This window comes from Hemicordylus capensis, chromosome 3 (assembly GCF_027244095.1).
Source record: "Hemicordylus capensis ecotype Gifberg chromosome 3, rHemCap1.1.pri, whole genome shotgun sequence".
Classification (NCBI taxonomy): Eukaryota; Metazoa; Chordata; class Lepidosauria; order Squamata; family Cordylidae; genus Hemicordylus; species Hemicordylus capensis.
The window spans coordinates 252,176,889-252,753,604 of NC_069659.1; the positions used below are offsets into that span (position 1 = coordinate 252,176,889).

General features: G+C 43.3%; 3 protein-coding genes and 2 long non-coding RNA genes across 30 annotated transcripts; 3 read left to right on the forward strand and 2 right to left on the reverse strand.

Annotated features, from left to right (window-relative positions):
• Positions 1-8,806: 8,806 nt before the first annotated feature.
• On the reverse strand, positions 8,807-256,896 carry JAKMIP3 (Janus kinase and microtubule interacting protein 3). Of its 24 annotated transcripts, XM_053310606.1 has the most exons (26): positions 256,725-256,896; positions 255,749-255,839; positions 206,826-207,019; positions 151,842-152,080; positions 135,717-136,214; positions 107,906-108,121; positions 106,264-106,383; positions 102,112-102,258; positions 99,328-99,459; positions 97,773-97,808; positions 96,337-96,396; positions 93,536-93,664; positions 88,377-88,505; positions 77,818-77,901; positions 76,108-76,170; positions 75,054-75,152; positions 71,522-71,620; positions 71,358-71,417; positions 64,280-64,345; positions 62,907-62,975; positions 62,739-62,816; positions 58,877-59,080; positions 56,968-57,033; positions 53,662-53,703; positions 51,347-52,598; positions 8,807-9,230 (listed from the first exon to the last, which is right to left on the reverse strand). In XM_053310606.1, exons 4-25 carry the CDS (start codon positions 151,980-151,982, stop codon positions 52,350-52,352), a joined length of 2,787 nt encoding a protein of 928 aa, XP_053166581.1. In that variant the 5' UTR covers positions 151,983-152,080; positions 206,826-207,019; positions 255,749-255,839; positions 256,725-256,896; the 3' UTR covers positions 8,807-9,230; positions 51,347-52,349. The 24 variants fall into 24 exon arrangements, with proteins under 24 accessions (XP_053166581.1, XP_053166587.1, XP_053166585.1 ...); XM_053310612.1 differs by lacking the exons at positions 206,826-207,019; positions 255,749-255,839; positions 256,725-256,896 and adding exons at positions 245,579-245,748; positions 245,973-246,369 and having other exon boundaries at positions 71,364-71,417; positions 93,536-93,661; XM_053310610.1 differs by lacking the exons at positions 206,826-207,019; positions 255,749-255,839; positions 256,725-256,896 and adding exons at positions 245,579-245,748; positions 245,973-246,369 and having other exon boundaries at positions 93,536-93,661.
• Positions 146,460-151,238, forward strand: LOC128351244 (uncharacterized). The gene is made up of 3 exons (XR_008319661.1): positions 146,460-146,666; positions 147,808-147,850; positions 151,003-151,238. It is a non-coding gene; the product is annotated as an uncharacterized LOC128351244 (long non-coding RNA).
• Positions 256,897-280,961: 24,065 nt separating the features above from the next.
• BNIP3 (BCL2 interacting protein 3) lies at positions 280,962-299,744 on the forward strand. Of its 2 annotated transcripts, XM_053308656.1 has the most exons (7): positions 280,962-281,067; positions 281,168-281,518; positions 286,410-286,587; positions 292,260-292,344; positions 293,887-293,993; positions 294,341-294,490; positions 296,384-299,744. In XM_053308656.1, exons 2-7 carry the CDS (start codon positions 281,473-281,475, stop codon positions 296,433-296,435), a joined length of 618 nt encoding a protein of 205 aa, XP_053164631.1. In that variant the 5' UTR covers positions 280,962-281,067; positions 281,168-281,472; the 3' UTR covers positions 296,436-299,744. The 2 variants fall into 2 exon arrangements, with proteins under 2 accessions (XP_053164631.1, XP_053164630.1); XM_053308655.1 differs by having other exon boundaries at positions 280,981-281,518.
• A 1,709-nt stretch (positions 299,745-301,453) lies between these two features.
• On the forward strand, positions 301,454-315,578 carry LOC128350024 (uncharacterized). Its single transcript, XR_008319127.1, has 2 exons — positions 301,454-305,458; positions 307,299-315,578. It is a non-coding gene; the product is annotated as an uncharacterized LOC128350024 (long non-coding RNA).
• PPP2R2D (protein phosphatase 2 regulatory subunit Bdelta) lies at positions 309,293-354,737 on the reverse strand. Of its 2 annotated transcripts, none has more exons than XM_053307535.1 (10): positions 354,311-354,737; positions 353,928-354,014; positions 330,196-330,293; positions 326,598-326,763; positions 320,652-320,764; positions 317,700-317,877; positions 315,972-316,136; positions 312,570-312,739; positions 312,395-312,486; positions 309,293-311,439 (listed from the first exon to the last, which is right to left on the reverse strand). In XM_053307535.1, the coding sequence occupies exons 1-10, from the start codon at positions 354,315-354,317 to the stop codon at positions 311,160-311,162; spliced, it is 1,356 nt and encodes a 451-aa protein (XP_053163510.1). In that variant the 5' UTR covers positions 354,318-354,737; the 3' UTR covers positions 309,293-311,159. The 2 variants fall into 2 exon arrangements, with proteins under 2 accessions (XP_053163510.1, XP_053163509.1); XM_053307534.1 differs by having other exon boundaries at positions 353,928-354,017.
• Between the last annotated feature and the right edge of the window lie 221,979 nt (positions 354,738-576,716).

Genomic DNA, 576,716 nt, shown 5'->3' on the forward strand with positions numbered 1-576,716 from the left:
GATTGGAGACTGTTGCTCTTCAAAATCTGAGCTTAAGTATGGTTTCTCTCAGTGCTCTCAAAGTATGGTTTCTGTACTTTCTCCAATGCTTTTTAACATCTACATGAAACCGCTGGGAGAGATCATCAGGGGATTTGGAGCGAGGTGTTATCAGTATGATGATGACACCCAGATCTACTTCTCCATGTCAACTTCTTCAGGAGCTGGCATATCCTCCCTAAATGCCTGCCTGGAAGCAGTAATGGGCTGGATGAGGGAGAATAAACGGAGACTGAATCCAGGTAAGACAGAGGTACTTATTGTGTAGGGTCAGAACTCCAGAGACAGTTTTGTTCTCCATGTTCTGGATGGGGTCACACTTGCCCGAAAGGAACAGGTTCACAGTCTGGGAGTACTTCTGGATCCACACCTCTCCCTGGTATCTCAGGTTGAGGCAGTGGCCAGAGGGGCTTTCTATCAGCTTCGGCTGATATGCCAGCTGCGCCCGTTTCTTGAGATGAACGACCTCAGAACAGTGGTACATATGTTGGTAACCTCCAGACTTGCCTTCTGCAATGTGCTCTATGTGGGGCTGCCTTTGTACGTAGTCTGGAAGCTTCAGTTGGTACAGAATGCGGTGGCCAGATTGGTCTCTGGGTCATCTCGGAGAGACTACATCACTCCTTTGTTGATAGAGTTACACTGTCTGCCAGTAGGTTTCCGGGCAAAATACAAAGTGCTGGTTATAACTTATAAAGCCCTAAATAGCTTAGGCCCTGGGTATCTAAGAGAACGTCTTTTTCATTATAAGCTCCACCGCCCATTGAGGTCATCCAGAGAGATCCATCTCCAGTTGCCACTGGCTCGCCTGGTGGCCGGGCTTTCTCGGTTGCTGTCCCGAGACTGTGGAACACGCTCCCTACTGAGATACGATCCTCCCCATCTCTGACCATTTTTAAAAAGCATTTGAAAACCCACCTCTTCACCCAAGGTTTTTCAGTTCTTTAAAAATGTCAAGGTTTTTAGGTGATTTTTAAATTGTTAAATTGTTTTAAGTTTTTGTTTATATTTTAACTTGTTTTAAGCTTTTGTTAACCACCCAGAGACGAAGGTTTGGGGCGGTGCAGAAATTTGATTAATAAATAATAAATAATAACCTATCTCCTTTATTTCAATGGTGCTTAGTCATGATTAACTTAGTCTGTATGCCGTCCAAATATTGTTGGACATACCATAATAGCATGGCCTCAAAATCATTTACTTCTATACTGCAAGAGGAAAAAAACACTCACCTTTCACAGGTTTAAAGGACTTTTTTAATTAAAAGTTTACAATAATTTATGTATTTTACAAATGAATAGAAAGTCTCTGATATATAGCATATGAATCACAATACAAAAATATGTGTAAAATTTTGTACATGTAAGCCTATTTTAGGCCCATCAATTATCTCTTTAGCACAGAACCAAATATTACATATTTAGGATATGATTATTATGAGATTACATTAAAGAACATAAATAGAACATGACATATTTACTATGGAAGAAAACAACTATATAGGCTTTTAATTTTTTACAGACATTTACAGCAGATGTTCAAATAAATTGTACAATAAATACATGAAGGTACTATATATATTCACCATTTGATTTCCTGAGTCTAAACTAAATCCATTTCTGTTCACAAACACGCTCCCCCTGTAACTGTTTAATGGTGTCATTACAGGTGCACAGTATAATTTGGCACCCATCCACCACAAATGACTTTCAGGTGCATTGTGTTTCTTCATAACAGGTATTTATGCTAACAAGCTGTGTAAGGCACTCAAGGATATACTGAAGGTTACATATATTAAATGAGCTGAAAACTGTTAAGGAACAGCCACATTCCTTCAGTAGCTTGAACTACAGGCATGAGCCTTAAATACACAACACACAGTCTTGACAAATTAAGCAGCAGTTCAAATGGATTTTAGTTTAGACACGATGTTAAAAAGTGACCCAAGGTATACATGACAAATGTAAGCCATTTTCCAGATAGGTGCAAATATGTCTGATACTGTATTGTTAAGACTTTCCTGAAACTCTGATGTTACAGTTTAATACAGTTTACATTTACTTTCTGTAACTTACTTTCATTGTTCTATATAGGCTATTGTCCTATATTAGCAATTAAACCACTGTCATTGTGAGCTGGTTCATAAATGGGCCCAGCTTATAGGATACATATGCAATGGGATCTGAGCATGTGCCTCAGGCTTGTGTGTTCTCCATCACCCGGGGTAGAAACTTAAATATGAATCAGGATGTTACTCCAGCATGACAGGTAAGTACTAGCTCCATTGTTCAGAACTGGGTTCTGTTTAAATTGCCTCCATCTAGAATCTGTTCTAGGAGTTCTGATATGCACCTGTAGCTCCTCCAAAGCGATAGATTCCCATTTATTTCAAAGGAGTAAGTTCCCTCTTATCTTCCACATGGAAATCATCTGCCTTCCAGGCAGTCATAGCAGTGACACTTTAAAATGCTACCTTTTAAATCTAAAATCAACTCACAATACCCCAGGTAAATAAACATCACAACATTGCATCCTTTCCACAGTGTATTTCTTTAGAAATGATCATTTCCCCCACAATAACGTGCCAAGGAAAGGCTGCAACATCATGATTCTGCTTCCTTATCCAGTGCACTGTAGAACAATTCTACAGAAAAAAAGGTGGCATTTTAAAATGTACTATGGGTGCCTAGAAGGTAGTTGGTTTCCATGCTGGTTTCAGATAAGGCCTCCTGCACTGATACAGTTGACATCATACAATATGATACTGTACTGTATAAAACTGTATCTTTTTATCTGAGAAAATTTTCATCAGATTGTATCCAGAAAAAAATTATCTGATAAAACTTGTATTGCATCAGTTCTGATTATTGACTGATGTGATGCACAGCCCTAAATAACGTGTTTGCAACCTAATGTCATATTATTAATTATAACCAATTCTAAGCACTTTCCTGTTGATACAGTATACCTTAGAAATGAGCAGTTACCCTGATCAGATGTGTGTTTTCCTGGGTACATTGCATAGGGCTACTATGTAAATGGGATGGCAAGTAATTGTGCCTGATCTAGTTTTCCATGCTAAGGAGGTTCAACTTTAGTATGTGGTACAATGCAGATAATGGCATTCTACAGAATTTCAGGTATCACCATCAACAGCCACGTGAGCAAAATGCTATTCATCATGAAGCCAGAAGAACCAACATTGCAGTTTTCATTTTTAGTCAGTGAATTAAAACTTATTCTTTTTATGGGTATGTTTGTGTATCTGTCTAAACAAAATCTCAAACTCATTCACAGAGCCATTCTTCTATGTACAAAACACCTGTTTACATATAAACAATGGCATCTTTATATACATCATTCCTTATTTACATGCTTCTCTGCCCTGTATATGTTTTTTAAGGTAATTAATAGAACAATGAAATGGATACAGAGACATATATACAACATGCAAAAACATGGCTGGAAAAGAAACATAGTCAAGCCAGTTTTCAAATATACTAGTCTTTACATTCTCAAATCCTGTCCAGTGCTTATCCAGACCATCTAGTACCATCTATTAGCATGCATATCCAGGCCAATAGCAGCAACTGAATCCCTAAGTGCACCTGTATGGTCAGGCATTTAATTTAAGGCATTAATGAAGATGCCTGCATAGTACATTCTGTCAAACTTTAATGTTTCCTCCAGAGCCTACTTTTGTCTCAGATAGTGTTAATAATGTTGCCATTGTTCCAGGCAAAGAAGATTCATGCTGAGCTCCTGTATAAGGAGGCTTTCCCCACTCATTAAATGTCAGGGAGACTCATGCAAGGTTGCACATGTGCAGTTCCCCTGCCTTTGAAGTGAATGAAAAAGCCCTTGTGAACAGAAAGCCCAGTGTGTGCAGTGGTGACCTCCTCCATGTGGAAGTAGCAGCTGGATCAGTTGGTGATGATCTATAAATACTGCATGCACAGAAGAATCAATGCACATGTACTTGATTATAAGTTTAAAAAGTTTATGATTTGGGTCCTGCTACCAAAAAAAACTGCAAGAAAAAAGTTCATCTTTAGGAGAGAATGTTTAAGAATGTTTAAGATACAGGGACCACAACAAGTATATAAATTATCACTAACTATGGTCACAACCCAGACAGTTCCACTGAATTTAGTGGGAGGTTAAGGTATGTTCTTAAACCTCTCTCATGGAAAATAATGGTTCTTAAGATCACAATTCTAAGCATTATTTTTTGGGAGTAAGTCTTAATAAACTGACAGTGACTTTCTTCTGAATAAACATTAGAATCATGCTGAAGTGCAGAACGTTGGCTAGATCTTGGTTTTTTTAGGAGCAACAGTACTAAGAGTTATGAAAAACACTGATTTCCTCTATATACATTTCCATTAAGGAGATTCTTCTTATCGAAATAGGTAAGTCAATTTTTCTCTATTTGGTCATCACTGGTACATTGACAGCCACAGTTGCAGATTTAGAATGTCTTGTAATGCTCAGATAGTGCCAAAATGTCATTTGGTCTACATATTCCATCTCCCCGCCTCCCCCTATCTATATAACTTTATTGTGTAAGGTTCCAAATGAATAGAAAACATGTAGTGCTCTTTCACTAGCAGAAAACTATTCAGGGAAAAGTGGTTTCTGACCTAGCACAAGAGAACAGTGAGAAGAGATCCAAAGAAGTTCTTCTGTTTTAGTAAACTCTTGCACAAGCCTTTGCATCAGCTCTCATTCAAGACCTTTTTGGTCCCGTAGATCTATATCTTTCTTATGCCCTATATTTCTTATATTGTAATGCTACCCTTGATAGATTATGGTGCTGCCTTGTGAGAAGTCTTACGCAAGCACTTGCACAAGAGTTCACCAAACTGATACATTTTCTTCTTCCACTCATAATTTTTTGGATCCAAGTAAAAATAAAAAACCGCCAATGTTGGGAGTAGTTTTTAGAATCAAAATATGATGCTTAATTCTTGCTGAGGAGCAAACTGGTTTCCATGAAGGCTGTTCCATTATGGATCCTGACTTAGTATTACAACATCTAGTAAAAAAAATATACCTCCAAACCCAATTCTGCCTTATATGCAGCCTTTGTTGATTTATTGGAGCTCCAAAGAGAAACTTTGGTGCAAGTTACTGATGTCAACAGTTGACAGTCATTTACTTCTTTTGATGTTTAAACTGCATGAAAACTCTTGCTTAAGGGTATGCTGTAGTGCACAGGGACATCTCACCAATGAAATACCAAAATTCAAGGGAGTCAGGCAGGGCTGTATCCTGGCTCCGTTGCTTAATTTTTACATAGAGAAGTTAGAGATTTTAACTTCTCTAATTCTCTTATTTCCCATTTAGACAACTCATCCACCAAAATTAGCTAATAGACATCTTGCCATACTTCTCTATGATGATAACACTGTCATTCTCTTGCAAATGCTGATTGGGTTAAGAAGAGCTTTATGCTCTTGATGAGCAATCTTTAGAAATAAATCATACTAAAACCATGACATTGGTGTTTGCAAAGAGACCAAATATCCAGGATTGGTCACTAAATGGGCATAATTTAGCACAAGTCAAGTATTTTAAGGAGTACCTTGGTGCGAGTTTTCAGGCCTCAGGTAGAAGGTGCGCGCACAGAGAATATGTAACACAAAATACACATAAGACTGTGCTAGCAATTCCATCTATCCACCACTGTGGAGGTGCACAATTTGTCCCTTCTGCAATAAAACCTTTTTCTGCCAAAGTTCAAGCATAGCTCCTATATGGAGCTCAACTTAGCACATATTTAACTTCTCGAAGATATAATCTATGCAGTCTAAGTTTTTGAAGAATATTTTCCAAGTACCCTGGTGTGTGTCTAATGCTGGCCTTCGTCTGGAAGCAGGATTGCTTAAATTGGAGGCCAGAGTATGGATTAGCACGCACCCTTGAATTCTGGCTAAAGCTGGTTTTCCATCCTGTAGGTTTAGCTCCATTTGTGCTATTAGACACCTATCTCTTGGGATGGAAAAGAGAGTTAGAGGAGAGGCTGCACTACGATGGTTTTTCTCCTCCTGTACTGATATCTATGGGGTATGAAAATGCCAAGGTAAACCTTAGACAATAAATATATGATATGGTCTAGAGTGACAAATTGATCAGGCTTCCATTCCTTCTGGTGTCTATTTGAGTAGCCAAGGTTTGAGTTTTAATCCTGCTAGATATCTTAACTCAATTACAGTGCCAAAATATCACAAAACTTTGACGCTGGCACATTGCAATGCCTTACAAACAGCAGTTTTGGAAGGGAGATATCAAAAAATTCCCTATAAAGAATGTTTTTGCCACTGTAATTCAGGATATATCAAACTATGGTGCATGTGCTCATTTATTGTAAATTTTATCTACAGCACAAATATATAACTCCTTTTATAAGCTGTCATCCAGATCGTACAGACTCTTTATATCTTGATTATCTTCTAGCTGGCCAGAATGATCTAATATCTTATAATGTGGCTAAGGTTTGTTTGATAGCCAGCAAAACTTTAGCTCATTATGAATTCAATTTAGCTGTTCTGTTTTGAGCTTTAACTAGGGATGTGCGAACCGGTTCGAATTCAAACCAGTTCAAATTTGAACCAGGGTGGTTCGGAGGTTCGAATTTGAACCGAACCAGCCATCAGGTTTGAGCTGCAGGTTCGAATTCGAACCGAACCAGGGGTTGGTTCGATTCTAACTGGTTTGAACCGGTTCAAACCGGTTTGGACACCCAAAAATTGGTAGGATGGTAGCTGGCACCTAGGGGTACCTGTCACCCACACCCCAAAGCAATCGGACACTCTTACGATTTTTTATGAATTTTTGAAAATTATTATTTTTTTCTCATAGGGTATAATGGGACTCGAACCACGCCATTATACCTTATTGTGGAGCACCCATGGGTGCCAACAACCACCCAAACCCTGAAGCAATAGGACAGTCCTACGATATTTAATGAATATTTGAAATATTTTTAATTATTTTTCTCATAGAGTATAATGGGACACGAACCAGCCCATATCCCCTATTGTGGAGCACCTAGGGGCACAAAAGCAGGGTGGGTGGTAGACAGACAGGGGTGCCTACCACCCACAAAGCCCCAAGGCAATTGGACACTCCTCTGATTATTGGTGAATTGTTAAAGTATTTTTGAATTCCTCATAGAGAATAATTAGGATTGCTGCAAATGTATAGCTTCACGTCGGGGGGAAAGGGGTGTCGTAGAGTGGAGTGTGGTGGGTGGTAGTTCCTAGGGTGGGCAAGGAAGCTATCAGAATTATTTGAAAGGAATTGGGCAAAGGGATGATTTTTAGGTGATTTTTGAAGTTTACGTGTCTTTAAGGTTTTTCTCCATAAAGAAGCATGGAGGTGTCAGCAGCCCCATAAGTGCACTTGGGGGTGCTGGGGTGGCCCAGAGCGAGTGGTGGTGTAGTGCACATAGGGTGCCAACCACCCCTATGGGTTTCTAACCCATGGGGTACAGGGTTCTGTTGTTTCTGAGGTATTCTGAGTGTGGATTCTATGATAGCAAATTAGATTGGATTCATGGTGTCTCATTGAAAATCTCATTTGCTATCATAGAATCCACACTCAGAATACCTCTGAAACAAGAGAACCCTGTACTCCATGGGTTAGAAACCCATGGGGGTGGTTCGTACCCTATGTGCACTACACCACCACTCGCTCTGGGCCACCCCAGCACCCCCCAAGTGCACTTATGGGGCTGCTCCATTATACCTTATGAGGAAAAACCTTAAAGACATGTAAACTTCAACAATTCACCAAAAATCAGCCCTCTGCCCAAATCCTTTGAAAAAATTCAGGTAGCTTCCTTACCCCTACCTGGCACTACCACCAACCCCACACTGATCTAGGCCACCCCTTTCCCCCTGACGTGAAGCGATACACCCTCCATTATACCTAATGGGGGAAAACCTTAAAGATGCGTAAACTTCAACAATTCACCAAAAATCAGCCCTCTGCCCAAATCCTTTGAAAAAATTCAGGTAGCTTCCTTGCCCCTACCTGGCACTACCACCAACCCCACACTGCTCTAGGCCACCCCTTTGCCCCCGATGTGAAGCTATACATTTGCTGACACCTCCATGCCTCTTTATGGAGAAAAACCTTAAAGACGCGTAAACTTCAAAAATCACTTAAAAACCATCCCTTTGCCCAATTCCTTTCAAATAATTCTGATAGCTTCCTTGCCCACCCTAGGAACTACAACCCACCACACTCCACTCTATTACACCCCTTTCCCCCCGACGTGAAGCTATACATTTGCAGCAATCCTAATTATTCTCTATGAGGAATTCAAAAATACTTTAACAATTCACCAATAATCAGAGGAGTGTCCAATTGCCTTGGGGCTTTGTGGGTGGTAGGCACCCCTGTCTGTCTACCACCCACCCTGCTTTTGTGCCCCTAGGTGCTCCACAATAGGGGATATGGGCTGGTTCATGTCCCATTATATTCTATGAGAAAAATAATTAAAAATATTTCAAATATTCATTAAAAATCGTAGGACTGTCCTATTGCTTCAGGGTTTGGCTGGTTGTTGGCACCCATGGGTGCTCCACAATAAGGTATAATGGCGTGGTTCGAGTCCCATTATATCCTATGAGAAAAAAATAAAAATAATTTTCAAAAATTCATAAAAAATCGTAAGAGTGTCCGATTGCTTTGGGGTGTGCGTGACAGGTACCCCTGGGTGCCAGCTACCATCCTACCAATTTTTGGGTGTCCTAACCGGTTCAAACCAGTTCGAATTCGAACCGAACCAGGGGTTGGTTCGAACAAACCAAAACCGAACCACCCCCTCCTGGTTTGAACCCAGTTCGAATTCAAACCAAACCGGGTGAACTGGTTTTGTGCACATACCTAGCTTTAATGTAATGCTATATTACAATTTCTATGGTTTACTCTGTTGGGCTTCTGTGTGTATGTATTACTGGTCTGTGACAGAAATAAAGAATTTGATTTTGTGCTCAATTCATCCATAAGAACATAAGAACAGCCCTGCTGGATCAGGCCCAAGGCCCATCTAGTCCACAAGTTATGGAACTACTTAAATAGTGAGTTTATGGCCACAATTAACTAGAAAACAGGTGTTGGATGGATCTCTCAGGACTATATTTAGTTAGAACGTGCGGTATCCACTTCTTGATTTGAATCTGGAAAAAAGGGACAAAGGTGGACAGTAAGTTTAATGTTTTCATGGCTAAATACAGGCCTCCACAACTTGTGATTCGCCACGTGAAATACAGCCTATATAGGGAGGCCCAGTATCTATATATGGAGGCCCAGTAAGAAATTGACATCTGCTTTGTAATGGCTACCTGGGTACAATGTGTGGCCACAGGGAACATTGGTCTTGGTGAGACACAAATTGTGCAGGCCTGCTATAAAGTACAGTTATATACAGAATAAGCAGATCACTCTGTAATAAATAGAAACAGTTCCTAGATCTTCAGGTATGAAATTAAATTAAAAAAAACTGAAGAAATGAATAAATGCAATAGTGACTAACAACTCAAATCTTGCAACACCATAAGTTCTTATTTTGGGAACCTACCACTCACAGAGCCCTTTCTCACATGCAGTGAGGAAGAGCTACCCATTTTGCGGATAGAAAGCCTGAAAGCCCTTACCTCTCCGAACACAAGCAGTCATCCTTCCTTGGGCGGGCACTCAGCCCAAATAAGCACCGGCTCCTGCCAGTAGCTCCAAGGGTCGGGGTGCTGGGACATGCCACCCCAAATCAACCCATCTCCAGAGCTCCAATAATGCACTGCGTGAGTGTGTGGTACATTATGGAGATCTCCCTCCCCCCCTGAGTCTGCCAGCTGCAGCTGCAAGCAGCTGTGGCTGACACACAATCAAAGAAACGAGGTTAGGAGAGTGCTCGATCTCCTAACCCCATTTAGAAGGGAGGCTCCGTAGGTGGGTTTGCACCATGGTGCTGCTGGAATCAGGCCTGATCCCGGTGGTTCACACATGCGTGCAAAACCAAGCTAGGCTCCCTTAGCCCAGTTTTGCACATGCGTGTGAATAGCCTCACTGCATTACTATAATGGGAGAGACTATGATTGCTGAATTGATTAAAAAAATGCATGTCACATTGTAAGTGAGTTTGTAGATAAGGGGAATGCATGGAATAATGTAGTTTAACATCAACAAGGCTTCTGGTACACTTGAATAGCCATTATTAATCTACTTTGTTTCTAATGTGCTGAAGAATAGGAAGAATAAGGTTTAATGTTCTGTTGTATTATAAAACAAGAGGAAATGTCCCTACCAACATCCCACAGACCCAGAGCTTACTATAGGTGTGGGAAATGATCCACCTAAGTGGCTGCTTATGCAAATATAAGACACTTCCATTTGCACAAGGGGGCACACCAAATTTTGGTAGAATTCCCCCTCCAGCTGCCCTGCACCATAGATCACATCATTTTTGAGGTCGCCTAACCCTTAGGAACAGTTTTTGGCAGACGAAGGAGACTGTCCCATATTGCAAGCAGAAATCTACATGTGATTCTTAGGATCCAACCCATTGTTCCTCAAAAACATATAAATCATAGAACATTTGAGTAAAGTCTAACAAAGAAGTCAACAGAAAAAGCCCAGTGAATTCCTCACATCTAACCATGCAGTTGAGATCATTTTGCACAAATCTCTCTCAGATACAAAGAGTGTAACTACACTCTGGGCTTCAACTGGATTAACAAGCATCCTCCACCCCTTGGGAACGATTGTTCTGTGAGGGTTTAGGGATTTTGAATAGAGGATTCTCCACCATCTACACAAGCACAATTTTTACGGGAAAGCCAGAACAGTTATACTGGTATAAAACCAATAAACCGGTAGTACCCTAACATGTCTCCCATTCTTGCCTTACACCATGGAAAGGGGAATTAATGAACCCTTTGCAGCTGGTCCAGTGACTCTCCAATGCATGCAACTACAGATATTCCTCTTTCTCTCCAGAGAAGAATGAACCAACTGCCTCCTTCCATGCTGTCCTTTTGAAGGAAACAGCCCATGGAAACACAGAGCCCATGGAAATGTGTACGGCAAAGGAAACAACATCCGCATGTTATACAGAATTCAGAGAGATAAAGGCAGAATGAAATAATGTCCTCATCTTAAACATCATACTCCAAGGCACAGCACTCTCACCCTGCAAATTATATAATGTGGATTGATGATGATGTACATCAAAGCTGTTGAAAGTGACATCCAGCCCAGCTGTTAAGGACTGCACAAACAGCAAACATTTGATTATACTAAGGCATGATTATTGAGGACTACACTGAAGTCACATTTCAGGCTTGAGCTCTCTGGCTTCTTCCCCTCAGATGCTCCCAGGCTCTGATGTAAACCTGGGGGCTCCAAGGAATGTATGAAAGTGCTACTATAATCTTACCCATTCATTTCAGAGTAAGGGGACAGCTTCCTGCATTAATCTCCACTTTGCTCCCAAAACTGTCCCTGTCACTGGAAAATGATTAGGGAAATACAAACTTCCATGCAAAATATAACTAATGCTTTCAAAGACCCTGTTATTATCAATATACAAATGAATATTGTAAAGATCAGTCCCAAAATCACCAAACTAGTCAGATAGATAGAGAATCAAATAGATAGAAGGATTTAATGGCAATTTGTTGGAACTCATTATCCTGATCTGAAAATCACATTTTCATGATCTTGGCTTTAGTGGGAGGGTATGAGGATAATGGTGAATGGCTGAAAGTATTCCTATTCGACAATCGGCAGATGGTCCATCTGTCCTTGCAGTCAATTCTCAACTGGGCATTAGACATATAAGCCACCATATGGCTAAGAAAAAACAGACACTGTGAGCATCAGAAGTGGGTTACTTTTATAAATCTATTTTGGAATGGAGAGATGAATAGGATAACACACTAGGTCTATTGTACAATGATGCACAATGATTGTTCCAAGAAGCAGACTTCACAACCTATTTTCAGTCTATTATTCAGTTTCTTAAAATAAAAGCAAACATCATTCACAGGAAGAAATCCATCACCATATTATTTGTGATGGAATGGTCTCTAAACTTTGAAAACAAGTCATGGTAACTCCTGAAAATCCACCCCCCCCCCACGGGGATTACTACATCCCTGTAATCAGAGATGTAGACATTGTGACATAGACAATGACAAAAAATGATACAGGCACTGAACAACACCCAGACTAATTTAGTCATGACTAAGCCCAGTTGAAATCAATATGATTTAAGTTAGTCATGACTCATTTATTTCAGTGGTGCTTGGTAATGTCTAACTAGCCTGGATGTTGCTCATTTGAAGTGATTGTTAAAGTAACAATGGGGGGGGGGAAGGTTCCTCTGAATCTGAATGAGAAGTACAAAGCAGATGTAAGAGACAGCACTGCATTTCCCATGAGAGAAACAATATTGAAGGAAATCAAGCTGAGGGTAGAATAAATAATTAAAACATCCCCCACCACCAAAACGACATTGGGAATAAGGCTACGTATGTGCGGCCAAAAGTACGTATTCAGTGGATCTGTTCTTGCTTTAAGAGTGTGAACCTGTATGTAGGGGTGTGTATGACTTTAGCTGGTCTCCCCTTCCTCAGAAGTGCAATGTGCACTGCACAAATATGTTCCTGAGGGTCGTAAAGCCCTCAGGGACATATTTACACATTACACAGAGCACTTCCAAGGGAAGGGGAGATCAACAAAAATTACCCTCCATGCATGTGCACCCATGCTGCTGAAGCAGGAATGAATCTACTACATGTATGGTGTGTACAGCATTAGTCAGGATGTCAGTCAAAATAATCAGATCATAGGAATAGTTTTTATGTGTCAAATGGATTATCACTGGAATTGGGCCCCAGAGACCTGAATACATATCCCAGCTCTGGAAGCAACTTACTATCACAGTACACTTAGCAGCAGTAGTGGGATACCACTGGTGGAATACTGTTTAGTCAAACATAATATAAAGAATGGTTAATTTTCTTTCTTGCACAGGCGAAGAGTAGTTCAGTTATTATTTAATAGTGTTGGATGATGAACTTCATTTATTCAAGGGGTTTGCAGAACCGGTTTGATTTGATCCAGGTTCAACTCAAACTGACTCCTATGGTGGCTGAGGTGATGGTAGTAGGGGGAAGGCCAGTAAGGGAAGAAGGACTTCTGCCACTGGCAGAGGAAGAGATGGTGGCTGCTAGCCCAGCCAGATCCCTCCTCCTGCCCACTGATCCCCCCCCCTCATTGTGACCCCCCACCCAGTCCAAGACTGAGGAGGATCTGAAGCAGGAGGATGTTATTCCTGCTGCTCCAGGACCTTCACAGCCATGTACAAGAGAGGGAGGTGGGGATGCTCGTGGTGGCCAACCAGCAAGCCCAGTAGTGCTGCCAGCACCTAAGGAGACCAAGACCACTTGCAGCATTGTGTGGGGCCACTTGTGAGTGCTGCCAACATGAGCCTACACGTGCTTTCTGTGTCCACAGCAGGGCACAGGTCAGCAGGGGAAAGGATGCCAAGCATCTGAGGACATCAGCAATGTAGAGACACATCAAACGGCATCGTCCTCACTCCTATGCTATGCCAGCAGCTGTGCCCTCAACCAGAAGTGGCAAGGAATGTGCTCCTGCTCTCAAGTAGGGCACGTTTCCCATCACACAGTGGGTGCATCCGGTGGGCAAGTGGTATGGTCACCCAGAGGCATGTCTCATTATCTGGACCATTGGAGAGATTATGGTTCTGGACGACCAGCTATTTCAGATGGAGGAGAATGTCGACTTTGGCTGGCTGCTCCAACCGCTTGCCCCCAAGCATCGAATCCCCTCACGTACCACCTTCAGTAGGAGGCTGGTGCTGTCCGTGTACCGGGCATACAGGGAGGTTGTGTCAGGGCTGCTGGACTCTGCAGGACCTGACACCAGTTTGCACTTCACTACAGATGTGTGTACTAGCTGTAGTGCAGTGCAGGCTGCTTTTCTGTCCCTCACTGCACACTGGTGGGGGCAGGAGAGAGAGGGGATGACAGCTGCTGCTGTTGGCAGCGTGGCCAGTATATCCTCCCAGGCACCAAAGCCCAGGTGGGCTCTGCTGCATGTGGAGCTGTTTGACACAGACCACACAGCAGATGAACTGATGGTGGTATTGGCCACCAGGTGGAGGAATGGCTCCACCAGGTGGAAGAAGTTGCCTGGAGAAGCAGCCACACAGGTAAGGACCTGCTTGCTTACTTTTAAAGGCACCTCTCACTGCTGCCCTTGAACCACCACATTTGTTTGTGGTCGGGCCAAACTGGTTCAGACCGGTTTGCAGAACCACGGACTGGTTCAAACCAGTTTGCAGAACCATGAACCGGTCTGCATTCAGACCAGTTCATGAACTTGGTATGTGCACATGCCTAATCAGAATATCAAGACTGTCCCACAGGCCTTCTTAGGAAATAGCTAGCTCCCTTTCCCTAGAAACAAGGCCTAGAATGAGCAAATGTCACATTTAAGTTTCAACCTATCCTAATTAATCCCCAGTAGGTGGAAGTACTGCACATATCCTCAACGGATGCGTGGAACTGCCTCAGTGTGGTGGCCCTGTACACTTTGCTGAACTGTGTAATGGGCACAGCCTTTCTGGAGCTCAGGGCTATGTATATCAGTACCCTTTCCCAGATATCAGGGCACATTATTGGGATGCCAGTAATATTCTTGTGGTGCCAAGAGCTGGGAGGGACAATAAGCTAACCACCCTCACTTCAAGCACCTTGGGACCTTTCCTGACTTTCTGCCATTTATGATAAGAGTGTTTTGAATGGTTTGCCTGTTGGGGAAAAGATATCTTGAATTTGCCTGGTTCATTTAGGCTATAGGAAGGTTTATTGCTAACATTATTTTGGTGTCTCTGCCTGGCCAGTTCTTAGGTAGCCCCTGCCTCCCCACTGTAGAGGTGAGGCAGTCAGAGACTGCACAGCTTCTGGGCTGGGCATGAACCTCAGAATGGAATTTCCCTTGCAGAAAAATGAAACAAGGACAGTTCTTCCTTCACTGGGATTTTCAGGAAAGAACAGCTGATAAAGATATTTGGCTTCTGGATGGCAGGTGCCTAGACCATTGTTTAATATACAAAAACTGATCCTCATGTCTCTTCCCAGCCACTGGAAGGGAAAGTATCTAAACATATAACTGGCCTTCTACCAGAGGTAAGCTTCAGGAACGGATCCTGTTCTTTCAAAGCCACTGAACACCAGGAGTTGTCCCATTAAAGTGCTGCATAAAAGGTGGGGCAAAGTTGAAGAAGAGTATAAGACCACCCACAGTCAATGTATCCTGAGAAGTGGGGTGCTGGACAGAAAAGTGTAGTAAGAAGAGAGGGAGGTAGAATTTTTTTTAGAGAGCTGAACAGAAGAGGGAAATTACTGCCCTACTATAGTGAGATGGGATGTTGTTTTAGCTCACAGTTATAAAGTCCCTACTCATGGCTTGGGAGTTTTTTGTGTGTACTAGGAACATCTGGACATAGATAAAATTTTGAAAAGGATGAGACATTGGAAGCAACTGAAGTGCTGTGAAAAGGAAAATTATGAAATAAGGGGTTTTCACTATATTTTATGAGGCATTTATTTATTTATTTATTTATTTATTTACATTTTCTATCCCGCTCCTCCTCCAAGGAGCTCAGAGCAGTGTACTGCATACTTAGGTTTCTCCTCACAACAACCCTGTGAAGTAGGTTAGGCTGAGAGAGAAGTGACTGGCCCAGAGCCACCCAGCAAGTGTCATAGCTGAATGGGGATTTGAACTCGGGTCTCCCCGGTCCTAGTCCAGGACTCTAACCACTACACCACACTGGCTCTAAAATACAATGTTCTAAAATAATGTAGTAACTTAAAACAAATGCTATTTAGCAATCCGAGATGTCATAGAAATCATATTGAAGCAGGTGGGAGTACTTGAAAACTAGTTTGATGTAAGTAGGGTTGTGGATCACAGCTTCCAATAAGCAGTACAGTATTATCAAGAGACCACTCTGTACCTGCTCTTATGTCATTATTGCGCTCTTAAAAATATTATTACTGAGTGACAAAGTGGGTGATGTCATTTTTGGCTCTTCCTGTCATCTTTATAGCTGCATAGGAAATGAAGCCATGGAGAGTTTAAGGTAATTTGCTGCAAATCCTAAATGAACAGAACACTAGTAAAGTGCAGAAGTAAAAAAGACACAAGAGCTTGCATGACCAGTAGGTCTTGAGAAAACCATATATGGACAAACTATAAATGTGTGATTGATAACAGAAGGCATAATGTTTGGTCACTATCCAGATATAGTAGATAGGGCTGCTTGTTCAACCAGCAAATCAGTGAAGCTCATCCCAGTCTGGCAATCCTAAGGGTGAAAGGATATCTTGACCCCAGTGTGAAATGGAACCATGAGCTTCCTGGCAGACAAATTCTATTAGTGAGCCTGAATTGCATATCTGATTTCTGTTGCATCTCTATTCCTAAACTGATGTCTCAGAGTCAAATGTTGAAATATTACATATCACATTGTAACACAATGCTTTTATTGAAATAGTTCTACTTAGGACAGCAGGGCTTGTCAAAAGGACTATCCAGAACTGCAAATAGTATGTGAGTGTAGTTTGTGCATGTAGCATGCATGACTACAACACACACTTGCATATTTTCCTTGTCTGTGCATACATACTTTGCTGCTTAGAGTCACATTCCATGACATTTAAAAGCCTACATACAGTGGGAGAAAATCCTCAGAAACGGGAATTTGACAGCACTGTTGCAAAAGAGTGTTAGACATTGGTGAAGATTCTGTGGGGAGCAGCTGTGGAGTCTACAGGAAGTGACTTTGGCAGGGGGAGGAGAAATGGATACCCTTGATCAAATATGGGTTCTAGAAGGCTTGGACAACTTACTTTACTTTTCTCATTATCCATCATCTTTTAAATAATCTAACATAATATGACGTTTGCATATGCTCAATTTTTGAACTGCACAAATGTGATTTTAGAACTGCACTTTTTTTTGGAATTGCATGTTTTGCATCTGGCTGCACATATACAGAATGGAAACATGCTTCTTACTTGAACATGTAGAGTCAAAGAAACCAAATAAACAAAAATGAATTTCAGACACAATTTACTATTGTGCGTATTCTTAGCAATTTGTATTTTGGAAGTCAAAATAACAAATATTATGTTATGAAATTTAGGTGAAGGAACTGAACCAATGCTAATGAGCCATTTTGGAAGGGCAGTATAAAAAAATCAAATCAAATCAAATCAATCAATAATGGTTTGCTTGAGGAGAACATCACAATATTTAGAAGGGAATGCAGAATGTCACTACAGTGTTTATTTTTCATGGAAGGAACACAGTATTGTATATTATTATTTCTTGTTTACATATTCAGACAGGTGTTATTGACTGGTTTGTTTTATCCAGACATCGAGTCCTTCCCAAGGACCTGGGATGCCAGAATTGTTTTTTATCAATATCATTATTATTATAGATATTGTCACAAAATATAGGCTGTTCCCAGTAAAGCTGTTTTTTTGTAGTTGGCTGATAGTGATTTCTGTGGCCCCTATGGTGTTGAGGTGCTCTTCAAGTTGTTTTGGAATTGGACTTAGGGTGCCAATTACTACTGAGATTATTTTGGTCTTCTTCTGCCACAGCCTTTCAATTTCAATTTGTAGATCTTTGTATTTTGTTATTTTTTCTATTTCTTTTTCTTCTGTTCTGCTATCAGTTGGTATTCCTATGTCGATTATTTTGACTTGTTTTTCTTTCTTCTAAACTATAGTTATATCTGGTGTATTGTGTGGCAGATGTCTGTCTGTTTGTAGTTGAAAGTCCCATAATATTTTTGCATCTTCATTTTCTACAACTTTTTCAATTTTGTGGTCCCACCAATTTTTGGCTACAGGTAGCTTGTATTTTTTGCAGATGTTCCAGTGTATCATTGCTGCTACCTTGTCATGCCTTTGTTTGTAGTCAGTGGGTATTTATTAGTATTATTGTTATTGTTATTATTATTATTTACATGAAAAAGTTTTAAATGTCTGCCTTTTATGATAATGATAATTGTGCTTCTGGGTCCCTTAAAAGTCTTTGTTCAGCTCAACCTCTTTTTTTTATGGGAGTACCCATTTTTAATGGTGTGCAATATGTGAAGAGAGAGATGATTTAAAGCAACATGTGATTTTGCCAGTGTTGAAACAAACTGAAGTGTTTATACTACAAATATTGCCTTCAGAGAAAATAACTTCAGTGACTGTTCAGAGATTTCTAGCCTATATCAATGATTAGATATAGGCTAGAAATCTTTGAAGTGATTTTTGGCCAGAGACCAAAAGACTCTACAGAGCAAATGAATATGCTTCATATACATTTTAGTTAGCTTCGTATGACAGCCACATTGGTTATGCATTTTATGGAGTGGAAACTAAATGTTTAGAGCAGAAGTAGTGGAATTACCTGTCTTAAGGAGCAACATGCAATAGCTGGGGATGTGTTTATATCTGCTGCTTGTGGGTGATGATTATAACTGAAATCATTAAAACAGACATTTAAAAGAATATGAAAACCATGACAACAGAATCATGATTCAAGCCTTTAACTGGCGCTCTCTCTCTCTCTCTCTCTCTCTCTGTGTATTTATTGGTCACTACTGAAGAAAAAGTTCTGAAAAATTTAGAAGGGCAGACAGTTAAAATTGTATATCAGGAAGGTTAAGAATTTGACTTAAGGCTATTCAAGCCATAAAATTCAAAGTTATAGCAGGAAATTCAAGTTGACAAACACCCTTCCCATAATTCACACTTTGTAATGGGGGAAATACCCCAATGGCATGAGTTAAGGGCAAGATGTCAGCCCAGATTTTCTACTTTAGTACAGATTTTTTCCCTTCCTCTTGGTTCAATAAATATGTTTAATGTTACTGAAATCATGTTCTCTTTGCAAGTTGCCCTTTGATGGCAGCTTCTAATTCAAAAATGTTTAGTTTTTAACACTCCTCATTTTATGGATTGAAAAAGTAGATCTAGAAGTTTAGATCACAGGTCATAGCTAAAGTTGTATAGTACTAAATTACTCATTTTTAGAGCATTAACCCACATCAGAGGGCTAACTTTAGATTGATTCTCAGAGCAGTTCAACCCATGTTAAAATATTTAGGCTTATAGTGGCTGAATGGAATCATAGGTTGACATCCTGACTAATGAAGTGTGCGTGTAAGGAAGGATAGTGGGGACATTCCAGGAGTCATCACAGTACCCCCCCCACCCGCGCCAGCTTCCCTGTATGTGTGCAGTTGTGCAAGAACCATTGGAGTTAATAGCACTTTCCATGCTCCAGAAGCACTCTGTAAGATTGGGAACACATCACTGAAAATCAGCAGTGCATTTTCACCCAGTATTTAATGGGTGAAATCAGATTGAATATTGATTCTATCTTCTAGGATGTTACAGCATCCCCTCCAACTTCACAGGCATCCCCCTTATCTCTCCCCCAAGTCATTTATATACATGTCTGTAGGTTCCAGATCCGGCCCCCACTCAGGTACTCATTTTTTAAAAAATCAAATATTTGCAACCTAATCAAAATGCCTTTATAATGCTCCATATATGAGTTGTCCATCACCATTCCCCCTCTGGTATCCTGCCCCTGGAAGTTTTTCATGCCCGGATTTTTGCATGCATCTCCTCTGGAATGGAGGTGTGCATTCACATATCGGCCAAATTTACCCCTGCGAGCTCTCAGGGGGCACTTCACACACGATTTGGAGTTTTCATCACACATTCAAGTATAACCTGATTTATATCTGTAGTAAACGTCTAATGATTCCACTATAAAGGCAACAAGCATCAAGCCTACTAAGCCTACTAAGGAGTTGTTTGCAGATGAGAGATCTAAGTTAAAACAGGCTGTGCCTAAGTTTTTTTTATCCCCCTGTGTCTGATAACTTGTTTAAATGTACTTTACAACCAAATTGCATTTTCTTGACTATTTCTCATCTTCCTGAAAATTGGCACAGGTGGTCTAACAAGGTGGCCATTATTGCCTCCTTGAATTCCTTACTTTGTTGCTCTGTTCAGAGGCGAGACCTTGTTAGATTTGAATTTCTACCTGCTGTTAATTATACTCAGCGCCTTAAATTCACCTTTCAGAACGGCAGAATTCCTAATTTGCTTCTGCGCTCTAGGGCAGTGTTATCCACGTATGGTATAAGTTTACAGCAATGTTTTATCAATTCCTTGATTACTCCTCTGGTCTTTAGAGCAGTTAAGCCGCAGTTTTTGGCTCCACCCTCTTGCTCTGAAAATTCTACTGAGTCTTTCAAGAAACAGTTTATTTTACATAATTCCCACGATCAAAGGTTGAATGCTTCTACAGAGGCTGCTTTAAAATGTAAATTGGCTAGTGACTTAGCTTTTTTGCAACCTGCTCTAGTTCTTAATTCTAACTCCCCTGAGCCTAAGCTTTCTCCTGATCCTATTGAAATGTTTTCAAAGTCTATTGAGGAGCTGCATTCTACTTCGGTTTTCCATGTGGATACTGCAAACGATCTTGTTGACCTGAGTGTGGACAAAGCCTCTGGACAACCATCTGTGTGTCTTCTGAATTCTTCCTTTTTGCTTCAGGATATAACTCCAGTTTTTACATCTAACCTGAGCTCGAAATTACAACCTTGTGAGAGGCTTGGCATTAGCAGTGAAGTGGTGGAGTTGTGTAAGATAGCATTGCAGGACAGTGGTCAAATTTTGGAGGTCAAGGGGGCTGGACTATCTAGTGACTTTCATCCTGAAGTTGTCCATGCCCACTGCCATTCTTCTGCGTCTAGACCATCTTCTCCTGCTGGATTAAATTGACTGATGCAGTCATCATTTTCCCTCTCTTTATTAGTCTGGAATGTTGGGACACTTAATCCCAAACTCCGAGATCCAGACTTTTTAGCCTTTATCTCGGGTTTTGATTTGTTGGCTTTCCAGGAGACTCGAATGAAGGGTGATATCTACTTACCTGGTTACTCTTCCTTTATTTTGAATGCTACTCTTGGGCCAGGGGGTGTTAGATTAGTTGGGGGTATTGCAGTTTTGGTGTCCTCTACGCTCTGTTATAAAGCTAACATAATTGAATCTCTAGAATCAGAGGCCTTGGCTGTGTTTTTTAATGTGGGCAATTTTAAATTTATTTTGATAAATGTTTATGTTCCTCCAGCTAGCTCTCATTCTTATAAGGAGAACTCATGGACCAAGTTGGAGAAATTTATTGCAAATATTCAAACCACTTTTAGAGATATTCATCTGATTTTGGTGGGGGATTTTAATGCGCGAGTGGGTCCAGATGACACCACTATTTTGGGGAAATATCATCATTTTCCACTTCTTCCCCCAACTCCTCTTTCGCTTTTGGTTAGACAATCAAAAGACACTAGGTGTGATTTTCGGGGATTCAATCTCTTGCTACTGGCCATGAAGGAGGATTTATGGTTGCTTAATGGCTCAGTTCCTTCAGATTTTCCGGTGGAATATACACATTGGGTGGGGGCCAAACCATCTTTAATTGATTATGTTGCCGTTTCGTCCAGTATGTTGTCCAGGGTTTTGAATTTCCAGATTATCCCCAGACTTGAAAGCGATCATCACCCAATGCTTTTGAAGTTTTGGTTGGGTGTTGGCTCAAGAGGTGCAGCTGGACCGGTGGTAGGAGATTTTAGGAACATTAGTTACCGAAGATTGAGGTGGTCTGAGGAACTTGCCACACGAGTTGCTAATGTGCTTGGGTCAGAAGAGGCGTGTAGTTTACAGGAAGGAATTATAACAGGATCTATTGGCTCCCAGAGGTGTTCAATGTTAGATCATTTTTCTTCAGTCTTTAGCACTGTTGTGCCCAGTTTTTGTCACCTCAGTATATCCAAGCAAAAATTCAAATCATGCCAAGTCCTTTTCTCGTTCCTGGTTTGATCAGGATTGTTGCATTGCCAAAAATAACACACTTAAGGCTTTCTTAACTTATAGAACAGCACCCTCTTTGGAAAATAGGCAAAGGGCGCTCTCGATGAAATCAGCCTATAAGAGGTTGCTTAGAGAGAAGAAGGCACAAGCCGTTAACAAAAACCAGCTTAATTTAATTGAGGCTGCTAAGTCTAACAATCAGTCTAAGTTCTGGAGGCTTGTTTCACCTGCTCTGTCGAAAACACCTACACTTCCAGCTTCTGTGATTCCAGCTCAGGTTTGGGAACAACATTTCCTACAGCTTTATAGTAAGGCTGATAATATGGATTATAATGCTGAACAACTAAATGGAGATACTCTTAGGTGGAACCCAGTCTCCTGTTCAGAGATTAAAAAACTTATTCAGAAATTTAGTAATGGTAAAGCCCCTGGTAGTGATAACATTTCTATTGAGGCTATCAGAGCGAATCTTGATTGGTGGGTCCCCGTTTTAGCCTCGCTATTTACTTATATAGATACAACTGCTAACATACCCAGTGATTGGGGCCTTGCTATAATAATTCCTCTTTATAAAAAAGGTAGGCGTGAGGACCCAGCCAACTATCGTCCCATTAGCTTACTTCATGTTATTAGTAAAATTTACGCGAGGCATCTTTTGATAAAACTTCTAGACTGGATTGAGGCAAATAACATTTTAGCTATCGAGCAGGCAGGCTTTCGGGAGGGTCGTTCCACCACGGAACATGCTTTTATCCTTCAATTTCTGGCAGAGAAGTATTCTGGGTTCCCAGGTTCAGCACTTTATGTAGCATTCATTGATCTTAAAGCTGCATTTGAGTCAGTTTCTAGAGAGAGACTGTGGTCTAAACTGGAAGCCCTTGGAATAGATAAAAGATTACTCAAACTTATTGTTAGTCTGCATAAGCATACTTGTTTGAAAGTTCGTTATGGCCCAACTGGACAGTTAACATCGGAAATTCCAACTTTTAGAGGAGTACGTCAGGGCTGTATACTTGCTCCTATTCTGTTCAACATCTATGTTAATTCTGTAGTTTCTTGTTTGTCCACCCTCTCTATTCATCCACCAAAGTTAGCTGATAGGCACGTCTCCATTTTATTATATGCGGATGACATGGCTATTATGTCGCAGACACCTGTAGGCCTTAAGCGTGCCCTAAGACTCTTCTCATCATTTTGTAACCAAGAGTCTATTGAAATAAATTATAGTAAGACTAAAGTCTTAGTGTTCACCAAGCGAGCTAGGCGTTATAATTGGTCCATACAAGGAAACAAGATTGAGCAGGTTAATTCCTTTAAATATCTAGGAATTACGTTTCACTCTGTCGCCTCTAGAAATGCCCATTTTAACTCCATCAGACAATCTGCTCAAATGGTTGTAAATAAGATCAAATCTTATCATTTTACACATGGTGCTGCTTTTATACCTGCGACAGTGAGACTTTATACAGCCAAAGTACTGCCTTTGCTCTTATATGGAGCCCAACTGGGACCTGCAAGTAATTTTGCCTTACTGGAGGCTATCCAGACTAAGTTTATTAGATCCATTTTGCAGGTTCCATGTTGTGCTCCGAATGCTGTCATCAGAAGAGAAGTTGGTCTTATTAGGGTGGAATCCTTATACTGGTGCTGTATTTTTCGATTTTGGTTAAAATTGAGTTTTGGACAGGCGGGTTTAGCCTCTTTGGCTATGAATGATGATTTTAATTCGAGCTGGAAACGAGCTGTGTTGAGCAAATTTTCCTCTTTTGGCCTCTCCATAGAGGATTTGCATACTGTAGGAATTGAGCAAGCCAGGAAGTTAGTTAAGCAACGTGTCCTGGATATAGAAGTTCAACAAGAAGGTGCATGGCTCAAGCAGAGTTTATACTTAGGGAGTCAAGCTATTAATCTTAAACCAGCTAAATATTTTGATGTGGTGCTGTCCCTAAATTTAGACGAGCCCTCACTTTAGCACGTTTAAATGTTCTTCCTACAGCAGTATTGGATGGCAGGTTCAAGGGAGTTCTGCTATTTTTACGTCTTTGCCCATGTGGCAAAGGGGTTATAGAATCTACCTCGCATGTTATTCTTTATTGTGATTTTTATAGGGAAACCCGTTTAAGACTTTTATCTCCTATGTTAGACAATTTGCCTGGCCGGTCTGATGAATTTTATTTAAATTATCTTTTAATTAATGAGGACACTGATATTATTTCTGTTATGGCTAAGTTTTGTTATATTATTTGTAAAATACGTACTGGTTTATTGTAAATGTTTGCTGGTCAATGACCGAATAAACTTATAACTAAAAATCTGTAGTAAAAAAAATCCACTTTTTGCGTTGGTTTTTTGGGGGCAACTTCAAACTCGCAGTAAAGCCTCGCGGAAAACCCACAGTCAAGTCTCCTGTCTGGGAAAGCTCCTGGAGATGGTTTCCATTACTAACACATTCTCCTTTGATAGTTTAATGTCCTGGATTGACACATGTTACTATTTTGATACTACAAATATTGTGATGTCAAATACTTATTTAACAGTGCAGTGGCTCATATTTATTTAGTTTTCTTTCCTGCACAATCCCCTGCTGTTTGACATTATATTCAAGACCCAGCTTGTAAGGCTGTATTGATTTTACTTGACTCAAAACACCACAATACATGCCAAAAATGATTGCAGTGTAATGAAGCTATTATTACATTGACCAATGTTTCTTTCCTGTCTTATGCCAACACAGTTGCAATATATTTTACTTGCAAAAACCCTGTGATGCAGGATTTATGAACACTGAGTCCCCAGTTGTTGTCGGTCATTGTGGCTGGGTATGATGGGTGATTGTAACAACAGTTGGAGAGTCAAGGTTTGGAAGGCTTGCCTTGAGCTATCTTAGAGCTCAGCTGCAAAACATAGAATTGCCCAATGCTCTTGTGATGAACCTGGCTTATATTGGCTCTGATTCCTAAGGTTTGGCCACCTTGACATTGGGTCCTAATTCTATTTTAAACTTATTTTTATGGCATCTGTTTTAAAAGGGCATTTGGGGAGAAAACCTAGTTTCTGTTACTGTTCGCTGTCACCAGACAACAAAACCTAGCTCTCTTCTTCTTTTCATTCTGCTTTATGAACACCTTATGTCTTAAGTACCCATACATATCTGGAGGGAACTGCTCAGACTAACTCAGGAAGCTGTACATTAGAAACTGTCCATCCTAGACTACTGAATAGCACAATACTTAGTGCACTTAATTCACAGTTAAACATGGAGGCTGTTCTCTCACACACCCCTAACCCAGGCTAGGGAAGCCCAGTCTGCGTTAGGCTGTGTGAGAGAACTGCCAGGATCAGGCCCGATCCCTGTGGGGAAGCACCACCTAGCCCAGCTTTTCAACCCAGCTCTTAGCCAGGGTTAAAGGCTTGAGTGAGCCCTAACCCAGGTTCGTTCCCAGTGTTCGCTGGCCCAGTGTTCGTAACCCAGTGTTCGCTGGATGCATTCAGCCCCAGCAGACCTAGAGATGAATGCAGCACCCATTTTCTTGGGGAATCTCCCAATGCACTGTGCATGTCATGCAGTGCATTGTGGGATATCCGGAGGCCAGGATGTGTCATTCCAGCCTCCAGAGCTCTGTACTGCACCATGAAACACAGATCACCTGGGAGTGTGGTTCACACGCCCAGCATCATTCGAGCGCCCATCTGAGGGGAGGTTGAACCAGCCTTCCCCCCACCCATCTGTCCTCCCACCTAGTCATGTGAATGGGCTCCTAATTTTGGAATAAACTTGCCTATAGCTAGCTTTTCAAAAGATTGTACGTCTTGGCTTTTTCCCTATTAGAGGGTAGGGCTGAGGTTAACTGAGAGATTGTTTTGGACCTGCTTTGGGGGGTTCTTTTGCTATGGGGTAAATTATTATTTATTTGCATTTTTAAAAAATCTCTGATAAGGTGAGGACAATTGCATCAGCCTCCCAACAATTAGACAGAGAGACAGAGCTTTGAAAATCAGACATGCCATCAACTCCAAGCATGTTTACTGAGAGGAAAGTTACACTCTTGCAATGTGACAAACAACCAGAAACATGTCATAGGAATACAGTCTTTGATTCTGATAATGTGTATCTAAAGCAGTTGTGGACTTGTCCACAAAGGGTAACACATTTCCTTAGGAATATCTTTAAAAAAAACAAAAACATTTTTTACATTTTGAATTCCCAGAAATCTGATTTCTTAAGAATATATTTTTAAATCTATTACACTAATTTACTTCTGAATTCAAATAATCTGTGCCTATATACATGTGAAAACTCTCTGTTATGTTAGAAAATGAGACAATGGTTTGCTGAGAGACACTGAAACAGTGCCAAATGCTTTGAGGGCTAAATGGAGAGCATTAAAGCCAACCTGGAGCCATAGCAAGTGATCCTAACATTTTCCTGAAATTTAATTGCATCCAAAGGCGCTCTTACCCCTGGACTTCAGGGCTGAAGTCCATGGTCTCTACCCCAATCCTTTTTAGTTCATCCCAGGTGGTGTGGTTAAAAATGTGCTAAAAATACTGTGTGGGTAGGTGGGTGGGGCCTCCAAAAGCCTTTAGGTCCAGGCTCCAAAATTACCTAGGTGCACCTCTGATTGTTTTGTATCCCCTGAACCCGGGTCTGCCATACTCAAATCAAGCACTACATTGCATACCTGTGATTCATAGAAATAGTATTATTACAATAAATGGGGTTGTTTAAAGGGGTGTTTAAATGGGTGGGTGACTAATGAAGTGAATTTAGTGCTGGGCCATGTATTGTAATCCAAACCAAGCATATACAAAACTATACTCAATTTTTATTTATTTATTTAACATATTTGTATACTGCCCCAAACTCACATCTCTGGGCAGTTTACAATAAACATTTAACAAAGCATTCAAACACTATTGCACTTCTGTGCTAAATGTTATGCACTCATTCCTGTAATGTGGAAATTAAAAATCAAAGCATTCAAATAAAGAGGGATTGGCCCCAGGAAACAGATGGTTATGGAAGGACCAAACCCTAACCTCACTAAATGTGGGTATCATTTTCACCACTTATTCTCCTTGGTTTGTGGCTAAGTAATTGGATTAGATCATTATAATCTGGATTTGAATGCACAGGCAGTACAAGCATGATTTAGACAATTATCACTTAACACAGCCTGACAAGAAACTCCAACGGGCTCCTCATCAAATAAGGCTATTGTTTGAATTTTATCTAGGACAATGTACGCATTTCATGATATGCATTATTTATAATCCCCATCTCTCAAAAGTTTATCAGATGAAAGAAATATTTTTATTCTAATTTCTGGTTATTAGATCACAGAGGTTTCTTCATGCCAGAATTAAAAAATCTTGCATCCAATAACAAATAGATAAATGTTTTCAACAGATGGGACCTTTGGAAATTCAGTCTCTCTCTGGGTGTGTTTTAAACTTCATTATGCACACATTAAATATTCATTAATAATAAATAGAATTAAAGCTAGCTAGCTCTCTAATGGAGAGCAAAAAAATGAGACTGAACTGATTGGATTTTAAATGGATTTCCACATTTCTTCATCTTTGACCCTTAACGTAAATCAACAGCTTGACTAATTCATTCATTTTATTTTCATATGGACTTAATAACTAAATGTAAATAATTATTTTGTATATAAAATGTTTGTTGATCACAATTAATCTTTTTAAAAAATTTCTGGTGAAATATGGAACCATTATGTCAACAAAAAATGGCACATAATATAGTAGAGCAATTAAAACTATTTGTGGACTTTAGTAGTTCAGTGTCTGTTCATGAGTAAACACATGAAGGATGGATAGGTTTTGGACTACACTAAGACTTTTCCAGCTGTGGCAGAAATGGCACAAATGAAAAAGAGATGTAAGATGAATGAACTGTTTTTTTAAAAGTTAGACATTTGGACTTTATTCCATGAACATTCTTCATTTAGCCATATTTTATAACAGTGATGCTAATCCAGAGTATAAACATAGCCCAAACTCTGCTCTAAGCCACCTTATGCTCCTGATCTAACTAAACTTACACTCCAATTCAATATGTAAGTCCCTCCAACTAAAATTCTGTGGCTGACAACCTGACTAACAAAGTGCTCATGTTAGTATCTGCAGTTGGAGTCTTTGCACAGCTCCTCTAGTCTTCTTGTACTCACACTGTTACACAAGAGCACAAATATTTCTGAGTGCTGCCTTCACTCCAAAAGCAGTCTGTAAAGCAGAAACACACTGCTGAGGGTTAGCAATATTGTTTTATAGCTGCTTCCCTCATAGACAAATCTTAGGTAGATTTAAGGTAAGGTAAAGTGCACTGTCAAGTCGATTTTGACTCCTGGCGCCCACAGAGCCCTGAGGTTTTCTTTGGTAGAATACAAGAGGGGTTTACCATTGCCTCCTCCTGTGCAGTATGAGATGATGCCTTTCAGCATCTATCTAGATCAGTGCTGCCTGATATAGTACCAGAGGGGATTTGAACCGGCAACCTTCTGCTTGTTAGTCAAGCATTTCCCTGCTGTGCCACTTAATATGTAGATTTAACTAAAGGTTTATTCAGAAACAACTCAGTTTTCTCCTCCTCCTTCCCCTTTTTCCTTTTTGACTCTACCCCCCCCTCCAATAACACACACTCTACAGGATCCACGCTGGGACAAAAATTTCTCAACAACACAACACAAAAGATTACTAGATAGAAATCAACAAACATGTTTCCACTCCTACAGAGTACTTCTGGAGTGCAAGGAGTGCTCAGAAATATTAGCCCTCTTGCACAACCACAAGGGGGCTCGGGGTTCAAGGCACATGTTCCTGGTGTAGACCCTCCTAACATGACCACTTCATAAGTTGGAATGTCATCCACTGTGTTACTGGACCTTACTCCTAGATAAGTATGTATAGGATTGCATCGCACTTGACCTACTGAACAAAATATGTGACCAACATAAAGCCGACTGACTATAATGGAACATCAACTTCAATTCCTGCTAACTGGGCAAAGAGACATCTTTTAAAGTGGTGGTTCTCTTATATTTAGTAGAGAGTGAGAAACTATTCCTATTCAGCCAGCACAATGTCTCTCTAGTGGCTGTTACTGGTGTCTCCTTTGTGAAGATGCTGACGATGGAAGTAATCAGGCCCTCCAAGAGCTCCTGGGCCTCTCCTGTAGTACTAGTTCCTAAGCCTGTGGGGGCGGAGGGGCAGGATGTAATCAGGTTTTGCATGGACTACAGAGAGCTGAACAAAAAGATAACACCAGACAGGTCTCCCATGCCTTGCACTGATGACCTATTGGAGCAGCAAGGGAGTGCCAAGTACATTAGACTTGACCAAAGGATACTGGCAGGTGTTCGTGGCACAACAGGACAAAGAAAAGACAGTTTTCATTACCAATCATGGCCTGTATGACTTTAATGTGTTGCCCTTTGTGCTCCACAATGCACCCCCCCCCACCTTCCAGAGGTTGGCAATTGACTACTCAGGGGTTTGAGTAAGTTTGCTAACACCTACCTGGATGATGTGGCAGTCTATTCTTCTACCAGGGAGCAGCACTTGGAACATCTAGGGGTGATAGTCCAACGTATCCAGGAGGCTGGACTCATGATTAAGGCCAAAAAGTGTCAAATTGGCCTGCGCTGGGTAACCTATTTGGGGAATAAGGTGGGCCAAGGTACTATCTCGTCCCTGGATGCCAAGGTGCAGGCTATCCAGGAGTTTCCAGTTCCCAAAGAAAAGGGCAGGTGCAATCTTTCCTGGGTTTGGCAGGTTATTATCAAAAGTTTGTACCAAACTACAGGAAAATTGCTGCACCACTTTCTGATCTGACAAAGAAAAATAAGTCCAATGTGGTGGTGTGGTTTAGGGAGTGTCAAACTGCTTTTGGGGAGCTAAAAGTAGCCCTCAGTCGGGGACCCATCCTGCAAGCCCCGGACTATATGAGAAACCATCACTCTGACCACTGATGTTTCTGAGAGGGGCAATGGGGAAATGTTAACTCAAATGGGCTCAGACCAGGTCCCACATCTGGTGGTGTTCATTAGCAAGAAGCTATCGGAGCATGAATCCCAGTGGTCTGTATCAGAAAAAGAGTGTTATGCTATTGTCTACATCCTGGAAAAGCTATATCACTATCTGTGGGGGCATAGATCTGTACTCAGAACCGACCATGCTGCTCACAACAACAACAACAACAACAACAAATATTTATATACTGCCTTTCAGCAAAAGTTTCTGAAGTGGTTTACATAGAGAAATAATAAATAAATTGGACGGCTCCCTGTCCCCAAAGGGCTCACAATCTAAAAAGAAACATAAGACAGACACCAGCAACAGTCACTGGAGGTACTGTGCTGGGGGTGGATAGCGCCAGTTATTCTCCCTCTGCTAAATAAAGAGAAACACCACGTTAAAAAGGTGCCTTCTTGCCCAGTGAGCATGGGAAGTGGCTGCTCTTAAGTGGCTGCAGGAGGCTCAGAACAGGAATGTTCACTGGAATCTTGCCCTCCTAACATGGAGCATATACAAGGGATGACCAACATCGTGGCAGATGCCTTGTCAAGGGGACACTTTGAGGACCCCACTGGAACTTAAGGAATCTCTGGGAGGGTGGATGCAACAGAGGACGAGAGTTTCCAAGTGTTATTAGAAATGTTAAATTGTTTACAGCTGATATATGTACATAGCTGAGTTTAAATGTTATGGTTTGGGTTCCCATCCCTTTGAGACAGGAGGTCTTGCCCTGTTTCTACCTCCTAGTCTCATTTTAAAGAGGGGGGTGTAGTGGGGAGCCAGCCAGCAATTATAGGGTTAACTGCATCAAGTGGTTCCTTGACAGACAGACTGTAGACCCTGGGTCATGACCCACTCAGTTAACAAAATGGGCGGGACTAAAGGGTTCCTGACGGTCTCCTGGGGAGAAGAAGGTGTGCCCAGGTGAGAGGAGAGCAACAGAGCAGGCATCTCCAAACTGCGGCCCTCCAGATGTTGCTGAACTACAACTCCCAGCATCCCTAGACACAATTTTTTGTGGCTAGGTATGCTGCAAGTTGTAGTTCAGCAACATCTGGAGGGCCGCAGTTTGGGGATGCCTGCAATAGAGTCTTGCCAAGTTATATCAGGGTGAGTTTTGCAAGTCCCTGGGGGTTACAGATTACAGGGTTCGTCCCACCTAGATTTTGGTGAGATCTAAGGGAAGGAAGCTAGGGCTTATGGCTTCAGAAGGTTAGACTTAGGGGAAAGTGTCTTAGTAAGACTTGTGTTAGAAGTTATTTTCTTTGGGGTATGTTTCTTTGCAATTCCCATCTATCTACTTTATAATTATCTCAATGCAACAACAGCCTAGTAATGATTAAGTCAAGTACTGCCTATAAACATCTGGGCGACAGGAAAAACTCTTGTAACCACTAAGAAGCTAATCTTATTTGCAACAGCTACACTTGTAATTTTGAATCTGCTTATTTTTGTAGTAAATCAATAAATTGTTTTCTTTGTTTACAAGCTCCCTCAGAGTGTTTGACTGACTCTGGGAGAAGGAGGAAGCCTCTAGTTTACATGGTCCCAAAAAAGGACCAGAAAGCCTGCTATTTCCCCACTCAAACATATATAAGTGGAACCATGTTTTTATATTTGTTTGCTAGCAATATAAAGAGGGCACTGAAGAGTTATCTCTCCCTTTCAGTCAGAGAAACCCTGCTAACTACAGAGTGGTTGGTGGCAGCGATACAATCTACTGGAGATCCTTCTAGTTAATTTTGAACCCAGTCAGCCCATGAGGCTCAGGGAGGGATGATCCAGCAGCAGTCTTCTCCCAGGTGGGCTGGTGTGGTTCTTTACCATTTATTTTTTAGATTATGAGCCCTTTGAGGACAAAGAACCATTTCCTCACATGTTTGTTCTGTAAACCACATGAGAACCTTTGTAGGCATGTGCATGAACCGAGGTTTGTGCACTGGTTCAGATGCGTTCTGGTTTGTGGTTCTGCAAAGCAGTTTGTAATGGTTCAGCCACCTTCCAGAAGTTGGCCAATGACTACTCAGGGGTTTGAGTAAGTTTGCTACCACTTACCTGGATGAAGTGGCAGTCTACTCTTCTACCAGGGAGCAGCGCCTGGCAGTTCAAGGGTAGTGCCGGGGGGGAGGGCAGCAGTGAGCAGGTTCTTACCTGGGTGACTGCCTCTCCAGGCAGCTTCCTGCTGCCATGGTGCTCCTCCCACAGCAGCCCATGCATAGTGGCAGCACAGCACCAGCATGCACCTGGCCTCAGCGCATGCATGCTGCCGCCATGCGCAGGCTGCTGGAGGGAATGCTGCTGCAGCAGGAAGTTGCCTTGAGTGGTGGTCAAACCAGTTTGTGGTTGGGCAGACCCAGGACAAACTGGTTTGCAGAACCACAAACTGGTCTGCATTCAATATATTAAACATATATAAGGGGAACCTCGGTTAGTTCACATGCCTAAACCTTTGTTAAAAAGCAGTTGATAAATACTATTAACAACAACAATTAACTTTAATTTTTTCAGGTCTTCTCTATCTATGATGATATCTAGTTTACAAAACTCTCATTAACAGCAAACTTCTAAGGTGCTACATATGCCACATAACTTTAGTGCTTTGCTAGCTCCCTTATCCTCATTCTACATTTGCTGGTGGTTCCCTTATATGACCTCATTTCCCTTCCTAATGCAATCAGTACTGGTTCCATAAGAATGATTGGTCTAGGCTGCAGAACTCATTGGTTCTACGGAACCTGCTGACATCTTGTTTGTGAGGGCTGCAGGGATGAGGCCAAGAAAACCAGCAAAAGTGAAATGCTCTCTAAACAGGTCTCCTGAATAATATACCAATGTTTATTAAGGTTTACTAGTTACAACTTGGAAAATGTTACTAAAACAATATTTGCTGAAAGCATTGTAAAGACACTTTATTTCCAGCATGGATGAATATAAATTTGGAATTAAAAAGCAATAGCAAGTAACAGATCACAAATGAATCACCAATTTACTGCTTTAAAACCCAAATGTGAAGGGATACTGTTGAATTCAACAGTTTTATCAGCTAATTAAATCTTTACTTCAGGCTAATCTGTAGCTTTCTTTGTTCTATGCATATTTATAATTTGAACAATGATAGCAGTTAAAACAATAAAATATGCTCTCTCTTTTTTTAAAAAAAGATACCCTATCATCAAAAATGCCTTAAAATAAAATAGAGACATTTTAAAGTGAAAGATTTTGAAAGGAATGTTTTAGTAAATAAAGCTTTTTGAGAAGAAAACTGTCCTATAAGACCCAAATCTTCAGCACACTGACATGCTTTCGAGTCAATTGCTCTTACATTTATGCAAGTATAATTGACAGCATTGTGAACATGAGCTGGGAAAGTCCTTGGCTTAACTTTAACCTCAACCATGAACTCTTGAGGTAGCTTTAGGCAAGCCACTCTCTTGTGGCTTCAGCCTCTCCCCCTGCCTGTCCCGTTCTGCAGTATGGGGATAATAATATTGGCCTTCCTGAGCAGTGTTCCCTCTAACAGGAATTCCCAAGTGTTGTTGACTACAACTCCCGTAATCCGAAACCAAAGTCATTACAACTGGGGATTCTGGGAGTTGTAGTCAACAACATCTGGGAATCCCTGTTAAGAGGGAACACTGCTCCCGAGGCCTTGTGCTGCTGGGAGGGTGATTTCATTGATTGATTGATTGATTGATTTCTATACCGCCCCTCCAAAAATGGCTCTTACACAGAAATAATAATTTGGGGACAGGTTCCCCAAAGGGCTCACAATCTAAATAAAGATTTGTTCTAACCCCCTCACCATGCAGCCCCGAGACGCTACTAGGTGATTGGGCAAGGGCTGTAGGGGGTGAGGTTAGGACAGCCTTTGAAGGCAGCTCCCCACCCCAAACTTCAGTCTGGCATTTTCAGGTTTCCCTCCCTCCCTTCTCTAGGGGCAGAATGGGTTTCGGCTGGCCATCCTTTTGGGGGTCAAGTAGGATTTTTTGGCTCCCAATGTATTGGCCTTGTTGGGAGTTTTTTTGTCTACTCTGTTCTGCTTTTCCTAGTTGTTAGTTAGTTAGTTAGGTCACAACTTGGCAGGGACAGTGTGGGCTGGGTGAGAAGTAAGTAGTGAGGTAACATTGGTGAGCACCCTTGGAGAGTTAAAAGGGGTAGATTGGTCAATTGGTCCTGTGTGGTTTTTGCAGCCCAGGGATGCTGATTTGCCATGAAACCTGCTTCAGGGCTTCACAAAACTGAGGGCTGGGCGGCTCGGATGTGTGCGCGAAGACCTAGAAGTTGTACAGGCCCCGTTTGGAGTTATTATTATTTATTATTATTTATTCAATTTCTATACTGCCCTTCCAAAAATGGCTGAGGGCGGTTTACACAGAGAAATAATACATAAATAAGATGGATCCCTGTCCCCAAAGGGCTCACAATCTAACGATCAACCCCCAAAGGGTTGACTATGAAGGGAATGAAGCAGGCTTTACCTGCTTCTTTTCTGAGTCGGAGTATGTCACCCATCCAAGGCAAAGGGGAAGACTGTGAAGTCTGAACCCGGTCTTTGTTAGGCCCACTGTCTCTGTTAGGCACACTTTCGGGGTGTGTGTGTGTGTGTGTGTGTGTGTGTGTGTGTGTGTGTAGTGCTTACAGTCCGCTAATTGGAGTTAATTTGAGTTAATCTGATAAAGTTGTGGCCCTTATACCCATAATAATGTTGCCTGTGTCTTCTTGGGGCTGGGGTGTGGGGACAAAAGCCTCTCTTAAAGTAAAGTTGTCCTGTCAAGTTGGTGTTGACTCCTGGTGACCACAGAGCCCTGTGGTTGTCTTTGGTAGAATACGGGGTGGGGGGTTACCATTGCCATCTCCCACGCAGTATGAGATGATGCCTTTCAGCATCTTCCTTTATTGCTGCTGTATGATATAGGTGTTTCCCATAGTCTGGGAAACATACCAGCGAGGCTTTGAACCAGCAACCTCTTGCTCCCTAGGCAAGTTATTTCCCCACTATGCCATTATATTATCTACCTTATTACCTTACAGGTAATATTACTGAGATAATATATGTGAAGTGTTTTCTATATAAATGCTAAGTTAGAAGTAAGAAATGAGAGCACCATCCCCTGGGGACTTCTAGTCTTTAAATTGTATACTTACACAAGAGCTCTAATATGATCCAATTCAGAGTCTATTTATTTCAGAGTGGTATACATAGGAAATATTCCTGGTGGATTGTTCCCCTAGTTCAATAAGGCAATCATGTGCTCCTAGTTCAATAGAACTATTTTATTTTAGCTATGTTTGAATTTTTATACTGCTTTCCATCCAGAGATTACAAAGCAGTGATAGGTTGTAATTCTAATTCGCCCCTGTCATCTTTAAGTATCAATATACCTCTTCTTGCTGTTGCTCCCCTGCAACTGGTATTTAGAGGCATCTTGCCTCTGAGGCTGGAGGTAGCCTATAGCCACCAGACTAGTAGCCATTAATAGACCCGTACTTTATGAATTTGACCAATACCCTTTTAATTTAACTAACTAACTATCTAATTAATTACATTATACATTTTTTTACATTTCTTTTAAAGCCATCCAAGCTAGTGGCCATCACCACATTCTGTGGCAGAGAATTCCATAAGTTAATTATGCACTGATTTAAGAAGTACTTCCTTTTGTCGGTCCTAAATTTCCCGACCTTCAGTCTAATGGGATGACCCCTGGTTCTAGTGCTGTGAAAGAAGGAGAAAATCTTTTCTCTGTCCACCCTCTCTGCTCTATGCATAATTAAAAAGAAAAATCTACCATGCCTCCCCATAGTCACCTCTTTTCCAAACTAAAAAGCCCCAGATGCTGGAGCCTTGCCTCATAAGGAAGGTGCTCCAGGCTCCTGATCATCTTGGTTGCCCTCTTCTGAACTTTTTAAAGTTCTACAATATCCTTCTAAGATACAGTGACCAGAATTGAACACAGTACTCCAAATGTGACCTTTGGGGACAGATTTCTACCAGTTACAGGGCAATCTGTGAGGAAGGTAGGGACCCTGAATTCAGCCTCCTCACTGTGTACTGGTCAATGTAACCAGTTCTGGTCCTTCAAAGCAGTGTGCAGCTCACATTATGCACCAGCTTCAGTAGTCCGGATCTGAGAAACAATTATTAATTCATTTGTCTTGTATTTACTTCCAAAGATAAAACTGAGGTGGGGGTGACATTTGAACCTCTTCATCTGACAAACTGTAGTTCCTGGTAGTGATATACCAAGAGTAATTATCACAGCACTGGCTGTGGACATTCTCCTGCATCGAATGTCAGAAGCTGCATAGCAACAGCAACAACTGGTTGTATAGATATGGTGCTGTTCCTTTATACTGTTAGTGACAATGAGAATCATTCCACACATCAGTGCTGGCCTATTGCTATGGAATTAGGTTCCTGATAAATGAAATATGAATTTCAAAGCACTTTGTTTACTTAGAAGTGCCACATACAACAAATAACGGTAACTAGTTGGCCCGGGCACAGAGCATCTGTGCCCCTAGTTTGGCCCAGCTGCCTGTCAGCCACCATCAGGCCTCCTCTTCCTGCCGGTTCAGCTCTGCCGGCTGGCTGCCTCCTCCCGCCAGCCCATTTTCGCCCGCTCGCCCGCCTCCTCCTTCAGTCAGCCGGCACAGCTCCGCCTGCCAGCTGCCTCCTCCCGCCGGCTCTGCTCTGCTGGCCAGCCACCTCCTCCCGCCGGCACAGCTCTGCCACCAGCCTCCTCCTCCCACCAGTCGCCTCTGCTGGCCACCTCTGCCCGCCAGCTTGGCTCCGCCCACCACCTCCGCCCTGCCAACTGCCGGGCGTGTGACTCCACCACCTGCCAATCCCATGTGCGAGAGCTATGTCTGGAACTCTTGCAAGATTTCCGCCATGCATTTTTTCTGGCACATCTTGGAGAATTAAATATACAGATACTGCTCATATAAATTTTCCAGAGGGAGTAAAATACAATACAACTGATGCCAGGGGTCTATGCAGGATCTAAATTTAAACGAATGAATGCCACATGCTCCTAGATCAAAATGACTCTGCCTGAGACACAACTATCGATCCTATTTACACATCATCCATTAAAAAACATGACTCATTAAGAAGTCTGAATCACCACAATGCTGATCAACACAATGTCTTTTTTTATTGTTCCCAGAAGCAACCGTTCATTCATTCACTTGACACCACTATGTGCTTCTGTTTGGAAACTAACCTCCATCACAGCAGGGTTTGTCTAATCAATGAACCATGCCAAGAGTCAGGCAGGTTTATGTAGCCATTTCAGACTAGTCTTTTGGTGTATTGCAAAGCCTTCTTCAGTAGGGTTGCTTCTCCAAGTGGCAGGCTCTTGCCCGAAGACATTTTCCAAAGCTTTCCTAGCCTACCAACACAAATGTGACTAAGAGGGTAAAACAATAGGCTTTTGTCTGCCTGCCCCCATAGGCAAGGTTGTCCCAGCAAATTGCTGGCAGATGGGAGCAATCAATTCTTTACCAATAAACGCTATCACTGCCTCAAATGCAACAGCTGTGAAGAAGCTTAACAGATGTAAGTGCCTTTTAAAATGGTAATGAAGGTGGTTAACCCTTAGTCTATGCACGCACACACACACCAGACTAGAAGCTGCATGTGTTCAGCAAAAGGATATTGGATGAACTTCATTGTAATTAAAAGTCTCCTAGGCTCTACTCCTCTGCTACATATGCAAAAATATTAGGAGACTCTTGTCATATTATGTGGTTTTTAAAATTTATAAATGCAGCATGTCTCTGTGTGTTTGTGTGTGTGTTTTCCTGCTCTGCATATGTTATAGTGAATTTCAAAAGTCATATTGAGTGACAACCTCTAGGAAACTTTGTAAGTGTCTCGAGCCATGCACCACTGAATGTGGACATCCTTCACTACAACTACAACAAATATTTATATCCCACATTTAAACATGTTGGCCACATACATTCTTCCTACTTTGGAGTATACACCAGTGAGTGCTAACAAGCATGTTTAAGTGACCATTGACATTTACTAGCATACCCTTGAATTTTAAAACATTGAGTTGTATCCTCCTAAGCTACACAAGTGCAACAGTGCTCCCCTATAGGAGCTCCATTCCCAGAAAGTGCCTGTGCCCATTTCTTCCTCCCTGCCACTACCAAGGGTGGCTTTTCTCAGGAGTGGCTTTTCAGAGTGGAAGCAGCAGAAAAGAGGAAGGGGTGGGGAAATCACTCTTGTGAGCACTAACATTACTTAGAATAATGTAATCAATTGTCTCAATTCCTAGGATTTATCATATTTTAGATATTCATCAACCCTACTCAGGTTATGTTGAACAGATATAGCAGTGCACTTCGTATCTGTATCCTGTCTTATGAAGGACCTCGTCACCTTTAAAATGAACACAGGTACAGTCATTCATAAGAACAGCCTTGCTGGATCAGGCTGAAGGCCTATCTAGTCCAGCATCCTGTTTCACACAGAGGCCCTTCAGATGCCTCTGGGGAGCCCAAAGGCAAGAAGAGAGGAAGTGGGTGGAAAATCACTTGAGTGAGCACTAACATTACTTAGAATAATATAATACATTGTCTCAATTCTCAGCATTTACCATATTTTAGATATTCATCAGCCCTTTCCACATGTTAATAAGAGAGGAGGGCATGTCCTCTCCTGCTGGTGCTCCTCTGCAACTGGTATTGAGAGGCAACATGCCTCTGAGGCTGGAGGTGGCCCACAGCCACCAGACTAATAGCCATTGATAGACCTGTCCTCCATGAATTTGTCTAAGCCCCTTTTAAAGCCATCCAAGCTGGTGGCCATCACCACATCCCATGGCAAAGAATTACATAGATTAATTATGCAGTGTGAAAAAGTATTTCCTCTTGTCAATCTTAAATTTCCCGAACTTCAGTTTCATGGGGTAAGCCCTGGTTCTAGTGTTGTGTCTGAGAGAAATTTATCTCTGTCCACTCTCTCCACACCATGCATAATTTTATACACCTCTATCATGTCTTCCCTTATTCACCTCTTTTCCAAGGTAAAGACCCCCAGATGCTGTAGCCTAACCTTATAAGGAAGCTCTTCTGGGCCCCTGATCATCTTGGTTGCACTCTTCTGCATCTTTTCCAGTTCTACAATATTGTTCTTGAGATACAGTGACCAAAACTGTACGTACGCAGTATTCCAGTTGTGGTCGCACCACAGATTTGTATAAGGGCATTATAATATTAGCATTTTTATTTTCAATCCCCTTCCTAATGATCCCTAGCATGGAATTGGCCCTTTTCACAGCTGCCACACACTGAATTGACAGTTTCAATAAGCTGTCTACCACAACCCTAAGATTTCTCTCCTGATCAGTCACCAACAGCTCAGATCCCATATCTGTATATGTGAAGCTGGGTTTTTTTGTCCCAATATGCATCACTTTACACTTGCTTGCATTGAACTACATTTGCCATTTTGTCACCACTCCCCCAGTTTGGAGAGATCTTTTTGGAGCTCCTCACAATCTGTTGTGGATTTTATTACCCTAAATAGTTTAGAGTCATTGGCAATTTAGCCACTTCACTGGTTATCCCAACTTCTAGATCATTTATGAACAAGTTAAAGAACACTGGTTCCAGCAGATCCCTGAGGGACCCCACTTCCTACTTCCCTCCACTGGGAAAACTGCCCATTTATTCCTGCTCTCTGTTTCCTGTCCTTCAACAAGTTACTGATCCACACATGAACCTGTCCCCTTATCCCATGACTGCTAAATGTATTCAAAAGCCTTTGGTTGGGAACTTTGTCAAAAGCATTTTGGAAGTCCAAGTATACTATGTCAACCGGATCACTTTTATCCACATGCCTGCTGACACTCTCAAAGAACTCCAAAAGTTTAGTGAGGCAAGACTTGCCCTTGCAGAAGCCATGCTCCTTCATCAAGGCCTTTTCTTTTATATAAAGAAGAAAATTCTATATTCTTCTATATACTATATACAGAAAGGCCTTTTCTTCTACATACAAAAACATGTATGAGTATATAGACATCTGAACACAGGTACCACATAAAGTCTGAATTGTAAAACACGTATGGATCAGACTTTTCCTGGACATATAATCCATATACACCTTGTGAACAAAACCACTTGGGCTACCTTCATAATGCATAATACACACCCGCATTTAATTCTTATAGAACTTAACACTAACAAACTATGCAGTGACTCTCAAATAAAGCATGATATAGTTTAATAACTAAATATATGCATCACAACTAGTGAAATGTATCAACATTCAATGTATACAGTTTGATATTGCAATTTTCTTTAACTATGGCTATTTCCCTCCCATTTGACACAAATTATGTTCAGTTGAATGAACTGATCAAGGTCTGTTTGCCATTGACATCTTAACTGACCACTTTAATAAGGCAGAATTTTAAATTACTTGGTAAAGCCCAGCAGGGACATTTTTCAAATTGTTTGCCAGTGGGAATCACGGAAACAGTAATGAGAAACCTCTTTCTTTATGAACTGAAGCGCCACTATAACCAACCAACTTCCCAGCTGTGCTGCAAAAGCTACATTGGGTTTAAGCTCCAACCATGATGTCATTATTCCTGCCTCAGGAACTTCATCTAATCTCATCACAGGAGGTTGTAAATTCAGACTGGCATTGTCAAGTCAAAGCAATTCAGATTTTATGAAACAGCTGAAACATTGAAGCAGAAGTACCAGATACCCCCCACGTTTAAATATCCAGGCAATTATTTGTCCAGGATAAATCTCCACTTCCATATTAATTTTTGCCTAGAATGTCAACACTTCTTTTAAAAAGAAAGAAAGTAATTTGGGTTAAAAGGTAGTTATTTTGCATTTCTCAATTAAATATCTATCTATCTATCTATCTATCTATCTATCTATCTATCTATCTATCTCAATAAGCACTACAGGCAATGGCAGCTTGCTGTATTTAATTGAAAGCAATGCTAACACATCTTTTAAATCTGAGTGTACTGCACCAGGATTGGAATCTGACAAGATTTTGGTTCTGGTGTCCTAATACAACAGAAATATTCTATATTCCAGTTATAAGATATCGATAGTAAGACCATAAGATGAAGATTGATAATTTCCTTCCTCTGCAGATTCGTTTAGCTCCTTCTTTGTTGATTTTTAAGTCTCTATTGAAGACTTTTCTCTTTCGCCAGGCTTTTACCTTGTAGTTTACCTAATTCCCTCCCCCGCCTTAGTTACTTTAGTAGTTACTTTAGTTTTATTTAGAATGTAATTTTAATGCTGTTTTGTTTTGCATGTTTTTGTACACCGCCCAGAGTCTTTGGAGTGGGCGGTATATCAAGAGTTTCAAATAAATAAATAAATAAATAAATAAATAAATAAATAAATAAATAAATAAATAAATGCTAATAAGAAGAAAGCAAAAATGGCATATACTTCCAACTGTAACAGCATCTGTTAAATTGTGAGTTATATTACGATAAGTGATATATAAATATATCAGTTTTTATACAAAAACCTACCTGTAACTTTGGTTCTTCTAGCAGTCTTCTGTCCTTTTACACCAATGGGCCATGTGCCTGCGCTGAGACCTCATCGGAACCTAACAAGCTCAATTCTCCTGTTTTAGGCGAGAACCCTGCCCCCAGCCGCTATATGCAGCTGCGCCACTCCACATCCCCTCAGTCACGGAGTCCACCTTCAGTGAACCTTCAGGATGGGAAAGCGTGTAAAAGGACAGATGATCACTAGAACCAAAGTTACAGGTAAGTAACCTGCAGTTCTTCGACGTGGTCTCTGTCTTTTACACCAAGGGGCGCATAACAAGCTAGCACCAAAGGAGGAGGGAACAAATGGAAACAAGGATGCACTCTGCAAAAATAGAATAGAATAGAATAGAATAGAATAGAATAATCTTTATTACGATCATAGATCAGATTGGACAATAGTCAGTACAGCAAAAACATTACATAGGACTCAAATGTGTAAAACAAACAATGTAGCAAAACCTAGCCACATTGAAGGTAATCTCTTTGGAAAAGTTAGATAACAAAAACTCTAAATAAAATTCATCAAAGTGACCCGGAAACTTCCTCAAAAGAGGGGAAATTAGTTTTGAACGAGCATCACTATAAGATTACAATATAAAATGACATGAGGGGTATTTTCTACGACGCCCATTCCATAAGGGCAAAATCTTAAATTAAATGGAATCCCTTTATATCTACCTTCCCTAACTGCCGTCAGAAAGGTGTTTAGGTGAGTAAGAGTAAATGGACACCTGTCGTAAATCTGTTGGCTTGGCTGATCCGACAGGATTTACAATCCCTTCAGCTCTACTTCTGTGAGTCAAACAGAAAGTCTAGAGATAAGAATAGCAGCTTAGCTGCATGAACGAAAGCGAAAAATGACTCACAAAGAAAAGTAGCATAAACAAAATAAAGCCCCTTGAACTAAACTAGGTACCCCGCTCTATGATAACTGAATAATAACTGAAAATAACGGAACAAGGAATGAAAAGAACAAGAACAGGCTGAAACATGAAAGGTTGACCAATTCTTAAGTACAGACACTGTTTGCGATAGGCAACGTTGCTGACAGTGTTGACTTAGAAACCACGTCGGCTTGATATAGGGCTCGAGTTAACCAGCAGCCAATCAGGCTTTCCTGACTCAGCATTTCTATTGCCTCTCCTGATCTTGCCTCTCTTGATCTTGCACTCTCTTGATCTCTATTGCCTCTTTTGATCTTGCACCTGCGTGTCTCCCATTGAGCCTTTCTCTTGAGACGTCTTCTTAAAACAGGTGAAATTCCAACTTCCTCCTGATCAGTCTCCTCAGCCCTCATCTCTGCTAGCTGTTCAGATTCCTCTGTCTGCTGCCGTTCCATCTGCTGCCATTCCAGCTCAGCTCCAGAGTCTGTTCTTACAGCCAAATCCTGCTGCTGTGCCTCTGAGCCTGTACTCCCACCCAAGTCCTCCCGCTCCTCCTCTGACTCTTCTGACTCAGAGGTTTGGGCCATGACAACACCTAATTTTAGGGCATCATTCCTTGCTCTGGCATCATTTTAGGGCATCATTCCTTGCTCTGGCATCATTTTAGGGCATCTTTCCTTGCTCTGGCATCAATGGCATAATGATGAAACTGTTTTTAGTCTGCTCAGCGTGTCCGCCTGGACATTCAGGTTGCCCTGAATGTAGCCCACATGAGGTGTCACCACATGCACTACACACCAATGACACAGGTCAATCAAAAGAAAAAGGAGGCTCCGTGAAGTTGTGTCTCCCTGTCGATTTATGTAGGCTTTCGCCATCATATTATCGGTTTGAATGGCTAAGGAACAACCCGCAATTATGGGCAAGAAGCCCTTCAGGGCATAGAATATGGCCAACAGCTCCAAATAGCTCCAAATAGTTGAAGTGCCAACCTCTCACTGTTGACATCCAGTTGCCGCTCAAATGATAATCACCCAGATGAGCACCCCAGCCTAGCTCTGATGCATCAGCTGTAATCACCCAGCATGGTGGAGACACCTAGAAAGAAGAACCAAGGTCCAAATGACGAGGCTTGACCCACCAAGCCGCCGCTTAGCACTTAGCAATAGCAATAGCACTTACATTTATATACCGCTTTATAGCCGGAGCTCTCTAAGCGGTTTACAATGATTTAGCATATTGCCCCCAACATTCTGGGTACTCATTTTACCGACCTCGGAAGGATGGAAGGCTGAGTCAACCTTGAGCCCCTGGTCAGGATCGAACTTGTAACCTTCTGGTTACAGGGCGGCAGTTTTACCACTGCGCCACCAGGGGCTCTGCTTTGTGCACCAATCGGGGAGTCATGCACTCCAACTGAGCGGGGTCCCAAAGGGGGTTCAACACATCCATGAACCACCTCTGAATGACGCACATCTGAAGGAGCGCATGCAGAAGCACATAGGTGGTGGCAGCCATATGGCCCAACAGGCGCTGCACCAAATGCATTGTTTGCAGCCCTCCGGCCAGGAAAGTGGAGGCCAGCCATATAAGTGTCTCTATGAGCACCTCTGGGAGGAAGACTTTTTCCACACTGGTGTCGAAGATCAGCCCTATAAATTGTATCCTGTGGGCAAGCTTCAGCTGGGACTTCTTGAAGTTGATCTGGAAGCCCAGGTTCTGCAAAGTATCTATGACTGCACTGAGAGAGCTCAAAGCAGCCTGCTTCGAACCCACCAGGATGAGCCAATCGTCCAGTTATGGCAGAATTTGTATCCCTTGTTCTTGTAGAAACACCACCACAGGGGCCAGACATTTTGTAAAGACCCTCGGGGCTGTCGTCAGACCAAACAGCAAGGCCTTAAACTGATAGGTGATGCCCCCTATCTGGAAACGCAGGAAACAGTGATGTTGAGGGCGTATTGAGATATGGTAGTACACGTCTCTCAAGTACAAGGAGACCATCCACATGTCCTTTTCCAACAGGGCCAAAATAGTCGATACCAATAACATCTGGAAACGCTTGTAAACAAGGTGTTTGTTTAGGCCCCTGAGCTCCAATATAGGGTGCTGACCGCCGTCCGGTTTTGGAATAAAAAAATAATGGGAATAAAAACCAGGATTTGTCACATTGCTGACCCTCTCAATCACATCTTTCAAGAGGATATCAAAGACCTCCTGATCCAAAGCTGAGGTCGACGGAGTAGTCATGACCCCGGTCAACGGTGGTGTCTGGTGAAACCTGAGGGCATAACACATGCATATGACTGTGAGGACCCACTGATCCACAGTCACCTTGTCCCAATTCGCCGCAAAGGGAGCCAGGCGGGTCCAAAATGTCCAATAAGAACATAAGAACAGCCCTGCTGGATCAGGACCAAGGCCCATCTAGTCCAGCATCCTGTTTCGCACAGTGGCCCACCAGATGTCACTGGAAGCCACAGGCAGGAGTTTAGGGCGTACCCTCTCTCCTGATGTTACTTCCCTGCAACTGGTACTCAGAGGCATTGCTTTTTAAAAAAAGGTATTCGGATGCTGTTTCTGAAAGGCAGGCTTAGTGAGCTGGAACCTGGACTTGTATTGGGGTTGGAACTTGTTAATCCGAAAGAAACGCTCCGAAGAGGAGTGTTGCTGTGAAGGGGCTTTACGCTGTTGATAGGAGAACCACCTGCATTGCCTCTGCGGCTTAGGAGCAGAGGAAGAGCAGGACATAGATTTCGCCATACTCCTCAATTTTTGCACCTTCTGTAAGGTGTCATCAGTCTGTTCAGTGAAGAGGCTAGAATCTTCAAAGGGGAGATCCTCAGTCCTAGCATGGGCCTCATAGGTCAGCCTGGAGGAACGCAGCCAGGCATGCCGCTTGAGAGCCATGGGCATGGCCATCATCTTTGCTGCGGACTCCACAGAGTGTCTGGCTGAGTAAAGCTCCTGCTTTGCTACCTGTACAGCCTTGCGCAGGAAGGCCTTCACCGGATCACACTTATCCTGGGGCAAGAGGTCCAAAAAGGGGGCCACCTTTTCCCACAAAAAATGGTTTTACCTGGTGATATGGGCCTGGTAGTTTGCAACCCGCAAATGCAAAGCAGATACCGAGCAGAGTCTCCTTCCAAAGGAGTCCAGTTTCCTGCCCTCTTTATCACCTGGTGCAGAGTGACTGCGACCCTTATACTTCTGCAGGGATGCCTCCACGACAATAGAATTAGGGGTAGGGTTATTCTTCAAGAAGGCTGTATCCTCCTGCATCTGCACTCTATAGAAGTTCTCCAAACACCTGTTGGGTTGCAAAAGAGTTGCCGGTTTTATCCAATGCCCACGCATGACTCCCAATAGGGCAGTGTTAAGTGGCAGAGACGCTGGTACCTTAGCCTTCACATCAATGAGGCCGAACAAAAGGTCCAATTCCCCTTTCTGTTGCATATCAAGGCTCACACCAAGGACTGAGGCCATGTGGGCCACATAGGTCGAGTATTGCTTGAGATCCACCAATGGAGACATGGGCTTAGGGACTGATTGATTGTCCAAAGGGGACAACCCCAGGGAGACTATGTCTGAGTCTGGAGAGCCAGGTTCACTTTTACTATCCATCTCAGGAGGTGCCACGAAGTCCTGAAGCAAGGTCAGAGGGACAGCTGGGGCTCCATCTGGCTTTCCAATGGTTCCGGTACCAACCCATCTGCCACCGGAGAAGGTACTGAGGTAGGTTTTGGTACTGAAGAATGAACTGGGATTTCCGAAGGTGATCTGCATCCCTTAGTGCAGTTCCAAAGGTCTCTTTGAGGAGAGTTAGAGTGAGGCCTCCCTTCCAAATGCGAATGGGCCTTATGTCAATCATGAATAGTCCCGGCTTCTCCATAAGCAGAGTCCTCTCTGAGATCCATACCGGGGCTTCCCATAGTCCAAACGATAATCAGAGGGATACTGTCTATAAACGATGGTGTCCTGGCACCAATCTATGTAGGGGGAGGGTTCGCCCTCTTCATCAGCAGAACCTCATGCAGAGACACTGCATCAATCAGTGTACAAAGGCCCACGTCGATCCCAGTCTTTTCCATATCTGAATTTGGAGAAGCACTCCTCCGAGTCCCAATGTGCAATCTGATCCCCAAGGAGAGGCTGCTCCACATGGCGCATGGGAGATGAATGACGTTGAGGCAGCCACGATTCGCAGTGGGCTTGTCCAGTGAATAGAGTTTTGTAGTCCCGTTTGTCGGCCACTACCGATAGTTCCTGCCCCGCGAAGGTACGGTCAGGCGTCTGACTAGGATACATCGAGGCAACCGGAGAACTAGGAGGAAGGCGAGGGTCAGCAGAGCTCGGTATCAGAGGAGCTTGTACCATGGCTGGACGGCCTTCTGACACTTGGTCCACGATTGTCGCACCATGCCCTAAAGACGCCAATTTTGGCTTCTTAACTAGAGGGGCCTCCGAAGAAGAAATTGGTGGGGGCTTCTTCTTCTTCTTGGGGATAGGCAGAAGGTGTTGCCCTGCTGGCAGATGTGGAACCAGCTTCAGCTTCTTCTTTTTCTTCGGTAGTGGTACCTAAGGGAGCGAGGGGAGGTCTGGTACCATAGGTACAGTTCGCTTAGGCAAGTCCTCCAGCAGCATCGAAAGGGCCAAAACCACTGATAAGTCAGAAACAGGCGTTGACAACACCGGTACAGAGGCTGGGAGTTCTGGCACCAGAGGAGTGGAGTCCGAGCACTCTGATTGCATCGAAGAAGCCATTTTAAAAGATTGCTTCAACAACAAGGCCTCAGAAGAATGGAGGGCCAAGTCCCACAGGGCAGCCCGCAAACGAAAAGGCTCTTTCGAGCCTGCTTCATAAACCTCTGGCAATGAATACAAGTCTCAACAGTGTGGGATTCCCCCAGGCAGAGAAGATACTCAATAGGAGTATCGGGGGAAGGGATCTCAGATCCACAGCGAACACATTTCTTAAAGTTTTATTTATTGTTACATTTATATATACAGCCTTTCATTAAAAACAATCCCAAGTTCTTCGTGCCCGGCACAGAAATCTTTTGACCAGTTGGCCACAAAGCCCCGTCCTGGCCAGGATCGGAGCCACGGAGATGGGGGGTGGACCGTAAAAATAAAAATGCCTAGAAAAAAAATGCTACTGTGAGAAACAAATAAACCAATAATAGGTGTGAAACAGGGAAACAGGAGAAAAAACAAGAGGATTCAAGAATTAGTCCTACTCGTTGCCGAGTTGAAGATTCCATGATGTCTACTGAAGCACGGATGACGAAGACTGAGGGAATGTGGAGTGGCACAGTCACATATAGTGGCTGGGAGAGAGGTTCCCACCGAAATCAGAAAAATTCCACTTGTTAGGTTCTGACGAGGATTCTGCGCAGGTGCATAGCCCATTGGTGTAAAAGACAGAGACTACGTCAAAGAACTAAATATTTCCTTAAAATCTTGGAAAATATTCAGGACTTTAATTTAAACAGAGACTCTGTTTTATTTAAACAGAGACATGATTGTTGTGAAGCGCCTCAGTGTGGTCTGTGGGGAGAGCAGGCTTAGCCCGCTCTCCCCGCAGATGAGCAGCCACTTGTAGCTGGGTGGCCAGATTGGCCGCCCACACGGCTGCTGGCTCCATCACAGAGCCGGCGGGGGCTGTGGGGATCAGGGGCTGCACAGCCCCTGGAAGTTCCAGGATGCCCCATGCGAGTGTGCGGGGCATCCTGGAGAGACCCCCAAGCCCAGGAGGCTGGTTTCAGCCTTCTGGTCGGGGGTCTACTCATGTGTCACCGTGTGCTGCGGCAACACACGAGCAACCAAATGAGGTTAACGGAGTGCTCACTCCGTTAACCTCACTTAAGGGGAGGGAGAATTAGGCGGGCTAGCCGCCTTGGGAGCACTGGGCTCACCTGTGAGCCAGGTGGTTCTCATGATCCCTGGAAAGTGGGCTAAGCTCCTTTAGTCTGCTTTCCAGTGATCGTGGGAATAGCCTCCTTGTATTGATTACTTGATCTGAAGCCCAATGATTCATGAAAAGGCACCTTTGAAAGTGGTGTCTCTATTACATTTATCAGGGAGAGAGCAACTGTCCCTATTCAACCTCAGCACAGCATCCGTACAGCGGTTTTTTTGGGTGTCTACCTTGTGTTTCATTTCAGACTGGAAGCACTTTTGGGATGGGAACCATCATATTTTTCCCCCAAGAAACTGCTTTGAGATTTGTTGTTATTGAAAACTGATCTATAGATGATGATGATGATCAACTAAAGGATCTCTGATCAGTGGCTTGTAATATGAATCGAGTTACATTCTCCAAAGCACTACAAATGCTCCTCACTCCATTTATAGGGTAACAAAGAAAACTAGGGAATCTGTGTGATGAGCTACTATGCACTTCTAGTTTGGTATGTAACAGAAATCACAATGTGGAATGATTCAGAGCAACTCCTATTTAGTGGCCATAATTTGTGCTTATGCTCAAAACAGATATTCCTTTAATCATGCCAGTGCTGCTGGGCCCAAGACAGTGCAGTGTTGTTGAGAAGAGTATTTCCTAAACACAGGGTGATAGACCCATGTGGGAAGAACACGTATAAGCTCTTGAGAATCTATGGAGCCCAGAACACATGTGGTGATTTTTGGTGGCCATCACATTGCCAAAAAAATTTTTTGAAGTTGATCTCAGACTATGGTGGCTAACAATATTAACTGACATGCAGATTAACATAGCACTGGTCCTTCAATGCTGCACTACTGCTACAGAGAAAGGGTGATTTTTACCAATCTCCCCTTCCCTCTGAAGCCCACAGTATGTCTTGAAAATGTATCCCTATATGGCCCTCAAGGATTTATTTTCCATAGAGTGTGCACTTCAGCAAGAAGGGGAGATTGGCAAAAATCACTACTTCTCTGTACCACCAGGACTCTATTATAGGGATGTGCAAATTGATTTGAATTCGAATAGATTCGACTCAAATCTGGATGATTCAAGTGATTTGTATTCAAATCAAATTACCCCTTAAAAGCGCAATTAGATTTGAATTTGAAATGTGTTTTCAAAATTCAATTTGAATTTGATTTGAAGGCCATTTGGCACCTTTTTTAAACCATTCAGGCTCCCTGCTTGGTTAAAAAAGGTACCAAAAGAGGCTCAAACTGATTCAAATTCAAAATGAATTTTCAAAATTCAATTTGAATTTGAATCAAATTGAAAAGCTCTATTCATGCACATCTCTACTCTATTAGTCTAGATGTCAGCCATTATCTGTAAGTTCTTTATGAAGGATGAATATTGCTCGCTATTTTAAAAAGCCATTTTAGCTTTAAATAGCCATTAATGAAACATAGATAATTTTAGCCCATGTATAAGATCACACAACTCAAGTCTGTATGGAACTTTTGAAGGTTTATATCACGAGTATACAGTGGTCCCTCGACTTACGTAAATAATCCATTCCGAACGCACGTTCGGAGGTCGAAATTTTCGTAAGTCGAGGAGCGCACCACGGAAGTCTCAAAACACTCGTAATTCGAGGAAGCCGCATCTAAACGTTCGTAGGTCGAGTAAGCTGATTCTAAACCGGCAACTACTTCCGGTCTTTTTTGTCGCTCGTAACTCGAAAAAAACGTAAGTTGAGTAGTTCGTAGGTCGAGGGATTACTGTATAATACTTAGTAATCATTATGGTCCATATTCAATCATATTCTGAAAAGTTTCTTCCTCTCCCTCTCCCTCTCCCTCTCTCTCTCTCTCACTCTCTCTCTCTCTCCATTAAAATCCTGACAATTATATAGGAGTCTCAAACCCCATAACAAGAGGAGGTGAATGCTGAAATTCATATTAAGCTACACTTAATTTATATTTTGGTTGGAGCTCCCTCATGTGGAGGATCTTGCTGTGGGAAAATAAAATTGTGAAATAAAGTTCCATCACATCCAACACACATTCGCTTGAAGTGAGTCTATTGCTTTCAATGAAATTTTCTTCCAAGTAAATATGCTTAGGATCATAGTCTATGTGAAGAAACAGATATGAGCAATTACACTGTATTATTAAGTTTTGATGGAGAATGCAAACAAGAAGCTTCAATTGATGTATTTGTCTATAACCCTCAAGTTTAGCTGAACAGACAGACATCTAGTGGGATTTGTCATGCAAACCATATTATGTACGGATGCAGTCCTAACCATAGATACTTGAAAGCAAGCCCCATTGAAATAAGTGAGATCTTCCTGGGGTGGGGGGAATCATTAGTACAGAGCAGTACAATGAAAAGCTTGGTTTTAATCTTATTGGCTGACATCCAGATTAATTTATTGAGCAGTACTACTCAAGGGGTAGTCTAAGGACCATAGGTTCAAAAGGACTACTCAGGAGTAATTTAGTCTGGATGTCAGCCACTGACTTCTTACACCTGTTTAATGGGATTTGAGGTTAGGCTGTACATTGGTTTAAGCACATCTACACCAATGTAAACAGCTCTTGGATTTCAGTCTAATATTTTTATCTCCAAATCAGTAGGATTCAGTTATAAAGTTATGACTGGGTTTTGTTGTTCTTTTTTTTTTTTTTACAGAAATTCACTAAAATGAAGAGAATATACTAAATTAACAATAGCCTTCATGATTTACCTGGAAGACAGTCAACACATAAATAACCTAAGCACAAACATTAAATCATGTTTATGTTAAGCATTCAGGTCAAAATTGTGTATTTTATCAACATTCTATATAAAACAATATTTATTCACACAGAGAATATGGCACAGGAATGGTTGTTAATAAGCAGGTGGATATATGAAAAACCAGCTTCTCACCTTCGGGTAATTCCTTGAGCTTCAAAGATGTGCTTAACTTTGAGACGAGCTAGGGTGCTATCCTTGCTTTTCTTTTTAAAGACAGCAGCTAGGGAATACTGATGGGCCTTTTGTATAGCCATTTGTAAATCCATATTACTTGGTTGCCTTTTCTCTTGACAAATTTAAGTGGTTTGTTTCTTTTGTATTATTTCACTTTCTTTGCTTCTTAATTTACTTTAAACAAAATTCAGTCCATGAGATCCATTTCCACTTACTGCTTGTGCTTTCTTGTCTTGCAGATTTTCCATTCTCAACCATATGGATCAGAATAACTTTAACTTCCATTTTCTTTTAGCTTCAGTTTCTTTGAAGGCTGAAGATTTCACTAATTTCTCCTGATCCCAGAATTCAAGTGCATTTGATCTTAGTACTGTGGTGTTTTTCTGCTACTGTCATAGACAAGCTTCATGGCATTTTCTGAGCACAATGAAACTTGGAATCTCTGCAAGGTTCCAGTTTTATTGCCACACTTGCCCAAAATTAATGCTAGGAATAGTCAGCAAACCACCCTACATTTCCTGTGTTGTAGAAAAGAAATATGCATTTCATAAGTGATTACCACTAATCTAATTGCATCAACTGCCCCATTTATGATGACTGAAAAAACACTTTGGAACACAATCTTGGTTTCCATTCAACCACCCACTCATTAATATTTTCACCACTGACTATTCTGGAACTCTTTAAAATCTTTCTTCAAGATGTGTATTTAAGCAACTATGAATAAAGAGTACAAAGGTTGAAGTACAAAACAGGACATGTTCACTTCTTTACAGAAGCAGCTTGCTGCCTGCTTAGCAGGGAACCAAAATATATTCACTTCATCTGAATGAGTTTACTGCTTTTTACATAAAGCTGAAGTTGTCTTGAGCAGCAAAGAGGAGGCTTCCTTCACTGAAGCCAGTAATGGTTATTATTATTATTATTATTATTTTGGCTTTCTTCTTTGACAGTTCTAATACTAGTTTGTAAAAAGCAACACGGTTACACTTGTCAGAAGATCAAACTTCACTTCAAAATAAAATTCACGCAAGCTCTTATTTTTCTTCTTTATAAAAATGGTCAAAAAGATTAGATCTCCAGTATTTAATGTCAAAATACAGTATGTAGTCTGGCATCTTGAAATGGCCATGTCTTTCCCCCCGCCCCCACCTTGGCAACCATTGTTATGTTGTTCCATAAGAGAAAGATTTCTAGCTTCCTCTGTGGGCTGAAAAAAGTAAACAAACACAATAAGCTTAAGTTACTACAAAGAGGATCTGAAACAACTTAATCTATAAATATAGTATATAGAAGAAACCACTGTGGTGACTGGAAAGAGAATGTGATGTTTCCCATCATTTGCTCTGCAAGATAGCTGCTTCATAGCTGTCAAAGACCCCAGAGGAAGATATGCAGCCATGGCCTGGTGGGAGGCAAGCTGAAAAGTGTTGGCTATCACATGTCCTGATGATTTGATTTCACTAAGTATGAACACTGGTTGTGGTTAAATATTATGGAAGACAGTGGCCCACTTGCTATGCAGCACTAGGTATGTGGAAGATGAGCTGTATGTTTCCAGGGAGCTTTTAGCATATCTGTGCATGAGGGCTTCTCCTGCAACCATGTGTGGAGGGGGAGGGGAAATGATTTGTGCTTATTTTCCCTTGCTACAAAAGATCTTTCCACTTTCAGGAACATGTCCCTGAGGGCTGTGCGACCCTCAGGGATATATCCCTGCAAGTAGAAAGGTCTTCTGCAGCAAGGGAAAATAAGCACAAATCGTTTCCTCTCCCCCTCCACATGCTTGACTGTGGGAGAAGCCCTTACTGCAGATATGCTGAAGGCTTCCTGCAAGCACGCAGCCCTTCTTCTACCCACCCAGTGCTAAGTAGCATGCGGGCCATTAACAGTACAGTCCTGTGCATAGAAGTAAATCCCACTGTGTTCAATGAGACTTACTTCCAGGTAACTATGCATAGCACTGCAAAATTATTACAAGTGTAGACAAATTACCTGAACAGCAAGTATATTTTCTTTAAACCTTCCCCTTTTTAGAGGGAAATCTTGATTTAGTCTTTAATTAGAGTTACTGGAATTTTCAGTCAGAGGTACCACCTTGCTTTCTGGCTTTTAAGATATTTTGGTGACTCCATTACCAAATGAGTCCTTGCTGTACAAAATTGCATGCAATGTTATGCAGCCTGCATAATGATGGGATAACATCAGAGCCTAACATCAGAGCCAGACAGGAAGTGGGACAGAAACAGATAACAAGTTGACAGGCAACTTACCCCTTGCAGGTGGATGCATGTACTATGACCAAAGAATGAAAGCTAAAGAGAAAAACAAAAACAAAAATAAAAACTAAAAAAGAGAAAACAGGGGAAAGGAAAATGGAAGGAGAGATAAAGAAAAAGATTTTTATAGTATGCCTAGTAAGACAAGAGAAAAGCACAGCAATCTGTCAAAGAGGCATCAAATATGATGCAATGCACATTGATTTGCATTTCATAAGAGCTCATCCCTATCACCAGGAAATAGAGTTGCAACAGAAACCTGGGGGGGGGGGTAACAAAATGATGGGGAAACAGTTTTATTAATGTTTAGAGCCCTGTCAAATTTATTCTAAATTCATGTGAATGGTAAAGATTATTCAGTGCATCTCACCATTTTACACACATATACAAATCATCTGGTGTGGTCCCACACAGACTTCAAAGCCTATGTTGACTAGGATAACTGTCCCCCCATAATGTAAATCTACTTTTTTTGAGTACCCTGTTTACCATTTCTTACAATTCTCAAATAAAATTTGAACTAGAGATAGGTTTTGCATCTTAATCAGGCAAAAGAGCCAAAAGTTAAGACCAAAACGATTATTATAATGAAGAACATTACACTCCTTTACCTTATAAGAAAAAATTAACTTTTCCATATTATGCACCAGCAGCTAAAATGGATGAGATGAAATTTTCAGTTGTGCACCACTTTTAGGGGCTACATTGGGCCCATTTGGACCATGTGGAAAACATGGTTAAAGCCTCATGTCTGTGCAACACCCCTGATTATTCATCCCCCCCACTTTCCATGCAAGTCTCCTAGGAATATTACTTCTGATTTAGGTTAGAAACAAACTGAGATTGATTGTGATGTCTGAACTAACCAATCATGGCTTAGTATAATGATCTTTCTTAAATCTGCTTCAAACCTTGGGTTCATGTCCAGGTGTATTTCAAGCAAGTTGGTTAGAATAAACGAAGACTGGTCCTCTTGACTGTCAGGACTAATCTTGGTTTGCTTCTAATGAAATTTGAAGCCGAATTCTTGGGAGGCTTGCATGTGCAGGGTAGGAGGGAATATGTACTCCCATGGCTCAGGAATATTGTATGGAATCATATTTAAACTGTGGTTCCATGTGACAACTGAACTGGCCCATAGCCATGCCAAAGCAGAAAGCTGCTTTCAGTTCTGTTCTGAGTTAAAAAGCAAGTTGTGTTTAGAGGAACAAGGAAGCTGCCTTCTACCAAGTCAGATCATTGGTCCATCTAGCTCAGTATTGTCTACACAGACTGGCAGCAGCTTCTTCAAGGCTGCAGGCAGGAATCTCTCTCAGCCCTATCTTGGAGAAGCCAGACACGGAACTTGAAACCTTCTGCATGCAAGCATGCAGAAGAGTGGCTCCATCCCCTGCGGGGAATATCTTACAGTGCTCACACATGTAGTCTCCAATTCAAAGACAAACCAGGGCAGAACCTGCTTAGCAAATAAGATAATTCATGCTTGCTACCACAGGACCAGATCTCCTCCAAAGTTCCCCACAGGAAGGGGGTTCTTTTGAATCATGGAGGCTGTTCTCACAATCAGCCTAACCCAGCCAGGGGCAGCCCAGCCTGGGTTAGGCTGGCCGTGAGAAGTGGCGGGATCCTCATGGATTCCTCCACTCCCCACTTAAGCCTCTAAGCCAACCTGACTGTTAGCCAATGTTAAGGGTGCACTCACACCCTTAACCTGACTGCAGGGCATTGTGTGTCTTCTTGTGCTGGGTTCAGCCCAAGGAGACTCAGAGATGGGTGCACAGAGCACCTGTCTGACAGGGGAATCGCCCAATGCAACACCTGTGCCTCTCATTGCATTGTGGGATGCCCGGAAGCCGGAACAAGAAGTCCCAGCCCCAGATCCCTCTGCCCTGCTTCATGCTTCACAGAGCTTAATGGAGCAGGGCTGCATGTGGGAGTGCTCCCACCACCTCCTTCTTGATTGTCTGTGTGGAAGGTAAGGTTTACCCTGCTTTCCCCACCCCTGCCCGCCTGCACACCCTGGCAATCATGAGAATTGCCTCACGGTCTTTGTATTATTATGCAGAGATCAGGAATGGCCTATTGGTGCACAGAATTTGACTCAGTCCCCAAAGCAATTTCATCTGCCCCCAGAAGCCCCACACAAACATTTTCAAGTTGTATAAATGGAGATTTCACTTTAACATAACATCTCCCTTTGGGATTTTGTACGCGTTTTTGTGCATTTGTGAAAGTGGTGCATTTTTACATTGAACATATATGCTCTATAACTAAGAAACCCTTGCTCTCTGTAGGTACCAACTTTATTATGGAGCCTGATCACTTCTGGCTCTCAGAGCACTGTCTGAAGTATAGACTTGGCCATCCCTAGGCTAGGTTACTTAGAAGAAGAAAAGTTGTTGTTGTTTTTAAGCCATAAGTCTAATGGGGATTGCAAGGCATTAAAAAGGCCTTGGTAGTTGCTAGGGTAGATGTGGTCCTCTCCAAGACTAATATGCATTGGGTGGTTGATGAGACAAGGGGGTGAGGTACTGCCTGCCTCTTTCCCAAGAACATATTAACCAATTTAGTGAAGAAAAGCACTGAATCAGTATAATATGTAAAACACTATAGGTACTTTTCACTGTGGGTCAAAACGCTGCCTGCATTCTGTGCCAAAATGCCAAGCTAGGCTACATAGGCTAAGCGACTAAAAATACAATCCTACCATTGGTTCAAAGTTGCTGACTTGCTTCATGCTTTCTCCTCGGAGAGCTTAAAGCCAACTCCTTGTAAACTTGAGCCTGATCTTTCCTTTTTCTTTTGATATGCCTGTTCCTGGAATAGTAGTGAATATGAATGCTGGGAACTGGGCCACCTGTCTTTGTTTTGTTGCACAGCAGTGGCAAATTCTGCACACATTCAGGCCAACATTCAAAATTTCAAACTGCAAAATAGCTGTATTTAGGAAAGTACTGATTTTGAGGATTTTATCTCTTTATGTTTTCTATTCATGAATGTACATAAACAAGAATGAAATAAATTACAAGGGAAAATATTTATCAAAGTGCACTCATTATTTGACCTCAGAGAGCCAATATACCATTAGCTTAAGTAACCTTCACTTTCCCACTATCTCACATAACTGTATTGAAGAGCACCTTTATATTTCTGACTAAGTAATTTTCATATGTGGTAGGTAAAGACCCAATAAATGAGACTGTTCCACATCCACAATATCTTTCTAAATCCTACTGCTATATACACAAAGCTTCCTTCCACATTCAAGTTGTATCCTTTCCCCCCAATGCGATACCATACCTTTTCTTCTAATTCCTTTATTTGTCTTTTTTGACCTTCAATTCTTTCTTCTAGCTCCTTAATTCGCTGTAAAAATAAAATTGTGTGTGAATTATACTAAATTTTTGTGGAAGATTTTATCTGACAGACATTTGAAATTTCAGGAAAGGGATTACTTTTGGCTGTGATACAAATCAATCTTACATTTCCGATTTCTCTGCTTTGTACAAAACCCTGCTGATGCTCTCAAGAGTACCTTAGAACCTCAGTTTAGAGCCACATATTCACTGAGCCCATTCTCACTATCAGTGAGAAGGGCTTGAGGATTTGCAGGGAGGAAGGCTGCTGAAGCTTAACTCCCCCGCAGACGTGGTCCATGCTGGGCACACAGATCACTCGCCCAGATGGACATGGGCTGCCCCTTGCAGCACAGAGGGTCAGTGGCCTGGACGTATTGTCCTGGTCCCTGGAACTCCCATAATCCACCATGCAAGTGCACAGTGCATTGTGAGGATCCCCACAGTGATGGATGGGTGCCCGTCGTCACTGCTGCAGCACTGGCTAAAAGCAGCCAGTGCTGCACACTATTTTAAAAATGGTGCTAAGGGAGCACTTGCTCCCTTAACCTTGTTTAAGAGGCTGGCTCCACAGGCAGGTTTGCTGCCAAAGTGCTGCTGGTGGGGTCATGCGAGATCCTGGCAGTTCTCACGTGCAGCCAAACCCAGGCTTGGCTGGTTTAGCCCGGTCTTGGCTGCATGTGAGGACAGCCTCACTGAGGCTATTCTCACAATGAGGCGAAATCGGGCTAGGGGAGCCTAGCCCGATTTCACCTAACTGTGAGAACCATCAGGCTTGCAGGTGAGCCTGGTGGCCTCCAAGCAGTTAACCCGCTTAAATAGCCCTCCCCTAAGCCCAAGTTAGCGGAGCAACTGCTCCGCTAACCTGGGATCTAGGATTGTGAGTTGCTGCACCATGGCAACTCACGAGTAGACCCCAGACCAGGAGGCTTAAAAGCAACCTCCTGGCTCGGGGATCTCTCCAGCATGCCCTGCACACTTTGTGCAGGGCATGCTGGAACTTCCGGGGGCCGCGCGGCCCCCAACCCCCGCTGGCTCCGTAACGGAGCCAGCAGTCATGTGGGTGGCCGGTTCAGCTGCCTGGAGCAGACTGCTTGGTCGTCTGTGGGGAGAGCAGGATAAGCCCGCTCTCTCCGCTAACCCTCTCCAGATGGCTCCCACTGATCGTGGGAACTGCCTCCTTGTCTGTTACTGTGAGGGGTTTGCAACAAAACTACTGTGAGGACTACATGAAACTCCTGGGCCAGTGGCACTGACAAAGGCATATACTGTAGAACTCTGCCAGCCCATATGGAATGCCAGTTCAAACATTCTTGCAAAGTTGAGTAGAGCCTTAACCACACAGAAACCATTTTTGGCAATAACACAACATATGAGAACGAGCTGATCCGCTCCCTATGGTGGAATGGCATTATCCATCCCTTTGCCTCAGGATTATGTACCCTCTTTCCCTTTATGCGTGAGGGTCAGAAGACTACTGCCAGATCTGGCTTAGGACAAGTCAGGTTGCTCATTATGTTTGAACAGAGTGATCCTAGCTTATTCCAGTAAGTGTTTCAAAATAAACCAGGATCTGAAGGTGGGATTGTATCCATGACTATTTCAGGAATCCATACAGGCTGTCAGAATTGATCAGTTCCCCCTGGTCAAAGGACACAGAGTTCTCCTTTGAACTGCTTGTCTTATAGCTCCTGCCACAGCCCTTTCCTTAACAAGCTAAGCCTCGTCACAACCTACTTTAAAAAGACAAGATAGAAGAAAGTTGGGCAAAATGAAAAGCCATTTCTTGTATTCCACATTTTAATCTGAATGACAGAGCTTTCTCAGTGGCCTGTATTCACATCCCGCCATACCTGTTGGGCATGTTGAATGAGCTCCATTCTTTCCCGGAGAATTTGGGCATCCCTTTCCCGGAGTTCACTCATAACCTGACGCTTCCACTGTTCCACAGCATTCTTCAACTTCTCTCTCTCCTCTTCTGAGAGCATCTCTGACATTTTAGCTCCTGCTTCCTGCTGTAGGGCATCATACAGCATGGCTTCTAATTCCAGAATGTGCTAAATAAAAGACAAATAAAATCATTGGTCAAACTCAAACTCTCTTTTTGCATCCCTTCTGGTCTCCATGCATTTCTTTTGCTAGCGTTTATGTTCCTTTCTGCCCTCTTCAGGTGGGCAGGACTTCCATTTTCTGAAGGAAGTCTTCTTCTCCTTTATAGTTCCCCTGACTCTACTTGTTAGCTACTCTGGCACCCTCCTGAACTTGGTGGTACCTTTCCTTCTTGTTATACATTTCAACTGAGTTTCTATTATTGTTGTTTTGAATGAGTTCCATGCCTCCTGGAGTGATTTGACCCTCCTGACTTTCCTTTTCAGCTTCCTTTTTTAACCAATCCCCTCATTTTTGAGAAGTTTCCTCTTCTGAACTCCAGCACCTGTGTTGGACTTCCTTGACAATTCTCCATTAGCATATAAGCTGAATTGGATCACACTATGGTCACTGTTCCCCAATGGTTCTACAACTCAGACATCTTGCACCAGGTCCTGGGCACCATTCAGGATTAAGTCCACGGTCACCTTCTCTCTGGTTGGTTTCAGGACCAACTGTTCTAAGGCGCAGTTATTTAGAATGTCTAGAAACTTGGCCTCTCTGTCAATAACTGCATGTGAATTTGCCCAGTCTGTATGAGGGTAATTGAAGTTACCCATTATTACAGCTCTGTCTCTCTTTGATGCCATTCTGATTTGCATCTCCAGCTTCATGTCACTCTCAGCATTTTGATCCAGAGGGTGATAACACTTCCCTAGTAACACATTAGCCACCTAATGGTGCAGCAGGGAAATGACTTGATTAGCAAGCCAGAGGTTGCTGGTTTGAATCCCCGCTGGTATGTTTCCCAGAATATGGGAAATGACTTCACAAGAAAGCTGTAATTTGTTTGTAATTGCAAAGTTTGTTAGCTTGATTTTATGCAGAGGTTTTAACTCCTCAGAGTCACAATTTGTAGCCTAAAAGGGAAAATGTGAGCAGAAGCATTGGTAAACAGGGAAACACCTGTATTGGGCAGCAGCGATATAGGAAGATGCTGAAAGGCATCATCTCATACTGTGCGGGAGGAGGCAATGGTAAGCCGTTCCTGTATTCTACCAAAGACAACCACAGGGCTCTGTGGTCGCCAGGAGTCGACATCAACTTGATGGCACACTTTACTTTACTTTAGTAACACATTTCCTTTCATTCCTCGTATTGTCACCCATAATCTTTCTGTGGAGGGCTCTGGTCCTCCTAGGTTTTCTAGCTTGTTGGATATTTATTTATTTATTTAATGTATTTATATACTGCCCCAAACCAAGGTCTCAGGGCAGTTCACAACAAAGCAATAAACAAACATTAAAATCAATTAAAGTTCTAAAAACAATTTAAAACAAATCAATAAACAGTCTAAAATTATTTAGATTAGAATCCAACAAGCTAGAAAACCTAGGAAGACCAGAGTCCTCCACAGAAACATTATGGCTGACATAAGGAAGGAAACATTATGAGTGAATAAAGAAGGAAAAGAATTCCCTTCTTTAACATACAGTGCTACTCTACCCCCAATCCACATATTCAATATGTAATATTGAATATTTATTTATATTTATTATAAATAAATAAATATTAAATGTATTAAATTTAATGTTTATTAAAATAAATATTTATTAAACATAAATTTGTATTATTTATATATTACACTCAAAGTAATTTGGTTGCTTTTTAAATGGATAATATACCATGGAACTAGCAGCATTAGGCACTGGAAACTAGCAGCATTAGGCACTCCTTAATTGCTTATATCAACCCTATGGGACTACACATAAACAGCAGGATGGAATAAAAGCCTTCTCAACTCCTGGATGAGCTTTTTTTCTCTATCACATTCAGAACTTTCAGGGATATGAACTGCTTGATATGGAAAGATTTCCAGATTTTTGCCAGTTTCTAAAAATGTTAAGCAACATTGCTCTGTTGGCATTAACGCTGCAATCTAACCTAGGTGCATTAGGCAAAGACTGCAGGAACTTTCATTTCATGCACCATTTTATAATCCCTAATATATTATTATATGTGGAACAGAGCTTAGTAGTGAACTGGGATCCAATGTTAAGTGCTGAGTGCTAGCAAGGGAGTGCACACAGGTTGATCCACTTAATCCAGATAAGTCAGTACAGTGTAACTTCGCAGGTTTACAATACAAAAGCTACAGTTGCCAACTTCCTTACTGATCCTGTTCCTGTGCTCTTAACAGCAGCATGAGATGCAGAGATTGAGCAAATGAAGCTTTATCTCCATGCTAGCCAGGAGCATTGCTAGGAAAAGCTCCATTAATTCACTTCTGCATGTCAGGTTGCTGTTAGGGACGTGCACGGAACCACGGAGGCGCGGTCCGGCACTGGGGGGAGTATGTCTTTAAGGGCGGGGAGGTAGTACTCACCCCCCCCCGCCACTCTTCCCCCTCCGGCGCTGGACTTTTCTAAAATGTTCTTGGGGCGCCAGAGTTCCTCCCTGCCACCCATGCCCCCATCATTGTCTTCCAAGTTAACAAGCAGAAAAAGCTGGTGCCACGCATGCGCCTGTCGCATGCGCCTGCCTGGGGTGGCAGGGAGGAACTCTGGTGCCCCAAGAACATTGTAGAAAAGTCCAGCGCCAGAGGGGGAAGAGCGGTGTGAGGGGGGAGTACTACCCCCCTGCCCTTAAAGACACACTCCCCCCCCCGCCGAACTGGCCGGATTCCGGACCGGTCCGTGCACACCCCTAGTTGCTGTTAAGCACATAGGGACAGGATTCGTTTTTTTAAAAAAGCTGGCTACCCAAACTAAACTGCTTTCTATGAGCTCTTCAACTGTCTCACCAGAAACACTTTCTTTCTCTTTAACATGAAAGAGCACTATCTTCGGTCACTTCCAGGCATCCCTCCTATAAGCGAAGGCAGCAGAAAGACAATCCTAAAACTACTACAACAAACATTTATATACCACTCTTCAACCAAGGTTCACAAAGCAGTTTACATAGAAAAATAAATACATAAATAAGATGGTCCTCTGTCCCCAAAGGGCTCACAGTCTAAAAAGAAACATAAGGCAGATACCAACAACAGCCACTGGAGGGATGCTGTGCTGGGGCTGGATAGGGCCAGATTAAAAACAAAACAAAAGGGAGCTAATTAAAGAGGTACTTCTTGAGGTAAGGGCTTTCATCTCCAGTGCAGTTCCTGCCCATGCATGTGGACTAGGGCTGACCAGAACAGGCTCATCTCCCTTTCTATTCCTGAGCATGTGATCTGTGGGTGATGAGTACTCTGATTTTGAGTGCTTATCACTAGCAAATTGTGAAGCGGGAAGTAGACTGAAATACTAATTGTGAGGCGGGAAGTACACTGAGGCGGGAAGTACACTTCAGTACACTGAATTGTTTCTAGGCATGTTCTTAGAATTACGGGGTCTTATTCTGGATAAAGCATTCCAACAGGAACAACACACTTCAGATTAGTTGCCTTCTTACAAACACGGATGTGGATGAGGATATATAGTCAAGAAATTGAACTGTAGTTCACATCTTTGTAGCCTTTATTCCTTCAATTCAAAACCACATTGATAATAAACAGACTTTTATGAGCAGATGATGGCATACAAGAGGGCGCCTCTGTGGTCTTGTCCTTCCATGAAATCATCTTACCTTGTGTGCTTGATCTAAGGACTGTTTCCTGTAATCAAGTTCATCATCCAAGTATCCTTTTTGCTTACTAAATAGTTCCTGAAGAAAGAAAGAGTCTTAAGTTATATCTGTTGCCTCATCAAGTGATTTGTAAGACTGCTGTTTTTGCTATATGAATTCTTACATTACCTTTTCATTCTCCAAGTCTATCATTTTTTGCTGTAGGGCTGATTCTGTCACTTCTATCTGCTGTAGCCACTGCACAAAGATGACAGTGAAAGATCAAGTTCTAAATTAAATCAGCAGATTTGACAAAAGAACAGCCTCCCCCCGTTGCCTTTTAATATTGATCTCACACAGCAGATCTGCCCAGTTCAATGACAAACAAAACATGCCAGCTTAAAAGCAGTTTCTTAAGGCTGGCAATTTGTCTCCTACCCTCCAAGTTATAGGATGGGTTTGATCCAAAGCGAGTGCTGTTCTTGCCAAATCCACATGGTGCAGGCAGGTCCACAGGTCATATCAATTTAAATAGCCACATACATTTCTAAGGAATATCAAAAGCCAATGGAAATGGCTTTTATGACATTACATATTGTATTAATCACATTCACAATGTATTACTTGAAGCATGTTGGACTACTCTATATGTTCTCTTTATGTGGATGCCACTTGAAATGGTCTCCCTGGCTGTCATAATGCCACCATCATCAGGAAATGGCCTCCTGCAGTTATTGTCATAATGCCACCCCATCACCATCATTCCCACTCTTGTGTTGTTGCACATTCTAGTGGTCGCATTGGAATGCTCCATGATGCAAGAATGATGAACCACTCCACATGTTAGGGGTGCTGCAGAGAAGACTATTGTCTGGGATTTACCTCCGCTGGAGCTAATTACAGAGGCTCCAGAAGCTGCAGTGGCAGAGCCAGTGTCAACACATCCAACCTCCATGGTGACTGGTGGGGCTGGACTTGGCCCCTCACACTGCCAAAGGGGTGGTGAATGGTGGGAGGGGGAGTGGCTGGATTCCCACATAGCCCAGAGTCAGGTGAGCATACAAGGGGTAGGCAACCCCGGAACAGGGAGGTGGGAGGGCAGAGTGCTCAAAAAGGCAGCAGCCACTGATTACCAGTGAGAGAAAAGTATCAGAATGGAAGAGCTCACCAGAGGTGGAGTCCTCCCAAGAAGGGGGATGGAGGCCAAGAGACTGTGAGAGCTGCTCAGGGCCATTTAGGGAGCAATGCACCAATGATGAGGAAGGCTGGAGAAGCACATTCAGGGCTGCCTTGGACTCCCAGTGAGGAGTAGTGCTGTGGAGCTTCTAGTCAGTGGAGAAGGAAAAGGGTGCCTTAAACTTTCCCCCACAAATATGGAAAACTTCAAGCAGCTTCCATTTGAGTAAAATCATGTGTAGGCCAGTTCTCAGAGTCATTTTGGAATGTGAGGCTGCATCAAGAGGTAACGATTCAGGTACCATTTACACTGCTTATTCTTACTGAAGATTATGGACTATCCCACTGAGTCAGCCTCAGAAAAAGCAAAAACCCCATGTCATTACCTTTTCTGCCAACGTCAGAACTGTCCTTGCCTGTATGACAATTACTTGCTCTTCATTTGTCAAGTTCTGCAGCAAAAGCAAAATAAGAAATTTTATCAGACCATGTCTTTTCATCTTCTGACTATTTGAGGCTGCTTCTGCATTAAGTATGTAAGAAATTAAATAGCTCTAAAAGTATCAGGCAGAAATAGATATATATTTAAAATGGCACAAGTTATAATTTAAAAGTAATAATTGTTGCAGTTTTATAAGGGGTTTTCATGTGTGGGATAGCCACATCCAAAGCAGAGTAAAGCGCACTTAAGTCCATTGATTTCAGTAGGACCAAGCATGCGTAAACTTGGCTACTGGCTGCTATAACCACAGGGGTCCTAATGGATGTGGATTCTTTGAGAAATATTTACAAATGGTGAACTTCTCAACACTAAACTGCCAAGAGTTACAGTTTTTTTCAATAAACATATATGCAGACATGGAGGCAGAAGGTTTCATGATGCTAATGTTCAGCAATGCAGAAAAGAAAACGTGAAGGTATAAAAAATGGAGACTGGTAATATTAAACAAAGATTTAGGGTAACGATTAAAGATAAGCAATCAGATATTATGTACATGTGTATTAGAGATTCTAAATTATTGATGCACTAGTAATGAATTGTCAGCAAAAAGTCATAATAAATATTCATATCTGATATTACTCAACTCCTTCCCTAAGCCATTATTCATTATGCCTTCCCCACTACCCTTAAACCATGAGTTCTGTCACTGATTAATCATGCATCCCTAGAAAACTGGTAAGGCAAGGGATATCGTAGGCACATCTCTGGCTTGATGAACTGGGATTTCTCACTTCTTTCTGAGAGGTGGAATAGATCTACAATGTCTTGGGCAACTATTTGCTGGCATTTATGGAAACAGGACGGTCACAACATCATGGCAGGTCCCTTCTGCTTCTACTGCCCCTGCCCCCTCAAAAATAATTGGAGTCATCCATTTCCTTTCTTGACAGATAATTGCTCATAATTTGCATTCATTTTCTTCAGTGCTGTCAGCTTTCTTTGTTTTGCATTTATAGGCTTTGAGCTCAATACAACCAAAGTCACAGCTTAGTCCCATTCATTGCCTTCTATGAACTTAGTCATGACTAACTTTTGCTAGAGTGTGCCCATTATAACAAAACCCTTGGCTGGTTCTCATACTCTCCTTAGCTATGTTTTGGTGAGCTGATCAGGAAAGGAAACATGTCTAGCATAGTGGTTTATAAATATTTGTAGTAGTGGTGGTGGTGGTGGTGTACTGCACAAATGTCTGTGACTCCTACTTCTCCACAGTCTGGAGATTTTCTCAAATTCTTTATTCTCTAGTGCAATCCATCAATCCATGCACTGTGCTAGGTTCCTAGCATACTATTTTTTAAATGTTGTGCATAAATAAATATTAGAATTGTGTGTATTCATTTTGTAATCAATGAAAAAATAAAAACTAATAGGACCCATCTGTTCCATTTATTACTAGTGATGGAACTAATACCAGAGCTGAAACAATGGAATATCATTCATTCATTTCCCTTTTGCATTTGTTTTTCCCTACAAGTCAAAATAAATCAGATGAAGATGACAGGAAGAGAGTGCAGTCTTTGACTCAAATGAAACTCCCTTCCCCACACACTTGAAATTTTTAAGTTTTAAACTTAACATTTTTTAATCTAACTCTTAAGCACTGCTTGCCAGGCAGACAAAAAACAAACCAACCCACATGGATTGTTAAGGCTTTAGAATCTGGTGGGCAACCCCGGTGATACTCCTGAACCTTTGTAGGAAAAAGTAGTGTAGTCCCTTTGAGTCCCTCCTTCCCTTCACTCTGTGCTAGTTGCACTGATATCCATACTTTGGATTAAAACAGATATTTTATATATGGCAGCTTTGCATGACCCCTGAGAAATCTCCTGCTAACTGAGCAAAGAGACGCCTTTTAAAGTGGTGATTCTCTTATATTTAGTAGGAGGAGAGCAACAGCACAGCATCCCCCCAGTGGTGGTTGCTGGTGTCTACCTTATGTTTCTGTTTAGCCTATGAGCCCTTTGGGGACAGGGAATCACCTTATTTAATTACTTTATTTATTAGGGGTGTGCATGGAACCATCTGGTTCAGTTCGAGGACGGACGGAACCGGGCCAGTTTGGTCCGACCCCCCATCGAACCCCTCCCGGTCCGGTCCCAGACCGGTCTGCGAATTTTTTGGTTTAAAAAAAAAAAATTAAAGTAGATGATAAGTACCTTTAGCCCCTTTGAGGGGCTTGCTGAAGCCGCAGGGGTGTGTGTCCACACGGGTTCCCTCTCCCTCCGCCAGCCTTCCTCATCACCGCTGCGGCTCACTGTGGCCGGGTAACTGGAGCATTTTTGGCCCTTTCGGGCCTCCGTAAGAGCGCATGGCCGCCATTTTGGCAGCCACCGCGCATGCACCAATGCCCTCTGCGAGGCCACAGCCTCACAGAGGGCATTTGCGCATGTGTGGTGGCCGCCAAAATGGCAGCCGCGTGCTCTTACGGAGGCCCGAAAGGGCCGAAAATGCTCCAGTTACCCGGCTGTGGCGGTGATGAGGAAGGCCGGCGGGGGGGGGGAGAAGGAACCTGCATGGACACCCCGCCCCCCGCGGTTTCAGCAAGCCCCTCGAAGGGGCTAAAGGTACTTATCATCTACTTAAATTTTTTTTAAAAATATCATGGACTGGCCAGACTGGACCCAGCGGTCTGGTTCCGGTCCGTCGGAACTGGGGGTGGTGGTTTGGTTTGACCCCAAACCCCCAAACCGGACCACTGGACTGGTCTGCACATCCCTAGTAGCAGTAGCAGTAGCAGCAGCAGCAACAGCAGTAGCAGTAAGTAGGAGGGAACTGCCAGTTCCTGGGGAGTGTGTCCTACTAGCATGAGCAGCTCCTTCCACCCATCTCCTTGTCATCCAAATCCACCAATGTCAGGTTCTCACCAACACCCAACTTCAAATGTGGGTTGCAAATGTTGGGTGATGCAGAGAAGTGCGGCTCATCAACCGGACATTGGCGAGAAATGGGTGGAAGCAGCTGCTCCAGCCAGGAGTGCACACTCACTGGGAACCAGTGGTTCCCTCCTACTTACTTCCTGGCTCTCACGCAAAGCCACCCATAGTATCTATGATGTGTGCCTGAATGCCTGTTTAACTTGCTCATAAAATGGGGGCCTTTCCCCTATCTGCTGGTCTCACCCATTGGAGAGGTAATAGAGTGCCTGAAAATTTAATGTCAAGTGGACAGAAAACACAGAGGCAGCATAATTGCAGCTGGGTCTCCCATTGAAATTAATGGGAAATTAAAATGAAAAGATAAATGGAAATGGATGAAATCGGTATTGAAATAAATGTGATTTTAATGAATAATGATAAAACGGGGTTTATAACAGAAATGGAGAAATAACAAAATGGGGGGAGAAATCCTTGCAAAACCATAAAATGCATTTTCTTTCATAGGCAAAGAATTCACTGAGACATTACACGAGGAGCAGAGCTGCTGCTCTGGGTCTCTTTGCCCACTCTTCCTTGACACATCTAGGTAAAGTTAATGCCAATAGCCATCTAGCAAAATGATGTCAGGAGAAGGCAGGACAATACACAGCATGATGTTGCCATGTCGCTTGTTATGTTCACCTAAATATTATGAGAAAAAGTGCAAAGGTTGGCAGCTCCATGTCTCTTGTAACCTGGTTCTGCCCTTCAAATAGTAAGTGCATGCATGCATGGGTTTTGGATTGTGTCCTATAGCTTCAGTCTTCACAACCTCCTCTAGGGAAGTAAGGAGCTCTCTCTCTCTCTCTGAGAATTGCAATCAAGTATTCCAAGCATGGTATATATAACACCATATAATGGCACAATCCAATCAAATTTCAGCACTTTTAAATCCCACTGATTTCAGTAGGAGAGATGTAAGCTCATGTATGACTCAGCCTTTAAATCTTTGGGTTGTATCCAAGCAATGTCAGTCATGACTCAGCCCAATTGAAATTGATGGCACTGACTTGTCTCATTTATTTCAGTGGTGCTTATTTATGACAGTAACGCTATGGCTGACATCCTGATTTACAAAGAGCGTGTGGAAGAACATTGCATTACTAGCACATAACTGTTGCGCTAGCTACTTGCACAGAGTCTGGAAGTTGCATTCCAGACTAGTGTTGTGCTACAGCATGCATGCATGCACAACAGTTGCACAACCTACAGCATGTCTCATTTGTTTTAAAGGGAACTTTGCACAAGGGCACTATTGCACGATAGTGCAAATCCCTGGGGGGGGGGTTTAGTACAGCAATGTGATTTTGTGCTAGCACAATTGCTTGTTATGCAAGTGCTTTATTTGTTAGTCTGTCTGGACCATGCTCAAATAAACCAACAAGTCATTCAACAGGATTCACCTGTAATTTAAGTAAAATTCAACCTACAAAATAGGCTATATGTAATGTAATTAATAGGAACATAGAAAGCTGCCATATACTGAGTCAGACCATAGGTCCATCTAGCTCAGTATTGTCTACACAGACTGGCAGCGGCTGCTCCAAGGTTGCAGGCAGGAATCTCTCTCAGCCCTATCCTGGAAATGCCAGGGAAGGAACTTAGAACCTAGATGCTCTTCCCAGAATGGCTCTATCCCCTAAGGAGAATATCTTACAGTGCTCACACTTTTAGTCTCTCTTTCCTATGCAACCAGGGCAGATCCTGATTAGCATAGGCGTAACTATGGGGGGGCAGGGGGGGCACGTGCCCCGGACGCCACTTGGCAGGGGGCGCCAAAAATTGCCCCCACTGATTTGCCGGGAAAATTTTTTTTTTGATCTTTTTTAAATTTTTTAATTTTTTTGCAGAACCGTCCCCCTCCCCCGGTCCCGGCGGGGCCCCCCCCCCATTGGCATTGCTCACCCAGCACTGGGCGCCGCGGCAGCGTCGTAGTCCAAGTCTCTGACTCTCACTCCCCGGCGCGCCCCGGCGCCCTGCCACCAGTCGCGCATGCGTCGAGAGGAGGACACGCACCAGAGCAAACTTCCTGAACAACTCCCTCTTCTGAACAACTTCCTGAACGCCAGAACCAGTTCCCCTTTTTGCTCATTCAAGTCCTTCCTCCCCTATAATCTAACCACATTTTAACTGAAAAGGTTCAGGGAAGGGGAGATGGGGGGATGTGGAACCTTGGGTTCCACATCCCCCCATCTCTCCCTTCCTGGACTTTTTCACTATGTAATGCAAGCTAATTTAATGATATGTCAACATCAAAATGGATTAGCTGTTTCAGCCCATCGGGAAAGTCTAAACCTCCACCGATTTAATTAACCAGACTGAAAATCAGATGAACAGAGAATGTTTTAATGAAAGGTGGTATATAAATTTAACAATAAGTAAAAATATCATTAGGAGCAATTAGCGATTACTTAAACATTGGTGCTGCCAAGCAATTTGTAAATAAAACTAGAAGCCCTTTGAAAATAAGGAATTAATTGGAATTAATTGTAGGTTGGGCAGGGGGTGAAAGTATATACTTCTAAACATTTATTGTTAAATTTATATACCACCTTTCATTAAAAACAACCCCAAAGTGGTTTGGTTTTAGTCATGGATTTTAATTTTAATTGCTCTTTTTGTCAATGTGATGAAGATTAGTTAAATCTGAGTGGTCTTAGGCAACCAATGTTGCATCTGAAATGCCATTTCATTTTTTATTGTCATAAATACTCTCCAACCAATTTAAATTGCAAAGGTGTATATTATCGCTTTATTCAATTGCAGGGAATCTCAAAAAAGCAGGATTTGCAACTAAGGCAGTGCATATCTTCTCTAAAATGGCCCTTTTATAGTTTTTCTAACTTTGAAATCGTAACATAAAACAAAGCATAAATGCATAAATGCTTCCCCCTCCATTTGAAACCTTTTCTGGTGTAAATAGTGCGTGGTTTTGGAAAAGGGGAGTCTTTCTTTAACAGCGGGAGAATAAGGAGTCTTTAGCACTATCACCCTAGTCCCTCGAATTACTTTGGAGTCCTTGGTTTTCGTTTTGTTAAAATACAGTCACTCACAAGGGAAAGTCAGGAACAGAACCAGGGCGTGAGGGAGGGACATCATAATCATAATAATCATCATTGCATCATAATTCTGATGTTTGAGATACAAGCCAACTTCACAGGGTTGTTGTGAGGAAAAACCTAAGTATAATGTAGTATGTATCATCATTGCATCATAATTCTGATGTTTGAGATACAAGCCAACTTCACAGGGTTGTTATGAGGAAAAACCTAATTATGTAGTGCATTTTGAAATTTTTGGTAATTTTGGTAATTTTTTAAATTTTTAAAATAAAAGTTTTCTGAAACATGTGTGTCAGTCAGATTATGTGGGGGGGGGGCGATGGGGGGGGACGCGGCGGGGGCCCCCGCAATTTCAGTGCTTGCCCCGGGCGCTGTTTTCCCTAGTTACGCCTCTGCTGATTAGCTAAGGGGACAAGTCGTGCTTGCTATCACAAAACCAGATCTCTCCCAGTGCCTTAAAAAAAAAAACACCTTTTAATATAGGCTTTTAATATTAAGGTTTAACTCTTTAATATTTTCATTTAAAAACTTAAATTTTTACTATATTTCAGTTTAGACTTATTTCTGTCTAAAACCTACTATATTTTACAAGACTTGAGTTCTTGGAATTATTGTAATTTTTTTTAATATTGTGAACCATCCAGGGACTCTTTTGTATGGGGTGATATATACATGGAAAGGCATTAGAAAGAAAATATGAATGTCTGTGTATGATCAAAGAGAGAAGACATGTACAATTAAATAGCCACATGGCAATACAAAGAGAGCTTGTGACATATCTTGCAGGATTTTTTTCTTTTCTTTTGGCATATATGTTAGGAGCATGGAAGTACTGGCTTGTAGCCAATACTTGCCCAGGTCATAATTCAAGCAGAGTGTAAAAAGTAGCAGCAAATTATAGCACGCTTGGAGTTATTTAATGCCAACTTGACAAAAAGACAAAACGTATTAACAGAAACATGCACAATTTATTAAAGGAACATACACTTACGGCGTTATCGCCTAAAATGTCCAATTTTTTCATCAACTCTGCTACTAGTATATCCTAACAAGAGAGAGAGAGGCATACAGGGAATAGAATGTCAGAATAAGGCATGACTTGGTGTTCAGAGGAAGCAGTCACTGAAAACAAAAAATGGAGTTACTTACTGTTACGCCTTCTGCCTCACAGTAGACTTGGAGAGGACTTTTCCCCTCAGTAAAAGGAATGTGATGAAAATTGATAGCTGGCGATCTTCTCTCTCTCTCCTACAATCAAACCAATTATGCTTAAAGGGTATTGCTAAAACATCAGCTTACTTAAGAAACGGATTCCATGAATACACAGCTCAACTATAGATTGTAAGTTAGTCAAATATGCAAGACAGCAACGTAGATCATTTATTATCTTAAATAATGAGTAGCACTGGCTCCTTCATGGGATGGTCAAGGGTGTGCTAAGACACAAGTATACAAATCTCGGAAATATAAATCTGTGGCACAAGTGTACAAATCTTGGAAAAAGAGTTTGCTTCATCTTGTTCTACTATTTGTAGGGCATTTGATCTAAGAACTATTTTTTATCAACTTCAAAGTTGGACAGTAATTTCATGTCAAAGAACAGCACTGCTTAGAAAATGTAAGATTTCAGTGGGCTATGGAATTACAGAATGGGTGACTGAGTTGGGAGAAAGGATATCAATCCCATGGGGATCTGACTGGCATGGTGAACAAACAGTATGATGCCATTGCAGCACCGTGTGTCACGGCTACTACAGCAGGAATGTCAGCAACTGCAGTAAACCTTCAGCAAGAACTGCAGCAAACCTCCTACCAAAAAGGAGGAAATGAACTATCAAGTCCGGGAAGATGCCAGCATGGCTAACAAGTAAAGTCATGGAAGCTATAATGGGGAAGAAGGTTTCCTTCAGAAATAGGGAGGCCTGCCCAAATGAAGGGAACAGAAAGGTACACACACCCCGGCAAAAAAAAAAAAAAAGACAAAAAGACAAAAAGGGGGGCAAAAAGAGAGTCTGAGTAACATTTAGCTAAAAGCATTAAGAGGAATAACAAAAAATTATTTAAGTACATCAGAAGCAAGAACTCTGCCAGGGAGGCAGTTCATCCTTTAGATGATGAGGCAGTGAAAGGGATTATTAAGGAGAATATGGAGATTGCAGAGAAGCTAAATGAGTTCTTTGCATCTGTCTTCATGGCAGAGGATACTGAGCATATACCTGTGCCCAAACCAGGTTTCTCAGGGACAGAGGCTAAAGAACTGAGTCACATGTGATGAGGGATGACGTTCTAAACTGTCTGGAAAAATCCACCCAAGAGTACTTAAAGACCTCAAAGGTGAAATTACCGGACTCCTTGCAAAAATATATAACTTATCTCTTCAGTCAGGCTCTATACTGGAGGACTGGAAAGGAGCCTATGTAACACCAATTTTCAAAAAGAGATCCAGGGGAGACCCAATTCTTAAGAATAAAAATGTTAAGCATTTAGAAGAACAGGCCCTGCTGAGGGAGAACCAGCATGGCTTCTTCAAAGGTAAATCTTGCCTCTCCAATCTTTTGGAGTTCTTTGAGAGTGTCAACAGGTGTGTGGATAAAGGTGATCCAGCTGACATAGTATACCTGGACTTTCAAAAAGCTTTTGACAAAGTTCCTCATCAAAGACTCTTGAGAAAACTTATAAGTCATGGGATAAGGGGACAGGTACATGTGTGGATTGGTAACTTGTTGAAGGACAGGAAACAGAGCTGGCTATAAATGGACAGTTCTCTAAATGGAGAGAAGTAATAAGTGCCTCCCTGCAGGAATCTGTACTGGGACTGGTGCTTTTTAATTTATTCATAAATGATCTAGAAGTCAGGGTAAGCAGAGAGGAGGCCAAATTTTCAGATGACACCAAACTGTTTATGGTAGTGAGATCCAAAATATATTGCAAGGAGCTCCAAAAGGATCTCTCCAAACTGGGGGAGTGGGTAACAAGGTGGCAAATGCGGTTCAGTGTTACCAAGTGATGTATATTGGGGCAAAAAATCCCAATTTCATATATATGCTGATGGGATCTGAGCTGTCAGGGACTGACCAGGAGAGGGATCTTGAGGTCATGGTAGACAGCTCGTTGAAAGTATTTACTGAATGTGTGGTAGCTGTGAAAAACGCCAATTTCATGCTTGGAATCATTAGGAAGGGGGTTTAAAATAAACTGCTACTATTATAATGCCCTTTTACAAAACTATGTTGCAGCCACATTTGGAGTACTGTGTACAGTTCTGATCACCATATCTTAAGAAGTACAATGTAGAACTGGAAAAGGTGCAGAAAAGTGCAACCAAAATGATCAGGGGCCTGGAACACCTTCCTTATGAGGCAAGGCAACACCTGGGGCTTTTTACTGTAGGAAAAAGAGGACTCAGGGGAAACAGGACAGAGGTCTACCAAACCATGCATGGTGTGGAGAAAGCTGACAGAGAGAAAATTTTCTACTTCTTGCATAACACTGGAATCAGGGGTCATCCCATGAAACTGATTGCCAAAAATTTAGGTCCAACAAAAGGAAGAACCTTTTCACACAAAACATAATTAATCTATGGAATTCTCTGCCACCAGATGTGGTGAAAACAAACAGCCTGGATGGCTTTAATAGGGATGTTGATAACTTCATGCAGGACAGATCTATCAATGACAACTAGTCTGAGGGATACAGGCCACCTCCAGCCTCAGAGGTAAGATGCCCCTAAATACCAATTGTAGGGAAGTAACATCAGGTGAGAGGGCATGCCCTCAGCTCTTGCCTGTGGGCTTCCCAAAGGCATCTGGATGGCCACAGTGTGAACAGGATGATGGACTAGATGGGCCTTGGGCCTGATCCAGCAGGGCTGTTCTTATATAAATGCAATAAAAGTTGTAGAAATGGCCAGATACTGTATGTGTCATAATGGAGATAATGCTTAATCATTATCTTCAAAGCGTTTCAAAACTGTGATTCTACCTGAGTTGGTATAAAACTGCACATCTAATATCTGATGGTGATTTTTTAAAAGTGTCATTGCAACCAATATGCAGCACAGATGCAGCACAGATACAGGAGAACCCCATTATTTGTGGGAGTTCTGTTCCACGGGGGGGCAGAATAACAGGGCATTAGGGCTATGGGAATTGGGGGGTTAGGCTCCAGTACTATAAATAATCACCCCAAATTGCCCCCAAACCAGTAAATGGGGCAAATAAAGTTACCAACTGTGCTCCACTGTCCTTTAGGAGTCCAAGGATGCCCCCTAAGAGTAAAAAAATCACAGAAAATCAGCTGGAAATAATGGGTTTTTTGACCAAAAAAAGAGAGAGCCTAAAATGGCTCTGAAACACAAAATGGCAACTGGGAATGACCTCTGAGATCATTTCTGGCCACCCTTGATCCGTGGACATGCGACTTTAACCTTCTTTTTTGCTGTTATTTTGCATATACCGAGGTTAAGTGTCCATTACCCAACGATGGATACGCAAAACCGTGGATGGTGAGTCTGTGATTAACGAGATTCTCCTGTATACTATTCTTGACTCACAAAGGAGACCATTGTAGCTTCATTGACATATAACACTGTGTGCCATTCAAAGCTATGTATATCCTTGTCAGAAGAACCTGGTAATAAAGGAACTAATTATTTTGAAACTTCCAGTCCACACATACTTACTTCGAGTTCTAAAATTCTAAATTCCAACAGTTCATTTTGATCTTTAGCATCCTGAACATCATGCTTTAACCGAGCTTCTTCTGCCTCCATTTGTTTTATCTAGAAAAGCAAAGTGATTACTCTGTTATCTTGTACAACTTTCAAAAACATTTCTCTTTGACTGAGCAATGGTTGTTCAAGTAGCATTATGCATATCTGTGAGCTGAGAAACGTCAAAGTCAAATCTTGCCTTAAACATTAATTCATCAGGGGGCTTCAGGTAGCCATTGTCTTCCAATATGAAGATAATGATAGCAACTCACCTTATAGGGTACTTGAAGGATTAGTGAGATAATGTAAGCAAAGTGGTCTGAACATAATAAAGGCTAACTATTATATTCTTATTATAGGTTAAAATCACCCTCAGTTAGCATTTTGATGCCCTCCTTGTTTTAGTCTTCAGGACTGAAATGATACAGATTATGAAATTGTCTAATACAGGAATGGGCAGACTTTAGGCTTCTGGAAGTCTTTTTGTTGAGGAGGGGAGGAGGGGAAGTTGCTTTGTGGGAGAAGAAACTGGAGAAAAATGAATGGAAGAGAAAGTAAAAGCAACCCTGAGAACCTGAAGGAAGAAAGATTACAAATGGCACAACCATGCTCCCACTCAGCCAGCCAATCAGATTCAAAGGATTGACTGGAAGAGCAAGGCAGGAGAAACAGGCCCAAACATCTGGAGAACTATTTTAAGTCCAGGAGCTATTAGTAGCTTCTGAGCTATCTAATGCCCACCCCTAGGTTAATACATTAATTGCCTTGGGTTTTTATAATAATGGAAAGGGGATATAAATTCAGTAGTTAAATATATTTGGACTCGGACAAAAACTGAAAAAACGTCTTCTGGTGGCAGAGAGCTTTGCTTGATGTAAACTTAATGCATATGTAAACTTAATGTAATTAAAACCTATTTTAGCTCAAGTGTAGTGTGGAAAGGTTTATTATCTTATTAACTGATGACATTCTTAACCAGTTCTGCAATTTTTATGCTTAGTATATCAGTGTTAAAAATGTATACCTTTTCTACAAGCTCTTGGTTTCTTCTGTATAGTGCTTGCTTTTCTTCAATCCACTTCATGTCCTTGAAAAACAAAATGTTGGTATTATAGAAAAAGCTGGAAAGAGTATCTATATTTTTCTAATATGATTGGGTTCCAAAGGAGAACTGTAGGTTCAGCTCGACCTGCTTCTTGATTTTGCTGCAGCAGTTTCAATGCCAAAAAGCCAATGTGCTTTTAAAAACTGCACAGAACTAGTGTCTTCAGCAGTGGACACTGCTACAGTTTAAGGTGCCATTTCCGAATGGAGCGCTCTCTCTCTCTTTCTCCCTCTCTCTTGTTTACACGCCCCCCCAAAAGCAAACATCTCTAAAGTCAGAGGTAAACACCAAAAGCCAATGACACAATGAAGCAGGGAAGGCCCTCAAAATAAGTAATAAATCTGCCAAACTCAAAAGAATTGTGGATAATTTGGCAGATTGGAACCTCAACCCTAGATGAAAGAGATTAAATATTGAGCTGCACTCTCAATATATGACCCAAGCAAAGTCAGACATGGAGAAGTAAATCAGGAGAGAAAGCTTGTTGAAGCAGAATTTGGCATATCAAATCAAGAAAGTGTGTGTGTGTGTGTGTGTGTGTGTGTGTGTGTGTGTGTGTGTGTGTGAATATTTCAAGTTTGGACAGTATTTGAAAGGCAAGGCAGAAACTTGTCTGTGTTCAGTGTCAAGACTGCTCTCAACAACAATTTGTTCAAACTTGAAAAGGGAGCAATCCACCTAGTGTAGGAGGCTACAGATAGTTCCAGTGTTGCTGGTTTTCCAGTGTTTACTTAGGTGGGGTGAAACACTGGACTAAAGACAATATGGATCTTTTGGGCCTGAATATGTTTTGCTTATTCTGAAAGATCTGCATTGGCTGTCTGTTTCCAGGTGCAAGTTGACTTAAAGCATTCTAAATGGCCTGGGACCAGAATAGTTGAAGGATTGAAATCTCATATATGAAACAGCCTGTTCACTCAGAACATCATCTGCTATTCTTCTTCAGAGCTTAGGTGGACTGGTGATGACCAGGGATAGGACCTTAATGTGGTAGTACACATCTCAAGAACATCCTTCTCAGAGATGTCTGTGTGGTACCTATGCATATTTTAGGTACCAGGTAAATGCTGTTTCATTTTCTCACGCCTTTGTCTGAATCATATTATGACATTCTGCCCCAATGTCACTGTTGCTATTCTTTTAATGCTGCTTCTTGATGGTGATTGTTTATTGTTTTCAACTCCCTCTGTCATAAGCTACCTTAAGCACACAAGATACAAAGGCAGAATTAAAATATTGGCTGACATCCAAAGTTACTCATTAGTGGTTCCAATAAAATTAATGGAACAAGCTAGTTATGCCTATTTCGTATTAATTTCATTGGGACTACTCATGAGAAACTGAATATAGGTGTCAGTAACTGTGTTTTGTCTGCTCAGTACCTTTCCTGTTAGAAGGCTCTTTATTAAATTATTACGTTTGTAAACCGCCCCAAACATCCATCTCTGGGTGGTTTACAGCGATCTCAGTGCCAGTTAACATTCATACTTCAGGCCACATCTGCAGTACAAATTTACTCCCTGGATTTACTGGCATTTACTAATCCCATTATGTTACAGCGGTGTAGCAGTCTTCATGGCTAAATGTTTTGTAGTTGATACATGATATCTTTGTGTCAGAGTGCATTACCTGTCCTTGCTCAGCGAGTGCCTTTTCTAGGTCCTCTATCTGACCTTGGGATCTATCAATTTCTGCTTGAAGCTGCTCACGAGTCTGTAGGATGGGATTGAAGAAACATCAAACTTTCTCTGATAGTTATCATGCTAAAATACAGTGCAGTCTTCCTTATCTGAATGTCCTGAAAGCACTTTGTTACCAGACCGTGTAACAACACTGAATTCAGGAATGGACATTTGGATGTTCACAGATCAACTGAATTGCTATTCATTTGTGGATGGTTTGCATATAACAAACTGGTTCCCTGTCCCAAAAGGAATCACAATCTAAAACAAGGACACCAGCAACAGTCATTGCAGAGACACTTTGTTTAAGTGGACTAGGAACAGTACCACCATTGAAAGGTACCTCTTGCCTATTTAAAATATGACAACTAGAAAGTTAGGCATGCTTGCTTACCCATGTTATGAAGTTCTTACATTATATAGCCACCAGTCAAAACTGGCACTTACAGATCAGGTCACATTTCTCCAATCTTATAATGCTTATACTGGATTGCCAATTTGTTACTGGGAGGCGAGATGCTAAGCTGGAAATAATTAGGGATAGTTGCTCTCCACCCCGCTAAATAAAAGAGAGCCACCACTTTAAATTATGCCTCTTGCAAGATTAGCAGGTAGCATTCTTATTGAATTACTGTTTGATTTATGTATTTTAATTTTAGATCACTGTTAGCCACCATGGAGTATCAAATGGTAGAAGGACAGAACACAAATATTATAAACATTTCTCCATCTCTTCCAAGGGCAGGTTATGAGGTAAAGTAGTACTGAGGAAATGGACAATGTGATGGTATCACAGCCAGTGTTCTCTGTAACAGGGATTCCCAGATATTGTTTACTACAACTTCCAGTATCCCCAACTGCAACTTTGGCTGTGAATTCTGGGAGTTGTTGTCAGCAACATCTGGGAATCCCTGTTACAAGGAACACTGATCACAGCACAGGTTGCCTAAATGTCAATGGAGGAGAAGGGAAGAATTTGAGATGGGGATGCTGTTTTTGGTTACAGCTCCAAGCTGAATGTAGGTGAAGTACTGGATAAAAACAGGTTGCTCACCTGTAACTTTTGATCTTTTGGTGGTCTGGTCTCATTCACAAAATGGGCTCTGCACTCTGCACTCCTTAAAGCACTCTGTCTTGTCATGCCCTTCACACACAGAATATGCTCAGTATTCTTGGCACCAGAGTGTGAGCTCTCTCTCTCTCAGTTCCTGGATGGCCACTGTGAAATTGAAGCTTAAGATGCAGGAGACAGGTAAGGACAGGTGAGAGCATCTGATAAGCGGGGAGACTGAGTGGGAGTTGTGTAGGGATGTGCAAAATGATTTGGGTACAAAATGATTTGTACCCAAATCTGGCCAATTCGGGTGAAAACAAATCACCCCTGTCCTCAATCGCCCAGATTCAGGTACAAAACAGATCACCCTAGATTCAGACCTGAAAAATTCAGAGATTTGAACCTCCATTTTGTGGCCAAAGTGGGTTGGGTGGTAGTGCCCAATGGGTAGAAGCTACTACCCAAATTTCAAAGACATTTGGGCAAAGGGGTGATATTTAAAGAATTTTTGAAATTGGTGCATCTTTAAGCTTTCCCCCATAGGGAATAATGGGGATTTCAGCAGCCTTATAGCTCCATGTGGGGGGCACCAAGTGGCCCAGAGTGGGTTGTGGTGGGTGGTAGTGCCCAATGGGTGCAAGGAAACTGCCACCCAGATTTCAAAGAAATTGGACAAAGGGTTGAATTTTAAAGTATTTTTGAAGTTGGGCACTACTACCCACCACAACCCACTCTGGGCCACCCTGGTGCCCCCCCACATGGAGCTATAAGGCTGCTAAAATCCCCATTATTCCCTTTGGGAAAAAGCTTAAAGACGCACCAACTTCAAAATTCTTTAAATATCACCCAGCCCAACACAACCCACCCCACTCTTCCCCCCCACCCAGGACCCACCCCTTTTTTGCCCCGAATTGATTCGGATTCAAATTTGGAAAATCCAGGTACAAATAGAATCTGTGACAATTGCGGGGGGCACATTCAGACCCAAAACACATCGGGGGTGATTAGGGTACAAATCAAATTGAAAAAAATTGATTTGTGCACATCCCTAGTGTTGTGAATGATACCAGACCACCAAGAGATTACAGGCGAGCAACCTGTTTATCTTTGTGGCATCCTTTGTGGTATCCAGTATCCTTCACAGCGTGGGTGATTAGCGAGCTCCCAAAAGAAAGGAGGTGGGTCCAGGATGGAGTTAAAGAATCTTCTTAAGAACTACACACCTAAAATCAGCCTCAGTTGCAGAGTGGATGTCCAGGGTGTAATGCTTGACAAAGGGTAGGTCAGTAGACCAAATGGTGGCTTTACAGATTACAGAGAAGCTAACTACAGAAGGTGAGTAATCAAAGTGGCCATCGTCCTGGTGGAATTTGACAGCAGAAGGGACCATCTCCTGATGCTTTGACAATAGAAGTAACTAGCAGTAAGAAGAAGTTAACAATAGAAGTTACTTGTAGCTGTAATAGAAACTGGGGAAAGGTTTAGGAAAAAGGTAGGCAAGATGATGTATTGATTGATGTGAATGTCTGACACTGTCTTGGGTAAGAAAATGGGGTCAGTGCGCATCACTAACTTATTTGGATAAAAGGCAGTAAAAGGGATGTTGACCCTCAAAGCAGTGAGCTCACGAACCCTCCTTGAGGTAGTGAAAGCAAACAGGAAGGCCGTTTTAAGGATGAGTCATTTGAGAGGTACCAAGGATAAAGGGGGCATTCATGAGAGATGAGAGAGGACTAAAGAAAGACTCCAGGGTTCAATCGGTTGTCTAACTGGAGGAAAAAGGTTATTCAGGCCTTTCAGAAACCTCTTACAGTCAGGATGGGAGAAAAGAGATTTAGAACCCCAACCGGGATGCATAGCAGAGAGGGCTGACTTATGTACTTTGATGGAGAAATTGGACATTCCTTTTTGTTTGATAGAAGTAAGGTAGAGAAGGACTTGGCACACAGATGCTGTGAATGGGTCAAAGCATTTGTATTGTGCATAAATTAAAAATATTTCCCATCTGTAGCTGTAATTGGAGGCATTTCTTTCATGAAGGAGGATATTTAGAAGTTCAGCCTCCATGTAGTCATATTCAGGGTCCTCAGGCTTTGATGAAGAACTTTCCCATCATTCTGACGGAGGAGGTCTGGACCATGTCGGAAATGATGGTGGAACCCTTGACAGGTGGAAGAGGAGAGGAAATCAGAGATGTCTCAGCCACCACGGGGTAAGTAGAATGAACTTTGTCTTGTGGAGCAGGATATTGCTTAAGACCTTGGAGAGGAGCAGGAAGGGTGGGAAGGGGTAGAACAGATTTTCTGCCCATGGAATCTGAAACATGTCTCCCAGGGACCCTGTTCCCACAGACACTCTGGGGCAGAAAAGTGGACATTTTTTGTTCTGTTGAGTAGCAAACAGTTCCACTTGGGGAGCTGCCCGTTGTTGGAAGAGAACAGTGAGGACATCTTCATACAGTTCCCATTCTGCTGAGACTGTCTGCCAAGATGTTGTTGGCACTCTTTATGTGGAAAGCTTTGAGAGCTTTGGCAGTTTTGGTGGTGAATGCACCAATCCCAGAGATGAATGGTGAGACTTCAGAGGAACTTTGCGTCTGTGCCCCCCAGATGACTTATGCATGTGATAGCTATGGTGTTGTCTAGCAGCACTTGAACTGTTTTGTTCGATAAGAGGGGAAGAAATTACTTTAGAACTAGCAGGACTGACAGAAGCTCCAGGAAATTGATATGTAGAGATGCCTGCTGACTGTTCCAAAGGCCCTGTGCATGAAGGCCTGCACAGTGAGCAGCCCAGCCTTTCAGAGATGCATCTGTATTGACAGATATCCTAGGTGTGGTAGGTGAAACAGTAGACCCATACTGAGGTTTTCTAGCAGGGTCTACCAGAGGAGAGAGTCGAACACAGGTCGTGGTAACCAGTGTTCCCTCTAACAGAGATTCCCAGATGTTGTTGACTACAACTCCCATAATCCCCAAGCACAAGTCATTGCAGCTGGGGATTCTGGGAGTTGCAGTCAACAACATCTGATAATCCTTGTTAGAGGGAACACTGGTGGTAAGACAAGTTGCAGGCATTGGTCCAGTTTGAATATGAACAGGAGCCATAATTGAAGGTGCCACATGTGCAGCCTGACATAGTTCACTTTTGACATGTAGGAAACCATCAAGCCCAAAAGGCACTGTATGGTCTGCACGTTCTTGGTTGGGTTGGAGAGAAAGGAGTGAACAAGGTTTCGTAATGCTACGCGACATTTTTCTGGGATGAAAAGCACGTTTGAGTTTCGCATTGAGTATGGCTCCTATGCTAGGAAAGGACCGTTGTGGGGAAAAGTTGGATTTCTTCCAAATGACCTGGATGCCTAGGTTGTTCAATAGAGAGAGGACCTAGCTGATATGATCAACCACCAGGTCTCTGTTGTACGAAGTGTTCGACCAGTCATCCAAAAAAAAGGAAGCTGGATATTCCTCAAGTTCGCAGATGGGCAATAATTGCACTCACAGATTTTGTGAATATGCAAGGAGCCATGGAAAGGCCAAAGAGAAGGACAGAATATAGAAAAATCTGGTTCCCCACAGTAAATCATAGTTATTTTCTGTGTTGGGGATGGATGGCTACATGAAAATAGATGTCCTTGAGATCTAGAGTGGTGGGCCACTTCTCCTCGGACAGCTGGGGAAGAAGCTGTTGCAGAATTACCATTCAAAATTTCCTGGTGTGTATGAATTCATTCAGAGAACTTAAGTCCAGGATTGGATGGAGGCCTCTATCCCTTTTTGGGACTTGAAAGTATCGGGAGTAGAATCATGCCCATTGAGTTTCCAGCAAAACTGGTTCTATCACTCCTTTGGATTAAAGCTCCTGCACTTCTTTTAAAAGAGTAGGAGTTGCAGGTGTATGTTTTATCCCAAAGACCAGAGGTGGGGTGAGGAACTCTATGGTGTAGCCGGAGGAGATGACACTTAGAACCCAGGCATCAGATGTGATAAGGCGTCAGGGTGCTATGTAGGGGGCGAGCCGGATAGAGGAAGGAGAGGTTCCAATGGGCAAGGCAATGGAGGAGTCAAAGGTACTGCTTTGAGACATCAGAGCCTCTTGGCTTTGGGTTTTGTTTTTTGGCATTGTAGAAACAAGCACCTTTGAAACTGTTGAAAAGGCTGGCAGTCCAATCTGTTTAAAACAGACCTAGGCCTGTCAGGTCTGCAACAGCACTGAGAATAGGTATGGGGCATCAAAGCAGAAGTAAATATCCTGGATGTGAACCTGGACTTTTTTCTTTGCTCCATGACGTCATCAGTTTCAGCACTGAAATGGCCCTCATCATCAAATGGCAAGTCCGCTATTTTATCCTGCATGTCTTGTTGGAGGGATGAAGAATGAAGCCAGGCATGTCTACGAAGGGAGACAGCACTGGCTAGTGTGTGGGATTCAGGCCTGGTAAGATGTTTAGCTGTACTGAGGGACTGACAGGTTATGTTGGCAGACTTAGAGAGAAAGTCTTTGAATCAAGATTTAGAGGTGCGGGAGCATTCTGCATATCAGACTTGAAGCTTTCCCATATAGAATAATGGAACTTGGCCATACAGGCCATGTAGTACACAATTTTCATGCAAAGGGAGGAAGAGGAATAGATTTTGCATACAACAGAATTCAACCCTGCCTCTTTATCAATTTTAAAGTGTTTTTATTTACTGAGATTTTCTGTTTTATGAATTTTAACTGTTTTATACTGTTTTATGTTTTAATTTGTACACCACCTGGAGAGTTCTATATTGGGCAGTATAGAAATACAATCAAGCAATCAAGCAATCAACTGGGGCCAAATGTTTACGGACAGATTTACTGGACAATGCACAATCCACCACCAATGAGTTAGGCAGGCGATGTTTGACTAAGAACTTACAATCCTCTTCTTGCACCCTATCAAAAATTTCCAGGCATTTTAAAGAACAGCCAGGAAGGAGCCACCCAAGCTGACTTAGCTGAATTAATCAGGACCAGGAGCATAGGTAAGGCCACAGGATGTAATGCGGAGGTAGATTTCATAAAATCATAAACAGGATTGCTGTTTGAGCAGGCAATCTGAGTTCTAGGCCTTAAGCCATTTCTGAGACCTGGATCCAATAGGATTTAGTCTCTTCAGTAGGAAAGTAAGAAGGTTGTTGGGCACCTTGTCACTGGGTGAAGTGCCTGGCGGTGTGTCAGTAATGGTGGAGTCATCATCCGACTCAGAAGTGGAAGCATAATCCTTGTCCGAGTGATATTTATCAGGGACAGAGAAAGCATGTTGAGGAGTTGAAGGAACAATAGGTTGTTCAGGTGGAAGAGGAGTTGGGGTCAGAGAAGTGGGAAGTGGCAGAACAGTAGGTTGTGTTGGTGGAGGATGGGGAACAAGAGGAGGATCCAAAGGGTGCTTGAAGAGTGAACAGTTGGTAGGGATCTGACCCTAAGAAGAAGAGGTAGATCTCAACTTCTTTAATTTCCAAAGTCTAAACTCCTCATAATTGTTGGAAAGAGAAAGTGGAGGTGCATTCATTGGATCCCTAAACCTTTACATCCTCCTAATATAACCAGGGTCAAGGGCTCCAGATGAGCTCCAATAGTCTGCCCTTCTGCGATAAGGAGAGTAAGCTGGTAACAAGAAGCTGTGTCGCTCCTTCCAAGGTTGAGATGGCAGATGGGAAGGAGAACAAGCAGATGTTGTCTTTGCAGGAGATGCTGTTGGGTGTCTTAGGTCTCTTTGGTATACCGGCATTGGACTCATCCTTGATATCGAGGCCATGAAGGGAAAAGCCTTTGAACACAGAGCCAGAAGGAGTAATTAATGGAGAGTTGAGGACGGAATCAAAGTCATTGGTGGAAAATCGTTCAAAATCATTGGCATTGAGAAGAAGTTGTTACCGAAGGCTGGCAGTGTCAGGGCTGAAGAGGAAGTCCATGGTACTTTGAGTATGTCAAGGACAGTGGAGGCCAACACTGGAGTTGGACGTGGAAAAGATGAACCTCCAAAACAAAGGTCGATGCTGGGGCAACGGATGACATTGGTATCGAAGCAGGAGTAGGCAAGAGGTTCAACATCGATGGAGCAGCGGATGAAGCTCTCTCAATGATTTCTGGAGAAGATGAAGACAAATGGGAACGTACCATCTGGACAGCATTGGCGGTGACAGTACTGATGATGGTTGCAGACACGGCTACTTAAAAGATGTTGGTGAATAAGGTCTGATAGCTGTTGGGGTCGAAGTTGAGGTTAAAAATGGGGCAGTAGCAAAATGCGTGAGACCCAAAGAAGAAGAGGCTGGCTTGGTAGACATCGCTGACGTTGAGGGCAGTGTTGACAACTAGGGATGTGCACGAACCTGTCCGCAGGCCATGTTGTGTCTCACTTTAAGGGCGGGGGTTGTACTTACCCCTCCCGCTGCTTTCCCCCCTCTGGCGCTCCATTTTTCAGTAAAATTTTCAGGGCGGCAGCATTCCTCCCTGCCGCCCCTACCCCCCTGTTAACCAGTAAAAGTGGAAGTAACTTCCGTGCATGTGCCCGCTGCTGATGTGCGTGTGCCGCACAGTCATACGTTGCGTGCGCATGCTGCGTGGCAGGAGCATGTGCAGAAGTTACTTCTACTTTTACCGGTCAACAAGGGGGCAGGGGCGGCAGAGAGGAACACTGCCGCCCCGAAAATTTCACTGAAAAATGGAGCGCCAGAGGGGGGAAAGCGGTGGGAGGGGTAAGTACAACCCCCCTGCCCTTAAAGCAAGACACCTCCACCCCCAGTGTCGGACCATGCCTCCGCGGTCCATGCACATCCCTATTGACAACATCGATGTCAAGACATCGAGGATTATTTCTGCAGCTTAGGTAGCAGTGAAGAATCACCCTCCTTTTGCTTTCGTTTCTTGTGGTGCTTGTGATGAGATTCTTTGGGGAGATCCTGTGGCTTCTTAAAAGGCTTTTAAAGGACTTAAAAGGCTCGTGCTGAAAGCTTGAAAGTAAAACATAGTTTCAACAACATCGATGCTGACGATGGCAATGGCATCAGGGTCAGCGGGTGCAGGGCGGTTTTGTATAAGGCGGCCATCAAGCACAATTCCCAATTCCTTCTCAACTGTTCCAAGAAGGAAAAATAAATTTTACAGGACCAAACGATGTGGTCCTCTCTGAGGCAGAGGAGACAAAGGTCGTGCCTATCAGAAGAAGGTAAGGTCCCATGGCAGGAGGAACACCTTTTAAAGATTTTTTTTTTAGTCCATTAGACCAAAGGGCAGACAAAATCCAAGATGAGAAGCAAAGTGAAGTCTAAAAACAATCCACAAGTTCAAAGGCAAATAATCAACTGGATATATCTCTTGTTATCCAGGATCTGGGGATGACACAGGAGCGAATACCTGAGGAAGCACACACAATGGCAGACAGAAAGGAACCGAGGTAGAGAGCGCTCTGGCACCAAGGATATTGAGCATACTCGACGCATGAATGATGTGGCTTCAGAGTGCTTTAAGGAGCTAGTGAATCCTTCTGCAGGAGCAACTGTGCAGGCACAGAGCCCACGTTGCGAGGGGAACTGGACCACCACAAATATCTATTGCTACTTGTTTCTGAACAAAGGCTGAAATTCTAAATACACTGCTAGGAAGTAAGACCCACTAGACTCAATGGGACTTACTTCTCAGTAGACATGCACAAGACTGCACTATAAATAATTTGTCATTCAATATTTTAAGTCATACATTTTAATTACCTCTGTATATTATGGAGAACAGATAATGCTCTCTCCTATGTCTCTGAGCATGCAATTGATCCTCAACAGGAAGGTGTCTAGACTAGGTTAGGTGGGCGGGGGGGGGGTGATTCTGTGCATTTTATGACAATAAGTTAGAATGTATGCTGCAGAGAACTGTATAAAGACAAGATTTCTTGTCTTTATAAGGTAACCCCAGGAAGCTTAACAGGCAAAATATTCAAATTATTCTGTTTGGATATCCATCTCTTTTTAAAATAAAAATGTAAACCTTTAAAATATCATGTTGTTCATGGACATTCTATATTGCTAAAAAGATATTGCTAAAATATTTTTATCATAAGGGCATTGAATATTCTGGATTTTCCATATATCATTTTCAAACTGATGAGGAGAATGAAAATAAAAATGCACTAGATGTGGTTTCTTCAGTAGTCTACTTCAGAACAGGAATAAAAAATTTGAATGCTTGGAGAGTCTTAGCTGCACTATTGAGATTACTCTGTGGGTGCATTATGGATGCATAGCAGACATTATGGAAAGCATATGGAGCACACTAACAATTCTCCCCCTTAAAAATATATGTCATGCACAAGTGAAAGAAGGGTGTGACATAGGAGGTCACACATAAACTCATTTAATGCTTTCTGAGCTGCAGCTTTCTGTACCAATCACTGCTACCTAAGCATCATTCCAACTTCTCAGTTTAAGAATTGCATCTGGTTTCTTTTGGGAAACATCTTACGGGTTGCCAGCTTCAAGATGTGTATTATCTCCCTTATGGCTCTGCACATCCCTGCCAAGGTCATCAAGACTGGGATTTATCTGCAGTTTTAAAAAAAATCTTTGTATAACATCTGGGGCCCCAATCCAGTCATAACCAATTTCCTTCACTGGTTTCTTGAGACTTTGTCACAGCTCACTAGTTGGACTATAGCCCAAGGGAGCCAGCGTGGTGTAGTGATTAGAGTGCTGGACTAGGACCGGGGAGACCTGAGTTCAAATCCCCATTCAGCCACGATACTTGCTGAGTGACTCTGGGCCAGTCACTTCTCTCTCAGCCTAACGTACTTCACAGGGTTGTTGTGAGCAGTAACTTAAGTATATAGTACACTGCTCTGGGCTCCTTGGAGGAAAAGTGGGATATAAAATGTAAAAAATAAAATAAAAATAAAAATGTATAGATACTTAATAGTAAACTACAACTAATGATGTATTAGTTCTACAAGCCTAAGGGCTCTTTCTGATGTTACTTTAGTGGCAAGAGAGCTGTTGCAAGAGGTCTCCTTCCTGAGCTGCTCCAGTCATTTCAAAAATCTAACATTACACAGAAGGAAGCAGCAGCTGGTTTCCTTCCCACACCACCATAGCCCTTTCCAGGAGCTGATGCAAAGCTGGCATATGGGACCTCAGACCTGTGACATTATCATGAATGGTACTGGAATGAGACAGTCTGAAGTGGCTCCTAACCTAACATCAGAAGGGGCCCCATAATGATGTAGTACATACATTATGTATGTATGTATATAGTGTATGTATGTATGTGTTTACTATTTCCTTTGCTGGGGTAAAGAACCATAAGCTCTATTAAGCTCAAGAATGTGTCCTTATTTCTTACTCACAAAGGATCTGATCTCACGGTTATAAGGGGGAAACTTGGAGGAAATAACATACAGTCATAAGCCTTAGTTTTCATGTAATATAAGCCATTTAGACCTTAACTTCTCGTTCTGCATCCAACGTTCCTCCAACCTGCTCCTGCAACAGAGCATATGCCCTCTGTAAAGCCTGATATTCCATGGTAAACTGTCGGAATCTCAGTTCTGTTTCTTCTTTTGCCATGCCCTAAAGTGTGACAATACACAAGCAAAATGTTCTCCATGCCTTCATAAATTCATAAATGGTCATTAACAAAAAATCTCTTCAATGAAGAAATGCTTAGATTTACACAAAACCACTATTCATTGTCTGGGGCTTAATTATACAGTTTTCTCAAGTACCTAGTATAGTATCCAATGCAAGCATCCAAACTAAAGAAACTTAATGCAATGCAACTTAATCGCTTTGCAGAAGTGCATGATAAAAACACATTGAATTCATGACTTAAAAAGTTAGACTATCACTCATTATGAAATTAGCTTCAGGATAGACCAGGATGGGCACCATTGATAGGAATCTTCCCTGAGTTTCTTGTAAATAGTTGAACTAAAATTCTGATTTTAATAATATTAATAGAGAAAACAGGCAGGAGACACTAAATAGAAAAACAACAAATGAGAGATGATGCCTCAAAGTGCTTCAAAGAAACTTTTATGAGCCCAATGGGTTTAGGTAGGATTGCGCCTTTTTCAAGGGCTCTTATTGATCCTTGAAATAAGTCAGTCTTGATAGCAAGATGGCGTCGGAACGAAAATTACTGACTAAACCACCTGTGAGGATTTTCATCAATCATTTGTTTTTATCACCTTCCATCGGTCAGATGGAGGTCAGTATATGTGCGGGGCTCCATCCTCCTCCTCGAGGTGTTAGTCTAGGGGGTCTTCAGACCCTGAAAAGTCTGGAAAACCCTGGATGAACATCTGGAGAGACCTTCCTGCAATCATCAGACCGAATGAAGAGAGGCTTCCACCGCCTAATTACTGACGACCTGCTCCTTTCTTCTTATCTTTACTAATAAATCTCTGAGATGTCCACAGCCGTGAATTTGGCAGATTTGTGATGTTGCTGGGTTTTTTAAAAAATCTCTCTTTACTGAAAGCTTTTGCTTACTTTGCACTATTTTTACTTTGCTAGAGATCTCAGTATTCCAATGCTAACAGCTTTCACAGTTTTTGTCTTGAAGAATTTTTTGAAATATCTGATATCCCAGCAATTACTTTTATTCTTGAACTTTAAATTACTCACAGCATTCGTTGGAGTCTATTAAGGGGTTTTTCTTCTTCTCCCTATCTCTTCGTGAACCTCACCCACTTCGAACTTTCTGGCAGATAAGTATTTGCAATGGAGAAGAGGAATGAAGACGACAACAGGCTTGGATAGAAGAGTGGCTTGTTTTTTCTCTTTTGATTTGGATTTTTTTTATCTTACCGTTTTTGCAGAGCCACATATCTAACCAGTTCATGTCTGTCTTACAAAGCCCTACTTGGACAAACTCTGTTTACCTGCTTTCTGGGAGGATTTGTCTTTGACTGCTCTGAAAAGTTCCATTTACAGTTCCTTCTGTTTGCACGGCTGACAAAGTGTTTTATGGCTGAATAATCACCCTTTCGTCATTAACTATCTACCCAAGCTCTGACTAGAGAAACGAAAGTCTTGGGACAGAGTTAGCTGAGACTGTGACTTTACTTTGAAGAATTCCATACCTCCTACTTGGCTGAGCTGGAGTGATGAAGATTTATAATAGAACAAACCTGAAAGTTTTAATTTTATTTGAAAGTTTATTTGCTTCAGCTGTTTACTTGTGTGTGTGTATTAACAGTACTATTTGGCTTTTAGCTGCAGTGAGGTCTATGCGGAAGGATTTCAATTGGAGAGATTTCTTTGCGCAGAAGCTTTTTCTTAGGTATTTCAAGGTTACAGTCCTGGCACTATTTGGTCTCTCCTGTATGAGAAAATGTCTCTGGACACAGTTTCTAAGATTTCACGTTAACCCTTTGCTGGGTGAGCGGGTAGATTCTCAAAGCCCCAAAGATTTTAAATGTTGACTCCCACTTTTTTCTTTGATGCATTTCTCTTTCTCTTTGACTTTTCAAGATATGTGATTAACTCAAGGTTTATTTTATCTAAAGGTTTTAACTTTGAGTATAAGCATATATTGTACCTCGTTAATTGGCTTGCCAATGTATTCCCTGTGTTCAATGCACTTTCTTCAATGTATTTCTGTATTGCTTTTCCTCTCCCCCCCACCTTTCCTTTTCCTACCAAACAATATTTAGGGAATTCCATACAGGGTCTAATACTGAAATAACCTCAGCACTTAAAGTCTTAACCTAAGGAGTTAACATGTATCAGCATGATTGAAACTGAATTATATGTGATTATTTTGGGTTACATTTGTAGCTGTAACCCGGAAAATACCAAGCCTTAACACTTGGCCCCTCAAGGCATTCCCTGTGTTAACTGTCCTTTATATTTTAAACAATAATTTAGGGAGTTCTAAATTAGGTCCAATATGGGTAACAAGCTAATCAGGAATTAAGTTGCATTGTGGGAACCCGATGGTCTAATAGACCTAAGGAATTGTCACATATATCTTCCCGTTTTTTCTTTTTTAGGGACATAATGAGAATGTATTAAGAAAGGGGGATTTATGGATAAATTGAGAATATCCTTGCAAACTTAATTTTTAGAAACAAAGTGTCACAACAATGCAAACATATCCAAATATATGGAACAGGATTATTGGTTTTTCCTTACCACAGGACATTATAGTTTTAAAGGGATAAGAATGACAAGCAGCTGAAGGGTACTTCTATTTCTTCTTCTATTAGTTTCAGTTTACTATTCCCTCCTCTCTTTCCACGGGTTTTTATTACTTGTTATGAATATCTGAATAATAATTATTATACTTAATAATAACACTTTGAGAAGTTTAGCTGAAAGCAAACAATTGGAAGCAAATTGTGAAGGATCAGATACATGTATACAGGGGATAATGTATTGCCATTTTTTTGCTCCCAGTTGTAGGTTACAAAGATCAGTCAAGGCTGAATTTTGTCCCCTCCATTTATCTCTCCGGTATGTTTATTTGGTTTTCATTACAGAGGAGTGGGACTACTAAAGGTTTAGCTGATCTTTGTTCATTATTTTACTATGGTTATTGTATTCCAGTTTGCGATTGAATTTCATGGGCTGGTGGATATGTGGCTTTGTATTTATAACACACATATTACTTCTGGTATCCCAGAATTAGTGTTTTTTAACTCCTATTTTCCTCTCCATTGGATAATCTTGGTTGAAACCATTTTGCATATATAGTTGCCCAATAATAACTGAATTTAGGGGGAATGTTCTGTGAGAGTTCTAAACAGTACTCCTTCTGATGATTAGGTTTTTAGTCAAGCCTACAGACATTAACAAGCCTTCTCTGTGTAGCTGTTTGAATCTCCCATGGATTTTTTAGGAGGTAGCCAAATGATTTTTGGAGGAGAGAGCTAGTATGAAGGGATTGAAGCAGCTTAGGGTGTGATTTGAACACAGCGACATATAGAACTAACATATGTCTTGCCTGAGAGATCTTTCCCCTTTATTGTATGGATATTACAATATTATAAATGGTACTGAAGTGAACTTAATAATGTATATTAGGATATATTTGAGACATATTTGAAGTACACCTAAAATTACACATTTCTTTTTGAGCTCATGTAGGATTAATCTTTATTTAGATTCCTGTATTTGTTATCCATAACACTGAAATTCATTTGGAAGAGAACTGTTCAGCACTTTGCTGGTGAAGTCTGCTGCTGTGGTTCCTATTGTAAACTGTTTATTCGGTTGGATAGAACAAGGCATTTAAAATTCTTTGAATTCATTTTCAGTTTGGCCAGAATCATGGATGACCTGTGATCATTCTAGATTGTCTCAGCCCACCAGCTTAACATATAAGTTAATATATTATATCTCTCATTTAATGTTGATGGGATGGAAAAGGCTAGAAGATCCATGATTTGTTTAGGAAACTTCCTTGGTTGAGTATTGGAGAATAACATACTACAAAACATACTTTATTAAATATATACATTACAAGACATAGTTATCCCACTTACTGAAAGTTTTAATAATTTTTGTTTCTTATGATTACTTATACAGGTCTTAATTCAGAAGTAGGACAAAATTAGAGCAAGGGGACTTATATTCCTCTCCCTATAGAATACAGAATCTTATCAATAATACCCAATATCATTTTTTGTGTCTGTGATGTTCAAACCACAGAATACTGGAGATGCTTTGCCCTGAGTTCGAAATAATTGTATCATATCTAATTTATATATCATAGTTGGGTTGGCTGTCTCCTTCTCAAACCGTTTGTTAGTGGGATGATCAACCACGTTGGGTCAGACTTTTTCTTTTCTAATTTCCCGTAGTGGAGTTCAAGATTCTTTACTGATTGCTATTGATGTCTGATGCCTAGTTTAGGACCCTTTAGATTCAACTAACACTACTGCATTTTTGTTTGTTTTGGTTTCGAAGGATAGACTTTGTATGTAAACTTGTTTGGTCTTGTTGGAGTCTCAGAGATGTAACCTTTCTGTTTCTACTTGTAATACTAATAAAAGCAATTTTAAAAAGAAAAGAAAAAAAGAAATGTCAGTCTTATTTAGATATATCGACCTGGTTTGTTTGTTTAGCATATTTTTATACCGCCCCAAACTTACATTAAGCCTAAATTGGATGAATGCCATTTGTTTGAAGGACCATAATAGCCCTTGAAAAGGAGCAATCCAAAACACAGTGAGTATATACTATATATATGTTTTTTGAGGCACTTTGAGGCCTCATTTCTCATTTGTATTTGTAATAACATTGGCCATCATGATGAGCAGCTTCTCATCAATAATGTGAATCATGTCAAGGCTGCTGTGGACACATAAGGAATAACTGACACTTGAAGATGAGTGGTTGAGCAAACAGTACTGCAACAGTTATTCCCATTGCTGCAAATGGGAGTAACTGCAGCAGCACTGCTTGAACAGCATCAGGGCTGCCTCACATGTTTGTAGCAGTTCTGATGTAGACAATGAAACACTGTGCATCATGTCAGCCATTAATAACCAGTTGCATGACAAGTAATGAATTATAAATTAAGGCACCCATCTCCTATTTATTTATCACCTGTTCCCGTGTTTCAAACATCGTAACGTCATGAAAATTACCTCTTCCAAATCATCATCAGGTGTGCAGGGGGTCTGATCTGTTCGGTCAGTTTGATATGAGATAGAAGAGCCATCAGATTCAAGAGAAGCTTCTTCATCATACCCAAAAAATGTCTCCACTACTGGCTTCTGACCAAAAGACAAGGTGTAAGTGCAATGCAAATATGCTCTTTAGACAAGCAGATCTTACAATACAGGATAAGCAATGCAGGATTATGGGAAGCAGAGTTGGCAGGAGGGTGAAGAAAGGCTTGAGGAAAGAAAACGGGGTGGACAGAAGGCAGTGAAATGAAAATTGATCAAGTAGATGGTGGGTATAATTGATATGATATGATATGATATGATATGATATGACGAATATTTATATACCGCTCTTCAACAAAAAGTTCCCAAAGCGATTTACATAGATATAAATAAATTTTAAAAATGGCTCTCTGTCCCCAAAGGGCTTGCAATCATTTGGCATATGGTGGCCAGCGTGGTGTAGTGGTTAGAGTGCTGGACTAGGACCAGGTAGACCCGAGTTCAAATCCCCATTCAGCCATGATTCTTGCTGGGTGACTCTGGACCAGTCACTTCTCTCTCAGCCTAACCTACTTCACAGGGTTGTTGTGAGGAGAAACTTAAGTATGTAGCTCTGAGCTCCTTGGAGGAAGAGCGGGATATAAAATGTAAAAAAAACCCAACAACAAACAAACAAAATCTTCTGTCGTTATATAGGGCAGAGAATAGTAGGAAATAGGGGTTGTGGAGAGAAGTGTCCAGGGATACAACTTAAACAGGGCCAAATGGTAATGTGCTGTTGGATGGAAGGGATCATAGAGACCAGGGAGATAGTTAATTTTTGTTCTTAAATTGTAAATTGTATTTAATAATGGAAATTTTAAAAATAAAGTTATAAAAAGGTATCTGCGATTGTCCTTTAACAGGACGTAAATATTTCAGGACAATAATCTAGTGCATGCTAAAATCCCATTGAAAGAATTGGTTCTGGCAATGGTTTTAGGAATAATTTCTAAGCATTTGTGCATTTTTCTGCAGTTATATGTTCTTTAACAATAATATAGAGTTATGGTTCTCTCTTTGGTTCTCAAGTGCTGGAATTACCCAATCATATAACGACAGAAGATTTTGTTTGTTTGTCTGTTTGTTGTTGGGTTTTTTTACATTTTATATCCCGTTCTTCCTCCAAGGAGCTCAGAGCTACATAATTAAGTTTCTCCTCACAACAACCCTGTGGAGTAAATTAGGCTGAGAGAGAAGTGACTGGCCCAGAGTCACCCAGCAATTATCATGGCTGAATGGGGATTTGAACTCGGGTCTTCCTGGTCCTAGTCCAGCACTCTAACCACTACACCACGCTGGCCACCATATGCCAAATGATTGTGAGGCCTTTGGGGACAGGGGGCCATTTTTAAAATTTATTTATATCTATGTAAACCGCTTTGGGAACTTTTTGTTGAAGAGCGGTATATAAATATTCATCATATCATATCATATCATATCATATCATACATCAAAATAAAAGTATGGAGAACAGTTCTCTAAATAGCTATTTGAGTGCAGTCCTAAGCTTGCTTCCCCAGAAGTAAGTTCCACTGAGTTCAGTGGGGCAAACTTGCTGGTAAGTGTGTTTAAAACTTAAGGGAGAGGAGAGCTGGTCTTGTGGTAGCAAGCATGACTTGTCTCCTTAGCTAAGTAGGGTCTGCCCTGGTTGCATATGAATGGGAGACTTGATGTGCGAGCACTGTAAGATATTCCCCTTAGGGGATGGAGCCGCTCTGGGAAGAGCATCTAGTTCCAAGACCAAGTTCCCTCCCTGGCTTCTCCAAGATAGGGCTGAGAGAGACTCCTGCCTGCAACCTTGGAGAAGCTGCTGCCAGTCTGTGGAGAAGATACTGAGCTAGATAGACCAACGGTCTGACTCAGTATATGGCAGCTTCCTATGTTCCAAGGTTCATTTGCTAAATGAAACCTCCAGGTGCTGAATTCCAGACTACTGCTGTACTGTTGAATGAGTGGGGGAAAGAGCAATTTTTGCTGATCTCCCCTTCCCTCTAAAGCCCATGGTGCATCACAAATATATGTTCCTGGGGTCGCCCCCTATAATGTCAGAAGCTGGTGATCAAATGACAGAGGAGGTCTGTTGCCTTCTCACTGTGCTTGTGGTCTTCTTGGAGGCATCTAACCAGCCAGTGCTGGAAAGATGGACTACATTTACCCTTGATCTGATTCTGAAGGGCTTTTTATGTTCCTATGTATGTATGTATTAATATATATATATATTTATTAATTTAAATTATATACATTAAAATTCAGGAGAACTTCGTTATCCATGGATTCATCATTTGTGGATTTGCATATCCACGGTCAGGTAAAAGACACCTGACCTTGGCATACGCAGGGGTGGGGGGAAGGGAAATAAACACATAGGCCTCCTGTATCTATGGGTCGAGGATGGCCAGAAATGACCATGGAGGCCATTTCCAGCCTCCATTTTGTTTCTCGGAGCCACAAAATGGTTCAATTCAAGAAAAACTCCCAGAAAAAACAGCAATTTTTGGCCAATTTGGGGGCATTCTGGAGAACAGTGCAACTTGGATGGAGCAGCAAAGCATGGTAAGGAGTTCTCCCCCTGCATTTCCCCCCAAATTTTTCAGCCATTTTTAGCCTGACCCCCGCGATGCCATTACCCTAATGCCTCGATATTCGCAATTTCAGTATCTGCGGCTACAGCCGGGAACAGAACCTCTGCGAATATCAAGGTCATCATGTCCACCGTTTTCAATTTATTCTCTTACCTTGGGAAATTTTGCAAATTTCTTCCTTTGCTTCCTGTACCTTAAAAGCTTATCACGTTCCTGTAAATATACATGAAACAAACTTGTTTGTGATTTACAAACTGGGTTTGAATTCTATTCATATAAGTAATAATCAACTATAGTTAAAACATTACTTCGCTTAGAGAGTAATGTGGTTGGCTCTCAACCTCCTGCATGGCTGCAGGTGTCTAAAACAAGGCTCACAGTGTTGCACAAGAGCGCTCCTGCGCTAATGCATAAAATTGTGCAATGCCACTTCCACAACACTATGGCCATTATTTCAAATGGCCACAGCAAAACTGAAGTACAACAGAGCAATTTTACATGTTTGCACAATCATCGCACAATCATTTGCAATCATCATTTTAGATGCACACATGGGTGGCTGAGAACACTCCCACTACTCTGCATGGAAAGTCAGCCAATGATTGTTAAAAGGTGACTTTCACACTTTAAAAGTGTTGGTTTTACTTCCAAGCTTCCACTTTGGAGGATAATTCCATTGCTGGTCTCTATGAATAAATTGTGCTAAGATTGGTCCTTGAATATTTAAAAAATATAAAAGCTCTGCTCATAACAGACACTAACAGTAGGGGTGTGCATGGAACCGCGGAGCTGCAGTCCGGCACTGGAGTGGGGGGTCCCCTTAAGGGCGGGGAGGATTTACTTACCCCTCCCGCTGCTTTCCCCCCTCCAGCGCCCGTATTTCTTTGAGTAATTGGGGCGGCAGGATACTTCCCTGCCACCCCTTCTCCAGCGCTTTGGAAATTCTTGTAGTAATGGGGCGGCAGGATACCTTCCTGACGCCCCTTCCCCCGCTTGGCGTGCAGTACTGTGCAAAAGGCTTTAAGAAGCCTTTTGTGTGTGCGCGCGCACATATTTCCTTGAGTAGCAACAAAGCGGGAGAAGGGGCGGCAGGGAGATATCCGACCGCTCCGTTTACTCAAGGAAATACATGCGCGTGCACGCACGCACAAAAGGCTTCTTAAAGACTTTTGCACAGTACTGCACGCCAAGCGGGGAAAGGGGCGGCAGGGAGGTATCCTGCCGCCCCATTACTAATAGAATTTCCAACGCACCAGAGAAGGGGCGGTAGGGAGGTATCCTGCCGCTCCAATTACTCAAAGAAATACAGGCGCTGGAGGGGGGGAAAGCGGCGGGAGGGGTAAGTAAACCCTCCCTGCCCTTAAGGGGACCTCCCACCCTGAACCACCCGAATCCGAACCGCCCATGTCCGGACTGGTCCAGAGGCCTATAGAATGGCTTCTGGACCAGTCTGGGCACATCACTAACTAACAGCAATCAATTTGTTCTTAATATGTGAAATCATTAAACATCACAACTGTGCTGTATGGTCCTAGGGAGATGCAAATAAGCCCAGATGAAAAGCAAAACCAGATGCATATGCTACTTACTATTACACTCTTCACATAGCCAGCAGTTTCTAGGGTCTATTTAAAAAGAACAAGAAGAAGCATGTTATAGTACTTATATGCAAGTGTGCTTATCTTGCTTTCCTTTAACAGACCTTTGCAGAACATTTTTCTTATGCATTCTACTCTAGATATTACAACTTTTAATGTTTTTTTGGTTCTATCATTTAAGCACAATGAATTGTTTATTTAGCCCCAAAGCTGAAATCTAGACTAGCACTGAGCTGGTGCAGCAATGCACGACAGTCAGATTAGGGATGTGCACGGAGCATTTGGGTGCCTCTATATTGAAATGCTTCGGGCTGCCCCTGCTGAATCATTTCAGCGGGGGCAAGTGGGCACTTTAAAAGGAGGAAGGCAGGTCTTACCTGCCCCTCCATTGCCTCTCCATCGCCCCAGCATGGCGCTGTCGGAATTAAACATCACAAGTGCGGCTGCAGAGATCCTCCCAGCAGCCCATGGGTGGCGTCGACTAGGAAAGGGCATATGCGTGGACAGCATCTTGAATGGCTAGCGACACCATGCTGACCACTCAAGATGGTATCCGTGGATGCACAGATGCCATTTCCATGCCACCGCCACCCTCAGGCTGCTGGGAGCAGCCCTGCAGCTGCGTGTGCAGTATTTAATCCCGACAGTGCTGTGCTGGGGCGACAGAGGGGCCATGGAGCACTCACTCCTTTTAAAGTACTCACTCTCCATCCCTAAGCCAGACCGATGCTGCACCATCATGTGCAAATGTGTAGGAGCTGGATACGCATATAAACTGAGGTTTCCAGGTTATGGATGAAGATGGGCAGCCCAATCTTATGTATGTTAAGTAATTTCCACTATGCTGAATGGGATGTACTCCCATATAAGTGTCAATGAGATTGTGGCAATGTTCCCTCCCTGGCATCTCCAGATGGGGCTGAGAGAGACTGCAGGCTTGGAGAAGCCGCTGACAGTCTGTGTAGATAATGCTGAGCTAGATGGACCAATAGTCTGATTCGGTAGAAGGCAGCTTCCTATGTCCCTATGTCATCTTTTTCTTTTCGAAAAAGCTGCCACAGCCTATCTGGAGATGCCAGGGAGGGAATTTGGAACCTTCTGCATGCAAGCATACAGATGCTTTTCCCAGAGCAGCCCCATCCCCTAAGGGGAATACCTTACAGTGCTCACACATGTAGCCTCCCATTCAAATGCAACCAGGGCAGACCTGCTTAGAAAATGGGAGAATTCATGCTTGCTATCACAAAACCAGCTCCAGAGATCAAGTTAATGAATTCTCACATCATTGCCACAATCTTAATAATAGTAATAAACTTACTATTCACTCGCCCACCTGCTGATATCAATGAGTTCTACCCTTCCCCCTGCATTCTTAGTACATCCATCATAATACATTCTTACACATCTCACTCAGGCCTGCTTGCCTCCCCACTCTAGTCCACTTCTAGTCATTAAACTCACAGAATGAAGACAGGCTCAGTTAGCACCAAGCACCAAGTAAGGATTGCTTTACTGATTGATGGTGAATGGTGGAGATGTCTATTACCTTTGAAAGTTCATCTATGATGTTTTGCTGTTCCATAATTTGTAATCTCAGATATTGAACTTCTCTTTCATCTTGACTCTGATCAAGGTCATTTAAAGAGCTTGGTCTCCGTATTGTCCTCACCCTTTGTCTCTAAGTAAAACAACAGAACAGACATTGAGAGATTGATTGCACGGTTTTCCATACAATCCTGCCCTATAAGATTACAGCTGATAATACATATGTGTGTGTGTGTCATCCACAATGTTTTTCTCAGAAAAATATGCAGTGTTCCCCCCACCCCGAAGTGTGACTGTTTCAAATTAAATTGTGATTGTGACTTGCAGTGCAGAAAAACAAAAGGCACTGCATGAAAAGGACTATACACTTTGCCCTGATTCAGATAATAGCTGTGGAAAACATTGTGTGTGGAGCCCATCCATTGTGGTTAAGCCACAATGGATGGTTCCCAGGCCATACCATGTAATGTAAATATGGATGTGACCAAATCGCGATTCAACACACAAATTCGGAGCATGTCCCCAGCCCCTTTAAAATGGAGGAAAGCAGGTGCATACCTGCTCCTCTGCTGCTCTCCATCACTTCCTGAATTGGTTGCACTCCTCCCAGCTATTTTCCCATGCCAGCAACACTCTCCCCAGGTGTGCTCATGTGATGCCAACATGCACGTGGCCACTGTGCATGTGCAGAGGCCATGTGCATGCCGGGGTCACATGAGAACAGCTGGGGAGAGCGCCCCAGCATGAAAAAATAGGTGGGAGGAGCGCTGTTGATTCAGGAAGTGGTGGCAATTAGCAGAAGAGCAGGTAAGCACCTGCTCTCCTCCATTTTAAAGGGGCCAGGGAAGTGTTCCAAATTGCGTGTCAAATCATGATTCATGCACATCCCTAAATGTGAATGGATGCCTGCATCATTAAACAAGAGGCCTGTCTCTTTAACCAGCCACAAATCACTAGGGTGGGAAGCCACATATATTGTTTATTGGGACAATTATGTACTCTGTGCATAGACCTGGCTCTGTTCCTCAGGGGCAGAATCTATAAAACAATATTAAATCTATAAACCATTATCACAAAGTTGCTGACACACCATACACAGCTGACACACCATGCACGGGTATGTCAGACCAGTAATGCTACATTAATGCAAGGGCAAAAGATGTTACACAGGGGTAAGCCAATTGGAAATAATTGACTTACTTTTGTGTAACATTTTTGCACAATTGTTGCACTTGTGCAGTTTGTAGAACATGTGAGCAAACAACATTACTAGGCCCTTGCATGGTATGCCAGCCAATGAGTCTAAAACTGAATAATGTAATTTTACTGTGATGAGTCCAGATATCTAGAATCCATAGCTGGTAAGAGACCAAAGTGTGAAAGAGCTGCACAGTTGTTACACCTAAAGACAGAGATTAACATCCCTACTGGAAAGGATTGTCTGTTCTGCTCTCCCAGAACTGGAGGGGAGCCTCTTCCATTACATTCCAGCTGCTGCAGAACTAGCATGTGGAAGCAAAAGTATTTTATATTACTATTATGACTATTACTATGAAAAAATATTTTCAGTGAAGGTAAGGGAATACAAACATCACAATTCATTTGAAAGAGCCTGACTTCATACTTGTTTTCTTTAACGTGAAACAATAGTGATTCAGCAAAATGTATCGGAAATGGATTGACAGTCCATGGTGGTGTTTACTATACCTCAATATTCAAATATCAAAATTCAGTTTAAAGTGAGAGTTAAGGTGCTCACAATTTTCATCCATACTCCAAACACTGCAAACCGATGCTCCTCACTTTTTGGGGTAATTTTAAAATTGATATATCTTGATCATTTCTCAGTAGAACTGAACCCATTTGGAGAGCTGTGACATCTGTTACCTTGTTTCTTAGCGCCAAATGTCAGACTGACTGGCCAAAGAGTTTGGGTTTTCTGACCAACAGAAGCCCATCATGTTATTCAGGACTTTACAGGATGGAACCTCTTCTCAGTTATATTGGTACTCCTGAGCTTCTATGATGAGCACTAATACAATATATAGAATGGATAATAAAAACTGAATAAAAACATACATTTTTCCCAAGCTTCTTTAGGGCAATTACAAACTTCTGTATCTTGGTAATTTCTCAGTGAATATATTCTCAGTGGACAGGTAGACAATGGAGGCATTTGTCACCTAGCTACTCATGGGAAATATTAGGCAAATGGGCCAAATGTTTGGATTGTATGGCCAACAGAATATTCTGGGCAGGCAGCTGCCATTCTTTTTGTGGGTAAGCATTTCATCATAGAATAAATTGTCCCACTTCTGCTCTGTATTTTCATAACTGCTAACTGAACAAAAAAGGCACCTTTTTAAAGTGGTGGTTCTCTTTATTTAGCAGGGGGAGCGCAAAACTCCCTATCCAACCCCAGCACAACATCCCTCCAGTGGCTGTTGCTGGTGTCTACCTTTTATGTTTATCATATGTTTCTTTTTTTGATTGTGAGCCCTTTGGGGACAGGAAGCCATCTTATTTATATATTTATATCTATGTAAACTGCTTTGGGAACTTTTGTTGAAAAGCGGTATATAAATATTTGTTGTATTCGTATTCATGTGCCCTTAGTCAATTAGCCTGTGATAACAGGAATTTCAAAAGCTAATAATTCCAAAATATTGAATGGATTTTCTTCAAAGAAGAATAATACACACTAGTTTTTGAACACTTTTGTGAACATTTAAAGGGTCAAAGAAAAGTGGCATCCTGTTCTTACATAATTTGTATGAAAACTTACCATTTCTAAATTTTCCTGTGTTACAAACTTTAATTTATTTTCCATACGCCGCAAAGCATGGGACAAATCTTCATTCTTCCTACTCAAGCGCTTATTTTTGTCTAGCAGTGGCTTATATTGGCTCTCTGCTTCTCTTAGGCGTTTTAACTGAAAAACAAAAAGGGAAAAAAATATGCTCACACAGAAATAACAATTCATGCTGCTATCCCAAGTACCAAGTTTATGGGGCTTCAGTTGCTGATTATGGCAGATTGGTGCTCAATGTGTACACATGGTGCGGTTGTCACTGATGAACAGATGACAGCACTGTCCCATCATTGTGGGAGGAGTTGGTTGGGGGTGATTTGGGGCAGAAAAATTGCAGGAGGTGAAACAGTGCTCCCCAATGAAAAAGTGACTTTACTGCATTTAAAGGGTGTTTTTTTGATACTACCGTATTACATTCATTTGTATGTAACATATACTATTACATGTGTTTGCATATAACATTCCACTTTAACTCTGGGATAATATTAAGGAAATAAGAAGGATGCCAAGTGTCCATGCTTCCAGGGCTAGCAATTGCCTCATCTCATATTCAAACCCCATATGCAACACCAGATTATACTGCAGCACTGCTGCTCTAATGTCCTCTATAAATCCAGTCTATATGGATTTTTCCAACATGCCATCATGCTTTATTGCACTAGCTCTGTGAAATATATGCTTTGCCATAGTAAATGCCATTAACTCGCCTTTAAATAGGATTTTATATGCCTGTGGTAGAACTTTGCACTTTGAAAAACTAAAGCAGGGGGGAGTTCATAAAGTCACTCTATAGTGTAACTTTATGAACTTGAATAGATTTGTATCAGGAAGCCTGCACCTACAGCAATTTCACTGGGCACCATCCAGTCAAAGTTAAGTACTTTTTGTCTCCACTGGGCGACATCCTGACTAATGATGTGTTGCTCAACATGGTTGTGAAGCTGTGAGAAGTTATGATGCTTTGCAATGTTGCACAAGCATGATTGGAAACCTTCTCCAGGACACATACAAGGTTGCACCACAAGGCTGTGCAATAGCCGTTGTGCAAGGATGCTGCACTATGATGTTGTGCAACATGATGCAGAAAAGTCTTGAGCAACAATGTTGTGCAAATTTTGCATAACTTGTCAATATCTTCTGCAACTGCAAGAACTAGCCTCAAACATAAGTTCCTTGCTTTGCATGACATTCTTAAAAAGCACAACAGACAACCCTCATCTAGAACACAAGCTCCCAATCTAGTGAAAGTCACTTGCAAAACATCCTTGCACAAGCACAGTGTCCTTCTGCAAGGACACAATTTCATCAGAAAGTCAGCCACATTTTAAATGGGAGAGTGGAGCTTAACAATTACAGTGAAATCAATGGCATGTAAAAACTCTTAACTCCGGCTGGAAACAAAGTATGACCTGAAACTATGGTCTTGAGTCAAGCAGCAGACACGGAGATGAAATCCCACAAAACAATTGCATGGCCAATTCGAGAACTCCTTTCTTTCCCCAGAGAAGTTACTTGTGAGCTCTCAGTGATTTTGAAACTTTAGAAAAGCCTAAACAATTAGGTGGATAGGTGGGTGTCTCCCCATCGTCAGTTAAAAGTATTCCGTGTCTTCTCTGGCTTCTTCTCACTGTTTAATGAGTTTATCATTAATTCAAATTTCAGTGGTTATAAAGACAGATCCATAATCTCACATGTGATCATGATGTCTTATGACAGTAACAAATTGCTTTCTTTGAAACAAGATAAAATTTTCTGATGGGGTTTATGTGTGAGTGTATATGTGTGTGAAAGCTAAATCCTTTATATTTTTGTGTTGAACTGGACAACTTAACAAATTATGTAATGTACCACCACAAAAGCAGACCATATTTCTACAGAACCAGAAAGCTGAAAGATAATGAACAATGCTGCTTTCTAAAATGGTTCAGGTCATTCTGTAGACTCTTGATAGCTCTAAGGATTTATCACCAAAACTATATTATTCTTGATATATTGCCAAGAAGAGTTAAATGCTATGTTGGTAAATCTCTTGAGTTGAATAAGAACCACTCAGGTATAAAGGAAGGGGTTGGATGGTGGCAGCTAAATTAAGCCCAGCCAAAGGTGACCCTTTCAAGAGGCCAAATGCAGTCATCTCAGGCGGCAGATTACTGAGGTGCCAACAGAGTGGCAAGATGCCCCCTGCTAATGCCATTGGAGCAGCTTTCTGGGACCACTCGGATCCTTCCAAGCTTTGCAAGGAGCATCTCTCCTCACACTCCTTGCAATCCTTCTAGGAAGAACAAAGGAGAAGAGGTGGCTGTTAGCAACCTTCCTTCCTCCCTGCACCACATGACACTTTCAAAGCTTGCAAGGGTCACTTTTGAAAGGGGCTCAGCCTCCACTGTGGACATGGGGCAAGGCAGCATTTGGCACCATATCTCAAGTGCCACAATACCTTGGGTCATCTCTGAGCTTGTGAGAAACAAGAGGTAGTATTCAGAGAGCATCCATAGGTCTATGGATGAAGGGCATATGCTGTTACATAGGAACACAGGAAGCTGCCTTATACCAAGTCAGACAGGCGCGTAACAATGATAGGGCAAGGGGAGACAGTTGTCTGGGGGCCCCACTGCCTGGAGGGGCACCCCAGAGGCACCTCATGTGACTCCCCATTGCCCCCTGCCCAGCCCCATAGCCTCTCAGCCACTTGCCCTCTTCGCCGTCTCTCCGGCTTGTTCTGCTGGCCCGCAATCGAAGCAGCAGGCAAGCTGCAAAGAGCTCCTTTTCTCCCGCCTCTCAGCTGATCGGCGGGTGGGCGGGGCTTCCACGGAGGCCTCCGTGTAGGCCGCAGTGAAGCCTGAACTCGAGTAGGGCCCAAGCAAGCCAGGAAGGAGGAGGCAGCCAGAGTGTTCTCTGCAGCAGAAGACCCCTTGCTGCCCTGCTTAACCCAGACCAGCATTTGCCAGGTAGAGTGTGAACTCCTTTTTGTGGTTACCTTTCCCGCCCCCCCCATATATAGGGATCTGCTTGCCATAGGGCTTGGATATGGGGGGGGGAGGGACCGAGAAGTCTCTGAATATTTATTTTGAAACAGCTTGGAAAATTTGCTGACTTAAAAAAACTATCTAAAAAGTCCTATAAGTGGCTTGTTTCATGGCAGAAAATTGCAAAAACTTCTGGAACAGTATTTTATTAATTTTATTTATTCATTCATTCATTTATAAATGCACTTATGTTCAAGTTGTTTTGCAACCCAGAAGGTCTGAGTGAGAACTGTGAAGCATGTGTGGTGCTTTTATTTTATTTTTCTTGTGTGTGAACTGCTCCCCAATAACTTGCACGGACTTCAGGGTAAATCTGGCCAACATGTGAATGCAGCACCTCCATTCCAGAGGAGATGTGTCTTAAGGGGCTTTAAAAGCCTCCTGTGAAAAACCTCCTGCAATCAAACTTGACTGAATTTGTTCAGAATTCTGAGAAAACAAACATAGGTTCACCCTGCATGGTTGAAAATCTCCTTTGCTAATCTGCAGCGAGGGGCCCATTTTAATAATTCATCTTTCTAGTGTGTTCTAGGCATTAAAAGTAATACAAATGTATAGTACTCAATGTATATCACTATATATTGTGATGTGTGTGTGTGTATTCAGTGAAATGTATTTGCAGGCAGCATACTTATTTTGGAATATCAGACTTAAATCCTTGGGGGCCTGGGGTGTGCGGAGGCCCTGGACTTTGGGGGGGGGGCATTTTAAAATCTTGTCTCTGGGCCCACTCCAACCTTGCTACGCCCTTGAAGTCAGACCATTGGTCCATCTAGTATTGTCTACACTGACTGGCCGTGGCTTTCTAAGGTTTCAGGTAGGAGTCTTACCCAGCCCTACCTGGAGATGCCAGGGAGTGAACTTGGGACCTTATGCATGCATGAAAGCATGTAGATGCTCTTCCATTGAGTGATGGCTCCATCCTCTAAGGGGGAAGATCTTACAGTGCTCATATACAGTAACCCAAGCAAATACTAATCAAGGCAGACCCTACTTAGCAAAGGGGACAATTCATGCTCACTACCAGAAGACCAGCTCTCCTCCCCATACTTTGGTCCAAAATTACTTTGTGAAAAAAGAAAAGCACATGGTTTCTTACAAGCTCATTGCGTTCCTCTGACAGTAAGGCATTCCGGTCTTCCAGTTTCCTGATGATTGCACTTAATTCCGCTATTTTAAGTTGGAAACGCCGGGCATCCCTTTCGTCTAACTGCTGTTCCTACAACAAAAAACAACTGCAAATAACTGTTCATATAGAAAACATATTTTAGAGCCCTTTACAGACACCAACTTCTTCCTTTTCTGAATCCATCCATTTCTAGTTATAAAAATAACACAATCTATGCCTTAATATTGAAAGATGAAACCAACAGAAATTTAAGAAAGGAGATATGTAAGAGAGTAGGCAAATGTTAAAATAAAAAGTATGCATATGTAAATTCAGAGTCACAAATGTTATATTTGGAAATATGGAAGAAAACATTGAAAATTACTGCAATGTTTCCTATATATGCCACTGTTGAACTGAGTGCTTTAAACTGGTAAGCTGCCTATAATTTCCTTGTGGAAATGTGGTATTATAAATACTGAAATATAAAATGTAAAAAGCATGTGCAATTCTACCATTGCATATGTTGGAGCTGTGATTCTAACTGAGCATCTGAATGGGTCACTTTAAAATTGCTGGATTGTGTTTTAACCAATCCACAAGTGGAAATGTTTAACTCAAATTGAAAATGAATATAGATATAAAAAATGCACTCTCATTTTCTGAGTGAAAGAACAATTCCATTATATTAACATATCCTTTACTCCCGCCCCGCCCCCGTTTAACTGTTTATTTAATATCTTTGAAACCATTTAGGTATAGCCCTTTAATTCAAGCCAACAAATAAATATTTTTGCCCTAAGGAAATTCAACAGTGCTAGGATTCTTCATTCAACAGGTGCAGGAGAGGCTTGGAACAAAAGGATAGACAAGATTTTGTGTTTTATGTTTTTGAAAGTCTACATTTTAAATTAAGCAGAACTAAAAAAGAAATCTTGATGAGGATCAAGAATGAAAGGAAGTTTAATAAATGTTACAGTAGCAGAAAATCTCTATTATTAGCAAATTAATACAGAAGCTGGAAGAGTGAAATAGTTACATAGAAGGCTAGTATAAAAGGTGGGTTCAGATTGAATGGCATAAGAGACTGCATAGCATGAGAGAAACAGCAAATAGCATGTCAGTTGGTATCTCATTCACTTTCTAGAGCATTGGCTAAAAGCAAAAGCATTGATTAGCACTCCATTGGCATTCACAATTATGCCTAAGAATGGACTATATTATCCTGGAAATGGGCATGTTATGCCTTTCCTCCCCCCACCTCTTTTTTTTAATTTTAGTATTATTACATTCTATTTTACATTTGCTTGCAACACATACTGGCAAGTAGCCTGGATGATTAGCATACACTCATTAATCAGTCAGGCATGCATTTGCATGGTAAGTCTGCAAAGAGAGCATTTCAGGCTAAGGCAAGGGTTTGAGCTAAGTGCAGGGGGGGGCTTTAAAAAAAGCTGAGTTAGCAAAACAAAACAAAACAAAACGCCGAAGCTTTCATGTGACCCAGTTAGATCTTACATCCAACTGGTTCCCCCTGAACTGCTGAAGTCAAATCTCTTACTGAATGTGCACTCACTCGTCAAGATTTTGGCATATTTGTTTGTTTTAGGCAAAACCACTAGAAAGTGCTTACAGGGCTTCCTGAATGATCTGAAGTGTCTCCTGCACCACTTGCATGAGGAAGTTCCCGCTTGGGACTGCTCAGATGCCGGTCAGCCTCTCTGAGCTGGGAAAGTTGTTCATCTAAAGCCTCCTTTTGGAGCTGAAGTCTCTGAGCATGCCCGGCTTGAACCCCTAACTCTCTTTCCAGAATGTAGACTGCTCTGTCTTTAAATTTGATCTCCTCCATCTACAAGGAGAACAAAATACAATCACACACAAGCATGCATGGTACAGTTCTAGTGTTGCTGTAGAAACCGGTAGCATCTCTACTAGCTGAGCATCTTAGAGTACACTATACCCAAAGGTAAAATGCGTCATATTCAATTTCACACTCTTTAGCACTGAAAAGCAGAAGCAGCTTAAGAAATAAAACCAACTCAAAAATAGTATTTTGACAGCTATCAGTTGCATAGCTCACTCTCACTTATTATTCCTTACATTAAAACCACTTTTGGACTCTTATAGCAAAGAAAAGAAGCTATTTTTCCCCCCATTAAGGTCCTGCTTTGACCATCTTTGTATCTACCATTCAAATGAAAATCTCCACACTTAGTTCTCTACAGACAGTGGGAGACTTTTATATGAGTTTCATTGGCCTTTGAATGCCAAATATTCCGAATTCTGAATGTTCAAAAATGTTATAAATCAGGCATAGCATCAAAAGAGTAACTAGTGCATATATTAAGCCTGAAGAATCTGGTTTTTTGTAGTAATAAATTCAAAGTAATAAATTTATTTACTTAATTATATTTATACATTGCCTCAAACTTCCATCTCTGGGTGATATACAGCAATATAGAATAAATTAAAACAGATATTAAAACCTTAAAAATAGATTAAATCAATAAATTCTTTTCATTTGCTTGGTGGAAAAGTGAGTTCAGTTGCCGACCCACATGGTTGCACCTAAAATTTAATCATGGCAAAAATAAACTATGTTATATCCTAAATAAAACACAAAATAATTCTATGATCTCAAATCAGGAACAGCTAGTTTAGCTCCACAGAATCATTACTTCCGGTTTATGCCAACATGTAAATGATAATCGCAGCCAAGCCTGTGCATATTTATGAAGAAGGAAGGTGCCACAGACCTTTTAAACTTTGTTCTTTAGTGCCACTGGAACCTTCTGAGGTGCGTGAATTAAAGGTGGTACCTGTGGATTTATTTTTATGAAGTAATGTTCTGTTAAACAATATTGATAATTAAAAATATCTTCACAACATCCCACTGATCTTCTGGGTTCAAAGAAATGTATTTATCAGCTGAATTTTCTGTCTCTGTCTTGTAATGGAGCGGAGAAATTATTAAATACCTCTCTTGCTTTTTCATTAGCTGCAAGAAGAAACAGTGCTGCCTCAGGGACAGAGCTATGATTGGGCAGACGGGTTCAAGGAATCTGAGCCTCCCAGCTCCTGAGCGCCACTTCCCTCTGCCCCCACTGGCCTCCAGTCTGGCTTGATTTCCAGCCAGCTTCATTGTAGGCTGGGCATTTTTTGGCTGGCTGATGTGCTCTGGAGGGCCACACTGGCCCCTCTCTGGATGCTGGACATGCCCCCTGTGTGTGACATCACATGCAGCGGGCGTGGCTGGCATGTGAGGGGCTGCCAGGGAAGGGGTGAACTCTCCCCTAGATATATTTTATTTATTTGTTCCATTTCTGTACCACCCTTCCAAAAACGGCTCAGGGTGGTTTACACAGAGAAACAACAAATAAGATGGATCCCTGTCCCCAAAGGGCTCACAGTCTAAAAAGAAACAGGATAGACACCAGCATCAGACACTGGAGGTACTGTGCTGGGGGTGGATAGGGCCAGTTACTCTCCCCCTGCTAAATAAAGAGAATCACCAAGTTAAAAGGTGCCTGCCTCTTTGCCAAGTTAGCAGGGGTTCCAGTTAAATATATGCCTGTGCTGACTAAAGTCTTACATATATTTCTTATCTGCTAAACTTACAACACAAATCCTTCTTTCCACTGGCTGACATCCGGACTAGATACCTGTGGAAGGACGCTGCACTGGTTACTTACGCTCATTCTGGAGCGTGTGTTGCAGTCTAGTGTTGTGCTACTGCAAGCATGCATGCACTTGCACAACAGCCACACAACCTGTGGGCCACCTCCTTTGTTTTAACAGGAACTTTGGTGCAAGAGCACTATCGCACTATAGTGCAATTCCACAAATCCTATTTTTTTAGCACAATGATGTGATCTTCTTGCACTAGTGCAAGTTTGTTCATTACGTAAACACTGCCTCAGTCTGAATGCCAGTCACTATTTCTGGTGGTTTGCAGCATTTCCTTCGACTATCAAAATGTACCTCAGTATCCTCTCTTGTTTTAAGATATATTAACAAAGCATTGTGTATGTTGTCAGCAGTCCAAAATAGACCTCAGCAGTTACATGATGTGAAATGGCAGGCTATACACTCTGTAGTATCTTAGTGTTCATGCACTTTCATTTCCCTATGTCTGCACTAGATGCAAGGTACATCCAGCCCCTTTTGAAGACTTAACCTCTAGAGCAGGGATTCTTAACATGGGGTCCACTAGATGCTGCTGAACTACAACTCCCAGCATCCCCAGCCACATTTGTAGTTTAGTAACATCGGGTGGACCCCACATTAAAAACCACACTGAATGACAACTTTGGGAATTCACAGTAACAAGGTTTTTAAAAGGTATCTACAAAAGGCAAAAATCTTCCCTAAATGCCTGCCTGGAGGAAGTAATGGGCTGGATGAGGGATAACAAACTGAAGTTGAATCCAAATAAGACGGAGGTACTGACTGTGGGGGGCCAGGACTTGAGAGATGGTTTAGAGATGCCTGTTCTGGATGGGGTTACACAACCCCTGAAAGATCAGGTACATTGCTAGGGAGTGCTCCTGGACCCAAAGCTCTCCCTGGTTTCTCAGGTTGAGGCGGTGGCCAGGAGCACTTTTTATCAGCTGCGGCTGATACGTCAGCTACGTCCATTTCTAGAGGTGAATGACCTCTGATACGTAGCTGATACGTCAGCTACACCCATTTCTAGAGGTGAATGACCTCTAGAAGTGAATGACCACATGACACTAATTTTGAAAGAAGTGCACTGAGTGCCAATAAGTTTCTGGGTGAAATACAAAGTCCTGGTTCTTACCTATAAAGCCCTTAACAGTTCAGGTCCAGGGTACTTAAAAGAGCACCTCCTTTGTCATAAACCCTGCCACCTGTTATGATCTTCTGGAGAGGTCCGGTTACAGATGCCACCGGCTCATTTGGTGGTGACCCATGACCGGGCTTTCTCTCTGGCTGCCCCAGGGCTTTGGAATATGCACTCTACTGAAATAAGAACATCTCCTACTCTGTTTGTTTTCAGGAAGAACCTATAAACTCTCCTGTTTTCACAGGCTTTTAATTATAATTAATTTTTAATGATTTTAAAAACTTGTTTTAATAACTATTTTAGTCTATTGTTTTTATTGTCATGTATTTTAATCTGTGACTTTAAAATATTTTAAATTTTGTACACAGCCTACAGATGTCTATATCAGGCGGTATAGAAATATGATAATTAAAATAATAAAAAATGAACGAATAAATAAATAAATAAATAAATTTGAAAAATGGAAACAGTGCTTTTCCAGGTTCCAGAAAATCATGCCCCTGGTAAATATAGATTGGTAAATGCAATATGCATGTGGATGACAGTTTGTGGCTTCAGCCTCCTTCCTGGAGTGTTAACTTTTCACTAGGGATGTGCGAACAGGTCTGGTGGTTCGAAGGTCTGGAGGTTTGGGATCGAACCGAACACCCACCCCACACACACACACCGGTTCCATCCGGACCGGAACCGAACCTACATGTTCACAGATTTTAATTTTTTTTTAAAAATCAATTTAAAGTAGCTTTAGCCCCTTTGGGGGGCTTCTTGTATGCTGTGGAGGGTGGGGTGGGGTTTCCCACAAAGGTTTCCCCTCCCCCCACCAGCCTATGAAGTCACCGCCGCAGCCCGGGAAATTGATCATTTTCGGCCTGTTTGGGCCTCTGTAGTGTGCAGCAGCGGCCATTTTGCCCCCTGCAATGCATGTGCAAATGACCCCTGTGAGCCCTGGCATAACCCTTGGCCTCGCAGAGATCATTTGTGCATGTGCGGCAGCCATTTTGTTTTTTACAAAATGGCCACTGCGCATGTGCAAATGACCTCTGCGAGGCCCTGGGTCATGCCAGGGCTCACAGGGGTCATTTACGCATGCATTGCAGGGGCCAAAATGGCTGCTGCTGCACACTACAGAGGCCCGAATCGGCTGAAAATGATCAATTTCCCAGGCTGCAATGGTGACTTCAGAGCCTGACGGGGGAGGGGAACCTTCGTGGACCCCCCCCCCGGCAGCATACAGGAAGCCCCCCGAAGAGGCTAAAGTTACTTAAAATTCATTCATTTATTTATTTTTAAAATTGCGAACGTGTCTGGACTGGACCGGTGTTTGTGTGTGTCGGGGGGGGGGGGTGTCGATGGAGGCTGGACCGGACTTGGCTGGTCAGGTCCAAGTCCGGTCTGGACTCAAACCGAACCGGTCAGCCAGTTCCGTGCACATCTCTACTTTTCACAGATAGGGAAACTGTAACATGGAAGGCCATTCAAACAAGTTGTCTCACATTTGCATTTTGATATGGTAAACCACATCAGAATCCGTGGTCAACATCAGGACTAGCATTGCACTAGCATAATGCTGTTATACTTACTTACTTCTTTATTTAACATATTTGTATAATGCCCAAAACTTACATTCCTGTGCTTAAGGATGCAATGTAAGGATGACACACAAAGAAAAGGACATTTCTTCCACTAGTTTTTCATTAGCAGAAGATATTGACAAGTTGCACAAGAGATTACACATGTTGCATAATGCATTGTGCAGCCAGTTGCACAACAGGTTGCATAACCTTGCATACATGCCAGAGAAGCTGTCTTACTTGTGGTTGTGGAGTGCAACTTTGTGCAGCTCTGCAAAAATCTTAAGTGCACTCAACTTCTCTGGTTGTGCTAGTGCAACATAGTCTGGATGTCAGCCAATATATTTTTAGGGAGTGCTCAGTGAGAGGCAGAATGTCATCCCACTTCTTTGCAGGCACACCTAAAACCATCTCACTTATTTTCAATGGACATAATTAAGTCTGGCATAAACAGATATAAATCAAATAAATAAATTTGATTTACATAAATATGAATTTTATATAAATCAAATAAATAAATAGAATAAATAAATAAACAGAAACAAAACCATCCTTTTTTCTCACATCTTGAGCATGGTTTTCAGGCTAACAAATGTCTGAGCAATTAAGATGATGAAATATTTGCTTAGAAAAAAAAATGGAAGAGTCTCTTTATATAGAATACTCCACGAGCATTCATCTAATCTAATCTAATCTAATCTAATCAGGTAAATTTATTTTATTTTAGTGAATCCTGCAGATTTCAGAGGATCTTAAATCTCATAAACTTCTGAGGATCTTTCTGTTCCTGCCTGTCTATGATACATTCCATAAAATGCCTGTCTATGATGAATTCCTTTTCCATTTTGCAGAGGTAGGTTAACAATTCCTCATGCCCTGGCCTAAAGGACCCTGGAGGAGGCCACATACACATGTTCATAATTGGAAATTGCTGGCATGACTTCTTCTAACATAGTAAAAAAGATCTGTTACCGTTAATAAAATAAATCATAAAATAGAGTAGAGACCCTTCAACCAGCATTATATTTTTGCCATTTCAATCACCATGGTTTCTGGAATCTTCCTTCCTTCCTTCCTTCCTTCCTTTCCCAGCTATTCTAGTAACATCTCATTTCACTGAGTATGAATGATAATTGTTTCCTAGAATGTCCATAAAATACTTTACCTCTTCTGCCACTGCCATAATATCTTAGTCTAATACAACTAGGGATATTCATGGAACCGGTTCAGAGGACCTTTATGGGCCTCCGAACCGGTTCAAAAGGCGGCTGGTTCTGCCAGTTCGATGGCACCGGGGGTGCTGCTTGAAGAGTGGAGGAGGGAGCCTTTACCCCTCCCTCCGCTCCTCCACCACCGGTACTCCTTTATTCTGAAGTTGATTGGGGCCTCCCTCAATTAGGGCAGCAGAGTATCTCCCTGCTGCCCCATTGCCCCTGTTGTCCGGATACAATTGGAAGTATCCGCTGTGCCTCTGCGCGTACGTCAGATGCGCACATCAGGCACAGGCACACAACGGCATGGCATGCATGTGCCTGTCCTGGCGTGCACAGGCACAGTGGATACTTTCGGTTGTATCCTGACAACAGGGGCAATGGGGCAGCAGGGAGGTACTCTGCCGCCCTGATTAACTTCAGAATAAAGTAGTGCTGGTGGGGGAAGAGCGGAGGGAGGGGTAAATGCACCCTCCCCCGCTCTTAGAACAGCACCCCCGGCACCATCGAATTGCCCCCGCCTGGTTCCATGCACATCCCTAAATACAACCCCCCAACATATATCTGTGAGGTGGATACCTGCTTGGGAGCAGCTGGCTAGTGGATGATTAAGCAAAAAGAACAAAACATTGGTCTTACCGTGAAGGGTTCTTTTTCCCAGTGTACAGAGGTCATCCTGAAGAATGGGTTGTGGACTGAGCATGCTCCTTGCAGACAGGACTAGGACCAAAAGTGAAACTAGGCTAGCTTCCTGTGTCCATGAGGCACCAAATCCCAGTTCCGGGACTGTTGCGTAGAGTAGCTCAGAGGAAAAAAGAGAGAAGGCTTATTTGGAGACAAACAGAGCAAAAAAATAACGAGCAAGAACAAAGAAGAGGATACATATGCCTAATAACTGTACACCCTGGGAGTTGTCACTACCCAAACACTGAGTCCCAGCACCCAGACAGAGAAGATACATCCATGGGTGGGACAGATGACCTCTGTACACTGTGAAAAAGAACCCTTCACAGTAAGATCAATGTTTCTTTTTCCATAATGTAGGAGGTCATCCTGCAGAATCTTGGGATGTGCCCAAGCAGTGAGTAGTAAGAGTTGGAGAGGATGTATCTAGGACCATACAACCAAGGACCGCCTGTATGGAGTGGAGTGAAGTGATTTCATAACATTTCATGAAAGGAGTGATGTATGAAAAGGTCACCACTTTACAGATTTCCAGAAGCTGTGTGTGAGCTGAGAAAACTGCTGATATTTGAAGCACTGAGAGTAGAAAGAGCCATGAAGCCCTGCAGCACTGGTAGCTCGAGGGACTCTTAGGCAAAAATGATGCTGCCTCAAATCCACCTGGACAGAGTAGACTTTGAAATCTTGGTACCCAATAAGAATGAAAGGAAACAAAAAGCAAGGCAGAACGATGACCGGGTGGTGAAGAGAGGCCGAAGGATAGGGCCCTGTACCCAAAGTGTTGGCAGTCATTACTGGATCTAAGAAACTTCCGATGAACCAGGTGACATGAAGATATACCTCTGAAGATCTATGGAGGCTAAAAAGTCATAGGGTCTGACCATCTTTGATGGTTTGGAGAAATTCCATGCAAAATTTTCCTTGGCTATGTAGTGGTTCAGATGCTTGAAATCCAGGACTGCCCTCCAAGAACGTCTCTATAGCACAAATCTGGGACAGGTGAAGAATGGCCTGACTCATCGGAAGATGTTTTTCCAGATTCCTGGTTTTGAGAGAGATGATGAAGAGATGGAGGTGGGGGATCGAGAGAGTATCCCTTGGAAATGGTGGGAAGAACCCAGCAGTTGAATGTGGTGGAGCACCCCTCCGTGTCAAAGAGAAGTCTGGCCCCGACTGGGGCTGAGTAATTGTTTCTGGATAGGTAGAGGGCAAGGGAAAGTGAAGGCATGTGAGGTCTGGGGCCTGTCAAGTCCTCTGGTCCACTGATGCAACTGGTTACTTTTGGGTCTGCAGTTGGGTGCCTGGTTGTCTCTGTATTGGTTTCCAACTGTACCTATGAATGTTCTAAATGGAGGGAGGATTATTTCAAAAAGTTTATGAAGATTTTTGCATCCAGAAGGCATGGCCTTCTTCTTATCCACGGCTGCAACTAGTATAGGCTCCAGAGAATCCTCGAAAAACTTCATCCCTGTGAAAGGGCCCGAGGCGAGATTCAATTTGGAGTGTGAATACATATTCTGGTGTTTCAGCCAGGGGCATCTGAGAATGGCCATGCTTAGATCCAGAGCTCTGGGAGCATGCTAAATGCAATCCAGAATGGAAACCTGCCATAAGGGCTGTGGCTTTGGCCAATTGATTGATGCCTTGGCACAGCTTAGCATTCTCTGGATGAATGAGTTGGAGTAATTCTTTTGCCCAGAGGACAGAGGCCCTGGTGAATTTGTGGTCACCGCTCTTATTGCTGTGGCCAAAGCATCATGAGCCTTTGGAAGGAGGAACCACATTTTTTGTCCTCTTGAATTTTTACGTAGTCTTGCCCATCCTTATTCAGGACTGCACCCAAAACCAGCTAGGCCCCCTGGGTGTGCAGCAGGGGGACAGCTAAGGTATGAGAGACATAACATCCTGTGGAATAGAGTACAACTTCTGTTGACACCCACCCACTGGCTTAGTGAAAATCAGGTGTAGATATCAGACTTCCCTATCCCCCTAAAGAGTTAACCAGAAGTGACTTCAGGGTTCAGCCAATCAGTACACCAGGTGGGTGGGACCTAGATAATTGTTGCGAGGAAGAATGAAGTTTCTTTGTTAGAGAAGGACAGATGGCCATGGCGGCTGGCTGCAGGAGAATGATTCTGCAGATCCTTGAAAGATAGGAGGGCAGGAGGCTTGATTTCTCATCTGGAGTTTGGTGAGTTCAAGGAAAAGGAAGCCTGGGCTTTGGGAAGATTTATTCAGGGGAAAGTTCATTTAGTCAGACTTTGCATCAGGAAAGTTATATTTCTTTGGTGTGTGTGTTTTGCATATTCCTGATACTGTTATATTATTGTTTACCTGTAACATAATTAAAATAAGAAACACTAGCCTACATCCATCCTACCTAGGGTGTTGCAAAAGACTCTATAAACATTTAAGCATGCATAAAGACAACCAATTTTTGCAACCTATTAAGTATCTTAGTTGTATTTAGAGCTGAGAAAGCCTCAGACGGCAGCAGGCTACAGTAACTGAATAAAACTGTTTTTTAAAGTCTTTTCTTTTTACAAGCCTCTCCGAGTTGGTTTTTAACTCAGGAAAGGAGGAGGGTCAAAGGTGAGAGTTCTCTGGTGCAAACACGTCCTCAGATGTTCAGCAGCTATCCGTTTTCCCATAATGTGCAGGCTTGCACGTGGAAGATTTTTGTACTTGCCCAAGAGCAAAATAAAGAGTTTGCCCTGGGATTCCACCCCAAGATCTAGGGAGGTTCAAGCTCTGTCGATAAGAGGAGTGGTAGTGTCAGCCTTTTAAACCTACCAGGAATATAGAATAGTTTTAGAAAAAGCCTAGCCAGGCAGCTCAAGCAGGGATGATTCAGCATTTCTTTCCCTCATGTGGGCTTGCTCTGAGACAAAGGCTTTAATCCACTACACTGGGGCATTCCATTCAATGACCATTACATTATAGAAAAGCAGACGAAGAGGCACCATAGCTGAGGGAACTGACAAAGAGGGAAACACACTCTGACCCAAGGCAGAGCTGGTGTGTGAGTTGTCTGCAGGAGATTCAACATTACTAGCCTGCATAGTTTTAGTGCGGGGAGCCTTGAAATCCAAGAACATGAAAAGGCAAGAAGAAATGGGGGCTTGAGCACCATTGCCTCATCAGACAACTCTCCCTCCTCTTTGTATGAATCCTGAATGTGAAACATAGGAAGCTGCCTTATACTGAGTCAAATCCTGGGGTCATCTTGCGCAGTCTTGTCTGCAATTTAAATTGTTAAATTGTTTTAAGTTTTTGTATATATTTTAACTTGTTTTATGCTATTGTTAACTACCCAGAGATGAAAGTTTGGGGCAGTGTACAAGATAGATAGATAGATAGATAGATAGATAGATAGATAGATAGATAGATAGATAAAAAAGAGACTCAGACAACTCAGACTCAGACAAATAAATGACTGGCAGCAGCTCTTCGAGGTTTCAGCCCTACCTGAAGATGGGAGAGACTAAACCTGGGACCTTCTGCAAGCAAGGCAGATACTCCATCACTGAGCTATGGCCCTGTCCTTACCTAGGGCTAAAGAGCCTGAATAAGTGGAGTCTGAGCCAGCAAGAGGGATTGCTGGATTGGTAGTAAGGGTGGCAGCACAGGTAAGAAGGCGGTGCTAGCAGCACTGGGGAAGTAGGAGCTGGCACAGGTGAAGGTGGTCTGTCTAGATGATGAGGCAGCCGTGGATGTGGCACTGGTCTGTTGAGAGTAGGTGGTGTATCTTCCAAGGAAGAAGAACGAGAAGCCCGCCTTTGTGCTTGGACCCGCCAGTCTGGGTACGAAGCGCCCCCTCCCCCTGAGGAATAGCCTCTCAATGATGGATGGGATGGGCCCCGAGGGTGCCTAGGCTGAGGCTGTAGGACTGAATGGGACAGACAGTGGCAGCGGAGGGGTGCAAGGAGAAAGGCACTCCTTGGTGATACAGTCTACCAGCCATTTCGTGTCTTTAGGTAAGTGGTCCTCTGGTGGCCTTGGAGGGAGCAGAGTTGCAGTACTCACAGTATCTATAGGAATGGCTGCCATAATGGCCAGTGGTGCAGGCTGCTGCAGTTGTGGGTCCTCCAGGGAGTCAGGCACTAGGGCCTGATCCAGGGATCTGCTTGCTGGAGGCCCCGTCAGAGCACTGGCTGGGCTTCAGGGGAAAGCACAGCAATGCCAGTTCCCCCTTCCCCAGAGTAGATTGAGGTGGTGGTGTGAAAGCTGCAACAATAGTTCTGTGAGGAATGAGTGGCTGGGCTTTGGAGGGAAAGAGTGGCAATGCCGGTTCCCTCTGCCCCAGATTAGAACAAGGCGATGGTGTGAAAGCCACAGCAATGGCACCGGGAGGAGTGAGATGCTGGGCTTTGGGGAGAAAGCATGGCAATCCTGATTTCCTCTCCCCCAGAGTAGACTGGGGCAGAGGTGCGAGACCAGCAATGAGAAGCGGCATCCCTGTGTTCTTCAACAGCTGGAGGAAAGTGGTAGGGCAGGTGCTGAGCATAGACAGCCTGAGTGTGAAGCTGCCTGCAGAGCCGCACTGCAGAAAGCTCCGTATGTTCTCCTTTCTTCGCTTCGGTGGTCGGTCAGAGCAATGCTTGGCCTTTTGGGAGGCCTTTCTGTCAATGGTGCCCGGCTGTTCTTCAATACTAGAAGACACGGGCCCACCATAAGGGAGAGGCAGAACGGGGCCGCTTGGGCCTGGAAGGTGGCTCCATAAGCACTGCCCTGCCTCTCCCTACTGCCTGGGCTCCTTGGAGGGGAAGTAACAGAGCATATCTCCAGTATGGGACAGCTCCACCCAGAGATAGTAACAAAGGAGAAGCGGGGGGGGGGGTGGACTTAAGAAGTAAAGCTAGCCTGAAAAAAGCAAAGATCTACAGAGCTCTTTCGCAATCCTGCAGCTCGGAGCAAGACAGGACTGGAACTGGGATTTGGTGCCTCATGGACACAGGAAGCTCGCCTAGTTTCACTTGTGGTTCTAGTCCTGTTCGCTCAGTCCACAACCCATTCTGCAGGATGACCTACCACACCTTGGAAAACGAACAGTCCCCCCACCCGCCTGGCCCATCAAGCACACCTAGCCAAGCTGGGGAAAGCAGCCTGCTTACCGATTTTGTATGGGCAGGGCAGTAAAGAGGAAGATAAAAAGGAGCCTCAAGAGCAGAAGAGGGTCAGCTCTCTAGAGCAGTGTTTCTCAACCACCGGTCCCTGGACCGCTGCCGGTCCCCGAAGGCTTGAGTGCCGGTCCCTGACTGGGGGTCAAACCCCACCCCCCAACTGAAATCAAGGCACTCACTTCCTCAATTTTGCACATGGCACGGAAGAGGAAGAGTATCATGGAGGCATGGAACCCTTCTTGTGCCTTGTCTCCATGTGCTGCTGAGATCTTCCTACAGCTATCTTATTCCCTATCTTTACAGCTTCAAACTGTATGCGGTGCGGGGGCATGGAGGAAAAAGTATGGCAGTGGGCGCCACTTGAAGGGCTGCTGGTTCTTGCATGCTCATTATTTGCAGCCAAAGGTTGGTTGATTGAAACCCAGCTGCCTGTTGTGGTCGAGGCGCCTTGAGAGGGAACGCTGTTTCCCTTTTGCATCAGTGGGGCTTGCTTGTATGTTGTTTTCATTGGCCCCATGTAGCTTTTGAATTTTTCTAATGGCCCAACATACCCTCTCCACTGAGTAATCAGAAGCACCTCCACCCCCACCCCACACATACTGAAGACATACTGGAGACAAATTTGTTCACCCAGGCTTTTAGATTCAGGGGTTCTCAACCTTGGGTACCCAGACGTTGGTGGACTTCTACTCCCATAATCCCCAGCCATAATGGCCAAATGCCATTGTTGTTGGGGGTTATGGGAGTTTAACTGAGGGACCCAAGGTTAAGAACCCCTAATATTCCATGTTTGCAAAAGATTCCAAATTTAATTATTTTAATGCTTATATTATTTTCATTCTAAACTGCCCAGAGATGCATGTTTGGGGCAGTATAGAAGTCTGATAGATAGATAGATAGACAGACTTGAAACCAACCCCTTTACTAACTGCTGGTCCGGGAAACTGCGCATGAAGAATGTAACGGTCCTTGAAACTCTGCACGAAGAATTTAGCGGTCCTTGACTCCAAAAAGTTTGAGAAACACTGCTCTAGAGCACGAGAGGCAAGCTGCTGGCTGGTGCACAAGGAAGCCTAAAGCAGAGGAGGCAGCTAGAAGAGCACAGGCTGAGAAATTACCAGGAGGCAGAGGAGTCTTCCTAAGAGGAGCGGAAGCCCTGAGAGGAAGACTTCCTGGGGGAAACAGATGGTGTTCACTGTGATGTAACAGGGACCCTGCAAGATGCCTGATCCAAGAAGAAGGGGATAAGCACTGCACTCCTGGGTGAAGAAAACACAGATTGTAGAACCTCTCCAAAGGACTGCACCAGAAAAGGGGCGAGGATAGAGGGAAGAACTAGTTGTTCCTCAATAAACTAGTCATTGTAGGTGAAACACTACTGTTGTTGTCTGAGTCTCTTTTGCTGGGGAGGGCACGGGGGGGGGGGGGAAGGCTGCTTTCAATTTAACTACCCCCCAGATGACCAAGTGGACCATCTTCAGTGTGCCTCCTGTGTGCGCACACATTTCACGCTCCATGAAGGAGTGTGGAGGGATCTCCAGCCGGAACTCATTGTTCCTGCTGCCCATATCCCACAACGCACTGTGCCATGTGCATGGTTCCATTGGGGGATTCCCTGTGTCTCCTAAGGCTGAACTCAGCCTGACGAGATGCACAATACCCAGCAGATGGGTTAAGGGTGCACTTGCACCCTTAACCTCAGCTAACATCCAGGTTGGTTGGGAGGGTAAGCCAGGTGAGAAGTGGAGGGATCCGCAGGGATCCCACCACTTCTCACCATCAGCCTAACCCAGGCTGGGCTGCCCTAGCCTGGTTTAGGCTGGTCATGAGAACAGCCTCATAATGTTTAATTACATTTATTACACACAAGCAATGCATTTCTATTCACAAATGTAGGATGTTCACTGAAAATAAGCAATAAATATGTATACACTTTCCCAAATGATTTCTCAATGATAGTCTTTAAAAAATAAGTTACGTTATCCAGAATATGGATGAAGGGGTAGTGTATGTGCTGGGAGATTCTTACTCACACAGTATAAATATACTGGAATGGGATGGATGAAAGAGACCAGGGAGAAGAGAAAAGCAAGAGACATAGGGCAGCATCCTGACTGTGTGGGTGAAACACTCTCACTCATGCATTCATTCATTTCATTCATTCATTCATTCAATTTCTATACCACCCTTCCAAAAATGGCTCAGGGCAGTATACACAGAGAAATAACAAATAAATAAGATGGATCCCTGACCCCAAAGGGCTCACATTCTAAAAGAAACATAAGATAGACACCACAGCAACAGTCAATGGAGGTACTGTGCTGGGGGTGGAGAGGACCATGCATGGTAGGGAGCAGTGGTTCCTCTAATTTTTTTCATCTCTGTGCGGAATGAGTTTTGTTCTGGGTGGCAGTATCAAGGCAATGTATATGGACCTGCATTCAGAATGGGGCCTTCCTGATTCATTCTGAGTGGGATCTAAATTGAACTGAGCAGACATCCAAAAACTTGTGAGTGTGCACATGTGTGCATACCTTAGAGGGAACAGTGGTAGGAAGGAATGATTTTAATCCCCCTTTCCTCTATAGCAGGGATTCTCAGTGTTGGGTCCCCAGATGTTATTGGACTTCAACACCCATAATTCCCAGCCCCAGTGGCCTTTGGTTAGGGATTATGGGAGTTGAAGTCCAATAACATCTGGGGACCCAACGTTGAGAATCCCTGCTCTATAGTCCATTGTATCCACCAAACATATGTCCCTAAGGATTAGAAGACCCTCAAGAACATATGTTTGGCAAGCCTAGGGGATAGCAAATGGAAGAGGAGGTCAACCAAAATTGCCTCTTCTCTTCTCTCCTTCTTTACCATGCATGTGTTTGCAGAAATCCTAGCCTGGATGCTGCACACTGAAACTAGGACATCAAAGACAGCAGAGGTGCAAGACGGAATCAAACAAGCAACAATGACATGAAATAGGCTGTGGGGAAAGAAAGGAGTTGAGTAATTCTCAACATAATCGTAATAATGAGTAGCAATATAGTTTGCTGTGGGAACTGCAGAGGATTCTGCATGTGCTCTAGAGTGTACCCTCAGTTCACAGGGAACATTGGTTTGTTGGGCCTTTGCTCTGAGCGAACTAAAAGTGTATCCTAAAACACAACCAAAACAAAGGGAAAGATCAGGCAAGCTGTCTTTCAGAAAGTCCATCACCACTTGTTACACTCTAGACTTGTAGGCCCAGTTCAAGCAATCCACGTAAGCATGATGAGAGGAGTGCCAGCTGTGTGTTCCCTCCCCTCTCCCCTTTTCTCATTATCTCAGGTAAAGAGCTGTGATGGAGGAATTCTGTGGTGTGTTAAACTACAGCTTTGCATGTTGTCTGCTGTGATTTAACAGTGCCTTTAATATAATTAAAGTGCCCGCAATATAAAACCCGGATTTGATTCTGCCATATTCTCGTTTGTAAAGCATAGCTCCTAAGTTTGGTCAACATACAGAGTTAGGGTTTAACAAGCCAGGACTCCTCCATGTGTGAGGTGAAGAGAAAAGTGGAGAAGGAGCTCACAGGCACCTTTGCATCTTCAACCATAGTTTGTTGAATTGTCTGAACCAGGCTGCAGTGTTGTGTTTCATACAGAGAGAGAGAGAGAGAGAGAGAGAGAGAGAGAGAGAGAGAGAGAGAGAGAGAGAGAGAGGAGAGAAGCCACAAACTGAGGAAACTCTCTAAAACTTTTACTTAAAACAAATGTTAATGTTGGTTTGAAAAGCACAGAAGCTGCTCGGTACTGTAAGGGCACTTCCAGGTGAGATGTTTAGTCTTTGCTTTGCTTTGTTCGCTGACTCTGTATGGGGGCTTCACATGATATTGTCATCCAGTCATCGTCAGTCTGCACTATCCTCATGCTTACATTGTTGCACTGAGGTGCTCTGACTTGTTAAAAACCAACAGCAGAGCAGCACAATGTGGTCTGTTTTTAGTGCTACCTTTCCCTCTTTTTACATGGGCTATGATGTTTTGTATGGAGTAGTAATGCCATTTCATCTGCAACTCAAAGGCTACAAAGGGTACACCTTGAAGTGCCCTAAGTGAAGCTTCCTAATCAATCCAGTCATCTTAAAACACTGAAGTTCTTGTCAGTGAAGAACCTCTGATAACCCTGCAAAGAACTCTGTTTCCCAGAAGACATTTTAAAAACCACTGTATTAAATTATTGTGTTGGAAAAGTAAAACACATTAATGCGATGTCACATTTTAGGCAATATCCCTTGTCACAATTAGTCACAGCTTTCCTATCTCTGTCTCCTTCCCTGATTCATGATATACTTTATGGATGACCTTTGGACAAGATATTTCTGGAAAATTATCTTTCCCCTACCAGTGCCTTTTCACTGTCTGCATATCTCATGGAAAACCCCAAAGATAAGTGGCCTTTTTCAGAGGAGCAGCAGGTTTGTGTGAACATGCCCAGGATAAAACATCAGACACAAGAACATCTTCCAACCCATAAATTCCACCCAAAGAAGAAAGTGCAAGAAAACCCATTTTCATACACGCACTATATATATATTCACACACACACACACTCTCTCTCTCTCTCTCTCTCTCTCTCTCTCTATATATATATATATATTCACATACACATATATATGCATACAAATAAATTAATACACACACACCATTACTTACACTGGGAGACAACTTACAGTACATAAAATTATTAGATCACTGTTAAAATGTGGGGGGAAAGGTCTGATCAATTTTTTGAATGCAATGTTAAAAATGTCTGGATCAGGACACTACAAAGAACTGCCTGGTAAGCACTCCCCATGAACCGTATAATGAAGCTGTAACACAAAGATACTAATTAAGGGGAAAGAACCTTTTAAAAAATCTGTATAGCTAAAATTTCATCAATCTGAGCACAAAGAAGTTCTGTCAATAGGCAACATTTTAATTTGGGTGGCAAAAAAACAAAACACAAAAAAAGGAAAGCTAACTCAATAAAGCTTCAGTAAATAGCATTGTCTCTTGCTACAATTTTCATTTCTGCAAAGAGAAATGGCTGTGAGTATTTTGTACCATTTAAAAAAAACAAACCCAAAGGCACATTTTCATCATATAATCAAGCTACTGAAGTAGGACGATAATGTGATTTTAACAGAATTAAACATTAAGCTATGTCTAAAACAGCAGCAAAATGACTATAAAGATGACAGGCAAACAGTCACAGACACACTTTTACAGCCTTTTTTGTTCTATACCATGAATACAAAGGAGAGTTGAGTACAGAAAAGGAATTAACTCACTGAGAGCGGTGCGTCAGTATCCAGGTATATATCCCAAAAAAACTCCCTCACACATTTGTTTCATTACTGTATGAAACAATGCTCAGAACGTCTCACATTTGCGTGAGTGCCTTCTTTATAATTTTACCCCAGTACTTTTGCTAACAGAAGGCCTACTTGTGAAACACAGTCTATGAATATACATGAGACTGCGAACCAATCGTCTTTAAGAAAATGGCTTGCTTAACAGCATGGATATTTCCACTTTATATTTAGCAGGTTATCTCCACCAAGAATGCATTTTAATTAATAAACAGCTTGTGTGCATCGCTGCTGCCAATTATGCAAGCATCATGTCATAAAATACAGGAATATCTTTCTCTCTGCCCCTCCCCCACTAGTCTGCTATAAAAATGCAATTTCTAATATCGTTTTTCCCAGACTGTATTAAAACCAATATGTAAAGTGTAATGCAGCGTAAGCTGAAGCTTATAGCTTTGGTAGACTTCATAAGCATTGCTAATATAATACTACAGCAGAAGGTGAGAAAATGGAGAAAAAAACACAACACATTACATTTCAAACTTGCAGCATCTGAGTCCAAAAACAAAGAAAAAGCATATGGTTCTCAGACAGAGGTTTTAATTGAAATGAGAAAATCCATGCCAGTCATTGGTTGATTCATGACCGGCAAAATTCCCTGCAGGCAGGCTGTCAAGGAAAGCAATTAGAAAGCAATGTACACTAGAAGTCTACCTCTTGCAGGACCAGCAGTACAGGTAAATGAGATGCCAGTCATGAGATGCCAGTAACTAAAGATCCTGTGATCAAAGGAATCAAGACATCTTCTCCAGTCAATATGCCATTAAGGCAAATCATGTGTGCTCAAGAAGTGACCCAAGGAGAGACCTTTGAACACATGAAGCTATCTTATACTGAGCTGGGTCATTCCACTTAGCCCAGTGCTGCCTACCCCTAACCGGAAGCAGCTCTCAAGGGTCTCAGGAGGAGAGCTTTCCCAGCACTTACTTCCTGAGATCCTTTTTAATTGGATAGATCAAGGATTGAATCTGGGACCTTTGGCATGTAAAGCATGTGGAATGCCACTGATCTTGGGCTCCTTCCTTTTCTATGCACCCACATGGACAGCCACATGAAATACTGCATGCATCTATTCCAGGCGCTCTCTCTCTCTCTCTCTCTCTCTCTCTCTCTCTCTGTGTGTGTGTGTGTGTGACCTTGGATTAAAATATTCTACATAAATCTAGTGTGTTACAGCCTTGCATGTGGTCCATGCCTTCCAAAAATATGTCTCTGAAGGTGAGGGACTTTCAGGGACATTTTTTTTGAAAGTATGGTGGAATCCAGGGGAAGGGATTCCCATGCTGGGAGTGAGCCAGCTGAGAGCCAGCTCAACTCCCAGATTCTCATGCTGGGAGTGAGCCACTCCCATGCTGGGAGTGAGCCAGCATGGCTTCTACAAAGGTAAATCTTCCCTCACCAACCTTTTGGAGTTCTTTGAGAGTGTCAATAAGTGTGTAGATCAAGGTGATCCAGTTGACATAGTATTCCTGGACTTCCAAAAAGCTTTTGACAAAGTTCCTCATCAAAGACTCCCGAGGAAACCTAGCAGTCATGAGATAAGGGGCCAAGTACATGTGTGGATTGCTAACTGGTTGAAAGACAGGAAACAGAGGGTAGGGATAAATGGAGAGTTTTCACAATGGAAGTAAGTAAGAAGTGGGGTCCCCCAGGGATCTCTACTGGGACAGGTGCTTTTTAATTTATTCATAAATGATCTAGAAGCAGGGGTAAGCAGCCAGGTGGCCAAATCTGCAGATGATACCAAACTCTTTTGGGTACTGAAATCCACAACGGATTGTGTGGAGCTCCAAAAGGATCTCTCCAGACTGGGGGAGTGGGCGACAAAGTGGCAAATGCAGTTCAGTGTTAGCAAGTGTAAGGTGATGCACATTGGGACTAAAAACCCCAACTTCAAGTATATGCTGATGGGATCTGAGCTGTTGGTGACTGACCAGGAGAGGGATCTTGGGGTCGTGGTGGACAGCTCGTTGAAAGTGTCAACTCAATGTGCGGCAGCTGTAAAAGAGGCCAATTCCATGCTAGGGATCATTAGGAAGGGGATTGAAAATAAAACTAATATTATAATGCCCTTATACAAAACTATGGTGCGACCACACTTGGAGTACTGCGTACAATTCTGGTCACCACATCTTAAAAAGGACATTGTAGAACTGGAAAAGGTAAAGAAGTGGGCAACCAAGATGATCAGGGGCCTAGAGCACCTTTCTTATGAGGCAAGACTACAACTCCTGGGGCTTTTTAGTTCAAAAGAAAGACGACTGCGGGGAGACATGACAGAGGTCTATACAATCATGCATGGTGTGGAGAAAGTGGAGAGAGAGAAATTCTTTACCCTCTCACACAACACTAGAACCAGGGGTCATCCCATGAAATTGATTGCCAGGAAATCTAGGACCAGCAAATGGAAGTAATTTTTCACACAACGCATGATCCACTTGTGGAACTCTCTGCCACAGGATGTGGTGACAGCCAACAGCCTGGATGGCTTTAAGAGGGGTTTGGACGAATTCATGGAGGAGAGCTCTATCAATGGCTACTAGTCGGAGAGCTGTGGGCCACCTCCAGCCTCAAAGGCAGGATGCCTCTGAGTACCAGTTGCAGGGGAATAATGGCAGGAGAGAGGGCACGCCCTCAACTCCTGCCTGTGGCTTCCAGCGGCATCTGGTGGGCCACTGTGAGAAATAGGATGCTGGACTAGATGGGCCTTGGGCCTGATCCAGCAGGACTATTCTTATGTTCTTAAGGGGAGATTGGCAAAAATTACTCCTCTCCCATTGTACACTTTTTGTTCGTACATTAGATGTTATTTTTTATTTAGTTTACAAATCAGTAGATCGCCCCGAATTTCTGCCTCTGAATGGTTTGCAACAACATAAAACAGATTAAAAATGAAAATCTTGAAACAATTTTAAACCACAGTCCAGTTAAAAGCTTGGGTGAAACTTTTTAAAAGTCTTTAGAGACTTTTAAAAAGTTGTCAGAGATGGGGAGATGTCATCAGAGATGTCAGCCCAAACACCAATTGCGATCTTGTTGAAGAACCAATGAAGTGAATCTGACTGCAGCCAAAACATTGCATTTGACATGATACAAAGATTCTATAAAGGCTATTTGATACATGCAGTAATCATTTGAGGATGCAGCAATCAAATGATGAACATGCATATATGAATAAGCTAGAAAAACCATTGATATCTTAGCACAGAGACACACCAACTGCTGTGTAACATTCCCCACAGTCAAATTCTAGGCATGTAGCAGTGAGATGGTTGTGGGTCAAGATAAAGTTATTAAGTAGTGAATGAGCGGTATTCTGCAAAGTTCAGAAATACTAGATTTGTGTAGACTTAACCTGTATTTCAGTTAATGTGAGGGAAAGTTGTCTGAAGAAAAATCAGAGCTCTTTAAAAGGTACAGAAGGGTTTTTTCTTTCTATGCTCCAACAATGTGTATGAGTGTGTGCATACACACACAGGGTGTGCTTATTAAGTGGAGATGAAAAGTCTTTATCAAAGACATACATTCTTTTGTTTTTTTCAAATGTGGTATTCACATTTTCAAGATTTCTCCAAAGGATAGATACTAGCAGGAGCCGAAGATCCTTGATGAATGCATTAGCACAGATTTGACAACTGCAAAACCGTACGTCTGATCAAAGATTACATATTAATGCAAAATAGGGGTTTTCAAAGCAGCTTTTTTATATTCTGCTGCATCCAGTAGAAAGAGAACGGCTGCCAATGATTTTTTAAAATATAAGATGAAAGGCTATTCCCCCGTCACACACCACAAGCGACTGCAAGGAGGCCCGATTGTTCCCAGGACCCAGGAGGAAAAGACCAGGTCCAGGCCATCCATTTAGCCACGTGTGTGGTATGGCCAATGAGGAGCAGGGGAGCCTGCCTTTTGCAGCTCCAGTCTGTTTTCCCTCGGAGCTGCAGATCTTTTCTAATGCTTTGGTGCCCTTGGGTTCAGCCTGTTCTTTCAAGGCCAGTGGACTGGGTCATGCAGGGTCTGTGCCACGATTTAACATTCCTGGAATTTATTCCAATAGTGGTTGTGGTCCACATTTGGGTGGCTGAGTTTGGGAACAGGGTTCTCCATTTCTGATGTGATAATTTGGCAATGGTTCCGGCAGTTAACTCAAGGACTTCTAGGAGTCCTCAGGTGATGACCTTGGTCTGTTGATTTACCCTACATTGCTTGAGGAATAACATTTTATTTTTGGCCCGGCATGCCCAGGGTTTGGACAATGGTATAGCAGATGCCGTGTCCCAAATGCAAGTGGAAAGATTTTGGGTGTTGGCTCCAGAGGCGAGATTGTAGGCAGAGCCCTTGCCGTCCGACCTTTGGAAGCTTGGAGGATTGAAGTAGATCAGTCAATTCAGCTAACTTTAGCTCCCAGCACTCTGTGTAATTTCAGTGTTTTTTGATCATCCTCTTTGTTGCATGACTGGCCTGTTCCTGTTGATCATATTTTGCAGTTTTGTGTTCGATTGCATCTTGACGTCTTAGCTGACTGTTCCATTAGGTTGCATCTCGCAGCTTTGTCTTTCTATGCTAAAGCTTGAGGTTTGGCAGAAAACACCTCAGACTTCAGGATCCAGAGGATGCTGGAAGGTTGGGCACACACCCAACCTAGACTGCCGGATTCACACCGGCCTATCTCCTCTGATTTACTAATTGTTCTATCTCACAACACTTTTTTATGTATCTGTCCTTTTGAAATTAAGTTATTCAGAGCAGTCTCACTGACCACCTTCTTTGGGGCCCTGTGGGTGAGTGAGCTGCTTGTGGCATCCAAACAAGAAGCCTCTGGTTGGGCTTTGGAGATGTACGGTATTCTTCTGTACAAGGGGGTTTTGACATTAATAATTTGCAAGTTTAAGATGGACCAGAGTGGCAGAGGGACATTGGTCTGGTTGGCTAGTAGTTCCTTGGCCATCATCTGCCCAGTCCATGCTTTAGCTGACTTTCTTGGTGTGTGTGGCCATGGGGAGGATCCAACATAGAAGATGGATCTTCCCTGACAAAATACCAATTTTGGGTCGTGATCAAGGCAGTATTGGGTAGGGAGGGTCTTAGGTCAGGTGATTTTGGTACTCATTCCTTCAGGATTGGGGTGGCCTCTATAGTAGTGGCTGCAAGGTTTTCAGAGGATCAAGTGCATCATATTGGCAGGTGGCGTTCTTCTACCTTCTGGAGCTATGTCTGTGCTTTATTTCCCAATTGTTAGTTTATCATGTTACAGCTGTTTGGACTGATACTTATTCTCTTTTTCGGATGCACCAGCCTTTGAGGGTCTGACGCAGATTCTTGGCTGCAGCCATGGCTTTGTGCTTTGGACCTCCCGAGGAGCCAATCATAGCAGCTTTAGCATGCAGTTGGGATTCAGTGAGGTCACATGCATTGAATAGTTTTGTTGGCGTGGTATGCTGTGGCACTGACTCCTACCACTGTAGGCTGATTACGCTGGGGGCCAGTGTCCACCCCATGTGTTGACACTGCACTTGGGTGGCAATGATTTGGGCCTCTTGAAGGGCAAGGCACTGATATTACAGGCATTACCCCTGCTAACTTGGCAAAGAGGTACCTTTTAATGTGGTGATTCTCTTTATTTAGCAAGGAGAGAGTAACTGGTCCTATCCACCCCCAGCACAGTACCTCCAGTGACTGTTGCTGGTGTGTATCTTGTGTTTCTTTTTAGATTGTGAGCCCTTTGGGGACAGGGATCCATCTTATCTATATATTATTTCTTGGTGTAAACCACCCTGAGCCATTTTTGGAAGGGCGGTATAGAAATTGAATAAATAAATAAATAGCTGATATGGAAGTTTTGTGGGCTCGTTAGCCTAATGTTATTTATTTATTATTTATTTAAAACATTTATACCCTGCCCCTCCAGTACACTCCTGCTCAGGGTGGCTCACAACAATAAAATAGATACAATATACAATAAAAATAATAAAATTAACCAAATTGAGTAAACAATTTAAAAGTCAGGTTAAAAACCATAATCAGTTTTAAGCTCAAATTAAAAGTTGCTAAAAACGGAAAATTATAAATCATGACGTGCACACTCAGCACACACTTTTGGCCACTTCAGGTCCGCGGCGTACTGATGTGGCAAGGAGGTATGCTGCTGCCCTGCAAGACCATTTTGATGGATTGTGCCAGCAGGGAAAATGGAGCAGGGCGGGAGGAGAGCACCCTCCCCGGTTCTTAAAGGTATCCTCCCACCTTTGAACCGGTGAACCAGTTCAGAGGTCCATGAAAAGGCCTGTGAACCGGTTCCATGCACATCCCTAGAAGTTGTAGCCAGTTTGGGGAAAGGGAGCTAAACAGAGGTTTGCCCCCTTTGGTGGCAGGTGAGTGCAGGCTGTGGTAGGTAGTGATCTTTACATTGGTGTACAGTTGGAGGCACCTTGTGGTGAAGGGGGGACTCTATGGAACAGCCCCTCAGGGTTATGTGGCTCAGAGGGCTGGGAATGGATTCCCTTTCAGGATTTGCTCTCCTCACCCACTCAGAGCTTTGAGGCTCATGGGGTGGGGATTCGGGCAATCCTCCCTCAACACAGCAATTGTGTGGTAAGGAGCAAGCTGGAAGGCAGCTGGCAACCACCGAGTCTGGCTGCTTCGCCCTTTGATGGGATTATAGTTGTCGAGGAAGTTTGATCTCACAGGAGGAGTTGCCCACACTCAATTCAGGGTTAACTGGTTTTTTCCTTGCTGCAGTTAATATATGTTTAATAAAGTGGCCATAGTTTAAATCATGTCTTTTACCTTGGGTACCTGGGAACAAATGTTTTGATATACAAAACTCAAATATCTTGCTGAATCATATTTCATACCATAACAAATGAGTAACAAATGTCATTAATAGGAGGCTGGTAATATACAAAATTGTTGTCTCATTTACATAGGTCATTCCACACATTTTTAAAATCCTTTGTTAAAAGCTCAGTGAAAAGATGAAGTACATAATTTTGCTCCTAATTGTCACTGAAAGGCATTTTCCAAAGCCTTTCAATGCAGTATCCAATTAAAGCTTTCCATACTTCCTGTGGCATGAATTTTTATTTATTTACAAATATTGGTCCATGGTAATCAGGTGCCTAATTTCAAAGAATTTTCTTGTCTATGTAAAGGCATTCCATAATAAATTGGTTAGACTTTCAAGTGCCATAGGTCTCTTTGTTATTTGTTATAGTATTTGGCATCAGTACTAATGGTTTGTGGTAACTTTGTTCTCTCTAGTTTGAATATCTAATTTCAGGGCTGCACAACTTCGGCTCTGCAGCTGTTTTTGGTCCAACTTCTATAATCCCCAGCCACAGTGACCAATAGTCAAGGATTATGGAAGATAATCCAACATCTGCAGGAGGGCTGAAGTTGTGCAGCCCTGATCTAGTTCCTACGTCATCACATGTGGAAAATGAAAATTTTGCTCTATTAAATATAATAGATCCTTGATTCTTGTTGTATGCTTCTGTCTACAACATGACATGCTAACTTGGCAAAGAGGCACCTCTTAACCTGGTGATTCCCTTTATTTAGCAGGAAGAGAGTAACTGGCCCTCTCCACCCCCAGCACAGTACCTCCAGTGCAGGGGCGTAACTACTATTAGGCAAGGGGAGGCGGCTGCTTGGGGGCCCCCACACCTCGAGGGCCCCCCTAGAGGCAAGTCACATGACTATGTATTGTGAAGTGTGTGTGTGTGTGTGTGTGTGTATCAGCGAGGGGCCCATTTTAAAATTTTGTCTCTGGGCCCACTCTAGCTTTCTTACACCCCTGCTCCAGTGACTGTTGCTGGTGTCTATCTCATGTTTCTTTTTAGATTGTGAGTCCTTTGGGGACAGGGATCCATCTCATTTGTTTGTTATTTCTCTGTGTAAACTTCCCTGAGCCATTTTTGGAAGGGCGGTATAGAAATTGAATAAATAAATAAATAATAATAATAATAATAATGATAATGATGATGATGATGATGCTATATCAGGATACAGGCTTCAGGGTCATGAAATATGCTCAGTGTATAGTTTGGCATTAATGTATTTGCTGTGTATTAATTAATTAATTCAGAACTGCCTGAGCCACTGTGTGAGTCTAAAACATCAGCCACATTGTTCCAGAACAGTCTTGTTCTGCTACTACATAAAATTGTACAACCCCAGTTCTACAATGTTAAATGTGTTTTAGACACATGCAGGAGTGCAGGTGGTTCTGATCTACCCATGTAACACTTTCCCAACATGTCAGCCACTGGTTTCTTGCATTTTATAGTGACACCATAACCTATTTTTAAGATTATGTCTAGACATTGGCAATGTAGATTACTTCACTGCAGCCTGAAGAGTACAGGTGCAGTTTTAATTTACTCTCACTCTGCATGATGTCTCCAGTGCAGAAATGGAAAATTAACTATGTTTCATATTAGTTTTGTTGTAACCTGCTCTGAGACCTTTGGGTATAGGGCAGGCTAGAAATGTAAAAAATGAATAGATAGATAGATAGACAGATTTGAATCTTTGGGGCTCTGAAAAACAGAGGTGGTGCTAGTCACATTTCTTTCTTTTGAGAGTCAAAGAACCTGATGTTCCTGAACTACACAAGTTGATATTTTTTCGATTAGGAACAAAGCTTTTATCTTTTACTTTGGAAAATGCAGTGAATCTCCAACATCCATTCTGGATATTGCATACATCTGAACAGACCTTATCACAATGAAGAACTGGATCATTTAATATGAAACTGAAGATGCATTTGTCATTGTCATTCTTGTCAAAGAAAACAACAAGCAGCTCAATACATAATAAATTAGCTTAAGTTATACATCAAGAATTGATCCACCATGAATAATTAACTGCAGAAAGGATTCCTTGCTACGAACATCCAAAAATAGTTCTAGAAACTTTAAGTGTAGACTTCAGTGTGATTATAGGATTGTTAAAGATAAATTCACACAGAATAATGTCCAGATGCTGAGCTGATCAATATGGAGCAGGAAAATTGATTATTCAAAATTTTTGCTATCACAATTGCTGGTAATATCCTAGAATTTGAAAAGTAACCCATTGTAAATGATACATTTTTTAAAAAAAATACATACAAATTATTGAGAAGCAAAGCCACAGTTCTAAGACCTTTTAAGATCTTAAAATATGGTCGTGTTCTCACGGTGAGAAGGATAGTGGTTAAACTGTAAACTGCAATTGGTGAACCCTGAACACTCCCATGGAGTGTGAAGTAAGAAATTGGAAGTGAGAACTCGGAAGTGAAGTAAGAATGTGCAATCCCAATTAAATAGTTGAGGTTAATAGCTGAGTATTTAATCCAGATAAACAGCCAGGATCCAACCTTGGTTAAATGATGGTTAACCTCAGTGATTTAACCAGGATAACCAAGAAATTCCCAGTTATCATGTCATGCTCCACAGGAGAGCATGGGCCTCACCAATCTCTTTAACTGTGATCTTTCTCACCATGAGAATGCAGGCTATATAACTTGTGCACATTTATATGAAGAATAGAGCAGTTTCTATAATACAGGTAATTATTATATGAATTGCATTTTACTTCTTACATAGAATTGCTTTATGTGTTAAGAAAATCATAACCTGTATTGAGTGGGTGACATCCAGAGTAAGTTACTCAACAGTTCTAAGCAAGTATTACTCTAAAGCAGGCTTCCCCAATCTGCAGCCCTCCAGATGTTGCCAAACTACAATTCCCATCACCCTCAGCTACAACTTATTGTGGCTGGGATGATGGACATTGTAGTTCAGCAACATCTGGAGGGCTGCAGGTTGGGGAAGCCTGCTATAAAGGAGTAGTTTGGTCAGGATGTCAGTCGGTAGGCATACCGGCCACAATCCAATGAAGAGTTAAGCAATGCTTAAGCCTCTTGAAATCAATGTGCTTAAATAATTTTAATTCTGCATTGGACTGTGGCCAGTATGTCTATCTGCAGTTTTTTCTATTAGCTCATCAAGAAACAGAAAAAGTAGACAATTATAGTTATGAGGACAGTAAATATAATGCTGCAGCCTTTTTACAATGATCAGAAGTCTGCTACATATCAATAACAATACAATTTTGAAAGATGAAAAGGTAAGGGCACAAAAAATAACATTTTGCTAGCAATGGACTATGTAGTCCATGCCATAACTATCAAAAAGTTATGGAAAAGAAATGTCATCCCCTTTCTCCTAATCTACCCTTCATCATTTCTGAAATCAAGACAAACACTAGAAAGACAAGCAGTCTTTGTATATTAGTACATACCTATTTTAAAGCTTTGTAAAACTGAAACTGGGGGAAAAAATTGTACTGCATACTAACCAGAAATGATACGATGCTCATTCCTCGTGGAACTGAAATGATCATTTAAACATTATATGACCACAGAACAAGAGATAACCTGGATCGAAAATCTTGCAGCCTCTTACAGCAGAGCATATGTTTCGGAGACAACCTCATCACAGACATTTTCATTAGTGCTGGATGAACCTCAGCAGGATCAGAGCATCTGTCCAGATTAGGAGCCCAAGGCAGCATGCTTAGTCATGTGTATTTAAATTATTTTTGTATACACATCAGAATAACATTTCCCTCCCACCCTGTTACAACTATCAGTACTATTGACATCCACACATACCAGTCTGCGAATTTCCCGCTCACACTCTCTCTTTATCCTGGTGATTTCTTCTTGGTGTAGGTGATATACACTCCGTATCTCGGCTGCTTTAATTTTGTCAGCTTGAATGACCACAGATAAAGCTTCTTCTACTTGTTTTTTAGCGCCCTTAAGCTCTGAAATTTCCTGTTGCATTTTTATTTTCTCAACTTCAAATCCTTTCTTGGCCTCCTCCTTTGCTTCAGAGAACAGCACTGTCTTAACCTTATCAGGCGTCCCATCCCGTACAGCATTAAGTAAGGCCTGTAGCCTTTGAATTTCATTATCTTTAATTTTTATTACTCTAAGAAGCTCAAGTTCGTGCTGTCTTAAAAGTCCTTCTCTAACAGCCTGGAGCTCCTTCATTTTCTCTTCATGAAGTTTCGCCTTGAGTTCCGTTACAATCACTATGTTTTTGTGCTGTTCGTGTTCTTTGATCTGCTTAACTTCCTGATTTTTCTCCCTCTCCAATTTGCCGACCTTAAAGAAGAAGAAGAAGAAGAAGAAGAAATCACACAGTACATTTTAGAGATAAGTCACCACTGGCAATGTATTTAACAGTGCTCTTATCATGAAATCGGCATATGTTATTCATCACTGCCCACTGCTTCAAACAAGCTTTGCTACACTCATGTATGATACGAAAGTACAAAAAGCATGTGCTTTACTTTATAGTTGAACTTATATATTTGTATACAACAAAGCTATCGACACAAGCAACCTAAGCCAGGCTGGGCTGCCCCAGCTGAGGTTAGGCTGCTCGTGTGCAGCACTGGGATCTGTGCGGATCCTGGCGCTGCCTGTACGCCTAACCCTACTTTCTAGTTGGCAAGAAATCTAAATCAATGCAATTGGCAGATGTGATTTAAGATCTGCTGCTGCAGCTGAATATGTTTTATGATGCAGTAATTCTTCAAACTTGACATATGTTAGCACACAGTTTATTCCAACTAGGTGTAACTGAGAAATTGGCTGACATAATGAAGTACTTCAGATAAGCAGCATGCAATTAATGAATACAAAAATAAAATAGATGATTAGAAAGACAGATCTAGTACCAAGATTGTCTGTGATATATACAAAACTGTTCTGTTCATTTATTCATTATAAACAATACAGTTTCACTTGTCCTGGTTTTTATTTAACCCTGTTTTCAAAACCACAAAGGAGCCTTGTCATTGGGCTTGTTCAGACAATACACCGATTGGCCCATTTAAATACATACAGTGGAATGAATCCAAAGAAAAGGAAAAGAAAGGTTGTGCTGTCGAGTTGGTGTCGACTCCTAGCGACCACAGAGCCATGTCTTTTTCTTGGTAGCGTACAGGAGTGTAGGGATGTGCACGGAACTGGCTGGCCCGGTTCAGTTGGAGTCCAGATCGGACTTGAACCTAACCTGACCAGTTTGGTCTGGCACCTGCTCGACCCCCGGCCCTTGCAGGGTTTGGTTCGGGTCGGGGGGGGTTCACAAACTTAAAAAAAAAAACATTAATTTTTTAACCTTCTCCTCTTCAGGGAAGGTCCTCGAGACAGCAGGTGGGGGGGGGGGGTCCATGGAGGTTCTCCCTCTCCACACCGGCCTCCACTGTCACCCCCTCTGGCCTGCTCTTTGGCCTGTTCGGGCCTCCGTAGTTCGGCGCAGCGACCATTTTGGACCCCTCTGCGCATGCGCAAATGGCCTCTGTGAGGCCTGGCATGACCCAAACTATGGAGGCCCGAAACAACCAGAGAACTGGCCGGAAGGGGTGACAACGGAGGCTGGCAGGGGGAGGGGAACCTCCATGGACCCCCCCCCACCTCGAGGACCTTTTAAAAAAAAAGTTCATGACACACACACACACCCCCGAACAGTCAGGTGGGTTTGGTCCGGGGCTGGACTGAACAGGGGGTGGTTCGGACTGACCTCGAGCCGTCACACCTGTTCAACATCGAGCCACTTTGCACATCCTTACAGGAGTGGTTTAGCATTGCCAGTATGAGATGATGCCTTTCATCACCTTCCTATATCACTGCTGCCCGATACAGGAGTTTCCCATATTCTGGGAAACACACCAGTGGGGATTCGAACCAACAGCCTCCTGCTCTTTAAGCAGGTTGCTTCCCTGCTGTGCCACTGGGTGTGCATATCTCCCTCCATCCACTGCACCAGCATCTAATCACATGGTGATTCTCTGAACCACTCCAAATATGTACTTTTAATGTTATTACAGCCATGTTTTGAGAGGCAATTCAGATGAACTGCTGCCTTGTGCAACTAGACATCGGCATGCTGGTGCATCGGGTAAGGGGAGAAATTTGAACACTCATGCACCTGATCCCCATGTTTGAATTGGTTCAAATTGGTTCCTTTAAAACCTAGATTGCTAATTTGTTACAGCCTGCACATCAGTGCAAATCATTAGGAGATCCTCTAATGCAGCCATTTATCAGCTGTGAATTCCAGCAGAGGAACCCACTCAAGGGAAAAAATGCCCATAGCAGATGGCACTATATGTTGTGGGCACACATGGAACTAGCAACTCTGCATTTGCTTGTTAACACTAGTACTAGCGTAGCAGGGAAATCATTTGCAGGAGAGAATTCATGAGCAGGAAGGGGGTGGTACGCATTTCCCTGCCTGCCAATGCTCCCTCAAATATCTCCCCCAGCCATTTTTTCCCCAGCCAGTTCTGCGACAGGCAATAAGCCCAGCTGGAGGAAAAATGCCTGGGGTGACAGGTCAGAGGGCAAAGTGATGGGCAGAGGAAGAATTAAGCACTCATCACTTGCCAATTCTCCCCTGCAAACTTCCCTTTGGGGAAAACCAGGAAACACATTTGCCAGCATAATACATACTATCATCATAATGTATGGTGGGTGATACCATTGCAATTTTTACTCAAGCAACCTACTTGAAACTAAAGGCAAATCAATATGGCAGCTTTCATGTGTTTTCACTTTGCTATTGTCAAGGTTTAACATAGTCACTTTGATCAGACAACCTCAGGGATTTGAGAACCAGATGCTTCCAAGGCTCAGGAGTGCCCAAGCTGCACCTTGTGGGCTAGCTAAGAGACTGCATACTTCCCATGAGGCTTGAAAATCAGTCTTTCTGGCTTTTACACACAGGATTTGGACCTAGAGAAACACTCTTGATTTCCGCATGATTTGCTTAGCTATTTGACAAATGGTTCTCCTAATTTTGATATAAAATCAAATATAAATGCATGAAAATTGATCTAATAAAAACAGGCAAGCTGGTATTGTGAGCAGTGGATTTCCCAACTGTCAGTCAGTCAGTCAGTCAGTCAGTTTTGTTTCAAAAGTACAGTTTCCAAAAGGCAATCCATATTTGATGTTTTAGATAACAAGGTAGTCCATACATTGGTGCATCAGATCTGACAATAATTAAAACCAGTTACTATCACCAGTGGCAAGCCACCTAATGGCACAGTGGTGAAATGACTTGACTAGCAAGCCAGAGGTTGCCAGTTCGAATCCCCACTGGTATATTTCCAGACTATGGGAAACACTCATATTGGGCAGCAGTGATAAAGAAAGATGCTAAAAGTCATCATCTCATACTGTGCGAGAGATGGCAATGGTAACCCCCCCACCCCGTATTTTACCAAAGACAACCACAGGGTTCTGTGATCGCCAGGAGTCGACCCCGACTCGACGGCACACTTTACTAACAACAGCAATGCTGCCTGCTGCCACATATGGCAGAAAGACAACCTGAAATATAACAAAGGGAGGCTATTCACACAAGCATTCAAAACCGGGCTAAGGGAGCCCTCCCAGCCCACTTTTGCATGCTCATGTGAACTGCTGGGATCGCGCCCAATCCCGGCAGCTACACTGTGGCAAACCCTTCAAAGTAGCCTCCCTTTAAAATGAGGTTAAGGGAGTGAGTGCTCCCTTAACCTCATTTTCTCAATCGTGTGACAACCGTGGCTGTTTGCAGCCACGGCTGACACACTTGGGGGCGGGATCCCAATAATGCACTGTGCACTCACGTGGTGCATTATTGGAGCTCTGGGGGCTAGGGCGAAGCGCGACAGCACGCCCTGGCACCCCGACCCCTGGAGCCGGTTGTCTGGGTGGGCGATCCGCCTGTCCAGGGAAAGACCAAAAATCGTCTGTGGGGAAGGTAAGTTAAACCCACCTTCCCTGCAGACCGCCCCGGAGCTCTTCTCACTGATCGTGAGAAGAGCTCCAGTCACAAAAGCAGTTGTTGATATGGCAAAAATAAAGAGAGAGAGTGGGGCGGGGGAGCTCAAGCTCCTTGTGTGCCTAAGTGACATTTTTGGATTGCACTCCAAATAAAACATGTAAGCATCGGTGATGTGAACTCTCGCCAATTTTAAAAACAGAAACTCAGTTCATTTTCGGTTCCGAACCCTGCAACCTTTTAAACGGATCAACAACTTTTCCAAGGAGTTAGGCTGCTTATGTACAGTGCCAGGACCTGCATGGATCCTGGCGCAGCCTGCCCATCTGCCCTGCTTTTTACCCTTGCCTTTTATCAAGGTGAAGGTTGTAAGTACACTTTTAACCCTGGAGCCCGGGTTGTGTGGATGCTTGGGCTGCTTGCAGCCCAAGCACGTACAGAGACGAGCACCTAAAGCGCCCCTCATGGGGGCATCTCCCAACGCACTGTGCTTGGTGTGTGATGCATTGTGGGAGCACTGTCCACTCTCCCAGCAGTTCCATGCGGATCATCTGCGGGGAAGGTTAGTTATGTGTAGCATTTTCCCCACCCACCCACACTCCCCACCTCCCTGTCGTGTGAGCCTTAAAGGCTGACATCCAGACTTGCATGCACTGAAAAATGCTGCAAGTGTGCAGTGGGGGAGGAGCAATTTTTGTTTATTTCCTCTTCCCTCTGCAGCCCACTGTGCCTCCTGAAAATGTATCCTGGAGGGTTCAGCAACTCTCAGGGACATATTTTCAGGAGTTACAGCGGGCTGCAGAGGGAAGGGGAGATAATGAAAATTGCTCCTCACCCATTGTGTCTGTGTGCTGCATTTTACAATGTACACAACACTGGCTCGATGTCTGCCAACAACTTTAGCAATAGCAATAGCAATAGCACTTACATTTATATACCGCTCTATAGCCGGAGCTCTCTAAGCGGTTTACAATGATTTAGCATATTGCCCCCAACATTCTGGGTGCTCATTTTACCGACCTCGGAAGGATGGAAGGCTGAGTCAACCTAGGTTAAACAATGCTTATTAATAAAGATAATAAGCTTGTGAGTTTAACAGGGCTCTTTTAAGTACGCAGTAAATGTCAGTAAAGTCCCCCCCTTCCACAAAAACCTCATGTTACTTGGCTCTTAGGGTCAAACTACAAGTTTTGTTAACTTTGTCATTGGCCATGAGAGTCTGAATTTTCTAAACACAATGGGTTTAGAGATGCTTTACCCTTGGAAGCTCTATTAATGGAAGGATAGTTCTGCTCATGCAAGGATTCCTTCCACTCATAGACTTTTTGCATGAGCACAACTCTCCTTTTGTTTACAGAAGTAGCTTCTGCCAACAAAGCACTGCTCCATTAAAGGTCTTGATGCCACCCAGTACAATTATAATCCAAATGATCAGACGGAAACAGCCCCAGTCACATCTCTACCAAATTGATACTAAGAATACACATTGTCTTAGCAAGGCAAACAATGCAAACACAATTTCACCTTTCCCATCCAATTGATAAAATAGGGAATAGCACACAAAATTAGTACAGCTGACACCCCTGTTTTTGTCCAGTAGCTTATTATGAATTAAGAAATATTAGAAAACAAATCTAACTTGCTACTAGGAACACACACACACACACACACACTCTTACTTTAACAGCAAATAGCATAATGTCCTCTAGGAATGCAGATGCTGACCAGCAACTCAATACTGAAGTACTGCTGAACCAGTATTTTTCAATGTGTAATTTACACAGGAATTTTAGAGTAGCACTAAATCTCTAATTAGGAATGAATTACAAAGAGATGCATTCCATTCAGAACTCTTGGCTATAATTGCTTGTCTACAGTGATATTAACAAGATGCTAGGTGTGTCTAATCTTGATACATTGCTCATTTCTCATTAGTGACTGCTGGATTTGCAGAGCAAGCTACTTACATTGCTGGGGATGGCAACAACCAATATTACAATGTGGGGAGTGGGGGGAGGATCAATACTGAAGTCTGGAGTGGCTTGCATTTATAGGGTATTACTAAACCTGAAAGAATGAAACTTAAGATTAAGGGACAGATATACATATAAGGCAGTAGGTCAATGTGTATGAAACTGCAAAAATTTTAAACGCTAATGATACAAGCATCAACACCAGCATATACCGATGCATAATATTGGATCAGTTTAAGTTAGCAAAGGCAGTGGTGTCTAATCACTATTTTAGGCTTGCCAAGAGGTTGGACGTCTACTATAACACTACTGACTTTTTTAAAAACAGAAAACCGCCACATTAGTACATAAGAAACTGCTTTTGATTGCATCTTAAGATTAAAAAGTGAGTTGCCAAATGGTATGAGTGAGGCACTACTGATCAAGAAACACAAGCCTCAAACCTCTGGGTGTTGACAGAAGTCTAGTTTCTTAGATCCCAGCCACTACTATCAAACAAAAATGGCCAATCTCTGTGGCTGATCTAAGTCTGAACTTTGATTTCTTCTGCATTCTTTCATAACCTTAAAGGTACATACATTACAGTGATTAACAGCATGCCAAACTAGGCATTACACACCAAATACACATGATAGGCTCCTGATATGTATTTTTAAAATATTTAGAAACTGATGTGGGAATCTTCAGATTTGATTAGATGCCCAATTTCTGACTTAAGATCACCTTTCAGCAGCATATCGATAGGTATATATTTCTTTCCCTCACAAGTAGAAAATCAGTGTGGGGGCGCAGTTTTGATCAGAAAAATGGCCACAGGAAAAGAGTTAAACCTTTACCACATTTGCTACAAATTTGCTGTGATTCTCTTATAACTAATGAGGCTGAAAACTCTAATATCCTGTATTTCCTCATTCCTACATTTTCCTCATAACATACCTCTGGCTAGATTACCCAGCTTTAAATTATACAATGAGTCTGAGGCAATCAAACTGTCGTAGCTCTGGCCACATCATTCTAGGGCTTCTAGATGCCAGCTCTTGCTCCTGACAGCATCATGAATATCCCTTTATTTTACAACATAGCCATAAAACTATACAACATATACCATGGCTCAATATACTTTCTAATGTAGGTTTGATACAATCAACCAGGGATGTGCACAGGCAGCTTGTGCATGGTGGTCGTGTGTGCTGATGCCGTGCACGTAAGCTGCAAGGAACAGCATTGCAGCAGCCACGGCCTTTGCTAGTGCGGACCTGCCTACCTGCTTCTTAAGGAAGTCGCTCCTCACTGTGCTGAACCAGTTCGGCTGCCTGAGTCGGTTCGGGGCTTCTCAAAGGAGGCGCCGAATCAGCTTGTGCACTTCCCTACAATTAACAGCCCTGATCACACGATAGGGCTTGTCCGCTGTACATAGGGGTTCGTAGAAATTTTCAAGAATAATTTAGGCCTGCTCTTTCAGCTTTTTTAAAAAAGGAAGTCTCTTAGGCCTTTACTTGTGGAGATATAAGGAAAAGCACACAGGCAGTAATCTACCCAATTGATCATCTATATCTATATCTGTATCTATCCCAGAAAAGGTTTTCCACTAGCGGAGCACTCTGCAACACTGCAGAGTAGCCCAAACCATTTAGAGGCATGTATTTTATTTATTCATTCATTCATTTGATTTCTATACCACCCTTCCAAAAGTGCCTCAGGGCACTTTACACAGAGAAATACAAATACATAAGATGGCTCCCTGTTTCCAAAGGGCTCGCAATCTAAAAAGAAACACAAGATAGACACCAGCAACAGTCACTGGAGGTACTGTGTTGGGGGTGAATAGGGCCAATTACTCCCCCCCCCCCCCGGCTAGAATCACCATGTTAAAAGGTGCATCTTTGCCAAGTTAGCAGGGGTTATTTTATTGCACTGTGCAAGCATAATTCTAGTCTGGATGCTGCCCATTATTTAAAATATACCAGCAGAGCTCGTTATCCATGGAAGTTCCATTCTTGGCCGGAACTGTGAATAACGAGACATTGAGTGAATGGGAATTGGGGCATTAGGTTCCTGGAGAGCAAAAAATGGGGTTAAAAGGCTAGAAAAGGCATAAATAATAGAAATAAAGTGTTGTGCTATGCAGTTTTCCAACAATGCCCCCCTCCATTTCAGCTATTTACTACAAAGAATTGCAGGGGGATTTTTACCTTGGAGGTCATTTCCGGCCACCTAGGAACCACAGATATGCGGATTTTACCCCTTTGGGTGCACATGGCCCAACTGCAGGTACATGAAACCGTGGCTGCCGGGGCCACAGATGGCAAGTTCCACCTGTATGAACTGAAGACTAGAAGTACACTTTGAGCAAATATTCAGCTTTTGTAAATTATCTCTCTTGCACATGCTTGTTTGTTTCAGAAGCTTGTTCTTAAAAATGGAATTAGAAGAGACATCTTTAATGCTTTTAAGAAGCAAAATTCATTAGTATTCAAGAAGAATGAGACATTATCTGAGGGACAAGGACTAAATGTCTTCTCAAGCTCTTTTTAATAAATAATTGTGAACAACCATTTCTTTGTTGTTCAATGCAGAAGATGTGTTGATGCTGCAGTTACACAATTTCCAGAGATTTCTATACAGAGAGAAGCCACTAGCACCTCTTATGTTCTATGCAGACATAATGGAAAACCACACTTCTTTTAAAAAAAAAATGTTTGGTATTACTTCTGAATGCCTCAGCATGGTTAATGATTGACCATAAAGCAGGATGTGAACATGTGAAACCATGGCTTAAACTAGATTGATCCTTCAGATTCATTTCGATTGCAGGCTGCAAGGCATAAACATTACCTGCTTGTCCTACTTACTAACAGGAAAGCAGTTCATAAATTTTAGCCTATGTTGGCCATCCATATAATTAGAATAGAAGCTGTCCCTTAAAAAGATATCTACTTGTGCATAGTCTCACATAATGAGAACAGGAGGTCATCCAAAGAGTTTTTGGGGGATCAAAGCAACACTGCCGGAGTCATTTTGAAAACCACCTTAACAGCAAGCTTATTGCAATCAGTGGCTGACATCCTAACAAAGCAGGTGTGGCAGCAGGACTGCCTCCCCCATCTGCCTTGCTTACATGCACACTGTTCTACAACAGAGCCACTCTTTTGCTCCCAAGGGTCTCTTTCTCAGTGGAAACATGTTGCTGAGGGCAGAAACATGTTTCTGCTGTGACAGAGGACTTGGGGAGCACAGGAGAGTGCTCCACAAGAACTACCTGCTTGCTCTGTTGTGGAATAACTCACGCATAATGGAGGCAAATGGGGCAGGAGGGGCAGGGGTGTAACTATAATCGGGAAAGGGGAGAGAGATGTCTGGGGGCCCTCTGCCTTGGGGGCCCCCAGAGGCAAGTCACATGACTGACTCCCCCAGCCACGCACCCGCCCGGGCTTCCTTCAGTTGTATTCATCCTCCAAAATTGATGTGAGTGTTAAGACCTGGAGCTACCAGCACAGCATGTCTTTCACTAGTACCATTAAATGACTTGCATCATCCACAATTTAAAAACCTTAAAAAAAAAAAAATTAGGATGATGTTCTATTGTGGCACTCACTGGGGGCCCATTTTAAAATCTTGTCTCTGGGCCCACTCCAACCTTGCTACGCCCCTGAGGAGGGGTGGTCCCACTGCATCTCCCTAGCTGCAACTTACACACCCACCATTAGTCAGGATGGCAGCCTCTTGTTGCTTTGGTCAAAAGTATACTAAGCTCCTTTCCCCCTTCCTAGGAGGGCTGGCTGAGGTCAGAATACACAGTTTAAAACAAAACACATTTGTATTTGAATTCATTTGTCTCCTTTCCTGTTTTTTCCTTCTGTATAGAAACACTCAGTCAAAGAATTTCCGGGGGAAATAGTCTCATCAATTATCCTAGAAGTGCTTGTGAAGCTCCAGAGAAATTACCAGTAGTGCTTGGATACACACTCCTGGATGTGAGGGCGATCTGGTTGCGACATCTGTCACCCCATTGATCGCCAGGGTTGATTCGGATACACACTCCTGGTGATTCATTAAATGAATAAAGAGACCTTGTCTGACATTTATGGGCTATTTTAAAACTATATTGGGTTGAATATATGTTTTGGAATGTTAGTTAATAAATAATGCCTTGAATCACACACTCATGCAGCGATGAAAATGGTCTCATGCAGCCACAGATTTCCTAGGTGTATAAAACATATAAATACTCTGGTCAGTGGCACAACAAGCCCTGAAGGGCCTGTGTGCAAGAACTGAACATGGGCCCCATCAGATAATTACCCCATAAGGATGAATGGGAAACTCAAAAAGATTAATACTGAGAATTTCCTGCACTCCCTCCAAGTTAGAACTCTCTGTTTAGGACTGGTAAAAAAAAAAAACTTTTATAAGTTTATAATGCAGATTGGTGCACACCAACTGCATCTCTCCCCAGTGCTGAGAGATGACCCTTTACCCCCACCTCTGCAGGTGGCAATTATGACATCACCTGTAGTGTCTCTATTATGATGTGCTCATTGTCTCCCAGGTAATGGCTAAAGCTCCATCACCAAGCTTTAGTCAGCAAGGTGTGGAGGATTCAGGAGAAGAAGCAGCATCTCACAGGGGCAGCTTGGTTTCCCTCCTCCTGTCCCAAGAATAGATAGGATAATCATGGCAAACCAGTTGCGCCCCTTTTAAATATACAAATGAGTGGTAAGGCTGCTAGGAAAGGTCCTATTCTAGAACAGGAATTTGTACTGGATGGAGGCAGATGGAAACAAAGTGATCCAGCAGATTAGGCAAGTATTTCAGAAATGCCAAATTGTTTCACTTCCTTTCTTTGTTTGGCTCTGTAAATAACCTTTGTCAAGGCTTAATTCTGGAGACAGTAGGGTAAAAGATACTACATTGCCTGGAGAGGAATCTTCACCATGGAAAGAGATCAACTTGAACAGGAAACTACAGACAAATGAACAATAAGACAACATTGCTTTGGGGAATCATATGGAAAAGTGAAAAATAGATTCCATCAAGTTTAAGCAAATAAATTTATAACAATAATTGTGACAAAATATTAAGGAATGATGCAAGGTAAGGAACATAATTTGTTGCACTGTTTCAGCAAAAAGGGAAGCAAAAATCTTCAGATATTAACATCACTAATAATGTTAATAATAGCATCACTATTAGCATCACTAATAGCAGCACCCCACCACCCCCACTGGACTTCCCCAGAGTAGGCAAGGATGCAGGTGGTCTGTTTCAGGCCTTCTTTGGCCCGGTTTGGGCCTCTGCCCATGCATGGGGGCCATTTTAGTGACCTCCACGCATGCGTGTGATCATGCAAATACCGTGGTCATGCAAATGGCCTCTGTGCATGTGCAAGGGTCACTAAGATGGCCTCCACATATGCACAGAGGCCCGAACTGGGCCAAAGAAGGAACTTGGCCACCGGCGGCCCTGCCTGCTCTGTAGGAGGCTAATGGAGGTAGGGTGAAAGCCACCAATGCTATCCCGCAGCCACTGCCACAGATGCCACCACTTGTAAGTAGTTATTTACTCCCCTCCCATCTGCTCTACCCTTAGGCAAGCCCCCCTGCCCCTTTACTGGTAAAAGGGAATCATCACCGGATTTCCCTTTACCAGTTGAGCTCCGAGCTGACTCGGTTTGAACCGGGCCCAGTTCAACCCCAAACCTGTCAAGCTGAGTTGACTCAACATCGAGTCCAGCTCAAACTGAGCCGGCTGGCACATCCCTCCTTTATTGCTAAAGAAAGCAGCCATTTGGTTTCTTTCCTAGAAAATAAGAGGCAACACCATCAGAAAGTGCTTTATTAGTAGGGAATGCCTTGGCTTGAAATGTATGGTTTTCAATCAGTTTTAGAAACTAACAAACTCGTTACAAAAATTATGATTATACACATTGTTGCACTGTTTCAGGAAGGAGGAAGTATAAAAGATCACAGGCGGTCACTACCAACATGGAGGTAAGTCCTTAAGAGGTATGTCCTTTCTTGCCAAAGTAAATGGCTACTTGATTTCTTTGCTGGCCCACTGGCCTTTTTCAGATCAACCATTGAATAGAAGGTGTGCAGACTTTCAAGGATATTGGTTGCTTTTTAATGATTTTTTAAAGCTTCTAAAGATGTTCAAAAGTATCATAACTGCTTTGTTTTGCAGTAGAAAGCTATCAAAAGCTGTGGAACTGAATCCCCCACTCTGTCCATCATTCAAGCCTCATTTTCAGGAAGCTGCTCCTCGGATTCTTATAAAAGGAGTACTATCCCCATTTTAGACCACTTTAAGTGGCGCAGTGGGGAAATGCTTAACTAACAAGCAGAAGGTTGCTGGGAGGAGGCAATGGTAAACCTCTCCAAAAGAAAACCACAGGGCTCTGGGGGTGCCAGGAGCTGAAATCGACTTGATAGCACACTTTACTTTGCACCCCATATTGTAACTCCAGAATCGATGGGCAGAAAGTTTTCAGAATTCATATGTGAGTAACACATGATGGTAGCATTAAATGTGCTGGTATTCAAGGAGATCAGTCTGCCTGTTGATTTTTAATGACTTTTAACATATATCTATATATTTTAAACAAATTCATTAAAAATCAACAGGGAGACTGATCTCCTTGAACATCAACACATCTAATACTACAATGCAGAAACAATTTCAGAGCTTTATGCCAAGCCATTTGCGAGTTATTAATATTTTTGTGTTTCCCATTTATTCTTATTGGGAAATTATAATTTAAGAGGGAAAGTCAGGTGCAGCTCCCCCTAGTGGCAGCCTGTGTTCACTGCACACATTTGCTCAACAGTAGATACACCCAGGACTTTGGTAATCTCTCTCTGTGACATATTTCTATCCTACATTTTAATTTGAAGATTGCTAAGGCACAGCAACATCACATTAAAAACAATAATGAAATAATTGAAAGCACAACAGAATAAGATAAGAAAGGTCACAGCAAAAATGCAGACTAATTTAATATTAAAACTAGTAGAGCAACAATACAAATCAGTTGTCCCCCCAGCCCAAACTAGGGGTGTGCACAAAACCAATTGGCCTAGTTTGGTTTTTCACCCCCTCAAAACTCCCCAGTTTGGTTCAGTTTGGGCGGGTTCAAAGTTTTTCATATAGATAGATAGATAGATAGACACACACACACACACACACACTTACCCCCGCCGGGGGTGGTGGTATTGCTGTGGCTGTTCTGTGCCTGCCCTCCACTGAGGCTGCCATTTTAAAGGCAGGCACGGAATGGGCCAAAGACCACCTGAACTGGGTGATTTCTGGTAATAATGGAGGCCGGTGAGGGAGGGGAACCTCCGGACACCCGCCACGGCTGCGCCTCCTAGAGGGGGTAAATTGATTTATCTATCTATCTATCTATCTAAAACTTTGAACCCCCTCAAATAGGTCAGGGGGTTTGGCTTGAGGCTGAACCAAACTGGGGGTGGGGGTGGGGTTCAGCTCGACATCGAGCTATCAAACCGAACTGGTTTCCACATCCCTAGCCCAAACACGTGCTAAAAGAGCGAGGACTTTGCTGCTCACTTAAAAGCTGAAATGACCAGCGGGTTTGACACAGCCTGACTAAATTTATTCAAGGAAGTCTCATAGAAATTAAAAGGTCAAGTTAGGCAGGCCTTAACTTTAAATTCAAGGGTATTTTCTTGAGTAAATTTAGCCAAGTTGTCAATCACTGACTGCAGCAATGGCTGCTCAGACCGCTGTAGGAAGGGTTTTTCACAATCTCAGTGCCACAGCTGTGAAGATTCCAGCCCTATTCAGTTATTCAGGAAGTGGGTCCAGAAGTCCCATCTCAGCCTATCATTCATTTCCCCTGCCACACTGCTTGCTCACTGTTACTGTGGCATTTGTCTGAAGATGTGAACTCCTTACCTATGATGTGGGCATTCCTGTAATCTGGAAGCTAAGGCACCCAGTCACAGAAATGCCCACTATTCACAGGTATTTAATGAGTGTTGCCACTGGTTCACTTCCTTCTCTTGTACCTTAAGATACTGTTCTCCCCCCCCCCCCACCACCACCACCACCACTCCCCTTATATATTCTTCCTCTTGGTTCTCTTGTTCTTCATTTGGTTTACAGTATTATTTTTATGCAAATAATATTCAGTTGTATCTTTCTGTTCTGTTCTACAAAATGTGCAACCGCCTGATGTGTTTTTCTAGTGTGTTTATCTAATCATATTATTCACTATTCAGAAAATTGATCAATTGTTTTTCTAAGAGGTCTTCTTCAATTTCATGATACCTGGGTGATCCGATAAATTGTTCTGCATTTTTGTAGCTATGTTTGACAAATCTTTCTTTTCTCTCACAGGAGTCCCCTTTTGTTAAAACTTGTCAATTTATCCTTCACAATATTTATTTATATTCCAGCCTGTGTTTCAGTCTGTTTTAAAATTTCACCTCTCACTAGTCTGTGCATTCTCAACTGTCTTATCTGTCCATATTTTCTGTGAGCTCCTGGTACCTGGCATTCCCATCTTCACTTTCACCTTCTCCTTGCTATCAGACTTAACTTATGGATAATAAAGTACTTTAAAGCTAAAACTCAGTAAGTCCAAACATCCTGACAACTAAATTCCAAGTTCTACACATGCACACCCCTCATGATCTGCAGTTAGCCAATAAGGCTGGCTCACATCTCAATTTTGGCTCACAAGAGGAAAAGAGCATTATGATTTGAAGTGAAAAATAATTCATGGAAAGAAAAGGGGAGAATTTTAACACTTGTCAAACATGCATGTAATATTATTTCACCAAGAAAAATATTTATTATGGGTATTATCACACTGTAAAGTAACTGAAAGGCAATGCTATTATTTTGGCTTTCATTTTTCTAGAAAAGAAAAAGCATAACTTGCCTGGGGAAATTCATGAATTTTCAAAGTGATTTGCAGGTATTTGTGACATTGCTAGTCTTATCTAAACACATTTGGCCTCTGTCAAAATAATGGAGAAGTCTCATCCAAGAAAGAACTTCCAAATTGTCTTCTAATTCCATATACGGTGTAATTTCAGTAGTGGATGGACCATAGCTTGGTGACAGAGCACTTTATATAACCTGATGTGATTTAATTATTATTATTATTATCCAGGTTAAATCCAGGAATCTGCAGTTAAAGGATCTCTGAGAGCTCCTGCTGTAGATCAACCATACAACGAACAACCGTACAATTCATTTCAGGCAGGAAATCCAGCGGGAGCACAATTTTCTAGCCACCATTTCCATATCTCATTAAAAATCAGAGTTTCCATGCAAAGCAAAGCTTTGACAAAATATAATTTGTCTTCAGATTTGTGAGATTATTTTAAAGCAAATACAAGCTCGAGGCTGTCACCCACACAGTAACTGTGGATAATTTAATTTTAGAATTAAAAGTTAAATTGTTCTCAATATAAATTGCCACGTCAGCCTGTTTAATGTGTATTGTATATAGATTTATGCCATCCCCCCCCCCCCCGCCATCTTGGCAGCTTCACTTCTTGGTGTACAGTACATGCTGACAATACAGCTGCTTTTGCCTCCATAGGGGACCAATTAGAGAAGTCATTAAATAATTCATCAAAATGTGCATTCATATAAAGAATGGATCTAAATAACCTTCAGGTTTCATTCCACAAGAGTAATATTAAGAGGAGGATCCTTGTTTAATGTTTACTCCAACATTTTATGATCAATTTGATTGTACAGATCTAGGGCTATGATGTATTACAAAGAATAATCAAATACATTGACACACATGCTCTCTTTAACAAGGGCTAAAGTGTCATATGACCCCACAGCAATGAAATATACTGAATGGCATGGTGGTTTCTGCATTGGAAGAGGGCTATGGAATGGCTCTCAAGTGCATTCTGGCTCACCCCACCATGTCGTAGTCTATGTAAGAAGATAACTTTTATTTGGATTAATGGGGAACAAAAAGATGCACACCTTACTCTTTTCTTGCTGAAGCTCTATTTGAATGTCTGTGAGTTTTGCCCTGAGCTCTTCATTGGCAGCTTGCAATGAAGCTAAGGCATCAGGTCTTTCTCCTTTAGCTCGAAAGTTGGCAGTGGCACCCTTCTTTGACATCGTGAGAAAGAGTGACAAGAGGGGTAAAATCCCAAGCAGAGAGAACCTGCCGTTCTCGTCTATCCCTTGGTTCTGTTCCACTCCATTTTTTCATTCACCTGTAAAAAGGGAAACAACCATTGTTGTGAGTACTGGAGGGTCCACCATTAGCATACCAGAATACAGCAAGTTTAATGGAAGAGAATGGAAAAGAAGCCCTCTTGATGAATCATGCAAATTTTGCCCACTCGTTTACCAGTAGGATTTTGAAATGTCAGGTCTTCCCTAAGTGATTTTGTCAATTCTAAAGGGACATGATAAAGTGGAGGCAATATATTTGAAACAATTTTCTTGGAATGAAAGCTTTTGAAGGGATTTATGCAGGCTAGATTATGATGTGCTGAGGCCCTAAGCCATGTCAGGCTTAAAAGGCGCCATATCGTTACAAAATATTTTATTATTCTAATAAAAGGACAATGAAAATAGAAATAAACTTTTATTTTCACTAGGCAAAAATGCAGCGAAAAACCAATAATCTAACAGAACCGCTTATCTTGCAATAAGCCTACTTGTCTTAGAACTCATCTTTAAATGAAAATATGCTATGTATTTTTATCATTTTTTAAATTCAGAGGCCTCTCATAATATGAGGCCCTAAGCTGTAGCTTACTTAGCTAGCTTGTCTAAATCTGCACTGGATTTAGGACTGGATTTAGGACTGGACTGGCACAGTTCCACCCCCCTACCCACTCTATTGCAGGTTGATGTTTGTAATCTCTGCACAGTATGATTCAAAAGTAACTAGGTTGTCTGTATATACCATGTGCATAGTGGGCTCTGTACAGATTATCAACAACGCTATGGTTTGACACAAGTATTTTTTCCTATAGGTTTTATCACTGTTGGCGTGGTGGATGCAATAGAATTCTAACAACATACTCAACATCCTATTCTAGAGTACTAATACAATACTTTCATTTTGAGCAAAGCAATAGCAAAGGGTATCAGGCCACAGTAGTGCTCTTGCACAGCTTCTGTTCATTCCAGTTGTAGGCTTATTAAGGGCAACGTCCCGGTGGATTGTGCTCTGTATGATTGTGTGCTTAATTACACAAAGAGGCTATTCTCATGATGGGAGAAAACTAGGCTAAAAGAGCCCAGCCTGGTTTTCCACCATCGTGAGAACCACTGGGCTCAAGGGCAAGCCAGGTGGTTCTCTGGTGGCTAGCCCACCAAAGAAGCCTTCTCCTTAAATGGGGTTAGCAGAGCGAGCACTCCACTAACCCTGTTCCCCTAACTGTGAGTCGCCACGGTGTGGCTCCACACCACGCCGACTTGCAAAGAGACCCCCGCTGGGAGGCTAAAACAAGCCTCCCAGTCTCGGGGGTCTCCCCAGCAGAGGCGTATCTAGGGAAAATAGCGCCTAGGGCAAGCATTGAAATTGTGCCCCCTGTCCAAACATCTGACACCCATCTTTCAGATAACTTTACCATAATATCAGCTGAAAAATACAAGTTTGAAGCTCTCATACAAGTCATATGAATATGTGTACAGTGACTTATATTAATTTTTTAAAATTTTTTTTTACCTGTAGCCCCTTGGGGGGGCTTCCTAAAGGCTGTGGGGGGAAGTCTGCAAAGGTTCCCCCTCCCCCAGCTGGCCTCTAGGGCCTCACAGGGACCATCTGAGCATGTGCGGTGGCCAATTTTCAAAATAACTTTTTTTAAAAAATGGCAGCTGAAAACAAAATGGCCACCACGCATGCTCAAAAGGGCTCTGTGAGGCCTGGTATGGCCTAGGGCCTCACAGAGGCCATTTGAGCATGCACGGTGACCATTTTGTTTTCAGCAGCCTTAAAAAAATTTTTAAAAAATTTTTAAGAAATGGCGCCCTCCCTTCAAGTGGTGCCCGGGGCACGTGCCCTGCCTGCCCTATCCTAGATACGCCCCTGCTCCCCAGGATGCCCCAGGCACTTACACGGGCCATCCTGGAACTTCCGGCGGGTGGGAGGCCCCTGATCCCTGCAGCCCCTACCGGCTCCATGATGGAGCTGATAGACATGTGGGCAGCTGACCAGTTGTCCAGCAATGAGCGACTGCTCATCTGTGGGGAGAGCGGGTTACAAAGCGCAGTAGGGCTTTCCACACTGCTTGTGTGGAGAGCCTCATAGTGTTACAACTGTATATTGTTGTCACGGCTATTCACTCTATCTTGGGAGGAGAGCTGGTCTTGTGGTAGCAAGCATAAATTGTCCTCTTTTCTAAGCAGGGTCTACCCTGGTTTATATTTGCATGGGAGACTACATGTGAGCACTGTAAGATGGTGCCATCTGTGAAGAGCATCCCAAATTCAATCCCTGGCATCTCCAAAATAGGGCTGAGAGAGACTCCTGCCTGCAACCTTGGAGAAGCTGCTGCCAGTCTGTGTAGACAATACTGAGCTAGATGGACCAATGGTCTGACTCAGTATAAGGCAGCTTCATACGTCCCTATCTCTGTATTTATTTATTTATTTGCAATAATTTATTATTTAAAATAATAACAGTAATAAAGCATTAAAATGATTAAACCAATTTAATTTCTGGTGGTAAAAATGCTGAATTCTAATTTATGAATTTCCAGTTGAAGCAAAATGCAGCAGATATAAAAGAGGCTTTACTTTCTTCTATACCTAAAGGAGTAAGAAAAATATGTTGTCAGCTTGTATGTATGTCACTTCAAGATGGCACAGATTCCTTTTGTATTCAGGGCACTGCTTTTTCATTAAAACTCTGTGGTATGTCTAGAGATTAGGTGCTGTATCTACTGGTAAGTCTTATTATCCTCCATACTTTAAAGAGCTTAGAATTCGCTGTTAATTAAATTGCACAATGTTCACTGTAAACAAATGGGAAGAAATATGTCGGGTGTAGACCATAACATTTCCAATCAAATCAGTGGAAGTCTTGCTTGTGAAATGTGTTTATAATTTAAAAATTACTTTAAAGAATATGTTGCACTTGTGCAGGGCTGTTGCACAAGCAAGTTGCACCCGGCCTGGAATTTATTTTCTAGACTAGTTTTGCACTAGTTGTGCAATTTCTGGCATGCTTCATATGTTTTGCAGAGACATGATCTTGCACTGGGGTAACTTTGTTGCACAAGCACGTCCTTAGTCTGGATGTCAGTCAGCACCTCCAGATTAGAAAGGATATTTTTGTTAGACTGCTGCACCCAAGTCCCCTTATCACAATCATATTTTAGGTTTCAATGTAGGCCATTGAATTCTCCACAGAAAATACCACATTCACCTTTTAATTGGGCTAATAACAATCCTAGGATGTGTGCTTGTAAAACTACATGACTATGCATTGATTAAAAGATATTGTTACTGCTAATAACAGAATGACTACAAAAGCATTCCAGCTATTGTGTTGCATGCTCTGCACATTAACAATGCAGCTCATAGATCACTTTGGCTAGCCTATTTGCACTTAGGAAATTAGAATCCCAATAAAGTGGGGATATGCAGGAATCGTGAATCACAGCACAATTCAGAACTCATCCCCAGCACCTTTAAAATGGAGGAGAGCAGGTGCATGCCTGCTCCTCCACTGCTCACTGCGAGTTCCTGAATTGCCAGCACTCCTCTCCGCTATCTTCATGCACCGGCGGCACCCTCCCCAAGCTGCCCTCACATGACACTGGCATGCACATGGCCTCCGTGCATGCGCAGTGGCCATTTATTTATTAGATAAATTAAATTTATTTAAAGTAAACTTTAATAACAAGTGAAACTGTGGAAATTGATTAACTGTTTCATTATGATTTTAAAGTGTTTATATTAGCTGTCTTGGGGCTGTTGCAAAAGGAGTATTAAAAAATAGTGGGGTATTGTGTATATCACATGCACACACAATTGATTTCTCATGACTTGATGATAAGGTGGATTGATTTTAAATCAAGGACATTTGAATTATTGATTTCAATCACATTTAAGTCACTAGGAGAGAGAAAAGGACCAGTTTATAAATCACTGGTTTAAATCAAATGGTTTATTCATGGTTTAGTAGTGACTCAGGCCCATGCACTCCCCGTTTCCCTTCACTCATGAGAGGTGACAGTGTTGCACGTCTGTTGGTAGTTTGAAACAAGCTGATATTTCTCATCCTAACCTAGCAAATCCTGGCTTTTTCTAATCAAAGTTTGTGAACAAACCAGCATGCATCTGATGCATTTGTAGTCCATGAAAGCTGTTGCTATACATAATGTCTTTCAGGTGCCACAAGACACTTTGTTATGTCTGAGATCACACAAAGCCCTATTCAGACATTACTTTATATATGCATACAAGTGTCCATACACATGTACATATTTTTGTGTGAATTACAGTATATATATTCATACAGAAAGGTAAAATTGTGCCGTCGAGTCGATGTCGACTTTTGGCAACCACAGAGCTGTGTAGTTTTCTTTGGTAGAATACAGGAGGAGTTTACCATTGCCATCTCCCGTGCAGTATGAGATGATGCCTTTCAGCATCTTCCTATATCGCTGCTGCCTGATATAGGTGTTTCCATACTTGAAAAGTGTGAACCAGTGCACACACCTTCAAATGCAGAGTACAGATAAGATGTGTCTGCTGGCCACATGGAATAAGGACATGTGTGCACTGTGAGCATGCACATCCTTCCCCTCACCCCCAGCAGGCTGGGGCACCTCTCCCTAATCACATGGGACATGAGGCTGAAGGTTGGTCCTCTACATGCATTCCAAATATTAGCTATTATATGTGCCATCTGTAGAGGAGTATTTTGGAATAACTACTGCCCCACATGATTAGTGAAAGGCAACCTGGCATGCTGGAAGGGAGTGGGGAGGGAGAGTCCATGTTCAGGATGTGCCCATGTCCTTATCCCCATGTGTATGACCAGCAAATTAGCATTTGAACCAGTCCAGTATGTGAATAACTGTACGTGCATACACTGTACACAGACTGTAAATGTGTTGAACAAAATATGTGAATAGGGCTGCATGATATAGAAGATTTATTTGTAGTAACTGATCTCCGAGAGCCAGCTATCCCAAGCTCATGCCATGATGAGAGCCATTGGCTCACATGTAGACTAAGGGAGCACCAGCATGTTCAACAAAGCATGGGTCCTGCATGCTGAATGTAATGCAGTATGGACATTCAAAGAGAGGAGACAGTTTTCGCCTATCATTCCTGCCCCCAGAAGTGCCCTGCAACCTGGAGGACAGTGCAACCCTCTGGGACCTACAGAAGCATTTCTTGGAAAAAACCACATCCCCCACAAACAAACCGCAGAGCTGTGCTAGTCTGCAGCACAGCAGCACCAGCACTTTGTGAGAAGCACTAGTGCTTCCATATGAGCAGAGGCGTAGCTACTATTGGGCGACCGGGTTCAAAGAACCTGGGCCACCGCCCCTCAGGGGCCATGCACCACAGCCCCAACACACACACCCACATTTGACATCAGACGTGGGGGTGCTGGTTTAGCTCCCAAGTGGGGCCACACACCCCTCTTTGGGAGTTAAATGGCCAGCACTGCACTCTCAGTGTGGCCAGGAGTGACTCTTCCCTGCCTTAAAGGCAGGGAGAGCCACTTCTGGCTGCCCTTCAAATGCTGTGCTGGCCCCGATCTAGCTCCCAAATGGGGCCGTGTGGCCCCATTTAGAAGTTAGACAGCCTTTTGCAGCACGGCCAGAAGCGGCTCTCCCTGCCTTTAAGGCAGGGAAAAGCCACTCCTGGCTGCACTTCAAACGCAGCACTGGCTGGGATCCAACTCCCGAACAGGGCCACGTGGCCCCATTCAGGAGCCAGACCACGCCCCCGCATCTGACGTCAGGGCCGCCACAGTGGCCGGACACGGGGTGCCCATGGTCTGGCTCCGCCAGTGCATATGAGAACCAATGTTCCCACTCAGCCATGAAGTTCATTGCCTAGTAACTAGTGCACATTATTGTTGTGAGAATATAATGGAATGGAAGAACCATATAAGCAACCCTGAGCTCAATGGAGGAAGGATGGGCAATGAATGAATGGCTGGCTGGCTGAAGAATTAATAGAATGATGTTATCTGCCAGTGCTGGGAGCCAATCCTATTCCTGCTGGCATTTTCATATTCTTGGAAATTCCTCCATCATAAACATTGAAGCCTTCTGTAGGCCCTGTTCCCACCATTTTCCTTTGCTATGTATCTAATGCTTGGATAAGAATGACTGCCATCAAGTGAAACATCTTTGGTTTATACCAGGAGTTCCTAACCAGTGGTATTCCAGACGATGCTGAACTACAACTCTCATCACCCCCATCTACAATTTATTGTGGCTGGAGATGATGGGAGTTGTAGCTCAGCAACATCTGGAGTACCATCCGTTGGGAACCCCTGCTTTATACTAGCATTTGAGAGGATTCATACAAGTTTGTTCTTGATTGCAGGAGCCTAATAATTACCAACAGCCATGACTATATAATGTGATTTATGTTCCCGATAAACTGAAGTTACATAATATTGTCACTGCATTCGGAAGTATTTCACCTTTTGCAGAAAGAGTATCACTGTGCTGATGGCAAACCTCTCTATAGGCCTTTTGACCTATTTCTGGGATGCATGTATCGGGTCTCTTTTACCATAATTCCTTCCAAAGAGAATACCTCTCCAGTTGTTACTATGATTTATTTGATGCAATTGCACACAGACTGCGTCCAAAGACTTTCTCCTTTCTCAGCAAGCTGCTATTTACCTTGCATCTGATGGGAACAAAATCCCTGGTGGCACAAGCTATCAGCAACACCAACATGTGACCTGATTTCTTTCTCATGATCAGTAATTACAGTTCAGTTTTCAATAGGCTGAGTGCTCTTCAGTTCATAACATCAGGAGGATGCCAGGAAAGGCTGTTCAAAATGTCAGATTATATCAAGTCCATTAATAGATCAAAAATCAGAGGCTTCCTTCTGTGTTGTTTAATTGCATGCCCCAGCTTAAGTCTCTGTATGCCTGTGTTATTTCTTACAAAAACACACACCTGGGAACAACATGCTAAGACAATGCACAGGTTCCATAATACTCTATACTGATTTGTCCTTTTCACATTTATAATGGTGCTGCAACGAGACAGAATAATATTCCATGTGTCTTTTCACAAGCTCTGTTAAGCTCTGCTTGTAAACTTCCCAGGGGCACTGAGTCGGCCACTGTTGGGAACACAATACTGGAAGAGATGAGCGGATGCTGGAGGGTCTGTTCTTAATAGGGAGTTGAGGGCAGCCTTTCCAAGCAAAGCTTCCTTGTGGGTGGGTGGGTGGCGGTGGTGGTAAGGAGCAGAGGAGAGAGCACGGGAGATGTATGGTATCTTTGAAACAATCTATTTATTCACAAATGTACAAGTAAAAAAGACATTACAGTGCACACAAACAAGAACAAAGAAGAAGGCAATGGGAGACAGCATCAGTCCAGCATCCTGAAATCCAAAACCGGTCCCCCAGCAGTCACATTCAGAGCTGCTTAGGTCTAATCAAGAGGTGACATGGGAGGTCCATGAAAGGATCCCTGACATCTTTTTCTTTTGCTAGAAGCAGTAATGGAGGATGGTTCAGATTGAGATCATGCCACTGGAGGGGGGATTTAGCCTGCCCTCCACCACACACACCTTGACTCCAACACAAATCCCTTCCATACAAATCTCGGCATTAGCCATAGAGTGGAAAATGTACAGGCAAAACACAGGTTTCTATATTCCACCACCCCCACCCCATCTCCCATGGCAAATATGTTGCTAGCATTGCTCTTCTGCGGGCTCCCAGAAGCCTGCTTTTGTCTGAGACCACGGATGTGGTCTTCTCACTTTTAACATGCTTCTCACTTTTAACATGCTCAGGAGTCTCATGGGATCATGAGCTCTCCATTTGTTGGCACATGGGGACCAGTCACTTAGCATGCAGTGGGACAGTTACCCCACCAGAATTAGCAGCTGCCAAAGCCAAATTGAAAAGGAACTTCCCTATGCTGGGATGCCTAAGTAGACTTCTGAAGTTAACTCACAAAAGTTAGCTTTTCGTTCAAGATCTTTCTTCACAAAGATTTATCCCCTCTTGGTCTACTTCCCCTCCACAGAAACCACAAATGAACAAAAAACCAACTACCTCAGCAAGGAAGTCAGAGCTAAAGTACTGATTAGTTTACTAGCTTCTTCCGACCTAAGAGATACCATGTTTGCACATCCATTCACTCCATTTACGTAACAGGGTACACGTGACCCATTCAGAACACTGTGTTGTAGTGCAGCACAGCAAACACACAGACAATGGAACCTTTTCAGATTCCCCAGAATTACCTGATTCAAGAAAGAAGAGCAACGGGAATGTTGCCCCATGACACATTTTGGGCTTTAATTGCCCATGGTTCCTTGAGTCAGTGTGCTCAGCTTGGTCTCCTGTGTGCTTCATTTGGTGCTCCATTTGGATCCCAGTGCACGTCCTTTGGTTCTCACAACTTGGAGTTACCCACGATTTGGGCGCTAGCTCTGACACCCACCATTAGATCTGACACCCACCATTACCATCACCAACTGGGAGTGGAGGCTGCCCTCTTTTCTCCCTTGTGAGATTCTTGGATGCCACGGTGTCAAACAGAATGCTGGACTAGACAGGCCTGTAGCGTGATGCCGCCGGACTTTTTCTTATGTCATCAGGAAATTCATTCATGGATCTCTCATGCCATGTCTAGTTTGGCCCTTAGTTACAGCTTTCCTCACATTTACCAGCCCTCAGACTGGGTGTGTATGGAACATTATTTGTGGTCCGAACTGAATTTGGACCAAACTGTGGTCCACGAACTGTGGTTTAGTTGAACTGACCGGCTGGGCTGGTAGGTTTGACAGAACCAGCTTGAACCAATTCAACAGTTTGAGCCAGGTTTAGTTGAAGGTAGCAACTAAGAGAGGTGAGGCTAGACGGGTGAGGGGGGTAAGAGGAATCTTTAGAAGTAAAGGAGATGGTCTCTTACCAGTAGTACCAAAGCTGAGCAGCAACACTCCCTCCAGCAGCCCATGTGTGGCAGTGGCAGCGTGGCTCCAGCACTTACCAGGCCAGGTGAGTGCAGGAGCCATGCCACCACCTTGCTCAGGCTGCTGGCAGGAGCGCCACTGTTCCAGGTAGCTTCCAGGTAACCGGCACCAATTACCTGGAAGCTGCCTTGAGCAGCAATGCTCCTGCCAGCAGCCCATGCAAGATGGCGGTGTGGCTCTGCCACTCACCTGGCCTCTGTGCATGCCTGGAGGCCAGGTGACCGCCAGAGCCACGCCACCGCCATGTGCAGGCTGCTGGCGAGAGCACCAATGCTCAGCTTTGGTACCACTAGTAATGGGCCATCTCCTTGACTTTTATGGCCCCCTCTGATGCCACCCTCATCCCTCTTGCTCTCACCTTCTCAGCTGCCATCCTCAGTCAAGTCCAGCTCGAACCATCAAACTTGTTCGCTTTGAACTGGGTTTGGTTTGGTTTGATCACAGACTTGTCCTCTATCCTGAAGGGTGGTCTGGTTCACAATCAAAGTGCTCAAACCATCTTGGTTCGTGGTGGACTGATTTGAGATTGAACTGGTTCTGCAGACCCCTAAAATCCAGTATTAACCCATACTGTAATCGTTAAAATACATTCCAGGTGATTGAAGACCCAAACAGGCTGGGATCTCCTCCTGTCCATTAACTAGGGTTGCCATATTAAAACTCTCCAAATCTGAGTGCCCTAATTCACATGTTATGCAAATTAGTGTGTGAATTTGCATATCATGCAAATTATGCAGATTAGCTGGTAACTGTCCAGATGACTTGTATTTGCTCTGTAGACAGTATTGTACTCCAATGCTTGGGAAGGATCTATTTATTTGACCATTTACCTGAGCATTAAACACCTAGACTTTATATCCCAACACTTTCCAATATACAAGGCCAGTTTTTAACCTTGACTAATAAGAGGTGTGCAGTGCTGTAATGGATTCATCACCAACTGCAGATTACCACTCCACTCCATTTTTCAACACTTGAATATGCTATTTATTTATTGGTGAATAAATTTATTGGTGAATAAATATGCTATTCCATTACTGTTTGGAGGCGGTAATGGGCTAGATGACGGATAATGAACTCAAGTTGAATCCAAATAAGATGGAGGTACTGGCTGTGGGTGGCTGGGACCCGATAGAGGGTTTAGATCTGCCTGTTCTGGATGGGGTTACACTCCCCCTGAAAGATCAGGTATGAAGCTTAGGCGTGTTCCGGGACCCAAAGCTCTCCCTGATTTCTCAGTTTGAGGCAGTGGCCAGGAGTGCTTTTTTAATCAACTTTGGCTGATACGACAGCTACGTCCATTTCTGGAGGTAAATGACCTTAAAACAGTGGTACATATGCTCGCGACCTTCAGGCTTGACTACTGTAATGCACTCTACGTGGGGATGTCTTTGTACATAGTCCAGAAACTACAACTGGTACAGAATGAAGCAGCCAGTTTGGTCTCTGAGACAATTTGAAGGGACTACATAACATCGGTTTTAAGGGAACTGCACTGGCTGCCATTATGTTTCCGGGTGAAATACAAAGTGCTGGTTAATTCCTATAAATCCCTGAATGGCTTGGGTCCTCCTGGACATTTAAGAGAGTGCCTCCTTTGTCACGAACCCTGCTGACTATTACAATCTTCTGGAGAGGTCTGGTTATAGTAGCCATCAGCTTGTTTGGTGGAAAACCCATGACCGGGCTTTCTCTGTGGCTGCCCCAGGGCTTTGGAATATGCTCCCTGTTGAAATAAGAGCATCTCCTTCTCTGTTTGTTTTCAGGAAGACCCTCAAGATTCACCTCTTCTCACAGGCTTTTAATAATTTGTTTTAATAATTGTTTTATGTTACTATTTTTATTTCTGTTTTTATGATACTGTTTTGTTTTGTCTTTTAATCTGTGCTGATTTTTAAATATTGTTTTAAATTTTGTACACCGCCTAGAGATGCAAATATCAGATGGTATAAAACTATAATAAATAAATAAATAAATAAATAAATAAATAAATAAATATTTATTGTTTTAAGTGTGCTAATTTAAATATGCTATTTATTGGTGAAGGTGAAGATACCAGTTAAACTGGTGAAGATACCAAATCAAAGCTCATGCTGAGGAGCAATGCTGACTCTGCGTGCATTTTCATCACCACTAAATTCTGCAATTGACCCTAAAAAACTGACACTAGGGATTAAGGCTTTCATGCTTGAGCCTTGTCATGGTCACCACATACATCCTAAGATAAGAACATAAAATGTAACTCCAGAATGCCTCCTTTTGAGTTACAATACTAGTATAGACTGGTAAAGAGTAGGGGGCAGGGATATTTCATGGTGGCTTAAAGCAAAAATAAAAAACACACAAAAACAATGTATCTATAGAAAATAAATGAAGACTACACTTAGTTTAGTTATTAGTAGCAGCAATAGAACAAAAATACATTGAGGCTCTTCTCATGATTGGTGAGAAGAGCCTGGGGAGGGTTAGTGGGGAGAGCGGGCTTGGCCCGCTCTCTCCACACACGAGCAGGCAGTCTGCTCTGGGCGGCCGAAGTGGCCGCTCACATGACTGCCGGCTACGTTACGGAACCGGCATGTGCTGGGAGGATCGGGGGCCGCGTGGCCCCCGGAAGCTCCAGTATGCCCTGCACAATTGCACAGGGCATGCTGGAGAGACCTCCGAGCTCGGAGGCTACTTTTCAGCCTCTCGGTTGGGGGTCTACTCATGAGTTGCTGCGCCACGGCAACTCACGATCAGGAACCCTGGGTTAGCGGAGCTCTCGCTCCGCTAACCTGGGCTTAGAGGAGGGCTACTTAAGCGGGTGATCCGTTTAAGAACCACCAGGTTCACAGTCAAGCCTGGTGGTTCTCACGATAGCAGAGGCTAGCCCGATTTTCTATCATCATGTGAATAGCTTCATTGGGTTTTTCAGTTAAGGCTGCAATCCTATGCACACTTACTTGAGAGAAAATCTGATTTAAACCCATGGTACTTACTTCTAAGTAAGCATCAACAGAATGGATTGCACTATAAAGCAATAAACCTATATCATTACAATACACAGAAAGACAGTGATTTACATCAAAATCAAGCTATCCCCTCAACTGCCCTATAGAAACTCCTGCTAACAAAAAACAAAGGGAACATTCCTCAGGAGGATTATTTATTGTGTGAACCTCTCCCAGCCAGCCTCCTGTGCTTCATCTGTCATTCTCCAAATCCAACAGTTGAACAGAATAGTGAGCACACAGTTTGCTCCTTAACTCTGCTTCTACAAGGGCTAGAGTTTAGCTTTAAAAGAAAAGAAAAGCAAGCAAGCTGGGAATCCGGCCAAGATAATCCGTTAACTGGGCACCAGTGAACATGCTTAAAATCCGGTAAACACCCAGAAATCAAGGGGAGATGGCATCCTTACCATTAACTAATGTCCGCTATCTCTGTGAACTATCAGGCCATGTCTGTACACATGTACGATCAGGCGTGGAGCCAGTCAAGCGGCGGCCTGGGTCCAGCCCCACTCGGTGGCCCCCTCCAAATGCTCCCGTGCGAGTGACGTCACATGCACGGGGGCATGGCTCGGGCTCCAGAGGAGCCCAGAGCAAACTTCCCCCTCCCATGCCCAGGCTGTTGAGAGCCTGTGCAAATTCTGCCACCAGTTATTTCAGGCAGTGCCACTGCCCGATAGAACATTTTCCATTCTATCCGTAGAAAGGGAGAGGAAGGGGAAAATGTTCTATTGGGCAGTCGGTGCTGCCTGAAACAACTGAAGTTGATGAATACCTGAAGTTGATGGGAATAATACTTTGATACATATCCTGTGATTAGTCCTTGCTGGTTAGTCCTTAGTCCTTAAAAAAACTGTTCGGATTTCAGTAGTTTTCGCTTAAGCTTCTTCATGAAGGACTTCTATATTCTTGGTCATTTTTTATGGTAACATTTTCTCAGAGAAAGTTTCTCATTTTCTCACTACTTCAGATGAAGTTCAAGACAATTACACCTCTATGTATATAGAAGGATGGACACTGTTGATGTTATCCATTACTGGAACACCACCCTTTGCTCTTTGAATCTTTACATGTTCAGTTTGTATGTCTATTATGAATGAGATATCCTTCATGTGCATTATTTATCCTTATGCTTGTGCCAGAACTATTGGCTTATGGTACACCCACTGAGATATGAACTACATTATATGCATATTTAAAAAAAACTATTCTATATATTTAACTGATTTTTTAAAAAATGTTTATATAGATCAGTGTTTCTCAAACTTTTTGGAGTCAAGGACCGCTAAATTCTTCGTGCAGAGTTTCAAGGACCGTTACATTCTTCATGCGCAGTTTCCCGGACCAGCAGTTAGTAAAGGGGTTGGTTTCAAGTCTGTCTATCTATCTATCTATCAGACTTCTATACTGCCCCAAACATGCATCTCTGGGCAGTTTAGAATGAAAATAATATAAGCATTAAAATAATTAAATTTGGAATCTTTTGCAAACATGGAATATTAGGGGTTCTTAACCTTGGGTCCCTCAGTTAAACTCCCATAACCCCCAACAACAATGGCATTTGGCCATTATGGCTGGGGATTATGGGAGTAGAAGTCCACCAACGTCTGGGTACCCAAGGTTGAGAACCCCTGAATCTAAAAGCCTGGGTGAACAAATTTGTCTCCAGTATGTCTTCAGTATGTGTGGGGTGGGGGTGGAGGTGCTTCTGATTACTCAGTGGAGAGGGTATGTTGGGCCATTAGAAAAATTCAAAAGCTACATGGGGCCAATGAAAACAACATACAAGCAAGCCCCACTGATGCAAAAGGGAAACAGCGTTCCCTCTCAAGGCGCCTCGACCACAACAGGCAGCTGGGTTTCAATCAACCAACCTTTGGCTGCAAATAATGAGCATGCAAGAACCAGCAGCCCTTCAAGTGGCGCCCACTGCCATACTTTTTCCTCCATGCCCCCGCACCGCATACAGTTTGAAGCTGTAAAGATAGGGAATAAGATAGCTGTAGGAAGATCTCAGCAGCACATGGAGACAAGGCACAAGAAGGGTTCCATGCCTCCATGATACTCTTCCTCTTCCGTGCCATGTGCAAAATTGAGGAAGTGAGTGCCTTGATTTCAGTTGGGGGGGGGGTTGACCCCCAGTCAGGGACCGGCACTCAAGCCTTCGGGGACCGGCAGCGGTCCAGGGACCGGTGGTTGAGAAACACTGATATAGATTAATTCTGCATTCACATGGTTTGTTGGTTGTTTTTGGTTTTTCATTACGCGTGTGGCCCCTTTTGTATTTGTGTCAGTTGAAAATACTTGGCACAAAGCAGTGTCGATAGTACAGTGTCGGCAGCATGCCTGCAGGTCTAGCTGCCAAAAGGACCAAAACAGGACATTCCTGCCCCTCAATAACGAGGTATGTCGGACTATGCAGACCCTATTTCAAAAGGTAAACCACTCATGGGAGGAATCTTCTCACCTCAAAGAGATAAAAGTGAAGCACTCTGTAGGAGTGGCACACATAATCAGCACATTTCCCACCTCATTATACATCACCAAATTGGCTGATAAGGACCCAGCAGAGACAAGCTTATTAAAAATGATGGGCGTGCCTCTTTTGGACCTCAGCTCTAAAATAAGTACTCAAGTACAGCTATTCAACATACACACACATTTGCATAGCTCATTCTTGCTTCTTTTTTTGGTCTGGCCAGTTACACCCAAAAGTGATTAAGTCCACACAGTAATGGACACTATCTATCTATCTATCTATCTATTTATTTTTGCAGGGAATCTCCTACCCTTCCGGGAGGGGGAATGACATGGAAACTGCCTCAGGGCACATTTCATGGTATATCTGCCGCTAACCAAAGCACATGGGCTTGGAATCTGTTTGGATTACACTATCCAACAGGCTCTCAGACACGCGAGTTGTAGCCCTTTGTGCCTCACTCTTCTTCCCCACTTTCTGCTTATTACTCGTGAGGAGGAAAAGGAGCAAGACAAGGCTGTATACTTTCTCCAATTTATATGGTGAACATATACTGAGAAAAGCTGTATTGGAAGAAGATGGGCATGGTTTTATAGTTGGAGGAAGAAATATCAATAACCTGCGCTATGCTGATGACGCCATTCTGATAGCTGAGATTGCGGATGATCTGCAAGCTCTAGTAATGAAAGTCAAGGAGCACAGTGAAAAAATGGCACTACGATTAAATGTCAAGAAGACTAAACTAATGACAACGGGTACAGCAACCAGTCTCAGAACTGACAATGAAGACACTGAAGCGGTGGATAGCTTCTGCCGTTTGGGATCGACCGTCAACAGTAGAGGATCTAGCAGTCAAGAAATACGTTGCAGACTAGCACTTAGTAGGGTTGCAATGAAGGCCTTCTAAAGAATATTTAAATGCCGTGACATGTCTATACCCACAAGATTAGAATCATTCGGACAATGGTTTTCCCTGTGACACTCTATGGATGGGAAAGCTGGACTTTGAAGAAGTAAAATAGAAAAAGCATTGACACTTTTGAACTTTGGTGCTGGAGAAGACTTTTGAGGATACCAAGAATAGCCAGGCAATCAAACAAATGGATCATAGAACAAATCAATCCTGAATTTTCACTCAAGGCACAAATGACCAGGCTCAAACTATCATACTTTGGACACATTATGCGAAGATCCAGCTCCCTCAAGAAGTCCATAATGCTGGGGAAAGCTGAAGGATAGAGAAGAAGAGGACGACCAGCAGCAAGGTGGATGGACTAGATTATGACAGCAATGAATGCACCACTGGGAGACCTTAAAGGCCAAGTTGAAGATAGATCATCCTGGAGACAATCTATCTATGTGGTCGCTAAGAGTTGACACCGACTTGACGGCACTTAATCAATCAATCAATCAATCAATCAATCAATCAATCAATCAAGGCTCTGGTTTAGAACCTGAACCAAAACTTGTTGCAACTAATTCTGTTCAGAACAGTAGTCAGATTTATTACAATTGCCTAGCCAAACCTCTTCTTCATTCAGTGTCCCTGATTTTACTCTTAATAAAGCTTCTAAATTGCATTCCTGTTTCCTTGTTCTTTTCAATATGCCAAAACTTGCTTAAATTGATACTGGTACCAATTTGCTCCCCAAGCCAAGCTAATATCCCCAATTCAAGCCAAAAGCATAGCTGTGGTGTCTAGCCAGCTCCTCGGGGCAGGTCTGGCAACAAGCAACAACAGAGAAGGCCTTGTCCTGTGTGCCTTATAGGCCTTAAGCCCTCTTCAAGCTATTTTTATGACTAAAATCAGTATGCAAAAGGACATATCAATGCGCACAATATGTTTCTCATGGAAATTGTAAAGATATTTTCATAACTATGATTTTTTGTTACAGTCAGTTGCTAAAATGAAGGCTACCACTTTTATTGTTGTATAATTCGACTACTGCTGTCTGTGATGACATAGGAAACTGCCATCTACAGAGTCAGCACAAAAGTCCCTCTAGGTCACTATTGTCTATACTGACCGGCAGCAGCTCTTCAAGGTTTCAGGCATGAGTCTTTCCCAGCCATACTTGGAAATGCCAGGGATTGAACCTGGGACCTTCTGTATGCAAAGCAGATGTTCTGCCACTGAGCTTCAGCCCCATCCCTACTTATGGCAGTCTCATAAGACTTTTGACTATTAGTGCACTGCTAATTGACTACGGCTTTCAAATCATCCTGTTATTTTTACTGCTTGTAATTTGTTTTATTATTTTATTACTGCATTTTCAACCCTTGTGAACCATCCTGTATATATCTAGATACAGAAGGATGGAATATAAATTACAGAAATAATACATATGAAAGACCAGCTTTTTATAGTGAAGCAATAATTTTTTTTAAAGTTACAGATGTAAGCATTATTGTATTTAGAATGTAATGGAAAAACTCATGTATATTTCAATAATTTAGTTAAACCACCAAAGACAGAAGGTACAGTCAAAGGATTGTTTATTGCACAACCTAAACAGATTAGTGGCCTTCTGAAATTAGGCTACAGTAAACTAAATCTGAATCTCCAAAGGAGGCTGTTAAGTATGAGATGAATTTTTCCTATACTGTCTGTTTTGTTTATATCCTGGGGCTTACTAAAAGACAGCAGTTCACAGGATCAGGGTGCAATAGAATATTTATACAGGGAAGTGCGACAATTGGTCTTTACAGCACAGCAGGAAGCTGAGCTTAATTCCGGCAGCCAAATTACTTCCTTTTTGCCTCCGCCACAATGTAAAAGTGCCAAGCAAGGGTGGGGTGAGTTGGATTCAAGTGTAGGCACTACTGCCATTGCATGACTGCCATAGATTAATATGCATCTGGTGAGTTAATCTTGTATTTGAGGAAGTGGGCTCTAGTCCACAGAAGTTGTTGCAAAATGCAATTGTTACCCTGTAAAGTGCCAGAAGATTCCTTGTTCTTCCTGGATTAGCAGGATTGTGATGCCAGAAAAAGAAATACAGCAGTTACTGCAATATGGTCTCTTATGGCAGGCCTTGACACTTTTCTTTGGATCTAGGAGTCAGCCCCAAAATTTAAGAGCCGGACATGGACACATGGCAAAATTACTAGACTTAATGACGGACATGGTATGTGTGTGGGGGGGGGGCGGAGTAAACATGCTTCTCTTTATCCCCGTTGCAAGTAACATGCTTAGAACAGAAATGAGGTTACAGGGGGCAAATATAAATTTTATTAAATAGCACTACCTAGTATAGGTTAAATTTCTAGGTGCCACAGCTCTCTGGTGCCTGGGGTTTGTCAAGCCCTGTCTTATGGTGGAACTCCTACAGAAAACCTTAACTTCCCAGTTTTTTAAAGAATCCCACCCTTCCGCCAGGAACCTCACTGTGATTAATCTCACAGTGAGCCTTTATAGCAGGTTAGGCCAAGAGACTATGACAACTCCAACAATACCTAGCAAGATTTATGGCTGAGCAGCAGGCCCTGCTCTCAACCTACATGTGTTCAGCAGAATATCAGAACAGACTCTGTTCGTGGACAAACTGTATGCAAATAAGGCTAGTCCTGCTTTTTGTGGGGTTCCTTAGTCTGCATAGGGTCTATTCTGACAGGTTGGGGTGGGGCCCTCTGCAAAGATCCCACTTCCTCTCCCAATGTTTCAATCTACACAGGTGGTCTAAAAAGGGCTTCTCTTTGGTCCAGAATGGATGGTTTCTTCAAAGTCACAGGGTCTGAAACGGTAATTTATACTGTATAGCAGATCTCTCTACTTTCAACAAAGACTTAACCAATGTCTCTAAGAAAGATATAAATGATAAAAGGATAATTTGAACATTCACTCAGACCTGCAGAAGTATAAAGATGGTGCAGTGTACCAAAGATACTAGCTGACATCCAATATGCAAAGCTACCCTAGAGCAGGGTTTCTTAACCTTGGTCCCCCAGATGTTGTTGGACTACAACTCCCAGAATCCCCAGCCACAAAGGCCATGTCTGCAGATTCTGGGAGTTGTAGTCCAACAACATCTGGGGGCCCAAGGTTAAGAAACCTTGCCCTAGAGCAATAACATAATTTAGTTGTGCTAAAAAATGGGGATTTGTGGAGTTGCACTATTGCTCTCCTGGACTATAGTGCTCTTGCCCAAAAGCTACTTTTAAACCAAATGAGCAATGCCACAAGTTGTGCATTTGTGCTTGTGGCAGTCTGGAGTGCAAGCCCCAGATTTTGTACAAGTGACTAGCGCCAATAGTTTTGTGTTAGTTCAATGTCCATCCATAAGTGCTTCGTTGCTCTGGATGTCAGCACATTATTCCCGAGAATCCTCCTAACAAAAAGCTTTAGAACTTCTGCTGAAAGGACATTTCCTGCCAGCTCATACCCACACACACAATTACAATGACAAGGAAGTAACTGCTAAGAGGGTATTATCAAGCTAAGAAACATGTTAATGGTATAATGAGATTTTCCAGTAAGGAAATTGGCTTCTCCCATCATTCCTGAAGTATAAGGCCTGGTTAGAAAAAAAATGCAGAAAGATTAACATGGAACATTTTAATTAAGACATTTAGAAAGGAAAGACATATAATGAGAATTTGTGAAGCTCACCACTAACAATCCCTGGAGCTTAGGAGGATTCATATAATATAATAAGAATTTGCTCACATTCCATATGGGTTTGGTTTCAACTTTTTAAAAAACCTGCTAATACCAACCACTGTAAATCTATAAACCCACATGTCCTGAGTCTCATGATGTAATATTACTCAACAGATATATTATGCAATGGCTACTGCAATTGTTCTCAAGAAAATGTAACAGTAGAATCCCGAGGATAAAAAACAGATGAATCAACTAAATGCCCTCAACAACCTTGCTCATTCAGGGAGCTAGTCCTGTTAATATTCAGGTTGGAAACATCAGTGACTGATGCTTCAAGAGAGTGTCCTTTAACAGGTCAGCAATTGGACCATAGAATTGGATGGGTGGTAAATATCTTATTTTGGCAGTTCTAAATGAAGATATACTTGAATACAATATTTCCTCTCAATAATTTTACCCAATATTTCCCCTAATATCAGGCCACTAAATCTCCAGTATTGCTTTCTATAGTCACCTGGAGATCAGTGTGGATCAGGGAGAGCCTCTCACAACAGCTCAAAGAAACCTTAACTTCCCACTATGGAGTATTCAATATGGAAGCCTTTCGTAGGTTACACAGAAGCAACTAACCCTCAACATTATATTTTATTTTATTTTATTTTATTTATATACCACCCCTCCAAAAACGACTCAGGGCAGTTTTGCTTCTGAGTTTATGTATTGAAATCTCATTTTTTAAATCTACAGCAAAGATGCTCATTGGAATAATTAGATTTCTCCCCCACGTAATTAGGGAAATACACTTATTTAAAATTGCAAATAGTGGCGGACATGTTCTGCAGGGTCATGGGAGGTTCTGAGTTGCCTGAATTGCTGTGAGATCTTAAGGAACTGCCATTGATCTTGTGCAGGAGTGCAAATTCTTAAAGCAGTGCAACTGCACATGGGGAGCACTGCTTACATTATTTCCAATGGAAAGTAGCACTTCTGAAGTATGGATGCACTACTTTAAGTATTTGTGCTCTTGTTGGAGACTACTGGCAGTTCCTTAGATTCCTCAGCAGTGTGGGTGACTCAGAACTGCCCATGTTACAACAGCCAGAGGTCATTCGTGCAATCAAAAATTGTTTTGTACCCGGGTTTGGGAGCTTTTCCTCCTACATTGCTTCTTCCACACAACCAAAAATTGGGAGCACTCACAGCTCCCAAACCTGAGTAGTACACAGTTTTTGATTGTGTGTATGATCTCCCAATGTAGTTATTACTCAGCTGTTTTTAATGGCAGTTTTAATTACCTTAAGTTATAAGTGTAAATGGTTTTATGCAAAATTAACTCAAATATAATTATAAAGATGCCTGGTTTATTTAAAAAAATTAATTAATAATAAGAAAAATCACAAGACAAAAATACCAAAAGGACAGGTAAAATATTTGATGCTAAAACAAGGTTAGAGTCAAGTTGTTGGGAGTCCTGAGGGAAAGCCCTGTGCTGGTTCCCTGCTGGCACCCCGCAGCAGTGCCCCGGAAAGCTGACCAGGCACTGGACAAATGCTCCTCCTTCGGCACTGCTGCTGGATCTGTGGGCAACAGCACTGAAACAGCATCCACTTTTGCCACTGCTGCCCACACAATGAAACAGCCACCTTTATTACTGGAGATGCTGACAGAAGAAGAAGAGCACCAACACTTATCGCCAGAGTTTTGCATGGAGCATTAGCATAGCTCAGTGCTGTCAGCCACAGAATATTGCGGGCGGGGAGGGGGGGGGTTGGAATCATCCTAGCAAATTATTCTGCAGGGAAATTTCTATGGCTGCATATATATAGCCTTTTTATGTACATACAGGGAGAACCATTGTTGGAAGCCATGAAAGAGTTGGGTGTTTGCTTGTTTGGTTTAATTTTGTTTTCCTTTCTTTTAAGCCTCAGCTTTGTTATATGTTAAGAAAGAGAGTGGTGTTTGTGCATGTCTGTGCTCACAGATGATTAATTAAAGCCATCTGGGCACTGGTGGACATGTGCCAGTATGAAAAGAATATTGCTCCCAAATAGCACATGGTAAGACTTGCCATGACAAAACTTCAGCGATGTACTGATTCGCCCAATAGAAAATGCCACGGCCCTCAGAAAGTTTATGAGCAGAGGCTAAATGATGACAAATGTCCATTTAAAGTACAATGGGCGCAATTTGTTTGGCAATCTTTTTCAGCAAGTTTTCATACACAGTTAAAGAAAAATCCATCGTGCTGACTGGTGACAAATCCCAGATTTTTCAGTTCTGCTTTCTTTTCTGAATTTGGCCACTCTGGGCTTTTTAAAGGCCATAAGCATACTTATTAAGTCAGGGGAGGCAACCTTGGCTCTCCAGCTGTGTTGAACTACAACTCCCATCATCCCCAGCCACCACTTGTAGCATTGCAGTTCAACAATAGCTAGAGAGCTAGGTTGTATAACCTAGTACAAAGAGGTAAGTCCAACTGGACTCAATGAAACTTACTTCTGAGTATACACAATTGACTCTTCTCATGAAATCTTCCCCTCATTCAGTAAACATAGGGAGAGGACATTGCCTGCCAGCAATGCCTCATGACACCAACGAACTTGTTGGCCACACCCCTGGCCCATTTGGCTTTCATGGGAAAAAGGCAAAAAACTGTTTTTATATCATAGAAGCAGGAAACCTGGCTAATCAGAATTCCTGGCCCCATGCAAGTATGGTGGTGTTGAGATTCATGTATATACATATTGTCTTTCTTGCCACTTATGTATTGTATGCATAGCTGTGTATAGGCTTGTGGTAGAGTTTAGAATGTTCCTGTCAATCATCAGTTCTGCAGACCAACTGGTCAGTTTGTATTTCTTACTGGACCCTTGAGTCTGTTATTTTTTCTGTTGGGATGATCTTTCACTCAGAGCAGGACTGTTGATTATGATTTGGTAATAGTTTATTTATTTATTATTTATTTATCAAATTTATACCCCACCCAAACTTACATCTCTGGGCGGCCAACAACAATTAAAACACATATAAAAGTTAAAACAATTCAACATAAAACACCTATATAGTTAAAATACAATAATTTAAAAACCATAAAATTAAACAATATTTTTATTAAAAACCTGAGATAGTTAAGTAATAAAGCTTAGTAACTTTGCTCAATAAACTTAACAAGTCTTCATTTCTGCTCTGTTACAGAGCAGAAACTCTATCTAGCTTCTCCCTATCTTGTGCAAGCCAAATGCATAGCCACTGGGAGTTGAAGCCAGCGGGGGCATTGCCACAGGAGGCATTCCAATGAGTGTGGTTCCCTCTCCCCCTCATTTACTGAACACAGGTAGGATGTCATGAGAAGAGATTCTTGTTTTCTCTGGGAAGAAATGCATGGCAGGAGCAGTCTTGTCTTCCTGAACACAACCTCATTACCTGCTTGGCTTTTGGATTTGGTCTGGGGGAAAGAGAGGAAAGTGCTTGTTCTTTGCCCCACTGCCAAAGAGGCCAAGACCACCAGAACTGCCAGGGACAACAGCAAGAATGGACAAAAACGCCATCAAGTCTCTTCCAGTAAGGATACTACCTGGGCTGGTTCAGATGATACTATGTCCATCAGCCACCCACATGTGATAAGCATGTGAACATATCCTCCCTTCCCTGCCCCAACATACTAGGGCACTTTTTTCTTAATTGCAGGAAGATTTATCTGAATCACCTCACTGCATGTGCTACAAATACCAATTTTAACTAGCATTTCGAAGGGGCATAGAGGGGTGGTTTAGATGAACAACCTCCTACATAATTATGAAAATGAGCAATGGCATGTTGGGAGGCATGAAGAACATGCACGTTCATTGAGCACACATATCCTTATTACATGGGCCTGGGCCTGCAACCAAATAATTGTCCAAACTAGCTCACTGTGCTCAATGCACATACAGTAGTACATTTTCTGTCGGTAAAGGTAAAGTGTGCTGTCGAGTCAATTTCGACTCCTGGCACCCACAGAGCCCTGTGGTTTTCTTTGGTAGAATACAGGAGGGGGTTACCCTTGCCTGCCTTTCATCATCTCACTATATCGCTGCTGCCCGATATAGTACCTACCAGCAGGGATTCCAACTGGCAACCTTCTGCTTGTTAGTCAAGCATTTCCCCACTGCACCACTTAAGGTGCTGTGCCCTGAATTTAATAACACCCGTGTCCAAGTTCATTTTAAATGAATGCATGTATAAGTCATTCACACAAAAATATGTACACATATAAATATGCACACTTGTATGCATGTGTAATGTACTGTCTGAATAGGACTAGTATATATAGTGTATCCTCTAGGAACAGGAGGTTAAAATCTGCTGCATTGGCTTGACCCATGAAAACCTTTGTGTCCAGCAAGGTCAAACACATTGATTTCCCAAACCATTTTAAAAATTGGTCAGATTCAAACAATATTTTATCCACTGGCCCAACCACATAAGATACTGGTTTATTAGTTCAAACTAGTACTTTTAGTGCACACAGAGGAGTTGCTTGGACAAACTACCCTTCCAATATGATTAAAGAAAAGTGTTCCTGAAAACTGGAAGGGGGTAAGACATGTGCACCCACAGCATCCACGAACAAGAACATAAGAAAAACACTGCTGGACTAAGCCCAAGGCTTAGCTAGTCCAGCACCCTATTTCACACAGTAGCCCACCAGATGCCTTTGAGAAGCCCACAGGCAAGAGGTAAGGGCATGCCCTCTCTCTTGCTGTCACCCAGGGGCGTAACTACAATAGGGCAAAGGGAGACAGTTGTCTGGGGGCCCACTGCCTTGGGAGGCCCTCAGAGGCAAGTCACATGACTGACTCCTCCAGCCGCACACCCGCCCGGGCTTCCTTCAGCTGTATTCATCCTCCAAAATTGATGTGGGTGTTAAGACCTGGAGCTACCAGAACAGCATGTCTTTATCTAGTACCATAAAATGACTTGCACCGTCCACAATTTACAAAACCTTTTAAAAATAATTTAGGATGATCTTCTACTGTGGCATATATATATATATATATATATATATATATATATATATATATATATATATATAAATTTTGCCTCTTTTAAGATTACTTTACTTCATGAGCTGAGCTTCAGTGAGGGGAGGCATTTTAAAATCTTGTCTCTGGGCCCACTCCAACCTTGCTACACCCCTGCTGTTGCGCCCTGCAACAGGTATTCAGAGGCTTCTGAGGCTGGAGGCGACCTATTGCCCCCAGACTAGTAGCCATTGATAGGCCTATCCTCCATAAATCTGTATAAGCCGCTTTTAAAACCATCCAAGCTAGTGGCCATCATCACATCCCATAGCAGAGAATTCCATAGATTAATTATGATTCTAGTGTTGTGAGAGAATGCAGACACAACAATCATCAAGAGCAATTGGGCCATTAGACAAGCATCATTCAAACTGGCCCATTGTTGTATCAAGTTCTTTTCAGATAAGGACGAAAACATCAGAGGGCGCATGGTCATATACAGTGTTCCCTCTGAGGTGTGCGTGCATTCTCACACATTTTTTAATTTTTAAGGTGTGCACTCAGTTAATTTTAGATCCTGCTTAGACTGAATCAGGAAAGTCCCACTCTGAATGCATGTGCACGCTACACTACCTTGATACTGCCGCCCAGAACAAAACTCATTCTGCACATAGATGAAAAAAATTTAGAGAGAATACTGGTCATATAACATTGACAAGCTGATGAAATACTACCAAAAACATCCTCTTTGTATATGCAAAGTGATATTCACTCAAATTTGCTCTCTGAAGGTGCTTGATAAATTGTTTTTGATGGCTGGTGTCAAATCAATGCAGGGACTGAAGGAAACCATTTGGAGTTGAAATGTTGCCAGGAAAACAAAGAGAAAAGAAGTGTGAGTTTTGCAGCAAGCTGGTAAGAAATAACCTTGAGGGACTGTATGGTCAATGGCTTCCAGGGAATGGATATTGCTTGAAAGACTAACACTGTCTGCTTCCTCAGCTTGTAAATAAAGAGACATTATAACAACACCGTAGGTCTTCAGTACTCTCCTGACAGAAAAACTGGCCTTCTAAAAGGTTGTCCCTGAAACATCTTACAGCTCAGAGAGTGGGAATTACAAAGCAAAGCTTTTAAAAGCCTTTTAAAGGGTTTGGCTGGATCCATTGTATGATAATAAAGCTATGCACATGAGCAGCCCTACCCAGGTTAGGGAAGCCCTATCTGGGTAGGCCTGCTTGTGTGCACTGCTGGGATTGAGCCTGATTCTGGTGCTGCCCTCACACTAAGTTTGACTTTGAACCCTGGCCTTTAGCCAGGGTTAAGGGCGTAAGCATACATCGAGCCAGGCGGCAAGAGCGCCCAGCTGAGGGAAGATCCCTCAATGCACCGCACTCATTGCATGGTGCATTGTGGGATATCCAGAGGCCAGGATGCATTATACAGCCATCAGTAGTTGAGAGCTTAGTCCGCAGTGCACACTTTTAAAAAGTCATAGATGCCATAAGCTGTGGGACAAGGAGTGAGAGGAAAATCTCTTTTCTACATCTTTTTTAGCTGAGGTGGAGGAAGGGAGGGGCAGGCAACCAATGAAAATAAAGCTGCAAAATGTAAAGCTAGAAACGAACACGGTATAAGGAAGGGAGGGATAAAAACTGAACTAAAGAAGGAGCAAATTGTTCTACAGAGAGGGACAGATGAAGGCTCCGAGTGAAGTGTACTTTGCAGCGGTCGATGACAGACTGAGGTAGGGGTGGAACACGCTCTTCTCTAATTACTGGGGTTGAGGCTTCCTGCCAAAAGGTTTTAAAGAAAAAGCTTTAGAAGGATCTGAAATGAGGTTCTGCGCCAGCGCAAAACCCGTGACCATGAATATCACATGAAGCATGCAGAAGAACATGACATAAGTTATATTACAGTTTCTCTTACATCTTGTGTGTTTTCCTCTCAACTTGGTTTTCAGTTTAGGCATTTGGGCTGTGACTGAGCAGCACTGCTCCTGAAGTAAATGAGGCAGTCCCACTATTGGCAATGATAGGGGAGAAGCAGCAGGGGTGCTCACTGCTTTCAGGGCATCATCTGCTATAATCTGCAGTGGAAGAGCCATGTGTGTGGGGGGCTCTGGAACACAGCCATGGGCTTACACTGAGGTGTCATGACCCAGCAGGGATAACCAGACTTCTCTTAAGAAGACTTATTGACATCACTGGCCTTCTGCTTACATTGACCTGGCCACTCTGGGGAGATCATCAAAGGCAATCCATTAGTAGCCCAAATTCATTTCTTTACTATTTCAATTTCAATTTTACTGGCTGTAGGGGGGTGGGGAATTGAGTCATACAAAGACGATGCCTAGGCAGCCATCAGCACTACCCCTTAGGACATTCAAATAAAACAGTAAGCTGCTCAGGGATAGGGAGGAGGATGCATTATGCATATAACGATGCCTATTGCTTCACGTTAAAGATGGTGGTATGAATAATGTATTGTAGCTGCCTGGAGTCAGACTCACTCCTTTTGCCACCTGCCGTGTAACTGCCGATCAATCCCTTTTCTGAAAATCAGTCAAAGCATGCCCCAAACGCTTTTGTCGCTTTTGTGCAATAATTGGACCCAGTGACAATTGTACTATATATCCTGTCTGCAAGCAATCAGTGTGAAGAGGAGAAAAGACCTCATAACATCATATGCCAGTAGAACAACAACAACAATGCTAGAGGAGTGTTCCTGGTCACAACCTCCAATGCAATAGATAGTAAGTGAGTTATGGAGGTGGAGGGAGTAGGATGTTTTGCACTTGTTTGATCTTGCTGCAATATGGTTGGCCTTTCATTTATTATTTCAAACATTTCTATCTCACCTTCCCAATTCCAGGACAAGTTTAAAGTAAAAGAAAGTAAAATGGATCAAAATTCATGAAAACCCTAGAGGCAATCAATAATACAGGACAATAAGAACCTGGAAGAATCTAAAATAGCAGCCCAACCTGTCACACAGTGAGACATCAGGCTAAAGATTTCCTTTTTAAAAGTATGATTAATTAGGAAAGTGCATGAAACTCAGTAAAGATGATGCTAAGTGAGTGGTCCTGTGTGGAGGATGTTTCAAAGGGGCCTCTACTGAAAAGGCTCTACCTCTGGCTGACTTCTGAGGTTGGGGACACCAGAGCAGAGTCTCTAAAGATGATCTCAAAGGGTGATTATGTGTTAATGGCTAATAAATCATAAAGGACAGGAGAGCTAGGTTTTCTTGCAATTTCTATGTGTATTGTCTATGTGTATTAATTATTATTATTATTATTGTAAAAAACAAACATGCACTAGTTCATTATCATTTTCAGAAATGCTTTATTTCTTGCATGCTATGCTTGTGAATGCTTTGAAGATCCATTGTGGTGTAGTTGGCAGAGTGTTAGACTTCATTCTAATGGATCACATCACCATTCAGTCTTGAAGCTCACTGGGTGACCTTGGTCAATCACTGGATGACATGAGGAAAATTACTTTAAGTAGTCCCATTGAAATTAAAAGGACAAGTTAGGCAATGCTTTTTTTTTTCAATTTCCAGAGGATTACTTTGAGTAATTTTTTTCAGCATGTCAGACAGTTTCTTAGTCTAGCCTCTTGTCGGGAACTAGGGGTGCACAAACCGGTTCAAAAGTTCAGAGTTGAGCCGAATCATCCCTGATTCAGCTCGATCCCAGACTGAAACTCAACCCTGCCCCCGGCCGTTCGGGCGGGTTGCACGCATTTTTTTGTTTTTTAAATTAAAAATATTTTTAGTATTTACCTTCTCCGGAGGGCTTCTCCAAGGCCATGGGGGGGGGCAGAGGTTCCCCCTCCCCTGCCGGTCTCTGTTTTGCCAAAAATTGCCCAGTTTGGGTGTTCTTTGGCCTGTTCCAGGCCTCCCCCCACATCGCAGCTGCCATTTTTGAGGCCACCACACATACACAATGGGCCCCTGTGTGGCCAGGTTTTTCAAAAAAATGCTCACGAACCCCACCTGAACCAAATGAAACTGGGGGCGGGTTCAATGGGGGACAAAACCGAACTGGCCTGGTCCAGTTTGGGTTCTGTTCAGACTCGAGCCAAACTGGGCCAGCCGGTTTTGTGCACATCCCTATTGGGAACCCCCTGGACTACAACTTGGAGGATAGCCTCTCAGAGGAGGGGGGAAAGCACGTTCCAGATGAGACTCTCCCCAGATCTGATGAAAACTCCCTAGAGTGAACAGACCCTGAGCTGTTGTTGCCTGTTTTGCAGTCACCCTCTCTGAGGAGCCTGGAGCTCTGGGGACCTGGTTCCTGCCAATGGGGCTCCTATCCCACCCCTAGAACTCCATCAACCCTGGGAACCCAGAAACAAAGGTGACATTGTTCCAGGGCCGAACACCAGCACCTGGATTGTTTAGCTGGCTATTCGGGACCTCACTCCTAATTACACAGGATGAGGAGGAGGCCTGTTCAGGTATCCGCTCTGGAAGTGGTGAGATCCTGGCTTCTACATAACTCCTCCATCAAGCCAGCCTCTGCTAGTTCAACTACTCCTTTATTGAGCTCTTGCCTCCAGCTTTTGCTGCTTTGTTGGAGCTGGATGCAGACACTTGTATTGACGATAACAATGGATAAACCCACATGTTTTTAAGGATAAAATCAGATAAACCCAAATGTTTTTAAGGATAGAATCAGATAACTCCATATATATTAATCTAAGCTCCTTGTATACTTGGAGAATACAAATGTGGATTAGGAATAAACATCTCCACTTATTGTGCAATATCTTGCACCTGGGTCCTGGGATCCTTAATTTGCATATAAAATTGAAGTCAGGGTTCTGTATAACAGCACAAGAAAATAAGGTTTCCTTGCACATGCCTTTTGAACAAAATACTGCCAAAAATAAAATCCTGTCATCCGCTGCTCTGTTGCATGCATTTCTTTTAGAAATTACTTCGCAACTGTCAGCATTTGAATTGTAAACTAGATTTATCTGGTTCTGGATGCAAAATCAATGCACTTTTGATTAATGGACTCTGACATCAGGAATCTGCCATGCAACCGCAGGGCAGATAACTAACAGATATTGTGAGGTGTTGTGCTAGTAGAAGGAGAGGAGAAAGGAAATAGAGAAGTAATGGACCGGGTCTCACAATCCGTGAACCCTTCCATGTAGTGGATCAAGCAACAACTGGCCAAGACAGAGGGGCATGGGACAGGGCAGGTGGAGAGTGGAAGCCACAGAAGCTGGGAGGGTGGCAGGATCCCCAGTGGCCATTCTGCTCAGGGCCATGACGTGGTGTGGTGTTTTTGGTTAATCCATTCCTTGATCCAGGCCAGCTTTTGAATGGGGTTTTAGTTACCACCTGGAGTAGAGGTGGGGCTAACAAACAGCCAGCTGCAAGAGCACTGAAAGCCACTTGGTACATAATGGACTGGATCATCAGTGAGACCCGGTTTAGCAGGGTGCACGGGGAGAGTGGGCTAAGACCGCTCTCCCCGCACACGAGCAGGGAGGGAGCCCTGGGCGGCTGGATAACTGCCCACACGATTGCCGGCTTTGTGACGGAGCTGGCAGGGGCTGGGGAGCTCGGGGGCCGCGCGGCCCCCGGAAGCCCCAGTATGCCCTGCGCGAGTGCGCAGGGCATACTGTGGAGAGAACTCTTTTAAAAAGGTCACTATGCAAGAAAACAACATTCATAGAAAGCTTTGTCCTCACCCCTCCTGTTTCATACCATGGACAGCTGCTTCTGCCCTAGGTTTTAGCAATTAACTCCTGAACCAGGGGAGGAGCCACCATTGGGCCAACGGGTTCAATGAACCCAGGCCGGTGGCCAATCAGGAGCCGTGAGAGCGGCCCAGACACGCCCCCCGCGTCTGATGTCAGACGCGGGGGCTGTAGTTTAGCTCCCAAGCGGGGGCTGCGCGGCCCCTTCAAGAGCTAAGACTGGTGCTGCGTTCGCAACGCAGCCCAGAAGCGGCTCTTCCCTGCAGGGAAGAGCTGCTCCTGATCTGTGCTGCGAACGCAGCACCAGGCTTCGTCTAACTGCTGAAGGGGCCACGCGGCCCCTTCAGCAGTTAAAAATGGCAAGCAGCAGTAACTCCCGAATGGAGCCTCAAGGCTCCATTCAGGAGCCAGACCACGCCCCCGCATCTGACATCAGACATGGGGGCGTGGCTATCCCCTGCGTCTGACGTCAGACGCAGGGGTGGGGCTATCGGGGCCCCCATTGTAGCCGCACACGGGCCGCCGGTGGGCTAGCTACGTCCCTGTCCTGAACAGTTAATTTCCAGTAGAAAAGAAGAGAACTCCCAAACTGGCAGGTAACAGTCAACCTGTTTGCTTTGTGCACTGATACTTCTTTAATAACTGTATTAAACACTGTAAATTCCATGCAGTGAAATTCACACTGTGTGCATATATGGGTGTGTTGAGGAGGTAGGGAGAGAGAGACTGAAATAGGGAACAGATATTTGACTTGGCCATCTATAGATTTATTTTCAAGATACCACCAGTTGCTCTGATCTCAGTGAAAATCCTAAAAGAGTGAAGTTCTTCCCATGATCAGTGAGAAGGGCTACCCTCTTTTGCAGGGAGGAAGCCTGAAAGCAGTTACCTCCCCACAAATGATCACAGTGACGTTGCTGGGTGAGCAAATAGCGCGTCTAGACAAGCAGTGGCTTTCCTGCAGGCTGCCCATGCCTTGCCCGGCCACTCTGGGGGTTGGGCTCAGGGAAGTACAACCATGTGGTGCCCTGCTCTCCAGAGCCCCAATAATGCATTCCGCAAGTGCGCAGTGCATTATTAGGATCCCCCTCCCCGCCCAAGTGTACCAACCATAGCTACAAGCAGCTGCGGCTAACACACGATACAAAAAATGAGGGTAAGGGAGTGCTCGCTCCCTTAACCTCCTTTAAGGAAGTGGCTATTTAGGTGGGCTTGCTGCAGTGGAGCCACCATGCTCACCCTTGAGCCCGGTGGTTCTCATGAACATGCAAAACTGGGCTGGGCTCCCTTAGCCCAGTTTTGTACGCTTGTGAGAATAGCCTCAGTGATTCTTGCTCAAACAACCAAGATAAAGCTAAGAGTTCAATCATGGGCATGATAGTGCCCATCATCGGGACATAAATGCAGCAATTCTTAAAATCAAGCTGAAAAACTATTTGTCTTAATGAAAAATATTTTATCATTATGACTGACTAGTTATTGCATTTTGCTTCATCTTTAAAGGTTTATCTCTTTTCTTTGAAGATTTTACACATTTCCTTCTGCACCCTTGAGTGCTCTAAGCAGAAAGGTTGTGTGCTCAATGCAAGATGGGATATTCTGGAGGCTGTCAGAAATACATATGTTGGATAGAACAGGAAACTCTGCTTTGGAAGAAAAGCTTGTTGCCTATGTCATCTGGGACCTTCTTAAGATATTGATAATGATACTGTGTTGGCAATCAATCTGTCATGGTGAAAGTCTAGCCAACGTTTTTGTTTGGGATTAGTCTGTGCCCAGCAACTGCTTGGGCAGACAAGAGCTTGATCCTGATTGACCTAAATTTTCCAGATAAATTAATTCTCCAGCTGTCCTCAGAATTGGCAAAATTGTAAAGAAATCCTGACATTTGTGCAAAGCATTTTTTTAAAAAATCAACAATTTGCACAGCTCCTATGACTCTGATGAGCAGTGCTGAAAAATTTAGAGCATAATTAGCATTATTGTGGCGTGGCTTGTTTGATGGTGCCACAGCTAACAGAGAGCCTGCAGGGGTTACAGAAAATAACCGAACTCTATCAGTCCTTGCCTGCCTCCCACTAGTTCAGCAGCAGCAGTAGCATATTTGTGACAGGGACTATGGACCAATGACTCTTCTAAGAAGGACACCTGTCTTCCCCTATTCCTTGATCACAGTGGGCCTTCCCACTGCACACACAGTCACCTCAAATGATACTGGGTGTACAACTCACGAGAAAAGAAAACAGTGGAAGCTGTGGAACTGGCTCTTTCAGAAAGCAAGTAAGTAAGCAAGAAAAAGTTTTGTTGTGGCACATTATGGACTACTACATTTATTTTGGCATTAGCTTTTGTAGTCCACAGCCTACTTCATTAGATGCATGAAGGGTATTTTGACAGATCACTCGCTCTCACCTCAACATTTGCCTTGACTCAGGAATTTCTTCACATGTGTGGTACAACGATGTGCCACATGGAGACAGAAGAACTTGCCCCATTTAGTCCATGAACCAGGCCAACAAGTTTTGGGTGTCAGTAACATTCCAGGGGATGAATGCTCAAGAGACTATTGGCAATGTCTACCCCCCACCCCCTGCAGAGAAGACAATAATACACTGACAGCATTGATGCACTCCGGCTTTTTGTGTATTATTACCCCTTCCTCATCCCTACCCCACAAACGAATAGGGTAAAATTACAGTCATTTTTTCACAGAGAATAGGGCCAGGGTCAGAGTTAGGGGAACAATGAATAAATTGTATTCTCTCCATGGAGTAATCTTTGGAGGACATTCCTGCCAAATTTCATTTCCATTTCTCTGACAACAATGATAAAATTTTATAGTAGTTTTTGTCTTTTTCAAATGTTTAAAAGCATTTGAAACACCATTGCAAATTTGGCTGCTGCAGGCCCAATAGACAGGAAAATAAAAGCATCATAACCGTACGGAAAGCTGGAAGTACTGCAATGCTATAACTTATTTTCCACCTCTAGGGGTGTAGACCTTGTCAAAAATCACAATGAGCATTCATTCCCCCAAATGGTACCGACCACTCCAGCTGGCTCATGTACTAATTCTGACATCCATTTGTTTCAGTGTGTGGGTGGACACAACAGCTTAATATGAGGACAGAAATGCACACAGAACATAATAAAATAAGAAAAACCCAGCTGGATCAGGACCAAGGCCTATTGAGTCCAGCATCCTGTTTCACACAGCACCCCACCAGAGGCCTCTAGGAAGCCCACAGGCAAGAGGCAAGGGCATGCCTCCTCTCTTGCTGTTGCTTCCCTGCAACTGGTATTCAGAGGCATCATGCTTCTGAGGCTGGAGGTGACCCATAGACACCAGCCTACTAGCCATTGATAGACCTGTCCTCCCTGCTGCATACCTAAGAAATATTACACTTCCTAAATTCAGACGTGCTCTATTGCTTGCGTGATTAAACACGCTTCCATCGGCAGTGCTTTATGGGAGGTTTAATGGGGTCCCTTATTCTTCCCAGCTTTGCCCGTGTGGCTCAGGCCTATGTGACCTCCACAAGGATATTTGTATAAATCTTATTTTACCTTGGCTGAAGACATATCCTGGACATCCAGATGAATTCTATCTAAATGTCTTATTGTCTAATTTTAATTCTAAGTTTACTAATTCAGTGGCTAAATACTGTTATATTGTGTGTAAGCGCCGCTCTCTTGTTTATGATTCTGTTTCTGGTCAATGACTGAAATCAAGTGACTGACTGACCTGTCCTGCATGAAATTGTCTAAGCCCCTTTTAAAGCCACCCAGGCTCACGGCTGTCACCACATTTTGTGACAAAGAATTCCATAGATGAACAATGTGTTGTGTGGGAAAGTACTTCCTTTGGTCAGTCCTAAATTTCCCGATCTTCAGTTTCATGGGATGACGCCTGGTTCTACTGTTGTGAGAGAGGGAGAAAAATTTATCTCTCTCCACTCTCTACTCCATGCATACCTGTGTACACCTCTATTGTGTCTCCCCATCATTGCCTCTTTTCTAAACTAAAGAGCCCCAGGTGTTGTAGCCTTGCCTGATTAGGAAGGTGCTCCAGGCCCCTGATCATCTTGATTGCCCTCTTCTGAAGCTCTACAATATTCCTCTTAAGATATGGTTATCAGACTTGTATGCAGTACTCCAAATGTGGTTGCACCATAGATTTGTATAAGGGCATAATAATATTAGCATTTCTATTTTCAACCTCCTTTCTAATGATCCCTAGCATGGAATTTGCCTTTTTCACAGCTGCTGCACATGCTCATTACCATCTATGAATTTGTAGGTTGCTCTAGTCTGCCTTTCTAACAGTTTGCATTGTTACTTTGTCTCTCGGGACAGGCACTGTACATTCAATAGTAAATAATGACAAGGTAATTTGCATTTTGCATATTTGCATAGTGCCTTTTGTACACTTACACAGTACATATTATTAATCCCACCAATAGTTTCAACAGGGAATATGTAGTCTGAATAATACAAAAAGGTCAATATTGGCTTAATATCTTTTACTTATTCGTTAAATGGAAAATATGCCATTTCCTGTGCAAAATATCTGTAATTAGGCTTTCTGGGGTTTTTTCCTAAAGTGACAGAAGTTTCAGCTAGGTATTGCATTTTATACATTTATACTTTATCCATTTGGATAATGTATGCTATACTAGGTAGTTCAAGTAATACATTACTCACCTAACCACCAGTTTTTGTTAAACACTGCATTAAATACATGCGACACAGAAATAGCTTTGTACATTTTATATACATAATTTGTTTTTGTATGTAACTTAAATTAAGATGTTCTTGCTGTATATAAACATACTTTGTACTTGGGCCTAATCCACAAATTGCTTACTTTAGAGGAGTCCTATCAAAACCAATTAGACAGCTGTGGAATAAATGTAAAAGTCTGTAGAACACAAATGCAGCCAATCAGGCACTGCTGTTTCATAACCGGCATTCATTTCTGCTGGACTTGTTCATGATCAATGCCTGATTTAAGTTCTATGTGACTAGTAGACCAAAACAGGCCATACAATAGAGACAGTCAAGGTACCAAAGCCCTAAGAGTCAGATGCAAGAATCTATCAGAGATATGGGTTTTGCAGGAATTTTTGCAGAAAAAATTCTCAAGCAAATTTCTCTCTCATTTGCAGAAATTTTGCATATTTTTAAATCAGAAGATGTTGTTATGCAATTTTTCAGATGCCCTAAATAGATTGTGATCTAATTTGGATATTATTTAATCTATATGTTTAGGAAGAAACCCCACCATTTTAATTTTCCATGCTGTATCTCAAACATTTTTAAGGAAGCCAAGCTGTTGAACTGAACAATATTTGATTAGGGGTTAAAGATTGGACAGACACTTAAATGTGCAATTCTGTGAAGACAATACTGAGCTAGATAGACCAATGGTCTGACTCAGTATATGGCAGTTTCCTATGTTCCTAATGTTATACTGAAACAAATTCAAATGTTTATGTGGAAAGCAACTGAGAAATGGAAAATTGTCCATGGATAAATAAAGTATGGGGAATTTTTCAACCCCATCTCTCTGATCTCCATAAAGCTTAGATTAGAGCATCAGCACCTGCCAACAGTTTCTTTATTATTTACATTTACCATATTTTATGGACTATAAGACTCACTTTTTTCCTTGAAAAATATCCACCAAAATTCAGGAGCATCTTATATGTTTTAACAGTTTAATATGTTAAAACTCTGAAAAACTGGATTAAAATTAAGGTGCGTCTTATAGTCCGTAAAATACGGTATGCCAAATGATCACATTGCCATAGATTCTGCTTTCCTCTTCCTCATGGCTGCCTCTCATACAGTCTAGGAACCCATTCATGTATGATAATCAATGCAGTACATAAGTACATTACACATTTTCTACCATTATATGACCCCAGCCTTTCCACTACTCGACACCTCACAAGTGTTACTGCTGTTACCACTACACTAGGAATATAGGAAGCTGGATTATACCTGCTAACTGGGCAAAGAAGCACCTTTCAAAGTGGTGATTCTCTTTATATTAATCTGCATCCTGAGTCATGATTTTTTACACATGAGAACTTCCTACTTCCAAGGAGTCCCACTGGTTACACTGAATGCCACCTCAATCTTTCCAAACCACAAAAACTTCAATAATGGTATATTTCACTTCAGGGGAGTGTGGTGATGATCCCCACTCCACACAAAGCATGGTGCCCTGTGCAACCGCACAAGTCACTGAAAATGTGAGTCACTACCTAAGAAAAATGAACATTCCAAACCCAATGCTAATGAGGATCCAAACCTCAACAATTTCATTCTCCACATTTCAGTAGAAAGGACACACTGTGATTGTTAAAGGCAATCACCACAGGTCTGAAGGGACCTGGTCAAGTGCATTGTACAGGCCAGTCTCTCACAATCATCACATCTTTTGTTGGTTTCTTGTCAGCTGTCCTTGGGAACACACTTCTTGAGTGCACACAATGCGAAGTGTTGTTCCACAGATGAACATGTTGCTACACAACATGCAGGCCTTTCTTGCAGTCCTCCAGCTTGCTTCCCAAGGTAAACATCTCCTGTCAGTGGGTAAGATGTTTCTGCATCCCAGTATTGCTTCGCTTTTCTGGGTGAGTTGGGCTGAGGGTGTGGAGTCACAGTGTCTCTAAATGTTTCACATGCTGCCTCTGTGTGTTCACATATGATTCCTGCATAGGGCCAGTGATTGACTGGCTGTGGTGTTATATTCCACCAGGAGAAGTGAGAAAAGACCAGAGACATACTGTAGATGGTTGACCCACTGATGCCAGGCATACTGAAGTTGACATGTTGTGGTTGCTGCTGTTGTGATCCTTTTGGCTTTGGTTTGCTGGCTAAAATCCCTGCTTCTGCAAGGTCAGATGCTTTTGAATGATTCTCTCCTTCCAAACACTAGGTCTGACACTGTAGGGTGGCACTGATTTCATCTGCCCTGACTCAGGCGCACAGAACTATGCAGTGCCTCAGACTATTTTGCAGACACTGAAGCTATTCAGACTAGCAGAAAATAGGGTTACCCCCTGAAAGGAGATAGAATCCTATTTTTACCTCATAGCAAACAGACGGGCACATGCTGCAGACCCAGCACGGAGTGTGAGCGACACACGGCTAACATTTTGAGGTTCCCTCCAGCCCCAGGTAGCATTGTTGGTCCTCCAGCCACGCCCATGACGAGCAGTTCCCTGAGTGGACGGAGCAAGCACGTGACCCAAGGAGACCACTCAGAGGGCTCCAAGCTGCAATCCCGCTCTGCTGCTCCCTGATTGGTAGCCTCAGTTAACCCTTTCCTGGCAACTGCAGCACTGTCAACTCTGTCCCCATGCCCAAAACACCCTGCTCACAACAAGGCAGGAGAGAGAAGAGAACCGCTGCAGCTGCCACTGCCGCAGCCAGCAGAGCAAAATCCAACATGAACACACACACACCCCAACAAACACCCCAGATCCAGGAGGGACACAGCAGATGCCCCCTGGAGCAGTTGCCAGATGCCGGTGAGAGCAGCTGCCAGATGCCCCACAACTAGCCCAGGAACTAAGCTGGTGGCAAGGGCGATGAGATGTGTCTCCTACCACACCTGTCCAGTTGCCCCCCTGATCACAGTGGTCGGGTAGACAAGCAGGCAATGGGGAGTGTGCACCTGCCCTCCTTGCCACATGTGCCACCACCCCCTTAACTCTTGCTGTGGCAGCCCCCATCGCCCCATCCCACCGTACAACAGCATGGTTTGAGAAGGGGAACCTGCCCTGCCCCCTCACCCTCCCCGCAGCTGTGGCCTGCATGCCACCCCCCCCATCCCACTGTATAGTGTGTGTAGACGGTAAGAACCCCCCTTGCCCCCCCCCCACTGCCGCTGTAGCCAAGTGCCGACTCTGCCTCCTCATCAATCTGCCACTGCCACTCCCTAGCAGCCTCCCAAATAACAGGTAAGTCAATCTGCAACCCATTTTGGTTCTCTGTGTGTGCACAGAAGCCACTTGTGTTACCAGGCGAGTGGGTGGAGGAGCTGCTCTGCCCACCGCTGGGCCCCTGTGGCCACCGCAAGCCCCCCGCCACCGCTGCCATTGCCACCATGAGGCCGAAACACTTTAGCAATAGCAATAGCACTTACATTTATATACCGCTCTATAGCCGGAGCTCTCTAAGCGGTTTACAATGATTTAGCATATTGCCCCCAACATTCTGGGTACTCATTTTACCGACCTCGGAAGGATGGAAGGCTGAGTCAACCTTGAGCCCCTGGTCAGGATCGAACTTGTAACCTTCTGGTTACAGGGCGGCAGTTTTACCACTGCGCCACCAGGGGCTCGTTGATACTTTGACTTGATACTTTGCAAGTATCCCAGTCACCATGTGCGCACCGTTCCCCCTGCCCCTGCCAGGGCAGTGGCAGGCAGAGCGGGAGCGGCTGCTGGGCTGACCATCCACCTCCATCCACCTCCACCTTGCGTGGACAGTCTGTCAGTCTAGCGGTCACTCCTGTTCCACCATCTCCCGCCACCACGGGAACTGGCTCCAGCCACCCCACCCCCGCACACATGGTGGCTAGAATACTTGCAAAGATCAGCAGTTTGGCTCAGCGGCGGGTGGGTGATGCTGATGCTGAACATCTGCCCACCCACCTCATCCACTGGCCATATGCTACGGCCCCGCATGTTCGAGGGCCCCACACACTCCCCGCATGGAGCGCATTTCTGCATCCCCTCACAGAGTGCGAAGGGCTCCCACTTGCGCAGCTGTGAGGTGTGAGGGCAGGAGCACGCCCAGGAAGGAGAGCCCCATCCTCCAGCGGGGTGCCGCAGAATCGCCCTGGTTAGCAGTGGCCAGTTCTGTTGCCACCGCCATGGCCCAGCCTGGAAGCGAGCACGACAGCAGGCTGAACCTCTGGGAGTCTCTGGAGGTGAGATGTGCGGCGGGCCCGTTGTGCTTCGAGAAGGGGCTCCCCTGCCTGCAGGAAGGTCAGCCGGCCATCCCACCCGCTCCCTGCCTGTTGGAGACGTTGTCGGACCCACCCAGAGCAGCCGCCGTCTGCTTGGGAAGGAGGAGAGCGTTGGCAAGACTGCTGCTGCTCCCTACCCTGCCTTTCCCTGGATTCTGAGAGGGGCAGGGACTTGATTCTTGGGCTGCTCTCTCAGCACCTCTGCTGAGCGCATCTCTAGCCCAATTCCCTTTGAACTGGCTCCCAGCAGCAGCAGCTATAGCAGCAACACTCCTCCCCACCCCCAGGCACCAGAAAGGGGAGAGCAGCAGCCCCATCACCTGTGCAGTTTCCACCTGGATAGAGCAAAGGTGCTGGGGATCTGAACTCGGGTCTCCCCAGTCCTAGTCCAGCACTCTAACCACTACACCATGCTGCAGGCAAGGGCAGCTGCAGGCAAGGGCAGGGACACTCCTGCTCTTGTCCAGTGACTTGCAGGGGACAGGAAGGAGCACAAAAATCCCCATTCAGCCATGATACTTGCTGGGTGACTCTGGGCCAGTCACTTCACTCTCAGCCTGACCTACTCCACAGGGTTGTTGTGAGGAGGAACTTGAGTATGTAGTACACTGCTCTGGGCTCCTTAGAGAAAGAGTGGGATATTCTATATTATTAATTCTTCTAGATGGGCCATATGCCCTGCGGGGTGGCTGGAAAGCAGTTTGACAGTTAGATGGGGGGGGGGCTGTGAAGTGGCAGGGAGCTCAGAGGCTGTCAGGCGAGCAGGCAACAGACCCTGGCAGTGGCAAGGGGAAGCAAGGACTGTGAGACAGAGATAGAAAGATGGAGGACAAAGAGCACAAGCACGAGACTTGCAGGGGGGAGACTTGCGGGGGAGACTTGCGGGGGAGGCGAGCGGGGTGGCAAGAGTGAGTGAGAGCATTGTGGGTGTGGCGAGAGACTTGCGGGGGGTGAGCGTGGGGGAGAGCGAGCGAGAGCGTTGCGAGAGACTTGCGGGGGTTGAGCAGGGGTTGTGAGAGCGAGTGAGAGCATTGTGGGAGTGGCGAGAGACTTGCGGAGGGAGAGCAGGGGTGGCGAGAGCGAGCGAGAGTGTTGTGGGGGTGCAATGCCACAGGCTCAGTGCAAGACCACACAAATGCTCTGTGCAGGGTCAGCTAATAAAATGTAAAATGAATGAATAGTATGACATGTGTCTGTGCAACTATTCCCCTTAGGGGATAGGGCTGCTATAGGAAGAAGGATTTGAGCTCCCTGCCTGGCATCTCCAGGTTGGGCTGAGCGGGAATCCTGCCTGAGAGCCTCGGGAAGCCACTGCCAGTCTGTGTCGACAGGACGAAGGCAGTACTAAGCTGGATGGACTAATGGTCTGACTCAGTGGAAGGCAGCTTCCTATGTTCATATTTTCCCTTGGGCTCATTTGCAAGGTGCCTGCCACTTTAAGGAAGCTCAGTGCTGTTTGCTGGACAGGCTTTCCCCAAACAAACTTGTGCTGTGCTTTGCAGCCCACTCTGTTATCCAGGCTCTATGGTATCCTGGGCGAGGAAGCCTCAAGCAGCCTTCCACAGGCTCCACACGGGCACTGGGAGGGGATAGGCAACCTCCCCTGCTTGCTGAACCTGGTTTTAGAGGAGGGGCTGGAAACTGGGTGACCCTCTTTTGACAGAGCCCTGTTTGGGAGTTTGCCGAGGTTCCACACGGTAGTGCTAACCCCGCCTTCAGACCTCAAGCCCTGTTTTTGCTAGTCATGAGAATAGCTTCACTATCATCTTCAATTGAGCTTGTGAGTGAAAACAAAACTGAAGTTTCTAAAGAGAAACAGGGAGGTCATTCACACAATTGAAAACTGTGTTCTACCCAGGTTTGGGAACTGTGTGTACTCCCAATGTTTGATTGTGTGGAAGTAAGGTTAGAGGAAAACCTGGGTAGAAGTGATTGTGTGGAAGCAAGGTTAGCGGAAAACCTGCGTAGCTTTTTCTCCTACCTTGCTTCGAGACAATCACTTCTGCCCAGGTTTTCCTCTAACCTTGCTTCCACACAATCAAAAATTGTGAGTACACACAGTTCCCAAGCCCAGGTAGAACACAGTTTTCGATTGTGTGAATGACCTCATTGTGTTCTCTTCTATCCCAAACGGCTTAACATGGGAATGAGATTGAACATACCCCACCATAAAAACTCCATGAATTTCTGTGGTGGTTTTTCTCCCAGTTGACTTAACATGGGGATGGGATAGAAACCACCACACTATAGGGAGTCTATTAATTTTGAGGTGCTTTTCTGACATAGCACCTACCCTGTGTCTTGTTTTTATTAACAACATAAATATCATAACTGGTAAGGGGCTATACGTGTGGAAATATCATGTATCAGAGTGCAGGTAAGAATTTGACAAGAGCATAACTGGGAGGCCAATAGTTTGCTTGTTTATGCACCTTTACTCAGCCATGTGTAGAAATCTACCCCCAAATAGGAATAAGGGTTAAAGCAAGGGGAGTCCAACTATCCTGTTCAACCCCAGCATAGTATCACTTCAATGGCTGTTGCTGGTGTCTCCCTTGTGTTTCTTAGGAGGCCATCATACTGCTGTTATTCTTTTATTGTGTAAAATAGTTTGAGAATGTTTTCCATTGAAAAGTGGTGTAAAAATAACTGATTGGCCTTGGTCTACACTGACTGAAAGTGGTTCTCCAGGGTTCTTTCACAGGAGATGCCAGGGGAGGACCTAATCTGGAACTTTATGTGTCATACCATTTTTCTACTGACCCTCCCCTGGGAGCTGAGGCTGAGAGGGAGTGGCTTCTCCATTTAGTAAGTCCATGACGAAGGTGAGATTCAAAATGGGGACTTCCTGAGTTGGAATGCAGCCTCTTAGCCACTATGCTACAACAGCTCTCTGTGCTACATCTTGCCATCTGCTAAGAGCATATCCTGCTCTTATGACAGTTAAAAAAGAACAACAGTAGGGGTTTCTTCACACAGTAAATCTATTAGATGATATAAACCATATTATGGTGCACCACTTCCCTCTCACCCCCAAATATAGCTGGTTTTTTAAAAAAAATTATCTGATTATATCAAATTTAATCCAAGTCAGCTCCTTCATCTTTCATGACAATCTACGCCTATGAAATTAATGCTAATCAATATAAACAAAGATAACATATAAGACACTAAAGACCATTTATGAATGTATTTTAAGCAAGTTAAGAACAGGCCTAAATTACTACTTCACTTTCCAACTCCATAATTTATTTTCTATTGAAACACAAAACACAGCTGGATTTTAGAAAACACAAGTCAAAGTTTAGCCAAAACACTATCTGCAAGCTCTCTTTTGATAATTTGAATCGGTTTACTTATATGACTGAGTTTATAAACATGGGTTGTAGAATAAGATGTTACATTATAGAAAACTGAAGTCCTGGTCCAAACGGTGGCCCAAGGCTCATATAAGATTCCAGCAGAGAAAGCAGAGTGGGCAGCTGGAGGCTGCCCAATGATGTGGTTTAAGCCAAAACATTGTCTGTTTAAATTACTGTTTTTATTATTCTTCATATAGCACCATCAAGGTGCATCACACGTATTTTGCTTTGTAAAGAAGGGAGGTCCCTGCCCTGAGGAGCTTACAATCTAAAATTGAACTTGGGAAGACAACAGGAAGGGAATGGAATGTAAGCAGGGTTACACAGAGGAACAATACCTATTTATTTTAGTTACATCCATTTAGGCTTAGTTATAGTGGGGCATGCAGACCAATGGACCAAAGCCTTCATGGAGAAGATGGGTCTTGAAAAGGGATTTCAAGGAAGTGAGAATGGTGGCAGGTGTTCTGGGAAGTAATGAGAGAGTGGATAATCAGGAGATCTTTGGACATCTGGGGATTGTAGAGCTGGAGGACTGAAGGCCATGGGCAGGGACAGTAGAGTGGAGAGAGGGGGAGGGGCAAGGTAACTCTTTTTTTGTTGTAAACTGCCCAGAGACGTAAGTTTTGGGCAGTATAAAAACACGTTAAATAAACAAACAAACTCTGAAGGTAAGACTGTGGAGTTTGTGCTAGATCTAGAAGTAGAAAGGAAGCCACTGAAAGGATTTAAGGAGGAGGAGTGTGGTGCGGTCAGAACAACAAGAGAGGTAAATGATTTCGGAAGCAGGGTACTGCAGAGAGGTGAAGTTGCCCCCCAAAACTGACACAAAAAGTGGAATTTTTTAACTCAGATATAAATCAGGCTACACTCTAAGTCCCAATGAAAAAACCCGAATTGTTTGTGACGTGCCCCCTGATAACTCATAAGAACATAAGAGCAGCCCTGCTGGATCAGGCCCAAGGCCCATCTAGTCCAGCATCCTGTTTCACACAGTGGCCCACCAGATGCCTCTGGGGAGCCCACAGGCAGGAGTTGACGGCATGCCCTCTCTCCTGCTGTTACTCCCCTAAGCTCGCAGGGACTTTGGGGTACATTTGGCTGATATGTGAACGCGCACCCTCCATTCTGGAGGAGATGTGAGCTAAAAGCTGGGTGTGAAAAACTTCCAGAAGTTGGTGCTAGTGTCTTTTGTTTGTTTGCTTGTTTAGATTTTGAGGTTCTTTGGTTCAAGAAACCATTTTTCATACCTTTTTGCTATGTAAACTGCTCTGAAATTATTTTTTTGTCAAAGAGTGGTATATAATTAAAATAAAAAACAATAAAAATAAAAATAAAATAATAGATAACGGTCTGGCTTGGGTACTCAGACACTGCTGTTTTGCTATTCAGAAGCTCAGCTGGGCTCCACCGCTTGTCAATGCAGCTTCCATTGCTCCTAGGCACTGGGTGCTGTCCCAGGTCCTGCTTTGCCTAACCCAGCCATAGCTATTTGCTACTGCGCTCACACCATAAGTCAGTCTGCTCCAGGCTTTCTTCAGTGTCTTGCACACATATTTTAAAAAGCCAGCCACAAACTCTCTTCAGAGACAAAATAAGGACAGTAATTTACCAGATAGGTACCAGAAAACAGAAACTACAGTTGGGGCATATGAATTACTGGGTTTCTTTAAATGGCAAGGAGCCAGCCACTACCTAGATCTTTATAAATATCTAACAGCTCCAAATGAAAACCATATGTTTGTGCTTGTCAGCACAGCAGCCACCAACTCTCTGCTAATTCTACCTTCAATCTCATTTATAATAATCAAGGGAAACAATTTATCAGCCAAAAGGAGGCACCATCAACTCACACAAAATTGATACTAGGTGATCCATAAATCAATATTTAAAAACTTGGACCTGACCATACGCCAGCAAAGTGCTTTGTTGATGTATAACCCCAGTGTGGATAATTTTGCTTTACAAGATGATCAAGTGGAGGGAAAAGTGAAGAATCTGAAGTGCATTTCAATTGATGAGAGGGAAAGGAGCTCATAGGAATATCTAGTTGCACAGTAACATTCACTTATATCATCGCTACAGAAAACCATATGAATAGTGTCCAGTGGTATACTCTCTCTCTCTCTCTCTCTCTCTCACACACACACACACACCCCTGCATAATTAAATAGCCTATAAATGGTGCCTCATTTAATAGATTTTAGAGACCCAAGTAGAAATTTAGGTTATTCTAACTCCTGTTATCGGATTTGCACTTTGGATTACTCCAGTCCATTTATTTATTCATTTAATTTAGATTTGTATCCTACTCTTCCTTTAGTGAGGTTAGGATGGCAACATGGTCCTCATAATTATGTCCTTATTATAATCCTGAGTGGTAGATTAGGGAGGGAGGGAGAGAGACACGCATGTCAACCAGTGAATTTAATGGCAGGCTGACCAGAAATTTAACCTTGAATTCCCCCATTCATAGAGGCTATTCACACGTGTAGAGGAAACCGGGCTAAGCCGGTTTTCCCCTGTGCATGTGAATCACTGGGAGCTGTGTGGCTCCTGGCAGCTAGCCCGCCTAATTGCACCCCTGTTAAATGAGGTTAGTAGAGTGAGTGCTCCGCTAATCCCGTTTTTCGGATCATGAGTCGCCATGGTGCAGCTCCGCACTGCAGCAACTCATGAGGAGACACCCAAGCAGGAGGCTACAGCAAGCCTTACTGCATTGGGGGGCTCCCCAGAATGCCTTGTGCACTTGCACGGGGCATTCTGGGACTCCTGGGGGCCGGGTGGCCCCCAATCCCCACAGCCCCAACCGGCTCTGGGATGGAGCCGGTAATCATGTGGGTGGCCAGTCCAGCCGCCCAGGGCGGGCTCCCTGCTCATCTGCAGGGAAAATAGGCCACACCCACTCTCCCCACAGAACCCTCTAAGGTTCGCCACACTGCTCATGTGGAGAGCCTCACTACTATCAAACACTTCAGCTATTATACTGTGCTAGGACTGATAAACAAGAGGATGTCTAGATATAACTGGATAGAAGATTTAAGAACATTTATTGATTGATTTACAGTCAGGCTACTACAAGGAAGGTGCTGCTCAATCTCTGCTTAAAATAAGCTTAGCATTAAAGAGTAACATGCCAAGGAGTTCAGACAATCACATACTTGAATCCAGTGAAATTATGTTCCTCAAAGTACACCAAATGTAGTACCACTTTCAGCAAGCAGGACACAGAACACTTTTTGTTTGTTTTAAAGCATGAGATAATTTTATTACATCTGTCTATATTATCCATTACAATACTAAATATCACCATGGGCTTTAAAGGAAAATAAAGTCCATCATACATTGAATCCCTTCAGACAATCCACTATATGGGTCAGTATCCTCTTCCAGGCCAAGCTAGGGCCTTTGCTAAGGCAGGGATCTGGGAGGGACATATATTTAGAACAGCTCCAAGGAGAAATGGGTCAGGATCTCAGACAATTCCAGGTAGGACACAAAATAGGTGGGTATAAAAACACAAGAGGTATGTTGCTCCAGCAGCTGCTTAGAGCAGACCACCAGTTTTTATAACTGCTGCCCAGGAAGAGTAGATTAGCCCCACACTCGAGGAACACTGTTGTTATTTAAAAGGGGTATTGCCCAATTTTCTAAGTGCTGGCTCTAGCAGAATGGGTGGGGGGAACTCTATTTGAGCTAGAAGGTTCTTGAAGGCCTCCTTAGTCAAAGCCATGACTGTAACCTCAGGCCATGGTGGGGGTGTTAACTTTGGATTTCTTGGTTCTCTCTCTCTCTCCCTCTCTCCCATCCCTGTCAGATAGCTGAGCAGTGGGCAGCAGTGCAAATCCAAAGATGAGATTGGGAAAGCCAGGAACACACCAGAGGTCATGCCAGGTAGAGATTCAGGAGCCAGGATGGTCCTGCAAGAGCCCACGTAGCACACCAAAAGCAGCACAGCAGAGATCATGCCAGATAGAGTTTCAGGGGCCATGATGGACTTGTAAGTAGTCATCAGGAACCAGAGGGTCAAACAGAAGCCAAGAATCACACCAAGCTGACCATCAGGAACAAGACCAAACACAAGCACAAGAGGACCTTGATACCAAGGCTTGCCTCAGCCAGGAAGCCTTTTTATACTTCCTGTTACAGGGAGAGGCCAATGAGTGATTTCCTATGGTGTGGCTTGCTCAGGGCTTCAGGAGCCTAAGATTCTGTGCGCAATGTTAGAAGGCTGCCACAACAGACACTGATGTGCAGGACTGCAGTGCAGGCAAGGCATGACAATCCCACTCTGTCTCATGCCTCAAAGTTTCCACCTTATCCCCCAATTCTGGTGATCCATGGATGCAGGGTCATGATAGTCAAATAATGTGAGGCAGGTGAAGCTTTAATCTGCTCTTAGATATTCTTCCTCCAGATATATATTTGTAATTTCAATGCTCTGTAAGAATTTTAATTCCTGGGGTGTTTCTGTGTGGTTTGTATTTTTTAAAAAAAACAAAGAATGTTTATACGTATAGAAATATGTGTAACTAAGATTTGTTTTTTGGTGAAAAATCTTGACTTTGCATTTGGAAACAATGTTTGCACCATGCTTTTTATCTTGTCTAACTTGATCCTGTTTATTTGAATGTGTGTGATAACTAATATGACAACTAAGGAAAAAGAAGTAGTTAAATAAAACCCTGAAGAGATTCCTCTCCCCCTCCACAAATGATATGGCAGAGACAGAAGAAACTTACAGAGGTGAGACTGATATTGCTAGATGTAAAAAAGCATCTGGCAAGAGAGCATGAAGACAAAGAAAAGTGCTTGAAGCAAATGGGGGGGGATATTTCTGAAAAGAGAAGAAGAAATGCTCTATGTAGTCTGGTACAAAACACTTCTCTGTCTATACTACAGCATATAAGTGATGCATTGTTGAACTGATTTATGTAGCTTGGTTGCACTGTCACCAATGACCTTCTCAAAGCAATTTTCATTCTGACTGGGTAATAACTAGGCTTATAAGGCCCACCATTTTAAACTTAAAATATGATATTAAGAATCAAAATACAAATCTGATTTTAGATAACTTATTTTTAGTTAGGAATGCTGAATGCTCTTCAGATATTAGGCATAGTGCAATTTCATACATTACTCACTTTCAAAGTAATTGAATATGAAGAATCACTAAAAAGTGCCAGAGGTTATAATGCCTGAGGCTTGGAAAGGGTTGGAAAAAAATTAAGTACCTATGACATATAAAATAACTAATCTACCACCGTCAACACTGTCATCACTACTATCCCATGCCTCATCCATACATTGCCAGAGCAGCATGATAATTGCTTCTTCCTGGTCTGGCCTCCACATAGCTCATGTAACATCTGTAAGAAGGAACGGTGTTCTGCCACTGATTCAGTCAGTTCCCTGTAATCTCATGGGGATGTTCACCATGGGATAACCTCTTGCATGTTAGTGAACAGAAGCCACTCTCGCTTGTTGTTCCATCTTAGCCCCTTGGGGCACTATAGAGGTCTGGATCAAGGACCAAGAAAAGCTGCCTGTATTGAGAAAAGGTTCTTCTAGTCCAATTTGGACTGCCATGATCAGTGATTGTTCCTCTCCTGAAGCCAGGAATAACCCAATAGACAGCCTGGTGCAGAAATTGCACTCCATATGTATACGAGCAATCTCAGCTAAAATGGCCATATTGGCTACATGAGAAACAAGGGACCGGGTCTCACGATCAGTGAGACCCGGTTTGGGGCGGTGAGCAGGGAGGGAGCCCTGGGCGGCTGCATCGGCTGCCCACACGATTGCCAGCTCCATGACAGAGCCGGCAGGGGCTGGGGGGGAGCGGGGGCTGATTTGCGCAGGGCATGCTGGCGAGACCCTCAGAGCTGGGAGGTGGCTTTTCGCCTCCCCTCCGGGGGTCTCCTCATGAGTAGCCATGGCGCAGAGCCGCACCGTGGCTACTCACGATCTGATAGCCCGGGTTTGTGGAGCGCTCGCTCCGCAAACCTGGGCTAAGGGGCGGGCTACTTGAGCGGGTTAGCCACTCAAGAACCACCGGGCTCGCAGCCAAGTCCGGTGGTTCTCACGATTGAAGAAAATCAGGCTAGCGGAGGCTAGCCCGATTTTCTTCAATCGTGTGAATAGCCTCAAGGTCATCTCACTGACCCACAGGTTGGTCTTCTGTCCAAGGTCCTGCCAGTGGAGTCCCATCTGTTTTTGGAGGGGGAACCTCTTTCTTGTCCCCTGCCCATGCCAACAGGTACTAGCGTGGGGGACGGGCAGGTACCATTGCTTGAGGGTGGATCCTTGCCCACCCTGGTCCACCTAATCCGAGGCCCCCTTCGCATCCTTGATGGTGGGGTGTGTCATCTCTCCCAGGGCCTGCCCTCAATATGTAGGGAGGCCAACTCCTTCAGCTGCCAGGAAATTATATAAGACCTTAGTGGTTGTTTTAAGGGATGAGGACTTACTCTTTATATTCCAAGCCCAGGCTTCTGGAGGTACCACTTGCAGAAACTGTTCCACCACAATTTTCTCCACTGTCCCACTCCTCACTTCTCCTGCAGCACCTGGTTGTAGCCAGTGAAATGCGGCTTCGCTTAAGTCTGCTATAAGAGCCCTTGGTTTATCACCTTTCCTATATTTAATGGTTCGAAACCTTTGTCTTTAAGATTCCTTGTTAATTTAATAATGATCTAGAATGGCCACTTTCAACTTGTCATAATCTGCAGCCTCGTCTGCAATAGGGTCTGCAACGTGGCTTGTGCCTGACCAGACAAATATGGTCCCACCAAACAAGCCCATTGAGCCCAGAAACAGGTGGTGGCTTGTGCCATGTATTCTAAGGTAGTTAGGAACAGTTCTATGTCATCTTCCCCTGTGAGCTTTGTAAGCCAGAATGGGGTTAGGGCAAGGGTCCCCTCTGTACTCCTGTCCACTATAGGGACTGGCTGATGGGCAGCTATCCCATTCCACCTGGTTTTCACTAATTACCTCTGGGTGACTTGCTCTTGCCCTAGCAGATATCATACCAGCTGTTCATAGTGATCCTCCAACCATTAGCCAAACTTCCAAGTAAACATGAAACATGTCTGCATTGTGCTGTTAAGACACTAATTTCCTTCTGTTGGTAATCAAAAGAGCATAAGAGCAGCAATATATATACCAGGCCTGCACAACTCAAATGACCTGGTGGCCTGAAACCAACCGTGACTTGGTTCATGGGGGCCGAGGTCAGTTCCTAGGGTGCTGATTATTAGAGGAACACTTAATATCAATCAATCAACCAATCACCTGAATTAAAGGTAAATGAATTAAAAATGAATTTAATCAATATTTAACTTCTGATGTTCTGACAGGCCAAGATTGATTTAAATTAATATGAAATAAGTTGAATTAAAATTCATTCTAATAATATAAATATTATACAATCTGTACAAAATACATAATAAAATGCATTGTTCTTCCTTTCCACCTCTGCCAAATCATCACACAAAACATGGAACACTTTTAATGGGGGGAAATATGAGAACTTCTTCTCATAATTTTGGAAAAGAAGGGGAAAGAAAGATGGAAATGATGCAGCAGGAGGCTTGGCCTGAGAGAGAGAGAGAGAGAGAGAGAGAGAGAGAGAGAGAGAGAGAGAGAGAGAATGGAGCAGTCTTGGTGGGTTTGTGAGAGAGTGAGAATGGAGTAGTCTTGGTAGGAGAGAGAGAGAATGGAGCAGTCATGGTGGGGGGGAGAGAGAGAGAGAGAGAGAGACTTAACTGTGCAGGTGCGCCTCACAGTTGGGAAGCAACACTGGGCCAAATAGCAGACCCGAGTGTCGCTCTGGCTTCTGCCACTGTGCGCCACTGCTGCCATGGGGGAGGGTAAGGACGAACACGCACACACCCCGCAGCCATCTCCTCGGCCGTGCAGCGGCTGGAATTTTTTTTGAGGTGTTTTTTAAGCAGCAGGGGGAGGAAGAGGAAATAGCCCCGGGGGCCAGGAAAAAAGGCCTCACGGGCCGCATCCGGCCCCCGGGCCGCATGTTGTGCAGGCCTGATATATACAGTGTGTGTGTGTGTGTGTGTGTGTGTGTGTGTGTGTGTGTGTAGCTGCTCTTATGCTCCTTTAAAAAAATATTAAGAGGGGGCTTGGGAGATCACAACAGCAATAAAACTGGTCTTGGTTTTTAAAAAAACTATGAATAGCAATGACTGGAAGTGAAGTGGCACAGTGGCAAAGGTGCACTCAGGTGCAAAAAGAAAGGCACACTCTTGGGGCCACACTTTTGGGGCCAACTTCAAATATATCACCACCTATCCAGAAAACCATGCCCCCTCAGTTGCACTATGGTCCATCTACAAGTTTGCTCATTGTGCAAGTTTTTCACCTATCGGGTGTTACAATAGTAGAAAGATAAACACCACATAGGATGAGAAGAATGTCATCTGGATGGTCCGTCAAAACCCTCATAACAATCAGTATTTATCATGGAACAAACCACCATCTGGAAGAGCCCTAAGGCACCGTGGAATGCACAATCTGGCATTTTACATGCTGCAGCGGCAGGAGTGGATTTTGAACGGTTGATAACATATTGTAGGACAATTGTATCTTAACAAGCATATCTTTAACCAAAGAAAACACACTTGACTTTTCAGCCAGATTGCTGGAGAGTAAACCATAGTATCCCAGAATTTTAGAGTTGGAAGGGACCTGGAGGTCTCCTTGTCCAACTCCCTGCTCTCCGGGAAACGTCTACTAAGGATGTGCACAAATGGCTCAGGCAGCTGCTGTCCGGGTAGGGAGCTGTTCCTTTAAAAAGTAGGTCAGCAGCTCCTTACCTGCTCATCTGCTGCCCCACCACTTTTCTGGCAGCAGCACCCACTCTCCAAAAGGCTGTGCGCGGCTGCGGCACTGTTCCCTGCAGCCCCCACATGGCATCGGCCTGCACATGGCTGGCGTATGTGTGTGTGTGTGCTGATGCCACACAGAGGCTGCAAGGAACAGTGCCACAGCTGTGCTCAGCCTTTTGGAGGGTGGGCATCACCAGTGGGAAAGTGGCGGGGCAGCGGATGAGCAAGTAAGGAGCTGCTGGCCGGCTTTTTAGGGGAGCAGTTCCCCGCCCCACCAAACCAGTTTGAACGCTGGCGCCCGAGCCTGTTCAGCACTTCCCAGCGGAGGTGCCAAACTGGCTCGTGCACATCCCTAACTGCTACAGCGTCCCAGACAGATTACTCATCCATTCTCTGAAAACCTCTGGTCAAGGAGAGCCTACAACTACACGAGGCAGATGGTTCCACTGTTGAACAGTTCTTACTGTTAGGAAATACTTCCTCGTGTCTAACCTATCTGCTTCCATGTAATTTCCACCCATTGGTTCTAGTCCTGCCCTCAAAAGCAATAGACAACAGGTCTACTCCTACTCGTAGTAGTAGTAGTAGTTTGTCTATGTGACAGCTATGAACAGAGACAGCGATGTAGAACTTCAGCAATATGTAATGTGAATGAGGGCTTGGGCAGTGATCACTGGTATGTGAATCTAGGTATTACAAGCACACCCCTGTTGCATCTGTGAAATGTTGGAAGGTCTGTTTTCATACTAGTATCAGAGATCTTATTTTCAGTTACTTCTTATCAAAAGGAGAAACAGCATATACAACTGTACAGACAAGTGAGACTCCTCTATGACCCATACTAAAAGAAACTCCTGCTGCATGATTGGGACTTCATGTATTATTTTTTAAATGTAAATAGCAGCCACATAGGATCCCAGTTGGCATTGTGGCATGGGAACTTTTAACCTTTACCCCAACAGCCTCAATCCAGATCACATCTGCCCACTTTGTGGCTGCTATTTGATACTGAAAAAAGTTCCCTTTAGATAAAACAAGAGCTTTTCCCTTTGGCAGACAGTGGTCTGGAGAGCTAATCTAGATTTGGGCCATTGTTGGGGAGCAGGATTAGTGTCTTCCCCACTCTGCAGCCCCAATCTGGAGTGCATGACTGCTATTTTCACTTGAAAAACAAACTGTGGAAGCCCCAGTTATACAATAGAAGTATTGGTCTTAAGATTGCTCTTAAATGATTGTTGAATTTCACTTGAAATCAAATTGGAACAATTTCCAATGAGAATCTACACTAAAGAGTCTGTACTGTATAAACCCTTTAGTGCAGATTCTCAACACTGACTGTGGTATGACATAATGCATGGAAAATTGCATCAAAGTTCATGCCAAAGAGTGGTACATTGAAGAGCTGCAACAAGCACAGAGTGGAAGAGGAAGAAGAGAAATCCCCTGAGCACTACATTTCCAGACCGATCTCATTGATCAATCCTGTGATATTGTCTAACAACCAGCATTGCTTCCATCTTATCTATTATTAACCATTAGCCAGATGACTGATTATACCCAGATCCCTAACTCAGTAGGAAGTAATGCATTAGGAAATCCGGAAGCAACATGCTCCGGTCTAAATGAAAAACAGATGTAGCTGTCAACAATATGCCGATAGCAGCCCAGGCCAAACCACCTCATTATGTCACCCCAAGCTCTCCAATATGTGCAGAACCTTAGAGGTTGCTAATACAGGGAACCCCTGTGGAATCCTTCTGTTGGGGGGAAGGTCAATTACTCATCAGAGAGAAAATATGCTGCTTTTCACAAGAAATCCCTGTTAGACACCATATGAATCTCATTCAACATAACAAAATATCATGGAGAAGAACACTAAGTGGTTTCTCGTGGAGTTTTCAATAATAAAATATTATTGCCCTGCAATATGGCATGAAACATGATAACAATTCATTTCAGCGTTATCTTCCCCTGCTCCAAGTTTATCAGTCAGCATCTTCATGTGATGTAAAAGCTATTGAGAGACTATGATGAAGGAAGAAGTCCAACCATGCGAAAGATCCTCAGTATGCCAGACCTTGATAAAGAGCCAGTCCCCAAATTTAGGAGCCAGACAATGGACTCTTGACAACATTGCCAAGAATAGTGCTAGACATTGTGGTGGGGGGGAATGGGCTACTCTTTTACAAGTCACATGCTGAGAACAGAGCTGCTTGGGACAAATATAGCTTATTAAATAAGTCTGCCTCTGAATATTCTAGTCTAGTTTAATCTAGTTAAGTTTCTAGGTGCCATGGCTACCTAGCGCTTGGGACTTGTCAAGCCCTGCAGTATATCCATGCCAAACTTAATTCTACTGGCTGACATGATGAGGAAAATTACTCTAGTCATGTCCTGTTAAAATTAAAAGGTCAAATCAGGCAACTGTTAGCCAGTGTTCCAGCAGGGACACTTCCTGGTAAGTGTGCTTAAAACCGCAATCTTATGGCTTGAGGCTATGTGTGTTTAAAGAGAAGAAACTGCCACTAAGCTCAGTAGAATTTACTCCCAGGTAATTGTGCATAGAACTTCAGCCTTAGTTAGCAATCATAAATGATAAATCGTGAATTGCTCTGGGACCAATTAAGCTTTTCATCATAAAAGTATCCCTGATTTACAGTGGCAAAATACATACAATGCAGAGAAACTTACAGCATAATCCCAGACAGGCCTTGCCGATTCAGTGAGGCTTGCTTCCTAACATGCAGGTGGCAAGCATAAGATACTGGGGCATTATCAGACTCTAGGGGGTCTCAATATGGTCTAGTACATCTCTGTTGCACTCCACACAATTAAATGATTTTCAGAAAGCCAAAGTTGTTAGCAGAGCAGAGATGTGAGAGTGGTGGCTCTAACCTGTTGGCAAAGTGGGCAGCCCCCGCTTAAAATTTCTGCATCCACCATTTTGTTTCTGCTAGCTGCTTCCACTTTCTGTTCCTGTCTCTTTGCTTTCTTCCACTGTGTTCTTCTCTGCTCCTCCAGTAGCCTCTTGCTCACAGTTAACAGTGAGTGCTTGAGGGTGTCGGTACCAGTGCTCTAAAATTGCCAATCCAAAGCAGTAGCAAGTACAAAATAGTAATATTTTCAAACTGACAGCCAATCATGTTTTATTTTGTTTTCGTAAAGTGGGTGGTCCCTCAATTGCCCTCTACTTGATCAGAGAGAGGACAGGATAACTGACACCTCAGACATCCAATCAGAGTACCTGATTGGGAAGGTGCTTTGGAAGCAGACACTTTTTGTATGGGAGTAGAAAACAGCAGCAAGCGCCATTTTTTAAAGAGGGGGTTGTGTTGTTCCTGCAGTGCAGAGTGGAAACATGGTAGAGGCAGAGAGTTTGCAATCTTTGAAATAGTACGCAAAATGAATTCGGGGGGGGGGACAGTGAGGGGATGTTTACAGAAACAGGAATGTTTGTGATGGTGGAATGGGGTTGGAGGCAAGGGACTCCTGTCCCAAGAGCTCTGCATGTGGGGAAGAAAGTTGTTTGCCATGCTTCATTTTATATGGGTTTTAATATTTTCATCCCACCCTTACTTCATTTTATTTCAGACTTTCCATCCCACCCTTCCACTCCACAGAGCACTTATTAAAAAACATATTTTTTAAAAAATACAATATGGGTATTTAAAGTCTCACTGATTTTTAAATATACTTTTGTGTGGCATCCTGGCATGCCCCTTTCTTTCAGCCCATTCTGTTTGCTCATTATGATTTATTTTTTTTAAGCCAAGCCAGAGCTGAGCCCGAGCAAGCAGCACCAACCATTCACTTGGCTGCCCTTCTGAAGATGTAGCGTGGTCTGACAACCTCCCATCGCTCTGATGCCATGTTCAGCCTAGTGCATGAGCAGAGCATGAAGGCTCCATGCTGCCATTGGGTTTTCTTCCGAGCCCAGGCTCAGAATGGCCAAGAGAGCTCCAATCAGAGTGTGGAAGGAAGCTGAGGAGAACAGCAACCTGCAGTGGAGCGAGAGGGTGGGGGTGGTGGGTAACAAGCAAGGAGGGCAGGATGGTTAGAAATCAGCAGCTGATGGCTGGGAAGGAAGACGAGGAGGAGAGCAACCTGCAAGGGAGGGAGGGAGGGAGAGGGAGAGAGACTGGCATAGGCAGGCGGAAGCAGGATTTAAAAAAAATCTGTGGCTTGCAGTGGGGAGGGAGAAGCAGAGGAAATCCCACTTTGAAGGAGGAAAGGGACATATCACTATAAGAGCAGGAACTAGAATGAAAATGGGTCCCCTCCTCCCCCCCCCAGTATGGGGCTGTTCTCCCCCCGCCCCCATTTTGATTTTGTAACTGCTTTGTTAAATAGCTCTGCTTCCTGGTTGAAACAGCCCGCTGGAGAGGGAAAGGCAGGGAGTAAATTCGCTCCACCCCTAGGCTTCCTACTAGCAGAGCCTCGAGAGCTGGGCACAGAGGAAGGAGAAGAATGAGGGGTCCTCATATCCTTGCTTTCCCCAGTTTCATCCCTTAGAGCCTCGAGTGGAGGTGGCATGGTGCATGTATGTATAGTGAAAAATCCTGCGATTTTTGGCATTTTTTTATTTATTTAAATGATCACGCAGGCAGAGCTGTCCGAGGCGCTTTCCAGATTAAACCCTACAGCAGAGTCACTATGGATCTGCTAAGTGTGCTTCCATCGTTCCTGTGTTGTGACACCGCAGTTCCTGCGCTGACAGCAGGGTGCCATTCACATTTCCGATGCCTTATTTCGGATTTTATCTTTGTGGTATAGTGCTACAACGTTGCAAGCCCATTGCAGAAAAGTAGCTGTATTTTTCCATTGTAGGAGGTTGAGATTCTGAGGATCATTTTCAATATGATCCTGCCAAGCCGAAGCATTTTACCCCTGTTGTAGGGTTTAATCCGGAAAGTGCCCGAGTGACTTTAGAATGCATTTGCACACCATAGGAACAGCCTTTTGTAGCCGTTTGTCTGTGTTTGACTTGTAGCACTCAAGTCTTGACACCTAACCTCTCTTTTTGTTTTTAAGTATTTGTCGTATTTATATACCACCCCATATAAAATCTCTGAGTGGTTTAAAATCCCACTTCTGTTAGTTACACGTCTACATTCTTGTGTAGCCCTGTTAAACAGCTGACATCTTTCCTGACTTAAACAAAATGTTGACTGCTTTCAGGATCATTTAAATTCCCCAGTCTATTCACTGGACCCATGGGAAAACATAGTATGATGTGAAAAATAACTCACTACAATGTACTGTATTTCCTAGATTGTCCTTATGGAGCCCAAGATGGTAATATCTGGCCTAGCCTCCTACACTTTTCTCTCAAGCAGAGAAAGAGGTCACAGATGATCACTTTTTATCTTACTCGTTGCTTTCTTTTATTTTCTATTTATATCCTGCTCTTCCTCCAAAAGTGCACAGAGTGGTGTCCATGGTTAATTTATCCTCACAACCCTATGTGGTAGGCTATGCTGCGAGATAAGTGATTGGCCCAGAGTCACCCACTGGGAATGAACTAGAGAGGCAGGGAAGTCATAATGGGTGACTTCAATTACCACACATAGACTGGGTAAATTCACAGTAAAGTAATGACAAAGAGGTCAAATTTCTAGATAAGCTGAATGACTGTGCCATAGAACAGTTGGTCTTGGAACCAACCAGAGAAAAGGCGACCTTGGACTTAATCCTGAGTGGCACCCAGGACCTGGTGCGGGATGTCAGTGTCATCGAGCCTTTAGGGAACAGTGACCATAGTGCGATCAAATTCAGCATACATGTGGGGAGAGAATCACCAAGGAAGTCTAACATAGACATTTTGAATTTCAGAAGAGGAAACTTCTCCAAAATGAGGAGTATGGTGAAAAGAAAAGCGGAAAGGGAAAATCAGGAGAGTCACTTCACTCCAGAATGCATGGAATTTATTCAAAACCACAATACTAGAAGCCCAGTTAGATTACATACCCAAAAGGAGGAAAGGTACAACTAAGTCCAGGAGGGTGCCAGCATAGCTTATGAGTACTGTCAAGGAAGCCATAAAAGGGAAGAAGACTTCCTTCCAAAATTGGAAGGCCTGCCCAAATGAAGAGAATAGAAAGGAACACAAACTCTGGAAAAAGAAATGCAAGGTGACAATAAGTGAAGCAAAAAGAGAGTTTGAGGAACATTTAGCTAAAAGCATCAAGAGGAATAACAAAAACTTCTTTACATATATCACAAGCAGGAAACCTGCCAGGAAGGCAGTTGCACCTTTGGATAATGAAGGAGTTAAAGGAATTATCGAGGATATGGAGGTCGCAGAAAAGCTAAATGAGTTCTTTGTGTCCGTCTTCACGGCAGAGGATAGTGAGCATATACCTGTTGCAAGCTTTTCGGGGATGGTGGCTAAAGAACTGAGTCAGATAGAAGTGACAAGCGATGATGTTCTAAACTGTCTGGAAAATCTGAAAACTAACAAATCGGCAGGGCCAGGTGGCATCCATCCAAGAGTCCTCAAAGAACTCAAATGTGAAATTGTCGACCTCCTTGCCAAAATATATAACTTATCCCTGCAATCTGGCTCTGTACCGGAGGACTGGAAAATAGCAAATGTAACACCAATTTTCAAAAAGGGATCCAGGGGCGATCCGGGAAATTACAGGCCGGTTAGCCTAACGTCCGTTCAGGGCAAATTGATGGAAAACATCCTCAAGGATAAAATTGTAAAGCACCTAGAAGAACAGGCCCTAGTGATGTGCACGGAACAGTCCAGAGGCCATTCTACAAGCCTCCAGACCGGTCCAGACATGGGCGATTTGGGGTTCGGGTGGACTGGGATGGGGGTTCCTTTAAGGGCAGGGGGAGGGTGTACTTACCCCTCCCGCTGCTTTCCACCCTCCAGCGCATGTATTTTAGTCAGCAATTGGGGCAGCAGGATACCTCCCTGACGCCCCTTCCCCCGTTCGGCTGCAAAAGGCTTCAGGAAGCCTTTTGCGCATCACAAGTGTGTGGATCAAGGTGATCCAGTTGACATAGTACACCTGGACTTCCAAAAAGCTTTCGACATATTTCCTCATCAAAGACTCCTGAGGAAACTGAGCAGTCATGGGATAAGGGGACAAGTACATGTGTGGATTGCTAACTGGTTGAAAGACAGGAAACAGAGGGTAGGGATAAATGGAGAGTTTTCACAATGGAGGGAAGTAAGAAGTGGGGTCCCCACGGATCTGTACTTGGACCGGTGCTTTTTAATTTATCTATAAATGATCCAGAGGTAGGGGTAAGAAGCAAAGTGGCCATATTTGCAGATGATACCAAACTCTTTCGGGTACTGAAATCCACAACAGATGGTGAGGAGCTCCAAAAGGATCTCTCCAAATGGGGTGAGTGGGCAACAAAATGGCAAATGTGGTTCAGTGCTGGCAAGTGTAAAGTGATGCACACTGGGACGAAAAAAACCCATCTTCAAGTATACATTAATAGGATCTGTGACTGACCAGGAGAGGGATCTTGGGGTCGTGGTGCACAAGTAGTTGACTCAATGTGCAGCAGCTGTGAAAAAGGCCAATTCCATGCTAGGGATCATTAGGAAGGGGATTGGAAACAAAACTGCTAATATTATAATGCCCTTATACAAAACTATGGTGCAGCCACACCTGGAGTATTGCGTAGAGTTCTGGTCACCACATCTAAAAAAGGACATTGTAGAACTGGAAAACGTGCAGAAGAGGGCAACCAAGATGATCAGGGGCTGTACCTTTCTTATGTAGCAAGGCTACAACACCTGGGGCTATTTAGTTTGTGGGGAGACATGATAAAGGTCTATAGAATCATGCATGGTGTGGAGAAAGTGGATAGAGAGAAATTTTTCTCCCTCACATAACACTAGAACCAGGGGTCATCGCATGAAATTGATTGCCAGGAAATTTAGGACCAGCAAACAGAGGTACTTTTTCACACAACACATCATCAACTTGTGGAATTCTCTGCCAGAAGATGTGGTGACAGAAAACAACCTGGATGGCTTTAAGAAGGGTTTGGATAACTTCATGGAGGAGAGGTCTATCAACAGCTACTAGTTGGAGGGCTATAGGCCACCTCCAGCCTCAAAGGCAGGATGCCTCTGAGTACCAGCTGCAGGGGAGTAACAGCAGGAGAGAGGGCATGTTATCAACTCCTGCCTTTAGGCTTCCAGCGGCATCTGGTGGGCCACTGTGTGCAACAGGATGCTGTACTAGATGGGCCCTGGGCCTGATCCAGCAGGGCTGTTCTTATGTTCTTAACAGGGAACTTGTTACATGTCTGATCACACACTGAGCTGAAAAATTAGGTTTTGTGGGCTTTTTCATACTTACTAGCCAACTGCGCACAGAGCATCTGTGTGCTCTTTGGGGCTGGCGGTTACCTCTACCCCCCATTCTGCCCCAGTCTCTGCTTCTGGGCCCAGCCACCTCTCCTCCCCATTGCTACTTCTGCACACGCACACACCTCCTTGGCCTTGCCTCTGCAGCCGGGCCGGGCCGGGCCTGCCGCCTCTGGCCTCCATGGCCGGGCCGCAGCAACCAATCCTCCTGGGTGCGCCTCAGCCAATCACGTGCGTCCACCACCCAACCAATCAGCTGGGCTCTGGGACACACATTCCAAGGCACACCCAGGAGAATTAATATACAGGTAATAGATGGGATGCTTGGTTTCAGCTACATGGGCCATTGCATGTTTCTTAATAGCAATAGCAATAGCACTTACATTTATATACCGCTCTATAGCCGGAGCTCTCTAAGCGGTTTTACAATGATTTAGCATATTGCCCCCAACATTCTGGGTACTCATTTTACCGACCTCGGAAGGATGGAAGGCTGAGTCAACCTTGAGCCCCTGGTCAGGATCGAACTTGTAACCTTCTGGTTACAGGGCGGCAGTTTTACCACTGCGCCACCAGGGGCTCTTAAGAAATGAAGCCCTAGCTTGGGTAAAATATGTCACATTCATCAGCACAGTACCAAGTGAGTGGGTCGTGGCTCTCTTTTCCCTGCTTGCAGGCTCCCAAGTGCACCTGGTTAACCCCTGCTTACTGGGCAAAGAGGTGCCTTTTTAACGTGGTGGTTCTCTTTATTTAGCAGGAAGAGAGTAACTGGCCCTATCCACCCACTGCGCAGTTCCTCCAGTGACTATTGCTGGTGTCTATCTTATGTTTCTTTTTAGTCTGTGAGCCCTTTGAGGACAGGGATCCATCTTATTTGTTTGTTTGTTATTTCTCTATGTAAACTGCTTTGGAAACCTTTGTTGAAAAACAGTATGTAAATATTTGTTGTTGTTGGCTGGCCACTGAGTGAGGCTGAATGCTGGACTGGTTGGTCCTTTCAATGGGCTTTTCTTATGTTCTGAAGAATTGTGTATATATGTTTAGATAATGTAATCTTTAGTTATTGCAAACTGTGCTTTTAAAAAAGAATGACTCTCCTGCTCCTTAACTGTTCTTTGAATAGCAGAAAACTAATTTATGTTGAAGGCTGGATTGTGATGTATTCATTTTTCCTCCACATCCCATTTCATTCCTGTATCCCTCCCCTTCACTGACCCTTTAATTACTTCCCTTGACTTAGGTGCTGTTTTCTGCTAAGACATGTAGGGAAAACTGCTAAAATGAGAGGAAAAAAAGACTTGCAAAAGACTCATGTTTAATAGCTTTGTAGCCATTTAAAAATTAAAGGAGCACAAGAGGTGCATGCACATGTATGTATGTACTTAATGCCCATATAATCTATGTATTCAGTTTATGTACATACAGATCTGTACTCACACACATACATGCTCAGCTACATGCTGCATTTGAGGGGGCCTATACCTAGCTTCATGGTTTAAATCATCACATGTGTAGACATTTCACTGAAACCCTTTGTTATGTCTGTGTGTCAGCCACAGGAAAACTTATGAGCTGATTGCGTATCAAATGATTGCTAAAGGTTTTTTGTATCTGTCTTGCTTCCCCAATCCTGTCCTTATATGTGCTTTGTTTTAATTTAAAATGCAGCTTTGGTACATTTTTTGACACAGGAATTCCCTTTAAAATGGTATTTATTTATGCTTCAGTCTTAGTTGCATTCCCCAAAATTGCTAATGGACCTGCCCAGCTCTGCCCACAATTACCTCCAGCTCTTGCCATGACTCTGCCCATAATTAGCTCCATCTTTTGCATCTCACTCTAGCTATCATTGCCTGCTCTTCGTAATGGCCCCCTAGTTCCAGAGCCATCAGTCAACACTGGATGCTGATCTACCAATAGCTGCTTTTGCCTACTGAGGCAATAAATCCTCTGAGTATACGCCAAGCAGTGAAACACCTGCAGTGGTGTTAGGCCTCAGAAAGAGGATTTTAGAGAATTGGTGTTTGTCAAATTGAGGTAAGATATTTGACATTTTGTTTGGTGAAAAGTTATGGATGGTGAAAAGTTAGGGGAGGAGAGCTGGTCATGTGGTTGCAAGCATGAATTGTCCTCTTTGGTAAGCAAGACTTGCCTTGGTTTGCATTTGAATGGATGTGAGCACTGTAGGATATCCCCTTAGGGGATGAGGCCGCTCTGGGAATAGCATTTGTATGCAGAAGGTCCCAAGTTCCCTCCCTGGCATCTCCAGACAGGGCTGTGAGAGACTCCTGTTTGCAACAGTGGAGCATGACCACCAGTGGCCCATGTGCAGCCTTGGCGGCGGCCCCACTCACCCCGCCCGTGTCTGACATCAGACGCGGGGCTAGCCACGTCTGATGTCAGACGCAAGGGCATGGTCTGGCTCTCTAATGGAGCCGCAAAGCTCTGTTTGGAAGCAGATGGAGTCTAGCTCCTGAAGGGGCCGCGCGGCCCCTTCGGGAGCTAAATGAAGGCTGGTGCTACGTTCGCAGTGTAGCCAGGAGCGGCTCTTCCCTGGAAAGAGCCACTCCTGGCCGCCTTCGTTTAGCTCCTGAAGGGGCCACGTGGCCTCTGCAGGAGCTACCTAGGCTGGCACTGCATCCGCGGCGCAGCCAGGAGCAGCTCTTCCCTGCCTTAAAGGCAGGGAAGAGCTGCTCCTGGCTGCGTCGCAAATGCAGTGGCCATTTAACTCTCAAACGGGAGCCATGTGCAGGGGCGTAGCTATAATTGAACAAAAGGGTTCAAAGAACACGGGCCCCCAGCTCCTAAGGGCCCTCCAGCTCCATCCCTCCCTATTTTCTTCATTGTCTCCCTCACTTGGGGGGCCGCCGAAGAGAGGAATGAACAGGGGCCCCCTCTCCCCTAGCTACGCCCCTGGCCACGTGGCCCCCGCTCGGAAGCTAAACCAGCACCACCACATCTGACGTCAGATGCGGGGGGCATGTCAGGGTTGCGCAGCTTGGCCCCTGATTGGGCATGGCCCGGGTTCTTTGAACCCGTCGGCCCAATAGTGGCTCCGCCCCTGCCTGTTTGCAACCTTGGAGAAGCTGCTGCCAGTCTGAGTAGACATTACTAAGTTAGATCGATCAATGCTCCAACTCAGTATAAGGCAGCTTCCTATGTTCCTTTGGATCTGGCCTTCATTTCCTTTGAACTGCATATCCTTTACCTATGCTTACACCATGTGCTTCCAGTATGAAAGTATTGTATGGTAATACGGAAACAAGATATATATCCACAGCAAATTCTGAAAAAGAAAAATATATTTGTGTGTACCTTTTGAGACACATATCATAGTGAGTTCCTAGCCACAAGCCACCAAACAATTTTATATCGGTAGTCTGTATTCTGTGATACATACAAACACTCTGTACTTGTCCACTCCTGTCAGTTTTCACCACAAGACTCATATACCTGCAATGTAATGTAATGTAACCAATCCCCTAAAATGTTTGTATATACCACTTGCTTCTTCAAACTCCTCAAGTTGCATAGTAGCAACACGGTTCCAGTGAAGTTAAATAATTAAAGAAAAAAGTGCATTACTTTCCAGAATGTCACTCTCTTTATGAACACAAACAGTTTCAGTTTCAGTACTGCAGAAGAGTCTCTGATAAGGCCAAATCCTGGTTCCTCATAATTTAATTGAAACTGTTCTCCTGCTGCTGAAAATTTCTATGTTGTAATCAGGTTTACCAATTACAAAGGGAGCCATGCTTTCGATCCCTTGCTGACTCAAAGGATGAAAGGCTCTTACTTTGGCTATAATCTCTAGGAAGAGGCAACCTATTCCCAACCACCTGCCCCATTTCTGTTTGTAACTAGACTTGCCATCTTTTCAACAGAAAGAAGAATTGAAGTTAAGGGGGTGAGGACAAGCAGTTTCCCTATCAATTTCCTAAACAGAGCTAGACGTAAATGGTGTTGCCTGCATCTCTAACTTTCTTTAAAAGATTGCAGGAGACAGAGAATACCCAATAGAAGCAATCAACTGCTTTTATGAAAATGGCCTCATTGAAACTCCCTACCAGGCTCTCCCAGAAACGGAGGTCCTCTCCCGGGCAAAACTCTTTGAACCCCGAGAACTCCCTATGTGAGGAAGAAAAAAGTTCAACTTGGAGGCAAACCAGGAGCAAAGAGAGACAAAGAAACACTGCTTAGTTTGCAATACCAGCTCCAGGATTTGGAGGCTCTTAGGCAAGATCCCCTCAATGAGCCCCTTATTAACCTGGACAAGGTGAAGCATGCAAACTATTAATTCTCTCATGCTGCCTATGAACTTCTGCATCTGTGAGAGCTGAGTCACTTACAGTCAGGGTTGAGGACATATATTTTGCCCTCATCTTATTGTTGTTCCCAGGGATTGCACTTTACCCCACAAATGGACAACAAACCACAGCCATTCACTTGACGGCACACTTTACCTTTATTCCCTCATGGAGGAGACAGGAACTTAAGGCTGGACTTGGAAATGAAACCCTGTGTGACTTGCCCCTAGTGAACCTAACTATGATGAATCAATCTTGAGCCTACCAACATATCAACCTACCCTGAGTTGTTGTTGTTGTTTGGTGGAGGTCAGGGGGGGTGGCTACTGTAGAATGTTATGAACTGGGTTTTCTAAATCAAACAACAATTGGGAATAGCCTGTATATTATAAGGACCTGTGAGAGGAGATTAATCCATATGAACTTTCAAAGTTCATGGGTGGGTTTTGCCCGCACTGAAGCATTTTCTACAAGTGGAATAACAAGCAAGGGGCTTTAAAACAAAAATAAATCATCTTCACTCTTAATAGGACGCGCAGTCACAGAAGCTGACTGATCTCAATTTGTAAGCCTCATTGGATCATATTGAGGGCCAGTGTTGATCCATGATGTGTTCTTCTAAACTTACAGAAATCTTTTCTAAAGAAATGATACAGACCTTAGACTTATCTGTTTGAGGCAATCATAGCAACAACTGAGCTTACAGTATTATACTTTCATTCTTCAGGCTCCCCACCTTTCACTAGCTATTAGAAAGTATGATTACAGAATGATTAGAATGCTAAATCTGCCCTTACACAGAAAAATCTTGGATTTTCTTTTTTTAAAATCAGGTTTCTAGTCCTCAAGATTCTGAAAATGCTTTATGGATAATATCTCATAAAAGTCACTGTAGAACTCCTCAGTTGTCAGAAGGAAGGACATATGCCACCCAAATGTTACCATCCCAATTCTTCTGTCCCATACCCCACCACCATTCTTCCCTTCTTTCTTACCACCCTAGTACCTTCTATAATCCTTCCCTATTTTGTAACAATTAAAACATCATGCCTGGAAATATATAGAAAAACAGGTTACATCAATGACAATTTTCATAATTTAATCTGATTACAGAATGTTGAGATTTCAGTGCATTCCTTTCCATGAAAAAACAAGTATTATAACTGGTTAGAGGGTTTTCTTTGGATTATACTTATCAGGTCCTACAACTGAGAACTCCCTGACCAAGTGGGTCAAATAAAGCAATCACAAGGGTGGCAAAGACTGCATTTTGAAAGTATCTTTCTCCCTTTTTTTCTCCCTTTTTTTCCACCATACAAATAACTGTATTTTTGACTACCCAAACTTTTAACAATAATTAATTCTACACAATCAAATCCTGATTATTTATATTTATTTATGTATTTGTGTTTTCTTCTCAACCTCTTTTACCAGCTGTGCTCTGGAAGCATTTCCTAACCATATCCCCTAATTATCCATCCTATACTTTTGCTTCATAGACAGATTTTCCTATTAACAGAAATGCCAACTGTTTCAAACACAGCAGTCCATCTGGAAGGTAAATGCACTAAAATACCAAGAGAGAGACAGGTTCACTTTAAGAGAAGAGCATTTGATGTACATTGATTAGTAGCGGCAAAATGCCTGGCATTTCCTATTGTAGGGCTATCATCTATCTTTTTCTAAGGAGATTGCATTGAGGATCCAGCCAGCAAGATCCTACTATTCCCCCAAGACTTTACTTCAAAAAATCATGTATTGCAATCTCTACAAAGCAATAGCAGATATGGGAGATCAGACAGACTGAATTAATATTTGACACCAATTTTAAAGAACCTCGTTTGGAGAACATTCAGCTCTTATTACCATCACAATACATTCAGAATGTATCTTCCTCACCTTTGCGTCTACTTAAGACAATAACAATTTCTTGGCTTTCTAAACTCCAGATACTGCAGTTCATACTGTGTTTCCGAAGGGTCTATGACTCAGCACAGAGGTCTGCTTTTATTTTTCCCATGGAACTTACCAATATGTTAGGAGGCTAAGGGGAGGCTTTGCTGCCACCACCCATTTCTGAACTGTCTCACTGAGATACCATTGCTAGCCTCTCCCCCCATCTATGTTATGTTATGAAAAGTGGGAAGGTTTTCATTCAGCAAATAGCAGGCAAAGTCAGTTCCGAAAGAATGCTGTCTGAGAAATAATTTCTCACTGCAAGCTACTCTGGATCTGAGGCTAAACGAAATGTTGAACGCTTACATTCGCAGCAAAAAAAAAAAGATTTTGAGTGGATGAGGATAAGAGGAAAGAATGAAAGAGAATCAGCAATAGTGCTGAGGCTGGGAGCTAGCGGAAATTAACTCTTTAAAATATATTCTCTTCTAAAACAAGTCCTCTGAAGATTACTAATCTGGGCATAAGTAGTGCATGGAGGGAGAAGGGGAGAATACATTCTGATCCTGTACTCAATATCATACAGAGCCTATACAAGCTGTGGTTGCAGAGGAAGCTGCCTTATACCAAGTCAGACCATTCGTCTATTTAGTTCAGTATAGTCTATGACTGGCAGCAGCCTTCCAAGGTTTCGGGAAGGCATTTCTCAAGCCTATCTGGAGATGGCAGGGACTGAATCTGGGACCAGTGATCCCTGTAACAGGGATTCCCAGATGCTGTTGACTACAACTCACAGCATCCCCAGCAGCAATGATCTTTGGCTGAGAATTATGGAAGTTGAAGTCAACAACATCTGGGGATCCCTGTTACAGAGAACCCCACCTGGGATGCTCTGTATTCAAAGCAGATGCTCGTCCACTGAGCTATGGCCCTTGGTAGTACAATGCACTAAAACACAGATTAGCCCTCTTTATTCATTATCTTTCTGTGTTTGTTGAATGCAGAGGGAGGGGAGAGGGACTAGCTACGCTCCTGTTCTGCACGTGTCACTCTGTAGAGAAGTGCTGAAGTGTGGAGGAATTGGAGGCGGTGGGGTGACGAGAGAGTGGATTGGTGTGAGGGACATAGCTGGCACACTTGAGCTTCTCCTTCCATGTATTCAGATGGAATGCTCAGCTCTTGTGTTGAGAGAGCCTGCACAGTCCATATAACATGAGCTCTGTGCAGAAGAGTCAAACAATACACAAAGTGCAGCCTCTGAAAACAGCGTGCTGGCTCTGGTACATGCACTGGATGCAGAATTTAAGCAAGCACACTAAATGGGGGGAAAATGTGTTGAATTGTATTCAGAATAGTCCAGCTTTACTTAAAACATACTGGCAACCAGGCCACCTTTTACACCAAAGAGTCTGGCAATTAGTACAGTTGAAAGAGAACAGTCAAGCTGTTTGGATTCCCCGCTTCCCCACATCAATTGGCAAGCCTACTGCAGACTGTTCTCAATGGCACAAGCTAGCAACTACAGTGCAGGACTTCATTTAAATCAGAATTCAATCCTGTTACAAGTGAAGCAATAATCAAGAAGATGTCCCTGAGTAGGTGATTTTGTTTCACACTCAGTAACTGCACCCAATATAGCCCCTACACATCTGGGATTAAGGGAGCCAGGATGCCTGCCTGGAGGCATGACCTCCAGGCAGACTCTGAGCTTCAGCAGTACTCTAGAAATAACTCGCTATTTAAAAGGCTATACCGGTGAACCCCATTATCCACGGGGGTTCCATTCTCTGCTACAACCACGGATGAGTCACTGAGTCCATGGGACTTGGAGGAGTTAGATTCCAAGAGACTCTGAAAATGGCCAAAAAAAGAAGGGTGTGTGTGAAAAAGGCCCCTAAAAACTGCAAAAAAAGGTTCCAGGTGTGGGTCTCCAGGTATTCAGCAAATCCCGCCCACCAACTCCTAAATCCAGCATTTTTGCGCAGGAAAAATAGTGGGTTTTTAATTTTTTTAAAAACCACACACAAATGAGCCACAAAATGGCTCCTCTCTTCAAACTGATGGCTGGAAATGACCTCGGAGGAGCCCAGCCTGAACCCACAGATATGCAAAATTAACCCTTTGTTAGCCATTTTTTCCATATATGCTGAGGCCAGGTGTCAATTGCCCAACAATGGATCCACAGAACCACGGATGTCAGAGCCACAAATGGTGAGGTTTGCCGGTATTATAGTTAAGTTAAAATTCTGAGTGCACTTCAGTCACTTTTTGAGAGATTAGAGAACCTATGGGTACAGGCTGTCTAACTGAGTTCTCATATATGCTTAAATCAGTTTGATTAACTTCTTGCACACGTCAGTTGAAAACAATACCTCTATTGGCTGAAAAGTATATCTTATTTGAAATACTTATCTTCTGCCTTCCGTTTTGATTTTTTCATCACATTTTCACCCACATGCCTTAAAAATGTCCCTATCTAGAATAAGGTTTGACAGAATTATCTGATCATTATTAGCACATATTTTGAATGGCAGCCTGTCAGCCAATGAGGCAGTTTGCTAGGTGCCACTGCACAATAATTGAGGGTGAAGATGAATCAATGCCCTTATTTTCAGGCACCAGGAGGTGACAGAGATGCCAGGGGTGCTGCCGCCAGTTCTATGGAAATCCAAAGGTGCTGAGAGGCCAGTTGCCCCTACAGCATCATCAGCCTGCATTGTGAACTGTCCATTCAGGAACTGTCTGTTTGCATGGTGTGGTTGTAGCACTCCTGCCTCCTCTGCTTACTTCTCCTGTGAACAATCCTGACACTTTTGCATGGAGAAAGAGAACATAGGAAACAGTTATTTTGTTCAAGATTAAGAACAAAGACAGATGAAATCTTTTGATAAAAGCACTGTGCTATCATTGTCTGTTGTACATTTTAAAAATGAAAGAGAAGTGACAGAAGGAATACTACTCCCTGTAGGCAGAAGGGCAGTCTAATGTCTAGGTTGTCCTTCAAATCCTATCTGCCCTGAAACCCTTAACTGTTAGGTTGCAACTTCTTAACAAGGGCAAAAAAGAAAACAAAATTTTACTGAGAACGGGATACATGGAGCCACCCTAAATGTTCAGCACAAAGTATAACCTTTGATAAATGCAATAAAAGTTGTTTCATAAAAAATGATCAGCTTCAGAACATGAAACAGATTTCAAACAATTGTGGAAAAAATCAGATTTAATCTGCAAGATGACAAGTGTTTATTTTGCTACTTGCATTCAACATAAATTGGAGGAAAGTCTCATTTTGTTAAAATGCAAGGCTGCTATACATTATTTTCCACAAAAAATAAGGGAAGAGAAGTAAATAACATTGCTTGCTTGTGTGATAAAATAAAAGTTGCTTCCTGAACCCAGTAATCATTCTCTTTGCCTTTAAAGGTAAACAGTTCCTATTTTAAGATCCAAGAGCAGTCCCTAGATTTTTATTCCTCAAACATGAAATCATGACACCCTTTTCAATCTACTAGACTGAGCATACACCCCACACCTTCCTCCAAGGAGCTCAGAGTGACTTGTATGATTCCACCCCCTTCACTTTATTCTCACAAAAATTCAGGTTAGGCAGAAAGATGGTGACTGGGCCAAGGTCACTCATGAACTTCATAGCTGAGTGGAACTTGGACCCAGACCTCCCATAGTTCAGTACTCTAAACCAGGACCTTGAAATCAAAATAAGCCTAACTCCCACACTACTTCATACTAACTTCATACCTCCAGCAACCAGGGACTTCAGACCACATTCTTCCCTTTCATATGTGCCAGTAGGTTTCAACCCACATTATGAGTAACTCTGAGGCCCATTTGTTATGTTTGCACAGTTCCTTGGGTGCTGCATGGTCCATTCTTATGACATTTCATAGATATCTAGGTGGAAGAACTACCTGGTTAGGACAAGTTATATGGTCCCTCCTGTGTTTTGGGTACTCTTTGAGAGGTGAGCCTAGAAGGTCTCAAGATGAGAAGGCCATGTGAAAGTGGTTTTAGTTTTTCAGCAAATGGCTATGTGAATGGTCGGCCTGTGTGATCTCAGGTGCCTCCACAGTACTAGGCCTGGATGTACTAGATTCTACATACAGTCTGCAGAAAAGTTGTGCTCGGGCTTCTTTCCCTCTGCCAATTTAAGTTTGTGCACTGAGCTTTTCCAGTGAAAAGCAGCTGGTCTTGTGGTAGCATGTATGAATTGTTTCCTTTGCTAAGCAGTTTGCATTTGGATAGGAGACTACATGTGAGCACTGTAAGATATTCCCCTTAGGGGATGGGGCTGATCTGGGAAGAGCACCTGCATGCTTGCATGCTGAAGGTTCCAAGTTTTTGCATGCAGAAGATTCCAAGTTTCCTCCCTGGCATCTCCAAGATAGGGCTGAGAAAGACTCTTGCCTGTAACCTTGGAGAAGCCTCTGACAGCCTGTGTAGACAATACTGAGCTAGATGGACCAAGGGTCTGACTCACTATATGGCAGCCTCCTATGTTCCCAAGAAATTGTTGAATTACCAGAAGAGATCTGTTGTGGGCTGCTGATCTCATGTATTCAATATACGTTCAATCTCCAGGGAGGCCAACATTGGTGTGAGAATGAACCCATGATTCCCATACACAGAATCCTACAGCCTAGCAAAAAAAGAGATGACACTGCACACAATTACAGCATCCAAAGTGAATCTGCAAGTCCTGCTCCTGGTGCATCACCGGTGGGTCACTCACCCTCCCATCCACACTCTTCATAGTTATGGCATTCGTCTAAAAAGGCAAACACCATAAGTATAAGCATGACCACATTCATTCCCATGATCGGCAGACTGGGGAGCATGAAGAGCATGGATGGGAGAGTGAGCGACACACCAGTGACATGATGGGAATGGGTCTTTTGGACCTCCATTGGACACTGTAATTATGTACACTGTCCTCATTGTACGTGGGGGTGGGTAGTCTGAACAGGACTTTGGTTTTTCTCATAGAATTCTTCCACCTTCCTCCTAGAATTCTTCCAAATATTACTGGAGCAACACTGAAACAGAAAAATTCAATGATGTATGAACTGCTCCTGAGCCATAACTACTTATATAAGCCTACTCTGAATTGTTTGTGCTCTTTCCAAGTTTCACGTTCTGCATAGTACTACATATTAAATGTTACTGTGCAGTTATATGGACCACTTAACTAGTCTAATATATTACTACCAAAATTCCTTTTCCCCCGATTTAAAATTCAGGTATAATCAATTTTTGGAATATTGCACAGACAAATGTGAAACTTTATGACACCATCAAGTGCCCAAGCTATATAGCCTTCATGTTATCAGGGCATAAAAGATGCCATAATAAAAGTACTACATCTGAAAAAAGTTACCATTTCTATTTTGAACGATCTAAGTGGGGCAGGTATGTGTAGCATCATAAATGTAAGCTTTAATAATTTCTAAGAAAAAAGGAACCCTCCATGCCCATTTCACGTGTAATAGAAAGCACACCAATTCAAGGATTTCAAGTCTCTTCTTCCCCTCTAGCTCCCTGTCTCTCCTACTGCAAAGTGTTAGCCTTTCTCAAAGTCAGTGCTTCTCTGTGTAAGGAGTGACTAGCAGAGATGAGAGCAGAATGCTGCAGGGCATTCAAGGCAGGCTCAGGGCAGTGAAGGAAGTTCTTTGACTGAATTGAAGGGTTGAGAGTAACAAGGGAATGGAACAGCTACTACCTAGAGGGCTTGGACATATGATCAACTTCCAGAGACAGTAAAGCGCAGTCATCCTCTTCAGGGTGTGTGTGAGAAACATGTTATTATGGCCCTTCTAGATGCATGGAATTCACATAGGTCCCCCCTCCCCACCACTTTATCTACTACTACTACTACTACTAATAATAATAATAATAATAATAATAATAATTTGATTTCTATACCGCCCTTCCAAAAATGGTTCAGGGTGGTTTACACAGAGAATGAATGAATGAATGAATGAATGAATGAATGAATGAATGAATAAGAAAGATGGCTCCCTGTCCCCAAAAGGCTTACATTCTAAAAACTAAAAACAAGACAGACACCAGCAACAGTCACTGGAGGTACTGTGCTGGGGGTGGATAGGGCCAGTTACTCTCCCTCTGCTAAATAAAGAGAATCACCACGGTAAATGGTGCCTCTTTGCCCAGTTAGCAGGGGCAAACTGCTAACTGGGCAAACAGTGTATTACTGTCACTGGCAAACTAAGTTTTCCAGGTTTTCACAGTAGTTCAGGAAATACCTGCTTGAATCTAAAACAAAGTCCTTGGAAGTGCAATGAGTACTGCTATGAAGTGTATGCCACTATTGTGTCCCTGTTGCAAGCACTTCCCTAGAACACAATGGGATTCTTTTATTTCAGACACTACAGCTTAAAAATGTAGCACATCTCTTATCTTTCCAATTCTGATACGCAGCCTTAGCTTGGCATTCATGTATAACATACTTCTGCTTAAGAAAAGCAAGTATGTTTGGAGGTTATCCCAGATGTGGTGGCTGACATTCTGATACTGTGCAAGGGTACATAGGCCCAGGAACACTGCAAACACACAAGTTGTGAAAATTACATCATACAAGGGTAAGCCCTTTATATCCAGTAGGCTTGCTCTTATGCATCTTAATTTGTGCAATTTGCATAGCTTGCATGCATGGAACATTACTGGGTGGGCTGACATACCCTTGCATGGTATGCCAGTCACTATTTCCATAGCAATATGGCTTCTCAACCATCTATATATTTATTTCTCCTAGGCATCCCCGTCGCTAATCTCATGCATGGCAGTTCTCGCGAGAGTTTGTGAGCAGCTGCCAATAAACGACAGGACAGAGGAGAAAATAGGGATGCGGCAGCTGGCAGAGCAGGCAGCGGCGGGCCAGCCAGCCAGCGTGGCTGCTGGGAATTGGCGGGTGGGCGGGAGGAGGTGGCGACGGGCCAGCTTTCCAGCCAGCCCACCAGCCAAGAACCGTGGGCGGGTGGGCAAAGAAGCAGGTGGCAGCGGCAGGCTGGCACGGCCACCAGGAGCAACAGGCAGCGGCAGGCCGGGCTGGGCTACAGGCATAGTCAGCGGCGGGCTGGCCCAGCTGCTGGGAATTGGAGGGCAGGAGGAGGTGGTGGGCTGGCTTTCTGCTGGCCTGCCACCCAGAAACTGCACGGGGTGGGGGGAGTGGGGCAGGGGGAGAAGCGGGCCAGCGGAGGCACCGATGCTCTGCGCCAGGCCCAGCTAGTACCATTTAAATCCGAGAGTTAAATGCCACAATTCAGCACAAACTGCAATTTAATGCTATGCATGTTTAATCAGAAGTACATCTCACTGAGTTCAACAGAGCTTACCCTCAAATGTAATAGTACATAGGATTGCAGCCTTAAGCTTACTGAAATCAATACACTTAAGTGCACCAAGCACTGTGCTGGATTGGGGCCAACCAAATTAATGTAAACCAAACTGGGTCCTCCCCACCCACCCAAGCAAATTAAGAAAAAGCTGTACTGTGTCAAGGAATCAATTCAGGGAGAACAAGGTTCAAACAATTCATGCCAAAATACAGACAATATTTGCAGTGGCTACATAAGACACATTTATATTGTTTGGATTGATATTAGTTTTATTTCTGATTAGAGCCAAACAGGAAATCTCTTCCTGTGCTGTGCTTATTTTGTTCTCTCTCTTTTTAATTTCTAGTGGCATTATTAAATGGCATGGCTTTCTTTCTTTCTTTCTTTTTTAAGCCTTTAAAAGCACTGGGAACAAAAGCTTCTAAACCAAATAGAGAGAGACCATTTTGCCATTGCAGTGACAGAAAAATAACATTACTTGAATATTTAAAGCCTTCTCTATCTGGGCTGCAGTTGCTAGGAAACATGGACCACATATGCGGAAGTGTCTTGTTCCTGTGCTGTGTTGTGCTTTTGATGAAAATGCCTTTGAATATATTTTCTAAAGAGCCGAGCTGAATACCAACAGTCTGATTCTACATGTTATCAGCACATATATGAGTACGGCAGCACACAAAATCTCATCAGGGAAACTTGATTTAAGATAAAACACTGTCTCTTGGACACCGTTCTTAGCATCTGATAGTCAGATAGACAGATGGATTGATTGATAGAACTATTCTGTACTAACTCCAGAACTTGATCTGGTAATAATTTTTTTTTAAATGTAAGATGATAACATATGGTAGATAAAATATCCATTTCAGTTTATATAGTACAATGAAGACCCGTGACAAAATGTCATTCCAACAGAAGAAGGGCATGGCAAAGAAGAGGAATATTTTTGGGTGCAGCACCCATCCAGATTTCCTAGTGTTTTGTGAAAAGTGATAATTTGCTACCCGTGTCATTCTGCATCAGCGTGCAGGCTGAATCTGCTCTGCTTGCCAGGAATGAATGTCTCTGATACAGGAAGAGAGAGGTAAGAAACCTCCTCCATCCAGGATTGGAAGGGCATCAGTAGGGGATGTTTACATCAGAGAGCACTGCCCTGGAGGGTAGAGACTTTTCCTTGCAGGAACTAGGGTTGCCAACTCTGACTGAAGCCATTCCTAGAGACTCGCTCCCACCAATATCCCCCCCCCCGCCAATATTTTTCATAACATCAAGCCATTAAAATATCCAGGATTGCTTTAAATAGTCAACTGGAGATGGATGTCGACCTCCCGGAAGGTCGGCAACCCTAGTTTGTATCACTTGTACCAGAGCAGGGAATAGGAGGGTGGGGAGTTGGGCTGGCACAGTCTGAGGGAATCACTTCCCTTTCTTTCCTTGGAGCTGTGATTGATACTGTCCCCAATACAGCTTCAAAGTTTATTTGGCGAGGGGGGCGGAATGGTGTTTAGGAGATGCACACAGTTAGGCATGTCTCCCCTCCCAATGATCAAAATTCCTCCCTCAAATTCCTCCCTCCCTTAAGCCCCAGGCTGAAGGGGACCAACTGGTAAGCCACTTGCTTCCTTTCAGCCTAAGGTTTAGTACATACAGCTGAAGACTTGCACTTCTGTGTGGCTCTCCTGCTTTCAGCATCACTGACAGTACCCTTATCCCCCAATGGCATGGGGAGGGGGCAGGCTTTGAAAGAAGGCAGGGATCCCCCACTACACCAAAAATTTTTGGTGCATACCTGGGTTTCCTCTCACCAGTGTGTAGGCACCCCCTCCTGCCCTTTCCCAGGGCCTGTTTAAATGCGCTACCTCACACACCATACCCACTTTACAATTAAAGGTAATGATAAAAACTGATTCAAATCATGTCTTTGCTACTTATGAAGTGCTGTTAAAATCAAGTGCCACAGATAAAATCAAACACTTTCCAGGCAACAGCAGTACAGGTGAGGAACAATTATCATGAGACACCAGGAGCTTTCCCAGACAGTGGGTTCCCTGTGAGGCTTTACCGCAAGTTTGAATTCGCCCAAAGAACCAATGCAAAAAGTGGATTTTTTAAACCCCTGTCATAAATAGGAGTAGGCCCTAATGTGCAATGAAAAACCTGGATCGTGTGTGAAGTGCTCCCCAATATCTTGCACAGAATTTGGTGTGAATCCAGCTGATGTACAAGAGCACACCCTCCATTCCAGTGGAGAAGCAAGCTAAAAGCCCCAGCTGTGAATGCTCCAGGGGCTTTCCCAGATGGCAGGATTAACCACAGGATCACGTGACTAATCATTAGTCCTAAAGAAGCTGCAGCCTGAAGCCAAAATAATAACAATTCTGAGGGCATTTGTATAGGGCTGCTTTGATGTGGTGTCCCCTCCATTCCTTTCAATTTTTTTCCGTGGGCCATTCATATTGCTTGCTCCTGGGTCTTTATCTGGCCAATGGATTTCTAGAATAGGCGGGGTGCTACAGCTCCTCCCCCACCCCCCCACTGTACATGCATGGTGTGCACCTCTAGAAATTTTCATTTCAATGAATAATTGAATCTACTTGAATGTTGGTTTCTGTCATTTTCGGGAGAAATATTTTTTTTAAAAAAATTGTTCCATGAAGGAAATCCATTTTTCTCAGAGGTAAAACAATTTTTCCAGGTGCTACAATTGATCACCAAAACTAATGATACGTTATTTTGGAAGAGTATGTATAGAGCAGATTGGCTGCACTTAACTCATAAAGACCAAGGTCATGATAACAAAGCTTTTCATGAACTTGAAGAAACTCCCAGGAACTTCCTATTCACAAATCTGTCCAAAAAGGTAATGAGCCCTTTCTTCCAAATAGGAAAGGTTGGTTACTGTTGCTGACAGACAGAAGAAATGGCTTGTGTTCTTTCCCCATGAAACAGATATAAATGCAAGGTGTAGGATCAGTGGAACCTTCTATTCACACTATCCTTTGATACCATGAGACACAAATACCCTAGAATTGCTCTCTTTACCTGACCAAGGATATTCCTAGAAAGTTCAAAGCTGTGCAGTCTGATGATATATCTTGGTTAAACTATTTCAGGATATTAGTTTCATTTGTCTAGCACAGGGTTGCACAGCTTTGGTTGTCCTGCAGACGTTGGACTATAAGTCCTTGTCAGGCTCTCAGTATAGCAACCCACCTTCTGCTGCCAAAGAAGGTTGAGGCGGCTTCAGAGTTTTCAGCCAGGTGAGCTTTAAGGCTTAATGGTAGGGATGTGCCCGGAACCGCAGTGGGGTGGCTCGAAGACAGCGGGAGTGCAGCTTTAAGAGCGGGGGAGGCTGCACTTACCCCTCCTGCTGCTTTCCCCCCGCCGGTGTCCGTTTTTTGAAAAGCCCATCAGGGTGGCAGCGTACCTCCCTGCTGACCCATTGTCCCTGTTTTCTGGATGTGACCGGAAGTCTCCGTGCCTGCGTGTGCTGGCACATGCGCAGGTGCACACAGGTGTGTCAGAGACTTCCGGCCATATCCAGAAAATGGGGGCAACCGGGTGGCATGGACACTGCCGCCCCAATGGGCTTTTCAAAAAATGGACACTGGCGGGGGGAAGCGGCGGGAGGGGTAAGTGCACTCTCCCCCGCTCTTAAGGCTAGACAACCCCCACTGTTGAACCGGTTTGGAGGCCCATAAAGCGCCTCCGAACCAGTTCCGTGCACGTGCCTACTTACAGGCAGGGCTTGTTGCATTCACCAGCCCCGTCCTCATGTGGCTCCCCCCAAGTCAGAGTCTCAGGGCTCCTTCCACGCTGAGTCCTCATCACTTGCCAGTCCTCCCTTATATAGCTCCTGACAACTGGGGCAAGTCTCACTAGATCTCACCTTGACCATCTGTTGATGAAAAGGCAACATCTCCCTGCCGGGGCCAGCATGAGCACCTCCAGGTGGGCATATTGCTGTCTACTTCTTCCCCTGCCCGATAGGGTCCTCCCTGGAAGACCCAGGTGGGAGAAGCTCCAACATGAAACTTGCTGCGTTTACCTGTGGTGATCACTGTGGCTGGGGGTAATGAGAGCTGGAGCCCAACAGTTGGAGGACCAAAGTTGTAAAGCCCAGAACTAGACATATGAACTGTGTTCACGTGGGTTAGTTTCCATTCTCCCCTCCCTTCCAAGCCCCATTTCCCAAGGGAGTGGTGCTCTTTATCTTGAGACCTGGCTAGGTCTAGGTCCGCTCTTGTGCCAGTGTTGGGGGTTCAATATCTGATCCTATTCTCTTTTGCAATTGCACAGCAGACAATGCAATGACGCTGTACATCAGACAAGAATACTGGGACAGATTTCCAGAGGTATGCGAGCTTTAGAACTCATGAGTAATTTTTTTTAAAAGTTGATTTAAAAATGTCACTGAACCCTCTCCAGGGGGTTCGAACCATCATGATCAGAACATGTGAATGCAGGAGTTAGTGCAGCAAACATTCTTAGACTGCCTTTATTTGACAACAGCTGCTTGAAGGTTTGAGCATATTTTGTTTAACTCCAACATTGCATGAAAGTTTAAAGCAGTAGTTCCCAACCTGGGGGCCTCCAGAAGTTGCTGAACTACAATTTAGCCAAACTAAATTGTAGCTGGGCATGATGGGAGTTGCAGTTCAGCAACATCTGGAAGGCTCTAGGATGGGAACCACAGCTTTAAAGAAATCTTCAAAGGCAACAATAAGGATAAACAATAGAGAAAAGAATCTACCCAAAGACAGCCATCAAAGGACAGTAGTTAAAGAATATCTATACGACCTCTAAAATTGCCAAGGCCCTTGATTATTATGAGAAATGGCAGGGAATTGATTTCTATAGATTAGTCTGTACTAAGAGGGATAGCCCTCAGTGGACCTGAGCTTGTGCCACCCAAAAGTGGCGAGATGGGAGACGGGGTTGTCAGATATGACACAAAACTAAATTGGAGAGAAATCAGGAGAATCTTTTATGCTGACACCTCACAGACTAAGTCTGATGGTCACATTTCCCCAGAGGAAGGGATAAAAAAAGAAGCAGATAAAGATGCAGTGAACAGTTGAGGCTCTTGGCCAGAAGTGACTGCGGGTCATTTCCCAATTTCAAAGCACATTTTCAACAGGAACTAAATCATCACCATTCTGAAGAGCTCAAGCATTTGATGAACACACTAGAATGTAATCGTTTTTCCTGTCTCAATGTTAGCATTCACTCTCTCTCCTTCTCTCTCTTCACTACTGATTGAAATACAACTTAAGAGTTAAAACAATCAGCATGGCTTCTATGAAATGCTGACCTGTGCTTTGAACTCTATGACTAGAGGAAGCCATGAGAGGTGGGCTTTCAAATGGTGAAATGGTGGGCAGAGAAAGGGTTGTGTGTCCCTCCCTCTAAAGCTTCTTACCGGAAAACACATCCCCAAAAGCTGTATTTCTTTTTCTTTCATTTTTTTAAAGGGAGCCTGAACACTTACATATCTTTCAGCATGTATTTAGCTCTTTGTAATGCCAACTGGTCATTTTAAAAAATGTCTGTGAGGCCATGACCCAAGAAAAGACCTTCAGCTTGCTGAAACATCTAGGACTTCTCCAGCAGGCTGTGAGCTGACTGGACCCATTAGCTGATGAAGGGTACTGTCTCCCCAGTGCATGAATCTAGGATAATGAATCCAGGATGTTATCTAGCAGGGGGCTAGAGTATTGGCCTATAAGCGCCACTCCACCAAATCTACGATTCTATTAACCTAGGAAAATAAACTTTTCAGCTTGATGTCCTAGTTCTTCACCCCTACTGAACTTAAATGTACCTCAGTAAGGTAAGAATTAATGAGAAGTCCAATCACTTTTTAAAGTTTAGCTAGTGTATTTCCTGAACCCTAAACATCTACTGGGATTCCTGATATGGGGATATAATTCCCACCTCTACCTGATATAATTCCCACTTCTACCTGTAGATGCTGGGAGTGGCACTGGAAGCAGAGGTTAGACCCCTGCTAACTGAGCAAGAGATACCTTTTAAAGTGGTGATTCTCTTATATTTAGCAGAGGGAGAGCAACTGGATCTATCCAACCCCAGGACAGCATCCCTCCAGTAGCTGTTGCTGTATCTATCTTATGCTTCTTTTTAGATTGTGAGCCCTTTGGGGACACGGGACCACCTTATTTATTTATTTAGTTAGTTATTATTTCTCTATGTAAACCACTTTGGGAACTTTTGTTGAAAAGCAGAATATAAATATTTGTTGTTTGTCAGTGAAAGAGGATCTCTTTATATAAAAGTCTTAGGTGATCCGTGACAAATGGTGCAGAGCAAGCCCCACCCACAAAGTGCTTTACCAATCGGAGGTAACAGAGCAGGAGCACTGTGGTGATTGGGCAGTGGGAATTCCATATGCAGATAGGGAAGAGGAGCCTGTGATGGTTAAGGTCAGCTGGAATGCAGCTGTTACAGGTGGGAAGATTGTAGAGGAGAGAAGAATCTATATATAAAAAAGGATAGTGGGCAGGGGTCTGTGAAGAGAAGGGTTGTGAGGGAGGAAAGAGCCCCTTCAGGAGAAGGAGGCTGGCACTGTGCAAATTAGATGAGCAAACAAGATGAACAAGATCTGTTAACTCAGGAAGGGAGAGAGAAAGAAAGAAAAAAGGAAGGGAGGGAAAGAAAGACAGAGGGGAAGAGCAAGTGGAGGAGAGGGAAAAAGAAGGGAGAGGAAGAGAGAAAGAAGCCCAGGCCCAAGGGAGGAGCCTTGGCTTGTCATCGGCCTGAGGGGAACAAGTGGCCATGGTGGTAGCAGTAGTGGCGAGGAAGGGCTCAGTCAACCGTGATCGCTGCTTGGAGCTACAGAAGCCATTGGCGGAGGGAGGCAGGCAGGCAAGGGATGGACCTGAGCCTGTCAGTGTCCTGAGGGGAACGAGCAGCCATGGTGATGGCAGTGAGGAAGGGCCCAGTCAACTGCTGCTGCTACTCCTGCATGGAGGAGCAGGAGCAGGGCTTGGGTGAGGGTGGGGAGGTTTCTGGGGTTAGGGGGCTGCAGTTTGGCCAACTGGCACCAGCAGCGCTGCAGCCATGACCAAGAGGGGTGAAGGGGATGGAGCAATGGGATGGAGGAGCAAGCAAGAGGGATGAGGGGATGAGGGGAATGGAAGCAATGGGATGGAGGAGGAGCAGCAGGAGCGCAGCTCAGGTGAGGGGAGCAATCAAGTACTAGCGCGCAGTTGCTCTGCATGGGTTAAGCTAGCTGTAATTGATTTTTCTAACAGGTTAATGAAGTAAAGGTTGCTTCACTCATGAAAATTCACTGGGGGTCCCCATAAAGCTCCCTATGCCCGTAACTTTATAGAAACAAACAGCTCATATATCCAAACCAGAGACTGCTCTGAGGCTTGAGGATATTTGACAAAAGAAGTCACATTAATCTCAATAGATCAGTCAGACAAAAGGAACTACAAAAATCTGCTTAATGTGGCTGTATTGAAAGCTTTTATGGATAATACAGAAGGCCAGTCAAACGGTTCCAAGAGGCATTTGAAGGAAGCAGCTTTTATTGGGCAAAAGCAATTATCCCAGTTCATGTCAAGTAATTTGTCCTCCTTCTGAGGAATGTTTATTTTAGGAGTCTCCTTCTTCAGTTCCCGCCAACACACCAGTCCTGTTCAGACATTATATTGTACCTATGTCCAGATGTCTGAACACACGTATGTGTTTTGGTGAATGACTACACCTGTGTCCGTTTTAAGAGCAAATGTGGCTGTACAGGCCCCTCAAGTGCATGGTACAGATAGGAAGCGGGTTGCTCTACCTGTGTTCAAAGTGTGAGAATAACTGTACAAGTGTACCACATAATATCTGAATAGGACTATTGTCTCCTGCATAAACTTCTCACTTCATCCCTAAAACATTTATTTATTTATTTATTTATTTATTTGAAATATTTAATAAATATACATTCCCCTAATGAAGAACAAATAGCTCAAAATGTATTCTCTCTCTCTCTCCTTTTCCTTCCTTCCTTTTCTTCACTCTTCTCACTCTAAGCATTCATGCAGCTTAGGAATTGCTTTATTTGTATTTTGATTTGTGGGGCCTCCTTCTTTCATATGGCATAAGAACAATAGAGGAAACTAGAATATAAAAAAAAAAATTCAGACCCAGGGCTAGTTTGGACAATATAGTGGTCCTGCCCACCACATTATTAGGGATGTGTGTGTGTGTGCGTGCATGTTTCACTGCCCCTCCCTCTTAGCCACTCTGCTTGTTATAATTACATGGGGAATGGTTTGAACAAACTGGTCTTCCACACAATTGTGAAAAGTGGAGTGGCATTCTGGGAGGGGGAGGGGAACGTGTGCACTCATATCCATAATTGTGCAGTGGGTAGGACCAGTTGAAAATATTGTCCAAACCAACCCACTGTTAATTAGGAGGTCTAGTTTTCACTGAAGTAGCAAACCTGATGCCTGGGCTGTACCACTTTAAACTGCAATTAGAAGCTCACATGGCTGTATGAATAATGCTTTTAAAAAAACCCCAAAACCCTTCACTCAGGGAGAAAGTTTCCAGGCAAGCATCTGCATGACATCTAGTGTTCTACATGCAGGGATTTTTTTAAAAAAAAATATGGAGATGCATTCTATGATGTGACCCCGACCCTCCCCATACCCCCACCACCTCACACATACAGTCTATAGTGGTATAGGCCAGATAGAGGTTGGCCCATTTCTCACTGAAATGGTAAAAGCCAACAAACAACATAAGTAATCATTCCAATGCTCCACTGTGGGGCTGAAACAGAGTTCCATTCCTTAACCACCAAGAATACTGTGATTTTTCCTACATGAGAATTTCTGCAAGAACCACTTTATGGGCTAGCTATTTTAGAATGTCCTTTGAAGCATTTTCTCACACATACATAAAAACAGCATTTCTGTCTCAAAATAATAGTCCATCTGTTCCTCATGCTGCATCATATTTCATCATGTTTCTCATGAAGAAATGTACAAGTACCAGAGCAATAATATGGCAATAAATTCCAGAGGAAAACCCTTGCTCTTTTAGTGTATCCATTAGTGCAGAATCTATTTTCATCATGGTGGTGTGCCCCAAATTTGTATTTAATGCTGGGTCTTATTTTTCAAATGTATTGGTAAAACAAACACTTTGTGATTTTGGTACTGGAATGAACAACTTTGTGATAGTATGAAGAGTTCTGACCAATCTAATATTAAAGTTAGTCTGGCAAGAAACATTGAAAGTACATAGATCTATGGGATCTAAATGTAAGAGCTTTCATAGGTGGAGGGGTCATTTTCATGCCATGAATTTCCAAAATGCTTTATACCCTGTAGAAATAACTTTCTCTTAGCACTTACTCACAATGATAAGCCATTATTTTCTATAATGTAGCACAAATGTATCTGTCTTTGTCTGAGCAACTAGTATCATAATGCAGATACATAAATCAATGGTGTGGCCACATTTGAAATACCATGCACAGTATTTGCCACCCCTCCCACAAAGGATATTTTAAAGCTGTAAAAGATACAGAAAAGGACAACTAAGTGATTCTATATGAAGAAAGGCTATCGCTCTGGAGAGGGGCGTAGCTATAATTGGGCGAACGGGTTCAAAGAACTGGAGCCGTGCCCAATCAGGAGTCGCCATTCGCGGCCCTGACACGCCCCCTGCGTCTGACATCAGATGTGGGGGCAGGAGTTTAGCTCCCGAGCAGGGGCCGCGCAGCCCCTTTGAGAGCTAAACAAAGGCTGGCGCTACATTCGCAACACAGCCCAGAAGTGGCTCTTCCCTGCAAAGGCAGGGAAGAGTCGCTCCTGGCTGGTGCTGCGAATGCAACACCAGCCGAACTAGCTCCTTAAGGGGCCACCCGGCCCCTTCAGGAGGTAAGACTGGTGCTGCATTCGCAACACAGCCCAGAAGTGGCTCTTCCCTGCAGGGAAGAGCCGCTCCTGGGCTGTGCTGCGAACGCAACACCAGCTTTTGTTTAACTGCCGAAGGGGCCGGGCGGCCCCTTCAGTAGTTAAGCTGCTTCTCCCGAACGGAGCCTCAAGGCTCCGTTTGGGAGCCAGACCACGCCCCCCATGTCTGACATCAGATGCGGGGGCATGGCTATCCCCTGCGTCTGACATCAGACGCAGGGGGCGGGGCTATCGGGCGCCCGCCACGGCTGCACACGGGCCACCGGTGGGCTAGCTACGCCCCTGGCTCTGGGAGCATATTAGAGAATAAAAGTTGATTAGGGATCAAACAAGGTGTGATGGCAGTAGGTCCATCTGATAGGATTGGATTGTTACAAGAACCTTTTTTTTTGTTTTAAGTGGGGGGAGTTTTAAAGTACAGAACAGCAGGTTGGAAGTGGAGAGGCCTCTCCATTCCAATCATATTTCCCCAAAACTGCTTTTTAAAGTTGGGTTTCTTCTGCAGGTCTCCATGAATGTAAATAACTCCCACTGCAAGAAAATATGACTAAAAATCCAGCACTGGGAAGGAAAGCCCAGCGGCAGGAAGCTCAGTTCATTTCTCCAGGGCGCTGTCCAGATTAGACTCTGCAACGGGGTCATGACGAATCTCTGAAGTGTGCTTCCACACTTCCTGTGTTGTGACATAGCAATCCCTACGCTGACAGCAGGGTGCCGTTCGTATTTCCAATGCCTTGTTTCAAATTTAATTGTTGCAGTATAGTGCTATAACATCGTATACCCGGCGTAAAAAAGTTGCTGGGTTTTTTGGTTGTTCGTTTTCATGAGACTGCTCCCCCTGCTGGGTGCTTTGCTATTTACGTTTTGAATGTGATTTGCCTGAATTGAAGCATTTTGCCGCTATTGAGTGGCTAATCTAAAGCGCCTTGCTCATACTGTGTTAAATCCTCCAATTCAGTCAACTTTGTAAGGATTCGGCATGACTCTGCTTGGAAATTATGCTGTTGTGTCTACTTTGTCCCCAAGAGGCTCAGTTGTATCTTTGTGGTTCAAATGTTCAGATAATAGAGGAGTATGAAATTATAAATGATGTGCATTGGCTGGTTCAGATTAACGCTGGCCAACACATGCAATGAGGACAAGGATGTGCCCAGAGTCCTGATGCCACTGTATCCTCATACTGACATCCTGTAAGGGTGTCTTTTAATCTCATGAGAGGAGTCTTCTTCTGAACCAGCCCTCCACACACTCCCAAACCATGTTTAAATGGGGTTTTTGGAGTGCATGTAGAAGGGCAATTCAGATGAACACCTCTCTCATGCAATTAAAGGATATCCCTGCAGCACACAGAGACATCCTGCAGTGCTGCAGTGACATCAGGACAGTGTGCTCTCTGCATATATGTCCCCATTTCTCATTGTGTGTGCGGACAGATGATCAAACGAACTGGCCCCATAACACTTAGATGGAGAAGTCCCTCCCCCACTCTCCATCATAAGACTCAAACTCAGGGTTGTCTAATAAAATTGATCAGCAGTACACTCAGAATTGACAAAATGAAAATATTACTTCAAACAATACACAACTTATGGAATTCGCTATCACAGCACTAGCGTAAGTCTTGTTCATTTATTCAAACACTTGAGGCGAGTCTCATGATCAGCAAGACTCACCAGAAGGGGGTTTGAGTGCTCTCCCCACAGACGATCAAGACAGCAGCCCTGGGCGGCCGAATTGGCTGCCCACACGACTGCCGGCTCCGTCATGGAGCTGGCAGGGGCTGCAGGGATCAGGAGCCGTGCGGCCCCCGGAAGTTCCAGAATGTCCTGTGCAAGCACGTGGGGAATTCTGGAGAGACCCACAAGCCCGGGAGTAGAGATGTGCACGGTCCGGACCAGTCCTGGACCGGCACCGAAGGGGGGCCCTTTCTTTTAGGGCGGGAGGGCTTTCTTACCCCTCCCGCCTCTTCACCCCCTCCAGCGCCCGTATTTAACTGAATAACGGGGCGCTGGAAACCAGCCGCCCCCGCCCCCCCCAGCAGATTCACATACAAAGGTGGCCATACCCCTGCCGCCGTCGCCTGCCCGCCCGCCAGCCAGCCCTCCCTCCCTCCCAGCTGCTCGCCCGCCTGAGTCCTTACCCAGCTGCAGGAGAAAACGAGAGAAGCTCCCGGACAGAGCTCCTCTCGTTAGAAAGGCCTGCTGCAGAATGAAGGCGCTTTGCGCGCGCGCGCATGCGCGCACCACAAAGGACGCTGGAGGCCCGGTCTACCCGCCGGGAAAAGGCCGGGTAGACCAGGCCTCCGGCGATCGGAGGCCCGGTCTACCCGGCCTTTTCCCGGCGGGTAGACCGGGCCTCCGGTGTCCTTTGTGGTGCGCGCATGCGCGCGCGCGCAAAGCGCCTTCATTCTGCAGCAGGCCTTTCTAACGAGAGGAGCTCTGTCCGGGAGCTCCTCTCGTTTTCTCCTGCAGCTGGGTAAGGACTCGGGTGGGCGGGCAGCTGGGAGGGAGGGAGGGAGGGCTGGCGGGCTGGCGACGGCGGCAGGGGTATGGCCACCTTTGTATGTGAATCTGCTGGGGGGGGCGGCGGCGGCGGGGGCAGCTGGTTTCCAGCGCCCCGTTATTCAGTTAAATACGGGCGCTGGAGGGGGTGAAGAGGCGGGAGGGGTAAGAAAGCCCTCCCGCCCTTAAAGTTATACCCCCCACCCGGACCCGGACCAGCAAGGGCCGAACCGGTCCAGCAGTTCGGCCATTCCTTAGAATGGCCGCCGGACCGGTTCGGACACACCCCAACCCGGGAGGCTGCTTGCCGCGGCAACACATGAGCAAAAAGAGGTTAACGGAGCGCTCACTCCGTTAACCTCGTCTAAGGGGAGGGGTACTTAGCAAGGTTTGCTGCCGGGGGCCACACGGCTCCCGTTGTAGCACACAATTGCCCAAAAGCGGGCTAGGCTCCCTTAGCCAGCTTTTGGGCGATCGTGAGAATAGCCTCTGTGTGTTGTATCTTAGTACAGGGAAAATAGGAGCAAGTTAGCCAGCTGATGACATTCTTAGCCATCCCGCCAGCATCCCCAGGTTTAGTGTTTGAGAAGGGTGGTGTTGACCTGGCAGACCTCCTCCATGAAATTTAGAACCCTGGGACTCCAAATCACACAGAGGTGACCCCAGGTTCAGCACAATCCTCCTCAAGACATTGGGAATGATGGGGGAATGCGATCATAGAATAAGATGCTGGAGCATATGGCTAGCCAGCACATTTCCTTTGCTTCTGTACTGGGTACTGCAGACCCTGTTTCTGCACAGGGCATGACATGACGACTATAAAAAGGGTTAGAATACTCATGGAGGATAGGTTTAGCAATGGCTACTTATCAATGAAAATGAACCTTCCTGTTCAGAGGCAGGATACCTCTGCTGCCTTCATGCTCTCCTTGTACACCGGGGCCATTCAACCTGAGGAAACAAATTCTTGGGGAGAAGCAATGGAAGGAGGCTGCTACCTTCATGCCCTACTAGCAGATTTCCTGGCTAGCCACCATTAAAAACAAGATGCTAGGTGAGGAGGGCTTGTGGTCTAATCCAGGATGGCTGGATTAGACCAAATTAGTTATGTCACATTTTAATAGGGCTGGTTCATGTGTAATCCTGGTGGTGTCACTGCTGGAAAGTAATGTTAGGACTATCCCATTTTTGTTGGCAGCTAATAACCATGTCAGGCAACAACACGTTATTGGGAGGATGTCCTGGCATGTACAGAATACTGTCTGTACAAGCCATCCAGGCAGTCTTTATAGCTAATTATGTAGCTTGTGCTTACATGATTTGCCTTCTAGGAGACCACCACTGGTAGCTTATTGATGTAACCAAAGAGAGCATATAAGAATCTCTGTGTTGCGCTGCATCTGTAACTGCAATATAAGGTGATTTCATAATGGCACCTGCAAATGGATATAAACTCTTCCCCCCCCCACTTAATATTATATCATATTCTTGGGGGAGCCATTTGCACTCAGCTTGTCAGGAAAGTCCCTGTTCAGAGGACTCAATGACTGCACTCTCTGTTGAGATTTATGCCCATTTTTCAGGTTTTTTCAGCATCTTTAGTTATCCCTAAACTGTGTTTTTTGCTTCTTATGGAAAGAAAAGTAGATACTTTAATGTAGTTAGAAATTTTAGATTTTTCAAAACATGTGTATTGAAAATTGTGGGTTGGAACTGAGTATAGAGTCCTTATAATGAATATCCAGATCTAATGTTGCAGATTTATAAAATCTAAATATATTTAACAGGCTCAGAATTCGTGATGGCTGAAAATCAGTGGAGATACAGGTACAGTACATAAGCTCCACATGAAATCAGAGGGGCTTAAGCATGTAAAACTGTGTTTTGGATTATGACCCATGAGTGCAGCCTATCATAATTATTATTATTAACTTGATTTCTATACCGCCCTTCCAAAAATGGCTCAGGGCGGTTTACACAGAGAAATAATAAATAAATGATGGCTCCTTGTCCCCAAAGGGCTCACATTCTAAAAAGAAACACAAGATAGACACCAGCAACAGTCACTGGAGGTACTGTGCTGGGGGTGGATAGGGCCAGTTACTCTCCCCCTGCTAAATAAAGAGAATCACCACGGTAAAAGGTGCCTCTTTGCCCAGTTAGCAGGGCAATATGATGTTGCTTTGTAAACACCAGTAATAATTTCAATGAATTCAGACTCCACTGCCTCCAGTGTTCATTTCATACATGTGAATGAAAACTGTACCACAGCAAAGTTTAGTGGGTTGCAGTTTATGCTGTAAACCTGGGCATGCACAAGTATTTAGAACTACAGATTTCATTTGTATTTCTAAAATAAAGACAAACGTCATTACTCGCGAAGGTTCTGTTCCTCGCCAACTACCGCGAGTAATGAAACTGCGAGTAAAGAAACCGCGGGTAATGAGTCATCTTGCCTATGGAAAACAGGGGGTTAGGTTCCTGGATGGGGAAAAAGGGCAAAAAACCAACAAACTACTGCTCCATGGGTCTCCTTGTGCCCAGCAATGCCCCCAAACCACGAAATGCCCTAAAAAAAAAAAATGGCAAAGGGGGGGGATACTGTACTGTGCTCTGCAGAGTCTCTTTATGTCCCCCCCAAACTGAGAAATGCTCCCCCAAACCATGAAAAATTCTGGGGAAATGCCTTTGTTTAAAGAAATGAGCCAGAAAATGACTTCTGCTTACAAATGCTTACAAAATAGTGGCCGGAAGTGACCTCGGCTGTCACTTCTAGCCCTCTAGGAACTGTGGATATGTGGTTTTAACAGTGGATACTAAAGGGTTTTAAACTTTTAGAATCTGCAGATAATTAAATCAGGTGTCAATTAGACAGCCACAGATACACAAAAACACAGATGGTGAGTCCACAAATAGTGAGGTTTCCCTGTATATTAATTATAACAATAGCTTGACCACACAAATGGAACAAAGCTCACATAAGGGACTTTTCCCCCACTCCCCGCTATTTCTGCAGCCTCCCACTCACATTCCACACCATTCCTAAGGGGCCCCCAACCCTCAGGAGAAGCTTTTAAGGGGTTTAAATAGGTAGGATGGAATATGAAATTCTTCTTTCATGGGCTTCCTTCTCCACACGCAGGTCTTGTGATTCATAATAAATGAATTCATAATCTGAACAATAGTGTCAACCACTGATCTTTGTATACTCAAGGAATTAGTAGCACATTGTCTATTAGAGGTCAGTGGTCCTTGGGCCCAATTCAGTTGCCCACACTTGCTGATCTGAGAATATGGCAATGGGATATAGGCCAGCAGGCCACTTTGGCTAATTCCAGTGGAGAGACCCATATCACAGGAGCTGATATGGGTTTCCTTTTGTTACATGTGATAAATACAGAGTTTGTTTTTTTCCTCCGGCACTTCTGCCATTGACATATCATTATCTAGAATTTTTGTAGCATCTCAGGAAATACTTCCTATAATCCCAAACTAGTCTCTGAGAAGTGCAACCAGCAGCATTACTCTGACGGAGGTGGGTATGTTTTCTAGAGAGCTAGAAACTGTAAGTAGAAGTTGCAATGAAACCCTCCCAGATCTAATTGTATCTTTACTGATAAACCAATAAACACAGAAGAAGAAGAAGAAGAAGAAGAAGAAGAAGAAGAAGAAGAAGAAGAAGAAGAAGAAGAAGAAGAAGAAGAAGAAGAAGAAGAAGAAGAAGAAAGGCTCTGGGCATTTTATTCCAGTTTCCAGCCCAAATACTGTCATCTACAGGAAAGAAATGGGGTGGAGCAGAAAACATGTAATGCTGCAGAACAACATTTCCCATATCTTTCTTCTCATCTTCACAATCCTGTTTATAATATGAGACGTGCAACCTACTTTTTAAGTCAGGCTAAACTTAGAAACAGACTTAGAGTGGGTAGGGAAAAAAGATTTATATTCCATTGCAATTGGGACTAGGCCCTTCTCCTCCACAAGCACCATTTTCCATCCCCCCCATGCATTCTCTCTTTTGTTTTTGTGCATGGTTATATGCAGTCTTACAATCTTAAACACCATTTAAGCTTACATTCCTAAATACCATTTACCTTGCAGTAAATCCTATTAAAAATAGTGGGACGTACTTCTAAATATATAGAATTGCATTGTTTGACAACTTCGAGTTTTGAGTGTGATGAGAGTGAGGCAAGTAAATGAAGATAGTTGCAAAGTGTTGGTGCTAACACTGCCATATGAGTCCTGAGAAACAAATATTCTTGATAGTACATGTAGTTCCATTGGATATAAACAGTAGAAGCTCCCAAATCAATAAAACTTTAACAATAATAATAAAAAAGAAATTACATCCTTTTAATATGCTTTCAGCTTCTCATAAAGTTCTGTGCTAATTAAAAAATATGATGCAATTTGCATATTAATACAGGTTGTAGAGCCGTAAAATGCTTGCTAAATGAGTTCATTTTAAAGAAAAAAGTTGAGACTATTTTATAGGTGATAAAAAAATAAATGAACAGGCTTGTAAACTGTCCAATTTTATAAGAACCAAGTTATATAGATTTCTACATATAACCATTTAGCATCCTAATATTGATCTTTATTGTAGTAGCAGTATTGCACAGAAGAGGATAGTCTTAATAGCTCAAAGAAATGAGACATTCTGCCCAAATGGCTGCCCAGGGGTCTAAACAGCAGGGAGAAACAAGTGCTGAAAGCAGGGATGACCAACTGGCAGGGCTAATCAGGGCATCAATGGGGTGGGGCATGGCTAGTTCCTGCTGTCTCCCTCCACATGTTTCCTTGACCTTGCTATAACACCTGGAGGAGAAGACAAAGTGTGCTGGGGAAGAATTGGCAAACTTATCTGCTCCATAGACACTGGATTCAGAGTTAGCTGTCACAACTCATATACTCCCAGCATAAACACATTTTCAGCTGCCATCTCAAACCCATATGCAGCACATGGCTATGTGTGTTTATTCAGAAGTAAGTCCCATTGTGTCCAGTGGGGCTTACTCTTTGGCAGGTGTGCATATGATTGCATCCCTAACTGGAAACAAGTGTGTTTGGAATCACTAGGCCTTACTTCCAAGTAGGCTCTCTGGGTCAGGCAGACCTGAACTTCAGCAGAATGGATTAACATAGAGGAACTCTTGCAAGTATTAGCCAGAGCACATTTTTTCAATGGCAGCTGATATGCTCAGTGCACACCTTATGAACAGACTCCCCCTGTTAGCATGCTGTGTTCCTAATCTGAGTCAGTTTGGCTTGGGCATGTAGCCCATCCATATATTGTATTATTTTGTTAAGGAAAAAGCCTTAAGATGGTTTTATAAAACAAGGAAAGAATACAAGTTTAAATTTCCTTTGGCTCCATCAGTTTCGCTGTTTTTGAAAATCTAGTGGCTGACATCTTGACTAAATTACTCAATGGAAGTCCCATTGAAATTAATAGAACGAGTAGGTCATGGCCAACTTATCCTCTTAATTCCAATAGGTCTTCCATTGAGTAATTTAGACAAGATGTCAGCCAGTGAATACAAGATAAGCATCAATAAGCATAGGTCTAAATAAATTAAAAACATGATGTCAAGGGAATGCTCTTTTCTAGACACTTCTAAGGATATTATATTTGCCCATAAATGAAATATTTTCTGGAATATCAAACGGGACATTAAACTTTATAGATGAATAGTGGAATAAACAACTTATCATCTGACTAAAATTACTTCTCACAACTTTAAGATGGAATAGAGAAAGGAAAGGAAAATGTAATCCCTGCCTGTCATATACACCTTTGTTGTGTCTGGAGGGTTAACTGCAACCAGCACATGGATACTGCAGAACAATCCGAGAAATTTTAAGATCTCAACAGGGAAAAGTAATATCTGAAGAAGACCCAAGGTTACAGATACAAGACATCTAAATACATAAGTCTATAGACTTGTGTACATAACAAAATTCAGCTGTTGTAAGATTGGAACAATGTGATTATTTTTGCAATGGATGTCTGATTTGTAAATATATATTTTAGTGTACTTCCACAATGTTTTTCTGAACAGTCAAGGGGGGAAAATGCATATTTAGAAGTTTGAATAAATGGGAGGGCTATCTTCTGTATATTGGGTGCACACTTAATCTGGTAACTTGGAGCACTGGGCAATGGAGACTCAAATAATAGCGTCCTATCATATAACCCATGGCAATATATGCTGATCTGTATCTTGCATCACAGCATTTATGAGGAATATTCTCTAGTTCCTTTTGTGCTAAAACGCAATCTATGTTGAAACAGTTCTAGTATGCTCTGCCACCAATCTCTGTACTCAGTCATTATTATAACCATTTATGTTGCAATATTTTTTGCAAGGGAAAAAAACCACCAAATTTGGGGATGGTAAATTTCAACCAAAAAAGGAGGTAATAATGTTCTTCATTACTGAGGCTGCATTTTTTTTAATCCTTTCATTTTATCTCTAAAAAAGTTCAATTTGCTTTTCAGAATACATGTGCTTCAAAAAGCTACAAAGAAGAATGTTTTGCCCTACTAATATTACTGTTAGAAATCATTCATATCCTACTGGTTTTTAAAATTTATCATCTCAAGATTATTCTTGGGACAAACTCCTTCCCCCGCCCCCAAAGGAAATACTGTTATTCGTTAGCACAAGCAACATGCCAAAGCTTTAAAAAAAACCTTTAAGAACAATTTTATTATCAAGGCTGCGTATATAACAGATATAATCTACCGATGTACATTTTTAGCATATTTGTCGGTGGTTAAAAACAGATGTACTGCAAGGAAATTTTAAATTGCATGCAAAGTTCATTGTTTAAAAGAATTCATCTGCATACAATAATAATCCACAGAGCAATATTTATTTCAAATCGGGTGTATCTGGATTACTCCAAAGTATGGATTTTTTTGTGTTTCAATCTGTAATGTCCAGGTACCACCACCAAATAATTTAACCCTTTTCAGCTGTCAATTATATTAAAAGAGAGAGAGAATGAATGAGCCCTTCTGGACTCTATTCTTTTTGTTAATCAGACACCTGCAGCCACATCTGATACATGTTTACTCAGAAGTAAGCCTCACTGATTTCAAAGGGATTTGTTCCCAGCTAAGTGTGCATCAGATTGCAACTTTAAAGTTGCATTTGCTCAGTTTCCTGGATTGCAAAATACACCATTGCCTTGCATCTTCCTATCACCGCCTTATGAATTGTCCTTGGTTTACTACTAGATGTCTGATAGAACTATTATGAAACTGGTAGAAACTAAACTTTGAAGTGATAGCTTCCCTTTCCAAGTTTTCCTCTCCTTTGCATACTTCACACACACATAAAACTCCCCCAAGACTATTTTTAAAGCAAAGCATGGCCCTGCAAACAACCTGGAACTTTTGGCATGTAGGCCAAAAGCAGCCACTAAGAATGGCAGGTAGAAAGAAACAGCTCAGTTCTTCCAAGTGAATTCCTGGTGTTAGTGAATAATACCTGATATGCAAACATGCCATATCATACCGGGAGATCTTTCAAGGCTGCAACATCAATCTGCTTCTAACCTAGTATATTTGCACAAGTTCCACCAGCATTTTAAACTGTTCACATCTAGTTAGCTCCTTGAATGGGAAGGTATAGCTGCTTTATGGATCAAAGTGACATTTATAATCTTCAGGGAATAGGTGGTAATAATATGAGAAATTCCCTTTTAACCTAAGATTGAACCCTAGAGGATTTCATTTTTTTAAAAGGGGGGGAGTGTCAGAATTGTCTCTGTAATGTCCACAGGAAACAACTTCTAAGGCCCTGGTATTAATGCCTATGCTAAATTTTCAAAACTGCAGGCAAGGTCTGTATCAGCAATTGGCAGTTCAACTCAGTCTTGTATCTGAATCAAGATGGGTGCAGCTCCCTATAGAATGAATACAATCACACTGAAATTGCAAGGCCTAGCTCTTTTCTAAATAACATCATCATCTTAATCAGGGAATAACATCTATCTATATTTATTAGCCAAACTGCAGCCGGTTGATACACAGACAAATTATGCCAGGCACAGCATGCAAAACAGAGGATTTGGCAATGGACAGTCCAAAATGCACAAGCAGGCTGTTATATAACTGGGTGTGCTAAGACACCAATACCAGTTAGATACAGAAAGAGGCACAAATATGCATAGAGACTAACCTTACAGGCATGCTCCATCATGATGGACACATTGCTTGTCTGCTTTACCTGAAGAAAGTGCCATTCCGTGTATTGCAGTGCACTTCATTCTAAAACCTGTAGGCTGTTCCTAGCAGACAGATTTAAAAGGGTATGGTTTCGGTATGGTTGGCCATTCCCATTGCAAGAGCCTCATAATTTTTGAGAAAGAGAGAGAGAGAGAGAAAATCAAAAAGTACAGTCCATCCCTGCGGTTTGAGATTATATTTTCTATCCTTCAAACAGTGGGGAGCAGATGAGAGCATGATTCATCAAGCAAGTCCAGGGAAGCTTTTAGAGGAGAAAAGGGAGGGAGGGGGGTGAGAAGGGGTGGGAATCAGTCACACCGTTTAAAAAAAAAAAAAAATCTGCTCACCATGTACACACCCTTAAAGTGGAGACTCAGCCTAACTGAGGAAGGAGCTAGAGCAGCATTTCACAGGAAGGGTGCCGTTGCTGGGTGATGCCCTGGATGCTGGCTGTCCTCCCTCCCGGGAGCATGAGCTCATAGCGAGCATCCAACAGCCGCTCCTCAGCCATTGCAGTGACACTGCAGCTAGCAGGCGAATGCAGGCGCGTCATCAGAGCCGGAGCTCACTTCGAGAACGGAGGAGGCCCTCCCTTTCAGGAAGGGGAACCAAAGGCGCTCCTCAGAGCCCCTCGCAAAACAGCATCTCCGCATCATCATCAACAACAACAAGCCCCCGGCAACCGCACAGTTCGTTTTTTACAAATTCCTCTCAAGCAGCCTAGGCTGAGTCTTTGCGGAGGCTTGGTTTCACTCTGTGCGTTGCCAAGGTTACGAGGGTTGTTTTTTTTCCCCGCCCCCCCCCGTTGCCAAGTAGTGTATGTAAGACTGAAGCGATACTGACATTTAAAATCTCTGTAGCTGCGTAGCTGCTTGTCACACGTGCTAGCAGCCAAGGAGACATTTCAAGTAGGAAAGGCAGGAATCCTCACTTGCAGCCTGTCCAAGGGCACTCATTAACAGATTGCCTTCAGTTTAAAAAGAGACATCCAGCTGACATCAGCCAGATAAAATTACTGGAGAGTAGTCCCAATGCAATTAATGGGACAAGTTAGTCATGCAAATGAAAGAGCCTTTGCAAACTTTTCCAAAGTGTGCATATGTGGCACATCATAAAAGTCATCATTAACCCCTTGGAAATTGCCCAGTGCTTTCAAGAAAAGTCACCTCCCATTCCTGTTGTAATTAATGTAAATGATAAGTATAGAGCCATGTATTATACATTGGCTAGAGGCATCTCCACAAGATCACTATAATATGTTTTCGTGTTCTTTAAGACATTTCAGTCAGGTGACTGAAGCATCATTTATGGTCAGATAGTACAATCAGTCCCCGTTTAGCAGGGAACCCAGAATTCATACTATTTTTTTAATGTATACATTTATTTTATCTCACTGATTCTTCCAGGAGTCCAGAGCAGTGTGCATGGTTATATTATATTATTATTATTATTATTACATTTATATCCCGCTCTTCCTCCAAGGAGCCCACAGCAGTGTGGGCTCCTTCGGGATCTATCCTCACAACAACCAGGTGAGGCAGGTTAGCTGAAACACTGCATTCAACATTATGCTTTGGAAGAACATAAAAGGGTTTTGTTTTTGTTTTTAGCCTGTTAGATGTTAAGGAACATCACAAATAAAATGCAGTTTACAACCTAACACAGGGATAACACTGCTATTTACTCTGAGCCAAGATTTCCCAAATATCTTTAGTTCCAGGTTTTACTCTCGTTAAAAAGAACCGCCACATCAGCCCTATTCGGACATTATGCTGAACACTTGTATGGATTGGGGGTGGAGTAGACACCAGCAACAGTCACTGGAGGTACTGTGCTGGGGGTGGATAGGGCCAATTACTTTCCCCCTGCTAAATAAAGAGAATCACCATGTTTAAAAGGTGCTCAGTTAGCAGGGCTTAAAGACCTCTCTCCTCTTGTCAGAAACATTGTGGGTGAAAGGAAATGTGTTACTAGCAACCTGCTATTGCCATCCTATCAAAACACTGAAAATGACGTGGAGAAGAAAATCAGGGAGGGCCTCAATGGCGTCAAAGAAAGAAGCAGCTGTAATAATGGGTGACTTCAATACCCACACATAGAGTGATTGTGCCCTGCAACAGTTGGTCATGGAACCAACCAGAGAAAAAGCTACCTTAGACTTAATCCTGTGTAGTGCTCAGGACCAGGTGCGAGACGTCAGTGTCATGGAACCGTTAGGGAACAGAGACCATAGTTTGGTTAAATTCAGCATATATGCAAGAAGAGAATCAACAAGGAAGTCTAACACAGATGCTTAGAACAGAAGAAGAAGGAAACTTCTCTAAAATGAAGCATTTGGTGAAAAGAAAACTGAAAGGGAAAACCAGGATCATCACTTTGCTCTGAAATGCATGGAGTTTATTTAAAACCACCATCATAGAAGCCCAGTTAGAATATATACCAAACAGGGCAAAAAGTACTACCATGTCCAGGAGGATATCAGCATGGCTAACAAGAAAAGTCAACGAAGCTATAAAGGGGAGAAAGTCTTCATTTAGAAACTGGAAAGCCTGCCCAAATGAAGAGAACAGAAAGGCTTTATCTGTATTTTATTATGTCTTTGGCACTTTCTGTAAGCTGCCTTCTGTGCCTGAAAGACAGGACAACAGTCCCTTCAGCAAACCAATGCATACATTTTCACATTGTCAAGATTATGTAGTTTATGAAGTGCTGTGAAGAGTAAGGATGCATATACTGCTAAGTGTATTTGATAAAAAATATTTAGGAATAACCAAAGCTGTGCAAGGCTCATGGAATACTTATTCTGCTGGCACTCCATTGGTTCACTGTTGCCTGGGCAAAGCTCTAAAGATCCACAGATGGGGTAACAGGTGGTTGGCGGATATGACTTCTTGTTTATTATGGGACTTAGGATATTTGATGCAACACAATTAATTTATGGTGTGTATACTCAACAGCTGTAATTACTTATACCAGACAAACACTGGTAGCTGTTTACCATAGATTGAAATGACCTGGTACACTGATAATATCATTCTACTTTTATAACAGGGGAAATAAGTGTGTGGTCAGAGCAAAAGAAGCATTCCTTTGTGAATTTGTGTAGTCTAGTAGAGGAGGGATACCAGCTGCAAAATACCCAGTCCAAATCTCAAGTCATGATTTCATTCAATGGTTTCATGGAAACCACTATTGTTCAACCCCTTTATCTATATTATAGGATTAATATACTGGCTTATATTATAGATGTGTAATTAGGTTTATTGAGTTAATTTATATGAGGCATTTTGAACAAAAAGAAAAAAGAGCTATATCTATTATCACATTCACAACAATAGAAAAAAATATTGTGTGACTGCCAATTCTTTCCAGCATTGGGGCTGCCTTCCTATGTTCAGCTATGAAGCAAAGACATACATAAGAATATAAGAACAGCCCTGCTGGATCAGGCCCAAGCCCCATCTAGTCCAGCATCCTGTTTCACACAGTGGCCCACCAGGTGCCACTGGGAGCCTACAGGCAGGGGTTGAGGGCATGCCCTCTCTCCTGCTTTTACTCCTCTGCAACTGGTATTCAGAGGCATCCTGCCTCTGAGGCTGGAGGTGGCCTATAGCCTTCCAACTAGTAGCCGTTGATAGACCTCTCCTCCATGAAGTTATCCAAACCCTTCTTAAAGCAATCCAGGTTGTTGGCTGTCACCACATCCTGTGAGAGAATTCCACAAGTCGATGATACGTTGTGTGAAAATGTTCTTCTGTTTGCTGGTCCTAAATTTCCTGGCAATCAATTTCATGGATTCTAGTGTTATGTGAGAAGGAAAGAAAATTCTCTCTAGCCACTTTCTCCACTCCTTGCATGATTTTAGCATGTCTCCCTGCAGTCGTCTTTTTTCTAAACTAAATAGTCCTAGGTATTGTAGCCGCCTCATAAGGAAGGTGATCTAGGCTCCTGATCATCTTGGTTGCCCTCTTCTGCGCCTTTTCCTGTTCTACAGTGTCCTTCTTTTGATGTGATGACCAGAATTGCATGCAGTACTCCAAGTGTGGCCATAGTTTTCTATGAGGGCATTATAATATTAGCAGTTTTGTTTCCAATCCCCTTCCTAATGGTCGCTAGCATGGAATTGACCTTTTTCACAGCTGCTGCACATTGAGTCAACATTTTCCAGGGGCGTATCTAGGGTGGGGCAGGCAGGGCACGTGCCCCAGGTGCCACTTGAAGGGGCCGCCATTTTTTTAAGTGAATTTTTTTTTTTTTTTTAAAAAAGGCCACCGAAAACAAAATGGCCGCCATGCATGCTCAAATGGCCTCTGCGAGGCCCTAGGCCAGGCCTGCTCAACTTCGGCCCTCCTGCAGATGTTGGCCTACAATTCCCATAATCCCTGGCTATTGGCTGCTGTGGCTGAGAATTATGGGAGTTGTAGTCCAAAAACAGTTGGGGGGCCTAAGTTGAGCAGCCCTGTCCTAGGCCATGCCTGGCCTCACAGAGGCCATTTGAGCATGTGTGGTGGCCATTTATTTTTGGTGGCCATTTTTAAAAAAATGGCTACCACACATGTTCAAATGTTCCCTGCAAGGCCCTAGGCCTTGCCAGGCCTCGCAGAGGCTATTTGAGCATGCGTGGCAGCCTCCAAAATGGCCACCACACCAATCTTTGCTGGTCCAAACAGGCCCGAAAATCAGCCCAGGATGGTCTGTGGAGGTGAATTAAGAGGCCACTTGTCCCCTTATCCCATGACTGCTAGGTTTCCTCAAGAGTCTTTGATGAGGAACTTGGTCGAAAACCTTTTGGAAGTCCAGGTATATTGTGTCATTTGGGTCACCTTGATCCACACACTTGTTGACACTCTCAAAGAACTCCAAAAGGTTTATGAGGCAATATTTACCTTTGCAGAAGCCATGCTGGTTCTCTCCCAGCAGGGCCTGTTTGTCTATGTGCTTTACAATTTTATCCTTGAGAATGCTTTCCATCAATTTGCCTGGAACGGATGTTAAGTTAACCAGCCTGTAATTTCCTGGCTCTCCCATTGATCCCTTTTTGAAAATCGGTGTTACATTTTCTACTTTCCATCCTCTGGTACAGAGCCTGATTGTAGGGATAAGTTATATATTTTTGCAAGGAGGTTGGCAATTTCACATTTGAGTTCTTTAAGGACTCTTGGATGGATAACGTCTGGCCCTAAAAATTTGCTAGTCTTCAATTTTTCCAGACAGTTTACTATATCAACTCTTGTCACTTCTATCTGACTCAGTTCTTGAGCCTCAGCCCCCCAAAAGCCCGGTTCAAGAACAGGTATATGCTCAGTATATTCCTCTGCTGTGAAAACAGATGCCAAGAACTCATTTAGCTTCTCTTCAACTTCCATATCCTCCTTAATAATCCCTTTCACTCCCCCATTGTCTAACAATCCAACTGTCTCCCTCACAGGTTTCCTGCTTCTGATATATTTAAAGAAGTTTTGTTATTCCTCTTGATGCCTTTAGCTAAATGTTCCTCAAACTCTCTTTTTGCCTCCCTTATTGTCATCTTGCATTTCTTTTGCCAGAGTTGGTGTTCCTTTCTGTTCTCTTCATTTGGTCAGGCCTTCCAATTTTGGAAGGAAGTCTTCTTCTCCTTTATGGCTTCCTTGACTTTACCTGTTAGCCATGCTGGCATCCTCCTGGACTTAGTGATGCCTTTCCTCCTTTTTGGTAACATTCTAACTGGGCTTCTAGTATTGTGGTTTTGAGTAAACTCCATGCACTCTTGAACAAAGTGACTCTCCTGATTTTCCCTTTCAGTTTTCTTTTCACCATACTCCTCATTTTGGAGATGTTTCCTCCACTTTCAAATTCAAAGTGTCTGTGTTAGACTTCCTTGGTTATCCTCTCCCTGCATGTATGTTGAATTTGATTGCACTATGGTCACTGTTTCCTAAAGGGTCGATGACACTGACATCACACACCAGGTCCTGGGTGCCACTCAGGATTAAGTCCAAGGTCACCTTCTCTCTGGTTGGTTCCAAGACCAACTATTCTAGGGCGCAGTCATTCAGCTTATCTAGAAATCTGACCTCTTTGTCATTACCTGAATGTGAACTGACCCAGCCTATGTGTGGGTAATTGAAGTCACCCATTATTACAGCCCTGCCTCTCCTTGACGCCTCCCTTATTTCCTTCTGCAACTCCCAGTCACTGTCAGTGTTTTGATCCGGAGGGCATGTCCCGAGCACCACATTTCCTTTCCGGCCTTGTATTGTCACCCACAGGGTTTCTGTGGAGGACTCCGGTTCTCTAGGTTTTCCAACTTGTAAGATTCTATCCCTTCCTTAAGATACAGTGCTACTCCATCTCCAAGGCGCCCCTCCCTGTCCTTTCAATAGAGTTTATATCCAGGGGTAACAGTGTTCTACTGGTTCTCACTGTTCCACCATATCTATTTCTTCATTAGCAACCAAGCACTCCAGCTTACCCGTCTTGGCTCGGAGGCTTCTGGCATTGGCATATAAGCACCTATATGCTGAATTTCTTATCTGGTGTAGGCTATCTTTCTTTTGGCTCTTTGATATCTTTGACCAGTTAGCACAGCCTCCTGTCTGCTCTTTATGTGGTTCTGTTTTGTCCCTTTTGTTTTATCTGAATCATTTTCACCCTCGGACCTTACAGGATGACATTTGCCAAACCGGATACTGCCCAGCTCCTGTCAGCTATTCCCCAGGCGTCATTTTAAAAGCTGCTCTGCAACCTTTTTGATTTTAAGGACCAGCAATCTGGTTCCATCTTGGTTCAAGTGCAGCCCATCCATTTTGTACAGGCTTTGCTTGCCCCAAAATGTATCCTAGTGCCTAACAAATCTAAACCCCTCCTCCCAACACCAACATCTCATCCACGTATTCAGATCCCTTAGCTCTGCCTGTCTTGCTGAACCTGCTCGTGGAACAGGTAGCACTTCTGAGAATGCTACCTTGGAGCATTCCTTGAATGCTACCTGACCCGCCATCCCTCCTCATGGACCGCCAGCCACTCACACCAGGCTATCCCTTTAAATTTTTATTTATATTTATTTTTATTTTAAATATTTCTATACCACCCAAAACATGTGTCTCTGGGTGGTTTACAATTAAAATCATTTAAAACATTAAATCAATTAACAATTAAAATCATTTAAAAGATTAAAAACATTTAAAACCCAGTATTAAAATTATTTAGAACTATAAATCTAATTAAAAGCCTTGGTGAATAAATATGTCTTCAGTGTCTTTTTAAAATTTGCCAGAGATGGGGAGGCTCTTATTTCAACTCTTAAATGGCCTCCCTGTGTGTGTGCAGAGGCCATTTAAAGGGATAGCCTGGTGTGAGTGGTCGGCTGGGCACAGGGAGGGATGACAGGTCGGGTGGCCGCCTCCCCGCTGCTATGTGCTCTGCAGTTACCACTCCCAGGAGGAGATCAAAGGCACCTCTGTGCCTCTTGTTTTTAAAAGCCTTGGATGGGCTGCAGGGGGATCGCAGGTCAGGTCACTGCCTCCCCCCCCACACACCGCGGGTCCTGCACAACAAATGTAATTTCCTGGTGCCCTGGCATTCTTTCTTTTTTAAAAATGGCTGAAAGGAAGCTCTCCTCCCCCCTCCCCCCATACAGATTGAATCAGTTTGGATTTGATTTGAATCAAATCAAGTCTGAATCAAATCAGCCTATTTAGGGCTGATTTGATTCATGTTCGAATCAAAACAACACATTTTTATTTGAGCTCGAATCAAATTGAGATTTTCTGGTCCTTTTTTAAATTTAGGAATAAGTGTATACAGAATTCAGTTGGACAAAAAGTTAATCTGAAAACACCTGATACTCCCTTAAGACAAAATCCTTAAGAAACTCCCTTAAGACAAAATCCTATTATCTTTCTGTAGCTATCAGGTGTTAGTTTATTGCTGCTTGGAAGAAAATGCAAACTAGTTTATCTGAAGGAAAATGTATTGATGATGATGATAATTAGTTTTTAATTGTTTCTGTTTTAGAAAAATTTAAAAGTTTCTGTTTTAGAAAAATCTGGCAAATTTCTTATATAAACACCTGGTAATAGGAACATAGGAAGCTGTCTTATACCAGTTCAGACCCTTGGTTCATCTAGCTCAGTATTGTTTACACTGACTAGTAGTGGCTTCTCCAAGGTTTCAGGCAGAAGTCTTTCCCAGCCCTAGCTGGAGATGCCACAGATTGAACCTTGGACCTACACATACAAAACAAATGCTTTACAATGGAGCTGCAGCCTCATCCCCAAAGGAGCTATCCCCAAAGGAGTCATACATGAGTCTCCCATCCAGTCAGTGATCACACCAAGATCTGCCTAGCTTCAGTAAGATGGCTGTATGATGTGCTCTTAGACCATGCTCTAATTCAGTGTTTCTCAACCGCTGGTCCGCGGACTGGTACCATTCCATGAGGCATTGGGTATGAGTCTGTGAGGCATCACTAATAGCCCCCCCCCAAAAAAAAATTGGGGGCCAGCGGGAGCTCTCTGGAGTTCATTTCCAGGCAGGCCTCGCTGCTGGATAACGTTCATTTCGCTTCCTCAAAATGAACATTATACAGCAGCAAGGGCTGCCTGGAAATGAGCTCCAGAGAACTGCAAAAAAATGGGTTTTGGGGGGTGCCTGGGGTGGGGGTGGGCAACCCCCTTACTAACTGCTGGTCCGGGAAACTGCACATGAATAATGTACCAGTCCATGACTCCAAAAACGTTGAGAAACACTGCTCTAATTGAATAAGATCACATCAAGCAAGGGAACACAGCAAAGAAATAACAAACAAACAAACAAACAAACAAACAAATCACCAAGAAAACAAGAGGGGAAGGGAAAACTAAGTCTATTAGGGCTGAAAATTTTCTAGGGTTTGTTTTCTGGCTAGATAGAAGTGCTTGTGTCTTTGACTGAAGAGTAGCCTGAGTGGGAGATTCACTCCAGGTGAGTGCATCAGCTTGTGGAAGGGGTCACATTCCTGAGCACAGTCAGTTCATCTGCTGATCTTGAATACAAGGGTGAAGGCCTGAGAGCATAGCAAACAGGGATAGCAAACAGGGCATTGGAGTTTTGTGGGAGTTTATCAGGAAGTGTGCGGGGGAGCCTGAAACAAGTCTGCTTGATCACAAGCAGCCCAGTGGGAAGAGAAGGTAAGTACTGCTCCCTCCTTCATATTCTTGATAAAGGAAGTGTGAACATTTAAATAGCATCAAAACCAGTTATGAAGATAGAAAGCCAGCAGGAGAGGGGGCACTTCCCAGTGTATTGCACAGAATGCTGCATGTATGACTATTTGCTCCATGGACAGAAGTCATGGGTGTGCTTGGTGCAAGGAGCTCCTGGCTCTCAGGGAACAAGTTTGTTCCCTTGAGACCAAGGTGGCAGATCTGGAGAAGCTCAGAGAGACAGAGAAGCATGTGGACGAGAAATTCAGGGATGTGGTAAAGGCATCCCACTCCAAGGCAGATAGCTCCTCTGCTGTTAGGGAGAATGAAAGTCTTGGGGAAGGAAGACATCAGTCTGAGGAAGAGGGAAATGCTCCTTTAGAAGGGAACACTTCCATGGAAAATGAGCCCATATCCTCTCACACAGGGGAGACTCCTCCGGGGTACATGGCCTCCTTGTAGTGGGTGATTTGATCATTAGAGGTATAGAAAGATGGATTTGTGACCCGCGTGTTGACTGCACAATGACTTGAATGATGCCATCATGTGTCGTATGAATTTTGAGAACGCTCTGCCCAGACATTCTGGATTTATAGTATGGGGCAAAAATGGGGGCACTATTCTTTTTACGTGAAGGCAAGGAGCAGTTTCCTGCAAACGAGCCTTGAATGTGGACAGAGCGGGAATTCAGTTCCAGAACTTTTGAAACTTTCTGCCATGAAACTTTTTAACATTTTAAGATATATTTTTAAATCATTAAAAATCAAACACTATTCTTGAAAGTCTGTACACTGTCTTTAGTGATTGGTCTGAAAAGGCCAGTGGGCTAGAAATGTAAGCAGCTATTTTCAAGCAGCCACTTCCATTAGCAATAAATTACTTGCTTCTTAAGGGTCTATTTCCATGATGGTGATGTTTCACATGACCTGAAGCAAAGCAACAATTCTTATGTTCCTTACCTCACACCAGACTTCTTGTTATACATTTGTTGCTTTCTCAAGCTTGTAGGAAACCATGGATTGTTTTATGCTATCCAAGCCAAGCGACTTCCTGCAAATAAAGATTGCCCCTTGTCCATTACCCTTATTCTGTACATCTGTTTCCATGCAAGGCAAAAGTCTAATTCTTTTTATTTACCTAGAATAAGTATCTTTTTTCTCTCTTGCAAGAACAGATAGATTGCAGTTCCTTGTAAATTAGAAAACTGATTGCCAAGAAATTTAGGACTGGCAAAAGGAAGTACTTTTTCACACAATGCATACTCAACCTATGAAATTCTCTGCCACAAGATGTGGTGACAGCCAACAGCCTGGATAACTTTGAGAGAGTTTTAGATAAATTCATGGAGGACAGGTCTATCAATGGCCTGGTGGTCTATCTTGAGAGGTCTATCAATGGCTACTAGTCTGAAGGCCACCTCCAGCCTCAGAGGCAAGATGCCTCTAAATACCAGTTGCAGGGGAGCAACAGCAAGAGGGAAGGCATGCCCTCTGCTCTTGCTTGTGGGCTTCCCACAGGCATCTGGTGGGCCACTGTGAAACAGGATGCTGGACTAGATAGGTCTTGGGCCTGATCCAGCAGGACTTTTCTTATGTTCTTTAGAAAGAACATAATCCTCTTCAGGATTCCATGTTGGTGGTAACCACCTGTGAACTTTTACACTTCCTCCTTCCTGAAACAGTGTAGCAAGTTTGTTGGTTTCTTAAACACCATGCTAATTAAAAACCATGCATCTCAAGCCAAGCCATTTCCTACTAATAAAGCACATTGTGATGATGTTGCCTCTCATTTTCTATGAAAGAAACCAACTGGCTGCTGTCTTTTGGAATAAAGCACTTACCTCTGTGTTGGTGATGTTAATATTTAAAGGTTTTTGCATCCCTTTTTCTGACTCAGTGCAACAAGTTATGTTCCTTACTTTGCTTCATTCCTTACCTTGCATCATGATTTTTATGAGTTTATTTTCTTAATCTTGGTGGAATTAGTGTTTTTTGTTTTTATTTTAGCTTTTCCAGATGATTCCCAAAATGAAGGTTGTCTTACTGGTGTCCATTTGTTTGTAGTTTCCTGTTCAAATTTGTCTATTTCCAGGGTGAAGATTTTTCTCCAGGCAACATGGTATCTCCCCCCCACCCGCTACTGTCTCTAGAATTAAGTCTTGGCAAAAGTTATTTACAAAGCCAAACAAAGAAAGGAAGTGAAAGAATTTGGCATTTAAAAATGCTAAAATATTCTCATCTGCTGGACCACTTGGTTTCAAACCACTTCCAGCCCTTAAAAATTCCTGTTCTGGAACAGAAAGATACATCTTACTTGGCAGCCTTAGCACTCATTAGTATATTTTAAAGGAGCACCAGCAATGATTATCCCATCTACTCTTGGGATAGGAAGAAAAGAACCAAACTGCCTCTGTGAGGTGCTTCTTCTTCTTTATCCTCCACAGCTTGATGGCTGCAGCTTGGTGATGGAGCTTTCACCATCACCAAGGAGACAGTGATGAGAAGATAATAGAGTAACCACAAGTGATGTCATAATTACCTCCTGCAGAGGTGGGGACAAAGTGTCATCCTTCAGCACTGTGGAGAGATGTAGCTAGAGGGCACCTATCTTCATAGCAAATGTGTTTTATATCAGTATTATACTGGGAATTGTAATTTGGAAAGAGTGCTGATAATTCTCAGTTATTAATCTTTTTTTCTTTCCCATTAGTCCCTATGGGGAACTTAGCTGATGGGACCCATGTTCAGGGCCCTTAAGAACTTATCTTGCCACTGCTTATTCTTCACTCTGAGTGTAATATACAAACCACTCAAGCTAGTATACAGCAGCATTTGCTGCCTTTGTGGCCAAATTTAGTGTCAGCAGAGATAATTTACATTCCATTTCAAGTTGTTCTACATCACCAGAATCATATAAATGAAGTTGTTGGCAATGAACTGTCAGTTCAGCTATGTACACAAGGTAAAAGTTGTAAGGTTATTATAATAAACTAGCCCATAGGTTTCGTTGCTTCTGTAGCGCTAGCCTTAAATCTGACTATACCATGGCAGAGTTGTGATTTGTTTTTTAATTTGCACATCTAAATGAGCCAAACTATAGATGATGCATAAGCAGAAAACCAGGCAGACCTGATCAGCATAACAAACCTAAACTGGTCAGTTAAGAGCAGATAATTCAACAGAACGCAGTGACTGCTAATGAGCGGAAGAGACTGTTCCAGGTAGCACAGGCTCACAGATGTAATTATACTGATGTGATTTATGTATTTTACAAGGCGAGAAGTTGAAGGGATGAGCTGATTTGTGCAAGGAATGCGGGGGGGGGAGCGAGAATCGCATGCTCTAGACTTCAGATGAATTCAGAGATTATTTGTATGCAGCTGTCAAAGCCTTCAGCAACACAACACAAAGGTGTCCCCTTGGGCTCCACCTTCTGAAATTCTGACTAGTTCTTCTTAATCAATGCTGTTCTCTACTTGTAGAGCTACATTTTACACATTTGTTCTTAGATGATGATTTCTGCTACAGTTCTACCTTTCTCTGCTGCTGCTGCTGCTGCTGCTGCTGTTGTTGTTGTTGTTGTTGTTGTTATTATTATTATTATTATTATTATTATTATTATTGCCTCTTTTATCAATTATATATCCACCACTATCCCCTAAATTTTAGACAACATGGGCAGGAATTTGGTATAATTGTCCAGGATCCTAAGTGTTATCTTGTCATTATGCCAGCAGTTCAGTACTCAGGATGGGTTCCCATCAGCTAAACCAGCACAATGAATTATAAAGGGGTTTGCAGGCAGACATGCCAATATCAAGGTAAGAGTGTAATAATGATAACAGTCAAAGGGAAAGAGAAATACTAAAAGAGGTAGCTGTTCAAATGCACTGACAGACAATCATTTTCTTCACAACTGAGGTACCAGTGGTAAAAATTCTTATCAAGAACATGGCTCAATAAACATTATTTATTATTTATTTCCAGGCATTTATAGCCCACCTTCCAGGCCTCAAAAAGGTTCCTAAGGTGGTTCACAATCATTTCAAGTTACAATACAAAAATAAAAATAAAATGCATTTAAAGAAAAAAAAAAAAACGACCTAAAATCAAAAACTAACAACTAGAACGGTCACACTATGAGGCTAGTCACATGCATGTGCAAAACTGGGCGAAGGGAGCCCAGCCCAGTTTTGCATGTGTGTGTGAGTACTGCCAGGATCGTGCCGATCCCGGAGGCACCACAGCGGCAAACCCACCTATGAAGCCTCCCTTTAAAATTAGGTTAAAGGAGAGAGTGCTCCCTTAACTTCATTTTTAAGATTGTCTGTCAGCCGTGGCTGCAAGCAGCTACATCTAGCAGACTTGGGGAGGGGGAGGGGGATCCCCATAATGCACCAGACACTCACACAGTGCATTATTGGAGCTCTGGAGGGTGGGGCGGGGCAACCCAGGGCGACATGTCTTGGCACCCCAGCCCTCAGAGTTGCTGGCAGCAGCCGGTGCTTGTCTGGGTGGGTGATCTGCCCCTTTCTCACTGCTCATGAGAATGGGTTCTATGTGTAGAATGAGTAGGTTGAAAAGAAATTTAGGTGCTCCTGAGGCAGATGTACTCTGGAACTCTACCTCTCCCCAAATAGGACAAAATCCATGTATTGCTGGTTCAGCTGAGTGGTTGGCACGGCACTTGGCTGCCTTTCTGACCACTCAAATGGTGCAGCTGCAAGCTGAGCAGCGGGGGCAGGGCAGCCTACCCTGGGCTGTTCGGTCAGGGAAGCCGCTGCCCATGGGGGGAAATGGTGCTGCCACGTGGGGGGGGGGCACCACTGGGTTGCAGGGAGGAGGGTGGCCAGAATACAGGCCACCTATGCCCTTCCTACACCACTGATAGTGATGCTGTTGTTATTAATATTTATATACCACTTTTCAACAAAAAGAAGTTCTCAGCATGGTTTGCATAGCTAATAGAATAAAACTAAGAAAATGAATCCCTGAACCAAACCTTAGAACATAATTTTAGAAGAACACAAGGGAGACACCACTGGAGGACCATTTGCTGGGGCTGAATAGCAAAAGTTGCTTTCCTCCTGCTAAGAGAGCTTTCATTTTAAAAGATGCCTCTTTGCCCAGTTGGCACGCATCCACCATCTTGAATTGAGATGGATTACATAATCACAAACTACACAGTTGAGGCAGCCCTATGTGTCCCTACAACTGTAGCAAATTTGGTTTAAATCGGTTAGGTAATTCACAAGTTAGCCCACTTGTGCCTCAAAGGCTTACACATCTGCCATCTTGAATTGAGGTGGATGACATTATCACAGACTATGCCATTGAGGTGTCCCTTTGTGTCCCTACAACTGTACCCAATTTGGTTCACATTGGTCCAGGCACTAGGGTGGTTTGGTACAGTTGTAGTGACACACAGGGAAACCTCAAGGGCATAGTTTGTGATGATGTCATCAACCCCGATTTAAGATGGCAGACGTGTAAACATTTGAGGCATAAGTGAGCTAACTTGTGAAGTACCTGAACAATTTGAACCAGATCTGCTACTGCTGTAGGGACACATAGAGACACCTCAATGGCGAGGTTTGTGATTATGTCATCCACCCTGATTCAAAATGGCAGACACGCAAATGTTTGTGGTGCAAGAAGGCTAACTTGTGGACTGTCTAATCAATTTGAGCCAAATTCGGTACAGTTGTAGTGAGTTACACACAGGGACACCTCAACAGCATGGTTTGTGATGATGTTACCCACCCCAATTCAAGATGGCAGACATGTAAGCATTTGAGGCTCAATTGGGCTAACTCATGAACCACATAACCAATTTGAACCAAATTTTCTACATGTGTAGGCACACAGAGGGATGGCATAGTTTGTAATGATGTCATCCACCCTGATTCAAGATGGGGGACACATGAATGTTTGAGGTGCAAGTGGGAACCGATTTGCACCAAATCTGGTAGAGTTGTAGGGACATATAGGGACACCTCTAATGTATAGTTTGAAATGATGTCATTCACCCCATTCAGGAGGCAGACATATGAATGTCTGAGGTAAAGTGGGCTAACTTGTGAACGACCTAACCAATTTGGATCAAATTTAGTCCAGATGTAGGAATAGTGAAAGGAAAGTAGGCACATTAGTTCTTACTAGAACTTCTTCTCACTAGTAAAACTTGTTCTCACTACAAAAGGTACTTGGTTCACAACATGATTTGATGATCCAGTTATATACTGTATCACATATCTCCAGAACTACTCAAGGAAGTTTAAAAAGAATAAACATATAATGCAGTAACACAAATTTTCTGCCTAGAAAGAGGCAGAAAGATCACACAGTTCATTGCTTTGCACATATATGACACAGAATACTTGTGTCACATATTATATTACGAGCATAGTTCCTCTGCTTGCTTTTCTAACACAGGAACAGGACCTTTGGTCCAGAAACTGAACTAGGTCATAATCTTCAGTTCTCAGTTTATTGACTTGTTTTCCCATCCAATTAACCTTTATATGTGTGTATAGACAGTACCCCAACCACCCCCTTTTAAGTGTGCTTTATTTGTCAGATGAAGCAGATTGAAGCCTATGGAACTATAATGAATCAACTACTTCCTAAAGGTCCCCATTCAACATTACATTTAGCAGCAGGAACAATATTGTGCTGTGTTATCCTCATAGGTAGCTCAGCAATGCCTGAGGTCATGTGGGGCTTTGAGAGCAACATTGGCATGGGAAGGAACTGCAAGATGGCTCCCCACGTACGTGAGATGTTACATTTAGCAGTGTGGGAGACACAACAGAAAGTTATTTATGTTATTTGTCTGTTTTGCTACAACAACCTAAGGGCAGATTTGAACATTCCAGCTCTCTTCAGATGTTATAACAAGTTGTTCTACTAAGAACTAATCAACCTACTTTCCTTTCACTGTCTCTACAACTGGACTAAATTTGGTTCAGATCGAGGCCCACAAGTTAGATCTTTTGCACCAAAAAAGTTCATGCATCTGTCATCTTGAATTGGGGTGGATGTTATCATTACAAACTAGTCCATTTAGGTGTCCCTTTGTGTCACTAAATACAACTGTACCAAAACTGGTTCAAATTGGTTAAACTGTCCACAAGTTAATGCACTTGTGCCTCAAAAGTTTACATGTCCCCCATTGTCATAATCTACACCATTGAGGTGTCCCTATGTATCCCTACAGCTGTAGCAGTTTTGGTTCAAATCAGTTAAGTAGTTTACAAGTTAGCCCATTTGCATCTCAGACATTCACATGACCACCATCTTGGACTGGGGTAGATGACATCATCACAAACTATGCCACTGAGGTGTCCCTATGTGTCACTCACTGCAACTGTACCTAATTTGTTTTAAATTGTTTAGACAGTCCACCAATTAGCCCACTTATGCCTCAGATGTTCACATGGCCATCATCTTGAATTGGAGTGGATGACATCATCACACACCATGCCATTAGGGCATCCCTATGTGTTCCTACAGCTGTAGCAAATTTGGTTCAAATTGGTTAGGTGGTTCACAAGTTAGCATTAGCCCACTTGTGCCTCAAAAGTTTACATGTCCGCCATCTTGCATGAGGGTGGATGACATAATCACAAACTAAGCTGTTGAGGTGGCCCTATGTGGCCCTACAACTGTACCCAATTTGGTCCTAATTGGTCCAGGCATTGTGAAGTTTAGGGGGAGGGACATATACACGGGCGGACATACACAGACATATACACACTCACAGAATGTCAGGTGATCTAATAAGCTTACTGGATAATAGGCTAAAATGCTCCACTGAGGATTCCTGTCTCTCTGCCACATCAGTCATTCACATGCCTTGCTACTCATGCTTCCAGTGGGGCTCACCTGAACAGAGCAGAGCCCTACCCATGATGGCGGGCACTCCTGTGATTGCAAGGCTGGATCAATCCACCCTCACGTGAGTAGCAGGGTGTGCAAGTTAGGGATGTGCAAATTGATTCGGATACAAATCGATTTGTACCTGAATCTAGCTGATTCGGGTGATTCAGAAACAAAACAAATCACCCCTGAGGTCCATTGGCTAGATTCGGGTACAAATTGAATCACGCCTGATTCTATTTGAATAGATTCAAGTTTCGGATCCCTCCTATTAATTCCACCTGATTGCCAGCTTTCATTAAAAAAAAAAAAAAAGCTAAGCACTAGCCCTTATAGAAGTGGAGTTATGGAGCAAAATGTGTTATAGAAGTGATGGAGCAAAATATTTTTCAAGTGTTTGGATTCTTTGGTGTATAATAACTTTCACTCAATGAATCCTTATGAGGATTCATTACACACCTTCATTTCTTCTATTCATTTTGACTGTCTTTTTGACAGCGCCAATTGTCAACTGCCATGTGCCAACTACACCCCATTCCAACCTGCAAGGCAGTGGGGTACTACTCAGTCTAAGTTAAGTGCCTAATGGGTAGAGGCTACAACCCAAATTGCAGAGGAATTGGGCAAAGGGCTGATTTTTGGTAAATTGTTGAAGGTTTAATGTCTTTGGGGAAGATTTGGGGCATAAAGTGGGATCTGGGGAGGAAGAGTGGGGTGGGGTGGTAGTGCCTAATGGGTGGAGGCTACCACCGAAATTTCAGGGGGATTCGGATGGGTCAGATTCGGACCCAAAAACAAATCAGGGGTGTTTCGATTTGGATCCAAATCGAAACACCAAAAATCCGAATTGCACACCCCTAGTGCAGGTGAGTGACACAGCAGCAGTCGGGCTTCTTCTCCTTTTGCCCTATTATACATGGCTATTGTGGGGCATTTTTCTAAGGTGCCTTCAGTTATCGGCCTAAACAACACCAAGCTGGTTTACAGTCATGCTTGACATTTGGATGTACATCTCTGTGTACTGTGGAAATGAAGGCAGTTTAACTTTTAAAGGAAAAATGGTTGGACTTAGCATATTAGCAAGTGAACATACAAATGCAACCTAGAACAATTATTCTTCAATTTCTCTCTTTTTCCCCATCTAGGTGCCAGTGTTGTTGTTGGACACCAGAGGGCAATGAAGAGCTACTATGGAGGAATAATTTGTTAGTCTCTGCAGTCAGTTATAGGATGTCTTATCAGCAACTTGCTCCTTGAAAAGGAGAGGATTTCTAGTAGGGAAGTAACTTGCCTAGGGAGCAAGAGGTTGCTGGTTCAAATCCCCGCTGGTATGTTTCCCAGACTATGGGAAACACCTACATTAGGCAGCAGCAATATAGGAACTAACCCCCGGATCAGGAATGATGCTGAGCCATTCATTCGGGCCAGCATCTTGAAGCAACTGTGAGGCGTGCCTAGGCAGTTTAGAGATCATCACAAGCCTGTGACATCATGGGCTTGTGACGATCTCAACTGCACAGCCGCGCCTCGCAGTTGCTTCAAGATGCTGGCCTGAATGGATGGGCTCAGTGTTGTTCCTCCTCACACCCCACCTCTGCCGGGGGGGGGGGAGGGAGAAGGACTGCTCTGCTCCCCCCCCTGGCAGCCACCCTTTGGTCACGGTAAGAGTTTTGAAACAAACAAACAAAAAGGAACTTTGGTGGGGCAGGCCGAAGTTTTGGGGGGCCTCACAGCTGGGCGGTCCGGGCACCCAAGTTACCTTGGTGCACCCCTGGTTCAGGCGCGGAGCATGACCACGGGCGGCCCATGTGTGGCAGCAGCCCCACCCCCTGCGTCTGCTCGGGAGCTAAACCAGCACCCCTGTGTCTGATGTCAGATGTGTGTGTGCGGGGGTGATTGGACACAGCCCAGGTTCTTTGAACTCGTTGGTCCAATGGTGGCTCCGCCCCTGTCCTGGTTGTAGATCAGCATTTGGTGTACCATATGTTAGGAATCCCTAGTATAAGACATTAACACACTACCTTCTGCTGGGCCAGGGTGGGCGGGTTGTGGGGGGAAGGCAGGAGAGCACCCACCTTTCCCCCCCAGACCGTCCAGCAGCGATTGTGGCCACATGGCTCATGCACCCACATGGCCAGCACTACTGCAAGGGAGGCTACCTGGGGAGGCAGCAGCAGGATTGGCTTCAATCTCGACACTTCTCACAAGCAGCCTTACCCGGGTAGGGCTGCCCAAGCCAGTGTTTTCCAACCCCTGGTCCCTGGTGTTGGCCTTCATGTTGTTTCTTATTATCATTTGGCAAGGAAGTCTATCTCCTGCTTCTGTTCTCCGTCTCCTAAAGCCTTATGCAGAGATCCCATCTACAAAAGGGGTAACCCGAGGTTGCCTGTTACCTCTGAGTGAGGTTTCAAGTGCCAACAAGCCCTCTCCCATTTCCCATAACAGTGCAAGGCTGTCTGACAGATAAGATCTTGCCTTCTTGGAAGGCTCCGAGTAGATTAACTGTACACTGAGATCCCAGGAGCACTGTCATTTGATAGGATTCAAAAATAAAAATCCAGACAAATCCAGATCAAGAACACAGCAAAATAAAGTATGTCATCTAAAGCTATGTTCTAAACTTGCATAGATTTGTCAATTCTCTCTCTCTTTATTCTGCATGCAAAAATTCTAGTTTTTACAGAAGTGGGACTATTTTGGGTTCAAACATAAGTTAAAATATTGGCATTTACCGGGCTCGGAGGTTGCATCTGCAATACAGAGAACAAGCCAGGAGGATGGCCTCTTAGGCAGTGTTCAAATTATAGTAGTGGGCCTATAAATAATTTCATACACTTCACCTCCTGATTTCCTTTGATTTAGCCATATCACAGTCCTTCTCTAGCCTTCAAAAAAGTGGCTGGGCCTCCTGTGCCCCACTTTCCATTAGGATCAAATTAGACAAGATAACCAGAGATGCGTAAATGCATATTTGGCACCTTGTCATTTTTGCTAAAAATGCACATTAGGATTTTAAACTGGGACCATAGTGGGGAGATGATTTTATGCTCCCCCTGCATTTCAGCTCTTCTCCAAATTGCCCCCCTGCAAGCTATAGCCGTGGAGTGGGGAGTAGCATGCAGGCACAATAAATGTTTCTCCCTCTTCAGAGCTGCAGGGGGATTTGGACTGAGGCCGCTGTGTGGGGAAAAGGCTTAGATCACCCTACAGGTGCATCATGGCCCCAAACCAAACCAGAACCTTCACAGATACTTTTAGCAAACAAAACAAAATCAGAAGATCTTTCCATTAGCCTATGATGTCACACTAACTTTGGCCCTAAATTATAGCATGTCGAATCTAGTTGTTCCTAACTCCAAGATGGTCAGCCCTATTTGTGAGAGTTCCTAGACATAACATTGTCCTGAACCACAGGAAACCATGTACACCCTGCTCTGACTTTCGAGCCTTTATTAGACAGCATTGAAAACCAAGGTTTTTGCAGTAACATGCAGGGATGAACTGGATGATCTCATCTGCACTCAGCCTCTTACTATTTGATGGCAAGGCCTTGTATACATACTGGGAGGTAACAAGGGACATACATCTAGCTATATAATTGGTCCATAGATCAGGGTCCATAATGTCTTGGTTTTAGAGTCAGAGATTAGCCATTCTGAGCCACATAAATCACTTTTATCATTAAAAGTCCTTCTTAATTCTCAAAGTAACATTTCCTGTGCTCCTAAATCCCAACTACCATGACCAACCGTCTTTAGAACATGCTTATTCTCAATAGAGATATTACCATCTTAGTCAATATTTACCAAAGATAACACAGTTTGATTCTTCTGGAGTTTTGCAGTCATGGGTCATCTCAGGGGTTTCTGGGGATTGGTTTCAAGATGATGAGATCCTGGGCATTGATATGAGCAATAGCATTTATAACCCAAGAAAAGTCTTTGACCAGCTTGTGCTCATATAAGAATAGCTGAGTCATTATGAAGAACAGCAGCAATCACTTCAGTTCTCCAGACATGAGAGTTTCCCCTCTTTAGAGACATATTGAGACATTTAGAGACATATTGCAACACAAATTCCTCCTATTGTCGAGACAAGGTATTTTGGGATGGGGGCAAACACTTGGATAATCAGAGCTATTAGGATTAGTATATCCGGAGCTGGATTTCTTTCTGTGTCTCCTGGAAGGATTTAAAAAGCATATGCCAGAATACATATAAATATAACAACAACCCCTCACTTATAGGGTCTTGAAACAGTTTCAGTTGCTGCAGATTGTGTGATGCTTGCTTAGTAGATCTTCTACCCTAAAAGCCTCATTTCTTTATTTAGGAGTTGTGCAGCAAAGGACCTTAGAATGGCAACCCAGTTGCCTGATTACCAGCTTCAGCCCACTAGCCTAGTTAGAACTGCTACCTAGCCCATAGACTCCCAATTGCCTGTATTTACCCGAGAGTCCCTATTTTCTGGATTTCCTCCCCAGAAAATAGGTAAATGACTGTCCCTATCTTCTTCCTGAGTTTGCCTCTTGGGAATGTCATGTTTAATTTTTTTCCCCCCATGTCAGTTGCTAGAGTTGTTATTCTTCTGGATTCTGCCCTCCCTGCAGTGTGTCTAGAAATTAAATCTCCAAGTGAATAGGTGGATATACCATATCTCCCATCCTGTGCTCCTGTATGCAAATGGATGGACAGCACTGAAGCACTATGTATACACTGCACAGCATATAACAGGTGAATCCAGTCTTCAGCAATGTGTGAAAGTGGGTGGGAAGCTTGGGCAGAAATCTTTGGTATGAGAATTAGTTGTTACAAATGTATCCCTATTTTAATCTGCAAAATGTTGGAGGATATGCGCTTGGCTCATCTGCTCTGATAATTATAATGGCATAATTGTGCTGGTATAGTTAAGCTGGAGGCTTTACAGACAGGGCTATTACCCCAGATCTCCTTTGGAAGAGAGTGTGTGGCTTCACACACCAGCCAAACTCACCCTGAAGTCCATTTGAGATCCTTGGAAGCACTCCACAACCAAATTGGGCTTTGTCTTCCGAATTCTAGCTTATCTCGATGTATTTCCAGGTTTTTTAAATGCTGGTTTTAAACGACTTTTTCTGAAAACTCCAGAGCAAATAGGGAGAGGCACTGATGTAGAATCATTAACATGATAAGATGGAAACCCTCTTAAGGAATGCAGATATAGGTTTTAGAAATCTCTCTCCCCGACACCCATTGGCTAGAAGGAAAACACGGAAACACGTTATGTGAACCTGCACCAAAAATACCCGAGAGCAGAGGGGAGGGGCTGCTTCCCTCAATGCCGCCAGTGTTAATCAAAGTGGCTTCGCTCAACATTTACCCCGCATCATGAAGCCATGTGTGAATAACTCCCAGGAGTGTGTTTTCAACATTCTACCATTAGAAGCCCTGAACATTCTATTGCTTATAAAATCAAAAACATTTGCCCGATTTGCCTGGCCATCAGCACATATTCACTAGGTGACAAGAAACACATCCGCTGGAACTGTGCCAGATGGCAATTTTACTCTGGAAGAGCAGGTGTGTGTTCACATATCGTCCAGCTTTACGTCAAAGTCCCTGGCTGTGAGCTGTCGGGAGAACTCCATACATGATTCGGGTTTTTCATTGCACATTGGAGTTTAGCTCGATTTATCTCTAAAAGATAAATAAAGGTAAAGAGGTAAAAGATTCCCCCTTTCAAATCAGGTTTTTGGGCGAATTCTAAATATATGTCCCGTAACACACAGTATTTCACCCCTCTTAATCCTGCAGTAAAGCCTGCTGTCTGGGAAAGGCCCTGCAAATTTGGTGAAGCTCCATTGGAAAATGGCTTAGATAGAGCAGTTTAAGGTTTTTATCTTTTGGTTTAAAGGGTTGGTGACATTTTTTCGGACTGAGGAAGTGCTATTTAAATTATTTTGTAGTCCATTTGCATAGTTTCAGTTTTTAGACTGCATGCCAGAAAAGTCCCTTTTGTAGATCCCCCTGGGGCCCAATTGATCATTATTTTACAATTGATCCTCAAAGTTGGGTTTAAAGAAGCAGAAAAATGCATCTTCAGGGCTAAAATTAAAAATTTTAGTCTGTGCAGTAGCAAGTTGAGGTTACAGTGCCCACAGCACTGTCTGGAATAAACATGGCAGCTGACTCACCGCTTTGCCCCTCCAGCTGCCTCGATCCTGCTCCTCTGGCCAGATGGCCACTCAATCCCTTCAGGGCAACAGTAGAGCACTCCAGCACTGGCCTAGGGTAGCTGTGGCCTCCCCTTCAGCTGCTCACTCCTAGAGCTCAGATGGCGGCCCATGTGCGGAGAGCAGCTGGCTTTCCTGCTGGCTGCTCACCACTCCTTTCTGGCGTGCGCCCCCTCACTCGTCCTAGTGCCCACCTCACCCTGGCCCTGGCAAGCCAGTGTTCCCTGCCAGCTGCCCTGGCCTCCACCCCCAAGGCTCACATGCCTCCATGCATGTGTGGACTCCACTCATGCTCAGAGGCCATCTGAACCCTGGGGGCAGGGCAGTCAGCAGGGAATGCTGGCTTGCCACGGCCGAGACCTGGGGCAAGGAGTTCGCCAGAATGGGCGAGTGTGTGTGTGTGCCTGAGTGTGTGTGATTGTGTGCCTCTGTGTGTCTGTGCGTGTGAGTGTGCCTGTGCCTGCCTGTGTCTGTGTCTCTGTGTGAGACTGGCTATGTCCTTTGTGTACAACTTTTACACTGTTTTGCTAATAATACCATCTTGAAGGAAATTAAATCAAGCAGGACAACTGTGAGGTTTATGGGAAATTTCTGGGAAGATAATCTGCAGTTTTGGACACAGTTGTGAAAGCATTTGTTATTTTTATCATTGTTGTTTGTGTGTTGTTGTTTTTAAGGAAAAGGGGAAAAAATGAAGTACAGATTTAAAGTGAACACAAATTACCTGCTTCTTGTTGTGCCTTATTCACTGCTGAATAATCACAGGGTGGAATCAGACTGTCACTATTACTGACATGCTTCAAGCCACCTAATGAGTCCATGGTAGAGGAGAGATTTGCACCAGGGACCTCCAGGTTCATAACCCACTGCTGTAGTCTTCAATTGTTGTATTCCTCAGTTGAAAGATCTGATTCTATTCAACAAGTTACATGAAGAAACACATTATACAAACTGTTTTTGACTATAACAACCTACACTGTCTGCACTATTCCTTTTCAGTTCGCTTCACCTCTCCTGTCCATTAAACTCAGGGTCCTCACTCACTGAAGCTATTCAGACCCGCACTGAAAATTGGGCTAAGGAAGCCCAGCCCAGTTTTTGGTGTGCGTATGTACTACTGGGAGCTGTGTGACTCCTGGCAGCAGTGCAGTAGGGTTTGGGGTGTGAGGGCGCACCCAACTACATGCTCTTGTGTCAGTGTCGCACCGCTTCATGCAACACCTACACACAAGTAGCCTGCCAATGTAATGCACTGTGGACTCGCATTGTATTATGGAAGCTTAAGGGGCCTCCTGGCCCCCAAAGCTCCCTTCCTGCTCCCTCCCTGCTACCGGCAGAAGCCAGCAATCGTCTGGGCAGTCATGGATTCATCATCACAGATAGAGCTTCCACATCATCCAGCTCAAAACACCGTTCCTATGTATGATTGGGAGTCATCATGTCCTAATCAATTAAGTCATGATTAATTAGGGATCAAATTATGAGAGATTAAGTAATACACATATGTGTGAAACTGTCCTTGGAGTAACTTCACAATCATTAATAACTGACACAATTCACCATATTCCCTGCCCACCCGCTGCCTTTAGAATATGTATTTATTTATGTCTTCATTCATTCATTCTATTTCTATACCACCCTTCCAAAAATGGCTTAGGGTGGTTTGCACAGAGAAATAATAAATAAAATAAATATTCTGTGTGTGCAGAATATGTTTGAAACTCATTCTATTGCAAGCCTTATTACGATGGCAGGGGCTGCCACTTTGTGCTCTGGAACAGCACCTTTTGCAAGGTCAATGAAATAAACATTTAATGGTGGTGCCCGGTCTCTTGATCTGGAAATTAGTGCTCCTGAAATTTTGAACTGCTCCAAATGCGTTATCCAAGATATAGTTTAAGAGAGTCCAAGTGGAAAGATTCTCCTTTGCTTGAATGAGCTACGACTCATGCTTTGCTTTTACTATTCATATTGTGCTAATCTCCTAGTCAAGATTTGAGGCATGCTATATGGGGAATGAGCAAACAAACATAAAGGCCTGCATTGCTTGCATCAGAGAGCTTGCACTCTAATGAGGCATGTTGAAAGGAGCTAGCCTAGTGGAGAGTTTATTACTCCTTGTGACGGAAGTGGATTGCATTTCATGTTGTTGTTTTTCCTCATGGTGGAAATATAGGGAGGAGAGCTGGTCTTGTGGTAGCAAGCATGAATTGGCCCCTTTGCTAAGCAGGGTCCACCCTGGCTTGCATTTGAATGGGAGACATGTGTAAGCCCTGTAAGGTATTCCCCTCAGGGGGTGGGGACACTCTGGGAAGATTCCGAGTTACCTCTCTGGCATCTCCAAGACTGGACTGAGAGAGTCTCCTGCCCATAACCTTGGAGAAGCTGCAACCAGTCTGTGTAGACAATACTGAGCTAGATTGACCAATTAGGGATGTGCAAACAGGTTTGGAACCAAACTGGTTCAAAGTCAAACCAGTTCCATTTGAAGGCTCAGGGTTCAGCAACCCTCTCCTGGTTTGGCTCAACCCTGGACCAAAACACCCACCCTGGCCCATTTGGGGAGTTTGCAAATGAAAATAATTTTTTTTAAAATTATTTTTTACCCCCTCTGGGGTGGTTCTCCGAGGCGGGGGGGGGGGGGGGTTATCTGTGGAGGTTCCCCTTCCTCCCACCAGTCTTCCCTCCTTCAAAAATGGCCCCATTTGGCTGTTCTTCAGCCTGTTCGGGCCTTTCCTCTACCGGTACTGCAGCAATTTTGGAGGCTGCCACATGTGCGCAATGGGCCTCTGCATGGCCTGGGCCTCCAAAATACCCACTGCACCAGTGGGGGAAGGGCCTGAACAGGCTGAAGGATGGGCAAATCTGGCCCCTTTTTGAAGGAGAAAGGCTGGTGTGGGCAAGGGGGAACCTCCATGGACCCCCTTGCCGCCTGGGAGAATCCCCCCTGGATCAGATAAATATTTTCGTTCGCGAATGCCCCCTCTGGATCAGAACAAACCAGAGCGGGGTTTGAGGGGGTGCCGAACCAAACTGGCATGGTCTGGTTCAGGTCTGGTTTGGACTCAAACTGAATCGGACCAGCCAGTTCGTTGCACACCCCTAGGACCAATGGTCTGACTCAGTATAAAGCAGCTTCCTATGTTCCTCAGAATTATTACAATTACAGAGGCTATTCTAAGCTTAGTGATTCATGTTCTTCTCCATACTGTCAATTTCTGTGTACTTTCACACTTATCGATTATTCCTGAGCTATTTGGGAACAGCTTTGGACACTGAGAATGGAACATCGGAAGCTGCCTTATACCAAGTCAGACCATTGTCTCCACAGACTGGCAGCAGCTTCTCTAAGGCTACTGGCATCAAAATAGCATGACCCCACTTTATAGCTGCCAGGAAGGTTTCCAATGAACAGCCATACCCTACATTTTAAAAAGAGAGTTGGCCAATTTCCTGCCCTGCTGTTTGTAGAGCTGAGCATAAAGACTTTTGTCAAAACCTTCAAGGTTGCAGAGTACAATCTCTGACTCACTCATTCCTGTTAATGACCTACTGAAAGCCATCAGCATTGCAGCTGCCACTGTTTGTATACAACCCTTGGAGGAGAACACCTGACTGTCAGAGAGGAATCTCTTTGGAAAGAACTGTCAGCTAACTACCAAAGATTAAGGGATTAAGGTAAAAGAACAGCTTGCTAGGCAGCTTTTTGGCGTGAGGAGTTTACTGTGAGGCACCTTCCATTGTGTCCTTTTCCTGTGATTAGTTATGTTTAGATTTTAAATAAAAATAATTGTGTGGTTTCTTTTAAGAAAACAAGCAAGCTATTGTTTGGTCTCGGACCGTAAATAAAACTTGACTTGACTTGACTTGAACAAGCAAGCTATATTCTGTTTGTTGACGTGAAGAACCCTGTCTTACATTTGGTGCACCTGCAGAGGGGCAGCGGCAATGGGCCAAGTATCATGCATTGCACCAAAAGTAAGAACTGGCTTTCTCTGTGTGTGCAGAAGTACAGACACACACCTGCTACTTGGTTATGAATCCTGTTCAAATGTGTGGAAATATTTTTACCCATGCAGCTATATGCATACAAAAATCTCAATCTTGCCCGCAGCTTGTGGCAGTCAGGGACAGGGCTGAGTGGTACAATCTTGCTCCCTCTCCACACACTCACACTGCAGCCCTATTATTGACCCCATTTTATGCTGGAGATGGAGTTCAGGAGATCAACCTTTTGCACCAACTATCCTATTGACCACTAAGGGCACTGGGAGTAGAGACAGCGAGTAAGGGTCTCCCTAACTGTCCTACCTTTCTCTACTTTATGACCCCTGATATTACTCTTCAGGTATTTCCTGTTGAGCCCCACAATCCTTTCTTTCCTCTTAGATAGTAGATGGAAACATCTCTCTCCTTCCTTACCTATTCAATATGTAGTCCTTTAGATTAGGATTAGGTCTTCCCTATCCATAGTGTACTTAACCAATAAATACTTAGTATTTAGTGCTACAAGAATCTCCATGTGTTTTCTCTAAAATAGCTGCAACCACTAAATCATCCTCTGCTACCTACTCTGTAACTGGAGTGTGTACTCTGCTGTTTACCTACTGGGGGTAAAATTATCAACCCCTAACATTTTATCCAATTGCTCCTTAAGGAGTAAACTTGTCCTAAGTTGGTGGAAGGTTGCCCTCTCCCTTCCCCAACTATCATCGCAGAGCGACCAGCGAACATTTTGATATGAGGGGAGGAGAGAGGAGATCAAAGCCTAAAGAGCACAGCATGTCAAGATATAAATATGTTGCTTGTATGGTTCTTTAATTATGTTCTTAATGTAAATCGAGGTTTGTCTGAAAAGCCATTTATAAAGGCCAAGAATAAATAAATAAGCAAATAAGCAAATAAATAAATAAATAAATAAATAAATTTAAATAAATAAGTAAGTTTTAAAGGTTGACATGTTCTGCAAGGCAACAGTTTTTAACTGCCCACACCACTGTGGGCATCTGAAGCAACACCTGTGGTGTGGCAGAACAAGGCTCCTCCACTACCTTTTCAAATTGTGCAGTCGCACTTCTGTGGCACTATATCAGTTATTTCCAATGGATGTAGCACTGTGGAAGTGAAATTTTAAGTAGTAGAATAGTAGTAGCCTGTTCTACAGCACTGCAGGTGTTACAGATGCCTGCAGTGGCATGGGCAGTTCAGTACTGGAGATGTGCCATGGAATCATTCTGGGCGGATCAGTTTGAATTCAAACTGAATTTGAACCGAACCGCTGGCCTGTGAACCAGTTTGCTAGAACCGGGCCAGCAGTCCGTTTCATGCATTCGAACTGGGTCAAACCAGTTCAGCCTGGTTCAGGATGCTTGTAAAGGAGAATCTGGTCAGGATTCCCATTTACAAGCAAAAGGGATCCCTAATGCTAAAAAGGGGCTGAAAGGGTGGGCAAGGGGGTGGGTGAGAGGGTACCTTCCCTGCGGTGGCTCCCCAGTGGTGGCGGAGGCTCCTGTAGGCCCCACTGGCACTCCCCCCAGCAGCGCGGGTCAGCAGAGGCTCAGTTCCGGGTTCCACGTATGTACAGAGGCCATTTACATGACCTCCGTGCATGCATGGAGGCCATTTGCTTCACCACCCTTACAAATTTGTGTGGTGACACTTATGGATTCCTCTTTACAAGCATCCTGGATCAGTCAAACCAGGCTGGGCCAGCTTGAATTTGGACTGGCCACCTATTTTGGGGGCCAGGCTGGTTTGAGCTCAAACTGGTCAAACTGGGTTCAATTTGAACCAGTTCTGTACACCCTTACATGTTGCCTTGTGCAACAGGTCAGCAAAGTGATATTAAATTTTATGTTATTAGCATGTAATACATTGCATACTTTTAAACATAAAACTACTTGCATGCAGGTTTTTGCTGTTTCATGTGGATTTACAACAGCCATTCTAGCCTTGGCCTGACTCCCTATCACAGTATTTTTGATGGTCCTAAGAATTAATCTGGTTATCCACTTTAATTGTGACACACTGCCAAATCATATAGTATTATTTCAAGGGTGAATTTGTTACAAGAAACATCTTCTGGTCACTTTAGCATGGTGATGAGTCTTATAAATGTTCTGACCTGTGTCAAAGTCTTAACTTATTGCCTGCTGGCTCAGCCCATTATTAGATTTGGTGATAGGCACTTTGGCCATCAGCTGCGATATCTGCAGGCTACCCCATCCACTGATGCTCTTGTTCCCAGGTTGGACACAGAGGGTGAAGCAGAAGCTGCAACTATGAAGGTGCTTCAGAACGTTATGGCTCTTCGGTCCATGATTTGGAACACCATAAGCACCACCACATGCAGCCAAATTTAAAACAACGTTTCAGTGAAGAAGCAGCAATTCCAGGAGAAAAATGGAACTCCGCTGAGATGGAATACATTGTTCTACTGATTGACCTTTAGCCTTCAGAGATTTTGGAATAAGCCATGTGTTTTATAAAAGCAACACAGCTGCTATGCACAGCAAATATAAATGACTCCAGAATATTTTCAGGTTCCTCCTCTTCATTCCATTCTATTAAATCTTGCAACTCTGCCACCATCCCCACAACTTTTTCAAAAAGCTGTTCTGTTTGATCTAGACCAGTGTTCTTTATTGTGAGGCCCACGAGCCAGAGGTGGCTCCCACTGACCCTTAGTGCAGCTCCCCACTAAGTCTTTATTCCAGCACTGGTGAGGCTCATTCAAGGGAAACAGAGCCTTCCTGAGCAGTCCAGAGCCATCTTGGAAGGTACACATGGAGCACGGAGAAGTATTGTATTTCCCAAAACTTTCCACATATGGAGGTGTTTCACATGATTGCTGTGAAGCGCCTCAATGTGGTCTGCGGGGAGAGCGGGCTTAGACAAGCAGCCGCTCGTTGCCAGATCCGTCATGGCTCTGTCAATTCCTGGCATCCTGGAAAGACCCCAAGCCCGGGAGGCTCCTTACAGCCTCCCAATTGGGGGTCTACTCATGTGTTACTGCATGCTGTGGCAACACATGAGCAACCAAATGAGGTTAACAGAGCACTCACTCCATTAACCTCATTTAAGAGGAGGGGGAATTAGGCGGGCTAGCCGACTTGGGAGCACCAGGCTTGCCTGTAGGCCTGGTGGTTCCCAAGATCCCTGGAAAGCAGGCTAAGCTCCCTTAGCCCACTTTCCAGGGAGATCGTGGGAATAGCCTCATGGTGTAAGAACAGAAGTTTTGCACTGTCTCTCTTTTCCTGCCCCTAGTCCTTCACTACTTTATCCTTTTGGGTAGGGGTGGGGAGGAGCTGTAGCTTGGTGGTATAAAATATGTCTTGCCTGTAGAAGCAGGTCACCTCTCCAGACCGCGCTGGGAAAGAGCCCTCTGTCTCAGACCCTGGAGAGCCACTGCCAGTAAATGGAGACAATTTTGAGCTAGACGGACCTACAGGTGAAACTCGGAAAATTAGAATATCGTGCAAAAGTCCATTAATTTCAGTAATGCAAATTAAAAGGTGAAACTGATATATGAGACAGACGCATTACATGCAAAGTGAGATAAGTCAAGCCTTAATTTGTTATAATTGTGATGATCATGGCGTACAGCTCATGAAAACCCCAAATCCACAATCTCAGAAAATTAGAATATTACATGGAACCAAGAAGACAAAGATTGAAGAATAGAACAATATCGGACCTCTGAAAAGTATACAGTGTACTGTGCTTGATTGGCCAGCAAACTCGCCTGACCTGACCCCATAGAGAATCTATGGGGCATTGCCAAGAGAAGGATGAGAGACATGAGACCAAACGATGCAGAATTGCTGAAGGCCGCTAATGAAGCATCCTGGTCTTCCATAATACCTCATCAGTGCCACAGGCTGATAGCATCCATGCCACGCCGCATTGAGGAAGTAATTGCTGCAAAAGGGGCCCAAACCAAGTACTGAATACATATGCATGCTTATACTTTTCAGAGGTCCGATATTGTTCTATTCTTCAATCCTTGTCTTCTTGGTTCCATGTAATATTCTAATTTTCTGGGATTGTGGATTTGGGGTTTTCATGAGCTGTACGCCATGATCATCACAATTATAACAAATTAAGGCTTGACTTATCTCGCTTTGCATGTAATGCGTCTGTCTCATATATCAGTTTCACCTTTTAATTTGCATTACTGAAATTAATGGACTTTTGCACAATATTCTAATTTCCCGAGTTTCACCTGTATGGCCTGACTCTTCATAAGACAGTTTCATATGAATTTTTAAAAAATGATTCATGTGTGCCATTGTATACCCATTTGCCTAGAAACATTGCTCCTTTTGTCTGCTAGTTCCTAGCAGAAGTCAAGCCTGACTGCTTTACAGTCCTGAAGTTCAGCTACTTCACAGTCCTATCTCAAGAGACTTGCCCCTCCCTCTATTTTCTTGGCAAACAGAATCAAATTTAGCAGGTTGTAATTATGCAAAATGAAAAAAGGTGATTCCACACATATTGCTGTGATGTGGTTCACCTTCTGTGAGGTAAAGCAAGACCTTTTAAATTGGAAAACTGTTTGCTTGTTTGTTGCATTTACTATACACTATCTTTCTGCCTTTCAGTGAATTTGAATTTCCAGATCCATCATTGCTTCAGAACTGGATGTGCAGTAGCTGAGTACAAGTGGAAAATGCTGCAACAAAAATGTCATGTCTGATCTGAAATCTCATGTGTTATATTGATGAAGAAGGGACAGAATTGGTTGAAAATGGGCTGGAATAGTTTTGTCAGAATGGTGTCCTTTTCTTGTTTGGTATATTTTATTGTGTTGCTTTCACAATCTCTCCCCACCCTTCTTTTGTTGTTATGGTTTCTTTCTTTTTAGGACATTTTGTTTTTCTGTTTGGCATTTCTTCCCCTTTTTCTTTATATAGTCTGTGTCTTACGTAACTGTTAACACCAACTGTCACTAACTGTCAGTGGTTTTCCTTGCTCCCTCCCTCCCTCCCTCCCATTTCTCTCTCTCACCCTCCTTTCCTCAAACGTCCACTGTTATTTATTGTGCCCTGTTGATTGACAAGAGAAGAACCTCCTTTTGGAACCTCCGTTCAAGCATTCTGTGACACAAAATGTGTTCTCTGCTTCTTCAGCAATGGTTTTTTTTGTTCTTGGCAAGAGGTCCAGGCTTCCCGCACAAGCTTACATATTTAGACATGCTTTGTGGGCCTTCCAACACCTTTATGTGCCCTGCAACCTTAAAGGGAGCTTGTTGAGGCTCTGTACCTAACCACACGCCCCATTAGTCGTCAGCAATATATTAATAGTTTCAGAATATCCCCAATCCTAGAGTTAATCAATTGGGCATTCCTTCCTGATAGGTGCAGATCCAGGAGGGCAAGTTCCCCCGACAAGTAGTTCCCCCACCACCTGCCCATTTCTGCTACAGAAATCTAATATGTGGAACACAGCTCACCCACCCATAAATGCACTTTTGCTCCTTCTGTGTACCTCCCCCGTGTGTGTGTGTGTCCATGAGCTACCACTGCTTCCTGGGTCTAATCTGGCCCCAGAGAGGTCCTGCCTGCACCCACCCCAATTGCTAGCCCAGAGGCAAAAGTGATATTAAGGTGTGGCATCAATAATAACAGACACAGAACCAATGCATACTGGAATTGCAAATCCCAAGAAGACGAAAAACAAAAATGATCCACCAAAAAAACATTAACTGTTTAAAAATTTAATTATTAACACTTAATACCTCATATAAAAATAGAGACAAATACTAAATGTAAACCAACATCATGTGCATAGAACCATTCTGAAAATAATACATAAATAGAAATTCCACAAATTCAACAGTTTTATCCATGAATAAACGAACGTCCATAAAGACCCACAACGGTAACCCAGCATATATCCATTTCAAAAGGCATTATATTGTTTAAGTGGATACACTACACACAACAACATCAAATATTCAATTCTCCAACTGAGGCCTATATAAATTGGCTAAATTTGGGGCAACAGGACTGCCCATGGCCACTCCTTTAGTTTTGACAGGTGGGGGGGGAATAATCAAAATTGAACAATTTTTTCTCAAGATCTAAAAGATTGAATTAAAAAAACAGTGGGAGGACCCAAAACTGACCTAGAATTCAAAAATAGTTCTCTAACTGATCTAGCTCCTTCATGAGGAGTGGAAGTATATAAAGAATTAACATCCAGAGTGACAAATATAAACTCTTCTGTACCTGTACTAGTCTCTACAATACTCACAAAATGTTTAGTATCTCTAATATATGAGCTTAAGTGAACAAATGGCTGTAAAAAGGAATTCAAATATAAAGCTAAAGGTTCCAATATAGATCCTCTTTCTGAAACAATAGGTCTGCCAGATGGAGGAAAGCCTACCTTGTATATGTTAGGTATGATGTAAAATACTAGAATCCTGGCATATTCCCTAATCAAAAATAGTCCCATCTGATCAGAAATATAACCCAAAGCCATAGTTTCTTGTATAAAAATCTTAGCAGCAAACTGGATTTCCTTCTTGGGATCATGCCCTATGTTCTTATAAAAGCTAGAATCATTTAACTTTCAATAAACTTCTGATAGATAATCTTTTAAATCTAAAACAACACTGGATCTTCCCTTATCAGCTGGCTTTATATTATTATTGGAATTATTTTCCAATGAATCCAGAACTGTCTGTTCTCCAACGGTATGATTGTAAATGTCTTCTATACTTCCTATTTTCCATCCATGGTTTTCAGCAACTCTTTCAAAAGGTACAAACATTTGGATTCTGTGAGGTCTAAATAAATCTCATGGATTATAAGGAGAATCACTTAAAGTTTCCTTAAATTTTAATAATCTAACTTGGAAAAAAATTCTAGTACAAAATGTATTAGATGTAGGGACAAATGAAAGGCCTTTATTCAATATGGATAATTCATCATCATTCAGAACATACGATAAATTCACCACTAATCACATTTCTTTCTGGTTGGCAAATACCTTGTTCCCGCTATCATGCTGATCATTGTGATATTGGACAACGTTGTAAAAAGTCATAATTGTGCCTATCCTCTGTCTCGGATGTCTCAGCAGAATCTGTTCATCAGTATTTTCAAAATGTGAAGAAAAACTAAAGGATGCCTGAAATGTAACTCTTTTGGGGTAAAAGACTCCTGATGGGTATACTTTTTCATTTTTTATAATCAAACTCATCTCATTTGATTTTTTTTTTTTGGTAGCTTTTAAATCATAGAAATCTGTGTCTAAGTCTTCTATATGTTCTTTGTTTTGTGAGATTGGTTAAGGGAAGACTGTTCAAAATTATTCTTTTCTATAACACCAGTGTTAGTATTTAGAACCTGAATTTCCAAACTGCAGCCCTCAGTGATCAATAACATTAAATCCCTGGGGCGGAAAAACAGGCCTTGCCAGTGTGTTCATCCCTTTAGGGAGCAGAGATGGCAGTCAGGGCCTTTGTTCTCTACTCATGATTACCTTCACAAGGTGGCTCTCCCTCCAAGAAATCTGGATGCAGACCACCGCAAGGAACACAGATAATACAGTACATGAAGATGCATGACAGCCTCTATAACTACTAAGGACAACGTATTTAGATTGTATTTAGAGGACAATGTATTAAGAGGATACAAGTAGCATAGTAAAATTTAGAAGACATTGCCAGACCTAAATTAAACAACAAACATTGTTTATATCAGGATTGAAAAAAACATTGTGGCAGCCCAGAGGACATCCTGAGAACAGAAAGTCCAATCAGCAGGCCTCGGGCTGCTTTGTCAGACGATCAAACCGGTAAACAAGTTGTTCAGCAAGCTTGCAGGTCTGAAGAGTTGCACGGGATAATGCTGTAACATGAGATCATAACTGTACATAAAGATTAACCAGGAGTGATGAGATTCTACTTACTGGGCTCTGAGCCTCACCCCACCCACCGTTCTCATCCAATCACTGGGAAGCTCAGCCATAGCCAGCGACCAATGCAAAGGAGTTTTTGTTTCCCCCCTCTCCAACCAATCAGGAGCATGCGAATAAAATGCACAGCTTTGTGGGCAGGGTCTCTCTCTTTGTTGATAATATAATTAGTCCTGCATTAGAGCGTTAAAGCAAGATCAGAGTATAAGATCACAGCAAGACTCTTCTGCAAAAAACTGTGCCTGCTATCGGAATCCTTGTAAGCAATCAAACCGCTGCTGATTGTTCCTGGAACAGTTACTTTTTTCGCTCTGCAGCAAACCACCCACACTGGTAGCTTTTTTGTTCTTTTTTTCCAGCTGCCCTCTGCAAACGCTACCAGGATAGAAGGAAGGGGCGTGGCGAAGACTATGTAGGCAACCAATCAGGACAGCGCCTTTTCTCCAGCCGTCACAATCCTTAGCAAACCATAGAACCTGCAGCCGCGACAACAATAACAATAACAGAGGGGTTCATTCCCTGGGGTCGATCAGCTGGGTGTGCGTGGCTGGAGTCAACGGCAGCAATAGACAGCAGCTGCTACTGTCAGCAGCGTCACAGGGACGGGAACTAACCCAGCAATCCAAAAGGGACTCAAAAATAGAAACGTTTCTTCCCAGAAGCAATGTCATCGAGTGCGGCGCCCGGGGGGCAAGAGGAGAATTTGCAAGGTAAAGAATCGTCTGGCTTTGTATCCAAACCAAACCAAACCAAAATGCTTAGGTAGATTCGGGATATATACTTAGTTCTTGGGCCTGGATTGGAGAGCTCCTTGTTGGTGCTACCCTTTCCTTTGGGCTGATCAGAAGCAGAACGGTGAAGAACTCAAGATCGCTTTGTTCTGAACCCCTGAGGTTTCCCCCCATTTGTAGTTATCATTCTTAAATATGTGGGGAAGTGTCACTGGTAGAATCTAAGTGGGGGGCGGGGGTTAAATTAGATCCGCGAATTAGATTTCCCTTATTAGAAGCATGAGCGATAATTCTGGGCCCTCTTTATTTTAATTAGACTTGTATATCTTTAATTATTAGAAAGATATGGATTTCCCTAACTTCCCTCTGACAAGATGACACTATTGACTAACAGCACCAGTATGGCAAGTATTGTTGTAAATGGTCTGTGTGACCCAATATTCAGCATACAGACCAGGCAGCTCTGTGACAGTTTTATCCTCCTTGTAAGATTCATTTCTTTTGCCATCTGTGCTCATTATTACACCTTTGCCTACATGACTCATCAACCCTGTTCTGAGGACTTGTGCAATATTTGTGGCTGTAAACCATGGCCTTTGGAAATTAGTGACACATGATGCTTGTTAAGAGCTGTTGCCACGAGATTTATAACCGATATTCACTGAAAAGCTTGAAGGTAGATTGCAGCAAAAAAGGGGAGTTTCTCCACTGGCTTTAATGAGAAGGAGACTGCATCCTATAATCAGACAAATAAATTACAGGGTCTCTTGAATTGTGGTTTTGTCAAGTATCACATCAGTTTCAATGCAGGTACCAATTTAGACTCCTTTTGTATTGTTAGATAAGGAAAGTGCTAACTTTCATTCAACCTGAAAGGCCTTCATCTGCCCAGCCCCTTGATCTTGCTAAATGGATGATTAATTTGATATTATATATTGAAGGTAAAGTGTGCTGTCAAGTCAATTTCGACTCCAGGCGCCCACGGAGCCCTGTGGTTTTCTTTGGTAGAATACAGGAGGGGGTTACCATTGCCTCCTCCCACACTATGAGATCATGCCTTTCAGCATCTCCCTATACTGCTGCTGCCCGATATAGTACCAACGGGGATTCAAACAAGCAACCTTCTGCTTGTTAGTCAAGCATTTCCCCATTTCGCCACTTAAGCTATACATTAAATATATTTAATAATATTTATATTCCACCTTTTAAATTCAAAAATCCACAAAGCATCTCACAATGTTATTAAAACCACAATGCAGTCTAAAAACAGTAAAACTAATCAAAAGAGCAACTGAAACTAGGAGAAAATGAGAAAACCACCAGGAGAGAAATGGGGATGGGGCCCTAGTTCAATGGTAGAGCATCTGCTTTGCATGCAGAAGGTCCCAGGTTCAGTCCCTGGCATCTCCAGGTAGGGCTGGGAAAGACTCCTGCCTGAAACCTTGGAAAGGTGCTGCCAGTCAGTGTTGGCAATACTGAGCTAGATGGACCAAGGGCCTGACTTGGTATAAGGCAGCTTCCTATATTTCCCTGAAATGCAATCACAGCTTAACACAAGAAACCCCCAGCAGCCTTTGGAACAGCAGTTGCTTAAAAGGAAAAGAGCAAGGCATACTTCCCTAGTAAGTGTGTTCCAAATCGTTGGTGCCACCATTGAGAAGGCCCTGTCCTGAGAAGCTACCAATGTACTTTTAATGCTGGGGGCATCCAAAGCACAGCTTCCATTGAAGATCTTAATGGGTGGGTAGGTTCATTTAGCCTTCACAGTTGAAAATGCACTTAAAGCTACTATTATAATTGGATTAGTTCATTGTATCTTAGCAGTCTCTAGAGCAGGGCTGCTCAACTTTGGCACTGATGCAGATGTTGGCCTACAATTCCCGTAATCCTTGACTATTGAGTGCTGTATTTGCGGATTATGGGAGTTGTAGTGCAAACACAGCTGGGAGGATAAATTTGAGCAGGCCTGCTCTAGAGCATGCAATACATCCAAATGTAGAAAATGGAAACCTTCCAGTGTATACTGGTGTGGTCTTGACATCATTGCTTGCATAGCTATAGTTTGGACTCCCATTCCATCCATGATAGCCAATGCAACCAATGCATGTTCTCCAAAAAAAAGTTTAAGGGAAGTTAAGCAGAGGTGGCTTTAGTTTGCTCTTACATTTATTTATTTTTAAAATGTAAACTGCCCTGAGCCATTTTTGGAAGGGCGGCATAGAAATCAAATAAATAAATAATAAATAAATAAATGTGGAACTTGCAGAATGTGCGCTGTCTAGTATTCTTACGCCATATACCACAATTTAGAGATGTACAGACTTCTATCATGCATACATTTGTTTAGCTTTGTATTTTAATCTATGAGCTAGAAAAGGAGAATTTCTGCTGCATGTTAGTTGTATTTGGGGAACTACAATGATATGATACAAAAGATGTACACAACTAGCTTTAATTGTAAGTTCTGTATCCAACTTAACTTCCAACTTAACTTTTCTCGGATTAGCTTTTCTTCTTCTAGCAAGGCTCCTGTGCCTATAGCAGCTGATCATCTGGCAGAAATTTGACTTATGAAAGCTTGACCTGTGAAATGGATGCCAAATATGCAGCTGTCAAAAGTGTAGGAGCCCTGCTAGAGGGGTTAAGTAAAGCTTGAGATCTTATTTTAATGCCTCGTGAATGAGAAGTGCTGATGCCCTCTGTAACTCCCGTTTGGTTGTTTTGTAAGAGGATATTTCACAACTCCAAAGAGATGGCTTACTTTTCCAAGTCAGAGAGAGTTGTTTGTTCAGGAGATGTTATGTATTAGTAAGTAAAATATATAATATGTACACTATTTATATCTTGAAGCTGGAAACTAAGATGCTAGGGGGGCTGATTATCACATGGCTTGCTCTCAATATAGCTTGCTTTTCTCTCTTTTTCTCTCCACTTCCTACTTACCCTTCTCTTTCATTCTGCTGCTAAGCATCCTGGGAATTGTAGTCCCCATAGCCAGGCCTCAGAAAAGGCTGAACAGAACAGACTTGAAAAAACACAGATTGGATCAGAAGTCTGCACCTAAATGGATGTCTTGAAACTAGCAAATGGCCTTGCATAATAAAACATATATAATAACAATAATTAATTGCTTTCCCCCAATGTCATTTCAGAATTCTGAAAAATAAGATCAGCATTTAGTGATGTCACTTCTTTTACAGAAATAAAACAGTTCATTTGCCTTTCAGTGTTGTTAAATTTAAAGGTGCCTGTTGCATAGCTCTGAGGTCAAGCTAAGGGCAAAACCTTGACATGGTTGCATAATGAATATTCCATCAAGTTCCAACATGTTCTACGTGTTCTTTTTCAGACTAAACTATATTCCTCATGCCAAGCTGCTTATTCTGCCACCAATATTTACGAATTACTGTGGCATTTTTAAAAAATGTAAAAAGCAAACCAGGATTCATGGGCTTATATGATGCTCGGTGCTACAGAGATGTTAGGCAGCCTCAATGCTGCTCAGAAGCAGTTTTCCCGATTTGCTGCAGTCGGGAGGACTCTTTCGGAACAGTGTTTGCTGCACATCATATAAAAACATTTTTGTTTAAATCAAACAAAAACCACAAACTAACCAAGGAAACAAAATGCTTATTGAATTACTTTCCCACTCTGCCATCCCTTTCTTGTTGAAAATGTTGGATGTTTCGCTGTGTGGCTGAGCTGGACCACTTCCCCCTGCTGTGCTGTTCTGGAAATGAAGGACTCAAGATAGGCGGCAGCATAGAGGTGGACTGCATCTTTTGCTGAAACGAATGGGACAAACCAGGTGTGTGTGTGTGCGCGCACATCCTGTTGTTTCAGTGGATTTCTTCCACTTCATAAGTTTGCTCTGCTCTTTATTCCTATCCACCTGCTTTCAACTTCAACTCAGAGAATGTTTGGATGGATTTCAGAACTGGCATACATCTGGCACATTTTCAGTTCCTGTCTCTTAAAAAAATTGTATAGGTCACTGTTTGGCATCAGCTGTAGGGTAATACAACAGAAATGTGCTGCTGTAGAAATAAGATTGTGACAGGGGGGAAACACTGAATAGGGATGATGCTGTAAACATCCCTGTATAAGACCACTTCACATATTAGAAAATAAAGTTATATGTCAGGTCGTCATGCTTTAAAACAGGGCTGCACAACTTCAGCCCTCCTGCTGTTGCTGGACTACAGTTCCCATAATCCATGACTAATAGTCAGGGATCACCACCACTGTGGCTGGTGATGATGGGAGTTGTAGTCCAACAACAAGTGGAGGGATAAAGCTGTGCAGCCCTGCTTTGAAACTTGCTTGAGCTTCTTTTGTACATAGAAGTGCCATGGAGGATTTTCTTTTCCCAGGGGGGAATTTCGAGGAATGTATGAAGTGGACCAAACTGTCATGGTCTTTGCCTTATAATGCTGGTGATGACTTTAGTATTTATTTTATTTTATTATCAAATTTGTACACTGCCCCAAACTTTCATCTCTGGGCAGTCAACAATAGCATAAAACTGGTTAAAAACATATGCAAAAAGTTAAAACAATTTAACAATTTAAAAAATAAACCAGAGATTAAAACCCCCCAGATTTAGGAAGCTAGTTGAGCTATTTCCATGAGATGGCAGAGGCGTAGTGCCTGTGCACTGGTGATGCATAGCATCATTTCTGTATCCTGTATCAGAGCGGAATTTTATTAATAACCTATAACCATCTGTTGACTCTGTTCACATCTTGGAACACACAAAAAGGAGACTGCTAAGCCAGGCATGAAAGCAAAATGTCAGCAAATGCAAGTCTGTGGCATCTTAATATATAGCTTTCTTGTCTTTTCTCCTTTGTAAACCTTTGCCAAGCAGGTTCTTGGGTGGAACTTCACTTCAGCAGCAATGGAAATGGCAGCCCTGCCCAGCCTGCAAGCCAGGAACAAGCTCCAGCTTCTATTTCTATTTACAACGGTGACATGGAGAAAATTCTCCTAGATGCCCAGCATGAGTCTGGAAGAAGTAGTTCACGAGAGAGCTCACACTGTGACAGGTAATCCTAGCAGACATGGGCAGGTGTTCTTAAAGGGGATGTCCCCTTTTTTATACTATTAGAGTTTGACAAGTAAGATGATGCAATTAGCTCTGTTGGAGTCAGTGGCCTCTTTTGTTCAGAGCCAATGTCAGCTTGCCCTCACCCAAGTCTCATCCCTACTGCATTCCAGATATTTATTTGAACTAGGTTGGAATTGGTGGTAGAGGTGAGCAAAGCTCTCTCTAGGTCCACCCCTTCCTAATAAGAACGACTGCAAGTGAAATAGTCTGGGAGCACTCAGTATTGTAGCATTGCTCATACTTAAGCAGGGACAGGACATAGGAAACTGCCCTCTACTGAGTCAGACCATTGGTTTATTTAGCTTAGTATTGTCTACTCAGACTCTCAGTGGCTTTCCAGAATTTCAGGCAGAAGCTTTTCTCAGTCTTCCCAGGAGATGCCAGGGATTGGACCTGGGACCTTCAGCAGGCTTAGTAGATGCTCTGACCTATGGCTTAGTAGATGCTCTGACCTATGGCTCCATCCTGTGAATGGAGTTGGGTTCTGAAGAAACCACTTGGGCCATAATTCTTAACTAAGACATTTTATTTAAAATGAGAAAAATCTAGCGGGATTACATGTCTGCTTTGAATGGAGGGAGGTGTCTGTGAGTCTTTGCCTATGAGGTTGTGCACATGACCTTGCTGGGGAGGGCAGGTGGGTTGTGTGGGAAGGCAGAAGCTCGCCCTTCCCTCCACCGCCCTTCCCTCTGCCACACCACACACCCACATGAGTGGCGGTGCAGTGGAGGGAGATGCTGAGAGCAGGAAAACTTCCCCTCTCCCACATCCCAGGGTGCCCCAAGGCATGAGCGTGGCAGCTGCTCTCATTAGAGCTGCCCCCTCACTTGCTGCTGGAAATGCAGTCAGCCCTGGCTCGCTGCCGAGTGGGGAGCCATTTAATATAGCAGCAGTTGCCCAGATTGCCAGTCGAGGTGAAGCAAACCATAGCTAAACGCCGAGTTAAAAACCTGGGGTTGGCGCTGGGGCAGCGCCCGGATCGAGATCGATCCCACTGCTTCACACGCGCAGCCTAGCCCAGGCTGGACTTCCCTAACCTGGGTTAGGCTGCGCATGTGAATACCCTTTATATGACACAAAGCAGGTCTATAGAGAATCCATTTACATATGAAGCCCTCCACATTCCCCTCCATCATTGCAATTTCCAGCACATTCCTCCCCTCCATAAGTGTTCCCTGTAACAGGGATTCTCAGACCCAGATGCAGTTAACTACAACTCCCATCATCCCAAGCTGCAGTGGTGTTTGGCTGGGGATAATGGGAGTTGTAGTCAGCAACATCTGGGAATCCCTGTAAAAAGGAACAACCGCCCCCCCGCCTGAAAGACATGGTAGCTGTGTAGGAAGCTGCCTTATACTGAATATACCTAGATGGTCCATCTAAGCTCAGTATTTTCTATTCTGTCTGGCAACTGCTCTCCAGGGTTGCAGGCAGAAGTCTTTTCCAGGCCTGCCTGGAGAAGCTAGGGAATGAACCAGAGGCAGTAAGTTTAGAGTGGGCTCTGGGACAACTAGTGAAGGTGGACCCCTTTGAAGAGGCAGGGAGGTGAGAATGAAGAGCATCTAGCTCAGTATTGTCTTCTCTGGCTGGCAGCAACTCTCCAGGGTTTCAGGCAGGGGACTTTCCCAGCCCCATCTGGAGCTTCCAAGGATTGAACTTGAGACCTTCTGCATGCAAAGCACATGCTCTACCATTGAGCTGTGGCCCCATCCTCATAGGATAATATGGGGATGGGGTAGACCAGTGTAGTCTCAGAGCCCTGTGTAAATGGCAGTAAACGTTCTAAAGGAAGAATATGGTATAAGTATGGACTATATTGTAACATGTTAACATATCGTGTGTTGGTGATAATGCCTCTGGCAGTGATTGGCTCAGCTGCAACAGGCAGATGGAAGGTCAAAAGGAACTTTAACTCTCATTGGCTTAGCTGTAGAGTTGCTCTTGACCCTTGATGGAGCTCCTCTGGGCCTAAACGAGGAGCAGAGCCAGTAAGGGGTGGGTGGTCACAGGAAAAAGGGGTATTAAAAAGCAGATTAGAAAAGGGAGTGCTCCGATGGAATAGGCGGAAGAAGATAGAGAAGAGCTGAGAGGGAAAGGAAACCTAAGAAGATGACTGGCAGAGAGAGGAATGCGTGGCCAGGAGCCTCAGAGGTGAGGAAGACTGAATGTCACATACCGACGGCGATGATGGCCCATCACATTTCTGGCTCTTGTAAATATATAACTGTATGCTAACATAATTTCACATACTGAAAAAAAATTCAGTGGTCTGACTGCCAGTTTGTACAGGAAGTTGGTGGGGTGTGAAACGGACATGCAGCAGAGAAGGTGATGGTGGAAAATCAGAAGTTGCTCACCCTTGCCCCCCATTGCTTTCCTAATCCCTTCTTGGCTCTTTCTCACTTTTCCATGGTAGGAAGGGAGGGTGGGATGGCATCCAGCCAAGAATTCTAAAAGAACCTCAAATACAAAATTGCTGATCTAGCAAAAATATGTAACTTGCCTCCTCAATCAGGCTCTGTACCAGAGGACTAGCTAATGGAAAGTAGCTAATGTAACTCAGATTTTCAAAAAGGGATCCAGAGGGGATCTGGGAAATTATAGGCTGGTTAGCTTCTGTGCCAGGTAAATTGATGGAAAGCATACTTAAGGACAAACTTGTTAAACACATAGAAGAAAAGGCCTTGCTGCGGGAGAACCAGCATGGTTTCTGCAAGGGCAGGTCTTACCTCCCTAAACTTTTGGAGTTTGTCAACAGGCATGTGGATAAAGGTGATCCTGTTAACATAGTATACTTGGACTTCCAAAAAGCTTTCCACAAAGTTCCCCACCAAAGGTTCTTGAGTAAACTTAGCAGACATGTGATAAGGGGACAGGTTCATGTGTGGATTGGTAACTGGTTGAAGGACTGGAAACAGAGGGTAGGAATAAATGGAGAGTTTTCACAATGGAGGGAAGTAAGACGTGGGGTCCCCCAGGGATCTGTACTGGGACCAGTGCTCTTTAACTTGTTCATAAATGATCTAGAAGTTGGGGTAAACAGCGAAGTGGCCAAATTTGCAGATGACACTAAACTATTTAGGGTAGTGGAATAACAGATTGTGAGGAGCTCCAAAAGGATCTCCAAACTGGGTGAGCTGGTGACAAAATGGCAAATGTGGTTCAATGTAAGCAAGTGTAAAGTGATTCACAATGAGGCAAAGAACCCCAATTTCACATATACACTGATGGGGATCTGAGCTGTCAATGACTGACCAGGAGAGAGATCTTGGGGTCATGGTGGACAGCTCATTGGAAGTGTCGACTCAGTGTGCAGCAGCTTTGAAAAAGGCCAATTCCATGCTAGGGATCATTAGGAAGAGGGTTGAAAATAAAAATGCTAATATTATAATGCCCTTATACAAATCTATGGTGCGGCCACATCTGGAGAATTGTGTATGACTTAAGAAGGACATTGTAGAACTGGGAAAAGTGCAGAAGAGGGTAACCAAAATGATCAGGCACCTGGAGCACCTTCTATATGAGGCAAGGCTACAACACTTGGAGCTTTAGTTTGGAAAAGAGGTAAATATGGGGAGACATGGTAGAGGTGTATAAAATTATGCTTGGAGTAGAGAGAGTGGACAGAGAGAAACTTTTCTCCCTCTCTCACAACACTAGGACCAGGGGTCATCCCATGAAACTGAAGGCCAGGAAATTTAGGACCAACAAAAGGAAGTACTTTTTCACACAACACATAATTAATTTATGGAATTCTCTGCCACGGGATGTGGTGATGGCCACTAGTTTGTATGGCTTTAAAAGGGGCTTAGACAAATTTATGGAGGTCTATCAATGGCTACTAGTCTGGTGGTTATAGGCCACCTCTAGCCTTAGAGGCAAGATGGCTCTGAATATCAGTTGCAGGGGAGCAACAGCAAGAGAGATGGCATGTCCTCACCTCTTGCCTGTGGGCTTCTCAGAGGCATGTGATGGGCCACTGTGTGATGCTGGAGTAGATAGGCCTTGCACCTGATCCAGCAGGGCTGTTCTTATGTTGTTCTGTTCTTATGAGGCAACTGGTTAGTTTGCCTCCATCTCCCCTTCCTCCTAGGCAACAACAAGAAAGGGAAGGAAGGAGAGTGGCCAGGAAGTGGTGTGTGAGTTGGGGATGGACTGGGCTCTTTCCCTCTCACTGTCAAAGCATGGGAACTGCTTTCCCGGCTGGCATGTGCTCCTCAGCCTCCATCACAATTTTTAGAAAACAAGTAAAAATGTGGCTCTTCACCCAGGCATTTATATGAGAGTACAGTCTTTACCGCTGCTGCTTTGTTTTGTATGTGTTATGTTTTATATAGGTTCTTAAACTTTTAAATAGATATATATATATATTTATATTTAAGAACTGTACTTTTTGTGTTTTAATTGTGTATTGTTTTAATTATATTGTAAACCACTTTGGGATTATTTTAATGACAAGCAGTATAGAAATAAAACAGTAAACAAACAAACTGAGCCTGGAAGAGGAGGAGCGGAAGCAGCAGCAGTGGCAAAGGGAGAGCATCTTGGATGGGCAAGTGAGCCAATCCCTCCACAGCCTCAGATGCTGCAGCAGCAGCAGCTGCTCCCAGGACCGCCCTCTTGATGACAATGTGAGTCTGAGCTGCCATTGGCAATCCTCTGCACCAGCTGCCATCCAGCATAGTCTCCCCACCCATTGTGAGTGTTGCAAAGTCCCCCCCCATTCAATTTTTATTTATTTTAACAATAATATTATTATCATTCATAACAAACAGAATAAACAAAACTGGACTTCCCGCACACCTCTCTTCGTGAAACATCAGCTATAAAATTTACCCTTGCTATATTAATAATTCAAAACATAAATTTAGACCCTTACAAACACAGTTAATCTACCCAACCTGCTTTAAAAAAAAATAAAAAAAAAATCCAAATCCTGCTGTAAGATCCATAGTAGGAAAATAATTTTTTAGATACAACAAAAATGGTTTCCAATCTTCTTTAAAACATTTTAAGTTTTGGTCTCTTATCAGTGTTGTAAGTTTTGCCATCTCCGCATATTCCAAATTTTTTATCAGCCAATCTTCTTTTGAAGGCAATGTGAGTGTTGCAAAGTTGAAGCAAGCTGGCAGCTTCCAAACATCTCAAGTGCCATTCATCTTAACATGGAGTGTCTTAGGTCGAGAAGTCCCTGTATTCCTGTTAGTCTTAAAATCAGAAATGAGCCAGATCCAACAAACATGGCTGTGCATGTCCCTCCAGAAGCAGCTTTGCATAGTAAACTGGATATTTCTGAAATGGGTAGAGGAACGAGGTCAACTGTTAAAGCATAGAAAGGTATTTTTATTATTACAACTACTAATTATTATTGTTGTTGTCATTATTGTTGTTGTCATAATACAGGAATTGCGCCTCCAAGCTTAGTGCTTGCTATTGATCTACCATTCTCTTCCTTGCATTGGGTAATGGGTAATGTGGCTACAGTTCTCACTCCTTGAGGTATTTCTTGCAGATTAGTCTAAAAGAGTAATGCTGTTGTCTGATATAGCAAGAACCTACAAGTTTTGTTCTCTAACTCTTTGATTAATGCTTGTATGTCTCTTCACAAAGCCCTCCTCGTTCCCAGACGCCTCAGGACATTCAGAGGGCTTCTGAAGTTGAGAGCCGTGGCAGCGGTGAAAAGAATAGCTCTCAGGTAAAAATGAACCGTTGATACCATTTCTCAGATCGTAAGGGCCTTTCCAGGAGATCAGTATGCCAAGAACAAATTCATACGATGTCTTCCCTCAAGGAAGCCCTTTGTTTCAGAGAGATCACATTCTCCTCAGTGCTTACAAAGCAAGATACTGTGTCTTGGAAGTGCTACTCTTTCCTTAATTAGAAAGCCCATTTAAATTTGGAATCCTATTTTGAATATATTGCATCCGTGTTCTAGGTACCTAGCTGTTAGTTCTTGTGCACTGCTCATGCCTGAAATGATGCCTGCCCCCTGTCTTCATGCTCCTGCCATATTGCAGCCCTTTTCAAAAGGTTTTTAAAAAACCACATACGTGAGCAAACACTCTGCTGCTGTACAGTTTAAATATTGAAACCCTTGGCATCCCACTACAATTACAGGATTGAGACTAGCATTACATAGTAAATGGAAAGTTATTTTGCTTTTCCACTTTAAGGGGGAAAAAAATCACCCAGATAAGTCCAAACCCATTCAAGAACTGCCTATGAAAACTTTTTTTAAAAAGTGGAATTCCATCAAAGGACTAAACATCTCAGTAATTTCACTCCTAGACTAACTTTAGTGATCACCATGCTGACCACACAAATGGCCACCGTGCATGCACGGCGGCCATGTGCATGTCGCAGCTGCGCACAGCCTTTTGGGAAGGACAGTGCTGTGACCAGAACAGCAGTGGGGCAGCAGAGGAGCAGGTAAGGAAAGCTATTGCTTGCCCCATGTGAGTCTGAGCTGGCAGCTCAGACTCACCCTAACCCCCACTGAAATGTTTTGGATGCGGCTGCCCAAATTGTTTTGGTGCCTCTCTGAGGCACCGAAACGATTTTGGCACATCCCTACCAGTGATCACTTTACATGTTGTACTCAGAGACTATATTGTTATCGTCATTGTCATTGTCATTGTCGTCATCATCATCATTATCATCATCAATACTCACAAAGTGGCTTTGGTAACACATAAAATGAAAATATTTTTCTCTGTCCCAAAGGGACTCACAACCCACCTACTGGATTTTCCTGTTGTAGGCACAACCTTAAGCAGAGTTCATGAACAGTTCTGAGAAATCGGGTCTAAAAGCCACTGGTCATGATCCAGAAGCTGAAACCTCTCAGTGTGTCCTAGGCTTTCCCAATACTGACTGACATTGTGACTAATGAAGCAAGTGCTGAGGATTGGTGATGTGTTTCCAAACTTGCAAGTGCTTCTGGAGTGCAAACACCACTTAGAAGTGTAAGCTCTGTGACATAACAGTGCATGGAGAAGTTGCACAATGGCTCCCATTTCAGCCTGGCAGAGCCTCCTTACATATGTGCTTTGTTCGTCAGGATGTATGGATGTTTGTCAGGATGTCAGCCACTATCTATATAGCATCTGAAATTCATAGGTCATGCTTTTGAAAATGGCAATGTGTCTTGTTTGAGTGCAGTTTGTTGATCATATTCAAGATGTATTTGGACTCTAGTAATGATTTGCATACTATCTGCTTTATATATATCCTTTAGTCTGAAGAAGATTTCCTGGAAAGGAGGAAAGAAGTGGAACGGCTTTTGCAGAAAAACCCAGATTGGATGTGGGATTGGTCCAGCAGACCTGAGAACATCCCTCCCAAGTGAGTAATCTTGTGGTGAACAATGCAGCAACAACCACAAATATTTATATACCACTTTTAAACAAAAGTTTCCAAAGCAATTTACATAGAGAAATAAGAAATAAGATGTACCCCTTTCCCCAAAGAGCTCAAAATCTAAAAAGAAACATAAGATAGACACCAGCAACTGTCACTGGAGGTACTGTGCTGGAGTGGATAGGGCCAGTTACTCTCTCCCTGCTCAATAAAGAGAATCACCACATTAAAAAGGTACCTCTTTGTCCAGTTAGCAGATGTGTTGATTACTGTTATTTATATAAAATGGATAACACATACTTAGCAATATGCTTTTTTTCCTCACAAACCAGGGAATTTCTGTTTAAACACCCTAAGCGTGCAGCTACCCTCAGCATGAGAAATACGAGTGTGATGAAGAAAGGGGGAATCTTTTCTGCAGAATTTTTAAAGGTTTTTCTACCATCTCTGCTGCTTTCTCATCTGCTTGCCATTGGATTAGGGTAAGGATTCCATCAGTCAGTCATAGAACTGTAGGGCCAGGAGTCTGTGTAACACACTGAGGAGGTAGGAGTCCCTCAGTTTCCAGCACACTAACAGATTAATCTCCTGTGTCAACCAGTTTGGTCTTGGTCAGTAACTTCACTTGCACAGTGGTAGTATCGTTTTCAATAAGGTGCCATGTGTCTTTCAGCCATACATGTGTTTCCAGGCTGTGCATGGGCTGTGTCATGTGTTTTCAGGCCATACATGTGTATGTGACTAAGCGTCTCATGGCACACATTGATAAGGAATGCACTTTCAGGCAACTGTTATTACAAATGTCCAAGCAATGTATATTATGCACCAATCTTTAACTTTTAGAGAGTTGTGCTACTACCAACTCTCCAGACTACCAACATTCCCATCTCCAAAATGTAGAACGATGAGAGAATGCTTCTCAATAGCTTCGCTTGTGCAATGGCAGTATTGTAGGAGCAGCAGCAAGTTATGCTGTAATGGATTAAAAAAAAATCTAATCAAGGCACAGAGGAAGAGATATGTACATGGAAGATCTAGGAACCCATGTCACCTCTTTGATTCAGTTTCAAATGGTTGACACCTGCAGGATAACTTGGAACGGTTCTGGTGAGAACTGCTTGTTGAGCTGTCACACACACGGCTTGCTTAAACATGGTTCCATGAACCAGATCTATAAGACTCGAGGAGCCATTTCAAAAGCCCTTCAGCTGATGTGAGAGTGCATGGCAGTGCTGACTCTTATGAAACCACAAAGGGTGAAGCGCTCCCTTTTGAAGTTATGCTAAAGGAAAAGAGACTCTGGATCCCATGAAGATGTAGAAATAGAAATGCTCCTGCAATATCAGAGTGTGCAGAACTACATATAGAGCTTCTAGGTGGAATGGCAGTGATTGAGTTCAAAGACATCTTTCTAGTGGCTACCTGGTATTGTTACTCCATTGAAAGTGGCTTTAGCAGGGGATTTCTCCCATAAGCAACACACCATAATATCAAATTGCACTTCTGGCGAGTGTGGTTTTTAATGAAGTTGTAGGCTCATTAAAGATCTGCAACTCACCACTAGTAGTACCTGTTTTTCTACATATTTGTGATGAAAACTTTAGGATTTTTTTTGCCAAATAAAGGTTACATACAGATTATTCCTTCTCTTATGTCCTTCACCCACACTGTTCACATGGAAGGTGAATACATTTTTTAATATACTGGGAAGTAAGTTCCTCTCAGTTCAGTGGGATTTACTTGCAGGTGTGCATACCTAGGACTGCTGTTTTTATTGCACATTGGCTCTCAGGCCTGAAGAGCTACAGAGGTGGATATGAGTCTAAGACAGAACCCAGTGTAACCGATCTCATCTGAAGCCTCACACACCTTCTTTAACACACCTTCTATACTTGGGTCCCCAGATGTCATTGGACTATAATTCCCATCATCTCTGTGGCTAAGGATGATGGGAATTGTAGTCCAACATCATCTGGGGAGCCAAGTCATAGAACCCCTAGCACATTGTGTGAAAGCAACAGGGTTTCATGCAGGATCCTCAGCTACTGAAAACAAGGGTCTAATGGAGATTAAAGCCTTGCAAGGCCACAGCTGTTACAGCCCAGACATGCCTATTTGTGCCAGAGAGGGAAAAGGAACCAAATTTTCCAATTCATAGCTGGCACTTTTCTTCCTGGGCATGTGGAGGCAAGGCTTCCTTACCATGGGCCATATGACAGATGGCTGTCGAGCCTAGATTACCTGCAATGTCAGATATATGCACCTACAGCCATTACAACAGAAACTGCATAGCCAATAATTGGAAGAGGAGAGGGCTCTGTACAGTCTTTTCCATTTAAACCCAGTACTCACTGGCTATTTCTTTTATGCCTAAGGATTTATATCGGAAGACGACTGACAACCACAGCTTCCAGCAGCTCATTGTAAGAAGGGGATGAATATCTGTCTCCTACAAAGACCGTGACAATATTAACCCAGGCATGCAAAATGGTGAACAAAAGGAACTTCTGAGTGTGAAACAGCTATGCGGTTACATATGTTCTGTCCTGTCAATGTTGTGCTCCTGGTTTAATTGTAGAGGGGAGGATGAAAAATCAAAGCCAAGCAACTCCCATATAGAACCCCTTTCCTCCCAGCTTGGCATAATCTAAAATATGCTAAGTGCTATTGAGGTATCTTTGAAAGAAATGAACTATGTAGAAGAAAATAATGTAATGTTCATATACTGAAGGTTATGTAGCAAGGAATGTCATTTGTACTGTTCTTTTTTTAATTTTGTAATGCCATCATTAGGGTTGCTCTTGGTACCAGCTTACTGTGTAGAGGAAAGATTGGGTCAAGAGTATTGTAGCCTTATATTTCTAAGTCTCTCTTTACTTGATTTGAAGTGATGATTAATTTGCTTTAAGATTTAACTGGTGGCGCAGTGGTAAAACTGCTGCCCTGTAACCAGAAGGTTACAAGTTCGATCCTGATGGAAGGTTGACTCAGCCTTCCATCCTTCCGAGGTCGGTAAAATGAGTACCCAGAATGTTGGGGGGCAATATGCTAAATCATTGTAAACCGCTTAGAGAGCTTCCAGCTATAGAGCGGTATATAAATGTAAGTGCTATTGCTAAGTGCTATTGCTATTAACCATGACTTCTAAATACCCTTTATGTAGGTCTGTGTGTTTTTGAATTGGATCCTTATGTTTCAAATGAATCTTTTCACATAAAACTATTCAGAATGGTGTAAGTATGCATGACATCAGTGTAGTTAGTTTATACTAATGCTGAAACAAAGGTTGTCCTGATTTGGAACACTATTATTGTTTGCCCAGATTCAAATGAAAGTTTTCTGAACAGCCACAATGTTAAAAAAGAATGGTCTGAGGACAAATCTCTATCTAGTCTCTCTTGACATGCTCACCAATACAGCAAGATGGCAAAGGTTATCTCATGTTTTACCACTTTATCTGATCAGAGACATGATGAACATGGAGTTTTGTTAGTTTGTGGCTAAATAACCCGATAGGTCTATCCTCCACGATTATTAATTTTTTAGGTGCATATGCTAGAGGCCATTACTAGGAGACCAGTGCAGATTTCAATGGCAAGCCCATTTAACCTTCAGAAAACAAGATTTGATAAACTTATGACTGTTTGCAATGTAAATGATTTTGCATTGTGATGCTCGAGTCTCCGTGGTCCATGTTGTTTTTCTATGAATGTTAAACTCCAGCTGTATAATTTTACCATGGAGACTGCCTCACACAAGCCTAACCGTGTTTAATCATGAGTAAATCCAGTTCAATAGGATTTACCCCCCCCCCCAAGTTTGCACAGTATTTCAACCGTAACTATAGATGGAAGGCATTAAGGAATGTAATAGGTGTGCCTGCAATGTATTTTGTGTTTCAAGCTTGCAAAATGCTCAAAACATTTCATCAAAACAGTGGCCAAGCCTGCTGTTTTGACAGAAATACTCTAAATGGTTCGAGTGCCATTTTTTTCAGGTAGAGCTAGAATACCAATTGAGGTTGGCAGGAAGATCAGCCCTCCAAGGCAGGCCGATGCACCAAGTCCAGAACAGAGGCCTGGTCTACCCACCTCACGTGGTAGGTAGACCAGGCCTCTGCTCATGATACCATGTTAGCCCACCTCAGAGGACTGGCCTACCTGCTAACCCCAATTGGTAGACCAACTCTCACCAGAAAAAAATGGTGCTTGAAACAATTGGAACTCAAAATAGGATAGTGTTTTTTCAAGCTTGAAACAGGCTCTTTATTTTAAGGATAGACTATTTGTTCTAATCAATTTGCACATCTCTAGAATGTAGTTTTGCAGTATCTTCCTCCAAATCTACCTTTGAGTTTGGTAAGATCTTTTCTTTCTGTTGCTGTATATTTACTGGCTGACATCCTGACTAAAATTTCTTGAGGAAATCTCATTGAAATTAAAAGGACAAGTTAGAAATCCCATGAGCAGCTGCCACTGTCAAACAAGGCCTTTAGGCAAGTACTCCACAGATAGTCATATTTGACAGCAAAAACAACAATGAAACTTCTGCCCCATTTTTAACAGTATAAACCAGGCATGCTCAACTTTGCCCCTGCTGCAGATGTTGGCCTACCACTCCCATAATCCCTGGCTATTGGCCACTGTGGTTGGGGATTATGGGAGTTGTAGTCCATAAACAGCTGGGGGGCCAAAGTTAAGCAGGCCTGGTATAAATTAAGGAAGCCTGTTGTAGACCTAAGTTTTCCTCTTTCAAAACTGTTTTTGATGCTGTGAGAAACCAACCTCAAAGTATGTACCACTTCATTAAACAGCTTACAAATATCCCTGCTTTGGTTATCTGTGGGGAAACACTCATTACAGTGATAAAAATGTAGTGTAACAATTTCTGCATTTAGCCTTAAGTGACCTGAAATAACTGCTTCCCAGTTAGAAACAAAGGCAAAGTATTCTCTGGCATACACCTATATTAACCTTGTGTTCTTATAATAGGATCAGACTAAAATCAAGTATGCATTTCTCATTTCTTTTGGCCTTGTAATTTGACAAGCATGGATTTTCTTTGTGCTTGAATAACACTGAAATTAATATAGCTGTTACTGTGTACAGCAGTAGCAGTTCATAATAGCCTGTTGCGCAAACAGTTAGTATACTCTGAAATATCATAATTTAATAAAACTAGATGAGTCACTTGGAGTCGTTAATCACAGGCTTTGTTGTTATCTGATTGCAGTGGGGCTACATCTATAAAGATTGCCCCCATTCAGCTATTCCTTGCAAGTAGTGGGGGCTTCATCTTGCCTATGTAGCTTTCCTGCCTATAAGGACTTCTCCATTCACTTCAATGGAAAAACAGGCCCATGAATGCAAAAGGGAAGACAAGTGGAGATTTTCCCTGTTTGAGTGTAGAGACTGTAGAGCACCACATGGAGCTGGAGCATTCCACTTGCGAGGTTCTGCACAGGCGCATAACCCAACCCAGGCTTATGAATAGGCTACAGGTCTCATTAAAAGATCTGCAGATATAGGAGCTCAATAAATGCATTGATGCTTTCAGATTTCTGGGATAAAGCTGTGTGTTTCCTGGACTTTAGGGAAAAATTAAAGGCCATGGTTTCCTTACGTACAATCTTGAGTAGAGAAAGCATACCTAGAGAAAATTCTGCATATTTTAAACGGTTGTACCTATCTTTGAAATGCTAGTTCAGAACAAATAAAACTATCAATATTTTTGAAACTGCTTTTTCATCCATTAGCCATATGTGCAGGAGAACTACATACAAATCTCACATTTTTATGTGGTGGGAGGGAGTTTGTACGACCCTTTAAAAACTGTTAGAATAGTGTTTAGCAGCTGTCATGTTGAATAAATGGAAAACATATGGAACTTCATCTTGTGGCTGTTTACAAAGTTGACAACCTTTGAAGTATTTCTGATAAACACTGAATGCATATTGCAAGTTTATATTACTATACAAAACACAAAGCAAGTATGCCCCTTTGTTACTTTTTATTTACTATCAGAAGTGGAGAGATGTGCGAGGGAACATGAAACATAGGAAGCTGCTTTATACCAAGTCAGACCGCTGGTCCATTTAGCTCAGTATTGTCTATGCTGACTGGAAGCAGCTTTTCAAGGTTTCAGGCAGGAGTGTCTTCCAACCCTACCTGGAACTGCCCTGGATTGGAACCTGGGACCCTTGTGCATGAAAGCAGATGCTCTACCACTGAGCTGTGGCCCCATCCCATGAACTGAATTGACATTATGGGATTGTCCAAGAATGATTGATTCCTGAAGGGCCAATGGCAAGACTGGCTTTAAAAAGGGTGTGCGGCCTGGGGAGCATAAACAGCACTGTTTTCAACAGCAGGACAGAAATGGGGAAAAACCACACACATACTAAACCATCACTGCATCACTATTCTAAACATGTCCGTTGAAGAAGGGCAGAACTGTTTCTGAGAGCATGAAATCAGAAATGCAAAATATTTTGAGCAATGGCTACTGCTGCTCTTACCGTACCACTTTTCAGTAAAGAGTTCTTAAAGCCATTTACACAGAAAAAGAAATAGATGTTTCCCAATCCCCGAAGGGCTCACAAGTTAAGAAGAAACACAAGGTAGACACCTGCAACAGCCACTGATGGGTGCTGGGCTTAGGGATAGTTGCTCTCTTCTTGCTTAATGTAAAAAAACCACCACTTTGGAAGACAGCTTTTTGCCCAGTTAGCCAGGGTATAGCATCAAGGAAGGGTCCATGACCTTTTGTGTTGGTTCCTATCGTCAGGACAGCTCTTACTCTCTTGGCTCCATTGTTGCTTTTTACAGGTAGGGAAGTTATAACTGGAACTCCACATTTTTGAGGACCATCTTTCCCCCTCTGCCATGATCTCTCTCTATGTTAAGAAGCTAGAATCTTTAGAAGTAAAATTACAAGGAAGGACATTCAGGCTAGACATTAGAAGGAATCTCCTTGCAACAGTCTGTCTTGCACAGTAGTGGGATCTCCTTGGCTAGATGTTTTCAAACAGAAATTGGGCAGCCCTCCATGAAGGATCCTATAGTAGTTTCCTGCTGTACAAGAGGGCTCAACTGGAAGACCTCCAAGGTCCCTTCCAACTCTAAAATTCTGTTATTGTGATTGAACAAGCAGAGCACCAAGTGGTTACCATGAGATCATTTAGGAACAACTATAGCAGACATGTATCCATCTCTAAATACCAGGAATCTCAAATAAATAATATTTGAAAAAAACAGGTTGCTCACCTGTAACAGATGATCTGGAGATGATCCGTTGTATTAATAAAGAATGGGTTCTGCACCTGCGCAGGGACCTCGCGGACCGATTTACTAGCTCCTCGTGCTGCCTCCAACTGCCCTGCACGTGATCGTTCCTTCGTTAAATAAGGCAGTTGGGGCACGTCTTCCTCAGTTTCTGCAGACCACCAGTAATAGTTGTTCGTACTGACGATTTCTTCTGCTACTTTGATCCCATTGCCTTGATTCTGTGGGGAGGCTGGGCGGGTATTATGAATACAACAGATCACCTCCAGATCATCTGTTCCAGGTGAACAACCTGCTTATCTGGATAGTGATCCGTTACATTCATAACAAATGGGTGATAAGCCAGCTCCCAGTTTTGGCGGTGGGTCATCAAGGCAGGACTCTTAAGAACACTACGGCCAAATTCCGCATCCTTTGACTGCTGAATGTCCAGAGCATAATGCTTCACAAATGGATGACATGTTGTCCAAATAGCTGCCTTACAGATATCTGGCATTGGCACCTCTGCCAAATTCGCAGCCGATGCCACATAAGCTCTTGTAGAATGTGCTCTTATAGATCCTGGCAGCCTTATGCTTTGAAAGCTGTATGCTAGCCTTATAGCTTGTATGATCCACTGAGAAAATCGCTGTCGTGTAACCGATGAGCCTTTAGCTTTTCCCCCCCGATAAAGCACAAACAATTTGTTCGTTCTCCTTATCGATTTAGTAGCCTGTATATAGTGCAACAATGCTTTCCTCACATCCAAAGAATGCATCTTTACTTCCAACTGTATTTGAGGGCCCTGGAAGAACGCCGGTAGCACAATATCCTCATTTATATGAAAATCTGTGACCACTTTAGGCCTGAATTTTGGATCCAAGTGCATTACGACCTTCTGTGGGTAAATTTGGGTATAAGGGCGGTCAGCACGCATCACTGCTAACTCGCTTACCCTATGAGCCGACGTCACTGCAACTAAGAATGCTGTCTTTAATGTCACTATCCTCAACGCAGCCGCCGCCAGAGATTCAAACGGTTCCTCTGTCATTGCGTTCAAAACTAACATCAGGTCCCATTGTTGCACGGGCCGCCTAACCGGCGGGTACAAATTATTTACCCCTTTCAGGAACTTTTTACTCTCGGGATGCAAAAACACTGTTGTACCATCCCAGCCCTTATGCTCTGCCGATATCGCCGCTAGGTGCACATGGAGAGATGCATTTGCCAAACCAGACATTTTCAAGGTCGTCATATACAGTAGAACCTGCTTGACTGTCGCTTTCCTTGGGAAGAACCCCTTCTACCTTGCATAGACCTTGTATCTCTGCCATTTACTTGTATAATTGCGCCTGGTCGAGCGCTTTCTACTATTAAGTAGTATTTTACTCATCAACCTATTTGCCAAGCTATCAACCTCAGCGTGTGAAGTTGAGGGTGTAATATCAACCCCCGGTCCCTGCTTAACAAGTCCGGGTAATCTGGAAATTGGTGATACTGGCCGCGGGACAGCTTTAGCAGAAGTGCAAACCATGGTTGCCTTGGCCACCACGGAGTCACTAGGATCCCCTTCGTCCCATCTCGGAGTATCTGTGACAACACCTGGGAGATCAGTGGTTGAGGAGAAAACATATAGAAAGGGCCCTTTGCCCAGAGATGCTGGAAAGCATCGCCCAGTGAGTTCTCGCCATGTCCTGCACGCGAACAAAACCTCTGACATTTTCTGTTCACAGCAGTAGCAAACAAGTCTATCTTTGGCCAGCCCCATTTCTTGAACACTGGCCGTAGGTAAATTTCGTTTATCCCCCCACTCGTGATGCTGGTTCAGCTGTAAGCTGCGGCTCAGCTCGTCCGCCTGGACATTGTCTTCTCCCCTGATATGCAACGCCATGGGGAGTATGTCGTGTGCAATACACCACATCCAAAGACGCTTGCTCAGTTGACACAGGGACCGGGACACTGTCCCTCCTTGCTTGTTCAAGTATGCAATGGCGGTTGTATTGTCGAGATTTATCTGTACCATTTCTCCCTGCAGCTGGGGTCTGAAAGCCTTCAACACCAACAACACAGCCTGGAGTTCCAGGTAATTTATATGCTTTCGCCTCTGCTCCGGGGTCCACTGTCCCTGGACCTGATGATGGCCACCGAGTGCCCCCCAACCCCAAAGGGAGACGTCCGTCATAACCCAATGTGACGGCGTCCTGGGTTGGAATATTACCCGTTTGAAGATTGTTGCGCTGGATCCACCATTGAAGTGATTCCAACACATAATCCGGGATGAGCAACAGCTTCTTCTGGTTGTCTAAATTTGGATGAAAACTGCGCAGGTACCATAACTGAAGGTTGCGCATGTGTAGACGGGTATAGGCTACAGTGGAGTTGCAGGAAGCCATCAACCCCAGCAGCCTCTGAATGGACTCAGCCGGCTGCCGCGGCATCCTCTCAAACAATAGCACAAGGTCTCTGATCTGCTGGAATCTGGACTCCGGCAAGTACGCTCTCTTTTCTTCAAAATTCAGCACCGCACCTATAAAGTCCACCTGCCTTTGTGGGCTCAATTTTGATTTTTTCCAATTCACATTGATTCCCAACGTGCTCAGGAGTTGTAGGACCAGCTGAATCTGAGAAAGTAACTTTTCTCTGTCGTTGTTCACTAGAAGCCAGTCGTCCAAAAAAGGATATAACATTACACCCCTTGTTCTTAAGAATGCTACGACGACTGCCATCACTTTTGTAAACATGCGTGGGGCCGTAGAGAGAACGAACGGCAAAACCATGTACTGGTATGCTATATCGCCCACTGTGAAGCGAAGGTACTTTTGGTGCCTTTCGCAGATCCCCACGTGAAAACAGGCGTCCTTCAGATCCAGAGTGATGGCCCACTCTTCGTTCACCAGGAGCTGCAGAATTCCCTGCAAAGTGATCATTCTGAATTTCTTCGTATCCACATAACAGTTTAGATCTCTTAAGTCCATTATCGCCCGTATCCCACCATCCTTCTTGGGGATTTGAAAATACCTGGAGTAAAACCCCTTCAGTCTGTCCATCCACGGCACTCGCACTATTGCCTGTTTCTCTAGTAACACCTCTACCTCCTCTCGCAACACCTGAGTTGACCTGGTGTACTTCACACCCTGAAAAGCTGGCAAAAGCTTTGAACTCTATCGCGTAACCAAAGTTTATGATTTTCAGTACCCACTGATCTGATGTTATGTTGTGCCACGCTTTGGCATGGCGTGCCAATTTGATGGAAACATTGGCTAACACGAGGCTGGTGTTGGGAGCCTCAGGTACTGAACTTGGTGTTACTATGTGCTTTTGCTGTGGATGGACCTGTACTTCAACAAGACTGCTTTGACTGTTCCTTGGTTGCCTTTTGTCCCTTTGACTTTTGGTAATAGGGCTTATTCCTTTGGTAAGGTCTGTTCCGTCTCCTGTACTCCTGAGTCCTGAGTTTCTATCCTGTTTATAAGAATAACGGTTTTGTTGCCTTCCATAGGAACGACTACGGGATTGCTGACCAGTCGAAGATGTAGCTGCCATGAAGGACTTAGCTGTGAACTTCATCTTCTTCCACGATTCCATTGTCCCATCTGTTGACTCTGCAAATAGTCCTTTCCCATCAAAGGGCAAGTGCTCTATCTTATCTTTCATTTCTGGTTGCAAATTTGTTGACCTGAGCCACGCATGGCGCCGCAAGGTAATGGCTGTGGCCATGGCGCGCAACTCAGTCTCAGCCAGATGCTTAGAAGTACTAAGCAAATGCCTAGTAACTACAGGCGTTTTCTCATAGGTCTGTGCCAGCGCCTTCTGCAAATAATCAGAGGACATTGAGGACGAGTCCTGGAAGAACGTGTCCCAAAGATGGTGCATGTATCGTGTCATACAGGCAGAATAATTCGCTATTTTGACAGCGAGACTAGAAGTGGAATACACCCTCCGCCCAAAAACATTGAGCTTTCTACCCTCTTTGTCGGCGGGGGTAGTGTGACACTGACCACCCTTCGTTGACGCACACTCCACCACTATGGAGTTTGGATCTGGATGCCATACAAGATAAGTGTTCTCATCCTCTTGCACCCAATATAAAACTTCCAACTTCCTCGAGGTGGCCGTGGATGTCCACAGAACCTCCCACGCAGACTGCGCTGCCTTCGATATAGCTGGAATCACTGGAAGGGATACAGGGTGAGTAAGCTTTGCTTTAGCCATTATATTATATACAGGATCCTTCAGATCCAATTCTGGCAACTTAATCTCTAGGCCTAAGGCCTCCGCCATCTCCCATATTTGTGCATGGTACACTTTTAACTCCTCTGTGGGAGAAACGGAAGTCTTCGGTGCCACCTCCTCAGGCGGGTCCGGCTCACTTGGTTCAGGCAGATTACTGCCGTTAGTGTCAGATATATATGAGGTGTCTGTGTCACTGCCTCTGCTGCTCATAGTATCATGCGCAGAAGTAACACTACCCCTAGGGGCAAGGCCAGTAGGGATTTTAGGCAAAACCCTCTGGTGATCTTTTATAACCGTCTTTGGACGGCTTGTCATTCTAGGCACTTCCGATGGTGCTTGCGACTCCAATGGACGCTGTTGCACCGGTGGAATAGCGAGATGACAGATTCCCTGTTGTGCCTTCCAAATCTTGTATTCAGCATAGTCTGGCGGGTAAATCACGTCCAGGCTATGCCTGAAGCCACAAGAATGTGTGATGCGACCAACATCCAACCACGTGGATGTAGATACATTAGCTGAATGTGCCAGGACAGGTACAGGTCTAGGCAGACTGGGCTGCTCAACCGACGGGGTAACCAGATGCCTAATTGGGCTCGTAGCAGCAGAAACAAGTCGACTTGACTCCCGAGACCGTAATGGCGCTCTCACTGGAGACAAGGATGGAGTCCTGGGAACTTCCGCAGAAGTCAACTGTTCCAATTCCTCAACAGCAGCAAAACCTTGAAAAGTCGAGCCCGATGGCGTGCCTTCACTAGATTCCAACAGAGCCATCAGCGAAGTCCTAGCCCTTGGTAAAGCCGTTCCCTCCTCCAATACAGCTTCTCCAAAGTCCATAAAGTCTTCTGGACGATAAGCCTCTCTAGGCGTCGCCGCTGGAGACTGAATCGGAGTTCGTGCAGGAGTCAAGTCTACTGCCACTCGGTGTCGTACTGCAGATTGCACTCCCCTCGATGTCGACACGCACGGAGCACCCGGTCCTACTATGGCTGCCGATTCCAGAGCAGGCTGCGCTGTCGATGTCGATAATGCAGGTTCCATCGATGCCGAGCCGAGCGCTGTCGATAACGCTGGTTCCATCGATACTGGTCCTGGCATCGATGTTGACCTCGGCGCCACCATCGACGCCGAAACGAACGTCGATCTCGATGCTGAGGGTGATCTGTCCGATGATGGCAAGCTCTGCAGCACCCAAGGCGACGGAGTTATCTTTAGAGTAGTGTCCCAATCCTCCGCCTCGGCTTGCAAACCTGTAGGCGAAGGGGTTCTACTGAGAATATGAGTCTTTTTGGACTTCTTCCTAGGTGGTGAGGAATTGCCCTCCTCATCCGTGGAGGAGTAACGGGCCTTCTTGTGTTTATGCCGTCTCCTCCCAACGGTTCCAGGTTGCTTAAACTCCTGCTCCGAAGTGGCTTTAGACTGCGCAGTTGCAGAGTCCACTACGGGAGGTACCGATACTGAAGACACCGTCTCGCTCGACACCAACCTCGAGGGTCCCGACACCGAAGGTCTCGGTGTCGGGGGTCGAAGCGTGTCTTCGTAGAGCGCCGCTCTCAATCTCAGTGCCTGATTTTTCAGAGTTTGCTTAGAGAAAGAGCAGCAGATCTTGCAGTTCGCCGGGTTATGCTGCTCTCCCAGACATAGCAGACAAGCGTCATGGGTATCCGTAGTAGGTAACTTTGCTCGGCAGTTAGTACATCTCTTAAACGTTGTTTTAACCGCCAATTTTGCCGCCATCGTTTCAATCACCTCACGGCTATTCTAACCCGACGGCTTTATCTTTTCTTTTCTCCTTTAGGGTAAAACAATACGTAGTCCTTTAAAACAGTCCAATGTCTAGCACCAAAACGTTATTCCGAATCCGTTCCAAGTCGTACACCGTAATATCAAGAAAAAGACTTTCGAGGAGCAATCTGATCCGAGGTTTAGACGCAATGGCTGTCTAAAAGAAACTGAGGAAGACACACCCCAACTGCCTTATTTAACGAAGGCACGATCACATGCAGGGCAGTTGGAGGCGGCACAAGGAGCTAGTCAATTGGTCCGCGAGGTCCCTGCGCAGGTGCAGAACCCATTCTTTATGAATGCAACGGATCACTATCCAGATCTACCAGATTTACAAGACTGAATCCTAAGAAATGCAAGCAGGCATGAGCTCATGAAAACAGAGCCTTCCTGCTGCAGGCCCTGAAAACCTGTCCCTAACTATCAGAAACAGCATATAATGTACTGTTAAGGGCTGAAGTTGGAGAAATGAAGCATTCTCTGGAAATCAGGAAACAAGTCTTGCACAAGAGGAAACGCTTTCCACACACGCAAGCAGCTGTTGGGATACAATCCAGTATAACAGTGTTTCTTCTGTTCAGTATATATGAACATACCATTTCTGAACAACTAAGACATCACTGTTGAAAATGACCTATTAGCTGCCACTATCTCATATGAATGATTGTAGAGACAGCATGCCTGGTGATTTTATCTTCTTACGATAACTCAAAATAATTGCAAATCACACACACACATAAAATATGAAGTATCCTGTATTTATCCAAATTGAAGATGACTCCGAGTTTAAGATGACCCCTTAGAAAGTAGAAGTTAAATACAGGTTATACCTGCCTTTACTCAAAAAGAAACAGGACTCTGAATTTGAGACAACCTCCCAATTTCTAATATAAAAAAACAACTTGTAAAGTCTTGGATTCAGGTAAATACAGTAGGCAGATTTTTGGCACCAAGACTGGCATACTGCCAATTTTGTTAGACCACGTAATATAATCTCCACATCAAGTACGTACCTTTATCCAGTTTATACTTCAAGATGCACATGTCCAAGCTTGGGCAGCTGCTTAGCCTGAATAAGTTATGGTATACATGACATAGGTGGCAATATTCATAGCTAGTGCTTACGCCAATGGTACTCATAGTTTGTCACAACAGTCCTCTCTAAGCATTTAATGTGTCTCAGCCAGTGCAAGAGGTGGCTTTGAAATCAATTAACTGACTGCCATGACAAAGCATGGTGCTTCTGAAGAGTTTCTCACTTATGCTGTACTAGTAGTGGGTACGTTTAATTTCAACCATTTCCCCTTTTGCTAGAAACCCTCTGTGTCATTTGGAAATCATGGCTGAGGACCGTGTGATCCTCAGGGACATATTTTCAGTGACACAGAGGACTTCCAGGAGAAGTGGAAGTTGTTGAAATTTGTCACCCACCGCTAAGCTAGCAGTCTAGCTGAGTCAGATGAGCTTTTCAGCCTCTACTTGGATTTAACAGGCTTTGAAAGAGGTAAAGCCTTGGTAAGGAGGCTTGGAAGTCCAACAAACTTGCATTGAGTTTACAAAGCAGGGAATTAATGGAGCTATTTGTATGAACAAAATCAACATTGCTAGATTACTGTATTAGCAGCAACGCATTAAGAGTATCAAAGATTTGAAGGTGCCACAAAACTTATTTCAAAATATTAAAAGACACTTCGTCTGATGCATGAAATGGATATGTAAATAGGCAGGTTTACACCCCATGAAAAAAATGAACACAAGAATGTGAGTTTTTAAACACAAAGCGAGGTAAAAAGGTCAAGCAACATCAAGGCAGCAGGTGTGTCACATTACTATGCCAACCACAAATGTACAAGATCCAGTCAGAGGTTGTGTGACAACTCCCAATTCGCTGTCACTGATGAACTGGCAAAGCAAGATGAACAAACTGGAAGGCAGTACCTTTGGACAACTTGGATGTTATTTTAGAAAAAAGTTCATAGAAAAAGTTGTCAGAATACACAGAGCAAGTTCAGGTAAACATTTAAAATTTATTAAACTTTTTGGTCAAAATAATTGAACAATTATGTACAATCCCATGGTATTAGCTCTCATGAATTTCTTTTTTAAGGAACAAAGTCAATCTAATGGTTAAATGACCTATGCGTTCCACATTTCAAGATTTGCAAATAGTGTCACAACTGATATACAGTATATGATTTTTTATTTAAACTTTATAACCCCCAAATTAGTATTTATTAGCTTATCGCGAACAAGAGTGGCACTCTATGGACGTTAATTGACAGGGTAGGAACAGAGGCATGTTGCTCTTGCATATCCATATCAGACTTTTCTAATCATATTAAACCTTCATTTTATTAAAAATGGAGTGTGAACTGTACATCTGTATTTTATCCAGGAAGCTCAAAGGGCCTAATTTCAAGGTGGGGTTTTGTAGGCACATTTTCTAGCAAGTTTGGAGGTAGTAGTACCTAAATCCTTGATGCTATTAAAATGTGCCCATGTCTATTTGCGTGTACAAGTTTACACCCAGAGAAGTTACAATGAAACATTGGAAGTGGATCATGTGTTCTTTCGGAGAGAGAGATTAAAGTGATACTTTCCCTTAGCCCGCTATCGCCAGTGGAAACTCAAAAGTCTACAAATGTATTTTCACATCCGTATTCAGCGCTAAGGCAGCCTGACCACCTGGTGTCGAAGAACCAGAGTAAGAGATAAAACATGTTTAAGTTGTGCTCCTGTTTGGCATAATCAAGTTTAAAAACATACAAGCTTGAACTGAAGTGGGGAATTTTTGTATGCCTATGCCCATGCCCAGTTGAAGTTATTTAAATTGTATACGCTTCAACACAAAGGACTAAAGGTACAAAAGTAATGCACATTAAGGCATGTATCTCACTTGTGAGGCATTAACTGTTAACGAGAACAGTAATTTTGATGAAGGTATTGATATACGAGACAATCTTGCTCCTTTAAGGCTGTTTAAGAGCTTTAAATTAATCTTTTCAATTTCCTCTTCTGTGCACACTGTGTGATGCCTTTAAAAAAAAAACCAAAAAACCAGAAAACCAGTACAAGTTAAGGTAATGACAACTAGAGGAAAATTTAAATTTAGAGTTTGAAGTAGCAGATATCACATGAAACTGCTTATACTGTCAAAATCAATATTTTGGGGACAAACTATTTTCAAATCTTTCCAGAGTTATTTTGCACAATCTCAATACATGCAATAAAAAAGACTGAATACATACTTTCAGATTTAAAAACACTTTTTATAGTTTGTTATTTTATTAAGTGGTTTACACCAGAAGGTGTGGTTATAGATACAGTTGGTGAGTAAATATACATGAAAAACCTGTCTATGCACCCAACTCTGGACTTACCTATATGCTCAAAGGTGGAAACACCCAATGTTTAGATGAAGGCCAGAGAAAGAATGTTTACAGGCATAAAGCACAAATATATGTTTTGAAAGGCCCAAATATTACAGCAGGTAAAGAGCACGTGAGATAGAAATTACATTTTTTATGACAATTTGTTTCTTGGGTGTTAGATTTTTGGTCTATCAACTGGAAAGGAAGGCTCAGACTTAAATAAATACATTTGTTTTGAATATTGGCCTTTATTGAGTATTGTCCATCAATTCTGCTTCTAGTGGGCTTTTTTCATTTACAAAAATTCAATTCCATGTTCCCGCTCACTGAAGGCAGAAATACACCATGAACTCAAGTCCAGGCCAGCTTCTCTCCTTTACCTATAAAGGGAAATAAGTGCATCAATGTTCTTTACTGGGAGGACAACAAGGCCATCTCTCTGACAGATAAACAACTGAGCTTAACTATGCAAGACGACACCTTTGTCCTCGAATAAGCCGTCTTTAATTAATTTTGTCCTGGAATATATACAAGTTATTGGTGGCAGCTACAGCAATGATGTTCTCTGCAGGGTGCCATGCTGTATGAAGGATCTTCTTGTTGAAGTCCAGACTGTCAACACTTATTTCATCTTTCTTTCTCTTGCCGCCCGTACACACTTTCCGGGGCTTTAAGATGGCACGGGGTTTGCTACTCTCTCTTGATGCTTCTAGTGTAATATCTCGCCGTGTGTTTCGATCAAACATCCTAAAGAAGTTGTTGTATGAGCCAGTCATAATAGCGCTACATTTTTAAAAAGAAAGAGAAGAGAGGCAACCTTTTACTTATACTTTAGGTCTACCAGGCAATTTCATGTCACTCCACACAGCTCTGTCCTATTTTTCCATTCACACCCACATATAGAATCACATCCTATACACCTAACCGCTTTATCATGAGCCGTTGTACAAATCCATTCTCTCTTTCAGATAAGTCATTTTGGAGTCCATTAACTACTGTTCTGCTACTTTCATACAAATGTTTATAGATGTTTAAACATGTTTGTGAATCACCTAGATTATTGTACTTTAGAATGCTATTAATTACTTGGGGGAATCAGTTTCTCAGTACCTGGCTTGCTTCATCCTGCTTGCTAGGCATAATAAGGAGCTGCTTATGTTATATGAGTGGTTTATCTAGATCAATACTTTGCATAGTACTGGTTTTCCAGGATCTCAAGCAAAGGTTCCTTCCCAACAACCTGAGTTGCTTTAAACCAGCAAGTAGACAGAATTGAGATTTTATGCACTGTGGCATCTAGGCTATATTGCACCATACCATACATTAGAAGTTGTTTCAAACAGCTGTCCATCTTTAAGTCTCTATTCAATTCATAGTGTATCACTTATTCAATCAGCAACCAAGTTCCATGCTTTAACGGGGAGACACCAGGGACTGAACATGGAACCTTTTACATGCAAAGCACATATTCATCACATTGAGATATGACTCTTCATATGGCAGCATATGCTATTGTTCCATTGTTGGGAGCTGAACAGGACTAGAATCTCCATTTTTCTTTTAGATAACTAACACCTTCTGAATTAACTCATAACATATATCAATGTGGACCACATATTTGGGATCAGAGTTCGCTCATCTCTCTGCTTAAACTAAACACCACAACCATTTTCAAATTTAAAATGGTTAAATTTGGACAAACCTTTAAAATGAGCTTTATTACATAAATCAGCCTTACCTATCAGAACCATTCCAGCAGCATTCAAACTTGTCAAAGATGCAGTCATTTTCATACAATGAGCAAAGCTTGCTTCGAAGATATTCATGAACCTTAAAACATATAGGCATTGAAAAGAATGAGAACATCTGCCATTTTAAAAAAGCTTATTTATTATAAAGCATGAAGACTATACCTGATATGTCTCTACAGGCCTGCTTTCCATATTGAGATCCCATACTTTAACCGAAAGGTAGTCTCTGGTCATCATGTATCTACCGCTGTGACTGAATTTCACATCTGATATCGAGGAAATAATTTCTGAAAAGAATGACCTGCTGCTGGGATCTTCAGGCTCCTCGAAGACTGGAAATATTTAAAAAGATACAAAGGAAGGAAAGCTGTTAACAACTACAAAGGCTAACCCTTTGATGTAAAGCTTTGCTAGACTATTGATTTCCAAACTGTGTGCCATGAAAATGGCTAAAGTGTGCCTTGCAAAGGAATACCATGTCTATGTTATGCTTGTCAGAATGGGGAGACCCCATACAGAACCAATTCCATTGCCCAAATGGCCAATGTATGGGCAGTGACATCACCCTCAAGGATGAGAGTAAGGACACACCAAGATTCTGTGAAGCAGCCCATTGTACAACTTATGTGTTAACTCAGAAGCTCTGAAATATAACGATTTCCCAGAAAGCACAGTCCAGTCCCTGACTGACTTCGAAAAGGGGAGGGGTGGCAATATTAATTAGCCTAATCCCACAGTAGCAAGATGGATGCCTGTCAATTGTTCTGGAAAGCAGCAAGGAAAATTCCTATTTGAGTGTACAGTGAAGTGTCTCCCCAATTATGGACTAGAATGGTAAGACCCACATGCCCAAGAAGAAAGCATATGCATGTGCTAGCATGAATGCATCATTTTTCTTCTTCCAGCCGTACTCCCTTCTGCCACGTCAAACCTCTCTCTGGAAGAACTCTGAATTTCATGAGAACCTTTTCAAAGAAAGTGAGGGACTGCAGTAGGAATTGGCTTCAAGAAAAGCTCTGGTGGATGTGCAGTTTTCTGTGTACAGCTCCTTGGATCCCAGCCTTAATTCAGATGTTGGGAGGGGGAAATAGCACCTCAGGTATCAAAATATGGAAGACACTGATCTAAACACATGAATTATCCACTTTTTGTCTAGAGGCACACACCACGGAACCTCTAATTTTACCCGTGCTATCCAAACATGGAATGATAACTGAGTGACTCTAAACAAATGGCTTGCATAAAGCAGAACTCACTTTGTCAGAAATAAGCAACAGAAAGATGCTACTTGACTGTATATATCAATATATACATACCATAGCAACACCACTTATAAATGCACTAATTCACATAACAAAACCATTTCATATTGCTAAGCTCCAGTATCATTTCTATTAGTGCAATCAATGAATGACAGGAAATAACCATTTTTTTACTTGGCCCTATCATCTACTCAATTTTTTTTTTAACCACAAATCATGTTAAGGATTGTTTATTGTGAAACTACAAGTCTCCAACTTTATTAAATATACTAAGATTCTAAATAAGAATTCTCAATGCTGGGAGATACTATAGAGTAATAATTTATTTATGACAGTCTACAATGAACCACAAGAGAGTATGATCAAAACTTTAGGTTTGCGCATTTTAATTATGAACGCAGTCATTACAGATATGCATAAACAGAATTATCTAATTAAAAGAAAGAAGCTTCAAATGTTTTGATTACATCCAGCAAAGGTAGGTAAACAGAAAAGAACTTTTATGTCATATCAATAGTTTGACCATTTTATGTCAAACTAGCCCACTATATTTGAAGTAGCTGTCTCATTTTCACTGTGTCCAACTGTATTATGCTTAGAGATGTTAACGTGATTCCTTAAAAATTATGGCGTTTTGCCTTGGAAACTAGCTTCAAATGGCCACAAATGAAATGGATCCTATCAATCTCAGCCCAGTTGCTAAACCACAAACATCTACTGCATGTTCACACATATTTAAAAATATTATTTTCTTGCAAGCAGAAGGGTGTGTGTGTGTGTGTGGGGACACAAATTGCACCGCCACCCCATTTCTCCTCCTGCATCCCCTGCCATCCCATTCTTCTCCCCCCGCACCCACAGCCACCCCCATTTCTCTCTCTGCTGCCCACACCACCAGGGCAGCATTCCTCATTCAGGTTTTCACTGGTCACTTTCCCTGGGAAGGAAAGCCCGGCATCCCCTTGCTCCTACATGCCTGCCTAGAATCTCTGCAGCAGAAGATGGTGCAGGGAGCAGCTGCGTGTGGGCTTTCCATTTAACTTTTAAAAATGACACTATCAATTGCAGGCTCTAGGCAGGTGTGGGCTCTTCTCGTGGGTGGGTTATATGTAAAATAAAAACAAAATAGTCTTGGCATTATTAAAACAGTTATCTTTGAAAAACACCAAGACCAAGTCTGTACAGAAGACAGAATCTTCAAAGCCCTATTCAGACATTGCACTGTACATGTGTACAGGTGTCTGTAATATTGTTGTAACAACAACATATGTGTGTGTTAATGACTGTACATCAGGGCTGCTCAACTTCAGCCCTTCTGCAGATGTTGGCCTGCAACTCCCATAACCCCTGGCTATTGGCCAATGTGGCTGGGGATTATGAGAATTGTAGTCCAAAAACAGCTGGGGGGGCCTAAGTTGAGCAGGCCCGCTGTACGTGCACTCATTTTAAAACTGAAGCTGGGTAGAGGCTTCCTCAAATGCAGGGTGCAGTTAGGAAAAGTATTATTCTACATGCTTTGAACATACTGTGTGAATAACTGTATGTGCATAGAGATTTGAACACAGCGTCCACTTGTTGGATATGCTGTTGCCATACTTAGAATAGGACACAATATGGTATGAGATTTAACACCATTCTGTATTATGCACACAATTCTGCTGTCTTACCACCTTTATACTCAGTATCATGTTGATACCAGTGTTGACTAATTTTTATATATAATTTTATGTTTATAGTCTTCATTTTTAGCTTCTTCCACTCACTATACTATGTTTTAGGTAATTTTATAGAGATCCCCTATTACCTTGTAGGAATAGATTGTCTTGACTGTTTTTTGTTTTGTTTTTTTTACTTTGGTGTTATGCTGGTCAAAGACCAAAATAAAGATTTGACTTGATTTGAATATGCATACACTGTACCCAGATTGTGTGTGTGTAGATGTGTGTGTTGGGCTCAAGTGTCGATTTACGTATTATAAATTGGTTTGCATAAGGGTCAAATCAATTAGTGGCTCATATTATATGCCGCCTAAACATAGGCTAGAATGTTAATGTTCTGTTCTATAAAAAGCATCTCATCTTCATAAACTCTTTATTGGTTTACCAATAACTGTAAACCAATAAAATATTGAGAAAGCATACTTCCAGCATCCAGACTAAGTCCCATGGAAATTAATAGGACCTAAATTGCTCATGACGAACTTGTCTCATTGATTCCAATGGTGCTTTGTCATGACTAACTAATATGGATGATGTTCTTATGTATTTCTGAGAGCAGTATATAAAACTGAGAGTCCACTTACATTTTGAATGTCTATCACAGAGAGCTGAAGAACGCATATCACAGAGCCGTATAGTTCCTTTGCTACTGCTGTAGACAAACACATTACAGTGATGAGGGTGGAACTCAGCTGCAGTTATCACCTCTGTCAATTCCTCCATGTTAGCAGGTTTTATATCTACAATGTCTGAAAGTTTGCTTGTAAAGGCTAATACTGATTTACTTCCAAGACAGAAAATGCAATATTTATGACAAGCCTTCTAAAATCTTTACTTAGATACCTGAAATGACAGTTATTCAGATCTGACATTTCTAGTTATCTGTCCTTCAAAAAGCAAATAACTGCATTCACCTTATCTTCTACAACAGCATTTTAAACTTGAGTGCCTTGGCACTGCCTTCACAATATAAGTTTTTATCAAAACACTGTTAATCTTAATTATATAGAAATTCAGATATTTATTTATTTATTTATTTAACAAATTTCTATGCCGCCCAAAGCATGATATAGGCAGTGATGTGCAGCAGGGGGAAAAAGTTTCAAGAATATTTTTAATGCTATCTTTTTATGTGTACACTTTTCTATTTCTAAAATGCATTCTTTGAAAAAAAAAATGCAGTAAACATAATATGGTATCAATCAAATTGGGCAGCAAATCTCTCTAATGCACAGCTCTTTGGGCATACTAGAAGGAGTATTTTAACACTTTTCAGTGGTTTCAATAGATTTTAAAAAAATGTTTAAACAATGTAAAGGAAGTACAAGCTACTGAACTGTGATCTCAAAATATTTATAAGTAGACCAATTAAAATTACCAAGCAATTTTTTAAACTTGTTTGAATGAAACATTTAAGTTACATTAAGCGTGCTTTACTGATTTTTTTTCTAATCAAATACATCAGTTCACATACTCTGGAACTGGAAAAAACCTTTGAAGTATTTCTACAGCATGTAAAGCTAACATGGCATAAATTTTGTTTGCTAAATACAACTCAAACAAACATGCTAATTTAGGTTCCAACAGATGCATGGCATCAGAAAAATTTCAAAATTTCTTTAAAAAACAACCACCCACATAACTACATGTAAGTCTCAGAAGCCAACATGAGACTAATACAATATGTCTCCACCCTCCTTACATATTTTATGTTTCATATCCTATTGATATTAAGTTGACTATAAAGTTATAGCATTGAAAGCAACTGTGCCTCTCTTGCCTTGGCAAGTAATCAACTGGCACTAAGTACAGGCAATCTGGGCTGTTCAGCATGGAGACTGTGTGTAGCCAATAACCAAATACTAAGTAACAGACTTCCAGGTAATATAGTTGCTAAACAATGATTTAGTATATCTGTTATTTACAGTGTGCAGTTTTTGCAATACCTGTTTACTGAAGTAACAGAGTATTTTAGGAAGTCAAAGTTAGGGAGAGAACTAATCACACGGCTCCTTGTTACTGCTCATGAGTTTGATAGCTGAACACAGGGCATGTGCAATGCATGCTTTTCTTTTCTAAAAATATCAACTCTTCACCAATCTTGCAATTTTTGCCTTGCCCAAGTTCACAGTTCCATTTTTAAAACAAATTTAAGAACTCTAAATTTTAAGATAATATCCTATCATATAAATTGAATAAAACAGTTTTACAATTTTCAAAACAACCTATATAACCAATAATATTTACCACAAGACATTCGGCAGTAAACATTTCAACATATTAAACTGTATATTTTATATCAAAAAGGATACTAAAACTTCTATCTGTGATTTCTAAATGCCACAGGTTGATTCTTAGGTCATCTGCAGAAAGGTATGTTTCATGATCACTATTTACTGAAATAGAGTTTATGTGATACGTGTGTGCATTTGCAAATATCCTTCGGGGACTTGCTTCTACCATTAGGTCCATGGGTTTCAATATTGGCACCTAAAAACAGAGAAAGGAACATATTTGCTTCTACATGAAACAGAAGTAAAACTGATAATTACACTTTATCAGCTTAAAATGCCAAAGTTGCTCCAGGAGCAAAATTTGTAAATTCTCATGAGACTTGCTGGGTGACTCTGGGCCAGTCACTTCTCTCTCAGCCTAACCTACTTCACAGGGTTGTTGTGAGGAGAAACCTAAGTATGCAGTACACCGCTCTGAGCTCCTTGGAGGAAGAGCGGGATATAAAATGTAAAATAAATAAAATATAAATAAAATACAAGCCTATCAGGTTTATTAATGAAATATGGGGATCCAGAGGATGCAAACGTACAGCCAGGTTCTGGCTTCAGTTTCTTTTAAAATCTTTGATCACAGAAATAAATCCAAAGTTTCAGTGGATTCAAAGTTTTTAACAAGATACACATGCCTCTCTCAAGCCTGATTTATCATTTTGAAAGTCCTGCAATATCCTTCTCATCAAAGGGAAGGGAGATAAGAGTAGATATTTTATAGCACAGCAGCATACAGGGCATATTGTGTAAGGAACATGACAACAGTTCAAGCAGCCCTCTCCGAACTTCTATTAAGGTCATAAGTAAAACTGAATTCTGTCAGTAGTCAAGCCCCATTTAGTTCCTAAGGTCTAAAAAGAGGACAAGTAGCCAATTGCTATTGTAAACATGAAAAAAGCTTGCAAATTAATGTTTTAACCCAAAAAGGAGACTCCACCCATATAGCACTGATGAAAGAGTTGGCAAGCATTTAAGAAACATGGATACCAAAGCAACACATGTTTAACTGTAGGGAAATACTGCAAGGTATACACTGGTAGGATCCTCATCAGGACAACACTTTTTTTAAAACAAAAGTTCTAAAAGACTGAGTATGCTATAATTGCCACAAAGATGTTGCTCAGATTATCTAGTCATAATGATTATGAGGGCTTGCCATGTGAATCAGCACCACAATTTGATTTCCCAGAAACAAGACAAGGGCAACAATCCACATTGCAAGCATCTGGGGACACTGCATCTAGGATGGAGATAATTTCCTACTGGGAGGCCCAATTCAACAGCATCCTCTTGGCAACCATGATGTACCCTTCAACTCTTGACATACTGTTGCAAAACTTGATAACAAACCCTTAATATAGTTTCAAATACGCTTTAACTGAAGAGAGCATGCCAGATAATTTTCAAATGATGCTTTTGTTATTGAATGTTGTCTTTCTGAGCAAGTCTCAGACTTGAACACTTCATTGTCATTAACCAGATCACTTAATCTGCTACTTCTATAGTAACAAAAACTTACTATTTCAGGTCCTGAACACACCATTTCACAGTTCTGAGTCAATGCAGCACAACTAAACAAGGGCATTCCCAACCAACACTAGTATTCAATATTTGCTTTTGTACCAATTCAGAGATTACAAATTTGTTTTAAAAATTAGAAATCACATAGGAAGCTGCCATATACCGAGTCAGATCATTGGTCTATCTAGCTCATTATTGTCTTCACAGACTGGCATTGGCTTCTCCAAGGTTTCAGGCAGGAATCTCTCTCAGCCCTATCTTGGAGATGCCAGGGAGGGAACTCGGAACCTAGATGCTCTTCCCAGACCATAAGAACAGCCCTGCTGGATCAGGCCCAAGGCCCATTTAAGACCAGCATCCTGTTTCGCACAGTGGCTCACCAGATGCTGCTGGAAGCCACAGGCAGGAGTTGAGGGCATGCCGTCTCTCCTGCTGTTACTCCCTTGCAATTGGTACTGAGAGGCATCCTGCCTTTGAGACTGGGAGCAGCCCCATTCCCTAAGAGGAATATCTTATAATGCTCACACATCAAGTCTCCCATTCATATGCAACCAGGGAGGATCCTGCTTAGCTAAGGGGACAAGTCATGCTTGCTAACACAAGACCAGCTCTCCTTTCATAGACAATACACAAGACAACACAGGCTATAAAGGTACTAACACACCAGTGAACTACATGGCTTTTTCCTCTGGCACCTGCTTCCCACTCTCCCAACTTAGTATGCCATTTTTAATATCAGAGTTTCAAAAACAGAACACAATATGACACAGGTACCTACTTAAAGGTAAAAGCCCTTCCATGCTCAGGGAAATGCATACTTCAAAGACTTTCTAGATGGTGGATTCCGACTCAAACATGAACTAAGAGTTTGCATATTTCTAAACATGGTACAAGCGAAAACTGTTAGTTTAACTGAAATGTAGACTCAATCCTCAGAAATCAACACTTTGTACTGTATTTTCAAACATTATAATACTAATCCAGGACATCTAACAAAAGAAATAAAACAGATAACAGCATATTTTCCTTTACACTTTTCAAAAAAGGGCAAATTATTTCAAAGTGGTGAATTAGAAAACGGATGCTATCTTAATTAGATATGTAGTGTAGAATAGGGATGTGAACGGAACCGGCGGGGGCTGGTTTGAGGGAGGATGCACTCCCCCACCACACGTTTTCCCCACTGGCACGTGATTCCCTAAAAGCCCACCGGGGCGGCAGCAGCATACCTCCCTGCCACCCCATCCTGATGTTGTCCGGATATGGACGGAAGTACTAGCTGCACCTGCGCAGCCAGCCCGGGTTCAAACCGGCTCAGAGGCTTGTAAATGGGCTTCCGAACCAGTTCGTGCACGCCTGTAGTGCAGAATTTAAGAGTGCAATACAGTTTTCATTCGAATGCAGCTTAACATTACATTACTTAGATTTTATTAATACTAAGTTAGGTTAACAAAATACCCGTAGTGCTGTGATTCTAAATGGATCCCGAAGTCTTCCATCTTCATCTTTCAAGTTATAACCTTCAGCTCTTTTATCCCTTTCACTGATTTTCCATAATTTAATAGTTTTATCTGAAATGAGAACAGTTCAAAATACTTGAAATGAAACATAGATTAACATTAAAAAGCTACACTCAGTCTGCTTGCAAACAGCCGAGTATCTATCATCTTTCAAACTGGACAAGGCATCTTGGTACAAGCAAGGGGGGAAGTATTGAGTATTCCACACTAAAAAACTGGCTGACATCCTAATGAACCAACCAACTACTCTTTGTAGGACTGCAGGGGTATGGCAGGAATTCTTGCACAATTCCCCACTATGTGCCAGAAGGGCTCTGCAAGAATGGAAACACGTGGCACAGCATGAGAAAAAGCCTGCACTCTAAGGGCTCTTGCATGATAGTGCACACACAGGGGTACTGGGAGAGTTGTGTGAGGACTCTCATAACGTCCTGTAGTCCCTTGAAGCATGTATGCTTGGGATGTCAATCACTGTGCCCAGGTAAATCAAGTTCTGAATGAATATATGATGCAAGTGGAGCAGTTTTACAGAGTTATTTTACATAATGTATTAGCTGCCTTTGCACATAACTGCAAGCAACGAGTCCAAAGGGCTTGCAATCTGCATCCCCCCAGCTGCGTGCTCCCAGACTATCACAATCCCAGTCTGGGAGCTGGCAATGGGGGTGAGACTGACTGCATGGGCTTCCTCTGACCCTGGAGGGGTCAATAGCGGTCAGCCCCCTGGAAGACCAGCCAATAGCTTTAGAGACAGCAGTAGGAGCTTTCTCCCTTAACTCCAGTTGGGAGTTAATTCTTAATCTGGATGTCACGGCAGTGGAAACAGACCCTCTGTTGGGTGAGTGAAACTCACTACAGACCAAAGGTTCATTTCAAAGTTTGGGGCCAGTATCGGAACTGCAGCTGGGTCTGGGAACTGTAGTTCCAAAATTTTGGATGACATGGGGGCCAAACGGGAGGAGAGTTAAATCTCTGCTTTGTGTTATGTGAAAAGGCAGCCATTATCTTGTATACTCAGGGATCTACAGATACCAGCAAGCTACCCATAGCAATCATCACCAACGTTTCCCTCCCCAATTCTCTGTATATACTAGATGGGGGGAGTGCTAGGTACTCTTTCATTTCACTTGATGGCTCTTGCAAAAGGGAAAAAAGACCCCCACTTAGTGTAAAAGACCCCACACACAGATACATGAAACAAAACAAGATTCATCCCCCTTCCTCTGAGGTTTCTGAAATGTTCAGACAACTTGGAGGGGATGGGTCATATAGTATTTCACTTTCTATGAGGCTCTGAAGAACAGGTGCAGAGCAAGTCTCTTGCCTTTCTCAAACCTTGTGAGAGGGACTAGGTCTTTCTCTTACTCTTGCTTCTATCAAGATGGCATGAAGACACACAGTCCTGAACGTTCTCCCACATTCCACCCTAATTCAGAGAACTTGGCTTTTTGGAGGTGGGTGTACTGGTCGTTGGTGAGCTAGCAAAGGGATTTTTGGAGCTCTGTGCTTTACCTGCTCAGGTTTTGGTTAGTAGCCAAGGAGCTGAGGCCCTGATCCAACTCACTAGAAATCTTATTCAACAACTGTTTTGCCTACTGAATTTTCAGCAGGCATTGTTTACAAACCTTTAGGTACAGCTTCACAACACGGACTAGATAGATAATGTTTGTAAATGAAAACTTTGTTTCTGTACCCATCGCCACATGCATTCCTGCAGAATTCTGGCACACATGCAGCTCTGAACATAGGTTATTCTACAAATTATACAATAAATATTGTTTCAGATGCCACTTGACACTTAATATATTAACAAATTACTATCTGAACAGAATGTACAGTTCAAAGCGCTGCTGCATATAGCACATTCTCTTCTAAAAAGCAGCAACTTTTCTGGAGAATGCATGCATGAGTTACTGCACACAGAAATGCATTAAGCCACAAGCATTTATAATTACGTCAGAAGTACCTCTAAGAGCTTGAACAACAAGCCTGTGTTTCAGCAGTGCCTACCACAATAGTCTGCTTACTAAAGAAGTTAAAATTTCACTAAACAACTAAGAAGCCTTTCCTTGCAGGAACTATGGACAAAGCCTTACAGAATTAGACTTTGAAAATCCCCAGATACATCAAATTTAAGTCTGGCTTAAAGAGTACCAAGTGCACTCTCTACATTAATGTGCTTAGATTAATAGAAGGTATGGAATATGGAGATTTGAAGAAAAATTGGTTCAGTTTTAAATTACAAGAATATGAAATGTCAAAATATTTCTTCAATATTCTACAGGAGGTCTAGCTGTGCGATATGAAATTCACTTATGCTGCCAGAAAGCATTTTTTTCTTTGACTACAAATGCAGATTTGAAAAACCACCCCAATTCATTTGCAAAGAAAAAATGATGCAAAAAATACATATGCAGGAAATTAGCTTGACTATTATGACTTGTCTTATAGCCCACATTGTCAAATAAACTTGAGATCGCATATTTTAAGAAAAACAAGGGAAGAAAAGCATGATTAAGAAACAACAGAGGGGAACAGACTTTGTTCAGAAACACAGTGCACTTGCAGTCTCTCTGGCACTATAATGCTTCTTGTTGGGGTGAAAACTGTCAATACAGCAAAATACATCATCTGCCTTTAAATAATTAATGATACTTTGTGAAACAGTCAAGCATTCAGCAGATGGATTGCAATTCAAGGATTTAAACATTACTAAATCAGATACAACTACCATTTGAGAGAGAGAGAGAGAGAGAGTTAAGCCATAAACAAGTTCACACATTGCCCACTTTTATCCAATGTTAGGATAAAGTTGGAAGTAAAACAGTTTTTTAGCAATTTATATCACTTTTGATACAAGCAATCTCATGGTGCAAAATTTTAGTTATGGAAAGCCATCAGATAATTTGGATGTGTGTGAAAATCTGACTCAGGACAAGTAAACAAGTTTATGAATAATGCTTCTCATTTGTTTGGAAAATTATCACAGTGTTAAAGAAATAGTGAGGAACTATCAACCAGCAGGGTGTTAGCTACTGTTTTTCTTTACAATTGTGATGCCAATTTTTAACAGAGTCCCTCTTGCAACTTCTTGCCAGTATTATTTATTTAGTAGATTTTTATCCTGCTTTTCATCTTGATTAGCAAGTAGGTAGTCAAATACTGGCCTTCCGCCCCCTTCCCCCGCAACCCTTTGAAAACTGTTTCTGTACATCTGTAGGCTTTTTTTGGTACATTTTTAATATATTCTAAAAATATATTCCATAACAATGGGAATTAAATATTAAAAGACAATTCAATAGTCCAAATCACTGACAAGAACAGTAACTTATTAGCCAAACAACTAAACCAAGAGGTTGGGCCAATTCCAGGTTTGTGCACACAGAGAAAGAGAAGACACAGACTCCGAGTCGCCTCGGCAATTCAATCTTTACATATTAGAAAACGTGCCCAATCGGTACAGGTGGTCCTTGAGCTTTTCAAAGCCAAAGTTTTGGCTCTACTTATGGTGGGTGCGCAAATGGGCGCTTACACTAACTTCCAGAGGATAGAAATTGTTCAAACCAAATTTCTCAGGGGTATACTGAGGGTTGCTCGGTCTGTCCCCAACGCATGCCTTAGACTGGAAGTGAGTTGGCCTACTGTTGAGGCTAGAATCTGGAAGGCTATGTTTAGTTTTTGGCTCAAGTTGTTTTTCTGCCCTGATGGGCTTGCCCCGTTAGTCCTAGAAGATTCCTTTAAGACCCGATGGAAACGGGCCATTGACAACAGATTAAGTAGGTTGGGTTTTTCATCTTTGGTGATAAGACAGATGGGCCTCGAGAAGGCCTCAGACGCCATGAACCAACGTATAATGGACACTGCCAGGCAGGAGGATGTTAGTAAAATAAGACCTGGGGTTTTTATGGGGGCCCAAGCTGATAGTCGGCTCCCGGCTTGATACTTGATAAAGCTATCCTTCGTTGAACACCGTAGAGCAATGACTGCAGCCAGGTTCAATGCCCTTCCTTCAGCCATCCTGGAAGGGCGATTTCTGAAAATCCCTTATCTCCAGAGATTGTGCCCGTGTCATGCAGGAGAGGTTGAATCTACTGAACATGTGTTGTTGAATTGTTGTTTCTATAAGGAGCTAAGAACAGAATTAATTTTTCCCCTTTTAAGAGGTCGTAGATTGACCTCAGGTCAGGAGAAGGTGGAGTTTTTACTTGCAGACTTGGATGATTTCATCTTGACAAAAGTAGCCAAGTTTCTTTGTATTGCAAGTAAACTCCGCAGAAGACATGTTGAGAGGCTAGATGCGGGCATAGTATAGTAGGAGGGTGAACTGATTTTATCTAGACAAAATTCTTCATATATGATACTTTTACTGTACTGTTTTTATTGCAGTTTTTCTTGATGTGTCGTGTACTGTTGTGTGTGTTATTTTGTTGTATTGAGTGGCCGTTGGCTGTAATAAAGTACTACTTACTACTACTAAAAAAAAAAAAAGACTCCTAGCATTGCTCTGAGGCAGCTAGGTGCAGGAACTGCTGAAGAGGAGAACCTGCCTGAGCTCAGAATCTGCTGATCTCTGGGAGCATGGAGGTTGCAGCAGGTCAAGTGGGCTAGTTCACTGCAGTGAGAGAGCAGGTGAAGGAGCACTGTGTATACATGCACAACTAGCATCAGTACTGGTTGCTCTAAGTGTTTCTCTTCCTTACAAAACAGGAAACTCCTATCAGGAGGATGAAAGGAGGAGCCAGCAACCAAAGTAGACATCTGGGAGGCTATGTGTATCCCAAGTCTTTATCTTTGATTTAACAGGTAGGGGGAAAGAAAGTGGTGCTGGAATTCCCATTGGTTCAAACTATATTGGCAGTTTTTGCTTTTTAAAAAGGAAAAAAAAAACTAAGGCCAAAGTCTGAGTTCAGTGTGGGCTCCCTGCTGGCAAGTGGTCTCTGGCCATTGCCTTGACTTGATGCTAGGCCCGGAAAAGAGTACAAGACCTTAGAAATCCTATAAGTAGTCATTACTTTAGCACCATGCCTTCCCAACTCTTTCTTTTGAAAAAGTGGCCTACCCACTTAAGCCATTCTGTGATAATGTAAATTGACAGCATGAGTGGGCTGGCTGAAAATATTATACTACTTTGCAAGGCTGTCCCCAAAAATTGTTTAACTGCTTTATATCCTACCTTTACACCATTTCTGTCTTCAAGGAAACTTACAACCATGTTTGAATAATGTTGTTTAAGTCTCAGCAGACAGTCTTCTTCTACCCAAGAACATAGCAATCACTCCTTCAACCTACTCCTGATGTCTAGTTTGGAGGTTCATACCAGTGGGTCTAGTACGGGTCTATGCACTCTCTGGTGCTGCCTGCCTTCCAGTGATGCTTCAAAAGAGTGCATCACTGATGGACAAAGAGCAAGGTCATCAGAAGCACTCATCTCTTTCCCTCCATGCCCAGGCCAATCGAGATGAAGCAGGCAGCAATATCTGGGTCAGGAGGGAGGGAAAGGCTGTTTCTGCCACACAGTTCTTTCTACTGGCAAATAGCTTGATGTCCATATATAAGGTTTCCATTTTGGTAGCATGGCATGGCAAAGCACTCTACAGGAAGCCTCTTTCTAAACTATTCAGAAAGCATTCTTGTAAAGCATATAATAAATAACCTGGCAACTTATAATCGAAGGTAATGGCTAAAGGGCATAATCTATATTTGCTTTTATCTTGTAAACAATCAAATCATCTATTGAGGAAAAGAAGTCAGCGTGCAAGTCACACTGAATTGCAATTACGCCAAAAATGATCTAATGTGCAAAAAGTTATATGAGATCAAGAAATGAAATAATCAGAAGCATCTAGAACATTTATAGTAAGCTACACTGTGTAAACATCCTTACCATTTGTAGATAATAAGAAGTGAGCAGCATTCTGTTGTGGTAACCACCTAATTTTATTAATTTTTTCCTCAATTTCTAGACTTTTCAAGTAGTCAAACTCAGGTTCATGACTCTGAAATGTACTGTAAACATTATATTCTCCCCTTGAATGAGGACGGCTTTTATTCTGTAAACAAAAAACAAACAGAACATTTTTGTTGGCTGCACATACCACAGCAAGATGTGTTAAAATATTATAATTAAGTTTATTATTCTTTATTAAGAGGCCTATATCCCACTTAATTTTCTTGAAGAGTCAAAGAAGTTAATATATTAAAAACAGCATAATAAAAAAATAAAATAAAAGCAGCAATCACAGAAAACAGCAAGCCCCAATCATAATCAGCCCATATTTTAATAAGCATAGGCAAACAGGGACGTTTTTAATTTCCATTTGGATATGAGCTTGAAAAAAAGCACACCTCAAGGAGAAGAGAGCTCCACAGGATAGAGGTGGCTAAAGAAAAGGTACACTCTTGTGTTACTCATATTTATGCCAGGCAGGTCTGAGATATACTAGGATTCTCTGAAAGAGTTATTTGTATGACCATGCTTAATCCACTTTACTGTCACGTTACTATCACACCATTACCTTTTCACTATGTGGAGGCTGTGTAGCATACTACTGGCGCTAGTCAACTATAACACTACTAGAAAATATGTCCAACATACTGAGTAATGGTTGCATTAGGAAAACACTTTCTTTAACGCACACAAGGGAGAGGCAATTTTCAGTGACCCCCTTCCCTCTGTAGCCACCTGTGCCTTGTGAGTATATGTTCCTGAGGATGGAGGGAAGGGGACATATTTTGGGGAAGTACAAGCAGCTGTAGAGGGAAGAAGGAAAACTGTTCCTATTCTGTGCGTGTATCAGTGTTCCCTCGAACAGAGATTCCCAGATGTTGTTCACTACAACTCCCAGCATTCCCAGCTGCAGTGGCCATTGGCTGGGGATTCTGGGAGTTGTAGTCCACAGCATCTGGGAATCCCTGCTAGAGGGAACACTGGTGTGTATGGGAAAGTGTTCCCTATGTGCAAGCTTTACTCAGTATGTCAGGTTATATTTTTATGTTATTTTACAAAGGGGGTAAAATTCATTAGCTGGCTTCACAAGTAATCCAACTCCTGCCCTTATACAATAAATGCCTCAGTATCTGTTTTGAGAATAAAAAAAGACTAAGATGACAATACACATTAATTGAAATTTCCTTTTGTCTTTAAGACAGCATGCCACTGCACCGTTGCACAGACAATTGTTGGCCCATTCCAGAGGTCTTTTCAACTCTTAAGAAGCCTATCACATGTCCTATGTATACTTCCACATAACTGTTAGTAAGAATTTAAATTTTTTTAAAAAAAATAATTCTTCAGTAGGTGAAGGATGCATTTATTTTACTACATTATACCTAAGAAAGCAAATATGTTTGTTCCATAATCCTCAATTTTTTTTTAAAAGTTAAGAAAATTAACACAGTCCAACCAAGCATCATTCAAAGAACAAAATCTGTAGCTTAATATTTTAATAGAGTTCATAAACTCTTTTTAAACTAATTTTTAATGAATGACTGTACTTTGTTTTATTGTGTTTTATATTGTTGTATTGGAAATGTTTGTTGTTTCTATTTCTGCTGGCCAATGGCTGTAATAAAATTGATGATGATGATGAATAGAATTCATACTGCTTAGCAGATGGAATACTGAGAATGGATGTGGCAAATGATATATTGTATCTCACCTGCACCTTTGAGATTGGGCAGGAACAAATATAAACAAAATGTCAAGCAATAATTCAGAAAGCTCCTGTGGGGGTATCCATGTGTCCAGCATGGCATATTGTCTTTCAGCTTCAGTCTCTGCCACACAGCCAGCTGCTTTTGAAATGCAGGGAACATTCAAAAACAAGCTGCAGTATGGTATGAAGGATCACAAGAAAACTGCTTTTTGGAGAAAAAAATATATAACCAACCCCAATAAGTAGACAACTTTACTAGCATGGTTCTTTGAACTGCAGCCATATTTGTTGCTCTGTATTTTAAATTGCCTTGAGTACCTCTATTAGAAAGCCAGTACCACATAATTAATTAATTATAATAATTATTATTACATTTTATATCCCGCTCTTCCTCCAAGGAGCCCAGAGCGGTGTACTGCATACTTAGGTTTCTCCTCACAACCACCCAGTAAAGTAGGTTAGGCTGAGAGAGGTGACTGGCCCAGAGCCACCCAGTAAGTATCATGGATGAATGGGGATTTGAACTCGGGTCTCCCCGGTCCTAGTCCAGCACTCTAACCACTACACCACACTAGCTCATGCCCTAATGGCACAGCATGGAAATACCTGACTAACAAGCAGAAGGTTGCCAGTTCGAATCCCCACTGGTATCTTTCCCAGACTATGGGAAACACCTATATCGAGCAGCAGCAATAGAGGAAGATGCTGAAAGACATCATCTCATACTGTGCAGGAGGAGGCAATGGTAAATGTCTCCTGTATTCTCCTGAAGAAAATCACAGGGCTCTGTGGGCGCTAGGAGTCGAAATCGACTTGACAGCACACTTTACCTTACAAAAAATTTATATAAACTAAATATTATTGGCATATAATTTTGACAAGGCTATCTAGATACTTTGATTTATTCAAAGGCAGGCTGTTCACATTTGTTGTTCCCAGAAGTATCAGTACTTCCCTCTTCCTCTAAAGGCTACCATTTCAAACAATATTGTTCCTAAATAAATAATTTAGGAATCCTAAATGAATAAATGAATATTTATTAGGAATCCTAAAAGAATAAATCCTATAATAATCCTAGAAACCCCTGCTAACTTGGCAAAGAGGCACCTTTTAATGTGGTGATTCTCTTTATTTAGCAGGGGGAGAGTAACTGGCCTATCCACCCCCAGCACAGTACCTCCAGTGACTGTTGCTGGTGTCTATCTTATGTTTCTTTTTAGTTTGTGAGCCCTTTTGGGACAGGGATCCATCTTATTTATTTATTATTTCTCTGTGTAAACCTCCCTGAGCCATTTTTGGAAGGGCGGTATAGAAATCGAATGAATGAATGAATGAATAATTGTGCTTGTATGAAAGAGTGCTTATATTGGAAAGAATATGTACACTGTCAAACGTTATACATGCAGACAAATGTGCATTCTTGGGGTGTAGACTTTCACCCCAAGACAGATGTATCTGCATATGAGAAATTTGGCAAAAAAATCACTCTGATCAACTGCTAAGGGTGCTCTCCATATCACTGAAGGATAATTTCTTTTCCTCAACATTCTTAATCACCCAATCAGGATGGTTAGAGGAGTAATAAGGCATAGATGTTTTCATTCTGTCTTTGCTTATGGATAAAGCAAACATTTTATGTATGTTGCATCAGTTTAAGAGCACTCTTCTTTGAATCTGAAACATTACAATGATTTCTGGGGGAAACAATGAGGTTTCTGAAGATACACATCATGGGTTAGAAAAACATGGATACATTAAACTCGGCAATGTGATGTTGCCACATCATTCACTTAAAAACCACCTTTCATGGTTTTGATTGGCACTGACCTCTGGTTCCCTTTGAAATATAACCACTCTACCACCTTTGTCTCCTGTTGCAAGAAGATCGCCAGAGTAATTAAATTCAACTGTTGAGATAATGTCAGCTGCAAATATAAAAAGACAGAGACAGTATTATAGTGTGTACATTGAACTGAGCACCTTGAGAAATGAGTACATAATTGATCATTCCATATTTAAAAGGTAAGCTGATTTTCAATGCTAGTATCAAATTATGGTTTCTTTCCAAAAGCAAGAATCATCCTTTCATACTTCATGCAGTAAATGTTCATTTCCAAATTCTGGTGCCCCAACACTGTTTGGGACTGGAGAATGAAATGAAGAAAGGGTCAAGAGAATTCCCATATTTTTAATAATAATGTGCACAGCTGATGGATTACTTAAAATGTGCATGTCTAAAATTGAAAGAATGTTGTCTTACTGATAAGAAAACCTAACGGCAGCATGGGTGGTATTCATCCAAGTAATCCAATGTCCTGTGCCAACAATAAAAATAATAAATATATGCAGAGATGTGGAGTGGAAAAATTTCCATTTCTATAATTTCTTCTTGGCTAAAGAAAAACTTGAGATACATTGTGGGATATTAATATGATGGAGGATTGTTGGTTTTTTGCTGTATGAACAGGTCAAGTAATATGCCAAATCTGGTCACAATCTATTTAGGGCATCAGAAAAATTTGTACAGTATTTTTTTTAAAAAGTCAATGGAAATTTTATACAACTGAGGGGGGAATTTGCATGGGAAAAATTCATTTTTCTATTGAAAGATGTGGATTTTCCAATTTGATTTTTTTCTGGAAAACCACATTTGAATACAGATGAACCTCATTATCTGCAGGGGTTCCTCCTGATTTCCGCGGGTAACAGAATTGTGGATAATGCAACATTGAGTCAATGGCAATGGGGGGTTAGGTTCCTGGAGGCTAAAAAATGCATAAATAAGAAAAACAGAGTGTTGTACCATGCTCTCCAGGTCTCCAGCTGTCCAGCAATGCCTCCCCCCACCAACGGCAAATTTTGCCGATTTTCCGTGAAAAATTGTGGGGGTTTTTTTTGTTTGAATGCACACAAAGGAGCCACAATATGGCTCCATTTAACAAAATGTTGGCTGAAAATGAGCTCGGAGGTCATTTCCATCAATCTAGGATCTGCAGATTTTAACCATTTTTGTACCTGTGTATATTGAGGTTGGGTGTAGTGCTCCCACTAATCTTTTCCATCTTTGTGCGGAATGAATTTGTTCTGAGGAGAAGTATCAAGGCAGTGTGTGTGCGTATGCATTTAGAATGGGGCCTTCCTGATTCAACTTGAGCAGGAAGTAAAATTAACTGAGTGGACATTAAAAAACGTGTGAGTGCATGCATGTGCGCACGCCTTAGAAGGAACATGGCCTAACCATGGATACACAAAACTGCAGGTGCCAGGGACATGAATGATGAGGTTCTCCTGTATATGTAACATTTGTACAGTAGGATTTAACTGAAAAATGCATTGGCAATATTGCAGATTTATACATACACACTCCATGACACATAGTTACTCTTGAAACCGAGGCTAGTTTCAGAAGCAGTCCGAAATTGGATATGAAGGTGTGCTTCTCAAGGGTGGAAAAAACTCACAAATCTCCCTGAGCTAACACAAGCTCTTGGGTGTGCCTGAGTAGCTCTTTGGATTCTGGCCCACAGGTTTAACGTGATCATAAACACTTTAAAATCCTACCTGAACTTTAGCAGCTTATAACTTTTGCTGTCCTTTTCTGACAGCTTGACTTAGAGAGCATTTTTTGCCCTGATTCAATGTGCCTCTGGAGTTAACTTTTCTTTTTTTAAATAGCAGCATTATTTGATGATCATGAGAAAAACTGCTCAAAGAGCAGCCTGTATGTCGTGGTATAAGTCCCCCGCCCCCCCACCCCCGAACTGGCATTTCCTGCATATGATTAAAGTGAAAGTTTTCACTATTATATTATGTATATTATAGATTTTGTTCTTTCTTTATCAAGTTGGTGGCTAGTAAAATCTAGAAAGGTCAAAGAGGCTGCAATACCAAGACTGCTTATAGGTACACTGTAGCACTAGAACATAAGAGAGAAGCGAATAATTCCAGACCAGGGAGGAAAAGCTTTTAAATATTGTCTTAATATTTACACACAATATCTTGTTTCTCCATTACATTCTGTTGGTCAGAAACATCAACTGCTGTGCTGAAAGTGATTTTCTGAATTTAGCGCATGTATTCTCCAGTACTAAGTAACCTTGAAATGCTAGGTCAAAGAGAATGATTAGAGAATAAAAGCTTCTTTTTCCTAAAGGAAACACACCATGATGGTGGACTTGCCATTGCTTTTATTTTAGTTTCCTTAACCCTGCTATATTCACCCTCCCTCAAGCATAGAAATAATATGTTTCTAAGGGGCTTTTTATTTGGTACTTCTTGCGTTTGTATATGCACTTCCTATCACCTATTTTTCTTTTAATTTTGCTTGTAAATTCATTAGGGGATTTTCTCTTACAGATATTATCTGCTTTTACTAGTAGAGTAATCTCAAGATGACTAATCACAACCATGCTACTTTGTAGGACATGCTCATGACAAAAGCCATAATTTTGGTGGAAGTGTTCTTGCTTAAAGAACAACCTGTGCCTCTGATCCCCTATCCCAGGGGCAGGCAGCCTTGGCACTCCAGCTGTTGTTGTACTACAATATAGGAAGCTGTGTACTGAATAATGCCTTCCCTTTTTCTTTCCACTGTTGTTCTACTTTACGTCCTTTCCTATATTGTGTCTCTGACTCAACTCCTCTGCCTGGGCCCAGCCCCACCACAAAACAACCACCCTACTACCCAGCCTGTATCCTTGCAAATGTGACTTTGGTTTGCTTAGAAACAAAAGTGAAAAGCCCAGGAATTTCCAAAAGAAAGAACTGGTAGTTACTGTGCACCACTGGGCAGACCAGAGCAATTCACAAAAGGTGAGACATATGAAATCAATGCTTACGTTTGATGAGTCGGCAGCAACAATGTGTGTGACAGAAAGTCATTAATTTGTTTTTAGGAGACCAAATGTTGGTGTAGCACGTTTGTGATGAGACTTAATTTCAAACCATGCTATTTTATACAGCAGAACTTTAAATTTAGTATTTATATATATATTTTAAAATTATAATCTAATTTTAAAAAGCATTTAAAAATTGTTTTTGAAAAGTTATCAATTTTTATCTACCCCGACTTTGGTACCCACCCCTGCTAACTGGGCAGAGAGGCACCTTTTTAACATGGTGATTCTCTTTATTTAGCAGGGGGAGAGTAACTGGCCCTATCTACCACCAGCACAGTACCTCCAGTGACCGTTGCTGGTGTCTATATTATGTTTCTCTTTAGACTGTGAGCCCTTCGGGGACAAGGATCCATTTAATTAATTAATTAAATTCTCTATGTAAAGCGCTTGGGAAACTTTTGTTGAAAAGTGGTATATAAATACAGAAGATCACAGACCAGCATAAAGTACATTTTAAAATCTAAGTAGCAATAGATTTTATACTATAAGACGATCATAAAATGATTTAAAATATAAAAGGTATGTGACTGCACTAAAAATCTAGCTATGGCTCTAATAAGAGACATAGTAGACTCTGGGCTACATTTTGATTTAATTATGGCTGCAATAGGCATAGGAATAAACCATGTAGCAGTACCCTAGATCGCATTGCATGCTTATAAAGTAAGAAAATGTTTATAAAGATTTAAAACATATAAAATCATGACAGTCATCATTTAAAATAATAAGAGCTAATATGTGTTAAAAGGATATCATATAATATATACACAAAAATATAAGCCAATAAAATAGCAGCCAGGAAGTTGTGGGTCTACAGATTGTTGGGTTGTCACACTAAGGCAGTAGCTATGGCTGTCCTCTAGTTCATAGAGGTGGGCTCTCAAAGTGTGATCATCGTCCGCCAGACATTAATCACTGCTGCACAGTACAGGTCCCCCAGGGATCTGCACTGGGACAGAGGCTTTTTAATTTATTCATAAATGATCTAGAAGCAGGGGTAAGCAGTGAGGTGGCCAAATTTGCAGATGATACCCAACTTTTTTGAGTAGTGAAATCCAAAATGGATTGTGAGGAGCTCCAAAAGGATATCTCCAAACTAGGGGAGTGGACAACAAAATAGCAAATGCGGTTCAATGTTGGCAAGTGTAAAGTGATGCACACTGGGATGAAAACCCCAAACTTCAAGTATACGTTGATGGGATTCGAGCTGTCGGTGACTGACCAGGAGAGGGATCTTGTGGTCATGATGGACAGCTCGTTGAAAGTGTCAATGCAATGTGCAGCAGCTGTGAAAAAGGCCAATTCCATGCTAGGGATCAATAGGAAGGGGACTGAAAATAAAATTGCTAATATTATAACTCTCTTATTCATAACGATGGTGCTGTTACACCTGGAGTACCATGTACAATTCTGGTTACCACATCTAAAAAGGAACACTGTAGAACTGGAAAAGGTGCAGAAGAGGGCAACTAAGATGATCAGGGGGCTAGAGCACCTTTCTTATGAAGCAAGGCTACAACACCTGGGGCTATTTAGTTTAGAAAAAAGACAACTGTGGGGAAACATGATAGAGGTCTATAAAATAATGCATGGAGTGGAGAAAGTGGAAAGAGAAATTTTTCTCCCTCTCACATAACACTAGAACCAGGGGTCATCACATAAAATTGATTGCCAGGAAATTTAGGACCAGCAAACAGAGGTACTTTTTCATACAATACATAATCCACTTGTGAAATTCTCTGCCACAAGATGTGGTGACAGCCAACATCCCGGAAGGCTTTAAGAGGGGTTTGGATAACTTCATGGAGGAGAGGTCTATCAACGGCTACTAGTCGGAGGGCTATAGATCACCTCCAGCCTCAAAGGCAGGATGCCTCTGAGTACCAGTTGCAGGGGAGTAATGGCAGGAGAGAAGGCATGCCCTCAACTCCTGCCTGTAGGCTTCCAGGGGCATCTGTTAAGCCACTGTGTGAAACAGGATGCTGGACTAGATGGTCCTTGGGCCTGATCCAGCAGGGCTGTTCTTATGTTCGTAACCTGGCAACACTGTAGGTGGCAGCAGGGTTGCTATAGGAGAGCAGCAAAGAGCTGTAAAACTGGTCCGTTTTTCCAGGATAGCCATGTAATAGTGGTAAGATGAGGGAGGCACGGATGCCGTTGTAGAACAGGCACTGCAGAATAATGTGTTCTGCTGTTTCTACCTGCCCTGAGCCATAGGGGCACTTGCACTCTGAGATTGGGATCTTCCTATAGAGACCTTCAAGCACAGCTGAGGGAAGCACATGGCAGCACACCAGTGTAACGGCTCTCCTACGCTTTGGGACCTCTAATTGCATTAGGTATGGCAATGGGGTGCTGACATACCTGAGTCCTTCACTTACAGGGAAGTCAGGGGCCTTGCCTATGTCAGACTGGTGCTCTATATCCATAATACATTGTTTGATGAGTGCCCTGGCCGGGTCATACCCCAAGTTAACTAATTGAAGCGGGGACAGGCCCAGGGACTTTATTTTTTTCATAGCTGTCTGTTTCCAACTGGATTGGAAGTCATCACATAGCGTTAGCGGGGCTAGGCCTGAGGGGAAAAGGGAGAGCTTTAGCCAGTAGTTCAGTATGGTCACCCATAATACCCTTGCCTCTGCTTTCATTAGGCCTGTCTCTAGTTTCAGGATAGCATTAGATACACATCTTGGTACTTGAAGAACTGCTCTTCGGAACTTTGCATGCGTTTCAGCGTGGAAAAGTTGTGGAAGGGGCCGAGCTGGGCACCATAGTAACTGCACTATTGGCTTGGCATAACTTGAAGACATCCAGAGATCAAATCAAAACAAAAGTAATGTTTTCTTCAACATATACTATTGTGCACTATGCTCAGAAACATTTTGCAAGGAATTCTAATAACTCTCAGCAGAAGACCTTATCTGAGGGACATTGTACATTTTGGGATTTGTTTCATTCCATCTTGATCATGTTCTATAGCAAATACCAGAAGATAGCTTCCTCTTGACTTTCTTTTGGCCAGAGATAAAGATTAGCTGGTTTATCATTTTTAGCCTACTTTCCAGTAGGCTTATGAGATCACCTGGCATTCTGTGTATCCATTCCCGCCATCAACTTCACAATACCTGAATCAATATGAATCAAGACAGGTACAGTTGTGTGGACACATAGGGACACCTCAAATGGAGTAGTCTGTGATGATGTCAACCACACCAATTCAAGATGGTGGACATGTGAATGTATGAGGTGCAAGTGGGAACCAATCTGGAACAAATTTGGTACAGTTGTAGAGACACATAGGGGCATCTCAAACAGAGTTTGCAATGATGCCATCTATCCCAATTCAAGATGGTGGGCACATGGAGGCACAAGTGGGTTAACTTGTGGACCACTTAACTGATGTGCACCAAATTTAGTCCAGTTGTAGGGATAGTGAAAGGAAAGTAGGTAGATTAGTTCTTACTAAAACAACAGGTCTACGAGATAATATAATCTTTGATGCCATAACTTTGATGCCATAACATACTCCCCTGCTAACTGGGCAAAGAGGCACCTTTTACCGTGGTGATTCTCTTTATTTAGCAGGGGGAGAGTAACTGGCCCTATTCACCCCCAGCACAGTACTTCCAGTGACTGTTGCTGGTGTGTGTCTTAAGTTTCTTTTTAGAATGTGAGCCCTTTGGGGACAGGGAGCCATCTTATTTGTTTGTTATTTCTCTTTGTAAACTGCCCTGAGCCATTTTTGGAAGGGTGGTATAGAAACTGAATTATTGTTGTTGTTGTCATCTCAAATAATTAAATTATGTTCCTTCAGAATGTGGTGAGCTCCTAAACACACTTCAGCGACAGGTCCAAGCTTGTAGCAAAATATAAAGGAACCAGTGTAGGCTCTGACACAGATTGGTATCCTGTTATCAGGATACAGAATAGCAGCACTAAACATTCAGTTCAAAACTATTTGGAAACAAACAGAAAACCACATTCAGCAGGAAAAGCTTCCATGTGTGCTGAAGAGAGAAGCACTTCAGAAAACCTTCTACAAAAGGAAGACCTTCTCCCTTGTACTGGAGACCATGAATATAAGAGAAGGATATTCATGCCCACTCACACATACGCTCTCTTTCCTTTAGATTTACTGCTGACCAACCACTATATTTCACTAGAATGCTATGGTGATCAACCACTGACTTTCTTTCCTTCTTCTCATTCCTATATTGTTGCAGATTTAAAAATGTCTATTGAAATATTAGAACATAACCTGCATATCTATGCTATTGTGTAGTTAGTCTATATGTATGCTGTTTTGCATGTAATAAGTGCATACTATCGCTGTTTCCACCAAGCTAAATTAAGTTTTCCCATCAAGAAGCATGAAGTTATTTTAAAATAAATTATTATAAATTCAATGCATTTGATCTCTGGAAGTTTGGAACATGCATGCCTCCATTCAAAATTGAAAGTGCTAATGCTGACACAGAAAGCAACAAGGGCAGGCAAGATTTTGCTCTGGAAATATTACAAGAGAGACGTAGCATGCTATTGCACAGGTAAAGGTAAAGTGTGTCGTCAAGTTGGTGTTCAACTCCTGGTGACCACAGAGCCCTGTGATTGTCTTTTGGTAGAATACAGGGGGGATTTACCATTGCCAGGTACTGAGCAATAAATAGAGAAAGTGTTAACATCATAAGAAACCTTATTGGATCAGACCAAAGGGCATCCAGTCCAGCATACTGCTTCATGCAGTGACCAACCGGGTAGCAAATGTCCATGTATTATATATAGCAGATAGGCTACCAAAAAAAAAAAAAAGAAAGAAAGAAAGAAAGAAACAAGTTACACTTGAAGTGCTTTAAATGTTCTTTTCAAATAAATTTTTGAAATGAATATTTTTGTTAGTGAAATACTTGTAAACTAGCTGGCCTGGGCGCAGAGCATCTGCGCCTCTAGCTCTCCCTCGTTCTCAGCCCTCCTCTTTCATCTTCCCATTTTTTCTCTCTGGCCAGCCACCTGGCTGGCAACTTCTTCCGGCTGCCCGCTGCTTTTTTTCCCCACTGCCGCTTTCTCTCCCTGCCCCTTCACTGGCCTGTCCATTGGCCTTATGTTCCTCACCGCTGTGACTTTCCTCTCCTGCTCCCCTCACTCACGAACTCTCGCGAGAGCTGCGACACATGGCATTAGCAATGGCGATGTGTAAGAGAATTGTATATAGAAATATTTACAACAAGGCAATTCAATATTTTGTTTTGTTTATTACATTTATATACTGCCCAATCCAAACAGCTCTGGGCAGTGCACAACAATAAAAACAAAACCCACAAATGTACTTTATAGCATGTGCTTTTAGTGATGGGCATGGAACCAGCACCTGCCGGTCGGAAGGTGGGGTGGGATAGCTTTAAGGGTGGGGGAGGGTGCTCTACCCCATCCGCCACATTTTCCCTGCCGGCACTATGTATTCAAATGGTCCAGTGGGGTGGCAGCGTGTGTCCCTGCCACCCTGTTGCTTCCTTAGACTCCAAGTTTCCAGCGCATGTACGCACGTTGTACATGTACGCATGCACACACCACATGCATGCACACACACATACAACATGCATAGGTGCACCAGGAACCTCCGGTCCAAGGAAGCAACAGGACAGCAGGGAGGTACGCTGTCACCCTGCTGGACCGTTTGAATATACAGTGCTGGTGGGGAAAATAGCAATAGCACTATCACACTTACATTTATATACTGCTTTATAGCCGGAGCTCTCTAAGCGGTTTACAATGATTTTAGCATATTGCCCCAACATTCTGGGTACTCATTTTACCGACCTCGGAAGGATGGAAGGCTGAGTCAACCTTGAGCCCCCGGTCAGGATCGAACTTGTAACCTTCTGGTTACAGGGCGGGAGTTTTACCACTGCACCACCAGGGGCAGTGTGGCACAAAATGTGGCACAAGGGGTAATAGCACCCTCCCCTGCCCCTAAAGACATCCACCACCACCCCACCTTTGAATCGGCAGAACTGGTTCGACACTCCTAGAATGGAGTGCCAAATGGTTCTGTCAGTGTTCCCTCTAACAGGGATTCACAGATGTTGCTGACTACAACTTCCAGAATCCCCAGCTGCAATGGCTTTTGCTTGGGGATTATGGGAGCTGTAATCAAGAACTTCTAGGAATCACTGTTAGAGGGAACAATGGGTTCTGTGCACATCCCTATGTGCTTCCCATACATTGGATCACATGCCACACAATACAACATGGAAACAGTAGGAGCATTGTCTACACAAGTTGTGCCCCAGGGCAGCTCCATTTTAGTGGAAAGCTGCGCAACCACAGCTGTGTGACAAGTACTGTGTGCATATGGAGGTACCTATAAGGTACGCCCACTGGAAATAGAAATGAGCATGTATTTGTGCACAACATTTTGCTGGAGCACAGCTTGCCCCAATGGAGTTGAGGTGCAACTCCACTGATGGTGTTTACATGCATGAAGCAGCAAAAGCAGTGCTCCTACAGCCTGGGTTGCATTGCACAGCATGGCATGTGAGCCACAGACTTCTTAAAATGTAAACAATGAAGGCACTGCACATTATTAAAATAGCAATTATAGCGGCAACATAGATACATTGCTATTTCCAAGATACTTTTATGTAACTTTTACTGTGTTACATGCACATGTTAAATCAATGTATAGAAGGAGAGCAGGGCTATGTCTACTATCCCTGCCTCTGACATACTTCATGTGTGTGGGGTGGAACGAGCTCTAGGCACGGAGCCATCTCAGTGCTTTTAGCAATTGTTCCCTCAGAAAGCCCAGCACCCCACACAGCAGTGGTCCCAGACACCGCAGAGGCTGTTGCCAACATAGCCTCTGAGAGGGGGCCCTCCGAAAGGGCGCCCTTCAGCATGTCACCGCAATGTGAAAGCTTCATGAGTGGAACAAGTGGGGAGACACAAACCAAAAAGGTAGAGGATAACCAAGGAAAAACAAGCCTAAGGCAGCTAGAAGAGACTGGGCAGCTTGTGGACTGTCTTGAAGCGAGACAGGACCGGAACTGGGTTGGGTGTGGCTGGAGCAGCATAGTATATACAGATCTGAAATCTGATTGGCCCTGTCTTGAAGCATGAGAAGGCTGACAACCCGTCAAGTTAGGATGCCCTCCCCGTTCCTCAGAAAAAAAAATGGCAACCAAGTTTTTTGGAGAGCATTTGGCCCAACTTTAATAGGACCATCAACTACTTAAATTAGTTGAGAAAACTAGTTAGCATATGGCAGAACGAACATTATTTTCCAAGCATATATCCTGTTCACACAAAAGTCTGAATACCTATGTATAAGATTTGTTTTATTTAGTAAGTTAAGCTGAAGAAAATACTCAATAACAGGTAATTTCTTGCATTCTCTCACTTAACTGCAGCATGATGTTTCTGGAAAGGAATGATTAAACACCTTATTATGCTAATTTAGAGAAAAGTACTGATTTTGCTACTGTGTAATTTTTCCCCTCCAGACTGATACTATTAGTTTCTTCCGTGAGTTGCTTACAGTACAATCTGTCTAAGCCAATTTCAGTAATAAAGATTTCTATAAACATCTTCTATACTTGGGACATTTTCCAAGATGTAATGGAAATAGCACCTCACAATAAGTTGCAAGGGGTTATGAGAATCAGCACTGACAGAACAGCATGATAGTTCTATATTTCGTTTCTAGTGCACATTACAGCACTGAAGGAATTAATCAATAACTTGCCAAATCAGAGAGCAGAAATGAGAGGATCCTTCAGATCAGCACTGCTGTTAATTCTTCTTACTCTACTTCGAGAATCAGTCAGCAACATTGCTTTGACCTTAAATGCCCTGTGCCTGTGTTTAGACACATGTGGTATATTCAGCAGTAGGAAATAAGTCGCCTGCATGAAATGAACTTCATATTTCAGCTTGCTTCAAAGTAAGCTCATAATCCTGTAGCTGTCCACTGATATACTAGACAGGATTCTTTTGTGATAACAGGCTTATGCCTATGTAGTACTCTCCATATAGAAGAATACAATGAACAGATTACCCCGTCCATGGGCTTTCAACCTTTTTAAGCAAGTGTATCCCTTCTGTCTCAGAGTTGTAGCTCATGTACCCCTTCATGTTTCCCCCCCGTTCCACACGGATGAGTAGCCTCCAAGCCCCAATTCAGAAAACCTGAGCTGTTCCCACCATGCAACAGTGCCAAAGTACATTGGAGCACACAGAGATCTCTATGGGGAGTATGGATGTGGCTGCACATGCATTAACATTGCACTAATAGAGGTGGTCTTTTGTCCTCGAGACAGGAAGTATCTTGTGCTGGACACAGTTGGTGTCAGATGTGCTCAAGCATATTTCAGTATATTTGCTGAAGGGGTGTTGCAGCTTACCTTGCTTCTTCCGTTTCTCATGGCCAGTTGGTTCCTCCTCAACTTGGTTGCCACATCCTCCTCCTCTGTCCTTCCCAAACCTGCTTTAGCCCTTGGTCTTGCAGGAACTCCCAAAAGTGCATCTCACTGGGTGACTCTGGGCCAGTCACATATCTCTCAGCCTAAACTACCTCATAAGGTTGTTGTGAGAATAAACCATGTGCACCACTCTGGGCTCCATTGAAGAAGAGTGGGATATAAAAATAAAAATAAATAAATAAATAATAAAATAAAGAAAGTCCTGTGCTTGGCCTTCTAAGAGATCATAAGTCAGGTCATAAGTCAGCACTTCTTTCCTGGCTGGCCCAACTGTGGGTCAAAGCCCCCCACCCACTGCTCACCTTTGCCAATACTACTTCTGTCATGTCTCCTCTATACATTGGAGCCCTACATGCCTCTAGGGATACGGGAGATGTGGGGTTGAAATTTCCCTATGGAAAATTTGCTACAACGGAAGCTTTTTCAAGGGAAAAAAAAATCTCATTTCTAAAAATTCATTCATAACAATGAATGGATGTCAGTGCAGTATTAGGCAAGCTTAGAAATTTCAAAGTTGCAATTCACGTTTTTCAGGTGATTATCCCAAGGAAGTATGTATGAGAGAGTACATGTTACATTCGCATTATAATCCAAACCAGAAGACAGGTTCAAAATTCACCAAACCAGAAGACAGGTTCAAAATTCACCAAACAGGTCAAATAAAAACTGAAACTAAAATTCTTATTTCATCTTAAAAAGCAAGTGTAAGCAAAATCAAAAGTATAACTGTAACTAAATTTTGTTTCACTTTCAGCACAACCACACATAGCAGTTTCATTTCTTCTCCTGAGTTAGGGAAGCTGAAAATGTTTGCATAAATCTGTTAGGTTTTTTTAATACTTTTGGTTAAGTAGTCTAGTAATGGTTAATAATATTAATTGTGCAGCATTATTATAGTGAAGTTCAAGTCACTGAATGAAATTGGTGTAAATATTTCTTGTATCAGGAAAATGTGCACAGTAAATTTTTCTGGAAAAAAAACACATACAAATAAAAAATACATGGTAAATTTAAGAAAACCACAGGGCTCTGTGGGTGCCAGGAGTCAAAATCGACTTGATGGCACACTTTACCTTTACTTTACATTTTTACAATTCAGTTTTTTAAATAGAAAACTCACATCTGAGGGGTACCTGTACTCCCAGTTGACAATTGGTGGCCTAGTCAGTTCATACTTCATGGCAGAGTCATACATACAGCCTAGAGGTATACTGCACTTTTATTAGTACAACTATCAGTAGGGACCCTATTTCACCATATATAAAATGAATTAAATGTTTTTGATTATTCTATTTTAAGTGATAGGTATAGTCCTAATAGGAAGTTATCCAGAGCAATATGTGAATACCACAAAGTTACTGAAAAGTTTCCGTCAATAAATAGTTCCCATTAAAAAAAAGAAATTATTTAAGTCATTCAAGGCAATTGGATAGTTTGGTGTGAGAAATGCTACAAGGAAAATTATCAGAAAAAGCCAATAGGTGTACATTGAAAGCAGTTTTCCTTTTAGCAGCTCTTATGCCAAACTGGATTATGTCTCTAGACTATGCCTACAGGGCACAATCCAGCCCACTAAGAGTGAAGAACCTGCAAACAGAATGATTCCCACAGGTTCAACAGAGCCCTTTCCCCCGCATATCCCTCCTCCAACCATGAAAATACAGGCAGCATGAGGACCCATTAGAGTGACCTGAGGTGCCACAGGCCTCTCATTTATATGTATGCACACTGCCCTCCCCTCCAAGGAAAGAGAAGGATCTACCGAGACTATCCTCTGGATAAATTAGAGAAGTATAAAGCTTTGCATATTGTCAGGAGCCTTGCCACTGTTGCCAGCTTGCCAAAGCAAGTGCTTCTGGTGAAGAATAAAAATGCTCAGCCACACACAGATCCTCTCTTCAAAGTTTTCAGCTGCAGTGCCATTTAGAGTTGCATTTTGGGCAGCATACAAAGATATATAGATAGAGGTGTGGTCTCTTCAAACATTGGAAAACTGTTTCTCCATATCACTGGGCAAATCAAAGACAACTTTGCTTCTACCCCAACCACATGCCAGATGACTGAGGGAAGAGGGGGAAGGGGTTGGTGGTAACACAAACAAGATAGTAAGCCATTTATGGACAAATTGTCATAACCTAGATAGTGTATAACCATGTGGCAAGGACATAACTTTATACCATAAAATAGTGTGAGTCTCAAACTGGATGATCAGCTCACATGCCCAACTGTAAAAATGGAGACCCAAATGATTTAGCTGAAAAGTCAATGATGCTTTATTAACAACAACAACAAATATTTATATATATTGCTTTTCAACAAAAGTTTCCCAAGCAGTTTACACAGAGAAATAATACATGAAGAAGACAGCTCCTTGTCCCCAAAGGGCTCACAATCTAAAAAGAAACATAAGATAGACACCAGCAACAGTTACTGGAAATACTATGATGGGGTTGGATAGGGCCAGTTACTCTCTCCCTGGTAAATAAAGAGAATCACCAAGTTAAGAAGGTGCCTCTTTGTCCAGTTAGCAGGGGTCAAAGAAGAAATGATGTTCTCATATGAAAATGATCACATCCTATTTAAAATCAGACAACTTGGTGCTAACAGCAGCAAAGAGGAAGAGTTTGGAGTGAGTATATTTTTCAAAACAAAATGCTTTTCCTTTTGGGAGCACACCTTCTGCAATACAGAACACGTATATAGCTCAGGGATTCAATGTATTGAAACTGGAGTAGCAGTTTCCTGAAGTTATACAGAAATAGTAGTCTCTATTATTCACCTTGTACACAGAGGGGAAGTAACTTGCCTAGGGAGCAAGAGGTTGCTGGTTCGAATCCCCGCTGGTATGTTTCCCAGACTATGGGAAACACCTTTATCAGGCAGCAGCAATATAGGAAGATGCTGAAAGGCCTAAGAACAGCCCTGTGGATCAGGCCCATGGTCCATCTAGTCCAGCATCCTGTTTCACACAGTAGCCCGCCAGATGCCCCTGGAAGCCTACAAGCAGGAGCTGAGGACATGCCCTCTTTCCTGCTGTTACTCCCCTGCAACTGGTACTCAGAGGCATCCTGACTTTGAGGATGGAGGTGGCCTATAGCCCTCCAACTAGTAGCCCTTGATAGACCTCTCCTCCATGAAGTGATCCAAACCCCTCTTAAAGCCATCCAGGTTGTTGGCCGTCACCATATCTTGTGGCAGAGAATTCCACAAGTTGATGATGAGGTGTATGAAAAAGTACTTCTGTTTGTTGGTCCTAAATTTCCTGACAATCAATTTCATGGGATGACCCCTGGTTCTAGTGTTATGTGAGAGGGAGAAGAATTTCTCTCTATCCACTTTCTCCACACTACGCATAATTTTATAGACCTCTATCATGTCTCCCCGCAGTTGTCTTTTTTCTAAACTAAACAGCCACAGGTGTTGTAGTCTTGCCTCATAAGAAAGATGCTCTAGGCATTATCTCATACTGCGTGGGAGATGGCAATGGTAAACCCCTCCTGATTTCTACTAAAGAAAACCTGATGGCTCTGTGGTCGCCAGGACCCGACGGCCCAAGTATACTTTACCACCAGGGCAGATATCATTGCGATGCCTCTCCAAGATCAGAAAAGGCCAAATACACAGCCACATTGCTGTTGTGCTTTTGTCCCAGATTGGGAGAAAGTATAATGTTTGTTTTCCCCCCAGTACCCTCACCCAGCTTTAAAAGAAGGAGAGATGCAAACTCTCCGGCAATGTCCTGCCATGCTCCTTTTGTCAAGGGAAAGCAGCAAAGGCAGAGTAGTGGTGGGTGGGTGGGGAAATGTGCAAGGTGGCAAAAGCGGAGATTGGGAAAGGGCAAGTGTTATGGCAGGCCAGCAGGAAATCTCTGCAAAGCTCTCAAGGCTACTATATTGGGGATCAAACTAGTTATGAACTCTTGAAAAAGCTTTAAAATCTCATGTTCCACAGGACAGAGAAATAAAAATAGCTAATTGGACAATACCTAAACTTTTCCCGAGAAAAACACATTGTAACATAGAATTAGAAGTGATTATTTAAATTAATGAAGTCTATATTTAAAATCCATGCGAACAGTTTTAAGCCCATTAGATAGTCTCAAGCTTCTCTGCACTGAGCATTGTCAGTCAGTCACACAATCACTGGCACTCAAAATCAAAATCTATGGCATTTTTATTTATTTAAAGCCAAATCAAGAACATAGCGTCCCACAAGTTCTGCAGCACAATGCGGATGGTCAAGTTCCACTTACACCACTGTGGGCTCCTAACAAAGCACCGGTGTTGCACTTCTGCATGAGAGCACCAATACTTCAAATAGGGCGCTTGTACTTCAGAAGAGCTACTTAGATCAGAAACACATTGCTGAAAATCACAAGATGCGTTTCAAATCAGAGTAGCGCTTCCGGAATGCAGGGACACGGTACTTGAAATACAGATGCTCTTGAGCAAAGGTGTAACAACATGAATGCTTCATTAGGAGTCTGTAGCAGCGCAGGCAGTTTTTTTTGAGAACCCACAGAAGCACAGGCGGGTCCACACTACCCACATTATGCTACGAAAAATGTGAGTCATTTTATTGTTTCTCACTCTCAGTGATATTTCAGAACAATAACATTATCAAGAAACAAAGTATACTTAGGTTAGCCGACCAAATGTGTAGGGTTTCAAATGCTATGATTAAGGCACAAAAAGATACAGCAGAACCTATCATTATATGCTCAGGTGGTTGAGTGCCTATCATGTTGAAAAAATGGAGCCATCCCAAATTAAGGGAATGTTTTCTACAAACTTGGAGAATTCCCTAGAAGTACAGACGTATACAAGCTTGCAAACTGGGGGGTGGGGGGAGATGCTACACAACCAGTCCTGTGAACTTCCAGGACTTCAGAACAGATTGAGGGAAGAGATATAAGAACATGCTTAGAGAAACTCCATCTCATTGTCTGGGAAGGGAAAATGTCTGGTGCTGCTACCCTTTTGTGGGGAGGGGGTGAAATAGATCAGTTTCTCAACATGTGGTACATTTGCATACCCCAGTTGTACAACAAAGATGGGCATAAGGGGTAAAGAGGAAAGCCCAGCAAGAAGAATGAAATAAGAGTTACTATTTGCCTTTGCTGCTGGGACCACCTTAAGTGGTGCAGTGGGGAAATGCTTGACTAACAAGCAGAAGGTTGCCAGTTCGAATCCCCGCAGGTATGTTTCCTGGACTATGGGAAATAGTATGCTTCCCAGACTATGTTAAACACCTATATCGGGCAGCAGCGATATGGGAAGATGCTGAAAGGCATCATCTCAGACTGTGCAGGAGGAGGCAATGGTAATGGTAAACCCCTCCTGTACTCTACCAAAGAAAACCACAGGGCTCTGTGGGTGCCAGGAGTCGAAATTGACTCAACGGCACACTTTACTGCCTAGAATTAGTCTCTTTCGCCTTCTTTTCTTGCCTCTCTCTACTTCCCCTCCTTCTCTCAAAATGGCAAAAATTTTGATGCACCACACAATGCTTTATATTTCCCAGCATAAATTTGCTGTGTCATGCTTTGTGAAAGACTGGGTTCAGCACTCCAAGCTTTGGCAAACATCCTTCTAGAACAGGTATTGTGCACCCTAGTATAAATAATGGCAACCCTACCCACACTAGATCAGACAGCCTTTCTTGCAACATATGCCACACATTACCTTAAATATAAATTCCACTGGAAAACTGAGGTACTAAAATTTTTCAGAAGTTACTACTTAAATGGTTAAGATACACTGGCATATGGCGGCTGCTCAATCACAGATCTCCTGAATTTCTCCAGACAGACCTTACGTCTACAGTAGGGGACAAAAAGAGGGGTCTAAGGGAACCAAGTATATATTTTGGAGGGAAAGTAGGGTTGAAAATTCCTTTCCTTGCCATGTTCCCTCCAAGGCGTGCACATGTTCACATTCACAAGTTTTTAAATGTCCACTCAGTTAATATTAGATCCCACTCAGGTTGAATCAGGAAGGTCCCACTCTGAATGCACACTGCCTTGATACTTCCCCCCAGAAAAAAACTCATTCCACACACAGATGAAAAAGATTAGAAAGAACATGGCTTCCCTACATTATAGAGGAATTTTTCAGAATAAAATAAAAGGACCCCTTTCCCCACTCCAAGCCTCCTTTCCACTCAGCACTATACAGTAATAACATTTTCAGGTTCAGAGATGGTGCCGTCAAGTAAAGTGTGCCGTCAAGTCTATTTCGACTCCTGGCACCCACAGAGCCCTGTGGTTTTCTTTGGTAGTATACAGGAGGGGTTTACCATTACCATTGCCTCCTCCTGCACAGTCTGAGATGACGCTTTCCAGCATCTTCCTATACCGCTGCTGCCCAATATAGTGCCAGCGGGGATTCGAACTGGCAACCTTCTGCTTATTAGTCAAGCATTTCCCCGCTGCACCACTTAAGGTGACCCTCAGAGATGGTAGTTGGCCCCAAATCCAACCCTCTAGAGCATGCTTTTCAGCACAGCGGAGAAGGCCTCAAGCAAGTGAGAAATAAGAAGGCACCATGTTTCCCTTTCCTCTTTCAGAAACTCCCCCACCCCACAAAGCCTGAACAGGGCTTGGGGAACTCCTGTTCTAGACTGACTGGAGCCCGGAACAGAGCATTCCTCTCAGGGACTGGATGCAGTGCAGCATTTTGCGGCAGGTGCCACTGGTCAAAATCTAACCTTTTTATGGGCAGTTTCATAAAGAGGTTAGATGTACCTACATATCAGAAGATATGCTTACTACAATAGGGAGATATTGCCAACATTCCCAATTTCCTACTATTAGCTATTTATATACCACCATCTATGTGTATAGCACTTTATAGAGAAACAAGACAAGGAGTTCCTGTCCCAAGGACATTACAATCTAAAATGCAACACACAATCCACACAATTGGCAAGATATGTTGTAATTTTGTATTTCTTCAAAAGAGTGGCAGCAAATCAGAAGTCAAGAGAGAAATACTACAAGAGAGAGATAGGGATTTGAGTTGTACAGTATTATGGCAGAAACACAGGTAATGTAAGAACACTATGAGTAAAGAGATGAAAAATTGTTGCCATGCCTCTCCCTTCCCAAATATGGAGTTGAAATATGATGCATAGCCCACACAGATGTAACTATTGGACATACTAAACCAGGCCTGCTCAACTTTGGCACTACTGCAGATGTTGGCCTACAACTCCCATAATCCCTGGCTATTGGCCACTGTGGCTGGGGATTATGGGAGTTGTAGTCCAAAAACAGCTGGGGGGCCTAAGTTGAGCAGGCCTGTACTAAACAAAGGGCAGTCCCTGAAGCAATAAAATTTTTACAAAAGTGGAATTACTATATGTGGGACAGAATGAAATTGTGTCTGTCTAACTGACATGCTTTGGAGGAGAAGTTTGCTGCACATTTTGGGAGCACTAGGTAGATTCAGCAATAATTCAAAGTTGATTTTGTGCTTTATAAAAAATAGTGAGAAATCTCATCGTTTTGTGCAAGTACCCAGCAACACATACTGTCTATTACATTTGCTCCAGTCATACAAAGATGGCAATGTAACTCATAATATGTCAGAATAATTATTAAGGCAGGCGAGTACAGCAGCACATGCTCAAATGGATAAATAATCTAAACCACATCTTCTAAAAGTCCTACAGTTCAATGCCAACCATGTCTATCTACTCTGAACTAAGTCTCTCTGTAGCAAGCACACTTAGGATGGGATGTCAGACAGAAGAAAAGTGCTATTTTGTTATGAAAATATAAGGTTTAATTCTGTAACTGTCCATATTCAATTCAAAAATTAAATAACTGTGTGCTTGGAGTATTTAATCGATTCTGACAAATCAATTAACTTCTCAAGTTTACTGCTTTAAGAAGCAATTTGTAAAACATTTCATTTGTAGTATTGTTTTTGCCAAATTTTGAAAATAGTTATATATACATTAATTGCAAGATTCTCTGCGCTGCCTCTTAAATAAAAAAATTAGAAATGTATGAACAAAACAGGAGACTTTTATATTGCTAAGTATACTGAACTTCCTAAGGGGCCCATGTAGGCTTCACAAAACATTAACAGTTTGAAAAAATGGTAATGGGTAAAATGCAAATAAGTTATATTTATTAATTATTTTATTTATCATATTTCTGTACCGCCTGATATGCACACCTCTAGGCAGTGTACAAAATTTAAAATATTTAAGAGCCAGAGTTGGCAACCTGTGGCATGCAAGGTGATTCTACGGTCCTACTCCAGACATCTGTATGAGGAGGCTGCTCCACCTCCCTTCTTGTACACTTCCTCAGCCTCTTCTGGATGGCCTGAAGCTGGTTCACTAGCTGGGAGGCTTGATTTCTCTTTCGCTCTTTTGTGAGAGTAAAAGCAAGCTTTGCAGCTAGTGAACTGGATACAAGCTTGCCAGGAGAGACTAAAGAAACAAGCAGGAAGGAGGCAGAGAACCACCTTGTATGTCACAGGTTGCTGACCCTATCATATAACTTAATTGCATTTTACGCATCACCATTTTTCAAACTGATAATGCTTATAGAAAGTTCAATACCTGAGAAGCTCGCTTTCTAGAAAAAGCAAGCCCCAGCTAGCGAACCCACTGCAAGCTGGTCAGGAGATGCCAAGGAAGCACACAGGAAGCGGACAGACTAGTCCCACCCAACATCAGCTGTCAAAGCCTGAGCATAGCCTCAGGACTTGGCACACCAACTCCATCAATTGATTGGGCAAGTAGGGATGTGCAAGAACCAATCCGGAGGCCTTTTTCCCGGACTGGTTCAGCAGGGGTGTGTGTGTTACCTTTAAGGAGCAGGGAGGGTGCTCTTACCCACCCCCCACCACTTCTGGTCTGACGCTGACTGGGATGGCAAGAAGGTATGCTGCCGCCCCACACCAGCAATTTTTGGCACAGCACCAGCGGGGGAAACATGGTGGGTGGTGGGTAAGAACACACTCCCTGCTCCTTAAAGGTAACCCCCCGCCCACCGAACCGATTATCTGCTGGTTTCTGCACATCCCTATGGGTAAGTACTGTCAATGGGCTGTTTTAATGACATGTCCCCCTGCTTCCTTCACAATGGTCAATTATAGTGACATATTTCATGAAATAAAATGTGTAAATGACTGCCTAGCTACCTTTTTATGATATCTCAGTGTATTCTGACAGCAATGGCAAAAGATAGGACTCATTGCTCCCCAGTCCTTCAAGAGAGACAATCATACATGCCCATAAGCCCAAGTTAGGAGCAGGCATGCCCTGCCTTGCAACTGCCTCCAGAAAGCTACCACCCTCCTAATTAAACCACATAACCATGCTTCTATTGTCTATGCAACAGGTCACAAGTGGCCAGGAGTCAAAAGTAGTGGCTGACAGCCAGACCAGTATTGCGCTAGCTCAATGGCAGAAGTTGCATGCAATTAAGAAGTCTGCAGAGCTATGCAAAGCTGTGGTGCTCTGGATGCTACACAACCATGGGACACATATTTGCATGACATGTCAACATCTTCAACCAGTGTAAGGAACACACATTCCTCTCTTTGTGCAACATCACAGGCTCAGTTTTCATACCAGAGCAACACCATTACTCTAGCACACACTTGTTAGGAGGTAGGCCACTATGAGTGCCTGATGGGTTCACTATGAGTGGCCTACATCCACTTATGGAAATGAGTAACTTAGGGGGAAAGAGGCTTCCAGTTATTCTGGCATAGTGTCTGGAAGGTGCTAGGCTCTTCTAGAAGGCAGTAGCTGAAGTCCTATTTCTTAAAGTTAAAGGTAGCCACATACACTGGATATGATTACTTATTTCCCTATAAATAGGACTTGATATGCAAACATCTACATAAGACTTCAAAATAAAAAACTAAATATGCTCCATAGTAATGCAGGTAAACATTACACTAATATTGGCAGCCTGATACTGAGATAGTGAGAATTGTGAGAATATACAATACATGTTTTTGTGACCAAAGTGAAAGGAATACTAGAATATAAATTTGTTACTATTCTCTATTCTAGCATAAAATTTCATAAATCTCCTCAAGAAATATTTCTTTTATAGCTCCCTGTAATATTACAAGCAAATAGTGATATCGCATTCTAAACATAAAGTGGTGATTCAGAAAGCATACGTTATTTGATTATGCATAAATGTCTTGATAAAATAAGTGACATGAAAGCAATTAAGTATGCCAGCATTCCTCAAACTGTAGTTTCTTGGAACACATGCCACTTTCAAGAAAACACGGAAACCCTGTATCTGATAACCGGCTTATGTAGTACCAGAGAATTCAAACTAATCTGAATTGTCTGATGGGTCCACATATTGAAAGGGATACATGTTTTCAAACTTAGTAGTAACTGAAGCAGTTTTAGACCTTCGTCCAACCACACCCTAAGGGTATTTTCTACTCCAACACAACACAAAACTTACAACTTTCTTTTAGGAATGTCTTTAAATTGCAAGATCACTTATTAGATCCAAATTAAAGTATGTTTTAAAAAATAACAAAATGAGCAAAAATAACTAAGTGAAAGATACAATAAGAGATTTAATAAAAACTCTGTTCACAAAAGAACACATTTAAGATTATTTCATAGTTATAAATATCAACTTGAACAAAAACAACAACAAATATTTACCGCTGTTCAATAATAGTTTCCAAAGCAGTTTGCACAGACAAATAATAAATAAATAAAGATAAGATGGATCCCTGTCCCCAAAGGGCTCACAATCTAAAAAGAAACATAAGATAGACACCTATGCAAAAACAGGAGAAAAACCCACCCATGATTAAAGCAAAAATTACATTAAGAGATCATTTATTACCTTATAACAACTAAAAATATGTACTAATGACCAATCAAACAATGGTTGGAAGAATAATAACTAGAACCATAGATTATAGATGACAACTGATACTGGAACATGAATGATAATTGCCAAAACCATCTAGTGGAGATACTACTGAACAAAACAAATGTGGGGCTGCAAAAGAACAAAATGAGGCAGGCAGGGCTCTAAGCTGACTGTCCCTGACTGGCTAACATCAAAGGATCTGCCCTTGTTTCTGTCCTCCTATAAGACAGACACTAGCAACAGTCGCTGGGGGTGGATAGGACCAGTTACTCTCCCCCTGCTAAATAAAGAGAATCATTATGTTAAAAAGGTGCCTCTTTGCCAAGTTAGCAGGGGAGACAAGTAGGAATTAAAGAAGTGATGCAAGAAGTCTCATCAGAACTCTAGAACAAAACCCATCAGTATCACCTACTCTAAGCAGCAAAAGCCAAGTATGCATGGACAGCAATCCTATCTGAGAGTAAGCCCCATTGAACACTGTAGGGTTTGTTTCCAAGTAAACATGCATGGTATTATGCTGTTCAAACAGTTTTTACAGACAGACATAGTCAATTTTTGCTTCAAAGAGATCCAACCATATATCATAAGGACAAAATACATAGTGATTATAAACTTGCATTGCCAGGAAGGAAGCTTACATTTCTACTTTTAAACTAATCCCAGATAAAGGAACCTCCCTCCCTATATTACTAGAGAAGAACTTGACAGTTTTGACAAGCTATTCCCCTTTTTTTGGTCATCTTATTCCACTCTGTCATTTCTTCAGAACACAAAGAATAAAAGAAAGCTATTTTCTATAGTGTATGTGATGGCAGAGTGGCAGTAGCTTAGTCAGACTCTGCAATTCCCCCTACACACTTTCCAAGAAGACTGGGAGGGAGGAAGAGAAAACAGCAAACAGGTAGTGTTTTGAATTTTCAGACTGAAATGGAGATTTCAGGGGTTTAAAAGGCTACCACTTGGCTGTGTGGAGAAAGACAGATGGGAGGGCTGAAAAGGGGGCAGCGCCCCTTACTTCTTGTAGCAATCCGAAATCAGGGCTATTCCCTCACCCTATCATGTAGGCACAAGAACCTGCAGCATCCTGAAGCGAGGAAGTCTGCCTTGAACACAGAGACTATCTTAGCCTAAAGAACGGGAGCAAGCAAGAGCCTTCAGCAGCCCTTAGCAGACAAGCTGCTACCAGCCCCAACACTTCCCCTGCAGGGAGCGGAGAGCACGAAAGAGAGGGAAGCGCGAGGCCTCTTACGACGGCCCTAGAGGCACCGGGGTCATCCCGTCCCTCCGCGCCGCCTTTACCTTCCGCCACGTCCTCGTCGATCGCCCCCTTCACCTGGGAGAAGCACCACTGGAAATCGTTGCTGCCGCCTCCGCCGCCGGCCACCCCTGCTGGAGACGAAGGAGCGCCATGAGTCTGACCCGAGACTCCCAGGGGCCGGCCCTCCCGCCGCGGCCCGGAAAAGCCCAGCTCCCCGCAGCCGAGGCCGAAAGCCAGCTCGGCCCAGCAGGCTGCGACGCCTTGCTCGGCTGAGTTGCCTGGACGCCCTCCACCCACCCACCCACCCAGCCTCCGACCTGGGCCGCCCGTGGGCCCGGGCAGGCCTGCCTGCCTCCGCTCGCCAAGAGCAGGGCTGCTGCTGCTGCTGCCGCCGCCGCGCGTGTCTGCCTCCCTCCCCGCTTACCTGCCATGTCGCGTGGTGTGTGCCGGGCGGCGACCGGGCTGCAGGGCCCGCAGGGAGGAGGAACCGGCCGCGACCGGATGCGAGCCGCTATCAGCACCGCCGCTGTTGCTGCTGCTGTGGCGGCCGCCACCGCCAGCGCCGCCGCCGCCGCCGCCGGAGGTTTGGGGGTTTCAAAATGGCGCCCATTGCCGGTCAGCCTGATCCGGTGACGTCATCCCCCTGCCAGCCTCCGCCGGGCGGAGGGAAGCGCCGAGCGAGGGGAAGGAGCGGGCCGGGCTCAGCCAGCGGGGCGCGGGGGTGGGGAAGAGGAGGAGGAGGAATGGGGCGGAATGAGAGTGGCGACGAGTCGGGCAGGCAACGAAAGGGGGACGGTCACGGCAGGTGGACTGGGCTGAGCCCACGCAATCTCGGCTGGAGTTGGGCGGAGGCGGCTTCCCTTCCCGCGAGGCGGAAGATCCCGAGGAGGACGTCGTGGAGACTCCCTCGAGTGGCCTGCTGGAGACTTGAGGAGGGGGGCGGGGGGACAGCTTCCCAAGGCGGGCATTAGTTATGAAGTAGAAAGGGGGCTGGGGGGATTGCGCCTGCTGCTGCTGCTGCTGCTGCCACTATGGCGCAGGACTACCCCCACCCCACGATGATGGTCTCTTTCTCACGCCGCCGGCACACTTTGAATGCTAATCAGCAGCATAACGTTTTTATGAGGACCAAAGCAACTGTCACACAGTAGTGAGCAAGATTTCGAATTCAGCCCAGCATGTTGCTCCTCAGGTCATTTATTCCTAACCTAACGAAGGGCGGAAAAGGAGACCCAAAGTGGTCAGGCGATTGGACGTTGGAGCGCTGTCCCGACGAGGAGAGGCTGCAGTTGGACGGACTCTCTCTCTCTCTCTCTCTTTCAGAAGACTACTAAAGCAGGACATGATAGAGGCTTATAAACTACGCATGGGGTGGAGAAAGTGGACTGAGGATGTTTCCCTCCTCTTAGAATGCAAACCCAGTGAAAATAATTGGCAGTAGGCTCAGGACGGACAAGAAGGGGAAGCACTTCATACACGGCATAACTTCATTTGTAGAATTATCTGCCATAAAATGTGATGGTGTTAAAATAGGTTTTGGATAGATCTGTCAAACTATATGGACCTTCCATGTTCAGAAGCAGTTCGCCACTCAGTACGATGTACTGGGAAGCAACAGCAGTGTCAGGAGGGTGTTATCTTTGTGCCCTGGGCTACCCGGAAGCATGGGGTTGGCAATGTGTGGCTCTCCAGATGCTGATGAACTACAACTCCCATCATCCCCAGCTGTAATAAATTATGGCTAGGGTGATGAGAGCTGTAGTTCATCAACATCTGGAGAGCTGCACATTGTCTATCCCCCGTAGTTGATCATTGTAGGAGACAGGCTGCTGGACTAGGTAGAACCTTCTTACCTCATTTATAGCTCCATTCTATGAATGAACGAATGTGTCACTGAGTTCAGTGGTACTTACTTCCTACTAAGTGTGGTTGACATTGCAGCTTTATTCTCTTCACACAGCCCTGCAACACAAGTTAGGCTGAGCCTGGAGCCTCTGCAAATTTTGCTTCGAAATAAATCCAGTTGAAAGCTATGGGTCTAAATTCTGAATAAATGTGATCATGCGGTGTTGAACTTTGTGGCCAAATAGGGGCTTAGCATTTCCCTCTAGGATTCAAACCTAGATGGAACATGTTAGTGTCAAAACAACAACAAACCTCTGTGTGAGTGTGAGTGTGTGTGTGTGGAATAACAGTAAAACCACAGTCTGAGCATATAAAGAGTAACCATAATCTCTCCAGAGATATCTGGGATTAGGAAGCAGGTCAGATGGTATGTCTTTCAGGCAGGCTTGAGTCCTCCTGACATCTTCTTCAAGAGTCATATTACATGCTATCATACAGCTGTATGTTATTAGTTGAACAGCTCATTTGCAAAATGATTTTAGGAGGGGGCACTTTGAAGTGGAAAAACTTCCGTGGGGAGAGAGTGTTTACCTTTACCCTACCCCTTATTTTCCTGTGAAATTCCTTTTTCCTTAGCCATTTTTTATTCCACTGTATTTACTGTGCTGGCTTTTTTATAGGTGGGCAGGATCCAGACAAAGTTACTCATGACTAAGACCTATTGAAATTAATGGGATTTGAGTTATTAATGATTAACTTGTCTTGTGTATTTCAGTTGTGCATAGTTATGACAAACTTAGACTGGATCCTGCCTATAGTATATATAATTTTGTTTAATTTTTCAAAGAATTTTTTTGAAAACATGGTCTATATTATGTTCCTGTGTGCCTGGAATATCCCTATTGGGCTGGCTTGGACAATACCTTACTGGCACACTCAGGAAAGGGATGTGCCAAGAGCATTGACATTATGATGCTGTCCTGGCACATCTGTTTATCGTGTGTGTGTGTGTGTGTGTGTGTGTGTGTGTGTGTGTGTGTGTTGGGGAGCATTCATCCAAATGGGCCCTCTATATGTGTTCCAGTTCATTTGAATGAATGCCCTCCCCCCACATATGATGAAAGGACTGCTAGGAAGGCATTGGGATGTCCCTGGAGGACATCACATTGGATGCACTCTTGGCATGTCCCCTTCCTAATCATGTGGGCCTGATATAACCCTTGAAGCCTGATGGTAATGATACCCATTAGGCTGCCGAGGACTTGTTTGATTCAGGAAATATTTAATAGGATCTCACGAGTAATAAATAATTCTAGTGTGTGTGTGAGGGGGGGGGGAGTGAGATTGTATCTTGTGTTTTAAATACGGCATAATATGTTGGAAGAAAATGGTCTCCTAGTTATGTATAGACATGTGTGCGCACACAGAGTTGAACCCACCTCTCCTCTGTTTGGTACTGTATTGATATCATGAATACTCGAGCTTGAAAATTCCTAGTTGGCAACCTGTGACTGCTGACTAGAAAATGCTTATTATCTGGTCACAGCTCAGTATGTTGGACTGATTTGTAATCGGCCCTGATGCTACTGCTACTGATGCCAGGAAAGCATAAGGGTGTGTGTAAGAGGGTGTGTGTTCTCGTTCTCTCTCTCTCTCTCTCTCTCTCTCAGCATAAGTACTTAAATCTCCATTCAGCAAGCAGGGGTTGTTCTCTGGCTAATTAGAAACATGGCTTTGTTTTCTCCCCATATAACCTTGACATAGCTTGCTGGATCCTGATTTTCAGTTGGTCTCTTAAGCAAGGTACCAAGGCTTCGCAGTATGTTTTTCCCGCCTCTGTATGTTTTGTTTTGTTTTTTGTCTCCCTTGAAAATATTTGTAGCTTGATGTACAAGTAACTGCGGAAAAAAGTGTATAACACTGAAGAGAAAAAGTATTGTATAATGCATTGCTGTGGCCGGTACCTTTACTCATGCAGGGAAGGGTGAATTTCACTGATGTAGTTCTTACCATAATAGTTTTGAAGTAATAGGAAAAGTTATGCCTCATGGAATTTTCCTTTTTTGTATAAGTCTTGAACAATTCAGAAGCCCTGTCAGGGCTTGGCTATGACAACTTCAGTAGTATAGAATAGATTATACATTATAATGCTGCTTGAGATAATCCTATATTTTTCTTAGAAGCACTACTGTCAGGGATAGGTCCAGCATACCAGAATTGTAACAGATGGTAATCAGTATTGGGTCTGCATAAGAGGCTTTGCATTGAGTCTAGGCAGGAGATAGAAGTGTTAGAAGCTCACAGAGAATGCAGGGCAAGAGGAAGGAAATGCTCGTTTTCTAGTAGCCTTTTGTTCATGTTAACTGTTATGCTGAGGACCTTCTACACATAACTTCTCTGTGTTGTGGAGGGTTCTGGGGTGCCCACAAAGTCTACTGAGATACTGGGCACCGGCTGGACCTATTGGGCTTCACTGTCATCAGTATGTACTTCAAAGTATGCCCTAGAACACCCATTGCATCCTTGCAGTTGCCTGTTGTAAAAGGATTGTAAAAAGCTGCCTTCCAGAAAGATTGTCTTCCAAAGCTGATCTTCTCACAGGAGGTTTTTCACACTTGGCTCTATGCCTTGCGGTATCTGAAGAGTAAATCTCTTTCAGATTCAAGGCATTCTAATTTGAGGGATTAGATGGACCATTCACATAGTCATCAGCACCTCATTCACATAGTCATCAGCACCTCATTCGCATAGCCATCAGCACCTCCATCAACACCTTCAGAGAAAGCAGAAGCCCCTCAGACTAAGCCAGAATTCCCAGCCTCCCTTTGGAGAAAAACAAAGCCCTGTCTGTCCTGGTCCCTGATAGCCCTCAGGGAGGTTGGGTTAAATCCAGTGAATATGTGGACTGGCACACTCCAATCATGAGTGGATTGGGGGGAGAGCCCTGTCTGTAAAACCTCCGTAAAACTTATATAAGCTTCAGTGCATAGAGTGATGGACTGTATTAACCGGGGTCCCCCCACTTAACTATGAAGCTTACTAGGTGTCCAGCACCACGGCTTGAACTGGGGCCAGAGGTAAGTGGGGAGAAGTGCAGACAGCTCAAGACAGGACATCAACATCACACTCTTCTGGGAATTGGCTGGTTCCAGAGAGCCACTCCGCTGCACTCACTTAGTCTGTGTTACTTGTTGATGGAGAAGTTTCCAACTGGTTATACCAAATAACCCTTGGACTGGTACACCTGCCCTTAGACCATTTGCTATTAGCCTAATTAATATTATTGCGGGGCTTGACAAATCCAAGGTGCCAGGGAGCCATGGCACCTTTCATTGTCCCAGGCACCCATGGGTCTGTTCTAAGGAGAAGCCCATTTACCCATCCTCCATAATGTCCCATCACACGTCCGGTAATTTTGTCAAGTGTTCATTGTCTAGCTCCTCAATTTTTGGAGCTGACTCCTAGAACCAAAGAAAATTTGTCAAGGTCTGGGCTATTGTGAGAATAATGTGAGAAACACCATCTTTGTCACCGTAGTTCCTTTAGGAAGGATAAAGAAAATACATTTTACAACAACTATAAATGTAAGACTGAGTCATATGTCAATTTTTTATGTTTTAAATAGGATTCAGTGTATGAAGTATGAGGGAATGATCTTTCCCTGTCAGTGCTCTGATATCTTTAAAACTGTGTAACAGGTAGAAATACATATGACTTATTCTTGCATAAAGATTGAGATGGGGAGGAAGTTCATTTCCTAAATCTCTTCCTGTTACTAGTTATTAAAAGCTTCAAAGCCCTAAATAGAAGACCTCTATCAGTTTGACTGAAATTAGTGATGTTATTGTTATAACCAATAAACGAGTGTCTAGGCATTGCATGTCTGCAGTTTAGTACATCAAAACATTTAATAACATTTTAATTTCTGTGCAGAATATGATGCTAAAAAAAGAATAATTAGGACATCCTGGTAAGAGGTCGCAACCTGCAGTTATATCTCCCCCACCCAACTAGGAATAAGTGGAGCAAATGGTGTTTATTCTGAGGTGTTATAGACTAACATTTCATAAACAAGAGGTATTGCTTTAAAAATAGGACATTTGGCAACTCCGGTTCCACATCCATTTACAATACGGTAAAGCCTGTGCTAGATTTTGCTTTTAATAGAACAGCATATCACAACTCTGAGTCTTTGCCCCCTGCTTGAGTTTTTGTACATGTCAAATTATTTGGAATTATTTACGTTTCAGCACTATATACATTTAACATACACACTTGCACATATTAAAATGTGACTTGTTCTAAACTGCTGTACTACTAAAGCTTTGGGGTTAAAATCTTTGATGTGCTTACCAATGTTCAGAAAGAAGAAAGCTGTGCTGCTGAAAACTTGCTGATGACATTCATTGTAGTCCATAACACAGGGCTTAGCTTAGGAACAGAAGAGCCTGCTGGATCAGACCAAAGGTCTCCCACTGATCTCCCTCAGTGGCAAACCAGATGCCCTATGTAAACTCACAAGCAGGGCATGGAGGAGATGGTAACCCCCCTTAGTTGCCAGTTTTTTGGAAATTGGTGATATACTGCTTCAAAACCAGGAGGGTTCTATTAATAGGTATTATGACTAATACCTTTATTAGATGAGCTGAAAGGATGAATCTGTATCATCAGAGATTACAGGAAAAGTTTTGTAAGCAGGTATCAACATTATTTTGATTAAAGTACCAAGTCTGGTGCTTTCTATTAAAAATTTTGATATATACTAGTTCTTTTTGTACGATTTAATAGGTATTTTTTTAAATTATATTTATCATTTTGAGGACAAAAAACTATGTATAGTAAACTAAGATATAAACACAAGAACAACGCAATAATTGCAAGGACTATATTAGCAACATTTGTATGTCTAGTTGATAGACCTGTTCCTCATCTATTCGGCTAACTCCATTAAAGAAAACATTGAACAGTCCTTTGGTTTATCTGTGACAAAACCCATTGTAACATCTTTGGCAATTAATTTCTTAAGTTTTACATTCCTTATATGAAGGTGCCTCCTTTTGCTTGTGCTAAACCTACACAATACTTCCAGTCATTTTTATTGGATAGCAATAGCAATAGCACTTACATTTACATACCGCTCTATAGCTGGAAGCTCTCTAAGCGGTTTACAATGATTTAGCATATTGCCTCCCAACATTCTGGGTACTCATTTTACCGACCTTGGAAGGATGGAAGGCTGAGTCAACCTTGAGCCCCTGGTCAGGATCGAACTTGTAACCTTCTGGTTACAGGGCAGCAGTTTTACCACTGCGCCACCAGAGGCTCATGGATGGCTCATGGATGACAGGGGCTCATGGATGACCAGGGGCTCATGGATGACAAGGACTTGAAGTTTTTTGAGCGAGAATAATTTTGCTGTTCATAATTGTATAAGCTTCTGTGATGCCTCCCTCTTCATTATATTTTCTTGAACCAAAATTCCTCAACTTCTTAAACTTCTATACTCTGCGATCTGCTCACAGTCACTAATCATATGGTTTGTCCTTTTCTATACTGTATATTCGGCAGCTCTACAGTAGACTTGAATTGTAGTGACCTGAACTGCACACAATATTCTTGTGTGTGTGTTTGTGTGTGTGTATGCATTACAATGACTGTTGTGTCACACCCCACTTAAAATTAAGTTTTCATGGGTTCAAAATGTAATATTCCAGTGAAAAACCGATTTTTGTTTTAACCCATTTAAAAAAACAAACTTCTGGCATTAATATTGAAACTGATTTTAAAAATCACATTTTTGTCATTAGAGCATTTCATGGTTTACTGTCTGCCCTTTGATTCTCACCAGACTTACTTCTAGGCAGTCACTCAACTGAAGGCAGTTTGGTTTATTAATCATGTGTTTTCATTGATTAAACTGCTATGAGTTTGCATATGAATAAAATAGGTCTGAAGAAAAAGCTGACTTTCTTTTTGTAGGAAGCACACGTCTCACAGGCACCATCTTAGGAGAGGTTCCCTCCCACCTGAGCAAAGGAGAAATGCCTCTTCTAAGAGGGTGCCTCCCACCCAGGGATTTGTGAGTACTTGCAACAGCAATAACATTTATTTTTAAAAAAAGGGGGGGGGGACTTTCCAGATTTTAAATTAAATCAACTAATTGGTTAATCAAAGAAATGTTTTAACTCTTATTTTCCCCTCATCTATAACCTGGTCAGATATGCTGCCCTAAATGCTCCTAGAGATGAGTCCACTCTACCATTACTAAGCAGATTTTCTGCCTCTGTTGCTGTCTCTCTATCCAGCTTTTGGGTGTTGTGTGTATTAGTTTATTTATTTTGCATTTATAAACCACTTTCCAGGCGAACCTCACAAAGCAGTTTACAAAAAGCTTTAATAAAGAACAATATATCAAACCACACGTTTACATCTTTACATGGGCCTTTGTCTCACCTCTTTCTTCTTCCCTCAGAGCAAGATGGTTCTGGGTTGCTCTGTGGTGGCAATTGGAGGAGAGAGGGGCCGCTTCTGCTGGGACATGGGGAGCTGGTTGGTCTGTATGTGCATGGAGCAGGGCAAGATTCCACCTGCTTTGGCATCATGCCTCCTGAATTCCATTGTCTTACATTCTGCACCCCCATCCCCACCCCGGTGTGAGAAGTTTGGTTATAAAGGTTTCTGCACTTTGACACAACAGCAGTGTGAGTAGTTTGTAGACTGGTATGAAAAATACAATTCCTCTGACTAAGGACAGATCTCTAGGCAGTTATTTGACTCTTTGCATACTTCTACAGCATATTGCAATCTTAGTGAGTCAGCGCTCACAGATCCAGCTTTGAATAAATGAGGGCTTGGAGTATTGCTTTCTCAGGGCCTATTCTTGGGTGTGATTTCGCAGCCAGTAAATGTGTCTGCCTGCAGCCCAGAGAGAACCCTTGTCAATAGGGGCAGGGGGGAGACGCCTTTCTGTACATCTAGCACTTCCTTTTTTAATCTACAGGAATCAACAAATTGCTGTGATCTTTTCCTAAGTTGCTAATAGTTTTCCGATAAGATTAAGCAAAGGCTGGTAATTCAAAAGTCCAACAAGGTATTTCTAAGCGGTATTATGGAGTAGTGAAGATGGAGTGTTATGCAGAGCCTTTGGAGGCTTAGTTATAAGATAGAAACACCATCTGCCTGATTGGTTAGCTTCTTCATAGGAATGGAACCTTTAAGAGGAACTACATTATTTGGGCAGTTTTAAAAATGCTTGACAACAGAAATAAAAATTTGTGAGTGGAGTTGAAACAACAGCAATTAAAACCAGGTGTGCTTGGATCAACATATACATTTGAATTTGGACATTTAATATTTCCAAAGAGAAGTGGAGAAAAGTGCTGTGGTCCTAACAAAGGGAAGAGCTTGCTTTTATTGATGGCCAGAGTCAACTCTAGGACAAATAGCACCCTGGATGAGGAGTGCTTTCGTTCCCCTCACCATGGTTGGTTTATCAGTATTGCCAGTGTAAAAGGCCCTACAATTATCAGAATCTCCTAGCAAAGAAAGTGCTAAGGTAACTTTCCATTTTAAGATAACTGATGGAAATTCATTTTTGTCGCTGTACCCAAATAGCCTAAAGAACTTTGAATAAATGATTAAAGACAGTGCTTTAGTCCCCTTGCGCCCTGCCCCACTGCAGACAGTACACTTATCAGTGAACCACCAGGCTCAGCTCAGCACCTCCTTCAGATAGGTGCCCTGGGTGACTGCCTGATTTGCAAACTCTGAGTCTAACCCTGCTGACAGCTGCTGATGAAATAATTTTGGTAATTTAGGATATATTGAAACGATGTGTACAAACGTACTGTATACCCATATAGGCAAATATACTTTGTCCTATATTTGCAAATGCAGTACTGGCAAATAGAGGGCAAACATTCAAGACAGCCAGTTTACTGTCATATGTCATAGGTTTACAATTAACAATAGTATTTGAGTTTGCAGAAAATGACTGCATAGATTTCATAAACTGTTCATGAAGATGGTGGACACCATCTTGTTGCTTGCATCCGGATAATGCACTTCTTATCTGGTGCCATTTCTACACAAGTGGCTGGCAATTAGTAGCACAGAGATCAAATATATCTTAAGACTAAGGGTGTGGAAACAGGTTCGAATCCAAACTGGTTCGATATCAAACCAGTTTGGTTCAAAGGTTCAGGGTTTGGCCGAACCACCCCCAGTTCGGCTCGACCCCGGACTGAAATTGCTCCCCCAGTTTGGGGGTTCATCAATCTTTTTTTAAAAAATCTTTCTTTTTTGAACTTACCCCCTCTGGGGGGCTTCTCCAAGGTGGTGGTGATGGGTCCGCGGAGGTTCTCCTTCCTGACCACTGGCCTTTCTTTCCCCCAAAACCACCAGGTTTGGGCATCTTCGGTGCTTTCTGTGCCTACTTATTTATCCATCTTATTTATTTATTATTTCTCTATGTAAACCACTTTGGAAACTTTCGTTGAAACAATATAAATTGTTGTTATTGTATTCCCCAGCGCGGCAGCCATTTTGGAGGTTGCCGTGCCTGCGCCAGACCCTGTGTGGCCTGGGACCTGGCCACACAGGGTCCCACTGCGCAGGTGCAGCGGCCTTCAAAATGGCTGCCTCACTGGGTGATTTTTGAAAAAAGGAAGGCCAGCGGGGGGAGGGGGAACCCACCACCACCTTGGGGTAAGTTGGGGGGAAAAGAATTTTTTAAACAAATTGTTGATGAATCCCCCCCCCGAACCAAACCAAATAGTGGGGTTCAAAGAGGGCCCAAACCAAACTGGCCTGGTGCGGTTTGAGTTTGGTTCAAACTTGAACTGAACTGGGCCAGGTGGTTTTGTGCACACCCCTACTTAAGAAAAACCATCTAGTCTTAGAATCAAATTCTTTTTTTAAACAACCCTTTAGCCATTGTTGCTTGTCAGTTTGCTGTCTGTCTCTGCTGCATCCTGACAAGCATGGCAAAGAAATGTGATTCACACAGTCTAAGTGCAGTTCTACCATAACTAATGAGAAATCGGAATGTATATAGCACTTGGGAGAGAGGTCTATCTATGTACTCAGCAGGGCTTAAAAAGTGTATTAAAAAACTTAAATCAGCAATCTAATGAGCTGAAACATGCAGAAGAAAGGGGCCTGTATTTTACATATTCCTGGTAAAAGAGAGGCAACCAGTGTTTCTCCTATCTTTAGTCAAACTTAAAAAAAAAAAAAAAATCATGAGTGGGAGTCAGCTGGCTTCCATCCAAACTCTGTATGCCAGACATATGCGTTATGAAGTGTCAGTCTAGATCAAACTAAAAAGAAACATAAAACTGGGTATTGCCAGCACACAGATGAAACACCAGGCTTTATTTTATTATGGATTCCTAGGGGACATCTATATATGTGTTGAATATGTTGCAAGAAGATGTGTTGGTGGAAAAATCAGGAGGGAGATTAGGCTTCTGGAATTGCCTTCATAGGTTTCTTGATCATTGTCACTATGATGACATATGAAAAACAGAAAGCTAGCTGATGAAAATAATGGATGTGTCATCTACAGTCTCATCTGATACTTGGTAATTCTTGGCAAAGATATTGACCTAGCAACTTAGTTTATTTAGCAGACCGCACCTTCTTTGAGGTTGGCAAGATACTTGCTATGGCTTGTTTCCTGCTGATGTCCTAGTTCCAGCAGGCAGCAAAGGGACAGATGCAGTTTTTTTACATTCCCATGAGTTAACTTGTAATTGTTGTGACTGTACATTGCTCTTTGTCTTGTTCACAGATAACATCTCTTAGTATGCTGCTGTGAATGAACTAGGCTCACCTGTCACTACTCACCATGATACATCAATCAACAGAATTATTTCTTAATTAGAAGAAAAAAGATATAATGTACTACTGTTGTTATTTGTTAGTGGCCATGTCTTTTTTATTGGTAATTAGCACTTAAATTCCCTGAACTTTTAAATTTCTTGTTTTTTAATCTTTCTTAGTTTTCTTACAATTGTGAATATTGGATAGGAGATAGGTATCCATCATAATAATTTAAGACACAATAATAATAAGGTATCACAATAATAATTTACTAGCTAACCACGCACAGAGCATCTGTGCAGTTGTGCACTGAGTCTGTGGCATCCTGTGCAGTGCTCTTGCTCGCTCTGCTCCCCCGTGGCTAGCTTGCTCGGCCCCCCGTGGCCAGCCCGCTCGCCCGCCCCCCCCCCCCGCGGCCGGCCCGCTCGCCCTGCCCCGCTCACCCTGCTCTCCCCATTGGGCGGGACAGGGCCAGGCCATCCTGCTGCCACCTCCCACCTCCTCCACCCTGCTGATAGGGCTTGGCCCACCATCTGTCCACCTCCTTGCTACTGCCATTATTTCTCCCCTCCACTGTCTCCTCTTCCTGGCTGGGGGAGCTTTTCCTGCTGGTCCTCCTTCTCTGCATCCTGACCACTGCCATTATTTCTCTCCACTTCAATGTTGGTACTCTTGCACGCTCTAGAGCAAACTCAATGGTGGGACTCAAACTCAAAGTCCAAACTCAATGGCGGGAACACCATACAAGCCATAAACACCTGGGCTATACCTGTTATCAGATACACTGCAGGAATAATAGACTGGACCCAGGCAGAGCTAGAGATGCTAGATGGTAAGACCAGGAAAATCATGACCATCAATCATGCTCTGCACCCCCACAGTGATGTAGATAGGCTATACCTCCCTCGCAGCTCAGGTGGAAGAGGAATGCTGCAAGTCCATCAAACAGTAGAGGAGAAAAGAGGCCTTGAAGAATATATCAAGGACAGTGAAGAAGATGCACTTAAAATGGTCAAGAACGAGAAACTATTCAACACCAATGAAACAAAGCAGGCCTACAAGAAAGAACAAGTCAAGAACCGAGCAGAAAAACGGAAAAACAAGCTACTGCATGGTCAATATGTGCACAATATAAGTGGAAAATCAGACATCACCAAGACCTAGCAATGGCTTAAGAATGGCAACTTGAAGAAAGAAACTGAGCACTAAGAAGAAATGCAATAAGAACAAAAGTAGAAAAACCAACACCAAACAGCAAGTGCCGCCTTTGTAAAGAAACAGTGGACCACCTAATCAGCTGTTGTAAAAAGATCGCACAGACTGGCTACAAACAAAGGCATGACAAGGTAGCAGGGATGATACACTGGAACATCTGCAAAAAATACAAGCTACCTGTAGCCATAAAGCTACCTGTAGCCATTGTTTGTAGCTTCTGACTACAAACAAACAGACAAACATCTGCCACACAATACACCAGATATAACTGTAGTCGAGAAGAAAGAAAAACAAGTTAAAATAATCAACATAGCAATACCAGGGGACAGCAGAATAGAAGAAAAAGAAATAGAAAAAATCACCAAATACAAAGATCTACAAATTGAAATTGAAAGGCTGTGGCAGAAAAAGACCAAAATAATCCCAGTGGTAATTGGCGCCCTGGGTGCAGTTCCAAAAGACCTTGAAGAGCAGCTTAACACCATAGGGGCCACAGAAATCACCATCAGCCAATTACAAAAAGCAGCTTTACTGGGAACAGCCTATATTCTGCGACGATATCTATAACAACAGCAACAACATTGACAATAAAATTCAGCCATCCCAGGTCCTTGGGAAGGACTCGATGTCTGGATAAAACAAACCAGTCAATAACAGCTGTCTGACTGTGTAAATAAATAATAATAATAATAATTATTTTACATTTTATATCCCGCTCTTCCTCCAAGGAGCCCAGAGCAGTGTACAACATACTTAAGTTTCTCCTCACAACAACCCTGTGAAGTAGGTTAGGCTGAGAGAAAAGTGACTGGCCCAGAGTCACCCAGCTAGTTTCATGGCTGAATTTGAACTTGGGTCAATTTGAATTTGAACTTGGGTCTCCCCGGTCCTAGTCCAGCACTCTAACCACTACACCACATTGGCTACTTGGTTGAATTAAATTGCTTATCTTCTTGAATGTTTTCAAAATGAACTAATGCCAAACTTGACTTCACAATATTCTGGGAAGATGAAAGATATTAGGGCTTTCATCATTACTGAAATAACAAATGGGCATTCATATTATGATAATTTTCTAAAGTGCACGTGGTTACCTTACCACCTATTTCCAGCTGTTGCCTCTGTGAAAGCTTAATTAAAATCTCAGAATACATTTGTATATCAAGTTCACTTAACTTTGCAATTGTAATGTACATATTTCCCCAATGAAAAATTAAATACCCGTTATAGATGGTGCAATGGGGAACAGGCTTGACTGCCAAACCAGAGGTTGCCAGTTTGAATCCCCGCTGGTATGTTTCCCAGACTATGGGAAACACCTATATCGTGTAGCAGCAATATAGGAAGATGTTGAAAGGCATCATCTCATACTACATGGGAGGAGGCAGTGGTAAACCCCTCCTGTATTCTACCAAAGAAAACCACAGGGCTCTGGTCGCCAGGAGTTGACGCTTTATAGCTCTGTAGTGAGTCATGATTTTTGCTTCTTTTAAGAGAGGAGAGCTGGTCTTGTGGTAGCAAGCATGACTTGTCCCCCTAGGGTCCCTCCTGATTACATTTGAATGGGAGACCACATGTGAGCACTGTAAGATATTCCTCTAAGGGCCTAAGGGGATGGAGTCGTTCTGGGAAGAGCAGAAGGGTTCAAGTTCCCTCTCTGGTACCTCCAAGATAAGGCTGAGAGAGCTTCCTGCCTGCAACCTTGGCGAAGCCGCTGCCAGTCTGTGTGTAGACAATACTGAGTGAGCAAGATAGACCAATTGTCTGACTCAGTATATGGCAGCTTCCTTTGTTCCTAGGTGTGGTTTTGAGATGCTCAGACTTCTTTTGTAAGGTTTAAGATATATGGTTTGAATTACTATTATAGCAAGGGTTAATTCTATAGTTGGTGATTCACGAGGAGGTGTGAGCGGGAAGTCAATATTTGTTTAATGTGATGTAAATGTTAAGATAAAATCAATAAAAATTTAAACACGGGAAAAAAGAGATGTTCGGTGGGCTCAAGATGTAGGGCGTAATATAGAAATGGCAGCCTGGGAAAAGTTATGGAAAAATGATATAAAATTCAGGGCATGTTATGCTATAAAAGAAAACTATTATAAAATGATGTATAGATGGTATCTGACACCAAAAAAATTGGCATTAATGTATAAAAACATTTCAAACAAATGTTGGAAGTGTGGACATTCTGAAGGCACCTTTTTTCATATGTGGTGGACCTGTGGGAAGGCTAAAGCCTATTGGGATATGATTTATAATAAATTAAAGAAAATATTTAAAATGACATTTCCTAAGAAGCCAGAATCCTTCCTGCTGGGAATAACACAAGGTGTAATCTCTATAACTAATTTAACATTTTTTATGTATGCTTCTACGGCGGCCAGAATTATATATGCACAGAAATAGAAGAGTAATGAACTGCCTTCAAAAGAAGACTGGCTGATAAAAATTTTGGAATATGCGGAGATGGCAAAACTTACAGCACTAATAAGAGACCAAAACTTGGAATGTTTTAAAGAAGACTGGAAACCATTCTTGTTGTATCTAAAGAATTACTTTCCTACTATGGACTTTACAGCAGGGTTTGAAATTTAGCAAAAAAACTGCAGGTCGGGTAGATTAGCTATGTTGGTAAGGGTTTGAATTTATGTTTTGAATTATTATTATAGCAAGGGTAAATTTTATAGCTGATGATTCAAGAAGAGATGTGTGTGGGAAGTCCACCTTTTTGTGAGTATTTGCAATGAATGACTGTTAAAATTAATAAAAATTGAATTTGGGAAAAAAGAAAAAAAAAGAAAAGAAAAAAAAGAGATGCTCAGACTTGGGATTTTAAATGGAGGACACATTTTCTATAAGATAGCATGCCTGCCTTTGAAGGTTGATCACTTGCAAATGATACTTTCAGACTGTTCCAAGCAGTATAATTACTCTGAGTTGGAAGAATGACTAGAGATTCTATTTGATTCTTTCTAAGCAGAGTTCTGAATATTACCACATGAATATGAAGCATGCCTGTTTCCTAAAATGTGTCACATAATTCTGTTCTAAACATAGTAGACATTTTTCCTTCTGGAAGCAGTTATAAATAAATAGATGGTGGTGGGGGGATCAGCAGAAGGCCTTTCAAGGGAGAAGAACCAACACAATATAAACAAGTCGGAAACAGCTACCTAACAATTCTCCCTTTTTTGCTTGATGATTTCTATTTTTGTTGCAGTTAATAGGCACTTGAAATTTATCCTTTGGTGCTAATCAAAGCAGATGTCGACGTTTTCCTGATTTCACAGTTTTGGTCTTAAAGAAAATCAGTACCAGGTTTAGAAAAAAGTCTTGAGTACTTCCTAAAATGATAATGAATGAAGATAGTTTTTTGTTATTGTTTTTTAAAATCCTGGGACTGTATTTCATGATGTATGTATTAATTCCTTACTGCATTTCTTGCCTGATCTATCTATCTATCTATCTATCTATCTATCTATCTATCTATCTATCTATCTATCTATCTATCCTTTCTTAGAAAAATGGCTCTCTTAGTGAAGCCCAAATATTCACCAAGAAAATCTATGTCACTGATATTATGTTGAAAATTACTTCAAATAAAGAAATAGTGTTTGCACTCAGTATTTCTTACTAGTTGCACATATGGTACACAATGACCAGGATTTTCTGTGTGATTGGAAACTCACATGTAAAATATTCTGCATGCACTATGTTCTTTCAGATCTGGCTCCACAAACCCTATCCTGACTTTAAACCTGAGGTAGAGATGAGATTATAATGTGGTCACAGTTTTTCAAGGAACAAGTTTGTTCCCACAAGGCCAAGATGGCTGACCTGGCAAAACTACTGATAGCTTTGGTGATGGTGTGAAGAATGGGGATTTGAAAAAAAGAGGGCATCATATTAACAAAAATGGGAGAAAAGTGCATAGAAAGGATCAATCTGTCAGGCAATGAGCTGGTATCTTCTCACACTGAGAATTTCCTGTAAGGGGGGATTCAGTCATTTCTGGCATAGAGAGATGGGATCTGTAATATGTTAATAGCATGAGGACTTGCTAGCTAGGGTGTGCAAAACCTCAGGGGTTGAAGCTGCACTGGGGCCAAACTAAAGCAGACTGATGTAACCCAAATTTGAACTGAAACACTGTACACTGTCCAGGTTGAATTGAAGCCACTTTGGCTTGGTTGCTTTTCCAGATGACTCTCAAGATGAAGGGTGTCTTACTGTTGTCCATTTGTCTGTAGTTTTCTGTTCAAGATTATTTCTTTCCAGGGTGAAGATTCCTCTCCAGGCAATGTAGTATCTTTTACCTACTGTCTGCAGAATTAAGCCTTGGCAAAGGTTATTTACAGAGCCAAACAAAGAAAGGAAAAGAAATATTTGGCATTTAAAGATGCTGAAATACTTGCCTAATCTGCTGGATCATTTAGTTTTCAGCTTCCTCCAGCCACTGCCAATTCCTGTTCTAGAACAGGACCTTACCTGGAAGCCTCACCACTCATTTGTATATTTAAAAGGAGAGCAACTGCTTTGCCATGGTTATCCTATCTATTCTTCGGACAGGAGGAAGAAAACCAAGCTTCTTCTCCTGCATCCTCCACACCTTGTTGACTAAAGCTGGGTGAGGGAGCTTTAGCCATCACCAAGGAGACAATGAGTGCATCATAATAGAGAAACTACAGGTGATGTCATAATTGCCACCTACAGGGGTGGGGGCAAAGTGTCATCCTTCAGCACTGGGGAGAGATGCAGCTGGTGAGCACCAATCTGCACTATAAACTTATAAGAGTTTTTGTTTTTTTTAAATAAAAAATACCAGTCCTCTCCTGGGAGTTCTAGTTTGGAGAGAGTGCTGATAATTCTCAGAGTTATTAATCTTTTTGAGTTTCCCATTCATCCCTATGGGGAAATTGGGCCCATTGTTCAGTTCTTGGACACAGGCCCCTTCAGAGCTTGTTGCTCCAGTACCTGGTGGTAAGGAAGCAGCATGTTCTGCAGCCTGACTTTGTAACATAACTCCTAGAAGGTTTTCTCCAATTTCTTGTAAGATTCCTCCCTGCAGGAAAGGTGCAGGATTTGTTGGTTTTTTTAATCATAATTTTGAAATGTAATTTTAATTAAAACCAGGCTCCCATTTTAGCAGAGCTGAGTGGTAGCCTCTGAATCGAATCAGCAAAGTTTTACACAACCTTATTGCTTGCCTGATGGGGAGACTGCAGGCACCCCAAGACATCTGCATGACCGTCTAAAGTCTGGGATGGGAGTCCATTATAGGGGCATCCTTGGGCTCCAATAACTCTGAGAAATGTAGTTGGGGGTAGAGGTCCTAGAAGCCACAGTTACTTAAGAGGAAATACAGGGCCTCCAAAGGAGCATTTTCAGGATCCCAGCAGGATCTGACCCCGGGTCAGATCCTGCTGAAACATTCAGGCTGAGAACCCTTACCTTGCATCTCTACTACTACTACTATTACTACAAATATTTATATACCACATTTCAACAAAGGTTTTCAGAGTGGTTTATGCAGATGAATGAATGAATAAAGATGGGACCGTGTCCCTAAAGAGCTCACAATCTGAAACAAAACCTAAAGTAAACACCAGCCACCACTGCTGGAGAGATGCTGCGCTATGGTTGGATAGCGACAGCTGCTGTTTTGTCCTGCTAAATCAGGCCTGCTCAGCTTAGGCCCCCCCCCAGCTGTTTTTGGACTACAGTTCCCATAATCCCAGCCACAGTGGCCAATAACCAGGGATCGTGGGAGCTGTAGGTCAACATCTGCAGGAGGGCCGAAGTTGAGCAGCCCTGTGCTAAATATAAGAGAATCACCAAAGGTACCTCCTTGCTCAGTGGGCAGGGGGTAGAAAATTGAAACTCCCATTCATTTCAATGGTGCTTGCTTACAAGCCTGGTGGATCATGCCCTTAAACATTCCAGCCCAATAGGCACTCACGGCCTCCTACACTGCTAAACCTCCATCCTTCCCCCCACTCCAACGTGTGCTTGTAATAGAAAGTGGGAGGGGCAGAGCAGTGGCTCCCCCCATTTCCTCTTCCTTCCCCTTCCCTTCCATCTGTGTGCAAAGGGGAGGGGAAGGTGGTTGTGTTGGGGACTGGCTCAATGGCGGGGGCAGTGGACTGCCCTCGTTCCCAACAGCAACCCGGCTATTGGGCTAAAAGGAGCAGGTGGTTGTGGCAGCCCAGTAGAAGAGTATGGGTAGCCCCCCCCGTACTATTACACTCCCCCCCCCAGTTTGTTTACAAGCATTGCTCCAAGGCAAAGTCACCACGACAGTAACAAACAGTTTGAGGGGTGCCCCCCTTTCACATGCTGACAAGGCCGCTGTCAGAACTTCATTGCAAAGGGAAGGAAAATCCGGAATTAAAGCAAGTACTGTGGGCCAAAGTTCAGATAGGACCCTGGCCAAAACAGGCCAGAGATAATAAGGAAGCCCGCACTGGTGATTAATGGTTTCAAAAACTGGAAGAGGGTGTTGAATTCCTGTAGACACCATGAAAAGGTTTAATTAGCAACATGAGGGGAGGCTGTGGGCCCAGATCTTCTGCATCCCAGCCACACCCCTGTTACGGGGTAAACAAGCCCTGAGAATGCTTCTCCAGGGACAGTTTTGGAAATTACACACAGCCACTAACATGCATCACTCATACTTTAGTCCTGTTCAGGCATTTTTAAAAAGCCGTCCCAAAGTGTGTCGAAAAGTCCTCCCCCTGCCCCCGCAGTGTGCTGGGAGGCCACCACCCCACACTCTTCATAGCCATCGCGTTTGTCAGAAGAGGCAAATCTCCAGCCTTCTAGTCACAAAGGCAACGGCCACCGTGCTTAGAGTGTGTTTGCCTCTTCAAATGGCTTCTTGGTGTATCAGCACCGGCAGGGGTGGGGGCAGGCCTTCCGTGCATGTGCTGGGGCGCTGTAGGAATACAGCTTCCCTCCCCACCCCCTGTCTGAACAGGGCTTTTGTTTTTTCCATTTCCTGTGAAGTGCATGATGTGGGAACTGATGTATCTGCCGGTGGAGGTATTTATTTACATTTCTATACAGTATCGCCCTTTGTCCTGGGACCCCAGGATGAGGTCCTAGGACAACCAATTAGAAATAAACTAAGTTTTTTTTAAAAAAATCATTAAAAATACAACTAAACACAGCTACAACATCAACTGAAAGGAAGTCCAGGATGGCTACTCACTGGGCAAAGGCCTGAATGCAAAGAGCATTCTGTGGTTGCCTCTGAGAAAGTAGGATTATGGGAGCCATGTGGATCTCATCTGAGACAGAGTTCCACAGCCTGGAGCAACCACAGAGAAGGCCCTGTTACATGTATCTGACAAACAAATCTCAGCAGATGTTGGCATGCATAAGAGGAAGTCCTTCAGCAGTAACTCCTGCTTTAGAGGTTGCAAGCTGACATCTAAGATTCGGATTTAGCAACTGTCTCCTTTTATTTTGGCAAGACTCTTGTGCCTTTCATATCTGCTCAATAGATGGACATTCAACCAGTGATTTTTTTTCCTGCTCACTGCACCTCCATGCTGTGAAGAACTATATCTATCATGGAGGAGATACTGCAACCTGCCTTCTTGCCTAAGGTTACTGCAGTGCCTTGGGTGCACCCTTGCTCTAAGAGAGGGTGTGGAATGGCTACTCAGCAATAGCTATGCTATACTTTAACTTACAACATATGAAGACATATTGGAGTCAGACTGTTGGTCCATCTAGCTTAGTATTGTCTACACCCTCAACCAGTTTGTACCCCAGAATTTGCTGAACTACAATTCCCATCACCTCCAGCTATGCTGTATTGTGACTGGGGATGATGGGAGTTGTAGTTCAGCAACATCTGGAATACTGCAGGTTGGAACCCCCGGATCTACACTAACTGGCAGCAGCTCCTGAAGATTTCCGATGCTGCTCTTTCCCAGTCCTGCCTGGAGATGCCAAGGACTGAACCTGGGACCTTCTGCATGCAGAGCACGTGCCCTCCTGACCCCTCCTCTAAGCACACACATTAAACACAAAATTTAATAATATCAAGTAATATGTGATGAATGTGAGCGTGATACAATTGTGATAAAAGGAAAACTTCCATTTGTGGGATATCTATTCATTGCCCTGACATGATGTACAAATGGTTTACTATAAAATGTGTATACTCTGACTTTGAGACCCATGCTCAAATTTGAGTCAAGGGGCTGAAACTAAAAGGAAGGAGAGAATGGGAGGACACCAAACTTCAGACCAAAGGACTAGATGACTGTTTAAAATTTCTGCAAATGTATACCATTACTGTTATGGTTGCAGTAAGGAGTGGGGAAAGAATCATCATCATCATCATCATGATGCAAAGTAAATAAAATACATGGAAGGACCAGAATTTTGAACAGCTTTTAAAAAAAGAAAAGAAACAAAGAACCCTAGTAAATTAACAGTAAATATAAATGTGTGTTTTAAATCACTTCCAGTCATTTTCTCTGTGGGACAAAGTTTCTTATACTTTAAATTAATCTCAAGAAGCACGATACAGTGAGGAAGCAACACAGTAGTTATTGATGAGGATAATGGCGCCACCTGCTGGCTGGAATATGCATGTGCTAGAGGTTCATGAATTCATACAATTTAAGCCTGCTATGTACTCTGCCAAAAGAAAACCACAGGGCTCTGTGGGCGCCAGGAGTCAGAATTGACTTGTCGGCATACTTTACCTTTACCTTTATTGACTCTAATCTGAATGGCTCTGAGACCACGAGGCATGTGTCTGCTTTCCAGACCACTGATGGCACCTCTTACTGTAAACTTAACATGGAATGCATTAGACTTCAATACACTAATGATACTACTGTTGGCACTCTGGTGTCTTGTATGAAACCTTATAATTAAGATCAGCAAACAGACCATACAAGTTTCTTTTCAGCAGAGGCGTATCTAGGGAAAATAGTGCCTAGGGCAAGCACTGAAATTGCACCCCCTGTCCAAACATCTGACACCCATCTTTCAGATAACTTTACCATAATAACAGCTGAAAAATACAAGTCAAGCTTGTTACTCTTTTAATATTTCAAAAACTATTTAGCAGTGGATGTAGCCAGACCAAAAAGTGCTGGAAAACTACAAATTCCAGTATGCTGTGGCTCATGAAATACCCAACTACTATGTGGAGGTGTACTTGGAAAACTAAACAGAAGTGCCTGTCTAATTCTCTACTATGCATTGTTGCATCACTATTACATAAGTTTTAAAAATAAATGGAGAATTTGCCTTTCCCAGATACTCTGAAAATAATTAAAGGATATGCAGAGGCCATTTTGTTCATGGCGGCCATTTTTTAAAAAAATAATTTTTAAAAATGGTGCCCCCCTTCAAGTGGTGCCTGGAGCACGTGCCCTGCCCGCCCCACCCTAGATATGTCCATGACAGCAAGGAAGGGCGACAGCATGTGCCATACAAGTGTACCGAGGCCCATCTGCAGTGTGCATGCAGGTGCACATACACATGCATCTTTCCACACCATTGGGAACAGCAGAGATGTGCCTAGGCTTATATAGTATAGGTCTATGACTGATGTGCAGATAGTGGTAAGTAGGGAAGATTGCTACCGTGATTTTGCCCCCACCCTACGTTTTATTTTACTTACTTATTATATTTGTACATTGCCCCAAACTCACATCTCTGGGTGGTTTACCACAAACATAAAACACATTTAAACAGAAATCAAAACATTAACATAGGTTAAAACCACAATTCTAGATTTAAAGCCTGGGTGAATAAATGTTTCTTAAGAGTCTTTTAAAAAGCTGGCAGCTTGTATTTCAGCAGGGAGAGCATTCCAACGCCTCAGGGTGGCAACAAAGAAGGCCCATTCCTGAGTAGCCAGGGTGGCAACTGGTGGCAATACCCGTACTGCCAGGCTGCTCCTTCACCTAACCTCTATTGTAAAGATGGCTGCAGGCAGCCCAAGCACCCACATGGCCAGGGAGTGAGGTAAGAGGTGCTTGCTTGTCCTCCTACCTCTCTTTCTGTCTGAACAGAAAAGCAGGGCTAACCAGGGTAGGCGTGCTGGGATTGAGAGCGATCCTGACACTTTGCGCGACCCGCCTTACCTGGGTTAGCCTTGCCTTACCCGGGCAATGATACAATAGGGTTATGCAGGCTAAATACTGCCATGAAAACAGTTTCGCCTACTTAATTTCTGTTTATCAGGCCTGATCTTAAAGAAAGGTTCAGTAGTAAAACCAAAACACCCAGTTATCATACCTAACTTCTAAATGGAAAGTTATGAGTAATTATATGAGAGACATAGGCATACATCCTTGCTTCACAAAGATATTTGGCAAAATCCCGTATCACATTGACACAAATCACTAATATGCACACTCTTCCCCTTCATTACATGGATTAGATTAACCGGCAAGAATAATTAATAAATAGATACAGCCTTTCCAATGACCTTCCCTCAAAATAAATGAATTCTGTTTTACTTGTTCATTTATCTTGCTGGTATCCAAGCTCAATATTTTTTCCTCACCTTCCAGCTATAGCCTCTGAGGAAAGTCCATTTACTCAGTGGTAGGGCACATGTCTGGCATGCAGAGAGCTCCAAATTTGCTTTCGGACATCTCCAGTTGAAAGGATCTGATGTAGCAGAGCTGGGAAAGACCTCTGCTATATCCATAACCAGCCATGGCAGACAGTACTGGTTTAGGTGGACCAGTGGATCTGACAGTTAACACTGTAAAATGGCATTCTAGAGTTAGCCCAAAAACTCTCTGCTGAGAACTTTCAGTCAAATGGGGGGTGAGTGGGTTGTGTGGTGGGACTCAAGGCACACACACGCCTGTTTGCCTCTCTGTTTGTGCATTTTTGGAGGGTATGTAGGAGTTATTTTTTGAGATGGAGGGCTTACCAGCACATCTCTTGGCCTTTCTTGGCTGATGGCTGCCATTTTGATTTTTTCCAGAATGCCCTATAATAAAGCTACTAGAGCATTCTGGGGGGAAACAAAATGGTAGATGCCAACTGAAAGGAGTTGGGACAAATGCTGGTGAGTTTGCTCCCCCTTCCCTTTTTTGCTGAAATGAGTCCTCACTTGCATGCTTGTAGAAAGTTAATATTAAGATCTTGACAGGCTTGACTATTGGGCCAAAACCAACAAGATGAAATTTAATAGAGACAAATGTAAAGTCCTGAATTTAGGTTTAAAATAAAATAAAATAAAATAAAATCCACAAGTTCAAGGTGAGGGAGACCTGGCTTGGAAGCATTCCACGTGAAAGGAACCTAAGTGTTTTAGTGGAACCCCCTGGGAGTTTGTGAGTCCCCCCATTTTTTTTAAACTTACCCCCTCCTGGGGAGTTGTCTGAGGCAGTGGCAGGGGGGTCCGTGGAGTTCCCCCCTCCCCCGCCAGCCTCCCTTCGTCCTTCTTCAGCCGGTTTTCAGCCTCCCCCCCCCAGCACGGTGGCCATTTTGAAGGGTGCCGCACCTGCACAATGGGCCTCGGCATGGCCTTTGAAGAAGAAGAAAAGCTCATGAAACCCACCCACCCACTCCCGGACCGAACTGAATTGGGGGGGAGGGTTTGAGGGGGTGCTGGACCAAACTGGCCCAGCCTGGGTCCATTTCAGACTTGGACTGGACCAGCCGGTTCCGTGCACACCCCTTGTGCCCAGCAGTGGAGGATCAGCTCTGCCACTCAGCTGGCCTGGAGGCCATTTGCTGGCCACACAAATGGCCTCTGCCTGCTGAGTAGCGGAGCGGATTCTCTGCTGCAGCAGGTGCTGGGCGGCATGCTGCTGCTCTGAATCACTTTCAGGTGCAACAGGAGGAGAGGCAAACACCTACTAATTTACAGTTAAAGGTGCCTCCTGCCCCCTCCCCCACGGCACCTGCACCAGCTGCCACTGCTAACGGTATGAACTATTCAACAGTGGAACAGTCTGCCTTGGGCAGTGGTAAGCTCTCCTTCACTGGAGGTTTTCAGATGGAGGCTGAGCAGCCATCCGAGGTGCTGCAGCAGTTTCCTGCAGTGAATAGGAGGCTGGACTAGAGGGTCTCCAAGGTCCCTTCCAACTCTAACATGCTATGATTCTCTGATCTGAAACTCAGATACGCTCAAACCAAACCACCCTTTGGAAAACCTTCAAGTCCATCATTTCTCCTTGCTTAGTTTTGATTTTAGTTATTTGGCTTTTAGTGATATCGATTCCATGATAGTGGAATAGCATCACTGCATCAACCAAGTGGTTTTTAGCACTATTAGCAGTCTAACAAAGAGTTTCTATCTTTTTAGAGAAATGTCCTTTCCCTTTGGTCCTTTGATAATTACAAAACAGCAGGCAGACATCAACTAGGGATGTTTTCCTGACCTGGAGATGTTATGATATGGAATATTAAATTTGTTAATTTCTGTTTGTCGCATAGCTGTTGAAGTCACAACATTTCATAAAAACAGTCACAATTTTCAGTTGTAGTTTTTGATACATGTTGGCGAGGCAGATCCATTTTTGTGGCCATTCTGTTCAACAAGTGCATTGGCAGAGACAGGGGAATGGTGAGCTGTGTTCAGCCTAACTCAGACCACGCCCATGTGTGAGTGACATCACATGCAAAAGGGGCATGGCCTGTGCTCCAGAGAGCCCGTGTGAGTTCTCCAGAGCTCATTTCCAGCCAGCGTTTGCTAACTGGCTGCATTCATTTCCCTTCCTCTCCTTCCTGTGAGGGAGAGAAAGGGAAATAAATGCACCCAGCAAGCAAACACTGGCTGGAAATGCACTCCAGCTTGGGCAGGGCCTCCAACAACCAGGCCAAGCCCTTTTGCACGTGATGTCACCTGCAAGGAGGGCTTGTGCAACCCTTTTAATTGGTGGCCCGGGTTCTTTGAACCCTACCACTTGATGATGGGCTCCACCCCTGAGCAAGTGTTCACTTGCTTTTTGTTCAGGAAGTGTTCACCACAAAAGCAGTGTTTCAAAACTTGTTCTGGATCATTCAACTTTGCTCAGGTTTAAAGATATTATTTCAGTCTTTGAGGATTCCTATTGGTGCTGTTTTCTTTATATTGGACAAACCTCAGGAATACTGTAATAATGAAAATATACTTAGCATATTTTTTAGTTTGTTCAAAATATACAAACTTAGGGCTTCACACTGATTTTCTTGAAATCCTTACAACCACCACCTAAGGTAGATCAGTATTATTTGTTGGAGATGCAGTTCCTGCATGGCATTGACTCTTCGCACCAGCAGCCCTATTGGCCACTAGGGGCATTGGGGTAGAGACAGCCAGTAAGGGCATTCCCCTACTGACCATGCTTTCTCTGCTCTGATCCTCCTTTGTTAGGCTGATAGTCTCAGGTTTCATTCTCTCACCTGGAGATAGAGACTTCCTTCTTCTCCCTCTCCTCTTCCTGTTTGTAGCTAGCAGCAAGGCATGTAGGCCTAGTTGGGATGCACCGGGAATATGCCCTGTTGTCCTGTGGGCTAGTCCAAGCCTTCATAGTCCTAAATTCAATGGCCTAAAGCAGGGCATCAACTGTCTTCCAACTACAAAAACCTTTCCTGCCTTGCTGCCTGGACCAGATTCTCACTTGCCTCAGGTAAACTAGTTAGGTGGCTTTTGATGAAACAAAATTCTACAGATAATAATGCAAACTCTAGCTGGTACGTTTTAAAAAAACAACCAGTCACTGGGTGGTGCTATTGTTCCTTTTCCCACAATTTTCCTGCAGGAAAAGCTCAGTCATTAGAAATCTCTGATAAGAAGTATTTGAACTCTGAGGGTTTTGAATTAAAATGTAGACATGAAAATCACTTAAATGCTTAAAATGCTGGGGAGATTTCTCACTCCAGTCTAGATTCTCTTGGCTGGGATTCTTCTACCTTCTTTAATGTGGGAAAATGTGTAAAACACAGGAAAATTCATTCCCCATGTCCATTTTCTGGTACTCGCATACTCTAGCCATTGAGTGGAATAACTAAATACTTGTAAAGCTCCGTTTCTAATGGAAGGACTCTACTCACATGTTAAAAGGTTAAGAATTCGCTTTTACACTCGACAGGAAAGCATGCATAATTGCGACTTGCTAATTCTGAAAACCCAGTGATGGATTAGTAACTACAAGCCAAAGAGGCATGGGGTAAAGAATATAGATCGGCTACTTGGCAAAAACATAGTTTTGAAGAGGGCCTGCCATTAATATCCTTTTGCTACCTGGCTTTTTTCATCCTGTTGAGGGCAGCTCAGCTAGAAGCCTGTCAGTCAGCAGGGCTTAATTTGAGGAAAGGCTCACCACCAGTTTTTAACCTTGGTTCTTAGCCTTGGTGTATATAATGGCAGGCCTGAGCAACCCATGATCCACTGAGTGGAATGTAGCCCAACAGGGGCTTGATATACTCCTGTTTTCACTGCCTGGAACAGCTGTATACTGTGAATTAACTGGGGACTGCTCCCTTACATCCAGCCTTACATAGCAATAGCAATAGCAATAGCACTTACATTTATATACCGCTCTATAGCCGGAGCTCTCTAAGCGGTTTACAATGATGTAGCATATTGCCCCCAACATTCTGGGTACTCATTTTACCGACCTTGGAAGGATGGAAGGCTGAGTCAACCTTGAGCCCCTGGTCAGGATCGAACTTGTAACCTTCTGGTTACAGGACGGCAGTTTTACCACTGCACCACCAGGGGCTCTAAAGCCCTCTTCTTCTTTTTTCTTAGCTTAGGAATAACCCTGCTGTAGATCTACATCAAGAGGCTCGAGCTGTGGAACTGTGTGGAGCCCAGTTAATAAGCCAGTCTGATTTTCAGCACCTGAACACCTGCGTGTCATCTGAATTCTCAGCCAAGGTTCAGCAGCTCACACAAGGAGGAGGATTGTCAAACATCTAGCAGCTGGTCTGCATTCAGCTTGGTGCAGAAGTTGTGCATGCCTGATATAAAGCAATACTAGCAATGATGGTCTCTTTAAGCATGCTTAGATACTAGGGGGAGGCCTTTCTAAAGTGCTGGAGTGGCATGCCCAGCCCCCTCCACTAGTGGTGAGTCCGAACCGGTCCGGCGGCCATTCTAAGGAATGGCCGAACTGCCGGACCGGTTCGGCTCTTGGTGGTTCGGGTCCGGGTGGGGGGTATGACTTTAAGGGCGGGAGGGCTTGCTTACCCCTCCCACCTCTTCGGCCCCCTCCAGCGCCCATATTTAACTTAAAAGCGGGGCGCTGGAAACCAGCCGCCCCCGCTGCCGCTACCGCCCCCCCCCCCGAGCAGATTAACAATTAAGGGTGCCCCTGCCGTCGCCCGCCCGCCAGCCAGCCAGCCAGCCCTCCCTCCCAGCTGCCCGCCCGCCCGAGTGTGTCCTTACCCAATGCTTGAAGTAAACGAGAGGAGCTACCGAACGGAGCTCCTCTCGTTAGCAAGGCCTCCAGAAGACTGAAGGTGCTTTGCGTGCACACACATGCGTGCGCCACAAAGGACACCGGAGGCCCGGTCTACCCGCTGGGAAAAGGCCGGGTAGACCGGGCCTCCGGTGTCCTTTGTGGCGCGCGCATGTGCGCGCGCGCAAAGCGCCTTCAGTCTTCTGGAGGCCTTGCTAACGAGAGGAGCTCCGTTCGGTAGCTCCTCTCGTTTACTTCAAGCATTGGGTAAGGACACACTCGGGCGGGCGGGCAGCTGGGAGGGAGGGCTGGCTGGCTGGCGGGCGGGCGACGGCAGGGGCACCCTTAATTGTTAATCTGCTCGGGGGGGCGGCGGTAGCGGCGGCGGGGGCGGCTGGTTTCCAGCGCCCCGCTTTTAAGTTAAATACGGGCGCTGGAGGGGGCCGAAGAGGCGGGAGGGGTAAGCAAGCCCTCCCGCCCTAAAAGAAAGGGCCCCCCGTCGGTGCCGGTCCAGACTGGGCCGGACCGTGCACATCCCTACCCTCCACCACGTAGCTTTTTGAGGGAGAGAAATCATGCAGTTATGGCCCATGAGCAGGCATTTGCATGGAGGTCCCAGCTCATACACTAAGGCTGCAAGGTCCTATGCACACTTACCTGGGAATAAGCCCCACCGAAGACAGTGGCTGACATGTTGAGCTGCGTCATGCAGGCAGTCCTGGTCCTGTTATTTACACATTCTATTCAATATGCATACAGTTGTACACTTTGGGTCTGTACTCTGCATTTGAGGGGGCATGTAGCCAGGCTGACATTTAAAATGAGCATACGTACAGTCACACACACACACACACACACACACACACACACACCCATGTACTCTGACTCTTGCACGAATGTAAAGCATAATGCCTGCATCAGGCTTATGTCTCTAAGACAGCAATTCCTAACCTTTCCCCTTATGCATAGAAAGCATTTGTGGTGCGGACCACCACATAAGCAAGCTGTTTTAAACATTTTTAACATAGCCTATGGCTAACAGGAGTCAAATGTATACATTATGCTTTACAAGGCTCTGTTTCTATACTAAGGAGCAACTGGGGGCCATTTTGAAATTGCTTCACATGACATTATGAACTGCTTCTCCATAGCAGTCCACTAAGTGAGCTGCCTAATTTTCTTCATGCCATGACAAATACGCCCATCTACCCACCCACCATACAGAGAAAATGACGCAATCTACGTGCTAAAGTGCTGCACACAAATACCCAGCAACATGTGAAGGCAGTTGCCACATGGAGCGATTTAAAGCAGCCTTAAAGTTTCAATTCAAAATCTGAGTTTTGAGATCAGATACCATATTTATAATCTGAATAATTAGACAAAATGTCAAATTTTCAAGTCTTAATTTTTTAAACATTGTATTACCTCTTATTTCCTCCTTACCTATCAGGCTACTGAACGGTGGGTTTTTGGGGGGGCGGGGGGTGTCATCTGATTGTTTTTCTTTAAAAAAATAAAATAAGAATATGTATGATCATGAACTTCTCCTGGACCCAAAATTTGCAACATATGTTTTCCCATTTTGAAAAACTTTGAAAGGTTAATCTTTCTCAAAGGGTAAATATTTCAGGAGTGACGCTGTCTTGAGTATTTCATGGAAAGGTAGAATAGACATTCTAAATAAAACTGTCTAAGGGGATACAGGATGATGAAGCATCCTTAGTAAAGCGTACAATATTGCATGGTCCTCCTATAACCCTCAAACCACCCAAATCTGAATTTAAACTAGTTTCTCAGATGATGATAGTTCTTGCACTTAGGTTTTGAAAAGCCAGTAATGCTATATTTGGGAAGGATGAAAGAGACTGACAATTCTTGCCCTGACTTTCCCCTGGAGCTTTCCCCTGTGGCTTTCCTGTGGCAGGAAGTGTCTAAAGTTAAGCTGTTTTGAGCACTGCACCAAAGTGCTACTTTCTGAAGATGCATATAATGCACAGTAACTGCACATCGTCAAGAGCAAAGCTGAAAAATGGCATTTCCTGTACGAACAACACCTTCCATTGTTGTCCTGATATCACTGTGAATGGTTTCCTCATATGAAACCGTCCCCCCACCCACCTAAGTGCAGCGAAACTGCATTCAATCACCATTTGGAAAAGTAGATGTAATTCCTAAGACTCAAATTGCTCCATTCTAACAGATGCTGAACATAACATTAAGCCTCTCATTTGTGAGCTTCTTACCACTACCACCGCCACTCCAAACATGTGGCAGAGGTAATGTAATGTCATAGAGTGTTCAGGAATATTCTAATTGCTCAGGTGTTGGTGTTGGCAATATAATATTGGGATTGGGGCCAGGGAATGAAAAGTTCATTGGGGCAGGAGTTAAAATCACCCCACATTACATCACATCTAAATTTTCAGGTTCTGCTTCTCACGATTCTTGTCAGGACAGAAGTGTCAATTTAGACATTCTTGTGCATGCCCTACCCCCAGAAACTCAGGGACAGTTTTGGAGCTTTGAAAAGCAGTTGGTGAAGTGCAGCTAACGGCTGATTGCTGTCCAAATTAGAAGAGGCACCAGTATGGAAGGGGAAAAGCCAGAATGGGCTCAAGAGGAGCTAGCGGAACTGAAACGCTTAGAGGGCTGGGAAGCACTGTGCTCCAGATACCAGCTTAAACAACCCCATTACCAATCCCCTACAATACTAGCAGCTCGACACGCCTGAAGGAACTGGCATGACAATTACACTTTGATCCCTATGCCCACATGAATATGACACTGTAAGGAAACCCGCATGTATTGATAGGTAAACAGCCAATTTTATGGAAACATTGGGTAGAAAAAGGAATCAACCGGTTATCATGGCTAATAAGTGAAGATCATATCTACAAACCCTTTGCACTCTTGCAAGAGGAGTTCCATTTACCACCGGCAAATGCCTGGCAGTATATGCAACTGAAACATAGTATATTTGCCCAATTCGGTCCGGACACCCTGGTGGCCCCAGCAACTCCAGTTATATTAGTGCATGCCATTAAAATGTCCTCTCTCCCAAAACTAAATATTTACCTATATGCCTGTGTGCATAGAGACATGGACCCTGGATTAGATTTACTTAGGGACAAATGGAACCTGGAACTTACAGATAAAGTGTCACCAGCGCAATGGCAAGATATTCTAGGTAGTGTTAAATGCACCTCAGTGGATCTTAAATTGCACCGAATCCAACAGAAGATTATTTTCAGGGCCTATTGGACCCCTCTACATCTTAAGCGATTAAAAATATCCTCCAATAGTAACTGTTGGAGATGCAGTAATCCGCCTGCCAATTTAACACACCTATTCTGGGACTGTCCCATAGTGCAAGGCTTCTGGAGGGAGGTTACTATGCGAATTAACTTAGTGATGGATTCATCTCTTGCACTGAAGGATCAGCATGTAGTGTTGGGGTTTATCCCATCTGGCTGGGGACTAAAATCCAGTTCTGAACAATGGCTATGGCGGAGCTTTCTGGTAGCCAAGAGGTTAATATTGAGGCAATGGAAATCTTCCAATCCCCCTAGGAGTGAGGACTGGGTACAGGACCTGCTTGAGCTAGCAGCACATGAAAAATGGGTCCTCTTAAAAGTAAATAAATTGGATAAATGGTCAGAAATCTGGGACAACTTCCTTGAACTTAGAATAGAAACCCTTCTGATCTACCCACGCCTACTAGTGAAATGGTGAGTATCCCTTCTCCTCTTCCCTCCTTTCCCTTCTTCTCTCTCTCTCTCTCTTTCTCTTCCCATCTCTCCCCAACCAGTGCTGAAAGTGGAAGGGAAGGCTGGGCTTGGGGCTGGGGTGGGGGTGGGGAACTGGGAAAGATGTTGTAAAGTAAAATACAAAATGTTGTAGTAGAAGGAAGAGGAAGAGGAAGAGGAAGAAGAAGAAGAAGAAGAAGAAGAGGAGGAGGCACTTCTCAGCTTCCTCAAGGTGTAAAGTTGTGCCACTGAGTCGGTGTCGACTCCTGACGACTACAGAGCCGTGTAGTTTTCCTTGGTAGAATACAGGAGGGGTTTACCATTGCCACCTCCCACACAGTATGAGATGTTGCCTTTCAGCATCTTCCTATATCGCTGCAGCTGCCCGATATAGGTGTTTCCCATAGTCTGGGAAACATACCAGCAGGGATTCGAACCAGCAACCTCTTGCTCCTTTGGCAAGTTACTGGAGGAAATATGCATTAGTGTTTGTTATGTCTTTCGATGAATTCTGTTATTAGGGTTGGAATGTAACTACAAAAGCTTTAAAGATATGTTTTGAGAAAGGACAATGCTACTGCTAGTAAAGGCACAAAATCCATAAAACTTCTTCCATGGGACTTTATTTAATTTATACCCTAGATAGCTTTGTAGCACATGAAGAGAACTTGTGTCAGTTCAGATCTAAGACAGACGTATTAACAGATCAGACATGAAATGTAGGTGATGAAGAGCAACTGAGGGACTTTCCTTCTGGGACATGAAAACTCCTGGTAAATCTTAGGTCTAGTACTAATATTTTCTCATAATTCCACACAGTGTTATTTAGTAATCTCTTTTCAGGATGCAGCGTCAGTGAAATGTGTGTAGAGAATTGAATGTGAAATCTTTGCAGTACAATATTCAGCCTGCATTCTAACAGTCACAAATTCTCATTCTGACTCTGTGAATATAACCTACTTGCCTCAAGCTGTCTGTGCAATGCAAGCCGATGTTCAGTCCTGTACGTACAAACAGAAGCAAAGAAATTCCTAGCATGTTTTGCTCTCAGTGTTGTCTTCGGTAGCTTCTCAGCATGAGAATTAATAACAAAGGATACTGGCTATAAACAATTATAAAACATTGATTTTACTATCTATCTATCTATCTATCTATCTATCTATCTATCTATATCACCAAGGACTGGTCTCCCAGGTCACTAAGTCCTGAGGGATCTAATACTCACCATACAACACCTGTGTTATGTTGAGCTGAGTTTAAATCCAATTACAAGAGGTAATTTGGTATACATAATAATGATAGGAAGTATGTGTATGTTACGGGCACTTAAAGGTACCAACTCAGAAGTATGTGGAATTCAGGCCTGTGTCTGATTTCATTTTATATTAAGAAATGAAATAATACCTGAACTCAGGGTGAACTGACACCCCAGATCTCAACTGGTCTGTGAGGGAAGAGGCAATCCAGCATTGTATTGTGAAATGGGTACTCAAGGAAGCACAAAAGCCAGGCCGAACTATCCAAATGCTAAAATGTGACTTACTACCAGATAATGTCTGTGGAAGAGGCCAGAGGCTGATCTCCCCTCTCCTGTTGCAAGAAGTCAGCGTTAATCCTTGTCAATGATTAACTCAATTGCTCTCTATAGAAATTCAACATAGGTAGATGCATACAAAGAAAACACCTATAGACTGTAATTCTTACTTTACTAACACTTTAACACCTTTTGGGATGAAACTAGCAAAGAGAAGATGCCCATTTTCAGCTCAGAGATGCAGATTTGCTTTGGGCAATGTCCCCCCCCTTCCTAAGCGCACAGTTTACAGAAGATGAGATTCAGATCTCTCTGGACTGGCCAATATCCTGAATAATTAAAAGACATTATCCATAAGGTAGCAGCAAGTTGTCACCTTTTGGGACCCAGGAAAAGATGAGATTTGAATAGATCAAAGAAAATACAACTATAAAGAATGAGGCTACTGGACAGAGAGTTAGCAGTCTTGTGCCTACGGGCAATCTTGTGCCTACATGCAAGACCTGCTCACAAGCAATCCCAGAGTTTGCTGCTAAGCCACGGGGCAACAAGCAGGAACTCTGTCCATGGACAGGAGCTGTCTGTGACTTCTACTGTGCAGTGAGAAGTCAAGACTTCCCCAGCCATGGTGCTCTGACTCTCAGCCATGCTCTGAGCAAACTGCATGCTTGATCCAAAGCTCCTGTCTCCAACCAAAGGCCTTGCTCCTTCAGCTGAAGAGATCCACCGCTCTCAAGTCTCTCTGATCCTGGTAATATGCTGCCCTTACAAGCCTTGAATCCCTTCCTCCCTTCCCCTTCTTCTGCTCCCTTCCCCTCGTACCTCTACTAATTCCTGATCTCCCCAAACCATGCCAGTCCTCAGCCTTCCTTACCCCCCCTTTTTCTGTCTATATCTGAATTATATTAGGCTTTAGGAAGATTTAATACACACACATATGTTAGTTAGGAACACGGGCTGAACATTGGTGCTGGCTAGAATGTTCTGTTTAATTACTGTTAGTAATATTGATAGAGTATTCTGCTTTCTGCTCAGCTAGAATTGACATTGTTATTCTTTTATACTCAATAAAGCCCATTGAATCCTTTTAGGAGTGGTTTGATCTCCTTTCTTCCTTGCACCCAGATCCTACATGGTCACTATATAAAAGAACTTGGTCACTTGGTGACACTATGGGACAGGCCTAATTTTGTATGCTAGCTAATGAGTATATTTGTTATATAAATCAGGCCTGGACGGTAACATGTAAGTGCTTCCCCACCTTATCAGTTCCTGTGCAATGAGTGGCACATTTGCTTTCTGTTTAAGCTGTGCACAGATGCTCCTCTTGGTCTCACTAAGGGCCAAATGACACATTATAATAGGTGTGCTCTTTGACCATGTACTGTGCATGTGTGCACTTTAAAAAATAAATATCAGCAAGGACAGGAGGATCAAGACCACTTTCTTCCATATGAATCTGCCCATTTGGTGCCATCAACAAAAGCCCCGTTTCACGTCTCACCAACATAGCTGCATTATGTTTGATTGGAATGTGGGAAATAGTAGCTATGGAATTCTGTGCCTAGAGAGGCCTGCGTGTCCCCTTTGGCTTTTTGTTGGCAGGCGAAGGGCTTCCTCTTCAGACAGGCTTTTGGTCTATAAAGTTTGCTCTCATCCCTTTGGTCAGCTGGGATTTGAAATAGATTTATTACCAAGAGCTTGTATCTGCTCATGTTTTCCAATGTTTTTATTTGGTGGTGGTGGTGGTTTTGTGGCCTTTTAATGATGTGATCCCCCCTGCTCATTTTGAAATAGAAAGGGAGGATATACATTCTTTAAATAAATAAATGCATCAAGATAGGGGCATGGAGGCTGACATAATATGCAGGGTGGCTACATCAACAGACATAGCCTTGCAGCACTACAAAATGGCGGGAGTTTTATGGTGCTTCAGCCCAGTTTTTCACCCCAGCGGCAGCTGAGTGTGATTTTCACTTCTCTGCCCTCCTCACAGACATATTCTTGGCAGTGAAAAAGAAACATTGGTCTTACAGTGAAGTGTTCTTTTTCATAAGTGGATGGAGGTCATCAGTTCAGTGTGGGTTATCAGCCTTCACGTGCCCTTGAGACAGGATCCAATTAGATTTAAGCAGGTTAGTTTCTGGTAGTTAGCTAGGTGGTGCCAGAATCCCCAGTTCTGGGACTGTCGCACAATGATACAGAGTAAAAGAAAATGATAGCTAAAAGGCATGGGAGGAGAAAAACAACAGAAAAGGTTAGCAGTAAAATTGAAGGATAGAGAAACTGATCTCCCTGAGATCTTTTAATGTTTGATAAAGGCGGATATGGACGTCCAAATGGCTGGCCTACAAATCTCTGTGAGAGGGGCATTAGCCGAAAATGCATCTGAGATGGAGGCACTATGGGTAGAATGAGCCGTGATACCCATGGGAACAGGAAGGTGAAGAGATTTATACACTAAGGTGATTGCTACCCATATCCAGCATGAGAGTGTGACTTTAGACACCTTGGACCCAAGAGAGGCCAGAAGAAAGGAGATAAATAGGAGTCCGACTAGTGAAAAGGTTCAGTACATTTCAGTTACATTTGAAGTGCCCTATGTATGTCCAACGAGTGCCATATTTTTTCTTTCAGATGAGACAGACATGGGCAGAAGGAGGGAAGAACTACATCCTAGGATCTGTGGAAAGACAAATTGATGTTAGGAAAGAAGGTAGGGTCCAGTTTCAACACTACTATATCCTGGTGAAAGTGCATAATTCTTTATGTACAGAGAGGACAGCTAATTCAGAAACCCTCCATGCTGAAGTGATTGTGCCTAAGAAAAGCACTTTGAAGAGGAGGAGTTTGAGGGGAACAGAATGGAGAGGTTCAAAGGGAGTCTTGGTAAGGGTATTGAGGACTTTATTAAGATCCCGGGGGGTGGGGAATCGAGGAACAGGGGATGGGGTGAGTTTGGATGCCCCTCTGAGGAACCAGCAGAGGTGATGGTGAAGAGAGGAAGAGGCGGGATTGCTCAGAGCCAGAATGGAGGCTAGGGATAAAGTTTGGCTCTTCAAGGCAGTAGGATGGAGTTTGAAGTCCAGGCTCGATTGCAGAAAAGCTAATACACCTGCAGACAGGTTAGAGAAGCATTTTCAGCATGCCTATTGAGAGAAAGCTGCCGGTCTCCTGGAAGTCAGAATGGTATCTTGTACAGCAATGGAGTACCCTGCCCGAGCTAGGGCTGAGCATTCAATCTCCATGAGCAAAGTTGGAGCCACTGAGGGTCAAGATGGGGAACTTGGCTTTGAGAGAAAAGGTTGTGGTGGGGAGGAAGGGGCCACAGAGGTCGGGTTGACAATGTCAGAACATCAGAAAACCATGGCCTTTGGGGCCTATGTGGGGCATTGAGGAAGAGGCCCAGCTTTTCTCATTGGACCTTTGTAAGACTTTCTGAATGATGGCCAATGGAAGGAATGCATAGAGGAAACCTGGGGGCCACGGAATCGTGAGAGTGTCCAATGCTTCGGCTTGAGGACACTGGAACCTGGTGAAGAACCTCTGGAGTTGGTGGTTGCATGGAGTGGCAAACAGATCTACTGCAGCAAGGCCAAGGACTTTGGTCATCTGTCAGAAGACGTGGGGATGTAAGGCCCATTCTGCGGGGTCAATCATCTGATGACTGAGCCAATCTGCCTGGAGACTGGCCGAGCTGTTGAGGTATTCCACTGTGATGAGCCGAATGTGTCTTTCTTCCCAGATGAATAGATGGTTTGTTTCTGCCATGAGTGACCGTGATCTCGTACACCCCTGTTAGTTGATATGTGACTTCTCCATGATGTTGTCAGTCCGGATTAGGACATGGCAATCGCAGACAATCAGTAGGAATTGTAGAAGTGCGAGTCAGATTGCATGCAGTCCCAACCAATTTATGATGTGCTGTAGTTCGCTGGAGGTCCATTTGCCCTGAGAATACTGATTTTGGCAATGTGCTCCCCAGCCGGAGAGACTTGCTTCTGTGGTGATGATGGTTCGAAAGAGAATTGTTAGAGGTAGCCCCTTGTCCATCACTAGAGATCACCACCACTGAAGTGATGAACGAAGCTTGGGCGGTAGAGGAAGATGTAGGTGGGCATGATCCATGATAGCATCCTGGAATGGTAGGATGTGCCATTGGAATGGCTGTGAGTGACATCTCACCCAGGGGATGCATTTGAGGCATGCAATCATCAACCCCTGAACTTGGGCAAGTAGCACGAAGTCTGCTGATATTTGTGTCAGAAGGAGATAGATTAGAAATCTGAGCTTCTCCTTGCATTCGAGGGGTAAGGACACTCTTGGTGTTGAAGAGTGCTCCCAGACACTGGAGTGATTGGGAGGGCAACAGGTGGCTCTTTTGGAAGTTGATGATGAAATCGTGGTCCTGGAGTGCCTGGATCGTCTGCTGGAGAGCATGGTATGCTTGTGGCAGGGACTGAGATTGAATCAAGAGATCATCCAGCTATGGATGTATGTGCATGCTCTGCAGGTGCATGCATGCAATGAGAGCCACCACTATTTTCATAAAGGTCCACGGAGCCAATGAGAGGCCAAAGGGCATTGCCCTGTATTGAAAATGTTGATTATTGTATGTAAACCTGAGGAATTTGCAATGGTGTGAGTGAATTGGCACATGTTGTAGATAGGCTTCTGACAGATCTATGGAGGCAAGAAAACCCTGACCCTGGACTGCCTCCTTGATGGACTTCAGAGACTCCATGTGGAATGTTTTCTTTTTTTTATAAAACAGTTCAGATGTTTGAGGTCAAGAACAGCCTGCCATGACCTGTCCCCTTTGGGGACTAGAAATAAGATGGAGTATGGGCCTTGACAGAGGGTAGTGAAAAACTGTCTGGTCTGCTGTGGCCTGGCGGAGCCCCTGGAGCATTCTTACCACTGGGGAGGCCACTCGGGTTTGGTGTTACAGTAGTTGAGCGATGGTCCCTGAAATGGGTACCAGAGAGCCTTTGAAAACTTCTACAGGGGCGAAAGGAAAGTAGATCTGAAAGGTTTACAAGGCTCTCTGCTCCATAGGGGCATGGCCTCCTTTTTGTCCTTAGTTTTGACTAGGACTGGTTCTATGGATTCTCCAAACAGCTTTGTCCCTGTAAGAGTGGTAGCTGCTAGGTTTAACTTAGATCTGGAGTCTGTATCCCAGTGTTTCAACCATAGGTTTCTATGCATGGCCGCTCCTGAAGCCATAGCAACATAGAGGCATGTTGTATACAGTCTAACCTGAAGTCCGCATTAGTGCCACTGCCTTTGCTAATTTGTGTATGCCTTGGCAATTATTAATTATTTTGACCAAAAATGTCTGGCAGCTAACTACAAGAAACTAGCCTGCTTAAATCTAATTGGATACTGTCTCGAGAGCATGTGAAGGCTGATAGCCCATACTGGACTGATGACCTTTGTCAGCTGTGGAAAATGTTTTTTGTGCATAGAGGAGAAAAGCGATAATCACGGCCAACACTCTCTGCTGCTTCTGGGATGAGGTACAAGGCTGGAGCACTGTAGGACTCCAGTCCTTTTGCAGTACCGCAAGGCGACCTCCATTGATGTAACCCTGCACATCATGTCAGCCAGAGATCTTTGGTGGTAAGCCATCACTATACTACAATAAGGTCAAAAAATGTTATCACAGTGTTACTAGAACTATGCAAGCTTATTTGGAATCAATATAGGACTTACTTCCTGGTCAAAATGTAAGAGAATGTGGGGAAACAACAGTGAATCTAATTCAGGGAACGAGGTGTGTTCTGTGTTGTTGCTTTTACAATGCACAGCTATTATAATTAGCTTGGTAAGATATGTTTATATATTGACTACAACAGCTGATAACAAGCTTAACTTTGTGAAGCAGTTAATTAAACCTAGCAATAACATTAAATGAGAGACATCCGTTTCCTTTTACAACAGGGAAGATTAAATCCCAGCCTAATTATGTATAAAGAGTGAGGATTTCAGTGAATTGCTAACTTTTAATAAGTCAGCATACAGAAAAGTCAATGCACTTTGCAAAGAAAGTGATTTATTATAGGCAATTTAGCTATTTGGTGCAAAAACCTGCTTGGGGGAGCAAAAGTATACATTTTGGACAATGATAATAGACCAGCCACTAAATTGTATTAAGTTCAATGTTAAAGGAGAAGTTCAGAAGTAAGAGATCTAATCAAGGTCTCAGAAAAGCATGACTGCCTCCTTGATGGACTTCAGAGACTCCATGTTGAATGTTTTCTTTTTTATAAAACAGTTCAGATGTTTGAGGTCAAGAACATTGCCAATCGGTCTTCATTGTTACATATATTTGGCTTTGTTTTGAATTGTGCCAAAATTTAACAGAATTTAATGGGTCAACATCCTCCAGTTTTTATTTAAGCCACTCAAATATTGCTAAAAGTAACTCTAGCCCAACTAGTGTTGCAAGAAGAATGATGCAAGTTTCCAGCAAATACTGGGTTTTTTTAAACAGTAAAAGGTTCAGGGAAATACTTTTGAATGTGTGAAAAGGGGAGTGGGGCAAGCCTTGAACCCCCATAAACTCAGCCAGAGGAAAGACAGTTCTTCCTATCCTGTTATTTCTTCTTCAAGGCCCTATCCCACAGACTTCCTTTTTCCTCAGCCTCCCTTCCCTCTGTCTTTTATATATCTCTCTCCAATGACTTCCGTTTCCTGCCTCAGTTCATTTGCTTGTGAGCACGCCCTTGCTCATAAGGATGTCCCTCTCAGGCACAAAGAAACTAGATGATGGGAGGAATTGGCCAATCATCTACCACATCTGCAGCAGACCTGTTTCTTTCCCTGTGGCTCCCTTCTTTACTCAGTGCTGTACCTCACCCTTTCTTCCATCATAGACCCTGATCCTGCCTGCAGCTGGGAATTCTCCTCCTGCAAAACCCCCCCCCTCCATCTGGATGATTCTATGAAACCAATAGAATCATTGGTGTAATCATATTGTTTCAGTGGGCCAATACAGACATTACCATTCCTGCCAATTAAGAAGGAGATGAGTCAAGAATGTGCCCATTGGAAGTTGCTTGTGGGTGTCCTGATGCCCTCACAGAATATCCCTTTATCACATCCCTTTCCTCTCCTCAGATTTCCAATTGTTTTCATAGGCAACAGTGGGGACTGGACAACAGCGGAGAGTGAGGTCAGTCACCTACATGGTGCTGAACCAGTCACCCATTTCCTCCTTTGCCAACTAGTGTACCCCACCAGTAACTGTGTGCCCCTTCATCTTCAGTGGCAGCTTCCACTAGCCACTACTAGGATTAGAGGACATTGGAGAGAGTTGTCCTTGTGTGTCCTAAGCTTTGTTTTATTTATATCCTTCAAAAAAGCTCATTGGCTGAGTCCTATCATGTTCTATGGACTCTTATGGAGATGAACTATTCCATTATATCCCATTGTACTATTGTAGTCCAATGGAGAGTCCTATGGAGATGGTAGAACTATCTGCTATCATCCTATGGAGGATGTCTTATGGAGATGGTAAGGACCTGTCTCTAAGCAGATGATAGTCCCATGGAGATGATAGTCCCTGCCTTAGTGGCTTCAACAGCCATATTTTCCCTTCAGGTTTTCTCCCCTCCTTAATTCACCAGCTCTTTCTGTCCAAGCTAAGGCAACTGTAAACAAACAAACAAACAAACAAACAAACAAACCAATCCTTCAGCTGAACTCCTCTTCTGCCACCTGTTACTTCTTTTTCTGGCTCCATCAGCAGACTCACTGGCCTGGTCAAAGCCACACTGTTAGCAACTCCCTTAGAAACAGTTACTAGGTTAGGCTTCATGTAACAATACAATTATTATTGTCAAATCAATAATAAACCCACATCCCCAACTAAAAAAAAAAAGATTCTCCATAGTGTGCTTCTTAATTAAACACTGTTTGCAGATTCCATCTGCTGCAATAAAGCAAAAAACAAACAAACAAAAAAAACCCCGACCAACCAAAAAACCTCCACACTGAGTTCCTCTAGATAGAAAATGGAACACAGGAAGCTATCTTATAATGAGTCTGTCATTGAGCAGTCTATCTTGCTACTGAGTAGCCAGAGTTGCCAGAACCTAAGGGGTATACTCGTGGGTCAAATAGGCCGTAAGCCAGAATTTGGCTTTTTTAAAGCCAAGTCTGGCCACCTAGCTGAGTACACTGACTGGAAGCAGTTCTCCAGGGTGCAGAAAGAAGTATTTCCCAGTCCTACTAGGAGATGCCAGGGTTTGAACCTAGGACCAGCAAAACATAAAACAGTTGCTCCACCCCTGACTCTGAGCTACCGCCCCTTTCCTATAGGAACTATTAGGAAGGCTGAACTAGACTTTCAAAGTAGTTCAATTTGTTAGCCTTCCTAAGTGCCACAGCTAATGCAAGTCAAGAAGGCAACACATTTAGAATTGCCAGAAGTGTTCGCACTTTGAAAGAAGGCAATTCTGAACACAAATGATAGCTGTGGCAATCAATGCCTAACTCTGCCTCATGAAAGAATGTATCAGTTCAGCCTCATGCAGAGTCTGAAAGTATCAGACTCTGTCTCATGAAAGAATGTATCAGTGGGCCAGCTAGTATAAAAGACTAAAATTACGAAGTATTTCTCTGTTGTGTGTGATGACAACAACCCACATCTGGCTGTCTCTAAAAGAACAAATTTGTCTTCTTGTTCCATTGGTTTGTTTGCTATTTTAGGAAGAGGAATGTTTTGTGTTCTCTCAGCCTTTGATGACTCCCCTGTCAACTCTTAAAAGTCAACAGCTGTTTGAGTGAGAATTCATGCAGGAGGCCACCAAAAATAATAATAATAATAATAAATAATAATGCCAAGAGTTTTCTTTTCTCTGACAGTGACTATTGACACTGTTTTTCTGTCTCCAAGTGATGAGCTGATTTGAAGATTTCATGCTCAATATCTGGTTGTTGTTTTTTTAAACCTTTCCAGATGACAATTTGATAGGGTTTGATAACATGGAGCTCCTTAACAGGAAATGGAGGAAAGCATATAGCTTTCTATTTTTAAAGCTTTTGGGGGGTGGGGTGGGGGAGAATAGATTATTCTACTGGCCATGAACAATTTTTTTAAAAAAAACTATTTTCCTTTTTCTTGAAGGGGAAGATTTGGAGTGATTTACTTACTGAAGCAATTGAAATGTTCTTCCTTGTGTGCTGTTTCCACTCTAGATTCTTTTTTTTTTTTTGCACTGTTGAGGCATTGCTTTTTCTGCACTTAGCTAGAAGTACAATTAAAACACAGCATTTACTTTGGCACTATATTAACTAAACTGCCCTCTCCATTTGCCAAGATCCTGAAATTAATATATTGCTGACTACTAATGGAGTGTGTGGATAGGCACAGAGTCTCTGCAAGCTCCTGTTAAGGGTGTGGGGCTTTTGAGGGGTGGTGTTGGTGTTGGCATGCCCCCAAATGTTAGGGGTTTTTGGGGGGGAGGAGTCAAAATCTCTGTTGGAGGGGAGGGGTTTGGCTAACCTAAAGTATAAGCGAGCCAGAGTGAGCAATAAAAGTTGAGTGGTAGCTTGAGACAGTTGTTTAAAATCCAAAAGCAAATAAGAGTTATTGGAGAAGTTACACTCTTGGATAGAAAGCCTGTATGCCTGAGATTTCTGTCTTCATAGTACGGAGTGGAGATAGAGAGAGAGAAAGAAGCCGCATGACTAATAGAGTCTGCAGCAGAGAGGAGAGCATAAAATAGTCTGGGAGCAAGAAAGGCAGAGTGATGGGCCCTGAGAATATCAGTCTACCAATCAGAGAAAGCCAGATCAGACAGAAAACAACAAATGGGAAAATAAAGAGGAAGACCCCTCTTCACTGACACTACTCCTAATGCTCCTAGTGGCCACTAGGATAAAAGGTGTCAAAAGTCGATGCTCCTGGAGCTCCTTTCCCAACAATCTCCTCCACCCCCAGAACAAAAAACTACCCTGAAGAAGTAGAGTGCACATACAGTTTACACCCATGGAATGTTCGAAGGAAGATTCTAAGAGGATGTTCTACTCCTGTCAGTCAACAGCACACAGCCAATCACTTTGGAGGGAGATGGATGAGAGAAAGAATTGGGAGAAGAGAGGAAGGGAGGGAGCAAGGAAAACCACCGGTGTTTGTGATGTTTTTGGTTGATCCATTCCTTGATCCAGGCCAGCTTTAGAATGGTGCTTTAGTTACTTTTTGTCCAGTCCTGGAGTAGAGGCATGGCTAACAAACAACCAACAGCAAGAGCACAAGCAGTCTGCCAACTCAGTAAATAATATCTATCTATTTCATTAAATCATTAATATTCCTAATTGTACTCCACTGCCTTGTCCTTGCGTGCCACAACTCTTTCCTCTGGATGCTACAGTGTTAACAGTGACACAAGACACAAACTACAAAATGGAAAAATGGGGAGAAAATGCCAGACACAAAAACAAAAAGGATGTCCTAAACACCTTAACAAAAATGGGGGGGGGGGAGTGAAACAAAGAAAATATACTATACCAAACAAAAAACCCCAAAGAAACCTATTTGAACAAGACCCTCTCAGCTCTAATATTGGTGGAGAAAGGACAGGATAGGGCACTGATGGGCAGCAGGAAGGTGAAATGTAGGTTTGGGAACCTTAGATGGACCCCCTTGCTTAGGATAGATGGTTTCCCTTTCATTGGCAGTAATTTACTTATAGACTGAATAACAGATATAAGTCACTGTCATAAGATATGGAGATGGTCACTATCTTTGGTAGCTTTAGATGAGGATTAGCTTGCTTCTATTGCCATGGCAGCTAAATTAAGCCTCCATGTTTCAGGCAGTATCGTTTTGAGTACCAGATGTTGGAGGCAATCACTGTCATGCTTGTGAGTTTCCCGGAGGCAACTGGCTAACCAGTGTTAGAAACAGAATGCTGGAATACATTCACCTTTGGTCTTATCTAGCAGGGCAGTCCTGCATTTTAATTGCATCTGTCACAGATGTCTGGTCAGTGGAAACATTCATCACTATTGTAGAGCTGACTGTATAGTGGCAGGGACTGAATTATGAGGAGGTACAGGATAAACAGAGATGCGCGAAAAGAGGTATATAGGGAAGTACAAGTGACACATGCTTCCTGGCTGGTGTTCAATGAGCTTCATGAAACCCTTTTACAACATAGTGAAATACTGCCTCATTAAATGGGCAGCCTTTATTTCAGTGAAGGAAGGCAATAACAACAAGCAGGCAGATAGGAGCAATAAAAGGTTGTGAAGACAACAGGATAGTCAAAAGTGGTCTGGAGTGGGTTAGAAGGAGAGCTTAGGTGCAGCACAAGTGATGCTAGGTGAAGCCAGGGTACTGGAGAAGAAAGTGGCCGATGGCAGGGAGATGACAATGTGCTTTGGCAACCTCACTTTAGGTTGATTTGCAATGTTCTGAAATTATTATTATTTCTTGTTTACACAGTCATTAATTATTATTATTATTATTTTACATTTATATCCCGCTCTTCCTCCAAGGAGCCCAGAGTGGTGTACTGCATACTTGAGTTTCTCTTTCACAACAACCCTGTGAAGTAGGTTAGGCTGAGAGAGAAGTGACTGGCTATTTTTTTTGCTGAATGGGGATTTGAACTTGGGTGTCCCCAGTGCCAATATGTGAGTCCCTCACCTTTCCTCTTTTAGTGCTTTCACTGCACAGTCTGAAGAAGAACTTGCACAGTGGAAGATGCACAGGTAACTGATGTGCATGCAGATGGGATCTCTTTCCCACTCTCCAACTTGGACATGGCTATAAGGGCAGCCAATACAAGCACAAAGCACATCTCATGGATTTACTTGTTGGTGCTTCTCATAGCATTCAAAGCAGCAGAATACTCACATATAGTTGCTCTGAGAAGTCTATCAGGGAATTCTGCAATCTGACATGCACCAGAGGTAGCCACTTAAAAGATCTGTGGGCATTTTGATTATTAGGAGGCTAGCCAGGTTCTAGAGTAGCTGATGATTACTCTGATTTAGCTTCTGCTGACTCCTCAGCATTTAACTGGCCCACAAAGTTATCTCAAGATGCTTATGTTTACAACTGTATTTGATCTTTGGTTTAAAAAGGTGGGGGTCAAAAAGATGAGAAGCAAATAACTAACAATTCACAATTTTTCTAATACTCACACAAATAGCAATTTCAGCAGAACCCAATTACAATCCCATGTTTCCAATGTCTTGTTAAATTACAAGCTACTTTTTTGTCAGCTTCTATGAAAGAAATGCTATAAAATGAGTTCTGGAAATCCTCAACATTGCCAGATTCATGCAGTGCAATCCTAAGCATATTTCCTCAAAAGTAAGTTATATGTTTAATGGGGCTTACTCCCAGGTAAATGTGCACAGGACTTCAACCTTAGTCTTCTACATCATCACCATCCTGCCCAATATCTCTGTTTCATTTCAGGGTTCTTCCTTTGGGCCCCTTCACTGTTGGGGTGGTGGTAGGTACCTCAGAGGGGGTCTTTTCAGGTGTTGTGTTCAGGATGTGGAATGGCCTCCTGAGAAAGGTATGCCTGGCCTGATCATTGCCTGATCATTGCAGGTGATGAAGATGACTTTACTAAGGCAGCTTTCTCCAACATTCTGATCTAAATGAAAACCTTAATGCCGTTGTTTATATTCTGCTGGTTAAATCTTGTTTTATTGCTCTGGTGTTTTTTTAAAAAAATTGTGTGTTGTTCTTTAAACTTTGTTGTAAGCCACCTCAAATGCCTCATAAAAAGATGGGATAGAAATTAACAACAAAAATAATGTATCATCACCAGTTATTCAGTGCTTTCAGTGTGTGTTTTATGTTATAGAGTAGCAGAAAATTGTTTCTACCCTAGGAACTTCTGGAATTGCTTCTTGTGTTTATCTAGTTTTCTTGTAAGGTCTTGTTCAGCTGGATGAGATTCATCTTGCACTCCCTACTGAAATAAGAGCCTCTCTATCTCTGACAATTTTTAAAAAGGCGGTTAAGACACATTTGTTCACCCAGGCTTTTAATTAGATTCATAGTACTTAAAAGTTTTCAACTCTATGTTAAATTTTAAAATATTTTAATGTTATAATATTTTAATTTTGTTTAAATTTTTATTTAAACCGCCCAGAGACACAAGCTTTGGGCAATATATAAATGTGCTAAATTATAAATACATCTTGATATCTCACTCCACTGCCCATTGTGCATGCGTGCATGCGCAGAGTTTGTAGCCTTTGCTAAAAAGAATGGCACATCCCTGACACCTGCTTCAGCCATATTTTTGTCCAAAGGACAAATGCAACTCGTATTAAAATACAACAGGTACCAACCTGTTGAGTTCAGTGCATTCTTACTGACTGTTAATGAACACCTGGGATATCTCTAGGGTTAGGACAGTACATTTTTGCCTCATTTTGTACCCATCTTAGTCACCAGGTCTGGAATGCATTTCTGGTCCTCAAATCTAACTTGAGTTTAAAAAGGGCTATTGTACACTTCAGGAAGGTTTGTGGAATAAGGGTACAACACTTAAGAAATGTAGAGGAGAGTCCTTAACATGCATCCAAAATACATATTGAGGTCATTCACACAATAAAAAACTGTGTTCTACCTGAGTTTGGGAGCTGTGTGTGCTCCCAATTTTCAGTTGCATGGAAGCAAGGTAAGAGGGAAACCTGGGTAGTAGTGATTATGTGGAAGCAAGGTAGGAGGGAAACCTGGGTAGTAGTGATTATGTGGAAGCAAGGTAGGAGGACAACCTAGGTAGTAGTGAATATGTGGAAGCAAGGTAGGAGGAAAACCTGGGTAGTAGTGATTATGTGGAAGCAAGGTAAGAGGGAAACCTGGGTAGTAGTGATTATGTGGAAGCAAGGTAGGAGGAAAACCTGGGTAGTAGTGATTATGTGGAAGCAAGGTAGGAGGAAAACCTGGGTAGTAGTGAATATGTGGAAGCAAGATAGGAGGAAAACCTGGGTAGTAGTGATTATGTGGAAGCAAGGTAGGAGGAAAACCTGGGTAGTAGTGAATATGTGGAAGCAAGGTAAGAGGGAAACCTGGGTAGTAGTGAATATGTGGAAGCAAGGTAAGAGGGAAACCTGGGTAGTAGTGATTATGTGGAAGCAAGGTAGGAGGGAAACCTGGGTAGTAGTGAATATGTGGAAGCAAGGTAGGAGGGAAACCTGGGTAGTAGTGATTATGTGGAAGCAAGGTAGGAGGACAACCTAGGTAGTAGTGAATATGTGGAAGCAAGGTAGGAGGAAAACCTGGGTAGTAGTGATTATGTGGAAGCAAGGTAAGAGGGAAACCTGGGTAGTAGTGATTATGTGGAAGCAAGGTAGGAGGAAAACCTGGGTAGTAGTGATTATGTGGAAGCAAGGTAGGAGGAAAACCTGGGTAGTAGTGAATATGTGGAAGCAAGGTAGGAGGAAAACCTGGGTAGTAGTGATTATGTGGAAGCAAGGTAGGAGGAAAACCTGGGTAGTAGTGAATATGTGGAAGCAAGGTAAGAGGGAAACCTGGGTAGTAGTGAATATGTGGAAGCAAGGTAAGAGGGAAACCTGGGTAGTAGTGATTATGTGGAAGCAAGGTAGGAGGGAAACCCGGGTAGTAGTGAATATGTGGAAGCAAGGTAGGAGGGAAACCTGGGTAGTAGTGAATATGTGGAAGCAAGGTAAGAGGGAAACCTGGGTAGCTTTTCCTCCTACCTTCTTTCCACATAATCACTTCTACCAGGCGCGGCTCATGAACTCTCCTCTGGGGGGTGGGGGCGGCGGGCGGCTTCTTTAAGGTAAACGGAGCCAGTGCTCCATGCCACTCAGCAGCCCCCGTGGCGAGGAATTGCCTCTGCCACTCACCTGACTGCTGGAGGGGGCTCGCTTCCGCGGGAGCCAAGTGAGTGGTGGAGGCGATTCCTCACCGCAGGGGCTGCTGGGCGGCACGGAGCACTGGCTCTGTTTACAGTTAAAGAAGCCGTCCGCCACCCCCCGGAGGCACATACACGAGTTGCGCCTGACTTCTACCCAGGTTTTCTTCTTACCTTGCTTCCACACAACTAAAAATTGGGAGCGCACACAGCTCCCAAACCCAGGTAGAGCACAGTTTTTGATTGTGTGAATGACCTCTCTGTATTTTCAAATAACATGCTTAGGACTGACCCACTCTCTTTCTAAAGAGAAGGTAGCCATGGGGCCTCAATCCAAACTAAGGCATGCAAGGAGGCAGGTAATCTTTCCCTTTATGTCACTTTCCCATTGAAAATCACCACCCAACACTGCTCTTTGCCTCAAAAGATCACAGGTTTTCTCCCCAGCATCCCTTATATCAGCGTTGTGAGGAGGCTGGCCTGAGAGTCAGGTCATAATTTGTTCCCAGTCTAGATCAGATGCCCCAGCAGTTGCTATTTCTTCTAGGAAGAAAGTTTTCATTGGTGTTAATGGGACCATGGCACAAAGCTCCCCTCCTCCCATGCCATATTCCCAATCCAAATAGGCCCTTCCACAACTCCTGTGGTTTATGGAAAAGTAAAGCATGTCAGTTAATGACATGCTTAATATAATTAGTACCACGGCCCTAAGACTTTGGAGAGGTGCAGACTAGGTGAAGTAATGGCCACATTCGCCCATAATGGGAAACCAGAGTTGAAGAGGCATGAGGTTGAATTTTTTGTACATCTGAATGTGTGCAACTCTGGTTCAGACAGTAAAGCAACCTGATGTTTCCCTCCCCAAATTTTGATTTGAACCTCTGATTTGTAGTGGGTTTCGCTGCTCCTACCTGAGGCTGGACGGTGCCAGTATTACATCCAAATGCTACACTCCAGTCCCACTCTGCTCCAAATGGCATTGAGGGAGGAAGCTCCTCCCTTGCTCTGGCTGTGATTGGCTGCTGGAGCTGTCTTTCAGTCCAGAAGGAAGCCCAAGCAGCCACTTTCCCCTCCTTTGCAGTCTCCCGGACTGCAGTAGGGGTTCTACTGGTTATGTCTGAATTGGACAGGAAACCACACAGGATGGGGGAGGGGTGGGTTCATTGGACCCTCAATTCTGCATTATGTGTGAATGTGGCCAGTGTGTCTGTGTGCAACATCTTCATATATTGTAATTGAAGATCATGCTGCACCACATATCAAGGGCCTTGCTATATCATTCTGGATCTGAGAAGATACATTTTCCTTTTCTGACACAAAGCAACCTTCCCCAGTTGAAACAAATGCTGAAAAATACAGGTAATGCTATCTTACACATATTCATTCTGGTACACTTCTATTATCTCGCTGTCAGAATGTTAATTGCAAGCTCCTTCTTTCTTGTTTATATTACTGGGTAAAGTAACAGCTAATAGCTAAGTTAAACTTCCATGTCCAGAGACCGTATCCCAGAAGCTGAACACCTACATAGGAAACTGCCTTATACCGAGTTAGACCATTGGTCTATCTAGCCTAGTATTTTCTATACTGATTGAGGGCACTCTTCAAGGTTTTTTTTAGGGAGTAGTCTCTCCCAGCCCTACCTGGAGATGCCAGGGACTGAACCTGGGACCCTCTGCATGCAAGACGGATGCTCTACCTCTGAGCTACAGCCCCATCCCGAACATCTTTGAGAGACTGGGCAACCAAAAGGAAAGGGCTGTTGCTGTCTGCTTTCTGGAAGCATCTGACTGACCACAACTGGAAACAGGATACTGGAGTCAGATGTACCTTTGATCCCATCCTTCAGGGCTTTTCTTCCAGTCCTATTACAGTGCAATGCACAGTGGTATTTACTATTATTAAACAAGTTGATTAAAAATATATATAGAAATTAAAAATCATTAGGGCATTGCCACCTAGATCACCATCTCAAGAAGTAAAAAAGATTTTGCAATAAATGTTACCAGCTGAAAGATAAAATGAAAATGAAATGAGAACCAAGGGCATAGTGTGTATTAAATAGGAGATTATTGGCTAGTCAGCAGCATTCTTGAGAAGTTCTAGTGAATAACAATCAGAACATGAGTGAAAAGTGTGATAACACAACAGGGCAATGCCATTTGAGGCTGTTTTAACAGAAGCATTATATCCGTCTTGGAATTGATAATATCTCTCTGTTCAATAGCCACAAGATCCATCTTGTGCACTGTGGTCATTAAAAACAAACAAACCTGATGAAAACCTGGCAAGATTAAGAGGAAATCTATAAGGAAGGTTTTTTACAAGCTCAAAAGGTAAATACTATGTGGAAAGGCTGAAGAGCTGGGTATGTTTATTTATTATTATTTTTAAAAAAATTTAAACTGGCAGAAGGAAGTCAAAACCAATATTTACCACTAAGAGCAGAGCTACACGTTATGGAAACTTAGAATTTCCAATCTTGCAAGGCAAAAATAGGAGAAAGAAGCCCCCGTAGGGGAAAATGATAGATAGAAGGGGAACGCTTAATCCTTTCCCCAGCTATTGGTTCTCTCTACCAGAAATGCCTGGGAGTTTTTTAGGCTGTTATTTTGTGTTCTGTTATTGTTGATTGTTTAACCGTGGTTATCTGCTCCTGATTGAAGAGTGGGATACTGTATTTAGCTGAATCCAAGACTAGGTTTTCACCAAGTGTTTTGATATTAGGAATTAGGAGGTTGTCTTAATTTCAGAGTCCTGTTCCTTTCAAGTATATGCCGGTATAACCTGTATTTCCTATTTAAGGGGATCATCTTAAATTCACAGTCATATTCAATTTAGGTAAATACAGTAGGTAGTCTTCTAAATAATATTGAGGGAAAGGCTAAGCTGAACTTTCTCTGACATACCCGTTTTCCATGTGCAAGGACATTCCCCACAGGGGAACATTCAAACCGACTATTTGCTAAAAGTAGCCTGAAATGGTACAGTCCAGGAAAAGCTTTATCACTTGCTTTTGCTGATGGAGGAATAAAATAAAAATGACAGAAAAAATAAAATAACAATATTATTTCAAATAGTGCTTTACTGTTCCTGAACAACAGAGGACAGTGTTCAGACACAAATAGAAATGAGTGTAAAACTCTGAGAATTATCAAACAAATATTTGTAAGATTTTTAATAAAAGAACAAACAATGGTTTTCAATTTGTTAACTGCTCAATGATCAGGCCAAATTGCATTTAAAAATCACAACAACAGTTTCCAAGAATCTAGTGAGTTTTAATATTAGTTCTTCCTGTAAAAGGCAATTCACAAAGCAATTCAGTTGAGAAAAATGCATTCCCAGCAATGACTTTTCTAATTACTAATTTACAAAGACTTTGCTTAATAAATGCAAACTTTTTTAAAAAAGGGTTCTAGCTACATAAAGCCTGAACAATCAAGGAATAATTATCACAAGTACTTGATAGGTAAGGTTTGATTAAAATAGTTTTTAAATATTTATTTGTGCTGTTTTCTGACATAAGTAAATGGGAGATGGTTGCTGCTTGTTTTTGCTGTCATTAATACTTGTTAATGAACAGAAAAAGAGATAATTGAGGGGACAGAGTTATTTGCTTTTAATGCTTTCGGGGTGGCATCACAACTTGTAGAACAGCGGAGAGAATGGGGGCAGGTAGAGGTAATAATATCATGCAATGGGGATGCACCATAAAAAGGTCCATATGCCAGTGACCTGATTCATGCAGTCCACATTCGTCCATACAAACCTACCAGGGTCCTCCACTCATCACCTCTGGCCCTGCTCATGACTCTGCCACTAACAGAGATCCGGTTGGTGGGGCTAGAGACAGAGCCTTTTTGGTTGTGGCCCCTCAGCTTTGGAACACCCTGCCTGAAGAGCTTCACCATGCTCCCTCCATGTTTTTAAAAAACAATTGAAAACACATCTTTTTAAAGAGGCTTTTTAATGTTTCATCTCTATTTATATCTGGTAAGTTTTTTTAGTTTTTATATTTCTCAGTTCTTAGCTTTTAAAATAACTTTTAATTTTAATCTTTTTTAAAAATGTAAATGTGGTGTTAGCCTGTTCTTTTAACTTGTTTAACTTACATTTGGTTAACTTTATTAGTCTTATTTTACATTGTATCTTTTTATTAATGTTGTGAGCCGCCCTGAGCAGTAGTGTACTGGAGGGGCGGGGTATAGATATATTAAACAAACAAACAAACAAACAATCATGTGTCACATTGTGCTAGATTTATTGTAGAGGAGCAGAAAACATGCCAACATAAGAACAAAAGAAAAGCCCTGCTGGATCAGGTCCAGGGCCTATCTAGTCCAGTATCCTGTTTCACACAGTGGCCCATCACATGCCTCTGAGAAGCCCATCGGCAAGAGATGAGGACATGTCCTCTCTTGCTGTTGCTCCCTTGCAGTTGGTATTTAGAGGCATCTTGCCTCTGAGGCTGGAGGTGGCTGTATCCATTGATAGACCTGTCTTCCAGGAATTTGTCTAAGCCCCTTGTTAAAGCTAGCACTCTGATTCACGAAGCTGCAACATGGCTGGTTTATTAGAATGACTGGACAAGTGAGAGAGGACAGCAAGTGAACTCACTGTACACTCTGAGTAGCACCTACAAGAGCCAGCGTGGTGTAGTGGTTAGAGTGCTGGACTAGGACCAGGGAGACCTGAGTTCAAATCCCCATTCAGCCATGAAACTAGCTGGGTGACTCTGGGCCAGTCACCTTTCTCTCAGCCTAACCTACTTCACAGGGTTGTTGTGAAAGAGAAACTCAAGTATGTAGTACACTGCTCTGGGCTGCTTGAAGGAAGAGCGGGATATAAATGTAAAATAATAATAATAAATAATTAATACATGACATTATATAAGGCAAAACTACATACATTCTATAGATTCCTTTTACCATACAAGGAGTTGTTTGTCACTTTGCTTACTCCTCTCCCCCTACTCAATACTTTTCCTTACTTCTCCCCTTACTCAGTAATGGTTTAGAGACATATATAAAGAATACATCTTGAAAATGCAAGCAATACAACTGTCATACATTCTAAGGGGCAATAAAAACATGAACAACTGCACTAGCTGTAGCAAGGGGGGAAACAAGACAATAAAATAGTAAACATTCCAGGGCAGCATCATGGTGGTCAATTTTCCCAGAGCCTAACCAGTTCACTAAAAGATCAATACATCTTGGATTAAGGAATCTCTTGCTGGGAACTTGGCATAGAAGCAAAAAGGCACTCAGGCCTAACACTTCTTGGTACTGATGCCAGCCAAGTCAGCTGGTGCACAACACCCTTTAAAAGCCATCCAAGCTAGTGGCCATCACCGCATCTCAGATGTGGCAGAGATTTTCATAGATTAATTATGCACTGTGTGAAAAAGTACTTCCTTTTGTTGGTCCTAAGTATCCTGGCCTTCAGTGTCATGGGATGGCCAGGGGTGGAGCCACCATTGTGCAAACTCAATCAATCAATCAATCAAACAAACAAACAAACAAACAAACAAACAAACTGGTTCAAAGAACCCGGGCTTCCAATGGGAAAGGCTTCTGAAGCCCACGGGTGGGCCTGGCTTGGGCTCTGGAGAGCCCCAAGCGAGCTATCCCCCATCTATTTAAGGCAGTGTTTGATGCCAGACAGCCTTTATTTCCCTTTCTCTGCCTCCAGCAAATGCTTGCCATTTTGTCACCCACTCCCCCAGTTTGGAGAGATTCTTTTGGAGCTCCTCACAACCTGTTGTGGATTTTGGTACCCAAAATAGTTCAGTGCCATCTGCAAATTCCACCACTTCACTGGTTACCCCAACTTCTAGATCCTTTATGAACAAGTTAAAGAGCACTGGTTTCAGAACAGATCCCTTGGGGATCCAACTTCTTACTTCTCTCCATTGTGAAAACTGTCCATTTATTCCTACTCTCTGCTTCCTGTCCTTCAACCAGTTACCAATCCACACATGAACCTGTGTCCTTATCCCATGACTGCTCAGTTTACACAAGAGCTGTTGGTGGGGAACTTTGTCAAAAGCTTTTTGGAAGTTCAAGTATACTATGTCAACCAGATCTCCTTTATCCAGAAGCCTGTTGACACTCAAAAAACTCCAAAAGTTTAGGGAGGCAAGACTTGCCCATGCAGAAGCCATGCTGGTTCTTCTTCAGCAAGGTCTGTTCTTCTATAAGTTTAACAATTTTGTCCTTAAGTATGCTTTCCATCAATTTACTTGGCACAGAAGCCAACTGACCTGTAGTTTCCTGGATCCCCCCTGGATCCCTTGTTGAAAAATGGGGTTACATTGGCTACTTTCCAGTCCTCTGGTACAGAGCCTGATTGTAGGGACAAGTTATATATTTTTGCTAGGAGAGCAGCAATTTCACTTTTGAGGTCCTTGAGAGGTCTTGGGTGGCTGCCATTGAACCCTGGTGATTTGTTAATTTTTAGTTGTTCAGGAACTTAACAAAACATCCTCTCTTGTCACCTCGAATTGGCCCCAGTCTTCAGCCTCCAAGCCTGAGAAGCTCAATTCTGGAACGGTTATATGGTCAGTATCCTCCATCCATCTAGACAGATTCAAATAGCTCATTTAGCTTCTCTGCAATCTCCTTATTCTCCTTAATAATCCCTTTTACATCCTCATCATCTAAGGCCCTAAGGGTCCAACTGACTCTTTGGCAGGTTTTCTGCTTCTGATATATTTAAAGAAGTTTTTGTTATTCTCCTTGACACTTAATAATACATGATCCTCAAACTCTCTTTTTGCATCCCTTATTGTCTCCTTGCATTTATTTTGCCAGAGTTTATGTTCCTTTCTGTCCTCTTCATTTGGGCTGGACTTCCATTTTCTGAAGGAAGTCTTCTTCCCATTTATAGCTTCACTGACTCTACTTGTTAGCCACATTGGTGTCCTCCTGAACTTGGTGGTACCTTTCCTCCTTCTGGCTGAGATCCTACGCATTCCAACTGAGATCCTATTATTGTATTTTTAAATAAGTCCCATGCTTTCTGGCATGATTTGACCCTCCTCCTGACTATCCCTTTCAGATTCCTTTTTACTGGTCCCCTCATCTGTATTAGACTTCCTTCTCAGTGACCCAATAACATATAAGCTGAATTGGATCACACTATGGTCACTGTTCCCCAATGGTTCTACAACTCTGACACCTCACACCAGGTCCTGGGCATCCCTGAGGATTAAGTCCAATGTCGCCATCTCTCTGGTTGGTTCCACAACCAACTATTCTAAGGCACATTTAGCATGTCTAGAAATGTGACCTCTCTGTCAATAACTGCACATGAATTTGCTTAGTCTGAATGAGGGTAATTGAAGTCACCTGTTATTACAGGTCTGCCTCTCTTTGATGCCTCTCTGGTTTGCTTCTCCTACTCCAGATCACCCTCAGCATTTTGATCTGGAGGGCAATAGTACATCCCTAGTAACACATTTCCATTAAGTCCTTGAATTGTCTCTCTTTGACACCTCTCTGGTTTCCTTCTTCAACTCCAGGTCACTGTCAGCATTATGAACTGGAGGGTGATAGCATGTCCCTAGTAACACATTTCCTTTCAGCCCTCATATTGTCACCCATAATGATTTTGTGGAAGTCCTTCTAGGTTTTCTTGCTCGCTGGATTCTATCCCTTCTTTAATATATAGTGCTACTCCACCTCCAATTTGCCCCGCCCTGTCCTTTCTCTAGAGTTTGTATCGAAGAGTAACAGTGTCCCACTGGTTCTCACTGTTCTACCAGGTTTCTGTTATGCCCACTATATCTAGGTTTTCATTAGCAACCAAGCACTCCAGCTCACCCATCTTGGCTGGGAGGCTTCTGGAATTGGCATATAAACATCTATACACTGAGTCTTTTACCTGGTATTGGTGTGTGCTATCTCCCTTATCGCCACCTGACCTTTTTGATCAGCTGTTGTGTGATTCCATCTGCTCTATTCCTGGTTCTACTCTGTCCCCTTCTAGTTTATCTGAAACGTTTGCACCCTCGCACCTTAGGGGATTTTGCTTGCTGAACCAGATACCTCCCAGTCCTTGCTGGCAATCCAGGCATCATTTAAAAAGCTGCTCTGTGACCTTCTTTATTTTAAGTGCCTGCAGTCTGGTTCCATCCTGTTTCAAGTGAAGCCTGTTCCTTCTGTACAGGCTTTGCTTGCCCCAAAATGTACCCCAGTGCCTAACAAATCTAAATCCCACTTCCTGGCACCACCATCTCATCTATGCATTGAGACCCCTCAGCTCTGCCTGTCTCATTGGCCCTGTATGTAGAACAGGCAGCACTTCAGAGAAAGCTACCCTGGGCGTCCTGGATTTCAGTATGTTATCTAGCAGCCTAGATTTGGCTTCCAGGACCTCCTGATGGCATTTCCCAACATAGTTGGTGCTGATGTGCACCATGCCAGCTGACTCCTCCCCAGCACTGCCTAACAGCCTCTCTAGACACTGTGTGATGTCTGCAACTTTTGCAGTCAAGTCACATTGCAGTCTACAAGAGGGTCACAAAGCCATCTCTCTATGCCTCTAATGATTGCATTGCCCACGACTGCCTATTCTTCCATCTGTTCCATTGCTGCCATTACTATGCAATTTGCAACACTGACCTGGTCTCTGAATCTGGATGTCAAAAATGTACAACTTAAAAACCCAAGGAAGATGAAGAAGTGACTTACAAAAGGAGAAGTGGCAAAGGGGGCAGTGGAAATAGAGAGGGAGGTGTAGATCCAGAGAAGTGGGAGCTCAGTTCTTCCCATGTAACAGAGATTTCCTGTCCTGTCTCCCTCACTGCAGCCCCAAAAACTGCTCTTGAAAGCCTCTGGATCCAGGGTAGCACCTAGGTAATTTTGGTGCCTGGACCTGAAGGGCTTTGGAAGCTCCCGTGAGTTAAAATTAACTCCACCATGAGTTAATATTAAAAAGTTAAAGTTTTAAAAAAGTTAAACTTGCATTCTTTGAACCGCAGTGCCAAAAGGTCCAGGGGGGCCTCCTGCTGCCACCCACCCTGCTGCTGTCCCATGGTGCAGAACTGTGCTGCCGAACACTTCAAGAATTCAATCCACCATGTGTGCATCCAGGGGGTGTGGGGTATGTGTGTGGTGAGCCGAGCAGGCCTTCCCCACTTCCGTGATTATGTTGGCAGTTGGAGTGAGAGCGGCCGCTGGGCTTGACCATTTGGCCCAGCGGCCCTTGAGAACTTCAAGGAAGCTCCGGTGCATCTGCACAGTTAGAATAAAGTGTTGCAAGCCTGTGACATCATGGGCTTGCGACCCTCTATTCTTGCGGCATTCCAGCAGGTGTGCTGTAGCTTCCTCTCAGTTCTCAAGGGCCACTGGGCCAACTGGTCAAGCCCAGTGACTGCTCCCACTCCGTCCACCAATGCCACCACCACGGGGGTGGAGGAGGCCTGCTCAGCTCATTCTCCACACCCAAGTCGTGCATATGGCAGCTTGAATTCTTGAAGTGTTGGGTGCCATGGTTCGGTGCTGCATGGCAGTGATGGGGTGGGGTGGTGGCAGGAGCCCCCCAGCCTTTGGAGGCCCCCTGCACCTTGGAGGCCACAGACCGGGTCCCCAAGGTCTGGTGATAAGAGCGCCTCTGTCTGGATCCTCTGGAATGACATGGGGTGTGGGTAGCTGCGACAGGGGAATTGACCAAAATAAGGTGCAGGAATGGAACTGCCATTTCATTCAAGCATGTTACCTTTGGATACAACCCGATGCATGGCTGTTTTGTGCCATTTATATGCACTAACCAAACAATCAACATCTACCAAGGAGACCTTCAAAAGGTTGAGCATTGCTAAGCATTTGAGAAAAACTTTACAGATAATTCTCACAAATTCTTCTCCTCATCTCCATTTTGGTATATGTGGCTATGCTGCCCATTATGAAGCAGCTGTGTTGTGGTGGCTTGGGGCAATTTCTGCACTGTGATGTAGTAGAAGCAGCAATACTTCAAATATTCTTATATAGGTAGCCCTGAGGAGGAAAACCTAGTCACTCCTTGAGCTCTACTGAGCCAGTGCATCTCTTCCACCTCACAGAAAGTCCATGGATTCAGCTTCAAAGTACGTCAAGGAGAAGGGAGGGATGGCAAGGCAGGGAGGTTATGGTGTCACATGCTTTGAGAAGGTCTGTTACACAATGACAAGTTATAGGGTATAGGGGATATAGGGCAATCAAAATGGTTTCTGAAAGTATGACATGCTTTATGGATGGTCCCAAAGCAAGGTATGATCTTGCCCTCACTAGCAACCAGTGGTGGTTAGAGCCTTTTCAGGATCAACTAAGTGGTGGAGTTTCTGAAGCAACTAAGTGGTACACTTTATGGGGTGAATCAATATGAGCCACATGGCTAACCAATACCAACACAGGTCATGCAGTTGGTGACTGCAACCATTAAAGGTAGGTCAATAGGTGTCTCAAGGAAAATAGTATCTGTCGGTTAGGGATTAACCAATAGATTAACCCCCTGCTTTTTTCTAGTTGTGTGCAACAGTCCTTGCCTAGCCTGGAGTTTAAGTAGCTGTCGTCTGGACAAACCATTAAAACAATGTTTTGCAAATGGCTGGCAAGAATTTATCAGGATTTTGAGTAGGTGACTAGACTACATGCAAGTGGGTAGTACAGACAATGTGGCATTAGGCAAGTGAAGCTCTGGGAAAAGTAGTTCTTGGTCAAGGCCATACTTCTCCCCATTTGGCCAACCATTCTTAGGTTCATCTTTCACCTTTCCAAAACTTACAGTTGGGCCAACCATACCATATTCTATGCAACAGCTCAATTTTAGTTGAGTGTGTAACAATGAATTTTCTATTTGTTCGGATGTTGTTATAACACCCACACCACTACTCTCCTTACTTGTGCCAATGATAGTCTGTGCCATGTTCATTGTATCACAGTACACTGTGGCTGTCAACATGTAACTGTTGCTCATCTCATAGTGATCATCACCACCACCGCCATCATCATCATCATCATCATCATCATTCAGCAAATAGTCCAAATAAATATAGTAAACACAAAATTCATCCACCAACTCATTATCTGCAGAATGGTTCCACATACTGATGACAGTTAGCATCCACAGTAGTGCTTCCAGACAGACTTTTTGTGGTTGTAATGCTCTACAACAGCATTCTTCATCTAATGGCCCAGGAGCCAGAGGCAGCCTTCAATCCTAAGTGGGGTTCTCTGACTGATTGTTTATTGGGCCTGAAGCTTCAGACTGTGCAAAGTTGAATACTCTGTAGTCCCTCTGGTACCATGTATAGATGACTGTTCCCACTGTGCAGTGTTGTGCTTTGCTTAGAGCTGGGAGGCTCCTTTAAATGAAACAGAGACCATTTGAACCCCTGCATCATTTTGGAAGTCATGTACAAAGTGCACTCTGGGACTTTCCTTCTAGAGCTCTTAAGAGAGAGCTTCATCTCTCTTAAGGGCCCCTCCCAGCACTGAGAAAAGTACAGTACTGTGCAGAGGTCAGCACAGTGGGAAATGGCTTTCGCATTGAAGGTGTTTTTTTAAAATAACTGAAGTGACTCCCACTTGCGAATTAATGAAGATCACTACTCTACAAAGTTGTGCATCATCATCATCATCGTCATCATCAATAATAAATAAATTTAATAATAAACTTTATTTGTTAGCTGCCCCATTACAAATTGTTCTCTGGGCGGCTTACAACACAACATTAAAACATCTAATAAAACCACATAAAATGCATCAAATCACAATGCAACAAAAAAGAACACAAAATACAATACAAAGCAATTAAAAAACTCTTTTAAAACCAGTTAAAAGTCAAATTTGAAAATCAAAACTTAAAAGGCCCGAGTGAACAGAAAGGTCTTTACCTGGTGCCTAAAAGAACAAAGTGATGGTGCCAAGCGAACCTCACTTGGGAGGCTGTTCCATAAATAGGGTGCAACCACCGAAAAGGCCCTCTCCCTAGTAGCCACCTGCCTCACCTCATCTGGCACAGGTACTCAGAGCTGCACCTCCAAAGATTTTAAGGTCTAAGTCGAGACATATGGGGCAAGGCGCTCTCTCAGTAGCACACTGGTACCTCTAGTAGGAGAGAGATCACCAAAATGCATGTTGGACAAGGAGACACCCATTTGTACATATATGGACTTAATGCAGCAGGTTGTGCTAGTAGTTTGTGACAGAGGTGATTTTTTTTTTTTTTTGGTGCAATGACCTTATGCCAGCACAACAGCATTTACAACAGTTAAAGACTAGTCTGGATGCTCTGCACTATCTCTCTCTCTTTCTTCATGTTAGAGAGATTTGGAGGGGAGATCATTTATCTACCCCACTTGTAGCAGAAGTGCACAAGTAAGGAGAGCACTGATAATTAATATTGTCTGGAGACATGGAGTTAAAGTTCTAAGTAAAGTAGTTTATTTAGGAAATACACCAGAGAGACAGGAAAGGCCTACATGCCTCACTTCTTGCTGCATCAGAAGGGAAGGTGGAAGAGGAAGTCTGTCTCTCAGGTGAGAGAGTGAAACCTGAGACTCTCAGTCTAACAAAAGGGAAGTAGAGTAGAGAATGTGCAGTCAGTGAGGAGATTCCCTTGCTCACTATCTCTACCCCTGATGCCCCTAGTGGTCAATAGGGTTGCTGGTGCTAAGAGTCAGTGCCATCAGGAGTGCATCTCCAACACATGCAAAATTTTCAACCAAGTGCTTTGTTCTGCATGCTGTTTATTGTTGACCAAACATGCCAGTCAGAAAGGACGTTACAGAAAAACAACAACAAAAAATGGTCAAAAATTAAAAGCATCCCTACAAAAACTAACATAATACAACCTTTCCCCAGAATTTCCAACGCTTCAAAAATGCAGCCAACATTCCTCCCAACACCTGAACCACAAACATTTCCCCAAAATGACACGCAAAGACCTCCTTTAATGTGATAGTATTGGGAGCTTCTTTATTTAGACACTGCCATGCCTGAATCATTTGTGGAATCTTTTTTGTCATCTCTTTTAGGAAGTCTTGAGGATGTCTTTTTTTTTTAACCCAGTCCTTCTATTTGCAAGGAAGTGTGTGCCTCACTGGAACATGCAGTATATAGTCTTTCGCATACAAATTCTCTTCCTTGATTGCACAAATACGATGAATTTATTTATTCATTTATCAAATTTATACCCCGCCCAAACTTATGTTGACCTTTTACGTTGGCTTTTCAACAAAAGTTCCCAAAGCAGTTTACATAGATATAAATAAAAGCATAAAATGACTCCCTGTCCTCAAAGGGTTCACAATCTAAAAAAGAAACTAAAGGAACACCAGCAACAGTCACTGGAGGGATGTTGTGCTGGAGATGGATAGGGCCAGTTGCTCCCCCCATCATAAATAAAGAGAATCACCACTTTAAAAAGGGGCCTAATTGCTCAGTTAGCTATATTCATTGTAGTGAATACAGAGCTAACAACATGAACAGGTGCAGACAGGAAGGAACATATTATGTCCATAAAACATCCATCAAGTAATCACTATTTTTCCTGCTCATGTGGAGTACAGCTGGGCTTTGTCATCAACAAAACTAGTTATAGTGTACCTATTATAAAACTGACTTCAAACGCACGAGTATCCCACATAGCAATCAAGCAGACTGCCAAGAAGCCCCAGGTGTAAGGTATGTGGACAAGTATGAGAATTACTGCGAATGGTGCCCATAAAAGCCTTCTGCATCTGCTAAATGCTATAGTCATTTTAATTGCAATCTTGTCATGAAAGTATGCACCATTTGTAGCGGAACTACTGTGTCCTGAGTGTAATCTGGCCAAACAGCAGCACATTTAAGTCCTTCTTTAAAACTGAGACTTAATACATGTGGTTATTTCCTTCCCATTGAAAATAACGAGCCCGTTCTCACGATTCCATGAGAAGGCTTGAAGGTGGGTGGCAGGGAAGGCAGCAGCACTTTATGTTCCCTGCAGATGAGCTGGATAGAGTTGCTGGGTGCGCAGATCATGCTCCCAGATGAGCAGCCAGAGGTGTAGGGGCTGGGATGCGTTGTCCTGGTCCCTGGAAATCCCACAATGCACCACACAAGTGTGTGATGCATTATGGGTATCCGCCCACCAGTGACGGGCAGCCATCAGTCCCCCCACCAGTGACGGGCAGTGCTGACACACGGTCAAGTAAATGTGGCTAAGGGAAAACTCGCTCCCTTAACCTTGTTTATGAGGCAGGCTCCCTACATGGGTTGGTCTATGAGGCGCTGCCGGGAGCCACTCAGCTCCCAGCGGTTTTTACAGCCAGCCAAGCCTGGGCTTGGCTTCCTTAGCCCGGTCTTGACTGCTCGTGAGAACAGCCTCAATGACTCTTAAAGTGTTTACCTTTGTTTGGATCATGCCTATTATTTATGTTTGCACTATTATCCTCCCTTCAGAAATCCCAGAGTATGTTGGATTGGATGCTTTACAGTGAAGTCCACATCCATAACATTCAGCTCAATCATTTAATTCCAAGCAAATTCTTTTTAATTTGTCTTCTGCATGTGTGCTTGTTTTCTCCATGCGTAGACACACATATCTGAAAATGAGCAAATACATGCAAATTCTGGGTGACAATTTTCTTTTAGATAGGCAGGTTATTATAATTTGGTAGGAAGCCGAGACAAAACAAATAAGTGATTAGTTACAATATTTTATTTTGTATTTTTTGTTTAGTTCAGGAGGTTTTGAGTTTTTAGATAATGCTGCACTTGCCCTTTAAACAAAAAATCTTTCGCTAGTCACAAAGCCACTGTGTCGGAGGGAATTCTTTGTATGCCGGAGGGAAGTTTTAATAGTTGGTTGAAGTCTGCTCAGCATGAATTCTGGTTTCCAATATATCCTAATTATGGCTAAGAAATTGAAGTGCTCCCCTGAAGGTTACAGTTTTAAATGGTACCTAATACAAGGTGATGAAGTACGGTTGGATAAATGATTGATCTGAAGCAAAGTGGATGTTGTTATGGAAGATACAGACAGGAAGAATAATGAGACCAGAGTGAAATCTTTTACAAAAAAAACCTCTTTTAGGCTCTCTTAGGCTGTTCTCATGAGCAGCCTAGCGCAGGCTGGGCTAGGCTGCTCATTTGGACTGCCAGGATCTGCATGGATCCCGGCGTTTCTGCCCAGCCTAACCCTACTCCTAAGCCCACCTCTTAGCCAACGTTAAGGGAGTGAGTGCTCCCTTAACCCGGCTGCCAGGATCATGTCTCTCCTTGGGTTTCACACAGCCCAAGGGGATACAGAGACAGGTGCCTAGAGTGCCCATCTGATGGGGGATCCCATCAATGTGCTGCATGTGTGGCACGGGGCCTTGTGTGATAGCTGGAGGCCAGGATACATTGTCCCATCATCTGGAACTTCACGCTGCGTAGCTCAGTGTGGATTGTCTGGGAGCACAGTCCACACTCCCAGCAGCATTTCTTTGATTGTCCGGGGGGGGGGGGAAGGTGAGTTTGAGCAGGCTTCCCCCCTGCCCACTTGCCCTGCCCACCACCCGGTCATGTGAAAGACCTCTTTGTGTCATAGCTGTGGCTGCCCTTTCCCTCAATCAAGCTCAACTTCCTCTTTATTTCAAAACTTACATTCTTTGAATACAAAGGATGTATCATTATTCATTCAGGCAACAGAGTGGAAACATGCATAACACGACAGCATGTAAGCTGGCCCAGAGCAACCTCATCGCAGGCAAGGTTGTGTTGGGCCTTTTTCTCCTCAACATTTTGTTCCTTCACTGAAGATGGAATCTCATTTTCTGTGGAGTGCAAAGAGGCACACCCCTTGAACTGCTGAGGCTACATTTTTGCTGATATTTCAGGCCCTGCAAATGACCAGTGGAGCAGTAACCATGTTAATAGGGGAAGTAAGACAGTATTGCAGAATGCTGAAGGTCAGCATTTGATTTATAAAAGTGTTTGGCCCATCTTTTCATGTTTAGAGCTGGTTAAGAAACTCAAGGCAAATGACCTGTTGAGTTCTGTTCAAATGGACTTTTAATTCCATGTGCAATTCTTGAAAGTTATAGAAACGTCTTTTTTTACTGCATGGATTAGTCACCCTTTGACAAAATGCTCAAGGTTACACAGCTGACATAACTCTAGGGATATAATCTGGATCTTTTTAAAAATGTAATTTGTTGTTGTTGTTTGCCTCAATCAATGTCTGACAATGATTTGAGCAATCCAGTGTAGGAGTTTCCATGAACACTGCTTGCGTACTGCAAGATCAAATGAGATAATCAAATGTTTTCAGTTCTTGTATTGCTGTTTGGAGACTGAGAAGCCAAGCATATGTAAAGTCAACATATTGTTTCCCAGGACTGCCAAGCAGTGGCAGCTCCAGCAAAATGTGAGTGAGGAAGGCGCAGAGGGGCAAAGTACATTTCCAGGTGATATATGAAGCTGAAATTGTGGTCTCAGAGCTCTTGATAAGGCAGGCAACACCTCTTGCTGGAGACAGCAGGGGTGTAGCCAGCCTGCCGGCAGCCCGTGTGTGGCCGTAGCGGGTGCCCCCACTAGCCCCGCACCACACATCTGACGTCAGATGTGGGGGCAGCCTTAGTTTAGCTCTCGAAGGGGCCGCGTGGCCCCCGTTCAGGAGCTAAACTACTACCCCCGCGTCTGACATCAGATGCGGGGGGGCGTGTCGGGGTCACTCTCACGGACCCTGATTGGTCAGCGGCCCAGGTTCTTTGAACCCATTGGCCCAATGGTGGCTCCGCCCCTGGGAGAGAGCCATGAAATTACCTTCATCCTTGCCTTACAGACAGGAGTGTAGCTATAATGGAGCAGATGGGTTCAAAGAACCCAGGTCCCTGAGCTCCTGAGGCCCCGCCCCCAGCTCCACCCTTCCCTATCTTCTTTATTATCTCCCTCACCCCAAGGGGCTGCCGGAGAGAGGGGTGAACACAGGCCCCCTCTCCCCTAGATTACAGGAACAACATAGGAAGCTGCCTTATACTGAGACAGACCCTTGGTCCATCAAACTCAATATTGTCAACACAGATTGGCAGTGACTCTCCCAGATTTCAGGCAAGAGCCTTTCCCAGCCCTACCTAGAGATGCTGTCAGGGAGTGAAGCTGGGACCTTCTGCCTGTAAAAGAGTTGCTCTAGCACTGATCTACAGCTACATGTGCCGTTCAGGCGCATCTTTGGAGAATAGATACACCCCCCACCCCTGGAACTCAGACATTTTCATTGGTTTTGTATTGTTTCATACCGTCAAAATTATCTATCTATATCGTTATAGATAGTAATATTATATGGTGCACTTTAGGGAAACAATAAATAATTGCTCATTTTTTTTCTATTGCCAACCTTTGTTGCAAATCATTCTTTTTTTTTAATTGTCATGCATGCTAACAGTACATTTATCCAGAAATCATTTGAAGACGACTTCCCTCCAAAAGCCATCAATACCACACTTGCTTAAAACAAAAGTGTGACACATTTCACTATATTTCCTGTTCAATGAACCATAACCATCTGAGCAAATAACATTTTTGATGCAGTACATTTGAGATGAATATGCTTTAGGCTGCTATCATAAGTGCATTTCAGAGCATGTTCCACTGAATATTTCCACCAGGGACCTCAATTTGTGGCAAAGTCACAATGGCATCATTATTAATGGAATGTGGCTTCCGGTGTACTCTTCCAGAGCACACCTTGGCTTTCATATTTTTAAAGAGAAAATATTTCTAGCCCTCATTGTGGCAGGGATACATTCAGAAAGCTGCGGGTCATGTTTGCCACAGGCTCCTTCTGAAGGCTGTCTCTTGTAGTTCCACTAATCAGGAAGTGTGACCAATTTGCATCCACCCCCTGTCTTTTTCTATAGAAACCAGCTCTCCTGCCCTTGCCTGTCAATCTCTTATGCATGCTGGTCCTCTTTCCTCTGACTACTGAAGTATTTTACAGTCCACAATATTAGTTTATTTTATTTATTTAACTTATTTTATACTGCCCCAAACTTACATCTCTGGGCTTACAACAAGGGTTTACAACAAGATAAAAACAAAAGTAAAACATTAGTTAAAAACAAAACCAAGAAATTTAAAAACAAGAAATTTAAAACACAACAAAAGTCAATTTTAACTGTTTTTGTTTTGTTTGTGAACCGCTCTGAGCCAAATTGGGTAGGGTGGTATAAAAACTAACTAACTAACTAGATAGATAGATAGATAGATAGATAGATAGATAAACAATTTAAAATTTTAAAACAATATTCTAAAAACAACATTAAAACAATCAAAACAATATCAGTTAAAAGCCTGAGTGAACAGATGTGTCTTTAAAGTCTTTAAAAAGTTGTCAGAGATGGGGAGGCTCTTATTTCACTAGGGAGTGCATTCCAAAGCCTCGGAACAGCAACAGAGAAGCCCCAATAAAGTACGGAATCGTCATGGGTGGCAATGTCTGTACAATTTCAACATTTTATATGATTCTGAACAGAGGTAAGATCAAAATGAACCTTAAATCAAGAAAATAAAGTAAGGCATTGCTTAGGACTTCTTCACAGAAATTAACACAGGAGTGTTATTAATTAATAAAGGGATATTAATTAATATTCCAATGTTGAGCTAGGAATCCATGGATCAAATCCCACTTCAGCCATGAAGTGTTACTCAGTGTTCTTGGGCAATCCACCATCTCTCAGCCCCATTCCCTTTCCACAATAAATGTGAATCATACTGGCCTTTTTAACAGGTAGGCCCTTGTAAGGATTACTACGATTGTATATATGAAGTGCACTGAATACTATAAAGTGCGGTATAAATCCTAAGTGTTATATCTGTATGTATCTGTATTTATAAAAGCAGTTCCGCAATGTTCTGTTCCCTTCCCCTAATGTTCTGTCTCACAGAGGCCTGGTCTCAGGGGGTGTAGCTATAATGGAGCAGATGGGTTCAAAGCACCCGGGCCGGCCAGCTGCTGAGGGCCCCCCAGGTCCACCCCTCTCTATTTTCTTCATTATCTCCCTCACTCTGAGAGACCATGGGGAGAGAGGTGAACATGGGCCCCCTCTCCCCTAGCTACACCTCTGCCTGGTCTGCATATGCAGTGTGATGAAGTGTTGGAGAGTGGACTGCACCATGAGGAGAGCTGGTCTTGTGGAAGCAAGCATGACTTGTCCCCATAGCTAAACAGGGTCTGCCCTGGTTGCATTTGGATGGGAGACTTGATGTGTGAGCATTGCAAGATATTCCCCTCAGGGGATGGAGCCGCTCTGGGAAGAGCAGAAGGTTTCAAGTTCCCTCCCTGGCTTCTCCAAGATAGCGCTGAGAGAGATTCCTGCCTGCAACCTTGGAGAAGCCACTGCCACTCTGTGAAGATAGATAGACCAATGGTCTGACTGAGTATATGGCAGTTTCCTATGTTCCTATGTTCCTATTTCAGACTGTAGGCGGAGGATCACATTTTTGAATGCTCCCTTATGTTAAAAACTGTCAGCAAATATCACATTCTCCCTCTTGGCTGACTTGAGAGGTAGTGCCCAAGGCTCCTCATGGCAATGATGCAGGCCCTATATGCTTAATTTCTACCAATTTACAGTGATAGAGGACTCATCTCATCACAGGTCCATTATGGCTTTAATTAGCTGTGAGTTACTGCCTTTGTGGCATTTCTCTGTTCATATAGGGTTGCCCTCTAATGGTCTGAGTGAGGAATTGCAGGCTGGCAAGTCTTCCCTGTTGAACTCGGCATCACACTGTGTCTTGCCTCTCTCGCTTCAGGCGCTGGCCCAGCATGTCTTCCCCCTTGAGATCCATGTTGATGAATTCATCCCAGCAAATCTGGGACATTGGTGCCTTGGTCCAGGGGCAAGCTTGGTCCCAGCTTGCCCATGTATACATCCAGCTTGAGGCCAGTGATCCCTTCTTATTGGCACATGCCTCCTGATAACCAGCATAGGAGGCAAAGAGCTGGGCTCATTTGCCCAGATGTACAAATCATTCTTCCAGATGTACTAGTTTTCCATTTATGTGGAAAGCATCTTAATTCTTCAACCAAAAGATTTTGGATTACTGCATTTCCAGGCTTTTTGAACAGGAAAATATGCCAGGGCACTGTGTGATGCTGGCTAAGTGGAGCCTCCATATTCATAGGCAGTATATCATTGATGCAAGCCACATAATAGCACAGCGGGGAAATGGTTATCAAGCCAGAGGTTGCCAATTTGAATCCCTGCTGGTATCTTTCCCAGACTATGGGAAACACCTATATCGGGCAGCAGCGATATAGGAAGATGCTGAAAGGCATCATCTCATACTGCACAGGAGGAAGCAATGGTAAACTCCTCCTGTATTCTTCAAAAGACAACCACAGAACTCTGTGGTCGCCAGGAGTTGAAACCAACTTGATGGCACACTTTACCTGTATAATTTATATCACTGATGCAGAAAATTCATGTCTAAGTTAGAATTCAAGTTGCTCATAGGGAGTAGTGTACTTCTTATGTAGAAGAACTTTCATGTTCAAAGTCAGTCCAACACCACCTTGTGTGCCTGCCCTGCCACCTTGCCGACATGTTGCATTACCTCCGAAGTCGATTTGCCAAAACATTGTGGTCAGCAGTTGTTTTCTCTAGTTGAAGACCAATTTTAAAACTGATGCATCTCAGCCATTTTACACCAGATCTGCATCGGATTTGGTGGGGTGGTGTCTAAGGATGTGCACAAAACCAGCTTGGCCTGTTTGGCTCAAATTCAAACTAGCTTCGAACCATGGTGGGTAGGTTTGGTTTTGGTTTTGCTCGGAAACCCCCCCCCCCCCGGTCCATTTTGTTTGAATTTGAACCCAATTCAAACTGGTTCTAAAAGGTTCTACATAGAACATAGGGAACTCGAACTGGCCCATAATTCCCAATGTGAAACACCTGGGGCACAAAACTGGGGTGGATGGTATGCTGTTTAAACCAAACCCCAAAGCAATTGGACACTCCTGTGATTATTAATGTATTTTGGAAGATTCCCCCCCCACCAGTTTTTGCATTTCTCTCATAGGGAATAATGGGGATTTGAGGATGCCCCATTCCCCCCCTTGGGGGGGGTGGTGCCTGGGCACCCCAAATTGGGTCTGGGGGGCATGGCAGGTTGTGCTAGAACTCTCCACAGTCAGCCCCAAGTCGGTGGGGTTTACAGGGTTTCCCCCCCAGGATTTTTTAAATTTCTGGCCTCTCTTAACAGTCTATCTCAGAGTGGATTTTCTGGTTTGTATATAATATTATGAAAAGCTCTTCAGAAGGGTTTCCTGGAGGGAATTCTGGCACAACCTGCTGTGCCACCAGACCCACTTTGAGGTGCCTAGGCACCCCCAAAAGTGGGGAAATGGGGCAGATGGGCCACCTCAACCCCCCATTGCTCCCTATGGGAGAAAGGGGGGGGGACAACAACAACTACAAGTTCTGAGTTCACAGCAATTAGGGTCACTCTCACTGTTCTACTGATATGAATGGGGACAGACTCCTATGCTTTGCAATGAAAGGAAAAAAATTCTTTAAAAAAATTATTTAAAAAACCCCCATAAATCCTACAAACTTGGTGCTGCCTGGGGGGAATTGAGGCCAGACCTGCCGTACCACCAGACCCACTTTGGGGTGTCCTGGCACCCCCCCAAAGGTGGGGAATGGGGCATCCTCAAATCCCCATTATTCCCTATGGGAGAAATGCAAAAATTGAAAAAATCTTCAGAAAATCATTAATAATCACACGAGTATCTGATTGCTTTGGTGTTCAGTGGGACCCCTGGGTGCCTACCACCCACCCCAGTTTTGTGCCCCTAGGTACTCCACATAGGCATTAATGGGCTGGTTCATGTCTCCATCATACCCTATGAGAAAAATAATTAAAAACATTTCAAAAAATCATTAAAAATCATAGGAGTGTCAGATTGCTATGGGGTTTGGGTGGTAGTTGGCACCCATGGGTGCCTACCACCCAACCCAATTTTGGAGGCTCAAACCAGTTCAAACCAGTTTGAATAGAACCAGGCTCTGTTTGGTTCGAACTCAGACCAGCATTGCCAATTCAATGCCCTGTTTGGTTTGAGTTTGAACCTTCTAACTGGTTTGAAACTGTTTGTACATTCCTAGTGGTGTCACTTGTCACCTATTTGATGTCTGCTTATGTTCAGGCAGAATGAACCAATGGTTTAGATTGTATGGCCTATAGAATGTTCAGGGCTTTTGATGGTAGAACATTGAAAGAGTTTCTCATCCTAACTATACTGGTGCTACTGTGCCAGTATAATTCCAGAGGACTAGCCATGGGACTCAGTCTGTTGCAGCACGAGAACAATTGCAGCACCTTAGAGAGTAACTGTTTTGCTTTAGCATGTACTTTTGGAGGCAGCAAATTGCATATAATGAAGAAATTCCAGATGGATTTGTTATTGCAAAGCATATGGACAGGAACGCACATTGTCAGATGAATGCTTCAGAATGATGGTAGGAATGTTTGCTAGCTTTCATTTCATGCAGCCAAGTCCTGCACCTTCCATAGCATTGATGTTAACTCTCTTATGCTGCAATCCAAAGCACCCTTTTCAAGAAGTAAGCCCCAAACGATTCAGAGGGATTGACTTCAGAGTAACCATACTTCTGATCAGGCTGGTAGTCTTTCGTAGCAAACATGAAATAATCCTGTAGGGTGTTAAAAACACTCACCACTTCTGTAAACTCGAGACCACAAAAGCTCATGCTATGATAAATGTCTTAGGTTACATTCCCAGGCATACTTTCCTAGGAGTAAGTCCCATTTAACACAGTGGGACTTGCTTCTGAGTAAATAGGAGTGCTCTTTTGGGGCTTAAATGAGATGATAAAACACACATCTCTCCCATACTCCCCATCCACATCATTCCTACCAAATATCATCCCCCAAGCTGATATTTGCTGTAATAGCAGCTTTATGGGCAAAAAGCAGCTTCAGTGGCTGAAATGGCATGGGGCAAAGGGTCAGACACCCCGCCCCCCTTCATGTACTATCATGAATGGGCCACATGGCTGCTTTGTAAACCGCCCTGAGCTATTCTGTAAGGGGGCCACAGAAATCACCATCAGCCAATTACAAAAAGCAGCTTTACTGGGAACAGCCTATATTCTGCAACGATATCTATAACAACTGACAATAAAATTCTGGCATCCCAGGTCCTTGGGAAGGACTCGATGTCTGGATAAAACAAACCAGTCAATAACACCTGTCTGACTGTGTAAACAAGAAATAATTGGGGGGGGGGGCAGAAAGGACTAGAGATGCAGTAACATATTTAACAAACCATTTCCTTCGACATATTCAACAAATCATTTATTTGTGAATATGCCACAGGACTCTGTCGTAATAACCTGAGCACCATTCATTTAGCTAGTTCACCCTCCCCGCATTGTCATGTTCTAGAGGTGGGAAAGGGTGATACTATGTGTTCGTATGCTTTCAAATGGAATATACCAATGAACAGAGTTATTTTGCTTCTCAGATATTTTGTGCCGCCCCCTGCTACTGCTTAAATTAGAAAGCAGATTGGTGATATCAGTACAAGACAGCTGTGGGCAGCTACATCAGGAAGGCAACACAAAACATCATTCAAATAATGCTTGCGGGAAAGTCTTTATCGCTTAGAGTAGCCCTTACCCTAATCAGAATTCATAACAATCCTTTAATGGCTATTGTAAACCAAATCCATTCACTGTGAGTTATTGTCAGTGACAGAAAGCAGACAGTAAAATAGTGCTGCTTGATGAATATTATTAACAGCACTGTGGGAAGGAGGCAAACTACATGAAACTTCTAATTTCCTGAAAGCACATAAAGACTTGAAAGCCAAGTACTAGTAGCTCAGCAACTGTTAGGCATTGTTTGCTGCCAAACAGGATGTTTCGGTTTTCAGGAATGCAACTGCACCTCCCAAACAAACTCATGTAATTCTGGCAGTTTAGACACTGTACTTGAGTATTTTTCTTATGCTCTGACGTATTTGGGTGTACAAGTGCCTTCACTTCCATGAACAATAGCTATCTCCATGTGGGGAAAAAGGTGATATGTGAAAAACATAACAAGGTATCTAAGGGAGGATTCTCATATGCAGTTTTTTCTAGTTTCCTGTTCAGGACTGAGATTTTTTTGTGGGGGGGGGGGAGAGGCTATTTTGTGAATGGAGTCAGTGGTGGAACCTTGACTCTGCTCCAAGTGGTTTGCCAGCAAGTCCTGTTGCTGTTGATTCCATTCCCTTTACACATATCTCTAGACTCTTATTGTGATGGGTGGTAGGGAGGTGGAATCTCTCAGTGGAACAATTTGAGTCAGGGGGCCTCTAGTTGTAGACTCCTATTTGAGTAGCTTGAGTGTTGAATGAACATGAAAGAAAGATCATGATTCAGATCTCAGTTCAGTAATAGGATCACTGAATCCCATTATAGGGTAGTTTCACAGCTGACAAGATCTGCAGGGAGGGTTCTGCTCCACTGCCAACATCTGCTCAAGCTTGTATGTTGTGCACAAGAGGCAGGGCCTTCTCAGTGATTGCCCCTAGGGTATGGAATGTTTTATAGCTGCTTCCCTCATAGCAGAGGTGCTCTTACCCCCAACCTTGGGGCCTTGGTCCGTGGCCTCCAAGGTCTGGGGGAGGACTCCAAATGGCCAGGGGGACCTCCTGCAGCCACCCCATGCCTGCCCTTCCATGCCAAACCTCTGTCCCCCCTAATTTCAACCGCCATGTATGCAGCTGAGGGGTAGGGGCTGGGTGTGAGCCGAGCGGGCCTCTCCTCCCCATGGCGGCGGCGGCGGCGGCGACAGTGAACAGAGCAACCACTGGGCCTGTCCATCTGCCCCAGTGGCCTTTGATAACTGTGAGGCACTCCAGCGTGCCTGCACAGTTGAAATCGTTTGTCGCAAGCCCATGATCATGGGCTTGCGACAATCTATTTCATCTGTGCAGGTGTGCTGGAGCACCTTGCAGTTATCAAGAGCTGCTGGGCCGGACAGACAGGCCCAGCAGTTGCTCCGTTCACTGCCACCGTGGTGGGGAGGCCTGCTCAGCTCACCCCCCCAGGCCACTACTCCCTGGCTGCACACATGGTGGTTGAAATTATGGGGGGGGGGATGGAGGTTCGGTGCGGTGCAGGAGGCCACCAAAGAGGCTGCAGGGGCCACCAAAAAGCAGGTTTTGGGGGGCCTCGTGGTGGGGGAGCCTTGTGGTGGGAGCAGTCTGGGTGCCCCAATTATCTAGGTGTGCCCCTGTCTCATAGAGACAAAGAAATCTTCCCCCACAAACACACAGAAATGAAAGAAATCTCAAAGAAATCAAAGAAATCATTCTGCTGGTGTCATTTAATTATGTAGTGTTTTTATTAGCCCTGTTCAGACTGCCAAAAAATAAGAAAAGAAAAGAAAGGTGCTGTACCCAAGCACAGTGTGCAGAGCAGGTCCAGAAGTCCTTCTCCTGGCACCTCACTCACCCTCTTGATTGCTTCACAGTTATGGCATTCATCTGAAGAAGCTAATGCCATCAGCATGGTGGTGGGTATTTATGTGATCACAAGGCCCCTGCCTTGTGGTCATAGAACACCTGCCCTCATGCTTATGGCATTAGCTTCTTCAGACAAATGCCATAACTTCGAAGAGTGCAGGTCTGAGGTGGGACATCCGGATCCTCTCTGCACACTGTTTTGTTTTTAAATTGTGTATCACTTAGGATGAAGTGCAACATAAAAGTGTAACTAATAAATACATAATTCAGTGGAGAGCAAGCATTCTTTCTTTGTGCACGTAGCATACCATTTATCATTCTGCATCTGCCTTCTGCTGAGCTGGCCACCTTCACTTTCACTGCAGTACCTCTTAGATGTAGATTCCTCATGAATGCAGGTTCTCCTTGCCTCTCTTCATTGCTGAAATTCTATTTTCAGCTAGAGTGCAAGAAGTCTGCAGACTCTGTAGAGAGCACAAATTCCAGCCTGGAGTGTTTAAGCTTCGTATTACACAGCCAGCCCATTAATCCAGAGTCAGGCAGAACATTGTTTCCCCCTGGTTTCAACCATTTTAATGAGAAGGTTTAAGTGTGTCAGCTTCCCCTTAGATACAATAGTTCTTCTTGATATAAATCTTTCCATATTATCTCTGGCAAAGTTGGCTGTGTGTATAGATCAATGTGTAGTGATTGACTGTCATGATTCATGGCTTCTTTGTAAGTGGAAAGAGTACTGAGAAGAGAATAATAATAATACAAAAGAGTATGAGCAATGGGAATGCAAGTTAGAAGGTAGATGGAGCATAAATTTGGGCATGCTGTGCTCCAGAGCTTGTAGCGAGACAACGGCTATTCTTAATGATTAGAGGAACGCTACAGACAAAGCAAAGTCTAGTGTTTTCTAAAGTGGAGTATCTGACCTGGGCTGAAGAGGAACTCTAATTAGAGTTGCAAGTTGTCAGGATAGTGTGCGGGGAACACACTGTATTTATTGAGCAGGGGGAGAGTAACTGGCCCTATCCACCCCCAGCACAGGACCTCCAGTGACGGTTGCTGTTGGCTATCTTATGTTTCTTTTTAGATTGTGAGCCCTTTGGGGACAGGCAGCCATCTTATTTAGTTATTTATTATTTCTCTATGTAAAACGCCCGGAGCCATTTTTGGAAGGGCGGCATAGAAATTGAATTAATAATAATAATAATAATATATGTCTGAGGTGGCCCAACCACACATGTTTAGGGATGTGTGCACTCACATCAGCTCCTGCCCTGGTGCACCATTTTCTGAATAAACCAACCCCTCACAGACATGAGCAGAAACCAATGTGATATTGAGGGCAAAGTTCTTCCCAGGATCAGAATGCTGGGATGCCTCTGTGTTCCACATCACAGGGAGGATCTCCCCACGAGTGGACAAATGCTGCACTGTGGAGAGTGTGGGGTGGGTTTTTACATGCATCCTGGGTGTGGCCATGGTGTGGATTTCAAGCCTGTTCTTGGAGATTCTGTACAGCGTCCTCAGTTTGCAAAAGACCTGAATGGGGCTACATTAACCTGCCTCCTACCACTACAAAATGTCCTTCCTAGCTCTATTATGCATAGGTGTCATTTTTCAGACATTGTTGTTGAGTGCTTTGCTCCCGGTTTCCACACACTCAACTGCCTGTGTAGCCAGTTTGGAAGGGGCATCAAAAATGTAGCAGGGAGGAGGCAGAGAGCTTGCAGCCTGGAACATTCATACTTATTTGCAAGTGCGGGGGGGCAGAATTTAGGGGGATGGGCACCCTAGCTCCACCACTCCACTGTTGAGTCTTTTTACTCACACAACTGGCATGGTGTGTGGAGAGACTCCTGTGCTGAGGGAGCTGGGCAGAGGAATAGTAGGCCTTCAGTAGGCCTTCTGGAGAGGGAAGAATAGTAGGCCCACTCTGGAAAAGCAGGTCTCCTGGAGTCAGGCTGAGGTTTAGGAACAAGGCTGAGATATCGGAAGCAAAGGCTGGGTCCTAGGTAGCAAGGCTGAGATGCTAACATCAGAGCCAAGGCACTGCAAGGTAGGGATGTGTGATCTGGCTCAGCCTTGAGCTGTCTCAAGCTCATACTGGCTCAGCTTGAGGGCTCAACCTTGGTTGCTCGTACAAAAAAATACAATTTGGGGGCAAATTTTTAATTTGCTGAGGGCAACAAAAACTTGGGCCTGCATAACTCAAGGGTCTCTTAATTTGAAACATTCCCCTCTCACCCTGAATCTGTACTTGGTAGGATCAGGAGGGAATCTCAAGCTCTTATGGTTCTGCCCTCTCCTGCCATCCCTGCAAAGAACTGCTGGAAGATCCTCCATCTATATGAATGCAAAATTTTCCTGATCCTATAATCCATCCTGTGCTTGAATGAAAGGTGGTGGGTCGCTGTTGGGGAGATTCTGGACTCAAATATATGTCGAATCTCCTGCATGAAGTATTGCTTTTCTGTCTTGACAAAAGAACAGGGGTCAGATAATTGGGCTGGGGAAGGGGGTATAGCTCAGTGACAGAAGGTATGCTTGACATGTAGAAGTCCCAAATTCAGTCCCTAGCATCTCCAGGTAGAACTGGGAAAGGCCTCTGTCTGAAACTCTGTAAAGGTGCTGCCAGTCAGTGTGGACAATGCTGAGCAAGATGGACCAATGGTCTGACTCAGTGTAAGGCTGCTTTGTGTGTTCTTATATACTCAAACAGCAGAATTACTGCACACATTATGTATCTGAAATAAGATAGGCATTTGTAAAAGCAAAGAACATCAAATTATATAGGCCTAGATGAGATGTCTCATTGTAATTGCACCACTCTCCCTGTATTTATCCACCAATGTTTATACTTTATACACTTCTAAGTACCCATTCCTACATTAAAAAGCTTCCACTAACACATTTATTGGGCCATCTTTATAGCCCTAATGCTGGCATTTGCCACTTTTGTAAAAAATAAACCGGTTAAAAGAATTGGCACTCTTGTAACTGCAATATCCCCAAATTAGCTATCATTTGGAATGTAAACATTATTTTTAATTTCCAGTGCACATGAAAATGTCACTCATTTGACACCTAAAATAGCTATACTTTTTAGCACTGACTCTTTCATCCAGATGTTTAGTTTCCAGAATATCTGTATAGAAGCACTTATGGCAGATTTGTATCTTCACAAGTGCCTTTATGGGGGAAGATAAAAATGAAAAACAACAACAAAAAAAAGTAAGGCTTATGATTTGATGGGAACCTCTACATTTATGACTCCATCATGCATTGCTTTATTTGCACACAAGTTTTGGTTCACACAAGCATGGTTTGGGAATCTTGTGTGCATGGTGTGCTTAAAGTCATCAAATTACCAGGATTGGTCAGAAGTATCCAGGAACTGGCATCAATATCCAGTTGACTACTGAAAGCAATCCTGGAGACTGTCATGGCTCGATATTGTGAAAAATATTGAGAAAAAAGTCTCCAGGAATAGCTTCAGGCAGAGCTATCAATCCTAGATGTGTTTATCCCCCCCTGACATATATAACATGCGAAGCTGGGTGTAAATGATTTATTCTCCAAAATGAGATGGTAGCTTTGTGCAAATCCAATGTACGCATATATACTGTATACACACGTGCACACACGTGTGTATACCATGCCACATGTTTAGTGTTGTGAGCATGGGAGGAGGGGAAGGCTGTACAGGCCCCATGTCCCAATCCATGTGTACAGGATTTTCAGCCAGCCATTACAATTTCTAAATCAACACTGCTGTAATTTAAACAAATATTCCATGTTATCGTTATCCAGCCCTTTTTGTGTTCACCCACCTAATCAGATCATGCTGGTTTTGACCATGAAAGCCATTCATTGCTTGGGACCAAGGCCTGGTCTACATACGTAGCAAAATGGGTTGGTAAAGTCTTGAAGTGATAGAATGGAATGCATCACTTCAGACTGTAGGTGGGGGTCACAAGTTTTAAATGTTCCCCACATTTAACCCCCCCCCCTTCTGTGCAAAAATACTACCACATGAGAAAAAAGGGATTAGCACACTCCTTTCTCTATTGCTTTTAATTTTCTGCTTGGAAGAGAAACATTTTAAAATGTAGCTCTTCACCGACACTAATTCCATTTTACCACCTCAGAACTCTTCCACCACCATTTTCATACCTTCTGCATTTGTAGATACACCAGAGCATACCCTAGAGCACGGGTAGGCAACTTTAGCTCTCCAGTCGTTGTTGAACTATGACTGCCACCTCTGCCATCATCTGCCACCATAAATTGCAGCTGGGGATTATGGGAGTTGTAGCTCAGCAACCGTTAGAGAGGCATTGTTGCCTAGAAAGTAGGGATGTGCATGAAACAGATTTGGCATTTTGTTTTGAGCTCAAAACTAAACTCAAAGAGCCAAAACGTTTCGTTGAAACAGTGGTCAAATTGGTTGTTTTGACGGAACAAAACCTGAAATGTTTTGAGTTTTTTTACCATAGGGAACTCAAAACACCCCATTGTTCGCCAAGGGTAGCTCCTAGGAAGGGCATGATGGGTGCTACCTACCAAGCAACCCAGAAAAGAAATGGGCAAGCAGGTTATTTTACACCAATTTTTAAACTTTAGGAACATAGGAAGCTGCCATATACTGAGTCAGACCATTGGCCTATCTAGCTCAGTATTGTCTTCACAGACTGGCAGCGGCTTCTCTGAGGTTGCAGGCAGCGGCTTCTCTGAGGTTGAAGGCAGCTCTCAGCCCTATCTTGAAGAAGCCAGAGTGGGAACTTGAAGCCTTCTGCTCTTCCCGGAGCGGCTCCATCCCCTGAGAAGAATATCTGACAGTGCTCACACTTCTAGTTTCCAATTCATGTGCAACCAGGGTGGAACCTGCTTAGCTAAGGGGACAAATCATGCTTGCTACCACAAGACCAGCTCTCCTCTCCTTTCCCCTAAAGTTCCATAGGATTTTTTTCATTGTAATTTGCAATGTATTTTGCAACCCTGCCTTGAAAAACACTGCAGAAGCACACAGTAAATGGGAATCTGTCCCTCCCTAAACAGAACACACATTTCAAACACAGTCCAAAAATAGCCAAAAAAGAATCACGGACCCAGAATCCACTGCCAGCCACAGTGCCTGAGCTGCTGTAACATCACTGGCACAAGTTGCTCTCTCACACACAATTATGATTCCTTATTTCCTAGCATTGCAACAGCTGCCACAGCAGCACCTTTAGCAGCAAGCATAGCTATAAGCTCAATCAGAACAACTTCAGCCACATTTTGACTGAGTAGACCTTGCAGTGCAGATTGCAGAGCAGACCAGAGCAGTGAGTGAAGCACAAGTTAGTCTCAAGGCCAGACATGAAGCTCATCACAGACATCACCAAGAAATATTACACACACAGAGAGAAAGGGCTGCACCTGTCCATTTCTCACCACAACACAATTTCACAAACAAAACAAACCACAACTTAAGGAAGACAGGCACCCAAGTTTTGAAACTCCCTCCTTTAGGCTCCCTCCTTCCTCCCCCCCAGCCAATAGGGGTACAGTTGCCATGACAACACTTGATTTCTATGATAACCAAGAAGCAAGGAGATTGCAAGCCAATCGGAAGCCAGTGCCAGAAAACCAAGGGAAAAACTGGCCTCCAAAATGACTCACAAAATGTTGAAACATTTTGAATCAAAATGGGATTGTTTTGTTCTGAGCTCAAAACAGGCCCTTTATTTAAAGGGTGTTTTGTTTTGAGGTTGAATCACCGGAAACAGCCTGTTTTTAGTCAAAATGTTTCAACATTTTGAATCCCTGCTAACTGGGCAAAGAGGCACCTTTTACCGTGGTGATTCTCTTTATTTAGCAGGGGGAGAGTAACTGGTCCTATACACCCCTAGTACAGTACTTCCAGTGACTGTTGCTGGTGTCTATCTTGTGTTTCTTTTTAGAATGTGAGCCCTTTGGGGACAGGGAGCCATCTTATTTATTTATTATTTCTCTGTGTAAACCACCCTGAACCGTTTTTGGAAGGGCGGTATAGAAATCGAATTAATAACAACAACAACATTGAAACGTTCTTCACATCCCTACTAGAAAGTGTCTCACCATTAGCAGCCCTTCTTCTGAGACCATCCAGTGTGTGTGTGGGGGTAGGGGGCTGTTGATGCTTCTTCTTTCTAGGAAGTGGAAGCAAGAAGCAGGAAGCAAGAAGCAGGGCCTTTATAGCTACAGTCCTGTGGCTGTGGAACAACATTTGCTTAAATACATAGTTTCTTGGTTTTTAAAAGGGGGGGTGGAGTTAGGTCTACTTGTTCTGCAAGGCAATAAGGATTGGGCTTGGTGAATTGTTGAGCTTTTTAATTTCAGAATGATTGCTGACTTTCAGGATTGATTTTTGGCTTTGTATGTGTTGGAGAGCTTGTGGGGGCGATTTCTTTATCTGTCCCAGCTGCAGCAGAAGTGCATGGGTAAGGAGAGCACTGCTTATTAATATTGTCCGGAGACAGGGAATTAATGTTCTAAATAAAGTAGTTTATTTAGGAATCCATCAGAGAGATAGATAATCCTACATGCCTAGCTGGTTGCCTATGGAAGTGGGGAAGTGAGAAGAAGGAAGTCTCTCTCTCTCCAGGTGAAAGAATGGAACCTGAGACTATCAGTCTAATAAAGGTGAAGTAGAGCAGAGAAAGCATGGTCAAAAGAGGGAATGCCCTTACTGGCTGTCTACCCCCTAATACCCCTAGAGGTCACTAGGGTTGCTGATGCTAAGAGTCAATGCCCTCAGGAATTGCATCTCCAGTAATATGTTTGTGCTTAAAAAAACCCTTAAACCCTTAAAAAATGTTTTTCTTTCATCACTTGTTTTTATACTTGAAGTTTTTAAGGCAATGGTTTGTGATTTTATCTTCATTGTAAGCTGCCTTGTACACATGGTGAGGCAGGATATGTATGTTTTAAGTAAATAGTGCTGAGACAGCACTTGACGGTTGGTTTTCTGTTGTTTGCACAGTCTTTATTTGGAACCTTGGATATTTCATCTGATATAAAATGTGAATTGCTTTTCCTCTACAAAATCCTGTTTCCAGACTGTCAGCTTAAAATGGTTTGCAGTTTGTGGACTTGTGGTGAAACAATCAACTGGTTCAAAAAAGCAATTGGAGTGAGTTGCAACAGTGACCACTTCTTCAAGGAAGTATGCATGCCCAGAGCTCAAAAGATGATATCCATGCATCACAGTCTGGTTTTTGAAAGTACACTGGCAAACTCACTCCATGGCTTCAATCAATCTGTATGAATCCCAGGGCACCACACTGAGGCTGTCTAAGAAAGAAGACTGGAGTAAATGCATTATAGCATCTTGCTGACTCCTTCGCAACTCTCAGACTTATAAACCCACTCTTCCTTGACCTGTCTTTCAGTGTCCCTTAAGTGCAGTGTCTTTGCAGAAATTCCATGTGGGTTGTCCAGAAAGAGAAGCTTCTTAGTAAAAGTCTTTCTCTCTGTACATGTGTATGCTGAATTGAAAAACAACCATGACATCTATTTTTGAAGAAGGACACACACACGTCACCACTTCACACATTATCGTTTATTAAATTTAGATTCAATGGATGATAAGCACATCTTTTGCCCAACCATGAAACCAAATGGTTGGTCTCATCTAGAAATAATTGCATGATTGTATACACTCATGATTGTATACACATGATTGTATCTTGTATACACTATTTATGCTAAATAGAGAATATTATACTTGGTAGAGCTATTGAGAATAAATAGTGTACACAAGAGTTGGGACATGCAAGCTTTCATGAAGCCAGTGAATGTCCTTTGATCATGCACCATAGCTTGAATTAATTATTTTAAAAGGCCTCAATTGTTTAAAGAAGCCTCATTCACTCCTTCTTCTCCAAGCAAGCAGCAGCAGAAGCCAGTGCAGATAGGTAGGTTGGAGATTCCTCCCACTCCTAAGAGCCACACAAGCCCCTTCACTTACTTCCTAACCATGAACTGAGCTGTGCAAGGGGCAGGGGATAGAGTAATCTCTCCTGCCGATTTCAGCTGGCCTGGGACTGACTTCTCTCCTCACCCCAATCTTTCCTGCCACGTGGTCTTGGGCAGAAAGAGAAAACTAGCCTGGAAAGTGGATTGGAAGGTTTGGCCTAATCCAAAGAGACACTGACTCCCTTCAGATGTAATGTGGATCCACAGGTCCAATGGACCCGCAGTTCTGTGCTCTCCCATCTGTTTTTGGACATGCAGGAGAGCTGCCTTTCTTCAATTAGTGAGACTGCAGGGAGGCAAAGGAGCTGGCTGTACAGGCTTCCTTCTTGACAGAAGGACAACCCACAGCCAATTGGCCTGGAGTGAGGGAGGAGCTCCCTCCCTCAGCTCTGGCTCTGTGGGGATGAAACTGTGGTGCCAGCATTCGGATGTAATGCTGGCACCCCAGAACCAGAGTTGGAGGCACCCAAATTCCACTCTGAATTTGGATGTGTGTCCAAGTAAACTGGAGGTGAAGGGACCTCTGGTTTCCATGTACATCTGAACTCGGTGAGTATTTTCTAAGAGCATGCTGGCCCATTTTCTGAACAAGTTTGAAAATGTCAAACAGGCTTCATTAATAAGGTAAATAGACTAACAACATTAATGACCTTGCCTCTATAAGCATTTAATGTATAGCAAAACCCACTTCCCCCCCCTTCCTTCCTTCCTTCCTTCCTTCCTTCCTTCCTTCCTTCCTTCCTTCCTTATTTATTTAATACATTTCTATACCACCCAAAATGCAAGTTCTCTGGGCAGTTTACAAAACAATACAAACAGCCAATAAAAGATTAAAACATTACAACAATTAAAATTAAAAAGTGAATACTATTAAAACACAATTAAAACAGTATCTAATTAAAAGCTGGGTGAACAAATGCATCTTGAATGCCCTTTTAAAAGTTGTAAGAGATGGGGAGGCTCTTCTTTAAGCAGGAAGTGTGTTCCAAATAATGTTCTTTGCCACCCCTTGCCTCCCTAGAACTAGTTGTTCTAGAGTCACCCCTGCTTCTGCAGCTCCTTCCTGCTTCCCCTTTTCTCCCTTGCTCACTGCAGACAGTACAACAGATAGCAAGCCACCAAACTCAGTTTGGCACCTGTTTCACCCCTGGGCATCTGCCCAGTTTGCCCACCCCTAAGGCCAGACCTTTCTGGGAAGCTACTAGAAAGAGAACAGTAGCCAAGGAAGACAATGGAGTGTCATAGCCAGACACTCTGAGCCTTCATCATTCAATTTCATATTAGGCTCACTGGGCTAATAGCCCTCCATACAGCCCTCCCAAGTGAGGCCTTTCTCAGAACTGTACTGAAACATTTACTTGGGCTCAGTAATGAAACATGGCAGTTCTGCTTTAATTAGACAATCTGCTAACAGTCTTGAGACCGAAGAGATACTGTGCATGTTGTTAGGACTGATTCCTGTAGCTGCTAATTGTTCTCTCCCCCCCACTGTATCCTAACAAATAAGCCATCTTATTTGTTTGTTATTTCTCTTTGTAAACCGCCCTGAGCCATTTTTGGAAGGGCAGTATAGAAATCGAATAAATTAATAATAATAATAATAATAATAATAATAATAATAAAAAATAAATAAATAATGATGATGTATTTATTTTTTTGATGAGGATAAACTGAAGGGGAAGTGTACTGGAAGATCTACGGATTATTGTCTTTGCACTAATTTCCTCCCAGCAATTGTCAAGCATAATCTGCAGCTGAGCTTCACTAATACTATAGGTTGTTAAAAAAACCCACAAAAAACCCTGCCCTTTTAGATTATTTTTCCAACATCTTGCAAAAAATGTTTGAATATTGGTTTAAATAAAGAAATAAGGTGTCCCTCAGGGCTCCATATTGTCTCCGATGTTGTTTAACATCTACTTGAAACTGCTGGGAGAGATCATCAGGAGATTTGGTAAATGGTGTTATCACTATGCTGATGATACCCAAATTTTTTTCTCCATGTCAACATCATCAGGAGAAGGCATAACCTCCCTAAATGCCTGCTTGGAGGCAACGATGGACTGGATGAGAGGTAACAAGCTGAGACCGAAACCAGATAAGACTGAGGTACTTATTGTGCAGGGTCGGAACTCGGGAGATTATTTTGATCTGCCAGTTCTGGATGGGGTCACACTTCCCCAGAAGGAACAGGTACACAGTCTGGGGGTGCTTCCGGACACAAACCTCTCCCTGGTGTCCCAGGTTGAGGCAGTGGCCAGAGGTGCCTTTTATCAGGTTCGGCTGATATGCCAGCTGTGTCCATTTCTTGAGATAAATGACCTCAGAACAGTAGTACATCTGCTGGTCACCTCCAGACTTGATTACTGCAATGCACTCTATGTGGGGCTGCCCTTGTATGCAGTCCGGAAACTACAGTTGGTTCAGAATGCAGCAGCCAGGTTAGTCTCTGGGTCATCTTGGAGAGACCATATCACTCCTATCTTAAAAGATCTACACTGGCTGCTGATAGGTTTCTGGGCAAAATACAAGGCTTTGGTTATAATTCATAAAGCCCTAAACGGCTTGGGCCCTGGGTATTTAAGAGAATGTTTTCTTCGCTATGAACCACACTGCCCATTGAAATCATCTGGCGAGGTTCGTCTGCTGTTGCCATCGGCTCGTTTGGTGGCTACTTGTGGACGGGCCTTCTCCATTGCTGCCCCGAGGCTTCAGAACACATTTCCTGCTGAAATAAGAGCCTCCCCATCTCTTACAACTTTTTAAAAGACAGTCAAGTCACATTTGTTCACCCAGGCTTTTATTTAGATGTTGTTTTGATTGTGTTCTTAATAGTTTTAATGTTTTAAATTTTAATTGTTGTAATGTTTTAATCTTTTTATCTAATGTTTTTATTGTCTTGTTGTAAACCACCCAGAGACTTGCGTTTTGGGTGGTATACAAATGTGATAGATAGATAAGATAAGATAAATTGTCCTCATCATTTGCCCTCAGAGATGTTATCACACAGCCAGATCTTATTGGCTATATAGATGTTTTATATTTTATATTATGTATTAATCTGAACACCACCTAGAGATTTCTATCTTAAGCGGTATAGAAATTCAATAGTTAACTAACTAACTAACTAACTAACTACGTAGTGTTGTTATGTCATCTCCTGCATTATATGGTCTTTATGTGACATTTTGCATGTGACTAATTCAGGTGGGTGGGGGGAAGAAGCTCCAGTCAAGGGAGAAAAAGTTCCTTAGCATCTAGGAAAACAATGGCAAAGAAATGGATTGAAATGACACTAAATATTTTTGTATTCTTTTTGCAGAACTTTCTATTCCATCAAGAAAGTTAGCTTTAACTGAAAATCAAAATTAGTGTATGTATATTCAGTGCACAACTTAAGGATTTTTCTCATTTGCTGGCTAGCAGAGGGGAATTGTACAGGGCACTGTGATTGCCATAGGGAATGTGAATATTTATTTATTTATTTGTTTGTTTGTTTATCAAATTTGTATACCGCCCCAAACTTTCGTCTCTGGGTGGTATATTAAGAGACTTTCGTCTCTTCCATCTTTTGCCTCTTAATTTTCCTTAAGGTTGTTCTCACAACCAGCCAAAGCAGGGTAGGAGTGGGAAAACCTGGGTAGTGAGGCTTGTATGGAGTTATGGGATCCACTCCTACCCTGCTGCTCCAGAGTAGACAGAGGCATATCTAGGGAAAATAGCGCCTAGGGCAAACACTGAAATTGCGCCCCCTGTCCAAGCATCTGACACCCATCTTTCAGATAACTTTACCATAATATCAGCTGAAAAATACAAGTCAGGCTCATTAATCTTTTAATATTTCAAAAACTATTTTAGCAGTGGACTTAGCCAGATCAAAAAATGCTGGAAAACTACAAATTTCAGTATGCTGGGGCTCATGAAATACCCAAATACTATGTGGAGGTGTACTTGGAAAACTAAACAGAAGTGCCTGTCTAATTCTCTACTATGTATTGTAGCATCACCATTACATAAGTTTTAAAAATAAATGGAGAATTTGACTTTTCCCAGATACTCTGTAAATAATTAAAGGATATGCAGAGTAAACTGTGTCACTGCTTGGAATATATTCTAGTCTTTCAGAAAGACAGTTAAAATGAGAGAAAGAGAGCAAGAAACTCCCAGTCGGCCTTAATACTAAGGATTTCACACTGATTCAAAGACAAACTCACCATTAATAGCCATATTAGCAAGACATCACATTTAACTCACTTATCACAAGAAGCAAAGTAAGAGCAAATGAATACAATCCTAGCTCATAAGCGTCAGCTCAGTATTCACAAGCCCTGATTCTCTGTACATAGTGCCAATCTGAATATGTGTACAGTGACTTATGTTATATATTATTATTATTTTACCTGTAGCCCCTTCGGGGGGCTTCCTAAAGGCTGGGGGGTTTGCAAAGGTTCCTCCCCCCCCCCCCACTGGCCTCTAGGCTCTCGCAGGGACCATTTGAGCATGTGCAGTGGCCATTTTTAAAAATCTTTTTTTTAAAATGGCCACTGAAAACAAAATGGCCACCGCGCATGCTCAAATGGCCTCTGCAAGGCCTGGCATGACCTAGGGCCTCACAGAGGCCATTTGAGCATGCACGGTGGCCATTTTGTTTTTGGCAGCCATTTTAAAAAAATTAATTTTACAAAATGGAGCCCCCCTTCAAGTGGCGCCCAGGACATGTGCCCTGCCTGCCCTACCCCTAGATACGCCCCTGAGAGTAGGGCTACCCAAACTTTTTATCTAGGCATCTACCAAGGTTAAAGCCACACAGCCCCGCCCTATGTTACCTCCCAGTCCCAATTGTGTGTGCTGTCGGGGTTGTTTGCAGCAGCCCAGCTCCCTTTCAGCAATAGTGTGCCACTTATAGAGAGGCCAGGATGCCAGGAGTGTTGCATTGATGCAGGCAACCTCTTTGCTGCCCACACAATGCATTGTGGGATACTGGAAGACTTCCTTCAGATATCCTTCAGAACATCGCTGCTGTGCCGATTGTGTGGGTGTGTGATGCTGTGATAACCAGGTGAGCCCTAGCTTGTGTGGGGGAAGGCAGCTTGTGTCTTGCCTTCCCCCACAACCCTCCCCACCCCCAGCCTTATGGGTCATCTGAACGACCCTCTTGTATTACAAAGCACTAGCAGATGTACTTGCACAAATAAGCAGTGGCTGACTTCCCGAGTAACAAAGCACTTGCGCAGCAAGCAAAGTTGCGTTAGCACAAGGCTGCAAAGTTGCTTAAAATCATGGAGATTTGTGGAATTGTGCTATAGTGCTCTTGCACAAAGTTCCCTTTATCACAAATTAGGTGCATTGTAAGCTTCCATAATGGCCGTGCCATTATGCTTGTGGTAGTACAACACCAGTCTGGGACATAAGGTCCAGATTTAGTGCAAGTAACCAGCGCAAGAGTTTTGCACTAGTGCAATGTCCTTCCACAAATGCTTTGTTATGGTATCAGCCACTATGTCCACATGAGATGAATGTTTATTTAGACATTCTTGGACATTTCTCAGTTCTTCTAGGCTGGCCACAGATCTCTGGGTTTGATTAGGCTCAGGGACTGCCAGCTGCTAACCTCCACTTTTACCCCTACTATATCTGTAAGCTCTGATATACAAGTTGCAAAGTTTGTACCTGGGCATTTGTCACACCCTGTTAAGTGTTATATATGCATGACTATCTGGTTCACTGCATGTGTGCACTGTGGGAATCTATCACTAATCAAAGCTTCCTACTTTGTTTACCTGCAGTGAAGCAGACAAGCGATGATTTATTTGTGAGGTACCCACAATTTCCTACATGGAAGACATATTCATGTAAGAAATAAATCTTGCATGAAACAACTCTGCAGAAAGCAACCCCTCCCCCACACCAACCCAAATACCAATTGTAATTTTGTGAAGTGGGAGTGGTAATCACTTTCCAAATATATTTTAATTTTAATTCTTGACATGGAGTGAGTGAGAAGGATGGTACTGAACTGAATTTGAGCATAAGGAAAAACAAACACAGACTAGTGAGTTGGAATGTGGGGGGAAAGGAATGGGGCCATAGCTTAGTGGTAGAGCATCCGCTTTGCACGTGGAAGGCCCCAGGTTCAATCTCTGGCATCCCCAAGTAGTGCTGGGACTCATCCCTGAAACCTTGGAGAGCATCTGCCAGACAATACTGAGCAAGGGGGACCAATGGTCTGATTCAGTTTCCTATGTAAGAGCTAGTATCTGGCTGCAATAGAGAACCTTTTTCCAAAAAAGCCTTGGCCACTTTTGCTAAGCCTTCATAAGGGCTCTAGCAGATTCTCTGATGCTGTATAGATTACAATTCGTAGATAAGGAAATCCACAGCAAAATCTGTATCCTTATTCATCCTCTAGGACTCTGCAAAGAAGCTTGTAAACTACTTGTCATCTTTTACACTTTCTATGTAGCAGAATCTTGTGGGTGGGTTGTTTTTTTTTAATGCACTATCGACTCAACTGTAACATCTCTGAGAACACAGCATGTAGCAGTTACTGGATACTGGCATTAAGGCCCTTTGTTTCAGTAATTGCCTTTTTTCACAGTTTGCTAGAAAAAGTACAGCACTCCCTCAGAGCTCTGATACTGTTCTTTAGAAGTTAAAAGTCTGGTGGAAATCCATCCTCCTCACTCACTTGAAGGCTCTGAATATTTGCAGTGATTATGGTGATTTTCATATCAGACTTAATGAACTGTGCACCACAAGTACTGCAATTTTCTAGATGCAAACATTACCAGACCAGCATAGCAGTTTATACAGTTCACAAAAGAGATACTCCCTCTGCTCTTAAAGAAAGCGATGCCTTGTTGGGGACATGTGCTTCTACACTAGGGAGAGAAAGAAGCCCTGAATGCAAAACCCTTCACATATAATATGAATAGATGTAGCTTTAAAAACAATGCATGCTTTTTTTTTAACATCACAAGGCTTGATTAGCCAGGATCCTTGCTAATTGTGTTCACTTAGGAACATAGGAACATAGGAAACTGCCATATACTGAGTCAGACCACTGGTCTATCTAGCTCAGTATTGTCTTCACAGACTGGCAGTGGCTTCTCCAAGGTTGCAGGCAGGAATCTCTCTCAGCCCTATCGTGGAGAAGCCAGGGAGGGAACTTGAAACCTTCTGCTCTTCCCAGAGTGGCTTCATCCCCTGAGGGGAATATCTTGCAGTGCTCACACATCAAGTCTCCCATTCATATGCAACCAGGGTAGATCCTGCTTAGCTATGGGGACAAGTCATGCTTGCTACCACAAGACCAGCTCTCCTCTCCACTTGTGTGTCCTCTACTCATACCCACAACAATAGAACTCAATTGTAATCAGTATTGCATTTTTTAGAAATCTGACCTCCTGAGTATCTAGGGTCTTTCCCAGGTCATTTGGATAATGAGGTTGTGTTCTATTATGATTCACTTTCCTTTAAAGTAGAGAAATAAGATGAATGTCAGTTTCTTCAACTTCATTTTCCAGATGAAATAATCCCAAACCAGGGGTGAAGAATAATTGTTGAATTCCATCCTCGAATTCCATCCACTGGAGCCAGGCCCTTCTGCTGTGTCTAGAAACAGCAAAGCAAAAGGGGAGGGGAATAACCTGCTCTTTAGAACTGCATCTCTTCTTCCAAAAATGCCAGTTGGTCTCTCTGTGCATGGCCCAGACCACACAGTGAAAAGTTAACCAATCAGAGAGAAGTTGTGTCTGAAGGATTATATGAGGGGCTGGCCCTGCACAAGATTTCTTGATGCCATTGTGCTTTATGCCATTGTGCTTTTCGGTTGACGGATCATTTGCCAACTCAGCAGTTTCCATGGGACTTTTCCTGTCCAGAGGGGGCCAAGACAAGAGAAGCTACTTTGGCTCTCCTTGTACTGAGATGACTGGAGCAAGGAAACCTTGTCATGTGATCTGAAATCTGCCGGTCCCTTCCTCTACCAGCAGGAGCCTAGACTCCTGATTCAGACATGAGAGGAGCAGTTGAAAAACCAAAAGAAAACTAGGATTAAATAGTCAGCAGTGATTAAGGTCACACAGATTTGTTAATCGATTTAATGCAATTAAATGTTTTATTTAATTTCTTTCTTTCCTTTTTTCTTGGGAGGGCCTGGCCCCAGTTGGCCCTAAAGAGGAGCTTCCATGGGTTAAGACATAATTATTTATTTTTTACAATTTCCTACTGGTGCTTCCAAGATGGTGCTACAATGTAATCATGAGGGGAACATTAAGAGGAAAATAACTGAAAAATCTAAAGGTCTTTCACAGTAGGTGTCTTGAATAATTGGAAGAGAATAATCCTAGGGCTTTCAGTGGCCAGCCAAGCCATTTCTTCCCATGATGGATGCTTAAATTAGTTTGTATTTCTGCTGTGTATAAATGGAAAGGGATTAAAATGTACATGGATTAAAAATGTAATTCTTTTTTCAAATGTTAACATGCTCCAGGCTAAAATGTGTCCCAAGTTTGTTCCTAAGCAATGCATGTTTGCTGGGAGTTTGATGGGAATAGAATACAATGGGGCATTTTCAGTATGTACACCTGGCAGTGTTCACTCAGCAAAACTGACTGAGTGGTTGAAGCCCAGACCCCTCAGACAGGGCTCACTGTTGATTTTGGGGACCACCTCTGTGGCCATAAGCTTTATCCATATAAAGGTGGCAAAACAACTCATTTGGGGCCCACCCCATATGGGGGTGTGTGCTATGGAGGATGGTTTGCAACCCTAACCCTAACACTTAGGAGTCTAACCTTTTGTGTCATGTGCAGAACATCCTTGTTGGTGCCAGTTACTTTGAGGCTGAGGTCTTGCCTGAGAATGTACCCTGGAACAACTCCAGGTACCCATATTTCTCTGAAGTTATGCAAATGATTATTTCCGCAGCAGCATCCTAGAATGTAAAATTAACCCAGGACTGAGTATTTAATGGGTTGGATTACAATTGATCAGGCATTTCACAATTTTGATTGCAAATGTGAAGCGTGGCTTGAAGAATGCTTTTGAATCAACTTAAGCCTCTTCTCCCATCTCTTGAGTTTGTTTTTGAAGATAATTCTGTGTCAGTTCCCTGTTGATTGGCCTTTCACATAGCGCAAGCACGCACACCAGTCTGCTTTGAGAAACCTGCAGCTGAGCCCCCAACTATCAATTTAACTTGTTTCTTCAGATGAATGACAGATGCAGGTCTGTTTCTAGATGCTAAGCAAGGAGATGGAGGCAGGAATGTGAACGTTGACAAAATTGAGGAGACCATCACAGTATAGGTCTAAGTTATACAAATCGCAACTTTGATTAGCATAGATGGTTAGACAGTGAACAGAAAAACTCAGCCTCCAGTGGGAACTTACCATAATTTGGTGTGTGTGCTGTGCAGTGCTGAGTTGAGGGGAATGCTCTCTGAGGAGTGATTCTGTGACACCAGGGGTGGCTGACGCTATTGCTGTCCCTGAGGCAAAGCGCCAAATGCTGCCTTGCACCACAGCCCTGGGGCCCAAACTTTGGATGGGATGGGATGGGTCCTTTTAGGATGGTGGGGCCTTTTCAAAGTGGATCCAGTCTTTGAAAGTAGTATGGGATGGTGGGGAGAAGAAAGATTGCCAGCAGCCTCCTGTTTTCTCCTCATTCTTCTTGCAAACTGCACAAATTGTCCCCTTTGCTAAGCAGGGTCCACCCTGGTTGCATTTGAATGGGAGACTGTATGTGAACACTCTAAAATACTCAGGGGATGGGGCCACTCTGGGAAGAGCATCAGGTTCCAATTTCCCTCCCTGGCATCTTCAAGATAGGGCTGAGAGAGACTCCTGCCTACAATCTTGGAGAAGCTGCTGCCAGCATGTGTAGACAATACTGAGCTAGATGGACCAATGGTCTGACTCAGTATATGGCAGCTTCCTGTGTTCTCTATGTTCTAAGGGTCTGATCAGTCCTGTAGAGCTGCTCTGTTGGCTGTGTGTGTGTGTTTCACTGCTCTTCTGGTGCCCCAATAATCTATCACCTGAGATAACTGCTTCAGCTTGCCACCGTTGTATATGTCACATAGGGGTGGTTATTTCATGAAGTGAGGTGAGGCAATGGGGCACCAGCAGGGCAGCCAAATGTGCCCCCCCCCGCCTGCCATTGGAGCAGCTTTTTGGAACTGATTTGATTTCTGATCACATCTCAGAAGGGATATTGTAAGACTGGAAAGGATGCAGAAGAGGGCAACCAAGATGATCAGGGGTCTGGAGCACCTTCCTTAAGAAGTAAGACTACAACACCTGGGCCTTTTTAGTTTATAAAAAAGGTGACTAAGGGGAGACATGATAGAGGTTTATAAAATTATGCATAGTTTGGAAAAGGTGGGTCTTCTCTCATAACACTAGAAGCAGGGGTTCTCTCATGAAACTGATTTCCATTAAATTAAGGACCAACAAAAAGGAGTACTTTTCAACACAGTGCATGATTAATCTAAGGAATTCTCTGCCGTGGGATGTGGTGATGGCCACCAGCTTGGATGACTTATAAGAGGCTTAGACAAATTCATGGAGGATGTGTCTATCAGTGGCTACTAGTCTTGATGGCTATAGGCTACCTCCATGTTCAGAGGCAGGATGCCTTTGAATACGAGTTGCAGAAGAGCAGTGACCGGAGAGGGGGCTTGCTGTCTTCTTCTGGTTGTCTGGCTTCCTAGAGGCAACCGGTGGGCCACTGCGTGAAACAGTGTGCTGAACTGGATAATCCTTGATCCAGCAAGGCTCTTCTGTTCTTATGACTCTTGCAAGCTCTACATGGAACACTTCTCCTCACACGTCTTGAAAAGGTTTCAAGCAGTGTGAAGAGAAAAGAGGAGGAGGATGGCAACCATTCCTGTACTTGCAAGGGTCAGTTTCAAAAGGGGGCTGACTCCCACCAAGGCCACGAGCAAGGCAGCATTCATCAACTTGCCTCAAGCATCACATTACTTTGGACATACCGGTTGAATAGCTACCTCTGCTGAAAAAAATGGGGTGACCTTCAAATATAACCAGTGTTTTTAGCTGGACAGCTGAATTTGTGAAATATGCACATGTGTGTATCATGTGATTTTTGGAGGAAACATGAACAAATGTCTTTCTTAGTAGTGTGTAATAGAAGTAGCTTCATTATCCTGTTCCAAAATTAGCTGACCTAAGCATATAGTCAGTCAGGTGTGTGGTTGTTTTGTCACAAAATAACTGACATCCCTGGCTTAGTGCTGAAGGACATATGCATGTGAGAGAAGGTTAAATCTGGTTAGATAACAAGCAATGAAAAAGGGAGAGGTGGCAATTATGTCCAAGTTCCAATGAGTTAAAATATTCTGCCACGTAAAAGGTGGCTTTTTCTTCCCACGTAAGTATCCAGTTGTATTCTGGAATATGCTATGAGACCAAGGCATTAGGGATGTGTGAACTTGTTCGGTTCGATGGTTTGGGGTTGAACTGAACCTACCCGGTTCCATCCAGACCGGGACTGCACTGCCCCTTTGGGGGACTTCCTAAAGGCCATGGGGGCGGTCCATGAAGGTTCCGCCTTCCCCCGCCAGCCTCGTTTATCACAACTGCAGCCTGTTTTGAGTCTTTTTTCAGCCTGTTTGGGCCTTGGTAAGCTGGTGTGGTGGCCATTTTCTCCACCGCCGTGCATGCACAAATGGCCTTTGCGAACCCGCCCCCCCCGGACCAAATTTGTGAACCTCCCCAGACTGAACTGGGGAGGTTCAAAGGGGGGTCGGACCGAATTGGTCCAGTCCGGTTCGAGTGCAGTTCACACTCGAACCGAACTGGGCCAGCCAGTTCCATGCACATCCCTACAAGGCATCATTAGGGAGTGTCCCATGGAGTACAGGCCCCCCAACTGATAGCTCAGAACCCTGCATCCCATCAGCCACCGCCCTTCTCCATGACTTCTTCCAGAGAGGAAGTGTAGCAGTGGAGGCACCTGCACGGAGCATGGGAGGCAGCTCCTAGCCTCACCTAGCTCTCTGCTGCTTTCATCTTCATTAGAGATGTGTTATAATATTAATGCATGTTTTTTGGTAAAGGAATTATTCGGGTGGTGGTGGTTATGATTGAGTTTAATTATCAAAAGTGTGGCTGTGGGCCTGGGGCCCAGATCTTTTAAGCACCTAGTAATGTCCCTGCATCACATTCAGCACTGCTGTTACCAGGAGCTTTCCAGATAGCAGGCTTTACCAGGGAGTTACTGCGAGGCTTTACTGTGAGTTCAAATTTGCCCCAAAAAATCCAATGCAAAAAGTGGATTTGTTTACCCCTCGCAATGCACACACACAGGAACACTATTCATTGTGTGCTTCACAATTGAATCCATGCACATTACCATTGAGTGGGATGAGTTAATCAGTTTAAGTTTTTTCCATCTTGGAGACTCCGTAACAGGGAAAGCATGAACAAATACCAAGGAGAAGAGGGCCTCTGAGCATGTGCAAATACTTCTTAACAGAAGCAGCAGCATGCACACCCTCAAGTCTGCCCTCGGCCCTGTAACAAGGGGCCCAACAAAATGCAATTAGGTCCAGACCCTGAAATTTCCTAGCTCACAGCTGATCACATTAGTTGATGCCAACAGGCAAACATTAAAGAGATTATTGCATATAAAAGAGGCTTGACTGAAGATATGCATTTGCATCCTAAGCCATTCTGAGCTATTTTGGTTTGCATGCATCTTTATATCACATCACGGTTATATTTAATACACAATATTCATCATAGGAAACATATTGGCTCTGAAAAATAATGTAATCCCCTTCTCTGTGATGGATGGGCGAAAATGCCATACGTTGGAAAAGAATAAATGGAAGCTGACAACTTTGATTGTAATAATCACCTTTGTTAAATGTGCTCACAAGAGATTTGACAGTTTTCAGTGAAAAGCAACCCTGCCTGAAGTCGTTACCGTAAATGAAAGCTGAGAAATTAAAATCTATAATCTAGGCTGATTAGATAAGGCCTCTCGTGACTTATATGAAGTTTAACGTGGCCCATGCTGCACTGTTAAATTAATGTCTCCGATGTCAACTAATAAATTATACCTCATTGTACAGAGATTGTTGGGGAAGTTATTTAGCACTAGATAGAAATGCTTCTTTGCTGGCGTTTTTACAAGACATGCAGACAAGCTGCCACAGGATGGCTGAAAGGATGAAACCAGGTCTTTGCGATGCGCGAAAGGTCAAATATGCTTATGAGATGCATGAACTCAAGAGAAGAACCTGGCAACTTAGTGAGATAATGGTTATTATTTTTGCCTTTTCCAATGTTAACAACAGTGTGACCCCCTCCAGATGTAATGCAGAACCGTGGGTCTAATGGAGCCATGGTTCCACACCCTCCCCGCTATCTTGTCCACTTTCAGACCTGTAGGAGAGCTGCCTCTCTGCAGTCAGCCAGTCTGCAAAGAGGTGGGCGAGCTGGTTGTGCAGGCTTCCTTCTTGACAGGACAGCTTGCACAGCCAATCAGGCCAGAATGAGGGAGGAGCTTCCTCCCTCAACTCTGGCTCCATAGGGACAAATCTGTGATAGCAGTGTTTGGATGTAATGGAGGCACCCAAATTCCACTCTGAACCAAAGGTTCAAGTGGAGTTGAGGGAGGGAAACCATGGGTCCCTTCTCGCCTTCAGCTCTGGTTTCCTGAATTTGGATGTGCATCCAAGGAAACCTGGGGTGAAGAGACTTCTGGTTTCCTCTTGTGTCTGAATTCGGCATGTGGGTTTTTTTGGCCATAGACTGGTTTTCTCTTGAAAAAAAGAAAGAAAGAAAGAACAAGGGAAATGTACATCACACATAGCCTATTTTTTCTAAATTAAATTTATGACAATGGGTGGCAGTGTTAGAATGAATTCATGTTAGTAAATATCACTGACATTCAGCATGCATAGATATCTGGTTGTCACTCTAAATTATCCTTCCCTTGGTCTAAAGCTAGTTCCAGTGTTTGAACATGGACGTTCACACCTCTCCATGCTGTGACTTGGGTAGCTCTTTGCTGTAATGCTAGCTGTTATTGTATGGTAAGCATCAGGCCCTAAGGTTTGAGGGAGATACATAAAAATGTCCCATTTTAAGACTTGTCTAGTAAGTAGGCTGTCTTGGACTGTGTATGCTGAATTTCAGCTTTTCATCTGTTGTGGAAACAATTTAACTGATAACCCCAGTGAGGTGCAAGAGAATATCTCTCTTGCTCTCCGCCCCCCGCCCCCGGCACTTCCATCTCTTATAACATAGGGGTGGATCCCAATAAGGACTTTCACAAATAGAAGACGTTTTGTTCAGAGCAATTTCCACTGATCCCTTTCTCTTTGAGAGCCCCTGTGCTCCTTGCAGAGGGAAGGGAGACTGGTGAAAATCACCCATCCCCCTAGGAAAAATAGGACTTCATCCATCAGATCCAACTATATAAAGTTTTGAATGATACGTCAGCCTTGGACTCTTGTATTAATATTTGTTTTTGCTTCTTGAGCTGTCCCCTGATAACAGAGCAAAGAGACACCTTTTAAAAGTAGTGATTATCTTTACTGAGCAGAGGGAGAGCAACTGGCCCTACCCATCCCCAGCACAGCATCCCTCCAGTGGCTGTTGCTGGTGGCTATCTTATGTTTCTTTTTTAGATTGTGAACCCTTTGTGGACAGGGAGCCATTTTATTTTTTTATTTATATCTATGTAAACCACTTTGAGAACTTTTGTTGAAAAGCAGTATATAAATATTTGTCGTATTTGTATTCATATTCTTCATTCAAACTGGACTTGAAATAATTTTTAAAGTTTATTCTGTGTAGAACATGAATGCAGTCATTTTGGATCAACATTCTAGACAAATCATGGCTTCTCCTCCTTGCACACATAGGCTCTTTCACACATTTTGCCAGCATTTATTGTTAGGATTTTCACTCTTTAATTCTTTAACCAACATTATATTCAGTGATGACAGCAGTTGTTTCCTGGTAAATTCTTATTTATCCTTTGTGAAATATCACTAGTCATTGTTTAGAGGTGCAGTTGCCACTTGTCATAGATATTAAGAATAAAATTGCCTTTTCTTTTCTTTCATTCAACTTTCGCCAAGACAATGATGCTCTTTTCATCCATAACCTTTTCACTTCATACTTTTCAGAACTGTTTCCATAGATGTAGTAATTATCTAGTTGTTCTCTGTTCTCAAACATCAAGATTATTGAAGGAATTTGTATCTACATCTAAGAGGTCAATTATATTTCTGTGTTAAGAATACAGTAGATCAAAGGAAGGATGTAAACTTGACTATATGTGACAGCCTGTTTTTGGATGAAGAAACAATTAAGAGAAAAGTTAATGACTGGAATACTGACATGTTTCTCTAGTTATGATTTTCTGCATGCTTACTGGAAGTTTTAGGATAAAAGATTGTAAGCTCAGATAGTGATCAGGAATACATCTTATGTGACTCTGGGAAGCTTATGAGAAGCTGTGAATAAGACTCTGAATTAAGATTGAACTCCTTACATTTTCTTTCAAGTAAGGTAATTACATTATCTTTGTAATCAATTTTATTTTGTTTTATGATTTGGTACAAACAGTAGTACATATGATTGTAACCTCCAGACTTGACTACTGTAATGCGCTCTATGTGGGGCTTCCCTTGTACGTAATCTGGAAACTACAATTGGTACAGAATGAGAAAGCCAGATTGGTCCCTGGGACAACATGAAGGGTCCACATAACACTGGTTTTGTAAGAACTGCCCTTGCTGCTGATATGTTTCCAGGTGAAATACACCTGGAACTATTTTAGGTAATAACTATTTTAGGTAATAACCTAAAGCGGGTCCAGGCTATTTAAGAGAGTGCCTCCTTTGTCAAAAATCCTGCCGCCTGTTACGATCTTCTGGGTGCTTTCCAGACTAGCTGCTCGTCAGCAACAAAATGCCTCTGTTCGGGCAAGTCGCATTTGGAACGTAAACAGCAGGGGGAGCAGTCTCACAGCAACTAACAATCCAAAAAACCAGCAACCTTTTCACGCCGGATATATGACGTCCTTGCTCCATATCACAGCGACCAAATTCGCAACAAGGCATTGGGAATGTGAACAGTACCCTGCTGTCCACATAGAAGAGACTGCGGTGTCATGAAGCAGGAAGTGTGGAAGCATACTTCTGAGATTCGTCCTGACCCCCATTGTAGATTCTAGTCTGGAAAGCGCCCTGGAGAGGTCTGGTTATGGTTGCCACCAGCTTGTCTGGTGGTGACTCAGGACTGGGCTTTCTCTGTGGCTGCCCCAGGTCTTTGGAATATGGTCCCTGCTGAAATAAGAGCATCTCCTTCTCTGTTTGTTTTCAGGAAGACCCTCAAGATTCTCCTGTTCTCACAAGCTTTTAATTAGAATTAATTTTAATAATTTGTTTTAATAACTTTTATAGTGTTTTTATTGTGTATTTTAATCTGTGTTGATTTTTTAAATATTTTAAATCTTGTTCACCGCCTAGAGCTGTACATATCAGGCAATATAAAAATATGATGGATGGATCATGGATGGATGAATGAATGAATAAATAAATTTGTCTATGTTCTTTGTTGTCTTTATGCTTTACTGGAAGTTATGTAGGTAAACTAGAATCTTAATAGAAACTCAGTCTAAGTCTCTCAAATTCTTATCTTCTAACCTGTCAATGCAACTAACTAATGCAGTGGTTCCCAACCTGGGGGTCTCCAGATATTGCTGAACTACAACTCCCATCAGTCCCAGCTATGATTTAGTGAACTCGGTGGTGTATTCTCTGATTGGAGATTTTCACACTTCTCAACCTGCAAAGAAGCTTAAGGCTCATTTAAATGCTGAATGTGTGAAAAGCCATCTAATAGAGGAAACTGTGGCACACTGAAGCTCTTCTTACGATTGGGACATCCTGTGTGCGGGGTATCCTGGAGAGACCCCCCGAGCCTGGGAGGCTGCTTGCAGCCTCCTGGTTGGGGGTCTACTTGTGTGTCACCACATGCCGCGGCAACACATGAGCAACCAAATGAGGTTAACGGAGCGCTCACTCCGTTAACCTCATTTAAGGGGAGGGGGAATTAAGCGGGCTAGCCACTTGGCAGCATCAGGCACGCCTGGTGGTTCCCACAATCCCGGGAGAGCAGGCTAAGCTCCCTTAGCCCACTTTCCAAGGATCGTGGGAATAGCCTCATTGTTTAGTGGTTAATGAAGCAGTTTTCCCCTGGTTTAGGAATGGAAGGGTACAACGTTATGCACAAGCCCTTGGAGGAGAAGCAAAAGCAAGGATCCAAACCACATTTTGCATGAGTGGAAAGCACTTTTGCTCTCATGGGCTGGGTAGGTAGTGGTGGTTTTTATGCCTGGCTGTATCTCCTTGTGTTGCATGGATCCCACTCCAAAGGACCCCCAGTTTTCAAGAACTTCTTTCTGGGCTCCAGGTACTAATGTGGTTGTTTGGTGGTAAGTATGTGCCTTTCCACATCCCAACAATCGGAGGGGCAACACTGCACCTGGACATGAGGAAGGACCAAAAAACAACAACCCCAAAATAAAAAACTAACAAAGCACTGGTGCTTCTGGTGAAGCAAAGCACTAGTGCCCATTCACAGGGGGTGAGATTTTGATGGCTTCCTCTGGAAGCTCTGTGTATCACCCAAAGATATGCCCTTGAGGGCCCATGATACCCAGGGCTTTTATTTTTGGATAGCACAGAGCACTTCTGGTGGTGGGGGGGAGCTGTTGTAATTTGTCTCCATGCTGTGTGCATGCTGGTGCTATGTTAATCTGGAACTCAGCAGCTTCTTATGTGGCACTTGCACTTTGTTAGGATGTTGGCTTGTGATATTTGAAAATGGCATAGATAATGTAATAGAACACTGAAATCTTGAAGTGTAATATAATTCGGGTCGATTAGAATTAATTGTATGCCTATTTTAAACTGCCATTGCCTTTCCTATTAAATCTGCATGGATTAATAAATTAACATGATGTGCCTTGAGCTGGCCAAGCCCAGATGAAGTTGTAGGTAAGGTTCCTGCTCACACCAGTACACCAACTGATGGCAGTTTAACTTATTAAAGGAATGTAATGTGTGTTACAAAGCAAGGATGAGAAAATTATTGGCAGATGAGATGCAAAACTTTTCAAGGTCTATTTGCCTCTCAATATACACAGACACAACTGCTGTTGACTGTAATAAAAGCTTCATGCTGGTCGATTCATCTGTTCTGTGGCTCATAATGAGAGAATGAGAAAAGAATTAGTGGAGAGAAAGATCTGCCAATATCGTGTGGCTTTTGAGGAATCCGTATAATCCTGGGAAACATCCATTCCTACAGTGCGCAAAAGGTATCTATGAACATATGGCACACCATGACAAGATGGAGAATATGACATTTCATTACCTGAAAGATATGTGTAGCTCTTTTTAGGAGTATGTAAACACTTATTAGAGGTCCCCCGTTTGCTCTTCCTGTGTGGGGGTGAATATTTTTCCTAAGCCCTGCTAGTTTATAATTTTCCTGGTTACATTATTTACTCTAAATTCACCCTCAAAATAAAATGAGTGCTCTAGATTCTTTGGAATATTAATAATTTAAGAGTAAGTTGGACAAAAACAATAATAATGGAAAAATGCATTTACTAGTTAAATTACAGAGTTAGACAGGAGAAACAAATAGAACAATAATGAAGGGGTAATAGTAATAAATGGGAAATAATAAATGGGTGGTGACCCCAAACCGGGCCTTCTCTAGGGTTGCCCGGAGGCTCTGGAACACACTCCCAAATGAAATCTGAATCTCCCCATCTCTGGTTGTTTTTAAAGAACTTTTGAAAACACATCTGTTTTATCAGGCTTTTAGTTTATGATGTTTTAAAGTTTTATTTATAGTAATTTTAATCTGTTTATTTGATTTTTTTGGTTTTGGTTTGAATAGATTGTAAACCTCACTGAGATTTTTATATCGGGCAGTATATAAATGTGACAAACAAATATAAACATACCTTAGCATTACAAATATGTCACATTTTTGCTATAGAGTTATAAGCACTTGGATGAGGATGACTACTATCCCATAAGTGGACACTTTAAGATGTTGCATATGCTGTTGTGGCTGGGTTCTCTCTGTCATAGATGGGTCCAAATAGTTCTGGCTGAGATACCGACTAATGAAGCATGCATGGTTTAAGCAGCAGCGGGGATACAGTGGGAACTTCCGTTCCGCTCCATTGTGTTCTGACTCTTAATTGCAATTGCGCTCGAGAGCAAGTATCGTGGAGGGTTTGTCTGCCCTATAATGGTGGAAACATGTCCCTTAAGGCAGGACTTTTGCAGGGAGGGGCTAGGAAAACACGCCCCCCATTCCCCTCTGTGTGCCCTAGGTTATGGAACAAGCCTTCTCTGCATTTATTCCCCAGCCTCTCTATGAGGGTGGAGTCCTTCTTCTGCCCTCATATTGCTGTCTAACTGGTGGGCTACTATGTGGCAATTCATTTTGCCCCAGTCATTCTGGAGGGAAAATGTCTTGGAGGAGCTCAAAGAAGCTTTGTAAGACCAGGTAACAACCCTCAGGTCTCACAGTGAGGGAAAACGTTCCTGAGAAAAAATAAAGGGAGGGGATATTGTGGAGATTTCACCTGCTCTTTTAAAAGTGGCAACAGCATTCTGCCCAGTGAGGGGTGGGTTTTTTTTTGGTTTTTTTTTGCACAGTACTATATTTATACAATAAGATAAAAATTACATCTAGTTCTTTTTTCTTTTTTCTTTTGCACAGCAGCTAGCAACGTATGAATTTCAAGTTACAATTTTCCAATGCATGGCAATGCTGGAGTGCAGAAGATGAACAGTGTTCAGTGGAAGAGAAAATATCTTAAACATCTGTTTTGCAGCATCTTAGGTCACCTGCAGAGTTACCAGAGAAATAAAAAAGCTCAGTCTTTTGGAACTCATATGTGCTCAGAAGATTCACGGACGAAGTGTTTGGTTTTCACCCTTAAACTTATTCCACCTCCCCACCACCCTCACACATTCTCTTGTATTCACATATTAAAATATCTGTTAATGGTTTATTTATGTCTAGAGGTTTCAGTCTGTATTATGCAATGCCATGAACATAATCTGACACATCATAAAGGAAGAGAGAATTAAGAAATGGTGTCCCCCAGGGATCTGTATTGGGACCAGTGCCTTTTATTCATAAATGATCTAGAAATCAGGTAGGGCAGTGAAGTGACCAGATTTGCAGATGACCCCAAATGACTTAGGACAGTGAAATCCAAAACAGATTGTGAGGAGCTCTGAAAGGATCTCCCCAAACTGAATGAGTGGGCAACAAAATGGCAAATATGGTTCAATGTAAGTGTAAAGTGATGCACATAGGGGCAAAAACAAAGAAACCCAATTTCACATATACACATTGATGGGGTCTGAGCTATCAGAAAGGGCTTAGTGAGGGAAGAGTGGCCGCATGTTCACTATGTGAACATGGGTGGCCTCCCAACTCGCGTCTGCATTCCCTGTGGCAGCGCTCACATAAATGCACTCTCCCACGCTTGCCTCCCCCTCCAACTGGGTGCCTGCCTGGTGCCTCCGTGGTCACCACTGTTGCCTTCTGCCTGAGCTTCCTGCCACCCAACTCCCAGGCCTACCCTCCTTCCATTAGCTGCCTGGCTCCAAGGCAGTGAAGTGAAATGGGCGCATGTGCACATCGTCCTTCCTTCAACCCATCAGGATTGTGTGCGGTGCACACCCTCATTCTATTGGCCGGGAGCCTGACCAATGGAAGAATGATGTGCTTGGGAGCCAGGCGAGCAGCTGAAGGAATTCCACAAATTGATTATGCATTGTGTGAAAAAGTACTTCCTTTTGCTGGTCCTAAATTTCCTGGCAATCAATTTCATGGGATGACCCCTGGTTCTAACGTTATGTGAGAGGGAGAACAATTTCTCCCTCTATCCACTTTCTCCACACCATGTATGATTTTATAGACCTTTATCATGTCTCCCCGCAGTCGTCTTTTTTTCTAAACTAAATAGCCCCAGGTGTTATAGTCTTCCTGTTGATGTCATATTCTGCATAAAATTACTACTTGTACTGGCAAAAAAAGCAGCTGAAGAGTAAACTATTTTTTAAATTTGTTCCTCTATATATGCTACTACCAAACCTTTCTGATGCTAAGATACCCCAGTCATTTTTGTGCTTACATGAAAGTTTCATATTGTTCAAGGTTACACACATCTCTCTGCATCTCTAGCTGGTAAATGACAAAGGGCACTGATCAGTAGAGAATAAGGGAAGATATATCTTGCAGAAGATTTTCAGTTACAGTATCTAAAGAGAGATCAATATTTTCTATTTGCTTTACTGCTAAACTTGTTTTTCTTCATCATCTATAGGGTGCTCACTTACGCTTACTTCTATAACATCAAATGGCTCTGAATTAATAAATGAAAACAAGTCAGAAGATGACACAGTTCTGGAGACACTGACTGTGTCATTCTGGAGTGCATTGTTCTCTAATTGGAAAAACAAAGTGAAAAGTAGCTTGCTACCCAAAACAATTTGCTGGAATGTCACATTTGCCTGTTTTTCTTTAAAGTAATAGAAATGGTTCTGTTTACTCTTCACGACAAAGAAGAACAAACATACATTCTAGCTAGCTTGGCTTATATTATATAACAAATGCAACCAAAATCAATGGCAGTGATTAGAAGAAATGCAGACTGGAATCCATTTTCTGTATAAGAGTAGTACAGGAAATGTAGAAAAATGATTGTGCTGGCTGAGTGCAGGATTTTCCAGGTGTCATGATTTTACTATGTAAGTCTTGAGATCCATTTCTTTGGTTAAGTTTTTATTTCAGTAACCATATTGTTATGCTGCTTCTGGTTGCCCAGTTGCCTGAGTGATGAATTTATTATTATTTACTTATTAGATATTTATTTATTACATTTTTATACTGCTTTATCCAAAGGCTCTGGATGGTGCACAACAACAAAACAAAAATGCGACCAAAATCAATGAATGAATGATTTTAAAACAATCAAAACAAATTTTAAACAGTTTAAACTCATTTAAAAGCAGTTAAAAACATTCAAGAACAATGTAAAAACATTGGAAGGCCAGACCAAAGGAATAAGTTTTAAGGGCTCTCTTGAAGGCCAACAAAGATCTCAAACCACACATTTTGAAAAGCTTGGTTTCTGGCTTCCTTTGGAGCCCAGCATGGTCATGAAGGGAGGTAGGCAAGAAAACCCGCTGCTAGTTCTTCCTGCCCTGCACTGTCCTGCTCAGCCCAACCCATCCCATCCTATGCTGTCTCTGAAATGAAACCCTGCTGGGTTTCTCGGCACTGGCACTGCCCTGTTCATCTTACATTAGACTCAGGGGCAGGGCCAATGCCTGGGAGTAGGTCCATCATCTTCCAGCTGGCTAGAGAGGAGAGGGGTATGCTTCGTGCTCCCAGCCAGCAAGCACTTTGCTTTCCGGCTGGGTGTGGAAAGGGACAAGGAGGCACCCTGACTGAGGGTGATGGGGAGCCTTAAGGGTCTCCAAGACCCTCCACACCTGGGGACAATCCTCACCCCATTCAATGGTCACTACACTCCTGATACACACACATATTGCACTATGATCATATTCCTTCCTAAGAGCCTCTGCCAGGACTCTCAAAAATAATTTACCTAAATGGCCCATCATTCCAGGTGTGGAGCTACTGGTGTTTCAAGGTGTCCTTGGAACATGGGCTGTTCCACTCCTTGGGGACCCCTCCCTTGACTCTGCTCCTGCCCCATTCCCACCTGTTCACCACTTGCTCCTGCCCCTGCTTATGGCTTGCCAGCCGCTGCTGCTCCTGCTCACCTCCCACTTCACATCTCTGCCTTTGCCCACTAGCTCTACCTGTTTCTGGCCTGGGAACCAGAAGATGTAAGATCTGGGATATGGTGGCAGGAGAGGAGGCAAGGTACTGTTGGGTGGGAAGATTCACAAAGAGGCTAAATATGTAATGGCATAGTTTTTCCTCAGTTGATGACAATGAAAATACAAATTTTTGCCAGAGAACAGAACAGGGAAATAAAGGCACACCCTCCTCACAGAGATCTGGTATTGAGATTTCAGCCTTTCAGAACTGCCTCACAAAATAGAACTGGGTGTTTATAACATGTCACCTCAGTCAAAGAGCAACCCTAAGCATGTTTACTCCAATCATGTGTATGTTCCATTATATTTTGGGCTCACTCCTAGGTTTAGAAAAAACAGGGGGGGCAGCACCAAAAACTGAGCCCTTCTTTTGGAACTCTGAAATTTCTTGATTTTTGATTCTTTCCCCCTGATGAAGAGCATGTAGCTTGTAACACGTTGGGATTTTGTAATTAACACATTTTCCTGCACCAATCTACTATATATTTCTTTTTGCTTACTCCTAGGTTTGCATGTGCAGGACTACATCCTTAACCATTCAAAAATGATAATAGTTGAATATTTTATTCAGTCTACCTCCTTGTTATACCTAGTAAGTGTTCTGACCTGACTGGTTTCATATTGTCAGTGTTGTGATTAGGAAATATCATTTCTATTTGTCTCAGTGTTTCCCAGGTTTTATGGAAGTGTAACAGTGGGTCGATTCAGATAATACTTTGTCTGCTGGCTGGACTCACATGTAAGGATATATGTGCACCATGTGTACCTTCTCTAAGTACCTTCTACAGATTGAAACTTTGTATAGAGGCGGTTCAGATGGCGGAGTTTCCCCATGCAATTAAGGAAAAGCACCCCGGTGAGCTGGAAGGAGACATGACATGAAGACATCCTTATCTTGTTGGTCGGGCCAGTGGCCAATTATGGTCAGAACTTTTTGTATATTGTTTTAAAAGAATAAACAAAGATTATCTTTAAAGGTTGACTTTGAACTCAAATAAATGTTATTGGTTTAATTTAATATGATTGAGTATATTCTAGTCCACTTTGATTCCTATGGTAACCAATCATCACATCTCTATAATTCACATGGTAATCAATAATCACATTTCTGGATGTCCTAAAATTTATTTAAATCTGTTAGGGAATGAATACTATGGACACCAAGGAACACCAGTGAGCCTTGAATTTCTCAGAAAAAGGTTGTATTCATGCTATGTGCATTTTTAATGCTGCGGTTATCAAATCCATTTGATTTCACGCCAATGCAAAGTCTTATTCAAATTATCTTCATTGCTAAAATGTATCTCTTAATGTGAAATATTTTTATGGGCATTAAGGATTTTTTTGTATGGAATGTTGTTCAGCTAAGGAGAATGCTCATGCTGTCTTTTATAAATTTTATCTGGACTGAATCTGCAAAGGATCCTAGCTTTTGTGTATTAAAGCCTGGCACTTAACCAAAAGGTTGCAAGTAAGAGAAAGACAAAGAGGAATAGAGTGGCCTTTACTGCTTTCCACACCAGCACAGTGATTGATCTCAGTAAAAATGGATGTTTGGGAATGCAGAAGCATCCATACTCGCTCTTCAGCATACTGTAAATGCAGTAGGCAAATACATAAATCCCAGACCCTTTGGCCTCCCTGTCAGTTTGAATGAAAGGAGTTACAGATGTTGAAAACAGATAAGCAAAACTAGTTCCATTCTAGTTGAATGAGCACACCTGAATTTCTAAAATTCATATCAAGATGGAGAAAACACAATCATTTTGTTTCCCATGCGGGTTTTCAAAATAGTCAGTACATCATGGCGTCTGTAGCATTTCATTTTCAGTTTTGCTTTTACATCCTGCTCTTCTTCCAAGGTGCTCAGGTTCTTTTGATCTTCACAACAACCTGTGGGGTGGGTTAGGCTAAGAGATAAGTGTTTGGTCCAAAGTCAGTGAGCTTCATAGCTGAAGAGGATTTGAACTTAGGCTTCCCCCATTGTTGTTTTTTAAGCTTCTGACCACAATTTAATGCTGACAGTAGCACCAATTACCCACAATTACAATAAATAAAGTTCCAGTGTGCTTTGAGATGGAGTATCTGTACTTTGACAAACCTTGAAGGACAGCTCTCACTCTAGGAGCTACACTGTGAAGATATCAGCATTTGACGCATCAGTTAACATTCATTTTTATTCTGTGTTCAGAATGGCAACCATACACTGAGTTTGCACTAGCAGACGATTTTCTCTTTGTAAGTATTCCACAACAAACTGAAACTTAGGGCGAAGGCACGTTTAAAGAGCAGTCACACAAATAGGTTGTTCACTTGCAGTTTGAGCTTGGCTTCTTCCTGACTTTGTAGTTTGCCTGACAGGCAAAACGTTCAATCAATTTGACCTTTGAGTCAACCTTATCAGTCCTGTCCTTCTCACCATGTGCTAGGTGGACAGCCCAACTCTTTGTTTTAAAGTGCCAAGTTTATGTTTGTTCATTTATATGTTCATGTTTTGCCTTATTAAACAGACAAATATTTTTAAAACCTTGGCATGTTGAAAAGTGGTATATAAATATTCGTGATAATTACAGACACAGTGAGGAAGTTCATTCAAATTAGGCACTGCCTAACTTGTCCTTTTGTTTCAGTGGGACCACTTTGAGTAATTTTCCTCATGCCGCCAATAATAATAACATCAGTGATGAATGCTAGTCAGTTTGTGCTGTTGTTGTCAACGAGCTTTTTGACTGGTCAACATTGGCTTTATATATAAACTGTGCTTCTTTTAGTGAGCAGCTTCACATGGAACGGCAGTAAGGAAGGTGTCACCAACCACCAGTTCCTGGTGAACACATGCTTCCAGTGCAGACCAACCCCTGCTAAGTTGGCAAAGAGGCACCTTTTAACGTGGTGATTCTCTTTATTTAGCGGGGGGGGGAGTAACTGGCCCTATTCACCTCCAGCACAGTACCTCTAGTGACTGTTGCTGGTGTCTATCTTAAGTTTCTTTTTAGATTGTGAGCCCTTTGGGGACAGGCATCCATCTTATTTAGTTATTTATTATTTCTCTATGTAAAACGCCCTGAGCCATTATTGGATAGGCGGAATAGAAATTGAATGAATGAATGAATGACTGCAAGTTCAGTGCATTTTGTAGCATCTGAACTGGAAATGTTTGTGGCTGAGCAGCCCTTGCCGCTGCACTCCAGTATCCACCACCCAACTTCAAAACTTGGTTACAGATTGTCAGGAGATGGAGGGAAGTTTTGCCAGCCAGATGACATTTCTGGATTCAGATGTCATGAAATGCAAGAACTCACAGCTCAGCTTGGGAGCATACGCTCAGCAGAACCTGCAGCTGGCAGCCCCTTACTTGCTGCCATTACATGTGAAGCTATCCAGTATGCCTTCATTATTATTATAAGTTACCTTGGGCTGCTACAGCAAGTAAGCTGGGGTCTAAATGTTTAAAACCACCACCACCACCTTTATATAAGAGTGGTTTCTTTTTGCTAGACCTCAGTCATGGAGAGAGAGAAATACATTTGTATCAGATGCAATGAAGTGCTGCCAAAGCAGTTCCACTGCTCTCCAAATGTTATGTTAGTCTTCAGTGATAGCCTAGCAATAGAAGATGGTTGCCAATGCTTTTATCAATTGTTTGCTATTACTGTCTGGAAATAGACAGAAACTCCTTACTTGCTGTGGCATAAAAAATAATGGGAAACAAAGACACATGGCAAACTTTGGTAGTTAAATTGTTTCGTATAATAGAGGCAGATCTAAAGTGACTTCAATAAAGGCAGAAGAAGAATGTGCCATATATTGTGCCTTTACTACATTCATTTAACAGTCCTCTTCAGATGCTTTTATTTGCCAGTATAAATATGCTGGTGAGTATGTATATATATATATATATATATATATATATATATATATATATATACATACATATACATATACATACACACACACACACACACACACACACACACACACACACAGAGGTTCTTTCCATTTATGTACAATTATTAATAAAGTGAGTGGTAATAGAAGTTTCATTTTAAGAACTTTCCTTCTAGGAAATGCATCTTAATGGAGAAGTCCTATGTGAAATAGAGAGGGGTGACAGTTTTCTCCAAATATCTCATATAAGTCATTCAGGATCCAGTGCACAACTGCATTGTCTGTACACCCCCATAATGAAGACATGAGGTATGGTAAGTAGGCTGCACTACATAACACAGCTTAACTGTGTTCATTCTGGCGGTGCGGTGGGGGCAATGTAGTTGTATACTGAATGACTTAAATAAGAGACTCCTTTTAATTTTACATTCCTTGGAATGTATCAAAATTTGGAAGACTGTAACCTCAACTAGTTGAAGCCAATCTTCCATAACCCAGTGTGGATATATCTGTTACCAATGTGAGAAACAAGTGGTGACATCTCCTGCCATTTGCCTTGTGCCAGTGAACCCTTCCTGGCTCCAAACATGGTAGAAGTGATATGGTCTTTGCTTTTATGTGTCCCTGTGCCTGCAATGGGCTTGTGTGTGTCTCTGTCCTTGGTCGTCACAGTCTGGTAAGCCACAAGAGACTGGTTTGAGGAATTCTGTGTTCACCACTGATGCCATGGAGTGCCACCAATGTCTCTCCCTCCAAGTTGCTCTGCACCTGCTAGTGTGACCTGTTCAGATATGTTCTTCACCATATAACCACTTTCTGAATCCATGCAATATGACATCACAGAGTAGGTGAAGATTCCTGCAGCCAATTAAGGAGTGGACATGAAATAGTTTCTTCTTAGCCCTATTTATAGCTAATCCAGCTGTGTCACCAGTTGTTTGAGTTGAGTTGAGTAGGGGGTGGAGTTGAGCAGGGGCGAGCTGAATAGAGGCAGAGCCAGGAGCTGCTGCCTGGGAGAGGTGTGACCACTCTAAATAAGCACAGCCACATTTGCCAGGCTGGAAAAGACAGAGGAGTTTGCACAACCTCATTGCTAGGCAAACTACTCTGTCTTGTCTAGCTTTGAAAGGGTGGAAGAAAAACTCTCACATGAAACACACTGAAGAGCACTCCTGTTCCTGCATAACTTATTGAAGATTTTATGGATGTGTGTGTTCTGAAATGTATATATTTTTAGAAAATAGTTTCCCTAATTGGCCAGATAATAAAGCTATATTAGTTGCTTCTTTATCCACCATTCCTACCTCTAGTCTCCAAGGTTGCTATTAAGCAACCTTGAAAAATTGTGTAGCAAGTTCCCTGTGATCTTCAGTCTCTTTTGTATGCTCCAAGGTAGAATGTTTGCTGGGATACCATTAGCAACCTCTATAGAACCTTTTATGGCACAAAAGGGCATCCTAAGTCCTCACTAACACAGGCACCCTCTACTGTTACTGACAATTATGTAGAAGAAATGAAGAAATAGATATAATTTCTCAATGAAATCAGTGGCAGAGCTTGATTAGTTTCATTGACAGTATCCTGAATTGATGCCACCAAACTAGCTTGCTCACTAGTCTGAACAAGATGGGGTGCATACAAACTTACACTTTAAAAATCCAGTATACTCTATTTATATTCTAGAACTGGGGTAGGCAAACTTGGCTTTCTAGCTGTCGCTGACCAACAACTCCCATCATCCCCAACTGCAATTTATTGTGGCTAGGGATGGTGGGGTTTGTAGTTCAGCAATAAGATTGCCTACCCCTGCTCTAGAAAAAAACAGTCACCACTTTCTAGACAGCTGTACCTGTTCCTTTTCAGGATCAAATTCAAGGGAAACAAGTAATGGTGGTTAGAGGAAGCCACTTTCATTGTAAAAAGCACTCCCTCCCCTGTGATAACTACTTCCCCCACACATGTATATGTGGACACATAATGCCTGAAAGCACCTTTGTGATACTGCAACATCTTTTCATTAAGATTTTAATTCAGGACTCTTCCCCACTTTTAGTGGCTCTGCAAAAACACACACACAAAAAAAACCCCTACAACAACCCTTAAATGAAACACATAACTTTTGGAAAGGATTAAGGCTTTCTCTCAGAATCTCTGTTAGTTCTGTTACAATACTGTTTTATCCTGAGCAGGCATCTTCAAGGTGGGACCAAGCTTTCCCTGCTTATTTGTTTGTTTATTTATCATACTGCCTGATATGTACATCTCTAGGTGGTGTACAAAATTTAATATATTTAAAAAACGCAGATTAAAATACATGAAACGCAAGAAAAACAATAGCATAAAGCAGTTATTAACTTCAAACCTACCCAAATGTATCAGTGACTTCATTCAGTGAAGTGATGATGTGCAAGGTGTGCACGGGGATACTATGCCATCTACAAATCATCCACAGTGAAAGAGATTCCCAAAATAAGTCCAGCTTAATAACAATGCATATCTACATAGATAACATAATGCATATCCAGAGCATCTCCGTCTTTCCACTTGCCTGCTGCAGCAGAACACCTTTAAATTGTTTCTGGACAAGAGTGAAATGTAGGGATGTGCATGGAACCGCGTGGCGCGGTCCGGCACTGGTGGGGGGGTGTCTACCTTTAAGGGTGGGGTACAGCTTACCTCTCCCACCACTCTTCCCCCTCCGGCGCTGCAGTTTAAATTGAAGTTTTTGGGGCGGCAGCGTTCCTCCCTGCCGCCCCTGCCCCCGTCGTTGCCAGGAAGTCTCAGTAACAGGAGCACGCATGTGCGCGTCGCGGCGCCCCCCCCTCAGTGCCGGACCGCCGGACTGGTCCGGTTCCGAATCGGTTCGGAGGCCTCTAACATGGCCTCCGAACCGGTTCGTGCACATCCCTAGTGAAATGCCTCTTCCTGTTGATTCTAAGCGAAAGGAGTGCTGTGCTGCTGTCCAGAAGTGCTTTAAGGGCATCCTGCAGGGGCATCCTCTGTTACCTGCAGCCCCAGCAGGTCCTTAGCATTGACGGGAGACTGCCCAGATTTTCACCCAGTGATGACAAGCATGAATTGTCCCCACTGCTAAGCAGTGTCCATCCTGGTTTGCATTTGAATGGGAGACATGTGTGAGCTCTCTAAGAAATTCGCCTTAAGTGATGGGGCTGCTCTGGGGAGAGCATCTGCAAACATGCATGCAGAAGGTTCCAAGTTCCCTCCCTGACATCTCCAAGATAGGGCTGAGAGAGATTTCTGCCTGCAACCTTGGAAAAACCACTGCCAGTCTGTGTAGACAATACTGAGCTAGATGGACAAATGGTCTGACACTGTATATGGCAGCTATGCTAAGAAAAAAACATAATTTTCTTGAGAAGGACTTGTCTTGAGACAATCTGAATGCTAAAACTCAAAGCTGGATTCTTTAATGCTACTTGCAGTGCCAAATATAAAAACCTAACAACCCATCAAATGCTAAAGCATCTGCTTTTGGCAAGGTTTTATCAGAAGGCCAAAGCCTCTATTTAATTACTTGTTTGTACTGTAGTAAATGGTGCTGAAGCAAAGTACATTTTCAGCTGTGAATCAACAATGACACGTTTGTTGCCTCCTTCTAAGCTTCCACAGACTTCTAATTACAAATCAATTCATCATATTTATCACCCTCATCAGTCTCTGTCTGTCTAGTGCATAAGCAATCCTTATAGGACTTTTCAAATAATGGAGGTAATCCAGAAAATCAGCAAAAGAATAACATTAACTCTGCATGTAAAAATATGGACCAATTGGGTGCAATCCAGAGCCTTTACTGAAGCAAAGTAAATAGCACTTCAATCCTATTGATTTCAGAGAGACAGAGAACTGTAATATTTGCTGCTGCAACCTTTATACATAATGCCATCAGAAGATTGGGCATTATGATACTACAAAAGAAGTTTACATGAGTCTCTTCAGCACCTGATGATATAAAATGGCTATTGTTCAAGGTTTCAGTTCCTTTTAGTACTTCTCAGAACTGCTTTCCTAACTACAACCACTTGAGACATACTTTTTAACATGACCACTTTTTTGGTTCTGGTATCAGACATTGTGATGTTATACTTACCACTAGGGATGTACACGGACCGGTTTGGAGGTCCAGCATTCGGTCAGTTGGGTGGTGGGGGGTTACCTTTAAGGAGCAGGGAGGGTGCCTTTAACCCACTGCTCCATTTTCCCTGCTGGCACTGTCGCCAAAATCGCTGGCACAGGGTGGCAGTGTACTTCCTTGTTGTCCTGGTCAGTGTCAAACCGGAAGTAGCTGGTGTGCTTGTGTGACATGCACGTGTGCACCGGCCACTTCTGGTTTGATGCTGACTGGGGCGGCAAGGAGGTACGCTGCCACCCTGCACCAGCAATTTTGGCAACAGGGCTGGTGGGGGAAATGCGGTGGATGTGTGTGTTAAGGCTACCCTCCCTGCGCCATAAAGGTAACCTCCCCTCGCCACCGAACCGGCCGAATGCCGGACTCTGCATATCCCTACATACCACCCAGATCTCCATCTTAACTACCAGGTTTAGAATTCCTTATCATGTAATCTGCCACTTTATGAGTCTCCACTGGCCTACAAGAATGTGGGCTAGGGAAGGGACATGGTGGTGGCAATCCGTGTGTTCTCCTGAATTCACAACTTGCCTGGATGCACCACACATGTGACTGCATCCAGGTTCTTAACACTGCTGCAGCCTTCATGTTGTGACTGGAGCTAGCTCAGTCATCTCTTTGTGTCTAGTATGCAGTGGTCTGTGTGTGATAGGAAAAGCCCAGCTTGTGGTGTGATTGTTTGAAAACTATGGAGTATTGTAAGGCCTTCATGTTCTGGCAAGATTATAGCAATGGCATCACTGTGAAATAGGACTTAATTATTATTTTAGTGCCTTCTAAAGTCCCCAAAGGAGGAAGGGCTCTTCATCCCTAGTTGCTGAGCAAGATTTCTCAAGGTAGCACTTCTTTTACAGAGAATTTCTCATTTCAGGAACATTGAGGGGAGCCAAGGATTTCATTAACATAACACCATGCTGGAAGGTTCTTCACTTGGGCTAATGAGGTCTAATATGACTTACTTGACCATGCAAAAGCTGGTCAGATGCCAGTAGTTCAGGTTTCCACTTCATACTCCACAGAAGATGGAACTGAAAAATCTTTGAAACTATGGAATTATTTATTTACTGAACAAATTTCTGTCACTGCCCTTCATCCAATGATATTGGGGTGGTTTACAAAAATAAAAAAATAAAAGTGGAGTCAAGTAGTAGCATCGTTGTGAGTACCCTTTCCACCTCATTATGCAGAAAATCTAACTTCCCTGAATAAAGACTGCCTCTCATGACACCTATTATGTTGGAATGGGATATTGTATTACTGGAACCAGGTTAGGACCATCATTAATATAGTGCAAAGGGTGAAATCAATTTTTTAAACTGTTAAAGCCATAATTTAGTCCAGTGCCTGGCTGTACTCACTGTCATTATCAGAGGGCTTCTGCTAAATTCTCTCTCTCTCTCTCTTAGCTACTTAATTCTTTAATATTACAAGCAGGCTGGAACTTTGATACTATTATTTGTAGATCATGTGCAGGTACAATAACTTTAATCTATGCTATCCTTAGGGAGAATACATTTGCTCATAGTCTTAGTTCTGCTACTTAAATTACCTTTTTTATTTGATGAACTTTTCTCTGCAGCCTTTTTACTTGCCTGGAGCAACTAACACAGACAAAGAAGAGGTAGTTTACATTCTCTGAAAAATTCAGCCATCAGCTCAGACCTCAATAAAAAGACTTAAAGTTGTTACTTTCCACAGCTTTGCTAAAACTAAGATTTGATTACATAGAAACTCCAGAATCTATCACTATGCAAAATGTATCCCTTTAGAATAGATGAACTGATCATGTTGTGATTTGACTCAACAAAAAGACAAACTGAAATATTTCTTAATCATAGAGTTGTTAGTTTCTTTTCACCTGAGAAAAAGACCTGATTGTGATGTTAGGCAAGATACATGCATTGCATGAAATCTTGAATAGCTAGCTATTTTGATGGGAAGGCAATGAGGAAAACAAGCTCTGACCTACACTAATCAAGATCACCTTGTCCAGAGAAGTCCTGAGACTATCCTCTTACACTGTCAAGTAAACATTCAGAAGAACATTTTACCCATGCCATCTTGTACACAAAACTAGTCCACAAAAGTTTAACATCCAGGGAAACCTCATTATTATTTATTTATTAATTATTATTATTATTATTAGTATTAGTATTTTTAAGCCCGTTATAATAACGGGTGCTAGCCTTTTTACCCCCCTTTATGTGTTCTTCATCTCTTTTTCCTTTTTTTTGGTGTGTGTGTGTGTTTGTCTCTCCTGTCCCACCCTCCCTCCTGCCCCACACTCTGGCCTCTCTTCCTCCCCCTCCCACCCCGATCGCACCCTCCCCTTCCTGTCAGCCTCCTGCCCCAGTCCCTCCTGCCACCCCACTCCCTCTTGCCCGTCCTCCTCCCCCCTGCCCCACTCCCTCTTGCCCTCTCCCCTCCCCATGCCCCACTCCCTCTTTCCCCTCCACCCTGACCCTCTCCCTCTTGGCCCTCCCTCTTCCCCCCTGCCCCCCTCCCTCTTGCCCTCCCCTCCCCCCTCCCTATTGCCCTCCTCCCTGCCCCATTCCCTCTTGCCCTCCCCCCTGACCCCCTCCCTCTTGGCCCACTCCCTCCTGCCCTCCCCCACTCCCTCTTGCCCTCCCCCCTCCCCCACTTGCCCTCCCCCCTATAATAATGGGCGCTAGTAGGCCGCCTCCTCTGGCTGAGAGTGGGGGTCCTTTTCTGAGAGTAGTGCCCCACTCTCCCTCCCTCCCCTCTGCCCCACACTTTTGTCTCTCTTCTCCTGCCTCCCACCCCACTCCCTCTTGCCCCTTCCCCCTGCCCAACTTCTTTTTGCCCTTCCCCCTGCCCCACTCCCTCTTGCCCCCCTCCCCCCTCCCTCTTGCCCCTCCCCTCCCCCTCTTGCTTTGCTGTTCCCTTCTCTCTCCTGTCCCACCCTCCCTCCTGCCCCACACTCTGGCCTCTCTTCCTCTCCCTTCCACCCCACTCTCTCCCTCTCCCTCCCACCCCGCTCGCACCCTCCCCTTCCTGTCAGCCTCCTGCCCCAATCCCTCCTGCCACCCCACTCCCTCTTGCCCTTCCTTTCCCCCTCCCCCTGCCTAACTCCCTCTTGCCCTTTCCCCTCCTCCTGCCCCACTCCCTCTTGCCCTCCCCCCTCCCCCGATGCATTCCCTCTTGCCCCACTCCCTCCTGCCCTCCCCCTCCCTCTTGCCCCTCCCCCCTGCCCCACTCCCTCTTGGCCCTCCCTCCTCCTCCCTGCCCCAGTCCATCTTGCCCTCCCCCTCCATCTTGCCCTCCCCCCTCCCCCACTTGCCCTCCCCCCTTCCCCCTCCCCCCCTGCCCAGAAGAATCTTGCACTCCACCCCCCACCCGGCAACTTTACTCACAGTTTTGAATGCGAAGGAGGAAGGAGCTCGCAAGCAGAGCTCCTTTCTTGGCCAAGCCTCTTCCCAGACTGTTGCATTGGGCGCAAAGGATGCCTATTGCATCCCTAGCGGCAGTCTGGGCAGTGTCTTTGCCGAGAGAGGAGCTCTTTTTGTGAGCTCCTTTTTCCTCGCTCGTCTGGGTTGGTTCTTCTTTGGGAAAGGAAGTCTCGGGCAGCTGGGTGGGCGGTTGGCGGCGGCGGCCGTGGAGGCATTTTCCTGGGCCATGTTGGCCCTTGTTCATGTTTTGGGGAGCGGGGAAGGCGGGATCGGGCTCCTGGGAGGGCGGTTGGCGGCGGCGGCCGCGGAGGCATTTTCCTGGGCCATGTTGGCCCTTGTTCATGTGTGGGGGAGCAGGGAAGGCGGAATCGGGCTCCTGGGAGGGCGGTTGGCGGCAGCGGCCGCGGAGGCATTTTTCTGGGCCATGTTGGCCCTTGTTCAATTGGGGGGGTGCGGGGAAGTCAAAGGTAAGCGGAGCTTTCCCTTCCCATCCCTTTAGGGTTGGCAGAGTGTGAGCGAAGAGAAGGACCTGCCCCTTTAACTCTGCCCTCGTTGCCCGGCTTCCCCGGCCTCCTTTTTGATTTTCCCCTGCTGCCATTGCTCCCGGCGTATTCGGGGCGGCCGCCTCTGGCCGTCTTGTCGTTGTCTTGGCCACGCTGCAGCTAATGGCTGAGGCGGCGGCTCTGCCGCCGCCTCGGCCAGTGCTCCCCTCTGCGCACACCCGGCTTAGTGCGCCCCTCCGCTGCACACCCGGCTTCTTCTGGGCGGCCGTTTCTGGCCGCCCAAGATGTCCGCCGGTGCTGGCGGTCGTGCCTCCATTGCTCTGTTCTGGGCATGCGCTGCGTGCATGCCCAGAACAGGCCAGGCAGGCACGAACACACGCTTGGTGTCCATCCACAGACGGACACGAAGCGTTTTATTAGAGAGGATTATTTTATTTATTGAATTTACATACCGCCTAATATCGAAATCTCTAGGCGGTTTACAGAATTAAAACATAATATAAAACATAAAACATTTAAAATACATAAAAAGATAAAACAGATAAAAATACATTAAAATTTAAAAATCTGGTTGACCCGATAAGATCAAATCAGTTGATCCAATAAGACACCGGACCTCGGCATGCATGGGAAAAAAGAAAAAAAACCCACATCGACCTCATGTATCCATGGGTCAGGGGTTGCTGGAAATGACCGTGGAGGTCACTTCTGGCCGCCATTTTGTTTCTCAGAGGCTCAAAATGGCTCTGTTTAAAGAAAAAAGAAGAAAAATTGGCAATTTTGGGCCAATTTTTGACCAATTTGGGGGGCATTCCAGGGCACAGAGTGACTCAAGGGGGAGCATCAAAGCATGGTAAAGAGCTTCCCCCATGTCCTCCCCTGGAATTTGGCTGATCTTTGGCTTTTTTTTGCCATTTTCAAGCCATCCGGGAACCTAATCCCCATGATCCCATAGCAGCAGCCAGGAACGGAACCCCCATGAATCTTGAGGCCTGCCTGTATGCTCAGTATACACTGAGTTACAGCCTCATCTCCTCAAGAGAAAATCTTAAAGCAGACAGTGCTCACACGTAGTCACCCATCCAAATGCAAACCAGGGCAGGCCCTGCTTAGCAAAGGGGTCCATTCATGATCACTACTGCAAGACCAAATCTTCTCCCTCTGGTACAAAAAATAAAAAGGAACGTAGGGAGCTGCCATATCCATTGGTCTATCTAGCTCAGTCTTGTTTACACTGACTGGCAGCAGCTTCTACAAGGTTTCAGATAGGGGTGTTTCCCAGCCCTACCTGGAGATGCCAAAGATTGAACTTGGGACCTTCTGTATGCAAAACAGATGCTCTATCACAGAGCTACAGTCGCATCCCTCCCCTTCATTGGTTTATATGTATCTTGGTAACCCAAGCTAACAGCCAATCATAGGAGATAAGATGGGTAAACACAGAACACAATTACACCTTGTCACATGTTACCATGAATATGAATATGAACTAGCCGTGAGACAGCATTTCTTGTGACATCTAGTTCCTTCCTGGCATTATGAGTGTGAATTTTGAGCTAAGGGTGTGCGAGGAACCAATTTTAGCCATCCAGTCGAAATTGGAATTGAATTCAGACTGGATCGCAGTCTGTGAACCAGTTCAGTCAGACCGACCAGCTGGTCTAGTCCATCTGACCAAACCCGCTCAAATCAGTTCACTGGTTTGAGCAGCTGTAAACACTATTTCCAATAATGTTAAGTGTCCAACATTAATTCAGTTCAATGCAGTTTACCATTGCCTTCAATAGGATGTGGATTACATCCATTGTCTGCAATGAAATTAAACTAGTGTACATCAAAACAGTTTATGCATTCTCAGAGAGAGTTCTAAATATCCAGATAGAAGATTATGCCTTCTTCCCAACAAGGAAGAAGTGTTGGGAAACCGTATTCGCATAATTTTAGGCATTTGCGCAACAGTGCTCTGTTGCAACTTCATCATTTTTTTAAAAGCATGCCCACAGCAGTGTGGGCCTGGCAGAAAACTGTCCATGGGACATTGTGCTATATGTTGGTCCCTGTAATTTCTCCCCAAAGATATAATGGCTGTTCAATCATTTGTTTTTCAATTTCATTGTTCAATTTTTATACTGCTTTTCACATGCTGAAAGGCATCATCTCATACTGCATGGGAGGAGGCAATGGTAAACTCCTCCTGTATTCTACCAAAAGAAAACCACAGGGCTCTGTGGGCACCAGGATTCAAAATTGACTTGACAGCACACTTCACCTTTACCTTTTTTACATGGCATCCCAAGGCAGTATGGGGTGCTGTAAATAATTATAGCATTTCTTGTGGCAGCTAGTTCCTCCCTGACATTATGGGTGATCTCTCAGCCCAAAATAGAGATGATGAGAGAATTTTTGTTGATTCTTGTTTCAGAAAAGGTTATACAATTTGCATGCGTATAAATATTTGCATTTTAAAATATAAATAAATGATGAAGTCTAAAAAAAGAATCCAATCACAACCAGTGATGACAGATATTTTTGTGCATGCATATCCTTGATTGCACTTGTAATTGCTGGGATGCTACATTTTACTGTATTTACTTGTGTAAAAAAGGATATACGCTGTATGCTAAATGACTGTAGACAGTCAGTGCAGTTCTTCGTCCGCTTTCCTTTCCCTCAATGTCCTTCCCAAAGATGAATGGAATACTGAAGCGCTGATTGGGCGGATGGACTAGAGACTGAATCTTTTCTTCATTTTGCATTCCACTGTACAAAAAGAATGATGAGAGGAGGGATGAATCTCAGCATCTGATAACCTGCTCAGCAGCTGAGATCACCTTACTAAGAGGGCTGTGAGGTAGCTGGGAGACTAGCTGCCAGGGAGGATGTTTTTCTGTGATTATGACACAGTTGTGGAACTCCCTCCCAATGAAGATTTGCCTAGTGCCTTTGTTACATTTCTTTAGGTGACAAACTGTATATATTCATTTTTACTCAGGCTTTCGGTGGCTACATGGATTTGTTAGATGGGTCTGTCTGATGCTGATGAGTTAACTACTGGTTTTATTGTTGATATTCATCTAGATGGAGTGTAATGTTTATGATTTTATTGGATGTTTATTATGTTTTTATGAGATTTTGTTAAGCCACCTTGAATGCCTGCAGTGGCAGAAAGATGGCATACACAGATTAAAAATTAATCTCTTGGTTTTCCTCTCCAGTCTTGCATTGTTCAATGCATGTAACAATAAAACAGTATAACAACTTAAAAAATTACTAACACAGTAGCCTAAAAGCAATTTTAGCCAGTGATGGCTAAATGTTGCCATATTTTCAGCCAGTGATGGCATGCCACCATAATAAACAAATGCAATGGGAGTGAGGGGCAAGGAGGTGGCAGATAAAAGGAAGCATTCTTACCATAGCTCGGGTTGTAAGAGTTCCTGGGAGCAAAGCTCATCATTGAGTCTCCCAATAGCATACAAGGTTGTAGCCACACAGGTGTGCACGGCTTCCAGTGGTGCTCAGGTGGGACAGGCAAGTGGGAAGCTGGTGGATGCTCCATCTTCAGTGCCACAGTGGATGCTGCAGCTGTGGGTAGTGGCACTGAAGGGAGATTGTCCTATACTGTACTGTTCACTGCTCCCCAGCCCTGACATAGAGTCCAGCCAGGTGGACTCTCAGACCCATGCTGATATGGCCAATCCCTGATGCTGCCCTTGTATCAAAGTATTGTTATGTGGGGAACCTTTTATCCTCTTGCGGGACCTTGTAAGCATGGTTATAAAGCAGGTGGTTTACCAAGAAAGGCACAATCACAGGCTTAAGAATGAAATAAAATAAATGGCTTTATGGAACACAGAATAAGAGGCTTAACTATGGTGTTAATGAAGATATTCCTATGTGACACAGACATGAAATATGTATATATGTCAGGGCTTAATGCTGTACCTCTGGTATGTCTGGTAAATGAATATTTATTGCTCACAGAGGGAAGGGAAGTGGTGGTGGGTGGTCTGCTTAATGGAAAGACAGCCATTTGGGGAGTGGGGAGATAAGCTGGGTCAGCAGGTAAGGGAGTAGTGAAAGAGTCAGGAAGAGGATAGTGATGGAATGGACAGAGGAGGCAGAAAGGAGCTGGGGAAGGAGGAGGAGAAGGGAAGGGAAGGGAAGGGAAGGGGGGATTGGTTAGGGAAGGGAAACGCTCCTGGGAGCAAAGGAAGGAGGGATTATCCATGTATTACCTGTCCAATGTCAAGGAAGAGGAAGCCTGGATCCTCAGCAGAGAAGGTGAGGTGCAACGGTGAAGAAACAGAGGGTCACAATCAGGGGCGTAACAAGGTTGGAGTGGGCCCAGAGACAAAATTTTAAAATGTCCCCCCGTCACTGCCTTCCTCTATTTTTTTTAAAAAAATATTCAAGGAAGCCCGGGCGGGCATTGGGTGGGGGAGAAATGTCTCTGGGCCCCTTGCAAGGCAGGGGCCCCCGAGACAATGGTCTCCCCTTGCCCTATTATAATTATGCCCTGGTCACAATCTCAGCCCAGAGACTGTGCAGTTTGGGGGGCTTTTGGCTGGCTATTTTTATACTGTGGGCTGGATTATGTTCTTGTGTGGTTAAGGCTCCATGCTAAATCAGTGCTGCTCTGGGTTAATGGTTACTGAACGTGACTTCCAATACAGAACAATGAGCTTTGGGGTAGTTAGACACGAAGATGGGATTTCCTTGGGACGGAGGTAAAGTGTTGACTCCAGGGATACTGGCTTGTTGATTCTGGGGATTTGGTGGTCCAAAAGGCATGACTTTAGTGGCATTAGTGTTGAGGTTAGGAGTGCAACAACATGGCTGAGTGAAGGGGGAATCATGGCCTCCTTGCCCTGGGATCAGAGTGGCTCCATCAACCCTGGCTGGCCTTTGGCGCTCCTCAATAGGCAAGATTATGAAGATTCAGACTTGGACTGTGGTAGTTTTTCCTGACATTTGGTTTGTTCCCTGGCTTGATCCCTTGGCTCTGACTATCTGTCTTCTACTTGGTGGCTGCCTTTGACTGAGTTCAGACAACACATGAGCTTGATAATCAAATACTTGTGACTCAGAGAAGAAAGCATTGTGCTGGGGCCTTTCAAGCTATCTCTCTGTAATCTTGTATGATTACTCATCATCTTGTAACCAAGACTTGAAGATCATTCACACAACCTATGCTTACTCAGAGGGGGGAGGGCTGGGGGGGGAAGGCAGGAGCCATCCTGCCTTCCCCCCCATGATTCAAGATGCTCTCAGGCTTGCCAGCACTCCATGCCCACACAACCAGTGCATGGCAGTTCTGAGACCAGCGAAGGAGTAGGAGGAAAGCAGGTTGTGCCCCGCCATATCCCATAGTGAACCATGCAACAAGCATGGTGCATTGGAGGATTCCCCCTGCAAGCTCTGTGTCTGCTCTTCTGTTCTGTATTTGCCTTCTGTGCCTGCTCTGTATTTGCCATCTACCTAGGTAATAGGCCAGGGAAAACCCTTAGGCTATCCAGAAAGGCAGTACCAGGATTAGTCCTGATCCCGGCACTCCACACGAGCAGCCCCCGGGTAGGGCTGCTCTTGTGAACAGCCTCTTGGTATCACATCAGTGCATTAATACCTGCAGTTTCTTTTTCGAAACTCTGTTTCTTGCTTTTGGATGCTCACAAATACCCAGTTATGCATGCAGACTGACTTTGACAGTTGGCTTGTCTCTTCCATCTCACACTGCTTTGACTCATGCTAAAGCCCTTGTTTCTGAGTCTACTAAGTGTCTGAGAGACTGACCATCCCACAGCTGACATGAGTGACATACACTCTGCTACCGTTAGGTGTACTGCATTCCACAGCTGTCAACTTTTCTTTCCTCTAGTAATTGGAAAAAGAAAAGTAGCCACTATATGATGGTTTATTTCTCCATAATTAAAAAATATTCTAGATGTGTGTGACTGCATGTAATATAAGTCAGTCTTTTTTTTCTTTTTCTTTTAAAAGGCTGGTGCTGATAAACTGTAAATCATTAAAATTAAAATATTTTTGTGAGGTGAAACACCTGTGAATGGACAAATGTAGAAAAGAAAAGAAAAGAAAAAACCTGACTGCTCAGAGAGCAGAAGTAGCATTTCAAGAAGAAATCTTTTCAGCTTAGTCCTTTTACATCCTGGTCAATAGAATTGCTCATTTCCAAATGGCTAAAATTCAGAGCCAGACTTTTTGTCAGAGCATGTCTCTTGAGGGAAAATGCATCATCTCCTCTAAGATCCAATTTAACTTGCCAGCTTTTGCGATTGTTTTGACTTGGTGGGGTTGGGGGTCAATGGAATCACTTTGTTATGTAAATAGGCACTTTGTTCTTATTTACCATGTTGGTGTGATGAAAGCCCAACCTCTTTCTACATGGTGGCTATAAGTGCCTCACTATGTATAACCAGTGCTACTTTATGGAAAGTTTCCAAACGAGCACCAGTTGCACTAGGAGCAACAAATGTACATTTTTAGTTTTCCCAAGTAGTATTTACACACATCTTGTGTGTCGTGTGTAAACGTGTATGGATGTTTCAGAACTAGCCTGTCTCTCTGTGTATATGGCCTGATTCATACATTACCAGCAGTGGCATTGGGGCCACCAATAAGTCTGTTCTCCCACTTCACTCTGGGACTGTTTCAAGGAAGCAGATCTGGTGGTCTGGTCTACTGCACACATTGTAGATTTTGGGGACCAGCTGCTTTACAACAGCCAATCCTGGACTAGTGGGAATATAATAGAGGTTCTATAAGAACATAAGAACATAAGAACAACCCTGTTGGATCAGGCACAAGGCCCATCTTGTCCAGCATCCTGTTTCACACAGTGGCCCACCAGATAACTCTGGGAAACCCAAGAGGTATGTGCATGCCCTCTCACCTGCTGTTGCTCCCCTGCAATTGGTATTGAGAGGCATTGTTCCCCTGAGGCTGGAGATGGCCCACAGCCATCAGACTAGCAGCCATTGATAGACCCGTTCTCTATGAATCTGTCTAAACCCCTTTGAAAGCCGTCCAAGCTGGTGGCCATCACCACATCCCCATATCTCCAAGCAATTCCATAGATTAATAATGCGCTGTGTGAAAAAGTACTTCTACTTGTTGGTCCTAAATTTCCCAACCTTCAGTTTCATGGGGTGACCCCTGGTTCTAGTGTTGTGAGAGAGGGAGAAATATTTCTCTGTTTACTCTCTCCACTCCATGCATAATTTTATAAACTTCGATCATGGTTCCCTTAATCACTTCTTTTCCAAGGTAAAAAGCCCCAGATGCTGTAGCCTAGCCTCATAAGGAAGGTGCAATATGCCCCTGATCATTTTGGTTGCCCTCTTCTGCACCTTTTCCAGTTCTACAATATCCTTCTTAAGATATAGTGACCAAAGCTGTATGCAGTACTCCAGATGTGGCCGCACCATAGATTTGTATAAGTGCATTATAATATTAGCATTTTTATTTTCAATCCCCCTCCTAATGACTCCTAGCATGGAATTAGCTTTTTTCACAGCTGCCATGCACTGAGATGACAATTCAATGAGCTGTTCACCATGACCCCAAGATCTCTCTCCTGGTCAGTCACCGACAGCTCAGATCCCATCAGCGTATATGTTAAGTTGGTGTTTTTTGCCCCAATGTGCATCACTTTACACTTGCTTACACTGAACCACATTTGCCATTTTGTCACCCACTCACCCAGTTTGGAGAGATCTTTTGGAGCTTCTCACAATCCATTGTGGATTTCACTACCCTAAATAATTTAGTGTCATCTGCTAATTTGGCCACTTCACTGGTCACCCCAACTTCTAGATCATTTATGAACACGTTAAAGAGCACTGGTCCCAGTACCGATCCCCGGGGGACCCCACTTCCTGCCTCCCACCATTGTGAAAACTGTCCATTTATTCCTACTCTCTGTTTCCTGTCCTTCAACCAGTTACTGATCCACACATGAACCTGTCCCCTTATTCAATGACTTTACTCAAGAGCCTTCAGTGGGGAACTTTATCGAAAGCTTTTTGGAAGTCCAAGTATACTATGTCAACTGAATCACCTTTATCCACATGCCTGTTGACACTCTCAAAGAACTCCAAAAGTTTAGTGAGGCAAGACATTCCCTTGCATAAGCCATGCTGGTTCTCCTTCAACAAAGCCTTCTATGTGTTTAACAATTTTGTCCTTAAGTATGCTTTCCATCAATTTACCTGGCACTGAAGTTAAGCTGACCAGCCTGTGATTTCCCAGATCCCCCCCCCCCCGGATCCCTTCTTGAAAATTGGAGTCATATTGGCTACTTTCCAGTCCTCTGGTACAGAGCTTGATTGTAGGGACAAGTTATATATTTTTGCTAGGAGACTGGCAATTTGACATTTGCGTTCCTTCAGAACTCTTGGGTGGATGCCATCTGGCCCTGGTGTTTTGTTAATTTTTTAGCTTTTCAAGACAGTTTAGAACATCTTCCCTTGTCACCTCAAATTCACCCAGTTCCTCAGCCGTTAAACCTGAAAAACTCAATTCTGGAAAGGGTATATGGTCAGTATCCTCCACCGTGAAGATAGATGCAAAGAACTCATCCAGCTTCTCTGCAATCTCCTTATCCTCCTTAATAATCCCTTTCACACCCATATCATCTAAGGGTCCAACTGCCTTCCTGGCAGGTTTTCTACTTCTGATATATTTAAAGAAGTTTTTTGTTATTCCCCTTATCACTTCTAGCTATATGCTCCTCAAACTCTCTCTTGAATCCCTTATTGTCTCTTTGCATTTCTTTTGTCAGAGTTTACATTCCTTTCTGTTCTTTCCATTTGGGCAGGACTTCCATTTTCTGAAGGAAGTCTTCTTCCCTATTATAGCTTCTCTGACTCTACTTGTTAGCAATGCTGGCATCCTCCTGGACTTGGTGGTACCTTTCCTCCTTCTTGGTATACATTCCAACTATGCTTCTAATACTCTGGTTTTAAATAAGTTCCATGCTTTCTGGAGTGATCTGACCCCCCTGACTTTCCCTTTCAGCTTCTTTCTTACCGGTCCCCTCATTTTTGAGAAGTTTACTTTTTTGAAGTCCAACACATCTGTGTTGGATTTCCTTAACAATTCTCCACTCTCATATATGCTGAATTGGATCACACTATGGTCACTGCTACTCAATGGTTCTGCAACTCTGACATCTCACACCAGGTCCTGGGCACCACCACAAAGCCGCCACCTCTCTGGTTGATTCCGCGACCAAACCTTATTTCAAAACTCTGCACGTATTTTCTCTATTAACATGTAGGACCTATTTCTGTATTACCAACAGTGGCATAAATGCTGTCATAGTTACTGCCACACTGCTCTAGTGAAGTTTGAAAGACCAAATATGTGTGAATTCAGTGACCTGGTCAGGACTGGTTACTTCCCATGCCATCATTGTCCTGTTCTGGAGGCCAGTGCCATTGTGGTGGGAAGTAACAAGGTCATTGACCTCGCTGATGTTTGTTGATTCAAATTTCACTGGTGCGGAGTGCCAGTAGTCATGAGAGCACCCATGCCACTGCTGGTTATGATATAAATATATACTATGTAGAGGAAATATATGTGGGGTATTGAACATGGGTTGATCATACTTTAAGTAACCTGGCTTGACTGTTCTGCAGCAGGGGGTCTCAAGTCTGTACAATGCGTTCACAAGAGGTGTACAAGATCCCACTCATTTTTGTTATTCAGAGCTTCAGGTACTTGCCATTCATTCATTTAACTGCATTCATTTTGGGTGTTACTTCAGTAATTTTCATTACTCTCATTTTTTGTTTGTTTACAGTTTGTCTTTTTTTAAAACAATTTTTTAAAACTGACAGTAGCAGTAGTGACAGCAGCAGAACTGATGTCAGTATCTTATCCTGGTGGCAGCCACCATCCCGAATGCCCCCACCCCCCATCATTACATTGCTGAACAGCATTTTGTGGGGAAATGATAGAACATTTCGGGCATTCACAGAATGATAGGACATTTGGGCATTCTGAGAGGGTGAAAAACAAACCAGCCATGGCAGCTGCTAGGAGATGACCATGAGCTCTACAAATATGAATATGAATATTCTGCTACTGATGGTGGAAAGTAAGTCCACACCAACCCAAAATAATTCCAAATATCTGTAAATGAAATGAATGATATCTGCTTCATTCAGAACTATTTGGGACCTCTGGAATTCATTTAGTTCCTTGAAATGAAAGGGTCTCCCCCCCCCCCAACTCATGAAATGAATGCACACATCAAGAGGATAGAGAATTAATTTGGCACTGCCCATTCAAAACGTAACATCTGTCTTATAACCTGCAACTTGAGGTTAGGATTGGAACTTCTACAAAAATGAAACTTAAAACCTTAAAACCATGATATGCATGTTACACAGAAAATGTGAAAACTACATTTCACATTAACAGAAATGTTTAAATAATGTATACTTTAGTTCAATTAATATTTTTCAGGAGAAAGTGGCAACACTGTGTTCAAACAATTATAGATCTTAAATGTGATGGCCTGTTAAGGAGTTTAGCTACTTTTGTTATCTTATATGGCAGCAGTGAGTTAGGGCTCTGCTCAGTTTTGCATCTTTTTACAGAACTGAAGTGTTTTATCCTTACGCCTCAACCCTGCACTTCAATTAAGTGTTTTGTCATTTCCATTCCCATTAAGACTCTCAGATTGCAGCTGACAAGTAGCATGCAGTGCTGATCATACCCAACAGGGTGCAGCATAAGGCAACCAAAGTGATTCAGGACCTTATTAAGAGTTTCTGTGCATTTGTATTGCCAAGAAGCAGTAGACTTCAAGATGACCTCAATGAAGTTTTCCTAATCATTGTAGAGATTAGTAAAGCAGATGGATTTCTTTTGAAATGCCTGTATTTTCTTTGCTGCTGCTATAGTGCTTTCTTTTGTAAAGTTGTGTTCACACAGACTCTGCTGTGGGATGAGCATCTTAATTAGACGGTCTTTGCTTTCATTCAAAGAGGTGTACATACCCTCACCTTTTATCCCCCTCTTTCAGGAGTGCAGGTGGTATTCCTGTATGTGAGAACCACCTTTTCCAATTTAGGTGTATACATCACTTTGTACTTTTGTGAAAGAAGCAAGTATTACTTACCAGGGGCTGAAAATCAGCAAGTTTACTAGTAAGAAATAGCAAATTCCACAGCCCCAGGCTGTGCCTTTTGCAAAAGTTAACTAATCTGAACTAATTCAGGTGAATGGGTTGTTAACATACAAGGTTCTCACTGTGTTACAGACACTGGCTGGCATGATGAGAAAAATTCCTCAAAGTAAACCCATTGAAATTAAAAGGACTGGTTAGGAAATGCCTAACCTGTCCTTTAAATTTCAACAGGACTACTTTGAACAATATTCCTCATCATGTCAGCTGTGTTGGTATGTAATGAATACCTGCCAGGAGTAGAAATGTACAACCCAGATTAATGAAAGAGAGGGGTGGAGCAGACAATTAGTATTTTATGTAGGTAACTAGATTAGGTTACCTAATAGAATAATAGAACAGAATAATGAAGGAATTCTTTTTTAAAATCTCTCTACTTGTGCAAGGCAATCCTTCCTTCCAGGTCCCACTGAGTTTAATGGGGCTTACCCCCTGGAAAATGTGCTTAGGATTCCAGCCTTGAATTCTGAGGGTTATTTCTGAGTAAATGCACATTGTATTGTACTGCCAGTTTATCACAACTGCCAATATATACTATATTTACCTGAATCCAAGACTACATTTTTTCAAAGTTTTTTGATATTAGAAATCAGGAGGTTGTTTTAAATTTAGAGTCCTGCTTGTCAGTGTGCACGAAACGGTGGCATTTTGGTTCGCAGCTGGGCGGGGTTGCTCTTGAAGGGTGGGGGAGGGTGCACTTATCCCTCCCACCATTCCCCCCCTGCCGGCGCTTGTTTTTTGAAAAGCATTTGGGGTGGCAGTTTACCTCCATGCTGCCCCTTCCCCTGTTCCTCGGCAAAAGGCTTCAGAATGTGCGATTGCGTGTGTGTGCGTGTGTTGCATGTGTACATCACACGCGCACACATCTGATGTGCGCACACATGCGACACATACATGTGATGTGTGTGCTGTGCGCATGCATAATCACACATTCTGAAGCATTTTGCCAAGGAATGGGGGGAAGGGGCGGCAGGGAGGTATGTTGCCGCCCCAAATGCTTTTCAAAAAAGGAGTGCCAGCAAGGGAAAAGCAGAAAGAGGGGAAAGTGCACCCTCCCTTGCCCTTAAAGAGCCAACCCCGGTGTCGAACCACAAACCGCCCCCCCCCCCCCGTGAATCGGTTTGCAGGCCTTTAGAATGGCCTGTGAACCGGTCCATGCACATCACTAGTCAGTGTTCCTGGGGTGAGGAATCCTCTAAGGCAAACTTTCCGCCCTCTAGCACTAAATTCTAGGCGTGGGCATGGCCTCAGAGCTGGGGAAGGAGGGAAGTTCATTCACTCCCTTCTTCTCCTATGAGAGCGAGCAAAAAGGCTTGAGCTCCTCTCCGGGAGAGAGTCAGACCAACAAGCCCATCCCGGCTGATCTCCTCACCCTCGGCAGCCCCTGGTTTAAATAGAGTCCTGCATTTCAGATGCTCCTCCCCACTTCCAACCTGCTCCATCTTTCCTGGGTGGGCAGATGTAGTGGCCAGCCAACCCCTGGCTCCCAAAAGGGACTTGTTCTCTAACTCCACCCCTTTCCTTAATATCCCTGCACCCGTTTGCAGCTGTGGAGTTAATATCGTTGCTATTCCCTCTCCACCAAGCTGCCATCTCCTGGGCTGTCCCCACCCACCCATCCATCCCCCAGCAGCTGTTGCCCTTCTCCCCAAGCCCTCCCTGACTCCTGAGAAGTAATTACTGGGGTTGCTTTGGCGTTTGGAACCGCCGGCTTCCCTTGACACCCTGCCATTTGGCTGGGTACACCACCCTGTCTCGTGGGGGAGGGTAGGATCTCTTGGCACTACTCCTTTCAAGTGAAATGCAGGTATATCCTGTATTTAACATACATTTTAAGGGGATTGTTTTAAATTCAGTCATCTTCGATTCAGGTACTTACAGTGTGAATATAAATAAGCATCTCAATACAAAGCTTGTCTAATGATGGTACCTAGAGGAATATTAAAAAGATCTTCCAGTTATAACTCCGTTTTTCTCATGCTTATTCTCCAATTTGTGGTAAGATTGGTAAGTTAAATAGCTTTGTGGAATTTGTCTTTGTATGAATTCAAAGTTATGGTCCAGTCTTAAGCATGTTTTCTTGGAAGTAAATCACATTGGTTTCAGTGGGACTTGTTCCCTACATAATTTACCTAGGATTGAAGCCTTATAAATAATACAAATCATCACACACACACACAGGCTCACTGCATTGTCTCAACCCTAAAAAGAAAATATGGATGATTTGGGGAAGAATAACTGAACAATTCCTTTTCTCTTTTATTAAAAGCCTCTAGCCAGTTATAGCAGGAAAGGGTTTCCAGAGACTGACAGATCTTCAAAACAGCCACCTACCCTGACAAAGATCAAAACAGCAGCCTGCTCTGCTTCCAGGCAGTGCTCTTGATTTGTCATCCTACTAATTAAACACAGGTGCATGAGAGGGCATTACTTCCCAATGATTTATCACCTCTTTTCTATTTCCTTCTGAATAATCAGAAAGAAGCAGATCATCACAGGGAGTTCATCTGACAAAAGTTACATTCATTGAGATAATTTACTCTTTTCAATTTGGTATTGAAGAACTACACTGTCTGAAAGACAAATTCAAAAGAAAGAAAAAAGCTATAAATGCATCCCCCATAAACATGGTCAAAGGGAATGTTGCAGTAGGATGGATAAAGACAGATGCCATCACTTCTGCTATCATCTTTCATATCTTGAAGTGTATAAGCATCTGTCACTACCTATTTCTTCATTGACAAGATTGCATTATACTATGCTTAGGCACAAGGCAAGCCCTACTCCTTGCCAAAATGCATATCTGGCACAAAACTCTCTCAAAAGTTGCAGAATGGAGGGCTAAATTAGAATGGTCTGTGATAAGCAGGATGTGATCCTGCTTTGCTTCAACTGACTCAATTTACCTCAACTCAATTTACCTCACCCCCACCCCACCCACCCTTTTTTTTTTGCTTTTTGCAATCTGTGCATGTTACATCGTTCTCCCTCTCTTGGCCTTTTTGGAATGCCTTGTTCAGTTATTTTCCCCATGTGAGTTGCTAGAATGGTCATATCGCCAGTGCACTTATAGATAAATGGGTGCACACTAATGTGCTTTGAAATGCACAACATATAGTGGGTGGAATCCAATCTTCTGCAATGTATAATAGTGTGTGTTTGCGAGGGGAGGGGCTTGGGCTCTAATCCTTGGTTTAAGAATTGGTCATTACAAATGTATCCCTATACACATGTGGGTTCCCTGTGCCTGACTACAGCAAAATCTGAGATGGAACAGGGGCAGCTAGGAGATGCCCAGCTGGAGTGCAGGCTTAGCTAGGGGAAGTGCCGTGATGATGGCAATGGCGGCGATCAGAGAAGGAGCAGGTATGGACCTGCTCTCCTCTGCTTTGAAGGGGTTGTGTAAGCCCTCATTTTTAAAGGGATGTGCCTGCGATTTGGATGCTGAATCATTCTTTGAGCACATTCATGTGCCCGTGATTCGGATGCCGAATCATCCTTTGAACACATCCCTACATTGACGCAACTAAGCACACACATGTGTCCGTGATTCGGATGCCGAATCATCTTTTGAACACATCCCTACATTGAAGCAACTAAGCACACACTGGCACAGTGTGAGAATTCAGTTCTCTTTACATGCTCTTATGCTTAACTCAGGCTTTGGCTGGATTCTGCTAGGTATGCCCTAGCTATTGATCAACCACAGGTGTCCTTGTGGGGGCAAGGTGAACAGTTACCCCCTCAGGATTCAGCAGTCTACCACGGATAATATCTAGATTTCTGTTTACATCTTTTATGAATATATTTGTATGAATAGACTATACTTTGTCCCCCCAAATTCCTGCAGACACCCAGGTGAACAACTCCAAGTAGCAAGTTATTTGCCTGCTTCTGCCCTCCTTCAGAGCTAAATGTGGAGTCCTGCCAGTGGTCTTTATAATTGATTCTAGACAGAGGCACTCGTACCCCTGGATTTCGGGGCTGAAGTCCAGGGTCTCCACAGCCCCTGGCCCCTCCCCCAATCCTCTTTTTAGTCTGTCCCAGGTGGTGTGGTCACCCAGCTGAGCATGATGATGCTTTATTTTCAGGGGAGGGGGCCCCTCCAAAGGCCTTTAGGTCCATGCTCCAAAATTATCTAGGTGCACCTCTGATTCTAGACATGGAGTCAGGGTATAGCATGCTCTGATGTGAAGGAAGGCTGATGGTTGTGTGGTGGCTGCATCTTCAGCTTTTGGAGTTTTGCCAGCATTGGATGTTTGAATTTAGCAGATCTCTGTAAATAGTTAACAAAATGGTGGCCCTTATTTAATCCAACTTTATACTGTATGTCTCACCCATTCATTCTTGCCTCCTTAAAAATATATCATACAAAGCAATAAAATAATGTTTATTTTTTCAATCCCTGTTAAAGTTGGGGCTATTCAAAGGCTGCAATCCCATGAACATTTGCCAGGGAATGGCAAATATTTGAACATTTCAAACACTTCAAACATTTGCAAGTTTGAAGCCTACTCTAGGAAGAGCAGAAACAACTTCAGGAGGTGAGCATACTTTTCTAAACACAACCTCATATAGCCTTTTCCCCTCTTCAAACTAACTAACAGGAGGAGGGGAGATTTTGAGGGGCTGGTTTCTCTTTAAGGGATAAGTCCTAGTCTGTTTGTGATTTGCCAGGGCTAGCAGTGCTTTTGTTTGTCCCTGCCTGGAGCGGGTGGAGTCAACTAGGGCTGTGGGAGGCCCCACATACCTTTGACCCACATCCTGTGTCTCAGTTTGAAACCTGCTCTCTACATAAGAGCCGTAGGCCCCAAAGCATAGTGAACAGGGATAGCAAACAGGACATTGGAGTTTAGTGGGAGTTTAGTGGGAAGTATGTGTGGGAGCCTGGAACAAGCCCCTGTGATCACAAGCAGCCCGGTGGAAAAGAGAAGGTAAGTATCATGCCCTCAATCTCAGATAGCAAGGAGGAAGGGGAAGCTGACATCCTTTCAGCCGATGCAGGGGTGCCTGAGGGGCAGAGCCCGGCTGTCAGTTCCTGAGACAGCTGAGGAAGGTCCGGCTGATGTTTCAGAGCAGGCACAGCAGTCTGAGGCAGCAGAGACAGCGATGGACATACTACAAGATGAGCTGTGCAGGCAACCCCCAATGACTCCACAGCAAAGGTGTGTCACAAGGTGAAGAGCAAAGCTGGAAACTATCAGGAGGAGTAAACACCTCTTGCAGAAGGCTGATAAGCCTTGAATCCCTGCCAGCTGAGAGTTATCAGCTTGGACTATAAAGCACGTCAACAGCTTTCTGTTAGCTGCTGGAAGACAACATTGGTCAACCCTCGTGTTGACAGCTTTCAGCCCAAGCCTGATATGGAGAACTATTCTGAGCTGTGTTTCATTTCTGCTGCCCAGTTTGTATTGTGGACTATCTTCCTGGACTTCCCTTCCGGGTGGCCTGATTGCTGACAGTAAGTACTAATCCCTTCCTCATATAATTACTGATCTCTCCCTCATATTCTTGAGAATGGCTGTTTGGACAGTTAAACTGCTGATTATTACAGCTGAGATCTATCCTTCTAATAAATTATCTCTAAGTACTGTGAACAGCCAATGAAAACAGTATGAAGATAGAAAATCAGCAGGAGAGGGGGCACTTCCCAGCATATTGCACAGAGTGTCACATGTATGACTATTTGCTCCATGGGCAGAAGTCATGGTGTGTGCTCAGTGCAAGGAGCTCCTGGCTGAGGTTCGTTTCCTCAAGACCAATGTGGCGGATCTGGAGAAGCTCAGAGAGACAGAGAGGCATGTGGATGACATCTTCAGGGATGTGGTAGAGGCATCCCACTCCAGGGCTTACAGCTCCTCTGCTGTCGGAGAGAATGAAGGTCTTGGGGAAGGAGGACATCAGTCTGAGGAAGAGGGAAATGCTCCTTTAGAAGGGACCCCTTCCATGGAAGATGATCCCATATCCTCTCGCACAGGGGATAGTCCTCCAGGGGGTGAGGGCCTCCTTGTAGTGGGTGATTTGATCATTAGAGGTATAGAGAGATGTGTTTGTAACCTGTGTGTTGACCGCATGGTGACTTGCCTGCCTGGTGTGAAGGTTGCGGACACCACACAGTGTCTAGATAGGCTGTTAGGCAGTGCTGGGGAGGAGACAGCTGCCATGGGGAAATGTAGTCAGGAGGTTCTGGAAGCCAAATTTAGTCAGATAGTGTATTGATGTCCAGGGCCCCAAAGGTAGCATTCTCAGAATTGCTACCTGTTCCACGTGCAGGTACAGTGAGACAGGCAGAGCTTCGGGGTTTCAATGTGTGGATGAGTGTTAGTGCTGAGAGGAAGGGTTTAAATTTGTTAGGCACTGGGATACACTTTGGGGCAGGCAAGGCCTGTACAAAAGGGACAGGCTGTACTTGAACCAAGATGGAACCAGACTGCTGGTGCTTAAAATAAAAAAGGTTGCAGAGCAGCTTTTAAAATGATGCCTGCGGAATAGCTGACAGAAGCTGGACAGTATCTGGTTTCAGTATCCAGACCATCCTGAATGGTGCGAGGGTATAAAAGATTCAGATAAAACAGAAGGGGATAGAGCAGAACCACATAAAGAACAGACAGAAGGCTGTGCCCGCTGACCAAAGAGTCCAAAGAAAGATAGCATACTGTACACCAGCTAAGAGATTCAGCGTATAGGTGCTTATATGCCAATGCCAGAAGGCTCCAAGCTAAGATGGGCGAGCTGGAGTGCTTGGTTGCTAATACAGAAATAGATATAGTGGGCATAACAGAAACATGGTGGAACAGTGAAAACCAGTGGGACACTGTTTTCTTCTGAATATAAACTCTATAGAAAGGACAGGGAGGGGTGCCTTGGGGGTGGAGTAACACTGTATGTTAAAGAAGGGATAGAATCTAACAAGGTAGAAAACCTAGGTGGACTGGAGTCCTCCACAGAAACCCTGTGGGTGACACTACAAGGCCTGAAAGGAAATGTGTTACTGAGGACGTGCTATCTCCCTCCGGATCAAAATGTTGACAGTGACTGGAACTCAGGAGATAATCAGGGAGGCCTCAAGGAAAGGCTGGGCAGTAATAAATGGGTGACTTCAGTTACCCACACATGAATGATTGTGTCCTAGAACAGTTGGTCGTGGAACCAACCAGAGAGAAGGCGACCTTGGACTTAATCCTAAGTGGCACCCAGGACCTGATGCATGATGTCAGTGTCATCAACCCTTTAGGGAACAGTGACCATAGTGAGATCAAGTTCAGCGTACATGTGGGGAGAGAATCAACAAGTATGTCTAACACATAAACTTTGAATTTCAGAAGAGGAAACTTCTCTAAAATGAGGAGTATGGTGGAAAGAAAGCTGAAAGGGAAAATCAGGAGAGTCACTTCACTCCAGAATGCATGGAGTTTACTCAAAACCACAAAACTAGAAGCCCAGTTAGATTGTATACCCAAAAGGAAGAAAGGTACCACTAAGTCCAGGAGGGTGCCAGCATAGCTAACTGGTAAAGTCAAGGAAGCCATAAAAGGGAAGAAGACTTCATTCTGAAATTGGAAGGCCTGTCCAAATGAAAGGAACACAAATTCTGGCAAAAGAAATGCAAGGTGACAATAAGGGAGGCAAAAAGAGAGATTGAGGAACATTTAGATAAAAGCATCAAGGGGAAAAACAAAAACTTCTTTTAATACATAAGAAGCAGGAAACCTGCCAGGGAGGCGGTTCGACCATTAGACAGTGAGGGAGTGAAAGGGATTATTAAGGAGGATATGGAGGTTGCCATGAAGCTGAATGAGTTATTTGCGTCCATCTTCACGGCAGAGGATACTGTGCATATACCTGTTCCTGAACCAGGCTTTTTGGGGATGGAGGCTAATGAACTGAGTCAGATAGAAGTGACAAAGATTGGAAGGGCGCTATAGAAATCGAATGAATGAATGAATGAATGATGTTCTAAACTGTCTGGAAAAAACGAAAACTAGCAAATCGCCAGGGCCGGATGACATCTATCCAAGAGTCCTCAAAGAACTCAAATGTGGAATTGCCGACCTGCTTGCTAAAATATATAACTTATCTCTGCAATCAGGCTCTGTACCAGAGGATTGGGAAGTAGCAAATGTAACACCGATTTTCATAAAGAGATCCAGGGGTGATCCAGGAAATTACAGGCCGGTTAGCTTAACATCTATTCAAAGCAAATTGATGGAAAGTATCCTTAAGGATAAAATTGTAAAGCACATAGAAGAACAGACCCTGCTGGGAGAGAACCAGCATGGCTTCTGCAAAGGGAAATCTTGCCTCACAAACCTTTTGGAATTCTTTGAGACTGTCAACAAGTGTGTGGATAAAGGTGATTCAGTTGACATAGTATACCTGAACTTCCAAAAAGCTTTTGACAAAGTTCCTCATCAAAGACTCCTGAAAAAACCTAGCAGTCATGGGGTAAGGGTAGGTATAAATGGAGAGTTTTCACAATAGAGGGAAGTAAGAAGTGGGGTCCCCCAGGGATCTGTACTGGGACCGGTGCTTTTTAATTTATTCATAAATTATCTAGAAGCAGGGCTAAGCAGTGAGGTGGCCAAATTTGCAGATGATACCAAACTCTTTTGGGTAGTGAAATCCAAAATGGATTGTGTGAGGATCTTCAAAAGTATCTCTCCAACCTGGGTGAGTGGGCGACAAAATGGCAAATGTGGTTCAGTGCTGACAAGTGTAAAGTGATGCACATTGGGATGAAAAACCCCAACTTCAAATATACGCTGATGGGATCTAATCTGTTGGTGACTGACCAGGAGAGGGATCTTGGGGTCGTGGTGGACAGCTCATTGAAAGTGTCCACTCAATGTGCTGCAGCTGTGAAAAAGGCAAATTCCATGCTAGGGATCATTACGAAGGGGATTGGAAATAAAACGGCTAATATTATAATGCCCTTATAATACACTATGGTGTAGCCACACCTGGAGTATTGCATACAGTTCTGGTCACTACATCTAAAAAAGGGCATTGTAGAACTGGAAAAGGTGTAGAAGAGGGCAAGCACGATGATCAGGGGCCTAGAGCACCTTTCTTATGAGGTAAGGATACAACATCTGGGGCTATTTAGTTTAGAAAAAAGAAGATTGAGGGGAGATGTGATAGAGGTCTATAAAATCATGCATGGTGTGGAGAAAGTGGATAGAGAGAGATTCTTCTCCCTCTCACATAACACTAGAACCAGGGGTCATCCCATGAAATTGATTGCCAGGAAATCTAGGACCAACAAATGGAGGTACTTTTTCACACAATGCATAATCAACTTGTGGAATTCTCTGTCACAAGATTTGGTGACAGCCAACAACCTGGATGGCTTTAAGAGGGGTTTGGATAACTTCATGGAGGAGAGGTCTATCAGCGGCTACTAGTTGGAGGGCTGCAGGCCACCTCCAGCCACAAAGGCAGGATGCCTCTGAGTACCAGTTGCAGGGGAGTAACAACAAGAGGGAGAGCAAGCCCTCAACTCCTGCCTGTAGGCTTCCAGCGGCATCTGGTGGGCCACTGTGTGAAACGGGATGCTGAAGTAGATGGTCCTTGGGCCTGATCCAGCAGGGCTCTTCTTATGTTCTTATGAATAACCTCTCAAATACATTTCTAAGTGAACATGTTTAAAATTACACCACACACCTGTAATATATCACTGCATTTCCTCTTGCTATGGATATGTTTATGGATTTTTGAAATACTCTGGAAAACCCTTCTTACAAATCCCTCTTACAAATAAAGCTTGCTTTCTGCAATCACTTCTCTAACATTTTTATATTCCTGTTACTAAAAGCTTAGACAAATTAATTCATTAGATTAAAACAGAATTTCAAAACAAATATTGTTTAGGTTTGTACCCTGGTGAAAGGGAATGGCATTCTTGCAAAAATTATTTGTGCATCTCTGGAACATGTATTTAAGAACAGCCTTGGCCAATGCTATCCAGTTTTAGAAAAATATTGTCCTAATTAAATATGTTCAAACGATCACTTCATTTGAGATGCTGTAATATTTATTTTAACCAGCTAATTGGCTGATTGATTTGTCAAGCATGACAGTTAATCAATTTTTTTTCAGTTTAGCAGGACTGTATGTGCCACATTTCATCCATAGATTAATAGGTCAAATTAAATTTAGAAAACTATTATGGTGTTTTCTAAAGTGTGCAGGCTTAGATTTTTTATGACAGCCTTTAGAACGTTGGTTGGGAATCTAACCTAAGAAAATCTTATCAAACTACCATCCATTTATTCAGCGGTCTTGGCAAGAGATCAATGCTTTGTGCACAGAGAGTTGCATTCCAAGGAATAAAATTAACATGAAAGTCCAGGTGATTTAATGAATATTCATCATGTACAGTTTAATCAGCTTCTGTTCATTACCAGTATTTACATGGGAGACAGATTTCCAGAATGTAAATAAATGTTTAAAAGAGATAGTATTGACATTTTTGGTGGTCTGGGGTTCTGTGTTTTCCACTAACCTTCAATATTCTCTCTTCTTGCATGTGTATATTACCATTAGTTAGTTAAAAACCTGCTGCTTCAGAATTGATATAATGAGTTCCCGGAGTATTCTGCTGTAACTCACAGGGACACGATGTGCTTTCTTCTCTTTAATTATTGCTGCTTCTAGCAGTGCTCAGTATGGCAACTTTTTTTGGATGCTATTAGGAAAATGTACGTCTTGACATTAATTCCTCCACACAAAATTGAGTCATCATTTTTAAAAAAATGAAAAGTCCCTATTTAAAAGCAATGCTCCTCTGCAGTGAACTCATATTTTGCTTTTTATAAGCAATAGACCACACTTACAACATGGTATGCAACTTGATTCTCAGAGCTCCAGGCTGGCACCAAGTATAAGAATAATATTAGAAGAATGCTATAACCCTAGATGATGATGATCATCATCATCATATTATGTATTAAATAATTTAGGGTGCAATTCAGCAATCAATTAATAATAATAGAATCCTAAGAACGTTTACTCATAGCTTAGTGGTAGAGCATCGGCTTTGCATGCAGAAGGTCCTAGGTTCAATCCCTGGCATCTCCAGGAAGGGCTGGGAGAGACTCCTGCCTTTTACCTTGGAGATCCACTGCCAGTCAGTGTAGACAGTACTGAGCTGGATGGACCAATGGTCTGACTGGGTATAAGGCAGCTTCCTACTCTCTTCATTTCAGTGAAACTTCTTTCAAGGAATTGTATATACAGGTAGGATTGTGGCCTTATAGTTTTCATTCAATGTGGGACTCTGAAGTCAGTCTTTCCATGGTCAGTGGGACTTCCTTTCAAGAAAGGATGCCTAGGTGTGTGCCTTAAGTTGAATTTTATTGTACTTTGGGCTGCTATTCTGAGTGCTACTAGGAAGTAAGCCACATTGAATTATATGGTACTTGCTCCTAAGAAAACCTACATGAAATCAGTGTTTGAAATCCTAAATACAATTCCTAGAAATGAATTTAATTGAAATAAATAGCACTTACTTCCAAGTAAATGTTCATAGAACCGGAGAGGTAAGCCACATTTTAGGAAGACTAAGCAGGCCTTAAAACTGTAGCATTAAATGACATTCTACTCTACTGTGCAAAGTGCTTTATGATCTTCACCTTACTTATCCTTACAGCAAGATTGTGCTGTAGGTATTCTGTTCAGTTGTTCAGTATTATGGTGTGTTTTTTAACCAACAAAATGGAGAATAGTAGCTGATGGACTGTGATTGTTTCTTTCATGGCTGAGTTGGGATTTACATTCTATTCCCCAGACCTCACTAGCTCTCAAGAGGCTGTCACCTGCTTATCAGCAGCTTATGGATCTGAGTAACGTCTTCCCTCCTAGAGGCTATTGCTATCTTCTCCATGATTAATTTGGGTGAGTTCATATGAACAACGATATACTTGCTGCCTGAAGAAAAGAAGAGTGGTTGTTATAGCTACCGTACGATCAACATTCTAGGCCCCAAACATCATTTTACTGGACATTTCCAGGCACGGATACCTGAATAAACCAAAGATAGATATCTATTGGTCATTCTAATAATAAAAACAAAATAAGAGGTGGCAGTCAGAATGTGGTTGTCTGTTCTTTTCTATTCAGCACACTGATTTCCTTATATGAACTTTGAACCTTTCCCAGTTTTTTATTTCTGAAGATTCCATCATGCAACCCTAGCATAACATCCTTCCACTGGCTGCTCCTCCCTTCTGTTTCTTTCAGGCTGTGCAAGAAGATAGGGAACCATCTTCCCTTTTGAGAGGTAAACTGCTTTGTTAATTTTGTGTGTGAGAAAAGTGGTATATAAATATTTTAATAGTCAATACTGTAATAATAATACCATCCCTCCCCACCCCCCCAGATCACAACCCTTCTGTGGTCACTCTATTTTCAAAGTTCACTACGAATAATTTCTAGCCTATAATTTATAAGATTGATTAGATTGTTAGTCTAACTAAGAATAGCTTCAGACATTACTTGGAAGGGGGGAAAAAAGGGATGTGCAAGTGATTTGTGCAACCTCTATCAATCTTCTGAGTTACAACTGAAGCAGCAATGTGAAGATGCATGAGCTGAATCTAGAAGGCCCTTGCTAAGCCTCCTTTTTGGTATTTGTAGGTAATGATCAAAACTACCATGTGGAGAAACTAAGGTTGTTTTAAACAATTTGAAACTCAAGCGTCTCATATCTGTGACAGTGGAAATTTACTTACCTTGGTCTTGATGCAGGGAACCACAAGTACATGCTGTTTGTGTTATCAAGAACCCACTTGTTAAAAATACTGCTGGGTCTCATGATCAGTGAGACCCGGTTTCTCCTGGTGAGCGGGAAGAGCGGGCTAAGCCCGCTCTCCCCGCTCACGAGCAGGCAGGGAGCACGACTGCGCAGGGCATACTGGGGAGACCCCCAAGCCAGGAGGCTGCTTTTAAGCCTCCCGGCCAGGGGTCTACTCATGAGTAGGCATGGCGCAAAGGCGCGCCGCGGCTACTCACGATCGTAAAAAGCAGGTTTGCTGGAGCGCTTGCTCTGCAAACCTGCTTTTTACCAGGGGTTCTCAAGCGGGTTACCTGCTCAAGAACCACCGGGCTCGGCTGTGAGCACGGTGGTTCTTACGGTCACCAAAAATTGGGCTAGCCTCTGCTAGCCCAATTTTTGCTGACCGTGAGAAGAGCCCCACTCTGTGTGTGTGTGTGTGTGTGTGTGTGTGTGTGTGTGTGCGCGTGCATGTAGAGGGATGATGCTTTACTTGCAGGGGGGGAGTCTCCAAGGGTCTTTGCTCCAAAATTACCTAGGTGCGCCTCTCTCCTGAGGGTTGTGGAGGGAAGGAGAGATCAGTGAAAATCCTCCCCCTACATCCAGCTGAAACAGGAATTCAGCAGTTCTATCTCTGAAGCCTTAGAATGTTGGCCTATATCCCTAGAAAGGCAATGGTCAGATGGTATAACTTGATACCAAAACTAGATGTTGCACTTCAACAATGTAAAATAGACCGCCTTTGGACGTCACTGGAAACCTGAAGCAAAGTCACCTCAGGTTGGTTTCCATGACATTTGAATAAGTGGAACCACGGTTGCAGGACCCAAATGCATTTCTGATTTCTACCCCAAACATGCAAATGAACCCTTGGTTGCAATTAAGTTTCATTCACCTAACTGAGAGTCCGGAGGCTCCACTGTTTCATCCAGATTGGGCGAATAGTCCAAACTGGATTTAAGGAAGGAAGCTCCTCCCCCCAGCTACACAGCCAGTCCCGCCTGCTTTGTCGGCTCCCAGACTGAGTATTGTAATTGTCTTGGAGCATGCCAAGGGGCTGCAGGCAAGGTACATTTGAAGGTGCCTGTCCCAGTTGCTTTTTCCAGTGATCAGAGGAGTTTCAAGGGGAAAGGGAAGTATTAGCAGGGGAAGGGTTAAACCCTCCTTACCTCTTCTGTTAATGCAAATCCTCCTCTCCTCATCAAGGGTGCTTTGCAAAGGAGAAGAGACTGTTAGGTTTTAGATAAATGTGACTGCAATGTAGTATGTAGTATGCTCCTTAAGTAAAGACAAAATGAATTTCTTTACACTGGATGCTCATGAAGTTTCTGTCTTCCCTTTATCCTGTGAGCTGATTCAATTCATGTGAAATCGTTGTTATAGTATCTTGCTGTAGGGTTAATTAGAAATCATCAATCTAGATATGAGGAACAAGAATGTTATTTGCACATAAGAAGAAATCTATGAAATTGTTCTTAATGCCAGAGTGTAGGATGGCTGGTATGTGAATATTATTCAGGCAGCTGATTCTGACCCAGGGAAAGTTTAATCTAGGCATAAAGTGACAGATTCAGATCAAGCATCATTATTGAATGGTATAATCAGATGTCTTAACCAATTCATTATGAAGAAAATTGCAGGTTTAACCCAGGGACTAGCAAAATTAATTTGATAGCTGAACTGAAGCCCTCAAAGACTTAAAATGTGAATTAAATTTAAAGTGTGTTCTCATATTTTATGACAATTGGAGAAAAATGTATCATTTAAATCTTGGAATGTCAGGACTGGGTGCTTATTGGTGTGTTAAAGGTTGGTCATTGACTGCAATAAAAGATCTGTCTGTCTGGGTGCCTATTTGCAGCAATGTCTGTTCACATGTATTGATTTGGAATGAATTCCGAGTGAGGCTAAGAAGAAATGTCCCTGTGTAATTCACATTGGATCCTAGTACGTGGTCTGAGTGTACATGATGTAGCACAACCTTGTTGAAGCTAAGCAGGTTTTGGTCTGGTCAGAGTCTGGATGGGTGACCACTTGGGAAACCCATGGAAGTTACCTGTAGCTGCCTGATTGAAGAAAGCTGGATAAAAATATAATCAAATATATACATATAGCAAGTAACACAAAGTGAAGTCATTTATGAACTAGTAACATTTTTTAACTTATCTCAAACAACTAACAGAAGGAGATGGACAAAACTTTATTTCCCATCTATTTAATTTATGTCACAGTGCTCCAAGTGCTCTGTAGAAAAGTGGTGTAGAAATCAAATCAATCAATGAAATGTTTGCAATGCTAACTTTTTATGTTTGTGCATCCTGCAGCAACTTGTGCTGTTGGCAACTTAAAGTGAGGTTTGCTCCAGTTTGCACTCTAATTCTGGATTTTTAATATCAGAATTTAGAAAAAATTAACAATATTAACTTAAAAAGTGTTGCTAACCTTCCTTTTCTGTGATTTAGCAGTAGCAATGGCTGCTTTTAAAAAGGTATCTCAGTGTGTATCTCAGTCTCTGCTATTGTCCCCACTATCTTCCGCTGCCTTATTATTATTTCTTGTTTACACAGTCAGACAGGTGTTATTGACTGGTTTGTTTTATCCAGACATCGAGTCCTTCCCAAGGACTTGGGATGCCAGAATTTTATTGTCAATTGTTATAGATATCATTGCAGAATATAGGCTGTTCCCAGTAAAGCTGCTTTTTGTAATTGGCTGATGGTGATTTCTGTGGTCCCTATGGTGCCGAGATGCTCTTCAAGTTATTTTGGAACTGCACTCAGGGCACCAATTACCACTGGGATTATTTTGGTCTTTTTCTGCCATAGCCTTTCAATTTCAATGTGTAGATCTTTGTGTTTGGTGATTTTTTCTATTTCTTTTTCTTCTATTCTGCTATCCCCTGGTATTGCTATGTCGATTATTTTCACTTGTTTTTCTTTCTTCTCGAATACAGTTATATCTGGTGTATTGTGTGGCAGATGTTTGTTTGTTTGTAGTCGGAAGTCCCATAATACTTTTACATCTTCATTTTCTTCGACTTTTTCAATTTTATGGTCCCACCAATGTTTGGCTACAGGTAGCTTGTATTTTTTGCAGATGTTCCAGTGTATCATCCCTGCTACTTTGTCATGCGTTTGTTTGTAGTCAGTCTGTGCGATCTTTTTACAACAGCTGATTAGGTGGTCCACGGTTTCATCTGCTTCTTTACAAAGGTGGCACTTGTTTGTGGTGGATTTTTCGACTTTTGCTCTTATTGCATTTGTTCTTAGTGCCTGTTCTTGTGCAGCCAGTATTAAACCCTCTGTTTCTTTCTTCAAGTTGCCATTCTTAAGCCATTGCCAGGTCTTGGTGATGTCTGATTTTCCACTTATATTGTGCAAATATTGACCATGCAGTGGCTTATTTTTCCATTTTTCTGGTTGCTTCTTGACTTGTTCTTTCTTGTAGGCCTGCTTTGTTTCATTGGTGTTGAATAGTTCCGCATTATTGACCATTTGAAGTGCATCTTCTTCACTGTCCTTGATATATTCTTCAAGGCCTCTTTTCTCCTCCTCTACTGTTTGATGGACTTGCAGCATTCCTCTTCCACCTGAGCTGAGAGGGAGGTATAGCCTATCGACATCACTGTGGGGGTGCAGAGCATGATTGATGGTCATGATTTTCCTGGTCTTACGATCTAGCGTCTCTAGCTCTGCCTGGGTCCAGTCTATTATTCCTGCAGTGTATCTGATAACAGGTATAGCCCAGGTGTTTATGGCTTGTATGGTGTTCCCGCCATTGAGTTTGGACTTGAGGATTTTTCTAACTCTCCAGATGTATTCACTTCCAATTTTTCTTTTAACTTCAGTGTGTGCAATGTTATCAGCCTGGAGAATGCCCAAGTATTTGTAAGGTTCTTTTTCTTCCAGGTTCTTGATCTTGCTTCCATTGGGCAGTTCTATTCCTTCTGTTTTTCTTATTTTCCCTCTGTTCATTATTAATGTAGCACACTTGTCTAGTCCAAACTCCATTGCTATATCGCTACTGAATATATGGACAGTGTTTAGCAGTGATTCGATTTCTGACTGGGACTTTCCATACAACTTCAGATCGTCCATGTACAGCAGATGGTTGATTTGACTTGATGTTTTAGATGTTTGGTATCGGAGGCCTGTTTTGTTTAGTATTTGTGAAAGTGGGGTCATGGCGATTACAAACAACAGAGGGGATAGTGAGTCCCCTTGGAAAATGCCTCTTCTAATGCTAACCTGTCCAAGTGCCTCGCCATTGATTGTTAACTGTGTACTCCACATGCTCATTGCTTTATATATATATATATATCTGAATGTTTTTGCTGATACCAGTTGTTTCTAAACATTTTAGTATCCATGTGTGAGGCAATGAATCGAAGGCTTTCTTGTAGTCAATCCATGCAACACTTAGATTGGTTTTTCTTCTCTTGCAGTTTTCTAAAATCATTTTGTCAATCAGCAGCTGGTCTTTTGTGCCTCTGGTGTTCGGGCAATTTCCTTTCTGTTCAACTGGAAGCTGTTTGTTAGTTAATAAGTGTTGCATCACTTCATCTGCTATTACTCCAGTTAATAATTTGAACATGGTTGGTAGGCAGGTTATCGGTCTATAATTACTTGGAACTGCACCTTTTGCTGTGTCTTTCATGATGAGATGAGTTTTCCCAGTTGTTAGCCATTGTTCAATATCACCTCCTTGCAAAATGTGATTGAACTGCTTTGATAGTTGTTTATGAGGGCTTGTTAGGTGTTTAAGCCAAAAGCCATGCAGTTCATCGTCGCCTGGAGCAGTCCAATTTTTAATTTTCTTTGCTCTTTCACTTATTAATTCTGGTGTTGTTATTAGATCTTGCATTTGTTGGTTACATTTTTTGACCTCTTTCATCCAGCCTTCTTTGTTATTAAAATCTATTGGATTGTCCCATAATTTCCCCCAGAATTGCACTGTTTCTTCTTTATTTGGTGTTTCTATGTTTCTTGCAGTTTCTCCTTCTATGCTTTGGTAGAAACATCTCTGATTCAACTGGAATTGGAGATTCTGCCTGTGTTGTGTAGTTCTGGCTTCATATCTGCCATATTATTATTATTATTTCGATTTCTATACTGCTATTCCAAAAATGACTCAGGGCGGTTTACATAGAGAAATAAATAAATAAGTTGGCTCCCTGTCCGCAAAGGGCTCACAATCTAAAAAGAAAAACGAGATAGACATGAGCAATAGTCACTGGAGGTACTGTGCTGGGAGTGGATAGGGCCAGTTACTCTCCCCCTGCTAAATAAAGAGAATCACCACATTAAAAGGTGCCTCTTTGCCAAGTTAGCATTAGAGCATTTAACTTTTCACAATTCCTTTTAATCTGTGTGTGGATATCCACTTACTTCCCTTTTATCAGCTTTGCTTATTTTCCCATTTTCTGGTTCCCTGAGTCTTGAACAAACCTAGCTGGTTTGCAGCTGCCAGTTCAAAACATCTCTTCATGTCATTCTTCTCCCTTTCCCCCCAGACTTTGCTACCCCAGTAAATGCAGCATTGCATTGCAAAGCACACATATTTGGCTTTACACAAATTTGATTGCATTTTTAAAAAAATAATACCCAAGGCACACTCCCAAAGACTTCAGACAAAGAAGAGATGTTTGAGGGGGGCTTCTTATAGGAAGCAAAAATGAAAACTTTCAAAAAACAACATCTCTGAGAAAAAGATCAAATATCAGATCATTCCAGAAGTGCTGATGATTGACAAGATCATAACACCCTCTCTATTAGCCAATAGTAATCACACATATGGACACATAAGTCTGACACCTTCAATTCCCAGGCTGGGGAGGATGCAGGCAGGCCCATCCTTAGGGTGGGGCAACCTGGGTGATCGCCCTGAGCGCCACGCCTGGACAGGGCATGCACTGGGCAGAAGCGCACTGGCTGAGTGGTGAGCAGCCTGCCTCTCTGCTCAGCAGCCTCGCCCTCAGTTTGTGCATTTGCTGCCCTGCTCACTCCCTCTCTGCATGCGCAGTGGCACACACTGGCCAAGCAGCCTGCCTCTCGGCTTTCCTCTCTCGCACCTGCACCTGCTACTGCTCTGCTCCCTCTCTCTTCATGTTCCCCACCACCCAAACCAAACACAGTAGAACAAGGCTCAGCTGCCCACCAGCGGCACCACCTTTGCTACTGAGCTTGAAAAAAACACCATAGCTGTAGTAAGCCCAGCTCACTAGGTCTGGGCACAGAGCCAATCAGAGCAAGCTTGGGAAACAGAGGCTAGAAACACTGCTTCCTTGTCATTTTGCTGCTCCCTGGGTTTCTCTTGGCTTCAGCCTCTTCCATCTCCGGCTCCTCCTGATTTCCCAAGCAATATGTAAGAATATATTTTTAACTTTCACCATTCTTGCTTTCTCATGACTTCATTTATGTTGTAAAAAATCATGGAGAAAGTGACAAATGACATGCTATTCCTTGCACCTCCAAAAGATAATATATACTTGGAAGTAAGTCCACTGAAACCAGTTACAGTACTTACTTACCTGTAAATGTAGCAACCAGAAGGTGTTAGTTTCATATTAAAATATGAGGATGTTGTAATGGACAGTGTAATCTATTTTGTGGGGAGGGGGGAGAAATAAAACTTATAAATTACATATTTTTAAACCACCAAGAAATTTTCTAAAACAAAGATCAGAAGGTGAGGATTAAATTAATGAGGAATGTGAAATTAATTTAACTAGCCAACCCGCACAGAGCATCTGTGTGCTCTTTGGGGCTGGCTGTTCCCTTCTCTCTCCTGCCCCACTCTCCCTCCCTCCTGCCTCACACTCTTGCCTCTCTTCCCCTCCCTCCCACCCCACTCTCTCTTGCCCTCCCTCTCCCTCTCACCCTCCTGCCCGCCCCCTCCCCCTGCCTCCTCCTCCTTGCCCTCCCCTCCCCCTCCCCCTGCATTTTTAAAAGTTCTACTTACCCGGCTGCCACCACCACTCCTCCTCCCGGGTGGCTAACAAGAAAGTCCCGCCGCCCGGTTCCCTCCCACCCCAGTCTCCCACGGGCTACTCCTGGCCTGGCTGGCGCACCTGGCCAAGAGCCACCTCCGCGGCCTGTCCCACCGGCTGGCCCGCCACACCAAGTACTGCCTCTGCGGCCTGCCCTGCCCACTGCCGCTGCTTGCCAGTCTTTGTGGCCAGCGGCAGGCCAGCCACCTCTCCCCGCACCCCCACCTTCTGCCCCGGTATCAGGGCCGGCCGCCTGCCGCCCGCCAGCCAGCCACCTCACCACCTCGGCCCTCGGCTGGGCCCGCCACCGCTTTGCCGTGGCCAGGTCGGGCCCGCGTCCACCACCCGTTGCCAGGCTGGGCCCGCCAGCGGCCATGGCTCGCAGTGGCCAATTCTCCTCCTCCTGGGTGTGCCAGCCAATCAGGTGCCTCCGCAGCCCAGTCAATCAGTTGGGCTGCCAGTACGCATTTTTCCCTGGCACACCCATGAGAATTATATATAGAGATGATTAATTTAAAGGTGAAATTAATTTAATGATTAATTTAAATTAAAGGTGAGGAAAAATCAACAAATTAATTTTTCACAATAGAGAGAAGTAAGAAGTAGGGTCCCACTGCTATCTGTAGCTTTTCAATTTATTGATAAATGAACTAGTAATGGTAAGCAGCAATGTGGCCCAATTTGTTTGTGTTTATATTTAATGTATTTTTAAAATTAATTAATTAATTAATTAATTAATTAATTAATTAATTAATTTAACATATTTTTATTCCACCCAAAACGTACGTCTCTGGGTAGTTTACAACAAGATTAAAAATGCCAACAACATTAAAAACAAAAACAAAAAAAATTAAAAGCATTATAGTGAAATCTTAAGAAGGCCCCTCACATGCTGATTTGCCCCCAGCCCCACACCCCACTAGACATAGCCCTGGATGCAGAGCAAAAAGAACTTAACCATCTTGCTTCTTAGAGAAAGAATGAAATGTCAGAACACAGCAACGAAGCAGGAACAAAAACAACAATGGGAGACCGGTTTCTAAGTCTCATAAGGGCCAAAAAGAAAGCCTTAGAGAGAATCAGGGCTTTTTAGGGAATTCTGGGAGCCTCGTCTGGCTTTTCACATGTAGGACATCATGGTTTCCCTCCTGGCTTCCTAAGCTACTTTTCTGTCTCCAGTGTTTAGACTGTGCACACCAAAACACAGGTCCAACCAACCCATTCACATGTCAACTGTGTCCAGGGGGATGCACATTTGGCAGTGCTTGTAACAATGCTTTGGTGCTACTTTCTAGTGTAGTCCTGAATTTCATAAAAGGATATGTGGTATCTAAATGTTGGAAGAGGCTATTTAATATGTGGTGGCAAAGTTTTAAAAAATTCTTTGGGGAGCAGCCATAAGATTTGTTTGGAACAACTTGTTCATGTCGATTGCTTGCTAACACATTACAGAGAATGACTTTTGTTCCCAGGGAATGCCAAATAAGTGTTCATCTGTCAGCTGATTAAAGATTGAAGTTAACTGTGAATTCAAAATGGCCCCCTGTTTGTGACTTGTATTTTATTTTGAAGATCAATGTAATAGTTTTGATAGTGTTGACACAGCTGTTGACTCCAGAGTCAGGTTTAGTTGAGGTAGTTGGTACTTCCTGCAACAAAGCTGCAAGGAATATTAGTGATGCTAGGAACATGATGATATCCATCATCTGAATGCCCATTTCATATCTCTTGCATGCAAGATTCTTCATCATCCTTGCACCTGACTTCTGAATCAACTCAGGTTTGGTAATGTCCTTCTTAACAGCCCCAGATGTACAACACTTTAAAATGGATGCACCAAGCACTGAAGAAGGTAGACTGATCAGTTATTTGAGTCGTCTGCTCCCTACAGTAACTACTACACATCTCCTGTTAAGGGAGGTAGAACCAACCAATTTTGCCACCTGTACGGTAAAGCCTTTTCCAGCTTAGCATTGTGCTATGTTTTGTGTGAATTCAACAAGGTCCAAAGATGCCTAAGTGCTACATTTGTGGCTTCATTTACAAGAGTGCAGCAAAAGTATCCTTCTTTGGAACCCCAGTACTATATCACAGGAAGAAGATAGGTATCATGGAGTCACAGGTATCATGGAAGTTACCTAGCTGGCTTCTGTGCATCTAATACCATACCACACAGTTGTGGCTGGTGGAGACTAGGGTAGGGTAAGGGTGGAGGAGAAGGTGAAGTATACCTTTAACTCCTGGTAAAAGCTCCCACCTCTGCCGCCTAGCATCCTGTGTAGCCAGCAAGCCATGTGCCCTGGCCTACACGTGCCTGGTGGTAAGGGGCCTAATTTGGATCAAGACTGCAGTGTGGTGAAAGTGAAACTCTTTCTGCCCCACACCACAACCTTGATCCAAATTGCCTTCTGAATATTGTTTCCATAATATTTTCTCTCCATGACTAATAGATGGTGTTTTCAGTTTTGCAATTACTGTGGGAGCAAAGGGTTAACCACCCCTACCCTCACCCACTCAATCTAGCTTATTGATGTTAATCAATTTCTACTTTTTGAAAAAAGAGGGTGGGAACAGTGTTCTCTCTAATTTTTCCTCTGTGTGTGTGGGAAAGTGAGCTTTCTTATGGGCAACTGTATTAAGACAGTGTGTGTGAATGTGCATTCAGAGTGGGGCCTTCCTGAGTCAATGTGAGCGGGATCTAAAATGAACTGAGCTGATATCATAGGAACATAGGAAGCTGCCATATACTGAGTCAGACCGTTGGTCTATCTAGCTCCATATTGTCTTCACAGACTGGCAGCAGCTTCTCCAAGGTTGCAAGCAGGAATCTCTCTCAGTCTGCTTAGCTAAGGGGACAAGTCATGCTTGCTACCACAAGATTAGCTCTCCTCTCCGAGCTGGCTTGCTCTCAAACCAGCTGGCTCGCTGGTTTGAGCTGGCCCACTCACAAATGAGCTCGGCTTGAAGGCTCAACCTCGAACTAAACTGGGTCCAGTTCTGTCCATGGTCAAGCCGAACCAACCCGGGTCACACAAATGGCCAGTGCACATGTGCAAACAAATAGGCTCCATGCAGAGGCCTGAAATGCGCTGAAGAAGGCTTGAATTGGAGCCTGGACACTCAGGGGGAAGGCCAGTGGGGGTCAGGGGACTGCCCCCATGGCCTCCCGGCCACCACTGTAACAATTTTTAATACTTTTTAACACGCGGTTGAGGCTTTGAACCAAGCTCGATCCAATTCGAATTGGAACAGAGCTGGGGGCCTGGTTCTGTGGATACCTGAGCCGGTCCAGTCTGGTTTGAATCCAGTTCAGATGAGAACTGAACCAGGAAAACCAGTTTTGTGCATACCCCTAAAACTAGCTTAATTAACCCTAGCTAGCCCTAACTATTAACCTAAAACTAGTTAATTGGAACATGAAAAAACAGCACAGCGTAATGGTTAGAGTGTTGGACGAGTACCAGGAAGACCAAAGTTCAAAGCCCCATTCAACCATGAAATTCACTGGGTGACTCTGGGCCAGTCATATAGTTCTCAGCCTAACCTACCACACAGGGTTGTTGTGAGGATAAAAATAACCATGTACACCGCTCTGAGCTCCTTGGAAGAAGAGCGGTATATAAGTGTAAAAATAAATAAAATAAAATAAAATAAAAAATATTTTTCAGTACTCTGAGCAAAACCAGGAAAAGTAAAACTTTTCAGATATGATAGGTTTTGATAGTAACTGGATACTTAGCATTAGTTATGCACAGTCCCTTCTCTATGCATGTTTAATTAAAACGGAGTGCCACAGCACTGAATTGTTCTTACTCACAAGTGAGTATTCATGGATTCTGTCTTGGTCCGGGGTGGGGGGGTGGTACTTTCCAGTTAGCTTACTGAGCTTTTCCCTCAAAACATAATCCAAATGAGATCCTTGCCAACTTCAAGCCATTGTTTATACATCACAGTAATCAATAACAATGACATCCAGGAACTGAACATAATTAGATTAGCAATGCATGGTCTTTGGTCTTTAGATTTTTGTGGGATAAAATTTAGCACTCAAAATGTCAATGTTATAATAACTCACCCTGAAAAAATTGACTTGTATTTCTCTTTTGGGGAGTTCTCAACATTACAATATTATCAAAGACATTGTGTCTAATTGAATGATTGCTGTGTTGGATTCCCTCATTGTATGCTGATTGCTCATGTCCCAAAAGCTAATATTAGGTTCACTCCTGGTGGGGTCTTCCCGCTTTCCCTATACACGTGGCTTGGTTCACTGCCTTGTATCATCTAGTACTATCTCAGTGCACCTTCTTCACTTCTTCTCTCAGTGTTGTGTATACTACGGTTTTTAATAATGTAGGTTAGCCTGGAAGGTATGATGGGGGCCATGAGTAGTGGAGCCTCCCTTGGAGCAAGAAACTCATACATTTCTGCTCTTTTCCAGCTCTGTGATTCTACAACATGCAACAAAGATGGAAGTGTTCCTCTATTGCAGGGCTACTCAACTATGGCCCTCAAGCTGTTTTTGGACTACAACTCCCAGCATCCTCAGCTGCAGTGGCCAATAGTCATGGATGATGGGAACTGTAGGCCAACATCTGCAGGAGGGCCAAAGTTGAGTAGCCCTGTTATGTTGGATGGAATGAAAAATGTACATCAGTCAGAGAACTCAGTAAGATACTGTGACAGATGGCCTTTAGGAACCCCCCTTTCTGCTACCAAACTATGTCCATTTGTGGTAGGGAGAGTATTCCCAAAAAGGCCTTTCTTCAGTTACTTAACCCACTGCCACCATCTACCCACCTTAGGATAGAAAGAAACATTATTCCTCTTTGAAAACCCTGGTATCAAGGTTTGTATGAGTGAGGGGCAGGGTAGGAATAGGCAAGCAGAGACTCTGTGTAAAGAGTTTTATCCACATGCTGTTCATCCCATTTTCACCAGCGACATCCCTTTGCACAATATTGCACATCACTCTGGAGAGTCCCCTAGCCCTCAGAAGTACCTTTCCAGAAAGCATGAGGAGAGAAAGGTCTGGAAAGATCTAGTGCATGTGCTGAACACAATGCATACCTTCTTGGTTCCCAAACAATGCCTATGATTCTGGGCCAGAATGCATGAGCTATGGGGCATTTCCAATTGTATTTAAAGGCATATACCCATTTGTGGTGGTGAGAATGACTCAAAGCACATGTGTTCTGGCATAATTTAGGATCCAAACGAAAAACTATTTCATTCTGTGCATGCACCATTATTCCAGCAGTAATGTATTTAAAACTGGGCGGGGGAAGCTAGTTTATTTAATTTAGGGAGAGTTGTGTGTCATGTCATAATTTTAAATATGAATTTCTTAATATTAGCACATCATTGGGGGGGGGGGGCGGGGTTTGTCCAATATTTTATCCCAAGTCTCTTCATCGCATTGCAGTCACAAATCTCCCATGCCGCGCTATAATATGTCATGATAGTACATTGTTATGAATTCCCGACAGATGACAAAGTTATCTCTTTGAAAACTTGCAAATCTGCAACTATCTGAGATTTGAAAATTGTTAGGGAATCTCTCTTTAGTATAGTACCCAGGTTATTACTGTGGAATATCTGTCATACAGCACATTCCTATGCATGTTTACTCAATTCAGTGGGGCTTATTTCAGGTAAATGTGTATAGGATTCCAGTCTTAATTGAAAATATTGATACCACTTGACCTAAGGCTCTGGGAATTTTATATATAACCCAATTTCGGTCATTATTTTTCAACCATGTCATTATTTTTCAACCCTTGCTCCCAAAAGCCCTTGTACAATAGCTGGAGGGTTTTGTTTTTTTAAAAAAATAATGATGATAATAAATCTTAGTGTATGTATGTAGTGCCTTCTAACTCCATAGCTCACTATGAGGTAAAGTACCAGAAGCATGGCTTTTTCATTTTAATTTCAGAGGTGTGTCTGGGAATGGATTGCTAATGCTGTTTAATGCATAAAAGAGGCCTAGCCAAGTCAACAATTGGTTGTGTTTTACATAGATTCTTGAGTAATCCGATGTTTCATAATGGGTGCAGTGTTCCTTGTAACAGGGATTTCCAGATGTTGCTGACTACAACTCCCATAATCCCTAAGCAAAGCCCATTGCACATGTCTATACGGAAGGACCTGTCAATGTGTGGAGGACAGGGGCAAGGCCAGCAGTTGATCTCTTCCTGCTTCCACAAATGGCACTGGCATTGGTCGCCTCTATGAGACAGAGCAAGACAATAACCCTGTGCAAGTGGCAGCTGGTGCTGCCAGGGCTGGAGAGGGTGAAGGGCAGGTGGGCTCAGAAGAGTCTGCATCTATTGCTCTCTCTCAGCATCTCTCTCCCTTTTCTTGCCCTGTCCTGGCTTTGATTTGCACTGTTCAGGCTGGTTAGTCACCGGGTCGAGCTGCTGTGAAATGGGCATTTGCCAGGTTGGGATCCCTAGTGAATGATTAGCCCAGCAGCTCAAGATAAAGCTGGATCAAGGCAGGAAGAGAGAGATACACCTGTGACCTGATCTGCACTGGCCTCCACTCTACCCTCCCCAAACCCTGCCACTTTCCTGTGCAGATCACTAAATGTGAGGACAATCAGCACATGGAAGGGAAAATGGGATTGTGCCCACTGTACTCCTATCCTCCATGCATTGATCAGCTTTTCTATACAGGCTTGCCGATTTGAGCCTTCAGGGGGGCCCTGGCAAACTGCAGTCTATGGACCCTTCTCCTACTTGGGTGGGTCCAGAGACAGTTGTTCTGCCATCACCAAATGTGGGCCAAGTAGTGTGCAGAGATGATCTCAGGGGTCAGCAATGGGCCTAAGGACTCTGGGCCATCAGCAGCTACCTGACAATGCTGAGCCCTGACACCAGTCTTTGTACAGAGCCTCCATGCATACAAGCTGCCTTTTGCAGGCTTTCTCCATTTGATCAGTAACCTACAAAAATGCAAGAGTGCTGAAGATGTCTATGAAGAAGGGCCTATCCATGTGTGGACAACAGGGGCGAGGCCAGCAGTTGCACTCTTCCTTCTACCACAAGGGGATTGTTTCCACATTTATTTATTTATTTATTTATTTATTTATTTATTTATTTATGCATTTATATACCGCCTTTTGTTAAAAGACAACCCCAAGGCAGTTTACAAAAGTTAAAACATACAATAAAAAGACAATAAAAACATCAAGCTAAAAAGTATAAAAACATATAAAAACAAGCATAAAAAAAATACAACAGACAAAAACACACAAAAGCAGCAGTAAAAACGATTATGTAAAAGCCTGGGTAAAAAGCCAAGTCTTTACAAGCTTTCTAAAAGCCGTGATGGAGTCCAAGGAACAAATGGCCACTGGGAGAGCATTCCAGAGTCTAGGAGCAGCAAGAGAGAAGGCCCTGTCCCGAGTGCACGACAGCCGGGCCTCTCTCATTGTCGGCACCCGGAGCAGGGCCCCCTCAGATGTCCTCGTCAAGCGGGCAGCAACCCTTGGGAGCAGGCGGTCCCTCAAATACCCCGGGCCCAAACCATTAAGGGCTTTAAAGGTCAAAACCAGCACCTTGAATTGGACCCGGAAACAAACCAGCAGCCAGTGCAGCTCTTTCAAAATGGGTGTGATGTGTTCCCAACGGGCAGCTCCGGATAAAACCCTCGCTGCCGCATTTTGCACTAGCTGCAGTTTCCGGATATTCTTCAAGGGCAGCCCTACGTAGAGCGCGTTACAGTAATCCAGCCACGACGTGACTAAGGCATGTGTAACAGTGGCCAGATCTGTCTTCTCGAGAAAGGGACACAGCTGGCGCACCAGCCAAAGCCGTGCAAAGGCACCCCTGGCCACCGCCTCTACCTGAGCTTCGAAAAGCAGAGCCGGGTCCAGTAGTACCCCCAAGCTGCGTACTTGCTCCTTCAAGGGGAGTGCAACCCCATCCAGAACCGGTAAGATCTCCTCATTCCGATTGGCTCTCCTACTGACCAACAGTACTTCCGTCTTATCCGGATTCAATTTCAGCTTGTTAGCCCACATCCAACCCATCACGGCCTCCAGCCCTCAATTCAGGACATCCACTGCCTCCCTAGGATCAGATGACAAGGCGAGATAGAGCTGAGTGTCATCCGCATATTGCTGACAACTCAGTCCAAATCCCCGGATGACCTCTCCCAGCGGCTTCATGTAGATGTTAAACAGCATGGGGGACAAGACCAATCCCTGCGGGACCCCACAGGCCAATGGCCACGGGGCCAAGCAGTAGTCCCCAGCACCACTTTCTGGACCCTCCCCCCAAGAAAGGACCGGAACCACTGCAACGCAGTGCCTCCGATTCCCATACTCGAGAGGCGGCCCAGAAGGATACCATGGTCGATGGTATCGAACGCCTCCGAGAGGTCCAGCAGAACCAACAGGGACACACTCCCCCTGTCTAGTTCCCGGCATAGGCAATCCACTAGAGCGACCAAGGCAGTCTCAGTCCCATACCTGGGGCGGAAGCCAGATTGAAAAGGGTCCAGATAATCCATATCATCCAAGACCCTCTGCAGCTGGGACGCCAACACACGCTCCATCACCTTGCCCAAAAAGGGAAGGTTAGAAACAGGTCTATAGTTGTCCAGGTTGGAGAGATCAAGGGAGGGCTTTTTTAATAGTGGTCTTACCACCGCCTCCTTGAGGCACGGTGGCATCCTGCCTTCCCTTAATGAAGCATTAACGATCACCTCCAGCCATCTACCTGTCCCCTCCCTGGCAGCTTTTATTAGCCATGAAGGGCAAGGGTCAAGAGTGCACGAAGTCGCCCGCACACTGCCCAGGATCTTGTCCACATCCTCAGGCCGCACCAACTGAAAAGAATCCAACACAACGGGACAAGATGGTACCAGAGGCACATCTGCCGGAACTGCCAAAACTCTGGAGTCCAGGTCAGCACCGATGCGAGCAACTTTATCTGCAAAGTGACAGGCAAACTGATCACAAAGAGCTGTAGATGACTCCTCCCCCATTGTCTGGGAGGATGTGTGGAGCAAGGTTTTTACCACACGAAACAGCTCTGTTTGTCTGCACTGAGCAGACGCAATGGAGGCGGAGAAAAAGCATTTTTTCGCCACCCCCACCGCCACGGAGTAGTCCCTCAAATGGGCTCTAGCCCATGTTCAGTCAGATTCATGACGACTCTTCCTCCAGCGTCGTTCCAGCCGTCGTCTGAGTTGCTTCATCGCCCTAAGCTCCGAGGAAAACCAAGGAGCAGATCAGGCTCCACCAAGCCAGAGAGGGCATTTAGGAGCAACCGTGTCAACAGCCTGGGCCGTCTCTCCATTCCAGAGATCAACCAGGGCCTCGACAGGGTCACCAGCTCTGGACACTGGAAACTCCCTGAGGGCTGTCTGGAATCCAAGCGGATCCATAAGCCTCCGGGGGCAGACCATCCTAATCGGCCCACCACCCCTGCAGAGGGCAGACGGAGCAGTCAAACTAAACCCCACCAGGTGATGATCTGTCCATGACAAGGGAGTGGTCTCAAATTCCCCCACCTCCAGATCATTTATTTCCTGGTCGGCAAAAACCAGATCCAGAGTGTGTCCCACCACATGGGTAGGGCCCGATACCAATTGAGACAGGGCCCATGGTTGCCATGGAGGCCATGAAATCCTGAGCTGCACCCACTAGGGGGGCCTCAGCGTGGACATTGAAATCCCCCAAAATAATAAGCCTGGGGGAATTCAAGGCCACCTCCGAGACCACCCCCACCAGGTCAGGTAGGGAGACTGAAGTGCAGCGGGGTGGTCGGTACACCAGCAGAATCCCTAGCCTATCTCGGAGGCCAACCCTCAAGGACAAGCACTCGAAATTCTGAGATTGCCTGACCGGGCACCTTGAAATGGGGAGAGTCTCTCGAAAGATGACTGCAACGCCTCCTCCCCGACCCTAGAGGCAGGGCTGTTGCACGATCTGGAAACCTGGAGGGCAGAGCTGAGAGAGACCAACCCCGCCCAGCGCATCCAACCAGCTCTCCGTCACACATACCAGGTCAGCACGCTCATCCACAATCAAATCATGGATGAGAGAGGGTTTTGCATTAACTGACCTGGCATTCAGCAGCAGCACCCTAATCCTCGAGGGAGTGTTCTCAGAGCTCCCTGGGGTCAGAGGGTTGGGAGAAGGGCCGGAAATAGGAACAGTCCTCAATTGCCTGGATCGGTTTCCCCTGTAACGGCCTGTCCAACTCCCACCACCATACCTCCCTCTGCCCGCTACCCGTGATATTGCTGCCCCCACTCCATACCCAGTTTTTCGCTCTCCCAGATACATCTCCCCAGACTAACCCACCATGGCTTCTTGGCTTAATAAAAACCAGAACCAGACTTGTGTAATCTCTTGCTGGCTTCTTAATTGCAGGAAGTCATCTGCACTGGGTAAAGAGTATTTAAATAGTACCATTCTATATAGATTTCATAGGAGGTGCTTTTGTTGTTGCCAATGCACATAGGCAACAGTAACGTTAAACCAGCTCTAAGCTTGGATAAACATATATAATAGTTAACGAAATAAGATGCTAAAGGAAAGTGTGGAATCTTCCTTGAACAGAATCTTTTAAGAAGAGACTGTATGAACATCTGTCAGTCTTGGTTTCAGTCTAGGGAATCCTGCTGTTGCTACTGCTTAGTTGAGATGGCCCAAGAAATCTCTTCCTGTTCTTATTATTCTATGAATACTTTCCCTTATTCTATCATGTGTAGCAAAATCCTTCCTCCTTGATCCCCAAAGGGGTATCTTTGCCACCCCCTCACTCCCCTGTATGAATTATTCTAGCATTGCCCTCGAGACACAATTATGAATTCAATTCACACTACAATCTTGGGTCGAAAGGATGCCCAGAAGGATTATGCTGCCTCAAAGGTTTAGGAATCCTTGTTTTCTTTCTGCCCTCTGTTTCACAAATTATTAAAAGAGATTGTTAAAAATTAAAAAGCAGAGCTTGTAGCTGAAAACCACCTTCTTTAGAAGTGCTTTAAGAATTCTAACAATGTAGCTGATGTCTTTTGCATTTGAAAACAAGATTCTGCATTTCTCAGCTCACAACACTTAAGTGGGTGAGAGTAATCTGGATCCAAAAAACTGTTGTCATAATACAGTTAGTGCTGTGCCTGTTAAAATAATAACAGCAATGGATCATGATTCACAATGTTGTCAGGCAGGAACAGCAACCATCTACATCTAAATTCTAAAGTAATGTCTTAGCTGAAAACTCAAGAACCTCTAACTAGCAAACCGGGGGATGCGATGTGGCTTGCATGACAAAACCGAGTTGCAGTATATTTTTCACTGGAATTTCAGCCATGCTGTGGAAGCAGACAAAGCATGTTTTCACATCTAGGAATCTACATTTGAAGTCCCAGCTCAGATCACAAAATGAAAATAAATCTGATAGTGTCATTCTTGCCTCACTTCTCCATTTTACAAATCCCTGAAAATAATTCACACATTATTCATTCAGTTAAATCATTCTTGATTATATTTGTCTGACTTCTTTATTGTCACTGAGGTCTTTAGGATTGTGAATTGATTTGATAATAATGTCTGATCATAAGGCCAAGGCTTTGTGTGAACTAGGGAGTGGTTCATTCAGGGGCTTGCCAGAATCAAGAAGGAGCCCCAGGGAGGCCTACTCAGCTGCCACCTTCATTCCACCAGATGACGTGAATGAATGAGCTTTGTGAGAGGATGCTCACCCCAGTTGGGCCAATGTTCCTCAGGCATCACCCCATCTGGTATTGATGGGTGGTGGCCACCCTAAGCCCCACCCCTTATGCCTGAGAAGACACCAAGGCTATGCAAGTGTGGTTGGCACTCATGGAGGAAGATCTAGGCTACAGACTCTAGGGAGACATCATCTGTAGTCTAAGGGGTGCTGTAAAGGTCCATCAGCCAGCTGGAGAAAACTGCCATCATTACCATTAAAGCTATGACAGGATCCCTCTCGGACTATGAAGGAACAAAGGGAAAACCTTGTGGTGGGGGGCGTGCTGTAAGACACCATTTGCTGTTCATTCAATAAAATCTACCTATTGCAGCATATCTGGTTGTTCTGAGACCTCTGTAACATCTATGAATCCCAACCACCTCTCCAGATCTTTTGCCATAGGGCAGAGGAGAGTTTCAATGGAAATCTGAAGAATATCTCCCTTCAAGATATGCCATGGGGCTAGTTTGGAAGCATAACATTATGAAAGCTTTCTCAGCGGTGCACAAATAACATTAGAAGCTTCTGTGCCTTATAATAGTGGTACTAAAGTGAGAACTTTGAAGACTGCACTGCAACAGCACCTCTACTGGCATCCTGTTCAAGGAGCTGATCTCTAATATTTTCTCTGCTCCAAGTACCCCTGCCAGAGGATATAAGAAAGAAGATAGGATATAAGAAAAAAGTTTGGTCCATTGATTCCCACCAACAAAATGTGAATAACAAAATTTGACTAGGTGATGTTCAGGGAGGCTGTCTAGCTTCTTGAAATATCTTAGCAATGCTGGATGGACTCTAATGGAGATTGAAGGTAATCCTACCTCCATTCTTAAATAGGCAGAAAGAATGCCCTGAGGAAGGCCCAAAAATCTTCCTTAGGGAATTGTTCTGTACTATTGCCAGCTAGGCAATAACCTTCACATCCCACCCCCAAAGCTCAACACCATACAACATCTACATTTCACACTTGCTTGCAGTACCCCAGAGGTATACACATCGTGGTGAGAACCAGACTACTTTGATGGGATAAGGTGTGGGGGGGGGGGGCGGGGAGAGAAGTGTGTGTAGTGCTTAGAATATAAGCTAGGAAGTCCCTGTTCAAAATTACCTTGGACACGATGGTCTTAGGAAACTAGGTGGAATAGATGGTTTTAGGAAAGTCACTTGCCCCATTCACACATAACACAAAACCAGAGTTTAAGGGGGCAGAGGTTACCAAACCTGCATGTCCAAATTCAGGAAACTCTGGTTCTGCACAGAGAGTGACCCAAGTCTTCACTCTCCAAACTCCCATTTGAACCCTCAGGTTGTAGTGAGTTTTGCCACTCCAACTGGAGGTTTCAGTTCCCCAATGTGATGTGCTAATGCAGAACTGGAGTCTGCATCTTCTGTAACCAGAGTTGAGGGGGGGAGATCCTCCCTCTCTCCAGCCATAATTGGCTGTGTGGGCTGTCCTTCATGCAAGACAGAAATCCGCACGAACAGTTCCCCCTCCTCACTGCAGTCACCCTGACGGCAGAGAGACTGCTCTTCATTATGTCTGAATTTGGACAGGAAAGTGGGGTGAGTGAGGAGCAGGACTGCGAGTCCATTGGACCCACGGTTCCACATTACATGTGAATGTGGCCACTCTCTTTCAATCTCAGCTTCACATCTGTGATATGAAGATAACAACACTGATATACCTTACATCAAGTTGTATTATTATGTGCAGGTGCAGAGTTTAACCCTTCTTTGACTAGGGAACTAGTATTTTCTTATTAAAATGACACAAGGTTCCAAATGCAAGTAGATAGCAGCCACATTAACAATGAGCAGCCCTACTTTCTTTCACCACAAATAAGGTTCACATGGTGGACAGTAACAGAAAGCTCTTTTCTGAGACACTCTGAGATGCCTCAGTATTTTATCTGGTAAAAAAATGAAAAGGTGGAAAACATAAAACTAGTGTTGGTATTTTCCTGTTGTCAAGGAAGAATGAAAAGTGGAGATAGATGTCTGAGTAATATGGGCAGGCTCTGTCAGGGGCAGAGCCACCATTGGGTGAACAGATTCAAAGAACCCAGGCCGCCGCCCCTCAGGTGCCGCGCCTCACAGCCCCAGCACACACCCCGCATCTGATGTCAGAAACAGGGGGTGCTGGTTTAACTCCCGAGCAGGGCCATGCAGCCCCATTCGGGAGTTAAATGGTTGGTGCTGCGTTTGTGGCGCAGCCAGGTGTGGCTATTCCCTGCCTTTAAGGCAGGGAAGAGCTGCTCCTCAGGCCATGTGGCCCCGTTCGGGAGTTAAATGGCCAGCGCTGAGTTAGCCGCTCTTGACTATGCTGCGAACGCAGCACCGGCCTGCCTCTAATGTGCCCCGTTTGGGAGCCAGACCACGCCCCCTATGTCTGAGGTCTGATGTGGGGGCTTGGCTAGCCCCCGCGTCTGATGTCAGATGCAGGGGGTGAGGTGAGTGGGGCCACCATGGAGGCCGGGCATGGGCCACTCATGGTCTCACTCCACTACTGGGCTCTGTATTAGTAGGTATGCAGCCTCCTCCTGGAAAATGTTAATGGACAAATTAATCTGGCTACCAACTTATCTATTTATAAATTAATTAACTAGGAGACACAACCACAGTGGACATGGTGTGTGAAGGGTTCACTGTGTGAAGCAGAAGTCTTCCGCACCAGTACAGACTGTAAAAGACCTTTACACGTGTGTAGTTTATGGTACATAGATGATGTCAACAGTGCCCTCCCTTTTTTCTGTCACCTGGAAGTGGCTACCGGTATCACACTTTGACTGCCTTCACATGCCAGGCTTGAATTACCAAGAAAATGCCAATACAACCACTTTTCCTTCCGATTTTTGCTTTAATTATGTTTCAGCAAGGAATATGAGCAACTAGTTACAGAATGTCAGCCATGGGTGTGAAAGTAAAATCTTTTCCCACCAGCACAAAAAGGTGATGGAAGAGTCACTGGAGGAAAATGTGAGAGGTAGACTAAATTCATAATTAAAAGAGAATTTCATGTCACAGAATACAAAGTGACAGAGTATTTCTGACAGTAACAGGATCTGAAGACCATGAAGTTGGTATTAATAAGACAGCAGTAGCTGAAGTCTTTAAGTACACTGTATCCCTCAGAAAACTGAGGGAAACAACATCCACAGAAAGCCGACATCTAGGAATACTGTGGTGGAGGGAAAGTGCATTTAATGATAGCTCATGTTTCTCCAGTTCCTCACAATACTGCTTTAACCTTGAAAGACATTTTTTGGTGGGGAGGATATGACAAAGGTCATTGTAATCTGCAGTGATTTTTACTTCCCAATACCTAAAGCAAAAGCTGCAATCCTCAATCCTGACTTCAGGGGGGGAAACAACAACACTCTTTTCACAAGCAATGAGAAGAGTTTCCTCGAAGTGTGCGGGGAGAGTGGGTTTTCCCAACCCTCCCCAAAGACGATCCCTTACCCTGAGCTGGGTGGGTAAATCACCGACCCAGACAAGCAGCGGCTCTTCTGCAGGTTGCCCACACCTTGCCATGGCTCTCCTGGCAGCTCTGGAGGTCAGGTGCAGGAAAGTGCCGCTATGCAGCACCCTATCCCCCGGAGCACCAATAATGTGCCACCTGAGTGTGTGGTGCATTACTGGGAGCCCCTCCCCCCTGAGTGAATTAATAAGCTATCAGCCATGGCAAGCACACAATCAAGTAACCCAGAGTTTGGATACGCTTGTGCCCAAAACGTGGGTTAAGCGGTGGGCTACCTAAGAGGGCTCACTGCTGCACAGCTCCGGGTAGTTCTCACAAGCAGCAAAAACCTGTCTGGGCTTCCCTAGCTCAGTTTTTGCTGCTTGTGAGAATAGCTTCAGCATCTAATTGAAATCAACACAAAGATAAAGTTGTCTCATGCATGGAAGGTGTGGCAAGTGGGTTCCTCCTGAAAGTCTGACACAGCTGTGCCTTATGGATGGTCAGTGGCTACTGATCAAGTCTGCACACATTCATCAAATTGTACATGGGTAGATTCTGTTCCAGTTACCATAAACACATGGAGATCAGGGGAAAGGACACAATCTGGCTCCCTTCATGCACAGGGGCGTATCTATGGTAGGGCAGGCAGGGCATGTGCCCCAGGCGCCACTTGAAGGGGGCACCATCTTTTAAAATTAATTTTTTTTAAAAAATGGCCATCAAAAACAAAATAGCCACTGTGCATGCTCAAATGGCCTTTGTGAGGCCCTAGGCCATGCCAGGCCTCACAAAAGCCATTTGAGCATGCACGGTGGCCATTTTGTTTTCAGCGGCCATATATATATATATATATGTATATAGCCACCGCACATGCTCAAATGGTCCCTGTGAGGCCCTAGAGGCCAGCGGGGGGAGAGGGAATAATTGCAGACCCCCTATACATGGCCTTTAGGAAGCCAACTGAATGTCATGGCTCAGACTTCTGACTCAGAAGAGTCAGAGCAGGAGGATTCGCCTGCTAGTGAGGGCTCAGAGGCACAGCAACAGAATTTGGTAGGGAGACCAGACTCTGGAGCTGAGGATTCGCAACAGCTTCCAGACATGATTTCTGATGGGGAGAAGCCTGGGATTTCACCTGTCTTGAGAAGGCATCTCAAGAGGCAAGCTCAGAGGCAGTCACGCAGGCACAGGAGATCACAAGAGAGGAAGCCGAAGTGCTGACTCAGGGAAACCTGATTGGCTGCTGGTTCTCTTGAGCCATAGATATTTAGCAGTCTCTCACTTGCTCAGATGCTGTTTGCAACTTTCGCGGGTGGCAGACAGTGTGCTATTTAAATTCCAGACTTTTCCGAGTTCCAGTTTGCCTTGTTTATGCTTTCCTGCTTTGTTCCGTTAATTCCTTGTTTTGGTGTCCTTCGCTCATTTCATTCCTTGCTTTGTGTTTTCTTTTCACTTATTACTCAGTTATTGTTAGAGCGGGGTACCTAGTTCAGTTCAGGGGACTTAATTCATTTACTATTTTCTTTGTGGGCCTTTTCTTTTCTTTTCCTTCTTGCAGTTTCGCTGCTTTCTGTTATCTCACAGAGGGAGCGCTGAAAGGTGTTGTAAATCCTGTTGGGTTAGCCGAGCTAACAGATTTACAACACCGAAGGGGCTACAGGTAATTTTTTTTTAAAATTAATATAATATAAGTCACTGTACACATATTTAGTTTGGCACTATGTACAGAGAATCAGGGCTTGTGAATACTGAGCTGAAGCTTATCAGCTAGGATTGTATTCATTTGCTCTTACTTTGCTTCTTGTGATAAGTGAGTTAAATGTGATATCTTAATAACCTGGCTATTAATGGTGAGTTTGTCTTTGAATCAGTGTGAAATCCTTAGTATTAAGGCCACTGGGAGTTTCTTGTTCTCTTTCTCTCATTTTAACTGTCTTTCTGAAATACTAGAATATATTCCAAGCTGACACAGTTTACTCTGCACATCCTTTAATTATTTTCAGAGAATCTGGAAAAGTAAAATTCTCCATTTATTTTTAAAACTTATGTAATAGTGATGCTAGAATGCATAGTAGAGAATTAGACAGGCACTTCTGTTTAGTTTTCCAAGTACACCTCCATATAGTATTTGGGTATTTCATGAGCCCCAGCATACTGAAATTTGAAGTTTTCCAGCATTTTTTGGTCTGGCTACATCCACTGCTAAATAGTTTTTGAAATATTAAAAGATTAACAAGCTTGACTTGTATTTTTCAGCTGATATGGTAAAGTTATCTGAAAGATGGGTGTCAGATGTTTGGACAGGGGGCACAATTTCAGTGCTTGCCTTAGGCGCTATTTTTCCTAGATACACCTCTGTTCATGCATTCATTCTACATGGCTATGTTGTCCAAACAAGGCTGTCAGCTTCCAAGTGCTGCCAATTGATGAAGGAAGTCTATTGCATGTTAATAAAGGAGTTGGATCTCCTTCCATCCAAGCTAAACTGCTTGTGCAGTTAAACTCCCAGAGGAACACCTAACATTCAGGAAACACGGTCTGGCAATTTAGTTTTGTTTAGGGTGTCTGTGTGTATGTGTTTTAAAAATCTCATACTGGAGTTGAAATGAATTTGCATCCAAAACTCTTCCTCAGAATGCTCTTCACTTTTGATATTGAATATTTACTGGATAACTCACTGAAAACTTGATATTTATAATTTATGTCCATTTATATTTTGTTTCAGTATTTGACAGTTAATACTTTACAGTGTGTCATAGCTGACATGCAATTGCTTTTAGTATCTGATAGAATCTGAAAAGGGGCATATCATAGTATTTAGTTATCAAACAGTATTATTTGACAGTTTGAGATTTCATATTAGCCACCTGCAAAAATCAAAACAGTGAAAAGATGCCAGCAAGTCTAAATCACTCAATTCAAATTCTGAAGTAAAATTTCACATTCACATTTTGAACATCAAGGGAAATAGCCCCTTGTGGGCTATTAATAGAACCTATATGGTAGCTGGGATGGATTAGCTGCTTCATTCTAAAAGGAGTGGCTAAGAGCAGAGATTTTCTGCTGTTCTCTAAGGAGAACAGCAGAACATGTCATGGTGGCAAGTAAGTGTTTGTCAACCTCCAGTTCCCGGCAAACGCACACTCCCAGTATGACCTGCAAGTTCTACTCTCAGCATATCATCTGAACCCACCAGTGCCAGTTTCTCCAGCTGCACTTCCCTTCAAGAACCCATCATCTGTAACCAACTTCAAATCTAGGTTACAGAGGATGGGTTCACAGAGAGAAGTGCTGCAGGATAACCTGACATTTTTGGATTGGTGCAATACACCAAGAGCACATGCTCAGGAGGAAATGGTGGTCAGTAGGAAATTACTTGCCGCCGGGATATGTGAAGCCACCCTAAGAAGCCCTGCAGCCTCCTCCATCTAAGGCCATTCTTCTCCCATAATATATTCATGTGTGGAACTCCAGCTATCAGGATATGCTTTTTGTATTCCTGTTTAGTTCTTTACATGTTAATATGAGCCAGATTCAGGCAAATATTCTGTACAAGTGTACAGATGAGTGTACATTCATACATGTATTTGTGTGAATGACTGTACCTCTGTTCATTTTAAAAGTGAACCTGGATACAGGCCTTTCAAATGCATGGTACAGATAGGGAATGTACTTCTGTACCTGCATTCAATGTAACGGCCCAGTTCACATGTACTCTTTAACTGCAGTTAAAGCTGCCAGAGGTTGTAACTGTAGATGCCTGAATGTGCAAAACCACATGGAAGTTAACTCCAGTTTGCCCCGCCAAATTCCCATTGGAACCCGAGGTTTCCTCTAAGCTTCACCACCGAAAACTACAGTTTTAATAATAACAATAACAACAACAACAACAACAACAACAACAACAACAACAACAATAATTTGATTTCTATACTGCCCTTCTAAAAATGGCTCAGGGCGGTTTACACCAAGAAATAACAAACAAATAAATAAGATGGAACCCTGTCCCCAAAGGGCTCACATTCTAAAAAGAAACACGAGATACACACCAGCAACAGTCACTGGAGGTACTGTGCTGGGGGTGGACAGTGCCAGTTACTCTCCCCCTGCTAAATAAAGAGAATCACCACGGTAAAAGGTGCCTCTTTGCCCAGTTAGCAGGGGCCACCAAACTGTTATGCCTGCAGGCAGACTCACCCATAACCGCAGTTAAGAGCCCATTTCCAAATCCCAGTCATAGAGGCAATGCTGCAGACCCACCTGAGGATGTGTCTGCTCCATGCTTTTGGCACATCTTCCTGGCAGCTGCTCGGAAAACCAGACATGCCCCTCCTGTGAGCCATGCAGCTATGGAGTTGCCAGGCTACAGGGATGCCAACATGCCCCGTCCCAGATTGGCCAGCCTGTCAAGCCGCACATCTGTTCGGGGGCAGCAGTCATGGTTGTCCACAAGGACAAACACCTCAAGTAGCAGCACAAGCAAGGCACCACATCATGATGCTCAGAGGGGAAGCCAAAAGGCAGACACAATCAGGGAAGTTGGAGCAGCCAAGTTCTACTTTTCACACAGAAAGGGTGAGGAAGGGAGGCCCAGCCCCTTCCTCGGGTAGGAACCTTTGCTCCCTAAGTCTTCCTTATGAGCAGGACAGTTTACTGGTATCACCACTGTGGCAGCAGTGGTTCTGAGTGTGGCAGAACTTCCCATTTGCCCATGGACCACTTTCATGAGAGTGGCAGACTAAGGGGAATGAGAGAGGGTGTTCCATACAGGAAAGCTGTGGGGTTGGGCACTTGGGCAGGTACTGTCCTGGCCTCAGTGACTGCTGCCAAGCCATTGTCAAGCCCTGAGCCCTGCCAACCCACCTGCCAATGTGGAGATCTGCACCCTTACCCACGGACCCCAATGGGTAATGCAGCCCTCCTGGGGTGGCTGGAAACTGGGGCTCTCTGCTCCCGGGAATCACCATGCCGCGAGATCTAGATACATCACAATGCTGGCCCTGGCCTGGGCATTTTGAATAGCTGGAAGGGTCCGCTCCACAGCCCACTGCCCACACCATCCATGCAAATGGTTTGTGTGGGGGTGCTATTGGCAGGGTCTGAAAGGCAGGCCCAAGAAGGGAAGCTGGAGCAGCCAAGTTCTATTTTTCACACAGGAAGAGTGGGGGAGAGCACCACAGCCCCTTCCCTTTTGGGGGGTTCATGCCCCCCTTGCTCATGATCCGGGCCAATCACTAAGGACAGTCTTGGGTCAACTGAGATCCTTTTTCAAGGATCCCACCACCCAACCCAGAGCTCAGTGGACAGGCATGAGAGTGACAGGCCACTGGGACACCCCCGGACAGCTCATGAGAAGGACCATCAGAGTGGGGAAGAAAGAAGCAGTTTGCTACAAAAAAAGCATAGCTGATTCAAGAGGGCAATCCCTCCTCTTCTCCACCTAACACCTCCTTCATGAAAGTGTCAGACCATGGGTGCTCTGAATAGAATGAGGATGGTTTCTGGCTCACAGCCATGGGGAGTGCTATCCCAGGAAACACATTCCTAGTCTTGGAGACTGCTGACAAGACGTCATAGTGCCGTGCCCCTTGCCTGCCCACACAGCCATGTCCCACAGGTGTATCATTTCCAGTACCCCAGAATGGCTACCCTACTTTCCAGCAGTGTCCAGAGAACAGGGGCTCCCCTCCATCCCCATGCCTGCAGTTCTGCATAGGGTCACGCCCTCGAGCTCCGACAGCGAGGAGGAAGGGGAAGCTGTCAACTTACCAGCCGATTCAGGAGTGTCTGAGGGGCAGAGCCCGGCTGTCAGCGTTCATGAAACAGCTGTGGTAGATCCAACTAATTATTTAGAGCAGGCACGGCAACCTGAGTCAGGGGAAGGCATGGGGGACCAATGCAAAGAAGAGCTAAGCAATGAAACACCACTGACTCCACAACAGCGCAGGCTCACGAGATGTAGAACGCAATTAGAGACTGTTAGGAGGAGCAAACGCCTGTTGCTGAGGGCTGACAAGCCTTGAATTCCTACCAGCTAGGAGCTCTCAGCTTGCTCTATAAATCACATCTCCAGCCTCCTACTCATTGCTGAGAATCAACGTTCATCAACGTTCTTGTTGACAGCGTTCAGCCAAGCTGTATCCGATTTCAGCAGCTCCGCTTGCTTCGTGAACTTCCCTAGCAGCTGGCCAGACCTTGACACATACAGCAGAAGGGTGGGCCACAAACTGGGACTTTTGAATGGTAGGAAAGGTTTGTGCCAGTGTCCAGCTCTCCATCAGCACTGTGCAATTGCGAGGGCAAGGGGAAAGGCGGGCATCTAGATGCCCTCTGGGCACTTAGAGGTCCACATAGGGGAAGAGTATGGGGAGGTTTTGGGTGGAATCTGCTCTTTTTTTTCTTTTTTACAAAGAAAGGGTGGCGAAGTAGGACACAGCCACTTTCCGGGGCAGGGGGAGTTACAACCCTGGCTTACTCATGAGCAAGGCCCTGGTCACTCCTCATCAAAACATGATGATAAGCATGGCCACTAAATGGCCATGTGGACTATACCACTCATGAGAGTGTCAGGCCATGGGTGCTCTAAGTAGAGCTGTGTTGGGAAGCTGTGAGCAGAGGTGTCCTACAGACAGCTTTCCTTGTCCCGAGGATGGCGGTCAAGGTGCCTGGGAAACCAGCCCCCTGCCTGGCCATTCACACCTGTGCACAGGTCAGATGCCTACACCGTTGCCGGCAGCCACTGCAGTTGACCCATCTGCCCCAGGGTCGGGAGAGTAGAAGAAATTGCCATCTCCCACAATTCCCAGTGCCTGCTTATTTGCATATGGCACACAGATGGACCAGACCTGGTATTTTACAAACTTGACTGTTCCATTGGCCCACCCCACAGCTGTACACTCAGCCAGGCTATGGCACATGGGGTATGGGAATGTCCTCTGGGGTACGTGCAAGGCAGTAGAGGGATTTGGAGAGAAGGAAGTTGGGTTCCCCCCATTTTTCAACAAATATGGGGAGCCCACTAGAGATGGGCCCCCTTGGATTCCCATGGTCGTTAAGTGGGCAGCTCAGATCATGAGCTCACAGTTCACTGCTCACAGTAGCCTGGCCCTCTCATGAGAGTGATACCCTACTGGGCAGCAATCCTCTTGCAGGAGCTTTGTGATGGGTCTGGCTGGAGTGCTCTGCTGGGGTCTCCCCTTGCAGCATCTTCCCTGGTCATGGTGGGGCAGACTCCCCAGCATCCTTTGCCCTCCCTTATCTGCATATCCCATTCTAGTGAATGTGGGTTTTCCCCTCCTCTCTGGCAATTGAAGCAGGTCCCCTAGAGCCCCCGAAGCCCCTTGGAATTGGAGTTTGCATGGTGCTTTTGAGGTGCAGGGCCAATGGGGGGGGGCGCAGTGCTATGGCTGGCAGAAGCGGCACTGGCATTGCAGAACATTTAAAAGGCTTTCAATGCGCTTCCTCTGCCGAGGGCAGGTGAAAATGAATGATCTTGCTTGGCATGCCCCACTGGAGATCATAGCCAATCGCAGCTGAGTGGCTGATGCAGTGACAGTTTGCCCACAATCTGGCCGTGGAGCTGGGGGCCCCGATCGGGCTGGGAAACCTCTCCCTCAACTCCAGTAAGGCTAATGGTGGATTGCTGTATGTCTGCAGTACCGCTAATTGGAATTAGAAATTTTAACTCCAGTCAGCGTTAATTGCAGTTATATTGTATGTCCAAATGTGGCCAGCATGTGAATGATTGTCCCTGTGTATAAATCTGAATCTGTGTACACTGTACACTAATTGTACAAGTGTTGAACATAATGTGTGAATGGGCCTATGGCTTAGGTTTGAAGTAGAATGTTGCCTATGGGCAGTTCATGACACACTTAACTAGGTAGTTACTATCTACAGATCACTTATATTGTGATCTTGAGCTGCAGGAATTAAAGCAATCAAAACATTCCATCAATTATTAGCATTGCTTCTAACTGTCTGAATTTTTTGTCAGGTAATAAACTTGCATTTTTTAAAAGGACACAAGTATGACACTGGGTGCTTCTTATCCTCTCTCTCGCTCTCTCACTCTCTCGCTCTCTCTCCCTTTCTCTCAATTCTTCTATTCCCTCGGGTAAATTTGCCTCAATCAGTATTGGTCATCAAGTACAGGTAAATTCAGCCTCTGGAGTGAAGCCCAGAACTTTCAACTTCAATCCTTTCAGTGAAAAGAGTGTTAAAATACTTTACTACACTATTTATTTCAAAAGACTTTGAAGCACTTACTTGAGGACACAAGATGATCTCATTATTCACCTGACTTTCTTTCTCTTCATTCACTCAACTAATAATGTTCCAGTTTTATTTTCTCATTCATAATAATTGGCCAGCCACATAATATGGCCATTCCAACTGACCTGGCAGTTATCAGCATCCTCTAATGCCTCGTCTGGGAGGAAATGAGAAATAGGTGTCCTGTAAAAGTATCTGTTATGAGATGCTGGCATAAACTTCACTTATTGATGGCTTCCTTTTAATCTCTCAGTGACATTCTCTGTATATGGACCTTTAAATTTTATATATCTTACAGCCATCCAAAAAGACTCAGAAAAAGTAGCTTGGTCCACATTTTGAATGGAAAACAATGTTTTGATCTACTGCTTAATAAGCTCTGTGAATCAGGGGCAATGTCCCATAATAGCCATACAATTAATTGCAAACATGCATTATAATGCTCCAGTGATACCTTAGTTGTTAGGTTTGGGACATATTACTGAGCCACAAGTGTGGACATAATGGTGTATTTCATATAATTTAAACAGTATAATTTAGAACACTATCTATATAAAGAATCTGACCTAGAAACAGTATTAGGAACCATCTTTTTCTTTTTTAATGTAAACTTATTTGAGCACTTCTTTGTTGAAAAGGGGCATATAAAGATGATGATGATGATGATAGAAATAAAATAATAGTTATAAAAATACTAATGGTATTTCTCCCTATGTATTCTGCATTGTAATGGATTAAAGAGTTTTATGTCTAAATCTCCTTCACGGATTATAAAATCAAATACAACTTGCTAAACCCTTTGTTAGAAGTGTGCATGGAACCGGGAAGCCCGATTTGGTTCGAATCGAACCAGACTCAAACCGAATTGGGCCCAATTCAGTTCCATGCACGTTGAGCTGGGCCCAGTTTGGCTCGAGGCCGAACCTGTTTGGGCCCAGCTTGAAGGGGGTGTTCTTCAAGTTTTTTTAAAAAAATTAAGGAAACTTACTGTTGGGTCGGGTGGCCTGTTGGGGGGTGCTGCTGCAGCCATGGAGGGGGTTCCCACCTACCCCGGCATCCTCCCTGGTATCCCTCCAGTCTTTTGGGGGCCATTTCAGCCAGTTTTCAGGTCTTTGGGGCCCTTTCCCTGCTTGTGGTGGCCATATTGAAGGCCTCAGGGCATGTGCACTGGCCATTTGTGTGCCAAGGGGGTGACTGGGCCATTTGCATGACCCGAGCACACAAATGGCCAGTGCACACACATGGGGGCCTTCAAAATGACTGCCACAAGCAGGGACAGGGCCAAAAATGCCCCCCAGTGGGCCAAAACGGCCCTAAGAGGACCAGGGGCAGTGAGGAGAGCAGGAACCATTGGAGACACCTTTCCCCAGCAGTGGCAGCACCCCCTGGAGGTGTTGGACCTGGCAGTAAGTTTTCTTTTAAAAAATTGTTTTTACTTGTAGAACCCCCAAGTCGGCCTGAGGGTTCAGCTCAAAGTTAAGCCAAACTGAATCAGGCCCGGCTTGGATCAAGGCCAAGCCATCGAACTGGTCTAGTTTGATGGCCAACCTGCTCAATCTCAAGCCTGTTCGCACATCCCTAGCTTTTGTTACTTTATACAGTCTATACAAGGATCGCATTGTCAAGTGCAATACAACTTTAGTATTCGAAGAATCACAGGGGCAAAGCATGAAGGAGACCATGGCTGATATCCCGACTATTCAAACATAAGTACTACAAGAGAAGCACTGGTTCTGCTGCTGTGTTCCAGATTAACATAGCTCCAATGCAAGGATGGGCAAATTTCAACAACCTCTCCTTCCCCTGGGAACACTATGTGCCTCTCAAGAATATGTCCCTGAAGGCTACACAACCCACAGGGACATGTTTTTGAGTGCTGGGAAAAGGGGAGGTCACTGAAATATCCCTCCTGCATGAGCACTGGTGCTTCCTTGAGTAAGCCCATCAGCAGCACCAGTGTTCCCACATAGTACTTGTACTTCATTAGTCAGCATGACTACCCAAATAGTCCTTTGATTGTTTCTTTTTTCCCCATTGTACTGAAAACCAGCAATGGAAACTGCCAGATTCATTACAGGCATGGTGGATGGAAGAAATCCTCTCATCTATTTGTCTGCTCAAAATAGCTCTTCTGTATCTTTTCACCTGTGGGTGGAAAATTAGCTTGGGAAGTGCAATTTTAGGTAGCAAATCAGCAGAGTTAAGCAGTCCCTCCCCCCTGCCTTTTCCCATTTCAAAAGGAAAAAGTGGAAGGAACAGTTATGGTTTCTCCCATGTACCATCTAATAGCTCAAGCAGGACAGTTCAGAATTCCACAATATTAACCTTCTACATCTATGAACATATAAAGTTGCCTCATACTGAGTCATACTATAGTTCCATCTAGCTTAGTATTATCTATACTGGTTCACATAGCATGCAGAGAAATGGGGACTGTAACATACCCACCTGCACTGCTTCAACGATTTTTTTCCCTAAAGAAACATCCAAACTTCTGCAGAGGAGGATCTGTTCCACTCCCATTACCACCTGCACAATCACAGCTTCCAACGATACTTCCATAGGGAATAACACAAAGTTAAAAGCATTTATTTGTATTTTGGATTATGGCCACCAAATATAAATCCTTCTGAGCCATCATATTCTGTTTGTCATTCTGCTCCAAAGTTCTCCAGGAATATATAGCAATATACTAGAATCTATACTGGAAACAATTTGGCAATGTTCCGGTTCATTCCAAGCAGCATTTGATATTATCCATATTTTTCACTCAACTAATTATAGCTAAATAATATAGTTCAAGGGTATTTACCAACAACATTTTAATGTATATGCACTGCCAATACTTAATTAGTGAGCCCGTTCTCACATTCAGTGAGAAAGGGCTACAAGGTGAGTGGGGAGGAAGCCTTGAAATACTTACCTCCCTGCAGACAATCCAGGCTGCTAGTCTGGGTGTGGAGATTGCACGCCCAGACATGCAGCTGCCCCCCTCGGGCAGCAAAGAAGGTCCCCTGTTGTCAACCGGGAGCCCCACAGTGAGACTCCCAGCCCCAGCTGAAAGCAGCCAGGGCTTGCAGATCCTAAAAACAAGGCTAAGGGATTGCTTGCTCCCATAACCTCATTTTGGAGACGGGCTCACCACCAGGAGCCAAGCGTCATCCATGGTTCTCATGTGCAAGGGAAACCAGGCTGGGCTTCTTTAGCCTGGTTTCCCCTGCACGTAAGAACATCCTCAGTGTATGTGTGGTTGGATTTCAGGGTTGTTTTGACTGGATTATTTGGAACAAACCTTTGATGCAGGGGTGGGTCTTCCATGAGGCGAAGTGAGCAGTTGCCTCAGGCAGCAGATGACTGGGCCACCAGTGAAGTGGCAAGAGGTCCTCCTGCCCCTGCTTTTTTTAAAAAGGGAGGAGGGTACACCCATGGTGGCGGGATTTGGCACCCTGTCTCAGGTGCACAGAGGCTGTGAGCCACCGCTGCTTTGGTGATACCTCATGTTCCAAAATGTACTTTAGAAACTGAGGGTAACTAAAATGCAAGGGCTAATGTGTGCAGTTCATGGAAATGGGTGGGTGATTCCCATGGGTAGGAGAAATGACTCAATGTAATGTATGGATTAATCAGTCTACAAAGCAGATCAACCATAATTTGGATATTGGCAAGACTGGGATTTCTTTAGAGTCTCCCATCACTGGTGTGGCATACCATATGAAAATGCAGGGCTTTCCAACCTGTGGTACTCCAGATGTTGCTGAACTACACCTCCCATCACCCCCAGCTACAATTTATTGTGGCTGGGGACGATGGAAGTTGTCGTTTAGCAACATCTGGAGTACCACAGGTTGGGGACCCCTGCATTAATGTGACAGAGGCCATTTAATCTCAATAGTAGCTGTAGTGACAACAGTACAGAAGAACAGCCTTATATCATGGCAATATTGGGGGGAAAGAAAGGAATCCGTACAGTATGAAAACAGTGGTTTATAGCCAGACTCCGATAATGTATGAGAAAGTTAATCTTTCACTGCATGCTGCTGACAGGTTAGGTTATCATGTCTGTAAAACACATTATACACCATTTTACCAATGCTCCAAACCACTGATGGCCTCTAAAAAGACACACCAGTAATAACAGTGATAGTGAATCTTTCCTGGCTTCCCCACCCACCCCACCCCCGCCTTTATTTCTTCTCTCTTGCTAGAGCATTACCTAGAAAATGCTTATTACCTTCTTATACACTCATCTTTTCTATCAGACTCAGTTAGTGTATTTCTTCCAAGATGATCTCTGCTCAGACTTCAGATGAGACTGCCTTATTACTGCAAAGAGGATACAGCCTTGTTCAGCAAAGAAAATTAAGGACTATTTCACGAGTGACAGAAGAGGAAAGGGGAATATATCTGGAGATATATTCAGGAAATGCTGGAAGATAGGCTGGCGACTGTACTGGTGCTTGTGTCACGGTATTTATCTGTGCTATCTCTTGGGGAGTACACAGCCTCTATTTCAATTTTCTCATCTGCAAAGAGAGAACGATTATGCATCCCCAACTTGAACAGACCAGATATCATTGTGCTTAAAATGTAGGTATAAACGGCACTGTTCTTTTGTTTGTTTGTTTTAAATGAAATATAGCTTGCATCTGCATTATCAGAAGCATTACATCTGAAAGCCCAGGCCTAAAATTCAGGTATACATTACCAAAGGGCCTAACACAGATGGGCAGATCTGCTAATGCTATCATAGCACTACTGCTCATAAGCCTAGGTCAATGCCAGGAGGCACTCCAGTCCTATGACAGCAATGGTCACATCAAAGCTCAGAGGGCTAGGCAAGCTGTGATGTGGGATTTCTGTGATTTGAACTCCCATCCAGTATTCCCTCTTTGATGAGAGGGAAAGGAGAGCTGGTCTAGGAGAGGAGAGCTGGTCTTGTGGCAGCAAGCATGACTTGACCCCTTAACTAAGCAGGGTCTGCCCTGGTTGCATATGAATGGCAGACTAGAAGTGTGAGCACTGTAAGAAATTCCCCACAGGGGATGGAGCTGCTCTGGGAAAAGCAGAAGGTTTCAGGTTCCCTCCCTGGCTTCTCCAAGATAGGGCTGAGAGAGATTCCTGCCTGCAACCTTGGAGAAGCCGCTGCCAGTCTGTGAATACAATACTGAGCTAGATAGACCAAAGGATTGACTCAGTATATGGCAGCTTCCTATGTTTTCAAGTTGGCTCACACACCCCTATCTAGTTTAACTTTCTGACATGAAGTCAGGAAAGGTGGTATAAAGATTAAGCAAAAACAAATACGTTGTGTGCTGAGGAATGTTGATGTAACACATAGGTGAAGGTGAAAGTAAAGATTTTCATGACTGTGGGATTATCTCTCGGTTTCCAGAAACTCAAAAATTGATTGGCATTACCAAAGAAAGACCTTAATGGCATTGTGATCAGAACAGAGTTTCAGTTCATAATAGTTTGGGACCTGTGACTTTTTTTAAACCACAGCCAGATTAGCTGCTGACACTTCATTTCTTTTTCTACATTCCTATTTTTCATTATGCTTTTCTCAAAAAGGCCTCCCACCCTGTCATCCCCAAGAAGCTGTGAGTAATGCTTCCTCTATTGAACAACTTTCATAATTCATTCTGCAATGCTCCAGTTTGCTTTTATATTTTTCAACAATGTAGTGTGCTGGCTAATGCGTTTATGCTGAGTCTAATAAATCAAGAAGAGTTTGGTCTCCTCCTCCTGTATCCTTCTCTTTCTCTCTTTCACTTTCCCACTCTTAGCAAGTAGTTCTTGTAGAAAACTCTGCAGGGCCAGGTACAAAGAGCTTATCTGTTTCCTCGGCGGACCAGCCCTTGCAAAATAAAAATTAAAAACCACTGAGGTTAGCATGGCTTTAATGAAGTACGTTAATACAGTGTACTTCAGATTATTTATTTATTGCATTTGTAATATACCTTTCTGGTCATGGAACTCAAGGTGGCATACACAGGGCTGTAATGCAGGCAACAACCAGAGCCAAACTGTTTAGATTTAGCAAGGTTCCTGCATCAGCAGTCTTCAGACAGCACCCTGGGACCATAGTTAATTAATTTAGGACTCTCATAGGGTTCGGATATATGATGGGAAATTGCTGAGCAGAAGTACAGAAGTACACCCCAATTGCGGTATTAAGTATCAGTGACTGGGAAATTGTGGCAGGTCTCGCCAATCACGACCCAAGTGGATTGGTGAGATTTTTTTTTGCAATTTTGGGGGTGGTCATGATTTTGGGAGGTTCTGGGGTGATTTCTAGGGGTTCAGGAGTGATTTCTGGAGGTTCCCCCTCCCCCTCTTGCTGACTATGGCTTATTCCAGGTTCCTTTTGGTGGTTTTTAAGTCTTTTTTCTTTATTTTTCGGTCTTGTCCCAACCACAGTTCCCCTACCCCCCCTCTTTTCCAATGCATTTCTATTGTTCTCCAACCACGAATTCACCAACTGTGAGGTTTTCCCGGAACAGAACCATTGCGGTTGGTGAGGGATGACTGTATGGCACAGAATTACTTTGGTCCTTGCCTGTACACTGTGGTAGCTCACCTCTGTAATGGTATCCATTAATATTGTCACATAATCAGCATATCTGACATTCTGTGGATGTTCAGACTGTTAAGAAGAGTCTCCCTGTCTGACACAGCCAAGGCATTGTGTTCATTTATAGACTTATAATAGGCAATGCTATTAGATCAATACCATTTGGCTGGTATCCATCTTTGTGAGAGTCCCTGGTATGCCTTTAGAATACAGTATAAGAAGTTCAGAATTCAGCTGTTGGGGTGAAGCAGTATTGCATTTAGAAGGTCCCAAGCTAATTCCCTGGTATCATGATTTAGGTCCCTAGCTAAATCCCTGGTATCACCAATATTAAATAAAATTGGATGTTATTTAATGCATAATATGTTTTAATTAGTAATTTTACTTCGTATGGTTAAATATTATCACAATTTCTGTATGATTCTATGATTTATGATACAGTTAAGGTTAATATAATTCATTTCTCGTGAATTTGATTGATTGATTGATTGATTGATTGATTGATTGAATTATTGAATCTGTTGGGTTGAGATTTGAATACTCACAATATCACCAATAGTTAGTCCATGCCTAGGCCATAATCAGATATGTATAGGACATCATCAGATATGTAATGTATAACAATCTGATGGCATGGTGTTGCTGAGCATGCAAATGGTGCCCACACATGCGCAGACACTTTGTGAATGCTGGCACCATGTTGGGGGGGGGTACTTGAGACATGCATTGCCCCCGCAGGAAGCTGCATGGGGCAGCAGAGAGCAGATAAGGACTTGCTCTTCTCTTTCTTAAAGTTCCTGCTCCTTGCTCCCAAAAGGTGTTTGAACCATAGTTTGTGCACAGCCCTATTACAGGACACAGTGCTCTGAAGGAGATATTGACACAGAGGGTCAACACCCTTGATGGGCAAATATGCCTGTGGGACAATATGCCGGTGCCTCTCAGTTTGTAGGAATTGCATGAAATGGAAAACTTTATAAAATTCCAGTATAGCTTAAGAGTTTCGTGAATATCAGTTGCATGAATTATTCACATGAAATAGTAAGAGAGTTATATATGTTACTGGTTGCTTCTGCCCTTGACTGTATGTGGGTATGATGTCTAGATGTATTAGTACTAGGATTTTAGAGCATAAGAGTTGCATACGGAAAGGGAAAACACGGGCACCTTTGGTTAGACATTTTATGGAGTACAACCACCAGGCAGATCAATTAAAATTCTGGTGTGTAGAAAAGGTTAAACCAATTAGGGGTGACCTGATAGAGCTTTGTTGTCCAGGGAGTTGTTCTGGATTCATACCCTCAGAACTGACATGCCTAGTGGTCAGAATGTCAGAGGATGTGAATTGATATATTGGTGCTGTATGGTAAGTGGTATTCTGTTTTACTGTTGAGCCTTATTATTTTGGACATTATTTTATTGTATGTGGATTATTGTTTCTATAATCGTGTGAGATATACATTATGGTTTTAATGTTTCCTTTAAAAGTTTTTACTTGCAGAAACGGTCCCTATAAACTGGAGGTATGGGCATAATTATGGCAGATGGATTACAACTGTAGTAACGTTATTTAATCTTTAGTGTTGGAATTAGACTGTATCTAGAGAGCCATTCTTTAGGACATAAGAATTTTCTTCTGATAGACGGATCATTGGTAGCTCACTGTGAGTGGTATGATTTTGTCTTCCTAAATAGTTTGTCTTGTAATGAAATGATAGTTTTGTGGTTTCAGTATGGATGTATATATTTATAGTGATCTGATGGATATAATGAAATTAGTACAAACATAGCCTGTATTTGGAAGCAACACCACTGAAGAAGGCCTTGTTTTGGCTAAAATGCATCTGGCAATTCATCAGGACAGCAGTTATGCATCACTGAATTCTTTATGGAATTGACTGATACCAGGATCTCTGATTATGCCCTAGGCATGGACTGACTATTGGTGGAACTGTGGAGTATTCAAATGGCAACTAAACAGATCAAATAATTCAATAAATAAAAATGATATCTATATCTATATCTATATCTATATCTATATCTATATCTATATCTATATCTATATCTATATCTATATCTATATCTATATATCTGTGTGTGTGTGTGTGTGTGTGTGTGTGTGTGTGCAGACTGGGCTTCCCTAGAACACACTCATAATGGGATAGAAAAGCAAGCATCATCAAAAAGTGTCATTATATTGTAGAAATTGTTGGGAAGGTATAAACGCACCAGCTCCAGCACAACTGCATGGAGAAAAGCTGGTGGCAGAAGTAATTGGGTGAATAGGGCTACTGTTTTAAAGCCAGCAAGAGACTTTGATCTCATAACTGCTTTAGGGAGCCTGTTTAAAGTTACTGTACCACCAGAATGAATTAAGCATGAAATAACACATTATAAATGTAGAAGCACCCACTCTTATGTATATATATAAAAGATTGCTACATCTGTTGTAGAATTTGGAAATCATTAAATAAAGCTGGCATAGTAAAACACCCAAAGCATGTTAATTTATTTCAGGGCACTCCAGTACAAAATTACTGTGTAGCATTACCTCAGAGCATTATTATAGAAAAAGGACTTAAATAGATATATTCAGAAGAAATTATCAGTTTTAGAAGTTAGCATGTTCATTTTTTATTAACCAGAAACCATAATCAATAGTCGTCTCTTTCAATGCTAAAAGTATGGATAATGTCAGTATGAAAGAAAGAGACAGTAGACACCAACTAGATAGCATGCTCGCACACTGGAAGATTGCTTTTGCATTGCATAAGCATTCATATGATGCTTTTATCTAAAATTCTTATAATGGTGAAGGCACTGCTTAAATACACATAGGATTCCATAGATCTTCATGGTGGGGCACCAAGTGGAAACATGAAGGAATGGAGGATCTGTCCTTCCACTAGGGGATGTGCACGAACCCAAAAATGTGGTTTGGTTCAAATTTGAATCAAATTTGAACCAAAATGTGTTCCCTGAACTGGTTTGATTGAACTGACCAGCCGGTCCAGTCCATGCAATCAAACCAGTTTGGTGGTTCGAGCCATAAAACTTGTAAAGGGGAATCTGGTGAAGATTGCCCTTTATAAGTAAAGGGGCAGGGGAGCAGCAAGAAAGGTTGTTTAAGGCAAGTGAAAGGTTGTTTAAGGTGGTTTAAGTCTTACCCACTCCCCACTCACTGCCCCCATCCCCAGTCAAATCACCAGCTGAATCACTGTTTAAACACAGGCCACCTGCATGACAGCAGCGCAGTTGGTTCTGGCCTCCATGGTTGGCCTGTGTTGGCTGTTTATTTGGCTGAGGATGGGGGTGTTGATTGATGGGGAGCCGGGAGCAGGGAGCAATGGCAAGCTGGGTAACTGCCGCTAACCATTTGATATAAAACCATTTTGCATTGAACTAGGCTTGGTCTGGTTTGGTTCATGATCAAACCACCAAACTGTCTCAGTTCAATGTGAACCGGTTCTATATGGGATAGTTTGTGCACACCCCTACCTTCTAGTCTGTATTCTGCAGACATTCCCTACCTCCTAGATTAGTGCAATGAAGTATTATTTTACCAAGATACTAAGTTGCATAGCCAGGAATAAATCTGTATGATCCAGGCAAATATATAGGAAGATGGGAAACATATTGCCTACTGGCAGTATCAGGCTACTAAATGAAAGCGGTAGGTAGCACCAGTGTCATTGGAACTTTCTGGTACAAGTAGGGTGTTTTGTGTAATCTTATGACAACACGAAGAAGGGAAGAGGGAACATCTTGGGCAAGGCAGTGACTGTGCTTTTGCTTCTGCCCCACCTTTCTCCAGGTGTGTACCATCTACCATCAGCCTCTGCTGCTTTAAAGCTCGGGCTGAGCCAGGGATGTGAGCCGAAGGGCGAGAGCACAAGGGCTCTCGTCCTTGTGGCTCTCAGCCTTGGGGCGAGCTGCCTGGAGTTGGAAGATCTTCAAGACATCCCTTCTATCAAGAAGTCAGCATATCCCTTCCATCAAGAAGTCCCCCACAAACGGGGCCGGCCTTTGGGGTGGGACTGGGGGCTGAGGGGTTGGGTTGGGCCAGGCCTTTTGCAGACATGTGTTTGGGCTCTCTTGAGTGGGATGGTGCTGGGGGTGTGTCGAGCAGTTCAGGGGCAGCTATTACTGTAGTGGTGGGGAACAGAAGAATTGGCGCTGGCAGAGCAGCTGGCCGTTACCGGGGAAGGGAAATCAGTAATTTAGTAACTGTTTCCACTTCCAACTGTTCTGTCAACTCTTTGGCCTCGGGGAGCAGCTCCAATGACCCACAGAATCTGGCCTTGCTCCTCTGCAATGCCAGGTCAGTTCAGAATAAGATCGAAATTGTCCACGATTTGATTGTGGATGAGGGAGCTGACCTGGCATATATAACTGAGACCTGGTTGGGGGAGGCGAGTGGCCCTGTGTGGGCTCAGCTTCTCCCGCCAGGTTACTCTGTCGTGGAGCAGGCCAGGGGAAGTGGGCGGGGGGTGGGTGGAGTGGCTGTGGTCCATAAGAATACCATTTCCCTTACCAGGGCCCCTGTGAGACAGCTGACTTATACTGAGTGCATATTTTTGAGGCTGGGAACTAGGGATAGATTGGGATTCTGTTGGTGTACTGTCCACCCCGCTGCCCAACTGATTCCCTAACTGAGCTGACGGAGCTGGTCGCAGAGTTGGTGTTGGAGTCTCCTAAACTTTTGGTGCTGGGGGACTTCAATATCCACTTTGGGGCTGGCTTGTCTGGTGCAGCTCAGGAGTTCTTAGCGGCCATGACAACTATGGGCCTATCCCAATTGGTTTCTGAACCGACTCATGTGGCTGGCAATGCACTGGATTTGGTCTTTTGTTCGGATCAGGGGGGTGTTCCATGGGTGGGGGACCCAGTGGTTTCCCCATTGTCATGGATGGACCACTACCTGGTTAAGGTTGGTCTCACAGCCACAATCCACCCCTGCAGGGGTGGTGGACCTATTAGGATGGTCCGTCCGAAAAGGCTGCTGGACCCAGTGGGATTTCAAAAGGTCTTGGAGGATTTTGACATTGGTGCGGCCGGTGATTCTGTCGATGCCCTGGTGGGAACCTGGAACAGGGAACTCAACAGGGCAGTAGACACGATTGCTCCCAAGCGTCCCTTCCGACCCGCTGCAAAAAGGGCCCCTTGGTATACTGAGGAGCTGCGGGGGCTGAAGCGGTTGGGTAAGCGACTAGAGTGCAAGTGGAGGAGAACTCGGTTCGAATCTGACAGGATTCAGCACGTGACCCATTTGAAGGTTTATGCGGTGGCAGTGCGCGCAGCGAAAAAGAGATTCTGGTCTGCGTGCATTGCAGCTGCAGGTTCACGCTCGGCGGAGCTATCCCGGCTTGTGAGGAGTTTGGTTTCTCCTCCTTCTACTTCCAATCAGTCCCCGGGGTTGCTCTGCTGTGATGCCTTTAATGGGTTCTTTGCGAATAAGATCTCCTGTATTCGGGCTGACTTGGACTCCACTATTTCTGCAAGGTCTATGGAGGAGGTGTCCAACAATCCTTGCAGTATTAGATTGGATCAGTTTCAATCTGTGACTCCTGAAGATGTGGACAAGCTGCTTGGGGCTGTTCGGCCTACCACCTGTTCTCTGGATCCTTGCCCGACTTGGCTGCTTCTGTCCAGCAGGGAGATTGTTGGAGGTGGCCTAGTTAAAATCATAAATGCATCGCTGAGGGAGGGTAGGGTGCCCACCTGCCTGAAGGAGGCAATGGTTAGACCACTTTTAAAGAAGCCTTCCCTGGACTCCTTAGCGATGGATAGCTACAGGCCAATCTCCAATCTCCCTTGGTTGGGCAAGGTGATTGAGAGGGTGGTGGCCAACCAGCTCCAGGCAGTCTTGGAGCAAACTGATTATCTAGACCAGGGATTCTCAACGTGTGGGTCCCCAGATGTAATTGGACTTCAACTCCCATAATTCCCAACCAAAGGCTATTGGGGCTGGGGATTATGGGAGTTGAAGTCCAATAACATCTGGGGACCCACACGTTGAGAAACCCTGATCTAGACCCATTTCAAACTGGCTTTAGAGCTGGCTATGGGGTTGAGACAGTATGCTGATGACACCCAAATCTACTTCTCCTTTTCATCTTCAGGTAATGGCACTCATTCTCTAAATGCCTGCCTGAAGGCAGTAATGGGCTGGATGAGGGATAACAAATTGAAGCTGAATCCAAGCAAGACGGAGGTGCTCATTGTGGGGGCTCAGAATCTGAGGGGTGAGTTAGATCTTCCTGTGCTGGATGGGGTTACACTCCCCCAGAAGGAGCAGGTGCGCAGCTTGGGAGTACTCCTGGACCCAGGCCTCACCATGGTATCTCAGGTGGAGGCCATGGCCAGGAGTGCTTTCTATCAGCTTCGGCTGATTCGACAGCTGCGTCCATTCCTCGAAGAGGATGACCTCAGAACAGTGGTGCATCAGCTGGTAACCTCCCAGCTTGACTATTGCAATGCGTTCTACGTGGGGCTGCCTTTGTACATAGTCCGGAAACTTCAGTTAGTTCAGAATGTGGCAGTCAGGTTGGTCTCAGGGGCAACCTGGAGAGACCATATGATGCCTATTTTGAAACAGCTACACTGGCTGCCGATATGTTTCCGGGCAAAATACAAAGTGCTGGTTATTACCTTTAAAGCCCTGAACGGCTTGGGTCCGAGAGATCTTAGAGAGCACCTTCTTTTACATGATCCCCACTGCACGTTAAGGTCATCTGGGGAGGTCCGTCTCCAGTTACCACCGGTTTGTCTGGTGGCGACTCAGAGGCGGGCCTTCTCTGTGGCTGCTCCTGGACTGTGGAATGCACTCCCGGCAGAAATTCATAATCTTAATTCTTTACTGACCTTCAAGAGAGCCCTGATGTTTAACAGTTTTTTTCCTTAAGTATGTTTTCTATCAATTTGCCTGGCACAGAAGTTAAACTAATTTCCCAGATCACCCCTGGATCCTTTCTTGAAAATCGGAGTTACATTAGCTAGTTTCCAGTCCTCTGGTAGAGAGCCTGATTGTAGGGACAGATTACATATTTTTGCTAGGGGATCAGCAATTTCACATTTGAGTTCCTTCAGAACTCTCAAATGGGTTCCATCTGACCCTGGCAATTTGTTTATGATTAGTTTTTCAAGACAGTTAAGAACATCTTCCCTCATCACCTCAAATTTGCTCAGTTCTTCAGCCTCCAAGCCTGAGAAGCTCAGTTCTGGGGAGGGTCTATGGTCAGAATTCTCCACTGTGAAGACAGATGCAAAGAACTTGTTCAGATTCTTTGCAATCTCCTTATTGTCCTTAATAATCCCTTTCATACTCTCATCATCTAAGGGCCCAACTACCTCCCTGGCAGGTTTCCTGCTTCTGATATATATAAAGAAGTTTTTGTTATTCCCCTTGACACTTCTAGCTATATGCTCCTCAAACTCTCTTTTTGCATCCCTTATTGTCTCCTTGCATTTCTTTTGCCCGAGTTTATGTTCCTTTTTGTTCTCTTCATTTGGGCAGGACTTGCATTTTCTGAAAAAAGTCTTCTTCCCTTTTATAGCTTCCCTGACTCTACTTGTTAGCCATGTTGGCATCCTCCTGAACTTGATGGTATCTTTCCTCCTTCTTGGTATACATTCCAACTGAGCTTCTATTGTTGAGGTTTTAAATAAGTTCCATGATTTCTGGAGTGATTTGACCTTTCTGACCAGTGTTCTATCTAATTTTTTTTTCATTTGTGTGTGGAATGAAAAAAACACATGAGTGCGTGTACACATGCATGCCTTAGAGAGAACCCTGCTCCTGAATTTCTGGGCTGCAGTATCAAGGCAGTGTGTGCACACGTGCGTTAAGAGTGGGGCCTTCCTGATTCAACCTGAGCGGGATCTAAAATTAACTGAGTGGACCTCAAAAAACATATGAGTGCATGTATACATGCATGCCTTAGAGAGAACACTGCTCCTAATTTTCCCTTTCACCTTCCTTTTTACCAGCAGGGGTGTATCTAGGGTGGGGCAGGTAGGGCACGTGCCCTGGGCACCACTTGAAGGGGGCACCATTTTGTAAAATAAAAAATAAAAATTAAAAATGGCTGCCGAAAACAAAATGGCCACGGTGCATGCTCAAATGGCCTCTGTGAGGGCCTAGGTCATGCCCGGCCTTGAAGAGGCCATTTGAGCATGTGCGGTGGCCATTTTGTTTTCAGTGGCTTTAAATAAAAAAAAAAGATTATTTTTAAAATTGGCCACCCCACATGCTCAAATGGTACCTGTGAGGCCCCAGAGGCCAGCGGGGTGAGGGGGAACCTTTGAAAAACCCCCCCACAGACTTTAGGAAGGCCCCCGAAGGGGCTACAGGTAAAAAAATTTAAAAATTAATATAATATAAGACACTGTACACATATTCAGATTGTCACTATGTACAGAGAATCAGGACTTGTGAATACTGAGCTGACGCTTATGAGCTAGGATTGTATTCATTTGCTCTTACTTTGCTTCTTGTGATAAGTGAGTTAAATGTGATGTCTTGCTAATATGGCTATTAATGGTGAGTTTGTCTTTGAATCAGTGTGAAATCCTTAGTATTACGGCCCACTGGGAGTTTCTTGCTCTCTGTCTCTCATTTTAACTGTCTTTCTGAAAGACTAGAATATATTCCAAGCAGTGACACAGTTTACTCTGCATATCCTTTAATTATTTACAGAGTATCTGGGAAAAGTCAAATTCTCCACTGATTTTTAAAACTTATGTAATAGTGATGCTACAATGCATAGTAGAGAATTAGACAGGCACTTCTGTTTAGTTTTCCAAGTACACCTCCATATAGTATTTGGGTATTTCATGAGCATACTGAAATTTGTAGTTTTCCAGCATTTTTTGATCTGGCTTAGTCCACTGCTAAATAGTTTTTGAAATATTAATAATTAACGAGCCTGACTTGTATTTTTCAGCTGATATTATGGTAAAGTTATCTGAAAGATAGATGTCAGCTGCTTGGACAGGGGGCGCAATTTCAGTGCTTGCCCTAGGCGCTATTTTCCCTAGATACGCCTCTGTTTACCAGTTCCCTCATTTTTGAGAAGTTTCCTCTTCTGAAGTCAAATGTATGTGTGTTGGACTTCCCTGGCAATACTCCACTCACATATAAGCTGAATTGGATCACACTATGGCCACTGTCCCTCAATGGTTCCACAACTCTGACATCTTGCTCCAGGTCCTGGACACCATTCAGGATTAAGTTCCAGGTCGCTGGTTCCCTGGCTGGTTCTGTGACCAACTATTCTAAAGTACAGTCATTTAGTATGTCTAGAAAATTGGCCTCTATGTCATTACCTGAATGTGAATTTACCCAGTCTATGTGTGGGTCATTGAAGTCACCTATTATTACAGCTCCCTCTGTCTCTTTGATGCCTCTCTAATTTTCTTCTTCCACTCCAGCTCACTCTCAGTGTTTTGATTCAGAGGGCAATAGCATATCCCTATTAACACATTTTCTTTCAATCTTTGTATTGTCACCCATAATTCTGTAGAAGTCTCTGGTCCTCCTAGGTTTTCTAGCTTGTCGGATTCTATCCTTTCTTTAATATAAAGTACTATTCCACCCCTAGTCCTTCCTTCCCTGCCCTTTATGTAGAGTTTGTATCCAGGAATAACAGTGTCCCTCTGGTTCTTATCATCCCACCAGATTCCTGTTATGCCCATTATACCTATGTTTTCATTAGCAACCAAGCACTCGAGCTCACCCATCTTGCCTTAGAGGCTTCTGACATTGGTACTGTATATAAACACCTGTACACCAAGTCTCTTACCTGGCATTGGCATATGTTATCTCACTTTTATTTGACCTTTTTGACCATGTGTTTCTGTCTGCTCTACACCTTATTCTGCTCTGTCCCCTTCAGGTTTATTCGAAATGTTTGCACCTTCGTACCTTAGGGGATTTTGCTTGCCGAACCAGATACCACCCAATTCCTGTCAGCAATGTCCTAGGCTTCATTTTAAAAGCTGCTCTGTAATCTTTGAGTTTAAGCACTAGCAGTCTGATTCCACAATGGTTCAAGTGAAGCCTATCCTTTTTGTACAGGTTTTGCTTGCCCCAAAATGTATCAGAGTGGCTAACAAATTGAAACCTCTCCTCCCGGCACCACTGTCTCAACCACACATTGAAACCTCTCTATCTTAATACTGGTTTGATTGGCTGTTTAGAATGTATAGAGCTTGTTTATTTGAAAGCTAGATCTTAGGTGCAGTTGCCAGCTAGTTAAAGGTTTTAATCTCTGTCATCCAAGAAAATGACAAAAGTGGGGTAGTACTCACCTTCTCCTTGTGCTAGGTGTCTGGGATAAAGGGGGACCACTTGTGTTCCTCCCCACAGAATTCCCCACCAAACTCCTGCTAAACTCCTGCAAAACTCTTTAATATAAATTCTTTTTATCCTGGGTTTAAATTTTACATAAATGTTTGCCCTGCACCCAAGAAGACACGAGATACAAGTATTGGTGAAAATTAGGGCCACAATTTTACTTTACTAATAAAACAGCAACTTTAAACCACAGGGATTGACTGCCCACCTCATACAATGAGATATCTATAGGCACACGCCATCAGGGCAAGCCTGGCCTATGGCACAGGGCGACACACCTTGGCTCCAGGCAGACCCCAAGCTCTAAAGCCAAGGCTGCCCCTTGTAGCCAGCCGAATGCCAGGCCTCTGCCACAGCAGCACTCCCCGGTAGCCATTCAGCAATTCCGGGAATCTTAGCCAGACAGAGTAGGTTGATCCAAGGCAAATCCCCCTGAGCTGTGCAGTCTCTCAAGAGTTGCCATGTCCCACCTCTAGCCAAACGCTTACCTGAAGGTGTTCACCAGCCTCAGATGTCATTCCCAACCACACTGTACCTGCCACAATGGGGGTTAGCCTAGCTTAACTCCCTTTCGTGCACCAGCCGCGCAGAAATGCAGCCAAACCCTGTTTGAAGTCATTAAGGAACAAACCCCTCCCCTTGGTTGAAAGGTGAACTCCATCCCCTCTAAACAAATCAGGTGCTGAAAAAACAATATCTGGGTGCGCTATATATCCACCCCCTATGGACCTGGCAAAACGTGCCATTTGGGCATTAACCTTCCTATGGACCCTCTCAACTTTGTAGGGGTCCCTAGCACCCCTCCATACTCTATGCTGGAGCATGGCAGACCAAATGACACAAATCCCGGGAAACCACTCCCATACCTGCGCGAGGTCCTTCTGAATGCTAAGGATGATGGAAAGCCCTGACTGTTTTGCTAAATCGTTTGCTCCCATGTGAACCACCAGAATGTCGGGTGGTGGGTTAACTGCCAAAAACTCCTGCAGCAAGGGGAGAAACTGGGCGATGACCATATCCCGCCGACTGATCCAGGAGATTGATTCACTTTGCCCGGTGGGCCCAGAAAACAATCAAGTGACCCAGGATGAGGACCCTTGCCCTCTCTGCATGATGCGCAGGGCCTGAAAGGAGAAAAACAACCAGTGACTGCCGCCACGGCACTCAACACACATATTTCTTGTACGTGGTGGACTGCCAATGCCCAATACATTGAATGGCATCACCAGACAGACCCAGCCTCGAGGCCGCTGTGGCAGCTCCAATCTGGAATGAGTGGAGGGACAAATGCTTGGTGGGGATCCTTGCTGCCGCCAAGGCTTGTCTCACCACCGCCCAGAATTGTTACTGGGAAAGAGACCGACCATCCCCATGAATGAACAGGCAGCAAGCTGCAGACCCACACAGGGCAGCATAATTACCCAGTGCCTGTACGGGGCACAAAATTTTGATGCTGGCACAGTGTAATAACACCGTCTGCTCCCTACCTCTCTGGTCAGTTTTAGAAAAATGAAGCTGGAGCCGTACCGAGTCCTGGCACAGTATCATATCCCCAAATTGCATTACTCTAAGAGTGGTGCCCCACCTTTCCCCTGGGAAAGAGCTCACTAGCCCTGAAGGCCCCAAAGAACATAACCAACGTGGCTGCATGGAAGAGCTTGGCCTCGTAGGGGGACTGGCAAATATGTGGCAAGCATTCCAAGGCACCCTGCACCGCCGCTGGTGTGATGGGCCTGCGGCTATCCACCTTCGTCAGACATTCTCTTGCCCAGCCTTCCAACATTCTCCTCACTCTGAAATCCCATGTAGTGTCAACGGAACCCTGTGCCTTGGCATGGAAGGCAATTGCAGTGAGGTAACCTGCCAGGGCCCTGGGGGACAGTCCTTTACCTTTTAGGTGTACCAGGAACTGCATCAGCTGCTCAGTGGTTGGGGGCCCTTCGAGGGCCACTCCTACCTGGAGTCTAAAAGCCTGAAAGACCCTGTACTGCCTATCATACACAGCTCGAGTGCTGGGGGGCAAAGAGGCCCAAACGGCCCTCTGCGCCTCTATGCGCCAAGGCTCCACAACCATGGAGGCATCCTGTTGGGAAGTGACTCTGCCTCTGGTGCCAGCTGATGAAAGCAGTGCACCTGGAAATGAGATAGTGCATCTGCCAAGCTGTTCTGGGTCCTAGGGACATAGCGAGCCGTAAACCATATATTGTTAGTTAGGCATGCCATGACAAAAGCCTGCACCAAAGTAATGACCCTAGGGGACCTGGACGTCTGTGTATTGATGACTTGGACCATGGCCTGGTTATTGCACCAGAAACGCATCGTCTTGTTCTTAAACATGTCAGCCCAAATATGTATGGCCACAACTATCGGGAAGAATTCCAGGAAGGTCAAATCCCTGGTAACCCCTGCCAACACCCATGCACTTGGCAATTTCTCAGCGCACCAGCGCCCCTAGAAATAAATGCCAAAGCCTAACCCACCTGCAGCATCCGACTGAACCTGCAGTTCAGCCTCCAGTAGGAGTGTGTCACGCCAGAAAGATACCCCATTGTAAGAGTCTATAAAGTTCGTCCACAGTTCCATGTCAGCCCTCATGGGGGCGGTAAAACCTTATCCGGTGATGGGGGCCCCGGACTCTGATGGTAGCGTCACAAAGCCATCTCAAGAATGACCAGCCCGGTGTCACCACCCTGCATGCGAAATTAAGGTGGCCAATGAGTTGCTGCAGTTGTTTGAGCGTAACCTTGAGTGCCCGTGCACTAGCCTGTAATAAGACCCTCAACTCCTCGAGCTTAGCCTGCAGAAGTCTAGAGCAGCCCATCTGGGTGTCCAGCTCAATGCCTAAAAATGTCAGAACAGTAGCAGGGCCCTTGGTTTTTTATGTGCTAATGGCACCCCCAGCTCAGCACAGAGAGAGTGAAACGCCTTCAGAAGGTGTCCGCACTGATCAGTCCCCACAGCTCCACAAAAAAGAAAGTCATCTAAAGAATGAACTGTTGTAGCCAGCCCCGACTTCCATTGAAGCGCCCACTCCAACATGGAGCTGAATGCTTCGAAAGCTGTGCAGGAGACTGAGTAACCCATGGGGAGGGCTCGATCAATGTAATAAAGCCCTTGAAATGCAAAACCCAAAAGAGTGAAGTCTGTTGGATGCACTGGTAATAGGTGGAATGCCGATTCAATGCCGCATTTTGCCATCAGTGCACCTGGCCCGCAGGAGCGGACCACCCTCACAGCCTAGTCAAATGAAGTGTACCTAACCGAACAGAGATCTGGTGGGATCCCATCATTGGATCCACTGAGGAGCCGTGCAGGAAGGAAAGGTGGTGAATCAATCTAAACTCGCCTTGGGCCTTCTTGGGCACCACCCCAAGTGGGGAGATGCACAAGTCAGGCATGGGCAGTTCTCAAATGGGCCAAGGACACGCCCCAACAAAATTTCCTTCTGAATCTTCTTGAGTACCACCATCTCCATGCCCAGCACGGACTTCAGATTAGGGGCCAGACAGTGTTCCCTCTGACCAATGTAAGGGATGTGAAAACCATGACAGAAAACCTCCCATAAGTAGGTCGCCTGATCCCTGAGGGGGTACCCTTCAAGGAGGTGAGCTAGTACAGACAGCCTAACTGGGCTGGGGCCCTTTTCCAGGAGGGCTGCCCTGTGTGGCACCCCCGCCCTTTCAGCCATTGGTGGGCTGTTCCTTGAAACCACCATGGGGACCCCGGACCCTCTGGCAATGGAGGCTGGCATGTTTCCCCCCACAAAAACTGCACTCATGGCAGAAATGGCAAGGTGACCTGTTGCATCATGCTGAGGTGTTAAAAGCCCAGCATGGCTAGGTACCTTGAACACCCTGTGCAGCAACAGGCCCAGGGGACTGTGTTGTGGGGGTCTTAGTTATGATGTGGCCACTGTCAGCCTGATCCCCTTGTGTGGGTCTTGAGGGGGTCATGATGAGGAGCCAAAGCTCCTGATGTGGTCTGTCCCAGGGTATCGAGGGGTTCAAAGATGCCCTAAGCTGGAAGGAGCGATCACAGCGCTCCCAGGCATTCCCCCCCAAATCCACATACCCCCTATGTATTATATTCATATACTTCACTAGGGCAGGGCCCTTGGATGTGTGGACCTGTAGCATCACACCCATATAAACTTTATACACTGACAACCAGTTGGTCCAGTTGTGCTCCACCAGTTTGCATTTTGATTTTTCCTCCTCTCTCTTTTGTTCTCCCTCCTATACTACTGGTTCGGGTTCCCTGAACAGTAATTGGAATATATCAACAAATTCCTCACGCCATATGCGCTCTTTAATGGCGGGCAATAAATGGTCATCCAGTGGGAGGGAAGAGTCACACGGTGGATATGGGGGTTGTGGCGTTGTCTGTGGTGATGTTGTGTAAGACCCCAGTGGCTGGGGACCACCCAAATTAGCCTAACCCCACTGCCATACCTGCACACATGCCCCATATGTGGGAAGGTTGCCATATCCCCCCCGGGTGCCAGCCTTATGGGCCATATGCTTGCACCATGGGATGCATCCCCCAAGGCCAAGTGTATTGTGAAAACTCACCCAACCATTGCCAGTCTGCTGCATGCCCCTCGTTCACAGATGGGTCCATAGCTGATGTAGGACTGGTCTTGCCTGAATTCAAGTCCGCTGTTGACGGGGCAGGTAGCTTTTCTTTAGCCTCCAACACCTCAAGCCTGGTAGACAGAGATTGCATGAGCTTGGCCTTTTTGGCCCCCCTAGTGCCCCTCCCCACTGCAGGAGGGACACCCAAAGGGCCCCCTTTATCCTTGTCCGGACCCCCCCCTTGCTTGTTCTTTTCAAGGGCCTCTAAATGAGCAATAAGCACCCTAATGGTGCCCATGTCCACATCATCCTCAGATGAGGAATCTGGTGCACATTGAGGCCTTGCTGGGGGTCGTATACATTTTCCCCTTGTTTCCCCCTTTGCCTTCTTGGGGCCCATGACCAGACCCACACAAGCCTCCAAATCCGGCACCCAGAAATAGCCAGCAGTCACCACCACCAACCAGTCAGCTGGCATGCTCCAATGGAGAGCCCACACACTCCCTGCTCAGCAGTCCCTCAGGCCTTGCCACTGATTGTCTCCCCAAATCACAGCTGTGAAAGAAGGGGGACCAGCCAACCACCAGTCTACACCCCACAAGGGGAAGGGGCATTTATGTGGAACCAGGCCCCGCAGCAAGACTAGAGCGCCCCCCCAAGGTACCCGGGGCCCATTCCAGGAACCCATGGGGGGGGGAATCTCAAACTGCCCCCTATTGCCACCGAAAACCCGAAACACTAGGCCCGTGAGCCAGATCAAATTGGGGGTGTGTGTTCCCGATCACCCCCCTTGCTGCCGCCACCACAAGGATGGAACCCCGACCATCCTCCGGCCCTGAGAAGGCCACGGACACCGCCCTCGCTGGCCCGATCTAGGCAGAGAGCTCGGCCGATGTGTCCGCCTCCACTGCCTTCTCGGAACGAACTGAGAGGCCAGTGGAGCCGGAGCGAGACGCGTGGCCAAAACCTTGCCCCTGCACGGGCCTGCCGGCCAATGGGGGCTCTCCTTGCCTCATGCCCTCTCCCCTCCTCGTGCTTCTTGCGGGGGGGGGGGCAAACACACCGCGCTGCTCATTTGAGCAGCGAGCAACAGGATTTTGAAACTAACATGTCTCTGTGAAATTATTAAAACAAATTTCAGTAGACCAATTCTTTTTAACCTGTAATCAAATTAGTGTAGGTTTCTAGATTATCTCATTTTAATATTACTTGAAGGTTAAAAACAATGCAGCATGTAATCTTGATGACAAACAATTTTGCCTAAACAGAGAACATTAACTTCAGTGAATGGACTTAAAGTCAATATATAAGGAAATTACCTATATAGTAAGCTTCTTGTCTTCACCGTCTATAGCGTATAATTATATTTAATAGACTGGTAAACCTGTGGTTTGTCTCTTCCAATAGATTTTGAAGAATAAAGCATTATAGTAAACAATATAAAACCTCAGCCAAAGGAATCTTAATCATTTCCCATAAAAATTAAATGAGCATTTCAGTATGGTGAAGGCTGAAGTCATTTTTTAAATCATGCTATTCATATTAATACTGTGGGGGTTGGTGATAGCTTTATTAATATTAAAAAGCATTTCACTGCAGAACAGTATTGTAGTATCTGCTTAAAATTTAAAACATGTTTTGCAGTTTTGCTTTTTGTTTTAACTGTAGGGCTGATTACGCATGCATGCTCATCACTCAATGACTGCAATAAGTGATGGGTTGAGTGTCTGAAACAGCCAACACAGGTCAAACATTACAAAAAGAGCTTGTATGGCATCTGCCATCATCTCTGGACACATTGCTTTTCAATGGGATCAGTTTATGTATTCAACAACTAGCCACTAAAAGATGTGCCATTGATTGATGAGGTATCAAGTGATGAAGATGCAGCTGTGATTCAGTTCCATTTTTTAGTGTTAACAGATGTGATGCATGCAACATTCAAGCTGGGATGTAGACTTGTAGTGCATTCTCTGTTTAGTACCGTACTTGGCTTATTTGTTTTATGAAGCTATTTGCTCTCCAAACCCTAGCATCTTGTTGTTTGAGTCTTTATTGTGATCTGTGCAAAGGGTGGTGTATGGTAGGGTTGTGTGTTTTGGGTTTTTTTCTGTTTTGTTTTTGGTCCGAATCCGAAATACCCCTGTTTTGTTCTTTGTTCAAAACCAGCCAATCCGAAACACCCTAATTTTGTTCTTTGTTCAAAATTGCAAAATCCGAATCTGAAACGTTTTGGATTTTAAAAAATGGCCCCAAGGAAAAACTAGTGGGTGGGGGTGGTAGTGTCCAATGGGTGGAAACTACTACCCAAATTTCAGAGGAATTGGGAAAAGGGGCTGGGTTTTGGTGAATTTTTGAAGTATAGGATTTTTCACTTAGGGAAGAATTGAGGTTTTAGCAAAAGTATAGCTTCATGTTGGGGGCAAAGGGGTGGCCCAGAGCAGATTAGGGTGGGTGGTAGTGCCCAGTGGGGGCAAGGAAGCTGCCAGAATTATTTCAAAGGAATTGGGCAGAAGGCTGATTTTTAAAGATGTAATGGAGTCTGCATGTCTGTAAAGTTCTTCCCCAGAGGGAATGATGGACCTCCATAATTCCTGCCCCATAACTGCATTTGGGGGGCACCAGGGTGGCACAGAGTGAGTGGTGGTGTAGACCACATAGGGTGCCAACCACCCCCATGGGTTACTAACCCATGGGGTACTGGGTTCTGTTGTTTCTGAAATGTTTTGAGTGTAGATTCAGATTCTCTGGTAGCATATGAGAGTGGATTCATGGTTTGTCATTGAAAATCTCATATGCTACCAGAGAATCTACACTCAGAACACCTCAGAAACAACAGAACCCAGCACCCCATGGGTTAACAACCCTTGGGTGCTGTTGGCACCCTATGTGCACTACACCACCACTTACTCCCGGCCAACCCAGTGCCCCCCAGGTGCAGTTATGGGTCTGCTGAAACCTCCATTATTCCCGGGCGGGGGGGGGGCTTAAAGAAGCGTAAACTTCCAACATTTCATAAGAAATCAGCCCTTTGCCCTATTCCTTTGGAATCTGGGTTGTGGCAGGCACCCCTTGGGGCACTGCCACCCAACCCACTGTTTTGCCCCTCAGGGCCCCTTTCTGCCCCCAATCTGCCCCCAATCTGCCCCAAAGATATTTCAACTTCAGAAATTCTTTAAAAATTAGCCCTTTTCCCAATTCCTTTGGAATCTGGGTGGCAGCAGGCACCCATTGAGGCACTACCACCTGAACCACTCTTCTGCCCCTAAAGCCCCCTTTCTGCCCCCAATCCACCCCAAATAATATCAATATCACACATCAACAACAGCAGAGCTTTGGAAAAAATCAGGCAGATTTCCAAAGGTCATGCACATCCACATCCCCCCTGCCCGAAATGCAATTGATCTACTCACAACAATGTGAAACAACAACAATGAAATGCACACTGCCCCACTGGCCAATGAGGGTAAAATTTACCCTTAAATTTGCTTAAAAGGAATAAGGAAACAATTGCCAGCAGATCAGCCCATGCTTTCGCTGTGGGCTGGAAGGGCTGGAAATTCAAACAGATGTCAAAACTCAAAATGGAGACTGAAGGAGAAAGACTTTCTGCGATTGCAAAATGGAGTTCCAAAACAGCCGAAACAACAAAACATTTTGTATCTGAAACAGGGACATTTTGTTTTGGCTACAAAATTTTCTGTTTTGAGCATTGGGTGTTTTGTTTTGGCTACAAAACAGCTGAAATGGCCTGTTTTGTGCACAAAACGTTTTGTATCCGAAACGAAACGCATATCCCTAGTGTATGGATGATTCTGCCTTGCTGCAGAGAATTATTATAATTTATGTAAATAAGTAGTGAGCTGCCACCTAATGGTGCAGTGGGGAAATGACTTGACTAGCAAGCCAGAGATTGCCAGTTTGAAACCCCACTGGTATGTTTCCCAGACTATGGGAAACACCTATATCAGGCAGCAGTGGTACAGAAAGATGCTGAAAGGCATCATTTCATATGGCACGGGAGACGGCAATGGTAAACCCCTCCTGTATTCTACCGAAAGACAACCACAGGGCTCTGTGGTAGCCAGGAGTTGACACCGACTCGATGGCACACTTTAACTTTAAATAAGTAGTGAGATTCTCTAAGAATCTGTATCAGGAATGGTGCTGTTTTATTTATTTATAAATGAACTAGAGTCAGGATGGAGCATTGAGACAGCCAACTTTATGGATAATATGACAAATTATTTAGGATGCTGAAGCCAACAGGTAGACGGTGAAGAACTTCAGAATGGTCTCTCCAAATGTGGAGAGTATCCAAAGAAGTAGCAAGTGAGGTCCAATGTAACTAAGTGCAAGTGATGCATATTGGAGCAATAAAATATAAAAAAATCCAGCTGCATATATATGCTTGTGGCTCTCCAAGAATGGGCTCTTGAGTTTGTAGTGGACAGCTCACTCAAAGAGTCAACTCAGGATTAAACTGGACATCACATGAAACACCTCAATGCCGTTCCATGCTGTTTTACTTAAAATAGTAGCCATCAGGACTGTAGCCTTTCACAACGTAACAGCCCCTGAAATAACTACAATTCCCAAGATACCATGCACCTTTCCCAGGACTTCAGGGAGGAAATGGGGAAAAAACCCCAACCTTTAAAAATTAATTTTGAAAAGACAAGCTGTGAAAGTTGCTAGCCTCTTGCTGCTAGGAATGAAAATAAAGAAATCCCTGTCTGACTCCTGTCTCTGGCAAGGTAAATACTAGTAGAGATGGGGGAGTGGCAAGGTAGAGGATTGGGGAAGAACTGACGCTTTGGTCTGACTGGAAGCAATGCTTTTGAATCAGGTGGGATCAAACTGGACATCCCTGAACTGCCAAATCAAATTAAGGAGGCCTTTTCAAGCACTGAGGTGGTCCTAGAATAAAATCAGCAGTGCTTTGAACTACCCAACTTACTATTATAGGAAGTGAGTTTCAGCAATAAATTAACAAACTCGCAAAGCAAGTCTTTTTATTTCAATGTGATGATGATTAATAATAAAGCTGGATGAATATATTTGCAACTATTTGCAGGCATCCTTGAAATAGCCTGAAGCAAACACATAGTTGGAATGGCACAAACCGGGATAAAGGTGACATTGGTATTTAAAGCATTTCCTTTGCTCTGAAAGGTGAAAAGTGCCAGGGGCGAGCATGGGAAACCTTTGTCCTTCCTTCTAGTTATGATTTGATGAGACTCGAGTAGGTCATCTTTCTTACAGCAGTGAATATTGCAGATCTGGTATTTTTTATATGACTTAGTTGATGGGCAAAATAGGTTATTTTGCTGTTAATAATCAAGGGACGGTCCAAAGGCAGAGCACACACTTTGCATATATTTCATCTCAGTTTAGTCCCAATGTCTTGAGGGCTGTGAAAAATCCTCCACCTGAGACCATGGAAGATTGATGTCAATAAAGGCAGATGTTCTTGGCCTCTTTATTGCCTAGCTCCTCAAGGCACGATGATTTTCGGAGAAAGTTGCTGAGGTAATTCTGAAAAACCTGGCTTCCAATGAGCCAGGTGGTTGATAAGGCTACCATGCCCCAGGTAAATTCTATTCCCCCAGAAAGCATAGCAGACAAAATACAACATACAGCCACGAGGGCTAGAAGTTATAAACCTGAAAAGTCCTGAGATCTGACAATATACTTCGGGCCAGGGGTTGAGGCAGAGCACACAAGTGGAAGTGACTGAACTGTGGACTTGGCCTTAGGCAGCCTAATCAGACATGGCTTTCAAAGCCCCGTTCAGTATTGTATGTGTGCACAGGTGTTTGTACACATGTACTTGCTTTCATGTGGATAGCTTTACATGTGTTCCTTTTCAGCGTGAACCTGGGTACAGAACCCCTCAGACACAGGGTATATATATATATAGGGAGTATACAACTATGCATGTGTTGAACATGATGAGTCCTTTCTCATGATCCAGGGAGAGGGCTTGAGGGTGGCCGGTGGGGAAGCCTGCCTTCCCCACAGATGATCCTCTGGGAGTTGCTGGGTGTGTGCAGATTGCATTCTTAGACATTCCATGACTGCCCCATGCAGCTCAGAGGTGTGTGGGTCGGGATGTGTCATTCTGGCCCCCGGAAATACTTCCATGCACTACGTGAGTGTGCAGTGCATTGTGAGGATCCCACCGGTAACAGCCAGGAGCCTGCTCCTGTGCCAGCACTGGATAGGAGCAGCTGGTGCTGACACACGAGGAGAGGAGAGCTGGTCTTGTGGTAGCAAGCATGGCTTGTCCCCATAGCTAAGCAGGGTCTGCCCTGGTTGCATATGAATGGGAGACTTGATGTGTGAGCACTGCAAGATATTCCCCTCAGGGGATGAAGCCGCTCTGGGAAGAGCAGAAGGTTCCAAGTTCCCTCCCTGGCTTCTCCAAGATAGGGCTAAGAGAGATTCCTGCCTGCAACCTTGGAGAAGCTGCTGCCAGTCTGTGAAGACAATACTGAGCTAGATAGACCAATGGTCTGCCTCAGTATATGGCAGCTTCCTATGTTCCTATGATCAGTTAGCCTGGGGTAAGGACATGCTGCCAACCTTTACCTTGCCAATGGCTAATCGGCAGGTTCCCTAGGCAGGTTTGCTACTGAGGTGCCGCCGGGAGACACACAGCTATTGGCAGTTCTCACAGGCAGCCACGACCTAGTCTGGTCTTGGCTGCTCGTGAGAACAGCTTCAATGTGTGAATGATTGTACCTGCATACACTGTCCACAGATTGTATGTGCACTGAACATAACATGTGAATAGGGCTCAGATTCTGACAGGTTCAAGATGGATTATCACTTGCCTGAGATAATTAACATCTACCAAGAGTTGTGCCCTGACATTTTAAAATTCTGTAGGGAATGTATAATATTTGCAAAGTTGTGGTCAAGGACATGAATAATCTGAAGCCCTGGGTTCATAGCATTTTTACATAATATACATATACCATATTTTCATATTTTTGACACAGGGCCTGCTTGTTGCATTAAATTCTTTTATATCTATTAATATGTCCTAAGTATAATATTTTTAGAACAGTCAGGGAACGTGGAATATGATGCATGCATTTGATTTCTGAGGACTGATTGCGTTGATTGCATTATACATATCTGCAGAATATTTCATTGTTGATAAATATTTCATTTTCTCCCAGCATCCTGCACTGCTCTGTAAAGATATAGGGTGCAATATATCTGCCATTGAATTAAAAACCCAAGTGCACATGTGCAAGAACAAAGACCTTCACAAAGACCATGTTCAAGCACGGTATGAGAACCACTTCCTTGTGGTGAGATCCTACAGCACTAGAGAGTGTTTGTGAAAATTCTGCAGTCACGCGAATTGAGCCAATTACAAGGGTCTGTATTAGATGATCAACTGGCAGGATACCGGTTGGGTGAAAGACCCACATAATCTGGCTTGGCTGAGTTCTGTAATATTGTCACACACACTTCCCAATAGTATAAGAGTTCATCACAGGGAGATGTGGCAGGGAGGAAGGGGGAAGCTCTGCTCCCCACCCCAAACCTGTCTACATTTGGACGTAATGGAGAGGAGGCTCTTTTCAGTGGAGACTGCAGATAGGAGGGGGAATGGGCTGTGTGCGCTTCCTTCTTGCATGATAGACAGCTGGCACAGCCAATCACAGCTGGAGAGAGAGAGGAACTTCCTCCCTCAGCTTCGGTTTCAGACAGCCCAGCCTGAAGTTCTTCATTTCGATGTACTGCAAATGTCTGTTAACTTCAGGTAGGAGTGGCAAAACTCACTACAAACCATGGGTTCAAATTTGAGTTTGGAGAGCAAAACCTCGGGTTGCTCTCCATGTGGGGCTGGAGTTTCACACATTCAGACATACAGGTTTGGCAACCTCTGGCCCCTTTAACTCCTGTTTCCCATAACATGAGAATGGGGCCAGTGTTCCTCAAGAAAAAAGCAGATTTGCATTTTCAAGTTTCAGTGCCTTCATAGTGCCTGTCCATTCTCAGTGTTTCTTCTACTGAAGTTGCCATTTTTAAATTTTATGTGTAAAGAGAAATGAAACATTTTGATTATCTAATTTAAATGCTCCCATATTTCAGCAACTCTGGCTGTTCATTTTTCATTAGAGTCATTTCATGTAGTCTGCCACATTGCTCAAAATAGTAGTTCTGGTTACCAAATAAATCAAAGCAAATGGAAGCTGTACAAGTTAATTCCAATGCACTACATCATTTCATTAATAAAAAGTCTTTGGCAAGGTATACAGTGTTTACAAAAGCATTTGCCGAGCATAAGTGTGTGTATGCATGTGTGTGCACACACATGCTCATGCACACACACATTACACTGTGTAGGTGCTTTTGAAACACTCTGGCTAATTTTTTGTAATGGTTTATAAAACTTGCTTCCATATAATCTTGCTCTGTTGTCAGAACTCATAGTTTCCATTTTCAGAAATAGCCTTCAAATTGGGCCCTGCAATGCCGCATTTTATATCAATGTCTAGTTTGTGTATGTATGTATTTCTCAAATTTGTAGACCACCCCAAACTTCTGTCTCTAGGTGGTCTACAACAACATAAAACAAATTAAAAATGAAAACCTTAAAACAATTTAAAACCACAGCCAGATTAAAAAGCTTGGGTGAAAAAAAGTTGTCAGAGATTGAGAGGCTCTTATTTCAGGAGGGAGCACATTCCAGAGACTCAGGGCGGCAACAAAGAAGGCCTGTTCCTGCATAGCCACCAGACAAGTTGGTGGCAACTGCACATGAACCTCTCCAGATTATCTGAATGGGTAGCGGGGTGAAGAAGATGTTTTCTTAAATACCCAGGGCCTAAGCTATTTAGGGCTTTATATTGGAAACGTATTGGCAGCTTGTGTAGCTCTTTTAGTGTAGGAGTGATAAGGTCTTTCCGAGATGACCCACAGACCCACCCGGCCGCCACATTCTGTACCAACTGCAGTTTCAGGACTACGTACAAAGGCAGCCCCATATAAAGTGCACTGCAGTAGTCAAGTCAGATTACCAGCATATATACCTCTGTTCTGAGGTAATTTATCTCAAGAAAAGGATACAGCTGGTGTATCGGCAGAAGCTGATAGAAACATCTCTGGCCACACTGCCTCATCCTGGGACACCAGGGAGAGATTTGGATCCACAAGCACCCCCAAGACTGTGTATCTGCTCCTTCTGGGGAAGTGTGACCCCATTCAGAACTGGCAGATCAAAATAGTATCCCAAGTTCCGACCTTGCACATTAAGTACTTCCATCTTACTGGGATTCATTCTCAGTTTTTTACCCTTCATCCAGCCCATTACCGCCTCCATGAAGGCATTTCAGGAGGTTATGCCTTCTCTTGATTATGTTGACATGGAGAAATAGATTTGGGTGTCATCAGCATATTGATAATACCCTGCATAAAATCTCCTGATAATCTCTCCCAGTGGTTACATGTAGATGTTAAAAAGCATTGGAGACAGTATGGATTCCCGGGGGCACCATTCAAAAGTTCAGATTTTGAAGAGCAACAGACTCCAATGGACACTATCTAGAATCTGCCTGAGAGGTAGGAAATGTATGCAGTGCCTACCACCCACAACCCTCTCAGATGGTCCAGAAGGATACTATAGTTGATAGTATCAAAAGATCAAAAAGGACCCCTCTGTCAATTCGTAATGGGAGATCATTCATCAGGCTGACTAAGGCAGTCTTCACGCCAACCAAAAGCCAGTTTGAAATATGTCTAGACAATCAGTTTCCTCCAAGACTGTCTGGAGCTGGGAGTCCACCATTCTCTCAATTATCTTGCCCAAACAGAGAAGGTTGGAGACAGGCCTATAGTGGCTTAACTCTTAGGGATCGGATGCAGGGTTCTTCATAAGAGCTCTAATGATTGCCTCTGTAAGACAGGAAGGCATCTGCCCTCCCGCAGAGAAGCATTTATAGTATCTACCAGACCCTCTAGAACAGGCCTGCACAACTCAAATGACCTGGTGGGCCGAAACCAACCGTGACTTGGTTCATGGGGGCCGAGGTCAATTCCTAGGGTGCTGATTATTAGAGTAACACTTAATATCAATCAATCAACCAATCAACTGAATTAAAGTGAAATGAATTTAAAATGAATTTAAAATGAATTTAATCAATATTTAACTTTTGATATTCTGGCAGGGCAAGATTGATTTAAATTAATATGAAATAAGTTGAATTAAAATTCATTCTAATAATATAAATATTATACAATCTGTACAAAAAACATAATAAAATGCATTGTTCTTCCTTTCCACCTCTGCCAAATCATCACACAAAACATGGAACACTTTTAAGGAAAAAAAAATGAGAACCTCTTCTCATAATTTTGGAAAAGAATGGAGAAGGGGAAAGAAAGATGGAAAGGATGCAGCAGGAGGCTTGGCGAGAGAGAGAGATAGATAGAGAGAGAGAGAATGGATCAGTCTTTGAGAGAGAGAGAATGGAGCAGTCTTAGTGGGTGTGTGAGAGAGTGATCATGGAGCAGTCTTGGTGGGAGAGAGAGAGAGGATGGAGCAGTCTTGGTGGGAGAGAGAGAGAGAGAGAGAGAGAGAGAGAGAAAGAGAATGGAGCAGTCGTGGTGGGTGAGAGAGGGAGAGAGGAGCAGTCTTGGTGGGAGGGAGAGAGAGAGAGAGAGAGAGAGAATGGATCAGTCTTTGAGAGAGAGAGAATGGAGCAGTCTTGGTGGGTGGGTGAGAGAGTGAGCATGGAGCAGTCTTGGTGGGAGAGAGAGAGAGAATGGAGCAGTCATGGTGGGTGAGAGAGGGAGAGAGAGAGAATGGAGCAGTTGTGGTGGGTGAGAGAGAGAGAGAGAGAGAGAGAGAGAGAGAATGGAGCAGTCTTGGTGGGAGGGAGAGAGAAGAGCAGTCTTAGTGGGGGGAGAGAGAGAGAGAGAGAGAGAGAGAATGGAGTAGTCTTGGTGGGAGAAAGAGAGAGAGAGAATGGCGCAGTCTTGGTGGGAGAGAGAGAGAGACAGACAGAGAGATAGAGAGAGACAGAGAGACACTTAACTGCGCAGGCATGCCTCACAGTTGGGAAGCAACACCGGGCCAAATGGCAGACCCGAGTGTCGCTCTGGTTTCTGCCGCTGTGCGCCACTGCTGCCATGGGGGAGGGTAAGGAAGAACACCCGCACCCCTGCAGCCATCTCCTCGGCCGTGCAGTGGCTGGAATTTTTTTTGAGGAGGTGTTTTTTAAGCAGCAGGGGGAGGAAGAGGAAATAGCCCCGGGGGCCAGGAAAAAAGGCCTCGCGGGCCTCATCCAGCCCCCGGGCCGCATGTTGTGCAGGCCTGCTCTAGAACAAGCCACCTGCCAGATAGTATAAGCCATGTTGGTCAAGGGTCAAGAGGTGATAGGCTGCACCGTTCCAAGCAGCTTATTCATGTCATGAGTCACAAACTGAAACTGATTCAGCCTAACCACATAAGAGGAGTTGTGGGACACCTCTGCATTCCACTGTGCAGTAATTGTGGGGTATAAGTCAGCCTGAATACAAGATATTTTATCCACAAAGAACTCATTAAAAATGTCACGGCGTGTAATTGATGGTTGTCTGATTACTTTAAAAAAAGTAATCAGTTGTCTGATTACTTTAAAAAAAAAAATAGTGTTCTTGATGCCCAAGTAGTAGAAAACATACCTTTCTACTAGCACTGAGGCAGGGCACATGCCATGCCTTACAAAAACACTCAAAATAATTATTTCTTTCATTTTCCTGGGCTGTTTGCAACCAGCATAATGCCCATCCCTGCACCTCCACTGGCATAGCTATCTTATTTAGTTATCTTAGTTATTCAGGAATTATGTAATGATCAATATGCTATCACACTTTTTCATGTCACACTATTTCATGTCACACTATTTCACAGCCAACCAGATTAACTTCAGAGCAATGTAAAGATGGGGAGCATAATCAAACAATGGCAATGTGGGAACATGTTCCTTCTCTTTCCTCACTGCGGTGATTTCATAGTCTGTCCTTGAAGCATGGCATCAGAAGAGAAGGATTGTGTTGCCACCTTGCTTAGGAAAATGGGTGATGCTTCTTCTCTTCAAACACTGTTGCATTCATTGTCTGTCCTTTCAGCACAGTATGGGAAGAGAGGGAAAATCACTAGTTACCTAGACAACATGGAGACATGCTCTCTCTCACTCTCTACCCATTGCTCAATGGGCAAATATTTTACCCCTGTTAGAAGTCCCTTCAATTATTTTTGTGAGGTGTGGGTGGGTGTTGCGTTCATAGCCTTCAAATAGGCTTACAGAGGTGAGCCCAATAATACAATTACAAAGGGGAAAGTACAGATGGAGGGAACAGCTACTATGTCGTGTTTGTTACTACAGCACCAGGGATTCAGATATGTTGGAGCTGACTCCTCTGATAAAGGAATTGTGTTATATGCTTGATCCTTGAATGCATGCAATCCCCACTTGAAACACCCAGGGTGACTTTCGGGGTGGGTGGGGGCTCCACATCATGCCTTTAAAAGGAATGTCCTCCTCACCTCTCGGTCATCCCAATTCTGCCAAAAGAGAGAAGGTATGTATGTGGCCAAACCATGCTCTCTCTCACTCTGTGTAGCGTGGTGGGGAGGATCGCACTCTGCAACACTGCCCAGAGTCAAAGTGTGTGAACAAGTAGGCAAAAGCAGTGGGCTTTCTCTCTGAGCAGCACCACTGGGCTCAGTCCTCCCTGCCAAGCCATTCAGAGAGAGGCGGGGGGAATTATGTGGAGACAGTGAAGCTATTCACACGAGCAGCCTAGCCCAGTCTGGGCTAGGCTGCTTGTGTGCAGCACCAGGATCTGTGTGGATCTCGGCACTGCCCACCCATCTAACCCTACTTTAAACCCTGGCCTTTAGCCAAGGTTAAGGGCACAAGCATGCCTTTAACCCCAGCACCAGTCATGTGCGTGTTGGGGCTGCTTGCAGCCCAAGCATGCACAGATTCAGAACCTAGAGCACCCAGCTCAGGAGGCTATTCTCCAATGCACCATGCACATCACACAGTGTATTATGGGATATCTGGAGGATGGGACACATTGTCCTGGCCTCCAGAGATCTGCGCTGCTAGGAGCAGCATGGATTGCGTATGCATCCTCAAAAACACACAAGTATTGTCTAGGGGGAAGGTAGATGGAAACCTGCATTCCCCGCGCTGTGATCCCTGCCCTGGCAGAGATCAAGTGTATAAGGACTTGCAGGGATCATGTCTCCTTCTGTGCTCTCCTGCTGACAACTATTCACCAGAACACTCTGGGTGGCACAGCAATGGGGATTCTGCCACCCAGAGGAAGAGTGCAGGTGAATGAGAAGAGGAGGTGACTGCTGCTCTTTGCAGGAACAGACACTCCCTTCACATGATTGCCTACCCTCTTGCTCACCCTCTTTCTCTTGGCAGAATAGCAGGAAGGACTGGGTCACTCATAAATGTAAGGAATAGGCACTGCTGCTTCTAATAACTTGCCTGCCCTTCTCAAAGGCTCGTCCTGCTCACTGGTAAGGTATGGATTAGCAGAGTATAAAAATACTGAATATCAAGGCCAGGAGCACATGCAGAGCACAGGATGCCATCTAGAAATAAAATGCCAACTACTGTGCAGCAGTGGCAGTATGGAGGCAGTCATAAATATCAGCTGAAAGAAACATTGTGGTGATGTTTCATCTCGAAATTTGAAAGTATCCTTTACTTCACAAGAAGTGTTCTTTACCAAGTAGCCAGTGTTAGAAATGGGATTTAGACCCTAGGTGATACATTCTAATGTTTGCCGTAAGTCTGGGATCTTTGACAAATGTCCTTTTCATTAGAATTTCTCTCTGGGTTTTGATTTTGGAGTTGAATTTTGAATTGATGATGTCATTTCCAAAACAGAACTGATATATTAGAAATCCTCTGTTTTGTTTTGATTTTGATTTTGGAATTGAATTTTGAATTGAAGATGTCATTTCCAAAATAGAACTGATATATGAGATCCTCTGTTTTGTTTTGCACAAAAGCAGTCTTGATCTGGTTGCATCAACTATTTTTGTATGGAATCTTACTAATTTCCAGGTACATATGTGTGTGACAATAAAACACAGTGGTGGTCCAAGATCTCTGTGCGCCTGAGGCAGGGCAGCAAATGCTGCTCCCTTATTTCTTTCTCTTGAAGCTGCAATGATAGCCACTGCTGCTTGCTTTTGTGCCTGTACATGTATACACACACTCGCCTCTGCTTCCTGAATCTTTTCAGTGTCAGTAACCACTATTGCATGTGTGTGTGTCTCCTCCTTTGGGCACTACTGGGCTGCTTATGAGAAGGGGAAGAAGCAGAAAAGGAAATGTGGAAAGGGTGGTAGAGTACTGGAGACAATTTGTAGAGTATTTATTTACAGTCTCTAATGCCCTTTCCACAAAGTATTGTATAAACTCTATAGAAAATCTTGGGTACTCTGTGGAAGAGGCAGCAGAGTACTCAAGATACTCTAAAGAGCAGCTCCAGGACTCTCCTACCATTTCCTCATTTCTCCTGCCGTTTCCTCCCTCTTCTCATAATTAGCCCAGTCGTGCACAAGGCAGAGGAGGAAATGTGTGTCCTGCATCAGGCAGTGAAGTTAGTGAATAGGAGAAGAAGGAAGAATTGTTCTTTGTTGAGCAGTAGTCACTCTCCCTCCTTCTCCTCAGTTGCTCAGCTAAGAGCTGCTAGGATAGCAGGGAGTGGCAAAGGGAAATGTTGAGATGCTGGTGCCCCAGTTATCCACTTTATCAAGCAGTTTATCTCATCTTGCATTATGGAAGGACTAGGGATATGCACAAAATCGGTTTGCCTGGTTCTGTTTGAATCTGAAACTGATTTGAATCAGACCGGGCATGTTTGGTTTTGACCCCTCGAATGGGGACCTAGCTCAGCTCAAATTAGAACCAGTTCAGGGCCAGTTTAAGGGTGAAGGGTGGTGTAGAATTCATTTTAAAAAGATTGACTTACTGCCACCAAGGGCTGTGGGGGCCTTGGGGGGTGCTGCGGTGGCCACGGTGGTGTGTGTCTCCAGTTGTCCCCTCCCCCTGCCAGCCTCCCCTCGAGTCTACCTGGGCCAAACCAGCTCAGGGAGACTTGCGGGGAGGCCAGTGGGGGGTGGGACAGCTGCAGACCCCCCTGGGGCTGCTGCAGCATCCCATGAGGCCTCCACAGCCCTCAGCAGCAGTAAGTCAATCATTTAAAAAACAATTTTAATACCACTTGACACCCTCAAACTGGCCCCAAACTGGCCTGAGAGGTTTGGTCCAACCTCAGACCTGGTTTGGTCTGAGGTTGAGCCCTCAAACCAAACCAGTTTGAGTGTGAACCAGCTCAATTTCAAGCCAGTTCCACACATCCCTAGGAAAGACCAGATCTGGTAAAACCCTGCAGCAACCATACAGACAAGCAGATTAAAGTTGTTGTTGTTTTTAAATGCATTTTATCAATATGCATGTTATCACTTGTAGCTGGAGGGCAGTGCGGGAGGTGGAATGGAAAGATAGCAGGCTGCAGTAAACTGCACATACTCCACCTCATGAATTAGTTTGAGAGATTCTTCCAGTTAAACTTGAATTAGGAGGAGTTGAATGTATCACAGAACGACATGCAGCAGAATGGGCAGGAATCCACTCAGCCCAAAGATATGTGCTTGGAATGGAAAATGCTGACTGTTGCATCTGCACAGCCTCAGTTCACCAAGGGCAAACTATCAAATAACTGCAATGATTACTGGTTTTTCTATGGACTTAATTCCCCCTTAAGGGACTGTAAATAGAGACTAGCACTGCCTTATGCACCATACTTGAAGATGTGTTGCTATAAATATAACCTTGCTGAATGTTCAAGTGATGTTGATTTTGCATGAGGTATGTGAAAATGAGTATCCACAAGCATCTATTATTAATTGCTGAATACTTTCAGAAATATTATGATTCTCCCACACTATAGCAACATAGAACAGTTAAGGGATATAATGCAGTAGGAAGGTATGAAGATACCATTTACTATTTTAAGTGAAAAATGCTCTCCTAGCCATTTTAGGCTCGGTAGCATGTTTTATGTACTACCTCTTGGCTTTAAATCTGTTGGCTTGTTTATCTTTGTCCATCTGGTCTAGAAAAAAAAGGATCCATGGTTTCTATTTGCACTTTCCAGTTCTCAATAAACTCTTCTGTAAGCTGTGAAAGTACAAAACACTGCTATCTATTTTTCTGGGTCATTTCCATTAACTTTCTTGGATTTGGTATCCATAAATGATGATTCATCTTCATTAAATTGATCTAACAATTTTCCTTTTTAAAGAAGGAAAGACATTTACTACTCTTATCTGTTCTATGCACTGTATTCCTTAGCTGCAATGTCATCCTGAAAACTGATTCACTATCTTGGCAGAACTCCATCTTCCATTCTGAAAGGTCTGTCGCTACTTTCTCCTTAACTCTGCATCTTTATCCTGTTTTGTCATGTTTAGTACACAACTATCAGTGTTTCCTTGTTTTTTCTTATCTGCTGCATCTAAATATGGAAAATAAATGCCACTGAAATATTTTACTCCCCCCTCCAATTATTAATGACCCTTGTTTTCACACTTTGTAAAACATGATGGTCTAGTATTACAAATATATACGCATGTTTATTCATCCTTCATGTGAATGATTGCCTTTTCTTGATGGACTGACTTTGGGTTTTTGACTTTGGGAGTAAATGTCCTCAAAATGCAGCTAAAGTGGATAAATTTGATTTAAATAGACTTAATGCCTCTGAAGTCAATGTTTGACATGTACCAGAGTAACACAATCATTTCCAACTGCCCACCCCACTACAGGTATCTGCAACACACACTCACATTGCTGCACAACTGGGTTGTTCTGCTACCACTTAACATTGCACAATCACTCATTGCAAGGCAACATGCATTAATCCCAGTTCAAGTCACATTGTAACATATGATTGTGCAACAGTAAGAAGAAGTGGAACAGACCTGTCATGCAACAATGTGGGTGGGTATGTTGGATGCTCACAGTGATGTGGACAGCTCAGAACCACTCGCACTACATGATGTTGTCCCACCATGTACCACTAGTGGTTCTGAACTGTCCACATCACTGTGGGCATCCAACATACCCACCCACATTGTTGCATGACAATCAGTCAATAGAACTGAAGTCAAGTTCTCCTATTGTTTTGTAATATGGTAGCATTTTCTGATGGTGACATTACTAGGTCATTTTCATAGTGAGGGTCTTCTTTCTCTTTTTTATAGTCAATTTCTTATCACTACATGCCAGAGATCTTAAGAAAATACCTTAATTTTTGTTTACAAAACTACCTGTATTCATTGTCTTAGCATCACTTTGTACTTTACTTTTTTTGTTATGCATTTCCTGTGTAATATATCTCTTCATCAGAGGGAAATAAAAAAGAAATTCAGGAATATATAAATTAGTTGATGATCATATTATTTAAAAGAATAAAAAATGTATGCAATATTGTTTAGCATCTTAAGACTGCAATCTATACACACATTCTTGAGACTAAGTTTTACTGACAACACTGGGGTTTACTTCCAAATCAACATACACAGCATTCCCCCACACATCTACATATACAGGACTGCAGAAAACCACTCCCCGCCACAGCACTTTGTGATAAGGAGGGGGCGGAGTTGTGAGCCTGGCCCTGCCGACAGGTATGGGGGCTGCCATTTTGTTCCCCCAGCACATGATAGTGACTGTCCAATTGGAGCGAGGGAGCAGCTGCATAAGCAGCCGGCTCCTTTTTCTCATTCTCAGTTGCCCTAGGATGAGGCACCCGCCTGCCCATCCTGTTTCAGTGAGGGTTCTCCAGTCACTTTTTTGGAGCCAAGTAGGAATTTTTTTGGTCACACCCGATTGGCTCGGGGGTGGGGGGTGGGGTGGCCTTTTTTTCGCCTACTTCTCACTGGTTCTATTGTTAGGGTTTCATTGTTTAGGATGTTTGATCACTTTGTGGAAGAGTGCAGGTTGGGGCAGATTGACTCATATTGGTGTTTGACTGGTGGATCGATTAAGGCGAGTGGGAAGCTGAGGAACAGCCCTTGCAGGTTTGTCCTCTTCCCCTCTTTGTTCTTTCAGCGTTAGTCTCCATTTTGTCTCTCCAGAGATGGTTGTTTGTTTTGATCTCTCTCTTCAGCCATGAGCTACAGCTGAAATTAGGCTGTAGGCTTTTCCACATTTGTTTGTAACCTTTTCTTTAAATAAATCTTTGCAGTTCTTCAATACTAAAGAACTGTCTGAAGACCTCTTGCTTTGCTGCTTTCTCACAAAACTGGTTTTGCTTTGCTATTTGGGGACTGAGCTGCCATTCTTCCCCAACAACAAGATAAAAACAGTAATAAAATATGAATAAAATCATACTGATAAAACCAGACCAAACCAAACCACAGCTACATTAAAAAGAGAGTCCAGTTTAATTTTTAAAAACAATCTGTAAGGCGTTAAGTATTCACTACTTCAAGCCCTTTCTCTTGTTCTTACAGTTCATGACCAAAAGGGAAAAGTAAATAAAATACCAAAGACCAAGGCTGAATACAGGAGGAGTTCCTTTTTGGAAACCAGACCTTTTGCTAGGTATGCACACAGTCCATACAAATGGAATGGTTTATTTCATATGACCATAGATTTGGAAGGCTCACCCATTGCAGTGGTTGGGTGGGGAGTGTTTCTTTTGATTTGGGGACTAATTATAAATTAAATGGAAACATATATATTAAAACACAATGCTTTTAAAAAGAGAGAGCGAGAAAAGCCACGGGGAAAGTGGAGGAATGGCAGCTGAGAAAGCACTTAACCTTTTTCCTGCTCACCATTTCCCTCAACCAAATCACCCCTAAGTGGCTTTTCTTCCTGTGGAGGTGAGAATGATGTTCACCCTTGCGAAACATGCATTTTAAATCCCATAGGATAAAAGCCACTTAGCATGGTGATTTGAAGCTGCAAAATGGAAGGCAGGGAAATGGTCCAGCTGCCTCACTTCACTGCTTCTTCTCTCTCAAACATCCCTATGAAACATCTCCTTTTTTGTGGGGGTGGGGGACGGGCTTTGAGATGTAATACATGTGTATTGGCACATAACATGTAATTAACTCATTCAGAACTAATACTTTGTTATGAATGTACTAACTACATGTTGAGTTCTCTAATCTGTGTTCTGATTCTTTCCATCTTCTAGCCCCACCAAACTGTTCCCATTCAGATACAATGATTAAAGGCACAGGTGCCTATGTCTAGCTCAAGATAACTAGTGCAGAACGATAATACCCAACACTGATTGTAAAAACTAAGCCATAAAGCTTAGTATTATGAGAAAATGCACATGTGGTGGTATTGTATATATATGAAACTTGCCAGACTAGTGAATTATTAACTCTTTAAATAAATGATGATGTATTGTCTGCTCTGAGGCAATTGAGACGAAGCAAAAAACCAACACTAGTCTTACAGCAGCCACCTAATGGCAGAGTGGGGAAATGATTTGACTAGCAAGCCAGAGGATGCTGGTTTGAATCCCTGCCGGTATGCCTATATTGGGCAGCAGCAATATAGGAAGATGCTGAAAGGCAACATCTCATACTGCACAGGAGATGGCAATAGTAAACCCCTCCTGTATTCTACCCAAGACAACTGCATGGCTCCGTGCTTGCCAGGAGTTGACACCGACTCGACAGAACCCTTTACCTTATTCTTACAGCATGATGTGAACACTGACAATTTCCACAACTGGCAATTTTCACAAGTTCCTTGTTCACACAGAAACGGAGTACTGAAGGTCACTGTGATTCTGAAACGGATCTTCCAAAATGTCAGTTTAGAAACTCCTATGTGACAGCTAGTCTTGTGGTAGCAAGCATGAATTGTCCTTTTTGCTAAGTAGGATCCATCCTGGTTTGCATTTGGATTGGAGACAATGTATGAACACTGCAAGATATTCCCCCTAGGGGATGGGACAGATCTGGGAAGAGCATCTGCATTCTTGCATGCAGAAGGTTCCAAGTTCCTTCTCTGGCATCTCCAGATAGGGCTGAGAGAGACTCCTTCTTGTAACCTTGGAGACGCCACTGTCAGTATGTGTAGACAATGCTGAGCTAGATGGACCAATGGTCTGAGAGTATAAAGCTGTTTGTTCCCTATATTCCTATCCTCCTCTACCCACCCCCACCCCATTCCTGGTTTTCTCATTTTAGCAAGAGCTGTTGGGTCCACGGCATATTTTAAAACTCTGCCTCAGTACCTTAAACTAGACTTATTAAAAACGAAAAGAAAAGAAATAGAAAATAATGGTTTATATCCTCTCTCACTAGGCCTATTTTTTCTAAGATTAATGGTTACATACTATTTCTGAATAAAAGCATCTGACAGATAGCTTTGAAGGGAAGCATACTGCTCTCCTTCTGGCCTCAACTTCTTCTTAGCAAGTGTTTTGTCAGGTGAGTACCCTTTGAATTTTTTTTTGGGGGGGGGAGATGAAAATCTAGAGGGACAGTCACGACAATCTGCGCTATAGTAGCAAAAACAACAAAGAAATAATGAGATAGATAGATAGACTCGAGCTGCATTCACACGTAACAAGAAACCAGAGTTGAAGGAGCCAAAGGTTGACAAACCTGTACATGTGAATGCTTGAAACCCTGCTCCCATCTGAACAGTGACCTGAGGTTTTCCTTGCCAAACTCCAATTTGAAACCTCTGGTGGTAGTGAGTTTTTCTGCTTGTACCCAAGGTTTCCAGTTGCCTGCTAGGCATTTGAATGTGGAGCTGCAGACTGTGCTGGCTGAACCAGAGTTGAGAGAGGAAGCTCTTTCCTCTCTCCAGCGGTGATTGGCTGTCAGGGCTTTCCTTCATGGAAGAAGGAAGCCCACACAGCCAGTTCCACCTCCTCTCTGCAGTCTCCTTGCCTGCAGTTTGGTTCCTGTCCATTTTGTCCTAACATGGACAAGTAAGTGCACGCAGGTGGGGAGGGGATCAGAATCATGGTTCTATTGGACCCTCGGTTCCAGGTTATGTGTGGATGAGGCCACTGTTGTTTTTATGGGTTCAAGGCTCCTATGCTTGAGCTTCAACTGAACAGTTCAGGTTAGCTACAAAGAATGGAAGAATGCTGTAGACATAGATCAGGGACAGGATCAGGAAACCCACAAGTCAGTCAGAGGAAAAAAAAAAAATACAACCAGGGCCAAACTCCTAGTTGAGAAAAGCTGCACAGCCAGAGAAAAGCAGCACTATCCAAATTTCAGGGGGCCCTTTGCAAACTGCCCCAATGCACTCCCTCCTACCTCAGTGGTCACTTTGCTATCACTATGGGCATAAAGGTGGCCTCAGAGATCAACACTGGGCCTTCAGAGATCAACACTGGGCCTTCAGGTTAGCCCAGCAAAAGTCTCAGTGCCAGCCCTGAAACTGAATGAGTAAACAGCTTCTGCAGCAAAATTGTCTTAGTTGCTTAGATTCTTAGATCAAAGGGTAGAGCATACATTACAACACTTATGAGGATGCAAGAGAAAATGGCTGTCTTGTATTGATTGATTCATCTTCTCACTGCGACATATAGAATCCATGTAGATGGCAAACATCATGCAGTGTATCTCCATGTTCCAAGTGGAAGAATGTGGAGACTCTGCAGCATTCAAGGGAGTGGATCACTTATTCTGCCATGGAGATGCTGCCAAATATTATGTATGCTTTGGCCCTAAGACCTCTGAATAAATAGACTGGGGGGAAAGGAAACTATTATGATGTATTCAGAAAATGCGGGCTGATATCTAGGCTAATGACGTGTGTGTGCTATGTGAGAAGTGCCAGTGCTGCTGCCTAGCTCCTAACTAACACAGAAGCAATGTTCACATGAGGACATTCCTCGGGGACATCTTCTTGGGTGGCACAGAGCACTTCTGGGGGAAGGTAAGGTTGCTGAAGTTGACCCTCCCCTTGTGTGCAATTGCCGATTCTGCATTAGCTGAAACGATCAGCACAACCGCTGATTCTTACATAGGACCTGCACTTTAAGACACGTTGGGTACTATAACAGAAATAACTTGATCATTAGAAAGATAAATATCTGTGCATTTAGTAGGGTGTGGATAATGTAATCTGTATTAGAGTAACTATTTTTGCTTTCCCACCCTGATACTTTTTTTTCAACAGCACTATTTTTCAACAGCACTAGAGAATTCTATTTATAATTTTAAAGGATACAGAAGCATGCTCAGGATCAAGGCTAAAATAATCAGGCATTCCAGTGCATAAAACATCCATATACCATCCAAAATGGAACAGGACAACAATTGCCAACCCTAAAATATAATCTGCAAAGAATACTGTAGACCATAAAGGACTATTCCCAAAGTCAAGGTAGTGGCTGTTTTAACTGGAACTTATCTTAGGCTCTATATTAGAACAGTTACTTTACAGATATTTTGTATTTGGTAAAAAACAAAACAAACAAACAAACAAAAAAACCCAACCCCAACTTGTTATTACATTCACCTAGCCCTGGAGGATGTTGCTCTCAAATTTTTAAAGCAGATTTTGCAAGAGGAAAGCATGATGAAGATTTGCCCTTCTTCAAAGACCTTTACAGGTAATGGAAAGAATCAAACAGATATTTATTAGCTGTGACAAAATGAGTCTATTGATGTGGGTAGCGCAAAGCATTCAATTTTAACTGTGTGGATGAGATCTCTGAAGCTGTGGAAATGCTGGAGATGAGACCTATCAGAGGAGTAATTATGCCTCCAGACACAATCCTGATTTTATCAGAGGTTCAATCTAAGATGAGAAGACTTATTTCTAGATTCAAAGAAGCAGCAGGTGAAATTTGTTTCAAGCATCCGGAGAAGTGGCAAGACACCATGCTTTCTTACAGAGGACAGCATTATCTGCCCAGGGCTTGGAAACACTGAAAGAGCCCAAGCAATGAGGAACACATGTTGTGCAAATTTTCTCAGGTGTCCCCAATTAGCCCATGCTGCTACTGAAAGCATCTAAGGAAGCATTGGTGGACTTCTGAATGAGTGCACATACCTAAAACACCTGTTATCTATGGAACTGGACAGGAGCAGCTCAGGAGTTCATAGCAACCATGGCAACGATGGGTCTATCCCAAGTAGTCTCTGGACCAATGCACATTACAGGTCACACAGTCTATTTGCTCTTTTACTCTGTTCAGTGTGGTGTTCCATAGGTGGAGATTCCTATTTTTTCCCCATTGTCATGGATGGACCACCATCTGGTTAAGGTAGGACTTGCAGCTGCAACCATAAGGTCCACCAGAGAAGGTTGTTGAATCCAATAGTATTCCAAGAAGCCTTGGAAGGTTTTGAGTTGTCTCTGCCAATATTCTGTTGATGCTCTGGTGCAAACTTGGAATAACAAACTCACTAAAGCAATAGACACAATTGCTCATAAGCACAATTGCTCCTAAGTCTATCTTGCAGCTACAAGTTCCCTGGCAATGATGGCAAGACCTTGTAAATGGATTCATTCACAGGCTATTTGTAAGGAATATGGGATATTTAAAGCATGAGGAATTTCATCTGTCATTCAGAATTGCTATTATATTGTGAAACAAGAAGGTCGTTCACACAACCAGCCCTACCCAGGCTTGCACAGCCATACCCGGGTAGGGCTGATCCTGGCGCTCTGCAACAAGATAGCCTGGGTTTTCTACTCAGGCTAAAAGTGAGGTTGAAGGGCACACACCCCTTTCTAACTCATCCTTCCCAGTCATATGGATGCTCAGGCTGCCTGCAGCCTGAGCCTCCATAGAGCTAGGCGGCAGGAGTGCCCAGCATTGGGAAATCCCTCAATGCATTGTGTTCCTCATAGAGTGCATGCAGTGCGGTATGCAGGAAGCCTCAGCCTGCTTTCCCTCTGCCTCCTCGCCACTTGTGGATTGCTCGTGTGCTGGTTGGAAGGTCATGCGGTAAGAACGATCCCAAAGTGGCAAGGATAGTGTGAGGAAAGGTAGGTTGTGCCCTGCTTCCTCCTGCCACCCTTCCCAGCCCCACCTGGAATGGTCATGCGAAGAAGTCTCAGTCCAGACAGCTGGAAGGGAAAAAACGATCCAAGGGTGAGCCTGACACCAGGTCTAACAGGACCTCATTGCAGCTCTTCTGAGAAGACCGGAGGGGGTGAGCTTTGACTTCTGCCATCAAGTCTCCTCTGCTGGATGGCTGGGAGATTTACAGCTGCCTCCCCCGCACCCTTCATTTGCTGGCTGGAACAACTTAGACCAGCACAGCTCTGCTGCCTTGATAGGGAGCCTTCCCTTCCCAAGTGCCTGATTCTTAACATCTACAATTACTGATTACACCAGCCCTGCCAGAGTCCCTCATGAGAGGCAGCTATTCCAGTGGTGGTGGGGAACAGAAGAAGTAATGTTGGCAGGTCAGCGGGCCATTTCAGGGGAAGAGGAAAGCAGAAATTTAATAGCTATCTTCCCCTCTGGTTGTCCTGCCAGCTCTTTGACCTCGGGGAGCACTGCTAACCACTCACATAGCCTCACCTTGCAATGCCAAGTCAGTCCAGAATAAACCTGAACTCATCCATGGATGAAGGGACCAACCTGGTATGCATCACTGAGACTTGGTTGTGGGAGGCTAGTGGCCTAGTCTGGTCATGGCTTCTTCCTCTGGGGTATTCTGTAGAAGAACAGGTAAGGGGATGTGAGCAGGGAGGTGGAGTGGCTGTGGACTATAAGGATAACATCTCCCTTACCAGGGTCCCTGTTGGGGTATCTGGCCATACTGAATATGTGTATTTAAGTGTGGGGACCAGGGATAGATTGGGACTTCTGTTGGTGTACCGATCGCCCCGCTGGCCAATGGAACCCTTACTGAGCTCACGGAGTTGGTCACGGAACTCACGTTGGAGTCTCCCAGACTTTTGGTGCTGGGGGACTTCAATGTTTATTTTGGGGCCAACTTGTCTAAGGCAGCTCAGGTGTTCATAGCAGCCATGACAACTATGGGCCTACCAAGTGGTCTCTCGACCGATGCACGCTGCAGGTCACACATTTGATTTGGTCTTTTATTCTGATCAGGGTGGTGTTCCATGGGTGGGGACTCCTGTGATTTCCCCATTGTCACAGATGGATCACCATTTCATTAAGGTTAGGCTTACAACCACTTCCCACCTCCGCAGGGGTGAGCGGCCTATTAGAATGGTTTGCCCAAAGCGGTTATTGGACCCAATGGGATTCCAATTTTTTTTTTTTTTTGGAGGAATTTAATGTTGGCTCTGCTGGTGATGATGTTGATGCCCTGGTGGAAAACTGGAACAACATGCTCACCAGGGCAGTAGACACAATTGCTCCTAAGCATCCCCTCCCTCCAACCTGCTTCAAAATTGGGCCCTTGGTATACAGAAGACCTATAGGGGCAGAAGTGGCAAGGTAGGTGACTGGAGTGCAAGTGGAGAAAGTCTCAACTCGAATCCGACAGACAGAAGTGCACCTAGGTAGCTTTGGAGCCTGGACCTAAAGGCCTTTTGAGGCCCCCCTGCAAATTAAGCATCATTATGCTCCACCAGGTAACCGCACCACTCAGGACAGATGAAAGAGGATTTACCCCCCACCAGGGGCTGTGGAGGTCCTGGAGTTCGGCCCAGAAGTCCAGGGGTAAGAGCGCCTCTGCCAACAGATTACGACATAGAGCACATTTAAAGATCGATGCTCAGACAATATGTGCGGCAAAGAAGCAGTTCTTTTCTGCCCGTATTGCATCTGTGAGTTCACGTCCAGCCAAGTTGTTCAGGGTTGTGAGGGGGCTAGTACATGCCCCCCTTCCTTGAATCAGAATTCGGAGCCATCAGTTACCCACTGTGATGTGTTTAATGAGTTCTTTGCAGATAAAATCTCTTGTATTTGGGCTGAATGAGATGGAGACTCCACAGTTACCACGGTGTCTGAATTGGAGATGTCCAGCAACTCCTCTTATGTGGTTCGACTGGATCAGTTTCAGTTTGTGACTCCTGAGGATGTGGAGCAATGCTGCTTGGTGCAATGAGGCCTACCACTTGTCCTCTTGACCCTTGCCCAACATGGCTTGTTCTATCTATCAGGGAGGCTGTAGTAGGAGACCTGGTAGAAATCATAAATGCTTCTCTGAGGGAGGGCAGGATGTCTCCTTTTCTTAAGGAGGCAATTATTAGACCTATTCTAAAGAAGCCTGCACTAGATCCCTCAGAGTTGAGCACCTATAGGCCTGTCTCCAACCTCCCATTGTGGGGCAAAGTAATTGATAGGGTGGTGGCCTCTCAGCTCCAGATGGTCTGGGAGGAAACTAATTATCTAGAACCGTTTCAAACTGGTTTTCAGTAGGGCTATGAGGTGGAGAATGCCTTGGTTGGCCTGATGGATGATCCCCAATTGGGAATTGACAGAGTAAGTGTGACTCTGTTGGTCCTTTTGGATCTCTTGGCAGCTTTGGATTCTATTTACCATAGCATCCTTCTGAAATGTCTGAGAGCATTGGGGGTGGGAGGCACTGTTTTACAGATTCCAGATGGTGTCAGTTGGAGACTGTTGCTCTTCACACAGGCGTAGCAAGGTTGGAGTGGGCCCAGAGACAATATTTTAAAATGCCCTCAACTCACTGAAGCCCAGCTCATGAAGTAAAGAAATCTTAAATTATTTTTTTAAGGTTTTGTGAATTGTGGATGATGCAAGTCATTTAATGGTACTAGAGAAAGACATGCTGTTCTGGTAGCTCCAGGTCTTAACTCTCACATCAGTTTCAGAGGATGAATACAACTGAGAGAAGCCCAGGCGGGTGCACGGCTAGGGAAATCAGTCATGTGACTTGCCTCTGGGGGGCCCCTTAAGGCAGTGGGCCCCCAGACAACTGACTCCCCTTGCCCTATTATAGTTACGCCCATGGCTCTTCAGAATCTGAGCTTATGTATGGCGTCCCTCAGAGCTCCATACTGTCTCCAATGCTCTTTAACATCTACATGAAACCGCTGGGAGAGATCATCAGGGGATTTGGAGCGGGGTGTTATCAGTATGCTGATGACACCCAGATCTACTTCTCCATGTCAATGTCATCAGGAGATGGCATAACCTCCCTAAATGCTTGCCTGGAAGCAGTAATGGGCTGGATGAAGGAGAATAAACTGAGACTGAATCCAGATAAGACGGAGATTCTAATTGTGCGGGGTTAGAACTCTAGAAACAATTTTGATCTCCCTGTTCTAGATGGGGACACCCTTCCCCAAAAGGAACAGGTACACAGTTTGAGCATACTTCTGGATTCCCACCTTTCCCTGATATCTCAGTTTGAGGCGGTGGCCAGAGTGGCTTTCTATCAGCTTTGGCTGCTACGCCAGCTACATCTGTTTCTTGAGATGAGCAACCTCAAAATGGTGGTACTTATGATGGTAACCTCCAGAATTGACTTCTGCAATGCGCTCTATGTGGGGCTGCCTTTCTACGCAATCCAGAAACTTCAGCTGGTATAGAATGCGGTGGCCAGGTTGGTCTCTGGGTCATCTTGGACAGACCATATCACTCCTTTGCTGATAGAGCTACGCTAGCTGTTCTGGGCAAAATTCAAAGTGCTGGTTATAACCTATAAAGCCCTAAACAGCTTGGGCCCTGGGTATTTAAGAGAACATCTTCTTCATTATGAGCCCCACCGCCCATTGAGGTCATCTGGAGAGGTCCATCACCAGTTGCCGCCACATAGTGGCCACATGGAGACGGGCCTTCTCAGTTGCTGCCCCGAGATTGTGGAATGCACTCCCTACTGAAATATGATCCTACCCATCTCTGGCAATTTAAAAAAACCATTAGAATACTCACCTCTTCACCCAAGCTTTATCAGCTTTTTAAATGTTTAGGTTTTAATCTGTTTTTTATTTTTATTTATTTTTTTAATTGTTTTACATTTTGTATAGGTTTTTAACTTGTTTTATGTAATTGTTAACTGCACAGAGATGAAAGTATGGGGTGGTGTACAAATTTGATGAATAACAAACAAACAAACATACAAACTGTGGAGTGTCTAAACAGCATTGCTTCTGCTTCTGCCTGCTCAGGTAAAAAGGGAAACTTGCCACAAGTTTCTGTCTGGAGAATACCTAGGCTCATTTTTTCTTTCAGGAGCTGGAAAGAGGGACTACTCTTAAAAACACATGATATTATTGCTTTCAGAAAACAGGTTGCTTCTCAAATTTATTTGTATGGGCAGTCTATGCTTTAGCTACAATTTGCTGGTGGTGATGTGAAAAAAACTAAGAAACCTAGAAACTCTCATTACAAACCCATCACTATGTTCTCTCTGATTGGGTGGAGTCTGAAAAGGGGTGGGCTCTCTCTGACTTTAACATATCAACCACTGGATCTGGGCCAATCCTAAATGGATCCATTCCAGTCCAGACCCTCTCTGTCAAGTATGCTGTAGCAATTTCTTGCACTGAGCAGGGGGCTGGGCTGAAGACCTCTAAACTCTTTCAGCTCTAAATGCCATGATCCACTGTTCTTGGATCCACTGATCTTGGTTGTCAATAACAACTGGCTGGAAGGAAGTACGGTGCAGCTAGGTATCTAACATATCCAGGTGATACAAGGCACCCAATGGAGTTTCACCTTGCCATATAAAGCCCCAGAATCTTGCCTGGCTCTCCAGTCCAAGAAACTTGTCTCCACAATACTTGTTGCTTTCTGATAACCCATTTTCTCTCTTGGTTTGGCTGTTGGGTTGCTTGTCTTCCCTGTATGTGTCTTATCTTGCCCTGTGGATTATCTGTTCCTTTATTAACCACTCCATTCCCTCTGGATTATACCTTGATATCACCCTCAGTGTGCTGGCTTTGATATCATTGCCTATCCTCCATGGCATTGTTCCCTTGAGAAAAAAGTGCTTTATTCCGGGAAGGGGCTTTCTTTGCTAGCAGTCACAGAATGAGAAGTTCTTCATCTGTTGCTTCCATTTACTGCAATAGTTTTATCACTTATTTTACCTTTTAAGGTCTAAAAGGCTTTTCCAGAATGTCATTTATGAGTAATGACAGTTCAGAAGGTCAAGCACTTGGCTACTGTGCTATTGCTAAGTATGATATAAAAATCAGGCCAGAGTGGGAAAAGTTACATTTCCTGGTTAAATAGCTTAGCTACAGTATCTCTTTGGAGGATTTATCGAACAAATTTTAAAACACACCAAAGAAAACATGAATTGGAGCAGCTTCAAGGCAATGCACAATAAATGAGGTTCTTGTAAAGAAGCAGAAGTCATCTATGTGGGAAAGCATGGGTGTTCTCAAAAATGCTAAAAACAATGTCACTCTTGTTAATATTGGAACTGCATAGATTTCATCTTTCAGGCACAGACTGTGTTTTACATATAAGCAAAAGAGACACTCCATCAGCGTGGGCCACAACTCCAATAGAAAGGAATAGGCTGGAAATCTGACTCCTTTTCATCCACATAAGTCATTGTGCATATCAAATTATGTCTGAAAGGCTTCTTTATGTCTTATGACTACCTTAAAGCTTTCTGCTCTAAAATAATGATTGTCCACTCTGGTACAAAGAAAAGGCTATTTAAAAAAATATACTAACAGGAATTCAAGAAAACACATTTTAAACACTCACAGATGGTGATATAAAAATGCTGCACACAGAGAGAATATTCTTGGCAAGATGATTTCATCCAAATTTAAGACCACTGGCAAGAATTGTGGTAATTGGAGAAACAAAGCATTGATAGCTGCATCAATTCCATAATTTCTTTAGGAAGCAGGTTGAGGTCATGCACATGGCCAAAGTAGCTGTGGGGAAGGTGGACAGGACAGAAGGGAGGGGTGGACCTACTTTCCTCCCAGTCGAGCATCAACATCCTCTACAGCACACTGTTACATGCCCACAGGATCTGCGTGGCTCCATGCAGTGTGGATCGCTGGAAGTTAAGACTCATCATTCTGGCCTCCAGAAATCCCACAATGTGCTGGATGAGGATTCGATGCAACACAGTGCATTGGAGGATTCCCCTGA

What these genes read in the sequence shown, in the direction of transcription:
- JAKMIP3 (XM_053310606.1), bottom strand. Translation starts at nt 151,982, where the DNA reads ATGTCAAAGAAGGGTGCCACTGCCAACTTTCGAGCTAAAGGAGAAAGA. An exon ending in TTAGAATTTTAGAACTCGAA is followed by an intron (nt 71,621 to 75,053) that starts GTAAGTATGTGT and finishes GTTTGATTGTAG; the next exon opens with GAGAGAGAGAGAAGATCGCC. An exon ending in TAGGCGATAACGCCGTAAGT is followed by an intron (nt 64,346 to 71,357) that starts GTATGTTCCTTT and finishes CTTTTGCTGCAG; the next exon opens with AACTTGACAAATGAAGAGCA.
- BNIP3 (XM_053308656.1), top strand. Translation starts at nt 281,473, where the DNA reads ATGTCATCGAGTGCGGCGCCCGGGGGGCAAGAGGAGAATTTGCAAG. An exon ending in GCAAGAGGAGAATTTGCAAG is followed by an intron (nt 281,519 to 286,409) that starts GTAAAGAATCGT and finishes TTTGCCAAGCAG; the next exon opens with GTTCTTGGGTGGAACTTCAC. An exon ending in CCTGAGAACATCCCTCCCAA is followed by an intron (nt 293,994 to 294,340) that starts GTGAGTAATCTT and finishes CTCACAAACCAG; the next exon opens with GGAATTTCTGTTTAAACACC.
- PPP2R2D (XM_053307534.1), bottom strand. An exon ending in TATTTCAAAGGGAACCAGAG is followed by an intron (nt 326,764 to 330,195) that starts GTCAGTGCCAAT and finishes TTTTGTTTACAG; the next exon opens with AATAAAAGCCGTCCTCATTC. An exon ending in CTGTGATAGACATTCAAAAT is followed by an intron (nt 312,740 to 315,971) that starts GTAAGTGGACTC and finishes AAATATTTCCAG; the next exon opens with TCTTCGAGGAGCCTGAAGAT.